Source organism: Cryptomeria japonica, chromosome 4 (assembly GCF_030272615.1).
Source record: "Cryptomeria japonica chromosome 4, Sugi_1.0, whole genome shotgun sequence".
In the NCBI taxonomy this organism is placed as follows: Eukaryota; Viridiplantae; Streptophyta; class Pinopsida; order Cupressales; family Cupressaceae; genus Cryptomeria; species Cryptomeria japonica.
The window spans coordinates 122,655,271-123,080,270 of NC_081408.1; the positions used below are offsets into that span (position 1 = coordinate 122,655,271).

Below are 425,000 nucleotides of genomic sequence, written 5' to 3' on the forward strand. Positions count from 1 at the left end.
ATATATGTATATGTGTTCATATATATACATATATGCCTGCCTTTTTACTCAGGCTTTTAAAGATATATAGGCTCAGATATATATATCAATATTCATGTTTCATTCAAATTCGGTTTCTTCTTAGTTATCTCCAGTATTAGCTCTTTAGGACTGGGGCCCCTTTGATAGTTTTTCATTTCACTTAAGCTTTCCCATGACATACAATTAGGGCATGGATGGATCTCTGTTTGAACTAAAATCTATGATGGATGGTAGCCCACCGCGCTTTCTATGCAGAATTATTTATGGGAGATTGCTTCTTGACTGTATATTGAGCTTATCCATTAATCTACGATGAGTCTTGAGCAATGACCACACATTATGTTTTTTGGAAATTTTTTTGGGGCTAATACCTTGAGTTTTTGTGTTAATAGGGTGACCATCCTATAGGTATGATCAATTGTGAAATTTAGATTAGAAGTTGATCTCTGTTCATTTTTCTTTTTCTAACATTTTGGTAAGAAATATCTCGAGTATTTGTGCAGCTTAGGGGGTAGGGTCTGCTTCACCCTGTTATTTCAGGTAAAGACAGGGATGTCGCTTACATGAAGAAGGGTCACCCCAAGAGATCGGTAGGTTGCTGCTCTAATTTATAGGAAGGATTCTTACATGCCCTCTTCAAGACTATCCTGGAAAAGGGAACCATTATCATCCCCATTATTGTAACTTAAATTTTATTTTTTCTTCTGATCCTTAAAGGATCTGGGCTAGACCAGAGGTTTTCTTTCCTCCATTCTTTCCTAGTGGTGCCCACACTGAATGGAGGTGTAATTGTAACTATTTTTTAATTAATAAATTTTTTTGGCTTTGGCCTTTTATTGATCAAAAAAATAATAATAATTTTAACACTGCACAATAACAAGGTTATTTTTTTTTCTTTTTCTTTTAAAATAAACTAATTTAAAATTAATTTTAACATTGCACAAAAACAAGGTTTTCATTTTTTTCTTTTTTGTTTTTTAATTTTTAAATTTATTAAAACCATATATATATATATATATATATTCCACAAAAAGGGATAAACAGTTTATATGAAATAAATATATATTCGGAGATAATGTTTTCAAAGAAAAGGAGTTTTCTAGAAAATTAGTTCACCCAATATAAATATAAATATAAATATAAATATATATATATATATATATATATATATATATATATATTTTGAGATTGTGTATTCACAAGAAAGAGATTTCTCATAAAAAAAACAATAATTTATTCAAATACAGATTTGAGATAAAAGCTACTCACATAGAAAGAGATTTATCATAAAAAACAATAGTTTATTCAATGCATATTTGAGATAAAAGCATTTACTTGTATTATTTTACTCCTTAAATCTGATTTATTTTTCTTTTTAAAAAAAATAAAATAAAAATAAAAATATGATAAGTGATTAAGTAAAGTTTTGCATATGCACATTGAAAGATTACTTTCATTAAATCCTTTTCTACAGAGATTTTTTTTTAATTTGTTTATTTATTTATTTCCATTATCAAGAAATTGGAAAGATTAAGAAGGAAGATTACTCTTATCTAATTTAATCTATCTAAATAATTAAAAGAGGACTTCTTGAAGGAAAATTCTCATAAAAATTCAAGAGAGAGATAAAAGATATTTCTTTTGAAATACAAGATACATACATGCAATTAAGTGAATACAAAGAGGGGAACTTGGATTGATGAAGCTCCTGTTGTTGAATAATCTCCGATCTCCCAGCTAGCCTTCTTCAATACTTCCTTGTAGCTTGGTGAGAATTATTCAAGAACAAACTTAACAATTCTACAATGAAATGTGGCTACGAAATCCTAATACTATTAACAAGCATCTACAAGAACTTGAGAAAATTACTTCTTCACATCAAAGCATCATTCCACCAAGACATAAAACATTTCTTTGTAACACCAAGGTCACATTTAGAAGCCACATGACCCATTTTAAGGCACTTTCTATACCTGGAGGGAATCCCTTCATAGTCCAAAGGCTAAATCCAATGGTCCTTAGAAGACTTAAGCTTGGTCTCTACAGGAAAACCCTTATACACATCAATGCCCACCAAAATGCGAGCATAGGTAGAATGACGAATATTAAAAGAATCAGTGTCAAACATCAGAAAGTCCCCAAGAGCCTCACCCACTTCCTCCAGAAGAGAATCCACCCAAAGATGAAGTGGAAGGTTAGGGAGCCTAACCCAAATAGACATCTTGTTGAAAGTTTCAGAAGAGGGATTGAAATCTTTGTGCCAAGGCTTAACCATTAACATAAAATGATCATCCCAGCTAAAGAAGTGATCACACATAATACAGTTTCTGTCCACCTCATTCTCAAATTTTTCTATAAAAAACCCTTTAGCCAAAGGAAAAATATGAACTATAGTAGACAGAATGGGCTCCCAATGCTTGGATATCCATGCATGAAGATCAGGGAGACTGGGCCAAAAACCTCTAAATTTGCAAATAACACCATGAGCAACAAAAAAAGAGGCAACATGATCAATCTTAGCCTCATTATCCTCGTCTAGGGAAATGGCAATGGACCTGCAGACAGAAAAAGGTTCAGCCATAAGGAAAAAATTCTTCTTCATCCCAACATTGGTTCCCCCAGGAGGCGAAGTAGACACAACACCCTCCCCCAAAGAGGGAATAGCTCGCGCAGAAGGCGACAGTCAAGCATCCAAAGCAGAAGAACCAACACCCCCTGAATCACCTGCCTTGGCACTGATAGAAGCCCCTGCAAATTCCCCTTTCCCAGTAGGGGAGTGAGCAGGAGCCACAGGTGGGATGACTGCAACACCAGGAGAACGATTGAGAGGCAGGATGACATCAACAACGATAGGGGAGCGAGCAAGAGCCACAGGCGGGATGACCACAACACCAGGAGAATGAGCGATAGGCAGGACGACATCGACAACCTGCATTAGGGCATTGGAAGACGACATCGTAAGTTGGATTGTGTTAGAACATAATGTTAACATTCCCAAGGACAACAAATGAAACCACTTTTGAAGATATTTGAGAATGATGCCTAGGGAGATTGTAGCGCTAGAATTTGACCTTCTTTTTATTATGCTTCTTATGGGCCTTGCATTATGTTTTGGTGAATGGATTGCACCCATATATTTTCATTGAAGTATGGTGCAATTCTTTGTGATTCATATTTAGTAAAATTTTGCTGATATCTCGAATAATCAATAAGTCTGAGCATTTGTTCTTGAGAAAATTGTATGAGGTGTGTGATTGGACATTACTTGATCAGTATAATGTCTCTGATGTCTAAATATCTGAAGACTCAATCAACAAGATTATATGGGAGTCCTAGATATTTTGTTCTTGCCATTTCAACATATTTTTCATCTTTAATTGATACCAAAATTTTCTAAAAGCCTTTGAATATTTAGTAAAATCCTTTAAATCATAACATTTCATCTACAATATATCCTTTATCAACCTTTCTTTTTGACAAACGAATTCTAGACAAAACACATGTATTAATTCCTTTAACAAATAATTAATTAGAACAAGCTATATTTGTTGTTGAATTGGTTGTCATGTCCGACAATCTACTTGTTAGGAATTAGGATCTTAAGATTCTAATCATCATAAACAAGATATAAAATAAATAAATAAAGAATCATACAACATAAATTTACACATTACACAAGATATACATGGGGAAAACCCTTTCGGGTAAAAAACCCCATAAAGCATCATTTTATTAAAACACTTACAAATGTAGTCTATCATAAAATAGACTATAGCCTAGGGACACTCTTTTGATACTTCCACATGGCCAATAATACCTATTGTGCATAGTGATACAACTCACCATAAAGCTCCCAATTCACACACCTCTCAAATGAGAGAGAACTTCCTTAAATATAGGAAGAAGGGTGACTTCACTAATCACACCTTTTCAATAACCCTCATTCACTATTCTATGGGCTCCCAATGCAGGGAACCCTATGATTCCCGCCCTGCATTGGATAGCCGAAGTGGTGGGTGGCCCCCTACTATAACTATATTAGCAGCCAGGGCTAGCCCCCCTCTCCAATAGTCAGAAATACCCAGTCAAGAAGTAAGGCAAGGTGTGTGAATAATTAATAATTAATAATCTAATAGCTATTAGATTATAATTATTTCAAATGAGATATGCTTGAAAAGCATATAATATATAAGATTATATGCTTGAAAAGCATATAATATATAAGATTTTATAATCTTATATTAGAACATTATAAAATATTTTATAATGATGTGATCCATCCAAAAAGTTTTCTTAGTGGTTTGTTTATAAGATATATGAAGAAGGAAACAATTAAATAAAAGACAAACATAAATTAGATCTTTTGACAAAGACAAAATACATAGAACAACAATAACATAAAAATCAAAGGTGGCATATTGCTGCATAAAGCTAGCCGATCAAGATTGTTAATGATAGAGGTGTGAATCATAAAGCTATTCGACCAATGTAGTTGATCTCCATGCAAGAGAAGAGACTTGTTTTGTGATAGCTATTGTATTTGTTCAAGACAACCATGACCTTAAATCAGACAAGATTCGAAATCATTTGACTATTCTTGCAAAGCCTTTAAACAAAGTATGTTTTGAAGACACCGATTAATATTTATAAAAAAAATTTGTTAACACAAGGCAACGACTTATATATAGAGATTGTGCCTTGTATAGAGAGTAACAAATACAATAAACAACACTTATATTCTACAAGGAAAGTAACAATATTAAAGCAAAAATTATAATTTATTTAAGAGTAGTGATGATTTAGAATTGAGCATAATACTAATGATTGAATAAGAATATGCCCTCAGTTGTATGAAGCAATGCCTTCATAACATAGACAAGATTGTTAAAACAAGGAATGACTTAAATCACACACATTAAGCTTACACTTTTAGGCTTAAAAGTGTTAAATACTTAGAATTGATTAACATTTTCTAGGCTTAATATATTGCTTAAGGTGTGTGGTCACACTAACAATACACTTCTAGGCTTAGAAGTGTTAAACACTCAGAATTGACTAACATTCTCTAGACTTAATATGTTGCTTAGTGTGTGTGGTTTAAGGCTGACCTTAAAACGACGACCACAAAAAAAATATTATGACAACGACTAAGATATTTGGGTCGGTCACACATTGCCATACAAACCATGTGTTTATATAAAGCATAACAAATATGTTCATTTTAATGGCAGCAAGTATAAGATAGGGAGAATGCTTATTTAAAGGCAATGCTTGAAGATAATAGACACAACAATATGATATGTACAGTCATTACATAGATTAATGATTTCATGTTGAGGTGTAATACTGATTAAACATCAATCTAAGACTTACAAAGGATACTATTAAGCAATCACATAATTAAAATGCTAGTCGACTCATTATACAAAGAACTTATAAAAGTCAACAATTATGTTTAAATTGCCCAAGATAATTATAAGAAAAATACAAATGAATATTATAAAAGTTAAAGACCACTCAACAAACACAAGCTAATATAAACAAGAGATGCAAAACGTCATGTTCCTCCTAAGAGTTAAAAATTGGATGGTAGAGGAGAATAGGAAATGTATGGGTGGTAGAGGGGAGGTAGAGAAGGTTAATGTACATGCTAGATATAATGGTAAAGAACAACAATGCCTTGATGGTTTTCCAAGAAGGAATGTAGAAGGAAGTGTGTGTGATCGTTGGTATGTGCCAAATGCATTTCATAACTATGGATAATTACAAGAAAAGTAGATGAATACAAGATTGGAAATAAAGTGGAGTAATTTTCATCAAGAATGTAATAGTTTTTGCAAATTCTAAAGAGTGCAATACTAAAATACACTAAAATTAAAGTTCCTAATTTGGACCATGATGTTGTTTGTGCAACAAAAGTTTCAATGGGTAAGACATAACTTCAAATCAACTATGCATCTAATTATATAGATTCAATGTTTCCCTAATGAAGACAAGGTATTTTTATTTGTAAAGAGGTGTTAAAAATATGGCACTTTATATACAATGAAACAAACACCAAAAAGATAAATCTATTCATTTAAAAATATATGAAAAATCTTATTCATATATACAAAATCACATTGTTTTCAATGGAAAAGGTGGTCACATGCAATCCATGAGCAAATGGGAAAATCTTCTTTTGTTTTTTAGTATATTATTTTTTGTGATATTTTATTGAAATTTAATTGTGTAAATTTTTAGTTGATGTTTATTGATTTTATTTTATAAAGTACATAATCAAAATCTAGCATGCGAAAATAAAAAATAAAGTCATTCGAGGCAAACAAACTTTTCCCACTATAGATATTTATTAGATGGATATAATCAATGTTTCTTTTTGAAAAATATTAGACAAAAACTGGTTAGGTGTGCTTTAAGTTAGCTCCTCCATTTCATATTTATTTATATGAATGTGATGATCATTTGAAACTCTTGAAATCTTTTGTATATACATTTTTCATATTGGAAGTGATTGTTATATTAACTAGATTAATTTTCATTATTTTCTTAATAATCTCCGCTTTATAAGAAATTCATATCCAAAACATAAAATAATAAATAATATTATTGATTATTTTACATACAATCAAACAATAAAAAATATGTTAGAATATCCTTATATACATAATTATTTTTTAGATCCAACATGTTCTTAAAAAGGTGGAAATCTGAATGAGGGGTTGGTGCCTCTAGTGGGTTGATACCTACGAAATTGTAAAAGAGTTTCTTGTATATAAGGAAGCTATTTTGTTGTAGTTTTCTTTTGTAAGAGTTTATATGTATATATCTTGGGTTCTATTTGTGTTCAGAATAGTTAGATCTCATGTGAAAATTAGTATGCAATGAATATGCTTTGAGATTAATTTATATGCTTGTGAATTAAGTTGAAAAAGTAAAAAGTTTTTTATACTGATTCACACCCCCCTCCTCTCAATACAACCATGTTGTCAACAATGTTCTCTTTAGAAGTATACAACTATATTTGAAAGTTTACGAGGCAAACTGACACTTAGTACAACTATGGATTAGTAACATGAGGAGTAGTGCTCACTCTTCCTTGAATTTACTACCCATTTGAAGGTTTTCCAAAGTTTTACCTTATTGCAATTTGCATCTACTTGCAAGGTTGTTTATTTCTTCATATTTGAGTTGTTCTCTATTTTAAACCTTGGTCATACATCATGATGATAGACAATAATATAGGTGGTTTTGGTACATAAACTGTAGGTGGATAAATCATTATATTCATATTGTTGGTACACCAAATAGTGCATATCTGAAATAGATGCAATTGGAGACATAAATCGATCTTGAATTGAAAAACATGTTCAAAGACTACACCCTAGACTATTTAATGAAAACATTTTATATAACCTACTTTGCCATCGTAACAAAAATGCCAAGAAGATTACTTAAATATTATATAGAGATCAGGCATATAAGAGAAACTATTATCATATAAAGAAGTAAATTAAATTCCTTGATTACACTTAATTATCAATATTTAAGAAAGATATTTAAAGTGCTAAAAGCTAACGTATAAAGAGCCTAAGATAAAAAAGAGCTTCAAAACCGAAACTAAATTAATTCCTTTTAAAAAAAATTCCATTAAGTTATTTTCGTGATGACATTATTAGAAACTAGAACTATTCTAAATAAGAAACATTTTAATTCAAGACAATGTCGTCTGAAATAATTTAACATTGTTTAGTCAAAGGCAAACATATGTGGGAAAAAAATCCCACTACTTGATTTTAGATGTCATCAAAGTACTCTATGCAATTCAGTAGCACATAAAATTTGAAGTTATGTCTACTTTAATTAATTCAATACATAAATATTTCCTTTAAGTTTATTTAAATTATATTTTACTATTGATGCAACCATTGCACCTCATTTGGTGCAAGTGCTAGTATATGTGTGTGAGAGTGTGTGTTCGGTCTTAGTTAAGTATTTTTATGCTAATAAATGAATAAGGGGACTTGCTTATTCAATTTAAGGATCATTTTACTCGTAAATGCAAGTGAATGTCAAAACATGACGATCAATAGTTGATGACGCACTCAAAGAATATATTGAGTGGCTTCTACTTTACTGTAAAACCAGCATTCTAACCACGATAAATCTACACCTATCTCACCAAGCTTTTGGGAACTGCAAACTTATTATCTAAAGAAGAAAATTGACAAAGGAATCTGGGTCATGTTACAACGTTCCTGTATGTGAATGTGAAAAGGAGACAAGGTTTGTCAACAATAACTGCTATTCACGCTTCACAGTAATTCTAACAGCATAATAATAAAATATCCTCATCTTGAGTATTAAAAAGTTCGAATTTTCAGCTCTGAACTTTCCAACATGTTCTGTTCAAAATTTTGCATCTTGCTTTGTAATTTCATCCTACTGTTCCATATTTGTTATCGGGGACCCTTTGTGAAACATGATCTGAAACACTGGACCTTTCCCATGTTGATTGGTTGATATTGTTAGCTGGACTATAGCCATCATTGGTCGCTCCACTTGCCTGCAATCCATAATTCAAACAAAAATGTCAACCTTAAATCATCAAGATGAATCTAGGTGTTCACATTTTCTGAGAATTCATGAAATTAGCATGGACTACAAAGCCAACAGCTAACACAGCTTACCACTTCAATGCAAGCTGCTAAAATAGTCATACCAGGGAGAGCATACAGGCCATGCTGCAATACAAATCAACAGGTGGATTCTGTTAATAAAGCTAATGTGGTCTATTACTTTGCACATTACTACTGCAATTTCCCTTCCCGATCCTTGTCTATATTCTTCTTAGATATCACAAAATTAGACAGGAGATGTAGAGAAAACAATACTAACAAAGGAAATGTTGAAAGGGGCAAGGGGGAAGAGATAAACCTGATGCTCAACTCGAGTTTTGTAAATAAAACCTGCACAGCAGAATGCTGTCGATAAAACTATCAAACTGTATCAACAAATCAGGATACAGAAGATAATTAGTGCTAGCTTAAATACAACTTAGAAGCAATAAATGTTAAATATTGTCACGTATAGTGATATGAAGTATTAAAGGAAACAATAAATATAGTGGGAAAGATCTATGCAAATACTATACGAGTAGCAAAACATAAAATTTGGCATATATTTAACAGTGTTCAGGTAAAAGGTCAAAGAACACTTCACTCTTCAATTTCGTCTTCTTTTAACTTACTTTCAAAACCTGCGCATACGTTGTAATGTCCCCACTTTGAAATAGAATTTATTATTAAATAATAATAATAAAATTATAATGCAATAAGTATAAGTTAAAGATGTGGAATGATAAGTTGTGACTCCCTCAAATATGAGATATAAAAGGGAGAACAAAACCTCATTTGAGTGGGGAAAATTTGAAAATCAGAAGTGGAGAGCTCATTTAAATAAGTGCTGCAAAAGGGCATACATGATGAAGAGGTGTGACCTTTCCTTCACATTGAGAGATATGAAGGAAAGGAATCAAAATATCCAGCAAGATCACCATCAATCAAATCAGATCAGAACTGTTATTAAGTTACAGGTAGTAACATCCTTGTTCTTCGTCGTATGCATGGGGATGTGCTTAGTATATGACACCGGATAATGTTCTTATGCAGAATTTAATAGTAATATTAAAATAGACTGCAATATGTATGACAGTCATACTAAATATGTATATAGTGTTTGACTAGACTAAGAATAAATCAGAAAAAAACTCGAGTTAATACAGTAAGAAGTAATCAGAAGGAATATAGAAGAAAGCAGAGACTATTGCCAGTAATAGGAAACAATCAGGAACCACCATTAAAGGTCAGCCATCCCTTATTATCGATTGGTAAGTCAGCATAACACTTGTATTACATACGTCATGATTATAGAGGGTTTCTTATCAGTCTTTGATGATGTCTAAGTACATTAGAGCCTTCACAAATAATATCATGGAAAGCCAGAAAATTTGTATTGTCAGTTTATATCAAAGTCACTGCTGTACTGAAATTCATTAACTCTTACAGTAGGCATTATGCAATCAGTATAAAGTAATTCATTAGAAATTGTGTTTGTTAGGACCATCATGTGTGTCACAACCCGATTCAGACCACTTAGTTTTAGATTACTTTTATTTGCTAGACACTGATACTGTTGACATTATTATGCTAATAAATGTGCGTAATGACATTGTTTTATTTTTGATGTGATGAATGATGTTAGATGATATCGATGATATTTAATGCTATTAATGACTTCTTAGATTTTTAAATGAAATGATGAATATAATGTGTTTTTATCGTGATATGACGATCTTTTGTCGAGTGTGAGGCGGTTGCAGTGTTGACCGTTGAAGACGGACATATGATCAAGGAGGAGTCTCTTAGCTCGCCAGCAGCAACTCATGGAATAGGACCCCATGCAAACACAATTAAATAATAATAATAATTAAATAAATTAAACTTAGAAACTCAAAATAAATAAATCAATTGAATAATTAAATTAAATAAATAAAATATAATAAGTAAATTATTCAAAAATTGAATTATTAAAATATAAAATCAATTTAAAGGTGATAGTTCGTGAATTATAATATTTAAAATTTAAAAATTAGCATGCATAGAGAAAAGTATTAAAATTTAATATTTACAATTAAATCAATAATTAATAAGGAAATTATAGAAATCCGAAGAGAAGGAGAGGAGTGCTCTGCAACGGTGACGTGACAGGGCCGAAGGTTTCGTTTTGAGGGGTCAACCCCTTGACTGTGGAGGTGGCAATCTTCCTCCATGCGGGTTTGCTTTTCTTCTTATTTGTTTTATTCTTTGAGCTTCATTTATTTCCCTTCTTGCTTGCCTCGTTGCTTGTCCGTCCTCTGTGCAGGTGTGTGCGAAGATTAATGCGACTTCATGGAGAACAATTCCGGAGGAGAACCATCAATTCTTGACAAAATGAAGGCGGTGGATAATGCGAAAACCAAAGGCATGAAGAAATCCTTCAAGGAGGCCGTTGCTCAACCGCTTCCCACTATCGCAGAAAGTGCTAGGTTTGTCTTTGTTGAACCCTTGGTAGTAGGTGATAATGGTGACTCCAGTGGGAAAGGTAAGGACCCTAGTTTTTCCTTGGGCTCCCTTTCTGTCATTCCTAATGATTATAATGAGATTGCTCTTGAAAAGAGTAGATTAAAAGATGTTGCTATTTTTTTCGTTGGTGTTGATGTTGATAAATGTCTGGCCCGAAAATTCCTTGATGATTGGTTTAGAAATGTGTGGAATATTAAACTAGGGTTTCATGTTTCCTTTTGTAGATTAATTCAAAAAGGATTATATGTTATTATTTTCAAAGATCATAACGCCCAATTTGAAGTTATTAATAAGCAATATTGGACTGTTGGTAGATGCACATTTTGTGCCCTAGGATGGTCTCCTGAAGCTACTGTGGAGATTCATACCCCAACTAATTGAGCCAATTGGCAAAACCATTCGTATGGATAATTCGGCCTCCCTTATACTGCATTTGGATGCTAGGGTTCTTGTTTCGATTAATACTGGTTTAGATGTTCCTAAATTTCTCAATGTTAAATTAGGGGATAACATTGTCTCTTGCCCTATCGAAATTCTAGGAGTCAATGCTCGCTTCCTCTGCAAAAAAGAGGGGCATATTCGAAAGAATTGTCCCATTATCAATCGGAAAAAAGGTGTGGAGAAACCCGAAAAGGGTGCTCACGACTCGTCTGCCTCCAAGAATAATTTGCCCTTATCGGCCTCTATGCCTCTCATGGATAAACTGGACTCCTTAAGTAAAAATGTTAAAAATGCTATGAATGGAGCTAATAAAACGCTTCCCGAGTTTGATAAAAATGAAAACTTTGGGAAATTCAATGAAGCTCCCCTGCCCCACTCTGCAATTGCAAAAGCCCTAGAACAGATGGATAAAGATCAAGAGGGTTTTCAAATGGTTGGCAAAAAGCCTAGAAAGAGGAGGAAAAATGCCCAATAGTTGGCACTCAAAAAAATTAGAGTGGCTGACCCCAATAGCAATGAGCATAGTAAAGATAAAAATGATAGGACGAACAATTCTGCTTCTCCTATGGAAGATGATGTGTAGGAGATGTCCCCCAAGAGGAGATTCTCAGGTATGAATGCAAATTCTTCCCTTGTCAAATCTTTGGTTAATAATTTTGAAGGGAGAGATAGAAACAACAGTGAATTAGGTAAGGGAGGGAGCTCTAGTGGGGCACTCATCAAGCCTACTGCTCGTAGGGACTCTGCAGATATGGATGTATCCTATGAGATCTCTTCGTCTAGTGACCCTGGATTGGCTAAGGGAGACCCCCCCTCTTACAAAATTCACTACTGAGTCATCTATAGCCCTTCCCCCTAAGAAGTTTGTTGAGATTGCAAATAATTGCATTATAGAGGTCATTGTTGCTGACCCTAATAGAGGTGACCCCAACCCTAGTGAGCCATCAGTAGATGGTTTTGATGCCATAGGCAATAGTGATAGTTTAAACACATACGAACCCTGTACTGGGGATGAGGTGGCCCCCAGTCAACTTGATCCCAACAAGGATTTAGATTGTGGGGATGACTCCCAATACGATGAAGACTCTGTCGAAGAAGGTGATCAGATGGTTGATAGTGAGAACATTGATCATAACCCCAGAAGGAGAGGTAGACCATTAGGGTCCAAAAATAAAGGATCTTCCAATAGAAGGAAAGCAGAAGAGATAAAAGATCTCCCCAAATGCTTCAGCAGTTTTAAGACTGCCAAAGAGTTACAACAAATCTCCTAGATATGATGAATTGCATTTCATGGAGCATTAGAGGTCTAGAGTCGCTAGACAGGAAGCAGATTGTTAGGAGGTTTCTTAACCAACATAGAGATTCAGATTTTGTGATGCTACAAGAATTGAAGGCAACTACATTTCTCTGGAGGTCAATCTTGATTTCATTTGGAGAGAGTCTATTAAGATCTGCTTGGATCATGATAAAGGGAGAGGGGAAGTTGGGCTACTCATCAACCCTAAGTGGAAAGATCTGAAGAGCACATAGTTATACTGAGAGGGGGGGGTGAATCAGTATAATGAAACTTTTCAATTCAATATTTTATATGATAGAATCAATCACTAAAAATAATTTTGCATATGAACACAATAACACAAAGATTTAAGTGGAAACCCAATGCAGGAGAAAACCACTGAAAATGAATGCTATATATTTATGTTCTTTTACAATTTTGTGAGCACCAACCCACTGGAAGCACCAACTCCCTAACTCTGTTTTGTGAGCACCAACCCACTGGAAGCACCAACCCCTGAACTCTGTTTTGTGAGCACCAATCCACTAGAAGAACCAACCCCCGAACTCTGTTTTGTGAGCACCAACCCACTGGAAGCACCAACTCTCTCTGCTGAAATTGTGAGCACCAACTCACTCTTCACAAATCTAATTTTCCATCTTGAACATGTTGCTGTAACAATGGATGATGGACAATGGTAACACTCTTTAAATCTGCATACACATCTTCATACAAATATGTCACAATTCCTTTCTTAAATCTGTTGTAAGCTGATCATAAATCTGCCTTACTCTTCATTTCAAATCTGCATGTGCTAAGTTTATATATCTGCTATTATATTCTAAACTTATGCTCTTTTAGGACTGATTATTCATGTTTCTCTTTGCACACCTCTTACTTCACCTACGTGAGGTATACTTTCAAAAATCCACAGTTTTATACACAGTATATATATCCAGCATATCAACTTCCTTCTCAAATAATTTTTAAAAATTCATATATATATATATTGCTAGTTCCACCGGTTGCAAACCAACATGACTTTTAGTTTGAAAAGTCATATCCTTCAATATTTCAATAACTTCTTTTTGTTAAATTCTATTAATAAACTTTTTACGGGAGTATTTGTTTGCCAAACACTTTTGTTTATATTAATAAACTCTTATGCCACTATACTTTAGACAATACTTTTCATAATAAACAAACCACCGAACTTAATGAAGCCCGATAATATGTATTGTAAAAATAAGGTATGCAATTTATTTACGATATTATTTTCTCCCAGCCGGTATTAAGTAAGTTCCGCAAAACACAAAGTTTATTTTAATACCGTTGATAATATGTGATGAATATAAGCCGCTATACAACATATTAATTTTGCTGCTCCATATCTATCTCCGCTTTAATTAAATTAAAGTGTGCTGCCGATAATATTGTTCAATATATTAATGCTCATGAGGTGCCGTAAAAAATACTTGGTTAATACATCCGCCATCAAAACATTTTTTCGCTGTAATAAACTTGCCACTTTATTAATATATTTGCCGATAATTATAAAGTCTTTCCATATTATATATCGGGTAATAAATATATCGGATTATTTATAAAGTCTTCCCATTAATAATTTTCATTTGATTTCTATTTTTGCCTTCAGATAATGATATAGATACGAACCATGCTCACTATAATCTTCTGCTTCATCGTGCTGATTTGCCAGGAAACTTCCAAACCAACACCTGGCTCTAGGATATATTTTAGATACTTTCATTCTTTCTGTGATGTCATTTTAGATGCTTCCTACTTTCAATTAATTTGACATCAATGACAATACTTGCATCAATCTCCCCCTTTGTCATTGATGGCAACCTTACAATCCAGATTGTTCCCCCTCAAACCAACACTCCCCCTGTCTCCAATTTCTCTCCCTTTGACATCAATGGCAAGGGATTTTTTGTTGCTTGTAACCTGACCCTTTTTAATGTATGCTTCATACAAAGTGCTTAATGAGAGGATGAGAGTGATATTACTCCCAATTTATCCCTTAGGTACTCAAAAGTCTCTTTTGGAAGAGGCTTTGTAAAGATATCTACTAACTGTTCCTTTGTTGGAACATATTCCAACTTTACTTGCTGCTCAAGAACCTGGTCTCTTAAGAAATGAATTTTGATAGGGATGTGTTTTGTCCTGGAGTGCATCACTGGATTCTTTGACATACTGATTGCACTTGTATTATCACAATAGATAGATATAGGATGATCATACTCAATCTTAACATCTTGCAAGGTTTGTTTCATCTACAATACTTGCGTACAACATGCTGCTGCTGCAATGTACTCTGCCTCTGCGGTAGATAGAGATATTGAAGCCTGTTTTTTGCTCAACCAAGATACGAGGTTGTTGCCAAGGAAAAAGGCTCCTCCACTGGTGCTTTTGCTATCATCCTTGTCACCTGCCCAATCAGCGTCTGTGTATGCTTTGAGAGTGAAATCATCACATTTTGGGTACCACAATCCAAAATTCATTGTACCCTTCAAATACTTGAAGATTCTTTTAACTGCCTGTACATGTGTTTCCTTTGGTGATGCTTGATACCATGCTGCTACACCAACAGCTTGCATTATATCTGGCTTGGTAGCTGTTACATATAAGAGACTTCCAATCATGGATCTATATTGAGTCTAACTCGCATCAGGGGATTCATCATTTTTACTAAGTTTGCAACTAGTGACCATAGGAGTACTGACAGGATGGCAATCCTCCATTCTGAATTTCTTCAACATCTCCCTAACATACTTAGTCTGTGAGAGAAATATCCCTTCATCTGATTGTGAAATCTGCAATCCCAAGAAGAAAGAAAGTTCTCCAAGCATAGACATCTCGAATTCTTTTTGCATGTTAGAAGCAAATTCTTCACACATTTGATTCTTACTACCACCAAAAATGATATCATCTACATAAACAACTACAATCAGCAAATGATTACCTTCACATCTGAAGTACAAATTACTGTCTACTGCTCCTCTTTTAAACCCTTGTGTTTGAAGGTAGTTGTCTAATTTGGCGTACCATGCTCTAGGGGCTTGTTTGAGACCATAGAGTGCCTTCTTTAATCTGCATACATAATCTTCCTCTTCTGACAGGATAAATCCTTCGGGCTGTTCAATATACACTTCCTCTTCTAAATCACCATTTAGAAAGGCTGATTTCACGTCCATTTGATAGACTTTAAACCCTTATGACTTGCAAGAGCTAGAAACGTTATGATAGCTTCCAATCTAGCAACTGGGGCAAATGTTTCTTCAAAATCGACTCCCTCCACTTGTGCATAACCCTTACACACAAGTCTTGCCTTATTTCTTGTAATTTTGCCATCCTCATTCATTTTATTGCGAAAAACCCACTTGGTCCCAATGACATTTTTGTTTGAGGGTCTTGGAACAAGCTCCCATGTGTGATTTCTTTCAATTTGGTCCAACTCCTCATTCATAGCATTTACCCAATACTTGTCTTCACTAGCTTCATTAAAATTCTTTGGTTCTATCTTAGAAAGTAGACAGAAATGAGCATGTTCTGTGGTGGTAGCTAGTCTCCTCCTTGTCTGAATGTTTGTATCCAACTCTCCAATAACCAAGCTTTTTGGATGATTTTTCTGAACAAACTTTGATGGAGTTTTTGATGGTGTTTTTAAAGGTGTCTTTGATGGTGTTTTTGATGGAGTTTCAAAACTTTCTTGTTCCTCATTTTCACTTTCTTCTTTTAATTCTTCTTCATCACTTTGTTCTTTAGGATGATCTTCTATAGCTTTCTCAAATTGTTTTCCTTCATCTATCTTCACATTAGCACTTTCAACTATCTTGTGAAATCTTTTATTGTAGCATTTATAAGCTTTGCTTCTAGTGGAATATCCAAGAAAGATTCCTTCATCTGACCGGGCATCAAACTTTCCCAAGTCCTCTTCATCTCTTCTAATGTAGCAAGTGCTGCCAAAAATTCTGAAATAATCAACAGTTGCAGCCCTTCCTTTCCATAGTTCGTATGGTGTCTTGTCGTTGTTTACCCTTATTTGTGCTTTATTCAGTATGTACATTGCCGTGTGAACTGCTTCTTTCCAAAAAGTGTCTGCAATCTTTGATTCATTCAACATAGCTCTTGCCATTTCCTGAACTATCCTATTCTTCCTTTCAACAACTCCATTTTGTTGTGGAGTTCTTGCTGCTGAAAGTTGTCTTCTTATTCCATGTTTTGTGCAAAAATCTTCAAACTCATTTGAAGTGAATTCCCCTCCTCAATCTGATCTAAGACACTTAATTTTGACATCCATCTCATTTTCAACTAACTCTTTGAAGGCTTTAAATTTTGCAAGAGCTTCAGATTTTTCTTTTAGAAAGGCAACCCAAGTCATCCTGGAGTAATCGTCTATGAGTAGCATAAAATGACAAGCAGCTCCTGAACCAGTAATTGTCTATGAGTAGCATAAAATGACAAACTCTTGAAGCTTTACGACAACAAGCTCCTGAACCAGTTAATCAATCACCACTTGCCCGTCTGTTGATGTGTGTTTTAGGCACATAACATTACAGAATAAATTACCAAGATAATTTACCCTCTCTTGAACAAAATCACCTCAGATGGTAAGAATGAGATCAACTAAAATGATTCCAAGGTTTCTACATGTCGGGTCTTGACGAGTGGGTAACTCAATGGTTGATGTGAATTGTTGTGTTTCACTTGGGGACTTAAGCAAATGTTTGGCATATCATGAATAATGCGAAACAGGTGTGCTGACAACTTAAGATTTATCAATATGGCTCTGGATTTACTTCTTACTAAAAAAAAGGACAAAAGGAATAGGGTTCAAGAAATCTATTTTAATCCTAGGAATGTAGGAAATGGTGAATGGATCTAATGGAATCAAACCAGGCAAGGTCTCACAATCAGGTATTGACACGAGCTTAGTGCAATCGTCTAAGGTATACTTAAAAGATTTTCAGGCTATCACCATCCAACGTAGACACCATCCAAGTTGATGCTTGTCAACAGACGCGTAATAGTTGAAGTTATGCTTACTTAAATTCCAATTGACCAACCACACAAGGCGCACTTACCAGCGGCAAGAGGCTAGTGGTATGGATTAAGGATTCCACACAAATGAATTCAACAAATCTTCCACTCAATCTAACATACAAGAAAATAAATTCTAATCTAAATTCTAATCTAACTTGGAGGAATTGAGAACCATGAATGCAAATACAACACTTGAAGAGAAAAATCACCAACAATTGAACAATGATTATGATTCAAATAGCTGCAACATATACCAACAATTCTACAAAAACTCTCTTACAAATGAGAGACAAGGAGGCATATATAGAGTCTCTTACAAAATGGATGGCCAAGATTGATCTAAGATCAACAGCTGAGATCATGCCAACAAAACCCTAGAATTGCCCTAATTAGGGTTGCATAAAAAATGGTGCCACCAACATATGGCCCAATGAAAAGATACCTAGTCATCTAATAGGGAATCTTCTAGAAGATTCCTCCCTGCATCTCTCTCTTTCCTAGCATACTCCAAGAATCTAGCCAATACTGAATCTAACTCCTCCATGGAAATGCTAGGCAAGGTATCCTATTGTAAATCAATCACGTCTAGTGAATCCGAGCAAGCATTCAAAGTGTTCTCCCATTCTGGCATGAGCTTCTGTGAATTATGAACATGAATCAACAAAGAGACCAAGTCATCTATCTGACTCTTCTTCAAAGAGTACAACTGGCAAAAATACATAAATTTCATCTTGTCTCTTAATTCGGCTAAGCGTAAACCACTAGCATCACTAACATCAATACCCAATAATTCCTCAATCGAGGCAAGGATCTTCATCTGAATGTCCTGAATTAATCCTTCCATCTCCATACAACTCGACTGGGCGTTCTCATAAGTTGATTTCTTCACGGCTAATGCACAATACCAGTCATGGAAATCATATGTCTCCACTATACACAATGTTCTCGTTCACCAAGGTGGAATTAGGAACCTTCTTCAAAGCCTAGAGGTGTGGATTAGTCTTGTCTTGAATAGGCTGGAACTCTTCCCAAACTCCCTCCAAATACTGGATTCTGAATATGAGCCCTGTTGTCCTATCATATGCATGGACAAACTGAGTAAGGAAATCATCTGCCTGTTTTCTTGTGCTCTCAATCCACTTTTCCACCTCCGAGTGTGTACCTCTCGCTACCTCACAGTGTGAATGTATTCCATGGTCAACTGCAATAGGGGAAATAAGGGTAGGATCTCCATGCCTTATCCCTGCAATATACTCTATGAGTCTAATATTTTCTTCTCTGTACCTTTCTTTCTCCGCAACCTCTCTGTCTAACCTTGCATCAATTGCTTGGAGGTTCTCACCAATCTCATGGAATTCTTGTTTTCTGGATGTACGACCAAGGGCAACTGAAGTGATCTAGAAATCCATAGGAGTAGCCATGTTCGCTATCATGCCTGCAATAGGAACAACAATCTACGCAATCCGCATTCCTGTCTCATCTCTAGCTATGTGCGATAAAATCTCTGCTCTCTTGGGCTCCTTCTCCTTGCACTCCTAGCTAGGTAGCCATCAATATCATCAATAGGTTGTACCTCTATCATTTGTTTACTTTTCTCCATACTTCTTATCAGCCATTTAGGAATAGCGGCCATCTCCATACCATCATCGAAACATATTTCTCAATCAAGTCCTTTCAATGCCGAGATAACATCATCATTATCATCCGGATTATTTTTGGTCCAATCATATACCTCATTTCCCAAACTAACTTCCAAAAAGACAGTAGGGGATCTCGATTGGTCATTATTCTCATCAGGAGGTGCAGATGTCACTGTGGCATGAAATTCCTGAGTATTCTTTGGTAGTATCACTATGTTTGAACACTGTTGAGTCTCCTTGTTTTGTTCTGTTACTTCAATCACTTCGATTGATGAGACATTGGGGGGGGGGGGTGAAGGAATGATAAGTGGAGTGATAGTCTTCTGTTTCTTCTTCACCTCCTCAATCTTCTTCCCTCTGGCCTTGACTTCTCCTGGCACGTTCTTCCTTCTCTTGGGAGCTTGACTCTCTTCGTCTGCATGAATCCTGACATCACTGACAGTCCTCTGATCATCCTCAGAAGTAGACTCTTCCAGCTTCATCCTTTCATAAGTGAAGGGAACACCCATATCAACTAATTTGTTCATCTATATATCCACCCATGCACGAGAGAAATTCAAGACTTCTCTCATCAATATATTCATGTCAATCTCTTCTGACTCTGACCAATTTGGCAATAGGATTGCCTTCTTCATTTCATTCTCATAATGTGGGTGTGTATGATCTTTGTTATCTAATACCTGATCAAGAATGAGGAAAAGTCCACACTTCCTCATGAAATCCACTAACATTCTAGACCACATTCTTCTCTTCACTGCGTGCTCGTCCATCATGTCAGCCCAATAATCTTCTATGTTAATCTTGTGGATGAACTTCTCTCCCCTGATCCTTCCGACCTTCTTGTCTACATCAAATCTTTCTCTTTTCTTGTATGTAGCAAATCGGTAGAATGCAAGTTCCTCACTCGCAGTGCTGGCGGCTATGGCAGACTGGCAAACCTCTGACGTCTTCCCAACTGAAATAGGGAATGTCATGCCTGTCCTGTGCTTCTCTCTCTGAATAACATCGAACTCTAGAAGCTGTCTCACCACTTGCAACAATATCATTCTATCGATCGGATACCTAGGAAGTCTGTAGGGTTCGGGTTGAAACCCATGAATCCTAAGGTATGTGAAAGTGGAAAACTGTATATACCACGATCCATATCTTTCTATTAACTCTGTTGCCTCCTTGGACAATCTTCTATGGATTCCGCCTTGCAGCATCCGTGTGATGTACATAGTGAATGCATCATTTACTCTCTTCTAGACTTCAATTCTATACATGCTCAGCTGGGGGTAGCATTCATGACTCTTGTACTGTCCTTGCCCATTCCCAACTTCACCTTTGCATATTAATCCTTTGTATGAAACAAACCGTGCAAGCAGGTATACCAGGTAAGAAGTCATGGCAAATGACTTGGACCGCTCTACATTCTTCAGCTGAAAATCTAGGTTGTCACTTATAATCTTCGACCAATTTATTAGTGTTCCTCTCAGACAATCTTGAATGAAGTAGAACATCCATCCATCAAATATTGCTCCCTGCGGCATCCCCATCACTCTGTTGAGTAGGAATATCAAATCACTATATTCCTCCTTGAAATCTGTGCACATGAGTGTCTTGGTAGCCTTGGAATGATGAAACCTAGGCTCAATCATCCACTCTTTGTTAATTAAATTCTTGCATACACCCATCTTCTTCATGTATCTTTTTGTATAATCCTCCTTGGTCACATCTTTCATGTCTGTTCCGCGTGGAATTCCAAACACCTCTGCAATAGCATCCTCAATAAGGTAGGCGATGACAACACCCTTAGGACTCTTGATCATCCTTGTGAGCGGATTGTAACATCGTGCACACTCCAGGATCAACTCACTGCATTGTATGGACTATGGAAATCCAGCGGCATGGAAGATGCCACTCTTCATAATATTCGCATATGTTGGGGAAGGAACTTGATCTCCGACTTCGAACATCCGACGCTGCATCTGGTTGAAGTCTAAGAAATGCATGTTTGTATCAGTGATCTCCTTCCATCTCGATAAAATCTTAAGTTCCGAATAAAATCCAGTCTCCAGCATCTTCAATAGTTCTTTCCTTTCCTTGTATCCAGACTTTGACATTGCACCCGCACGAAGCTCGAAGTTAGACTTAGGAAAATAAATAATACTTGTAATAAAATTCCTGACTTTCTAAAGATTTAGCTAATTAGAGCATGGAGTCAGGAAAATAATCCATACACTTGGTAAATTTTAGCAATTACATTCAAAGTGTGACAACATTAAGGCATGGAAACCTTTCATAAAATTCATTTATACCTCCTTATGCCTAGAAAATATGCAAGCTAAAATGCAAAGAAGTATACTGGATTGATGATAACTAAGGAAAGGTGTGAAAGGTTGTGTTTTCACACAATGAATGTCTGAAGACACTTTCAGCAGTCAACAATGGAGGTCAGCAATTTTGAAGACAACCTGAAAAAATCAAACTTTTAAAACATGTTGTAATCTTCAAAAATTTGCATAAACTTGATAAAAATCAGTTCTATTGATGAAAACAATCATATTCAGGAATATAAGTGTGGCTGGTAAAAATTTAAATTTCTAAAGACAAGTCTGAAAATTGGATACTTCAGACTTAATAGCACCTTGCAAAATCCCTGAAAAATGGCTAAGGAAACAACCCCAAGCAAAATCACCAAAATGGTTAGGTGGCTGAAAATGAAATTTTTTTAGGACAACCACCTAACAATGGAGTTTTCAGACCTGCAACAGCGATAAGATGGTCTAAAAAATGCACAGAAAACTCCACAAAATACCTCCAAATGCAAATTGTCTAAGTTGGAATTGGCTGGGCAATAAAAACTTAAGTCTGAAAATTAATGGCAGCCATTAATGGAGGTCAAAATCTGAAGCAAACCTCAGATCTTAAGCGAATCAGCAGGCTGGAAATGATGGCAACCACCAAGAATGCATGAAAATCACCAAAATGTGGCATCAAACCACTCTCGAAGCAAAATCAAATTTTTCCAACTAGCGCTAAACTAAAAATCTGAAAATGTTGTTAATGGCAGCTTCGATCTGCAGCAATGGAGGTCTAGACAACAAGCAAAAATTGGAGGAAAATATCGCCCAAGTCTCCAAACATAAAATTGCCAACTTGGACAAAAATTGTTTTCATGGAGACACCTGGTAGAAATAATAATAAAATAATGCTAAGGCTCCTCTCTTATACTTGCTTTTACCTTTCACTTTCACCACACAAGCAATGTGGGATAAAACATTTGCTTAAATACTTGCTTGGTGAAAACCTAACGTGCTTCTAGAAGGTTCAAACATTAAATGATTATTGCAAGTTATTTAATTTTGCTTTTAAAATTTTAAATAATTATTAATCATTATTTAAAAGCAATTAAAATGGGGCTTACTTATTAAAATATCGCAATTTAAATCCAAAATTAAGCCTCCAGGGGAAAATCGACTTGGGTTGGGATTGAAAAATCCCTTTAAAAAATCATTAAAAATGTCAAAAATTCCCCATAAGGGAAAATCAATATGAGCTTGGACAAAAATCCATGCAAAAACTTCATCAAAATGCACACAAAAACCTCCCAGGGGAAAATCGATATGAGCTTGGACAAAAATCTAGACAAAAATGCACTCAACTTGCAAAAAATCACTCCCAGGGGAAAATCGATATTAGTCTGGACAAAAATCCACACTCCAAACTCACTTAACTTGTAAAAAACACTCCTTGGTAGAAAATCGACCTCTGTCTGGATGAAAATCTGGACTCAAAACTCTTCAAAATATTCCCGAGGGAAAATTGATCTCTGTCTGGATGAAAATCCGGACAAAAATCCTTACAAATATTCTCAGGGGAAAATTGATCTTTGTCTAGATGAAAATCCGAACAAAAATCCTCACTTAGTTGTCACAAACAATGCTGGTGGAAAATCGACCCAGACATGGAATTATCCTCAATGTTGTCTGCACTTCAGTCCGCATCCTAGGTGGAAAATCGATGGCAGTCTAGATAAATCCTGACATTTAGCCAAATTTTAGCACTTCCAGGGGAAAAACGACCCAAGTATGGATAAACAGTGGGGGAAAATAGTAGCCATTATGGATTTCAGGGGAAACCCATGTGTAGTATGGATTTTGAGTGGGGGAATGGGTTGGGTAGTCTGGAATGTGAGGGGAAAAGCACCTCTAGCATGGAATTTGACCCTTTAACCCTTGGAATATGGATTTCCCTTAGGATTTTATCATTTTAACCACTCAAAATCACTTAGAAACATTAAATTTAGACTGGACTTAGGCAAATTTCCCAAAAAAATGAGCGAAACGCTAGGAAAATATTGGAATAAGGTGTGAAATCAACATAAATGATACCTTAGGAGCGAGAAAACAACTCAAAAAGGTCTGTGAATACCTTGGCACTTTAAAATCATCGATGCGCGTGTTTAAAATCACGTTAACGTTCAAAAAGGTCAAACACTTAGGCAAAACTTAGGATCATTAAAATATCAACTTTTGCAACTTGATACTATAACTTCAAAAAAACCCTAGACGACACTAGGCATGATCAAAACTCCGAGACTCGAGCACGAGAAACGCAAAATTGCCCACTAAGCAGCCAAAACCCTAACCTAACAACGCAGGAAGTTGGAAAAGAGGGGGTCCCTGTTAGCAATGGGGCGATGTGTGAAAAGGTCACAACACTATCCCCAATAAATTTGAGTTTTGCTAATATGATGCAAAATGGTGCTTCCAGGCAATGTTCCTAATCTGGTACTACAACCAGACTTAGGCTTCCACAATGAGCAGGAAGACGTCATTACAGAATTGTTCACCCTAGCATGGAGAGTAAGAAGAAATGCTCCTGATTGGTTTTGAATGCGCTTTATTCTTGAGGAAGAAAAACAAATAGCACAACGTATTGAGGTTGATATATGAAGAAAACTCACAGCACAGAGAAATCAAGTGAATCCTCCACCCACTCTCGCAGATCCATAGCCAACACCTACAAATCCTCAATAAAGTCACACTAGATCACATTAATTCTTTTTCACCTGATAAACTCTGAAGAGTCTTAAGATCATCTCTGAGCTCATCCAAAGAGTTTCTAGAATTAGAATCTTCTACCAAATCCAAGCAAAAGAAGAGGATAGTTGATCAAATGAAGAAGAAAATCCATCAAGCAAGGACGTGCCTAGAGAAGAAGATATTTCCAGCTTATTCCACATTTCAATTTTATTTCAAACACCAGCCCCCAAAGTTTCAATTCCAAGAGTTACCTAGGAGACCCCAGCTCTAGGAGCCCCAGTTCAATAAATCCTAGTTCAAGTATAGGATCATCAAACACAAAGCACTACAAGGAAAGGAGAAGAGATCAAGGAGAGCACAAGAAAACTCCAGGCTTCAGATGAAGGATTTACACTGCACAAAGAAGATAACATTGTACAAGGAAGATCAAGCACTCAAGGAAGAAATATTACACAATCTTGAATTTCCTCTGGAAATCCAAGAAACAATGCGAGTACACTAAGAGATTTTTTGATGCATAAAGGAGAGGATGCAAAGGTCATCAAGTCAAGATGATGATGCAATTTGAGAGTATCTCCCACCAACATCCCATTCTTCACTCCAAGCGCTTGGACAAGAGATATGCCTTTGTGATGAGTTACAATGAGCTAGCTGAGGTGGCACTCAATCAACACTTATCCAATCACATTATTTCAAGATAAGGCATCCAAATTGAATGTACCTAACGCATCCATCAAGAAGGATGACTATCAAATGGAGACACAAAGTTCAATGCACCTATCCTCATCATTCATGGTCAATTATTCAATGAAGGACATGTGTCCTATAAAATGTAATTATATCATTGGTTAAGCATTTAATGCTATGTAATAGGGTTTCATCTTTCAATCTTGGCCACTAATGTGAATTTGATCATGACACTTCATTGTAATGGGAGCACTATATAAGGCTCTAGTTCTTCATTTGTAAAGGTTAATAGTTAATCGTTAATAAACAATAGTTCAGCAATAGTGAATAGTCAATATTTAGATAGCAGTGTTTAGTCCTAAATGTATGGTTGGTGAATAATCAGATAACATAGTATTTCCCACACGTACCAAATATTCATGTAACAGAATGATTGTACATCACAACATAAATGACAATGATAATAATTAGACCAGAAAAGTTATATCTTTATTCCAGTGTCCAAAATTGTCCATACATAATCTCCCCTGCCAAGGTTCCAACCAAACAATATAAAGACTCGACGGTTGGTCAACTTGCCAACCGTCACCAACTCCCAACTACCCGACAGGAACCTCTCGGCGACAAACATAAACATAAACACACCATAACACACTTATAAATATTATTCCTAGTAACATACGTTATTTACCCCTAACATTAGCCCCCCCAAAAACGTAGTCGTCTTCCAGACAACTCAGACAAGAAAACTTGAATTATATAAAACATAGCTAAGACCGAGAAGAGGGAGGAGGCGTCCATGTAGTGGCCGCAGGAGGAGGTTGCTGTCCGGTCTGAAGTTTCAGGTTCTTTTTCGCTAGCAGCTGTCGTTCCCGTGCTTTCTTTACCATGTGAGCAACTTCCAGTAGCTTTTTATCTTTTTGTTCCAGCTGTAAGGTGAGCTCTACCACTTGGGCTGCTAATGCTTGTGCCTCCTCCTGTATGCTGCAACGGGTCTCATAGGTAGTCATCTTCATTTCCATTTCCTTCCTCAAGCTCCTCTCCACAGTAGCTAACTGTGCCTGCTTCTCACCTTCCTTTTCTAGTGTTGTTATGTATATCCGCTGAGCCTCTTTCTCCACCTGGTGCTGCCGCATCTGTAAGTACACCTCCCGGAAGGCCTTCTCCATGCTACGGAAGGTGGTGCCTGTGCCTCCTACCAGGTGCCTGCGGGTCCAGTTCTGGATCATCTCAGGCATACTATGGTCCGGCCACCCTTGCTGCTCAAAGTGGTGCATGAAATCATCTGTGCACCCCTCAGTCATGAAGTGACACAGCTGTGTAGCATCGATTGAATTGTCGGCCTCCATCTGTCCAGTAAGCTGAGCCATGTTGCGTGCAACATCGAAGAGCCCCTATAGCTCCCCTAGGAATCGTCTGAGTGAGCCTGCTGGATCATTCGGATCGGGTGGTGTAATGTGGAGCCCTGCGAGTGCTCCCTTCGGTCCATTGCTCTACTTGTCACTTCCCGAGTTTTGCTGCTCTTGATCAACGGATCTCTCTCTGTCCAGGTCTGGGGCAGTAATATCTCTATCTGGGGTCATGCTTGGCCTAATGGCCATGTTATGCGGTGCAGGGGAGGCGGGAAGGTGTGGGGCAAGTGCGAACTACCCTAGCCATCCATCCAGCGCGGCGTCTATATCTTCGTTTGTCAGAGTATCCAATGCTGTTGCTGCCTCCAAGTCACCCGTACCAATTTCTACTGGTACCGTACTGGTTTTTTTTGTAAGTATGGCCAAGATGATCTGTGGTAGGGATACTTGTCGTTGTGCTGGCGGTTCCCCTTCACTGATTTTTTGGAGCAACACCCCTACTGGTCGTACATCTCCCACTAGGCTAGCTACTGCAAGTGCTTCCTGAGGTACCAGGTGTGCCAAGGACAGTTTCAAGGGTGTGAATTTTACCCTCGTACTTTTCCATTGGGCTCGCAACCCTCCTTGTTGTTCCTCCTCTTCCTCCTCTTCCTACTGCCATGACTCCGTTTCCTCTTCCTCCTCCACAGCTGTGTGTCTTGTCAGATGGAATCCCTCATCACAGCTTTCCCGCTCTTCTGTCTCTTCCACCTCCTTCGAATCTTCTGCGTTGCTAACATCTTCAATCTCCATGGATGTGTCCAATTTCCTCCGCTTTTTGGTCAGCTGCGCGGTGTCGCCTAGGGTGTCCAGGAGGATATAGTAGTACATGGTGGGTTTATTTGGTTCTACCCGTCTGCGTGGTTCAAATGTCCCCCATACTTCTAGTGGTACCTGCAGGCGTACGACATCCAGGAACAAGCTGATAGCATGATGGCACATGTAGAACGTCTTGTGTTCTACTCTCAAGAAGTCGTGGATTCGTTCTGCCAGGAGTTGCCCCCAATTGTACACCTTCCTGCATTTGATCCCATTCATTAATCCTATCATCCATATAGCTATGTCGAATGCCCGGCTGGCTCTCGTAAGGTGGCTTTTGACCAGGTCCATTAACATCCTCCATTCATTCCTCTGCTGTCAGCCCAGACACTTTTCCACGGTTCCTTCGTGAGATCATCTCTGCACACCAAATCCATCAACCATTTCTTCTTTTCCCTGGTGAGTTTTTTGGTTGGTTTGGCCGTAGATGCCCCTTTCTCGGGTATGCCAAATACCCACCTGAAATCCTCTGGTTTGAATGAAACTCGCATTGTGCACCCTTGGAACTGAATGACTGAAGCTCGTTCCTGTGGATTATAGCTCGATACCATGGCTCGCAGGACTGGCTCGAACTCCTTAATGTTGAATGTGGGCATTTGGATGGCGTGATTGACCTGTGCCCTCCTGAGAGATTCCTTCGTCACATAGTCTGGAGGGTTTTCTTCCCACCAGGTACGACATTCGCTATTGGTCACACTCTCAAATGCTACATTCGCCGCTGTGAGTCCCTTTGAGTCCTTTGGTGTCTTTGGTCTGCTCCTGGTTTTCTTGCTACTGGCTGGCTCTGTGGCAGTCATGGCTGTACTTCAACTGCCTTTTTCTGTTCTTCTTCCCTTGCCCCTTCCTTGGTCGTTATTATAACTATTGGAAAGATTGTCTCACCAATTTGTACGACACATTGTACCACTCACAGTTTCCTTGCTGTACAACTTCCTTAACGTGTTCTGCCAGACAACCCCCTTGCTTCTTATACTTGCCTGCTGCCTGCTTGAATGGACTGTTGAGTAATGGTTTTCGTACCATACCGTACGATATCTATTTTTCCTGCTTGAACAAACTGTTAAGTACCCACAGTACGGACAAGGTGTTGTCATCATATGTCGTACACTCCTCTGGCCACTTTCCTTATACCGTACGCCGTACAGTTTCTTCCTCAAGCGAATTCCTCTTTGTCGTGCCCCTACGTGTAGACCGTACACCATACAGAACAAATTTATCTTTATTGCTCGTGCACCGTACGTCGTACGGAAGAAAACCGGTTTTATTACTCGTGCGTTGTACGTCGTACGTGATTTGTCGGCTTCCATCCTCTAGCGCGTCCGTACGCGAAGATCGTATGCCGTATGGTAAAACTTGTTGATTTCCTAGTGCAATCTGTACGCCGTACGTAGTAAGCAGCTGCTCGTCCTTCTCTGGCGTGTCCGTACGCGAAACCCATACGCCATACGGTGAAGTCTTTTGGCACGCGAGCTTCCCTATCTATGCAATCCGTATGCCGTACAGACTTATCAACTAATCCTCGTTTGCCTTTGTGTCCGTATAGTTGGTCCATACGGTGTATTGGTGGTTGTCCCGAACAGTTGCTTGCTTCCGTTTGCTTAATTCCACTTGGTTGTCGGGTTCACCTTGCTGTCTTCCCTGCATTGTGCCTAATGGGATCTCGTGGAGGCTTTTATAATCATTTTTCTTTCCCAGGGTTAGGGTTAGGTATAAATGTTTTATTAACTTTAACATAAAATAATTGCCTTTTTAGCAGTCTTAATTTTTCCCTATTTCTTTTGCTTGTACTTGCCTAATATTTCAATTTTTTAGTACTTGCCAACTTGGACTTAGTTGCTTTTTCCTTGTATTTCTCTTCCTCACCCTTTAAGACCCCTTTTTTTTTAACAGTCGTCTTACTTCCTTTATCTGACACGACTTTTTCAATATTAGCCTCCTTGCCTTTAATTTAACCAGGTACCTCTTGGCCTGATCGTGCCCTCTAGTTGGTCTTCTGTAAGCCACTAGCTAGTTTATTGTGTTCGTTATTGCAGCTAAAGAATTTCCCTGTCTCCTTTGTTTCCTCCTTGCTGGCCCCCTACCTTGCTTCTTTTTCAACTTATCCCCTATTCCTTTGTTCCTCGTCCTGTCTTCCTTCCATTTCTTGTTTGGTTCATGTTCGGAGTTTTCATCCCTGTTGTTCCTCTTTAGCCCTGAGGCATTGTTGGGTGTCTTCGTTCTTATTTCTGAGTCGTAGTCTTCTGTAGCATTCTTGTGCACAACACGTCCCTACGTACTCCAGATCCCATATCTTGTCCACCAATGGAGCGGGTCCCACACTCTTGTAGTGGACATCAATGTAGCGATCCCTGTACTATTGGTACCATTTTACTCTCTCTCCGTCAATCTCTGGTGGCCTAGCTGGGTTAGGAATCACCCGATACAATGAATTAGGTCCGGCTTCTACCTCACCTGCTATGGAAGCGATGACGAATAGGTCTTCTGTTTTCAGCACCATTTTTAAACATGGACCTAGGGTTGCCCCATATACCTCCAAGTCGAGCTCTTCCTCTCGGTCCACCGGCTCCTCTTTATTTATGTTCTCAGCTCTCCTCCGGGCTTCCGCTTCTTCATCAATGTCATATGCTACGTATCCCTCCTGAGATCCTTCGTATGGGGCCCGTTTCCTCCAATATCCTGAAACTCGCACTCACACAACTGGGTCCCCAAAATACACATTCGTGAGATGTTTGTGGATCTTGGGAACCGCCACATCTTCCACCCTTTTCGGTACAAGTCGTTCTTCCATGGCCTCCAAAGGCTTCACCCAGTCATCATCCCTCCGATAGGGTTCTCCTTTTACCACCGGGTCCTCTTCGACCTCCTTGCTCCGACCAATGGTCCAATGTCCTCTCGTGGCGTATCCTAGCATGTTAATCTCAATCACAGGTTTATTCCATTCCTTGTAGATTTTCAACTTGGAACCATTCACTGGGTCTCTGATCGGATTGTTGTCCAGAGTCGAGAGCTTTACTGCTCCGTTCCTACCGACCTCTCTGATCTTATAGGGTCCAAGCCAACGGACCTTGAACTTCCCTGGTCAAAGTTCATTCCAACCATTATACTTCAAAACTAGCTGCCTGTTGTGACCATTTCACACATCGCCCCATTAAAATGGGGACCCCCTCTTTTTGCTCGTTTTGCTCGCCTTTCTCTCCGCTTTTAGGGTTTTGTTTAGTTTGTCAGTTGTCTGGATTAGGGTCAAGCCTTAGGGTTCCCGTTTTGACGTTTTCAGGCCAGAGTCCAATCAATCTTGAGAGCTTTTTGAGCTTCCTCTCGTAGGATGCAATTTTGAATAAAGTGAATTCGCCAGAGGCTAAGTGAGTTGGTCTAGTTTCAGTCGGAATTTTGAATGCAAAGCCCAAATTTGTCTAAGTGTTAATGATGAGATTTTTGATTTTTGTTTGATTGAATGATTTTGACCAAATTTTGGAATTTTGATGATTAATTCTGGGCATTGGAAATGACTTGTTTTTGCCTTGTGAAGTACTTGAAGTCCTGAAATCTTGATATTTTGGCCTGTAGAAGCAAAATCGCTCCTGTCCCTCAGTGAAGGACCGGAGCTTGTTTGTCAAAATTTTACTATATCTGCAGGATCAAGACGAATTTCGGATTGGAAGTGATAAAGGGAGGCATGTTCTTTCCGTTGAATATAATTTGAAGAATTTTGCAAACACGGAAATGTGCCAGGAGCAAAAATCGCTCCTGTCCCTCAGTGAAGGACCGGAGCTTAAAATCCAACATCACCTTGTCCTTGCAGGATTTGAACGATTTGACGATTTGAGAGGAACCAAGGAAGTGCATTTTATCAGTTGAATATAATTTGAAAGCGCAAACATGAGGAAAACTAAACTTAGAAGCTAAATCGCTCCTGTCCCTCAGTCAGGGACCAGGGCGAACTTAATGATAGCTCCTGTCCCTCTCCCAGGGACCAGAGCGAATTCCCTCCTAAGGCATGTTTTGGGCAAAGATCAAGTAAGTTTTGAGTTTGAAGCAAACAAAGAAGGTGTAATGAACCTGTTGAAGACAAATTGAAGATTGCAAGACGCCTGATGAACTCCATATTGGTCTAGGCGCTCTTGTCCCTCAGTTAGGGACCAGAGCGATTTCTCCCTTAGGCCAATTTCTCACCAAGTTAGAACGAACTCCAAGCCAAAGATGAAGGGAAGGGGGCACAACGAGTCCATTGAAGATAATTTTGGAAGTTAGCAAAGTGTGATTGAACTTGAAGATGAAAATTCGCTCCTGTCCCTCAGCTAGGGACCAGGGCGAAATGTTAGTTATCTTGCCTTCCACCTAAATTCAAGTCACTCCAAGTCAAGGTGTAAGGTGGCAATGGCGTTTTGAGGTGTCTCGATGAAGAATGAAGTATCAAAAGATCGCCAAAGATGAAGGAATTGCACTATATACTCAAGTTCGCTCTTGTCCCTCAGTCAGGGACCAGAGCGAAATTTCTAAACATGCTTAAGTTTTGGATGTTGATCACGTTTCAAGTGTTCAAGAAGGACCAAAGGACATCGTTTTATATGGTGAAGGCAATTGCAAGTTGATAAGAACAAGGATGAGCCCAGGAGACAAATTCGCTCCTGTCCTTCAGGCAAGGACCAGGGCGATATTCATTATACTAGCCAGTTCTTTCAAAAATCACGCTAAGTCAAGGACGAACAAGGTTGCACAAAGTCTAAGGTGTTTTGAGAAGATGATATGCGAGGGAATTAAACGTCAAAAGGTGATCAACTAGAGCAAGGAGACAAAATCGCTCCTGTCCTTCAGGCAAGGACCAGGGCGATGTTCATGAAATCTATCATTCGTCCCACAAGATCACGTCAAGCCAGGGTACACAAGATCGAAGATATCATTTGGAAGGAGATGAACAAGAAGCCAAGGTGTAAAAAATGACGAATTTAGGCTAGAACATAAAGTTCGCTCCTGTCCCTCAGCCAGGGACTAGGGCGATATTAACTACATCACTCATTTTCTTCCAAAGATCACATCAAAACAAAGTTGCATAAGGTTGAAAGCGTCATTTGGGAGGCGACAAACAAGAAGTGAACGTCAAAAGATCACAAATTTGAGCTAAAAATAGAAGTTCGCTCCTGTCCCTCACCAAGGGACCAGGGCGATAATGGTCACAAGGGGCATTCGTCTACGAAATCAAGTCAATCAAGCTCGAGGTTCCTAACAAAAATGCCAGTTTCAACGTGAAGATGAAGGTTTTGAGCGTGGAAGGCGAGAGATTCAAGGCTAAGATGATAATTCGCTCCTGTCCCTCTCTCAGGGACCAGAGCGATATGGTTTGTATCTTTCCACCTCTCCAAATTTTGGCGCTAACACTTTTTTTTTGAATTTTATTAAATGCTAAAAAATCAATAAAATTTGAATATTTAATTAAATAGCATTTAAAAAATTGCACATGGGCATTTAATTAATTATTTGTTGCCTTAAAAAAAAAAAATCAAATCAATTAAAAACGAAGGCAATTAATTAATTAATTACTATTTTAAATAATAAATTGAGCGCTTGGATTTTAAATCTTTATTTTTACAAAGTCGGCCCTTGGTTTTTATTTAAAATTTATTTTTATTACCTTTATTTACAAAGTCGGCCTAAAGGTAATAGGGGGGGTAAGCGCCTATAAAGGAAGGTGAATTATTTTCATTATCAAATCATCATTCAAATTTCATTAGCATGCGATTTGGAGAAGACAAAGAGGTGTGCGAATTGTGTTTAAAGAGTGCGAATTTCTATTCAAAAGAAGGCGCGAGCATCATCAAAGGGGAGTGCGAACCTTGGTTAGAGTAAGGCGAACTTGCTATCATCACGTCAAAGACCCCCCAAAGGTGGCGAAGTGCTAAGAAGGACATTCATTCGAAGTGAGATCACGTTGAAGCCATCAAACATTGATTTTTGCCTAGGCGATTCTCTTTATTTTGCATTTTAGAGTTAGCTCTCAAGTAAGGTATGGCGATGTGATTCTTGTTTTGTTTTGAATTTTTGATCGTCATAGTCTTAAATTTTGAATTTTGAAATTTTGAATTCCAATAGCTCAATCGTTATTTAGGAAATGATAACTCAAAGACTTATCATGAAGTTTCCTAAAATTAATCTTTAATCTAATCTATGTTATACATTGCAAAATTTGTTACTTATTATGAAATGTTGTGTAGGTATGGCGACCCCGAAGGCGGGAGCATCCACCAGTCGTCCAGCTCTCATGAAGGAAGATCAAAAGAACGAGGAACTGGAGACCAAGATCGTGTCTAAGTGGAGCAACATTGGAGATACCAACTTGGGCAACTTCAGTACGAAGAAGTTTCGAGAGGTCCCTTACATTGGCAAGCCATCACCTGTCGCCCGGAGGATAATTGAAAGTGGCATCATTAAGGCGGCCGGCTTCCCTCCAGCAATACAGTGCCATGAGTTGATGATCGAGTGTGCTCGTCATTATGATCCTCAGTCCAGAACGATAGTGTCCAAGGAAGGAAACACTTTAGCTTATCTTTCAGAAGAAGCTATAAGTGAGGCTTTCCCTCTTCCAGAGCACAGAGATATGGTCTACAAGAGCATAGAAGGAGTCAGGTCCATGTACGAAGATGATCCAGATGCTTGCCTAAGCATCATCAACAAGAATTGGCTACTCAAGAGTCGTCCTTGCCTGAGTAAGATCCCGAACACACCACATAGGATCGATTTCCAGGAGTACAGAGATTTGATTACAATGCTCAACCGAGTCACAGGAGCCCCTCAAGCCTTCTACTTTGAGAAGTGGATGTTCTACTTCATCCAGGTGATAGTTCAGGGAAAAGGAACAATTCATTGGGCTAGGATGATTAGCCATTGCTTGGATGTACAGTTGAGGAGATTGAAGGCTACCAAGTCCTTCCACATGAGTTCATACGTCATATATGCTTTGATTAGGAGCTTTGAGTACGCAGGACTACCTCACAGAGGAGTGATTGGTAGAGGACCCGGCGAGGTCAGAGTTTGTGATTCCTATGTTCACTTGCATCATCCGCCAGGAAGCAACTACAAGTTAGTTAATGATACCTTCACGATGAACATCACCAGGACGTTGCAAGGTGGGATTCACAACAGATTATCTCAGGATGCACAGGAACTAGTAAAGAGGTACGGTGCTTGGTTTATCCAATTTCCGAAGTTCACTTATATTAGAGTTCATGGATGTCCTTCACCTCCATACATGTTGCCGAGATATCCGACAGACAGAATTGTGTTACTTGAGGTAACAAGACAGTTGGCAGCTTATGCGAAGGCATTCAGACACAGACATGGAAATGGAGTTCCTGTACCTATCATCTTAGGCAATTCAGTTGAGGTATGTCCTAATGCTTTAGCCATGGATGACGCAGAGAAGGAGTTAGCTTTGTATTCTTTTTCATTCTTTGCCTTGAGAGAAAGCTTTGATCCACATGGATATATAGAGGAGACAGTCGGTAGGAAGTTTAAGCATGAGTTTCAGATAGAGGATTTTATGATGAATCTCTTAGACGATCTTGAAGTAAAAAGAAAGATGCATTCTAGATTGCCTTTGGATTTCATCAGGAAATGCAAGATTTACAGAGTGGCCGACCAAGCTCAGGACAGTGGCAGACATCTCCAGTCATCCTATGATCGAGAAAGCAAATCAGTAAGGTTAGATTGGAATGAGCCCAAGGTTGTGGATCTAGATGCTTTGATGGCTCCAGTCTTGTCTTGTACTCACAGATGGGTTGATGTGCAACATCAGAAGTTGAGAGAGCAAGGCATAGCTATGACTTTCACTTTGGAAGAGAAATCAGCCGAAGGTGGAGCTAGTGTAAGCGAAGGCAATCCTAATCCCAGAAATGCAAGCGAAGGCAACCTTCGAAGCGCAAGTGAAGGCAATCTCCATCCGAGAGGCTCAAAGAGGAAAGAGAGACCTGAAAAGAGAGAATCTTCCAAGAAGAAGCAAGGGCCCAACCGAGATCGTTCATCCGGCACATCTTCTCGACAAAAGAAGAGGACACTTGAAGTGGAAGAGTCTATGGAGTCAATGGTACAGAATGATAAAGAAGGACAGGCACCTCAAGGGTCACCAAGTGGATCTCTCCAAGATTATGAGCTACATGAAGACAAGAACAATGACGAGGTAACATCTCCTCCCAGAGAAGAAGAAACATTGCATAAGGAGATACAGGTTAAAGAGACAAGATCTGCCATCCCAGATTGGTTGAAGGAAAGATTAACTAAGGTGATCGTGATTGAGGACGAAGACAATGTAATTGATTTGGAGAGCCTTGTTGGACGTTCTTAGGAAGTGACAGAGAAGAGAAAGGCTACCAAGATGTCCAAGATGATTAGAGATGAGACTGGATCCAGAAAATTACAAATAGCTACACCGGCAGTGGACAAGTATGAAGGGGAGATCCTAGCGGAGGAATATGATATAGAGACATTTGAACTAGGTCCATCCACAGCCGAACAGACAATGGATGATGCCACCGATTCATTTGAGGCCTTGAAAGACAAGCTTAGAGAAGAAATGGAGAAGAATAGAAAGCTTGAGAGAGAGAGAGGTGCATGGAGAACATATTTCAGCCATCTCAATGAGCCTTTGGGACGTCAGAATCCAGCAAGATCACCCGTGCAGGCACTTCCCCTTCAATCAATTGGTGACGCAGAGAGATTCAGGAGTATGGTCCAGCGTATGAGTACTTGGATGGACAAATCTCATACAATTGCCGTAGAATTTGCAACAAGGATGATGAAGACTATTCATAGGGCTATCCAGGTTCTTGAGATCATCCACAACTTGATGATAACAGTAGCTGCTTTTGCTCATACCAAAGATGTTATCATTCCTGTCTTGCGAGTAATCAGACAAACATCGACAAAGGTCTTAGCGCAGGAAAAGATCATGGATGGAGGACCTCACAGTTTGCTTCAGTGGTCAACCTTACTCTAGATGAAGGAAGTGCTCTTTGAGGACATTAGTACTAGATGTAGCCATGTTGAGGAGGTGATCAACCCGATCCAGGACAGAGTATTTGAGGTACTACGTACCATTCTTGGCAGAAGGATCGAGGTTGAGACGGATGTGGATTTGCAGGAATTGGAAGATAGAATCAAGGTCATCTTTTGCAAGGATGCTAATATTATTACAGATGAGCAACAGGATCAGATGTTTGCTATCATGCTCCTGATTGAAAAGACTAAGGAATTTGAACCTGAATGGGACGCTGCTCTTCTCGAGGCATTTGATCAGGTCATCCACTTGGAAGAAAGAATGAAGAATCTTTCCGAGATTCCAATTGCTGAGATCGAAGGAATCGTATCAAGATTCATTGCATATGCTAAAAAGGAGCATTGGAAAGGGAATAAGATTCTAGATGAGAGGTTGTTATAGATGACATGGCACCTTAATTGTCATTGGTCTATGTCTCCTAGGTTTTTGTGCCAAATTTAATATTTGGCTATGCATTTAATATTGTTCAGTAAAAAGGGGGCTATTTCTAATAAACCCTAATTAGGGTTTAGGTGTCATGATCTTGACCACTGATCTTCTTTTCGATCTAGACCGTTCATTGTAATTGAGGATGCTATTTATACCCTCATTTCTTTTCATTTTGTCATTATTAGATATCAGAGAGTTAGAAAAGGAGAAAATTAGAGAGATTAGAGTTTAGAAGCAATTTACTTTTGTAGCAAGATTGAGCTTTGAAGAAAGAATTCAAACAATTGTTGTACATGATGGCTTTGAGATCAATGAAATATTGAAGTTATGGTGTTTTGTTGCATTTCTCTTGGTTATCTTCATGGTTGTTCAATTTTCTTGAATCATTCTCAATCAAAGTAGTGTGTTAATTCGAAGGACAAAGTGTTGGACTTGATCTTTGGTAGGATTCGCTTTCCAAACCACTAGCTTCTTGCTGATTGTAAGAACGCCTTGCGTGGTCGACTGGAGAATACTTGAATTGCTTAAACCTTCAATCATTGTTGTATCTTGGATATGTACCTTCGTGGTAGTGTCTTTGATCTTTGATGTATTGAAAAATCATTTGTTACCTTAGAAGATCGCATCAATTTCAATTGAGTTGTTAATTTATGGCAATATTGAAGTTGGTAGAATCTCACCAAGTCTTGTCCGCATTGAGTCATTCTTAGGGTTAGACTAGATTAGACCTCTTGCAAACCCTATCCTTTTGATATTTTTTGAAAAAGCTTGTGTAGTTTAGCAAAATCTTCGGCAACGTAAGGCCCCTTGATGACACAGCAATCACAACGACCACTGGTGCTTATCCACACGTAGAGACCCTACCAAAAAGAACATTGGAGTCATCCTAACTGATCCTTCTTGCGATATCTTCAGCAGTTAGCGACTTTATTCAAGAGAGGATAAGATGCCTTTGGGTATTTTATTCTGTGTATGATTGTGTACAAAATACACGTCAACACTGCCCCAGCCAGAAGTTGGCCTTTCGTAGATGCTAGCCGTGCCAATGCTTCCGTCAGCGTTGCGCCACCTCTGTTGCCCATTGTGCCATTAGTCTTCGTTCATCCAATTTTATCAAACCATCAAGCCTTGCGTTCAAGCTTTCTTGGTCCTCGAGTCTGTTTTCCACCGCCACCTGAAGGCTCGGCACGGTGTACTCAGCTAGTACCACTGCCTCCTACCTGTACATGAGCTGAAACGGGGTATGCCCGGTAGTGACTTTGTATGTTGTACGGTAGGCCCATAGCACGACTAGTAGTCTTTCCTCCCAGTCTTCCTAGTCCACCCCACACAATTTGTAGATTATTGATACCAACACCTTGTTGGTTGCTTCTACCTGTCCATTAGCGTGAGGATAGTACGGATTGGATAGGTTATGGAATATTTTAAATTCTACGGTCATGGTACGAATTACTTGATTGACAAAGTGCACTCCTATGTCACTGGTGATTTGGAGTGGTATCCCGTATCTTGTGACAATCTGTTCGTACAAGAACCGTGTCGTACTCAGAGTGGTGTTATCCGGCAAGGCCCTAGCTTCTCCCCACTTGGTGAGGTATTCCGTGGCAACTACAATATATTTGCATCGGTGTATGTTACTTGGCTTCAAAGGTCCCACAAAGTCCAAACCCCACCGTTCAAATAACTCTTGTGGCTACGAAGGAAAGAGAGGCATGAAGTCCCTCTTGAGTGGTTTTCCCGCTCATTGGCAAGTGTCACACCCGATCACCCACTCTCGAGCATCGGTGTGTAGAGTTGGCCACCATAGACCGGCCAGAAGCACTTTCCTAGCGGTTGCATCTGGTCCCATATGTCCGCCTGCTAGCCCGTTGCATGCCTCCTTTAATACACCACAAATTTCCTCCTCCATGACACACCTTAAGATTTGGTCGGGACCCATCTTATATAAAAGCCCATTAATTAGTTGGAAGGTTTTTCTCTTCAGTGCCAGCTTCCTCTGTTCCCCTTAAGGCATCTCGCTTGGAAATGTGGAGGTAGATAGGTACTGGCCTATCTTTTCATACCAGGTTGGTAGTATTGCATTTTGGAACAAGTGTGCATCTGGAAAGTCTTCGTTCACCCCCTCAGCTGGTTCCCCTGATTTGATCCTTGATAGTTGGTCAGCTATTACATGGGTCTTTCCTGGCCATACGACAATGGTGAAGATGAATTCCTATAAGAGCAGTAGCCACCGACTTACCCCCCCTGGATGATTGGTTTATTCACCAAGTACATTAGTGCCTGATGGTCCACATAAAATGTGAATGGTGTAGCCAACAAGTAGCGTCGAAACTTTTGTACTGCGTACACCATCCCTAGTGCCTCTCACTTTGTTGTGCTGTAGTTTTGTTCAGTCTTTGAGAGGAGTCGGCTTGCCAAAAAGACGGAATGGTCCAGCCCTTGCGCCCCTACCTGGGCAAGGGTAGCACCAATTACAAAGTTGGAGGCATCGACGTGTACGTGAAATTCTTTGTTCCAGTCCGGGTATACCAATATCGGTGCACTCACCAGTCGGTCTTTCAATTCCTTGAAGGCTTCTTCCTGCTCCGTACCCCACACGAACGACTCTCCCTTGTCAACTTATCTAAGGGCCAGGACACACCTGCGCAAAGCCTTTGATAAATCTCCAGTAGTAGCCGACATGGCCAAGGAATGACTTCACCCCTGTTATGTTTGTTGGGCTCTCCATGTTGACAATTACTCCTATCTTGTTCAGGTCTGTCTTCAACCCTTCCTTATAGACGATGTGGCCCCAGGAGTTTCCCTTGTGGTACCATAAACCTGCATTTCCTTGGATTCAGGGCTAACCTAGCCTTCCGACATCTTTCCATGCATTCCCCCAAAGCCTTCAAATGGGTGTCCTGATCGCTAAAAATCGACCAGTCATCCAGGAATGCTCTGAAGTTCCCTACGGACATCTTGTCAAAAATTTGCAAAATTAGTCTCTAGAAGGTTGGAGGCACAATGCATAGCCCGAAGGGCATGCGATTATAGGCATACGCTCCTTCCTCCACCACAAATGTGGTCTTCAGCTTGTCTTCTTCCACAATACTTATCTGATTGTACCCAAAGAATCCATCCAGAAATGTGTATATCTCGTGCCCGGTGACTTCTTCGAGGATGCCGTGAGTGAATGGAATCGGGAACGGGTCCTTGATGGTTACTGCATTTAGATACCTGAAATCCATGCATATCCTTATCTAATTAGCCTCCTTTTTAAGAGAGATGACTATTGGAGAAACCTAGTCACTAGTTTCCACTTTGAATATAATTCCTGCTTCTAACATTTTTTTGATCTCCTCATTTACTTTGGCTGCGTAGTCCCTTCAAGTCCTTGTAGGTCCAGGCAAAGACGTCTTTATATTTCAAAAATATCTTGAAGGCTGTTGCCTTTCCAGTCATCCCCTATAAGTATCACCTGTGGTTCTGCCTCATTGCCCAGATTAACCTTCTCCACACCCCGTTCCTCCTCCTTGATGGGTTTATCCCGTTCAAACTGGTGGGCTGGCGTGTCGTCCATCCGTGCCATTCCCTCTTGGTATCTACTGTTCTCCAGGGGAAAGGATTGTTCTTCCATCCCGATGCTTGATTCTCCTATCTCACATATTTGAAGCATGTGACACTCCAGGTGGAAGACCTCATACTCCTCCATTTGCCAATGAAAAAGTCCTGCCAATGAACTGGTTCCATCCTCAGAACATCCGTCCAATTCCAACACTCTTTCCTCGTCGAGTTCTTTCCCTCCTTTGTCTTCTTCAAAACCCCACTCCCATCTATTTGAATCTTCTGAGTCAAAGTCCGATGACGCGAGCTCTTCGCTAATGGACTAGTTCCTTAGATCGATTACATACTTATGACCGTCACTCTCAATTGAGAGCGTATTCCTTTTCCAGTTATGATTAGCTTTGGCCATGATCAGCCACCCCCTTCCCAGAAGAGCGTCGTATGCTTCCCTTTCCAGTGGAATGACTACAAAATCCAGAAGGAATTGTTGTGTCCCAATTACCACCTTTTGTACCATGAGGGTACCGAGGGGTTTGATACTGTGTTGATCTACACCGACCAGGTGGAAGGTTGGTGGCCAGAGTGTAGGCTTGCCGAGGCTTCGCCAAGTTTGCTCCGGTTGTACGTTGACTCCGAACCCACCATCAACAATGGTGTTTGTAAGCTTTTGTCCCATTATATCCATCTCTACTACTGCTGGTTTCCATCCAATGCCCACCGCGAGTAGCATAGGATTCATGGCATCCATACCAGGTTCCTTTACCGGGTCTATACTACATGGTTCCGCCATTGTTTGGTGTTCCTGACCAAGGGTAGTGTCCCCGATTACATTTGTCAGAGCCATCCTTAACTGTGGCATGGTTTGCAGAAAGTCAGACACCTGTACGGGTATTGTGGTTTGTAACATCTGCTTAATGATAGTTTTCTCTGGTTCTGACCGGACTAGTGTACCGGCAGCTAGGTGCGAGGCCCTCCGCTCTCCAACCATCGCCTGCTCGATATCCGCCCTTGCCTCCTGGAACCTTTCTTTTTCTGTGCGAGGGTCAGGATACATGGCTTTCTTGTTTTGCAACCTTGTGATTGCTTGTACGTCTTCTCCTGATCCTTCCACGTCCAGCATGTTCACCCCTTTTTGCTTTGGACAATCTATGTCCTCATGCTTTCCTGGACCGCATCATCTACACAACAAACTTCCTGCATCACCTTCATTTTTGCATTCTCGGGCAAAGTGACCCCATTCGTTGCACTTCCTGCATTGAATCATGGGTTGCCCCTTCGCGTCGTATTGAATTCTACTCCTTGTGTGTTATTATTGGATATATTGTTACCCCGCCGATTGTTTATGTACCCCCCAGGGGAGGCGTCAGAGTTTGTGTTGGCTTCGGAGGTGTCGCCAGTGGTGTGGCTTGGTCGAGTTGGGCGTAGAGCACTTGTGTGCTCCGTGCTTTCAAGTTGTATGAGCATTCCTTAGTGGAATGTCCCCTTACTTGGCAGATGTCACAAAAAACTTTGCGAGGACAACTTCCTTTTGTGTGTCCTTCAGTCTTGCAATCAGTGCACCATAGTTCTTTTCCTTCCCTATCACTTTCCTTGTCACCTTTTAATTCCTTCATCATCCTCATCATATCCTTCCGGAGTGCTTGCACGGTTTTGGATCCCCCATCGCTGTCTATGTCCGTGCTGTCACCGTCGCTTGCCTGTCGCTTCCCCCGAGATGTCTTGTTTTCACTTTCAATATCCATGGCGCGGTTGTATGCTTCATCGTACAATGGCGGAGGGACCACTTTCATCGTCCTTCTCAAGGACGGTACCAATCCTTCTACAAACCACCGCTTCTTGAGGCCATCCGCTGGCTGGTTCTCCATTTTGTTAAGTAGTTCCCTCTGCCTTCTGTTATATGCGTGCACACTTTCATTTTTTCCTTGTTTGGTGTTGTAAATCTCTGCCACAACTTCGTTGTCATCCCATAGGAGTTTGAATTCTTCCTCGAAGGCCTTCTTCAAATTGCTCCAGGACGTTTTATACTGAGCATTGAGGTTTGTATACTAGTCAATAGCTATTCCTCGCAGAGTGGCCGGGAATGCCTTCAACCAGTAGTCCCGGTCATCATGGCCATTTGCTTTCCAGATGGTGACGCATGTCTTGCAATGTCGTATGGGGTCCTCTGACCCGTCGCCCATGAATTTTGGGAGTTTCTGCTTCTCTGGAGTGTGTGCCATCATTCTTTTCTGTATGGTTTTATACAGTGCCTAGAATTGGCTATATGCCGGGAAGGTATTATGTGTCTGGGAGGTACCGTACGCTCCTGTTCTAGTCGGGCCCCTGTCAACCGGGCTTTGGTCACCTTCGCTTCTATAGTCCCTCCTTCCCGAGGTTTCCCAATCTGACCCTCCTATTTTGATGCCCTCTGACAATGACAAATTTTCGATGCCAGACAACGTTGCTTCAAAAATAGTGGCATTTTCCTCGTGCAGGTCTCACACCGCCTCCTCTCCTTGTTCAGAAAATTCCGACTGGGTGCTTTGCGATTCAGCTTCGGAGTCTTCTTCACTTGACGTCGAGTGTGGGGCCTGGTCAGCGAGATCTTCCTCCGCTACGTCTGGAAGTGGCAGGTTCCTGGCGACCTCGGCCAACTCCTTCCACGTACACAATTTTTGCCTCTCCTGACTACGACTCCAATTCGCACTCCGACTTCTGCTATGTGTCTCTAGACTCTTCCAGTTGGCAACCTCCCTTAGTCGTCGTCTCCTATCCGCTTGTTCTTTTATGCGGAGAGATCTCCGTACAGTTCCCTCGTTTACTCCTTCGGTGGTAGTGGTACGTCTGTCTTTGTTCGGCCGTAGGGGCATCAAGTGCCAGAGGTACGGCGCCAACTAGCCTCCCTCTCCTCTTCCTCCCTACGACTCCGTTCCTCGTACCATCGGAGAACTTGTTGCCGCCGAAGTTCCTTTGCCGTTTCCTCCCTTCGGTCTTGGAGTGCAATCAGATTTCTGGCAAGTAACCTTGGAATACTCCCGAGTAGGTCAAAGACGGTGGTGCTGATGGTGAGTTCACCACGTACCATGCCTTCCGAGATGACTCTCTCCTAAGCCTCTGGCTGCACGTACTGCGTGACAGACACGTCCCACAACTCCAAGTCTACCGTCAACTGATCCTCTCGTTCCTCTTCCGCGGTGCTCTCTTCGTGCGTGTCGCTGTCCACGACTATTAATTGCTGGTTAAATGGTCGGCCCATTAATTGCTTCTGCCTTCTGCCATAGTTATCTCCAGGTTCGTTCAGGCAACGGTGCCAAAATGTTTAGTCCTAAATGTATGGTTGGTGAATAATCAGATAACACAGTATTTCCCACACGTACCAAATATTCATGTAACAGAACGATTGTACATCACAACATAAATGACAATGATAATAATTAGACCAGAAAAGTTATATCTTTATTCCAGTGTCCAGAATTGTCCATACATAATCTCCCCTGCCGAGGTTCCAACCAAACAATATAAAGACCCGACGGTTGGTCAAGTTGCCAACCGTCACCAACTCCCAACTACCCGACAAGAACCTCTCGGCGACAAACATAAACATAAAAACAACATAACACACTTATAAATATTATTCTTACTAACATACGTTATTTACCCCTAAGAGCAGCTATAGTAGAGTAGGACGAGAAGGCAAAGATTGTTGCCAAGACTTTGTTGTAAGAAGCATGTAAACTTCATTGAAGATATGGTGAAATTCATATGTTGATTCAGCAATTTGCATGGTCTCTACCTCTCATTTAATATTCATGTTGTTTAGATGAATGGAAGAAATTTGTGCATGATCAATGGTAAAATTCGTACATCCATACTACTAACACCTTGCTGATAAGTGTCTTGTGTAGTCAACTGGATTCATCTTAGCCAAGCTTAACTTCAGTTATCACTCCTTCATTGATATGCTTCACCTTGAGGGTATCAATACTCGTAGTGGTGATTTGAAAATCATTAGCTATCCCTAGAAGATCACACTAGTCTTGTGGAGATGTTCGCTGCATGTCAAAGCAAAAATTAGATGAGTTCCACCAAAGATTGTCCATTGCTCTTACATTCCTAGGATTAGAGTAGCTTTCTCAACCCTATCTCTTTTGCTATTTTTTAAGTTAAGCAAAATTTTCATGTTCTAGCAATATTCAAGCATTCAAGATTCAACATAGGTCCACTTGTGAATCCAACAATATCACATCATACACATTGAGTATATCCAAGAGCACGTCAAGACTTGACACCTTGGAGTCATCCCATTTGATAATGAAGCTTATGGTGCAGGAGCACTGAGTGAACCAAGTGCACCTCCTAATTCCAATGACCTATAAGGGGTCAAATATGAACATTTTGAGTTCTAGTTGGTTTCTTGTGTCAAATAAGGTCTAATGAGACCAATAGCATTATAATAAGGTCATTTGACCATTCATGTAATCAAGTTGTCTAGATGGTCTTAGGAAGGTCATGATTTGGCCAATATTGTGCAAATGAGTCAAAATAGGTCAAATTGATGTAATAATGTAAAAATTGGTTCCAACAGTCCTTTCATGTCTATTTGGACCTATTTCAATGTGTTTAAGGTCATGGTTTAGCAAAATGTTGAAAGTAACCCAATCATTTTGGGGGACTATGATAGTCTGGAGTCTAAGTTGGTTGAGTAATGCAAAAATTGTCATATTGTCAATTTGTTGTCATGACAATTTTGCACTTTTTGTAAGTCGTGATTCTCTAATGGTGAGTTCAGTTTGAAAAATGATTGGCGGAGGTTGTGTTCGTTTGCGGTGACACCTTTAAGGACCCCAAACCCCAAAAGATGTAAGTGTGTGTTGATTTGATTGTTTTGAGAAGGAAATTGAAGCATCCAAACAATTGGAAACGCAGGAAATCGTCTAATTTTTGTTGATTGCATACTGAAAGTGGATTGGCAAGAATGATCTTCACCTAGATCTTGATACTAGATTGTTTTACCTTTGTTTTGCATTTGGTGTGAAGCCTTGAAGTTATCACTGCCCTGTTCTACAAGCAAAACTCTACCGGGTAGCCTAAAACCCTCAAACCCCTAGGGTTTAATTGTAATAATGGGTTTTGGCCTATCAATCCTTAACAGAACACTCTATTGTTATAGGAGATGATAGACCACTATATCATATGTCAATTCCAAAAGCCATTAAGAGGACACAACAGGGCGAAGAGGATGGAGAACTAACCCTAGGTCTGGCATCTCTATGTGACAAACCGGTTTGATGAGTGCAGTGCGAGAGAATTGAGTGGTAGAGCACTGGAAAGGGGTTTGAATGTGATAGAAGAGTATGTTGGAGGTTGACACAACATTTCATGGTCAGGGATAGTCATCTTTTAGGAGAACCAAGCATGTGACAGGTGTTCTGTCAAATAGGCCTTATAGCCCTATTAGGTCTATTAGTGCAGTATTAGTTGGGATATCTGCAAGTTGGTCTGGTACCAAAAACTAAGATATTGTTGAGAACTCCCAAAAGGGTATCTGAAAATATAATTTGTTTGCCTAGATCCTCTGGGTGTCAAAAGTTATCACTCGATTCCTTCAAATGGAGGCCTAATTGCAACCGGTTGTGTTTGTGGGCGAGTCAAAACCATGAAATCCTATTTCATTTGTGTTAAGGTGTTGTGAGAACACCCCTCCAAGGGTTGTTGTATTGAATTGGTCAAGTGGGCCATTCAAACCCCTAAGGCCTAGTAGTAGCCCACTCATGTATGCAAAGGTGTGTGCAGTCACACAAGACTTGCGAGTGTTAGTTGTTTGTAAGTGGACATATTGGAGCCCTTGAGTCTCCCAAGGCATTGTTTAGTGTCATTGAACCATTGCTTGACTTGGTGTTGTGTAAGGACCCTTTGGTAGTAGGGTTTTGGTTGAGTTTGGGAGCCTTAGAGGTTGATTGGTTCAAGGTTATCCTTCCAGTCTGTTGCCTCCACATCAGCTTAGCACTCGGAAGGATATTGTTTAAGGTAGGATAGAATACTTAGTATTTTAATCTGTGTTGCATTGTGCATAAAAACACATCAACAGGACCCAGGTGTAGTTACTAACACTGAGGTAATGTCTCAGGATTGGGTTAATGGGCCAAATTTCAAAGTTCGTATTTTTGTTCACCTTCCGATCGGTTTACACATGACTTTAGTTCTTGTCGTGTGGTCAAGTAGGGTTATCATTTCAAACCAGCAGTTGAGTACTTTATGATTGGGGTTGATTGGTAGAGATGATCTAATCATAAGAGATGATCCTTCAACTATTTCTATACTCATCTTCTATGTTTTTAGTGAGATTTCAGATTGTTTATCGCTGCCTTTGTTTTTCCACATTGTTTATGGTAACTTCAGCCTATGGGTAGACAGATTTTGAGCTCATGCAAGCTATAGTGCAGATAATTGAGGGAAATCTTTCAAGTATAATTCATTTATTTTCCACCTCCACTTGGGAGAGTAATTGTCACTGCAGTCATTTGGCTTTATTTTCCATTTATTTTCTAGTTTGTGACAGTAAAGGCATCCCCTGGTTAGCTAATTTCAAACTGACTTTAGTACATATCTTCTATTAGAGTCCCTTCACAATGTTTGATCAGCTTCATTTAGGGAACATCATGAGGGTATATGTTGAGATTTATGATTTATGGTTGAGCATATTTTCTTTTCCATTGCCTAGGATTGAGTTTGGCAGTGGGATTGCTGATATGGACTTCACTGAGATACCTTGGTAAGATATGTTTCTTGGTATACGTTTCAGCCCTTTTGTGTATATTAAATTTGGTTTTGATGTTTACTTTTGGGGGTTCTAGGAGAGGAGAGTGCAATCTAGGCCTGATGGTATCATAGTTATGATCAGAGTTATGTCAGCATGATGATTTTTTTTTAGATTAATTTGAAACACTAGGATCACATTGGTTTGCAGTTCAGCAGTTGTTAGCAATGAAAGCCAATGTTGACTTTTTGGAGTTTACTCATATTGTGCACTGGTTAAGTTCTTTCAAAGAGAAATTCTCTAAGGAGTTGACCAATTTTAAACAGTATTTCATTTCTCTTCTTATAGGTGGTTATCAGGAGGTATTTACCATGGGTACCCTATAGAACAGTGCTTTGAGAGAATGGTGCCACTTGGGACCCTAGGATTATCGTTGGATTCAATCTATATCATTCTGATGATTGTGGAGTTGGGAGTGTAATGTCCCCTTTTATGAGTTCTCTTGCTTTATAGTTGATACTGACTTCCAAGGTTTGTGTCAGCCTATTTAGAGGGAAAATTTGATGTTACTAGTGAGGTTAGATAGTATAGTGGAGTTGTATGACACTTTTAGATGTGATTTCAACTTTTGAGATGTGTTGATGTGTTTTTTAGGCACAATCAAACACAAAATAAAATACCAAAGTATCTTATCCTCTTTGGATCAAAATCTTCACAAATGCTTAACTGTTTGATTAATTGGAAGACTCCAAGGTTTCTATTGTTGGGTCTCGACTCATGGATAAACTCAATGGTTGATATGATTGCTGGTAATCCAAGGGGACTTACATTGAATACTTGAATGATGGACATTTGGATGTTGCTGGAACTTGGATTCTAACTACTTTCTTGGAAAATAAAATGGCAAAAGACATAAGGTTTGAGAAATCTAATTTAATACTAAGAATGTAAGAGACAATGAACGATTGAGTGAAATTCAACTAAGCTCTGCTTTGCCATCAAAGAACAACTCTACAAAGCTAGTGCAATCTTCTAAGGAGAGAAAAATGATGTTTAGATCACTATCAACAACAAAGACACCATCAAGGCAATGCATATCAAAGTGTGAATAGCAATTGAAGTTAAGCTCATTAATAATTCCAATTGACCACACAGAGAAAACTTACAGTCAGCAAATCGCTAGTAGCATGGATATATGAATTTCATCATTAATCATTCACAATTCCTTTCATTCATCTAATCAACATGAAATCAAATGAGAAGTACAAACCATTTGACTTGTTGAAATAACACATTTCATCATAACTTCGATGAAAGGAGTATCTCTACTTACAAGTCTTAGAAAAAATTTCTTCTTCTCCTATTCTAATCTAACTTCTAATCTATCTAGTCTTCTACTCTTAGTGTCTTGCTATTATTCTCTATTTACCCCTTTACAAATGAGGAAACTGAGCCTTATATAGATAGCTATTTACAATGAATGCCTTGGATTGATTCACAATCAACGGCCAAGATTACAAGATGGAAACCTGTTGATGTGTCTTTTGTACACGTCCAAACACATAATAAAATACCTAAAGGTACCTTATCCTCTCTTGAACAAAGTTTCCCGACTGCTGAAGATCTCGTTGAAGGATCAGTCGGAGTAACTCCAAGGTTCTGATATGTAGGTTCTCTACATGTGGATAAGCTCTTTGCGGTACGATGTGATTTTGCTGAAATCACAAGGGGACTTACTTTCGACGACCTGAATGTCTGATTTACTTTGGATATTATTGGAACATGGAATTTCACCGGCCCTTGATTTTGAAAAAAAAAGGAAAAAAGATAAGGGTTAGAACAGGATCTATTTCTAATACTAAGAACGTAAGAGCAATGAATGACCTTTGATGTAATTCTAACTAAGTCTTGCTTTGACATCCTAGGATCATCTCCACAAGATTAGTGCGATCTTCTAAGGAAAGCTTTATGATGTTTAGATCACCGCTACAAGCATGGACACCGTCAGGTTGATGTATATCAATGAAGAAGCAATAATTGAAGTTAAGCTTAAGCTGAATAATTCTAGTTGACTACGCAAGGCAAGTCTGCAATCAACAAACTGCTAGTAGTATGGATATACGAATTTCACCGTCGATCATACAAATTTCTTCCATTCACCTAATAACATGAAATCAAATTTGAGAAGTATAGAGACCATGCAAATTGTTGAATCGACCCATAGAATTCACCATTTCTTCAATGAAGTTTACAAGTCTTTTGCAACAATATCTTGGTAACAATCTTTGCATTCTCTTTCTACTCTAATCTAACTATTTCCTACTCTCTGACTATTCACCATTAGCTAACTATTAACCTTTACAAATGAGGAGCTAGAGCTTTATATAGAGAACCCTTTACAAATAGACGACTCTGATTGTCTCAGAATCAATGGCTAGGATTACAAGATAGAAACCCTAATTAGGATTTGTTACAACAAACTTCCTCTAGCCAATGAGAAAATTACATTCCAAGAGTGAGGACCAATAGGAAGCATGGGTAGGTTCATCGAAGTTTGTGCCACCTCCGCTAATTCAGGTACATTGAATTTGGACACGCTGAGGTGGACCAATCCGACCAGACGAATGATGACTGGGATGCCACCTTGCCTAATGATTGTGACTTGGTTGATCCTTTTATGTCTCTGACGTGATGAATGATGTACTTCCTTTGCTTAATAAGGCTTCCTTATTGTCAAGTCCTCCTTCTCCAGTAGCATATCTCTCCCTGAAGTGTTGGCAAAGCCTTTCTTTGTCATCATGTGGTAGAATGAGGTCTTGAGACTAACTTGAATTCCTTGAACACCTCAGTCTTCCAACCCTTCAAAGCACCTTGAGTCCTCCCTTTCTGCATGTGGAACTTCCTTGATAATGATGGACTGGAAGAGGTCGTCCTTGTCCTGGCTTGGTCTCCTCCCATTATAAACCAAAGGATGATTAAGCACATATGACATATTCATTTCAACATAGCATTTTCCACCTTAAATCATTAATAAGAAGACATCAAAATGGAATTTCGTTCAGTATCCTCTCTAGGGACACGCCCTATAAAAATTTCGCTCTGGACCCTTTGGAAGGATCAGCAGCGAATTTTGACATTTTAGTCCATTTACTTCATCTTTCCATACGTTCACAATCTTGATTTTTCACTATTCCATGCTCTTGTCATCATGACCTTGCAACTTGCCTTTGCCTAGCTCAAACAAGGTGAAAAATAGGCATTCCAAAGGATTTTGCCCTAGACCCTTTGGAAGGGTCAGGAGTGAAATTCATCCCTTAGCTCAAAATCCTCACTTCTTGCACCCACAACCTTCTCAAATGCATGCTTGTGGCAATCTTTAAGTCCAATCCACCTTGATCACTATCCTGGCCTAGCACAAACTTGAAGGAAAAATGATATTTTGTGAATTTCGTTTTGGACATAGGCCAAGGACAGGACCTATAGGGAATTTCGCTCTGGACCCTTTGGAAGGGTCAGGAGCGAAATTCTCCTTTTGGGTTGATTTCTACCACTTCATTGACTCAAACCTCTTTTCAAAGGCAAATATGCATCCAAGTCTTCCAAACCATGCCTTAGAAGTTCCAAACTTGGTCAAGTTAAGGAGCAAAATAGAGGAAATATGAATTTCACTCTGGACCCTTTGGAAGGGTCAAGGGCGAAATCTATGTCTTAGGTCAAAATCTTCATTCCTCAATGCTTTCAATCACTTCTTGAGGCAAGAACATATCAATCTACCCCCACCATGCCCAAGGAACAAGGATGTTAGCCCAAACAAGGGTGAAAATAGTGTCTAGGGAGAATTTTGCTCTGAACCCTTTGGAAGGGTCAGGAGCGAAATTCACATTTAGGCTCAAATCTTGACTTCATTTCTCACATTTCTTCATCCAAACAAGTGTTTTGCCCTCAATAATGCCTGGGAATGAGTTAATTCTAAGTTTGGGTCAAAGTAGAATGTCTTATGGAGAATTTCGCTCTGGACCCTTTGGAAGGGTCAAGAACGAAATTTGACATTTTGGTCTCTCCATCAGGATTCATAGATGGAATATAACATTTAAGTATATACTGTCAGGATGTTTGAGAGTGGTTTCGGACCTCCAAGAGTTATAATGCAAAATCTAGTTTTTGGAGGATTCTTCAATTTTCCAGACTTAGTCAAATTTCAGGATCAGGATGACATTCCAGACAACCAAATTTCAGGACATTTGAAGATCAGGATGACATTCCAGACTTCATCACTCACCAATTTGACCTAACTCAGATCTTCAAAGATGATATTCACTCACCAAGCTTCATTGACCTCCTCAAACTCAAAAAAGACATGATTAGCAACAAGAACAAAACCTTGTCCTAAGAAAGACTTTCAAAGATGACCCTAACCTGGAGCACTTGCTGACTCCCCCTAGCTCAAGCAGATCCTGTCATTTTAGTGATCCCCCTAGCAACACTCAAAATGCAAAGGCTAACAGACAAAACCCTAAAAACCTAGAAAGCAAACCCCAAAAAGCAAAAAAAGTAGGGGTCCCCATTTGCAATGGGGCAATGTGTGAATACGTCACAACAAAACCCTAATTAAGGTTTGTTACAACTCCCTTTGACCAATGAGAAAACTGAACTCAGGTTGAATATTGAATGTGAACCAATGAAATATGAGGGTAGGTAGCTCGAAGTTTGTGCCTTCATAGGATGAATCAAGTGCATTGCATCTAGACATGCTCATGTGGAACCTTCTGATTGGTGGAATGGTGGCTAGTATGAAACTTCAATTTGCTTGTACTTGGTAGATCAACACAAAGTGTTTGAGCAATATCTCTTGATACTCAACATTATTCAGTTTGCTCAATGTGATGATGATGATTGATCTTCCCTTATTCATGATCTACTTGATGAATGATACACCCAATTGGACTTAACTCTTCAATTGTACTGACTTTGATTCTTGGGTTCCCAAAGGGAATTCAAGATTGTAAAACATTTCTTCGTCAAATGAATTGTCTCCTTCATACTCCAATGCCTTGACTTTGATCTCTGCTTTGCATGGCTCGAACTTTATCTTGATGTTGAACTACCTGTCTAGAGTGTTATTTGGATCCTCCTACAATCAGATTTGTCCTTGATTTCTTCCTATGTCACCTGCAAAGCAAACAAAAGGGTGTCAAATATATAAAATACATATTTACTTCACTTACATATGTCTGATTTTGTGCTTGCCATAGGTCTGATGCAATGTGAATTTTCACACAATTCTGCGCAGGCTGCCTTCAAATTGGACTGAAAATTTCTCAATCTAAGACAAAGATCCCTCTAATCAAGTTCGCCTCTCTTGAAAGTATATTTTGATTAATGAAATGATCAAAATTCTTTGTCAAAATTGCTGATCTCCTTTATCAAGTTGCTGTTTTGAAGATGAAAATTGCCTTTCAAAATTATCGCTTTGAATGTGCTGAAGATAAACTTGCTGATGCCTTGAAGTGTAGATCTAATTTTGCTTGGATGACTTGGATGACACCTCAGTTTGCTTGTACTTGGTAGATCAACACAAAGTGTTTGAGCAATATTTGCATTATGTCTAAAGCACAATATATGACAAATATAGTCTGTGTGTGACAACTTTCCTTAGAACTTCATATTTAGAGAGTAATGTTGATATTCACATATCAAATGTATGGAATTAAGGCCAGGATTCATAATCTAATTTTGTATCAGATTTGTTTCTGCTGCGTGATTTTCTATTCTATGATGAATGAAAAGCCATTACTATCTGTCAATTTCTTTGAATGTTTAAATTGTACATCAACTTGCAAATTTACAAACAATTGCAAAGTAAACCTCATCATAGAAACTTCATTGCAAATTGAGTAATTTGACAAGTGCCATTATAGCTAAACTGGAAAAGAATCAACAAACAAACATTGGTATTCATAACATCAAAAAAGGCGAAATGAAAATTAATAGTAGAGCATTCAAGTACACTGTTTTTAAAAAAGCATAGTTGCAAAGGTGCAAAAAGATTGGGTTCAAAACAAGGGTATCATTACAATGTTGTGATCAATGAAGAAGTTGGGCCTTTTCAACTCTCTTCTGGCATCAAGAGTTCTGTAGATCAGCCTCTAAAGGCTAAAGACTTAGGTGTCTAGCTTCCATTAGCTACACCTAACGTGGGGGACTCTGATGATTCTGAACATGTGGAATCTCCCATACAGGTATTAATACCTGTACTAGATGATTTTCTTCAGGAGACCCTACATCAGCATGTAGATGATATAATGCTAGGCAGTCCAAGTCATGATGATCACATTGATTTGGATTGAGAAGTTTCTAGCAAGGGACTAAAGTGGTGGGGAAAACTTGTTGGTCATGTTCAAGATGATGAAATGATTGAGGGCAGGTCATCCAAAGGCAAGATCAAGCAAAACAGAGTTTACTTTTCTCTTATGGCTAACATTCAAAGTGTTTATGAGCCCTAGAATTTTGTAGAGGTGAAAGGTAAACAAAAATGGGAAAATGCCATGGAAACCAAACATCAAAGCACTATGAAGAATAGACTTGGATTGTTTCATATCTTTCACCAAGGAGGAAACCTATTGGCTACAAATGGATGTACGAAGTCGAGTATCAAGCTAATGGTACACTTGACAAGTACAAAGCATAGTTGGTGGCTAAAGGAATCTTGCAAAGAGAAGGTATTGATTATAAGGATACATTTTCTCCCAGCGAAAAGATGAGCAACACTCTCCTTCTTATAGCCATACCAGCACAATTTGGATGGAAAATCCATCACATGGACATGAAGAATGCCTTCCTCAATGGCAACTTAGAGAAAGAAGTGTACATGACTCAACCTCAAGGATGTCAGTTGTAGGGAAAGAGGGTCAGGTATGCAAATTAACGAAGGCTCCTTATGGCTTGTGATAGGCACCCAAGGTATGGGACATAAAGATTGACAAGTGTTTGAATATATAGGAGTTTCAAAGAAGTCCTTCAAATCCTAACTTGTACTTTGAAAAGATAGGCAATGACATCATCCTTCTAGTCATTTATGTCGATGATATAATCATAATAGGTAGTGGGGCACATTTGATTGAACAAATCAAATGGAATTTGAGCAAGACTTTTGACGACAAATTTAGGCTTCCTACATTATTGCCTAGTTGTAGAGTGGTGGCAGACAAGTGGCGATATTTTCATTTCTCAATCGAAATATGTACGGAGTTTGCTAGACAAATTCAAAATGATAGATTGCAAGATCTCGACTACACCTACAGAGAAAACGCTGAATCTTTCAGCCAAAGAAGACTCTTAACGTGATCAATGAGTCAACATTCAAGCACTTAGTGGGCAGCCTTATCTATCTTACAGCCACTAGACCAAACTGTAGACATTCTTACCAAGTCCTTGAGTCTTGACAAATTTGTAAAATCTTGGGATAAGCTTGGTGTAGTTAACAAATTGACGATTAAGGGAGGGTATTAAAATAATATTGTAAAACTTCATTATAATGGTTAATAAAGTCATAAGGTCAACTTTAGGAATATTCTTTCTTCTTTTATTTTCATATGCTTTTCTTAGTTGTCAATCTTATCCTTTACGAATAAATCATTTGGAATTTATGAAAACTTCACTCCTTTGTAATTAATTGAATATCTTGGTGATCATTCTCTATGTAATTACTTTCCATAATAGACAATACTCAGCAAGACAGTCTATCATGATAGAATAACTTTAGTTTGAACAGATTCCTCAATGTAATGTAACTTACATGCAACAAAGTAGACCAAATGTTGCCCATCCTTTTGTATTATTGCTTCTTATTGCTTGCTTATATTCTGCAAAAAAACAATCTTATTATAACCATCCATGAAACCTCTTACTTGCATTATCAAAACATAAACTATCCTTAAGTACATATACTGACATACTAATAACCTAGTAAAAATATATGCAATGCATTCCCATAGAAGGTAACAAATAATTCATGATAAAGTATTCTCTATATTTGATCTTGTCTAGCTCACAACAGATTAGATATTCATATTTCTCATAATGAAATCAACGAGGAAAAATGATCATATTCTATGGATTAAATTGTGGGAATTAATAAATAATAGTTCATTGCATTTCCACTTTGCTATAGAAAAATTTAGTGGATTCCAAAATACAGAAGGTGATAACTTATACGAAAAACAGACCACATAATTTTCCCAAGAAGAAATGAACTGGAGGATAGCCTTCTATTGGAACAGTGATGTTCACAGCATATGGAGTATCTTGAGCTTTCTCGCCTGTAAGTGCAGAAATATTTTAGTCCTTGAAGAAAAGAATCTTCTCTATACAGAATACAAGTTAGCACTATGTAGCAACATTGTTTGTCATGCCATACATCTCCAAATCACATCTAAACTTGTTGGAGATAACGTTGTTGGAGGATCCCCTGTTGAAGCGGAGCCTGACAACTTGACCTCAAGACCATTCTCTGGAATGATCTGCAACAGCAAAAGAAAATTACAGGAAAAATGATAATTTATTTAATTTCAATAATTGATTACCTATATATATAAAAGTTAACCTTTTTGTTTAAATGGCTGGAATATTACCGTATAAGTTGGCTTCCTCACATGTTTGGAAAGAGCACCAATTGCCGTAAAATAGAGGGAAACTTTTGTTTCCTCTGTTCCAAAGCTGCAGTAACATCAGTATTCTATGAGCCAAACACTTACACAAATTTTAAAATGCCCCAACAAAAGACTGCATTAGTTGTTAGGATTCAATTATAGCCTGTGTTTCATTTATGTCTTAGCAAGTCTAAGGTCAGTTAAGTATTAGATAATCTAACTTTAAGTATAACTTTTCTTTCTTTCTAGAGTCTCGATAGGTCTTAAAGACATAGTTCCTCTCTGCGTAGTCTCTATTTTGTACTCATTCCAAAGATGAAAATTTAGAGGGCTTATAAGCTGTTGAACCTCAGACCCCACAAATTTATAGCTGGGTCCTGATTTTTTTTTCTTTTTGTAACTATTTCCACCTCTCAATATACATAATATTTTGAACATTATCCAAAAAAAATATAGTTTTAGGACAAAGCCTGGATATACATGTTGTGAAGAAAAGTCAAGTACAGAACAGCATTTCATAAACTTTAGAAGTAACGTATCATTGCAATAGTATAATCTCAAGGGTCAATTTTCTGTATGTTCTGCCCCTAATGTCATGACCCGATCCAAGTATTGAAAGAAACCCCAGATCATAACGATGAAATTGTCTTACGAAGTAAGATTTCACAATTTCAGGGGCAATCACTTGACAACAGCAGTCAGATTTCTGCAGACTGAAGGCAACAGGATTCATCATTTTATCGATTTAACAATGACGGTTTAATCTATAATAAGATGATTAATTAGGAGAAACAATAAAATGGTTAACGAATGAAATACTATGAAGAGTCACAATTATTACAAGGAAAGGACACTCCCCCTTTCAGTGGTCACATCTTACTGAAAGGCATCACCATTAAGCAGCAGATAACAAGTCTACTTCTCTAAGGTCAACACAGTTGCAGGAAATAAATAGAACAAAGATTTGTATATGCAAGGAATAACCTTATTTATGTCAGCAGTCTATATATGTATTTATGCAAATATTCTTGAGTGAGATTGCTGCCTTTCCTTAATATAATGCAAGGCAGTTATTAGTTAAGAATATGAAATAAATCATGAAGGGTTGCCACCTTTGCAAGGAGGATATCTGTTTAGAAGGACACGACTATCAGTCTACATTGGGAGATATTTAAGCAAGCACATTGACCATTCCAAAGGGAGGGAGGGAGATTAACAAGGAAAGACGTTAAGTCTGCATCAAAGAGAAATCAGAATTAATTACTATCAATATCAGAACAGCAGGATGGGTACGATGTATCATGGCTATATATTTTCATTTCATTTATGTCATAGTAGATCTGCATTTGTATAATATTTATTTATCCATTGATATCATGTAAGATCTGTATTAAATGCAATATAAATTACTGTATACATTATCAATAAGAATGCATTTCATATATCAGGTTTATACTTAATTTATTGTACATTCATAATGCATAAAGATTATTATATTCATGACTCCGTCTTAATTCATTTGCTAATGCCTATGAGAGGATAGGTTGGTGTGCGTAGGGAGGGGCAACTAAATCCTCACAAGTGATGGTGAGCCCAAGATGGGGTAGGGACAGAGTCCTGAAACCTTGAGGGAGCCTCCTTGTAGATTGGTGTCAGCACCCCATGACAGTAAATCCCCGTTCCTCATTAGGATAAGGAAAGAAGTTAAGATGGGTCTAAATATAATAAATACTGAATGTATTATGAATAATTCATTAATTAATTTATTAATATGAATTAAAACATAATAATGCACAGTAATGTATGTCAAGCTTTGGGAAAATGACAGACCCTAGCAAGGGATATTACACCTGATTTTATAAGTAGCAGCATAAATGGATATTTCAAACATATTTATCCAATGCAAGTATCATCTGGAGAAGTCATATGCTTCCTTTTCCCTGATTGCCCCTCCTTCCATCAATATGTCTCAAGGAATCTCCATCAATGCTCCTAGGTGTGGGATAGTCTTATCTTGGTAGATATGATTGTATTCCCAAGCATGATCAATATCTTGGATTGAGCTGAGGATGGTAAAAATCCTGTTATACATCTACACTAAGTCCTCAATGAATGTATCTGCCTCTTTGTGAACTTTTTCAACCAGTCTTTAGTTCCCTGAGCAATTGTCTTCATTTCTTCACAGCCTTCAACTGATTCCCTTGGAAGGGCAGTTGGTGGAACAAATGTCTCATCTTCATGTCTAAATGACTTCATTAGGCGCTACACATATCCACTCAAGGCTTTATGATCAATCTTCAACTTCTTGTATTTTCCTTCGAATTTCTTGATTTGATCTTTCAATGCTCGAGTGTAGTTATCAAAATCCTCAAAATCCTAAATCAATCTCTGTCACATCATACTTCTTTGGAGTGACTTCATCCCTTGTCTTGTCTATTGTGGGAATCACGACACGTAGAATTCTCAACCCGATCCTCCTCTTGTCATTCGGGAGAACTTCTTGGTTGTCTTCTTCTCTTCTAAATTGTTTATCTGGCTGAGGAGCTCTTCCAATTCTGTCGTTGGATCACCATCCCCTTTTGCAATTCTTCTCATTTGTTCTTTTAGCCACATTGGTACTTCCAACAGCTGATTATGCACTTCCATTTGTTCTTGCTGTCTTGGCAAAGTTTCATCCTCAAGGAAATTTCCGCTAGAAAAGGGAAAATTAGGATTCTCCAAGCCTCCCACTTCTATTTTCGTATCATGCTGGTCAAAGAAATCCATGATATCTAAATCTTCATCCTGACAGGATTCCTAATCAATGTTTCCTTGGTGAAGATGTTCTATGGAAGCATTTCCACTCTTCTTGTTAGGCACACTAGACTCAATCTCCATTTGGCTTTCATTCTTGCATCGAGTTATCTTTTCTCTTGTAAAGAGTTCTACTTCTATGCTTGGAGAACTATTTGGTGATGACTGAAGTGTCAATGTCTTCTGCTTCTTCAAGTTTGGTCCTATACTTGGTGTATTTTGCTTCTTTGCCTTCTTGAAATTGGACTTTTGGTAATCTCCTTACCTTTCCTTTGACTATTATTTTCCTGTTAGCCCTGTTCATGCTCAGTTGAATCATCCTGTGTTTCCAGTGTAATCCCATCCTGAGTGCATAACGATTCAAGATCACCCATCAAATCATATGTCAATTGGGTACCTTGGGCTTAGAATCTGCTAACTTGCCTTTCAATCCATATCTTGGTCCTTTTAGTCACTGGTCTCGTCAAGGCGTCAAGATCAGAAATCTCCAGATCAGACCAGTTTGGTGGAAAAATGGACTTGTTCTTTTCCATCTCAAAGTTCGGGTGCACTCTATTTTCATCTTCTCCTAACTGATCAGGCACTAAGAAGTGTTGTTCCCACTAGCTTCAGCGGTAGTCTAGAAAACATTATTTTTCTAATCTCAAAATTATCTTTGGCATTTGCCCAATAATCTTCCATGTGTGCTCCATGCGGGAACCTCCAACCATCAGCAGTCTTGATCTTGTTTCAAGGACCAAAGTTTGCCCTTGCTATGTATGTGGTGAGTTTGTAGAACTACAACTCCTTGGTGAATTCTTAGTTGCTGAAAGTGATGGACAAACTTATATGCATCTCGCATTATGAAGGGAAATTGTAATCCTTGCTTTTTCTTCCTTTTTTGAATTTTGTCCTATATTGTCAATTGTCTTGTTACCTCAATGTTGATGTGTGTTTTATGCACATAACATTTCAGAATAAAATACCAAAGTAATTTTACCCTCTCTTGAACAAAATCACCTTAGATGCTAAGGCTTAAGATCAACTAAAATGATTCCAAGGTTTCTACATGTCAGGTCTTGACGAGTGGGTAACTCAATGGTTGATGTGAATTGTTGTGTTCACTTGGGGACTCGCACAAAAATTCAAATTATCTTCTTTGATCATGAAATATGGAATAGGTGTGCTGACAACTTAGAATATGGCAATATAGCTCTGGGTTCGAAACGTACTAGACTTACTTAAAAAAAGGACAAAAGGAATAGGGATTCAAGAAATTTATTCTAAGCCTAGGAATGTAGGAAATGATGAACAAATTTAGTGGAATCAAACTAGGCAAGGTCTCACAAACAGTTTTTGACACGAGCTAAGTGCAATCATCTAAGGTATACTTATTGATTTTCAAACTATTACCATCACACATTGACACCATCCAAGTTGATGCTTATCAAGGGATGCATAATAATTGAAGTTAAGTTTGCATAAATTTCCAGTTGACCACACAAGGTGCACTTACTAACAGCAAGAGGCTAGTGGTATGGATTAAGGATTCCACATAAATATACTCAACCAATCTTCCACTCAATCTAATAAACATGAAAACAAATTCTAATCTAACTTGGAGGAATTGAGAACCATGAATGCAAAACAACATTTGAAAGACAAAATCACCATCAAGTCGAACAATTATTTATATTCAAATAGATGCAGCATATACCAACAATTCTACAAAAACTCTCTTACAAATGAGAAACAATGAGGTATATATAAAGTCTCATACAAAATGGATGGCCAAGATTAAAACTAAATCAAGGGCCAAGATTATGCCAACAAAACCCTAGAATTGCCCTAATTAGGGTTTACATAAAAAATGGTGCCACCAACATATGGCCCAATAGAAAGATACCCAGTCATCAAATAGAGAATCTTCTAGAAGATTCCTCCTTGCATCTCTCTCTCCTAGCATACTCCAAGAATCTAGCCAATACAAAATCTAACCCCTCCATGGAAATGCTAGGCAAGGTATCTTGCTGTAAATCAGTCACATCCAATGCATCCGAGCAAGCATCCAAAGTGTTCTCCTAATCTGGCATGAGCTTTTGTGAACTATGAACATGAATCAACAAAGAGACCAAATCATCTATCTGACTCTTCTTCAAAGAGTCCAACTGACAAAAATACATAAGTTTCATCTTGTCTCTTAATTCGGCTAAGTGTAAACCATTGGCATCACTGACATCAACGCCCAATAAGTCCTCAATTGAGGCAAGGATCTTCAACTGAATATCATGAACTGGTCTTTCCATCTCTGTACAACTCAACTGGGCGCTCTCATAAGTTGATTTTTTCCTGGCCAATGAACAATACCAGCCATGGAAATCGTATCTATCTCCATTGTGCACAATATTCTCTCTAATCAATGTGGATTGGGGAATCTTCATCAAAGCCTTGAGGCGTGGAATAGTCTTCTCTTGAATAGGTCGGAATTCTTCCCAAACTCTCTCCAAATACTAGATTATGAACATAAGCCCTATTGTCCCATCATATGCTTGGACAAACTGAGTAAGGAAATCATCCGCCTGTTTCCTTGCACTCTCAATCCATTTCTCCACCTCTGAGAGTGTATCTCTCGCTGCCTCATAGTGTGATGTAGTCCATGATCAACTGCAATAGGGGAAATAAGGGTAGGATTCTCACGCCTTATCCCTGCAATGTACTCTCTAAGTCTAATATTCTCTTCTATGTACTTCTTCTCTTCAATCTCTCTATCCAATCTTGCACTGATTGCCCTAGGGTTATCACCAACCTCCTGAAATTCCTGCTCTCTTGTAGTACGGCCAAGGGCAACTGAAGCACTCTGGAAATCCACGAGAGTAGCAATGTCTGCCGTCACACCTCCAATAGGAACATCCACCTGCGCAATTTGCATTCTTGTCTCATCTCTAGCTATGTGTGACAAAATCTCAGCTCTCTTAGGTTCTGGCTCCTTATTGCTTCTAGCTAAGCAGTCATCAATGTCATCAATAGGCTGTACCTCTATCATTTTCTTACTTTTCTCCATACTCTTCATCAGCCAATCAGGAATAACGGCCATCTCCATACCATCATCGAGACACTTCTCTCGATCAAGCCCTCTCAATGCCAAGATAACATCAACATCATCATCATCATTAGGATTATTCCTAGTCAAATTGTATACATCTTTTCCCAAACTAGCTTCCAAAAGGACAGTAGGAGATCCCGACTGATTATCATCCTCGTTAGGTGGAGCAGATGTTGTCGTGGCATGTAGATCCTGAATATTCTCTAGTAGTATCACTGTGTTGAAGCATTGCTCAGTCTCCTTGTTTTGTTCTGCCATTTCAACTTCTTTGATTGATGAGACACTAAGAGGTGGTGAAGGAATGATAGGCAAAGGGGTGGTAGTCTTTTGTTTCTTCTTCTTGGCCTCCTCAATCTTCTTCCCTCTAGCCTTGACTTATCCTGGTGTGTTCTTCCTACTTTCCTGCTCCGCATGAATCCTAACATCACTGATAGTCCTTTGACCATCCTCGGAAGCAGATTCTTCCCATTTCATCTTTTCATAAGTGAATATCCACCCATGCTCAGGAGAAACTCAAGACCTCTCTCATCAATACATTGAAATCTATTTCTTCTAACTCTGACCAATTAGGCAATAAGATTGCCTTCTTCATTTCATTTTCATATTGTGGATGTGTATGATCCCTGTCATCTAGCACCTAATCAGGAATGAGGAAAAGCCCACACTTCATCATGAAATCCACTGATATTCTGGAGCACATTCGTCTCCTCATTGCCTGCTCGTCCATCAGGGTGGCCCAATAATCCTCTATGTCCACCTTGTGAATGAACTTCTCTCCCCTGATCCTTCCAACTTTCTTATTTGGATCAAACCTTTCTCTTTTATTATACGCTGCAAATCGATAGAATGCAAGCTCCTCGCTCGCAGTGCTGGCAGCTAAGGCAGACTGGCAAACCTCCAATGTTTTCCCAACTGAAATAGGGAATGTCATGCCTGTCATGTGCTTCTCTTTCTGAATGGAATCAAACTCCAGAAGCTGTCTCACCACTTCCAACAAGATTATTTTGTCGGAAGGATACCTAGGAAGCCTATAGGGTTCGGATTGAAACCCATGAATCCTAAGGTATGTGAAAGTGGGAAACTGAATATACCACGATCCATATTTCTCTATCAACTTTGTTGCCTCCTTGGACAACCTCCTATGGACTCCACCTTGCAACATCTGCGTGATGTACATTGTGAATGCATCATTCACTCTCTTATAATCTTTAATTCTATACATGTTCAGTTGTGGGTAGTACTCATCACTCCTAAATTGTCCTTGCCCATTTCCAACTTCACCTCTGCATATCAATCCTTTGTATGTAACAAACCGTGCAAGCAGGTACACCAAATAGGAAGTCATGGCGAATAACTTGGACCACTCCACATTCCTCAGCTGAAAGTCCAATTGTCAATTATGATTCCAGACCAATTTATCAATGTTCCTTTTAGACAATCATGGATGAAATAGAACATCCATCCATCGTATATTGCACCTTGCAGCATCACCATCAGTCGGTTAACCAGGAATACTGAATCACTATATTCCTTTTTAAAGTCTGTGCACATGAGTGTCTTGGGAGCCTTGGAATGATGAGTCCTAAGCTCGATCATCCGCTCCTTATTCACCACGGTCTTACACGCATCCATCTTCTTCTTATATCAGTCTTCATAATCATCCTTGGTTATATCCTTCATGTATGCTCCACGTGGAATTCCAAACACCTCAGCAATCGCATCCTCAGCAAGGTAGGCAATGATGGCACCCTTAGGAGTCTTGACCATTCGGGAGCGAGGATCATAACATCGTGCACACTCCAGTATAAGCTCACTGCACTGTATGGACTGCGGAAATCCAACGGCCTGATAAATGCCACTCTTCATAATGTTCACATAGGTTGGGGAAGGAATCTGGCTTCCAATTCCGAACATCCGTTGTCGCATTCGGCTCATGTTCAGGAAATGCATGTTCATGTCTATAATCTTCTTCCATCTGGATGACATCTTCGATTCTGGATAGAATCCAGTCTCAAGTATCTTTTGTTGTTCTCTCCTTTCCTTGAGTTTGATCTTCGACATCGCACCTGTACAAAGCTTGAAGTTAGAACTTAGAAAAATATAATATTCTTGACAAAATTCCTGACTTCTTAATGATTTAGACTAATTAGGGTATGGAAATCAAGAAAATAATCTACACTCTAGATGGATTTCCACAATTAAATACAAAATGTGACAAGGTTAGGGCATGAAACCCTCATGAAATTCATTAAAAACCAATAATTTTCAGACCAAAGTCTGGAAACACCTCCTTATACTTAGAAATGTGCAAACTTAGGGTGCAAAGGAGTATACTAGATCAAATATGCACAAATTTGATGAAAATCAATCTTGATGACGAAAGCAATCAAATTCGGGAACGTACATATGGTTGGTAAAAATTTAAATTTCTGAGGACAAACAGCCAAAGATGAAGTTGCAGACCTGTGATAGCCCTCATATGGTCTAAGAATTGACTGAAAATGATCCCAAAATGCTTCCAAATGCAAATTGCCTAAGTTGAAGTTGGTTGGGCAATGAAAATCTAAGTCTGAAAATCGATGAACCGCCGACAATGGAGGTCACACAAGCTGTAATAATGGCGTTAAATTCAGATCTGAAGTTATTGCAGCAAGGAAGGATAATGGCAGCCACTGAGAATGAAGGGAATCCACCAAAAATGGCACCAAATATTTTTACAACAAAATCGCCTTCCTCCAACTATGGTGCCCCCTCACACAAGTCTGAAAATGTCTTCAAAATGCACTCCAATCTGTCAATTCAAGTCCAAGAACAGCAAGTTAAGAATGGCGCCACCCAAGGAGAAGAGATTGCTGGAGGCAAGAAATCCCACAAACAAAAAAAATCGCCCTCTTAGCAAAATTGCCAACCTCACCAAAAATGGCGCTACCTCTAAAAATCGTGGCACTTGGATATTAATGGCAGTCACCAAAAAGTCGCCAAGCTGGAAAAATAGGGAAAAAAAATGGCAATAAAAATAGTCTTCAATCAACTGTCACTTGGACACTTCTCCCAAAATCTCCAACTAGAGAGGAAATTGCCCTTGCATGGATACACTTGGAAAAGATAACAATAAAATAAGCTTGGAAACTCTCCTTTTCAACTTGCTTTCACCATCAACTTTCACCACACAAGCAATGTGGGTTAAAAAACTTGCTCTTATACTTGCCTGGCAAAAATCGATTTGCTTCTAGAAGGTTAAAAACATTAAATTTTCATTGCAATTTTTATTATTTTAAATAATCGTTGCTTTTCATTAAAAAACAATTAAAAAGAGGCTCATTTATTAAAATATTTCGAAATTTAAACCAAAATGGCCAATAAGGGAAAATCGATTTGTGTAGGGATTAAAAATCCCATTAAAATCATTAAAAAACGTCAAAATTATCCCCTTAGGGGAAAATTGATCTTAGTAGGGATAAAAAATCCCACTAAAATTCATCAACATGCACAAAAAATTGGGTCTAGGGGAAAATCGATCTTAGTCTGGAATGAAGATTCCACTTAAAACTTCATCATTCAACACAAAAATGCCCCTGGTGGAAAATCGAGCCTAGTCTGGATGTTCATCCAGACACAAAATCATTAAAATCACTCTTAGTGGAAAATCGCCTTGGGTCGGGAATGAATATCTGCACAAAAATCCTCAAAAACTTGTCACAAAAGGGTCTGGTGGAAAATCGACCCCGGTGTGGAATCATCAAAATCATCATCCAAAACCTCTTCCATACTCCTGGTGGAAAAACGAGGGTAGTTAGGACAAAATCCTAACACTTAGCCAAATTTACTGCATCCAGGGGAAAATCGACCCTAGTATGGATTCACAGTGGTGGAAAATTGGGTCAAGACTGGATTTCAGGGGAAATCCATGTCCAGTATGGATTTTGAGTGGGGGAAACTCATGGGTAGTCAGGAATATGAGGGGAAAAGCACCTCTAGTGTGGAATTTTGACCTTTTAACCCTTAGAATATGGATTTTCATCCAGAAAATGGTGATTTTCCACTCAAAATCACTAGGAAACTTCGAAACTCAATAAAACTCAACAGGACTTAGGCAAATTTATCAAAAAAATTGAGCGAAACGCAAGGAAATCTATTGGCATAAAGTGCAAAATCAACTTGAAAATCTTCCAAGGAGCGAGGAAACAACTCCTAAAGGTTAGAAAACATTTTAGCACTTTAAAATCACCGACGTGGACATTCAAAACATGCTAACGCTCAAAAGGTTTACACTTAGATGAAACTAGGATCATTTAAAATCTCAGCTTTACGTGCTTGATCCTATAGCTTCAAAAACCCTAAACAACACTAGGCATGACCGAAACTCCGAGACTCGGGCACGGGAAACTCAAAATTGCCCAATAAGCTGCCAAAACCCTAACCTAACAATGCAGGAAGCAGGAAAAGAGGGGGTCCCTGTTAGCAATCGGGCTATGTGTGAAAAGATCACAACACTCCAATAGGATTATTTTATCAGTTGGGTATCTTGGTAGCCAAAGAGGATTGCGATCAAACCCTTGGACTCTGATATACATGAACTTAGAAAATTGGAAGGACCACACGCCATACTTTTCCACCAATTTTCTAGCCTCTAAGGATATCCTCTTATGAAAACCTCCTTGTGGACTCTAAACAACATGCATTGAAAATGCATCGTTCACTCTCCTATAATGAATAGTGTTGGTCTATTATAACTAAGGAAAGCATTTATATAGCTTAAACTTTCCCTCACCTAGTCCAATTGGTCCCTGACATATGAGTCCATCATACTTCTGAATAATGGGGACCAAGTAGACTAAGTATGAACTCATGTAGAAAGAACGAGTTTGCTCCAAGTTCTTTACTCATCCAAATTGTCACTTATCAATCTAGACCAATCTATATCTCTAACTCCTTGTATCACTTCTACAATGTAGAAGAACATCCATGGTTCATAGGCATTGGCATGTTGACTTCCCATGAGTCTATTCATTAGGGCCACCAGATCATTGAATTCCCACTTGAAGTCCATTCCGATGAGTTGTTTTGGCAATTTAGATTGATGAGGCTTAGGCTTCTCCATCAACTTGTAGATGACAGTAGCTACAATTCATCTACTCCTGCGTGGTAGAACTTCAACTCCCTCTCTTTAATCTTATACTCCATAAGATTGGTATGTGGTGATTCCAAATGCCTTTGAGATCGCTCTTAGAGTGAGGTTAGACAACAACTAGCCACCAGAAGCTGAGATCGTTCTTCTCTCTAGAATGTAGTGTTTTGCACATTCAATGATCAATTCTGGACATTGGACGAGAGGAGGAAATCCAGCTGCATGGACGATCCTACTTCAAACTATTGTTTGCACCACTGCTGAAAGAACTATGCCATCATGCCCGAACATCCTTCACCTGAAATCTTCTAAGTTGAATGTCCCGAAGTTGATGTCGCCAACATTTTCCCACTTCGATTGAATTTTGGAATTAGGAAGAAATCATTTGATTTCTTTCTTGATCAGTGCTTGTTTGGACTCAGTTGCAACCTTGACTTCTACCATTCAATTACCTGGAAATCCAAGGATAAATAATGTTAAAATCGTTTCCTTTTAAACTTGGAAATTTTATTAATCCACCCTATGGTATAATCTTTCATCACAAGGATTAATTAAATGTAAATTCAAAATTCTGAACTACAAGGAAAAATGAACAAGTCAGCGTGATTTTGGCTAGAATGATTGCATACCTAGAATACCAAACTCGAAAAATAAATAAATAAATAAAAAACCTTGCCAAGAAAGAATTCCAAAATTAAAAATAATGAAGAAAAACACCTTGATCAATTTGCCCCAAATTCTCCTTCTCCTCAAAGTTCGCACCTGCTCTTCTGGTTGTGAATTCCCAAATTGTGAGGTTAAAATGAATTACCGATTTACTTTTATAAGCAATTTTGCCTAGCACCTCTTCGTCATATTGGTTGATTAAAGGGGAAAACAACAAGTTTCATTTAGGGTTATCCAATTTTATTCAAAAAAATAATTAATTTTTTCTCCATGTGTGGAGCCCATGCCTCAAAATCATTAGAAAACACATCATAATATTAATTATTTCATGTCCCCCATTTTATTTCTGCTTTGGTCGCACTTTTACTAGGGAGAAGGATTTTTCCTTGCAGAAAATTCCTTCTCAGAGTGGATTTCGAACTCTTGGGCCTAGTTTAGGGTTGGAGGAGGATTTTTCCTTCCGCCAAATTCCTCCTCGAAGTGGATTTTCCACTCTTGAGCACACTTTTGGGCTAGAGGAGGATTTTTCTTTTCTACCAAATTCCTCCTTCAACAAGAATTTCCACTCCTACGTGCACTTTTGGGCTGGAGGAGGATTTTTCCTTTTTGCCGAATTCCTCAGATGAGAATTTCCACTCTTGAGCGCACTTTTGGGTTGGGGGTGGACTTTTCCTTTTGCACTAGCATTTTTTTTATTAATCACAACCGAAGTTGTATTCACTTTTGATTGGAGCTGTGAACCAATGAAAGCACATTTTTGAGGGGCCTCATCCTCATGTTTGTTCGGCAATGACACCCTTATATCTCCTTGTGCCATCCTATCTTCCACCCCCAAGCATTGCCTTATCTCTCCATTACCTGTGTGTGGGACACATGGGTCTCGAGTAGACACGAACCCAAGACCTCCCATGTAGGAGGCTCAAAACTAACCATCGCGTTATGGAGTCATCCCCTGCACTAAAAATTTTTCCGCTCTGCATTTTATCTTCATTCTACTACACTTGAATCTAAATGTTTGCTCCACTTATAGTTAATGTTTAGTTGTTTCTAAAAATGGAAACGCTAAAAATAGAGATTTTTCTCCAAACATGAAATTAGGTCAATCGGATGGGCCATAGTGAAACTTTCTAAAAGTAGAAAGTTCTCAGAAAACGATCAAAACTCATTGGTATGCCCTTTGAAAGATAAAATATTGTCAAAATGTGAAATTAGGCCAATTGAGGCCGTAGTGAAACCTTCTAAAAAATAGACTTTCTAAAAATAAATGTTGCTAAAAATAGAAATTTCTCGAAAAACGCTCAAATTTCACTGGTAAGCCCTTTGAAAGATTCTCTTTTCAACGCAAGCCTTTTCTTTCAAAACTAACAAGACAGAAGCCCTACAAAATGATGATGCTCTAAACGTGGAGATGTTTAGTTTTATTTGCATTACCCTTCAACACTTGAAATTAGAAAGTCACAAGACACTGCCCAGAGATCTAAAGCAAATGATCAAGTTAGCGAAAAATGAGGGGATCCCCATTTGCAATGTGGTGATGTGTGAAAAGGTCACAACAGGACACCTGACCAATAGTCATTGCTAGCTCATAGAAGATCACGCACAATTATAATAAGCAATTTGATCCCTAACAATATTCCTTTTGCCAACACATCATACACCATATGCACTAGAAATAGGTAGGTAGGCAGCGCTCATTAGCTTTGTCTCTTCCCATTTCATTACCATATTTTTACACCACCCATTTATTAGCCTTAGACATTAAATATAATCATCAAATAATAATCTGGCAGCATTATTCAAACCCTACAATATTCAATATTCCTCTGATAAATACCTTATTCTGAGCATTTGTATTCATGTACCCTATAAGCACAAAGTGAAGTACCTGGCTGGGACCTCCAATTGGGAACGGGTTTTCGTCCACTTCCCAAAACTTCCATGGGTTTCTGTCCTCTAAGTCTGAACCTGTGACCAACTTCTCCAACTTAATAAAATAATTTCCCATATGATCCATGTGACCTTCCACCGCCCTTTTATAAAAATCCATTTGGTAACTGCTCCACTAATGAATATTAAATTAAAATAATTTAATATTCATAAAGTGACTTTAATGTTAAAATCACTTTTTATTAAATAATAATTAAGTATTAATTGTCATAAGACAAAAGTAATAGCTTAATTAATTTATTATTTATTTTTAAAGCTGGCAAAACTGGGACATTACAATAAATAAAGGCAGCGATTTATTAAGAGTTGTTTTATAAAACAATTATGATTTAAGAAGAGCAATTAGAAAAAGACGTCTCATTTGAAAAGGGACATCTAATCTCAAAGGGTATGTCCCTTCATGGGAATATAAAAAGTGAGAAGATGAAAAGTGTGCCATGGATTTATAGAAAGGAAATACATCATATACACCAGGTTTATGAAGAAGATTATTTGCTGGCTTATGAAGAGCAAGTTGTGAAAAGACCAATTGCAGATTTATGAGAAGATTATTAGAAGTTTATAGCAGATTTATAATAAATTGCCGTGTGCAGATTGTGATCATTTTGTGGCAAATTTAAGAAGAGAATTATGGTCTCTAGTAGCTTGATGCTTACAAAGTGAATGAGGAGCTGGTGCGTTTGGTGGGTTGGTGCTCACAAATTGAATGAGGAGTTGGTGCCTCTAGAATTTGTTAAAAGAAGATTAATACTAGCAATATTTTTGTTGTGGTTTTCTCCCGCAAGGGGTTTACATGTAAGTTTTGTTGTTAATTTTGATAATATTGAAGATTAATACTAGCAATAATTTTGCCGTGATTTTTATCTAGACTTTTCATTGTTTGACTTCTGATATGTGCTAATTTAGATTAAATCTTGAAGTAATTTACATAATTTTTAAAGTTAAAAACAATATTGTTATACTGATCCACCCCCTCCTCTTCTCAGTATAACCATGTGCTCATCATAAACCAGTCCGAAATGAAATTGCAGCAATCAGAAAAACAAAACAACAGTCCTTCATTATGTATGCCAATCTCAGAACTGAGCTTAAATAAGCTGAAAATACAATGACACTTGCCCAGCACAGGGCCAAGGTGAACGGAAGTAAAGCTTCATTATACCCATGCAAGTCTGAGTGTTCCTTTCCAGCAAAGATTCAATGGTGCAGCAGATATAAGCAAGTGTATAAAACGGAAATTGTGGGAATAGGGACGTGGAAGCTTAGAATGGAGTCTCTGCCCACTTCCCTCCTCAATACGCAACAATTGTGGGTCCTTACACTGTCATAGATGCCCAATGAGTTCAAGAAAAGTCTCGCACCACTCTTTCAAGCCACACAGAAGAAAAAACTCCATTCAATCTTCCAAAACCCTTCCATCACACTCAGTGATAGCATAGGATGACAGGTCCAGCAACATTCTTCAGCTACAGATAGGAGTATAAATGTTGAAACCATACTTGGCCTACTCACTGAGAACTTGCAGAGTCAAACCCTAAGTGATTTTTTGCTACCTTTACTCATCGCTTTACTTGCAACTTTGTGGCAAAAATTTGCCAATTTTTGATGATTTTTCACCACAAACTCGACAAGTCCATGACAAAAACTTGCACATTGTAGGGAAAAAGGCCCCACGTGGTAGAATAAGGGCATTTTATATTAAAATATACCCCTTTTTTGTGCTATCCAAGGCAATTAAACCCCCTAAACCAGAAAACACACCATTTGCAATGATTTTTCATCAAGGAGAGAAGATCGGAAGAGTTTTTTCAGTGAATTGCTAAGGCAAATTGGAAGCACTGATGGGCTTTTTGTTTTTCAAAACATTTTACTTCATTTTTGCTGCATCCAAGTTAAAAAAAATCATCAATGATAATACTTAGTATATTTAGATTTAAATTCCACAAAACAAGATTCATCACAATTTTTGGTCATTTCTTTCTAATTGTTTTCACTAATTTCACTCTTTTTCCATACCCAAATTATTTTTTACTTTAGTTCTCTTTTTTGAAGAAAATATTTAGAATCTTTAGATTAGGATAGCGTTTTACTGATTTAAACTAATTTTGTGCTATTCTTTAGTGATTTATGTGTATTTAGGTTGTTTTTTGTATTAAAAAAATTAATATGTTGTGATTCCAGCTTGTATGTGTAGGCTAATTTATCATGGCAAATAGAGAAGCTTCTACATACGGTTTAGGCTCAGGTTCTACCCAGTTGGTGCCACCACCACCATTTGTAAGCACTTCTCCAACAAGAGCTAGAGACCCTACTTGGAAATATGACTATCAAGGACCGGAACTTGGGTGAGATTATTGCATTAAATGCAAAAAAAATATCATGGAGACATAAACCGTCTTAAATATCATCTTGCAGGCATTACTCATCATGATGCCAAGCCTTCTCTTGGGACCATTGAAGAAATATAAGAGAGATGAATGTCCTACTTACAGCCATAGAAGAGAAAAAAATGCAAAGGGAGAGGGCAAAGGTAGCCATCGAAACATCAATAATTGCTTCTCAAAGTCGTCCAATCCAACTGGAATTAGACAAAGATGCATGTCAAGGCATACTGGGCTCTTTTCGTGGTCCATGCATCTGAAACAAATCCACCACCACCTCCACTCCATCTACTTCTACTAGAAAAATGTCAGCAACGATGCCTACACATACACGATATAGTTTTTCATCCTTTTTGATCCTGAACTAACTTGAATTGAAAAAAAGGGAAAAAGGAAAGGGTTGAGAGAGTCTATTCTAGAACCTAGAATGTAAGAATATAGATGAATGACTCGGTGGAATCCTATTGAGTGAGGTCTCACCATCAAACTGAACAATTTGACACAAGCTCAGTGCAATCTTCTAAGGACGTTTCAAAGATGTTCGAATCAATAACATCAAACATTGATCACCATTCAAGTCAATGCATAAGCAATGAGTGTAGAATGATTCGAAGTTAAGCTCATATCATTCTAGTTGACCACACAAGGCTCACTTACAATCAGTAAGAGGCTAGTGGTATGGACAAAACAGATTCCACACGAATACATTCAACAAATCGCTCCACTCAATTTAATCAACATGAAAGCAAATTGAGAAGCAAAGACCATGCGAGTTGTTGTAATAACAAATCAAATTCACCATAACTTCAATGAAATCAATTGTTCTTTACAACAAAGTTTGGCAACAATCTTTGCCTTCTCCTCCTACCCAACTTTAATTACTATTCTATTCTTCAAAACTATATATTGTTCTATTGCTATTAACTATTAGCTAACTAATCACTATTAACTATTAACCTTTACAAATGAAGAGTCTGAGCCTTTTATAGAGAGCCCACTTACAATGAATGGCCAGGATTAAAATCTCCATCAATGGCCAAGATTTTACAATGAAACCAGAATTAGGGTTTGTAAGAACAAACTTTCCTTAGCCAATGAGAAAATTACATTTAGTGAATGTGCACCAATAGATATCAAGGGTAGGTACATCGAAGTTCATGCATGCATGTACGAACTAGGTGCATTGCATCTAGACATATTGATGTGGACCTTTTTGACTGGAGGAATAGTGACTGGGACGCCACCTAGGATGCCACTTCAACTTGCGCTTGTAGACTTGATTTGATTCATCACCATGAAGGTATGTTGAGAGATATCTCTTGATACTCAACATTATTTAGTTGCTCAATGTGATGATGATGATGAGAAGAAAACTTTGATTAACTCTTCTAAAACTATCAGCTTCGTCAATCGTGCTCAATGTAGGTCTTGTGATGATTATGGTTGATCCTCCTTCATTTTTTGACATACTTGATGAATGATGCAACTGGTTGAATGTAGCTCCTCATCTTACTGACTTCAATTCTTGGATTCCCGAGAGAATTCAAGATTGTAAAACATCCTTCCATCATGTAGGTTACCTTCCTTGAAGGTCTAATGCCTTGAGGTAGTTGGCTGATTTCTCCTTTGCACTCTTGTGATCTCTCCATGTCAATGTGATAGAATGAGAATCTTGAAGATATCTCGCTCTATTGCTTGCAGCTATTGAACATTTGAAGTCTTTCAACCTAGTAACATTCTGAGTCTTCTTTATGTAATTGAGATGGTGAGAGGCTTTAAACACTTTGAGATCTTCTCCTTCTTGATCTTCTTGTGTTTGCTGATGAAGCTTCTTGAAGAGGTTCTCCTTGTATCTTGCTTCATCTCCTGCAAAACAAACAAGCGAGTATCAAATACACTTGATATATAGGTTTAATAGGAGCATATAAAGAGAATTCGCCTTCCTGGAGGGACACTTGAAGTTGCCTTTCGCTCTTAGAGAGGAGCTCTTGAAGTTTACTCCACCCTTGATGTTCACGAAGTAGCCCTTGTAGTAGTCTTCTTCATTTTCTTGAACTTCGCTCATACCCTTAAAATTGTAAAGTTTGCTCATGTAGGTCAAATCATGAAGTTCACTCTTGCATGTTGAGTTTGTGAAATTCAATATGAAATTCGCTCAAGAATGCTAACTCATGAAATTGAGATTTGCTTGTGTAGGTTTGAAGATGAAGATTGCTCTAGATGGTGTGCATGTGAAACTTGTTTCAATCGCCTTGCTTATTCATGCAATTCGCTCCAATCTTCTAAGTCATGAAGTTCCCCTTTGTAAAAATTGGCTCCAAATCCTTAACTCCTGAAGTTTGCTCCTAGAAGGCAACTCATGAAGTTGGAAAATTCGCTCCAAACTAGCAACTCATGAAGTTGTAAAATTGACTCCAAACTAGCAACTTGTGAAGTTGTAAAATTTCGCTCCAAGGAGGCAACTCATGAAGTTTTAAATTCGCTCCAAGGTGGCAACTTATGAAGTTTTAAATTCACTCCAAGGTGGCAACTCATGAAGTTGGAAATTTCACTCTAAGGGGTATCCACATGAAGTCTTATTTTCATTGCCTTGCTTGCTAAGCTTGCTTATCTCTTTCAAACATGAAATTCGCTCCAAATCTCTCAAACCTGAAGTTCGCTCCAAAAACCCAACTCATGAAGCATTAAATTCGCTCCAAGGAGGCAAGTCATGAAGTTCGCTCCAAACTGAAATGCCCTGCCCTTGTTTAGTAAATTCAATAGCCTGATTTTTCCCTTTCCCTCACTGAAGTGGATGTAGTTTTGTGGTTAACCTGGTGCGTTTTAAATTGTTTTCTTGACATACATACAACCCAAGCTCATACACAATAACGATAATGCAACTCAGTTTAACAGCAGCTTAAACTATTCAAACAATAACTCTATATTGCATTAATAATAACCATTTTTTTTTAAATTACAGCCACTGCTATTTCAAGAGTATTGTGCCCCCCAAAGAAGGTTCAAACAAATTAAAACAAAGGGATATAGAACCTGTGACAACAATGTGGAAGCGCAAAGGTCAAGTCATATGGTTGTTCGCCACTGGAGTTCGTGCCCACAGTCCTCTTGAATATTGCCAGTCATTACATTCACCACGCCCCTTACAACTGGAATTTGCTTGCTGGTCACTGCAAAGATATGTTTCTTCACTAACTGTTCACTTCTAGGTTCAGTCGCTTAGCTTAAAGTTAATGTCGACACTATGTGCAGAAGTCCCATGTAACAATGTCACCCTATGGCAAGAGAAATTGAGGTAGCTTCCACATTTTTATTACTACTGAATATTACCATTTCGCCCACTGATTTATTTCCAGCCCCATGTTATGAAAGGAAGAGTTGCTAGTAACTTCTTCTAGCTGTAAGTAATCCACGTCGAACATGACAATATTAAAGTTTCAAAATTCACACTCCAACCAGAGTGTTGTCATGCCTAACAAGTAAACATTCCACACCCAACAATAAACAGTCCATGCCAACAATGTATAATGTCATAACCCCTCTTTGGACATTGGATTATAGTGATTAGCTAAATACGATAATTAAAATATTTATTAATTAACATTGAATAAGATTGGAAAATCGTCTCATTTATGAGACTTCACGATTTTCCTCTAAAGTGAGAGGGTTGTCATAAACCCACATCCTGGTGATGTAATTAATAATAGATTTTGTGATTCTTCATCATAATAATAAATTATCATTTATTATATAATTAATAATTGATATTAATAATATTAATAGTAATATTAATCATTCATTGATATAAAAATAATATTAACATTATTATTTATTAATTTGTTATTTACGATTATCTATTACTTACATAAAACATAATTTATTAATAATCTTAAATTAACATATTTATTAATAATCTTAAATTAACATAATATTATTATAAATTAATTATATTATTTATTAACAATCAGCCTACAGTATATTATTCAACGACAACATTGCCAGTGTCTGTTCTGCCATAACTCGGTATCATGTTGAGTATTGACCAGAACTAGAGAAGACCGATAATCAAGTATTGATAGCCCATGAAGATGTAATGATTATGTCTGAGACATCAAGCATTATATGATACACATCGGTGATCGATCAAGGCATATACAGTGAAGGGAAACGATGATATTTTTAATGAACAACGATTATGTTAATATCAATTGTGAACAATATTGATGATGGATAGAGATTCTATTTACCAAAGATGATGTAATATACAAACCGAATATGATTACAAGTAGGTCGATTAAGTCATCCAAGCAAGACATACTCTCAATAAGATCATTCAAACATCTCGACAAATATTGGACAAAAAGCGATTAATGCCAAACATTGATCTTAATCATGGAAGACAGCATCCTGTAGAAATTACAACTATTAATCAATAATCAAGAATATCGATTATGATGAGTGGCGGCAATTACACCAGTAATACAATCAATAATTGTTACAAGATTGATGTTAAGCATCGCTGATGACAGGGGCTGGTCATAAAGACAACAGTTATGCTAATCAATATCATTTATGTATAAACCCGACTTGTTAAGAAGAAGAACGATTAGTAGGAGTTGTGTCTCATCAAACATGAAGAGGTGCAATCCTTTGCAAATACAAGAAGGCAATCAATCTCATTCTGGAAGGCATCAATTAGAGCTGGAAGAGCAAAATTGATCAAGGACCAATCTGGAATCAGAAATTATTAAGGAAAGTCTGCATTAACATTGGCATTTGGCATTTTATGCAGCAGTCCATTTCTGAACACAATTGTGGTATGCATTAAGGTTCATAAGTATAATTTGCTAATTTAGGTAATATAAATAAGATGAATGATAAATAAATATAATTATCCATTATATGGAGTAATAGTAAATATATGTTTATTATACGTGTATATTTATAGACCCGAGTTCTTAACCAATTCTGATTCATTCCCTAAGGAAGGGTGTGGTGCTGTTAGGGAGGGATATACTATGCAGACCTACGGGAAGGAAATTGACGATGGGTTAGATCGTTTGAACATAAGGATCAATTAGATCAGATCAGAACTGCTCTTAAGTTCCAAGTAGTAACATCCTCGTTCTTGGTGATGCAATGGGAAAGGGAGACTATAATTATATATATTGCACATACCTAAATAAACGTAATCCATTATTGGACAGAAGTACTAGTTCGCATAAGTAATAAGTAACATATATGACACAACGATAATCTTTGCAATCTCTATTATTAGGTGTGACATTTGCTATGGCGTAAGGAGAATATTCATCAATCATAAAGTCAATAGTTCCAAAACTGTATTGGCCAACGATACATATCAGCAATAACGTCTTGGGAAATCCAATCTATCTTTTATTCCGTGTCCATTTTGGGTTCGATCTTCTAAGAGTAGTTGCCTCTAGCATTTCAGTGGCATAAGGAACACAGTCATAATTTAGAGACTACACCATCTTAAGCTGCAAGCATATGAGTCTACATTAGGAGCCACAATGTAGCACCATAGAGCGATACTAGAGTCTATAAATTGCATATTATTATCCGTGGCCAGATATAGCAGCAAGGTCAAGGGGATCATTGCAAAACCACGCAGACATATCAAAAGAGCACATATAACTCTACCTCTTATCACAGATTGGAATTTCATCAGTTGGCATAGTTCACCAGATCATATCAAGCACAATACTATCTTGTCATTCAATCGATGTCCCTTATCAATATAGGTGAAAGTGAAACTTATTAGATATATTGTTCACTCAGCAGGTATTAATTGTATAAATTAGAGATCGCGAGAGGCATAATAGGTGTCATTTAAAATATGTAAGTCTTTATATTATCAATTTTACAAGTTCAGAGGAAGATCAAATATTAAAATTCATATTAAGTATAAGGAATTCAAGTAATTGACCCGTAATACTAAGTTCCCTAAGAAGGGGACATTACATATAAGGTCGATACCCATCCAACAGATGGTTCGCGCCCACAATAGACTCCTTGCGATTAGACCAGTGAGAAATACAACATCCAACCAGGTCCAAATCACAACGCCTATAGTGTTATGTATTTATTCTTTCAAACCTGTGACTTTCTACTCACTGAAGGGTAACACGAATTTTGTTTGCAAATGCAAGTAATGTTGTTTGTAAATAACCCTTACCAGAATGCCACTACTATGATACTCCTGTTGGTTGAAAATTTTGTACACTTGGGGAAATATACAAAATTGTGGTTTCAACCACAGCACACGAGTAAAAACTCTCCTAATTAAGGGAAGGCTCCCCCTATCTAACTACAACTTGGAAAATAAAATGGGATGGGACAGCAATCTTTCTTCTTCGTTTTTTTGAAGAAAGACAATATGTTTTTCTCTTCACAGAAAAGGATAGCGATTGAATAACAACAGTAACCACTTTTAAGTGAAATAAGAGAAAGGAAATGAAGTTTCCTGAAAGCGCAAAGACTTCCGTCACTTCCTTCGGGACGGGACAGCAATATCAAGCTCAAAGACTTGACTATTGGAAGTCCTATCTACCCTTTGCTATACTAAATTTTACAACGAATAAAAGACAATAGCTCAAAGACTGGAATAATCTATTCTTTCAACACAAAGACAAGAACTAATGCAAGCTCAAAGACTTGCTGCTATTTCTTATCAAACAATCATTTTTCTCAAGAATGGATGCAAGCTCAAAGACTTGCTGCTTCTTCAAGAGAGTTTCCTATTTTAATTAATCTTCTCTACTTGCAGCTCAAAGACTTCAAATCAGATTGGACTAAGCTCCTTTAGAAACACTTGGCATAGAAGAAATAAAAGATTCAAACTCAAACATGTAGCTCAAAGACTCAAAACTTGAGTAATTCTTCTTTATTATTCTTCAAAAACTTTCAATCCACATACATAAGCTCAAAGACTTCTTGCTGTAAATTTGGCAGAGTTTTTGCTTGCTTTCCAAAAGATATATTTACAATGGGCCTCTCAAGTATTTATAGAAGAGGAGCCTTGAGAAAAAGGTGGGAGGATCCTAACTAACTTGAGAGATTCTCTCAACCACCAAGACTCATTCAATAAATAACTGAGACTTCATTAACTAACTAAGAGTTACTCTAACTAACTAAGACTTATTCCAACTACAGTCCTAATCGGATACAACTTGTAGTTGCCTTACATGTAATTACAAAAGTGCAAGTAATGTGTAACTTGCATTTTACAAAAATTACTTTTACATGTAACTTGTCTAAACAAAATTACAACTAAAGATTACAAAAGAGGGAAAATTCAACTAAGTGTTGAAAAACACTTAAGTTGCCTTTTGTGAAGACACGAATCCTTGAAATTTCCGGATGCTCGCTTGTAGTTCCTCGGGATTCGGTTCATGGGTGTTCTTAGCAACAACCATAGTCTTCACAATAGTGTCGAGACAGCGGAGGAGCACGGAATTGTCTTTATCCAGGATAGACTCGATCTCATGCAAAAAGGCTTGGTGTTTCATCAATGCTTGAATTGAAGCTACCAAGAATTGTTCGCTCCTCCATTCATTATGAATCCTCATTTGTAAATCAGCAAGAACTTCTTCTTCTGGAATCAGCTCTCCATCCTGACTTACTATATTGCAAGAGGCCCTTTCACAATGTGAGACAATACCTCAATAGACTTCATCCCGGAATTTCCTTGCATCACTGATCTCCTCAATGAGGGATTTAAGAACAAGGGTCTTGTTTTCCATGAGTTCCTCAAATTCCAAGTACATGACCCTGGAAGAGATGATGGCATTCTCCTGCAAAATACTCAGCTGTTGTTGGGGCATGGTACGCCAGATTGCCAAACTTTTCTCAACACTTTCCAGATTCTTTTTGAAAGTGTTAGAAGTCTGATCCAGTTTCTCCTCAATGGTTTCCAACTTAGACATTATTTGAAAAATGTCTTTTACCACTTGTATACATTGATCATGAAGTTGATCAACCCAGGAATCCAGAGCTTGTACTTTCTGAGCAGCCCTTTCCACTCCACGAATCGATTCTTGGGAACCAGAAGAACCTATGGAGTTACTCCCTTCAGCAGCAGGTTTTGTGATTTTATGAATGGCTGCCATGAGCTGTCGGTTTTCTTCTTCTAGCTTGTCTTTCTTTGCAGAAGATCGTCACACCTTTGCACTAGTGAAGCAACAGAAAACTGAGCATCATGTTTAATGACCTCATGTGTTTGCTTTCCCAATTCTACCCTTGTAACCTTATAATCAGCAGCTGACATTTCATCAAGTGGTTTATCTGCAATAGGTTCCACAATTTCAGCTACTTTCATCTTGTTACTATCAACAGTTACCCTAGAGATAGTCTTCGCCTTCTTAGCAACTTTTGATCTGGACTGTTTGAGTTGCTGGTAGTCAAAGGCATCAGGTGAGATCTCTTGCTTCTTTCTTTTTGGGGTGAAAGAACTAAGCCATGGAGGCAAAGTCATCAACTCACTTCCAGTAGTAGCCGTAGGCAAAGGAGAAGTAGTTTCTGTTTGAATTACCGTGGTCACCCTGGGAGGAATATCTGTTTGAATGGCGACCACGGTTTGCTCAGTTACCAATGGACATGAAGATTGCCTCATGAATTCTTCAAAACCAGAAGTGGAAGTATCAATTTCTGATAACTGAATGCAAGTGGGATTATCTTCAGGAACTTTCAACACACTTTCTCATTGTTGATCAGGAGAAGGCTCACATGCTGAAATGGGAAATGCATTCTGAGGAGACTCATCTATGAGCAAATCAGGAGGAGAAAGAGGCGTCTCAATGGAAACTGGAGGAATGACTTCGTGAGATGAGTCTGAAACTGGAGACTTAGGCGCATCGTCAAATTGCTGCCCCTCTTCTGGATTATCCAGATCGATCACCCGAGCATGGAACCATGATTTCTCCTTCCCACGAGTAGTCGTCTCCCCAGGAGGAAGCACTACTGCACGACTAACTCGTAACTTGATCCTTGTGCCTGAAGATGAAGCACCCTCTTTGTTATCAATCTAAATCTCAGACGATCGGCCGGCCGGCTTCCCTCCAGCAATCCAGTGCCATGAGTTGATGATCGAGTGTGCCCGCCATTACGACCCACAGTCAAGATCGATCGTGTCCAAGGAAGGAAACACTTTGGCTTATCTTTCAGAGGAGGCTTTTAGTGAAGCTCTCCATCTTCCGGAGCACAGAGATATGATTTACAAAAGCCTAGAAGGAGCCAGGTCCATGTACGAAGATGATCCAGACACTTGCCTAAGCATCATCAATAAGAATTGGTTACTCAAGAGTCGTCCTCGCCTAAACAAGATTCCAAACACACCACATAGGATCGACTTCCAGGAGGAGTATAGAGATTTGATAACATTACTCAACCGAATTACAGGAGCTCCTCAAGCCTTCTATTTTGAGAAGTGGATGTTTTACTTCATCCAAGTGATAGTTCAAGGAAAAGGAACAATTCATTGGGCTAGAATGATTAGCCATTGCTTGGACGTACAGTTGAGAAGATTGAAGGCTACCAAGTCCTTCCACATGAGTTCATACATCATATATGCCTTGATCAGGAGTTTTGAATATGCAGGATTACCTCACAGAGGAGTGATCGGAAGAGGACCCGGGAAAGTCAGAGTTTGTGATTCCTATGCCCATTTGCATCATCCACCAGGAAGTGACTACAAGTTAGTCAATGATACCTTCACAATGAACATCACCAGGACATTGCAAGGCGGGATTCACAATCGGCTATCTCAAGACGCACAAGAGCTTGTAAAGAGGTACTGTGCTTGGTTCATCCAATTCCAGAAGTTTACATATATCAGAGTTCATGGATGTCCTTCACTTCCATACATGTTGCTGAGATATCCAACAGACAGAATAGTGTTACTTGAGGTAACTAGGCAGTTGGCAGCTTATGCGAAGGCATTTAGACACCGGCATGGAAATGGAATTCCTGTGCCTATCAAACTAGGAAATTCAGTTGAGGTATGTCCTAATGCTCTAGCCATGGATGACGCAAAGAAGGAGTTGGCCTTATATTCATTTTCATTCTTTGCCTTGAGAGAAAGTTTTGATCCCTATGGGTATATAGAGGAGACACTTGGTAGAAAGTACAAGCATGAATTTCAGGTGGAAGACTTTTGGATGAATCTCTTAGATGATTTTGAAGTAAAAAGAAAGATGCATTCCAGATTGCCTTTGGATTTCATTAGGAAATGCAAAATTTACAGAGTGGCTAATCAAGCTCAGGACAGTGGCAGACATCTCCAATCATCCTATGACCGAGATAGCAAAGCAATGAGGATAGATTGGAACAAGCCTGAGATTTTGGATCTAGATGCTTTGATGGCTCCAGTTTTGTCTTGTACTCGCAGATGGGTTGATGTGCAACATCAAAAGTTGAGAGAGCAGAACATATCTATGACTTTTACTTTGGAGGAAAGATCGGCAAAGGGAGGAACAAGTGTAAGTGAAGGCAATCCTCATCCCAGAAACACAAGCGAAGACAACCTTCGAAGCACAAGTGAAGGTAATCCTCATCCTAGAGGCTCAAAGAGAAAAGAGAGACCTGAGAAAAGGGAATCCTCTAAGAAGAAGCAAGAGGCCAATCGAGATCGCTCATCCGGCACATCTTCTCGACAAGAGAAAAGGACACTTGAAATGGAGGAATCTATGGAATCAATGGTACAGAACGATAAACATGAAAAAGGACAGGTACCTCAGCGTTCATCAAGTCGATCTCTCCCAGTCAATGAGTTACATGAAGACAAGAATGATGACGGAGTGACATCTCCCCTCCGAGAAGAAGAGACATTGCCTAAAGAGATACAAGTTAGAGAGACGAGGTCTGCCATTCCTGATTGGTCAAAGGAGAGGTTAACAAGGGTGATTGTGATTGAGGACGAAGATAATGTGATTGATTTAGAAAGCCTTGTTGGAAATTCTCAAGAAATGACAGAAAAGAAGAAGGCCACTAAAATGTCTAAGATGATCAGAGATGAGACAGGATCCAGGAAATTGCAGATAGCTACGCCAGCAGTGGACAAGTATGAAAGTGAAATCCTTGCAGAAGAATATGATATAGAAACATTTGAGCTTGGTCCACTCACTGCTGAGCAAACATTAGATGAGGCAACCGATTCGTTTGAGGCATTAAAAGACAAGCTTAAGGAAGAAATGGAGAAAAATAAAAAGCTTGAGAGAGAGGTCGGTGCATGGAGAGGCTACTTTAGCCATCTCAATCAGCCTTTGGGGCGTCAGGATCCAGCAGTATCTCCTGTGCAGGCACTTCCCCTTGAATCAGTTGGTGAGGTAGAGAGGGTCAAGAGTTTGGTCCAGCTTATGAGCTCTTGGATTGACAAATCCCATACAGTTGCTATTGAATTTGCAACAAGAATGATGCAGACCATCCACCGAGCTATCCAAGTTCTTGAGATCATCCACAACTTAATGATAACTGTAGCCGCCTTTGCCCATACTAGAGATGTTATCATTCCTGTTCTACAAGTAATCAGACAAACATCAAGGAAGATCATAGCACAAGAAAAGATAATGGATGGAGGATCTCATAATTTACTCCAGTGGTCAACTTTACTCCAGATGAAGGAAGTTCTCTTCGAGGACATCAGTACCAAATGCAATCATGTTGAGGAGGTCATCCATCCGATCCAGGACAAAGTGTTTGAAGTGTTATGTACTATTTTGGGCAGAAGGATCGAGGTTGAGACAGATGTGGATCTTCAGGAATTAGAAGAAAGAGTCAAGGTCATCTTTTGCAAAGATGAGAATGTTATCACAGATGAGCAACGGGATCAAATGTTTGCTACCATGCTCCTGATTGAGAAGATCAAAGAACTTGAACCTGAATGGGATGCGGCTCTTCTCAAGGCTTTCAATCAGGTCATCCACTTGGAGGAATGAATGAGGAATCTTCCCGAGATTCCAATTGCTGAGATTGAAGGAATCGTGTCCAGATTCATTGCATATGCTAAGAAAGAGCATTGGAAAGGGAATAAGATTCTAGAAGATAGGTTGTTATAGATGACATAGCACCTTAATTATCATTGGTCTATGTTTCCTAGATTTTTGTGCCAAATTAAATATTTGGCTATGCATTTAATATTGTTCAATAAAAAGGGGACTATTTGTAATAAACCCTAATTAGGGTTTAGGTGTCAGAATCTCAGCCGTTGATCTTCTTTTGATCTGGACCGTTCATTGTAATTGAGGATGCTATATATACCCTCATTCATTTTCATTTTGTAATTAGAAAATTAGAAATTAGAAAATAGAGAGATTAGATGATTTGTAATTAGAGTTTAGAGCTTTTGGAGAAGCAAGTTATTTTGTAGCAAGATTGAGCTTTGAAGAAGGAATTTCAGGCAATTGTTGTTTATGATGGCTTTGAGATCAATAAAATATTGAAGTTATGGTGTTTTATTGCAATTCTTGTGGCTATCTTCATGGTTGTTTATTTTCTTGAATCATTCTCAGTCGAAGTAGTATTTAAGTTCGAAGGACTAAGTGTTGGGCTTGATCTTTGGTGAGATTCACGTTCCAAACCACTAGCTTCTTACTAATTGTAGGAACGCCTTGTGTGGTCAACTGGAGAGACTTGAATTGCTTAAACCTTCAATCGTCATTGAGCTTTGGATATGTGCCTTTGTGGTAGTGTCTATGATCATTGATGAATTGAAAGATCATTTGTTACCTTAGAAGATCGCATCAATTTCAGTTGAGTTGTTATTTCATGGCGATATTGAAATTGGTAGAATCTTACCAAGTCCAGCCTACATTGAGTCATTCTTAGGATTAGATTAGAATTTATCCCTTGCAAACTCTTCCTTTTGATCTTTTTTGAGAACTTGTTAGTTTACAGAAATTTTGTTCCTGCAGCTCGGAGGACGTAAGGCCCCTTGATGAAACAGCATTCACAACAACCACTGGTGCTTATCCACACGTAGAGACCCTACATAAAAGAACATTGGAGTCACCCTGATTGATCCTTTTTTGCGACATCTTCAGCAATCAGAGACTTTATTCAAGAGAGGATAAGGTACCCTTGGGTATTTTATTCTGTGTATGATTGTGTACAAAATACACGTCAACAGAATTGGCGCTAGAAGGAGGGCATGATCTTGATGAATGCTTAAAGAGCTAGACTTCAGTTTCTATCAATTCGTGTCTGCAGGAGTAATCTTAAAGACTTCTTTTCACCCTCCTCTCGCGTCAACAGAATTGGCGCTAGAAGGAGGGCCGTCTTGAACCACAAATCCAAAGGAACAGTACTATCCAAAAAATTTACCAAAAAAAAAGAGAAGAGGAATACATTTCGAACATGATCATGAATCACGATGGTGTTGCCACATGAAGGGTTGAATCAAGTAGTGCAACCTAATTTGCAGATAGGCGACATTCAAGAAGATATTGTTTCAGGATTGAATCACCTAGCGTGGAGCATAAGGAGAAGTGAAGCTGAGTATAATAGAGTGAGAGTCATCTTGGAACAAGAAGAAGATAGGGCTGAAGAACACCGAAGAGTCGCAGCTAGAGAGCTTCGCAACCAAAGGAACTTATAGTAGTCTCCGCAAGACCAAAACTTCACGCTGGATCGCATTGGTTCTTTCTCGCCCGAGAAACATCAAAAGATATTGAGGTCAACACCAGGCGTAAAGAATCTGGGCGAGCTTCAGTTTACTTCAAGGTCGAAGCGAGTCAAAAGAGAAGATACTCCCAAGGAATTTAAACTAAGACTAGAGGAATCTCCTAAGTCATCACAAGCCCCGTCTCTTCAAGAACAAGTACAAGCAGCGATTCAATCAAGTATCCAGGCAATTTCTCAAACAACAAGCCAGGCTAGTTCATCAAACCTCTCGTCAAGCTTCCAAGCCTCAAGAAGCACGATGGCTCAGAATGCTCCTCCTCCTCCTCCTCCTCATATGCTTAATGGCGCGACCTGGCTAATCAAGAACCCATCACCCTTGGAATTTGCAGTCTATCACGACATGCCAAAGAACCCAAAGCACTTCTATTCAAAGTTCAATGTCAGTGATTTCAATCGCACGGCGGAGGATCATATCAAGATGTTCGAAGACCTTCTTCGTAACAGATGAATCGAGTATGGAGATGTAGCATGTAGACTTTTTCCTTACTCATTGGGAGAAGAAGCATACTTTTGGTTCATCCACTTGCCTACAGGGTCAATCAGGACTTGGGATGCGATGAAAGATGCATTTATTGCAAAGTTTGGTATACCAACCACACCAGCTGAGCTGTATAGACAATTTGTTGAAGTCCGAAGAAGAGAACATGAGCCAATCACTTCTTTCAACAACAGGTTTCACCATGCATACACGATGTTACGGCATCCTTACCTCATCGCCGACCTAAGGGAAATCTACTATGGGGCTTTAGACCATCTCACTGCTATGTTCGTAAGGACACATCCTATCCCGAATGATCTAAACGCAGCATATGCAAAGGCTATTGAAGTTAGTAAGCACATGGGACTGAATATTACTGGGCCACTACTACACATGGGACCTGTTGCAGCACCAAATCAAATGCAAACAGTTGGAATGGCGTTGGCTAACCAGACACCAGTTATGAATCCGATTCCACAAGCAACATATCCGAGCGTACAGCCAACAAACCAGTTGGTCCTTCATCCTGGAGTTCCGATTTCACAAGCTCCACCAGCACAACCTGTGTACTTGCAAAATGCAACAAACTCATCAAGAACACAGGAAGAAAAGGATGAAATGAAAGAGTTAATTGAACAAGTCAAGAAGCTGTCAACCGAAGTAACTCATCTAAGGAACCAGAATAATCAACTCCAAAGCATGCAGAGGGTCAGCCACAGCCAACATACGAACAATCAAAATTTCCAAGGGAATAACAATCAAGGTTTCAAAAATAATTATCAAGGAAATAACAACCAAGGCTTTCAAAGGAGACCATGGAATACTGCTCCTAATAATGGAAATGTGGTGATGCCACTAGATAACCCAACAAATTCCCAAAATCAAGAAAGTCATCCTACCAATAAAGTGTTTTTAGCAGAAGCAACCTTATCTAGTTGGTGTAGACTCCACAGTACAAACCAGCATTCTGAGTTGCAGTGGCCTGAGTTCAAAATCGCAGCCGACATATTCCAGCAAGAGATGCGTAGCAACGATCCACCCGAAAATCCGCCCACGACAGGATACGAAATGGTCCCAACTACAAGATACGATCAGGCCATGATTGTTGAAAGCTACACATATTCACAGGAAGAAGATAATCAGACTAGAAATGGGAAATTCCCACCAGAATCTGCTAATGGACCAATGGTACCTCCGGGTTCCCAGTTCCCACCTACATCCGCAAATGGACCCATTGAAGACTCAGAGTATTATTTTCCACCTTTGAACAACAGTGTCCTAGTTGAAGGGATAAAGGAGGTATTCCACCAGTCTTCAAGAGGCGTGAACCAAAGGGTTTATCATAGAAATCAAAGAAATCAAGAACCCCTAACTACATCGATCCCTCCGAACAATTTCTCTACTCCTCTGGATCCACAAGCCAGTAACAATCCAGAATATCCACAACACACGCAAGGATACAGACAAAAGAATATTGCACCTCCCATGGGCAATGAAATGAAAAGATTGGCCATGTTGGTGTTAGAAGAACTCAAGAAAGTTAAAGTTAGTCTACCACTCTATGAGTTACCCAAGATCTCAGAAATCAAAGATGCAGTGATCAATAGCTTAAGTGAGTCAAGTACAGTAAGGTCAAATGTTCAGGACTCGGCCAACAAAGCTCAAGCTACCATCAATATGACCCAAGAGGAAGCCCATAACAAAGGGCAATCTGAACAAGACGAATGCATGGTCCAGACCATAACCTTCCCAGCCAAAAAAGAAGACATGCTGGAAGGAAAGATGTTACTCAAAAGGGGTGAGACTAAGAAAACTCAACCCGCCATCGAAGAAAGTCTCACCACTAGTCAGAATCTTCCAAGAAAGGAAGCTGCCGTTAAGAAAGATGTGGTCAAGAAAGGAAAATCTCCAAACAAGATGAACCACTCAAAAGAAGAAGATCCAGCAAAGGATGACAACCCGAAGGTCAATGAAGTGAAACATCAAGAACACAATGGGGATTCTTCAGCCCTTTCCCAAGGAAAAGATGAACCGGCCCCGTTCTTGCTATCAGTTAGAATTTTTGGAAAATTACTACATAATTGCCTTTATGACTCAGGAGCTTCCAGCAATGTGATGCCCCTGGCTGTCTGTCAAAGACTAGGAATAACCCCTGCTCCTACCAAAAGAAAAGTCACTTAGCTAGACAAGACAGAAGTTCCAGTCATGGGAGAATTGAACAATATCCACATGCAATTGGCTGCGGATCCAAGGGTTCAGAATTTCATAGACATATCAGTCGTGGATATTCCTGATTCATATGGGATGCTTCTAAGTAGAGATTGGTCACGAAAATTGAATGGCTATGTGTCAACTGATTTTGCACACATGTGGCTACCATGGAGAGGAGTCCCTAATCAAATCAAAATCAACAGCACTCCAAGATTGAGACTTATGATAACCGAGTATGGAGAAGACAATGAAGTCCTGTTCTTAGAATCAGATTTAGGGACATACAAACCTAAAGTAGGCGAGGTCCTGATGATACTGAACATACAAGATAAAGATGGTCAACAAGAAGTGATAGAATCTACAGAAATTGTTGTGGAAAGTGACCAAGGATCCTGTTGTGACCATTTCACACATCGCCCCATTTAAAATGGGGACCCCCTCTTTTTTGCTTGTTTTTCGCTCGTTTTTCGCTTTCGTTTTTTAGGGTTTTGTTAGATTGTCAGTTGTCTGGATTTAGGGTCAAGCCTTAGGGTTTTAGTTACCGTCTTTTCAGGCCAGAATCCAGTCAGTTTTGAGAGCTTTTTGAGCTTCCTTTTGTAGGATGCAATTTTGAATGAAATGAATTCGCCAAAATGGTCTATTTTCAATTGGAATTTTGAACGCAGAGTCTAAATTTGTCTAAGTGTTGATGATGAAATGTGAATTTTTGTCCAATTGAGTAATTTTGACCAAATTTTGACTTTTTTGATTTTTGATCCCGGGCATTGGGAATGATTTGTTTTTGCCCCGTGAATAGATTAAATTTGTAAAATCATGATGTTTTGGCCTGTAGGAGCAAAATCGCTCCTGTCCCTCAGTGAAGGACCAGAGCTCGTTTTCAAATATCTTACTGTCCTTGCAGGGTCAAAATGAATTTCGAATTGAAAGTGATGAAGGAAGGTGTGATCTCTCCGTTGAATATAAATTGAAGAATTTCACGAGCACAGAAATGCCTCAGGGAGCAAAATCGCTCTTGTCCCTCAGTGAAGGACCGGAGCTCAAAATCAAATATTGCTTTGTCCTTGCAGGATTTTAACAACTTGATGATTTGAAGAAGTCCAAGGAGATGTGTTTTATCAAATGAATATAACTTGAAGTGCCGTCGTGAAGGAGAATGAACTAAAATGCCAAAATCGCTCCTGTCCCTCAGTCAAGGACCAGGGCGAAGTTCTTTGTAGCTCCCGTCCCTCTCCCAGGGACCAGAGCGAAGTTCTTCATAAGGCAAAATTCAGGCAAAAATCAAGCAAGATTTATGTTTGAAGGCAAGAAAGGAGATGAATTGAACCCGTTGAAGATAAATTGAAGATTATGAAACATCAACAATGGACCCAAATGCTCAAGTTCGCTCCTGTCCCTCAGGCAGGGACCAGAGCGATTTTTTTGTCTAAGACAAATTTCTTGCCAAGTTACAATGAATTTCAAGGCATGGATGAGTGAAAAGGTATATTACGAATCCGTTGAAGATAATTTTTGAAGGTGATAAAGTGAAATGAAGCCTACAGGACCAAGTTCGCTCCTGTCCCTCTCCAAGGGACCAGGGCGATATGATGATTATATTGCCTCCTCTTCAAATTCAAGACACTCTAAGACGGATACAAGGTGGCAAAGGACATTTCGAAGCATCTTCATCAAGCACAAAGTTACAAGGACCACCAAATTGAACGATTTGCACTTAAATACCTAGGTTCGCTCCTGTCCCTCAGGAAGGGACCAGAGCGAAATCCATATGAGGCTCTAGATTTTGAAAATTTATCACGCATCAAGCGATTAAGAAGGATCAAGGGACTTTATTTTGCACGATGAAAGTGATTGCAAGTTGATCGAAACAAGGACAAGCTCAAAACGTTGAAGTTCGCTCCTGTCCCTCTCCAAGGGACCAGAGGGATGTTTATCATATTGGCCGAATCTTTCAAAAATCACGTTAAGTCAAGGTTTTGCAAAGTGGTAAGAGGTCCAAGGCATGATTAGAAGATGATATACAAAGGCTTCAAACGTTAAACGATCATCAAATTGAACAAAGAGGCTATATCGCTCCTGTCCCTCTCCAAGGGACCAGGGCGATTTGCATAGGATCCTTCATTTTCCTTCAAATGCATGTCAAGGCAAGTTCACACAAGATCAAGGACGTCCTTTAAGAGGCAATGAACAAGGAACCAAGGTTGAGAGATTACACATTTTGGTTAGAGCTTCAAGATCGCTCCTGTCCCTCTCCAAGGGACCAGGGCGATGATCCTTCCAACGTCTAAACGCCTTGTAGAATTCAAGTGAAACGAAAGTGGAATGAAAGAATAACATCGTTTACCCTTCACAACAAAGATTGAAGTTCAAAGTTATAAAGGTCAAAGAGAAATTATGAGGATCGCTCCTGTCCCTCTCCAAGGGACTAGGGCGATAATTGCTAAGTCACTTGTTATCCTTTGAAGATCTCGTCAAAGCAAAGTTGCACAAAGTTAAAACATCATTTGGAAGGCGATGTAAAGGAGGTGAACGTTAAGTTGTTACCAATTTAAGCTTGAAATGGAGAAAACATCAAGATCGCTCCTGTCCCTCTCCAAGGGACTAGGGCGATATCAAATCAAAGAGCACTCGTTCACACAAGCAAGACACTCAAGTTCGAAGGACCTAGCGAAAATGACAAAATCAACGTGGAGATGAAGACTTTGAACGTCAAAATTGCACGAATCAAGACCAAGATGATGGATCGCTCCTGTCCCTCAATCAGGGACCAGGGCGATGAGGTTAGCATTTTTTCATCTTCAAAATTTGGCGCTCAAATACATTTTGAATTTATTTAAATGCTAGAAAATTTGATAAGTTTGAAAATCCAATTAAAATGGCATTTAAATATTGCACTTGATATTTATTAATTGTTTTTGCCTTGTAAAAAAGATCGAATTTATTAATTTATAAACGAAGGCATTTAATAATTAATTATTAAATTAATAAAAATCAAAGGGAGCGCTTGGTTTATGAGAGTCGGCCTTGTTATTTATTAAAAATCATTTAAATTGCCTTATTTTTACAAAAGTCGGCCTAAGGTGGTAATTGAGGTATGAGTGCTTATAAAGGAAAGGTGAAGATTGTTATTTTCACATTATCATTTTACCATTCCACATGCGATTTGAGCCAGACAAAAAGAGAAGTGCGAATTATCTTCAAGGTGGTGCGAATCTAAAGTTTCATATTGTGCGAACTACTATCCAAAGGCGCTACAAACTTGAAGTTTCCATTTGAGCGAACTTGCCAAGGAGAGAGGAGATCACGTCAAGGACGTACTAAAGGTGGCGAAATTGCTAATTTGAAGAGAGATCACATTGAAGACCATCTAACGTCAATTTTGCCTAGGCAATTTTATTCATTTTGCATTCTAGAGTTAGCTCTCTAGTGAGGTATGGCGATATTTGCTTTATTGTTTTAATTTTGAATTATTGATCGTCATAAGCCTAAATTTTGAAATTTTGAATTTTGAATTCCTGGCTTAGTCGTTTTTTAGGAAATGATAACTCTAAGACTTATCATGAGGTTTCCTAAAAAATTATTCTCTAATCTATGTTATATATTGCAAGATCTAGTTTCTCATTATGAAATGTTGTGTAGGTATGGCAACCCCGAAGGCGGGAGCATCCACCAGTCGTTCAGCTCTCATGAAAGAAGATCAAAAGACCGAAGAAGTGGAGACTAAGATCGTGTCGAAGTGGAGCAACATTGGAGATACTAACTTAGGCAACTTCAGCACGAAGAAGTTTCGAGAGGTCCCTTACATTGGCAAGCCATCACCTGTCGCCCGGAGAATAATCGAGAGTGGCATCATTAAGGCGGCCGGCTTTCCTCCAGCTGTTCAGTGCCATGAGTTGATGATCGAGTGTGCTCGTCATTATGATCCTCAGTCCAGAACGATCGTGTCCAATGAGGGAAACACTTTGGCGTACCTTTCAGAGGAAGCTATAAGTGAAGCTTTCCATCTTCCAGAGCATAGGGACATGATATACAAGAGCATAGAAGGAGCCAGGTCAATATACGATGATGATCCAGATGCTTGTCTAAGCATAATTAACAAGAACTGGCTACTCAAGAGTCGTCCCCGTCTGAGCAAGATCCCGAACACACCGCATAGGATTGATTTCCAGGAGGAGTACAGAGATTTGATTACCATGCTCAACCGAGTTATAGGAGCCCCTCACGCCTTCTATTTTGAGAAGTGGATGTTTTACTTCATCTAGGTGATCGTTCAGGGAAAAGGTACAATACATTGGGCTAGGATGATTAGCCATTGCTTGGACGTACAGTTGAGGAGACTCAAAGCTACCAAGTCCTTCCACATGAGTTCATACGTCGACTATGCCTTGATTAGGAGTGTTGAGTATGCAGGACTACCTCACAGAGGAGTGATTGGAAGAGGACCCGGCGAGGTCAGAGCTTGTGATTCCTATGCCTACTTGCATCATCCACCAGGAAACAACTACAAGTTAGTCAATGATACCTTCACGATGAACATCACAAGGACGTTGCAAGGTGGGATTCACAACAGATTATCTCAGGATGCACAGGAATTAATTAAGAGGTACGGTGCTTGGTTCATTCAGTTTCCGAAGTTCACTTATATTAGAGTGCATGGATGTCCTTTACCTCCATACATGTTGCCGAGATATCCGACAGACAGAATTGTGTTACTTGAAGTAACAAGACAGTTGGCAGCATATGCGAAGGCATTCAGACACAGACATCAGAATGGAGTTCCAGTACCTATCATTTTGGGCAATTCAGTTGAGGTATGTCCTAATGCTTTAGCTATGGATGACGTAGAGAAGGAGTTAGCCTTGTATTCTTTTTCATCCTTTGCTCTGAGAGAAAGCTTTGATCCACATGGACATTTAGAGGAGACAGTCGGCAGGAAGTTTAAGCATGAGTACCAAATAGAAGATTTTATGATGAATCTCTTAGATGATCTTGAAGTGAAACGAAAAATGCATTCTAGATTGCCTTTGGATTTCATCAGGAAATGCAGGATTTACAGAGTGGCCGACCAAGCTCAGGACAATGGCAGACATATCCAGTCATCCTATGATCGAGAAAGCAAATCAATAAGGTTGGATTGGAATGAGCCTGAGGTTGTGGATTTAGATACTTTGATGGCACCAGTCTTGTCTTGTACTCGCAGATGGGTTGACGTACAGCATCAGAAGTTGAGAGAACAAGGCATAGCTATGACTTTCACTTTGGAAGAGAAACCAGCCAAAGGTGGAGCTAGTGTGAGTGAAGGCAATCCTAATCCTAGAAATTTAGGTGAAGGAAACCTTCGATGTGCCAGTGAGGGCAATCTCCATCCAAGAGGTTCAAAGAGGAAAGAAAGGTCAGAAAAGAAGGAATCTTCCAAGAAGAAGCAAGGAGCTAACAGAGATCGATCATCCGGTACTTCTTCTAGACCAGAGAAGAGGACACTTCAAGTGGAAGAATCCATGGAGTCGATGGTGCAGAACGATAGGCAGGAAGAAGGACAGACACAGCAAGGGTCACCAGATGGATCTCTCCAGGATTATGAGTTAGATGAAGATACAGAAGACAATGAGATGACATCTCCTCCCAGAGAAGAATAAATAGTGCATAAGGAAATACAAGTTCAAGAAACAAGATCGGCTATCCCAGATTGGTTGAAGGATAGATTAACTAAGGTGATCGTAGTAGAGGACGAAGACAATGCAATTGATTTAGAGAGCCTTGTTGGACGTTCACACGAAGTAACAGAAAAGAGGAAGGCTATCAAGATGTCCAAGATGATTCAAGATGAGACTGGATCCAGAAAACTGCACATAGCTACACCGGCAGTAGACAAATATGAAGGTGAGATCCTAGCAGAAGAATATGATATACAGACTTTTGAGTTAGGACCATCCACAGCAGAACAGACATTAGATGATGCCACCGATTCATTTGAAGCATTGAAAGACAAGCTTAGAGAAGAAATGGAGAAGAATAGAAAGCTTGAGAGAGAGAGAGGTGCATGGAGGACATATTTCAGTCATCTCAATCAACCTTTGGGACGTCAGGATCCAGCTAGATCACCAGTGCAGGCATTTCCACTTCAATCAATCAATGAGGCAGAAAGATTCAGGAATATGGTACAACGTACAAGTAATTGGATGGATAAATCTCATACAGTGGCCATAGAATTTGTAACAAGGATCGAGCAATATGATCAGATGTTTGCCACCATGCTCCTGATTGAAAGAACAAAGGAACTTGAATCTTCATGGGACGCAGCTCTTCTAGATGCATTCGATCAGGTCATCCACTTGGAAGAGAGTATGAAGAATCTTCCCGAGATTCCAATTGCTGAGATCGAAGGAATCGTTTCAAGATTCATTGCATATGCCAAAAAAGAACATTGGAAAGGGAATAAGATTCTAGATGAAAGGTTGTTATAGATGACATGGCATCTTATTTGTCATTGGTTTATGTCTCCTTGGTTTTTGTGCCAAATTTAATATTTGGCTATGCATTTAATATTGTTCAGTAAAAAGGAGGCCATTTGTAACAAACCCTAATTAGGGTTTAGGTGTCATGATCTTGACCGTTGATCTACTTTCAATCTGGACCTTTCATTGTAATTGAGGATGCTATTTATACCCTCATTTTTCATTTCATTTGTAAGTAATGTTTTTGTAATAGAGAAGAGAGATAGCTAAGAGATTAGAGTTAGAAGCAATTTTATTTTGTAGCAAGATTGAGTTTGAGGAAAGGAATTCAAGCAATTGTTGTACATGATGACTTGGAAATCAATGAAATATTGAAGTTATGGTGTTTTGTTGCAACTTTCTTGGTTATCTTCATGGTTGCTTAATCTACTTGAATCATGCTCAATCAAAATAGTGTATTAATTTGAAGGACATAGTGTGAGACTTGATCTTTGGTAGGATTCGTAATCCAAACCACTAGCTTCTTGCTGATTGTAGGAACGCCTTGCGTGGTCGACTAGAGAATACCTTGAATCCCTTAATCTTCAATCATTATTGTATCTTGGATATGTACCTTCGTGGTAGTGTCTTTGATCTTTGATGCATTGAATATCATTTTGTTACCTTAGAAGATCGCATCAATTTCAATTGAGTTGTTATCTTATGGCAAAATTGAAGTTGGTTGAATCTTGCCAAGTCTTGTTCACACTAAGTCATTCTTAGGGTTAGACTAGATTAGACTTCTTGAAAACCCTACTTCTTTTGTTATTTTTTTTTTTTTTGAAAGTTTCTTTAGTTTAGCGAATCTTGAACTTTCGGAAGCGTAAGACCCCTTGAAGGATACAGCAAATCACATCATACCACTGGAAGCTTGTCCACACGTAGAGACCCTACTAACCAGAACCTTGGAGTCATCCTAACTGATCCTTTATGCGAATCTTCAGCAGTTAGAAGCTTTTTCTCAAGAGAGGATAAGATGCCTATTGGTATTTTATTCTGTGTATGATGGTGTATAAAATACACGTCAACAGATCTGACCAAGAAGATGACGGAATGTTTGAAAATTTCAGAAAATTCGTACATAGAAACATACAGCAAAGTGTGCAACTTGGTAACTTGGCATCCGTTCGAGATTTGCTCCTTCCTAACTGGTGTAGGATACATAATGCCGTCCATTCAGAATCATCTTGCGCTTTGTGCCAGACTGCATTAGAACAAGTATACAAAAGAGCCCCACAGACATTGATTATAGGAGAAATTCAAGATTCAGAAGATGAAAGCTCCGCGAAAGATGAAACTCTATCCGACATATCAACTGAAGACCAGGAAAACCAAGAGACGGAAGATCTAGGAAATGCAATATGGACATTGAGGTTCGATGGATCCAAGTCCAAACAAGGATCCGGAGCAGGCTACGAATTGATTAGCTCGACAGGAGAAACCTATCTTGCCGCCCACAGATTACAATTTCCTTGCACCAATAATGTAGCTGAATATGAATCCTTGATTCGCGGGTTACTAATGGCTATCAGAAAGAAAGCAAAAATACTGCAAGTGTATGGAGATTCAGAAATAGCTATAAGGCAAATCAGGAGGCAGTACGTCTACCATGACAAAAGGTTGACCAGATACAGAAATCGAGTCTGGGACCTCATTGAAAGTTTTGAAGCTTTCAACATCGATTCTATATATAGGCATCAAAATCAAGTGGCCAATTCCCTTGCACAGGCCGCCAGCTCTTTGATAACATTGGCAATGGAAGGATTGAAGAAGTTCACAGTTGAGTTAACATCAGTCCCTTAGGTCCCGGACAACATCACCAATTTTCAAGTCTTCGAAGATGACAAGCACATACTAGATTTCTTAACCAACACAGATGTCTTCCTAGCCCAGATCATTGATGAAGAAGAAGTAGGAGAAGCAGAATTTGATGCCGAAGGAGTTTTGAATTTGAAGACAAACACTATTCCAAAAGGAATGGTAGAATTAGAGAGAATTTTTGATCCTGACAAATTGAAAGAGATGAAAAACCACAGTATGGAAGGGAACATGTGTGACACAATCAATTTAGGTGATGACATACAAGCTAAGAATGTGTTCATCGGAAAGTCCTGCACCGCAGTTGAAAGAAATGGAATCCTGAAAAATATGAGAGATTTCCCAGATGTCATCGCATGGAGTTATGAAGACCTCAAAACCTATGACACCGCAATCATCACTCACACAATCCCTTTGAAGCCAGGAAGTAAGCCATTTAGGCAGAGACAAAGACCAGTTAATCCTTTATTGGAACCCCTGATATATCAAGAAGTTAAGAAGCTGCTCTCAGCAAAGATCATCTTCCCGGTAAGACATTCGACGTGGGTCGCCAACCTGGTTCCTGTCAGAAAGAAGAGTGGAGAGATCAGATTGTGTGTTGATTTCAGAAATCTCAATCGAGCCTCAGAAAAGGACAATTATCCATTACCATCACTGGATGAAGTGTTGCAAATTGTCAATGGGTCGCAAATGATGTCTTTTCTAGATGGATATTCAGGATATAATCAAGTTTTGGTCGAGCCAGAAGATCGACTAAAGACCGCTTTTACCACCAAGTGGGGAACATTTGCATACAAGAGAATGCCTTTTGGACTTATCAATGCCGGGGCCACATTCCAGAGAGCCATGGATATCGCTTTCAGGGACTTAATTGGAAAATGCATTATTATATATATGGATGAGAGTTACTAGATATGTGCTGCTAAAAATCTTAGTGGAGAGGAGATTTCAGCATATTATTGACAGAGAACACAACAATATTGCTTCATATTTTGTGTTGGTGTCAAACTACTTGTTGATATTAATTTACAAGGAGCACACAAAGTTCAAATTTATGCCTCATAGTTTGAATTTTCAATTGAAAGTGAACCAGATATTTCACTTGAAATGATCTATGTTCAAGTCAATTTTCAAGACTTGGGTTGATATTTTGGAACATTTGGGAAAAGTCATAAGTGTCCAAGATATACAAGAGATTGCACCACAAGAAGCATTGAAGGGATTTGTTACAATAATCATCTCATATTATATTCTAACATTCCATATTTCTCAGGTGCATTATCTTTAGAGTTTGGTGCTTCAGAAAAAGGAACGATTTTGAGTTCAATGCATATATGGGAACCCAATAACTTTGATTTCATGGATGATGAAAAATTTCCTATTAATTATGCCTTGAGAGAATACATATATCCTATGGTTCATAGAATACTTGTGATGGAGATGGAGCATTTTGAAAGGATCTTCTTTTTAATTTGGCACTATTGGAGAGATGGCTCACAAGAATTGGCAATACAAAGGATGGTGGCAGATTTACTTATTGGCATTTTCTTATTTACCATAGAAGTGAAAGTGTTTTCATCATGCTAGAATGTGTTATTTATGCTTTTACCACTAAATCTTTATGTGGATTAAAGAAGGGTGTCAAGTGTATACCAAATGATGATTCCATGGAGTTCATCATCTTCCTACAAAATAAGTTGTTTTCCCTTGTGGAGACCAAAGTGCCACGGATTCTATGTTGTTGTATGATTATTCAACTACTACATTTTTTATTCTATATGCCGATCCATGAGGATGAAAATGACTGCTTACAAGTTGAGGTAATGCATGGGTCTTGTAATATCCCTTGCTAAATCTGATCTCTAATTGCAGATTTGGACCTCAAGGAATATTGTCAAACAGTTGTCATGAAACCTCTATCTTGCTGTCTTTTGTTTTCAGATTGTTTATACTTGCTTGGAATGATGTCAAATGTGATTAAAATGATTGTAAATGATGTTTTCTGAATGCTCTAATGATGCATGATTGGTTGACAATATAATAAAAATGATATACTAACTGTTTTTGACCTTTCTCATACATATAAGTGACTGAAATCAACTTGTACAGTGAGTTGACATATCGTCAAACACTTTCCATGCATCCTAGGAAAACCAATATGCACCTACAGCAACTAGGCATTAATTCAAACAGTTGGTATGCAAACAATTATACTATCTATGAAGATTAAAACCATAGACACTACATCAAACATTTATCATGCAACCTCTCCTTCCATTCATTGCTGTTCTATCTCATTCAATTTATTCATCGGCTTACAAACCAAATACATTCCCAAAGAGATGCATAAGTATTTTTATCAAAACCTGATTATAGGCAGCCACAGCTGAAGCTGATTACAAATTCAATCTGCTGCATATAAGTCACTGCTGGGACTGATTACAAGTTTGAACTGCTTGGTTGGAAGAATGGTACGGCTGGATATTAGGGAGTTGTACGGCCTGCAAATAATGTGCCCAACAATTAATAATCGCTGCCCAAAGTAACTTGCTCATTACCATCAACAATCTACTTGATGCCCTTCATTGATTCCTTCTCTAATTCACACAAATTTGACTGCTGGTTAAAGCCAACTCAAAAGCAACCCTCGGAAGATATTTCACCACCTCAGGTAGCTGTCACATTGAAGATATTACGTTCTCCAATGCCCTGATTTGCAGAAATGCAGAAACCCTTGGGTTTGCCTTCTCCAAATGCCAAGAAATCATTAATGTCAAGTTATCAAATGCTCATAGAATGAATGAAAACCCTTTTCAAATGCCTTTATATAATATTTAATTTGCATTTAGCTTCATCTCATTTAATTTCACTTTAATTTAATTTACTTTCCCCTCCATTTGGTGCACAATATAAAGTATACTTTATTAACACTTATATCTCCCTTTAAATAACACTTTATCACTTAAAATAAAGTATACTTTAAAAGCATTTAATATATCATCTCTTAAAGTGGGTCCCCAATACAACTTAAATGCACTTTAAATAATTGACTTCATAATTCATTAAATAACCCCCTCATAATAAAGTCAATTAGATATTTAAATGATGTGCATTTTTTAATTAATTAATTTATTATTATTATTATTGAAGTACAACTTTAATAATAATAAAAATGCCATAACTTCCAAAATAATGCATATAATTCAATTTCGTTTGCTCTAGAAGGTAACCCACTGCATCCACTGCGCATCCAACCGCCTTACTAAAAATAGTAAAGGTCCCTCTCTAACATCCACTGACTTACTATAAATAGTAAGTATATGAAACTGAACCCAAACAAAGTCCAATCTAAGCCAAACGAAGACCAAACTGAAACAAACCAAATTCTGGAGAGGACAAGAACCTCTATTAACCAAACCTCTGCCTCAAAAGACCCTCTATCCACAATTATTAGCCTACGAGGGTCAGAATGATAGGATAATCACTCAAGAATAGGAATGAGCTAAAACGGGGACATTAGAGGTCTATTGCTATGCATTTCAACATTAAAGAGGTGAAAGAAAGATATTTTTTTAAAGATGTAACTGTTGTGGTATTGATTGTAAAGGCTATTATAACAGTCCTAATAATAGCAAGAATGAGACCCACAATACCAGAAAATGTTTCAAAAATGTCAAATTCAAGTTGCCAAATAACAGTGCACTAATAGCTAGAAATCCAAGGCACTATTTGTCTTGTAGTGGAAGATGGTTTCAGAAGTGTCTCAAGGTGGAAGTTATCAAACACATCAATAAGTTTTCTAACATGGAAGAACATCTCATAAAATTATTTTCTACTTTCATGTTAATTTTTTTCTGTGGAGATCAAATTGTGCTTGTGGAAGGATTTAAAAAGTGCACAGTCTTCTGTAAGAAAAGCCTTTGTGTCACAAGATCAATTTTTACAGTTCGGTGGCATGAGATACTATTTGATGATATCATTTGTTGTCTCTTATATGTTCCATTATTGTTCCAAATCTGCTCCTAATGATGCATCAAACATCCTTCAAAATGTGGCCAAGTTCAAAGTTGTTTGTGTTGTTTCCTATAGGGAGAATCTCCTCAACTCTAAGGCAAAAGAGATTTGGAAAGAGGCTAAAAAGTGGAGGTTATTAATTGGAAAATGCAAGGTATGACAAAAACCTACTAGTATGGAGTATGTAATGTCCCCATTTTGCGAGCATCAGAGTTTGTAAGAATTAGCCTATCATTTGACCCTCGTAAGCTAATAATTATTGATAGAGGGCCTCGTGTGGCAATTACTTGGTGATTAGAGACATTACTCTTCAGCTGGATTCAGGTTTTGGCCTTTGCACAGGTTTTTTGACTCAGATTGGCACACTTACTATTTATAGTAAGTTACTATTTTGGGAGAGTCAGGGTTCCTATTAATAGAAAGACACCTGAGCAGAGCTTATTGGCAGTGTCAACCTTGATTGGGCCTTTGCAGCTATTTCTAGACTCAGTTCCACATACTTACTATTTATAGTAAGTCACTATTCAGGGTTTCTATTTTTAGACAGGCATCCAATCACATGGAGAACAGGGAGAGTCGACTCCTGGCTCAGACGGTTTAGCAATCAGACAAGTACATCAAGAGATATTAAAGTTTAAGTGACTTAAGTGATTTATTTAATATTTTAATATTATTATAAAGTTCTAAAGTAACTTTATAATAATAAAGTCACTTTAATATAATAAAGTGCGTTAAGTGAATAATTTAATGTGGGAATAAATCTTTTATCCCACATTGGCCAGGAAGGTGTTTGAGCTCTCTTAAGGAAAGAATAAAAGGAAAGGCAACAGTTCATTCTCAACATCCAGTTGATGAATAGTATTTTGATTGATTTTTATTGTGGAGCCTAGGGCTTTCGCAATTTTCTTCTTTGATCATAGGAAACGAAAACTTCCTATTGATAGCAATTTTGAAGGTGTGAAATAACACCTGAATTATTGCAGTTGTGGGAAAGAATACTTCAGTTCTTTCATTTGTGCAAATTGGTGAAGTTTTCTACAAGGGTTTGAAGTTTATTGTGGGAGAACATTTATAATTGGTTGTGAATCATCCTTCTTTGGCACATGGAGTTATATCATTCTTGTTGGGAGAGATTATCAACAAATTATTCAAGGTTTTAAGAGCAGATTGCAAGTTTGTTCTTGCTGCTACAGTGCGCATGAACAGTGCACGTGAACAGTGCGCTACAGTGCCATGAACAGTGCTCATGAACAGTGCCGTAAACAGTGCGCTACAGTGCCATGAACAGTGCGCATGAACAGTGCCGTGAACAGTGCGCTACAGTAGTTTGAGTTCTATAGAAGGGGATTTAGAAAGGTTGAACAGCTATATATATTTGACAAGGGATTTGCATATGAGGAGAATCAAACCAATATATCAAGGCAGCCATTGAAATACCAGGTTTTCTATCTATGGTCATTGTATTAGAAAATCATTACTTCATTGCATCATTTTCTATTATGATTATATCATGAAATATTTGGAGGTTGCATATGATTAATGGAAATATAATTTGCATATTCCACATTCATGGTAACATTCAACATTGATTAGCCATTTAGCTTTCATGCCAATTGTTTGCTTAAATGCCTAATGGCTGTAGGTGTACTTTGGGATGCATGACAAGTGTTTGTCTTAATGTCAACTAGCTGTACTAGTTAATTTCAGTCATTACATATGTGTGGAAAGGTCTAAAACAGCTAGTATATCATTTCTATAACAACTTTGCATTGTTAGAAGCTTTCCATAACTTCATTTGCAGCCTACAAACCCAAAGAAGACAAATAAAGAATTCACTACAGCGGCTTCAAACATTGTATGCCAAATGTTTGACAATATTCCTTGGTGTTCATATAAGCAAAACAGGGTCAGATTAGCCAAGGGATATTACAGAGTAAGATGTTGCATATTGAATATCATCTTCACAATATTATAGTGAATATGTATGTTTTTCAAGGAATTTTTATTATGCTTGGAAAGAACATGCAACATTACATAGATGCAAAGTCAAGGTTGGCTATACAGTTTGTCATGATAGAATATTTTGGCATTGAGATTTTGGAGTTACATGTTTGAAATTGCTTGAGGACAAGCAATTTTGGGAAGGGAGTATTTGTCATGTCCCTTTTTCTAAAAGTAACACTTACTAAGTCACCATTGGCCAAAAATAGTAAGTCAACTATGATGGGATACATTTGGAAAGATTATTTATTTAAAATTCATAATGTCCCCTTTCCAAAATCAGCACTTCCTATTTTTAGTGAGCTCGATTTTCGAAAAATAGTAAATAAGGACTTTTGAATAAGACTGAAAAATAATATATTTTTGGGTGATTTAATCAAATCAACAATAGTTTTTCTGGTCTGTTTATTCCTATGAAATTCTCTAGATCATTTAAAAGTTTAGGAATGAAGCTAAATTTCAGAATAGGGACAGAATGCTCGTTGAGTCTCTTAGGAGACTCATATTTTACAATATTGATGTGCAGGTCACGATTGTGATCAGGCTTGCGGTCAAGAAATTTGAAAGATTCATTGAGGAGGGGTCCATACGAGTTTATCTCTCAAAGCCATCTCACGAGTATACATGGTCAAAGTTCAACATTGAAAGATCTCTTTTGAAAGATTCATTGAGGGGTCCATACAAGTCTGTCTCTCAGAGCTATCTCACGGGAATACATGGTCAAAGTTCAACATTGAAAGATCTCCATTTGTTAATGCACTTGAAGCCTTCATGAGCGAGATCAATGAAGGGATGAGGATGGAGTGGCAATACCAGGCCCAATCAATAGAAGTTGGTGTGATCCTGGGAACCAAGACGGCTATCTAAATGGAAGGTCCTATGGGATTGACCTCTTGGATGGACAACTGAGCTCTTCCCTCTACTTTGATTTATTTGCAGTTGTGTAATTTTATGTAATGGGCACCCTAGAATGCCCAAAAACTAAGCCACCTGCTGATAGGAATTTAGTCAAACAGTTTGCATCAAACTCCTTATTTCTCCGTTTAATGTTTAAACCTCTTATGGCTTCGGAAATGAAATGTTTGTTTGTTTTTAAGTCTTAGCATATATTTGAAATCACATAACATGAACTAGAAGGAAATTACAATAATATGCAATGTGAAGATTGAACTACTACTGATATGATGTTATTTCCAGAACAAATAAAATCAAATACATAGCAGATTTTTCAACTCACTAAATACTCCAGCATTTTTGACATAATGTTCCAACAATGACTTCCCATCTTGCTGCTACGATAACATGAATAGTTCCATGCTACAGTAACGTGAATAGTGTCGCTCTATAGTACCGTGAATAGTGCCGTGCTACAGTAACGTGAATAGTGTTGCGCTACAGTGCTGCTACAGTATTAATTAGTCTTCAATCAGTCCAATATCTTCATAAAATCATCCCTTCAGAATGGCATAAGCATTGGTCAAGAAGTGAAGAAGGTATGAGCAAAACACCAAATCTGCTTGTAGCTGGAGATGCACCCAATCTGCCTGTTAATGAAGCTAATAGCAATGGATTCCAAAGGCCAAACCCCAAGGGAATGACGTCTAGAATGTCACAAGAGAGGATAGATGTCCTCTTATGCCAAGAACGGATCTGCAACTCACACATCAATTTCTTCTCATATTCCACCTACTGAATGAAGCCACAAAAGCTTCCTTTTATTCTTTCTCCAAGGGTCGACCAAACTCACTTGAGCAATGTGGGATAAAAGATGTGCAATATAAAACATATTAAAATATTCACTTATGTTTCCCTTGGGTACCACTTTGATTTGCACACATCCCCATAAAATAAATATTAAAATAACACTTTAATATTTTACAATTAAATTAAATGTTACTTTAATAACACTTCAGGCATTAAAATATATTAGCAATCGGACTCCGAATAGCATGAGTGATAGCTCATCGGAAAGCTCTCGCCGAGGAGTATCGAATCCAATCACCAAAACTAGCCTCCGTTGTATCTTGCTGACTAACTAAAAATAGTAAGTATGCCTGAAACTAAGTAAATCAATTCCGTTTTGGCCCAAACTAGAAATGACTAGGCCAAAACACTCCAAGACCCCCTTAAACCCTTCGTTAGCCCTTGGGACCATGTAGAGCTAGGCACATACACTTGGTTAACTGCTAAAGTGGGGACATTACATTTTAGTCCAATGTATATGAATCTATGTATTAGAACAATGTCATATATGGGTCTGTTGTATAAGGGTGTATATATTGCAATCTTGTGCACTATGTCATGGCAAACAGTGTTAGATAGCTGAGGCAATTTTGTATAGCATGCTCAAATTTGATTAGGGAATTGGGTCAAGTTCCTTGAAGTCTTGATATAACTAGTCTTATGTCAAATTAAACTCTTACTAGATACATTGTATTTGTTCTTTTCTCTATAATTAATATAAAAAAATCAACAATAATGATTTATCATCAAAGATATTATTTTGAATTTTCTACTCAAGTTATACTATGGGTTCTTGGAAAGTCTTATTTTAGCAATATTTTGAATTTCATTGCTCATTTGACATTCGTTGGCAAATGGCAAGTTTCCTTGGGTGTAGTAGGAGTTTGGAGACACTTGGAAAGAGGAAAGTTTCCTTTCCTTGGGAGTGGGATTTTTGGCGCTCAATTTGGTTTGAATTTGAATTTTAAAATTGATTTCATAAATGCATGGAATTGGCTCCATTTGCATTTATTCTATCTCATCATTTTCAACAGGCGAAAGTAGTTTTCCTTCAGAGGCTGGTAAACCAAAGGAGGTGAATCTCCAAGGATGATAAACCAAGGAGATTGAGGCTCAAGGGCAGTGGTTCTAAGAGTCTCAAGAGGCAATCTCACCCAGAGATTGTATGTGGGCAGAAGACCTTTGCACTTGTGTTGTTTTCTTAGAATGTTTACAGGTGTTTGTAGAAGTTTGGAGTGCTTAGAGGAGAAGATTAGTTACAGTTTGGTGGTGCTGTTGTCAGCAGCATATTTTGTTGTTCTTATGATATTGAGGAATCTCCAAGTCAGTTGTATTTGAGAACATTTATCTGGAGTTTGGAGGATTTATTTGATGTTTGGAGTTGATTTCCTTAATGTTTGAGCCCCTATTTCGGGAGATCTTTGTGATGTATTTTGCAGCAAATATTATGACTTTAATCTGATGTATTTAGCAGAAATAATGATGTCAGTAACAATAATTGTAAAATTCCCTAACAAGGGCTGTTCAATATAAAATCGATACTTGTTTACACATGATAATGAACGTGTTATACAGCTTAAATTATTTTTTTGCAAACATTGAAACATTGCAGACGTGGACAATCATAATTTTTTAGACATCAAATATTCCATCAAGAGCAAGGAAGGGAATAACTGTTATGGTGCACCTTTTGTTTGAACTCTTACTGCCGTTGGAAGTCCACACGTAAAATGATAGCCCTAGATGCAAATAGTCCGCTGGTGTTTGAACTACCAGAGTATCCATACACATTCGGTATAACTTTCCGAGTTTCTATGGTGCGCGAAATGCAGTGAACAGCCTCCGATTCCTTCACACGTTCCCGACACACTCTGCTTCGTCCATTGTTCTACGCAGTTCCTCCGACTTGTCACCCCACTGCAGAGAGAGCAGTTCCACCATTCAATCCGCGTCAAGTTCCTTAACACTACGAGCGAGGTCACTGCCACTGAGCGGATTTTACATGCGCGGGAGGGTAATGTGCCTTAGCCCCGTCGTGCAAGCCTTTATTGCATGTTGATGTGTCTTCTGTATACGACCAAACACAGAATAAAATCCCTAAAGGTACCTTATCCTCTCTTGAACAAAGTTTCCCGACTGCTAAAGATCTCGCCGAAGGATCAGTCGGAGTAACTCCAAGGTTCCAATATGTAGGTTCTCTACGTGTGGATAAGCTCTTTGCGGTACGATGTGATTTTGCTGGAATCACAAGGGGACTTACTTTCGACGACCTGAACGTCTGATTTGCTTTGGATATTACTGGAACGTGGAATTTCACCGGCCCTTGATTTTGAAAACAAAAGGAAAAAAGATAAGGGTTGGAACGTGATCAATTTCTAACACTAAGAACGTAAGAGCAATGAATGACCTTTGATGAAATTCTAACTAAGTCTTGCTTTGACATCCTAGGATCATCTCCACAAGATTAGTGCGATCTTCTAAGGAAAGCTTTATGATGTTTAGATTACTGCTACAAGCATGGACACCGTCAGGTTGATGCATATCAATGAAGAAGCGATAATTGAAGTTAAGCTTAAGCTGAATGATTCCAGTTGACTACGCAAGGCAAGTCTGCAATCAACAAACCTCTAGTAGTATGGATATACGAATTTTACCATTCATCATACAAATTTCTTTCATTCACCTAATAACATGAAATCAAATTTGAGAAGTATAGAGACCATGCAAATTGTTGAATCGACCCATAGAATTCACCATTTCTTCAATGAAGTTTACAAGTCTTTTACAACAATATTTTTGCCTTCTCTTTCTACTCTACTCTAACTATTTCCTACTCTCCGACTATTCACTATTCTCTATTAACTATTAACTATTAGCTAACTATTAACTATTAACCTTTACAAATGAGGAGCCAGAGCTTTATATAGAGAACCCTTTACAAGCAGACGGCTCTAATTGTCTTAAAATCAATGGCTAGGATTACAAGATACATACCCTAATTAGGGTTTGTTACAACAAACTTCCTTAGCCAATTAGAAAATTACATTCCCGGAGCGAGGACCAATAGGAAGCAAGGGTAGGTACACCGAAGTTTGTGCCGCCTTCGATAGATTAGATACATTGAATCTGGTCCTGCTGAGGTGGACCAATCCGACTGGAGGAATGATGATTGGGATGCCACCTTGTCTAATACTTGTGACTTGGTTGATCCTCCTTTGTCTTTGATATGATGAATGATGTACTTCCTTTGCTTGACCAGGCTTCTGTATTGTCAAGTCTTCCTTCTCCAGTAGCATATCTTGCTCTGAAGTGCTAGCAAAGCCTTTCTTTGTCATCTTGTAGTAGAATGAGGTCTTGAGGTTAACTTGAACTCCTTGAACACCCCTAGTCTCCCAACGCTTCAAAGCACCTTGAGTCCTCCCTTTGTGCATGTGGAATATCCTTGATGATGATGGACTGGAAGAGGTCGTCCTTCTCCTGGCTTGGTCTCCTCCCATTTGCAAAACAAACCGTAGGATGATTAAGGACACATAATAAATTCATTCTAACATAGCATTTTCTACCTTAAATCATCAATAAGAGTTATCAAAATGAAGTTCGCTTGAAATCCTTCCAAGGGACAAGCCCCATAAAATTTCGCCCTGGACCCTGGCCAAGGACAGGATCTATTTGGGATTTTCGCCCTAGACCCTCTAGAAGGGTTAGGAGCAAAATTTGCATTTTAGCTCAGATTTCATCATCTCCTTGCCTTGAACTTCTCTTGACCTTTGAATTGCTTTCTCCTGAAGATATCATTGATTTGACCCCAAAAAAGACTAGAAAGGGGATTTTGCTCTGGACCTAGGTCAAGGACAGGACCTATTTGGAATTTCGCTCTGGACCTAGATCAAGGGTCAGGAGCGAAATTTTGACAAAGTTGCTCAATCAGACCTCATTTTCATCATTACTTCACCAAGATCAAGTCATTCACCTCCAAAATTGCCAAGGAATAGGTTTTGCTCAAGGACCTAGGCAAAATATTAGACCACTTAGGAATTTCACTCTGGACCCTCTGGAAGGGTCAAGAGCGAAATTCTTGCTTAGGCTCAAGTTTTATCACTTCTCCACTCCAAAATGTCTTCCAAGGCAAGAATACACTAGTCTTCTCTCCACCAAGGCCTGGGAATCCATCTCTTGACCTTCATCATGAGCAAATTAGGTGAAATTGAGAATTTCGCTCTGGACCCTTTGGAAGGGTCAGAAGCGAAATTCACTCTTTAGCTCAAAATCCTTACCTCATGGACTCGTAACCTATTCAAACACATGCCTATGGCCATCTTTAAGTCCAATTCACTTTGATCACTGTCCTTGCTTAGCACAAACTTGAAGGAAAAACGACATTTTGAGAATTTCGCTCTGGACCATTTGGAAGGGTCAGGAGCGAAATTCAAGTTTTAGGCTTGATCTTACACTTCCTTTACCTCAATTCACCCTAAAAGGCAAGAATACCTCACTCCACCTTCAACCATGCCATAGGTATCCAAGTTTTAGCTTGACTCAAGGAGGAAAAGGGTGGTTTGAAATATTTCACTCTGGACCCTTTGGAAGGGTCAGGGGCGAAATTCATGTTTGCTTGTTTTCCCTCACTTAACTCCATTCCTCTCACTCTGCCTCTCACCTCTGGACCTGTCTCTCAACTTGCTTGACAACATTTACTTTGCCTCAAAAATGGTTGAAAGGAGAATTTCGCTAAAAAACATGGCCAGGGACAGGACCTATAAGGGATTTCGCCCTGGACCCTCTGGAAGGGTCAGGAGCGAAATCCTTGTTTTAGCTTAGAATCTTCATTTTTGAAGGCAACAATCCATTCAAAGGCAATCCTAGGGGCATCCCCCAACTTCTCCCACCTTGCTCTAGGCTTAGCTTGGCATAAAAATGAAAGGAAAAGGGAGTTTTAAGGAATTTCACTCTGGACCCTTTGGAAGGGTCAGGAGCGAAATTCTCCTTCTTGAGTCTTATTTCATCATTTTTCACATCAATTCAACTCAAAGGTCAACAAAACGCTACTTCACATCCATACAAGCCATAAAAACCAAAGACTTGACTTGCCTTGAAGGGAGAATAGGTGATTTTAAGAATTTCGCCCTGGACCATTTAGAAGGGTCGGGAGCGAAAATCATGTTTTTGCTCAATTCCTTCAAATTCATTGATTGCTAGCAACTCAAAGTCACTCCTAAGGACATCCCCAATCTCAATTCACCTTAGTCCCCACTTGACTTAGCACAAAATTGAGGGAAAAGAGTGGTTTTGTGAAATTTCGCTCTGGACCCTTTGGAAGGGTCAGGAGCGAAATTTCAACTCTAGGCTTGACTCTCCATCTTTTCAACTCCAATCTTATTTACAAGGTAAAAATACACCATTCTTCACCCAAGGAACAAGGTTTGTGGCCTAAACCTGGAAGCAAATGTGGCTTATGAAGAATTTCGCTCTAGACCCTTTGGAAGGGTCGGGAGGGAAATTCACAATCTTGGACAAGATCCTCACTTTTGAGCACTTTCAATAACTTCCTAAGGCAATAACATATCAACCTACCCCACTATGCCCAAAGAACAAGACTTTCAGCGCAAACAAGGAAGAAAAAGGTGTCTTCTAAGAATATCGCTCTCGACCCTTTGGAAGGGTCAAGAGCGAAATTCACATTCTTGATTGATTTCTCACTTCTTTCATCCAATCCATCTTCAAAATTGATCAAACTCACCCTCCTCTCGCCATATTCAAGTCCACTTGCTATCCACTTGGCTCAAAAATCTTCATTTTCAATGCCTTAGGCCAAAATTGAGGGTCAAATGAGGATTTCACTCTGGACCCTTGGAAGGGTCAGGAGCGAAATTCTCATTTTGAGCTAATTTCTTACTTCCTTTCTCCTTTTCATGCCTTGGACACAGTTTGTTAAGCTTCCTTCCATCATGACCATGCAAATTTGCTCTTTAAGTTGACACATAGCTTCAAGATTTTGTGAAAAATAGGGTTTTATATGAATTTCGCTCTGGACCCTTTGGAAGGGTCAGGAGTGAAATTCCTCCTTGGGCTCAAATCCTAACTTCATTTTCACATTTCTTCACTCAAAATAAGTGTTTTGCCTTCACAAATGCCTGGGAATGAGCTAGTTCATGACTTTGGGCAATGTAGGGTGTCTTACAAAGGAATTCGCTCTGGACCCTTTAGAAGGGTCAGGAGCGAAATTCCTATACTAGGCTTGATTCACTTTGGAATTGACTTGACTTTGGCCTAGACTCATGCCTTGATGCATATCCTTACCCATTCACTCAACCACTCTTTGACTTAGGTGAGATCTAGAGTCCTTGGTGAATTTTTGCTTTGGACCCTTTGGAAGGGTCAGGAGCGAAATTGAAATTCGCTCTAGACCCTTTGGAAGGGTTAGGAGCGAAATTTGACAATTTAGCCTCTCTGTCAGGATTCATTTATGGAATATAACATTTATGGAAATGTTCTTATACTTTAAGTTATATTCCATATATACTGTCAGGATGTTTGAGAGTGGTTTCGATCCTCCAAGAGTTATAATGAAAAATCTAGTTTTTGGAGGATTCTTCAATTTTCCAAATAGTCAAATTTCAGGATCAGGAAGACATTCCAGACTTAGCCAAATTTCAGGGCATTTGAAGATCAGGATGACATTCCAGACTTCATCACTCACCAACTTGACCTAACTCAGACCTTCAAAGAGGATATTCACTCACCAAGCAAGACACAATTAGCAACAAGAGCAAAACCAGGCCCTAAGGAAGACTTTCAAAGAAACCCTAACCTGAAGCATCCACTGACTCACCTTTAGCTAAAACAGAGCCTGCTATCTTAGTGATCCCTCTGGCAACACTCAGAATGCAAAGGCTAACAGACAAAACCCTAAAAGACCTAGAAAAACAAACCCCAGAAAGCAAAAAGTAGGGGTCCCCATTTGCAATGGGGCGATGTGTGAATACGTCACAACACTGCTTCGCGTAAATGAACACACATACTTGTTTCACAACCGCGAACTCTCCTTTACGCTACACTGCACATTCATTTTCCGCAAGACCAATAGGCCAGCCAATGGCTGACGAAAGGTTTGATTGCTTCAATATGTGTAATCACACACACACACACACACAGGTTTCAACTTTTCTTCTCGGGCATGATTCTTCAATTTATGCCATGCCTTTTTATTCATCAACAAATTAGTTTTATTAACTACCTTTATTCATCAACGCGTTAACAATATGTGTTAACAATATTAATTATTTATATTAATCCAAGTTAGAATATTAATATAAAATAATTAATATTATGTCATATTTATTTTCATGATTTAATTATTGGGGAACATTACAGTTTCCTCTGCCCAATGTTGCTTGCCCACAAGCAACTGCAATCCAAGATACTGAAGAACCTGCTCATTTTCCCAAGTAGCATCATCCAATGGTAAATTCTACCATTTAATGATATATTCCTTGATTGTCCTATTCCGCAAATGTCTATCTCGAGTTTCCAAAACTACATCGGGTATCATCTCTAATTTCCCTTCTTCATCCAGTGGTGGTAGGTTTCCTGATACTGTCACCTGCTGACCCAAAGCTTTTTTGAGACAAGATACATGGAATACATTATGTATTCTGCTTCCTTCAGGTAAACCCAATTCATATGCCACTGCACCAACTTTCCGAACCACCGGGTACGGCCCATAAAATCGAGGCTTCAATTTTTCAGCCCCACTACGCTTAAGGGATGACTGTCTATAGGGTTGTAGTCTAAGGTACACCAATTCCCCAATTTCAAAATGTCGTTCAACACGCTTCTTGTCTGCATAAATTTTCTGTTGATTTTGAGCACATTGCAAATTTTCCTTAAGTGCTTTCAATATATCTTGGCATTCCCGAAGCACGTCACGAGATTTGGGAACATTACTCTGATCAAAAGCAAGATCAATAAAAGAAAGTGCATCATACCCATATAGTGCTTTGAAAGGAGTCATACCGATAGATATATGATATGTAGTATTGTAAAAGTATTCACCCAAATATAGCCAACGAACCCAAGCTTTCTGATGTCCAGATACATAATTACGAAGTTATCCCTCAACCCACTTATTTACTATTTCTGTCTATCCATCGGTTTGTGGATGACAACTCGTACTATGATTCAACTCCATACCTGTCAGCCTGAACAGTTCCCCCCAAAATATGCTCAAAATCTGCTATCGCGATCGCTGATTATAGTTTTTGGTAAACCATGTAAGCAGAACACCTCTTGAAAGAATAGTTCGGCGAGCTGAATAGTTGTGAATTCTGTAGTGATAGATGAGAAATGTGCAAATTTGGTTAATCTATCTACCACAACAAAAATACAATCCTTACCTTGAGATCGTGGAGGCTTGTAATAAAATCCATTGATATACTTTCCCATTTCTGTTCTGGTATAGGTAATGGCTGCAATAGACCCGCAGGATAAGTGTGCTCTGTTTTATTTTGTTCACAAGTGATGCATTCTTTGACATCACGAAAGACATCATTCTTTAGACCTTTCCAAGTGAATCTTTTCCTTATCAGCCGGTAAGTTTTGAAGTAGCCGGGATGCCCTGCTAAAGGAACATCATGCACTGATTGGAGGATTTTCTCTTTCAACCTCGATCCTGGAATCAAGTAAATCTTGTCTTTGTAATAGATAATATCATTTACAACCTTATATTTATCATCTTGTGTATTACCATCTAGCAAATCACAGGCAAAAGAATCCTTAGAATATTCAACCAGCAATAAAGATTTCCAATCAGCTGTTACTATAGATAATGCAATTATTTCAGGCCTTCTAGATAGTGCATCTGCAACAACATTGTTTTTACCTTTCACATATTCAATTTCAAAATCATAAGCTTGGATCTTACAAATCCATTTTTGCTGCCTGTCATTCAAATCTTTTTGTCCCAAGAAATATCTCAAACTGTTATGGTCAATTCTAACTACAAATTTGCCACCAACCAAATATTGTCTAAATTTTGCCAATGTGTGCATGATAGCCAACATTTCTTTGTCAATAAATAGAATAAAATCTCTCTAGATTATTAAGTTTCCTGCTTTCATATGTTATAGGATGTTTATTTTCCATTAAGACTGCTCCTATTCCTTCACCAGATGCATCACATTCCAAGACAAAAGGCTGATTAAAATCCGAAAGTGCAAGTACTGGGCACGAACTCATTACCTCTGTCAATTTCTCAAAAACTTCTTGTGCCTCCTCCGTCCAACGGAATGCCCCCTTTTTGGTAAGATCTGTCAACGGTGCCCCGAGCTATGAAAAGCCTCTGACGAACCTTCTGTAATAACTGCATAATCCAAAGAATCCTCGTAAATTTGTAAGATTTCGTGGCGGTGGCCAATCCAAAATGGCTCTTATTTTTTCCTGATGAACTTGTACACTTGTAGCACTAATCATATGCCCTAAATACAAAATTTATGTCATTCCAAATTCACATTTAGAGGCCTTTGCATAAAGTGATTGAGATTCCATAATACCAAGAACAATATCAATATGTTTCAAGTGATCTTCAAAAGTTTTGTTGTAAATCAATATATCATCAAAGAAAACTAGCAGATATTTCCCCAACTGTTTGTTAAAAGTATGATTCATGCAAGATTGAAATGTTGTCGGAGCATTTGTTAATCCAAACAGCATAACCAAGAAATCATAATGACCATAATGACAACGGAAAGCAATTTTATGGATATCTTGATCTCTTAACTTAATTTGATGATATCCTGACCTCAAATCAATTTTAGAAAAATAAACAGCACCATGTGATTCATCTGACAACTCATCAATTTGAGGAATTGGATACCTGTTTTTAATTGTCTTTTTGTTAAAAGCACGGTAATCTATACACATGCAAAGAGTCCCATCCTTCTTTTTGACCAGTACTACTGAAGATGCAAAAGGACTAGAACTGGGCCTAATATGCCCCATATCCAACAATTCCTTAATTGCCTTTTCTATTTCATCTCTGAATGCTTTAGGATGTCTGTAAGGAGTTGTGATAACGGGTTTTGCACCTTCCTCTAATTCACTAGTATGTTCAAATCCTCTGTCAGGCGGAACTCCTAGAGGTATATCACTGAAAAACCAAATTATGTGAATCTAATACTTTCAACAAATCATCTTGATAATTTTTAGATTCAAATCCTGATACCTTGTTGGAAATTAAACATTGTAACGACCATGCCACATCACCATGTCTAAAAATAGCCTCCATTCTTTTAGCACAAACAATCCTGGGACCACCATTAGACATAGCCCAAAGCACTGTTGAGACATGGACCAGCTAGGACTCGAACCTAGGACCTTCCATACACTGCTGGAGTGCTCTACCACTGAGCTACTGGCCCCTCTTGGACCAGTCCATCGTCGGTCCGGGTGTGGCTTATTTCCAACACCAACACCCCCCCTTAAGCCACACCTCTCGTGTGCTTGGGGCTCCTAGCCTGGACCTGGCTCTGATACCATGTTGAGACATGGACCAGCTAGGACTCGAACCTAGGACCTTCCATACACTGCTGGAGTGCTCTACCACTGAGCTACTGGCCCCTCTTGGACTAGTCCATCGTCGGTCCGGGTGTGGCTTATTTCCAACACCAACAAGCACTACTTTCTTATCATCAATCTTAAAAGAAAATTCCAATCTTTTAAAACTCTGAGTGTACTCATCTAATGTTTCGATCCATTGAATGCCCAAAACAACATTCGTATCAGCCAACTCAATCACATAAAAATCATCAGTAACAGTATAATTGCCAAGAGTAATACTCAATTTAGGGACTTTATGAGTACTGGACAAATTAGTTCCACCTGCTACTCTAACATCAAAACCCTCATGTTTTTCAGTTTGTAATCAACATTTTTCCACAAAAGCTGCATCTATAAAATTATGAGTAGAGCCACTATCAAGCATGACAACCACACGCTGCCCATTCAAAACTCCTCTAACTCTAAAAATATTATAATCAAGTGTTCCTGTCATAGATGCTATTAATCTTTCTCCACATTTAGTACCTGTTTCTGACTCTATGTTCTGTGATGCAGGTGCTATATTAGGTTCAGCATTCTCTTCATCGTCACTATCTGACATAACCTCAATGTAATGAATTTTTCCTTTTCCCAAACACCTATGTCCTGGCTACCATGATTCTCTATAGCTGAAACATAGTTTTTTCCTTCTGAATTCTTCTCTCTCTTCTTTATCTAATTTTTTTTGGGGATAATTGTCTTTATTGAAAGGTTGTTTGTCATTTTCAGGTTTAGGTGGTGCTTTAATAAATTTCCCCTTTGAAGATGGTTCCAATTCTCTTGCTCTTTTAATAGCTGTTTGTAAAGTAGGAGGGTTCAAGGACTTAACCCAACCTTTGAGTGAATCAGACAACCCATCTATGAATATCACAATTTTGTCTCTCTGAAATTTCAATTACTAAAACTGCCAATTTTTCAAATTCAGAAATGTAATGTTCAACAGTTCCAGATTGCTTAAGCTGAGTTAAATCTTTAAGATGAAGTTCAGGATCTTTAGAGTCAAATCTGTCAATAAGTTTATCAATGAATTCAACATATGTAATAATCTGATTATGACCCAAGGTTACTTGCCCATGGTGCCACCATTCGTGTGCTACACCATCAAGATGTAATGCTGCATATTTGATTGCTTACCTTCCAACATAGGATTTAATTGGAAGTAGGTGTCAAGTTTCTGCACCCAAGCTCTAGCTATTGTTTTCCCTGACCCATCAAAATAAGGGATAGACATTTTACCTATTTTCCTCTGTAATTCACTGTTATTCCCCCGCTGTCCTCTTGGCCTATGTTTCATTTTGACATCCAAGTACTCTCTAAATGTCATTGTTGACCTAAAATCATCCCCTGATAATAACCAATCTTGGTGTATCTCATCCTGTAATTCTCTAATTGTTGGTTCGTTTTCTGGTTGCACATTCCTAACAGTGAAAGTTGGCATAAAAGGTCTGGCTGTTCCTGTTCTTTCCAGCTGATTATTATTGACAGAACGCTCATCTCTACCCCCATTGTTTGCCCCAACATTATGGTGTTGATTATTTCCATTATTTTGATGTTGATTAATAAATTGAGTCATTAAATTAGTCATTCTGTTCACATTGTCTTGCATATCTTGTTGACTTCTAATTAAGGTTGTTATGAGATCCCTATTATTATCTGGTTCCCCCATACTGTTTGTTTCAAAAATAATTTCTTCCTCAATTTCAATATGGCTATCCTCAATCTCAAACTGAATAGAAGAGCTACTGTGTGCTAAAGGAGAGTTTTGATATCTATTTTGTCGAACCCTAGTATTCTGGAAATTATAATTTCCCTGGTGCATACTCAGTTGTGCATAGATTTTACATGAATTTCCAACACCCTACAGGCTGGCAAGATTTCTAGGCTCTGATACTGCTGTAAAATTCCCTAACAAGGGTTGTTCAATATAAAATCAATACTTGTTTACACATGATAATGAACGTGTTATATAGCTTAAATTATTTTTTTGCAAACATTGAAACATTGCAGACGTGGACAATCATAATTTTTCAGACATCAAATATTCCATCAAGAGCAAGGAAGGGAATAACTGTTATGGTGCACCTTTTGTTTGAACTCTTACTGCCATTGGAAGTCCACACGTGAAATGATAGCCCTGGATGCAAATAGTCCGCTGGTGTTTGAACTACTAGAGTATCTATACACATTCGGTATAACTTTCCGAGTTTCTATGGTGCGCGGAATGCGGTGAACAGCCTCCGATTCCTTCACATGTTCCCGACACACTCTGCTCCGTCCATTGTTCTGCGCAGTTCCTCCGACTTGTCATCCCATTGCGGAGAGAGAAGTTCCACCATTTAATCCGCGTCGAGTTCCTTAACACTGCGAGCGAGGTCACTGCCACAGAGCGGATTTTACACGTGTGGGAGGGTAATGTGCCTTAGCCCCGTTGTGCAGGCCTTTACTACTTCATGTGAATGAACACGCATACTTGTTTCACAACCGCGAACTCTCCTTTACGCTACACTCTGCACATTCATTTTCCGTGAGACCAATAGGCCAGCCAATGGCTGACAAAAGGTTTGATTGCTTCGATATGTGGTCACACACACATAGGTTTCAACTTTTCTTCTCGAGCATGATTCTTCAACTTATGCCATGCCTTTTTATTCATCGACAAATTAGTTTTATGAACTACCTTTATTCATCAACGCGTTAACAATATTTGTTAACAATATTAATTGTTCATATTAATCCAAGTTAGAATATTAATATAAAATAATTAATTTTTATGTCATAATTATTTTCATGATTTAATTATTGGGGAACATTACAATAATGGACAATATTTTTGGCTGCATTAAGTTTCAGGTTTGTTAAGTGGTGTTTTGATGAAATTTTCTTTATACCCGATTTCAGAGAATATTTATAATTGCAAATTTGAAGTAGAAATTAAAAAAACTATCAAATGTGATTCAATTTTCAGCAAGGGATATTACAATAACTTTGTAAAGGGCATTGCTCTCTACAATCCTTGTGAACTTGCAAACTTGTATAAATAAGTTGCTTTGATTGTTGACTCGCTTTGATATTTCATATTTTAAAAATTATATTTTATATCAGATTTACACAATATTATATATTGAATGTGCCGATTAGGGAAGGACAGATACAACCACACTAAGTTGGTCGAGGTAGTAGCTGAGATATAAATAAATATTTTGATGAAATAAATAATCACTCTCTATTCTTGATTTTATATAATATCACCTTTGCCCTATGCAACACATTTCCATCCTGTCATTACACGAACAGTTCAAGTTTGGGAGGATGATATGACACAGTCAAATCTGCAAAACATGTTCGATTTGCAGATGAAGGATTTCAAGTCTGCTTGAGTTTCTTCTGCATGGGATATGCCATAGAAAGTAGAGTTTCCAAAGTTGAAAATATACACAGATCAGGTAAAGATGGTGATTCAAGAAGATGACCTCCTAACATATGTTATCAATGTTGCAGCAATTTCTAAATTCATCCCCAACACACCAAACTGTCAAAAATAACACTACAATCAATCATAAACATAGGATTGTGCAAGTTTTACACTGAAATTTATGGAAGCCTCGTTGCTGATGCAATGACAAACAGTCATGTTCAAGAAGAAAATGCAGGCATCCAGGATGGCACATTCTGTGTCCTTTCTTAGGTGTCTCCAATCCTATACTATTTTGGATGTGCTGGAATAGCCAAAAAATATCCTTGACCATTCCTAAAATATTAAAATTTAGGAAAAATCCCTGAAACACGTAAAATGAATACAGAATGTGTCCTAGGGGCCGCCAGACATCCCTATGGATTTCAAACTCAAAATCTCAATTTTAAAGAAAGAACAGAACAAAAAAGAAAAGGGGCATAGGAGAGGCACAAGCACCTAACGCCCCTTATCAGCCCTAATCCCTACCTTCAAATAAAGGCCACTCTCATTTGCAAACCAAACTTGAATTTGCAAATAGTTTTCAGTCAGTAGCAACTATGCAGAGAGGAAGGAAGAGAATTAAGTCAGAAGTCTGGATCAGTATTTCTCATCGATCACCTATTGCCAAGCAAGTAACCATTACTAAGTAACTGGTTCAGGTTTGGGTTCAATGGTTCAGTTCATGGATTCGGTCTGGTATTTTTAGGGGTTAGGTTCCTTTTGAGTTCATTGATTCAAAATCATATAAAAATAAAACATATATACATATTTACAACTTACATTCAGGAATATCAGGCAGACATATAATGAAAGTTAATATTAAAATATATTATTAAATTTAAAAATTAATAAACGTAAATAATTAAATAATTAGTATTACTACTAGTAGTAATAATTTATTTACCAAGGTCTTCGGACATGTAGTGTCGCGGTTAAAACACTTTGTTGGTGAAGCAGCCACCATGGTTCAAATCCTTGCTGAGCCTTTGTGCTCGCAAGGCCTTGTGCCTTCGTTGGGCCGTTGTGCTCGTGGATTTGAACAGATGAAGTGTGGGGATGAGGTCCCCCGTTTGTGGCCTCACTGGTTCATAGCTCCAAGTCAAAAGCATTTACCAAAAAAAAAACTAATAATAATTTATTTAACAAGAATAAGGAAGTTCTTAGTGTTGGCCAACCAAGCAAGTTGATTGGAGCGTTAGGGTTCATCAGTCTTTCCTTCCAAGATAGTGTTACATATTTATTTATGCAAATAATAAATGATCGAGTCAATGAACAATGAATAATATGAGAATTTGCTTGTCCCCGGCCCTAAGATTGGAAAGGATTCGAAACTGCATCAACAGCTTCATTAGTGTCTTAAACATGGAGAATAGAGAGTGGAGTCAACAACATAATGGAAATTGTAAGCAACATAATCGACTATGGAATCAACAAGATATTATACTGAACTACAATATACTTGTTTTTTACAAATGCCAAGATATTTCTAAACCCGCGGAAATGGAAAGCAAGAAAAAGGGAGGGTCAAACTATCAAAATTCGGTCTGAGAAGGCCTAGGTTCAATGGGCCCAAACCCACAGGCTGTACGTCAGACCCTATCGAGACCCACATGGGACTGGACTAGGACTTGTTGACGTGTTTTTTAGAACGACGCCGAACACAGAATAAAGTTACCAATGGTCACTTCACACTCTCTTGATCAAAGTTTAACCATATACTAAGATTGCGGAAAGTTCAAACGGCTAACTCCAAGGTTCCTTCATGCAACGGACGTGACTCAGTTGGCAGATGTGATTGTTGGTAATCCAAGGGGACTTACGTTTGGATCGTTCTTTCACTTCTTCACTGTGGTTGGAACTTTATCATTGGATATGGCAATTTGGTGATGCTTCTACTTTGAACGAACTGAAAATAAAGGGCAAAGGGTTAGAAAGGTCTAAATCTACTCCTAAGGGCAGTGATATCAATAGTTAATGTTTTGGTGGACAAATTCCAAATAAACCAAGCTCTGTTTTGCCAAGTTTAACTACAACTCCACAAGAACCGGTGCAGTCTTCTGAGGGTGTTGAATGATTTTCAAATTGAGAAAGTGCATTTGAATACCCAAAACAGCGCAATCCAAGCGACTATCCACAACCGAACTTAGCACAAGTTTAGTGGCTCAAGCTAACTTTACACTGCAACTTACAATCAACAAGATGCAAAAAGTATGAACCATGGAAATTCATCAAAACCATTACATTCTCCATTGAAATCAAAGCACTTTATCTAACAACTGAGAAAATAAAATTCTACTCTAAGTGAGGAAGGTGAAACCATGTAAGTCTTGACAAAATAACTTAAGTGGACACCATCTGAGAACAATGTTTCAATATTATTATCTCAAAACTTATTGCAACAATTTCATACAAGTCTCCCTCCTGCTTTTAAAATGAGGGGGTCACCCCTTTATATAAGCCTCAGGCCATGAATACATGCAAAACCCTAATTAGGGTTTCCCAAAAAGATTCTCCACTTAAGATGCAACAAGGTGGTGTTGTGACCTTTTTCACACATCGCCCCATTGCAAATGGGGACCCTCTTTTTTCTTGCTTTCTAGGGTTTTTTGTTAGTATCCCGTGGCCTTCTGCTTCAATTTTGCCAAGCCTTGCCCATTTTTGAGCAGCTCAGGTCCTAAGGATTGAAAGTTATTTTTTGCAAACCATGTGATTCCAGAGTATGAACACCGCCAAAGTGCTTAGAAAGGCCAAAGGACGAAGATCGCAATTGATTTGGACAAATTTGGACAACTTCCTATTTTTAGAAAGTTTGCTTTTTTGCTTTTTCCTATTTTTTAGGAAGTTTTGTTTTTGGTGTTTTTAGCCCGATCCCCAATATGGCTATTTTTAGAAAGTTTTTCCTATTTTTTAAGGATGACTGTTTTTTGCTTTTTCAGAATGGGAATCTAGGGTTTGCACTGATACCACTAACTTGCTTCGACCGAGACCCAAAATTTCCAAGTTTTGACCTAAAAAGCCAGTTCCCTACATTTTAGGGGTCATATTGCTTTAGAAGGTTTGCCTAAGTATGGATTTCAAATTTCAAGTTAATCTGGTTAAGTTTGTTTAAATGTGAAATTTTGAAATTTTCCAAAATTTTTCTAAGTATGGCTAAGGGATAAGGTTGAGTGTCATGACAGGTGTTCAAAAAGTCCACCCAAGCAATGCTCCCCTATGTTGGGGAGATGATCAAGGTTCGCCATGATGAAGGGAAAGCAAAAGTCTGCCATACTTGAAAGGCTTCAAACTCCGCTCTACGATGGGGGTAATCAAAAGTTCGCCATGTTAAAGAGGCCACAAAGAGGGAGCTCTAAACTCCGCCATGCCTTGGGAAACCTCCAAAGTCCGCCAAGAAGAGGGAGCTTAAAACTCCGCCCTCCTTGATGTCCTTCCTAAACTCCGCCCAAGGAAATAGATGCAATGTTGAAGACCTTCAAAAAAGTCTGCCATGTGGGAGCCTTCCTAAACTCTGCCATGCCTTGTGGAGTGGAAAAAGTCCGCCATGTTCAACACTTAAAATTTCGCCATGCATGTTGAAGGAGATACCTTAAAACTCCGCCCTATGCTTTAGGTAGGATCCCCTTCAAAGGCCGCCATATAGAGAGATGCTTGAAGTCCGCCAAGGAGAGGTCATAAAACTTCGCCCAAAATGGAGGTGCCATCAAAGTCCGCCCCATGACTTGAGAAGTTAATCTAAAACTCCGCCCTTGGTGATAGGCCAAAGTCCGTCCTCCATGATGCCTTGAAAGTCCGCCTTGGTAGCCATAACTCTGCCCATGTTGAGTGTAGGAGGTGTTCAAAGGGTCCGCTCAACCATGACCAAGCTAGAGAGGTGTCCAAAGTCCGCCATAGGTTGAGATCACTCCAAAGTCCGCCCCAGGAGATGCATCAAAGTCCGCCCAAGTTTGATAGAGAAAATGGTGGGGTCAAGAAAGTCTGCCCTCATGAGAAGTTGAAGCCCAAGCAAAGCCCACCCTATGCCATGTTGGAAGTGTTCAAAAAGTCCGCCATGTGGGAGCCTTCCTAAACTCCGCCATGTCTTATGGAGTGGAAAAAGTCCGCCTTGGTGGAGGTAACATCCAAGTCCGCCCAATGCCTTAGGAGAAAGGCCGCTCATGAAGAGAGTCATAAAAAGTCTGCCCAAACATGAAGATGAGCCTCCAAAAGTCTGCCCAAACATGAAAGTCAAATAAAGTCAATAAAATTTTTAGTGATGTCATCAAATCTTCCAAGAAAATCGAACTCTTAATCGAATTAAAAAGTTGAACAAAAAGAAATTTCAAAGATTATTAAATTGGAAAATCAAAATGGAAACTCAAAATTGAAATTGGAAAGAAGATATTTTGCAAAATCAAGAGGATTTTCGAACTGAGGTCTAAATTAGAAACTTTGGAAGATATTCTTTTATGAGCCTAGTTCGAATTAACCAACTGAAAACAAATTAGAAACTTGCATAATTGAAGGATTTTCAAACTAAAGAAGATGACAACACTTTCCCAAAATGCGAGTTAGATTTAGAAATATGAGTTGGAGGATTTTGCGTGTTTCTAATTGGGAATTCAACTTTATTTACAGATACTTCATTTGTAACTTCATTTTTACACACCAAGAAGTTCAAAGTTCTTGAGGAGAGCATAGTAAAGTGTTCGCAGTTTGGAGTTCATCTGAAGAAAGTTTTGATATTGCTGGTAGTTGGACAAACTTCGTGACGAAGGATTCACAGATTTTTGAGTGAAGCCAGCTGGTATAAGAAAGAATAGCTGAACCTTTCCGAGTGTTCTAAAGAGTTTTCCAGCATTACTTCAATCTATTCGAAGGTGAAATTGAATTTATGATGTAGATTTGTGTATTTTCTGAGTATTTTCAGAGTTATGGAAAATGATTTTTAGTGGATTTATTCGAATTTCTAGTGGAGGAAAATCATTTTTTTTACTAAGTATAAGAAAGTTTTTGAAGTTATAACACTTGGTGTTGATTTATGATCACAATCATCCTTAGGATTGAAGAGTTGGCAAGTGAAAATCCAGTTTTTATGGATAAGTATGAAAATAAAATGAAATTTTCAAACACTTAGCCACTCACGGCGCACGGCGCCTATTTTCTTCAATTCACGAATTAATTTCTAACTTAAGCTTCATTGTTTACTTGCAGATTTTAGGCACTATGAAATTTCAAGTGGATAAAGATGCTCCTCTTGAGTCAAGGATGACTTCGAAGTGGAAAAATGTTAGTGACACCAACCTCGGACACATAAATTTGAGGGAATTTAAGAAGCGGATGTTTGGTCTAGACAACCTTGTGCCTACCACAATCGCACAAAAGATGATGAAGAGTGGCATCGTGCATGCTACTAGTTTTCTCCCCACCATGCAATGCACTGAATTAGTAGTTGAATGTGCTAGGCATTACAACCCCACTAGTAAAGACATTGTTGCACCTAATGGAAGAGTGTTGGCGAACATCAGTGATGAGGCCATTAGAGGAGCCTTCAGGATTCCAAAGTATCACAACACAGTGTATATGACAAAGGACGAAGCTGATAGCAATGTATCAGGACCACTTGGAGGAATATGACACCATCATCAACCATTCCTGGCTGCACAAGCCAAGGAAAGGCGCCTCCAAAATTCAAAGGAAGATCTTAGTGAGAGCATACTTCAAAGAAGACATTGGAGACATGATCGTTCTACTGAATAGGATAATAGGAAATACTCAAGGTGCTCCATTCGAGCCCTAAATGTATTATTTCATTAATGAAATAGTGAATGGAGTAAAGATGATAGACTGGGCCCAGATGATTAGTGACAACCTGGACAACCAGCTGAGGAACCTAGAAGCGAATAAGACCTTCTTCATGAGCTCACACCTGTTTTATTCCTTGGCCAGAACCTACAGATACAGAGGTCTCACTTGCAGAGGAGAAGTGGGAACAAGGAGAACCAGTTTCCAGTCTATGATTGCTATCCCCAGCTCCACATGGAAGAAAAGTTCCATTTTAAAAGAGTGAATGATACCTTCCTCATGCACATCACACGGACGTTGCAAGGTGGACTGCACCAGAGACTCTCTCAAGAGTCTATGGACTTCATAAGTCGATTCGGGTATTGGTATATCCAATATCCAAAGTTCACTTACCTTAGAATTCAAGGATCCTCTGGGTCTCCCTACAAGCTTCCAGCTTACCCTACCAACCGAGTTGTGTTACTCGAGGTTGTGAGGCAATTGGAGGAGTATATGGCGATTCAAAGGGATAAACAGAAGAAGGCAAGAACTTCCTCTCTTACAATTGGTAATGGGCTGGAAAGATGTCCATCGTCACAAGCTGTTGCGACTACTGAGAAGGAGCTGGCCTAGTATCCCCTTTATCAGTACAAGGCAAGAAGGAATTTCGATCCATTCCACAGAATAATGAAGGTCGAAGGAATGACATTTGAACACAGGGCTGATCTAGAAGATTATTGGACTAACGCAGCCGATAGTTTCGAGATCAGGAAGAGATTTTGGTCGAGAATTCCTTTAAGTATGGTAAGAGCAACAGAGGTATTCAAAGTTGCTGACCAAGTAGAGGATAGCCTTGAGCTTCAGCAGTCGGGCTTTGAAAAGATGAAGAATGAACCACTAGTTTTGATAGATTGGGCAGAGGGAGAGAAATCAGATCTAGCCGACCTCATGAGGATGGTGTTTGAGTATTCTAGGTGGTGGACATCTGAAAGGACAAGGCAATCAAAGTCCAAAGGTGTGGCCTTGACCTATGAATTGACGGGAGTGGATGACTCTTTGTCCTCCAATCCTTGTACCTTTGCAGGTAATGCTCGGAATCCAGAAAGTGTTGGGTCTCGGAAGAGGAAGGAGTTAGTTGGAAGCTCCGTAAAGGTCACAGGAAAGAAGATTGTAGGGGAAAGAAGGGAGCCCAGCGAAGGCCAGCCCATCCTAAGTGCCGCTTCTATAGTACCTGATCAGAATGCAGTTGAGGAGCAAGAGATGGACATATGCATGGTTAATGATGAAGTAAGAGTGCCTTCTCCTTGGATTGAGGAAGTAACGAAGGAAGTTGTCCAAAGTCCGGATAGAGAGCAAACTGAAATGCCTACATCTCCCATAGTCTTCTTAGATGGCATAGTTGCAAACCCAGGAGGGACAGATGATGGATTTGACCAAAATTTGTAGAGCAATCAACTATCCCGGATTGGCTAAGGGAAAGAATAAAGGATAAGGTCCCCAAGGAGGTCTGTTCCGAAGAAATCACAGCAGCATTTCTGGAGAAGGTGAATGAGCCAGCTATAGCTAAACCACCCAAGCTCGCCAGAAAATTTTCTCTGATTCCGAGAGACAATGCAGGATTCAGGACAATCCAGATAGCGGTGCCTAAAGAAGGAAAAACTAGGGACAATGTTGTCACAAATGATAACAAGATCACCACCATAGAGCTGGGTAAGCCCACCCAAGACCAAGAGGTCCAATATTTCGATGACTCTTCTAATGCTTTGAAGGCAAGTTTAGCTCAGGAGAGAGACAAGAGAAAGAAGGTTGAAGAAGAAAACCAACACTAGAGAAAGTATGTTCTCCATCTTACCAGACCACTTAACCATGAGATCCCGATTACCCCTCCACAGCCTCTTCAGTAGGAATCGATGAAGGATTATGAGGATATGAAGGGCTCGTTCACACAGGCCAAGGAGTGGATTTCAGATGCTTCAGCACGTGCTGATATACTAGTGGAAAATTTAGTGTCAGCACATCAGTCAACCTCTTCGCTGGTCAGCCATATCCAAGACCTAGCTACCAATTGGGAGGACGTGGAGGAAATTCAAGATGAAATACTTCCGCAACTGAAGGTTATCTGAGGCTTGTCAAAGAGAAGTCTAGTGGATGCAGGTGTCATACAGGCCGGAGATAGGTATGACTTCAACACCTGGTATTATGCCTTGGTCACCCGGATTGAAGTTTTGAAGAAATCCAAGACCAAGTGCTTCGAGACAGAGGAGAGTGTCAGGGAGATCTTGAGCAAGGTGTTTCATGTAGCGTCTGAGATCTGGAAGAAAGAGAGTGTAAGGGAGAAGCATTTGCAGGCAGAGAACCTGAGAGCCAGGATTCAGTCAAGCTTCTTCAAGGATTCAGGGATGATTGACAAGGGCGATCTTTCAACGATTGCAAACTTTCTCTTCATCGATGAAAACTTTCTTGCCCAAACAGTTGAGTGGGAAAGCATCCTCGCCACATGTACCGATGATGTGGACATCATCGACTCCAGATTAGCAGCTTGCCAAGTGTCACTATAGAGGAGGTCAGGTTTATTGTGTCCAGGTACATCAAATCTGCGAAAGAGGAAAGTGGACGCTCACCTCAGTGAGATTAGCAGCTATGCCACATGTCACTTTCTTATTTATTCAAGCTGATAGTTAATTTTGGGAAACCCTAATTAGGGTTTATAGCTTTCAATCTTGGCCCTTGATCACTGTTTGATCTCGGTCATTCATTTATTTTTGAAAAACTATATAAGGCTACCTCCTCTCATTTGGAGAGTGAGGTTTTTGATGTATTGTTGCGTAAGGTCATTTCCAGATAATATATTGCATGTGCGCTTTCTCTTAAGGCTTTGCAATCCCTATTGTTTGAATGACTTGCATGGTTTCAATTTCCTCAACACTTAGTTAAAGTTAATTTAGATTTGCTTTCATCGTTGTTAATTTGAATGAAGGATTTGATAAGTGTCAATTGATGGTGTATCTCCGCTCATACTTTTGGTGAATGGATCATTTCCATTTCACCGTGCAAAGTTAGTCTGAGCTCATCCCCTGTGCATCCCAACATCTTGATCATAAGTGTTAAATTTATGGATCAAAATTAAAACTACAGAGATAAAGAGCAATATCTGAACATATATATATCAATATCTTTAAGTTATCAATTAATTTCTTATGTGCTAGATAACTTCAATAAATAAATTGATTATTTATTCTTGCTCTCACAATATGTATATTGCAATATATATATTGCACTTAGTATATATATGTATCGTAGGATATATATATTGCACACATCATATATAATTCTCTCGCAGCCTTTACCCGATCACACCTGGAAGGCTAATCACCCTAATCGCAGCATATAACCACAGAGGTCTTCACGTAGCATATAAGTGTAGAGGTCTTCATGCACAGCAGTCTAGAATCCACACAGATGTAATGTTGTGTGTATCGCAATTATCTACACACTAATATATCTCTGGACTTCCTTAAGGGCCGTGTCCCTTTAACATGAAGATGTGGCTAGATAAACCTGTATCGACTCATTAAAGAATCGAAACACTAACTAAACACGAAGTTACATAATAATGTTATTAATTAAATATAGTAATAATTATTATTATCTAATCAATTTAACAATAATAATAATAAATAACATAATGATATATATAATTAAATGTTGAAGGCCTTAAGGCCAATTTAACATTTAATTTTATCCGACTGAAGCTATAAATCATCAACAATAAGCACAATCCATTGAAGATTGCACTGGCTTTGTGTAGTTGTCCCTAGTGTGGTGAAGCAAAGTCTAGTTTCTCGAGAGCACCCAATTGATACTGTCTCCAGAGTTCATAGGATTAGATTAGTCTTCCTAAACCCTATCTCTTTTCTCGTTTTTGAAAGTCTAAATCCAAGAAAATCTAAAATAAAAGACAAAGCCTAAAATTGCTAAATCCGTCTAAGTCCAGCAGTTCAAAGACAGTTGTTTTGATTAAGTAAAAACAGGTTTTTGAAGGAACCCGAACCTTATTACATATCAGGAGATAGAAGAAGCATTAAAGCAGAATAAAACCGTGCCTGATCACCCAAACAAAAAACAGTTTCCAACCAAAACAAAAAGGGAACTCAAAACACATAGAGCCGCTCAAAGACAACAAAAGGATAGCAATGAAAGATCCCCAATCCCGGATACCAAGACAATACTGTTTTTGTTTCAATTGAAACTTTGACCAACTTAAAGCTCTGAATGGAATTTCTAGAAATCTGATTTTTTCTGATTTTTCTGCCTTTTCTCAATTTTTTTGGATTTTTGGGAATATAAATAATTGCATAAAAGATAGCAAACAGATTCCAACTATGAAAGGTAAATACATAACAAGAAATTAATCAATACTGTAATCTGAAACAGTACATACCCGGAATAAGCCAGCAAACTGATTTTTATTTCATAATGGAATTAATGCAAAGATTCAGTGTTGTCTTACAATAATGAAATAACGCCAGCTATAGGAGAATGCTTGGTGTGAGTCAAGAACCTAAGGAAAACTCTGCCTCAAACCCTCCAATACCAGTCTGAACACAATGGCGTCCAATGCAAGAGGAAAACGCCTCTAATAACCTCACATGAGCTGCCCAGAGAGAATGCACAAGCTGAAATAGGTAGCCACCCCTACTGAAACTCCTCAATACTGCCAATATGTGCATTCCAGTACAAGTTTGACCTCTTCCTCTATCAATCTGAGTGCAAGAAAGAACAACTTCAATCACCAATTCCTTGTTGAGTTTTGCATCCCAACAATCCAGACTTGAGGGTTTCGTCCCAAGCCACTAAATCGCTCCACTAGAGCAATTTCAAGTTTCAAATGTCAAAAGATAATGAGAAATTAGGTCTCCATCTCCTTATATCCCCTTCCAAGTGCAAATCGAACCCTAAAGGGGAATTACACTTTGCACTTTAAACAAAATATAATAAAATAACATTTTCCCAATTAAAGTCGTCCAGACTATAGGAAAAACACTACTTTATTAAAATGTCATAACTCATAGCACCAAAAAGCCTCCGGATAGTGAAAATAGTTATAATAATTCGAGACCTTTCCAATGAGCTATCACACATAGGCATACACGCCCAAATTATTCAATTATCCCCTTATTACTCCGAAATGGCTATATAAATAGCCTTATTATATTTTATTTAATTAATAACTTAGGAAATATTAAAATATTCCCCTTTATGCTTCTGAAAGCCCAAATCAACCAAATAATCATGCAACTGACCATGTCACCTATCTGTGACTGATACTAGACAAGATGGGTCAACTGGCAATCCCTTCCCTAAAATCTAGGGATGCTCCTAGAAACTAGGGAACACACCCTGTCGTCTTGAAACTGAAACCATCTAAAAGGTCATGAATAACCTCACCACTGGCAACTGTCACGACCTCCAAACTACCTGTAAAGCCAAAATCCAGTCACTATATGCACTGAATGAGTCCCAATCAACCTCTGCTAGCCTACGAGACTCCAATGATAGGCCAACTCCTCCGTCTCTGATGTCCACTCTAGAAAGGGGACATGACAAGCAAAAGGACAGCGCAAAGACAAAGACAGAGACCGAGACAGCTAAATATTTTTCATAATATCTTTTGCATGAACCGCCATCTACTTCATGTTGTCTGCAGAGTTCTTGAATTCATCCAGCTCTGGTCCCTTGATATCACCCTGATTCCTAGTGTTGGCCCTAGTTCTCTTATCATTACCTTTTTTCTCCAGCTAGTCCTTGTCGCCCTCCTTGTCTTTAATGTTATCAAATCTGTTAATTAGAATATTCATATTATCCACAGAGGCCTTAAGAATCTGGAAATTTTGTTCAGCAATCCTCTTCACAATTAATTCCATCTTGTCGACTCTATTGACCAAGTTGTTCATGGTAGTTTCCAGCCCGTTCGCCTCTCTATTCCCTTCCATTTCCTTAACCTTCTTTTCAATTTCAAGAATTTTACCGACCATGGCCTCAATAGCTTCAGTATTGTTGATTGCAACCACTAATTCTTTAACATTTTCAGAAAGAGGCTTCTCGCCTATCGTAGCATTTTTTATAGCATTAATATCATTCTTCAGGTTGCTGATATCTTTCACAATTTTGCTAATAGTATCACAAAATCCCTTAATACTATCATTATCCCCATGACAGTCACTAGGGTTTCCCCTTTTATTCTCTTGGCCCTCATTCTGTAATCCTTGAGTACTCATGTCATCACCACAACCCACATCCGAAATCTCATCCTCCTCCTTACCCTTCAAATTGTCGTTTTTTTCCTCCTCTGCATCCTCATCAGAAGCTATCAATATCTGTTTTTCTACCTTGTTAACTCCCCTACTGGTATTCTTGTTCCTCTGGGTTTGTTTTCCCATTCCCTTTCCTTTCTTGCTTTTGATGAATTTCTCCTCAAAGGACCTATCCTCGGAGTCCGAGAGATCAGAATCAACAACAATCCTCTTTCTTTTCCCCTTGTTCCTCCCCTTTTTGTTGAGATCCTCCGACTCACCTTCAGTTTCAGAGTCATAGTTGAAACCACTATACTCACTTTCCGTGTCATCATCCCTAGTATTTTTACCTCTAATTGGTTTCTCAATGGATTTCCCTTTCAACAATTTGTAGACTAAAACCATAAGACCCTAATGAAGAGCATGGTCCCCCTGAGGGTCTTTCTGCATTTCTTTAATGGTATGATCCATGGAACAAGCTAAATAATAGGGCAGGCTTACCTTTTCACCATGGTGGAAGTGGTTGAGCAACACAAAATGGTGCCTGTAAGCCCTCGTGAATCTTCCATCCAGAGTAATGTAGGTTATAGTAGCAAACAACACGAACCGCCATGGCCTATAGATACGCTTGGGAGAGTGGTTAAACATAAGTCCCCCTTGAGATTTTCAGCATACACTACCCAAGAAGCTATTCCACTAAAGTCACTTGTTCGCACATATAGACCTTGGAATCAGTAGTGATTTTTCAAGAGAGGATAGAATACCTTCGGGTATCCTATTCTAATGTTTGGTCGATGATAAAACAGACACCAACAGGTGGGAATCAACAATTAATACCCACAAAGCCCAAATACAATCAATTCAAATAAGCCAAAAAATGGCCTCCATTCGTGCATTAAATGCATCCCATTACATCAAATTTGCCTAAAATACAATGAATATTCCCATGCAGGAATAAATGCCCATCATTCTCCATACAACGGCTACATGCAAAAAGAATCTGCCACAATGCCATAAATGCAACGGCTGCATGCAAAAGGAATCTGCCATAATGTCATAAATGTGGTGGCTACATGCACAAGATGCGCCATTAATTCTTCATGCGCTAACCCGACTGCCACTTGGTGAGAAACCCCTAGAGAGATAAAACTTCAAGAGAAAAATTTGATCCATGAAGAATTTTCTTTAAGTTTTTTGAACTTTCCTTGCTCTAGAGGAGATTTTTAATGATTTTCCACCATCTCCTATTTTTTAGGAACTTTCCAAAAACAGGGTTCCAAGTTCTAGGAGAGAGAAAATTCTCTCACGAATCCAAATCTGAAAGAATTTTGAAATTTGGATGTGATTTGATGCCTGAAAATGGATTTTTCAAAAAAAAATTCTGGGAGAAATCTCTTGTTCAGTTCATCCTTGATTCCTTCCTTGCCTTAGAAATTTTATCTTCAATTCATCCTTGGGTGTGATTTCTTCCTTGCTTGGAATTTTGTCCCGAAGGAAAGAATTTCCAACACTTCGTCAATTTTTCACCTTTCCTGGAATTTTGTCCTGAAGGAAGGAATTTCCAACACTTAGTCAATTTTTCAGCCTTTTCTGGTATTCTATCCATGAAAGAAGGAATTTCCAACACTTAGTCAATTTTTCAGCCTTTTCTGGTATTCTATCCATGAAAGAAGGAATTTCCAACACTTAGTCAACTTTTCCACTTTCTTGGTATTCTTCACCTTGGGCGCAATTCTTTCTCGAGGAAGGAATTTTTTGTGCTCTTTGAATTCATCATGTCCGCAGGGAGCTTTTTGAACAATTTGCCACATTTCCTATTTTTTAGGAATTTTCCTAAAATTTAGGACTTGGGTCCACGAGAGAGAATTATCTCACGAGTCCAAATCTGCAAAACAATTGAAATTCTGATGAAATTTGATGTCTAAAAATGGAAATTTCAAAAAAAATTCTAAGGGGATTTATGCTTTTCATTCCTCCTTGACCCCTTGGATTTTCATGCCTTAGACAAATTTTCAGTTTTCTAGCTTAGGCGTGGAATTCATTTTGCATGGTGGAATTCATCATTTCATCCTTGGCCATGGGAGTCTTCTGATATTCTTGGGCATGGAATCATCTTGGAGGAGAAATTTTATCATCATTTAAACCTTCCTTTCTTGTCTTTGAACTTGGGCGCTAAACTGGCTTGATGAAGGAATTCATCCTTTGCACGATTTCCAAAGCCTAGGCATTTTGGTGCCCTTTCATGTACATGGGCGAAATTTTGGCCTAAGGAGGGAATTTCATGTTTTTCATATTTTCCAAGACCTTTTACCTTTGGCGCCTTTCATCACCTTTGGGTGCTATTTCTCAAGGAAGGAGGAATTTCTCCTTTTTCAGTCTTTCCATGAGCAGTTCATTTTAGCACCCTCCTCTAGTCTAGGGCGGGATTTTGCATAGGTGGAGGAATTCACACTTTTTTTCATCCTTCCTTGACTACTCCACTTTGGCGCCTTCACCCTTGCGTGGGCGGATTTCCATGCTTGTGGAGGAATTTGATGATTCCTACCAAGTCGGTCTCATTCTCTTCATCGAAACATATATATATATATGAAATATAACATTTAAGTATAAGTGGCATTTTTTATACTTTAAGTTATATTTCATATATATTGGCAGGATGTTTGAGAGTAGTTTCAGATCTCTAGGAATTATAATGCAAATTCTAGGTTTTAGAAGATCTTTTAAATTTTCAGACAGTCAAATTTCAGGCCATTTCTGAATCAGGATGACATTTGTGGATTGATGTGAATTTCTAGACTAGATGATTTTTTGAGCTTTGCATTCTTGGATTGTTCCCATACAGCCAAATTTTGATCACACTTGTCTACCTTTTGACTCTTCCAGATTTAGAAATGAACTTCAGGAACGTTCAGTCTTCAGCATCTTCAGGGATGTTCAGTTTTCAATGTTTTCCTTTGAAGAACCTACAAAAAATAGATATTCCCAAATAGTAAGTGTTTAGAAATGTTAGGGTTTGGACAAAATAGGTCAAGAAAGCACTTACCAAAAATGGAAATTACTAAAAAATAGTAAGTTTGATTTTTGGCAAAATGAAGACATTCCAAGACTCAGTGAAATCCCTAAAAACTAGGAACTTTATAAAAATAGAAAGCTGTTTCGTTTTGGCTCAAATTTTACTGGGAGGTTCCTTGAAGGGTCTTAATTCCATTCAGTTTTTCCAAAACCCTAACAGAAACCCCTAAAATTGATGAAACAAGCCCTAGACTTCACCAAATTCACTCAAACGAAAAGCAAACTTGAACAATTTGACCCCTGAACACTCGTAAAGTGGAGAGACTGAAGAGACTGCTACGAAAAGACCCCAAAAACGAAAGCCAAAAGACCGGGCGGGCCTAAAAAGTAGGGGGGGCCCATTTGCAATGGGGCAATGTGTGAAAACGTCACAATAGAACCCAAAACCGGGTTCAAACAGATCAGGACCCAGCGCTTTTGTTGGGTGAATCATAACATAGTTACTATAGCATGTCAATGTGAATTCAAATTTTCTCAAAATGAGACTTTCCTTTTTATTTTTATTTTTCTCTTTTGATTTTTATTTTTCTTCAAATTTTGAAATGAGCAGCTATATGGGGCTCTTAGAATGACGAGTACTACAGGCAAAGTAGCCAGAAACTCCTTTGTCCCTCCTTGGGCACATGTATCCCCTTATCTATTTGCATATTTGAAACAAATACGTATCTAATATAACTCGGATACCTATCGAATATTGTACCCACTATAGACACCTAAAATTGTTCTGTCTAATTAAATAGATATTTTTATTTATTTAATTATTTTAGCCTAATTCTTCTATTAATTAAATGAATCTTTATTTATTTTATTAATTCATTTATCCTCTTCTATCATTTTTCCTCATTTAAATAAATACTTTTATTTATTTAAATTATCCAATTTCCTAAATTAAATAAATATTTTATTTATTTAATTGATCCCACTTCCTCTATTAATTAAATGAATCTTTATTTATTTAATTAATTCATTAATCCTCTTCTAAGTGTTTTCTCATTTAAATAAATATTTTTATTTATTTAAATTATCATTTTTCCTAAATTAAATAAATATTTTATTTATTTAATTGATCCCACTTCTTCTATTAATTAAATAAATCTTTATTTATTTAATTAATTCATTAGCCTTTTCTGCCCATGACACGTCATTCATCTCTTAATTCTTACACTACCTACCCTTTCATTATTTTCTTATTTCCTCTACCTACCCTCTAATCCTAGCCGACCATTTATCTTTTACACCTCTTAATCTTATCCCTCCATTTCTTAGTGTCTTCTATATAAAGAGATGCTTCCTTCATTATCAATTCTCCTAAGCGCTCAACCACACATTCAAACTTTCATATGCAATCAAGGCTTTTGCGATCAAGCTATCAACCACAATTCCGTTCTTTGTTGAGCTCTTGTGCACACATAAAATCTAAGAGCAAATCTATCAAGCAAGATCAATGGAGATTCAAACCCTAGTGGACATGTGATGGTATAATCTTTGTGATTTTGTTGATTTATATTGTCTTAGGTAATCTTTATATGTTATGGTGGATCTTTGTTGTTGTTAGGCTAGGGTTTCGTGCTTGAATCTATTTTAGTCTTTCAATATTGTTGTTTCCATTATCCATTTTCACCATACACACCCACATGTGCCAAAAAAACCTTCATTTCCAACCATGCTAGATACTGTGTACTGATTTTTTTAAACATTTGATGGAAATCTTCCTTAATTTGATTTTAAAAAACTTCATACATTTTTTTAAGAAACTAAAAATGGTATAAACAAAATCTACAGCAAATGAGAAAGACAAATGAAATGTTTTTGTATTTCAGTGACCCATTTTTGGGGTTATCTTCCAATGCAACTCTATTATTTTTGCATATTGTAAAATGTTAAATCAACTTATCATTATTTATGTAGCAATTATGTGTCTATATTGCTTTAGAAACAATGAAAATATCCTCAAATAACTTAGAGAATTGTGTTAAATATATGTGTATGTGTTTTTTATGAATGACATATCCAGCCATATCCATATTGGGGGTCTTAAATGTTGAGAGAATGGACCAGCTAGGACTCGAACCTAGGACCTTCCATATGCTACTGGAGTGCTCTACCACTAAGCTACTGGCCCCTCTTGGACCAATCCATCGTCGGTCCGAGTGTGGCTTATTTCCAACACCAACACCCCCCCTTAAGCCACACTTGTCGTGTGCTTGGGGCTCCTAGCCTGGACCTAGCTCTAATACCATGTTGAGACATGGACCAACTAGGACTCGAACCTAGGACCTTCCATACACTGCTAGAGTGCTCTACCATTGAGCTACTGGCCCCTCTTAGACTAGTCCATCGTCGGTCCGGGTGTGGCTTATTTCCAACACCAACATTAAAAAATGACCGTATCCGTATCCAATACTATATCCATATTGGTATTCGTATCCATGTCCATGCAACTTTGCTGCAGGGAATAAGAAGTGAATTAAGTAGCTGTTGGGAATTTGTTTGGGCATGCAAGTGCTATACAAAGTGCAATACAAAACCAAAATTGTTTTCCCCAATACTTTATGCAAATAGCCCATATAAGCCTGCAAACCCTAAATGCACTACGTAATTACTTTAATCATATTCAATCCAGAAATTCAGGGGGATTAAAAATTGGTTGTAAATATATGTATAATCGATTTCAAAAGGAGTTGCCCTCGGATTTCTCATCAATTACTATGTGTGCCAAAAAACAGGATGAGGATTTTGTGCAAAAGTAACCTTAGAAGATAAAATTGAGATGGTTAAGTTGTTTATGAAGGGTAAGGCAAAAGCGATAGGTGTGCGTATAGAATATGTTGTGGGCTCTAATTTTTTATCTACTACTAGAATAGTTGTAAGAGAAGGTTGTGGTAAAGGAAAGAGGAAGCCCACATATGATGGGAAAGAAACAATTTTTGGATTGTTGAATATGCAAGTAGATGAGGAGGCTAATGATGCTGTAGTTAAAATCTTTTATGTCGATGCCATCCCTTTTCATCTGGTACATTCTCCATAATGCAAGAAATGTTGAAAAACAAAAATTCAATTGGATCCTCATATGGCCCCCATGGAGAATATAATTAACATTCTACCCTCCTTGACAAATAGTACTCCATTATCAAGTATGGATGGACTATATTAGACATCGATCACTCATCAATATTATTGTTAAATGTTCATCTAGCTTATTTTCTTGAGTTGTTTGTTGCTCAAGGAAGCACCAAGATGAAAACTTCCATATGTTCAGTCCCTGTGCTCTTGTCCATCATTGTAACCTGAAAAGTATTATACATTTACTTAGGCACTCTACTTTCAACAACACTCCTTGCCTTCACAAAATATATTTGTGATCATATTACCCATATGATTTTGGGGACAATAAGAACTCGTGTGAGTATTAGAACCGTTTCTATTTTGATATTTATCTAGAATCAAGGATATCTAATAATTTATCTCAAATCTAATAATGTAGGTGGGAATCAAGAGGCTACATAAATCACATTTAAAACCATAATAGAAACATAAAATTCACAAAGAAAACTCTTTGATCTATTAAATACTTAAGTTTATGATAGTTTTAAAGACAGCAATAGATACTAAGATTTAGAGAATAAAAAATAGTAATCTAAAATATTGCCTTACATAACTATTGGCTACAGAACAAATATATTGCAAAGATATTTCAATGATGATGTACAGCCAACAATACAATTAGTACAATTTTAAGATGATAAAGACACTACCTGAAGCCATATCGAGGCTCTTCATAGCCCCATTGTGTAATGCCATTGTAGACCTAGAATACCACAAATGCTAAGGAATGAGGATAATGAATTTAGAATAGTCCTTTAAATTTTCTATTTGCAATAGCTCTTTAAATCTTCTGTTTTGCAATAGAAATATCGATATGTATACCACTTCCCATGCTCTTGGATGAAATCCAACAGTAAAACCTTGGAAAATGCGTGGACCTGGCTGGCCACATGAGATTGCTAACTCCACAATTACTCTATGCAGACAGATACAGATTAGTTAGCCACTTACAAGGTATTTAGATACTTGTAAGCACAACATGTTACATATCAAAGATCAAATGTATAAATATCTGTGAATAAATGAGTGAAGGACATTTAAGGAAACCAATATGAAGAAATTAAAAATGATTTGTTCCTAAGACCAAAGCATCAAGTGCTAAGACAAGTAATTTTGCAAGAGGAATGACTAGCAGGAGAGACAATGGAAAGATTTCTGTAGGAATAAATTTGGAAAGTTGTTCATGGAGGAATAGAAACAGCACAAAGGAAAATGTCGATGCTAGAAAGCTATAGAGAACCTCAATGATAGCATAGCATATGATAACGAAAGGCAGATTTTATAACCTTGAAAAGGTCTATGTATGCATCTTTTACCATAACTACAACATTGATCAGAGTCTTTTTAAGGTTAAAAATTTTCAGTGACATATATTACATACACATTAGGGTTGGAACTTAAATTGCTTCAAAAATTTTAGCTAACAAAACTTCAAGATTTCAGAGCACTCCTAATGGAAAATAAGCCTATCAGAATATAATATCAATCATAGATATGAGCACAACCTGGAGCACTATTAGAATGGTGTTTGATTAGCTCCAGATAAGTTTGTTGGATACATCCTCCAAGACTCAACTTTGGTCTCAGAATTTTCCGTCTAGCCCGTGCAATTGCCAAGGAAGATATATCACAGACGATCATTATAAACACAGCCCTCAAGAGGCCTGAAAAAAACTTCAGATGCTCAAGAGGAAACTCATTGTGATCCTCCGTACAAGATATTGCATCCTTTCTATTAATCCTCAAATGTTGCATGTCTAGGAGAGGATTGTGCTAGAACTGATGGTGAAAATGCAAGAGGTTGTTGCTTATTTAGAGTGAAAATTGGTAACTTTTCCTATAACAAATCAGCCCCAGGAATACCGTCTCATTTTGAACTTGAATCAACCTTATTGTTCAGGATGGAATGCTTATAATGTTGTGACCATCCATAGAGACTCTCTCCATTTCAATATGTTTCTCATAGTGGTGTCAGTCAACCAGTGGCTTCAGATTGTTTGCTGCACTCAACTTATTGTTTAACATAACAAACATATTTTACTAAAAATGTATGTTTCTGGATTTATTTCCATGAAATTCATGCTTTGCAAAGTCTAATTAAACCATTCTGCTACACATGTCACATCAATTTCACATCTGACTTGGGCTTTGGTTATGCCACTATGAATTGTTTTTTAGTATCCATGAAACCACATGAAATAAATACTGAATGAGTCATCTTAAATTAAAATGAATAATACAGCCAAAACGGCAAAGAAGGAATTCAAGGATTGTAAGTTGAGGGAGTCACAATAATATTACTAACCTAGCATTAAGTGCAAAGTGCAAGTTAATATCATCTGATGGTAAGTTGTTAACTATTCAGATTACAAACATTAAAATAAATTAAATAATAAAAAGTTGGCTAATATCTATGCTCTTTCTTTCTCTTGTGTATGTTATTGCTCCAATGCTACCAGAAAATTGCCATTTCAATCCTGTAAGGAGTCTCAGGAATTCTTACCTACAACTCGGAGAATTATAGGACACGCTGCAGATACAACCAATTTCGTCTGCACCAATCAATATTTATCATTTATCAAGCCATTATTAAAGATAAAATCTAATAAGCAGAAGCTAATGTGCATAAATAACCAATCTATAGCTAGCATGTGCAGGACAAAAGTATCCAGATCTTTGTAATATCATAACAAAAATTCATCTTTCAAAAAACAGATAGTAATCTACGATAGATTCTAAGAACCATCACTCAAATCATTAAGTTTTTGAACCTTAGAAAAGCTTTCCTGTTTGCTACAACTATACACATGGAACCATCATTAGACTGCCAAAGAATTTGTGTCTACTAAAAGGAATGTGTTTACAGATGAAAAATCAACTCTCACAACTAAAAGTGGGAAAAAAGAGATAGCACGTCACAAAGGGCTTCTAGCATATACCTATGCAATTTAAAAGGAAAATACATTAATTCAATACTCCCAGTGAATTATGTTTTGTGTCAGTGCTCAGACTTGTTGGCTCTCAAATCCCTAAAGGTAAGCCTCTTCCTGAGCATTTAAGGTGTTGACCTCAAGGTAAAGCCTTCAACCTTACCATCAGGCAAGGCAACTTTGGACCAGTTTGCTAAGGTGGTTAAGACCTTCAACTTCTGGCTTAGCTAGACCCAAGGGGCCTTCCCTAGAGCTATCCTGAATAAGATTAAACACAACTGAAATAGTCAAATGGATAAACTGTTGCAGTAGTACTTGGTGTATGCCTAACCCCAAAGCTATCACTAAGCCAATGACTAACCCACTGCTATAACATTTATTAAGCCAATTAACAAATCACTGCATAAGAACAAGATGTGGGTATACACAAAATGACTCTCTAGGATGATAAAAATTTAAGGATCACTGAGGATGTTTTCCCTAGTTATAGTGCTGAAGCATAAGGTGCATACAAACTGCTTTCCACTCATAATCTACAATTGAATGATGTTTCGAGTTTGAGTGCATAATTGACCATAACTTCTAGGATTAGTGCCTATTCATTGAGTCGCAAAGTCACAACATACCAATAGAAACAATTAGTAGAAATCACAGAGGAATATAAGTTATGCAGATTCACACACCACAAATAATGATAGCACCTGAAAATTCTTACTTCTCCATCCCAAAATGTGAAATTCATATGCAATGAAGAAATGATAATTACAAAGCTTGCAAAGCATTAGAATGATGACCCATTCATCAAATATTTCTTAACATTCATACCAACAAAGTTATGAGAGGTAACCCTAAGCTAGAACTTCTCATAAATGCACAAATGAAACTGTAGAGAAATCCAACTACAAGATTCATTTACAATACAATAACCTTCATGTGATTTACAAAAAAGTTGCTCTAATGGCAACTGGATTTATAGGAGTTGAAATCCTAGAAGCTCATTCACACTTGCATTTGTATGGAAGAGAGAAAATGACCAACCTTTTCAATAGAAAAAATCTAGCATATATAACACTGTCGGTTGCCCTATTGCTTTGAAAAATGAGGAAGAACTACTAGTCATGAATGGAAAGTGTAAGGTGAGCTTAGATCCCATGAAATCCAGTAAATGAGTGATCTAGAATAGGTGCAAGGGCATTAAGTGTTGGAACTCAACCTCACATCATAAAAACCATTTATGGGCCATAAAATCCCCTTAGAGTAGTTGCGACATTAAATCTGGTCATGAATGGGAACCTAGGTCATGCAAGGAGAAAGGTGAGAGTGGATACTACAAAACATGGGAGTTTCATAGTTTAAGGGATCGGAGATTGAGGATACCTCATAACCCATAACACTTGTTAGGGATTAACGACCGGAAGTATTGTAATGTCCCCTTCCTAAGCACCTTAATATGGTGACCGATAGCCTATCCAATGGGTTCCTCTAAGCTACTGAGTTAGGATTAACGGCCTTGGTGATAGTTTGATCTAGCTTTTCTCCTACAGCTCTTTCATCCTGATAATGAATCACGAAGTATGATGTGAAACATTGAAGCTAACAAATTGTACACAGCTGAATCCAGAAGCTTATATGTATCTAGCTTTTCTTTGCAATGACAAGTGCTGTATTGAGCTTAGGTGGTTGAGATTTGCAAAAAACCCTTTTCTCGACTGATTTTGGGTAATTTGTCCACACTACTTTTAGTAAGTGTCATGCTAGACACCAAATTCGCCAATTAGTTAGTTTTAGTTTGCTTCTACTTTAGTCATTTGTTCACGATTGTTTCTTTGAGAAACATCGTCTAGTAATTGCCTATATGTATTATTTTGACTTCATTAATATAATCAAGCAATTAACATTTCATGATATCAAAGCGGGTTCGTTTTTTGGCAAATTTTTAAAACAATAAATTTGTGGTTTGATCCTAAACATCTTTCTGAAGGTTTTTAGAAGCTTTTTTTGAATTTTGCTTGAAAATTCATAGAGGGTTTTTTTTCGAAATTAAAATTGCAGGTTCATGTGAAAATGATGCAGATTCTTGACGGATTTTCTTCAAGTGGCCACGTATATCATTTGGCAGGCATCTATCTCGCATCACTTGGTTCACATGAAGGAAATTTCTACAAGCACAACGTTTTATTTCTGAGTGCCCGCACCAAGACACCTTTTCTTTTGCAATGGTTCCTTTCTCTTTTTGCGTTGTCCACTGGCACGAGGGTTTTGTGGGCCGCGACCTTGATTCTGATATCGCATGAAGGTTTCACAAGCCTATTTCTACACATTTTTTTTTTCTTTCACAATCATGGTGTTGAGTTCCCACCTAGGGTTTTAAGATCAGGTTTTTGAGCATTAAATGGTTTTCTCAAAAAAATCATGGGCAGAAACTGCTCACACCAGGATCTTTTTCTTGCATAACCTAGATGTCTTTTCAACGCATGCCTAAGGTTTCTAGAATTGTGGCTCTCTCTTCTACAACCTAGGGTTTCCTACAAACTCAGATTTTATTGGGTTGCTAAGTTACTGTTTATTGGCCATTTTTTTTTTTTAAATGTGGGTTTTCATCAAACCTAGAAAAAATTTAGTTTTCGACTGATTTTTTAAGATAAAATTAGTTTTTTTTCTCAGTAGTGCCTTAGGATTTGTGCCTCAGAATTTGAGCCAAGGTTTTGACTAAGTTCTGCTTTGAAAACTTACATTTGTTTCATTACTATAATATTACCTCATTTTTTGTGCATCTAAAAGTGGCAAGGATGGTATCGTTGACCAACATTTTGTTGGAACATAATCAGCACTTTGACAGCAAAAATTACAACACATGCTCACAATTTTTGAATACCAGTGTCTAGACCAAGTTGTTTTGGGTACGATTCCATGTCCCACAGTGGTGGGAAAAGACTAGGACAAGTTCGATGAGCACAATTGGGAGTAGTGATGCTCATCAAGTTGTCAATCACCGACAATATGCTTCCACAAGTGTCATCTAGCAAGACCACTGTGGAGATTTGGATGCATCTAAAGAATCTCCATGAATCATCAAACAAGAGTTGAGCATAGAAGCAATAATTTGCGATCAGCCACGATTAATCATGACTAATTGGGGATCGACAGCTCTATGGATTTTTTCCTCAAATTGGTCGTAAAAATCGTTGACCATTGGTCATTGATTTAGCCACAATTAGATACGATTAAAATGCGAAAAAATGTCCATTAAAATGTGAAAAAATCATGTCAGAAATTGCAATTTAAAAATGTAAACCCTAAAAAAACCCATGAAAATCTATGAAAATAACAGGTGAAAAAGTCTAAAATAACGGGTCGGTGAGGAGGAGTTGCAGCAAGAACATGCGAGAAGAGGAGCTTCAAAATCGTGACAAGCTGAACTGTTGCAGCACAACTGTGAGGAGGAGTTGCAGCCCGACTGAGGACTAGTTGCAGAAATAGCGCACAAGAAGAGGAGCTTCGTGTTGCATGGGACTTTGAGGAGGAGTTGCAGTGGGACTTTGAGTAAGAGGTAAGTTTAGTTGCAACGCTACACCGTTTACCTGCAAAACTTCGTATGTTTCTTCTTTCAACTCAAACATTTCACTTCATTCAATTGGGCAAACTTAAACATTTAATATTAAGTATTGGAATTGTAGTCATATGGCATCTCTTTACTTTTACTTTACCATAAAAAAATAGTTCATGAAATGGTTTTGCATGTATTTGTATACCTGATTTAAAAGATGTGATGTCTAAATTATCATACTTTGAAACATGAACTGCATAATTGACCTTTCAGATTTTGGAGAACAATTTGGTATGATAACTCATTAGCAAACCCATAGCCTTTGTCACAGTGGTTTTTGGTCGAAAGCATGATGATTGATATGGTAGTTGTAAAGTAGAGACTCTTAACAATATTCCATGGAAGAATATATAGATTAAAATACCATCTTGCCGACATACGTGGCCATCATGCCGAACCATGCACATTAGCAATTGTTGAGGCTACACGTGAGTGCTATGTGCAACTTGAAGCACTTGAAGAAAAAAAGGAAATGGTGAAGAAGCAAAAGGAAAATTTGGCAGGCATCGGTTGTGTTGGAGGGCCTTCCTCCATGCCTCCATATTGTCCCAGTGCTAGTGTTTCTACTTCTGCTAGTACTCATGGTCCTGGCACTGCCAGTGGTAGTGGGAGTGTTAGCATTGGTCCTAAAATTCGTAAATCTAGGCTAGATTCCTACTTTGAGCCTCGCACCACTCCTAGCTCCCAACCCTCGCTTGAGAGCATGGGTTGGAACAAGGAGGTCCATGATGCCACTAGATTGGCAGTCGGCAAGTTTTGGTACTACTGCACTATTCCATTCTTTGTAGTCAGGTGAATATTTTTGTTTGATTGTTTTAATATTTATAGTTTGATTCTTTGTTTGATTTTTTGTTGTACATAGTAAATAGTAAATACTTATCTCATTTAATTTATTTGTGACAGATCTCCTTATTGGCAGGAAATGGTTGATGTCATTACCATATGCGGGGTGGGGTTCAAAGCACCTTTTGAATTTAAATTAAGGGGACCAATTTTGTCAGATATATTGTGTGATGTGAAGGGTGAATTACATGATCAACGCCAAATATGGAGTGGGACAAGTTGCACCATCATGACTGATGGTTGGACAAATAGGAGAAATAGAACTCTCCTTAATTTTCTTGTTTCTTCCGCAGGTGATTGATTAATTTTAATTTCATTTAGTCATTAATTTTTATTTAATGATGTATTGAATGATCATTAATCTTGCTTTATTTTTAATTTCAGGGGGCATTGTTTTCATCAAGTCCATTGATGCCTCTGCACACTGCAAAAACGCCACAATCCTATGTGAGGCAATAGAGGAGGTGATACAGGACGTGGGTGAGGAGAACGTGGTGCGGGTAGTCATCGATAATGCAACAAATTATGTTGTTGCAGGTAGACTTTTGATGGAGAGGCATCCATCTATATTTTGGTCTCCATGTGTCGCCCATTGCATTGACCTCATGTTGGAAGATATTGGGAAACTCCCATCGATTAAGAGATGTGTAGAAAGAGCAAAAAATGTTTGCAAATTTGCATATAATCATTCAGGGGTGTTAGTTCTTATGAGGCAATACATGGAGCAGAGGGAGTTAGCTCATCCTAGAATCACTTGATTTGCCACTAACTTCATTACATTACAATCCATGCTTCAATGTAAGGCAGCTTTGAGACGTATGATTGTTAGTGAGGAGCGGGCTTCCTCATCCTATGTTGATACCGTTGCAGGGATAGATATGGCAGATTGCATTTTTGATGAGGGAGGCTTTTGAACCCCTTGTGCTGAGATTGTGAAGGTAATTTTTTTATAAATTCTACAGTTTAAGTTTTTGTTTTATAATATATTCATCATTTTCTCTTATTTGCTCATTATAAATTACACAATATGTGCAATTTTGTAGTTTGTTAAGCCCTTGGTGGTTCTCCTATGAGTTGCGGATGGGGAAAAGCTTGTAATGGGCTACATATATGAGGGCATGGATAGGACCAAGGAGGCCATAGATCTGTGTATGGAGAAGATGAGAGTAGTTATCGTCCCATTTGGGATATCATTGATAAGAGATGGCATAAGCAGCTTCACAGGCCCATCCATGCAACAACATATTATCTTAATCTGGCATTCCATTTCCGCCCTACTTTCAAGGCGAATGAGGAGGTTCTTAGTGAGTTGTACTCAGTCATAGAGTGGATGGCACATGCTGGTTGTACTACTGAAATTATACGAGAGATACAGTTGTTTTCTAGTGCTCAAGGGGAGAACTTCTCTCGTCCTATTTGGCAAAGAAAATAGGACAACTATGATGCCAGATAAAACTAAAAATACATTCTAAAGCATAATTTTAATTTTATTATATATTGTTAAATGAGAGTCGAGAATGAGATTGATTTTTTTATTTCTCATTTTAGATAATTAATGGGACTTATTTGCCCCAAAAACACCAAATATTTAGAAGTTGGTCATTCGCATTTTGAGCCAACCATGTAGCACATCTGGTTGTGAGCGCAATTGGAGTATGTTTAAGCACATACACTCCAAAAGGCACAATAGATTATCTATGGAGAAGTTGAACGATCTTGTCTTTGTTCACTACAACATCTGCCTCAAACAGAAACGGAGTGCACAAAATGACATCTCCCCTATCATTCTAGAGGAGGTTGATCCTAAAGTTGACTGGACCACTGAGGCTACAGAACCTGTCTTTAGTGACGACGACATTGATTGGGTCGACCAACCAGATAGAGAGGTTGAGGCTATAGCCATGGCAAAGGAGGAGCAGAGACAGCAGACCCAGAGGCAGATAAATATTCATATACCTGATGTTGGTGAGGGTGGCATGGTCTCACAAACAGAGGCTGTGGCTTTCGAATCATCCAGGACCTAGCTTAGATGCCTTCATAGGAGGGATGTAGGCTCCTTTGAGCCATTGGCTTGTAGTTGTTTTTACTTTTGATATTTGTATGGAACATTTGATCATATCATGACATGGACTTCTTATTCCATGAGTTTTGTAATATTGTATACATTTGACAATATTTATACATCTATGTTTGTTATTTCCTTCAGCTACAATTTGAATTTATGCTTATGTGATTGATGTATACTTGTGTATTTAATCAAATTAGCTTCTATTTGATGATATTTGTTGGTTGAAAATTTTGTACACTTGGGGAAATATGCAAAATTGTGGTTTCAACCACAACACACGAGTAAAAACTCTCCTAATTTAAGGGAAGGCTCCCCCTATCTAACTAAAACTGAAATAAAAACAGGATGGGACAGCAGTCTTCTTTCTTCAAGAAAGACAATATCCTTTTCTCTTCACAGAAAAGGATAGCGATTGAATATGAACAGCAATAACCACTTCCAAGTAAAACGAGAGAAAGGAAATGAAGTTTCCTGAAAGCGCAAAGACTTCCGTCACTTCCTTCGGGACAGGACAGCAATATCAAGCTCAAAGACTTGACTATTGGAAGTCCTATCTACCCTTTGCTATACTAAATTTTACAATGAATAAAAGACAATAGCTCAAAGACTGAAATAATCTATTCGTTCAACACAAAGACGAGAACTAATGCAAGCTCAAAGACTTGCTGCTATTTCTTATCAAACAGTAATTTTTCCTAAAGAATAGACACAAGCTCAAAGACTTACTGCTCCTTCTAGAGATTTCCTATTTTAATTAATCTTCTCTACTTGCAGCTCAAAGACTTCAAATCAGATTGGACTAAGCTCCTTTAGAAACACTTTGCATGGAAGAAATAAAAAGATTCAAACTCAAATATGTAGCTCGAAGACTCAAAACTTGAGTAATCCTTCTTTATTATTCTTCAAAACCTTCAATTCACATACATAAGCTCAAAGACTTCTTGCTGTAAATTTGGCAGAGTTTTTACTTGCTTTCCCAAAAGATGATAATTACAATGGACTCCTCAAGTATTTATAGAGGAAGAGCCTTGAGAAAAAGGTGGGAGGATCCTAACTAACTTGAGAGATTCTCTCAAGCACCAAGACTCATTCAATAACTAACTGAGAATTCATTAACTAACTAAGAGTTACTCCAACTAACTAAGACTTATTCCAACTACAGTCCTAATCAGACACAACTTGTAGTTGCCTTACATGTAATTACAAAAGTGCAAGTAATGTGTAACTTGCTTTTTACAAAAAATACTTTTACATGTAACTAGTCAAAACTAAATTACAACTAAAGATTACAAAAGAGGGAAAATTCAACTAAGTGTTGAAAAACACTTAAGTTGCATTTTGTGAAGACACAAATCCTTGAAATTTTTGGATGCTTGCTTGCAGTTCCTCGGGATTCGGTTCATGGGTGTTCTTGGCAACAACCATAGTTTTCACAATAGTGTCTTGACAGCGGAGGAGCACAGAATTGTTTTTATCCAGAATAGACTAGATTTCATGTAGAAAGGCTTGATGTTTCATCAATGCTTGAATCGAAGCTGCTTAGAATTGTTCGCTCCTCCATTCATTATGAATCCTCATCTGTAAATCAGCAAGAACTTCTTCTTCTAGAATCAGCTCTCCATCCTGACTTACAATGTTGCAAGAGGCCCTTTCACAATGTGAGACAATATCTCGGAAAACCTCACCCCGGAATCTCCTTGCATCACCGATCTCCTCAATGAAGGATTTAAGAACAAAGGTCTTGTTTTCCAGGGGTTCTTCAAATTCCAAGTACATGACCCTAGAAGAGATGATGGCATGCTCCTGCAAAACACTTAACTGTTGTTGGGGCATGGTACGCCAAATTGTCAAATTCTTCTCAATACTTTCCAAGTTCTTTTCGAAGGTATTGGAAGTCTGATCCAGTTTCTCCTCAATGGCCTCTAGCTTAAACATCATTTGAAAAATGTCTTTCATTACTTGTACACATTGATCATGAAGTTGATCAACCCAAAAATCTAGTGCTTGTACCTTTTGAGCAGCTCTTTCCACTCCATGAATCGATTCTTGGGAACTAGAAGAACCTATGGAGTTGCTCCTTTCAGCAGCAGGTCTTGAGATTTTATGAATGGCTGCCATAAGCTATCGGTTTTCCTCTTCTAGCTTGTCCTTCTTTGCTAAAAGATCATCACACCTTTGCACCAATGAAACAACAGAAAACTGAGCATCATGTTTAATGACCTCATGCATTTGTTTGCCCAACTCTATCCTTGTAACTTTATAATCAGCAGCTGACATTTCTTCAAGTGGCTTATCTGCAATAGGTTCCACAATTTCAGCTACCTTCATCTTGTTGCTATCAACAGTTACCCTAGAGATAGTCTTGGCCTTCTTAGCAACTTTAGATCTGGACTGTTTCAGTTGCTGATAGTCAAAGGCATCAAGTGAGATTTTTTGCTTCTTCCTTTTCGGGGTGAAAGAACTAAGCCATGGAGGCAAAGTCATCAACTCTCTTCCGATAGCAGCCATAGGCAAAGGAGAAGCAATTTCTGTTTGAATTACCATGGTCATCCTGGGAGGAACATCTATTTGGATAGTGACCACGGTTTGCTCAGTTACCAATGGACATGAAGATTGCCTCATGAACTCTTCAAAACCAAAAGTGGAAGTATCAATTTCTGATAGCTGAATGCAAGCAGGGTTATCCTCAGGAACTTCCAACAGAGTCTATTGTTGATGCCCAAGAGATGGCTCATATGCTGAAATAGGAATTGCATTCGGAGGAGACTCATCTTCTGGTAAATCAGGAGGAGAAAGAGGCGTTTCAATAGAAACTGGAGGAATGATCTCAGGAGGCGAGTTTGAAACTGAAGACTTGGGAGCATCATCAAATTGTTGCCCCTCTTCTGGATTATCCAAATCAATCACCGGAATCGTGATTTTTCTTTCCCACGAACTGTCGTCTCCTCAGGAGGAAGCACCACTACACGACTGACACGCAACTTGATACTTGTGCCTAAAGATGAAGCACCCTCCTTGTTGTCAATTCGAATCTCTGACTTCCATCCAAGAGGCCCCGTAGAATTATCTTCTTTGCCAACCTTGATTTTAATAAGTCTAACGACATTACTTTTCAACCATGCGTTAGTGTTGGCCAAGATAGGCTGAAATCTGTCAAGGATGGAGATGCACTCCTTGTGTGACCATTGGATCAAAGGAAGTGGAGCTTCCTCAACCCTCTGTGAAGTGTATTCAGGATCAAGTATATGCCTGTCATCAATCATCCCTTGTGGGATATCCGCCAAGTTCAAATCAACAATTTGCTCAACAATGAGCCTACAGTAATCCATTTTCAGAACTTCGGCTTCGGTGCGGAGATCTACCCAAATGTCTTCAATGCGATGAACATGCACAAAGGATTTCTTGATTTTCTCCTTCATTCCTCTATAATCAAAATCAGCTCTAGGCTTAAACCTTTTGAGCTTGATTTCCTGCAATTCAACCTCCATGGCTTTAGCCTTCACAGATGTAACAAGGGAGTACCGGCCAATTTTCAAAAGGTTTGTGGTAGAGATCCCCATTCCAACTTTGTGTCTAGCAGACTGAAAAGTGTGAACAGCCATGATCTGTCTTCCCAACTCCATAAGAATTATCTTATCGGTTGGGTATCTGGGAAGCATGTATGGCTGACCATCATAGCATCCGATCCTCATATAAGTGAAGGTGGGAAATTGTAGAAACAAACACCCATACTCACACACCTTGTCCCATGCCTCATCTGATACTCTCTTGTTTTTGAGGTTTCTGTCAAACTGACACATGAAATATCCGAAGAAAGCATCTTGGACTCTTCTGAAATGCAGTCTGCTGGGTCTCAACGGCAACTGGTCATAATATTCCCAAACTGGTATAAGTGAGCGATCACCCCTGGTAGAAAGACCTGGAAAGCGTCTGAGTGATGCTGCCAAATATACCAGATATGAATTCATGAGGAAAGTCATAGTGGTAGGAACTGTTGCAAGTTGTTCGCACAAGGCATCGCTGATGACTTCCACCCATGAAATGTGATGTGACTGTCGTATGAACATAATGAATTGATACATCCACGGCTCAAAGACATTGGAATGCTCAAGGCTGATCATCCTGTTGAGAAGAGTGATGGTGTCTCCTATCTCCCATTTGAAATCACAGCAATATAACTTTGCCCATCTTGAGAAGGAGGGTCGTGGTTCTTGGATCCACCTATTGATATGGCGCTTGCAATCTTTTTCCCTCTTCACATAATACTCTGTTGCACTTTCTTTGGTGATTTCCATATAAACAGGTGCAGGAGGTATTCTGAAGACCTTCTTGATTGTATCCGCATCAAGACGAATTATAGCTTCACCATCATCATTTTTTATGACTCTTGATTCTTTATCAAAATGATGGGCGCATACAAGAACGAACTCAGGTTCTAGGGCAGCCACCGGGAAAGATGATGCATGGTGAATATGGCTGTCCAACAGCCGCTGCAAGTTATTATCCTGTGGATCTTCTATCCTTTGGACGAATTTCGCCATATCAACGTGCCCTATCTCCATGTCTCTGATGCGATCCAAAGGAGAAGAAACCTGGGAAGGTGCAACCTCATTCTGATATTTGTCATATTTATATTTCATTTTCTTTGGAGTTGGAGATGCTGGCAAATCTGACATTGATTGTGAACCTAGAATACTGTGATGAAGACTTAAAAGAGTTAAGGCAACATCATAGTCAGCTGCAAATATCATTCTTCCTTCTCCAAATGGGTAAAACTTCATTTCTTGAATTTCACGATTTTGTGAGAGGAAGAGGGGGAATATGTAGAAAGGGAAAAATCTTGACTTTGACCAATTTCGGATCTTGGGAGAATTTTTGCAAGTATACAAGTTGGAAAGAACATACATGTAATCGGGGTTTTAAAACCCGAATACAAGTACACTTGTAAATTCGAAAATGGAGAAATGGACGAAGAATGAGATTTTAACTTACAGAAAATGACGGAAATGGAAAGTACGGATATGGGGAACATGAATGGATAGAAATGGGAAAATCCGAGAAAGTCATTTTTATGAAAATGGGAAGAACTCCTCAACATGTAATCCGGTTTTTAAAACCCGAATTTGCAAGGGAGGGGTATTTCACACTTTTCAACTTGGAATTTTAACCAAAAATGGTTAAATTCCTTAACCGTAGGGGAAGAACGAGAATTTCCAGCGAACTTGTAATTGGGATTAAAAATCCCAAATACAAGTAAAGAGGGAAAATTTAGGGAAGAACAATGCAATTCAAAAATTGCATACCAAAGGAAGAATCCTCTCACAAAAACCGATTTTTGGGGGAAAGAACAACACAATTAAAAATGCAACTAAGAAGAAAAACAAGAAAACAAGAAAATAACAAAATGAAGGAAAGAAAGGAAAAAGAACATACCTTTCTTGAAAATGCAAAATGCTTCTCCAATAATGCAACAATTCTTGGAATGAAGAAGCAAAAACAATCAAAAGAAGCAATCCGTAATGCCAAACCCTTTACACGTTTTTGCAAGAATGTCATATATGGAAAACGTGGCAGCAAAATGCAAACTTGGAGGCACAAGAAGAGGTCAAATCTTCCTCAAATCCCAACGCCTTAACGTGGAAAGCAAAAACGATTCATCTTGTCAAAGATTCGTGGCATTAAACCCTTCCAATTTGCAACCAAAGGAATCACGTGGAGGAAAAACATGGTATTCAATGCATCATTGATGGATCATTACATAGCTTAAATCTTATCCCAAACTCCACGCCTAGGTGAGAGAAGGGAAAACGATTTAGGAGAATGCAGATTTGTGGAGTGAAAAATGCCCAAAATGTGGATTGAAGGAACCACGTGCTAGCTGATTTAGCTCAAAAAACCAGTAACAATAAACCCTATATGGCAAAAAATGTGTTTGTAAATGCATGAGAATAGGATAGAATCCTAAACGCCTTGCATCTCCAACCAATCTCCACAAAAAATTGCTTTGACATCTTCAACAAATCCGTTTTTCTTGCGAATCGGATTTTGGGAGACAAACAACAAGTTCGAATTGCCATGAAACAATGAAAACTGGGTTTGGGGAGGAAATAACAAGTTTGAATTTCACTTTTTCAACTTACAAGCCAAAATCAGGATTTTTTAGACAAACAACAAGTTTAAAATTTAGTTTTTCCACTTGCAAAGCAAAATCGGGATTTTTTAGGCAAACTACAAGTTTTAATTTTACTTTTTCCACTTGCCAAGCCAAAATCGGGGTTTTTGGAGCAAACTACAAGTTTGAATTACTTGTAAAAGGGAAATAAAATCCCTACAACAAGTAAGAAAGACTTGCACACATGTAATGGGGATTTAAAATCCCTATTACATGTAAAAACCATTAAAGTAGGGGCTTTTTGACCAAACTGCAAGTTTACTTGTAGTTGGCCAAAAAATCCCTATTTTAACTAAACAAGACCAAAAAACAATAAAAAAGACAAAAACAAGAAAGGGAAATTTAAAACAAATTGCAAGTAACATTTTCTAATAAAGATGCACATGTAATAAGCTAAAAATTCCCCTACAACAACCAAAACAATGAATATCATTAAAACTTGCAGTTTGAAGAAAATTCTCCACCTACAGTCGGGATTTTAAAACCCGAAATTGAAGGAAAGACATAGCAAACAAACACAGAATTACGAAATTCGAAATGTAGTTTGAGGATAGACTGAGGATTAAGCCAGTCCAAGGATTCGTCAAAATTCCGCCTCGAGAAGCGTGCCATAGAGTAAATTTTCATTTTTTCACAAAAATTTCATGTAGTGGTCCTTCGTTTTTTAAAACAAAAATGAGGACAACAACTGGCTCTGACTAGGGAATTCTTTCATTTATCCTTCAAGATTGTGAAAGAAAAGAATCTAGAACTCTAAGTGCCTTCCTCTTATCCATTGGGTCACAAAGTCAAACAAAGCAAAAAAACAAACAAAAACGAAAAATAAACAAGAAAAAGACATTATATACAAGAAGTTACCTCGAATCCTCATTCAAAGTAATGCTTCAAATGTTGACCATTATAAGGCAGAGTAAATGGTGTACCATCATGATAAGCCAAGATAAAACTATCTTCTCCAGCAACACGGTGAATAGTGAAAGGTCCTCGCCAAAGGGAATCAAATTTGCCATGTGAACCTTTCGGTTCCCTTGGCTTATCCCACAGCAAAACACGATCACCAACTTGGAAACCTCTTTGTTTTGATCTCTTATAAAAAAGAACTTTGACTTGTTGCTGATGCTGAGCAATTCGGTCTACCACTTGTGTTCTTTGTTCTTCCAGCTGAGAAAGATACATGATCCTTTTGTCTAAAGCATTCTCATAAGTTTGATCTTCAATTGCTTTAGCCAACTTGAGAGCAGGGAGTTCCAAAGTGATGGGTATTTCTGCATTGATCCCATAGAGGAGCTGAAATGGTGACATACCAATAGCTCTTTTGGGTGTAATTCTATCCGCCTATAAAGCATCAAAAAGAGCCTTATGCCAGGACCTTTGATTTTCCTCCACAAGCTTGCGAATAATAGTAATCAAGTTCTTGTTACTAGATTCCGCTTGACCATTACCTTGAGGATAATAATCGGATGAATGAGTTAACAAGATATTATACTCAAAGCAAAATTGTGAAATTTCCGAGGAAGAAAAGGTGGCTGCATTGTCAGTCACAATTTTGAATGGAACACCAAACCTGGAAATAATATTCTCCTTGAGGAACCTGCATACTACCTCAAAAATGGCATTCTTCACCGGTATTGCTTCCACCCACTTGGTGAAATAATCAGTAGCTGTAAGGACATACGAATGACCTGCACTTGAAGAGGGCTTGATCACACCAATGAAATCAATGCCCCACTGCCGGAAAGGCTCTTCAACAACAACCGGCTTCAATGGTAATGCTGCAAGCTTTGGTTTGCCTACAAACTGCTGACAATGTACACACTTACGCACCCACCGGAAAGCATCTTGAAAGAGTGTAGGCCAATAATACTTTGCTCTCAAAATTTTGTGAGCAGTCACTGGTGCAGAAAAATGTCCACCACAAGCCTTGTCATGGAAAGATTCCAGCAATTTGGTTTGTTGTGCTTTGTCAACACAACGGAGGAAAGTACCGTCAATGGCTCTTTTGTACAAACCAATATCCCATAATACAAAGTTCGCAACTTTCAACTTGATACTTCTTTTTTCCTTGAATGACAAATGTTGTGGACATTCGCCATAAGTCAAGAAAAATGCTATATTAGAATACCATTCATCAGTAGTACTAACAAACAGCACCTTAGGAAGATCTTCCGCATCATCCTATTCTCGCTCCTCTGGAATAACTTCCGCCATTAGCTGACAAAGTCCTCTTCCTCGAACAAGCTTTGTAGGTTTAATCTCCAAGTCATACTCCTGGATTTTAGCAATCCAATTTCCTCTCTTTGTACCAAAATCCTGTTGTGTTAAGATAGATTTGACTGATGTATCAGGAACTAACACAACGGTATGGGAACTCAAGATGTAAAAACGGAAGTTCTTAACTGCTTTAACAACTGCATAGGCATTCTTCTCAATAGAGGAATACTTGAGTTCATGGGACTTCAAAAGGCAACTCATGAAAGCGATAGGAGATTCAATCCCTTCTGGATTTTTCTGCATCAGAATAGCCGACAGAGTATGCTCAGAAGCATAACTATACATGATGAACTCCTTAGTGTAATTGGGACAAACCAACAAAGGTGCATGAGCAATTGCATCTTTGATTTCATCGAATGCTGCTCTTCCTTCAGAATTCCAATGGAAAGCAGACTTTCCTTTCATCATATCCACAATATGACGAGTCTTTTCTGCAAAGTCAGGAATGAATCTTCGCAGAAAATTTACCTTACCAAAGAAGGAATGAACAGTGGTCTTGTTGGATGGCAAAGGGAGATTCCGAATAGATTTAACCCTTTCAAAATCAACCTTTATACCTTCCTTGAAAACAATATGACCAAGAAGTTTTCCCTCCGTCACCCCAAAAACCGACTTCTTGGGGTTAAGAGAGATGTCGTGTTTGCGACATCTTTCAAGTACATCTTGTAAATGAAAAAGATGATTCTCAAGATCTTTAGAAAAAACAGTAAGATCATCAAGATACACTACAATATACCTTCCTACAATACCACGAAAAGCCAAGTCCATAGCCCGTTGGAAAGTAGCCCCTGCATTGATCAACCTGAAAGGCATTCTGCAGTATGCAAATGTACCCCATGGAGTAGTAAATGCAGTCTTGTGTTGATCAGGTTCACTAACCTCAATCTGATTGTATCCCGAAAATCCATCTAGCATAGATAGCATCTCGGAACCAGTCATCGTTTGCAAAACTTGATCCATGATTGGCAATGGATAATTGTCCTTGAGTCATAGCTGATTAAGATTTCTGAAATCAACATAGATGCGTATTTCCCCATTCTTCTTATGCACCAGTACTATATTTGCCAACCATGTTGAATGATGGATGGAAAAAATAATCCGAGCGTCAAGCATTTTTTGAACTTCAGAAAGAATGGTACCTGAAATCTTTGGATTATACTGGCGTTGCTTCTGTTTGAAAGGTTCTGCACCAAGCTTAAGAGGAATGTCATGCTGCACTTCCTTGGGTTGAAAAGATTTTAGATCATCATATGAATATGCCAATACATCATGGTATTGGCGCAAAAGCTGAATAAACTAATCTCTCTCCCCTGAAGTGCAGTTATTGCCAATATTGACAAACTTAGGATCATTATCTAAACCAATATTGTATTTCTCATATCCCATAGGAGAATCAATACTTTCTTGTTGTCGTCTCTTGATATAACGATCATGTTGATCGAAAAGTTTTTCAAGAGAAACTAACCCCTTGGGAATTTTATTTCCTTTCAGCTGAAGAATATTTTCATCTGATTCAGAAGATGTTTCAGACATTGAATCTGAGGACAAAGAAGTAGGAGAATTACTTCCTTCGAAGTACAAATTATTGAAACCGTCTTCTGCTTGCGGGAAATTGTTAATCTGCTTGTCATCATTAAAGATCTGCCAATGATCCCAATTGTCAGGCACACTAGGTCTGCAAATTATCTCAATAATATATTTATCTTGACCAAAGTCAAGATGGGGAATTAATGAAGTAGCTGAAACAGCAAGAGAATTAGCTCTATCATTGTATTCACGAGGAACAACTGAGATATTGAAAGAATCAAAATCTTCAATATTTTCCCATACCAAATTGCGGTAATGCTTGAGTCTGTCATTCTTAGATTGATAAATGTTTCTCACTTGACAAACAATCAATTCTGCATCACCTTGGGCATGAAGATTTCTAATTCCTCTTTTCAATGCAATGCTCATTCCTAACAAAAGCAACTCATATTCAGCCGTATTGTTAGTATTAGCAAATTCCAACTTGAAAGAGTAAGGGAAGATCTCTCCCTTAGGAGATATAAGGACTGCACCAGCTCCGGATCCATTTGTAGCGCAGCTACCATCAAATTCAAGAGTCCAAACATCATTTGAACTGTTGTTTTCATTGGAATGATTCTAGCTGCGTTCATCCGAGATGGGTGCATTATGGAAAGAAAAGTTGTCATCTTCTTCCATAAGAGAAGATGAACTTTCTTCTTGAGTAGGTGAAGAGTGAAACTCATCTTGCTGAGAAGGTGATGGAATGCTTTCATCAACAAGAGGAGATGAGACTTCTTCGACCATAACATATGAACTGGAAGATCCATCCTCCGATGCTTGATCCTGATCAGTATCAACAAACTTTTCATTTGCTGAAAGTAGTGAAATGTCGGAGCTGCTTGAAGAATAATCTTCAGCAAATTCTGAAATTTCATCTATATGGAGATATTAATTCCCAAAACCTGAAGGTTCAAAAAGAATCTGAGCATGGGGATCATTAGACTTGACACATACAAGGAATATATAATCATTCATTAATACCGATCTTCAGTAGTGTTGTGACGTATTCACACATCGCCCCATTGCAAATGGGGACTCCTACTTTTTTGCTTTTGGGGGTTTGTTTCTAGGTCTTTTAGGGTTTTGTCTATTAGCCTTTGCATGCTGAGTGTTGCTAGAGGGATCACTAAGAGACCAGGCTTTGTTTTAGCTAAAGGTGAGTCAATGGATGCTCCGGGTTAGGGTCATCTTTGAAAGTCTTCCTTAGGACAAGGTTTTGCTCTTGTTGCTAATTGTGTCTTGTTTGAGTTTGAGGAGGTCAATGAAGCTTGGTGAGTGAATATCATCTTTGAAGATCTGAGTTAAGTCAAATCGGTGAGTGATGAAGTCTGGAATGTCATCCCGATCTTCAAATGTCCTGAAATTTGGCTAAGTCTGGAATGTCATCCTGATCCTGAAATTTGACTGTCTGGAAAATTGAAGAATCCTCCAAAAACTAGATTTTGCATTATAACTCTTGGAGGTCCGAAACCACTCTCAAACATCCTGACAGTATATATGGAATATCCATATATGAATCCTGACGAAGAGACCAAAATGTCAAATTTCGCTCCCGACCCTTCCAAAGGGTCCAAAGCAAATTTCAATTTTGCTCTTGACCCTTCCAATGGGTCCAAAGCGAAATTCTCCATAAGACATTCTACTTTGACCCAAACTTAGAACTAACTCATTCCCAGGCATTATTGAGGGCAAAACACTTGTTTGGATGAAGAAATGTGAGAAATGAAGTCAAGATTTGAGCCTAAATATGAATTTCGCTCCTGACCCCTCCAAAGGGTCCAGAGCGAAATTCTCCCTAGACACTATTTTCTCCCTTGTTTGGGCTAATATCCTTGTTCCTTGGACATGGTGGGGGTAGATTGATATGTTCTTGCCTCAGGAAGTGATTGAAAGCATTGAGGAATGAAGATTTTGACCTAAGACATGGATTTCGCTCCTGACCCTTCCAAAGGGTCCAGAGAGAAATTCATATTTCCTCAATTTCGCTCTTTAACCTGACCAAGTTTTGGATTTTTTAGGCATAGTTGAGGAGGCTTTGATGCATATTTGCCTTTGAGAAGAGGTTTGAGGCGATGAAGTGGTAGGAATCAACCCAAAAGGAGAATTTCGCTCTTGACCCTTCCAAAGGGTCTAGAGCGAAATTCCCTATAGGTCATGTCCTTGGCCTAGGTCCAGAGCGAAAATCCCCATAACCACTCTTTTCTCTCAATTTTGTGCCAAGTCAAGTATGGATTAGAATGAATTAAGATTGGAGATGTCTTTAGGCATGACTTTGACTTGCTAGTAATCAACAAACGTGAAGGAATTGAGCTAAAACTAGAATTTCGCTCCTGATCCTTCCAAAGGGTCCAGAGCGAAATTCTTGAAGGACACCTATTTCCTTTTCAAAACAAGTCAAGTTCTTGGTTTTTATGGCATAGATAGGTGTGGAGTGACACGTCCTTGCCTTTTGAGGTGGTTTGGAGTTGAAAGAATGAAGAAATGTGCTCAAAACTAGAATTTCACTCCTAACCCTTCCAAAGGGTCCAAAGCGAAATTCCCAAAATACCTCTTTTCCTTCCATTTTTGTGCCAAGCCAAGCCTAGACAAAGGTGAGAGAAGTTGGGAGATGCCCCTAGGATTGCCCTTGGATGGATTTTGGCCACCAAAGATGAAGATTTTGAGCTAGGACAAGGATTTCGCTCCTGACCCTTCCAAACGGTCCAGGGCGAAATCCTAAATAGGTCTTGTCCCTGGCCATGATTCTTAGCGAAATTCTCCTTTCTAGCCATTTTGAGAGTCAAGCAAGTTTTGTCATGTTAAGAGAGGGATTCAAAAATGGAATTCCATGTATGAAAAGTGACAGGAGTAGACTTAGGTGAAGGAAAACAAGCAAGTCAAGAATTTTGCTCCTAACCCTTCCAAAGGGTCCAGAGCAAAATTCTCAATTTCACCTAATTTGCTCATGATGAAGGTCAAGAGATGGATTCCTAGGCCTTGGTGGAGAGAAGACTACTGTATGCTTGCCTTGGAAGACATTTTTGAGTGGAGAAATGATAGAACTTGAACCTAATAAGGAATTTTGCTCCCGACCCTTCCAAAGGGTCCAGAGCGAAATCCTTAAAAACTCCATTTTGCTCCAATTTTGCATCAAACTTGGTGTTGGTTGAGATTAAGGGGATCCTTAGACATGCATTTGAACAAACTGTGGTCACAAAATGTGAAGATTTTGTCCTAGTATGCAAATTTCGCTCCCGACCCTTCCAAAGGGTCCAAAGTGAAATTCTCTATAGGTCCTGTCCTTGGCCTAGGTCCAAAGAAAAATCCTCTTTTTGGTCTTTTTGGGGTTCAAATCAATGATATCTTCAGGAGAAAGCAATTCAAAGGTCAAGAGAAGTCCAAGGCAAGGAGATGGTGAAATTTGAGCTAAAATGCAAATTTCGCTCTTGACCCTTCCAAAGGGTCCAGAGCGAAATTTTTATAGGGCCTATCCCTATGAAGGATTTTGAGCAAGCTTCATTTTGATGTCTTCTTGTTGATGTTTTAAGGTAGAAAATGCTATGTTGAATGAATTTATTATGTGTTCTTAATCACCTTTTGGTTTGTTTTGCAAATGGAAGAAGATCAGGACAAGGACGACCTGTTCTAGTCCATCATCATCAAGGACGTTCCAAAGGCATAAAGGTGGACTCAAGGTGTTTTTGAAGCATTGGAAGACTACATGTGTTCAAGGCGTTGCCAGCTGCCTCCAAAACCTTCACTTCGCCACACTAAGGAACCACAAGATGACAAAGAAAGGCTTTGCCAACACTTCAGGGCAAGATATGCTACTAGAGAAGGAACACTTGACAATAAGGAAGCCTGGTCAAGCAAAGGAAGTACATCATTCATCATATCAAAGACAGAGGAGGATCAACCAAGTCACAAGCATTAGGCAAGGTAGCATCCCAATCATCATTCCTCTAGTCGGATTGGTCCACCTCAACAAGACCAAATTCAATGAATCTAATCTATCGGAGGCGGCACAAACTTCGGTGTACCTACCCATGCTTCCTATTGGCCCTCACTCTTGGAATGTAATTTTCTCATTGGCTAGAGGAAGTTTGTTGTAACAAACCCTAATTAGGGTTTCTATCTTGTAATCCTAGCCATTGATTCTAAGACAATCAGAGCCGTCTGTTTGTAAAGGGTTCTCTATATAAAGCCCTGGCTCCTCATTTGTAAAGGGTTAATAGTTAATAGTCGGTGAATATTTAGCTAATAGTGAATAGTCAGAGAGTAGGAAATAGTTAGAGTACAGTAGAAAGAGAAGGCAAAGATTGTTGCCAAGATATTGTTGCAAAAGACTTGTAAACTTCATTGAAAAAATGGTGAATTCTATGGGTCGATTCAACAATTTGCATGGTCTCTATAGTTCTCAAATTTAATTTCATGTTATTAGATGAATGGAAGAAATTTGTATGATCAATGGTGAAATTTGTATATCCATACTACTAGCGGTTTGTTGATTGCAAACTTGCCTTGCATAGTCAACTGGAATCATTCATCTTTAGCTTAACTTCAATTATCGCTTCTTCATTGATATGCATCAACCTGATGGTGTCTATGCTTGTAGCAGTGATCTGAACATCATAAAGCTTTCCTTAGAAGATCGCGCTAACCTTGTGGAGATGATCATAGCATGTCAAAGCAAGACTTAGTTAGAGTTTCATCAAAGGTCAGTCATTGCTCCTACATTCTTAGTGTTAGAATTAGATCCTTCTCCAATCCTTATCCTTTTTTCCTTTTTTTAAAATCAAGGACCAATGAAATTCCACGTTCCAGTGATATCCAAAGCAAATCAGACGCTCAGGTCATCAAGTGTAAGTCCCCTTGTGATTCCAGCAAAATCACTACCGCAAAGAGCTTATCCACATGTAGAGAACCTACATATCAGAACCTTGGAGTTACTCCGACTAATCCTTCGGCGAGATCTTCAGCAGTCGGGAAACTTTGTTCAAGTGAGGATAAGGTACCTTTAGGTATTTTATTCTATGTTTGGTCGTGTACAAAAGACACATCAACAAGTAGTAAGATATAGTCAAGTAAATATCCATGATTGGATATTCAAGGAGCACCACAATTAAGGAAGACTCCCAAATCACAAGAAAGCATATCTGATAACAAGCATCAAAGGTGTGATTTGTAAATGGATTAAGGTAACCACTACCGTTAGTGTGAGCGTTAATAAGGAGGGGTCAAAGAATGTTGACCAAGGCAGAGACAACATATGTGGTAATTAAATATAGCTATTATAATAAATAATGGATTGTGTACCAAACCCGATTTGGCTATGAAGAGGATTAACATGGCAGCATAAATTGTTAGGCAGAGATTATGTTAAGAAATATAATCGATAAATGATTGTTATAAAGAAACGATGGACATGTCTCTCAGAGGCATCATAACCATTGCAAAGTATAAAAAGGAGGCATTATATAAGATTAATTTGGAAGTATATATGAAATATTATACAGACGAGATGGGATAGTGTTGTGACCATTTCACACATCGCCCCATCGCAAATGGGGACCCCCTCTTTTTGCTCGCCTTTTGCTTCGTTTTTTTTAGGATTTTGTTAGTCAGTTAGTTGTCTGGATTTAGGGTCAAGCCTTAGGGTTTTTATTTTTGTCTTTTCAGGCCAAAATCCAGTCGTTTTTGAGAGCTTTTGAGCTTCCTTTTCTAGGATGCAAATTTTGAATGCAATGAATTCGCCAGAATGGTCTAATGTTCATTTGGAATGTTGATGCAGAGCTTAAATTTGTCTAAGTGTTGAGAGTGAAGTGTGAATTTTTGTCCGATTGAATATTTTGATTAAATTTTGACTTTTTTGATTTTTGGTCCTGGGCATTGGAGATGATTTGTTTTTGCCTTGTGAAGTGTTAAAATGTGAAAAATCATGTTATTTTGGCCTGTAGGAGCAAAATCGCTCTTGTCCCTCAGTGAAGGACGGGAGCTCATTTTCAAATATCTCACTATTCCTGCAGAGTCAAGACGAATTTCAAATTGGAAGTGATGGAGAACGGCGAGATCTTTCCATTGAATATAAATTGAAGATTTTCATGAGCACCGAAACGCCTCTAGGAGAAAAATCGCTCCTGTCCCTCAGTGAAGGACCGGAGCTACAAATCAAATTTTGCCTTGTCCTGGCGAGATTTCGTTGACTTGATGATTTGAAGAGGTCCAAAGGAAGATGCTTTACCAAATGAATATAATTTGAAGTGCTAACACAAAGGAGAATGGTCCAGAATGCAAAATTCGCTCCTGTCCCTCTCCAAGGGACCAGGGCGAAATACCTTATAGCTCCTGTCCCTCTCCCAAGGACCAGAGCGATGTCCTTCATGGGGCAAAATCCAGGCAAAAATCAAGACAAGTTTACGTCCAAAGGCAAGGAAGAGCGTGAGATGAACTCATTGAATACAAATTGAAGATTTTTAAACGTCCACAAGGGTCCCAAAATGCCCAGTTCGCTCCTGTCCCTCTCCAAGGGACCAGAGCGATATCTCCATAATGGCATAAAATTCAAAGGACAATCAAGTTTCGAGCAACCAAGAGGGTCGAAAGGACATCATTTCACGTAATGAAGATGATTGCAAGTTGAAATAAACAAGAATAAGCTCAAAATGATGAACTTCGCTCCTGTCCCTCAGGAAGGGACCAGAGCGATATTAGGTATATTGGCCACTTCATGCAAGATTTACGTAAGGTCAAGGGTTTGCAAGGTCTTAGAGGGTCCATGGCATGATTAGAGGGTGATACAAAAGGATTTTGAACGTAAAATGATCATCAAATTAAACATAGAGACCATATCGCTCCTGTCCCTCTCCAAGGGACCAGGGCGATTTGCCTTGGACTCTCTATTTTGCTTCAAATGCGTGCTAAGTCAAGACTTCATAAGATTATACATGGTCCAAGGCGTTCTTTGAAGAGGACATGCAAGTGTTTTGAACGTCCAAACATTGTTAAACATGCTAAAGAGCTCATATCGCTCCTGTCCTTTGGACAAGGACCAAAGCGATCCCATCAAAAGCACTCATAATCCTTCACAGTCAAGGCAAGGCGAGGATGAACAAGGTAAAGGACGGCGTTTGGAAGACATCATAACGAAGATTGGAGTTAAAAGTTGCTAAGATTAAAGAGAAAGACATGGATCGCTCCTGTCCCTCTCCAAGGGACAAGGGCGATGATCCCTCTAAATGTCCAAACACCATATGCAAACAAATGGAACGAGCATAGAAGGAACGAACAAAGATGTTATTCGCTCTACAATGAAGGATCGAAGATAAAAAATGCGAGGTCTACGTGAAAACATGGAGATCGCTCCTGTCCTTTGGACAAGGACCAGGGCGATGAACACCCAAAGGCACTTATGCGCACATGCAAGGCAATCAAATTCGAAGGACCCATAAAAATGATCGATATTGAACGTGGAAGGGAAGGAGATGAACGTTGAAAACATGACAAAATCATGGATCGCTCCTGTCCCTCTCCAAGGGACCAGGGCGATGAGGTACGTCCCTTTCGTTTTCATAATTTTGGCGCCAAATAAACATTTCAAATTTCCCTTAAATGCTAAGTTCGATAAAATTGAAAATCCTATTTAAATTAGCATTTAATATGGCGGTGATCATTTATTAATTATTTTGCCTTTATTAAAAAATCGAAATTTATAAATTAAAACGAAAGGCATTTAATTAATCATTAATTAATTAATAAAAAATCGAATTGGAGCGCTCATATATGGAGGTCGGCCTTGTTATTTAATTAAAAAATCATTTTAAAATTGTTTGAAATTGTTATACTTTACCAAGTCGGCCTTAGTAAATGGAGAGATGCAAGCGCTATATATATAGGGGGGTGAAAACTATTATTTTCACATCATTATTTTATCCTTCTACATGCGAATTGAGGAAAGCGAAGATAGTGCGAAGTGTGTTTGAAGAGGTGCGAATTCCATCCAAGGTGGCGTAAGCAATCAAAGGTGGTGCGATACTTAAAGACCCTTATTTGAGCGAATTTGCTAAGAGTTGAAGACCACGTTAAAGGTGAATTTGAAGATCACATTGAAGACAAAGGTGGCGAAATTAATATCTTGAGGAGATAACGTTAAAGATCATTCATACCTCAATTTGGCCTAGGCGAATTTTGTCTTTTTGCATTTTAGAGTTAGTTCTCTATTGAGGTATGGCGATTTGATTTTTATTGCTTTATTTATTCATCGTCATATTTTAAGTTTTGAAGTTTTGAATTTTGAATTTCATTGCTCAGTCGTTTTTAGGAAATGATAACTCTAAAGTCTTATCATGAGGTTTCCTAAAAAACTTTATCTCTCTAATCAACGTTATTCATTGCAAAATATGGTTCTCATAATGAAATGGTGTGTAGGTATGGCGACCCCGAAGACGGGAGCATCCACCAGCCGTTCAGCTCTCATGAAAGAAGATCAGAAGACCGAAGAAGTGGAGACCAAGATCGTGTCGAAGTGGAGCAACATTGGAGATACAAACTTGGGGAACTTTAGCACGAAGAAGTTTCGAGAGGTCCCTTACATTGGCAAGCCATCACCTGTCGCCCGGAGAATAATAGAGAGTGGCATCATCAAGGCGGCCAGTTTTTCTCCAGCTATTCAGTGCCACGAGTTGATGATCGAGTGTGCCCGTCACTACAATCCACAGTCCAGGACAATTGTGTCCAATGAGGGAAACACTTTGGCGTACCTTTCAGAGGAAGCTATAAGTGAAGCTTTCCATCTTCCAGAGCACAGGGACATAATATACAAGAGCATTGAAGGAGCCAGATCAGTGTACGATGATGATCCAGATGCTTGCCTAAGCATAATCAACAAGAACTGGCTACTCAAGAGTCGTCCCCGTCTAAGCAAGGTACCGAACACACCGCACCGGATTGATTTCCAGGAGGAGTACAGAGATTTGATTACTATGCTCAACCGAGTTACAGGAGCACCTCATGCCTTCTATTTTGAGAAGTGGATGTTTTACTTCATCCAGGTGATTGTTCAAGGAAAGGGTACAATACATTGGGCTAGGATAATTAGCCATTGCTTAGACGTACAGTTGAGGAGACTCAGGGCTACTAAGTCCTTCCACATGAGTTCATACGTCATCTATGCTTTGATCAGGAGTGTTGAGTACGCAGGACTACCTCACAGAGGAGTGATTGGAAGAGGACCCGGTGAGGTCAGAGCTTGTGAATCCTATGCCTACTTGCATCATCCGCCAGGGAAAAACTAGAAGTTAGTCAATGATACCTTCACGATGAACATCACGAGGACGTTGCAAGGAGGGATTCACAATAGATTATCTCAGGACGCCCAGGAATTCATCAAGAGGTACGGTGCTTGGTTCATTCAGTTTCCCAAGTTCACTTACATTAGAGTGCATGGATGTCCTTTACCACCATACATGTTGCCGAGATATCCGACAGACAGAATTGTGTTACTTGAAGTAACAAGGCAGTTGGCAGCATATGTGAAGGCATTCAGACACAGACATCAGAATGGAGTTCAGGTACCTATTATTTTGGGTAATTCAGTTGAGGTATGTCCTAATGTCTTAGCCATGGATGACACAGAGAAGGAGTTAGCCTTGTATTCTTTTTCATCTTTTGCTTGGAGAAATAGTTTTGATCCACATGGACATTTAGAGGAGACGGTCGGTAGAAGATTTAAACATGAGCATCAAATTGAAGATTTTATGATGAACCTCCTAGATGATCTTGAAGTGAAACGAAAGATACATTCTAGATTGCCTTTGGATTTCATCAGGAAATGCAGGATTTACAGAGTGGCCGACCAAGCTCAGGACAATGGCAGGCATATCCAGTCTTCCTATGATAGAGAAAGCAAAACAATAAGGTTGGATTGGAATGAGCCCGAGGTCGTGGATTTAGATGCTTTGATGGCACCAGTTTTGTCTTGTACTCGCAGATGGGTAGACGTTCAGCATCAGAAGTTGAGAGAACAATGCATAGCTATGTCTTTTACTTTGGAAGAGAAACCAACCGAAGGTGGAGCTAGTGTGAGTGAAGGCAATCCTAATCCTAGAAATTCAAGTGAAGGTAACCTTCGATGTGCTAGTGAAGGCAATCTCCACCCGAGAGGTTCGAAGAGAAAGGAAAGGTCAGAAAAGAAAGAGTCTTTCAAGAAAAAGCAAGGTGCCAACAAAGATCAAACACCAGGTACTTCTTCTAGACCAGAGAACAGAACAACTCAAGTGGAAGAGTCCATGGAGTCTATGGTACAGAATGACAGGCAGGAGGAAGGACAGGCACAGCATGTTTCATCAGATGGATCTCTCCAAGACTATGATTTAGATGAAGATAATGAAATGACATCTCCTCCCAGAGAAGAAGAAATAGTACATAAAGAAATTCAAGTTCAAGAAACAAGATCGAATATTCCAGATTGGTTGAAGGAAAGATTAACCAAGGTGATTGTAGTAGAGGACGAGGACAGTGCAATTGATTTAGAGAGCCTTGTTGGACGTTCACATGTGATAACAGAGAAGAAGAAGGCTACAAAGATGTCCAAGATGATTCGAGATGAGACTAGATCCAGAAAACTGCAGATAGCTACACCGGCGGCAGACAAATATGAGGGTGAGATCCTAGCAGAGGATTATGATATACAGACTATTGAGTTAGGACCATCCACAGCAGAGCAGACAATGGATGATGCTACCGACACATTTGAGGCATTGAAGGACAAGCTTAGAGAAGAAGTGGAAAAGAATAGAAAGCTTGAGAGAGAGAGAGGTGCATGGAGGACATATTTCAGTCACATCAATGAACCTTTGGGACGTCAGGATCCAGTTAGATCACCAGTGCAGGCATTGCCCCTTCAACCGATCAATGAAGCAGAAAGATTCAGGAACTTGGTCCAGCGTACATGTAGTTGGATGGATAGATCTCATACAGTGGCCATAGAGTTTGTTACGAGGATGACGAAGATCATTCATCAGGCTATCCAAGTTCTTGAGATAATCCACAGATTGATGGTAACAGTAGCTGCATTTGCCCATACCAAGGACGTTATCATCCCTGTCTTGAAAGTAATAAGACATACATCCAGAAGAATTTTAGCGCAGGAGAGGATCTTGGAGGGTGATTCTCACAGTTTATTTCAGTGGTCAACCTTACTCCATATAAAGAGTGTTCTCTTCGAGGACATCAGTGTTAGATGTGGCCAACTTGAGGAAGTGATCAATCCGATCCAGGACAGAGTATTTGAGGTACTTCGTACCATTCTTGGCAGAGAGATCGAGGTCGAGACAGATGTGGATATGCAAGAATTTGAGGATAGAATCAAGATCATCTTTCGCAAGGACGCAGATGTTACAGATGAGCAGTATGATCAGATGTTTGCCACCATGCTCCTGATTGATAGAACGAAGGAACTTGAACCTACTTGGGACGCAGCTCTTCTAGATGCATTCGATCAGGTCATCCACTTAGAAGAGAGTATCAAGAATCTTCCCGAGATTCCAATCACAGAAATCGAAGGAATCGTGACAAAATTCATTGCATATGCTAAGAAAGAGAATTGGAAAGGGAATAAGATTCTAGATGAAAGGTTGTTACAGATGACATGACATCTTATTTCTCATTGGTTGATACCTCCTAGGTTTTTGTGCCAAATTTAATATTTGGCTATGTATTTAATATTGTTCAGTAAAAAGGAGGTCATTTGTAACAAACCCTAATTAGGGTTTAGGTGTCATAATCTTGTCCGTTGATTTACTTTTAATCTGGACCTTTCATTGTAACTGGGGATGCTATTTATACCCCCATTTTTCATTTCATTTGGTAATAGTTAATAGTATAATAGAGGAATAGAGTAATAGTCAATAGTTGATGTAAGAGAGATTAGAGTTAGAAGCAATTTAATTTTATAGCAAGATTGAGTCTTGAAGAGAGAAATTCAAGCAATTGTTGTACATGATGACTTGGAAATCAATAAAATATTGAAGTTATGGTGTTTTGTTGCAAATTTCTTGAGTTATCTTCATGGTTGTTTGATACACTTGAATCGTGCTCAATCGAAGTAGTTTGTTAATTTGAAAGACTAAGTGTGAGATTTGATATTTGGTAGGATTCGTAATCCAAACCACTAGCTTCTTGCTGATTGTAGGAACGCCTTGTGTGGTCGACTGGAGAACATTTTGAGTCCTTAATCTTCGATTATCATTGTGTCTTGGATATGTACCTTCGTAGTAGTGTCCTTGATCTTTGATGTATTGAGTATCATTTTATTACCTTAGAAGATCGCACTAATTTCGATTAAGTTGTTATCTTATGGCAAAATTGAAATTGGTTGAATCTTGCCAAGTCTCGTCCATACTAAGTCATTCTTAGGGTTAGGCTAGATTAGACCTCTTTAAACCCTATCTTTTGCTATTTTTTGAAAGTTCCTTTTAGTTTAGTAAAATCTTCGAGCTTTAGAATGCGTAAGACCCCTTGGAGGAAACAGCAAATCACATCATACCACTAAAAAAGCTTGTCCACACGTAGAGACCCTACTAAAAGAACCTTGGAGTCTACCTAACTGATCCTTTTTGCAGATCTTCAGCAGTTAGAGACTATTTTCTCAAGAGAGGATAAGATGCCTATTGGTATTTTATTCTGTGTATGATTGCGTATAAAATACACGTCAACAGAATTGGCGCTAGAAGGAGGGCCTAGTTTCCGAAAGTTCGAAGTCCGAAGATTTTGAAAAGAGAATACATTGCAAAAACATGATCATGAAGTACGATGGTGTTGCCACATGAAGGATTGAACCAAGTGACACAACCAAATTTGCAGATAGGCAATACTCAGGAGGACATCATTTCCGAATTGAATCAAGTAGCTTGGAACATAAGGAGAAGTCAAGTTGAATATAACAGAGTCAGAATTATCTTAGAGCAAGAGGAAGATAGAGCCGAAGAACATCGAAGGGTCATAGCTAGAGATCTTCGCAATCAAAGGAACCCACAATAATCCTTACAAGACTTCACGCTGGATCGCGTTGGTTCGTTCTCGCCCGAGAAACATCAAAGGTTGTTGAGGTCCACACCAGGCGTCAAGAATCTAAGTGAACTTCAGTTTACTTCAAAGGCAAAGCGAGTTAAAAGAGAAGACACTCCCAAAGAGTTCGAATTAAGATTGGAAGGATCTCCCAAGTCATCACAAATTCTTCAAGAACAAGTTCAAGCGGCGATCCAATCCAGTATCCAGGCAATTTCTCAAACAAAGGACCAAGCCAGTTCATCAAGTTCAGCTTCAAAGAGTACGATGGCTCAACGTGCTCCACCTCCACCTCCTCCTCCTCATATACTCAATGGTGCGACGTGGCTAGTCAACAATCCGTCACCGCTGGAATTTGCAGTTTACCATGATATGCCGAAGAATCCAGAGCACTTTTGTTCCAAGTTCAATGTCAGTGATTTCCATCGCACGGCGGAAGATCATATCAAGATGTTCGAAGATCTTCTTCGCAACAGACAGATTGAATATGGAGATGTGGCATGTAGGCTTTTTCCCTACTCATTGGGAGAAGAGGCATACTTTTGGTTTATTCACTTGCCTACAGGGTCCATCAGGACTTGGGACGCGATGAAAGATGCATTCATTGCTAAATTTGGCATCCCAACTACACCAGCAGAGTTATATAGACAATTTGTTGAGGTTCGAAGGAGAGAGCATGAACCTATTACTTCCTTCAACAATAGATTTCACCGCGCATACACAATGCTGCGTCCTCCTTATCTTATTGCAGATCCGAGGGAGATTTACTATGGAGCCTTAGATCATCTCACAGCTATGTTCGTAAGGACGCATCTGACCCCGAATGATCTAAATGCGGCCTATGCTAAGGCCATTGAAGTGAGTAAGCACATGGGTCAAAACATCACTGGACCACTGCTACATATGGGACCTGTCGCAGCACCGACCCAGATGCAGGCAGTTGGCACGGCCTTAGCCAACCAAACTCCAGTCCTGAATCCAATCCCGCAAGCGACCTATCCAAGCGTACAACCGGCGAATCAATTGGTCCTTCACCCAGGAGCTCCAATTTCTCAAGCTCCACCTGCGCAACCTGTGTATCTGCAAAATGCCACAAATTCGTCAAGGACACAAGAAGAAAAGGATGAAATGAAAGAGTTGATCGAACAAGTCAAGAGATTATCAACTGAGGTCACTCACTTGAGGAATCAGAATAATCAACTCCAAAGTATGCAAAGAATCAATCACAATCAAAATTTCCAAGGAAACAATAATCAAGGATTTAGAAATAATTATCAAGGGATTAACAATCCAGGCTTCCAGAGAAGACCATGGAATACAGCTCCAAACAATCGAAATGTGGTGACGCCTCTAGACAATCCACCAAATGCGCAAAGTCAAGAGAACCCCTCTTCAAGCAAAGTGTTTTTAGCCGAAGCAGCCTTGTCCAGTTGGTGCAGACTCCACAACACGAACCAACATTCCGAGTTGCAGTGTCCTGAATTCAAAATTGCAGCCGACATTTTCCAACAAGAGATGCGTACCACTAATCCACCTGAAAATCCTCCCACCACAGGATATGAAATTGTTCCAACCACGCAGCATGGTCAAGCCATGATCGTTGAAACCTGCAGATATTCACAAGAAGAAATTAGTCAAGTGCAAAATGGGAGATTTCCTCCAGAGTCAGCCAATGGACCGATGGTACCACCAGGATCTCAGTTTCCGCCAGCGTCTGCAAATGGACCTGTAGAAGATTCAGAATACTATTTTCCACCATTAAACGACAGTGTCCTAGTAGAAGGAATAAAAGAAGTATTTCATCAATCATCAGGAGGAGTGAACCAAAGAGTTTATCACAGGAATCAGAGGAATCCTGAACCGTTAACAACGTCGATTCCTCCAAATAATTTCTCAACTCCGCCGGATCCCCAAGCTAGCAATGTTCCAGAATATCCACAGAACACCCAAGAATATAGACAAAGGAATATTTCACCTCCCGCGGGAAATGAAATGAAAAGATTGGCCGCCTTGGTGTTAGATGAACTCAAGAAAGTTAAGATAAGTCTACCACTCTATGAGTTGCTCAAAGTGTCAGAAATTAAAGAGGCAGTGATCAATAGTTTGAGTGAACCTAGTACAACAAGGTCAAATGTTCAAGCCACTATAAATGTGACCCAAGAGGAAGGCGATTCCCAAGGACAATCCGAACAAAATGAATGCATGGTTCAAACTATAACCTTCCCAGCTAAAAAGGAAGATATGTTGGAAGGAAAAGTATTACTCAAAAGGGGCGAGACTAAGAAAGCTCAGCCTACAGTCAAAGAGAACCTCACCACTAACTTGGTTCTTCCCGAAAAGGAAGTCGCAATCAAGAAAGATGTGGTTAAAAAAGGAAAATCTACAAGCAAAGCCAGTCACTCAAAAGAAGAGAGTCCAGCAAAAGATGATCATTCAAAGATTAATCAAGTCAAACATCAAGAATCAAGTGAGGAAACCTCAGTGCCTTCTCAAGGAAAGGATGAACCAGCACCGTTCTTGCTATCAGTCAGGATATTTGGAAAATTATTACACAATTGCCTTTATGATTCCGGAGCCTCAAGCAATGTGATGCCCCTGGTCGTTTGTCAAAGACTTGGAATAACTCCTGCACCTACCAAGAGGAAGGTCACTCAGCTTGACAAGACAGAAGTTCCAGTCATGGGAGAATTGAACAACATCCATATGCAATTGGCCGCGGATCCAAGAGTCCAGAATTTCATAGATATATCAGTAGTGGATATTCCAGATTCATATGGAATGCTCCTGAGTCGAGATTGGTCCCGAAAATTGAATGGATATGTATCGACCGATTTCGCACACATGTGGTTACCATGGAGAGGAGTCCCGAACCAGATCAAGATTGATAGCACCCCAAGGTTGAGGTTGATGATAACTGAATATGGGGAAGACAATGAAGTCCTATTTTTAGAGTCCGACCTAGGAACGTACAAGCCCAAAGTGGAGGAGATCTTGATGATACAAGGGGTGCAACATGAAGATACCCAGCAAGAAGTCATAGAATCGACAGAGATGGTTATTGAAAGCGATCAAGGATCCGATCAAGAGGATGAAAGCATGTTTGAAAACTTCAGAAGATTCGTACAAAGAAATATCAAGCAAAGTGTGCAACTTGGCAACCTAACATCCGTCCGAGATTTGCTTCTTCCGAATTGGTGTAGAATTCACAATGCCGTCCACTCAGAATTATCTTGTACTTTATGCCAGACCGCATTGGAGCAAGTATATAAAAGAGTTCCACAGACACTGATTGTGGAAGAAATTCAAGATTCAGAGAATGAGAGCTCTACAGAGACCGAGAGTTCTATGGAAGATGAAGTTTTATCCGACACATCAAATGAAAGTCATGAAAGTCCAGAGATAGAAAATCAAGAAAATCAAATATGGACATTAAGGTTCGACGGATCTAAGTCCAAACAAGGATCTGGAGCTGGATATGAATTGATTAGTCCAAAAGGAGAAACATACCTTGCCGCTCACAGATTGCAGTTCCCTTGCACCAACAACGTAGCAGAATATGAATCTTTGGTTCATGGATTACTATTAGCCATCCAAAAGGGGGCGAAGATACTGCAAGTATATGGAGACTCAGAAATTGCAATAAGGCAAATCAGGAAGCAATATGTTTGCCATGATAAAAGATTAACCAAGTACAGGAATCGAGTCTGGGATCTAATTGAAAGTTTTGATGCTTTCAATATCAATTCAATTTATAGACATCAGAATCAAGTGGCTAATTCACTTGCACAGGCCGCTAGTTCGTTAATACCATTGGCAATGGAAGGATTGAAGAAGTTTACAATCGAGTTAATATCAGTCCCTTCAGTCCCAGACAACATTACCAATTTCCAAGTTTTCGAAGATGACAAGCACATTCTAGACTTCCTAACCAACACAGACGTCTTCTTAACACAGATCATAGATGAAGATGAAGTGGGTGAAGCTGAGTTCGATGCTGAAGGAGTCCTGAACTTAAAGACAAACACTATTCCAAAAGGAATGGTGGAATTAGAAAGGATTTTTGATCCTGACAAACTAAAAGAAAACAAAAATCACAATGTAGAAGGAAATATATGTGATGCAATTAATCTAGGTGATGAAACACAAGTTAAGAATGTTTTCATTGGAAAGTCCTGCACAGCGACTGAAAGAGATGGAATCCTGAAGAACATGAGGGACTTCCCAGATGTCATCGCATGGAGCTACGAAGATCTTAAGACCTACGACACTGCAATTATCACTCACACAATCCCGTTGAAGCCAGGAAGCAAGCCATTTAGGCAAAGGCAAAGACCCGTCAACCCTTTGTTGGAACCACTGATATACCAAGAAGTGAAGAAGTTACTCACAGCCAAGATCATCTTCCCAGTAAGACACTCGACGTAGGTCGCCAACCTGGTACCGGTTAGAAAGAAAAATGGAGAGATCAGATTGTGTGTTGATTTTAGAAATCTCAACAGAGCGTCAGAGAAAGATAACTATCCGCTCCCATCATTAGATGAAGTATTGCAGATCGTCAATGGATCGCAGATGATGTCCTTTCTGGATGGATTTTCAGGATACAATCAAGTCCTAGTCGAACCTGAAGATCGACTGAAGACTGCTTTCACCACCAAATGGGGAACATTTGCCTATAAAAGAATGCCTTTTGGACTCATAAATGCCGGGGCCACATTCCAGAGAGCTATGGATATCGCCTTCAGAGATTTAATTGGTAAATGCATTATTATATATATGGATGATATCACAGTTTTCTCCAGACAGAGAGAAGATCATGTGGACGACTTGAGAACAGTCTTCCAAAGATGCAGAAGATACGGTGTCTCCCTTAATCCAAAGAAATGCATATTTGGAGTCACAAAAGGAAAGCTTTTAGGACATGTCATTTCAGAAAAAGGAATATCCATTGATCCTGAAAGAGTAAAGGCCATATCAAATATCAATTTGCCAGCAAGCAAGAAAGAGCTCAAGTCATTTTTCGGCAAGATCAACTTCATCCGAAAGTTCATTACCGGATTTGCCGAGATTGTCAGACCATTGAATGAAATGTTAAAGAAAGACGCAAGGGCTGAATGGACTCCACAAGCCAGAAGGGCATTTGAAGAAATAAAGACTGCAATTTCAGAAGCACCAGTGTTGATCAGTCCAGATTATCTCAAGCCTTTCTATTTATATTCTTTCGCTTCTGATTATACTTGCGCCGCCATTCTCACCCAAAGAAGTGAAGAGAGGGACGAAAACCCAATTGCTTTCATGAGCACTCCGTTGAAAGATGCAGAACTGAGATATCAAAATGTTGAAAAGCAAGCCTACGCATTAGTAAAGGCAGTGAAGAAATTCAAACATTACCTCCTGAGAGCCAAAATTTATGCAATAGTGCCCGATGCAACCGTCAGGACTCTTCTCATGCAAAATGAACTAGGAGAGAGAAGAGGAAAGTGGGTCGCCATTATCCAAGAATTTGATATTGAAATACAGCCCATGAAACTTGTTCGAGGACAAGCGTTGGCTCAGACATTGGCAATTGATGGACCAGGATTAGTCCAGCAAGTTTATGAATTAGAAGATGTCACGCATGATGAATGGTACAAAGATATTGTGACATATTTGCTTAATCACAGATGTCCTACTCATATGACACCTACACAAAAGAGAGCATTAAGATTAAAGTGTCAACATTACATGCTTCAAGGATCTGTTTTATACCGCAAAAACTATGAAGGAGTATACCTGAGATGTGTTGGCAAAGATGAAGCAAAGCAGATAATTGAACATTTCCATTCCAAGTTTGGAACCGAACATGGAGCCAACCTCGCTACAGCTCACCAGATCCTAAGAGCAGGATATTACTGGCCTACGCTTTTTAAAGATACATTCAATCACATTAAGACTTGCCACACATGTCAAGTCGCAACTTTTAGAGAAAGAAATCCTGCCATGCCACTGAATCCAGTGATTGAAGCCAGACCATTTGCTAAATGGGGAATGGACTTTATTGGCGTCATCAACCCCGCATCCTCAGCACAACACAAGTACATCATTACAGCTACAGATTATTGTACCAGATGGTCAGAGGCACAAGCACTTAAGGTTTGTTCTACTGAAGTTGTAATCAAGTTTCTAGAGGAGAACATAATCACAAGGTTTGGATGCCCTTATGCGTTGGTTTGCGACAATGGATCGGCGTTCACATCATTGAGATTCTCAAATTGGGCTTTTGAGTACGGAATAAACCTCAAGTTTTCATCAAATTACTATCCTCAGGGTAATGGGTTAGCAGAATCCACAAACAAAAATTTGCTCAGCGTCATCAAGAAATTATTAGAGAGAAGTCCAAGAGAATGGCACACCCAATTGAGATTTGCTTTATGGGCAGACAGAATTAGAACAAAGAACGCATTAGGCATTTCGCCTTATTTTCTGGTTTATGGCCAAGACCCAGTCTTCCCCATGCAACTCAGGATTCCGACTTTAAGATTCATTCAGGAGTACATGGAAGTTACTGATGCAGTGCAGGCCAGACTGACGCAGTTAATGAACTTAGAAGAAAAGAGAGATCAAGCATTAGAAAACTTTGCGAAACACCAAGGAGTGGTGAAGAGATGGTTTGATCGACAAGCAAGAGTCAAGGCGTTCCGAATTTCAGATCTCGTCCTGTATTGGGACAAAGCACATGAGAAAAGAGGAGAACATGATAAGTTTGATAAGCTCTGGAAGGGCCCTTATCAAATTTCAGAGATATTGGGAGAAAATGCATTTAGGTTGCAGACTTTAACAGGAGAGAACATCCCGTTGCCTGTCAATGGGAGATATCTCAAACATTATTTCCAATCCTAAAATGCTAAGGCCTTCCCTTGTACATAGTTAGTTTAGTTTGCTTTCGTTGTTTTCGTTTGTTTTTTTTGTTTTTCGTTTTGTTTGCTTTTGCTTTTTGTTTTCGTTCTTAGTTTAGGTGTTTTTGTTTTAGGTTAGTTGTTTTGTCCTGAGGGGTATCCATTTGATATTGGGTGATTTTGTTATGTAACGCTCTGACTTCCCGCTAGATTGTTGGTTGCATTTGGAAAATCATGAGGTCTTTTGGAATTGCAAAGGGAGTTTCTTTTAATAAAGCTTTGAGTCAGGATGTATTTGCATTGAAGTAGATTAGCTTATTGAACTCACGTATTAATAGTCTTGTTGTGACATTTTCACACATTGCCCCATTGCAAATGGGGACACCCTCTATTTGCTGAATAAACCAAGTCTTTTGCAGTTTGGGTTGTCTCCTGACCCTAGGGAATGAGTTATAAGGTCTTGTTGCTCTGGATTTTGGCCTTTGGAAGTAATGAAGTGACTAAGTAGGGAATATTGTCATCAAGTCGAGAATAAGGGTTTTAATGTATTGAGAAATGCATTGTGCTTATTGCTTTATCCTTCAAACTTTGCATTTTGCTAACAATGAACTTGATTGATGCTTGTACTTCACAATGTTTCCTTGTCTTTCTTGAGGTACATTATGAGGAGCAAGACTTTAGATGCTGAGAGGACATGGTTGAGTGGGTGATATCATCGTCCAAGGAAGAGATTGCAATAATAGAAAAAAGAATGCATATTCAAAAGAACAGAATGATGGACATTTGACTAAGTGTCAAGATAACCCTAAGAACTGCTATGAGGAATTGAAAGAGAATCAGCCAAAATTTTGGCCAAGTCTGGAACATGTATTGTCTATTTTAGGGTTTTTATCCTTCAAACTTAAAAAAGAAGTCTCTAACCTTGAGCATAGTGAAATCTAAGGCTAAGTATAGAAAGAGAATCCTTCAAAGGGCCTTCCAGTAAAATTTGAGTGTTTTCTAAGAACTTTCTACTTTTAGAAATTTTCACTATCCTCAATTGACCTAATTTTGCATTTGGACAAACTTTCTATTTTTAGAATGTCTATTTTTAGAAACGATTGAATGTTAACTATAAGTGGAGCAAGTATCCAGATTCAAGTCCAGATGAATAAAAATGAAATGCAGAATGTAAAAAGTCAATGAAAAGGAAAAATCCTCCTCCATCCCAAAACTCCACTCAAGAGTGGAAATTCTCATCGAAGACGAAATTTGGCGAAAATTGAAAATCCTCCTCCAGCTCAAAACTCCACCCAAGAGTGGAAAATCCACTCCATTTTCCACGAGGACAAAAATCCTTCTCTGCTACTCCAAAGGCGCCCAAGTCTTCGAAATAGCAAAAATTTGACTAAGTATGGGAAAATTCCTTCTTCCCCCTCCAAGTACACCCAAGCATTCATTAAGTCGTGGAAATGAAAAATTGGCTAAGTGTTGGAAATTTCTTCCTTCGAACTCCCATGCAGGACCAAATTCTTGGAAAGTGAAAAAATGGTTTAGTATCAGACAATTCCTCCTTCAAGTCCAAAACGCGCCCAAGCATTCCTCAGGTCATGGAAATTTGAAATTTTTACTAAGGTATGGAAAATCCTTCAGGACCTCCCAAATGTGCCCAGCTTCATGATGGCAAGGAAGGATGAAATTTCACCAAGGAAAATTCCTTCCTGTTGACATGTATTTTATACACAATCATACACAGAATAAAATACCCAAAGGCATCTTATCCTCTCTTGAATAAAGTCTCTAACTGTTGAAGATATCGCAAGAAGGATCAGTTAGGGTGACTCCAATGTTCTTTTTAGTAGGGTCTCTACGTGTGGATAAGCACCAGTGGTCGTTGTGATTGCTGTGTCATCAAGGGGCCTTACGTTTCCGAAGTAGAATTTCCTAAACTAAACAAGTTCTTTTAAAAAAAATCAAAAGAGTAGGGCTTGCAAGAGATCTAGTCTAGTCTAACCCTAAGAATGATTCAATGTGGACGAGACTTGGCAAGATTCTACCAACTTCAATATTGCCATAAATTAACAACTCAATTGAAATTGATGCGATCTTCTAAGGTAACAAATGATTTTTCAATACATCAAGGATCAAGGACACTACCACAAAGGCACATATCCAAGATACAACAATGATTAAAGGTTTAAGCGATTCTAGTTTCTCCAGTTGACCACGCAAGGCGTTCCTACAATCAGCAAGAAGCTAGTGGTTTGGAAAGTGAATCCTACCAAAGATCAAGTCCAACACTTCGTCTTTCCAACTAAAATACTACCTTGATTGAGAATGATTCAAGAAAGTGAAGAACCATGAAGATAACCACAAGAATTGCAATAAAACACCATAACTTCAATATTTTATTGATCTCAAAGCCATCATGTACAACAATTGTTTGAAATTCCTTCTTCAAACTCAATCTTGCTACAAAATAACTTGCTTCTAATCTCTAATCTCTCTAATTCTCTAATACATCATTATTACAAAATGAAAGAAGTGAGGGTATAAATAGCATCCTCAATTACAATGAATGGTCCAGATCAAAAAGAAGATCAATGGCTAAGATTATGACACCTAAACCCTAATTAGGGTTTATTACAAATAGCCCCCTTTTTACTGAACAATATTAAATGCATAGCCAAATATTAAATTTGGCACAAAAATCTAGGAGACATAGACCAATGACAATTAAGGTGCCATGTCATCTATAACAATCTCTCATCTAGAATCTTATTCCCTTTCCAATGCTCCTTTTTAGCATATGCAATGAATCTGGATACGATTCCTTCGATCTCAGCAATTGGAATCTCGGGAAGATTCCTCATTCTTTCTTCCAAGTGGATGACCTGATCAAATGCCTTGAGAAGAGCAGTGTCCCATTCAGGTTCAAGTTCTTTGGTCTTCTCAATCAGGAGCATGATAGCAAACATCTGGTCCCGTTGCTCATCTGTGATAACATTCGAATCTTTGCAAAAGATGACCTTAACTCTTTCCTCCAATTCTTGCAAATCCACATCTGTCTCAACTTCGATCCTCCTGCCAAGAATAGTATGTAGTACTTCAAACACTCTGTCCTGGATCGGGTGGATAACCTCCTCAACATGATTGCATCGAGTACTGATGTCCTCGAAGAGAACCTCCTTCATCTGGAGTAAGGTTGACCACTGAAGTAAACAATGAGGTCCTCCATCCATTATCTTTTCTTGCGCTAAGACCTTCCTTGATGTTTGTCTGATTACTTGCAAGACAGGAATGATAACATCTTTAGTATGAGCAAAGGCAGCTACCATTATCATCAAGTTGTGGATGATCTCAAGAACCTGGATAGCCCTATGAATGGTCTGCATCATCCTCGTTGCAAATTCCATGGCAACTGTATGAGATTTGTCGATCCAAGAGCTCATAAGCTGGACCAAACTCCTGACTCTCTCTGCCTCACCAATTGATTGAAGGGGAAGTGCCTGTACGGGTGATCTTGCTGGATCCTGACGTCCCAAAGGCTGATTGAGATGGCTGAAATATGTTCTCCATGCACCGACCTCTCTCTCAAGCTTTCTATTTTTCTCCATTTCTTCCCTAAGCTTGTCTTTCAATGCCTCAAATGAATCGGTGGCCTCATCTAGTGTCTACTCGGCTGTGAGTGGACCAAGCTCAAATGTCTCTACATCATATTCTTCTGCGAGGATCTCGCCTTCATACTTGTCCATGGCCGGTGTAGCTATCTGCAATTTCCTGGATCCTGTCTCATCTCTGATCATCTTGGACATCTTAGTGGCCTTCCTCTTCTCTGTCACTTCCTGGGAATTTCCAACAAGGCTCTCTAAATCAATTACATTGTCTTCGTCTTCGATCACAATCACCCTTGTTAGTCTTTCCTTTAACCAATCTGGGATGGCAGATCTTGTTTCTTTAACCTGTATCTCCTTAGGCAATGTTTCTTCTTCTCTGGGAGGAGATGTTACTTCGTTATCTTCTTTATCTTCATGCAACTCATTATCTTGGAGAGATCCACTTGGTGACCTTCGAGGTGCCTGTCCTTCTTTATCGTTCTGTACCATTGATTCCATAGACTCCTCTATCTCAAATGTCCTCTTCTCTTGTCGAGAAGATGTGCCGGATGAACGATCTTGGTTGGCCTCTTGCTTCTTCTTGGAAGATTCTCTTTTCTCAGGTCTCTTTTCCTCTTCGAGCCTCTTGGATGGAGATTGCCTTCACTTACGCTTCGAAGGTTGCCTTCGCTTGCATTTATGGGATTAGGATTACCTTCGCTTACACTTGCTCCACCTTTAGCTGGTCTCTCCTCCAAGGTGAAAGTCATAACTATGCCCTGTTCTCTCAACTTCTGATGTTGCACATCAACCCATCTGCGAGTACAAGACAAGACTGGAGCCATCAAAGCATCTAGATCCACAACCTCGGGCTCATTCCAATCTAACCTTACTGCTTTGTTTTCTCGATCATAGGATGATTGGAGATCTCTGCCATTGTCCTGAGCTTGGTTGGCCACTCTGTAAATCTTGCATTTCCTGATGAAATCCAAAGGCAATCTAGAATGCATCTTTCTTTTCACTTCAAGATCATCTAAGAGATCCATCACAAAGTCTTCTATCTGAAATTCATGCTTATATTTTCTACCGACTATCCCCTCTATATACCCATATGGATCAAAGCTCTCTCTCAAGGCAAAGAATGAAAATGAATACAAAGCTAACTCCTTCTCTGCGTCATCCATTGCTAGAGCATTGGGACATACCTCAACTGAATTGCCTAATATGATAGGCACAAGAACTCCATTTCCATGTCTGTGTCTGAATGCCTTCGCATAAGCTGCCAACTGTCTAGTTACTTCAAGTAACACTATTCTGTCTGTCGGATATCTCGGCAACATGTATGGAGGTGAAGGACATCCATGAACTCTAATATATGTAAATTTCGGAAATTGGATAAACCAAGCACCGTACCTCTTTACTAGCTCTTGTGCATCCTAAGATAGCCTATTGTGAATCCCGCCTTGCAACGTCCTGGTAATGTTCATCGTGAAGGTATCATTAACTAACTTGTAGTTACTTCCTAGCGGATGATGCAAGTGAACATAGGAATCACAAACTCTGACCTCGTCGGGTCCTCTTCCAATCACTCCTCTGTGAGGTAGTCCTGCGTACTCAAAGCTCCTGATCAAGGCATATATGACGTATGAACTCATGTGGAAGGACTTGGTAGCCTTCAGTCTCCTTAACTGTACGTCCAAGCAATGGCTAATCATTCTAGCCCAATGAATTGTTCCTTTTCCTTGAACTATCACTTGGATGAAGTAGAACATCCACTTCTCAAAATAGAAGGCTTGAGGGGCTCCTGTGACTCGGTTGAGCAGTGTTATCAAATCTCTGTACTCCTCCTGGAAATCGATCCTATGTGGTGTGTTCGGGATCTTGCTCTGGGGAGGACGACTCTTGAGTAACCAGTTCTTGTTGATGATGCTTAGGCAAGCATCTGGATCATCTTCGTACATGGACCTGGCTCCTTCTATGCTTTTGTAGACCATATCTCTATGCTCTGGAAGATGGAAAGCCTCACTTATAGCCTCCTCTGAAAGGTAAGCCAAAGTGTTTCCCTCCTTGGACACGATCGTTCTGGACTGTGGATCATAATGATGAGCACACTCGATCATCAACTCATGGCACTGGACTGCTGGAGGGAAGCCGGCCGCCTTAATGATGCCACTTTCAATTATCCTCCTGGCGACAGGTGATGGCTTGCCAATGTAAGGGACCTCTCGAAACTTCTTCGTACTGAAATTGCCCAAGTTGGTATCTCCAATGTTGCTCCACTTCGACACGATCTTGGTCTCCAATTCTTCGTTCTTTTGATCTTCCTTCATGAGAGCTGGACGACTGGCGGATGCTCCCGCCTTTGGGGTCGCCATTGTAACACCTACACAACATTTCATAATAAGAAATAGATTTTGCAATGTAGAACTATAGATTAAAGATTAAATTTAGGAAACTTCATGATAAGTCCTTGAGTTATCATTTCCTAATTATGATTGAGCCACTGAAATTTCAAAATTTCAAAATTCAAAAATTTCAAGACAAGGGAAGACTTCGCCATACCTCACTTGAGAGCCAACTCTAAAAAGATGCAAAATAAGGAAATTTGCCTAGGCAAAATCGAAGTTTGGAGTGTCAACATGGTCTTCTTCTAGCAAAGGCGTCTTCCTTGTCAATTCCACCACCTTTGGGGGCCTCCAACGTCTTGATAAAGGGAATCGCACCTCTTCAAACCAAATTCGCACTCTCCTTGTCTTCTTGATGGAATTCGCACCTTGTAATTGTCTTCTCCAAATCACATGCAAAGGATGATTGAATGATGTTTTAAAAGCCATATCACACCCCCCTTTATATAAGCGCTTACCTCTTCAATCCCCATAGGCCGACTCTTTAAAAAAAACAAATAATAAAATAAAAAATGAAGGCCGACTTTTTAAATAATATGAAAATAAAACCCAAGCACTTCAATTTTTATATTTAAATTAATTAATTAATTAAAATGGCTTTATAATTAATTATTTCAATTTTTAAAAGGCAAAATTAATTAATAAATGTTTCATGCGCAATTTTAAATGCTAATTTTAATTAAATATTTCAAGGTTTATCGAATTTTAGCATTTAATACAATTTGAAAATTCATTGGCGCCAAAACATGGGAGATATAAGGGGTACAAACCATATCGCGATTTAGCATTTTGCTCTTGAATTTCTCACCTTTTACGTTTAAAATCACTTCCTCTACGTTGAAACTGGCATCTTCATTGGGAATCTTGAGCTTGATCGATCAATTTTGTAGACGAATGCCCCTTAGATCATTTTCGCTCTGGTCCCTGACTGAGGGACAGGAGCGAACTTTGCATTTTCTCCTTGGTCTTCGCCTCTTTAATCACTAATTTATATCACAAGGAAAGTAACAACTTTATTCTTTCATTCCACGCATACTTACTTGTCTTTTACAAGGCAAATTTGATATTTGAGTGAATATCGCCCTGGTCCCTTGGTGAGGGACAGGAGCGAACTTTACATTCTAGCTCAAATTTGTCACCTTTTAACCTTAACTTCATGTTCATCACCTTTCAAATGACATTTCGGATCTTGTGTAACCTTGCTTTGATGTGATCTAGGAAGAAAAATGATTGATTTTATGAATATCGCCCTGGTCCTTGACTGAAGGATAGGAGCGAATTTTAGTCTATGGTGCAAATCCTCCATCATATTGATATCAAATTGTCTTCAAGGCGTAAAATGATGTCCTTCAAGTGGTCTTCGCCCTGGTCCTTGACTGAAGGACAGGAGCGAACTTTGAATTCTTTCTTGAATGTATGAAATGGGAGTGACATTCAAAATTTAAGCACACTTAGACATTTCGCTCTGGTCCCTAGGAGAGGGACAGGAGCGAACTTGAGCATTTCCATCACTTTTGCGGTCTTTGACACTTTACTTTCTCTTCGAGGCGTTCCAAACATCATTGCCACCTTGTACCTTGGTCTGGATTCATCAAAAATCGGAAGGGAAGGCAAAATAACCAAGATTTCGCCCTGGTCCTTGACTGAAGGACAGGAGCGAACTTGCATTTGTAGGCTTATTCGTACTTTGCCAACGTTCAAATTATCTTCAATGGATTCGTTACGCCTCCTTTGCTTGCCTCAAACTTAACACTCACTTGATCTTCGCCCAAAACTTGTCTTATAAGGAAAATCGCTCTGGTCCCTGAGAGAGGGACGGGAGCTATCACTAAAATTCGCCCTGGTCCCTGGCAGAGGGACAGGAGCGATTTTGCCTCTAGGGCCAATTTTCCTCATGATGGCACTTTCAAGTTATATTCAACTGATAAGATGTACTTCCTTTGTTCTTCTCAAATCGCGAAATCGTTCAAATCTTTCAAGGACAAGGCAATTTTGGATTTTAAGCTCCGGTCCTTCAGTGAGGAACAGGAGCGATTTTTGTTCCTAGCACATTTCCTTGCTTGCAAATTACTTCAAATTATATTCAATGGAAAGAACATGTCCCCCTTTATCTCTTCCAATCCAAAAATCGTCTTGATCCTGCAAGGATAGTGAAATTTTGAGAAACAAGCTCCGGTCCTTCAGTGAGGGACAGGAGCGATTTTTGTCCTTGAGGGTAAATGTTCATCTTTTCGTTGCAAACGACTAAGTCTGGACGCTCCATCATGTTGATTTCACCTTCCATCACGTCCTTAACACTTTAGTTTGATCAAAATGAGGTCAAAATGATCCAAGCAAGACATTTCGCCCTGGTCCCTGACTGAGGGACAGGAGCGATTTGGCCTAAAACTCGAAAAATTTGCCATTTTCGAATCTCAAAATCTTCAAAGCTTTTAATTTACATTCGACCGCATCTCCTGGCGACCCTGCACAAGGCAAATGAAACAAATTAATAACCAGGATGCATAAAATATTATTTTCGCCTTGGTCCCTGGCTGAGGGACAGGAGCGAACTTGCTTCCACAGGAAAAAATATCAAGATTTTAGGACCTCAATCACTTCACAAGGCAAAAATAAGCTGTTTCCAATACTCGGGATCAATTATTAAAATTTTCAAAATTTGGTCAAAAATCACCCGGACAAAAGTTCACAATTCCATCATCAACACTTAGGCAAAATTTGGACTTGCATTCAAAATTCCAACTGAACCTAGACAGACTTACTTGATCCCTGACAAATTCACCCTATTTCAAAATTGCATCTTACGGGAGGAAGCTCAACAATTCTTCAAAATGGACTGGACTCTGGCCTAAAAACATCAGAACGGAAACCCTAAGGCTTGACCCTAGTCTAGACGACTGACTCACTCACCCCAAAACCCTAAAAGGCAGAGAGAAGGACGAGCAAAACGAGCAAAAAGAGGGGGTCCCCATTTTAATGGGGCGATGTGTGAAATGGTCACAACACTTCCCCAAGCTCCAAATGCGCCTATCTCCAGGAAGGGAAGAAATGATAAATTTTGCTAAGTGTTGACAAATCCTCCTCCAGGATTGATATGCGCTCAAGGATTCCTCAGAAATGGAAACTCAAAAATCTAACTACGAATGAAGACATTCCTTCTCCAAGCTCCAAATGCACCCATCTCCAAAATGTCAAAAACGATAAAACATCAAGGATTCATCTATCCAATCCAAATGCAATATTAGGAAATCAAGAGCCATGTAGGTCCAAGATGAGCAGACCCAATTTATGACATACAAGTACAAGAAGAAATCAAATCTCAGGAAGTTCATGGAGGAAGAATTCCAGTTCTAAAAGTCGACGAGGATATTCAAACTCCAAACATTCAGGCTTCAAGGCAATCTAGTTCCAAACCCCAAGGTTCACTTTAAAGATCAATGTTCAAGTGCAAATGTAGAAGGAAGAATTTCCTTCGAAAATCCAAAATCAAAGGTCAGAAAGTTCAAATGTGAAAGATTTCAAGAATGAAAGAATCTTCAACAGGAAATTCCAATCCATTCCAAGAAATTATTTATGTTGTGGCATGTTTTGTGCAAAGTAATCAGTGATGAATATAAACAATGAAAATCTATTTTCTACAATTCATGTGTTGAAGTGTTTATTTAATTTCCCTACAATATCTCTATGCTATGGAAATGCCCTTAAATATTTTTAAAAAAGTAGTTTCTAATTCTTCTTTTGCAAATTTTTATGTTTTTTTGTAAATCAATTTTTTTTCTAGATTTTTTCAAAAAATCTTATACTTTTGTTTCGCCAATTAATTCCCCAAACAATTAATGCTTTTATAGAGCTGAGCATTCTTTGTGAAGAATATGTTGTTTTAAATCACAATGGACGATAAGATGTTTCTGCAAGAACGTCTTACAAAGATCAATGATATTCACGATCAACTGGAGGCTATTGATCACAAGATGGAAGAAGAAGATATGGTGGTAATGACACTCAAAAGTTTACCACGATCCTACAAACACTTCATTTAAACACTCAACATTACATCCAAGAGTGTTGACCTAAGGTTTCCTAACTTGTGCAACAAGCTATGTAGCACGACAAATGGAAACAGTAGTTTGGGAGCAGCAGCATCTCACCCATTGCAGATCAAGGGTTTACTATCAAAGCCAAGGATAAAGGCAAAAGCAAAGGCAAGACCTTTCATCCAAAAGGACAGAGCAAACCTATGGACAGCTCCAAGAAGTTTATCACATGTCAATATTGTGGTACGCTTGGCCACATGAAGAAATAGTGCTGAAAATGGTTGGCTGATGAGCAATACAACTAAGGAGGGTCTCAGTAGAAGGCCCATGTTGTAGAGCACATTAAGCTAAAGAAGTCATCTTTTTATGCATTTATGGCCAAAAGGCCAATAGATCATGTCAAAGCATATGCCTGGTACATTGATTCTGGAGCTTCTCGACATTTCACGCACAGAAGAGATTGGTTCATGAAGTACACGACTTGCTCTAAGTCAATGATCTTTGGAGGAGGTGAAGAGCATACATTTAATGATATCAAGTTTCCACAATCCATAGTGAATTATTATAGATGCTTCTGAATTAGATTGTGTAGAATTTTTTGCATCAACATTTTCGATCATACTATATGATCCATCATCAGGATGATAAAGAGAGTTGAAGGTGATCTTTAGAAGTGAAGAGTATACAATTGTTGACAAAGGCAATGTGCAAATTACATCTAATGGGAGAAATCCCATATTTCTCAATGTATACTATGTTTAGGGCATGGAGCTAAATCTGCTTTTTGTTAGTCAAATGATGTGCTATTGTCTGAAGTTTGATGTCGTCTTCAATGCACACAAGTGCCACATTGTTGCTAAGGAGCCCAAGAAGACAATTGTTGTTGGCCTCGAAGATCATGGATTGTACAGGCTAATTGATATTGGAGAGTCTCAAGAGATTGCAATGGCTGCGAAGAGTTCTTCCATAAGCACTTTGGCATTGGCGATATGGGCATCTCAACTTGTCATATCTCTCTCAATTGGCTTGGGAGAATCTGATAGAAGGCTTACCTGAGATCTAGTAGCAAACACATGGTGTATGTGGAGCTTGCCAAGCAAGGAAGTGTTGTCATTTTATGACACCCTTGGTCCGTCAGTGAGAACCGATCAGAGATATGATCCATGGACCAGTGCTGCCCCAGTTGATCAAGGAGAAAAGCAATGGAATTATGAAGTGTGAAGTGTTGTCTTGTCAGAAGGAAGTTCCTAAGTCCTCAACCCCGGAACTTCGACAAAGTTCCCAGGTTGCTAAGTCTTCTCTTCCTCTTCTCCGGAACTCCAGAACCCCCAGGTTCCCAAGTTCTTCGAGTCCTCAACCCCAGAACTTCGGAACCCTGAAGTTCCCAAGTTGCTAAGTCTTCTCTTCCTCTTCTCTGAAACCCCCAGGTTCCCAAGTTCCTAAGTCCTCAACCCCGGAACTCCGGAACCCCGAAGTTCCCAAGTTGCTAAGTTTTCTCTTCCTCCTCTCCAGAACTTCGGAACCCCCAGGTTCCCAAGTTGCTAAGTTTTCTCTTCCTCCTCTCTAGAACTCCGGAACCCCCAGGTTCCCAGGTTCTTCTAGTCCTCAACCCCGGAACTCCGAAACCCCAGAGTTCCTAGGTTGCTAAGTCTTCTCTTCCTCTTCTCTGGAACTCCAGAACCCCTGAGTTCCCAAGTTCTTCTAGTCCTCAACCCTGGAACTCCGGAACCCCGAAGTTCCCAGGTTGCTAAGTCTTCTCTTCCTCTTCTCCGGAACTTCGGAACCCCTAGGTTCCCAAGTTCCTAAGTCCTCAACCCCAGAACTCCAGAACCCCAAAGTTCCCGGGTTGCTAAGTCTTCTCTTCCTCTTCCTCAGAACTCCAGAAACCCCAGGTTCCCAAGTTCCTATGTCTTCAACCCCGAAACTTCGGAACCCCGAAGTTCCCGGGTTGCTAAGTCTTCTCTTCCTCTTCCTCGGAACTCCGGAACCCCCAAGTTCCCAAGTTCCTAAGTCCTCAACCCTGAAACTCTAGAACCCTGAAGTTCCCAGGTTGCTAGGTCTTCTCTTCCTCTTCCTTGGAACTCCGGAACCCCCAGGTTCCCAAGTTCTTCTAGTCCTCAACCCCGGAACTCCGAAACCCTGAAGTTCCCAGGCTGCTATGTCTTCTCTTCCTCTTCTCCGGAACCCCTAGGTTCCCAAGTTCCTAAGTCCTCAACCCCAGAATCCTAAGATCCCAAAGCCTCAGTCTTCCCAACTTCGGTAACCTGTGTTTCCAAAGTCTTCCCAACTTCCTTTCGGCTTGCAACACTTCCAAATGGCGTGATCAACACTTAAGGCTCTTAATGCTCCAACAACTCTTGCGACTTGTACACCTTTTTCTGGAGCTACAAGGGCGTATTTAATAATTTTTGCATGTGGAGTACAAGGCCATGCTTATTTGTGGTTACTTATGTCATGCCTGCATGCTCTGACTTTGGAATGTCAAGTAATCCACCTTCTGAAAGTCCCTTTCTTCTTGGGATTGCATTTTCAAGGTATGGCTAGGTTGTTTGCATGTACACAATGTTAGGTGCATGCACTTCCCTGCATTCCTTGACTGACATTTCCCTGCACACACAAGGATCAAGGCTTCTCTTCCTTGATCAATGGTCTCTCCTCTGTGACTAGTTTTCTATATAAGGTTGTTATGCCTCATTGTAAAGGGTTCTCTCCCTGTTGGCTTGAGCTTTCCTATGCTCTTTTACTTCTCTTGAAGACTTGTATTTATCTTGCATTTTTGCAACTGTAAGTTTGGCCATTGGCCTTATAATGAATTGAAATCATCATTCTTGCCTTACTTCAACTTATGCATGTTGTGTATGTGTTCTTACCTTCATTGTAAGTGTATGTTTGTGGCTTTCTTTCACATATTTGTTGTGTTAACCTGTTTTCGAGTGTGACTTGTGGGAAACCTTCTCCCCTCTTGACATTCAGCAAGTTCTAACCTCCATACATGCGTTGAGGTCATTCATGCAACTGAAGTTTGTACATCTCCTGGGTATTTCAGTTGATTCTTTGTGCCATTTTGGGTGGGGAGAGAAACATCTCTTATATTGGTGCATCACCTCCTTTCATTTTAAGCATTTCTCTCTTTTGTTTTCCTCTGCAGGCTATTAGGATAGGTTTAGAAGTAAGATTTGAAGTGTTGAGTTGGTTCAACACATGCACTTGGATTGAGAAGGAAGTCGGCCTTCTCCGGAGATTCAACCCCCTTGCGCAAGGTCCCACACTTCGGGGTTGTTTCCATGTTTCACAAGGTTGTTGAGTTGATAGCTTAGCAAGGGTGCAAGCTTTTGTGATAACAGGAAGCAGCGTCAAACTCCATTCTCAAATGGACAAGCTTGGAGAGAATCCAAGGTATTGCAACTTGTTCATGTAGACGTTTGTGAACCAATGAATACAGCATTGATCACTGGTGTCGGACATTTTCTTCTACTTGTCAATGATTTTAGTAGAAAAATGTGGATGTTTTTTCTCAAAGCAAAATCAGATGTGTTTAATGAATTTCAGAAGTTTAAAGCATTAGTTGAAAAAGAGTCAGGACAACAAATCATAACTCTTAGGTCAAATAATAAGGGTGAACTTTGTTCCACTAAATTCATGAACTTTTGTGCTAAGCACAGCATCAATCTTCAACTTACCACACCCTACACCCCTCAACAGAATGGAGTTGTTGAGAAGAGGAACCAAACCATAACAAAGATGGATTGATGTATGCTAGAAACTAAGAATGTGCCTAAGAATTTTTGGGTTGAGGCGGTGTATACTATAGTATACCTTCTAAATCAGTCTCCCACATAGGATACTAAGAAGATTGCCTCCCAAGGAAGCTTGGTCTAGGAGGAAACCAAAAATCAGCCACCTCAGGGTTTTTGGTTCAATGGCATATGCTTGGATTCTAGATGCAAAGCAAACAAAACTAGATTCCAAAAGTCAGAAGTTGATGCTTAAAGGCTACAATGACAATCACAAGGCCTATCGACTGGTTAATAGTAGACTACCAAAAATCGCCAAAACTCGTCAGACTAGCGAGTCCTAGAGCTTGTCGAGTCCAAGTGCCATGTACTCGTGAGAAATGTTCTAGCAAGTCCAAGCACAGACTCGCCAACTCCTAGGCATGGACTTGCAATAGTTTTGGGCAAGGACTCACGAGACCCGACCCAGAACTCTTGTGCACCCAGTCAAACATCAAGGTAGCTTTAAAACATTTTTTTTTTTTTCAGTTTTTGATCATTTCTTGCCTCTTGGTTGCTAAAAACAGGTGTGAACATTGAGATAGGGTTGGAAGAAGAGGAGAAGACGAGCGTATGAGGTCAAACTAGAGCCTCAAAAATTGGGTGCCATTAGGAGAGGAAAGAGGAAGATGTAGATTTGATTTGGTTGTTTTTTCTCATTTTGACATATCATTATGTGTAAACATTTATAGACTTATGATGTTGTTATATATTTGAAAGTTTGAAACTAAGTATTATTATGAATATATGATTCATGAATGATGAAATTTCAAATATTAAGTGTTTGAAGATTATATGACGTGTAATGTTTGAATTGTGGCTCTTATGTTCTTTAAATGCATTAATTTCTTTCTCTCTTTTTTGTAAACCTACAATTTTCTTCTTTGCTAAGTCCTAGCCAAAAAATTTGTCGAGTCTGAAGTTCGAGCCCTATTTTAGGTTGTTGAGTCTGCACCGAATCCAAGTTCTCAAACTATGGGTTGGTTGATGTGGACACTAATCATCTCACATTTTGTAGAGATTTGGTTTTTGATGAAGAAGGTGGGCCCTTTCAGCTCACTTCTCCCATCCAACGTCCTGAAGCTCAGCCTTTGCAAACAAAAGATACAGGTGTTAGGCTTCCATTAGCTCCACCTCAAGGTAGGGATTCTAATGATTATAAACCTAAAGTTGTGGAATCTCCTATGCATGACATTATTCCACCAAAGTTCCCTCACAAAAGCTTGGATCAGCATCTAGATGAATTTATCCTAGGCAGCCCAAGTCATGTTGTTACACTTGATTTGGAAGTAGATGGTTCTACTCTCTGTCCTAAGTGGTTGGAAAAGCTTATCGATGATGTTTGTGATAACGAGCTTGTCGAGGGTAGATATTCTAGAGGCAAAAGCAAGAATAAGAACACAGTCAATTTTGCTCTTACGGCCAACATTTAGAGTGTTTATGACCCCCAGACTTATTTAGAGGCAAAAGGTAAACTTGAATGGGAAAAGGCTATGAAAGTTGAACATCATAGTCATCTAAAGAATAACACTTGCATTTTGTCAGATCTTCCACCAAGTAAGAAACCCATTGGCTACAAATTGATCTATAAAGTGAAGTACAAAGCTGATGGAACACTTGATAAATACAAAGCTTGGTTGGTAGCTAAAGGCTTCTCATAAAAAGGAGTTGACTATGAGGAAACCTTTACTCCTACAACAAAGAGGAGCACCATCTGACTGGATCTAGCCATTGCAACATAGTCTAGCTAGAAAGTCCATCAAATGGACATGAAAAGTGCCTTCCTCAATAGTGATTTGGAGGAAGAGGTCTACATGACACAACCTCAAGGTTTCAAGGTTACAACAAAAAAGAACTAGGTATGCAGATTGGTGAAGGCTCTTTATGGCCTAAAACAAGCCCCCAGGGCATGGTACATTAAGATTGATCAATACTTTGGCTGCGCATAGCTTTTAGAGAAATCCTTTAGATCCCAATTTGTATGTCAAGGCTGTTGGTAATGACATCATTTTTCTTGACAACATTTTTCTTGACATCATTGTTCTGTGACAATCAAGGGGTGTTGAAACTTGCCAAGAATCCTGTCTTCCATGAGCAAACCAAACATGTAGAGCTTCATTGTCACTTCATCTGAAATCTTGTTGAAGATGGAACTGTGATCTTGCAATATGTTCCAACTGTGGACCCGACTGTAGACATTCTCACCAAGTCTCTAAGCCCAAACAAGTTTGTAAAATTTTGGGGGCAACTTGGTGTAGTTAATAGGATGACCATTAAGGGAGGGTATTTAAGTAATTATTGTATCATTAATAGTCATTAGTTAGATTTAGTTTGTTTCTATTTTAGTCAGTTGTTCACGATTGTTTATTTTAGAAACATCATCCTGTAATTGCCTATATGCATTCTTCCAACTTCATTAATTTAGTCAAACAATTACCATTTCACTCTTCATACTCATGAAATCTAAGAATGGCAATGCTTCTTGGATCTCTAGTGGAATTTTTGATATTTTAACAAGCAATAGTATCTTCCTTCATTAAACTTGGAGCTTCTATCACAAGAGCAGCTTTACTAATTGCAATAAGGTGCTTCTATCACAAGAGCAGCTTTACTAATTGCAATAAGGTGGGTCAAAGAAATCTTTCATCACCTTTGTTCTAGTTATTATTGGCTCCTAAAGAGCTTGTTCCGCTAGAAATTAATTTTAGCCATCCCATGGTTCACAAGCTAGATGAAAACCAACTCTATTACCACTATAATGTCCCAAGCAAATATTAATTTAATATATTTGGCTATTTGAGTTGCTAGCTTAAATACTTAAATAGAACCTATTGATGTGTTTTTTATGCACTATGCAACACGGAATAAAATACTAAGTATTCTATCCTCTCTTGAACAAAGAACTCTCAGATTCTAAATAATGTGATCAAATGAGATGATTCCAAGGTTTATACTGCTAGGTCTTGACTTGCATTAAGGATAGACTCAGTGATATATGATGTGATTTTGCTAGAATCACAAGGGGGACTTACGTTGAACCTAAATGTTTGAATATTGTTGGAACGTGGAATTTTACTTAACTTAAAATAAAAAGGATGAGGGTTTAGAAAGCTCTAGTCCACTCTTAAGATCAATGACAATAATGGATCATGTTGGGATGGACACATTCCTCAACCAAGCTTTGCTTCGCCATGTTGCCAACAACTACACAAAACTAAAGAGATCTTCCAAGGGAATTGAAAGGTTTTCATATCATGAATTATTTATCCAAATACCTAATACACTGGCACAACTTGAATATACACATCCATAACTGAACTTAGCGCATTTTAATGTTCAGTCTAACTATGAATTGCAATTGAAAGTCATCCAACCACAAATGGTATGAACAAGGAATTATCAACATCCACACATTACTCCATCACAATCAAATAACTTCATATAACATGAGGATCCAACAAGAAACCATGCAATTATGTAGAAGAAAGAACACATTCCACCATATCTTCAATGAAAAGGATGTTTATTTACAAACTTGACAACAATTTTTGCCTTCTCCTTTTACTCTACTTCTAATCATCTGCTATCAACTATTGTCTGCTACTAAACTATTAACCTTAACAATGAGAAGACCGAGCCTTATATAAAGAGCTCATTACAATTCAAAGGCTCAAATCGATTTGATATCAATGACTGAGATTTTACAATAAAACCCTAATTAGGGTTTGTTACAACAAACTTGCTTTTGGCCAATGAAATAATTACAATAATTTGGAGACATGTCCATCTTCAATTCTAACTAATGAGAATTGAGGTTAGGTACATAAAATAGTATTTGATGAGGCACCATGTGTCACTTGCTCCACCATGAGAAGAATCAAGTTCACTGAATTTGTACGCATTGATGTGGCACAATCTGATAGGTTAGATGATGACTAGGATGTCACCTCAGTTTGTTCCTAAATTCTTTCACTTTGAAAGGTATAGCTTGATGTAGTTCTTGATTTTGCTATCATCCTCATGTCACAAATTTTCCCTTGATGTACTTGAATAGTGGAACACATTACAAATGTGTATCTTGACATCTCCTTCATTGATTTTCCTTGATCTTCTTCATTGCAATTGACTCCATGAATGTCTTGAATGTCTTGAGCTTTGATTCTTCTTGCTATCCTTTCAAAACTTCTTGCATCCTCTTTCTTAAATATCTTGAATTTTTCTTTCTCTTTGTCACTTTTGGAGTGTGAATTTTATCCTTCCTTGCACTATTATCTTGAAGTCTTCATGTTGTTGACTATTGATGTTGATGTCCTTGCAAATGTTGTGAAATCTCTTTCATGTTCGGAAATTCTCCTTGTTCTCTCCTTGATGCTGGACTTCTCGAATGTGGAACAATCTCCCATGTGAAGTTGTGATGACCTTGATATAAAGCAAATGCCACCTTAATCCTCTTGTATCGAGGCCATGCTTTTAGAACGTCAAACCCTAGGATCATACTCCTCCCTTCCTAGCTTTCCATCTTCACATCAAACCTGAAAAAAAAAGAGAAAGAATCTTGGATTATAATGGTGAACAAAACCCTAAGTAAACAAAATGTACAATAGTGCACAAAGGTTCCCTTGACAAAACCCTTTGAGATCTGGAAATAATATTCTGCATGCCTGATTCAATTTCTTCCAGGTCTGATTTTCCTAGATTTGCTTCTGATTTTACATGGAAAATCATGTTTTAACCTTCCTTTATGTGCACTTAACACATGATTTTGAGATCTGATTTCATCATTTGATCTGTTCTGAATTTACCTCTGCCTGTAGTCTGATACATTTTGTACAAGGTCTGCCTTAAAATCTAGTATAAATAGCCTCCGAATTTGCTCCAGGTCTGATTCAATTCATACCTTCAATCACCATGAAATTCACATGGAAAGGAATTAATTTGATTTGTCTCTGCCTGATTCACACCCCAGGTCTACCCTTTAATCAGTCCTGAATTGATTTGCAATTTGATGTTTGTAATGAATATTTGATCTTTGTTTTATATCATTCCACACCCTCCTCCTGCTTGGCCGATTTGCGTCCATGATAATTGGAGAACTATGTTCCACGGGGATGCGTCCCCTGCATTTCTTGCCTAATACCCATATCGGGGATGAAACGGGGACGCAGGGACTGGAATTTGCCGTTTCCTAGGAGTTCCCTTTTCGGCAAATTCACCGGGGACGTTTCGGGGAGGGCTGTTGGGAAGCAAGGGATGGCAGGGGACGGCCAGCTGTCCTCGGGATAGCCAGGGGGGACAGCTGGCCGTCCCCTATGGCCCAAAAAATTTTGAAGTCCAAAATGTAAAAAAAAAACACATTTTTAATTTATAAAAGAGGTTTGGCTGGCCCCGACAAGACCCCAAATAAATATTAAAATATAACAAACCCTAATCTAATCATAAAACAAACAAAAGGAAGAAAAAGACACTCATTCTAACATTTGCAAAATAAGAAAAGAGTAGCAAGAAGAGAAGAAGCAGCTGGTTAAGGAGTGAACAGCATGTGACTCAGACAAAGACTCTAGCTCTGATCTTGATTTAGACTCTTAGTCTTAGACCTACCATGTGCTGATTATGGACAACCATATATTTTCTTAGTTTATCTTGACATTATGATAGACAGCTGATTATGGACTTCTATGTTTTAACTTTTCTATTTACAGTTTATGTCATCTCATAGTTATGGATGTTTAATATTTAAAATTTATCATTTTATGTCTATTATGGATATTTATGACATGTTTGTTGGCAATGATTGATAAAAGCATTTGGATTTTGGTAAAATGTTTGTCAATTCTCTTGTGAAATCTCAATTCAAGTCTAATGCAATGTATTAATGTCTATGATAAATGCTTTACCATTGTTATGATATGCATATTTAAAATTTCTCTATATTTGTAAACACCCGCCCCCCCCCCCCCATTTGTTTAACAGCCGTCCCCTGTCGTCCCCCCGAAAATGACCCAAAAGTACCCCCTGTACCGGGAACATGTCCCAACGTCCCCTCTCGTCCCCGTTGTTTGCCACATACGGTAAACGATTAAATGCAGAAAGTAAGGGCACGAAACATAATGGAAATATATTAAATAATCAGTCTCTGTATTAATTCAACAGTCCATGTACATCAAGTGCTATCACATTACATCTGATATGACTATTCTCATCCACTTCGAAGGAAAGGTACGCAATATATAATACCCGATGGGGTGCGACCAACCGTCGCGTCCAACTGCCCTTCGGGACGACTAACTAACTGACTGTCGTAACTCATTATTACCGACAACAACATAAACATAATATGACAACATAACATAATGATTATTCCCGGCAACACCCGTCCCTGAAACTCCGTGGAACATAGTTGGAGAATGAATTGATTTAATGTTTCTAGGTTGTCCAACTGAGGATTTTGACATTATCTTTGAATTCCTTGAATCCTCCTCTGAGGTCAGCTCAATAGAAAGCATGCCTAGGTCGGCTGTTCCTCTCCATGAATTTTGCCTTGTTTAAAGGTATTTATATAAGGTCAAACGCAGCTTCTTAAGACACCATTCAATCTTGTGTTTGATTAAATCTGCTCTGCTTAGACATGCGAATTTCCTACTTTCTAGGTCTTCTTTTAGATGAATTTTCTGTCCTTATTTCCTACGAATTCCTGTCAACTTTGCCTTAAATTTCTGGAAAATCTGATTGAATTTCAATTTCCATCTTTTGTTGGCTGAGTGCGAACATGAGGAATATTTCTTACTTAATGCGAATTTGCTTATGTTCTCTTGGATCGAACCTGAATTAATCTTCCTTGAAACGAATTTTCTATGTCTACTTTTCTTTGATGCAAATTAGCTGAAATCCTCTTGGAGAGAATTTGGAGTAATCCTCTTAGTGTTATCTGCTGTACGAATTTGGAGAGGCAGATCAGATGTGATTTAAATTGTTTATAAGATAGTGCTCTCTTCCTTTGTTATATACACATCTCCCACCAAGGATCGCACCCTTTCAATCCACTTAGACAGCCGACTTGCTTTAAAAAACAACATTTTTTGTGTTTATGTAAATTCCAATTTGCATTGATCTCTTTCAGCCAACTTCATTCAAAAAACGTTCATAAAATTTGCTTTTTGAAATTCGTCTTCTTCACTTGTGGGGTTAAGTTCACATAATGTCTTTCTTTCTTCGATTTGTAAGGAGGCAAATTTAAATTTCCTCTTTCCCAACAGCTAGCTTGCATCTCTTTAGTGAGGTGGGAGGAGGGGTGGGGTGGGTGGGGGGTAATTTTGCCGTTGTCTTCCACGCTTTTGAGAGTTGACTTTCTTGCCTTCCACATTTGTGGAGCTTGAATTTCTTGCTTTCCACATTTACCTAACTTGATGTGCACCCCTCTTCCATGTTGACTTAAGTTGATCTGCACCCCTTCCATGTTAACATAACTTGATCCATGCCCCTTCCACGTCTCGGAGGGTTAACATTTTACTTAGGCGATTTTTTACTTCCTTGTTTACTTAGGTTGATCTGCACCCCTTCCATGCTTTTCGAGGTTAAAATTTTACTTAAGCGATTTTTTACTTGAGAGATTGATTTCACTTCCCCGTTAGCCTAAGTTGTCGTGCACCCCTTCCATGTTAACTTAAGTTGATCCGCAAGCTCTTCCTTATTAACTTAAGTTAATGTTCAGGCTCTTCATTATTAACTTAAGTTGATGTGTAGGCTCTTGCTTGATATTGGGCGTTGAAATTTCTTCTTGACCTTGAGGGTTGATTGATCCTTTAAACTTAATATTTTTTGCCCTCTAAAGTTGATCAACTTCCTTGCTTGGAGAGGTTGGCACGCATCCCTCATTTGCACATGTTGACATTATTGACAACTTCTTACAACCTCAAGCAATTTTGCAATGTGACCTCAACCTGACATCTCTTACACACTAGCAAAGGTTAATGACTAAGGAAACTATTGCCAAGCTAACCAAAATGCCTAACTAAGACCCCTAATCTAAGAAAAAAGAGGGGGTTTCCATTTGCAATTGGGCGATGTGTTTAAATGTCACAACAAAACCTTCAAAAACCCTAGATTAAATTAATGTTCACATAAATTTGATAACTTAGTATTATGCTTCAAAATTTATTATCAGGCCCAAAAGAGCAACTCTAGTTTGTTTTACTTAAACATAGCAAACCCACAAAAATTGTGTTTTATTGCTGCATTTACATGGAGAGTCCGAATAACCAATCACACCCACAATTGAAGATAAACTACAAACTATAATTATATTAATCAAGTCAAAAATGCTTTACAAAATGCTGCTACCACAACAAAAGACTAAAATACAGTAGTTACAATAATAACAAACCGACAGTTGTACAGCCGCAACAACAAACTCAAGGTACATGCTTACAAAAACCCAGATTACAAATAATCTATTATATTAAATGGGACTGTAAAAAGTTAATAACACTACAATATTACCTATCCCAGATTAAAACAAAAATGCTTACACCCTTGACACTAAAGTATCATGCAGACTCAATATCCTCGATATCAGCTACCATTAATGGTTGAATGTGACCTTCATGTGTCATTGCCCCTTCTGTCTAAGGGGTTTCTTCCTTCAACCCATGATCTATAGGGGTTTCATCCTTTGGTCTTCGTAGACCCTGGGGTTTTCGGTTTTGGATCCAAATTCTTGAACAGCCAATATTCTCTATAATGTCCCCTACTAGGTTTAGGCTTGTGTTTAACAATAATTAAGCTATTTCAATATACTTATGACTTAAACTAGGTTGATTAGGAGACATATCTATTTTAACGTGATTCAAATCAGTGATATTCCATAGTTCAATCAATCAACTAGCTACTAAGAAAATTGTTCATCTACCCCAAATGATAATTAACTATCATACTAAATAATTATTTTATTCTGATTCATTATAAATCATTGACATATTTATTAATTACTAATTGTATAAATTATTATGCATTACTGCAGATTAATTTCTAAAAAATATTATAATAATTATAATTATTATAGTAATATCTATATATATAACTATTGTATTACTATCTACATTTATATTATTATTAATATTAAATTCTGCATAAGAATATTATCGGACTTCATATATTAAGCAAACATATTAAGCACACCCCATGCATACCACCAAGAACAAGGATGTTACTGTCTGTAATCAATAATAGTTCTGATCCGATCTGTATAGTTCTTTTGTCTTTTTATTCTGCTGTTCGATTCATTTATTCCCGTCTAAATTATATTTTTTCAGAATTGTATTATTCTCTATATCCTCCCTTACTTGGGACTGAAATCTGAATATATACATATACTCTTCCTTACCTTTTCACAAAGAGTCAAGTCCCTTCTAACTTTTCTTTTTATAAATGCATCACCGCTATTCATAACTATTAGTTAAAAAAACAATTCATAGAATGATTTGTAATTATCAGTGCATAGGAGAAAAGCAAATTCAATCTTATGCGATTATGTTTTGACCACGATAAGTATATTTCCTTTGTTTTTATCAAAGATCTTAGACTTTGGTTTTTGGTTACCACCGATCTTCAACCAACTTTGACCATTTTAAGACTCTTAAGACGTGGCTTTCCACTGTTTCCATGCCAGTTTTGACAGTCTTTGCATCCACCGTAGAAAGTGAAGAGGAATCTTATTTATATGAATATCTTTTAAATATTATGAAATATATTATTATTTGTTTTTGTCACCTATATTTATCACTTAGTTTGACCACTGTTTGCTGTTATCACTATACAGTATACTGATTTTATCACCGCATATATATTACTGCATATGTATGTGTAAGGCATCCTCGGAACATCGTAAGCATACAATCTTCTTTGTCATCAATGTCAATTTTTTCATCAAATCATGTTTATAATATAATATTAATTTATTTTTTATTTGAATATTTGAAAGATATTACTAGTAATAAACATTAATAAATATTAATTAAATAAATAAATAAATTTCAAATAGTCATTATTTGGTAATAATTATATTAATTAATAACAATAATTGATATATATATATATATATATATATGATGATCAAGGAGGGGACATGACATTCTCTATGATTTATTGTTGGTGGTGTTTGTTGGTTTGTTCATGATGCCCTATTGATCACATCCTTACAACCTAAAGGCACTCAAGAAAGCATCAAAAACTACATAGTAATCCCTATCCTAGACTTGGTACGCAAAAATGGCTTCTCGTACCTATTGAGTGTTGTTTCCATTCGCATGCAGAAATGGGCTTGGAAGTGTGGACAAGGGTACCCTAGGACTTCCAACTATCCTCAGCAAGTATGATGAGGAGCCTTTTTGTGTTTGAAATTCTAACTACTATATTAATGGTGGTTAGATATTAATGTTTTTGTGTCATGGGAAATCCTTCTACAAGACACATCAATGATTTAAGCATTAATGGCACTCCAAATGTACACTATAGGTGGATGTGATTAGTGGAAATAAGTGAAAGTCAAAGTTTGGTTGACAAGGTTTGAAGGTTAGGCATGCTAAAATGGAGAAGTTCAACTTCACAACAAAGGTTTGTGAAGGAGAAGAGTTTTGGCAGAAAGGTAACATGTTATGGAAAACTCTAAAGCCCCAATTGAAGAGATGATGAAGGTGGGAACAAGTGGATTTCATTTAAGATGGCATTTCTTTCAATAGCGAGAAGTTCTCCATGTCCATTTCATTATAGGTAAATTCTAAACCTGACGCAGAACTGCCTAAGATTCCAATTGTTATAGTAAAAGTAGTGTAGTGAAAATAGCTGGAATATTCTAACCTGACATGAGAAGCATGTATTATACACAAAAAACACTCTGACTCCCTTTTCTTTTGGCTACATTGTTTAGTTTTCTTATCCTTCTCACCGTAGTTAAGTCTAATATATCAAGTCATTACATTGAAATGCATACCTTTGCAAGTAGCTCCATTTGAACAATTACCACAAATTATATTCACCTACACATAAAGAGATTTTTTCAGAAATAAATCAAAGAAATTATAATTAACCATTTTATATCTACATAACAATAAAGTATAAAATCATCTACCCCTAGAACTAAAGCACAAAATTAATGTCCCAAACCTGGGCAGTACGACCCAGCTTGTTGGTATAAAACTCACAATGCTGCAAATCACCGAAATAGTATTCCTGTCACATATAAGCAAATTAAACTTACATTTAAAGCTTCTGGTTTTACACAAATAGAAACCAATGATAGTCAAACACACAAAATACATAATATTAGATGAGACAAACACAAGCTTATATGAAAAGAACTAATATTATGCCTAATGAAAATTTAATCTGGCTCAATGCCAATAAATTGCCACACAATTCAAGTTCAAAGAAGCAATATCAGTGACATATTGTAACGTGAAATAAGCGGTTGACATTGATATTGCCTCTAATTCAGTCATAAATTGCCACAGAAATATGTTCCCTTTTTGATAAAAAAATTGTGTATTAATATTTGAAAACAAGAACAATGAAGAGACCTGTAGACAAAATCAGACCAGCTTTAAAGAGGCAAAGATCAGCAGATACAAAGAGTTATTAAATGAGCTGAGAAGTACATAAGAAAAAGGACCCGGCCCCTTGATGCAAAAAGTCAGCTGAAAGATACATATTCATATATAAAATTGAGTAGAAAGCATTGAAACAACAAACTGTGATCAACCAAGGGATTACTTACCTAAGTGTTTGTGGTCACAAGTTTGAAAGAGCATTCATATCTTTCCAGCAAAATGATAGCCATGGGTGACTTTCCTCATCCAGCATTGTGAGCTATCAAGGATCAAGAGTCCCTGATAAGAAACTGATGCCAGTTGCCTTTGTAAATAGTTGGTTTTTGGAGCTTTGTCCTTGGAATGCTTATGCTCTGGAGAGGAGATAGCTAAGCCAGTTATGGGACAATCTCCACAATCCTTCTGTCAACATTCTCAGACAGTAGCAAGTATTTGACAGCCTACAGAGTGTGTTCATAATTCTCTACAAATGCATCATTGCAGGTAGCACGGTCTCACTGCATTCCTGGTTAGTGCATTATATGTGAAATCTTCAAGAGACTTGTACCCACGAAAGGATTATGGTTTCAGGCATCCTTTATATGCTTGATCTCTTTTAAGTATGACAAGCATGTTTGGATCTGTTTTTCGATGTTCTTCAGTATAGTAGGTTGCAAGTTCAGATGGGTAAAACTACCAAAGCCAAGAGTGGGTGGTAGGGAGAACTGAAAATGAGGAGCAGTGGGCGGGCTAAGAAAGAAGCAGGAAAACATAGAGTTGCAGGTCAAATCTCATGAAGGTGAGGGCATAATGTTTTCTTTTTCCAAAATGAATGAGACCAACTTCCTAAGATTTCATTAAGACATTAAAACTTAAAAGGCATAATGTTTGTTTTTCCTAGAACGCATTTTAACCCATGCATACAATGTGTTGGTGTAATTATTTATTCATGTCAGATATAATTACACTTTACTTAAGTTTACTTAGGTACATGCACAACATTGTAGTTTGCATATGAGACACTTAGGGAGATGTGTTACATTGGGAGTGTGTATGTAGGAGAATTTCCAACTTTTATGGTGTGATCCTGTTATTACTTTATCATATCCACTTATTGTGGAGTGATAATTCCACCTTCGGTGGGTGATCCACCTCATGTGGAATATTTTACTATTTCTCCTACCTACCCCTACCTACCCTTGCATCTCATTGAGTCACATGTCTTCATTGTGTGCTCTCTTGTCTCCTAGCCTTGCCTTTATAAGCAGGCTCATCTACATTGTATATAATTCTTGATAATCCAGTTGATCAGTATTTTCATCTTGATTAGTATACAGTTTATTCTTATCAATCTATTTTGTCTCTCTATTGTGCTATTCATTGTGTCCTAGATCTTGGCTATTTTCAACAAATTCTCACACAATGGAATCCTAAAAAAAATCAAGTTGTTGATGAAGGTTCATACCCATGTGACACTAAAATAATGTCATTAGCAAAAGAAATCATGAAATCACAATTCCAAATACTAGAAGTATGCAAGCATCATTCAAGCTAGACAGATCTCAAAGAAGTTGTCATGTCCCCGCCATGTTAGGAGAAAATAACTGCCTTCAATTGCAACCCTCATTTAAGGGCATTAAATAACATTTCAATAAGAAGGGCCAACTAGGGTTAGGGTCGACTAATTATTAAGGGATAAAAGTACAAGTGGGCCGACCCCCTAGAGATGGGCACCCTAACTTGAGGATGTAAACAAAAAAATATATAATAAGCATTTGTTCATATTGCCAGCCAACCTGGTTACGACCCTTGATGATGAATGCAAATGCAAATTAAATATTTTATGTGCTAGCCAACCTGATTTGATAAGTTGTATTGTTTGATGAAGAGGTGCCTCTTGGAAGGTATAAAGAGAGGCATGTTGAGACTCATTTGGACATCCATCCATTGCAATATCATTCTGGGTTGTAAGAGCAGACATAAGTAGAAATAAACCATAAACATAAATAGCATGAAGTTGTCTATATTAACGGCAATTAAATACAAACAGCGATTAGTTAAGAAGTAGAAAAGACAATGTGAAAGGGCACCTCTTTCCAAGAGCCATGACTGCTGGAAAGGGCATAACCTTTCCTTCCTAATCAAAGAATACATATAAAAACACCCCATTGGAAGGAAGAGAGGACAAGAAGACCAATCAGACTTGTGAGCAGAATTTAAGGATTATGGCAGTAACCAAACCAGAATTACATCTGCATCAACAAATGCAATCATATCTACAGCAAAGCAATCTGTTATAATCTATTCGATTACTGTGGTATGAAGAAGTAATATTGTGTGTGTGTGTGTGTGTGTGTGTGTGCGCGCGTGTGTGTTCCTTCCTAATAGAAGAATACATGTGTGTGTGTGTTCCTTCCTAATGGAAGAATACATATAGAAACACTCCATTGGAAGGAAGGGAGGACAAGAAGACCAATCAGACTTGTGAGCAGAATTTAAGGATTATGGCTAGGCGATCTGTTATAATCTATTAGATTACTGTGATATGAAGAAGTAATATTGCGTACATGCGTGTGTGTGTGCGCGCACGCATGTGTGTGTGTAATCAGAAGTATGCTTGAATCTAAATATCCGTACACTTATCAATCATGTTGAAGGAAGGAAGGGAGTGCAAGGAGGGGTAATGGTGAAAGATTCCTCACTAGGTAAGGCACCTTGTAAAGATGGTTAAGGACCACGAGATCGCCTCATGATGATGGTTAAGGACCACTGGTTAAGGACCAAATGAGGTCAAGGAGGATAAGGTCTTGACCTTGGGCCTAGGGTTGAGGGTCAAGGGCACCCTATTGCAGCTCCCCTACCATCTCCACATTGATCAATTGTTTAAGTGAATTAGTCATAAGAGGTGAGAGGTTGACATGATAGAGGGGAATGTAGTAAAACCCTCAATAGGTACACCAAGTATATGGCTTTATCCATACAGCAGAAAATATGAACAGCACAAATCATTATGGAATAGTCACCAAAACTTATTTCATACATTAAGCATTAGCATAGTTAAGTAAATTTACAACGGGCAAGGAGGTTCTCTGACTGAATATGGTCACACACATACAAAGTGTCCCGGACCTGTGCATGGAAAGGCACATCAGCGTAGTCTATGATACAGGCAGTTAGTAAGGCTCAGGTGAACAAGGACAAGTATATATGAAGATGATTATAATATTAGTTTTATTTAAAAGAAAGACAAGCACCACAAAATTGAATTCAGGCAGCTTTCCATAGTTGACGATTTTTCTGGTTATTATAAGCTCCATCCAACATAAGCTAGAATCAATCACAGAATCAAATATTCTCAACTGTCTGTGTTAATTAAATGACACAAACAAAATTTGTAGTTTCCACATGCAAAGACAAAGGCATGAAATGCCAAATATTTATATATTCTCAAGTTTCTAGCTTTCAATGTGCACATACGTGAACAATGTCTGAGTTTCCTTATAAAAGGTTAAACTAAATCAATGTTGCAAAATATTCAATATCTAAATAATCGTAAGTTTCAAGGCTCATCAAACATACTTACTTGAACAAAGTCTGCATTTCCATTTCCAGGGACAAAGTAATTAAAAGGTGCAAAATGTCCAAAGTTTATATATCCCTGCATTATCCACAACAAAATCCTGTTGTCAGCAGTTTTAAGCTTCAACCATCTAATGTCAAACGCACATACTTAAGATGCTGAATTCAAAAAATGTCTACTACTTCATATATTTTTCCTCCAAGCAGCTCTATGTATAAGAAAATAGTCCACAAAAGATGTATCTATGGAAAACAACAAAAGTTGAAGAAATTTAAATTAATGCACACCTTGGCTACTAAATGCATAATGACATCTTTCATTACGAAAATGATGTTAAAGATTTGCATATTTAACATCTCAAGAAATTAATCATATAAAATTCCTTCTCCCAGAACCTTTAACAGTAACGTGAATCCATATCAGCAATAGAAAACAAAGTGTAACAAACACCAAATACTGTTTTAGGTCTAAAAGATAAATCTGAAAAACACTATTCATACCTCATCTGATCGTCTTTGTACATCATTACAAAATCTGATCTCCAAGTCCGGCAAATCTGCTTCTTTCTGTTCATATAACAAGTAGATTTCAGACTAAAAATATTTTATTGCAATGTTTTTAATTGGAAACAACTAAGGAAAAAATTATTATAGATTGTCAAAAAAATGAGGTATACTTTTGTCAATAGCAGTACTCTACTTAAGCTCTATTAAAGATAATAAGCAAGTCTACCTCAACCATTATCAATCTCATCTAATCCAATAAATAAATTCAGCCTGCGCTGTAAGAGCACCATCTTGCCTGCTACAAATGGTTGCCATGTACAAAAAGTTCAGGGGAGAAAAATTGTTCAGAAGTTTGGAGCTTGTAAAAGGTTTGGTTTGGATTTTTCATTTAATATAAAAATTAAAATTATACATTTACATACAGGAAAGTAAACATTAAAAACTTGTAAGACTACATATGAGCCTATCTAATCATTTATGAAGCTAATAACAATAGAACTCAATATTAAAAGTTAAACATTCCTGTAATGTCCCCACTTTGAAATACAATTTAATGGTAAATAATAATAATAAAATTAAAATTAAATATAAAAAGAACATAATTAAATTTTAATTCAGTTAATGAATGGTCAAAGACATGAAATGAAAAGTTGCGACTCCCTCAAACATGAGATATCAAAGGGAGAAGAGAGCCTCATTTGAGGAGGATAATTTGGGAATCAGAGGTGCAGATCTAATTTAAATAAAAGTGCAGATCTGATTGTGAAAGGTTGTGTCCCTTTCAAAGGGGCAGAAATAATTAAGAGTTGCACTCTTTCAAAAGGTGCTGATGGTGAAAGGGATAATAAAGGAAAGGAATCAAATCATCCATTGAGATCACCATCAATCAGATCAGATCGGAACTGTTATTAAGTTACAGGCAGTAATATCTTTGTTCTTGGTTGGGGATGTGCTTAATATATGAAGCCTGCTAATGTTCTTATGCAGAATTCAGTAGTGATATTAATATACACCGCAATATGTATGACAGTCATACTTAATTTCATATATATCCATAGCACATTAAAAAGTTGGACAGAAATAGACTGCACTCAGAATTACATCAATGTTACAGGCAGATCAGACTTAAAGACATAGACCTTCAGAAAGCCACACCGAAACTGACTGATTGCTTATAACACCAGTGAATTTCTTATGCAGATAAAAAACACATACAAATAGATTAATATGCAGATATATACAGAAGTTCGATCTACACTCTGATCTCAATGAAAAAAGAATCAAAAGGGAGAATACTTTAGCAGAACGGAAAACAATAAAGGGACTGGCAAACTGTTTTCCCTTTAAGAAGATAAAGGCACCCTCTCTCTAACCCTCCCTTATAAATTGAGAATAGTAATCTAGGGCAAGATTTAGGGCAATCCCAAAAGGGGACATTACAATTCCTGATCTAAATGCTAAATTAGAAATCCTATTTAATAATTTATGATATTTCTTACTACTGATTTACCGTATGTTACTGTTTACATGTTGAAAAAATGCTCTCAACAATAATGCTTAAGTTTTAAGTTTTTATCTTCAGAGTTGAGCAATTTTTTTGTTTTACAATAATAAATAATATATATGTTGTGTATTCACTGACTTCTTTGCAACACTGATACTTGAGCATGAGTTTATTAATTAAATTTATTTGAATGGCATATCCATCCATGAAGACACACACATGGAAATTTGCATGTCGCATTACAAAAGCTACCAGAAAATAACTTAAGGAATGTGGAAATGAAGAATCAAAAACAGCAAATGTCATGTTTCCAAACCAGACAAGAAATGCTTGGCCCAAAGTCAGCCAGTCTACAACTCCACTGACTCCTAACATCAAAAACAAACACATGCAAATAATCATGTATAATTTAAGTGTAACACTATATAAATGTATTTAAGATGCTTGCCTTCAAATTGTTGCTGAAAAGTCCAGATCTGTTCACAGAGAATTCATGGATTTTAGAAAATCAAGATAGAATTCTAGGAGAGTCAAACCACATTGAAAATTATTTATTTTCATGGTTTTGAGGAGGGTCCAGATAATTGACAGCAGTTTATCCAGATTTAGGATTTGAAAGCTTACAGAATTTTTGAATAAAAAATTTACTGTGATTTTTCCTACAATTTTGATAAATAATTAAAAAATAAAAACATGTCCAAACAAGACCAGACAGGTTCAACCAGACCTAAAAGTTTGGCTTGGACAGAACCTCACCTAAGTCCCCAACAAAACATGGTAAACATGCTGCTACATATACAAGGTGTATTTAAAAGTTAAAACAGATTTAGATATCAATGTGAACCATCCCAGTGCTATAACTGCACACAACAATAAATTACAAGACAAAAATCTTGGAGTAGCTGGTACCTCCACACTGTTGATGTGAGTTTTGTGACTACAGCTTGTTGTGACCTTTTTCACACATCACCCCATTGAGAATGGGGACCCTCTCCTTTCCTGCTTTCTAGGGTTTTTGTTAGTATCCTGTGGCCTTCCCTCTTTAGTTTTGCTCAGTTTTGTCAAGTTTTGAACGGTTTGAGTCTTAAGGATTGAAAGTCAGTTTCTCCAAGCCAAGTGATAACAAAGTCTAGACACCGTCAAAGTGCCTAGAAAGGCCAAAGGACGAAAAAATCAATTGATTTGAACGAATTCGGACAACTTTCTATTTTTGGAAAGTTTGTTTTTTTGCTTTTTCCTATTTTTTAGGAAGTTTCGTTTTTGGTATTTTTTAGCCCGATCCCCGAGATGGCTATTTTTAGAAATTTTTCCCTATTTTTTTTAGGGATGTCTGCTTTTTGCTTTTTCAGAGTGGGGATCTAGGGTTTGCACCAGTACCACTGACCTGCATCGATCGCTATCGAAAATTTTCAAGTTTTGACCCAAAAATCTAAGTTCCTACATCTTAGGGGTCATGGCACTTCAGATGGGTTACCTAAGTATGGATTCAAATATCATGTTAATCTAGCTAAAATTGATGGAGTTATCAAATTTTGAAGTTTTCCAAGTATTTCTCCAAGTCTGGCTAATCATTTTTGGTGGTAAATGTCATGGCAGGAACTCCAAAAGTCCGCCCTCATGGAAGAGAAGCATGGTCATGGTCATCTCAATGTCCGCCCTACTTTGCAATCAGTAGCACCTAGGATAGATGAAGTCTGTCATGTGCAAGAGGGAGACTCACAAAATCCGCCCAAGGTTAGCACCAAAAGTCCACCCAAGGAACAAGTGCAATGGTACTTCAAGCTCCGAACAGTTTGAGTCTTAAGGATTGAAAGTCAGTTTTTGCAAGCCAAGTGATAACAAAGTCTAGACACCGTCAAAGTGCCTAGAAAGGACAAAGGATGAAGAACGCAATTGATTTGAACGAATTTAGACAACTTCCTATTTTTGGAAAGTTTTTTTTTTGCTTTTTCCTATTTTTTAAGAAGTTTCGTTTTTGGCATTTTTAGCCCAATCCCCGAGATGACTATTTTTAGAAAGTTTTCTCTATTTTTTAGGGATGTCTTCTTTTTGCTTTTTCGGAGTGGGGACCTAGGGTTTGCACTGGTACCACTGACCTGCATCGATAGCGATCGAAAATTTTCAAGTTTTGACCCAAAAACCTAAGTTCCTACATTTTAGGGGTCATGGCACATTGGATGGGTTACCTGAGTATGGATTTCAAATATCATGTTAATCTGGCTAAAATTGATGGAGTTATCAAATTTTGAAGTTTTCCAAGTATTTCTTTAAGTCTGGTGAATGTCAGGGCAGGAACTCCAAAACTCCGCCCTCATGGAAGAGAAGCATGTTCATGGTCATCTCAAAGTCCGCCCTACTTTGCAATCAGCAGCACCTAAGATAGATGAAGTCCACCATTTGCAAGAGGGAGATTCACAAAGTCCGCCCAAGATTAGCTCCAAAATGTCCACCCAAGGTGATAAGTAATAAGTCATGAACTATGAAGTCCGCCCTCCCTAGTTCTCAACTTGAGTAAAGTCCGCCTTGGAAGACATGCAAGATGGTTCCTAAAGTCTACAAAAGTCCACCCTCCAAAGGATCATACATCTACAAACTCCGCCCTATGGATGATGGAGAAGGTCATGAACTCTAAAAAGTCTGCCCTCCAAGGTCTCCAAAACCTTCACAAAGTCTTAGATAAGAGGCTAGGTATCAAGATAACAAGAAAGTCCGCTCAAGAAAGTCTGCCCATGATGAAAAGGAGACTCTCAAAGTCTGCCATATGCGAGAGGGAGATTCACAAAGTCCGCCCAAGGTGAAGTATAAGTGTTATGAACTCCAAAAAGTCCGCCCAAGGTACAAATGCAAAGTGGTGTGTGAACATGAAAAAGTCCACCCTATGGTGAGATAAGAAGCAAATGGTGCATAAGGCTACCAAAGTCTGCTTTGAGGAAGGTTTGAAGGCCAAGTGCATAAGGCAAGTAAAGTCTGCCCTTCAACTCGTGGGAGCAACACTCAAAAGTCTGCCCTCATGGTGTATGCTAAAGGTATCAAGTCTTAAGAAGTCCGCCTTGAGACAAATTATAATCAACCCCTCAAAAGTCCGCCTTAGATAGAAAGGTTTTGAGGTGCACAAGATGATAAAGTCTGCCCTATCATGCATGAAATGAACAAAGTCCACATTGGAAGTGAAGTTAGCTCAAGTGAAGAAGAATGACATGAACCAAAGAAATCCGCTTTGAGGAGAGAGAAATTTGATTAAAGTTAAAGTGCACACATCAAGTAAAGTCCGCCTTATGAAGAAAGAGATTCCTAAAGTCTACAAAGTCCGCCCTCAAGGTGCATGCTACAGGTATCAAGTCTTAAGAAGTCCGCCCTAAGTTTAACAAAGTCCGCCTTGAGGGAAATCTGAAGACCAAGGGCATAAGGTAAAGAAAGTCTGCCTAGAGGTATGTGAGTATGGTCATGGTAACAAGAAAGTCCACCCTCACCTTGGTACATGCAATTAACAAAGTCTGCCTTGGGGGTATTAGGAAGAAAGATGAAGTTGGTGCCCAACACAAGAAAAGTCTGCCCTAGCATGGTAAATTGTGGAAAACTCCAACTCCAAAAGTCCGCCCTGCTTCTGATTGAGTTTAAAACAAGTCAAAGATTGTTGACTAAGTTTGAAAATTGGAATATTCTAAGTGATGTTGTAATATCCCCTTCTCAGGCATGATGTTTCAATTGACCGATGGCCTATTTCCGAGACCCGTAGGCTACTCAATGGGTGAAATTAGGGTTTCCAGTTGTGGAGGTTGTTGTTGCTCGTAAATTAGAGTTTGGATCGCGGATTCTTTCTGGGTTTCCAGAGGGCTTCGCAATGGTATGTCCGGCTTGCGTTCCGAGCACTTTTTGGAACTTACTATTTTTAGTAAATTCTATTTCTGGCAGTGGTCCTGATTATTTCGGCACAGTTGGTTCTCTTCTTCAGTTGGTTCAGTTGGCTTCGTCACTTTTGGCCTTGGGATGTTTTTGGAGAGATAAGTTCATTTCATTTAAATAATGTTATGTTTTAATGTTATATTTTAAAGTTGACCCCTTGGCCTAGCTTCATCACTTCAAGTTGTTTTAAAAGGTGGTCTTCAAGGGTGGACGCATCATGGAAGGGATTTAATATTTCCTAAGGTCTAAAATCTTGCTTATGAAAAGGGGTGCCAACTTTATGAAGAGAAGTGAATTTAAATAAAGGTTAATTAAAGCTTTTAAAAGTGGCGCCATCTCTTGGAGGAAAATTCAAATGTGAAATTAGGGCGCACTTTCTAGAAGCCTCTTGAGATTCCTTGTTAAGCTTATAAATGGAGGCCTCTTCCCTTCATTTTGGCATCTTATGTCTATTATAATGTTACTCTGTCGGAATGGTATTGGGGTTGCTTCGAGGAATGAATGCCTCCTAGCCTTGGCATTGCTTCTTGCTTGAAAGATAGCAACTAGTGGTGATTTAGCGTAGTTGTGAGAGTTTGTAGTGAGGATTGCATTGTAGCTTGAGTTGTGCTGGAAGTTCAGTTATTTGCATTTCATTTCATTTTCGGGGGTCGCGGTTAGCAGGGCAGATTTGTAGTTTCACTCATATATTTCAAAATAAAAACATATTCATTCTGGGTATTGCATATTTCCTCTTGTTTTGGCTAGGCGCTCCTTTGTGCAAATTTACAGATTCTAATATGAAGTGTTCTATTTTATAGAGAAGAATCGCCATTCTTGCCTGGCGTCACTGCTGGGAATTGCCTTGGGGTTCGTGTTAAATAATCTGTTGGGTTAATGTCTGATTTCTTGGTATTGGTTTGGCCGCCTCCTTCATAGGAAGCCATTGCTTTTGGTTTTAGGTCATTCGGACTAGTATTGAGAGAGTAATGAGCATTTTAGTGATTCCATGGTGTTGCTGATTAAGCATTTCAAGTGCAGGTCTGTCATAAATCAGAATATTAAGATTGATCCTTGAGAAGAACTTCTTGGACTTATCATTTTTGTTAAGCCCGGGAGAGTCTTCTATATTGTTGCAGCATTGTATAGTCTTAATCTTATGATCTTGGCAAGCATTCACTATCAAATTGTAAGTTGAACAGTAGTACTGGCAGCATTTCTTCTCATTTTCATTTCACGCTTGTTATTTACATTTAATTCCATTTCTAAGTTCTTAGCATCTCCGCCATATGGTAGCTCCATTCCCACCCTGGGTTGTGTTGACGTGTATTTTGTACACAATCATACACAGAATAAAATACCCAAAGGCATCTTATCCTCTCTTGAATAAAGTCTCTAACTGCTGAAGATATCGCAAGAAGGATCAGTTAGGGTGACTCCAATGTTCTTTTAAGTAGGGTCTCTACGTGTGGATAAGCTCCAGTGGTATGATGTGATTTGCTGGAATCACAAGGGGACTTACACTTGATGATTGAACTTCTGATTTGCCTTTGAATATTGCTGGAACACAGGATTTTACTGCCTTAGATTAAAAAAAATGGAAAAAAGATGAGGGCGAAGAGAGGATCTAATCCTAATACTAAGAATGTAGGAGCAATGATTGATCTTTGATGAAACTCTAACTAGGTCTTGTTTTGACATCGCAGGACCATCTCCACAAGGCTAGTGCGATCTTCGAAGGGAAGCTTTATGATGTTCAAATTATCACTGCAGGCATAGACACCATCAGGTTGATGCATATCAATGAAGAAGCGACAATTGAAGTTAAGCTTAAGCTGAATGATTCCAGTTGACTACAGAAGGCAAGTCTGCAATCAACAAACTGCTAGTAGTATGGATATGCGAATTTCACCATCAATCAAGCATATTTCTTCCACTCATCTAATAACATGAAATCAAATATGAGAAGTATAAAGACCATGCAAATTGTCGAATCGACCCATAAATTTCACCATTTCTTCAATGAAGTTACAAGTCTTTTACAACAACATCTTGGCAACAATCTTTGCCTTCTCTCTCTACTCTACTCTAATTACTATTCTATCAACTAGCTAACTACTCTCTATCTACTAACTGCTTCCAACTATTTCCAACTCCTTCCTAACCGCTTTACAAAATGAAATGCCAGGGCTTATATAGTGCCCACAATACAATTCGATGGCTTAGATCAATTTGAGATCAATGGCCAAGATTCAACAATGAAAACCCTAATTAGGGTTTGTTACAACCATTACATAACATTTAATGCTCGACCAATGAAATAATTGTATTGCTTGGACACATGTCCTCTTCTAGGAAATTCCACCAATGGATAGCTGGGGTAGGTACATCGGAGTTTGTGCCACCTTCCATGAGTTAGGTACATTGAATCTAGATGTGCTGAGGTGGACCACACTGACTGGAGAAGTGATGACTAGGATGCCACCTCGTCCGATACTTGTAACTTGGTAAATATTCAACTTGATGTTGTTGAGAAGCTAGCTTTAATTAATTCATCTGGAACTATTTGCTTCTTCAACGAACCTTTATTCTAACTCCTTGTGTCCTTGATGTGCAGGATGATTGATGTACCTCGCCTTGGAATACTGGATTGGAAGAGGTCGCCCTTATCTTGATGATGTTGGATCGAAGAAGGTCGTCCTTGTTGATACTAGGCTGGAGGAGGTCGCCCTTGTCCTTGCTTGGTCGTCCTTGATCTGGCTTGATTTTCCTTGAGAAGAGTCCTCCGACTTGTAGATCTTTCGAGCTTGGAGTCGCCATCTTGATACCTACACAACATTTCAAAATTAGTAATAGATTCTGCAATGTATAAACATAGATTAGATTAAAGATTAATTTTAGGAAACTTCATGATAAGTCTTTGAGTTATCATTTCCTAAATATGATTGAGCTACTAGAAATTCAAAATTTCAAGATTGAGGCTAGGACGACCAATATTCAAAATTTAGACAAAAGAAGTTTTCGCCATACCTCACTTGAGAGCTAACTCTAAAAAAATGCAAAATAAGGAAATTTGCCTAGGCAAAATCGAAATTTGAAGTATTCAACGTAATCTTCCTCTAGCAAAGGCGTCTCCCTTGTCAATTCCACCACCCTTGGGGTCTTCAACGTGATGATGGCAAATTCGCTCCACCACAAACAAAGTTCGCCCTCCCCTTGATGAAATTCGCACTTCTCCTTGTCTTCTCCAAATCGCATGCAAATGAATGTTTAAATGATGATTTGAAATGCTCGAAAGTACCCTCCTTATATAAGCGCTCATCTCCTTAATCTCCCATAGGCCGACCTTTGAAATAAGGTAAATAATAACAAAATTTAAAATAAAAGGAGGCCGACCTTGTTAAAATATGGAAAATAAAACCCAAGCGCCCCAATTTATTTTTTTAATTTTTTAATTAATTAATTAAAAATGCCTTTGTAATTAATTATTTCGATTTTTAAAAGGCAAAATCAATTAATTAAATGCCTTGTGCGCTATTTTAAATGCTAATTTTAATTAAATATTTCAAATTTTATCGATTTTTAGCATTTAATATAATTTGAAAATGATGTTAGCGCCAAGATATGGGAGATGTAAGGGGTACAAACCACATCGCTCTGGTCCCTGGGAGAGGGACAGGAGCAATTTAGCATTTTGCTCTTGAATTTCTCGCCTTTTACGTTCAAAACCACTTCCTCTACGTTGAAACTGGCATCTTCATTGGGAATCTTGAGCTTGATCTATTCAATTTTGTAGATGAATGCCTCTTAAAATCATTATCGCCCTGGTCCCTGGGTGAGGGACAGAAGCGAACTTTGAATCCTAGCTCAGATTTGTCATCTTTTAACCTTAACTCCTTGTTCATCACCTTTCAAATGACATTTTCAACTTTGTGTAACTTTGCTTTGATGTGATCTTTGGAAGAAAATGATTGATTTTATGAATATCGCCCTGGTCCTTGACTGAAGGACAAGAGCGATTTTGCCTCTTTGCTCAAGTTAGTCACTTTTTGACGTTTGGTTCCTTGCTTATCATCTTCCCAAAGACATTTTCGACCTTGTGTAGCCTCGCCTTGACAAAATTTTTGAAGGAAATGACAAGTCTAATGAATATCGCCCTGGTCCTTGACTGGAGGACAGGAGCGAACTTTAGTCTATGGTGCAAATCTTCCATCATATTGATATCAAATTGTCTTCAAGGCATAAAATGATGTCCTTTATTCCTTCTTGAACGTATGAAATGGGAGTAACATTCAAAATTTAAGCACACTTAGACATTTCACTCTGGTCCCTAGGAGAGGGACAGGAGCGAACTTGGGCATTTCCATCCCCTTTTGCGGTCCTTGCAAGTTTATTTCTCTCGAAGCACCTTCAAAACATCATTGCCCCCTTGTACCTTGGTTTGGAGTGGTCTAAACTTGGAGGGAAGGCAAAATAACCAAGATTTCGCCCTGGTCCCTGGCTGAGGGACAGGAGCGAACTTGCACTTGTAAGCTCATTCTTGCTTTGCCAACTTTCAAACTTGTTTTCAACGGACTCATTATGTTCTCCTTCATTCACCTTTGACATGGAATTCACTTTAACTTCGTGGGAAATTTGCTTTAGGAAGGAATCGCTCTGGTCCCTGGGAGAGGGACAGGAGCGCCTAGGACAATATGGCCTTCACTTGGCGTCTTGTAATCTTCAAATTATCTTCAATGGATTCGTTACGCCTCCTTTGCTTGCCTCAAACTTAAAACTCACTTGATCTTCGCCCAAAACTTGTCCTGTAAGGAAAATCGCTCTCGTCCCTGAGAGAGGGACGGGAGCTACCATTAAAATTCGCCCTGGTCCGTGGCAGAGGGACAGGAGCAATTTTGCTTCTAAGGCCAATTTTCCTCATGATGGCACTTTCAAGTTATATTCAACTGATAAAATGTACCTCCTTTGTTCTTCTCAAATCGTGAAATCGTTCAAATCTTTCAAGGACAAGGCAATTTTGGATTTTAAGCTTTGGTCCTTCAGTGAGGGACAGGAGCGATTTTTGTTCCTGGCACATTTCCTTGTTTGCAAATTTCTTCAAATTATATTCAATGGACAAAACATGCCTCCCTTTATCTCTTCCAATTCGAAAATCGTCTTGATCTTGCAAGGACAATGAAATTTTGAGAAACAAGCTCCGGTCCTTCAGTGAGGGACAGGAGCGATTTTTGTCCTTGAGGGTAAATGTTCATCTTTTCATTGCAAACGACTAAGTCTGGACGCTCCATCATGTTGATTTCACCTTCCATCATGTCCTTAACGCTTTAGTTTGATCAAAATGAGGTCAGAATGGCCTAGGCAAGACATTTCGCCCTGGTCCCTGACTGAGGGACAGGAGCGATTTGGCCTAAAACTCCAAAAATTTGCCATTTTCAAACCTCAAAATCTTCAAAGCTTTCAATTTACGTTCGACCGCATCCCCTGGCGACCCTGCACAAGACAAATGAAACAAATTAATAACCAGGATGCATAAAATATTAATTTCGCCCTGGTCCCTGGCTGAGGGACAGGAGCGAACTTGCTTCCCTAGGCCAAAATATCATGATTTTAAGGCTTCAGTCACTTGACAAGGCAAAATTAAGCCATTTCCAATGCCTAGGATCAATTACTAAAATTTCCAAAATTTTGGTCAAAATCATTCAATCAGACAAAATTCCATAATTCCATCATCAACACTTAGGCAAAATTTGGACTTGCATTCAAAATTCCGATTGAACCTAGACAGACTCACTTGACCTCTGACGAATTCACCTCATTTCAAAATTGCATCTTACGGGAGGAAGCTCAACAATTCTTCAAAATGGACTAGACTCTGGCCTGAAAACACTAAAACGGAAACCCTAAGGCTTGACCCTAGTCCAGACGACTGACTCACTAACCCAAAACCCTAAAAAGCAGAGAGAAGGACGAGCAAAAAGAGGGGGGTCCCCATTTTAATGGGGCGATGTGTGAAAACGTCACAACAAGTTGGAAAGCACATGCTTGGTGTCGAGTTTTCCTTTCAGCAGTTGTAATTGTAAAGATCCTCTGACCATATGTTAGTCCATCTTGGGCACATTCTTGGTTAGAGTTACTTTCAGCATGCACTAAGATCCTCTGACCATATGTTAGTCCATTTTGGGCACATTCTTGGTTAGAGTCACTCTCAGAATGCTTTAAGACCCTCTGACCATATGCTCACACCTTGCCCAACCCAGGATCCTGGTGTACTTTCTTGGTTAGAGTTGTATTCCGCATCGTTTTGGTTTAAGTGCTAACCCTAACGGATGTGTGTTGCATTACTTTTTGTAATTGAAAAATTGAAAAATTGGTCTGGGATATTTCAGTGGTATCAGAGCTTCACATCCTGCCATCCTATGAAACAAACCTTCTATGAGTGACAGAGAAAGAAGATGGAAGATAAGAGGGTTGCAAGTCAGTTTCAGTTTCAGTGGTATCAGGTTCCTGAAGGTCAAACAGCATCAGAGGTTTTGAGGGCTCATTGGGAGTCTTCTCCGGAAACAAAAATGGGGGACAGTGAGAGGCCAATGGGTGGTATTGAAAGGTTTACAAGCAGTCGGGATGAAAGTGGAAAAGGAAGGGAAAGAAGACCAAGTCTAGGAAGGAGGTTCAAGAGGAAGATGGATGCCTTATTGGATATGGTATCTCTCGTGAGTTTAAGGAAGTGAAATAAGTTCTAACTTCGGTAGTTGAGAAAGATGGGCGAACTTCATGTTTTTACCAAAGAGAGCGAATTTCATAAGCATGAGTGAAATTGAATAAGAGAAGGATAATCACCTAAAGAAGTGCTGTGACGTATTCACACATCACCCCATTGCAAATGGGGACCCCTACTTTTTACTTTCTGGGGTTTGTTTTTCTAGGTCTTTTAGGGTTTTGTCTGTTAGCCTTTGAATTCTGAGTGTTGCCAGAGGGATCACTAAGATAGTAGGCTTTGTTTTAGCTGAAGGTGAGTCAGTGGATGCTCTGGGTTAGGGTCATCTTTGAAAGTCTTCCTTAGGACAAGGTTTTGCTCTTGTTGCTAATTGTGTCTTGTTTTAGTTTGAGGAGGTCAATGAAGCTTGGTGAGTGAATATCATCTTTGAAGATCTGAGTTAGTTCAAATTGGTGAGTGATGAAGTCTGGAATGTCATCTTGATCTTCAAATGTCCTGAAATTTGGCTAAGTCTGGAATGTCATCCTGATCCTAAAATTTGATTGTCTGGAAAATTGAAGAATCCTCCAAAAACTAGATTTTGCATTATAACTCTTAGAGGTTAGAAACCACTCTCAAACATCCTGACAGTGACATTTCCTTATATCTTTCTTCTTTCTTATACACACTTATACTTAAATGTTATATTCCATATAAGAATCCTGACGAAGAGACCAAAATGTCAAATTTCGCTCCTGACCCTTCCAAAAGGTCCAAAGCGAATTTCAATTTCGCTCCTGACCCTTCCAAAGGGTTGTTGTGACGTTTTCACACATCCCCCCATTGCAAATGGGGACCCCTACTTTTTTGCTTTTTAGGGTTTGTTTTTAGGTCTTTTAGGGTTTTGTCCGTTAGCCTTTGCATTTTGAGTGTCGCCAAGGGGATCACCTAGATAGCAAGTCTGGCTTGAGTGATGTCCTGATCCTGAAATTGGCTAAGTCTGGAATGTAATGATCTTGAAATTTGACTAAGTCTGGAAACTGAAAAACCTCAAAAAACTAGATTTTGCAATATAGCTCCTGGAGGTCTGAAACCACTCTCAAACATCCTGAAAGTATATATGGAATATAACTTAAAGTATAAGATCTTTCTTATACTTAAATGTTATATTCCATAAAAATTATCCTGATAGAGAGTTCAAAAAGTCAAATTTCGCACCTGTCCTTCACTAAGGATCCAAAGCGAATTTCGCTCCTGTCCCTCTCAAGAGGACCAAGGCGAAGCGCTCCTGTCCCTCACCCAGGGACCAGGGCGAAAAGGCTTATTTGAGTCATTCTTGACCTTATTTGGTCAAATTGAAACATCAAAGGCATGGTGAAGGACGAAATGAACATGATAGAGCATCCAGACTTGATCGAAGACGATGAAATGACGGAGTTTTTGTCTAGAAAGGTAAAAGCGCTCCTGTTCCTCTCCAAGGGACCAGAGCGATTTTCTTTATATGCACAATTTTAGACCTTTCTTGGGCTTGAACTCTTATTCATAGCGTGAAGTAAGATGAAATCTTCCCTAGCAAAGGAATTTCGAGATGAAAAATGAGACAATTTGGCCTAGAGGGCAAAAAGTGCTCCTGTCCCTCATTGAAGGACCGGAGCTTGATTTTCAAATTTGCACTATTTTTGCAGGATCAAGACAATTTTATGATTTGAAAAGACCAAGGAAAACATGATTTATCCATTGAATATAATTTAAGTGGTCCACAAAGGAGGAAATCAACCCAAATGACAAAAAGTGCTCTTGTCCCTCACTGAAGGACCATGGCGTTTTATCAAGTTTCTCCTCTTTGTTTGATATTTTATGGCAAAACTTGACTTGGATAGGAGGGAGCAATGATGTTTTATGCCTTAGACGCAATTGAGGGTTTAAAGAACAAGGAAATATTCCATGAAATAAAAAGGCGCTCCTGTCCCTCTCCAAGGATCCAAAGCGATTTTCCAAAAAGTGTAAATTTCCTGCAAAGCCAAGGCAAGTTTGTGATTGAAATGAATGGAAGAAGACATGATTAGCCCATTGAAGATAATTTGGAAAGCTAGCAAAGGACGGATAAGCTTGAAATTGCAAAAGTGCTCCTGTCCCTCTCCAAGGGACCAGGGCGAAAAACATATTATCTAGCTTTTCTCTCCAAATTTGGACAAATCTAGGCCAAGGCACAAGTTTGAAATGATGTTTAAAATGCTTCGAGGTGGAATCAAGATGCAAGATTTGCAAATTTTGATGACAATTGGCAAAAGCGCTCCTATCCCTCTCCTAAGGACCAGGGCGAAATCTCCAAATATGCCCATTTACCTTGCATTTTGAAATGATATTTTTATTACCAAGACTCAAGAAGTAGTGAAATGTGATATTCTACGCCTGGAGGGTAATTTGAAGTTGATGTGATCAAGAATTTGTGCAATACACTCAAAAGTGCTCCTGTCCCTCACTGAAGGGACCAGGGCGATTTTTTATGAAATCAACAATTTCCCTCCAAGATTATGCTAAGGCAAGGTTGTGCGAGATAGGAAAGGATCTTCTAAAGCGTGGTGAACAAAGATTTGCCTTCAAAACTTGATAATCCTAGCCTAAAATGCAAAAAGCGCTCCTGTCCTTCACTGGAGGACCAAGGCGAAAATCTTTAGAACACCAATTTTGCCTTGCAAAAACAAGTTAAGCATGCATAGAATGAACGAAGTGATCATTGTTTGTCCCACAACGAAAGTTGGCAATTAAAGGACGAAGAAATAAGAGCAAAAGTGAAAATCGCTCCTGTCCCTCTCCAAGGAACCAGAGCGAAGTAAATGGCATTCATTATTTTTTACCATATTTGGGCGTTAATATCCTCCAAATCGCATTAGATGCCAAATTGCTAACTTTGGAATATTTGAAAAAATTAATTAAATTGGCATTTAATAAATTAATTTTGGGCCTCAAAAAAAATCGAATTTCTATTATAAAGGCATTTAAAATTAATTTTTGTGAAATTAAAAATTAAAAGTTGAGCACACAAGGCATTATTTTGCCTTTATTTGACAAGTCGGCCTACTCCTTTTGAGGTTTTATTTATTATTTCACCTTTTATTTGCAAGGTCGGCCTCATGGGTAAGTGGAAGGTGAGCGCTCTATATATTGGAGGTGTGTTTTTCATCATTCAAATCATTCAATCATCCTTTCAAATGTGAATTGGAGGGGCAAATTGGAGAGGCGAATTTCTTGCTAGATTGGAGGATAATTTCCAGATTTTGGAAGGTATTTGAAGGCGAAATTTTGCTAAGTGTTGGAGGCTAGTGGAAGGTGGAGTTCTTTTCCAAGCCAAAGGAGGCGTAATTCATCCAAGGGAGGACTATAATCTAAGCTTGTCCATCAAAATCCAGTCCTCTTCCTTCATTTTCTCAAGGTTTTGTACTTAAATACTCAAGGGAAGGTATGAAGAATTGCTTTTTTGAAGTTCTTATTCAAGACTTATTGTGATCCCATTGCAATTTTGTAAAGTCTAAGTCTTGAAAATCCAATTTCCATTCATGATTAATTTGAAAATGTATAGTTCTTGATTTATCATGACTTTTTTTTTAATATCTTAAGTTTTACCTTTGAAAGGTCTTAAATTTCATGCTTTGAGGTTTGATGCTCAAAAGACTAACTTTAATATTTTGTGTAGGCATCAAATGGAGATCCCGGAGTTGTAAAATCAAGCCAGATCAAGGACAGTCTCCTCCAAGAAGATCAAGCAAGGACAAGGGCGACCTCCTCCAGTCTAGCATCGACAAGGATGGCTTTCTTCGATCAAAAATCAACAAGGGCGACCTCTTCCAATCCAACATTCCAAGGCGAGGTACATCAATCATCCTGCACATCAAAGACGAAAGAAGTTAGAGCAAGGGTTTGTTGAAGAAGCAGATAGTTCCAAAAGAATTAATTAAGGCTAACTTCTCAACGTTACCAAATTGAATATCTACCAAGTTACAAGTGTCAGACAAGGTGGCATCCTAGTCATCACTTCTCCAGTCAATGTGGTCCACCTCAGCATGTCCGGATTCAATGTACCTAACTCATGGAAGGTGGCACAAACTTCGATGTACCTACCCCAGCTATCCATCGGTTGAATTTTCCAGAGAGGACATGTGTCCAAGCAATGCAATTTTTTCATTGGTCAAGCATTAAATGTTATGTAATGGTTGTAACAAACCCTAATTAGGGTTTTCATTATTGAATCTTGGCCATTGATCTCGAATTGATCTAAGCCATCGAATTGTATTGAGGGCACTATATAAGCCCTGGCATTTCATTTGTAAAGGCAATAGAAAGCAGTTAGAAAGGAGTTAGTGAATAGAGAGTAGCTAGCTAGTTGATAGAATAGCAATTAGAGTAGAGTAGAGAGAAGGCAAAGATTGTTGCCAAGAGGTTGTTGTAAAAGACTTGTGAAACTTCATTGAAGAAATGGTGAAATTTATGGGTCGATTCGACAATTTGCATGGTCTCTATACTTCTCATATTTGATTTGGTGTTATTAGATGAGTGGAAGAAATGTGCTTGATTGATGGTGGAATTCGTATATCCATACTACTAGCAATTTGTTGATTGCAGACTTGCCTTGCGTAGTCAACTGGAATCATTCAGCTTAAGCTTAACTTCAATTGTCGCTTCTTCATTGATATGCATCAACCTGATGGTGTCTATGCTTGCAGTGATGATTTGAACATCATAAAGCTTTCCTTCGAAGATCGCACTAACCTTGTGGAGATGGTCCTGTGATGTCAAAACAAGACTTAGTTAGAATTTCATCAAAAATCATTCATTGCTCTTACATTCTTAATGTTAGGATTAGATCCTTTCCTCGCCCTCATCTTTTTTCCTTTTTTCAAGTCAAAGCTAGTAAGAGCCTGTGTTCCAGCAATATTCAAAGCAGATCAGACATTCAATCATCAAATGTAAGTCCCCTTGTGATTCCAGCAAATCACATCATACCACAGAGAGCTTATCCACACATAGAGATCTTACAACGAAGAACCTTGAAGTCACCCTGATTGATCCTTTTCGCGATATCTTCAGCATTCAGAGGCTTTACTCAAGAGAGGATAAGGTACCCTTGGGTATTTTATTCTGTGTTTGATAGTGTACAAAATACACGTCAACAAGGGTCCAAAGTGAAATTCTCCATAAGACATTCTACTTTGACCCAAACCTAGAACCAACTCATTCCCAGGCATTATTGAGGGCAAAGCACTTGTTTGGATGAAGAAATGTGAGAAATGAAGTCAAGATTTGGGCCTAAATGTGAATTTCGCTCCTTACCCTTCCAAAGGGTCCAGAGCGAAATTCTCCCTAGACACTATTTTCTCCCTTGTTTGGGCTAACATCCTTGTTCCTTGGACATGGTGGGGGTAGATTGATATGTTCTTGCCTCAGGAAGTGATTGAAAGCATTAAGGAATGAAGATTTTGGCCAAGAATGAGAATTTCGCTCCTAACCCTTCCAAAGGGTCCAGAGCGAAATTCATATTTCCTCTACTTTGCTCTTTAGCTTGACCAAGTTTGGGGCTTCTAAGGAATGGTTTGAAGGACTTGGATGCATATTTTCCTTGGAGAGGAGATTTGAGGCGATGAAATGATCGAAATCAACCTGGAAGGAGAATTTCGCTCTTGGCCCTTCCAAAGGGTCCAAAGCGAAAATCCCCATAGCTCCCATTTCCTTCCTAGTTTTGGCCAAGCGTTGATTTCTAAGGCATGTTGGAAGGTGGATTGATATGTTCATGCCTTGAGAAGAGGTTGAAAGCATTGAAAGATGAATATTTTGCCTAAAGGATGAATTTCGCTCCTGACCCTTCCAAAGGGTCCAGAGCGAAATTCTTTATAAACCTCATTTGCTCCATTGCTTAGACTACAAACCTTGTTCCTTGGGTAAAGAGTGATGTATTTTTGCCTTCCAGAGAAGATTGGAGTTGAAAAGATGAAGAGTCAAGCCTAGAGTTGGAATTTTGCTCCTAACCCTTCCAAAGGGTCCAGAGCGAAATTCCACAAAACCACTCTTTTCTCCCAATTTTGTGCCAAGTCAAGTGTGGGTCAAGATGAGATAGGATTTGATATGTCCTTAGGAATGACTTTGAGTTGCTAGTGATCAATAAATTTGAAGGAATTGAGCAAAAACTAGGATTTCACTCCTGACCCTTCCAAAGGCTCCAAAGCGAAATTCCAAGAAGAAATTCCAAGAAGACATGTTTTTGCTTAAGGAAGTGAATGAGGGTGAAGGGAATAAAGAATCAAGCCTAAATCTTGAATTTCGCTCCTGACCCTTTGTTGTGACACTTTCACACATCGCCCCATTGCAAATGGGGACCCCTGCTTTTTTTTGCTTTTTAGGGTTTGTTTTTAGTTTTTTTAGGGTTTTGTCAGTTAGCCTTTGCATTTTGAGTGTCGCCAAGGGGATCACATGGATAGCAAGTCTGGCTTGAGTGAAGTCCTGATCCTGAAATTTGGCTAAGTCTGGAATGTCCTGATCCTGAAATTTGACTAAGTCTGGAAATTGAAAAACCTCCAAAAATTAGATTTTGCAATATAACTCCTGGAGGTTTGAAACCACTCTCAAACATCCTGAAAGTATATATGGAATATAACTTAAAGTATACTTATACTTAAATGTTATATTCCATAAAAATTATCCTGATAGAGAGTTCAAAAAGTCAAATTTCACTCCTGTCCTTCATTGAGGATCCAGAGCGAATTTCGCTCCTGTCCCTCCAAGGCGAAGCGCTCCTGTCCCTCACCAAGGGTCCAGGGCGAAAAGACTTATTTGAGTCATTCCTGACCTTGTTTGGTCAAATTGAAACATCAAAAGCATAGTGGAGGACGAAATGAACATGATAAAGCATCCAGACTTGATCAAAAACGATGAAATGATGAAGTTTTTGCCTAGAAGGTCAAAAGCGCTCCTGTCCCTCACTGAAGGACCAGAGCGATTTTCTTTATGTGCACAATTTTAGACCTTTTTTGGACATTAACTTTTATTCATAGCATGAAGTAAGATGAAATATTCCCTAGCAAAGGAATTTTGGGGTGAAAAGTGAGACAATTTGGCTTAGAAGGCAAAAAGTGCTCCTGTCCCTCACTGAAGGACCGTAGCACTGAATTTCAAATTCACACTATCTTTGCAAGGTTAAGGTGATTTTATGATTTGAAGAGGTTAAGGGAGGCATGTTTTGTCAATTGAATATAATTTAAGCGGTCTAAAAAGGAGTAAATCAACCCAAATGACAAAAAGTGCTCCTGTCCTTCACTGAAGGACCATGCCACTTTTTCAAGTTTCTCCTCTTTGTTTGATATTTTATGGCAAAACTTGACTTGGATGGGAAGAACGAATGATGTTTTATGCCTTAGACGCAATTGAGAGGTTTAAAGAACAAAGAAGTATGCCAAGATGAAAAAGTGCTCCCGTCCCTCTCCAAGGGACCAGAGCGATTTTCCAAAAAGTGCTCCCCTCCCTCTCCAAGGGTCCAGAGCGATTTTCCAAGAAAGTGTAAATTTCCTGCAAAGACAAGGCAAGTTTGTGATTGAAATGAATGGAAGAGGACATGATTAGCCCATTGAAGATAATTTGGGAAGCTAGCGAAGGACGGATAAGCTTGAAGTTGAAAAAGTGCTCCTGTCCGTCACTGAAGGACCGGAGCGCTTAACATGTTATCTAGCCTTTCTCACCAATTTTGGACAAATTGAGGGACCAGGGCGAAAATGTCCTAAGGCACGTTCCTTCTAAAGATCAAGTGAATTAAACGCAAGACTCCAATCAAAAATGCCATTTTAAATGCCTAGATGAAGTTTTGAACGTGAAAATGAGGAATGCAAGGCCTAGATTGAGAAAAGTGCACCTGTCCCTCTCCAAGGGACCAGAGCGAAGTTAATGGCATTCATTATTTTTTACCATATTTGGGTGTTAATATCCTCCAAATCGCATTAGATGCCAAATTGCTAACTTTGGAATATTTGAAAAAATTAATTAAATTGGCATTTAATAAACTAATTTTGGGCCTCAAAAAATCGAATTTCTATTATAAAGGCATTTAAAATTAATTTTTGTGAAATTAAAAATTAAAAGTTGAGCGCACAAGGCATTATTTTACCTTTATTTGACAAGTCAGCCTACTCCTTTTGAGGTTTTATTTATTATTTCACCTTTTATTTGCTAAGTCAGCCTCATGGGTAAGTAGAAGGTGAGCGCTCTATATATTGGAGGTGTTTTTTCACAATTTAAATCATTCAATCATCCTTTCAAGTGCGAGTTTGGAGAGCTAATTGAAGGTGCGAAATCTAGCTGGAGTGGAGCGAATTTCTACCAAGTGTGGAGACTAAGGTGGGCGAAATTCATATTGAAGGCCATTGGAGAGGCAAATTTCTTGCTAGTTTGGAGGATAATTTCCAGATTTTTTGAAGACATTTGAAGGCGAATTTCCAGATCTTGAGGGAGCTAGTGGAAGGTGGAATTCTTTTCCAAGCTAGAGGAGGCACAATTTGTTCAATAGAAGGCTTTGATCTACATTTTGCCTAGCGAATTTCATCTATTTTTGCATCATTTCTTAGAGTTTAATACTCAAGGGGAGGTATGGCGAAATCATCTTGACACCATTATTGAAGATTTGAATTTTGAACTTTTAGTTTGAAAATTCTAAGTTTGGCATAGTTAATTAGGAAATGATAACTCAAGATTTATCATGAAGTTTCCTAATTAAAATCTTAAATCTTCCTTTTGAATCCTAATTTCTACACTTCAAGATATATTATTAATTGTGAAATGTTGTGTAGGTATCAAGATGGCGACTCCCAAGCTCGAAAGATCTACAAGTCGGAAGGCTCTCCTCAGGGAAAATCAAGCCAGATCAAGGACGGTCTCCTCCAAGAAGATCAAGCAAGGACAAGGGCGACCTTCTTCAGTCTAGCATTGACAAGGACGGCCTTCTTCAGTCAAGCGTCATCAAGGGCGACTTCTCCAATCCAGCATTCCAGGGCGAGGTACGTCAACATCCTGCACATCAGAGACAAAAAAAAGTCGGAGCAAAGGGTTCGTTGAAGAAGCAGATAGTTCCAAATGAATTAATTAAAGCTAGCTTCTCAACAACATCAAGTTGAATATCTACCAAGATACAAGTGTCAGACGAGTTGGCATCCTAGTCATCACTTCTCCAATCAGATTGGTCCACCTCAGCATGTCCAGATTCAATGTACCTAACTCATGGAAGGTGGCACAAACTTCAATGTACCTACCCCGGCTATCCATTGGTGGAATTTTCCAGAGAGGACATGTGTCCAAGCAATACAATTATTTCATTGGTCAAGCATTAAATGTTATGTAATGGTTGTAACAAACCCTAATTAGGGTTTTCATTGTTGAATCTTGGCCATTGATCTCAAATTGATCTCAGCCATCGAATTGTATTGTGGGCACTATATAAGCCCCGGCTCTTCATTTTGTAAGGGAATAGTTGGAAGTAGTTAGAAGACAGATAGAGAGTAGTTAGAAGGTGATTAGAATAGCAATTAGAGTAGAGTAGAGAGAGAAGGCAAAGATTGTTGCCAAGATGTTGTTGTAAAAGACTTGTAACTTCATTGAAGAAATGGTGAAATTTATGGGTCGATTTGACAATTTGCATGGTCTCTATACTTCTTGTATTTGATTTCATGTTATTAGATGAGTGGAAGAAATGTGTTTGATTGATGGTGGAATTCGTATATCCATACTACTAGCAGTTTGTTGATTATAGACTTGCCTTGTGTAGTCAACTAGAATCATTCAGCTTAAGCTTAACTTCAATTGTCGCTTCTTCATTGATATGCATCAACCTGATGGTGTCTATGCCTGCAGTGATGATTTGAACATCATAAAGCTTTCCTTCGAAGATCGCACTAACCTTGTGGAGATGGTCCTGGGATGTCAAAACAAGACTTAGTTAGAATTTCATCAAAGATCAATCATTGCTCCTACATTCTTAGTGTTAGGATTAGATCCTTTCCTCGCCCTCATCTTTTTTCCGTTTTTTTTTTTTTCCAAATCAAAGCTAGTAAGAGCCTGTGTTCCAGCAATATTCAAAGCAAATCAGAAGTTCAGTCATTAAGTGCAAGTCCCCTTGTGATTCCAACAAATCACATCATACCACAGAGAGCTTATCCACACGTAGAGACCCTACATACAAGAACCTTGAAGTCATCCCGATTGAACCTTTTCGCGACATCTTCAGCATTCGGAGGCTTTATTCAAGAGAGGATAAGGTACCCTTGGGTATTTTATTCTGTGTTTGATAGTGTACAAAATACACGTCAACACCCTTCCAAAGGGTCCATAGCGAAATTCTTGCAAACACCTATTTTTCCCTTGGAGAAGGTCAAATCCTTGGTTTTTATGGCGTGGATGGGAGTGAGATGAAGTGTCCTTGCCTTTTGAGGTGGATTGGGGTTGAAAAGATGAAGACATGTGCTCAAAACTAGAATTTCGCTCCTGACCCTTCCAAAGGGTCCAGAGTGAAATTCTCAAAATCCCTCTTTTCCTTCCATTTTTGTGTCAAGCTAAGTGTGGATTAAGGTAGATTGAGCTTGGAAGGACCCCTAGGCATGCCTTTGAATTGATTGTGGCCACCAATGATCAAGATTTCAAGCTTAAACTAGGATTTCACTCCTAACCCTTCCAAAGGGTCCAAGGCGAAATCCTAAATAGGTCCTGTCTCTAGCCATGATTTTTAGCGAAATTCTCCTTTCTAGCCATTTTGAGGGTCAAGCAGGTTTTGTCATGTTCAGAGAGGGATTCAAAAATGAAAGTCCAGGTATGGAAAGTGAAAAGAGTAGACTTAGGTGAAGGGAAACAAGCAAGTCAAGAATTTCGCTCTTGGCCCTTCCAAGGGGTCTAGAGCGAAATTCTCAATTTCACCTAATTTGCTCATGATGAAGGTCAAGAGATAAATTCCCAAGCCTTGGTGGAGAGAAGACTAGTGTATGCTTGCCTTGGAAGAAATTTTGGAGTGGAGAAGTGATATAACTCAAGCCTAAACAAGAATTTCGCTCTTGACCCTTCTAGAGGGTCCATAGCAAAATTCCTAAGTGGTCTAATATTTTGCCTAGGTCCTTGAGCAAAACCTATTCCTTGGCAATTTTGGAGGTGAATGACTTGATCTTGGTGAAGTAATGATGAAAATGAGGTCTGATTGAGCAACTTTGTCAAAATTCGCTCCTGACCCTTCCTAAGGGTCCAGAGCGAAATTCTTATAGGACCTGTCCCTGGGGAAAATCTTGAGCAAACTTCATTTTAATGTCTTCTTGATGATGATTTAAGGTAGAAAATGTTGTGTTAGAATGAATTCATTATGTGTCCTTAATCACCTTTTGGTTGGTTTTGCAGATGGAAGAAGACCAGGCCAGGGCAAGGACAACCTCTTCCAGTCCATCATTATCAAGGACGTTCCACATGCACAAAGGGAGGACTCAAGGTGCTTTGAAGCGTTGGAAGACTAGGGGTGTTCAAGGAGTTCAAGTTAGCCTCAAGACCTCATTCTACTGCAAGATGACAAAGAAAGGCTTTGCCAACACTTCAGGGTGAGGTATGCTACTGGAGAAGGAAGACTTGACAATAAGGAAGCCTGGTCAAGCAAAGGAAGTACATCATTCATCATATCAAAGACAGAGGAGGATCAACCAAGTCACATGCATTAGGCAAGGTGGCATCCCAGTCATCATTCCTCCGGTCGGATTGGTCCACCTCAGCAAGACCAGATTCAATGTATCTAATCTATCAGAGGCGACACAAACTTCGATGTACCTACCCATACTTCCTATTGGTCCTCACTCTTGGAATGTAATTGTAATGTCCCCACTTCGAAATAGAATTTAATAATAAATGATAATAATAAAATTAAAACATTAAAAATTAAATTAAAATATAAAATAATATAATTAAATATGACTAAGTAAAAATTAATTAAGTTAATGAAAAGTCAAAAGACATGAAAGGAAAAGTTGTGACTCCCTCAACAATGAGATATAAAAAAGAGAAGAGAACCTCATTTGAGAGGGAGGATAAATTGGAAATGAGAAGTGCAGATCTGATTTAAATAATAAGTGCAGATCTGATTACGAAAGGTTGTGTCCCTTTCAAAGGGTAGAAATAATGAAGAGTTGCACTCTTTCAAAGGGTGCTAATGGTGAAGGGGTATGTCTCTTGCCAAAGGGCATACATGATGAAGAGGTGTGACCTCTCCCTCATATTGAGAGATATAAAAGTAAGGAATCAAAAACATCTAGTGACATCAACATGGATTAGAAAGGATAGCTGCGTAGGCAGAGGCAAGATAAAGGGGGAAGATAGCAGAGGCATCGAAGGTACGTATATGTGTGTGCCACACACACACATATAAATATACTTGTAGTTTTGACAGTTATGTCATGATTATTATAATGTGTAGGTTTCAGAATTATGTCATGATTATTATAATGTGTAGGTTCCAGAATTATGTCATGATTATTATAATGTGTATGTTACAGAATTATGTCGTCATTATTACAATGTGTATGTTACAGAATTATATCTCAATGTGTATGTCACAAGATTATAATTTAAATAATAATGATAATATGAATTATAAATTAGATGATATTGATAATATGAATGGTTATGAAATGTTGGATATCAATGAATGACAATAACGTGATTATATGATGGAGGCTATTGTGAGGAAATCCCGGTAGTCTAATTCAGGGATTATGATAATCCCTGGTAGGCAATATATACTGAATATCTATATGCATATATATGGCTTGGTTGACTAAGTTCATCCAAGAAGAGACGGATCTGGCCGGTCCCCTCTGAGGACTTGGATGATGAGATGCATCATCCAAGGCAAGGAATTGACATATGGTCTTCCTTGGATGGCTTGGGTGTAAGAAATTACACTCAAGACAGGAATCGAATTAACCTTCGATTTCCTGGATGGCTTGGATGTAAGAAGTTACATCCAAGACAGGAATCGAATTCACCTTCGATTTCCTAGATGGCTTGGAACCAAGATGGGTTCCAAGAAGGCGAGCTTCACGGCCGCCTAAGGACATACCTCTGTATGGCATTCGTATCCTTTTTTATTAGATAAGAATTGTGATTGTGTTAATTAAGTATGTTAAAATTTAAATTGCAAGTTAGATTAGTTATATATTTATATATTTGTTGTATTCTAACAATCAGTTTTGCAGGATAATGATCTCTAACTAGTAGGGACATTACAGTAATTTTCTCATTGGCTAGAGGAAGTTTGTTGTAACAAACCCTAATTAGGGTTTCTATCTTGTAATCCTAGCCATTGATTCTAAGACAATTAGAGCCGTCTGTTTGTAAAGGGTTCTCTATATAAAGCCCTGGCTCCTCATTTGTAAAGGTTAATAGTTGGTGAATAGTTAGAAATAGTGAATAGTCAGCTAATAGAATAGTAATTAGAGTACATTAGGAGGACAAGGCAAGAAATTGTTGCCATTGATTGTAAATAAACTCCATTTTCATTTAAGTTATGGTGAAGTGTGTTGTTTCTTTGCAATATGCATGGTCTCTTGTTGAATCTTCATTTTAGATGATAGATAATTAAATTGAATGAAAGAAGTTATTGAATGCACTCGCATGGAATCCACCTAGTCCAAACCACTAGCCTTTTGCTGACTATAAGAGTGCCTTGCGTGGTCAACTGGCATAGAACGAGCTTAATCCCGAGTCATAACACCTCTGTTGTTCACGCATTATCTTGAATGGTGATCAGTATCTGATGGTGTACGATTGGACATATTTGAAACATCACTTAGAAGATCACCCTGAGTTGGTGTTGAATTGTTCAACCTAATGGTGAGACCCAGCCCAGTAGGACTCCACCTAGTCATTCATCCATCTTCTCGCATTCTAGGTCTTAGAGTAGACTTCCTGAACCTTGTATCTTTTGCTATTTCTTTATCTTCCAATTAGTAAATAGGACTTGTGATTCCAGCAAATCAGACGTTTAGGTCATCGAATGTAACTCCCCTTGTGATTCCAGCAAAATCACATCGTATCGCAAAGAGCTTATCGACACGTAGAGAACCTACATAGCAGAACCTTGGAGTTACTCCGACTAATCCTTCAGCAAGATCTTCAGCAGTCGGGAAACTTTGTTCAAGAGAGGATAAGGTACCTTTAGGTATTTTATTATGTGTTTGGTCGTGTACAAAAGACACATCAACAAGAAGACAGAGGGCCAAATGAACTTCATGATCTCACCAAGAGGAGCGAAGTAGAGCAATTTTACAACTTCAACTTCAAGGAGATAGGAGCGAACTTCGAGTTCAAGCAACTAGGAGCAAAATTCATACTTCATGTATCAAAAGAGATGAGCGAGGTTTCTTACTTCATGAACTGTTGCTTATGAGAGAAGTTGATAACTTCAGCAGCTGCAAGCTTCAAGCGAAATCCTCCACTTCACGAATTGCTAAGGAGGAGCGAAATTGTTACATCACGAATTTAGGTTTTGAAGCAACTTCATGACTTACTCATTTGGAGCGATTTTACTACTTCATGAGTTGTATGATAAAAGTGAACTTCGGGTTCAAAAGTTTTAGAGCGAAGTCATTGCTTCATGAATTGCACTTCTCAAGCGAACTTCACAGGTTGATGGATAAGAGTGGGATTCAACATCTTCATGACTTGAGCCTTTGGAGAAAAGTTATACTTCATGCATTGAGAGATTGAAGCGAAATTCATACTTCATGAATTGAAGAAGTGAAGCAAAGTTATACTTCATACATTGAGAGAGAGGAGCGAAGTTTGAACTTCATGAATTGCCTCCTTGAAGCGAAGTTTGCAACTTCGTATTTAAGGGATTAAGAGTGAACTTCATGTCTAAAGGGAATGGAGTGGATTTCACACAAGCATAATGAACTTCGTGAGTTTGAGATCATGAGTGAATTTCATAATTTGGGGAGGAAGAACAAATTTGATGAGCAAGATAAGAGAAACAAACTTCAGGTGCACCCCCTTTTGAGCGGAATTTGCAACTTCATGAGTTGCTGGTTTGAAGAGATTTTACTACTTCATGAGTTGTAGGATGGGAGAGAACTTCATAAGTTCAAGGTTTGGATCGAATTTTCTACAAGGGTAAACTTCATGACTTAGCAAGCGAAATTCTTTACTTCATGTTTGAGCAAAATGGAGCGAACCACTAATAATGAACTTCACGAGTTCAAGAAGGAGAGCGAATGTCAACTTCATGAATCAAGCTTCATGAGCGAATTTTAACTTCATGTTTGAGACAAGAGAGCTTCATATAGGGGGCTTCAATGGAAAATTCCAACTTTACAAACCAAGGGATATAAATGAACTTCAAGAATTAAGACATGAGCAAACTTCACAATTTGAAAGATATGAGTGAATTCCACAAATTGAGTCTCAAAAGCAAAATTCAAGTAAGTGAACTCCACTTCATGTGTTCTTAGTTGAAGGCAAAGATGCAAGATTGGTTACATGATTACTACCTTTGAAGTTTGCAAAGAATCATTTTAAGTTGAAAGGATGAAAGATGAGAATTCAAAGATCACTTTATGAGAAGCAAGGTGAGCTTCATGAGCGAAGGCTTGGGAGTACTCTTCAAGAACTCCTCTTCGTGAGCATAAAAGCAACTTCAAGTGTTGATTCATGATGACGAATTCTCTTTATATGCTATTATTAAGCTTATATATCAAGTGTATTTGGTATGTGCTTGTTTGTTTTGCAGGAAATGAAAAAAGAAAATAAGGGGATCAAACAAGAAGCATTCACTTGCATGAAGACATGATCTACAACATCAATAACATGAAAGAAGTCACAAGAGAAGGAATTTTGAAGGAGAGATATAAAAATGACATCAAAAGTTCATTCTAAGGCATTCCAGAAGATAGTTTTAGAAGAGTTAATCAAAGTTAAAAGATCATCGTCATCATCCTTGAAGCTAGATAATGTTGAGTATCAAGAGATATTCCTTCATGGTGAATCAACTCAAGTCTACAAAGTGCAAGAGTGAAGTGACATCCCAAATGGTATTCCAATCACCACTCCTCCAATCAATGAAGTCCACATCAACGCATCCAAGTTCAATGAATCAAGCTCACCAGTGATGGCACAAACTTCGAGGAACCTACCCCTGATATCTATTGGACAACACTTTCTGAATGTAATTTTCTCATTGGCTATGGAGAAGTTTGTTGTAACATACCCTAATTAGGGTTTCATTGTAAAATCCTGGCCATTGATGGAGAATTAATCCTGGCCATTCGTCGTAAATGAGCTCTCTATAAAAGCTCAAGCTCTTCATTTGTAAAGGCTAATAGTTGATAGCTAATAGTTAATAGTTAATAATTGGAGAATAGCTAGTAGTAAGTAGAATAGCAATTAGTGTAGATTAAGAGAAGGAAGAATTGTTGGTCTGACTTCTAAATGAGATACTCTTTTCATTGAAGTTATAGTGAAATTTGTTATTTCAACAAGCCTCATGCTTCTATTTCTCAATTTATTTTCATGTTGATTAGATTGGATGGAAGAAGTTGTTGAATGTATTCATGTGGAATCTGCCTAATCCATACCACTAGCCTCTTGCTGCTTGTAAGTGCGCCTTGTGTGGTCAACTGGAATGATATGAGCTTAACTCCGAATCGTCCTACACGCATTGCTTATGCATTAACTTGAATGGTGATCAATGTTTGATGGTCATATATGTCTGATTACATGCCAACTATTTGTCATAATTAGTCTGTTGTAGTCATACATTTCTGCATACGAATCCATGCTATTGAATCAAACGTAAAAGATATAGTTGCATTATCATCTTAGATCATTATCCTAATGATTGCAAGTCACCCATGTTGATAAACAAAATAATTATGGTGTCAAACTAGTCTGAAGTAATGCATTGATCAGAACAGCATAACACGCAATAGTAGGAACAGCATAACACGCTAGTTACACAGTCAGTAAACTTGAACAGCAAGGTAATCAGTTTATTGTTTGGCCATATCCCTTGGACATCTCAGTCAAATAACAGCAGGGATATCACAAAAGATATTTTGGAAGATTTTCCTGCCTTGGAAGAATTTTAACAGTCTTCTCTAATTTTGAATTCTGAATGCCTGGAAATTTCGAAGAGAGAAAATCTTTCTAGAGAGAGAAATCTTTGTCTTGAAAGAATTTTTTCATGATTTTACGTTCATCTTGTCCTCAAGGAGATTTTTGATCAGTCACTTTTCCTATTTTTTAGCATTTTTTCCATTTCTGGGCTCCGGAATTCAAACGAGATAAAATTCTCTCTTCCCCAATTTTTCTTCGTCTTAAAATTTCTTCATCTATGGCGAGTTTTTATCCCTAAGAGAGGAATTTTGAATTTCTTCCTTGCCCTTGTTTCAATACCCCTCTTCCAATCTTGGATTGGGCGGAATTTCCATGTTGTGGAGGAATGTTTAACACATCAAGGAATTCCTCCTTGATCCATGTCTAGCGCTCCTTCCCAGTCTTGGGCATTAAAACCACATGCTTCAGTAATTTTGCTGGGAGGATGGAATTCCTTGATCACACGAATCTAGTGCTCCAGCCCCTTGCTTGGGCGTCGAATCCATGTTGTGCATGAATTTTGACTAGGAAGGAAAAATCCTTCAATACCTCATTCCAGTGCCCTCTACCCTGGCCTAGGCATTGATTTCACCCTATGAAGGAATTTGTCTTTGGAAGGAGATTTCCTCCTCCACCCTTGTTTGGCGCTCATCTTCCTAGACTGAATGTTGATTCCATGTGATGAAGGATTTTGACCTTGGAAGGAAAATTCCTTCCTTACCCTGCTTTGGCGCCCTCCATCTAGTTTGGGTGCTAATTCTATGTGGTGCAAGAATTCTTCACGGAGGAGGAAATTCCTCCTGACCATCATTCTAACGTCATCATCCTATCTTGTGCGGCATTTTGCATAGGTGAAGGAATTTATGTCTTGGAGGAAAATTGCTCAACTACCACCTTTTAGCACCTAAGTCCCTGTTTGAGTGGAATTTTGACCATGTGCAAGAACATTTGACTTGGAGGAAAATTCCTCCACCACCTCTGTTTAGCGCTCATCACCTCTACCTAGGTGCAATTCACATGTTGTGGAGGAATTTGGGCTTGGGAGGAAAATTCCTACACAACGCTTGTTTGGCACACATCCTCTTCTAGAATCCAACTTGGCCATGGAGAAGGAAATCATTGGAATTTGGCCATTCTTTCTCGACTTAAGACATTTTTCGTTCATTTTACAGATTTGGATGCCATTTTGAATTTGAAGTGATGTTCACTCCCTTAGAAGATTTTTCAAGCTTTTCCACTTTAGGAAAGAATTCCACACGATCATTTTTTTAATCAACAAACTGCTTTTTCAACTTTCCGAATTTAGCCATGGATTCTTAGGAATGCTTTGCCTTTGGTGTCGTGATCACTGCCATAGGTGGACCTTCCAAAAATAGTACGCATTTCCAAACTTTGAATCTAGGCAAACCAGGACATGGAGACACTAAAAATAGAAACTTACTAAAAATAGAAACTACTAAAAATAGTAAGTTTGATTGTTGTCCATATAAAGACAATCTAGGGTGCAGTGAAACCTACTAAAAATAGTAAGCGCTCAGAATTTGCTCAAATTTCACTCGTAACTTCCTTGAAGTGCTTTGATTTCAATGCAAATCTCAGTTTTTCCAAAACCCTAAGGAAAAGACCCCAAACCTAAGTCTAAAGGACAAAACCCTAAAATAAGCAAAGCAAGTTCCGAACTTAGCCAAATTTGCTCAAATGACTTGTAGACTTGATCAAATTTCACCAACACACTTGCAGACCAAGGAGACCAACGAGACTACCATGAAAAGACCCAAAGAACCAAAATCAAAAGACCAAGAGGACCTAAAAAGTATGGGTCCCCATTTGCAATGGGGCAATGTGTGAAATGTCACAATAGGACTTACGCTTTGTTGGAACGTGGAAACTAACTTCTCAAACAAAGAAAGATTAAAAGCGGTAAAAGAGTAGAAAATCTAATCTAAGACCTAACAATGCAAGAAATGATTGCTGATTTGATGAAATCAAACCAAGCTTTGCTTTGCTATGGGGAAACTACACAAAAATGGTGCAAACTCCTAAGGGTACACAAATAATTTTCATATCACTTATGCACATGAACACCATGAACGATGAGCATAAAGCAATTGAAGTTAAGCTTTCGATATGAGTTCAAACTAACCATGCACTGCAATTTGCAATCAAAAAATTCCAAAAGGTATGAACAAATGGGCTTCACCATTAATCAACAATAAGATCTTCCATTCAACTAATCAACTCTATGTAAACAAATCTAAAACTTGAGAAGTAGAAACCATGCAACATGTTGAAACTCATACAATCTACCATATCTTCGATGAAAATCATATGTTTATCCCAACAAAGCCTTAGCAACAATCTTTGATCTCCTCCTCCTACTCTACACTAAGATATATTAATGCTATCAACTATTAACCTTTACAAATGAGAAGGTAAAGCCTTATATAGAGAGCTCCCAATTACAAAATGATGAACCAAATTGATTCTAAATCAACAACCTATATAATTCTATGAAACACTAATTATGGTAGTTACAACTACTACCTACATTCATTTAATGTCTTCCAATGAGAAAGTTACATTGCTTTAGATATATATCCCTTTTGAATGTGGACAAATGATAAAATAGAAGTTGTTACATCAGTTTAGTGCCTTCCACATGTATAGTTTTCTTCATAGGATGAGTTAGGTTCAATACATTTGGACATGTTGACATGATTGGTTGGGATGTGAATAGGTGCCACCTCAGCAAGCACATCTTGTAGATCATCACAACAAAGTCATTAAATCTTTATCAATACCTCTTGATACTCAAAATTATCGAGTCTATGATTAATTGTGATGGTTCATGTTCTCAAATTGCATCATCTTAATCAAGTTTCTAACTTTGATTAACTCTTATGTAACTATCTTCTTTACTTGATCACATTTCACTTTCGAGTTTTGGAATCCTTCTTCATGTGATGTTTTGCATTTCGTTCTCATGTTTGGGAATTCACCTTGTGATGTCCATTCATCCTTGGAATCATGAAATTCTTTTCTTTGGGCATTCTTGATCTTGAACTCTTTGATGTAGTTCTTGATTTCATGTTGCAACTGTCTATGATGTCTTTGATCCCCTTATAGTAGTTGTTTTTTTTTAAGCTGCAATGACTTTATCTTACATTGTGAAACATTGATCTACATAATGCCATCACTTGGACTTTCTTGCATTTTTGAGTTCCCTCCTTTGATCTTGGATTTCCAAAGGAATTCCAAGGTCGATGTAGAGTCTTTCCCGTGATATTTTTGAATGTTTGGATGTTGATATCCTTGCAAATGTTATCCTCCAAGTTGCATCTTAATCTTTTCTCGACCTTAACCTCGATTCCTCTTGTAGTCTTGATGAAGTGTAAATCTTGATGTTGTAAGTTTCTTGATCTTGTTGTCTTTCATCCGATGCATCATTTTTCATCATCTTCCCATTCCTTGCATCAAACCTGAAAAACAAACACATTTTCTCTTAAAACACCATGGAATGAATGAAAGTAATACTAACACTTCACAAATCATGCCTCTTAAAACCCTTCACAATCTGGAAATGGCTCTTAGAACGTCCGGAAATGCACCACTTAGTGTTAGAAAACTGCTCCCTTAAGTCTGATCCACAAATTCGTTCAATCTGATTTTGAAATCTTATTCTCCAATTCACCTGGATCTGCCTATGATTCACTCTTGTAAGACACCTGACTTGGAATCACACTTCCTCAAGTCCGATTTCTCTTGAAATCTGCTATATTTGCTTCAGGTCTGATAAAATTCACTTCAAAATTAGCTCCAAGGTCTGATAGAATCTGCTCTAAAATCTGCTCCAAGATTGACTTGAATGATTTGAATTGATGTTGAAATGAGGGGTGTTGACCTATCCTTTATAGCAATCAGCAAGTTTACATTTACAACCCTTCAACTAGGCCGACATGGCCTTAAATGTTTGCAATTTTAATCAATTCAGCCATGCTTGCAAGTGATCATTAGTTTCGCATTTAAATTCCAAATTCCCTTGTCCTTACCTAGGTCAGCCAGATCTGATTGATGAATTAGTTTCTTGTTCCAAGTCGGCCAGATTAATTGTGAATTTCACCTTACTTGGATAATACATTTAAAATTTTGAAAATTCATTTTAGGAAGGCAACCTGACCCCTACTCCTCCTAGACGGGTTTTAGATGTTGCTAACGACAAGTATAGGTGCAATTTAGATATGTTCAAGGACTATCAATGCAAGGCGGGTTTCCAAGCTTCATAAGGACAAAGGAAGCCTGGATTTTCATGATGTATAGGGACTAATGAAGGGCGTTTTTGAGGTGCACTTAAGGACAAGGACAAGGGCGGTAATCCATGGTATATAGGGACACTGTTAGGGAGCATTAAGGTGAGGAGGACTATGAAGGGCGTGAATGAGGTAGTGTTAGGGACTGAAAGAAGGTGGTCTTCCATTGAGAAGGGACAATGCAAAGCAGGATTCCTAGATGTGTAAGGGCAAAATGCTAGGCAGGATTCCTTAGGGATTGTTAAGGACTAAATGCATCTCTCAACATTGAGCACAAGTGCTAGGATATCAAGGATTTTGCAAATCAGTTTCAAGGAGTCCTCAAGGACAAGGTGGCACACTTCAAAACTAGACAAGGACAATTTGAGGAGGATCAAGGGCACATTTTCGCCTTAGTCAAGGACAAGGAAACGCGCCTTTGAAGGGTGCACAAGGATAAATTTCATTATTCATTAAAACTCATAGGTGCAAATTCTATCAAGAACGAAATGTAAGTACATTTAATGAATAATGAAATAATGAAATAATGTAAGCACCTCCATGATGTGATCAAGGACAAGGAGCGATGCATATGAAGTTATTTAAGGGAAATTCATACATTGTCTTAGCATTCCACACTTCAACCTTGGATTTTGAATTCCAACTCTAAATTTCCACGCTTAGAAAAGGATTTTCATAAAAATTTCCCAAGCTGATTGACGACTTCGATATGGATTAAAACATAAAACTTGGAATTTTCAAGGGGAAACCCGATTTGTAGAAGGATTTTTCAAGCCCAAACTTAAGATTTTGCATTTCAATTTAGGAGTTGCCTATCTCAAGCAAAGGATTCCAACATTTCAACGTGGATTGAATTTTGGACTTTGTCTAAGGATTTTTCACAAAACTTCCTTATTTTCCCTTCTTGTCGAGGTCAGAAAATCTGACCTTAACAAGGAATTTTCCTTGTCTGGGCAATGAATTTCATCATTATCTTTCACACTTGTCATCTCCAAAATCTTAATTCCTTAACAACTTGTCCTAACAACATTGACAACTTTTCCCTGACACTTTGACAACATTGACAACATTTTGCAAGATTTGCAACTTTTGCATTTTGACCTCAATTCTCGGTCCTAACACTCAATCATGGATTCCAAACTTAAAACCTGAAGCCCTAACTTGATCACACCTTCAAGGACAAACTTTACATTCTAAGTCATTTCAAGAGCTGATTGACAAGACATACAAAACCCTCTCATAAACAAAAGCCAAAGACTAAAACAAAGCAAACTACTAACCTAAGGAGCGAAAAAAGTGGGGGTCCCATTTGCAATGGGGTGTGTATGTTTGCAACATAACACATACATGTGTATTTACTTGATATCACCACTCTCGCCCACTCTCTCCTTCCCCCACCACATCCCCAAACACTAGACACACCACAATCCAATTTTTTGATGACTATATCCATGACTATTCAGCCCATCTCTCTTCTTTTCCCCAGATTCTATTCCTCCCTCTTCCCACCACCAATCCCATACATGAGTTCGTTCATCAAACCTTGCATTTGAATCTTCTTACCTGATTGCCCTAACTAAGCCAGGTCGGCCCCCAACATAAAAAAAGATTGACACCCAAAAAATTTCAAAATCAAGTCGGCCCCAAACTAATATTAAGTTATTTAATTAATATTTGAATATATATAAATAAAGTATTGAAAAAAACTTATTTATTCATACTATTTAGGTCTCAGCTGGGAAACCAGGGAGGGACATGAAACACACACAAACACAATGTTTTGTATGGCAGACAATAAAGGGAAGATCATCAAAATGCATTTTGCTTAATTTTTAAGCCACATTGTTTATGTTTATGAAAGAACTTATATCCATTGCTCTTTGAAACTCTAAACTGCCATTTGTCGTTTAACTTTATGAGTGGTATTTCTTGTTTATCTATCTTCTCTCATCTAGTTACATGAATAGGAATAGAAGCAGAAAACATGTCCATACAGAAGACAATCAGAGACAGATAAAGTATACAAAACAGCATACCTTTCCATCGTATGCAAATGTCTGTTCAGCAATCTCAGTCTGCATTGAGGAAAAAAATCTTTTCACTGACTTCACTTTAAAATAAATGATTCAACTGGTGCCCCAAACCACATATTTCATTATAAATAAAGAAGAGATGAAAACAAATGAAATGTCTATGGGGTGTGAATCCTTTACAGCAGCTCTTTTTATAAAACAAACTGTAAATACTCCATACATTTTGAAAAAATATCAGTCAACTTTTCAATCAGAAAAAAATAAAAACTTCAACATACAAAATCATAAATGTGGCCACTTTTGTCAAAAGTGTAGCAATTGGATAGAGGTGCTGTAACTGCACCAGCCAACCGTAGTAGTAGTACTGCACACAAAGAAGGGGGAAAATTTGTTACAAACAGAGATATCTTACCAACTGATGCATCAGTAACAGCTAAAATTTAATCATTGATGAAATTTTATATGAAGCAAAGTTGCAAGCATTAAAACATAACAAATGTTTGCTACTGATTCTACACCACCAGAGTTCAGCAACGTAACTGATAACTGAAATAGCAATGTAGACAAGACTATCAGATAAATAAATCTTTTCTTATACATGGTGTCTTTTACAAACGTTTGGTACAGTGAGGGCCAAAAACAGCATACCTTGCCTGTCATAGACTTGCTTCTTAAATGACAATAAATACAGTTATTCATTATACAACAGTCAACAACCAAACACAATAATTTACATTACAATCCAATTTCGCATAAACATAACAAGTCAGCTACAATAAAACATTATTAAATCAACAGTCTACAATTATGTCAAAGGCAACAAGCAAATCATGGAAGCACGTTTTAACAAGATTCATATTTGAGTTCTTATTTCTAACAAGAACTAAGCAGATATGAGTGGCAGAGCTTTGGACTAAATAATGGAAAGCCAAAAGTAACTGAAAGCCAAACCTTCAAATTTCCAAACAAGAAATTAGATTTCTCAAAATATGCAATTAATCAGATGAGGTATAATTAAAATTCCATGCTAGTTTAGAAACATTCCAATACAAGCATGCATATATGCCACACAATCTACTTTTGCACCTTTATAAGAATGGCATTGCCTAATACTAGGTGTTCTATTTTTTTTACCATCATACTTTATCCATTGACGTTAGTGAACAGTGTATCATATGTATGGTCGATTCATAAACAACTTCCATATTTCCAAGAATGACTTGCCAATGATTAACCATTTTGTCATGTCCCCTTTTCAATATTAGATCTATGAAGATCTCTAGCATATCCTCTTAAATTAAATGTTCCCAGTTGCTTCATTTTCAAAAAAGGCCACTTAAATATTATTTTAGGTCTGATGTAACGTTTAAAAAGTACTTTCAACAATTAAATCAAATGTAATTTAAAAGTATTTTTAAAACTTGCAAGGTAAAAGAAAAATATATAAAATAGAGGGCATGAAGCAAAGAAATAATAGACACAGATATACTGAGAGCAGGGGGAAGGATGAATCAATATATGCAAAATATCAATTTCAAAATCAACTTATCATTAGCAGCATTTCCAGATCTTACTTTGCCATCAAATCAACTACTTAAATGATAAACATAAACACATATCCACACAAGAGAACACCAAATATACATGGAAACCCAGGCTGAGAATAGCTTCTTTGGATCTACTGTCCAAATTCAACCAAATATATTCAAGAACTTACAATATGGGGTAAGCACCAACCTACAGGAGACACCAATCCTCTAATCCAAGATCTGAGCACCAACTCAGTATAAGAGACATCGATCTCAACAAAGTACAAGAGATATGAAATGCGGACCATCCAAACTAATTAGACAACTTCTTTTTGATCCAATCAACTTCAGAATTTCTTTACACGGTGCATATGATCTACAAATGAAACTACACAATGATTGACATGCACCACTCACATACTTGCACATTAGTCACATTTTTTGGATATAACATTCATGGACACACTAGGACACATCCTAGATCAATTATATATATGCGTTAAAATAATTATTACATTTCGGTAAAGAGTAAGTTTATTGCATATGCAAGTTGGCCACAATCATAAACCTTAAGCCAAACATGTAATAGGCCAAGTCCAAAAGCCCACACATTACTCCAAAAGAAGAGACACGCTATGCATTACCCAATATAGACTCATCTGGCCCCAAAGTTCAACCATACGCTATCTCTAGTTGGTGCACTTTACAATCCTCTAGTGCATAATCCGGAACATCAACCCAGTTGGCTTGGCCAACTAGCACAGTGAACACTCTATCACTTCTAACTTTTTGTCTGCTAAAGCTCAACCACTAAAACTTTGGAATATGATACTTCACATACAGCTTTACTTTAGTTTCAAATCCAAAGCATAGCTCTCAACTACAGAAAAATGCTAAGTATAACAATTTGCCAACGTAAATACTATATCTGAGAGACAAACCTCAGAACATTCAGCAAACACTTACCAATCACATTAAACAATAGTAAGATGATAATACAAACATCTGAGAGACTGACCTCAAAACATCAACATAACTTGTCACTATCCTTCCAAAAAACATATGATCAGACACAAGCATAATAATAATTGTGTTGAATCAAATTGTCATTGATTAGGCCGACTTCCTTGAGGCAAGAAAATATTTGAAGTAAAAATATATGTCAAGAAGGCAACCTCTTTGAAAAGGTATGAATATTGGCAAAAAAAGCAATTAACATATTGGGTGCTCCCTCCTATTTGGTGACCCTCCCAGGGTGGTGCGGCCAGCTTTGGGCAAGATTATAAATATAAATAAGTTTTATTGTGCTTGGCTGACCTCCTCCGGCTTTAGGAAAGAGCTTTATTTAATAAAAATAAAGAGTTGCTGGCCAACCTAATCCAAGGGTCATAACCATTGGGGTAAAAGGAAATTTGAAGGTGTATATGTAATGTCCCTTAATTGGGGTATACTGTTTTTTTCCCAAAGTAACAATTCCACAACAAAATTTGTTTACAAATAGTAATCTATAATTAAAACATATAATAGCCATTAAATCTTTAGAGTAAATAAGCAATTAAATTAAAAAACATCTCATATGTGGATCTAACTTATAGTTTATTTCCAATAATCATCCATGGTAGGGGCTGAAGAGAAGAGCATTATTGCACATCCGGAACACTTGCCACAACTAAGCCCAAGGGCGCACAGCATCCAACCAAGACAACTCCACCCCTTGGCCCACAAGTGGCAAGAGCACTTTCATCCAACATGGTGTGGCCTACATAGAAGGGAAACCCGTCTCTGCCGTCCCTACCCGTGTCTCCTTATTAACCCATATATGAATGCTTCATTCTTTAGTTCACTTCTACAACCAATGGAACATTCACCGTAACTAAACCCAAGAAAATGATACAACACCTCTTGGCCCACAAGTGGTAGGAACACATACATCCAATATGGGATGGCCTACATAGAAGGGGAACCCATCTCTGCCCTCCCTGCTTGTATTTCCTTACTAACTGCTACATGGTTATTTGTAGGAAAATAAGTGAATCTAATAAATGATTAAAGAATCTAGATTGGTTACCATTTCACATCATTAACTATACCAAACAAATAAGATATTATACGTTAGACAACAAATTCATCATGCATACCTAGGCTTAACTAGGCTTACAATTTAGTTTAGGTATTTATGTGGAAATAGTTTTGCTATTGTCTCTCAAAAGCAATTTTATGAAGAGAAGAAATGCCTACTAAGAATTGATGGTCAATATCGTCCATATTGATTTGTGGACATGTTGGTGTTTGTTTTATCATCTACCAAACATTAGAATAAGATACCCAAAAGGTATTCTATCCTCTCCTGAAAAATGACTACTGATTCCAAGGTCTATATGTGCGAACAAGCGACTTTAGTGGGATAGCTACTTGGGTAGTGTATGCTGAAAATCTCAAGGGGGACTTATGTTTACAAATATCTTTCAAGTTTCTGCACTTAGATAAATTTGTCAATTTCAAGCTCTTTCTTTTTTTGGATTTTTGAGATTTAGACTTTCAAAAACGAAAAAAGGGGATAAGGTTAAGAAGGCTGATCTAAACCTATGAATTCGGGAGACGGTATTAACTAGGTGTTCTCGGGAAACCACACTTTGCTTTGTCACACTAAGAACAACTACACAAAGCAGGTGCAATCTTCAATGGGTTGTGCGTATGATCGAAGTTTTGGCATGCACAAAGGATAGGCTCAGAATAACTTTGCACAGTGAAATGGAAATCATCCATTCACCAAAAGTATGAGCGGAGATACACCATTAATTAATACTTATCAAATCCTTCATTCAACTCTAACAACTTTGAAAGAAAATTTAAATTAACTTCTAACTAATGTGTTGAGGAAATTGAAACCATGTTAATCACTCAAATAACAGAGATTGCAAAGCCTTAAGAGAAAGTGCACATGCAATGTATTATTTGAAAAATGACCTTCACACAACAATATATCAAAAACCTCACACTCTCCAAATGAGAAGAGGTAGCCTTATATAGTCTTCCTGAAAACAATGAACGACCGAGATCAAACAGTGATAAAGGGCCCAGATTGAAAGTTGTAAACTGTAATTAGGGTTTCTCAAAACTCTATCAGTTTAGACAAACAAAAGAGTGACATGTGGCACAGTTGCTATTATCACTGAGGTGAGTGTCCAGTTTCCCTTTTTGCAGATTCACCGTATCTGGACACAATGAGTCGAACCTCTTCCATAGTGACACTTAGTAGGTTAGAAATTTGGAAGTCAACAGCATCCACATCATCAGTACACGTGGCGAGGATGCATTCCCACTCAACTACTTGGGCAAGAAAGTTTTCGTCAATGAGGAGAAAACTTGCAATTCTTGAAAGATCCCCTTTATCGATCATTCCCAAGACTTTGAAAAAGCTCAACTGAATTCTGGCTCTCAGGTTCTCTGCCTGCAGGTGTTTTTCTTGGATGCCCTCCCTTTGCCAAATTTCAAATGCCACATGAAACACTTTACTTAGAATTTCTCTAACATTTTTCTCAATTTCAAAACACTTAGTCTCAGATTTCTTCAGGACCTCAATCCTGGTGACCAAAGCAAAATACCAAGTGTTAAAATCATACTTTTCACCAGCCTGGATGACACCTGCACCTATCAAGTCTTGTTGTGACAGACCTCGGATAATCCTCAATTGTGGAAATATTAAGTCTTGGATTTCCTCAATATCCTCCCAATTTGCAGCCGAGTCCTGAATTCTACTAACCAATGAAGCAGCCAACTCATGTGTTGATACCAAATTTTCCACAAGTATGTTAGCATGTGCCGAAGCATCTGAAATCCATTCTTTAACTTGCCCGAATATGCTCTTCATGTCTTCATAATCTTTCATCAACTTCTGCAGAAGAGGCTGTGGAGGGGTAACTGGTGTCTCATGATTAAGTGGCTTAATTAGATAGAGAACATATTTTCTCCATTGTTGATTCTCTTCCTCAACCTTCATTCTCTTTTCCTTCTCCTTGACTAGTCTTGCCTTGAGGGCGTTGCAAGAATCATCAAAATCTTGGATCTCCTGAGCCTGAGTAGGCTTACCCAACTCTACTATAGTGATCTTATAATCCTCTGGAGTAACGTTATCCTGAGTTTTACCTTCTTTCGGCACAGCTAGCTGAACCTTCTGAACACTGCACTATCCCTCTTAATCAAATAGAATTTTCTAGCTGGCTTAGGTGGTTTAATCACAACTGGTTCTTTCACCTTCGCCAAAAATGCTGCAGTATTATCTTCCGAGTGGGTCTTATCAAGAACTTTAGCCCTTATCCTTTCTCTCAACCAATCAGGAAAGGTTGATTGCTCCACGATATTTTTATCAAATCTGCCATCTATTTCTCTAGGTCTAGTAACTATGCCATCAAGAAAAACTACTGGAGGCTCAGGTTCTTCAACCTCTGTAGCTCTATTAAAAACTTGTTCCTTGGCTGGATTTTAGACAGCCTCTCTCATTATCTCTTCAATCGAAGGAGAAAACACTCTTAATTCATTATCTCCTAAATATGTGTCCATCTCCTATTCTTCAACTGCATTCTGGTCAGGCACAGCAGATGCGGCACTCAAAATGGAATAAACTTCATTTGATTCACATCTCTCCCCAACAATATTCTTTCCCTTGGCCTTTCTAGAACTTCTAGCAGGTTCTTTTCTCTTCCAGGACCCAACACTTTTTGGATTCCGAGCATTGCCTGAAGAAATACCATGGTTGGAAGACATAGAGTCATCCATTCCCATCAAATCATAAGTCAAGGCAACACCTTTGGACTTCATCTCCTTTGTCTTCACAAATGTCCACCACTTGGAGTATTCAACTACTGATCTCATGAGGTCAGCCAAATCTGACCTTTCCCTGTCTAACCAATCAATCAGGGCAAGTGGTTCATTTCTTATCTTCTCAAAACCCGGATGTTCAAGTTCAGGACTGTCTTCTACTTGATCAGCGACCCTAAATACTTTTGTTGTTCTCATCATGCTTAGGGGAATTCTCGACCAAAATCTTTTCTGATTTCAAAACTATCGACTGCATTAGCCCAATAATCCTCCAAATCAATTATGTGTTCAAAAACAATTCCTTCTACCTTTTTCATCTTGCGGAATGGATCAAAATTCCTTCTTACCTTGTACTAGTAGAAGGGGTACCATGCCATTTCTTTCTCCGCAGTGGCAGCAGCTTGTGATGATGGACATGTCTCCAGTCCATTTCTAATATTGAGAGAAAATGTTCTTGCCTTCTTTTACTTCTCTCTCTGAACCATCATGAAGCTCTCCAGTTGCCTCACAACTTCCAGCAACACAACTCAGTTGCTGGGATAAATTGGGAGCTTGTAGGGAGATCCAGAAAATCCCTGAATTCTGATATAGGTGAATCTTGGGTATTGGATATACCAATACCCAAATTTGCTTATGAAGTCCTTAGGCTCTTGAGAGAGTCTCTGATGTAATCCACCTTGCAATGTTCGTGTGATATGCATCATTCACCCTCTTGAAATGTAACTTTTCTTCCATATGCAGCTGGGGGTAACAATCGTAAATAGGAAACTGATTCTCCTTGTTTCCCACCTCTCCTCTGCAATGAGGCCTCTATACCTATAAGTTCTAGCAAGGGAATAGAACAAATATGAACTCATCTAGAAGATTCTATCTCCCTCCAAATTTCTCAACTGATTGTCCAACTTGTTTCTTATCATCTAAGCCCAGTCAAACATCTTGACTCCATTCATTATCTCATTTATGAAGTAATACATCCAAGGCTCAAATGGAGCGCCTGAGGGATTACCCATTATTCGGTTCAACACGACAAGCATGTCTCCAATATCCTCTTTAAAGTATGCCCTCACCAAGTTCTTCTTTGACAGCTTAGAGGCACCCTTCCTTGGTTTTTCTAGCCATGAATGATTGATGATGGCCTCGTACTCCTCCATTTGATCTTGATACATTTGATTAGCCTCATCCTTGGTCACATATACAGCATTGTGATACTCTGGAATTCTAAAGGCTTCCCTTATGGCCACATCACTAATATTAGCTAACACTCTTCCGTCTGGTGCTATGACATCTCTACTGTCAGGGTTATAGTGCCTGGGACATTCAACTACCAACTTTGTGCACTGCATAGTAGGGAGAAAGCCAACAGCATGCACGATGCCACTCTTCATCATCTTACGTGCGGTCACAATAGGCACAAGGTTGTCCAAGCCGAACATCCTCTTCTTAAACTCCCTTAGATTGATATGTATGAGGTTTGTATCACTAACATTCTTCCATTTCGAGTACATCCTTGATTCAGGAGGAGCATCCTTGTCTACTTGAAACTTCATCGTGACTAAAATCTGCGAAAACACATGAAGCTTAAGTTAGAAATAAGAATTTTAACTTAAAATTTGAGGTTTTGAATGACTAAGTGGTTGAAGTTTTTACTTCATTTTTCATACTTAGTCATGAAAATGGAGTTTTCACATGTAGGAATTTCAAAAATGATACTAAAACTCCACACTATAAGGTAACAAAATTATGATTTTAACCTTAAAACCAGGTTTATATAAAATCAATCTTATCCAAACTTGCTTGGAAAGACGGGAAATAAGAAAGAAGGTATGAATATTCAGTCCAACATGATCTTTCTTATTGAAATTTTGGACAAATCTGTTAAAATCACCTCCAACGAACTCAGAAAACTCAGAAAATCTAATAAATCTGCCTTCAAAACCAACTTCACCTTCGATATAATGAGAAGAAAAAGACAAGAAAATAGAAGGAACTTGATGAAAACTCAGAAAACTTGATGAATCTGCCTCCTATCAGCTGGTCTAACTCCCAAAATCTAAGAATGCTATGGTTTGGAATGATAGTCAAACTCAGAACCTGCAAAATTTTCTTCGAATCGCCCTCAACCTACAAGAATACCTCTTAAAAATGCTCTCAACACCTTGAAATTCGAACTCTTGTGTGTAACAAATGAAGGAAAGAATGTCTTATTTGTATTGGAGTTGGATTTCATAATTAGAGACACGCAGATCCTCTTCCAATTCATGTTTCCAATTCGATTTCAGTCTTAGATACTCATGGAGAAAGTTTCTAATTTAATTTTGAGTTGCAATGTCATCATCCTTGAGTTCGAATTCCTTTAAGTGCAACTTTCTATTTTGAATTCTAGTTTCAAAATCAACTCAATCTGCAAGATTCATCTTGTTGGGAAAAATGGTGTCTCAACCTTGCATTTATGTGAGGTTACTATTTATAGTAAGTTTTTCATTTGAGCACGAAATGGTGCGAAACTCTCCCTGAAGCTTCTGGTTGGCTAGATAAGCATTCCGGTAAAGTTTCGTCGCAAGGTCACAGCTAGTTTTGAAGATATTAAAATTTTCGTCTTGGAGGGGTGCAATAAAATATTTAAACTTAATTTTGGGGACTTTCGAGGCTCCGAAACGCCCTGAAAAGTGGCCGTAACCGGCGAAGCGGGTTACGAGGTGATAGAGCACTTCGCGGGCTTTCCGGCGCTTCAAACGGTTCGTCAATCAGACACCCGGTTCTCAAGTTATGACCTCCGGAAGTTTGTACTCCTGAAATAGGAAAAATAATTTGTATTGGATACATAAATGAGCGGTAAAAGGGAGCGACATGTGTTGATGTGTGCTTTAACATGTCATAGGGAATCTAGAAGGGAGATAAGGTCGGCTACACTTTATTGGGTGGTTTTAGCCCATGGTTTTGTAATACCGTTTGACGGTTTCTTGTATTGTATCTCCTATTTATGAGGTGTGTGAGATAGAGGTTGTGTGTAAGAGTCCTATGGCTATTGAGTTGCCTCTGAATCTCTGATTAATGATACTCCTGCGAAGAGCTTGCTCTGCAAGTATGTTGTAATCTGTTTTGATTGCTGAATAAAATATTGAGCTGCTTTTGGAGGGTGGGGTTTTTCTCCCGAAAGGGTTTTCCCCACGTAAATCACTATGTTGTGGTATGATTGCTATTATATCTATTTCTATTTTCTGTAACTGTTGTAATGATCTGAAAAAGTTTTGCATTACCCTCCTCTCAAGGTTAGTGTAGGAAGTTGTTTCCGCTACTTAACTTCCTTACAAGTGGTATCAGAGCCTGATCACCTTTGGTTTCAATTGTGGGCAGTTGGGTTTTTTGAACTAATCCAGATTTGAGTGGGAGCTTGTGCAGAAGACACTTTTTGATCTTGTTGCAGGAATATTCAGATGGCGAGTTCGTCAGGGAGAATAGAGGTGGAGAAATTTAATGGAAGTAATTTTGAGATGTGGAAGCTGAAAATGGAAGATTTGCTAATAGATCGAGATCTTTGGGATGCTGTTGATGCGAATGTCCAAAGGCCCTCAGATCCTACTGCGGCAGCTCAGTATGATGTTATGGACCGAAAAGCCAAGGGTCTAATCAGACTGTGCCTGGCAGACTCTGTTCTAATCAATGTCCATGAAGAAAACTCTGCAAAGAAGCTATGGACTAAGCTTGGTGAGATGTATCAAGTGAAATCTTTATTAAATCAAATTTTCTTAAGAAAGAAATTGTATTCCTTGAAGATGGAAGAGGGTGGACGAATTGCAGACCACCTGGAAGCATTCAATATGTTGGTGGCTCAATTAGTATCTGTCGATGTTAAGATGGACGAGGAGGAGAAATGTCAGATCTTGCTTTGCTCTTTGCCTGATTCGTGGGATTCTCTTGTTATGGCTATCGGTAGTACTTCTGTTGTTTTGAAATCTAAAGACGTGGTGGGTGCCCTACTCGGTGAAGAGATGCGAAGGAAGGTATCCATCAGTTCAAAGGAAGCCCTAACCGTTCGTGGAAGACCTAAGGAGAAAGGCAAGAAGAATGAGAAGCGCGGCAAGTCCAAATCCAAAGGGAGATCGAAATCTCCTGGAAAGTCCAAAGTCATTTGCTGGAATTGCGGTAAACCGGGTCACATCCGTAAGGACTGCAAAGAAGAAAAGAAGAAGAAAAAGAAAAAGTTCGATTCTGATTCTGAGTCCGACAAGGAAGATGGCGATGCATTTATTGCGGCTTTGGCGACTCATGCAGGTAATGATGCCTGGCTAATTGACTCAGGTGCATCTTTTCATATGACTTCCAATAGAAATTGGTTTCTGAATATGAAGGATTTAATGGAGGTAAGGTGTACTTGGGTGATGATTCACCTCTAGACATTGTTGGTCGAGGTAAAGTTAGAATCAGGTTTTCTGATGGTAGAATAAAAAGGATTAATGGTGTGCTGCATATCCCTGGATTAAAACGAAACCTGTTATCTGTGAGCAAACTAATAGATGCAGGTGTGCAGGTAGTCTTTTCTGAAACAGGATGTAAGATGATTAAAGGTGCTATGGTAGTTGCTAGAGGTGTCAGGTTTGGCACTTTGTATAAGCTTGAAGCATACACTGTTGAGTGTAATAGCACTTCTGTAAAAAGTAAATCTGTGGATACTTCACTGGAAGATTTGAAGGTTTCACCTTCAGCAGATGGAAATGGTTTTTGGGTACCTAAGGGTGCTCTTTCGTCTGAAGCAAAGTTACCTGCAGAGAAGACTATGTTATGGCACCAAAGACTTGGCCACATTGGAGAAAAGGGTCTAAGGACCTTGAAAAATAAAAACCTTGTTGAAGGTTTGAATGATTGTAATCTTGACTTTGATTTCTGTGAGCATTGCATTTATGGAAAACAAAACCGCGTTCAGTTTTACTCGAGTTCTCATAAAACTTGTGGTGTTTTGGATCTTATCCATTCTGATGTGTTTGGTCCAGTAGATGTCTCTTCGATTGGAAAATCCACATATTATGTTTCGTTTATTGATGATTTTAGTAGAAGGACATGGGTATATTTTCTAAAGAGTAAATCTGAAGTTTTTAGTCGTTTTAAAGAATTTAAAGCAATGGTTGAGTTGCAGACTGGAAAGAAAATAAAATGTTTGAGAACTGATAATGGCGGTGAGTTTTGCTCTAATGATTTTGATAGATTCTGTAAAGACTGTGGAATTAATAGGCAGAAGACAACTCCGTATTCTCCACAGCAGAATGGAGTTGCAGAAAGAATGAACAGGACACTGATGGAGAAGGCTAGGAGTATGTTGAGTGGTGCTGGTCTCGAACAAAAGTTTTGGGCTGAAGCTGTTGCCACTGCTTGCTACCTGATTAACAGGTCTCCTACATCAGCTCTTGTTGATAAAACACCTATGGAAGCATGGTCAGGTCACAAGCCTTCATTGAGACATCTTAGAGTTTTTGGTTGCGAGGCATATGCACATGTGCCAAAGGAGAAGCGAACAAAGTTGGAGAACAAGGCTGTGAAATGTATCTTCATCGGGTATAGTTATGGTGTGAAAGGATACAAGCTTTGGGACCCTGTTGCACAAAAGCTAATTCACAGTAGAAGTGTTATTTTTAGAGAAATTAAGTCTCCTTCTGTTACATTGCAGCCAGAACAGACTAAAAAAGAAGATGTGATTCAACTTCCTTCTACACCTGAAAGAGTTGAATCGAGACCCCTAAATAGGCAAGAATTTGAGGAGAGCTCATCTAGCTCTGAATCTTCAGAAGAGGAGGAAGAACCTCCAACTCAGCTTGTTCGAAGGTCTACAAGACATAGACAACCACCTGAAAGATATTCACCTGATGATTGGAGATGTATTTTTGCTTTGAATACTAGTGTGGATGAACCTAAATCTGTAGAAGAGGCATTAGGTATGAATGATGTAGAATCCTGGAAGATTGCTATGGAGGAAGAAATGGCAGCTTTGAAAAAGAATGATACATGGGATCTTGTACCATTGCCTGAAGGACGAAAACCTATTGGTTGTAAATGGGTGTTCAAGAAAAAGATTGGTTCAGATGGAAGCATTGAGAAGTATAAAGCAAGATTGGTTGCAAAAGGCTACTCTCAGGTTGAGGGTGTTGATTACGGTGAGATATTTTCTCCTGTTGCAAAAATGACGTCCATTAGATTTTTGCTTTCTATTGCTACTGCTTATGATTTAGAGGTTGAGCAAATGGATGTGAAAACTGCTTTCCTTCATGGTGATTTGGAGGAAGATATTTATATGACACAGCCGGAGCACTATGTGGTGAAAGGCAAAAGTAATTTGGTCTGTAAATTGAAGAAATCTTTGTATGGCCTCAAACAAAGTCCTAGGATGTGGTACCAGAAATTTGATACATATGTGTTGAGTTTGGGATTTGAACATTCTAAATCAGATCACTGTGTTTATTATAAATCTTATGGTGATCATTTCTTATTCATTGCATTGTATGTTGATGATATGTTATTCATTGGTAAAGGGAAAGGTATGATTTCAGAACTGAAGTCTCAGCTCACTGCTAAATTTGAAATAAAAGATCTTGGTGCAGCAAAGCACATTCTTGGGATGGAAATTAGAAGAGATAGGGTGAACAGAAAGCTATGGCTAGGCCAGAGTAAGTATGTGAATTCAGTGTTACAGAGGTTCAACATGCAGAATTGTAGACCATTGAGTGTTCCTTTTACAGTTGGAATGAAACTATCTATTTCAGATTGTCCTACATCCCCATTGGAGATGGAAGACATGAGCAGAGTGCCTTACCAGAGTGCGGTTGGAAGCTTGATGTATGCTATGGTCTGTACTAGACCAGACATTGCCCAAGCAGTGGGAGTACTTTCTAGATATATGTCTAATCCTGGTAGAGTTCATTGGGATGCAGTCAAAAGAGTCTTCAGATATTTGAAGGGTACTTCAGAGTATTCTTTGTGTTATCATGGTAATTCAGTTGGAGACATGACTTCCCTTGATATCCATGGTTATGTGGATTCAGATTGGGCAGGTGATATTGATAGCAGAAGATCCACCAGTGCTTATGTGTTTACTTTGTTTGGTGGTGCAATTAGTTGGATGAGTAAGCGACAGGCTGTGGTTGCTTTATCCACTACTGAAGCAGAGTATATGGCAGCTACTCATGCTTGTAAAGAGGCCATTTGGCTTAAGAGACTGTGTTCGGATATTGGAATAAAACAAGGTACAGTGACAGTTTACTGTGATAGTCAGAGTGCAATTAGCCTAGCTAAGAACCTGACATTTCATGCCCGGACCAAACATATTGATGTTCAGTATCATTTTGTTAGAGATATGGTCGAAGATGGTAGGGTGAAGCTGGTTAAGGTGGAAACTTTGATGAATGTTGCAGATGCTTTAACTAAGGCTGTGAGCACAGAGAAGTTCAGATAGTGTTCAGAGTCTATGGGCCTTATGGCCCCTAGCAATTGATTCATTGTGTTGACATTCCCTTCCGCTCCTGCAAGGTGTTCGACAAGTGGGAGATTTGTTGGGAAAAATGGTGTCTCAACCTTGCATTTATGTGAGGTTACTATTTATAGTAAGTTTTTCATTTGAGCACGAAATGGTGCGAAACTCTCCCTGAAGCTTCTGGTTGGCTAGATAAGCATTCCGGTAAAGTTTCGTCGCAAGGTCACAGCTAGTTTTGAAGATATTAAAGTTTTCGTCTTGGAGGGGTGCAATAAAATATTTAAACTTAATTTTGGGGACTTTAGAGGCTCCGAAACGCCCTGAAAAGTGGCCGTAACCGGCGAAGCGGGTTACGAGGTGATAGAGCACTTCGCGAGCTTTCCGGCGCTTCAAACGGTTCGTCAATCGGACACCCGGTTCTCAAGTTATGGCCTCCGGAAGTTTGTACTCCTGAAATAGGAAAAATAATTTGTATCGGATACATAAATGAGCGGTAAAAGGGAGCGACATGTGTTGATGTGTGCTTTAACATGTCATAGGGAATCTAGAAGGGAGATAAGGTCGGCTACACTTTATTGGGTGGTTTTAGCCCATGGTTTTGTAATACCGTTTGACGGTTTCTTGTATTGTATCTCCTATTTATGAGGTGTGTGAGATAGAGGTTGTGTGTAAGAGTCCTATGGCTATTGAGTTGCCTCTGAATCTCTGACTAGTGATACTCCTGCGAAGAGCTTGCTCTGCAAGTATGTTGTAATCTGTTTTGATTGCTGAATAAAATATTGAGCTGCTTTTGGAGGGTGGGGTTTTTCTCCCGAAAGGGTTTTCCCCACGTAAATCACTGTGTTGTGGTATGATTGCTATTATATCTATTTCTATTTTCTGTAACTGTTGTAATGATCTGAAAAAGTTTTGCATTACCCTCCTCTCAAGGTTAGTGTAGGAAGTTGTTTCCGCTACTTAACTTCCTTACACATCTCTCAAGAAACTTTCTATTTTCAATTCTAAGTTTGAATTCTCCAAGATCTTTCTAACATCACTCAGAATATTCTAAATTTTAAACTTTAGCAATCTTTGACTTGTTTTGACCTCCATTATGAGCAGGGCGGACTTTGTTGGGTTTGCCTCATCATTTGAAAGATCCCTAATACATCCCCTTGCTGATCTACTGTAATTTTTAAAATAATAAACTATATTTTCCTATGATTTTGTTGATGGTCTTACAGAATAGAGTGAAGTTGCAGAATGTTTGGTTTCTCTTTGTATTTTTTTGAATATATAAGCAAGTAATGAATAAAGAACAGCAAATAAGAAAGGAAACTGAAACAAGTAAGAACATTCAATTAAATCAGAATTGATACAAATCGTACCAAGCAGATTTCTGATATATAATATCCAGATTATTCCCTATGCACTGGGGATGTGCTTACATCCAATAATGGCACCAACTGAAGGGTAGATGATGAACACAAACCAAGAACACCAGCTATGGCTGAATGAAAGTCTTCACCACTTCCAGCGTATAGTGTACCTGCTGTAATGGTGGCATCAAGCTGAAACAATCACACCCCAGCTGGGAAATTCAACCACCCTGCTGAAACCCTCACCAAGCAATCTGAATCTCCACAAGGAATAGCGCATACACTCTGACCAATAATGCCAATGCCAAAAGAATCCACTACCAATCAATAGCTGAGGGCTACGTCCCAGCCAATACCAATCATGGGGTTTGCGTCCCAGATTGAAGAATTGCTCTACCAGAGCAAAATCGCACCAAACAAGTTTTCAATATGTAAAAGATAATGAGAAATTAGGTTTCCTTCTCCTTATATCTCTTTCCTTCCAAATCGAACCCTAAAGATATATGAAAAGTGCGCTTTAATATAAAGTCATATTTCCCAATATTGGGCGGCCAAGTATAGAGAAAACACCACTTTTTCAATATAAAATAACTCCAAGCGCCAAAAGGACCCTAGCAAGTGAAAATCATTTAGAAAAGTTCAAGAAACGAGCTATAACACATGGCCATACGAATCCAGATGAAGCCAAAAACCCCTTATTACTCTGAAATGGCTATAGACATAGCCTTATTTAAAATATTAAAACGCTAACTTAGGAAATATTTAAATATATTAAAAATATAACCCAAATAGCTACAGAAAGCTCGAAACACACCAAAAGCCTGAAACTGAACCTGTCACCTGTCTGTGACTGATGTCGGAAATCATGGATCAACTGGCAGTCTCATCCCTAAAATCTAGGGATGCTCCTAGAAACTAGGAAACACACCCAAATCTCCTGAAACTGAAACCATCTGAAAGATCATGAATAACCTCACGACTGGCAACTGTCACGACCTCCTAAAATTTAGGGATATCCCCTAAAATCTAGGAACTGCTCCAAACTGGCTCCAAACTGCCTGTAAAGCCAAAATCCAATCACTATATGCATTGAATGAGTCCAATCAACCTTTGCTAGCCTATGAGACTCCAATGATAGGCCAACTCCTTCGTCTCTGATGTCCACTCTAGAAAGGGGACATGACATCATTAATCACTTTGGGTGGAGTTCTTTAGGAGTTTAAGGCGGACTTTATAGCATTTAGGAATCTCTTTCTTCATAAGGCGAACTTTACTTGATGTGTGCACCTTAACTTTAATCGAATTTCTCTCTCCTCAGCGGATTTATTTGGTTCGTGTCATTCTTCTCCATTTGAGCTAACTTCACTTCTAATGTGGACTTTGTTCATTTCATGCATGATAGGGCAGACTTTATCATCTTGTGCACCTCAAAACCTTTTTATCTAAGGCGAACTTTGGAGGGGTTGATTATACTTTGTCTCAAGGTGGACTTCTTAAGACTTGATACCTTTAGCATACACCATGAAGGCGGACTTTTGAGTGTTGCGCAGACGAGTTGAAGGGCGGACTTTACTTGCCTTATGCACTTGGCCTTTAAACCTTCCTCAAGGTGGACTTTGTTAGCCTTATGCACCACTTGCTTACTTCTTATCTCACCTTAGGGCGGACTTTTTCATGTTCATACACCACTTTGCATTTGTACCTTGGGTGGACTTTTTGGAGTTCATAACACTTATACTTCACCTTGGGCGGACTTTGTGAGTCTCCCTCTTGCATATGGCGGACTTTCTTGAGCGGACTTCCTTGTTATCTTGATACCCAGCCTCTTATCTAAGACTTTGTGAAGGTTTTGGAGACCTTGGAGGGCAGACTTTTTAGAGTTCATGACCTTCTCCATCATCCATAGGGCGGAGTTTGTAGATGTATGATCCTTTGGAGGGCGGACTTTTGTAGACTTTAGGAACCATCTTGCATGTCTTCCAAGGCAGACTTTACTCAAGTTGAGAGCTAGGGAGGGCGGACTTCATAGTTCATGACTTATTACTTATCACCTTGGGCGGACATTTTGGAGCTAACCTTGGGTGGACTTTGTGAGTCTCCCTCTTGCACATGGTGGACTTCATCTATCTTACGTGCTGCTGATTGCAAAGTAGGGCGGACTTTGAGATGACCATGACCATGCTTCTCTTCCATGAGGGCGGAGTTTTGGAGTCCCTACCATGACATTCACCAGACTTAGAGAAATACTTGGAAAAGTTCAAAATTTGATAACTCCATCAATTTTAGCCAGATTAACATGATATTTGAAATCCATACTCAGGTAACCCATCCAAAGTGCCATGACCCCTAAAATGTAGGAACTTAGCTTTTTGGGTCAAAACTTGAAAATTTTCGATCGCAATCGATGCAGGTCAATGGTACCAATGCAAACCCTAGGTCCCCACTCCGAAAAAGCAAAAAGCAGACATTCCTAAAAAATAGAGAAAACTTTCTAAAAATAGTCATCGAGCTAAAAATGCCAAAAACGAAACTTCTTAAAAAATAGGAAAAAGCAAAAAAAAAAACTTTCCAAAAATAGAAAGTTGTCTGAATTCGTTCAAATCAATTGCGTTCTTCATCCTTTGTCCTTTCTAGGCACTTTGACAGTGTCTAGACTCTGTTATCACTTGGCTTGCAAAAACTGACTTTCAATCCTTAAGACTCAAACTGTTCAAAACTTGACAAAACTGAGCAAAATTGAAGTGGAAGGCCACCAGGGACTAACAAAAACCCTAGAAAGCAGGAAAGGAGAGGGTCTCCATTCTCAATGGGGTGATGCATGAAAAAGGTCAAAACAGGACACCTATGGAATAACAGTACAAATAATGCAAGGGTGGCAAGATTAAACATTTCACTATTAAGAATATAGAAACATTAAATTGCAAGTGGATAGTATCTGAAGTCTATAACCAGATGCAGTAAGTCATTGACAACACACGATCTCTAGCTGAATAGTCCAATTTCCTAAGCATTTAGAGTTAAAGTGGCTTCTTTTCCTATGTTTGTCATCATTCAAAAATTAAAACCATGGAGATCTCCTTTTTAGAAGTGAACTCCAAGAAAATGCAAATGCAAATAATAAACAGAATTGAACACACCAAAACCAGAGCAAGCAATAATTTGTGCATTCATTTCAACATTTTGCCCTGGTCTGTTTCAAATAACATCAAGCATTACAACTTACTGCACGCCAAGCATAGGAATGACCATTTGATAGCAAACATTGCCATATTATTACCCTTTCAGCATACAGTGGGCTAATCTGTCACAGCAAACAAATACTTTCAGGTGATTTTCAAAGAAAATGCTGACATACAACAATCTTTACATTTGTAGTCCATCGCCATAAGAAGCCAAAACAATCCCAACTAAATTGAATATTAGAAGAATACATGATAAACCTTATTTCATAATGAGTGAATACTTCACTGACAAAGAGCCATCAAATAGAGAACATAACACAAGGGGAATTTTGTTAGTCAGTGTCAATGATGGCATCAAAGTTTAAAAATATACCTTACATTTCATGACAATAGAGAAGCAAAAAGATAAAGAAAATGCATTAACATCCAAAGATACAAAAGAGAACTCAATTAAACTACCTTACTAAAAGAGTTCATAAAAGTCATCCAAAAAGGGCACTGGCCAAATTGAAGCCTCTAATTTTGCTGGTGCTCTTAAAGGTAAGCCAAACATTAGAAAAATAGAAATTTATTCAAAGTAGTTGGGGAAAGTCTTATGCTTTTATGCTTAAAACCAAACCCATGCTTCTATGCCGAAGTTATTGGTAAAGATTTCCAAATTACCACTGATAAGGGCATTAGACATTGGCGATGAGAGGAAGCTAAATGGTAATTATGGTCATAAGTATTGGAAAGGAATGCTGGAGTATCTGCAAACTTCTATTACATTATCAATATATATTGTTGATGAATTAGTATCAAAGCACACTGTTTGAAATGTATGGTCCTTTAGAGAAGGCCTATCACCTTCTTTGTTTAAAATGAGCACTAAACAAATAAGTTTGACTTGAATTTGAAATAATAAATATACTATTTAGCTTTAGTTAAGATGTAACTGTTTACAGTTTTTCTTGATGCATAATGTTGAAAATAAATAGCCAGTTCGGATTATACTTGATTAAATTTTAATGTTGCCCAGTGGCAATTAAAATTTAAATAACTTAAAGTGATTACAATAATGTAACTTGTAATCATATGAGACTGGTCCTATTTGGGTGTAACGTGCTAAGGCAACATGTAAATTGTGATGACATGATAGGTCAAGACCTATTCATGTAACTTGTAATTCGAATTTATTGTATTTTGGCGCCAAGTTCATTATAGCCGACTAAGGCAAATAAGTTACTTGTATCTCCTATATAAATAAAGTGATGTAATCCATCCTATACACCATTCATGCATTCATCCAATTAGCACTCTGATCTGCAAGCAATTCAAGTCACAGCGAATATACATTGAAGGCCTGCCATTATACTCTGGGGTCAGCGAACTCACTTTGGAGAATAGCGAATTCATTCTAGCTGAGTGAATCCAGTCAAGGGTGGTGATTATCATCAGATTGAAGGACAAGTCAAATTAGAATCAGAATTCAAGATTCAGATAAGTCAGTTTGTTCATGCCCTAAGTGGGCTAATTTGTACTTGGCTATCCCTTGACATTAATATAATCTGATCTGAATCTTGTTGCTGGGTTTTTCCTCCAAGGAGGAGGTTTTCCCAGGGTACTATTGTGTTGTTCTTGTGTTGTTTTGTACTGTTATGTGTTGCATTTTCAGTTTCAGTTATTTACATTCAGTCTGATCACTAAAATTAACACATAATACTGATATTTTTCTTTAATTCATTAATCACAAGATTAAATTTTAATTGTTGAAGGTTGTCATCTTGACTTCTGCCTCTAAGCTACAAGTCCCATTTCTCTACTGACATGGGGTACACCTTTGCCTGCCTAATATCTCAATTCAGTACCTTGTACATAATATAGGATCCACATATTATTAGAACAACTCTTCTTAAGTGGCATGAATAAGAAGCATTTTTGCTTGCTCTTGGTGTAGTTTTCATCCATTATAGTTTCTCAAGGTTATATCATTTGTCAGTCATTGTTTGTGTTCCATTGTCATTCTCCTTTGTTTTATGTATTAATTTCATGTTTGGCATAATAAATGAATATCTATAACTGTGATCACATTCATTTGATGTGGATTAACAATGTTTACAGGTGTTTTGTAGATGATGATCTCTACGAGAATGTAATGTCCCCTTCTGGTTTTGCCCTAGTTTTTGCCCTAGGTTGCATACATATCGTTCATAGGAGAGTAATTATAAATATGATTTAGTATATTGTCTAATACAAGAACCCATTACTTCACACCAAATTACAGTTGTAACATTAAGCTTCTGTATATCTGAGATCTGGTTATCTATATCAGATCTATAACACGATCTGATCCTTTTTCAATCGATCACGCCCTACAACAATCTGATCTGATCTTCCCTATATAGCACTCAAAGAGGATGAATAGACACCTCTCCTACCTCTTCCACAAATAAGGTGTCTTCCCTAAAATAATTGCTGCCTTATAATTCAGTTTTAGCAGTGCTAATAATCCAATAAAAACCTGTCAAGTCTGTTCAATAGTATATTCATAAGTCTGTTCTAATTTGTCTTATTATTATTAATCAGGTGGCTGTTTCCATTTATTCCTTGATCCTCCATACTCCTACCCTATTTTCACAATGAATTTACTAATTCCAGGTTGATGTCAATAAATCAGATATCTGCTAAAATTTAATTATTTTTCTGCTGTTCATCCCCTCTGCACCTCCTCATTTTTGCACTTATCTCCTTCCTCTTTATATCTATAATCGATGGGGGTTGTACCTCTTCTTATGAAGGAACCCCACCCTCAAAAGAGTATTGCTAGCTATTGATATGGCCGACCAGAAATAGACATTTGTTAAGCGTATTCTCCAAGTGGTGGTTAATAAATAATTCTTGATTAGTCTAATCGGCCCTTAAAGAATGCAAATAAGTAGCCGTTGACCTCTTCTTGATCAGGTCAGCCCAATTTAGATGCTCACTTTATTATCTAATCTCTTGGTTGGCCCTTCTTTACTTAGTCATCAAGGAGTCATTATTTATAACTGAGGCCGATTGAGGTTTGTTCTTAGTTTTGGCAGAGCATGACAATCCGCCCTTCCCAAAATTGCTTGTCCTCAAGCAATGGTTGAATGATCATGTAGTCCAATTCCTAACTTACCTTTCGCTGCGCTACTATGATATTATCATAACTTGTAGATTTGAAAAAGACATATATGTTTTCTCTTTTTATTCAAATGTGGGTTATAACCAATAGTTGGAACTGGCAAGGTTTAATTTGAGACAAGTTTTCTCTCATCTTCCAAAGAAAAGGATCAAGGCCATCTTGTAATTGTATTAGGTTGGCCATATGTTTGCAAGTTGGATATACTTGTGAGTCAAAGCAAAGGTGAGTCTTTCCATATATTAAGATGAGGTTTAGAAGCATAACACACATTTATGACTTTAAAGTTTAAATGCAATGTTTCTTTCCTAAATAAATTCATATCTGTTTGGTTCACTCATGTTATTCTCATATTCTATGTTTGTAAATATGTTATTCTCATATTCTATGTTTGTAAATATGTTTGAAAATTACTCAAATTGGGTAAATATGTTTGTATGCTTTTCCCCATCTCACTCGTTTGAGTCCATGTTAATCCCTTTGAAACCAAGACTCAAACCAATGTCAATTCTAGATCCTTGTGTTATGGATGCACCCATAAAGCATGTGGTTACATTGCATGTGTTTAGTTAGCTCTTCTGATAGTTGCATTTATTTGGCTTTCAAAATACTCAGGTTAAATGTTTTCAGAATATCATTTATGCTTAAGTCAAATGAGTCTATCAGGCCATGGTAAAAGGTTTCGTGCTTTTGCAACATTATATGTTGAAATGAATTAATAGTTATTAAAATAGAATGCATGTGACTATTTGAAATGAAAATATGTTATGTATCATATATTTAATTCTATGATACAAAGGGATGTGTCCCCTGCCTTTTTGCAGGCATACCCATACTAGGAACACTCTAGGGATGCATAGACACCTCGAAACATCCCCTTGCCATCCCATGAGCCTCAAATTCGCCCAAAAACCTACCAGAAATGTCTCAGAAATGCAGGGACAGCTGAACGTCCCTAGGATGGCCAAGGACGTCAATGATGTCCCCTGGCCATCTTGGCTGTCCCCACTTTAAAAAAGTCAGAAAATTAAAAAATAGTGGGGCTCTTCAGCAAATGTTGCACTTGTGTTTATGTCATACTACAAGATTAATTATTTTTCATTCTTTTGTCAATAGTTCCATCATTGTACAAACAGCTACTATGATTGTTAAACAATTAGGTATCCATGTGTGTACAGATTCCAGAGGCTGTGATTTTAAAAGATAAAAGATTGACAAAGGTATGACTACCTCATGATAACTAAGGGCAACAAAATGCAGGCTAAATGAGGAGTAAATGATAGATATCAGAACAGAAAACTACCTAGCAGTATTGGTAGCTCTCCTGGCTAGGCAAGCAAAACCACCAGAATCAGGCTCCACTAGGCCTTTGTGTGGCCTGTTTGAAAGTTGGCATCCAATGATGTCTTTGAGTCGTAGAAACATTGCATATTGTCTAGAATCCCTGGCACTCTAAAAAGGTAGAAATGATACTGAATATGATGTCATTAAGTACACCGACACAATGCCTATGCATGCTCAATCCGTCTAAATTCAAATGTCTTTTACCGACCTTAAAACTTCCACATGGGTTATCCAAAAGAGCTTTGACAATGATATGAAAATGTTTACATGTGTGTGTGTGTGCCATAAAATTAATTGACATAAGCAGTACAGAAGGAATTTTGCAGCCACAAACCCTCAAAACATAAGCACAAAGAAGCGTGTGAGATAAGTTCAAAGAAACTGAAAGCAATTTTTTTGCCTCTGCTTTTTTAATTGTTTTTCAGTATGTTTGCGGGACATGGATCACACTCCTTAACAATCATATCCAGTGTCCTTGAATCTACTCAGATCAAACAATATGTTTGAGACTGTGTATGGGGCACAGCTGGTAACATGGCTAATCTTTATTTTTCTTGCGGACACAGTTCAACACTTGTGACATACAAGAGTATTAACATTCAAAGTTATAAATTTTCGATGTTCTTGTCATTTGGTGGTTGAAACTTCCAATTTCTTGTATTTTTAAATTTTATATAATATATATGCACAATGACAATGAGGGCAATTAAATTTTGTTAATGTGTTTGTCGACTCTCATGTGAACTCTCAATTCAACTCTACTATAATATATTAAGGATCTATGATATATATGATGGATGTCTTATCAATATTATCATATGAACATTTGAAATTCCACTTTATTTTATGAAAAAATAAACTAATTTTTAACAGCTGTCTCCCTACCATTCATTGTCTTCCCCTAAAATGGCCTCCAAAAAATTCATCCCTGAAACAGATCCTCCTGTCCCTTGCCATCCTCATCCCAAAAAACTTGTTGTAACATAGATTTAATTGCCTTTAGGAAAATAACTTAAATGCAAATATTGAAATGAAGTATCTAGCTCTGCAAATAGTTTGTTTAAAAATATCTTGTTCGAATGTGATGAGAGGGAAAAATCCTAAAGGGTTTTGGGATTTTATAGAAAAGGAAAAGCAGGGGAAAATTAGAACACTGGTTCATTTTGTGAAATTTTTCCTCTCCTTTTCTCTATTGTTCTCCATGGTAGTGTGATTCTTGCTTGGAAAAGGATTGTTTTAAGATTACTTGGAGTAGTGTTGAGAAATTAGAAAGCTTGTTTGGATCTTGAAGTGGATTGGCAAAGAAATGTTTGGTGTTGTGTGCAAGAAAAGAAATGTCTTCATTTTGAATTTTGCTAAAACAAGGTATCTTCCCTCTTTGAATTATGCACTCATTAAATTTGCTTTCTCATTTGGCCATGCCCACATTAGGTGGTTGTCTGTGGCATACTTGTCTAGGATTTGTTTAATGATTCTATATTTAGTTGTATAAGTTTATAATTTGTAGTATTTCATCTTTTTCAAAAATACAAAATAGGGCCATAAAGCTAGCGAAATTTTCCCAAAACTATAAGTGATATGAAAACTGTGCTATTCTGCTGTGAAAACTATATGTGATCTTGGAGTATTCTTGTTTTCTTAAGCCTGTGTATTTTGAAAATTGAAGGATTTTCAAGATTCATCAACGTTGGATTCAGGGTTTTACTTAAAGCTTGCTATTTTGAAAATAATAAATTTTAAAAAGTTAGTAGATTTCCACAATTCATAGATCAAATTTGTTGCTGCTTCTCGATTAGATTGTGTGGACACACAATCTAATCCAGAAGCAGCAACAAATAATAAATTTTGATTGTGGACCATGTTTCAAATATTTATTTTTGTAAAACACACAGACCCATCATAGAAATACCATTGCTTGCCCCATTATATTGTAAGTTGAGTGGCCTCTAGGTCATCAGGATCATATAACCCCAACATGAGAACTTAAAAGAGAGATGTTGTTTTCTTGAGTTAAAATCTGCTTTTATGCTCGTGTAATCGATGTATACTTGTGTATTGGATCAAGTAGCTTCTATTTGATTAGTTTATTGTACCTTTAAAGTTTATTTATTGAAAAACGAATAATAAAAGTATCAAATCCTTAAAAATATCTCTATTTCATGGATTTCTCTATGTACCAAGTCTGAGCCAAGCCCGAATCTTGTAACTATGGTATCAACTCATTACAATGCAATGCCCAGACAAATATCTGCTCACTTAGAGAATGCAGATAAATCTTGCACTTCTCACTTTTACAAAATTTTCTAACCCCAGTTATGCGTGCACCTCCAAAGAGGGGCAATGTTCATCTCACACAGATGATTGACAACTAGATCAAGAGGGGCAATGTTCATCTCACACAGATGATTGACAACTGTCAGATCTAGTTGCAATCTAAAATTTGTTAGGCGGTTGGCACTTTTAAGAGTGCCATTGAGGTCCAGCTCCAACAGTGACGGACTGTCTACTTAAAGGAGAATGATTTCGAAACCATGATCGCAGTGAAAGATGATACCCACCCTGATATTTTATCTGTCCCTGATTTCACTACGATCCTGCAGATGGAGGAGACAGAAGTATCCCGTTTTTTCCATTTATAAAAACCTTATTCAAATCCAAGGAATCATGATAAAAAGTTGGAATTGCGCAAAATACCCCATCCAACTCACTGAATGTGGTGTAATAAAAACAAGCCCTGCGTAAGTTTTAACGAAGATATATCCCTGATCGTGGCAAGTAAGCCGAAGGTTACCCAGAGGCAATTCATTAAACAAAAAAATATCAAACCAACTCCCGAAACAATTTAGAACTTCACCAAAGCAAAAACATCAAACCAATTGCATTGATTATCTGAATCATTTTTCAAATGAAACCCAAGATACACAAAATATCACCGAAACCCTAATTCTCGTTTAGACAGAGGTCAGAATAGTTGATTTGAAAATGTATAGTCTGCGTATAAACATCCTTTGCAAATGTGTATATAAATTCTTTGGAAAAAAACAACTGAAAAGGAAAATAAGTAGCAAATGGATAATTCCAGACTGCAATTATTCATATTTAACATGGTAACGTTGGGGAAAAGATTAGCGACTATAATGTTGATTTGAAAGCTTACCTGAATTAAATACCGACGTTTTTCTTCTACAGCATTTTGCGCTGGACTCTGTTTATCTTTGATAGCTCGCTTGTCTAATTGTAATATTTTTTCTAATTGAAAAAAATGTCTAATTGTATTTAGTTAGCATCTATTAGTTAGCATCTACTAGCTGTTCACATATCCAACTTCTCAATTATTACTTTTACAATGATCAATACATAAAAATTAAAATTTTAGAAAAGTATTTCATATATATTAATACATGTCAGTTCATTTATAATATATATGAGAAAAAAAAATTAAATTGAAATAATACAAGAAATTACATAGATAACAGCAATTAAAAGATTGCCAAAAAAATATAAAAAGAAAAGCCAACAACAGAGAACTAAAACCACATAGAAATAGTGTGTCATATATCTAATTGTATTTAGTTAGCATCTACTAGTTGTTCATGTATAAATAGTGTGTCACATATCTGACTTCTCAATTATTATTTTTATAATGATCAATACATAAAAATTAAAAGTTTAGTAAAGTATTTCAAATATATTTGTATGCGGGAAAAGCGGTTCAATGAAACGGAAATTCCAAGAATTTATTCAAAGACTTGCCCACGCACCAATGGGATTCTTGGTGCAAGTTATGGAGCTATGTGGAATAGCTCAACTTCTCAAGGGGTGTTCCATTGTTCTCTATCTCACAAGACCCCTCAAGTCAATGCCTTTACTCTCAGATCACTAAGCAAAGTGACTTAGGGATGACAATCATGAGAACGAGGGATGGATTTGATCAAATTTAGTATGAATGCATCCTAGTTATGCATGATTCAAACAAATGAACTAAACTAGATGATAAGATGACAAGATTAGTGAAATACCATCCTAACATGATATGCTAGTTGTTGGTGTAAATAAATATTCATTTTGGATATTATTACACTTACTTAAGTTAACTTAGGATAATGCATCTCTTCATAGTTTGGATTTGAGACACTTAGGGAAGTGTGCACATAGGGATAGAGCATGTGGGAGAAATTTCACCTTTTGTGGTCTTATTTTGTTGTTACACTCCACATTCGGTGGGTCATCCACCTCTTGTGGAATATTATATTATTTCTCCTACCTACCCTTAGTATTTCTTACCTACCCTTGTTTCTCATTGAGCCACATGTCATATTTGTGTGCTCATACATCCATATGGCCTTGTCTATATAAGCAGACCTATATTCATTGTATTGGTTAATCCAGTTGATCATTTTGCATATTGATGAGAATACAGTTTGTTCTTGTCATTCTATTGTCTCTTTTATGCTTTTCATTATGCCCTTGATCTTGGCAAAATCCTACATGGTATCAGAGCTATTGGGGCTTCATTGATTGGTTTTTTGAGACATCTTGGAAGGCTTCTATTTTCGGATTTGGGGATCTTCATTTTTGGGGGGCATCAGACAGCGATTTGGACATCACCGTTGAATCCGGGAGGCCATTTCCATAAATTTTGACTATAAAGTCGACCTATTTTGGTGAGAAATTTTTTTTTCCCATTTTGGCTACTATCGTACGGATTTCAAAAAATAAAAATAAAAAGCGATCAAAAAAAAAAAAAAAAATTTGCATTGTTGGGGGTTCGCAGACCCCCTGTACTCTGTCATACCCTGCGTGTTGTAGGTGTTGCAGGCTGTACCTGCTCTGCCACCGTACCTGTCGTCGGAACCGTGACTCGCGCCACATACCTGTACCCGTCGGTCGCTCCGCATGCCGCGTACTCCTGCCGCCGTTGACGCTGCCGCCAGCCGTTCAGACCACCCTCTGGAAACTGTCTCTTTTCCGCCTCCGGTAGCCCCCTCCCGCCGGTCGGGACACAAACTCCACCGCCGACAAAAACCTCCGGCAGCGCCCCGTCACCAACGACCGCCACGCAGAGCCCAGTCAATTGCCGAGACCCCACCACGCGACACACCCGCAGACTTTCGTACACCACATCACCTGTGCCACGCAGTTCGTCCATACGCACTGTACAGTGCCACGTCATCATCCGTACTGCACAGTCACCTACACAGTCAGCAATCCGTACAGTACGGACGCCCAGTTAGCAAGGAGCTAAAGTTTTCACGACGATCATACGACCGTCAAATTTAACACAATGAACTGCTAACGTCGGTGCCACATCAGCTTTTTTTCAAAAAAAAATTTGACCCCTCTCCATTGGGCTTTTCAGTTTTGTAGTCCAACTTTGAAAGGCCATATCTTGCTCATTTTTGCTCCTTTTTTGGTGCAATTTTTTTTTGAAATCGGCTAAAATTTCGTGATATTCATAGTGGTGTGGTTATTTTCTGATTTTGGTGCATAGGTTTTTCGGAATTTTCAGATTCTCTCAACTGTACCTGTCTAATCCTCAATTTTGCAACTTCAAAGGCCTCGTTTGAGCTCATACGACCTCCTTTTTAGGTGTCGTTTTTTTGGAAAGTGCATGTTTTTTTGTCTAATTTCATAATCTATGATCAGATTTCAGAGATTTTGAGTGAAAATTGTACTTTCAAATATTGGTCTTATTTGGCCTATTAGGTACTTGTAAATTGCTTGGATCTTAGTTAGATCTCTTGCATTATCAATTTGAGTCTCTTTTGGCCTTATTGAGGCAGTTGTAAAATTGTAAATCAGAAGTCCACTTTGCCATTTTTTGCAAGTGGCCCATTGTATACGCACTACTTATAAAGTGCCAAAATCATCACTTTTGGGGGGGGGTTCTTTAATTGAGTGAATTTGGGGGGGTGTCTTGTGTGATTGTGCCTCTCTTTGTGCTCTTTCCATTTTTGTTGCAATGAGTCCTAATAAATTTTCACCTTTAACTCCACATAATTATGCATCATGAAAAATTAAAGTATGGAGTAAATTAATGGAAAAAGGTCTCACACACTACATAGATGGAACAATAACAGCACCACTTGATCCTAAGGCTGATCCAAATGCTCAATTAGAATGGCTCACAAAGAATTGCATGGCTCTTGGAACCTTACGCAAGTATGTATCAGATGACCTCATTTTTCACATTGAGAAGTGTAAAACAATCAAAGAGGCTTGGGATATGTTTCAGAAATTGTATGGACAAGTTGATGAAATCAGAGGCTATCAGATTGACAATGAGCTCACCAACTTGGATCCCAAGAGTTTTGATACAATCCAAGATTATGTCACCAAAGCAAATGAGCTAAGAGCAAAGCTTAAGGATTGTGGAATTGACAAAAAGGATGCTCAGTTGATCTTCAACTTGTTGGACAAGCTTGCACCAGAATATGCAGCATTTGTGTCTAGCTTCCAAACTCATCATTTGACAGTGGGGAGTTCCTATGTTATGCCTTCATTTGATGCTTTCACAGAAATGTTGATATTGGAACAATCTAAGTTGTTGAACATGGGATTTCTCAAGTCTTCAAAGTCCAAGGCTTTGGTGGCTAATCAAGGGAATCAAGGAAGTCAAGCAAAGATTCCAACAAGAAGAAGAAGCACTCTAAGTCTAAGCCACACCAGGAAAAAGGACAATCATCCTCTCCATCACAAATCGATTTTTCATCCTCTTCCAAGAAGGGGACACCACCTAAGAAGGATAAACCAACTTGTGCATGTTGCAAGAAGTATGGTCATGATGAGCATCAATGCCACACAAAGCAAGTTGATGAGTTAATGAATCTTCTTAAGAAAAACAACATCAACTTGCCATCCGCCTACACAAAGAAGGATTCATATCCTTCCTCTTCCTCACAGTCTAAGGGAAAAGGGCAAGCATTTGTGGCTACAACAAGTTCTTCACAGCAATGGATACTTGACTCGGGTGCCTCATATCACATGGGTTCTACAAAGGAGCAGTTTTCTTCATTGGAGACATCTAAGGTACCTCACATTTACATAGGTGATGATACACAAGTAGAGGTTGAAGGGAAAGGTTCAGTTGACATGGATGATGGAACATTTGAGAATGTTCTCTATGTTCCTAACTTGTCTACCAACCTTCTCTCCATCTACCAAATCACTCACTATGGGAATGGGAAAAAGGTTGAGTTTACACCAGATTCAGTTGTGGTAAAGGAACTTGATGATGATGCCTTGGTAGCAGTGGGACAAGTCAATGACAACTCAAGGCTTTATTCATTCTCCCACTTTGTGCCAAGTTCACCTTCTAGGGCCTTGCTTACTCATTCAAATTTAGAAAGTAAGCTATGGCATGAGCGGTTTGGTCACCTCAACTACCGCTATCTTCAGCAGCTCAGCACTAAAGACATGGTCACAGGTCTACCTCGAATTAGTTTTTCAGAGGGTGTATGTTCAGGTTGTTGCATGGGCAAGCATCCCGAAGAGAAGTTTGATAAAGGGAAAACTTGGAGAGCTTTGGAAGTTCTTCAACTTGTTCACAGCAATGTAGTAGGTCCATTTCCAGCACCTTCATTTAGTAAGGCCCGCTATGTTCTTACCTTCATTGATGACTACTCCCGCTTCACTTGGGTCTACTTTCTCATTCATAAGAGTGAAGTATTTGACAGATTTCAGGACTTCAAGACTCGTGTGGAGAAGCAATCAGGGAAAGTGGTCAAGATTCTTCACACAGATAATGGAAGGGAATATGTGAACAAAAGACTTGAGGATTTTTGTACATTTGAGGGGATTGATCTTCAGCATTCTATCTCATACATGCCACAACAGAACGGGGTTGCAGAACGCAAGAATAGAACTCTCAAAGAAATGGCTAGTTGTATGATACATGCACGTTCTCTTGATCCCGCCTTTTGGGCAGAGGCTATCAGTTGTGCCACACACATCCAGAATCGGGTTCCTCACAAAGCTTTGCAAGGTATTACTCCTTTTGAAGCTTGGGCTAGTAGGAAACCGATTGTGAGACATTTCAGAGTCTTTGGGTGTCCAACATGGGCTCGCATACCTCCGTAGAAACGCAAGGCATTGGAACCTCAGAGTCGGCCTTGCATATTTGTTGGATATCCTGAGGGTGTTAAGGCATACAGGTTGATGGATCCAGAGACACATGAGGTGTTCATTGAGAGGAGTGTTCACTTTGAGGAAAGCTCTCCTAGCTTAGCCTCTCTACCTCCTCCACCTTCCTCCATTGTGGATAGTGATGTTAGTGATTCAGATGATGAGACTCCTTCAACTCCAACTTGCAGGGTTACACCTCCACAGGGTCCACTTGCAGTTGAGGAGCCTCGTTCTCCACCTCCACCTAGACCTCGTTGGGCTCGACAGACACTTGAGTCCGCTGGTTCTCTTGTTGGGGATCCTTTAGATACATGGAGAACTCGATCACAACATCAGGATCTTCCACATGCATTCATTGCTACCACTTCCGATCCACAGACATTTAGGGAAGCATCAGGGGTCCCTGAATGGGACCAAGCTATGGAGGAAGAGTATAGTTTCTTGATGAGGAACAACACATGGGATTTAGTCCATCTCCCTAAGGGGAGAAAGATGGTTCGAAAAGTGGATCTATCGGACCAAGTTTGCAGCAGATGGTAGTGTGGATAAGTATAAGGCTCGGCTTGCTGCGAAAGGTTTCTCACAGGTTGTAGGTGTTGACTATACTGAGACCTTTGCACCCGTAGCCAAGATGAACTCCATTCATTTGACACTTGCTATTGTTGCAGCTCATGGTTAGGCTGTACATCAGATGGATGTGAAGAGTGCCTTTCTTCATGGTGATCTTGATGAGGAGATTTATATGGAGTAGCCACAGGGTTTCATCTAAGATACTTCCTTGGTTTGCAGACTAAAGAAATCCCTCTATGGCCTTAAGTAGGCCCCTAAGGCTTGGTACGCCAAGATGGATTCCTTTCTTCTCTCCGCAGGGTTCACCAAGTGTCATTCTGATCGGAATGTCTACATTTTGCGACAGGATGACTCTCACTTGATACTTGTGCTCTATGTTGATGACTTGATCATTACAAGGAGTACTTCATCCATCATTAGTAGGGTCAAATATGCTTTGCATGATAGATTTGCTATGACTGACTTGGGTCTTTTGCACTACTTTCTCGAGATAGAGATTTCACAGTCACCTTCTAGGATTACACTATCGCAGCCCAAGTATGCTCTTGATCTACTTGCATGCTTTTATATGGCTAATTGTAAGCCTGCCCTGACTCCCTTTCTTTCAGGAGTCAAGCTTGAGGCTCAATGTTCTTCTCCACCAGTTGATGCCACTTTGTATTGTCAGCTTGTGGGTAGTCTCATCTACTTGACTCATACATGCCCTGATATTTCATTTGCAGTTGGCATGGTTTCCCGCTTCATGCAGGAACCACATGAGCTTCACTGGAAAGCCGCCAAATGCATCCTTCATTACATCTAGGGTACACATCACTATGGGATTCACTATGCAACAAGCACAGGACTTCGCTTGGTTGGTTACACAAACTCCGATTGGGCTAGCGATCTAGTTGATCGTATGTCTACTTCTGGTTACATTTTTCACCTTGGTTTGGGCCCCATTTGTTGGCAGAGCAAGAAGCAACATGCTATTTCTCTCTCTTCGACTGAGGCTGAGTATCGAGGCATTGTTAATGCAGTGACTGAGACCATTTGGCTCCAACAGATTCTCACCGAGTTTGGATTCACCACTCCATGGCCGACAGTTGTACATTGTGACAATCAAAGTGCTATTGCAATCTCGAAGAACCCGGTCCAGCACCAGCGGACCAAACACATTGAGATTCATATGCACTATATCCGAGAGCTCATCCAGGAGCAGATCATTGATTTGTAGTATTGTCCTACAGCAGAGCAGGTTGCTGACATATTCACCAAACCTTTCACCGAGAGTAAGTTCCAGCAGTTGCGAGCTCTCTTGGGGGTGCGGGATGTGTCATTAGGGGGGGTCAGCTGACTTCTCCTTCCTCTCTTATGGGGGGGACTTTTTCCTCTTTGAGGTTTTGTCCTTCTTCTTTGAGAGTCTTTTGTACATTCATCTCTCTTTTGGGGGGGAGTTTTTTTCCCACTGGGTTTTCTCCTTTTCTCCGTTTGTGAGAGATTGCATTGCATAGTTTTGCTTGCATTTGCATATTGTACATGGGTACCTATCATGGCCTAGTAGCCGGGATCCATCTTGCATTGTTGACTTGAGTCTTCATTCCCCTAAGTTGCACTTAAGGGGGGGTGTTGGTGTAAATAAATATTCATTTTGGATATTATTACACTTACTTAAGTTAACGTAGGATAATGCATCTCTTCATAGTTTGGATTTGAGACACTTAGGGAAGTGTGCACATAGGGGTAGAGCATGTAGGAGAAATTCTACCTTTTGTGGTCTTATTTTGCTGTTACACTCCACATTCGGTGGGTCATCTACCTCTTGTGGAACATTATATTATTTCTCCTACCTACCCTTAGTATTTCTTACCTACCCTTGTTTCTCATTGAGCCACATGTCATATTTGTGTGCTCATACATCCATATGGCCTTGCCTATATAAGTAGGCCTATATTCATTGTATTGGTTAATCCAGTTGATCATTTTACATATTGATGAGAATACAGTTTGTTCTTGTCATTATATTGTCTCTTTTATGCTTTTCATTGTACCCTTGATCTTGGCAAAATCCTACACTAGTTTATATGATTTAACTAAGATGATAGAAATGCTTCTAAAATGATTATTAGATTTATTTCTATTATAAAGAGAGGCTAAATGCTTTGCTAAAAATGAGTATAAGTATGATGCTAAAGACTTGGATTCTGAGAATGAGGGATGAAGGCTCTATTTATAGGAAAAACAGGGCAATGGATGGTCAAGATTGGATGATCTTATCAAGGGTCAGGATTGAAAGCTATCAAACCATGTTTACAATTCTCGCCAATGAAATGGTGACAATTGTCAACATAAGACTGCTTGAGAGGAGATGTAAGAAGCATTAAAAGCTTGAGAATGCCTCATGGTTACCTTAGGAGGTAAGGGTTAAGGTTAGGTTAGGGTTATCCATTGGATAAAGCTTTTGCCCAAAGGATAAACTCTTGTGCAAGGGTAAAAGAAATAACCATGGTCAAAGCAATGAATGCTTGATGAGACCCTTTGGTTAGATGAGGGTTAAGTTAGGCAAAAAGTCTCTAACCATGACATAAAGGGTTAGTTAACCATTAATGGTTTGGAAGACTTTGGGGACAAATTTGTAAGAGTCCTTCCAAATTTGGGGGTATTCAACAAGTTAGCTTGTTGAAGGCATAAAGGCTTTAATGCCTTTGGAAGACTTTACTCCAAATTTGAGAAGTGACATCCTCAAATTTAGGGAAAGGGGATAATTAAAGGGTTTAGGCTAGTTGATTAGGATTAGATGGGTTCTAGAAGAATTTAGGAAGGGGATTTAGGAGGCAAGTGGGAGATGTAGGAAAATGCAAGTGGGTGAGGGATAATAGGATTTAATTAAAATAAAATTAATTTATTTCAATTGTGGTTGCAAGTGAAGGATTAAATAAATTAGATTTATTTATGTAGGGTGAACTATTTAATTAAATGTAAATTTAATTAAAAGTAGAGAGAAGGGATTTAATTAAATAAAATGATTTATTCAATTAAATGATGTGAAAGGCTTAAGTGAATTTAAATAAATAAATTGATTAATTTATTTAATCAAATAGAGGAATGTGGATGATTTAATTAAATTAGATTTAACTAAATAGAAGAATGAGAATAAAATGAACATTAAATATTCATTTAGGAGTATGGTCATTTTTATACGTCTACATTTTGCCCCTCTTTGAAGTGACGTGTGTGCACATGTTGATTCAAAGAAAATTGATGTGTCGTCAAAATTTGATCATGATCAATGTGATGTCGTGTATTTGAGATGTTCATGTCGTGCCCCAGATTTGATAAATGATGTTGATAATGCCCCCTCAGGAGATGAATCAAAAAATTTGAAAATTTGATTTGATTTTGATAAATTTCATTGCATTTAAAATTTTTGTCTATGTGGAATGTGTTAATTTGATTCATCTCCCGATAATGATGTTTGTTAGGGTTAGAAGTGAGACCACGAGCAATTTGCATGTTCCATCACGTAACTCTAATTTTCGTTTACCCTATAAAAAGATAAAAAGTGGTTTTATTTGTATCATTTGTGCTTGTAGACTTTAGAGAAAGTGACATTTGGAGAGAAAGACAAAATGTCAGTTCCCTATGCCTCTCATCGATTCGAGCGCGTTCGGCGGTACCGAAGGCCCGCCACGTATGGACCACCAGTAAGTCATCGGTTTTTGCCCTTTTTAGCTTTTTGTTTTGTCATTTTTAGTCATGTTTTTCATTATTTACTGCGGAATTTAATGGGTTAGCGCGTAGGATCTGCACCCTAGCGCATACGATAAAAGGGGTAGCGCGTAGAGTTTTAAAACTAGGGTAGCGTTGGGGTTGGGTTGGGTAGCGCATAGGAAATTTAGGCTAGTGCATCGAGGACTTTTAGCACAGAGGGATAACATGTTAGCGCTTAGGGGGTAAAGGGTAGCGCGTAGGTGAAACTTAGGGCATAGGGTTAGCAGGGTTTCGCATGGGTAGAATAGGATAGCGCGTAGGTGAAACCTAGCTCATAGGGTTAAGCCGGTTGCATAGGGGTAGAATAGGATAGTGCATAGGTGTTTTCTAGCGCATAGGGTTAAAGTGGCAGTGCATGGCTAGAACAGGGTAGCGCATAGGGTGAATTCGGTAGCGCATAGAGGATTTTGGGTAGCGCATAGCTAGCAGCTTAGCGCGTAGAAAAAAAGTTTTTAGCGCATAGGCATAAAATATGGTGGAATTTAGGATTTGATGAGGAATTTTGAGATAAATGAAGATAGGTTGGGGAAGTAGGTGTCTGCCAATTTTTCAGGATGGGTGCGATAGTCAATCTGTGTGCCTGTTGTGTGTTGTTTTGATAAAATTTTGATGTCCGATATGAGTTCCAATATGGTTTTTGATATGGATTTTGGATAGATAACTTGATTTGATTTGTGTTGTTTCAAGTTGATGTTAATCTTGATGTTGATATGGATTTGATGTGATGTGAAACTTGATTAGATTTTCAGTGTTTCAAGTTTATATGAATGTGAAACTTGATTTGTTTTTCAAGTTGATATGGATGTGAAACTTGATTTGTTTTTCAAGTTGATATGGATGTGAAACTTGATTTGTTTTTCAATGTTTCAAGTTGATATGAATGAGAAACTTGATTTGTTTTTCAAGTTGATATGGATGTGAAACTTGATTTGTTTTTCAATGTTTCAAGTTGATGTTAATCTGATGTTGATATGGATTTGATTTTGATATAAATTTTTGATGTGATGAGGGAACTGATATTGGACATGTTGTGCTTGTGACAAGAGCGGTTTGGTGTTGTTCAGTCGCGAAAGTGATTTCTGAAGCTGTGGTCTTTGATCCCATGTCTGACATAGGTAGACAGAGACATTATTGAGAGATGGTGGAGATGATGACGATGAAGATGGTGGAGGAGGTGGTCGAGGTCGACATGGAGATAGAGGGAGAGGAGATCGGGGGAGGAGAGGAGATAGAGGTGGAGTTGGTGGGAATAGAGGGATACGGGTTGAGAGAGTAGTGCGGCTGGCAGTGGAGGATAGAGGGAGGGGAGGGTTGGCAATTAGAGCTGGGGGTGGTGGGCGAGCAGGGGAGGTTATAGTAGTGGTGGGTGGGACAGATGATTTTAGATGACCTTCCTAGAGGAGGAGATTAGATGTTCTATCCCCACCAGTGTTGAGGACAGGGAGAGGGATAGGGGGTACCATGACATAGGTACCCCTCTAGATTCAGATTCCCACACACTGGGAGGATGCTCAGATTAGATCCTTACAGTTGTCAGTGCAGCATATGCAGACACAGTTACTGGCGCATCAACATCAGATTACACAGCTGACCACAGAGCGTGATATAGTTTCGGAGCACTTGGGTTGAGTGGAGGATCAGGTAGATAGTCTAGAGAGAGCAACGTGGTGGCTCGATGAGAGACACTTTGAGGGAGATGTAATATACAAGCAAGGAGGTTGAGTATTACCAGTGGCTTTATGAGGATTTAGTACCCAGGGAGCGCAAAGCTCCCAGTTTTACAGCAATGAGATTGAGTCAATCCAGGCAGACTGGTTCAAGAACAGCGAGCAGAGGTGTGACCAGGCTGACTCTTCAAGATCCACCTGGAGATCCAGGTGCTGGGACATCTGCTGCGAGACTGTCACCCTCAAGAGATAGTCATACCTGAGAGACCTTGTCTCTATTGTATTTTGATCATTGTATTTGGGATAGACATGACTTTTTTTGTATACTTGATCATTTTTATGATATATATATATACGACATCATTTTCTTTGATCCACATGTGATGTTTTTTATGGATGATGCTTTATATATAATTTTGATGATTCTTATGATGATGTTGCAATGCCTAGATAGATGCATGTGATTTGATATTTAATGGATATGATGTGATGATGCATGATGTATGATGTATGATATGTGAGATATATCTTGAAAATGAGATGTATGATAAAGATATTATGTGAGATGTATCTTGAAAATGAGATGTATGATAATGATATGTTGTGAGATGTATCTTGAAAATGAGATGTATGATAATGATATGTTGTGAGATGTATCTTGAAAATGAGATGTATGATAATGATATGCAACTAATTGATCATCCTCATTCTTTCATTTGCCATTCCTGTATAGTCACATGTTTTTGCTTTCTTTGTGTTTATCATAATTGAGTTGTTCGGATATGTTAAAAATTTATACAATCATAATGGTATGTTTGAACCATAATGACCTGAGAAAAATTTACATGATTTTTTATTTTGCAAGATGGCACAAGCGTCGAGGTATAATTGAACCAAAACGACCTGAGTGCGGCTTGCATATAAGCAGACAAGATTAAACCATTTGTATGCGCAAAGTGGAACCATGTCTTCAGTGATATGCTTTGAATCACGTCTTGAGACAAGTATTTGCATAGTACAAGTGATCGCTTCACAGACAGAAAACTAAAAAATATTGGAGTCCCAATTACTTTCTCTAGCTCGATGCATTTTTGAGAATATTTAGAGGATCCAATAGCTCAAAAAAATTCAAGTGCAAAAATAGTCAAAACTTCATGCAAGATGCAAACATTGTATACTTGAGAAAACCATCCATCATGTGTTGTTCTTTTGATTACTGAATTTTGCTGGATATGATTCTCTTGGTCTTTTGCAAGTTTTGACCTAGGACTTAATGTAAATCAATGTTGCCCCTAGCTATATTTACCGCCTGATGTGGATATTTATAGTGATTATCAAGCCATGGTGGGATATGATGAAATGATATTTGGATAAACAAGGATAGTGACTACGCTAAGTATGTCTTGGATAATGCTATTTTGATAAAGTGTTGGTCGATGGCCGGTGGTGCTTGATTGTGGATAAAGGTTCGAGAGCAAAGATAGATAGAGGAGATGTCCTCTCACAAGTATTGCATGTTGCCAGATTTTCACCATTTGTTTTTATTGCACCTTTTTGTTTGCTTTTTCTGATTTTTTTGATTTTTTTTTTTTGTATTTTTTTTTTTGATGTTTTTTGATTTTTTGACTTTTCCGTGCATTAGATTGCTCAAGTATAGTATTTCTTCAAATGGATTTTTTTGGTTGGATCGTCGAGCACATCTCCTTCTAAAGTTGTTAGCTAATAGGCGCCTGATCCATAGGCTGATATGATGACAAGGGACCTAACCAGTTAGGTTCAAACTTCCCTTTTTTTTCTCGATCCTGTTGATTTCTAGGATTTTCTTTGAGTATGAGATCACCAATCTTAAAAATCCTAGGGATGACCTTGTGATTGTAGCTTCAGCACATGCGTTGCCGATATGCTTTGAGGTGAGTATAGGCATGTTGTTGCTTTTCATCTAGAAGTTCTAGCTCTTGCAGTCTGTTTACTTGATATTCTTCATCTGGAATGAGGCCTTTCAAAGATACTCTGAGAGATGGGATTTCTACCTCAAGGGGTAAAATTGCTTCTGATCCATACACCAATGAATATGGCGTAGTTCCTGTAGGTGTGCAGATGTTATTTTTGTATGCCCAAAGTGCTGGATTAAGTTACACGTGCCAATCTTTTCCTGCATCATCGACTGTTTTCTTGAGGATTTTCAATATTATTTTGTTGGATGCTTCGGCTTGACCATTCCCCTGTGGGTAGTAAGGTGTAGAGAAACGATGTTGGATTTTGAATCATTCACATAGTTCTCGCACATCCTGGTTTTTGAAAGGTCGTCCATTATTGATGATGATGGAACTTGGAATGCCATATCTACAGATCAGATAATTAAGGATAAAAGAGGCAATTTGTTTTCCAGTTACTGTGGTCATGTTGCAGTGATAATGAACTTGTGTCCATTTAAAGATGAAGGGTGTATTTTTTCCACTAAGTCTAGTCCCCACTAACAAAAAGGCTAGGATGTTGTAAATGGCTGCAATTCCTGTGCTGGTGCATGTATAAGATTACCATGGATTTCGCATTTCGGACATTTCTTTACAAAATGATAAGAATCTTTTTCCATTGTCGGCCAGTAATATCCCATTCTTAGAAGTTTTTTAGCAAGAGTAGGACCACTTGAATGTGTGCCATGGATACCTTCATGAATCTCTTGTAAAGAAGAGTCAGATTCATTACGATCAAGGCAATGAAGAAGAGTACCATCTAGACATCGGCGGTAAAGAGTATCAGTAGTTAGAGTGTAACGGGCGACTTGCTAGATAAAGTTGCATTTTTTATTTTGAGATAGGTCAATGGGTAGGGTATTGGTTTTGAGATAGTTGTATATTGTTCTGTATAACAAAGAGTCTGAATCGGTTAAGGCATAAATAACATGGGATGCAAAATCGTCATAGGCTAGGGAAAACAGTTGCTCTACTAGAAACTCGTAATGAATCTATTGTTTTGGAATTTGTAGCAGTGAAGCGATAGTAGTCATTGCATCAGCTGCTCTTTTGTCCAACCTTAGTATTTGGTCAAAGGTGATGTGTACAAAATACTATTTGAAATCATCCATCATTCGTTTGTATGGTAGCAACTTGTCATCTTTCGTCTGATAGTCATTGTTGATATGATTTATGACTAGTTGTGAATCTCCGTAGACTTTCAATTTTGTGATTCTCCATTCCACAACCATTTTGATCCCTGTAACCAGTGCCTCATATTTAGTAATGTTATTTATGCATGGAAACATGAGTCTATATGATCCTAGTATGGTGTGTCTGTCAGGAGTGATGAACAAAATGCCAACACCTGAGCCATGTTGAGTGTAGGAACCATCAAAGTATAGGGTCCATTGCTTGGTGGTAATGGTAAGAACATCTCCATCTGAAAATTTGATCTCCATTGGTTGTTTATCTGGTAGTGGTGCATCAGCTAATTGATCTGCAATCACTTGTCCTTTGATAGCTTGATGCTTTGTGTAGTGGATAACAAATTCGTTGAGAATCATTACCCATTTAGCCAATCTGCCGGTGAGAGCTTCTTTCCTGAGCAAGTACTTTAGAGGGTCAATTTTTTCTACTAGCTTGATTGTGTGAGCTAGCATGTAGTGTCAGAACTTTTGAGAAGTGAATACCACTGTTAAACAAGCCTTCTCAATGAATGTATAATTGAGCTCATATTCATTCAATGTTCTACTGATATAATAGATAGCTCGTTCCTTGCCTTCTTGATTTTCCTATGCTAACAGTGCCCCCAATGATATGTCTGTTGTTGATATGTAGAGAATAAGTGGCTTTCTTGTTATTGGTGGGACCATAACTGGTGGGTTCATTAGATATTGCTTGATTTGGTAGAATGGTTCTACACATTTGGCTTCCCATCTGAATGGCACATTCTTATGTAGCAAATGATTGAATGGTAGACTTTTATCTACTAGTTGAGCGATGAATCGCCTGATTGACTAGAGTCGTCCTTGCAAGGATCTTAGTTGGCTAATGTTCTTAGGTGGTGGCATCTCCATGATGGCTTGTACCTTTGCTGGATCTACTTCAATGCCCTTTTCTGATATGATGTAGCCTAATAACCTGCCTGATGTTACCCCGAAGACACACTTCTTAGGGTTGAGCCTGACTTGAAATTTCTCCAACCTATCAAATTTTTTCTCTAATATGCCTACATGTTCTGCTAGGGTAAATGACCTAGCTAGTAAATCATCCACATAGTCTTCCATGAAGGTATGCATCATGTCATGAAAGATTATCGTCATTGCTCCTTGATAAGTTTCCCTAGCAATCTTTAAGCCAAAAGGCATGAAATTCCAACAATACGTTCCCCAAGGATAGGTAAACGTTGTTTTATCTTGATCCTCTGGAGCTATCTTGATTTGATTATAGTTGGAAAAACTGTCCATTAGTGATAGCATGGCATGACCTACTGTGAGGTCTACAATTATGTCGATACTCGGCAAAGGAAATTCATCCTTTAGATAGGCCTTGTTAACATCTCTAAAATCGGTGCATATCCTGATACTACCATCCGGTTTTGAAACTGGCACAATGTTGGAAATCCATTCAACATAGTCTATAGGTCAAATAAATCCGACGTCTAATAGTTTCTTTAGCTCAACTTTGACCATGAGTGCTACATGTAGATTCATCTTTCTCAATTTTTGCTTAACTGGCTTAGCTCTCAGAGCAATAAACAAGCGATGCATGATTAGATGTGGATCAATCCCGGGCATATCCACGTATGACCAAGTAAAATTGATTTGCTTTTCTTTGAAAAAATTGATAAACTCTTGTTTTTCTATCTCTGTTAGAGATTATGTCAGGTGAATGTTTTTGGTTGCTTTTGTTGTACCAATGTTGATTGATTGAGTGGGCTCAATCAATATGGGTGATCGCTCTTGATAGTGTTCGGGAAGAGTATCAAGTCTCCCATATTTAGGTGCCTCAAAAAGGTTTTCACCTGCAAATGCATCCTTTATTTTTACTTTTTTGTGATCTAGTGCTGCCATTGACTGGTTTTCAGCAGTAGATCCTTTATTTCTTTCATTTTTGCAACTGAGAGACTTGGCACTCCCCTGATTGTAGATGTCGTTACTTTGTTTGCTGGTAGAGTTTGTTTCTGGGTTGACCATACATAAGTAATGGATAATGGAATCATCATTTGGGAAAATTGGTATGTCATGAATTTCAGGTTCATCCCAGTCTATGAGGTCAGGAAAGATGAGTGGTAAAGAGTCATTGGGTGGGTCGAGTTCAACTGCTGTAAGTGTCAGGATGGAGGTATCAACAAGGTTGGTCGGGATATTAAATAAGTTAATGATTTTGTTGAGGTCTTCAATAGTATCATCTTCTGTGTAAGCTTGCTTGTAAAGGGGCTGCTCATTTTCCTTGGCGTCATAGATATTATGTGGACCAAATTCAAGTAATCTAGGCTCTGTGCCTTGTTCTTCTTCAGAAAGGGGTGTATGACTGGCATTTTCAGCAATATCTTCAGTAACATTGGAATAACTACCTCATTCATATTCATTTTAATCAGTCTTGGAGGTATTATCCCAGAGTCTTTCAGTGTTGTGGACTGGTATGTTGTATGGTGAAAATAGGTCTTTGATGATTGATACTAGTTTGACAGTCTTCTCTAATTCCGTAGCATATTCCACTTCTACTCATTGCATTTGCTCATATATTGTCTCTCCTCGAGGAGTAATGATGTTGTCAAGGGGTGATTCTGCTTTGTTTGAAACAGGTTCTTGAACATGATGTACTTCTGCATAAGATTCTTCTTCTCTTTGAATGGCCAACTCCTCGTGTCGTTTCTCTTTTTCCTGGTATTCACATTCCTTTCATATTGTTTCTGCTGATTCAAACCGTGCCTTCTTGTATTTTGTCTTTGCCTTCCACTGAGGTTTTTGATATTTATTTGGTGTTTTCTTTGGGGGTAGAGTGTGTTCATAGCCCAATCTCATTTTGTCTTTACAAAACTATGAAGGATGATCTAATGGTTTTGTGACACCTTCCTGATGCTTGCTAATAGGTCCTTTGCCATTGTATCCCATTTGTTGCATGATCAGGTAGCCTTTTCCATACAACTATGTTGGTATAGCAACTTCCATAGTAGTTGCTCTGTCTTCTTCCTCATCCTTGTATAGCCAACTAAGGATGTCTTTTTCCTCTAATTCATGTGCTAGTGTGCCTAGTTGAATAAACTTGCCATCAAACTTGGTGATGGGTTGTGTTGCTTGATGTATTGATGCTGAAGGTAGCCCATGAGATTTAGGCGATGCTGGTAAGTTGATTAGACACAAGGGTTCCAAAGAGTACTCTCCCATGCCTTGTTCTCTAATTTTCATCTTCTGTTTGAAATCCATAGATAGAGATTTAGGCTTTTCTTGTTGAAGATTTGGTGCTGAGGAAGTTTGTTTTTCTCTGTTATGTGGAACCAAACTGTCTTGGGCTGCCCCCATAGCATTACAATGTTGAAAAGGGTTATGATCTATTGATATAGAAATCTCTTGTCCATTGTATGGGAACTTAACACACTGGCGATAAGTTGAAGGTATTGCTTGCATTTCATGTATCCAAGGTCGACCTAATAAGATATTATATGTGAGGTCTATGTCTAAGACTTGGCACATAGTGTCCTTTTGTATTGGTCCCACCTGAATTGGCAACACCACTATTCCTTTGGATGATCTTTCTTTATCATCATATGCTTTGATAGTGATATTTTTGCATGGATTGATAGATTGTTCAGAGAAGCCTAATGCACGGATAAGTTTTATGGTACAGATATTGAGTCCAACTCCTCCATCTATTAATACTCTTTTAACTCGATGTTTGTAGACCAAGACTTCAATGTGGAGTGGAGTATTGTATGGATGGCTCAATGAAATATTATCATGCTCAGAAAAGGTGAGGTTATGAGGCCCTGTCATGTGAGCCACCATGGCTTGGAATTTGTCAGCATCCAGATCCTGAGGTACTTTTGTTTCCAATAGTGCTTGTTCCAAGATGTCCTTGTGTTTTGGTGAAAGTTTCAGCAATTCAAGTATAGATATTTGAGCAGGAGTTTTGCGTAGTTGACTGACCAGATCATATTTAATTTTGGGTATGGTGTTTGTTGCTGACGTATGCCCCTTCAAGACATATTATTGAGCTCTGGTGGTTACATTGATTGATTCATGTCCACGTTTGTCCTTGATTGTGATGACATTTACTTGATTGTCATCGGTTGATATATGATTGATGGTGTTATTGTATATGTGATTGATACGAGCTCCATGTGTATCATTTGATGTTGAAGCTCCATCCTTGCTGTAATTTGGAAGAGGATTTTTAAAGGCGTCGTGATCACCATTTGTCTTGAGACCGTCGATTGTTAAATCGCCTCTATCAATCATGTCTTGAACAATGTTTTTCAGCCTCATGCAATCATTTGTTTGATGTCCTTTGTTTCGGTGAAAATCATAAAAGTGTGAGTCATTCCACCAAGGTGGTTTGACTTGTGGTTCAAAGTTGTTGATTGTTGGTAAGGAGATAATTATGTTTGCCAAGAGTTCTCTGAATGCGGACTCCAACAATCACCCTAATGGTGTGTAAATGTGTTTAGGAAAGTTGTTGGTGTTACCTTGTGAGTTTTTATTAGGTCCTCTATTGGTGTTATTGTTTTGGGCATTGTTGGTGTTGTCTGTGTTGAGATGATCTTGATGGGTATTTGGTGCACAAGTGTTAGTGTCTTGGTTAGCACCCTTTTGATTCTTGGTATCCTAAGGATTGCCTCATAAGGCTAACACTGGTTGTTTGGATTTCACATCATTAGCTTCATTTCCTCCTTCATTTCCAGTATTTTTGTTTATGGTCCAGAACCTGGATTTTCTAAGTTGTTGTTGTTGTTTTGGTTATTGTAATGAGAGTTGGATGAATTTGTTCCTTCTTTGAATAATTTCAATGTTCCTTTCTTAACAAATGCCTCCTCTACTTGGATGCCATTTTCAATTAATTTGGCAAAAGATGGTATGCATTGGAGCTTGAGTATGTAACTCATCTCGCTATTCAAATTATCGATGAAAATTTCCATCTTTTCCTTTTCAGGCACATCTCTAGGATATCTTGAAACCATTCTTCTCCAACATTGAAGGAACACCATGAATGTTTCGTTGTTCTTCTGTTTAGTATTGCAGACATCTAGCATGGTGATGGCTTGTTGAATGTTGTAGGAATATTGAGTGATAAATTTGTTGACTAATTCATCAAAGGACTTGATAGGAGGTGTGATTTTGGATAATTATTCCATTGTTTTCCCTCCCAAGCTTCTTGGAAATAATCTCATCAAATATGTGTCATCATGGGAAAATTCCAGGCTCATGGTATACAATTCCCGAACATGATCACGTGGATCGCTTTTCCCATCATATTTGTCAAATTTGGGAATGTCTGAATTTGGGGGAAAAGGTGCCATGTTTAACCTTTTGTCAAAAGGATAAGGACAGATTTCATTCAAGGAATACCGCATTGTTGACCCTTGTTGCATGTCTTGTATTTTCTTTTGTAGCATTTGCATTTGTTGTGTGAGAGCAACCAAGGGTGCATTTGTTTGTCGAGGAAGAGTTCTTCCTTCTCATTGTTTCTAGTTTGGAATGGCGTGTGTAGTGGTATGTTTTGTTTAGGGATGTTTTGCTCGGGTATGTTTTTCTCATTGTCGCATGTGTCCTCTTCTCTTTGTTGTTCTTGATAAGTATAGAGTCGAGACCTTCTCCTAAAAGTGTTTGAATCAAAGTCTTCTGGAATCTTAACTCCTTTTCTTGCGAGCATGAGTAGGTATTTTTCTTTGTTAGCCTCTATGAGTCTTTCCATAAGCCTTTGAAATGAGGCACTTTCTTGACATTCTTGGAGGAGTTCTTCAGTGATTTCCATGTCTTCTAGATTTGGATAGTCGAAGGGATTTGATAATCTTCGCCCCATACTGGACTCTGGTTGTGTTTCGCTTTGTTTGTTTCATTGAGAGCAAGTGATAACAGGCATCTAGTAGAAATTTTGTGACGAAGGGAATGAATTCCTCTTCTGTGTTTTGTTCAGGAGTTGATGGCTCTACTCGAGGTATGTTGTAAGTAATGCAAACTTCTAGGAAGAAAGTAGGGTTGATTTTTCCTTCGTGATTCAAACATTGGTTGAATGCTTCTTTTTGACAGAATGCTCTACTCCTTAATGGTTCCTTGTCAAATTCGTTTGATTTATTTTGAAAATACAAGCGCATATGATGGAGGAATGTTCGATGAGATTTGAAGAGTTGGCGATTGATGTATAGAAATCTATTCCTTTTAGCAAGTTTATAAGAACTAGGTTGTTGTTTCCTTAACTTAGTGTTGTGATAAATACTCTTTCTTCTCATAATATGAGGATTAGTCATACACAGATGATCAATGGTTTCGTTTGATTTGTTTTGGATTCAAGATATCTTGTTTGGAAACTTAAGTCCACTTTTATCAAATGAAGGTTTAGATGCCCCCTCACGACAAAGTGCATCAAATGTTATGGAATAAGAACTTTCCTGATATGGAAACTCAATTTCACAGCTTTAGTTTTAAACAAGTATGTTGGTGAGGATAAAAAATCTATTTGATTTGGAAGACCTTTTGATGTGTGTGATGATGTTACCTGATTCTGATAGGAAAAAATGTGTTAATCCTTTGACTAGTTTTTGGATTTTGACAACTGCGTTCTTAAGGAAGTCTTGTTTTTGGAATAGTTTTGATAATCTGATTTGATTTTCTACCTGATGGAGTTGAGTGAGGTTTGAAAATGGCTTCCCAAATTGTTTTCAAAATATTTCAAAAAGTTTCGGTTTTGCTCTTTGTTTTCTCAGTTTGACCATGCGCTAAGCTAGAGACCCAATGCACTACCAAATTTTGCCAATGCGCTAGAGAATGATCTCAACGTGCTAAGCTGCCTTTTTGATGTGCTAAATTGGACTGTTTGTTTTTTTATTTAGTCTTGAAAGCTATGTGGTAATATGTCCTACTGACGTGCTAACTTTTGATCGTAATACGCTAATGTTTGCCTCCAATGCGCTATGTTGTTGCTTCAAAGCGTTAGGCTATTTTGATAAGCGCCAAGGTTGAACTATTAAATGTTTAGATTGTTTATGCACTAAAGTTCAGAACTGATGTGCTATGTTGAAGCTTGTATGCACTAAAAGATGGTTCCAAAGTGCTAAGATGTTTCTCTTAGGCGCTAAACTGCCCTGGTTTTTGATTTGTTAGTTTTTCTGTGTTTTTTAAACTTTTTCTCAACTGTGATGGATGATCTTCTGAAGTATAAAATGAAAACATAGCATGAAAGAGATAACCAGTTTGCCTAGTCTAAACAAAGAGTGTATATTATACGAGGATGTTTTCAAATCCCCAATGTTTTAATAGGTTTTGATACAGATAACATAATTTAATCAGACTCTTTATTCAAGGGTCATCGACAATACCATAGCCCACTAGTCTCGATACTCTGTCAGCTCAAATAGCCTTGTCACCCCCTAGGGGGCACCTGTTTTTTTGCCTTTTGCCAGAAATTAACTCAAAGTGAATTGCTTCACAATTGAGTAGTTATCTTGGGAGATATATGGTGAGTAATCTTGGGGATAGGTTCCTCGCCACCCTTACACTATGATATTGTAAATGTCTAGATACTGACTCGGCTCAAAGTTTCTATTGCTATGGTTCGTAATCAGGCTTCATGTTCGTTCTTTAGTGATAAACTCTCTTGGGAGGCTTCCCAACCTTTAGAACAAAGGCTTTACGTATTGTAAAGATATTGGGGGAAGGCTAATCGTTGAGCAAAACCATTGAAGGGACTTTCGTCAACCTCCACTTTTGATTATAGTGGGTTGGAACACTTGGCGTCAAAGTCGTTCCCCACTTAGGTCATTCCCCTCACACCAGCTAAAGAATGGCTTTAAGAGTTTGTTGATTCCTCGGGAGGGCAGGACTACTAAAGTATTTAAAATGCTTTGAAATACTGAAAGCATAAGAGTGGTTTGGCTTTTTGATCACCTAGTTAAGGGGAGAGCATATACCTTCCACTTTCGAAGAAAGACACACAAGTGTTCTTTTTATTCTTTCATTGCAATGATTTGTTAATGTCTATATGGAGATATTGCTCTACAAAAGCACGGTGTTTATTTTATTTCCCCAAATCAGTGATTTTCTAATCTAGTGAAAAGAAACCTGGTCAACCAAGCAAAGAGTTCGATTTTGGTCAACAAAAGGAAATTGATGAAGGGGAAGAATTTCCCTCTTTTGATCTACTTTGAAAATTTGACAAGTGAGGTTCTTTTACTTTGCAAAAATAAAAATTGATCATTTTAAACACCAAAGGATGGTGAGGTTCTTTTTAAAGCTTTTTGCAAAAATAAAAGTTGTTGGTTCTTTTTAGATATCCAAAATACAAATTTTCTCCTAAAGAAGTAAGAAATATTTTTGTTGTTGTTCTTTTTAGATGCCCAAAGTAAAGTGTGAGTTCAATTTTAGTTTAACAAAAAATGAAAGAAATTTTAATCTTTAAATAATTTAGCAAAGTTAGTAAAATTCAAACTACTTCAATCCTAGCTTAAATAAAATAAACTCCACAACCTACAATCAAACTGTTAGTCACCTGCAAATAACTAGTTAGCCAAAGAAAATATTTTGTGGACATCTACAAGTCTAAATTTTGAGGTCTTTGTTATAATTTATTTCCTACTTTCTATCTGTGATGTGTTATAGAATGCACTGGATGTGCTACAGAAAACACGTGATGCACTATCAAAAAGACCCGACACACTGAACTATTTTCCAGATGCGCTGGGCTGTTGAATTCGAGCGTCGAAAGTTACAGGAAATATTAAAGTGGCTATGCGCTAACTATGGGTTCCTACGTGCTACGAGGTGGGTCCAATGCGCTAAACAGTAGACCAAATACGCTGAAATGCCAACTGGATGCGCTAGGGAATGTTCTCTATGCGCCGATTCCTATTTCCCGTGTACCTGCAAATTTGGTCATATTCAAAAACCAATTTGATAAATGGGGTTATGTCCCACGGTGGGTGCTAGAAATGTATGTGAGAAAAGCGGTTCAATGAAATGAAAATTACAAGAATTTATTCAAAGACTTGCCCACACACCAATGGGACTCTTGGTGCAAGTTATGGAGCTATGTGGAATAGCTCAACTTCCCAAGGGGTGTTCCATTGTTCTCTATCTCACAAGACCCCTCAAGCTAATGCCTTTGCTCTCAAATCACTGAGAAAAGTGATTTAGGGATGACAATCGTGAGAACAAGGGATGAATTTGATCAAATTTAATATGAATGCATCCTAGCTATGCATGATTCAAACAAATGAACTAAACTAGATGATAAGATGACAAGATTGGTGAAATACTATCCTAACATGATATGCTAGTTTATATGATTTAACTAAGATGATAGAAATGCTTCTAAAATTATTATTAGATTTATTTCTATTACAAAGAGAGGCTAAATGCTTTGCTAAAAATGAGTATAAGTATGACGCTAAAGACTTGGATTCTGAGAATGAGGGATGAGGGCTCTATTTATAGGAAAAACAGGGCAATGGATGGTCAAGATTGGATGATCTTATCAAGGGTCAGGATTGAAAGATATCAATCCATGTTTACAATTCTCACCAATGAAATGGTGACAATTGTCAACATAAGATTGCTTGAGAGGAGATATAAGAAGCATTAAATGCTTGAGAAGACCTCATGGTTACCTTAGGAGGTAAGGGTTAAGGTTAGGTTAGGGTTATCCATTGGATAAAGCTTTTACCCAAAGGATAAACTCTTGTGAAAGGGTTAAAGGAATAACCATGGTCAAAGCAATGAATGCTTGATGAGACTCTATGGTTAGATGAGGGTTAAGTTAGGCAAAAAGTCTCTAACCATGCCACAAAGGGTTAGTTAACCATTAATGGTTTGGAAGACTTTGGGGACAAATTTGTAAGAGTCCTTCTAAATTTGGGGGTATTCAAAAAGTTAGCTTGTTGAAGGCATAAAGGCTTTAATGCCTTTGGAAGAATTTACTCCAAATTTGGGAAGTGACATCCTCAAATTTAGGGAAAAGGGATAATTAAAGGGTTTAGGCTAGTTGATTAGGATTAGATGGGTTCTAGAAGAATTTAGGAAGGGGATTTAGGAGGCAAGTGGGAGATGTAGGAAAATGCAAGTGGGTGAGGGATAATAGGATTTAATTAAAATAAAATTAATTTATTTCAATTGTGGTTGCAAGTGGAGGATTAAATAAATTAGATGTATTTATTTGGGGTGAACTATTTAATTAAATGTAAATTTAATTAAAAGTAGAGAGAAGGGATTTAATTAAATAAAATGATTTATTCAATTAAATGATGTGAAAGGCTTAAGTGAATTTAAATAAATAAATTGAATAATTTATTTATTCAAATAGAGGAATGTGGATGATTTAATTAAATTAGATTTAACTAAATAGAGGAATGAGAATAAAATGAACATAAAATATTCATTTAGGAATATGGTCATTTTTATACATCTACAATATTAATACATGTCAGTCCATTTATAATATGTATGACAAGTTTTAAAAAAAATTGGAATAATGCAAGAAATTACATAGATAACAACAATTAAAAGATTGCCAAAAAATATAAAAAAGAAAAGCCAACAACAGACAACTAAAACCACATAGAAAAATCACCCAATCCTCTCAAATGATGAATACAAAACTACCTCATCAACGAAGAGTACAAAATCATCTATTGTAGATAATGTTGCAGCCTCTTCTAAAGGGAGAATATAACACAATGACAAGATGGTTATCATGCTGAAATATTACAATGCGCACCATAACAAGTTGAAACTAATCTTCATCATCACTACAACAAAAGCACATGTCACAACCTGAATTTTAACATTTGTTGAGGTTGTTCGGAACAAAACGCATCATTTTGTGAACTTGTAAAATTTGGAACTTGGTTATATCTAGTTGGTTGTTGGTCTTCATTCATTCTTTAGGACCTCCCTACAATTGTGGGCACAAGAAAATAGACTAAAAGATAGAATAAAACCTGAGAATTTATCCTTCTTGGTGAACCTCATGGTTAGATAGAATAGTCATACACCTACTTTTCCATATGTTAAGCAAAATAACATGTCTCATAGAATTAGCAACTATTTTTTTTTAAAGATTTAGTCCCAAAATAACTTCTTTCCAACATAAAGCATGACCAAAAATATCTGGAATATAATTGAAAACAACATTCCATTTTTGCTTAGTCCAAGTGCAATCCCAAAAGATATGTTTCAAACTTTCATATTAAAGAAAAGGGGAATTTATCTGGTTGAATCATCATACATCTCAACCGATCATTGATTGGCAATTTAAAATGTAAAATTTTCCAAGCCAAAATTTGTGTGTTGGCCTCTGCTTTTTCCACATTTTTTCTTTAAATCTATAGTTCTATTTCTGATTTAATCTCGGATTCAGTGGGAAAGAAGGCAGCAGGCTTAGGTAGACTTGTTTTAAAGGAAACTGGAAAAACTTGATGAGTAGAAAGCCACCACTAATCTTTTGAAAAATTACATTCCAATGGTGTACAAATCTTCATGGTAAGATCACTAGGAACTAGAGAGTTAACAAAGATTAAAAACCTCAAATATGATGTTTCAAATTAAAATACATATTTTTCTAATTATTTATAAAATGCAATGTTTATAACAACCATCTATATGGAGAGAGTGCAAAATCCAAACAATTTATATTCACGCATCTTAGTGTACACTTATAAGTGTCTAAGCTACTATAGATTCAAGCCTTTGTAATATAAGATGGGTTATGAAATGCACATTATCTCACACTTGATCTCTCATCTACATGATTCAAGTCCATTTACTATAGGTACTTGCACACACAATAAATGGAGTAAGGTTCTCCAAATGTATCAAAATAACTAGCATATGTATATGTTTAATAATATATAAAATACGTCGAAAGATGTCCTTTTTGAGGCTCATATTACACTTTTATGTGAGAATAGGCACCTCAAGAAGGATATCTCTTAACATATTTTATATATATTATTAAATATATATGCTAGTAGCAGTCACAACATGACATGAAAGACATTAAATAAATTAATATATAATTATATAATATTATATTAATAAATATAATTATATTACATTAACATATAAAATATTATTTTATTATAATATTAAATATAATAATATTATATTAATATATTTAATAAAAACATATTTCGAATATATTATAATATTTTATATAATAATTGAACCCAAACCCTAAACATAAAAAATAATTGAAACTTAACCATAATCTAATTGCAATCTTAACCATATATAATTATAATTCTAACCCTAACCCTAAATGACCCCTAACTATAATTGAACCATAACCTTAATTAAACCCTAATTGATCCCTATTCCTATATTAACTATAACCCTAACCCCAGTTAAAACGTAATTATACCCTAACTCTAATTTAATTATAACACTAACCTTAATACCAATTGAACCCTAACCCTAATTGAGTTAGGGATAAGGATAGGGTTAGGATTAGAATTAGAATTAGAGGTAACATTAGATTTCGGGCTAAGATTAGTGTAAGAATTTGTTGAAAATAGCCAAGATCAAGAGCACATTGAATAGCACAAAAGAGAGAAAAAATATTTGATAAGAATACACTATATTCTAATCAATATGCAAATGAGATCAACTAGATCATTAGGAATTACATACAATGTAGATGAGCCTACTTATAAAGGCAAGCCTAAGAGACAAGAGAGCACACAATGATGACATGTGGCTCAATGAGATGCAAGGGTAGGTAAGGAGAAATAATAAAATATTCTACAAGAGGTGGATCACCCACCAAAGGCAAAATGTAACAACAAGATCACACGACAAAAGGTGGAAATTCTCCTACACACACACTCCCAATGTATGCACATCTCCCTAAGTGTCTCATATGCAAACTACTATGTTATGCATGTACCTAAGTAAACTTAAGTAAAGTGTAATTATATCCAAGATGAATAAATAATTACACCAAAACCCCCCTTAAGTGCAACTTAGGGGGATTCACTTAAGTCTACAATGCAACTAAGAAATGCAAGATGGGTTTTGGCTACAAGGCCATGTTAGATACCCATGTACAAATGCAATGCAATCTCTCATAAAGTGGGGAAAGAGAGAAAAACCCAATGGGAACCCTCCCCCCCGAAAAAAAAAGAGAGAGATGAAAACTATACAAATAACTCTCAAAGAAGCATGTGAAGGACAAAACCCCTATGAGGAAAAAGTCCCCCCCATATGAGAGAAGAAGAGAGACCAAGGAGCCCCCCCTCAATGTAGAATCTACACCAATGGTAGAAGCTCAAAACTGAATGAAGAAATTGATCCACAATCGTCGAACAATGTTCCTCCCCTTAGGAAGAAACAAAACCAAAGGTGTATCCATGAAGTCTCCCCAATCATGAAGGGAAGCTGTAGGAAAAAATCATGATGCATGAAGTCTCTGAAAACTACTCAAGTGTCCCCATGTCAATGTTGAAAGTTGCCCCCTCCAAAGGTGGTGTACTGATCCACACTATTGAAAAAGGCACTCCAAGATCTAGTGGAGATAAATGTAGAACAATATCCAAAGACTCACATGTCTCCTCTAAGGATAAAGAGACCTCCTTCAACTGCTATACATAAGAATCCACAATCATGTCAACCTCAAAAGAATGATCATGTAGAAAATGCACAAGAGGGTCAGAGTGTTCCCTCACAACAATCGAAGAAGGATCATCTTCATCAAAAGAGAAGATGAATATCATCAATGATGTTTTCCAAATTAGCAATGTAGGACTCCACAAACAAACCTGCAATGTCTATCAAATACTGATCCCAATGAACTGAAGTTGGAAGACAAGATATACCCTGTTGCACTAAATCACAAGAAGGCAAAATTATCACATTATCTGCATCATCAGGTGCAATAGGTGATGTGATATCAAGAGGAGGAGATGGTATGCAAGTCTCAAGAACGGGGTCACATGTGAGAATCCCCAAGTTCAAGTACCCAAAGTTCTCCTCGAAATCTGAATCATCACAAGAAGTGTGATCTACATATGAAAAATCATCCTCATCAATAGGAACAAAATCTACAAAGAAATACAAGTGAGATGCATGATCATCAACCACCCATGTAGCAATGATAACTCTAGTGTCCAAGTCTCTAATGATAATTGAATTTGGTATGAACTCCACAGTTTTCCTTGTTGCCCCATGTGCGATTTGGTAGATGGAAAGAATATTGTTTGTCAAATGGGGTACACAAAATACATCATTGAAGGATTTATCCCAAATGACAATAGATCCTTTCCCAATCACATCCATGTATGTATGACTACCCATCAAAATAGGGGGCATGTGACAAGGCTCAAATGAAGAGAACATAGACTGTGAAGATGCCATATGATGAGAAGCCCTTGAATCTAGAAGCCATCTCCCTGAATCATGACTTGTAGTAGCACAAAGATCTTGTCCCTTAACTTTTGACTGTGAGCAAGGGGAAGGAGATGAATCCTTCTTCTTATAAGTGGATGGTAAATCAATGTTTTTCTTCTTGAGGATGTTGGCCAATTTATCAATTTGCTTAGTGTGGAAACGATGCTCATCATGACTACTCTTCTTGCAATAAGAACAAAATCTCTCCTTATATGATTTGCCCTTAGGTGAGGAAGTAGAATCCTTTTGTTGTGGAGAGGAAGATTGTGCTTTATCTTGTTGTGTCTTAGGCTTAGACTGCTTCTACTTCTTATTGGAATCCTTTTCTTGATTCTCTTGATTCCCTCTATTAGCCAACAAAGCCTTAAAATTTGAAGGCTTGAGAATCCCCATGCTCAACAACTTACATTGCTCTAACATCAACAATTATGTAAATGAATCAAATGAAGGCATGGTGAAGGAACTACTCACTATCAAGTGATGATTTTGGAAGCTAGAAACAAATACTACATACTCTGATGGAAGCTTTCCCAATAGGTTGTAGACTAATTGTGCATCCTTCTTATCAATGCCACAATCCTTAAGTTGCGCTCTTAGCTCATTTCTTAGGATCCAATATGATGAGATCATTATCAATTCGATAGCCTCTAATCTCATCAATTTTACCATACAATTTTCCCAAGACATCCCATGCTTCCTTAACTATTTTACACTTATCAATATGAAAGATGAGATCCTTTGATATGTATTTCCTCAATGTGCCAATTGTAATACCCTAAAAACGGTCATCCAAAACCATGGGCCCCTAATCTTGACTAATGTGCTTAAATTCAATAAAATTCATCAAGGTCATGAATCAAATAATCAAGTTAAATCAATCATGAGAGCCTGATTAATTGATTCCTAAGGTATAAAAATGCACCATGGAAATTACAATTAATTAAATTCTCATTTAATTAATTGATAAAATTCAAAATTCAAAATAGAAAATCTTTTTAAAATTAAATATCTCATTTATTTAATTAAATATCTTTTGCATATTTAATAAATAAATAAAAATTGTCATATATATTCAAAAAAAGGAAACAAATTAAGAAAGAGGAATTAATTTGAAAAATAAATTGGAAATTATGAGCACAAAAATTCAAAAGAGGAAACAAATCAACTGAACTCAAGAAAATTGGAAAGAATCTAAGTTGCTAATTTGAACTCAATCTTATCTCTCCAAAATGGAATTGAATTGTCCAATCAAATCATTTCACCTGGATTGTGCTTCCTTCGAATCGATCTTGACTGCTCATTAAAGATCAATCCTGACCTTTGGTCTCCCTCTTGATTTTCCTATAAATTTAGGCTCTCATTTTTCAACCAGGATCCGAGAATTTTACATCGTTATTATGCTAATATTGTGTTGCAGTTTATTGAGGAAATTTTGATGAAGCTTTGCATAGTTAATTCATCAATCAACTTAGTTTTCATTTAGCTTTCATTTAATCTTAGAATCATTTAGATTTCTAGTTCATTGTCTTAGATTCATTTCTCTTATCTAGATTCAATTTCTTGCATATAATCTAGCTTAGCTTCATTTAGAGCTTTGATCATTTAGCTTGATAATCTCATTTCGCTTAATCAATTACTCTTGCATTCAATCATTAATCTTGCATTCGCCTAGTTTCATGTATTTAAAAATCCTTTGTTTGAGTGTAGTCTAGTCACTAGATAGCTTAGAAATCTGAGAGTAATCCACACTCACACTTTCTAGGAGGCAATAAGCTGACTTGCAATGGATTTCATTTTATTGTTTTTGATTAACTAACCCATGCAAATAATGGTTTATTGAAGTGTTTTTGTCCTTGCAGGTTCCCCAAATTTCACACACACACCAATAGCCATAATTTTTTTAGTGAGCCATTCCATGTGACCATTAGGATCAACTTTAGGATCAACTGGTGCAGTTATAGTTCCATCAATATAGTGAGTTAATCCTTTTTCCATTAGCTTACTCCATATATCAATTTTCCATGGAGCATAGTTATTTGGAGTTAAAAGTGGAAATTTAGGAGAACCCGTAGCAACAAAATGAAAGAGCACTAAGAAAAGAGAGGCACAATCACACAAGACACCCTCCCAAGTTACTCAATCAAGAAATCCCCCCCAAAAATGATTATTTGGCACTTTATACTTAGTGTGAGTATAATGGCCACCTGCAAAACAAGGCAAGGATGACTTCTGATTTCAACTTTACAACTACCTCAAATAGGCTATAAGAGACCCCAACAAATATTGCAAGTGATCTAAATTGAGATCCAAGCAAAATACAAGTACCAAATTGGCCAAAAAAGGACAAAATATCGAAAGTACAATTTCTACTCAAAATCACTACAAACTGATGGCAAATTTTGAAAGTAGATGAAAAATTATGCATTTTCAATAAAAAGGCACCTGAAAAGGAGGTTGTATGTGCCTGAACGAAGCCTCTAAAGTTACAAAATGGAGGATTGGATAGGTATAGTCATGAAAATCACAAATCAAAATCATAAAATTCCTCCACCGCTATGTAGAGCACGAAAAATTAGCCCAAATAAAAAAAATTGCACCAAAAAAGGAGCTAAAATGAGTAAGTTATGGGCCTCCAAATTTGACCTTCAAAATCAAAATGCTCAATGAGAGGGGGATGATTTTTTTAAAAAAGGGATGATGCAATGCTAACATCAGCAAATAACAAAGCTTAAATTTGACGGTCGGAATGTCATCGCCCAAACTTTACCATCCTTCCTACGTGGCATTTATACTACATGGATCAACTGGGCAATGACACATGTCATATGAATGTTGAGGTGTTGCTAATGTGGCAAAGTACGGCTGATGACACGTCATTGATGATGGGTCGCTGACTCGACCAATGATAGGGAAAACTATAGAGTGCATGGCACTGTCGTGTCTGATGACATGGCACCAACTAGGCACTAACTGTGCACTGTTCCTGTAAATAAAAAATTTCCACTGTGTGTTGAGTGTGCAGGGTTTAACGAATGGTCATTAGACATGTGTATGCTTGTACATCAAGTCGGGCGATTGGGAGCCTGCCACGTGGCAGATCCTTGCAGAATGTGTGCGCACGAATGGGAGTTGGGGAGATGGTGTTACCAATTACCAGTAGGATGACCAAGAGAAATCAAGGCATGGAGGAGCCCAGAGAGGAGCGAATGGGAGTCGTCAGCATGGAGTGATGCAAAGGCCGAAGAAAAATGCATCATTGGAGAACAAATGCAAGGGGACAAGAGTCAACGCACAAATTGTCGGTGGAAAATCAAAATATCGACACTGGTCAACAAAATACGGGTCACCCGTGGCTAGGGATTAAATGTCAATGCTAGTGGTGGAGAGCAGGCCCAACGAGAATAAAACAACGAGAGGAGTCGGCAAGGAAAAAGCCAGGAATAGGTACAATGGGGAGGAGCATGTCTTGGTAGGCAGAGTATGTGCTAGAAACCACGAACAATGGAGAGTAATGAGAAATGAGGCTAAAAGAACCATAGGCGGTGGAGAGTAATGGGCGGTCGGGCCACAAAAATAAAGAATGCTCTGCAAAAATATAAATGCACTGGTATAGTGTAAATATTCTTCAAAATAATAATTATTTCGTAGAGAAAAAAATATTTTATTTTTTAAATAATCTGTACCATATAGCCTTATAGGCTAAAAAAAATTCTTGAAGACCCAAAATTCATTTTCTCTAAAATAGGCCGAATTTATACTCAAAATTCATAGAAATAGCCACCCAGATGCAACCATGAGGTCCAAATCACCATGGGATGCATCCAAAATGAATATCTCCCAAAATCTGAAAATAGAATGCTCCAAAAGCTCTCTAAAAAGATTAATCAATGAAGCCCTAATGGCTCTAATACCATGCAAGAATTTGTTGAAAATAGCCAAAATCAAGAGAACATTTAATAGCACAAAAGAGAGACAAAATATTTGATAAGAATAAACTGTATTCTAATCAATATGCAAATGAGGTCAACTAGATCATTAAGAATTGCATACAATGTAGATGATCCTGCTTATAAAGGCAATGCTAAGAGTGAAGAGAGCACACAATGATGGTATGTGGCTCAATGAGATGCAAGGGTAGGTAAGGAGAAATAAGAGTAGGTATGAGAAATAATAAAAATATTCCACAAGAGGTGGATCACCCACCAAAGGTGGGATGTAACAACAAGATCACACCACAAAAGGTGGAAATTCTCCTACATACACACTCCCAATGTATGCACATCTCTTTAATTGTCTCATATGAAAACTACTATGTTATGAATGCACCTAAGTAAACTTAAGTAAAGTGTAATTATATCCAAGATGAATAAATAATTACACCAACAATTAGGATTAGGATTAGAGATAGAAATAGGGCAAGAATTAGAATCAAGGTTAGAGTTAAAGTTAGGGTTGGGGTTAGGATTAGGATTAGAGTTATGGTTAGGATTAGATTTAGGGTAAGGATTAGGGTACATGTTAGAGTTAGGGATAGGGTTAGAGTTATAAAAAGGTTAGAATAAGAGTTAAGGTTGAGGTTAAGGTTAGGGTTAGGGTTAAGTTAGAGAGAATGTGGATTAGCCCCAAGGTTTAGCTAAATTATAACCCTAATTGAACCCTCACCCTAATAATATAATTCTATATTAGGATATTTGTTATATTCCATGTGATAAGGAGAATGATTAGATTTATAAATAAGGTTAGGGTTAGAGTTAGGTTAAGGATTAGGATTAGAGTTATGGTTAAGATTATATATAGAGTAAGGATTAGGATATAGATGATTAGGGTTACAATTAGAGCTAGGGATAGGGTTATAACTAGAGCTAATATTAAAGTTATAGAGAATATGAATTAGTGTTAGGGTACAATTAGGGTTAGGGTTAGGGTTATGGCTCAATTAAATTGTGTAGACACCTAAAAGTTGCAAAATGAATTAAGTGATTTTTATTCATTTAATTATCCCTAATTCTTCCCATTAATTAAATTAAGATTTAATTAATATCCCTATTTTTCTAATTGACCTTTTAATCAAATTAAAGATTTGATTTAATCTCCTTCTTCTAGCCTAACCTATTAATTAAACTAAGGTTTGATTAAGTACCCTTAGCCATTTGATTAAATAAATTTTATTTATTTAATTAAAATCCCTTTTTCCCCTTTTGGTTACATTCACATTTAATTAAAAATCCCCTTTGCAAATAAATAAATAAGTCATTATTTATTTGTGGATAATCCCCCCCCCCTTGCAAAATCCTACAAATGTAAGTTGCATCCCTTGTTGGGAAAAATGGTGTCTCAACCTTGCATTTATGCGAGGTTACTATTTATAGTAAGTTTTCATTTGAGCACAAAATGGTGCGAAACTCTCCCTGAAGCTTCTGGTTGGCTAGATAAGCATTCCGGTAAAGTTGCGTCGCAAGGTCACAGCTAGTTTTGAAGATATTAAAGTTTTCGTCTTGGAGGGGTGCGATAAAATGTTTAAACTTAATTTTGGGGGCTTTAGAGGCTCTGAAATGCCCTAAAAAGTGGCCGTAACTAATGCAGCGAGTTACAAGGTGATAGAGAACTTTGTGAGCTTTTCGGCGCTTCAAACGGTTCGTCAATCGGACACCCGGTTCTCAAGTTATGGCCTCCGGAAGTTTGTACTCCTGAAATAGGAAAAATAATTTGTATCGGATACATAAATGAGCTGTAAAAGGGAGCGACACATGTTGATGTGTGCTTTAACATGTCATAGGGCATCTAGAAGGGAGATAAGGTCGGCTACACCTTATTGGGTGGTTTTAGCCCATGGTTTTGTAATACAGTTTGACGGTTTCTTGTATTGTATCTCCTATTTATGAGGTGTTTGAGATAGAGGTTGGGTGTAAGAGAGTCTTATGGCTATTGAGTTGCCTCTGAATCTCTGATTAGTGGTACTCCTGCGAAGAGCTTGCTCTGCAAGTATGTTGTAATCTATTTTTGATTGCTGAATAAAATATTGAGCTGCTTTTGGAGTGTGGGGTTTTTCTCCCGAAAGGGTTTTCCCCATGTAAATCACTGTGTTGTGGTATGAATGCTATTATATCTATTTCTATTTTCTGTAACTGTTGTAACAATCTAAAAAAGTTTTGCATTACCCTCCTCTCAAGGTTAGTGTAGGAAGTTGTTTCCGCTACTTAACTTCCTTACATCCCTTTGGGTTAAATTAAACCATTTTAATTTGCTAAATGTCTATTTTCCTCACCCACTTGTTAAATCCTACATTTTTCATTAGCATTCTAATATTCTTCTAGAACCTATCTAATCCCCTAATTATCCTAATCAATCCACTTTGTTTCTTCCTAGGTTGCTCATGCATGTGTGAGCACATATCCCCCTTCTCCTAAGGTGGGACCACACATGTGGGACCACATTGATCCTCACCCTAGGCTAATCCTTCCAACTTGGGACCACATTCCTCCTTCAATCTTGACCCTTGATTGGTAATCAATCTTGGCCTTCCATTCCTAAGCCTTTAACTCTATAAGATGAGCTCTTGTCTCATATAAAAAATCTCAATCTTGTGCATCCAAATTATAGTCTTTTTGCAAGTTATCAAGGAGCTCATTTGTCACCTTCAAGCATCTAAGTCTTCTAGCCTTAGCATCATAGCATTTATATTAATTGCATTAGGTTTTATATCATTTAGCCTAAATTGCATATAAATTACATACTTCTCCATCTTCATCTAGCTTAATTAGCTCATTATAATCTTAAATTTGGAATTAACTTAGCCTCATATCATCTCCGCCATCTTGATCATAACTATATTTTCATCTTGCATCCTTAGATTTCATTCATATCATCATCTTAGCATTCACTAGGATCTTAGTTGCATTCATTTTGATCCTAGAATCATCATTTAAATCTCGTTCTCTAGGTTGACATCCAAGAGATCAAGTGCTCTTCCAAGTGAGGGCCACCTTGAATCTTAAGGATCTTTAGGGATAGAGGAGCATGGAACAATTTTGATATTTTTTGGTTCACTAATGTTTTTTTGTGATTACTAACTCTAATGCAATGTTTCATGTGTGTTTGAGGTATTTTCTTCCATTGTAGGATGATCCCACATTTATGGCATACAAATTGTAACCCTTGATGAGCCTATAAATTAACCATATTATTTCATGTTTTATGATATTGTACCTCATTTTTATAATGTCCTTCCAAGTCATTTCCAAACATTACCTTGGTTTTGTGAAGCATTAACTAGGATTAATGGTGTTTGATATGCATATGTATGTCTAGCTAGTTAATGCTAAATAAAGGTAAAATATTATAATAAATGGTTATTATTGAATGTAAATTACTTTAAAAGGATTAACATGTTGTTTGTGAGTGGTTTGAGTTGTTCATACAACTAAAAAAAGGAGGAACAAGTTGGTAATTGACAGATGTAGCAGTTGACTGAAAGTGCAGAAAAAAGTCAAAAGACATTTCAGTAAAATGGGCATATCTCACTCATTTCTTAATAAAATTCAGATTTTCAAAATGACCTGAAAATATTAAAAGGATAACTAAAAACCCTTTAAACCATTTGAGCTGATTCACAATAGTTAAGGAGCAATATTCATTGGAAGTTGATTGAGACAAACTAGCAGATTTTCAGCCAGCAGTTAAGGATTGAGTTCTAATTCAACTTGGACTCTTCTACCTCTTCATGAGTTAATGTATTTGGAGTTATTTAAGTAAAGGAAAATTTGATAATCTTGTATAAATAATATTTGATGATTCATAAATAATTATAACATGTTTTGTACACATTTTCAACCATGACTATACATTATAGTTGTAGAGTTTGAAGTGGATTAGAACTCCCTCAACTCATGATAGTTTAATCTTTATTACCAGTCATGAATAAAATAAATTATCTCCTTGTTTTCATAGGATAAATTAAATTTGTAATGATTTGTTGAGATTGTTATTAATCCAAATCTCAAGCCTCAAACATAAATATGAGATCTTGTTGAGTTGTGAGATATAGTAGTGTTGAGAGTGTTTAGAGAATACCTAGTTAGTGTTAAGTCTTGTTAATGGTGTCCAAGTTCAATCAACAAGTTTGATATATGTCCATGTAATCTTTGATTTTCAATAAGGAGATGATTTGAGCAATGAAGCCTGTCTATTGAAGATGGAATGCTAATGACAGATTGAAGCAACTCAAGTAAGGGCCACTTGAGGAACGGTGATTCCATTATAGTTTAGTTTGTTGTTCATTATGATTTACTTTTAGTGATCAATTGTTTAAGATATTCTTTATTTCAGCATATTTGATTTCACTAGTTTTAGAACAGTTAGCATGTAGCCACTGCTATTGCAAATAACCAGTCTTCCCGCAGCTATTGTTGTGTAATTAGTTTTATTTCTAGCATTGCCATGTTTTCAATTAAGTTTATTATTCTGTGTTTATTTTCTATACACAACTGAAATAACAACTTAGAAGGCTTCCATAGTGCATATATATATTGTTGTCTCATTTCAAGTTCACATCCTTGGGTTGGTAATTAAATATAGCTTCTATTTCATGAAGGGTTTCTTAGGGTGGATAAAATCCCTAAGTCGTGAATTAGTATTCCAACCTCAATTGCAATTAAAAAGCTCAAAAACCTAATTTAACCCTAGCCCTAATCCTCTCCCTTACCCTAATTAAACTCTAACTTTAATCATTCATCATAGAATTCATACAAAATCTACACAATCGAATTCAAATACAAGTATTGATAATTTAAAGTTAAGCTCAACAACCAAGTCAATTCTAAGAGGTAAATTATACAATGTCAAATTCTCAAGACAATAAATTATCAATTTCTTAAAGTTGCTCAACAAATATCCTTTATAGCTTCCAAATATTCACTAGAGATTTTGTGCTAGCTCTTGACTTAAATTTTAGAACTCACAAGATTAGTAGTTTGTATGTCAAAACCATCAAATGGACATATATCATGTATATACTACCATACATACATAAATTGTGAACAATCTTATAATTTTATGACCTTCTCAACTTTTTAGTTCCTGCCAAGGTAGGATAGTTATGCAATCATCCAATTTAATTTTTTCAATAATTAAACCAATCATAGTATAGAATTAAAAAAATTGATCAAGATTTGTATAGTTATATTTAATTTTCTATTTTTAATAATTGTATAAATTTAATTTATTTTAGTTTCTATTGGTTAAAGTAAGGATAAAAATCTTTTCTTTTAATATTACATATTTCAACTCATTAATTAAACGTCAAATCATCACAACCAATTATTTTTATAATACATTAAATGCTTTGAGTACAAATATCAACATTGTCCCCATGTTTACTGTCTCTTCAATGTATGGTGTTCTCTCCCCTGCCCCTTCTGAAAATCCTTTTTGGTCTAATGCATGGATAAAGGGTCTGATCCCTAAAATCAACTTTTTCTATTGGACTATTCTTCAAAATAAAATATTGATCTTAGATAATCTCAAGGGCAGAGGATTTGCATTCCCTAATAGATGTGTTTTGTGTCTCGAGGAGGAAGAGTCTGTGGCCCATCTGGCCATCCACTGTTCCTATTCTGCTTCAATCTAGGAAATATTTCTTAAGATTTTTTGCATTGATTGGGTGTTTCCTAACACTATTAGTGATTTGTTCTACTCCTGGAATTATCATTGGTCTAGCTCCTTTTTGAGATCTCTATGGTAGCTATCACTCCCTCACATTCTGTGGGGGTTATGGAAAGAAAGAAACAATCATATTTTTCAGGGACACTTCTCTTACTTAGGATATTGTTTTCCAGAAAATACAATGGGCTATAGTGGAGAACATTAGGATCATTGGGGTCCCTTGCTTTTTGACCAACCCTTTGGAATCTCACATTTTAAGTTCTTGGAGTTTGAAGAATGCTAGTAGTTCTGACCCCAAGCAAAACAAAAGATTAGAAGCAAGATGGCAAACTCCCCCTCATGGTTGGTTCAAAGTCAATTTCGATGGTGCTGCAAAAGGTAATCTGGGCCCTATGGGATGTGGAGCTATTCTTAGAGATGATAAAGGTATATGCAAGGAAATGATTGATGTTCCAATAGGAAGCCAAACAAACCACAAGGCAAAAGCAATGGCAACACTCCAAGGTATTCTTCTCGCAAAAAGGTGGAATTGCCCCTACCTATGGATTGAAGGGGACTCTAACAACATCATCAAATGCCTCAAGGGGACCTCTAAGCCCTCATGGTCTATCAATAACATTATAAAGGCTTCTAGAGACCTCATTAACACTTTTGAGAAAAGTTTCATATCTCATATTTACCATGAAGCTAATGGTTCTGTCGACTGGGCAGCCAATGTGGCGGTCAATCAAGATGAAATGATTACATAGAAGGGAGAAAAGGGCCTCCTAAAGGATGTTAGATTAATCATTTTTAAGGATCGATACAATAGTACCCCAAAGATCATAAATGGACAAAATAATAATGAAATGGATTAAAAGGAGTGCTTCGAGCTATTATAATATTGTCAGTACCAGAATCCAAATTCTGGAAACTATCAGCATTGGTGAAGAGAAGTCTATGGTAGATTATATGGAGGATTTGACAAAAACTATTGCTAAAGCCAAAAATATAAGAGACTCCTTCAACCCCAAATTTGAGCAAATTGAGAAAGATCTGATTGAGAGGAAAGAAAATACTAATGCTTTGGATCAAACAATGGCGGAAACTGTCAGCAAAGTCAACAAAATTGAGGAATGCCTTAAAAGTATCACAGAGAAAAGCTTAAACATTCTGAAGGCCTCTGGTGGCAATACCAAAACCCTCATCAGCAAATTGGAGGAGAAGGATACCATGGAAATTGACCCTGACACTGAAGGCACAGGAGATGTTCAAGGACCTAGAACAAGAACCAGAGGTAAAAATAAGGAGAAGAAGTCAAATAAGGACCTGGATGAACCCAAAGCTACTGTGGCCAATTACAACCAGCTGGTGATTAAGGCGGAGGACCTCCTGAGCTTTATAATAGTGTAATGTTTTCCCTAGTTTCTTCTGTTTTGTTGGTTCTTTCTTTTGTTGTCCTTTCTGTTTACTGGCTTTATTGCCAGTCGTTTTGAAAGTTGTTCTTATATGGTTTGGATACTCTTTGATGATCTATTTTAAACTCTTTTGTTAAAGGTTTTAGGTCCTTAAAACCTATTTTTCTTATTAATTAGAACATTGTACCTATGTTGAGTACTAATAAGTAATTACTACTTTGGACTACACAAACATCCTATACTATTTTATATTATTTTTTAATATAAATTATTTTCATTATTAAATGATAAATTAAAGAAATGTAGTACCCCTCCCTGATCAAACTCTAGTTAATCTAGTTTGACCATGGTTGACCTTATTAATAGCCTGCACAGATGGTTGAAACACTATGTAAAGATGCTTTGATTCAATATGACGGACTATGTTAGCCGAGTAAATTAGTGAATGTGGACCTCCTTGCGGATGATTAGATAAAATTGGCTTATGCATCTTATATCTGTTAGAGGTTTGGGGCCCTATACCGAACCCATCATAAGAATATCTTTCATTTTTATTATGGACTTATTTTTCAAGATAGAACCTTGATACATCATGGTCATGAGACCTTTTGACATATGATCTTCATGAAACTAGTGGATAAGATTTATTCCACATTATGATTGATTTCAGTACTTGGATTGATGATGTTGTGATTCACTTATGCATGCCTAATTGGTGATTTTTTTATATAATTTCCTTGGTGCAAATGAGTATATGATCCCATGTAGATTATTGGGAAAAGTATTTAGACCATGTTATGGAGTCATTTTACCTTGCAGTGCATATTTTTATGCTTTTTATTTGATGTGCAATTCCTTTTGTGTATACATATGCATAATGGTTTGGACCTACTGATGTGTGAATTGAGTTGTGCAGGATATTAATCCATGTGACCATGAAATTACATGGGAGAAATAGGGCCAAACCTATGTGCAATAGTGAAGCCAAGGTTTGTCTATTTGGAGAGACAATGCCTCATTTGTAACGTGTTTATTTTTGTATAAGTGAATGCTTGAGTGTATGTTCAATTTGTTATTGTTAATTTATCTCTCCTTAAAAGGACATTTTCAAGTGTAAATTATGAGGTATTGTATTTTATGGTATCACTTGACACTTGTGATGTGTTGTGAGTTGGCATATGACATGTCCTTGAGAGGGATTGTGAAAACCTATACATTTTTTAAATCTCATGTAATTTTCCCAAAAGACCCCTTGGTTAGAGAGCCTTTGGTTTGGTCAAATCAAGGTTGACGTGTAGGTAAACTTTAGGTGGGTTTTGTGGGGGTCAAACTAACTCTTATAGTTGTGGTAAAGTCACTTTTGGAGGCCCACTTGATATACCTATGGGTAAGGGACATTTTTGGCCATAGAACCACCCACATGTGATTGCCAAGTCAATTCAATGTTGGCATTTGCATGAAGATTGCATTAATGATATGTTATGTTGTCATTGATGTCAATTAACTGGTAATGATATTGTTGATATTGTGAATATTATTTTGTAACGGGTAGGAAGAGATAAGTGAAGGAAGCTGTAAACCGGTATGTAAGTTTGTGAGTTGAACCGGTAACCAGTAAAACCCTATCTATTGTTGTAACCCGTAAACCCTACCTATTGTTTTTGTTATACCTAATCGATTAAGTTTGTTGAATTGGTTATGTTGGTTTATGATCTGATGATGAACGGTAATGATTATGACACATGATTATTTTATGAAGATAATTTCAAGTATTGTTGGCGTGTTGTTTTAACGTTTTTTTTTGTCTAGGGAATGAGAAAAGTGTATTGCATATAATGCAAAGCACATGATGAGTTACTGAGACTGATGAAGCAGTGATGAAGGAGTGGTGAAGGCTTTCTTGATTGATGTGGAGAGATCGCTATGTAATCCAATGTTCATACTTGAACCAACTAGTTTGTAATCTCTATGAGAATTATATTTATGTTGTGTTACCGACCTAATTGATTTGTTTATAAGGTCGATGAAGTTGTTTAGTTTGAGTGTTGGCAGAGATCAATTGAGTGTGTGGTTGTTGAACCAAATGATGTATCTACAGTTTGAGTAAAGGAAGATAGGAGCGTGAAAAGGATCTGATCAAGTGACTGTAGTTCTATTCAGACAGATCAACAAACTCCTGTTGTTTTCTAACAATTATAACATAATTGAAATCCCCTAACCGGGTAAGCTTTAAAAAGATTGGTGACTATTCAAATCCTCTAACAAGGTGATTCATTAGCTTGGATTTTCAAATCCTCTATCGAGGTTACTCCTAACAGGATATTGCTTCTAACAAGGCATTTGTAGTCAATCCCTTAACCGAGTGGTTCCTAACAGGATCAGTTCTTAATAGGACTTTTGTAAAGCTTTAACAGGCTTAGCTCCTAACAAGGCAAACTTCAAAAGAGTTTAGATAGTTATCTTGTGAGTCTCATCTCAACGTGGTTTTTCCTATTTGGGTTTCCACGTCAAAAATATTTGTGTCAAGTGGTGAATGTTTTTGTGGTTATGATCTTATGGTTGATTTGATTAACTACTTAACTACTCTGATAAGTCATGGTAATCAGAAGCATTGAGAAATGAAGTCTGTTGACATATGATAAAGTATTTGGATGTTTATGAGATTGAAGTTGTTTACTATTAATTTGTTGTAACAGTCAACTAATTTATCTTATGAGTTTTTATCTTGACAGTGGTATTTCATTGATAAGTTTACTTTGAGAGATTGATTTTGAGATTGGGATAGTTTGTATCAGTTTTTATATTTATTGATTCACCCCCCCTCTCAGTAATCAACCAGATACTTATTCTTTCATCATATCATCAATTGGTATCAAAGCTTCTCAGGTCCTCTAAGATCTAAGCCTAACGGCTTGAGGTAAAGACCTTGCAGATCATGATGAAGAAGGAAGGTCTGAAGTTTAATAGAGAGAACTATAGGATATGGAGTGACAAAATGAAAATTTATATTAAGAGACTAGGAAGTCAGTATTGGGAACATGTCAATACTAAATATGTTGCACTTATTGGAATTTTGACTGATGATCAGAAGAAAGAGCAATAAGAAAACCATCAAGCATTAGAGGCCATTATCAGTTCCTTGTCTGATGCTAAATATGTAGATGTTCATGGTCTAGAGACTGCACATGAGGTATGGCAAAAACTTGAAGAGATTTATAGCGGTGATGAACATGTTAAGATTTCTAAAGAAGAGAGTCTAAGAGGAAAGTTTGATGACATACAGATGGCAGAAGGTGAGAATATCCAACAGTATGGTCAAAGGATAAAAGAGATAGTCGATGAAATTAAGAGTGCAGGAGGGAAAGTGGAAGATGCCACAGTGATCAGTAAGGTACTGAGAACCCTGCTACTGGTCTACACTATCTGAGTTATAGCCATTCAGGAGCTAAAGTCCATTGACAAAACTAAGGTAACTCTTGACTCCATCATTGGTAAATTTACTGCTATTGAATTGAACGGTTACGATGGTAGTGTACAGAAGTCTGAGTCTGCATTTAGAGCTTCTATTTCTAACCCATTTGTGAGAAAAAGTAAAGATACTAGTCATAGTTATGAATCCAGATCCAACAGAGAAGTTGATGATGAAGACAGTTTAGTTGAGCTTGAAGCATTGTTGGCCAAGCAGTTGCCCAAAGGCACTGGTAAATATAGAGGTAAATTACCTTTAAAATATTTTGCATGCAACAAGATTGGACACATAGCTGCTAACTGTCCTAATGGTGAAAATGAACACAAGCGAGAGAAATTCAAGAAGTATAAGGGTAAAGGCAAAATAGATTGTCTTATTGTTGTTGATGTTGGTATCACTGATGAAGAATTTGATGGTGATGCTAATGAAGATATTGTGTTTGTAGCTATTAAAGAAGAGATATCAGACCAAAAGGCATTAGTATCTAGGAGGGATAACTCTGATGATTGGATCATTGATAGTGGTTGTTCACATCATATGATCGGTAAGGGAACTATTTCTCTTAATGTGAAGAGCAGTGCAGATGATGTCTACTAGGTTGAAGGTTTAAAGCACAATCTTTTAAGTGTAGCACAACTCAATGGCAGGATACCCATTGGAGTTTAAAAATGGTATGTGCAAAATCTATGATAACAAAGGTGAACTGATTGCAATCGGGAAGCAAACTAAAGGTAATGTGTTTCACCTTAATCCTAAAGTTAGCAACTATTTAGTTGCAAAGATAGATGATAGTTGGCTTTGGAATAGGAGATTTTGTCATATAAACTTTGATAACATTGTTAAAGTGATTAAGTCCAAGATAGTGAGAGGGTTTCCTCAGTTGGACAAATCAGTTAATGCTCTTTGCAAAGAATGTTATTTGGGAAAGATGACATCCTCAACTTTCAAGAGAAAACCTTTTTTAGCGGAACACTTGTTAGATTTAGTTCATACAGATCTTTGTGGACCAATAAGAACAAAAAGTATTCAAGGTGACAGATATTTTATGATCTTCACTTATGATTGCTCAAGGATGATGTGGGCCACATTCTTGAAGGATAAGACTGAAGCTTTTGGTAAGTTCAAGGAATTCAGGGCCTTAGCTAAGAAGGAGAGTGGTAAGAAGATAAAATGTCTGAGGACAAATCAAGGTGGTGAAATTACTTCTAAGGAATTCACTAGGTATTATGAAGAAAATGGTATCAAATGGCGGCTTTCTGCACCAAGGACACCACAATAGAATGGTATCACAAAGAGAAACAACCGGTCAGTTGTTGAAGCTGCTAGGACAATGTTGATACAAGGAGGTGTAGCGAAAACTTTTTGGAGAGAAGTTGTCAGTACAACTGTCTACACTATGAACTGGGTTCGGGTAAAAAGAGGTAAGGACAAGACTCCTTATGAATATTCGTATGAAAGATCACCTGATGTTAGTTATTTCAAGATATTTGAAAGAAAATGTTTTATTAAGAGAGTGATTATATTAGCAAATTTGAGGCTAAAAGTGATGAAGGTATATTTCTTGGCTATTCCACCAAGAGTAAGGCCTACAAGTGTTTTAACAACTAGACACAGAGGATTATTGAGAGTGCTGATGTTCAAGCGAATGATTTTCTTGAAGTCTCAAAGGAAAATAGTTTCGAGAAGAAGGATGAAGATCCTTTCTTTTTGTTTTTGGAACTAGAAACTGTGAAATCTGAAACTGACAAAGCAAATTTTGATGCACTAGTTCAACCAGAACAAATAAATTCAAAAGATGATGATAATGATGAAGCTAACCCTTAAGATAATGATAATGTATTCCAAGATATGTGAGATTGAATCAAAATCCTCAATAGATTATTAGGGATAAGGATGTTGGAGTACTAACCAGAAGAAGAATTAGAGAAAATTCTTGCATGATCTCCACTAATGAGTTGAGACATTAGCTTATTTTTATCCTCAGAATTCTTAAGTTTTCTCATATTTTGACTTACATAATAGTAATGATGTATGAAAAGTTTACTATATGTATTTCAGATGTTAGCCTGAACCTATTAAAACATGTTTTGTCTTTGCCAGTTTATTCCTGCAGCCATGTTATTCATTCATGTTGCCATGCAAATTGTTTAGGCAATATCATGTGTGAAATTAATACATGTTTTGATTAATTAAAATAGATGTGTATGTTCTTGTATGTTCTTTCTTTTTGAGATTATAGGAATAAATTGATGTTGTTGGGAAGGCTCTCCTGTCATGCTAGTTGCAGTAGGAGATATTCAAGGAGGAGACTGAAAGATCGAATTAGTATAAATGTTGATGAGCATAAAGAATGGTAGAGGAAAACTAATTGGGCAATGTTTATCGATGTCTTATTCAAGTAGACATTAGTGTTGAAAATACCACCATGATGTGTTATGATTGTGGTTTGGTTTAGATCCACATTATCAGCAACTTAACTCCGGTTGTTTCCTTTCTTGATTAGTTAACTGCCTCTTCTAATTGGCGTGATCTATGTAATCGGAAGTAATTGTTTTCTTTTAAATAAAGGTCTTTATCTCTTTTCTGAGGTTAGATAGAAAAGAGAGAAAGTAGAGCAGAGGATTTTAGAAATAAAGTTACAAGCGTTTTGAGTTTCCTTTGATGCTGAATCATGTAATGACTTTCGAAGAACAATGAATAAAGATACGTTATTCTGAGCACTTAGAGTTGTTTTTGGGAAGCCTGGAATCACTCACCCAAGGGATCCCACTTATTGAGTGTTCCTGTGTCTTTGTTAAGATTAGTTTTCTTCTTTAGTTGTAGTAGATGTTCTTGCATTGGTTGTTCCTGCAGCAATTGGAAACAGATCCATTGACTGTTCTTGCAGCCAAACCAAAACAGAGTAATTTATGTTGAGCATAATTGAACTTAGCCAGTATTGCTTGAATTAATTTATGTTAATGCAGAATTTTTCCTATAGCCTTTCAATAGTTTCAATTCTTTCTTATCTTTTCCGCATAGATGTTAGTTGATACAGTAATGCAGAGTAGCTATTGCAGGAACTTAGTGCATATATAGTGCAGACCCATTTCAAGTATTACGTCCCTGAGTTGACAATCAAATGAACACTAGCTATGGAAATAGTAACTTTACCAAGTGAATGTCCAAACTTCGGGTTGAGACTTCAACTAGAGTTATTATTCTTATTGTTGGGTTGAAATTTTTTGGCACCATTGTCGGGAATGGTGTCAAACTAAGAACCTGTTATGGTTATTATCTTTTTAGTTTTCAGTTAATTCTTTTTCTGGTATACCTGATTGTTTAAAAAAAAAAATTATGAACCTGCATGCATAGGCAAAGAAGAGATGTTGTAGGTAGATTTATACCCAATCATCCTAATCATGTAGAAATTAATTCCCCAGATATCAATCCTTTTTTTGAACTTTATCAAACCCTAGAGAACTTGAACCACCTTGAATCTGAATTTCCTGAAGGCAACCTTCAGTTCCTTTTTGGACCACTAGAAGAAGAATTTTATTTGGTAACTCCCCCCACTAGTCCAATGCAAGGAAATCCACCTCCCGGTGGGAATAACCCACCTCGTGGTGGGAATAATCCACCTTTGGACCCAACATTTGAGTTCCCCATATCTAATCAGCATGATAATGCTAATCTCAAGAAGATTCCAGCTTCTTCCCTCCCTAAATTCTATGGATTAGTGACCAAGGATCCAGACACATTTCTATTTGAGTTTGATGTTCTCTATAGGAGTTTTGATTATACTACATATGCCCATAGACTCAAAATATTTCCTGCCACTTTGAAAGAATCATCTTTAAGATGGTTTATGGGTTTGGGTAGTAGCACAATCAATACATGGTATGAGATGAAATGATTGTTTCTTGCAAAGTATAAAAACTATTGCAGAGGCACTGATCTCCATGGGGATGATATTTTTAGAATGACACAAAAAGAAGATGAGAGTCTTGAAGATTACTTGGAAAGGTTTCTGTTTAGTGTCAAAAAGTCCAAGCATAGCACTCTAAATGAAGATTCCCTCAAGCTGATATTTTTAAGAGGAATCAATTATGAATACACTAATGCTTTGGATCTTATGGGAGGAGGTGACATTACACAATCTACATGGAATGAAATAGGATAAATTTGTAAGAAGTATTGTAGATTAGCTTCTAAAAAAACAGGCATTTCAAGCCAGGAGTTCCTTCATCAACCTCTAGTACTAGAGTTTCTAGAATGGAACTTAGCCATTTGTTGAAGGAATTTAAGGAGGACATCATAAATAATATGGCTACTCCATTGGATACACTCTCAGCTAAGAAGAATCATGAAGAAGCTGATTCATTTCTTGCAGAATTTTGCCCTCATTGTAGACAAAAAAAAGGAATGCAGATGTAAAATGGTTGCAAATCTTGAGGTTCCTGACTTCAAGACAATACAAGGTGAGGATGAACAAGTTTTCTATGTTGCTCAAAGAAGGCCAAATTTCCAAAGACAAGGTATGCCTCCAAATCCACTTTCTTTTTCTGGTTATAGTGAAAATTCTTATGTACCAAATAATCAATGACAATCACCGTATGCTCAAAAAATTTGTAATTCTACAAACTTGTATGGTCCTCAAGGCCAAGGGCAGAATTTTGCTAGTCGAATGCCATAGTAGAAGCAACCACAGGGAAATTGGTATCCACCTCATGTACAAGGGAACCAGTTTCAAGGGAATTGGCAACCTACTTCTCAATGGAGGGGGAGTCAACCATGGACTACCCAATCTTCTAGATATCAACAGCCTATTCAACAACCACAATCACCTACAATAATGCCTCCCCTTGCAGCCACTGTTGTTCCACCTAAACCAATGCATTTGCCCACTTAGCTAATGCCAAATCCTAATATTAAATCTCAGCAACAACAACAAGTTTATTCAGCTGATCCTAATCAATACCCAACCTATTCTCTATTTATAAGTGATATTCACCTCAGATCCGGGACAACTATGCCTAATCCATCTACTCCAGTTACAACTGAGGTGCGAGAAGAACAAGATATATCTAATCCAACAACCACAATACCTCAGAAACAAAGACTATCCCCATTTCCCCAATGATTGCAAGAAAAGGAAGTTCTTACGGAATAGGAGCAAGGTTTTGATATCATAGATCAACTAAAACATGTATGTATTAAAATTCCATCATTGCAAGCAATAAAATATGTTCCTATATACAATAAGGCCTTAGGGAGGCATGTCTAAAAAAACCTAGCAGGAAGAAGAAGGATCCGCAAACAATGCATGTGACGGGTCAACTGACAGATATTATGCTAGGAAAGGTTTCAATTCCCAAATATTCTGATCCTGGTAGTCTTGTTGTGAATACAGTCATTAATGGCACTCAGATAAGGAGTGTTTTAGTTGATTTAGGGACATCCATTAATGTGATGACAAGAGAATTAATGCAGCGACTTGAAATCAATAGTCTCAGACCTACACCTACAGTCCTACAACTTGCTTACAACTATACAGTTTGACCTGATGATATGATTGAAGATGTGGTTGTTACTTTGGATTCGTGGGAATACCCTGTAGACTTTATGATTCTATCTCCAAAGGCGACATTAGGAGGATATCCAGTGATTCTGGGAAGACCTTGGTTTTCCACGACTGATGCATATATTGGATGTAGATCAGGGGATATGACTATTTTAGATGGGAACTCTACAAAAATATTAGCTTTTTATTCTGTTGCTCAACCCTAGTTTGATCAACAACAAGCCATTTGGCCTAATTTGGGAGAAGAATTTGAGGGAGTTGACTCTATTCATCACCTTATGATGATTAATAGAGGACCATTCATGCAATTCCATGATGAAGACTCGATTCTTTATAAAATTCTGACAAATGAGTTAAAACAAGAACAACAATTGCAGGAGTTGGTACCAAATATTGCAGATTTAAACTTTCCCGCAACCACTAATATATTGCATACTCTGTTGCCGCAGGAAGTCTATACTTCTAATTTTTCTGATATATCCCAGATTGATCTTACTATCAAAATAGAAGTTGATTTGAATAAATATTTGAATATCAATAGTGATCTTGCAAATACTCAAAAAGTAGCACTCATGGACTTGCTTAAATGTCATAAACATGCCTTTGCATGGGATTACAAGGACATGCATGGAATAGATCCAACAGTTTGTAGCCACTATATCTATATAAAAGAAGATTTTTGTGCACTTAGACAACCACAAAGAAGAATCAATCCTGTATTTAAAGAAATAGTTAAAGAGGAATTACAGAAGTTGTTAAAGGCTGGGTTTATCTATCCTATCTCTAATAGCTAATGGGTATCACCTTTAGTAATAGTTCCTAAGAAATGAGGAAAATGGAGAGTATGTGTTGATTATAGAGCTTTGAACTTAGGAACAATAAAATATCATTTTCTATTTCCATTTATGGATTAGGTATTAGACTCTTTAGCTGGGAAGATATACTTTTCATTTCTTGAAGGATTCAGTGGCTACAACTAGATTCAGATAGCCCCAAAGGACCAAGAGAAGACTACATTTACTTGTCCTTGGGGAACATATGCATATTTTGTCCTTCCTTTTGGATTATGTAATACTCCATCCACCTTTCAAAGAGTAGTGATAAGCATATTTTTTAGATATTTCCCAATACATCATGGAAATTGATATGGATGACTTTACAACTTATGGTTCTTAATTTGAAGAAGCATTAGTGAACCTGAAGAAATTTTTGCAATGGTGTGAAGATGATAGTTTGTCATTAAATGGTGAGAAGTTCTTCATAATGATGTAGGAAGGAATAATCCTTGGTCATCATATCTCTATAAAAGGAATACAGGTTGACCTAGTACATATTGAAATTATTCAGAATATCAATGTATTGGTAAAGCAAAAAGATGTTAGAAGTTTTCTTGGTCATGCTGGATATTATAGAAGGCTTATCAAAGATTTCGGCAAAATTGCAAGTCCCTTATATTCTCTACTTACCAAGGATATGGAATTTAAATGGACTTCTTCATGCAATGAATCTTGAAGCTTAAGCACGCTTTGATCAAAGTACCAGTTCTTAAAGGTCTGAATTGGTCTTTACCATTTCAAATTCATATAGATGCATCTGATTATGCAATAGGAGCAATCTTAAGACATAAGATTGATAACTTGGAAAGTGCAATATATTATATTAGCAAGAACTTGCATGGGCCTGAGTTAAATTACACAATCACTGAAAAAAAAATGTTAGCAGTTATATATGCACTCAACAAATTCAGGCACTATATAATAGGGTATCCCATATTTGTGCATACTGATCATACTGTAATCAAATATCTCATGAATAAGCCTTCAATTACCGGTAGATTAGCTCGCTAGTTATTATTGATGCATGAATTTGATATCACAGTTATTGATAAACTAGGAAAGTCTAATGTGGTTGCAGATTATCGTTCAAGACTTCAGTTACAAGAAGATCCTACAACCATAGATGATGTTTTTCCGAATGAACATCTATTCCTTATACAAGCCCACACTCCCTGGTATGCTGATATTGCTAATTATTTAGCTACTGCTAAAATGCCACTTCATTTCTCTCCTAAAGAAAGAAGGTTGTTAGTGGAGAAATGCTTTAACTTCTCATGGATTGCTAATTGTTAGTTTTATACTGGACCTAACCAAGTCATGAGAATATGTGTAAGAGAGGATGAAATATATGATATCCTGCATGCGTGCCATGATGAGCCATGTGGAGAAAATTTTGCTGCTAAAAGAACAACACTCAAAATACTGAATACAAGATATTATTGGCCCACATTATATAAGGATGCAACACAGTATACAAGAAAATGTGATAGATGCCAGCATATAGGGAGAGCTACTAAATCTGATGAGATGCCATTGTATCCATAAATACTGGTTGCACCATTTGATAAATGGGGATTAGATTTTATTGGCCCAATTGATCCCCCTTCTAATGGAAAATATTACATTTTAGTATGCACAGATTATGTAACCAAAGGGGTGGAAGCTTGCGCCATGACACATGCAAGGGATAATAAGGTGGCTGAGTTCCTTTATGAGGAGATATTTACAAGATATGGAGTACCAAGGAAAATTGTATCAGACCAAGGCCCACAATTTAATCAACATTGATTGCTGCCTTGGTCAATGAATATAATATAAGGCACATAAAATCTACCCCATATCATCCACAAGCTAATGGACAAGTAGAAGTTACAAATAGGGAGCTTGAGGCTATTCTTACCAAGACAATAGATGTTCATAAAAAAGACTAGTCTCATAGACTTTCAGAAGCAATTTGGGTATACAAAACAACTTGGAAGACACCAATTGGTTTTACACCTTTTGAGATGGTGTATGGAAAAGCAACAATGATGCCTATTGAGTTTGAAAATAAAACTCTAAGGACAACTTTGCAATTAAATATGACACTTTCTGAAGCACCAAAAGAATGTATTCAGCAATTGAATGCTCTGGATGAATGGAGAAAAACGGTTGTCCAACAGACAGAATTGATACAAAATCAAAGAGCAAAGTGGCATGATAAATACATCAAAGAGAAAAAGGTTCAAAGCAGGTGACTAGGCACTATTGCATGACTCAATAACTAAAGATACTATGGGAAAGCTACAAACCAGATGGTTAGGTCCATATAAGATAGACGAAGTTTTCAACAATGGAGTTGTTTGTTTGACCATAATTGACCCGGTTCGGTTCAAGCTTTTGGTAAATGGTCATAGATTGCGTCTTTATCATAAGCCTGCTAGTAAAGAGGAGTTCCTACAGTAATTTTCTAATAAGGATCAAACACAAGTTCTTGTAGCAACTGATCAAGTTCCTTCTGTAATTGAGCAAAGTATTGGAGGTAAGGTTCCTGCAGCCACTGCAGTGAACATGCTTACCACTTCCTAATTCTCCATGTGTCATTTCATAACAATATTTCTATGTCTTATGAAAATATTATTCTCCATAAATAAATTTTTCCATCCACATCATCCCATCTCATTTCCTTATCTGTCATTTCATTTCATTTCGCCATTCTTTTTGCACGACTGTATGTATGTACATATTTTGTTTTATTTTAATTAGGCATTTGATTTCATTATGATTAATTCCTTTGCAAAATCCACGCACAATTCCCTAAATCCTTTCAGCTTGTGTGGACATGTGCCAAAGTAAGTTGGGGGGTGTTTATGGTTCAGTTTCCAAAATTAGTAATTACTCATCCTTTTCGGTTCCTTGATTTGATTGCTTGCCATCATTTATTTAATAAGATATTCTTTGGCATAAGAAAGTAATGAACTTTGTCGCCAAATTTGGAAATAGATAAGGAAGTTTCAATTTTTAGTTTGTAGAGTATTTTGGTTCTTCGTTTCTTAGCTAAAGAGTTTGCTGCATTAATAGATTAAGAAATGGGTGGAGATCCAATCTACCATGAACCAATAATCCATGACGCGTTGCTACATGATGCTCTTTGTGAGCATTATTTTAGGTAGCATGGTTGGATTGTCTACTTTCTGAAAATAAGGGATTCTAATGAAGAAATTGCCTCTGAGTTTATGCATTCATTAAATGAAGGTGAGGCTATTGTTAAAGTATTAAGGTTCATTGCTACAGAGCAACGGATAGCTGAAGTTACAGGTTTGCTGCAGGAAGGAGAATTGTTTCCAGAATCAAAAGATGCTAAAAGCGCCAGAGCAAAATTTACACTCCCCATAGATGGACCTCTAATAGTGTACAAGCAAGGAACTAGGAGGGTTTCCCTTCCAACAAAGTGGCCCCAGGTGGCTTTATATGTAATGAAGTACATTACTTATGAAGGGAGGTATTCAAATTTACATTCACCCCATTTCAAATTGCTTAGTCATTTATGGCATGGCTGAAGAGTGAATGTTCCTAATTTTTTATATCGCCTCATTTCCACAAGTGCCAAAGAAACACAAAAGAATGGAAATTGTTCTATCAGCCATGATGGTTTGATAAAATTCTTGGTAGAACATTCTCTTAGGGATGTTTCACAGATAGAATGAGGGGTATTTGAAGACATATCACAGTTTATGGTTGAAGATGCTCCTGTTGCAGATGAGTTAGCAGTTGAAAAGGAGGAAATGAGAAAACCCTCTTCTCCCATAATTTCTGCAGAGAATGAATTACTCATCGCTTAAGTAGCTGTGACTATTACAGAGGAAGAGATGGTTGAGACAAACATGGAGCAACCCTCCACTTCTTTTCAAAGAGAATCAACATCTTCTAAAAGAAAAGGGAAGGAATTAGAAGGAATTAATGCAGAAGATGAACCTATGGTTCAGCCGTAGGAAACTCAAGTTTCCCCTATAGCCAAGAGGTGTAGACCAAAGAGAAAAACTCTTATAGCAAAGCTGCAGGTAGAAACCATTCCCACAACCATTTATGCAAGAAGAACTAGGAGTACTACCCAAAAAGTCTGTTGAAATTCAGAAGGAGGATTATGTAGACAAATGTTATTTCAGTAGAAGCATCAAAAGAAGAGAGCCCAGCAGAGGTTGAAATTCAGAAGGAGGATTATGTAGACAAACTTTCAAGCCTGGCACATGTGGCAGGACAACTTGAGGAACCCATTGAAGAAATTCCACGTCCAAAGGTAACAACTATTAGACCTCCATCATCTCTCAGCATTTTATCTATTGCATTAACATTTTATAGGAAATGGGAGATAGAAAGGGCTAAATTACAGAGGATTATTGACAAACAACAAAAGGAAATTAAAAAAAGGGATAACAAAATTGAAGAATTAGAAGCCAAAGTTGATACAATCACTAGTATGGTCTCAGAGTTAATGCAATGTAGGGCATTGCCAAGAGTTTATGCTCTGCATTTAAAAAAGTGGTATTTAAATTTTAAATTAAACTGTATTGTCAGGGAACTTAACCCTTCTTTAGAAACCCCTGAGGAATTTTATGATGCCTATCAGACTTCTCCAGTAGCTGTGAACAATTTATTGTGTGAGATTTACTTGCATAACTATGTTGTAACTTCTGATAGTGAGTGGAATCCCTAGTTATACATTGGGGATATCCACATAAAAGCCTTAATGTCATGGATTCAGAATGAGATCGACATGGGAGTATAGGCCAGAACACATAGGGATGTTGAATTTGATTGTCCATTACCATTGAGGAAGGAAGCAAAAGAGCCAAGAGTTCTCTATTATGAATGGAAGAAGCTATTGGTAAGGCAAGATGTGAGGAATCAAGTGTTGCCAATGAGGGAAGAAATATTCCAAGCATATGAGCATTTAGTTCAAAATGAAAGTGTAGCTATAATTGAAGGCCTAATTTAGTGCTGGAATAATTTGCCAAAAGAATTGAAACAAGGAGAACCTCATTCACTGCCAAATTTTCATGCAGCTATGCAAAGAGCCCCTAAATATATCCAATTGGGCAGGATGAAAACCAATAACTGGTTACCTTTGATCTTTTAGCCCCCTATACTTATGTGGCCATTGTTGGGATGTAAGGTTATAGATCACCCCTATGACACAACTATAGAGGAGGCCAGATGGTCTAGATTAGAAAAGATGAAGGGGTTTTATTGGAATTGCCTTCAAGAGGAACGGATCAAGGAACCATTGGTGACTTAAGAGTTAGTGCCAGAATCAAGAATTTTCCTCTTGCTGGAGGATCAACAATACCTTAAAGTTGGGGGGCATGATGAGTTGAGACATTAGCATATTTTTATCCTTAGAACTCTTAAGTTTTTTCATATTTTGATTTACATAATAGTAATGATGTATCATAAGTTTACTATATGTATTTCAAATGTTAGTGTGAACCTATTAAAACATGTTTTGTCTTTGCCAGTTTATTCCTACAGCCATGTTATTCATTCATGTTGCCATGTGAATTGTTTAGGCAATTTCATGTGTGAAATTAATAGATGTTTTGATTAATTAAAATAGATGTGTATGTTCTTGTATGTTCTTTCTTTTTGAGATGACAGGAATAAAGTGATGTTGTTGGGAAGGCTCTCCTATCGCGCCAGTTGCAGTAGGAGATATTCAAGGAGGAGACTGAAAGATCGAATCAGTAGAAATGCTGATGAGCGTAAGGAACGACAGAGGAAAAGTAATTGCGCAATGTTTACTGATGTCTTACTCAAGTAGACATTAGTGTTGAAAATAGCACCATGATGTGTTATGATTGTTGTTCAGTTTAAATCCACATTATCAGCGACTTAACTCCGACTGTTTCTTTTCTTGATTAGTTATCCGCCTCTTCTAATTGGCGTGATCTATGTAATAGGAAGTAATTGTTTTCTTTTAAATAAAGTTCTTTATCTCTTTTATGAGGTTAGATAGAAAAGAGAGAAAGAAGAGAAGAGGATTTTAGAAATAAAGTTACAAGTGTTTTGAGTTTCCTTTGATGCTGAATCATGTAATGACTTCCGAAGAATAATGAATAAAGATATGTTATTCTGGGCACTTAGAGTTGTTTTTGGGAAGCTTGGAATCACTCACCCAAGGGAGCCCACTTGGTGAGTGTTCCTATGCCTTTGTTAAGATTAGTTTTCTTCTTTAGTTGCAGTAGAGATTCTTGCATTGACAGTTCCTGCAGAAATTGGAAACAGATTCATTGATTATTCCTGTAGTGAAACCAAAACAAAGTAATTTATGTTGAGCGGCATTGAACTTAGCCAGTATTGCTTGAATGAATTTATGTTAAAGCATAAGTTTTCCTATAGCTTTTCAATAGTTTCAATTCTTGCTTATCTTTCTGCATAGATGTTAGTTGTTACAGTAATGTAGAGTAGCTATTGCAGGAACTTAATGCATATATAGTGCAGACCCATTTCAAGTATTACGTCCCTAGATTGACAATCAAATGAACACTAGCTATGGAAATAGTTACTTTACCAAGTGAATGTCCAAACTTCGAGTTGAGACTTCAACTAGAGTTATTATTCTTATTGTTGGGTTGAACATCCACTATTGAACCAAGAACTGCTAAGGAAGCATTTGGTGATGATCATTGGGTTAAAGCTATGGAGGAGGAATTAGATCAAATTGAGAAGAACAACACATGGACCCTAGTACCCTGACTGGTAAATAAAAATGTAATAGGTACAAAATGGGTATTCAGGAACAAGTTGAATGAAGATGGTGTTGTAGTTTGTAACAAAGCTAGGTTGGTTTGCAAAGGTTATGCACAAGAGGAAGGAGAAGATTATGGCGAGACTTTTGCACCAATGGCAAGATTGGAAGGTGTCAGAACTTTACTTGCATTTGCAGCTCATAAGAAATTCAAGGTATACCAGATGGATGTTAAGTCTGCATTTTTGAATGGGATGCTGGAAGAAGAAGTATACATTGAGCAACTAGATGGTTATACTTTGATTGATGAGAAAGACATGGTATGCAGATTGCATAAGGTTTTATATGGATTAAAGAAGGCACCGAGAGCATGGTATGAAAGGCTTCATACACATCTGATGAAGATAGGCTTTCTGAGAACCAGTGATGATAGTAACATATATCTAAAATCTGAAGGAGATAAAATACTGGTCAATGAAGTATTTGTAGATGATATCATATTTGGAGGCAATGATGTCATGAGCAATAGTTTTGCAGATGAAATGAAAATTAAGTTTTAAATGTCTTTAGTGGAGGAGATAAAAAATTTCATAGGCTTGCATATACAACAAATGAAGAATGGTATTTTTATCACACAGTCTAAGTATGTGAAACAAGTCTTGAAGACATTTGGCATGAGTGATTGTAAACCAGTTGGGACACCAATGGTTATAGGTTGTAAGTTGTCTAAGAAAGATGAATCTAAGTTTATTGATGAGAAGGAATATAGGTCAATGATTGGAAAATTACACTATGTCATTCATAGCAGACCATATATAGCTCATGCAGTTGGTATAGTTGTTAGATTCTAAAAGAATCCTAAGGAAACACATCTGATAGCAACCAAGAGGATTTTTAGATACTTGAAAGGTACTATTGACTATGGATTATGGTATCCATATGGAGGAAACTTTGATTTGAAGGTGTACACAAATGCAGATTGGGTAGGAAATGTTGATGACCGAAATAACACAACTGGTGGAGCATTTTTTCTTGGAGGAAGACTTGTTTCATGGAGTAGAAAGAAGCAGAGTTGTACTTCACAATCTACTGTTGAAGCTGAGTATGTTGCAACTTACATGAATTGCACATTGGATATTTGGATGAGGCACATTTTGGAAGGTTTTAAGATGAAGATTTTAGAACCTATAAATTTTTTATGTGATAATACAAGTGGCATAAATATTTCCAAGAACCTTGTTTTGCACGCACGAACCAAGCATATTGAATTGAAGTATCATTTCTTGAGGGAAAAAGTGCAGAGTAAAGATGTTATGTTAGAGCATGTTTCTACCAAGGATCAACTTGCAGATATTTTTACTAAACCTCTACCTAAGACTACATTTGAGTATCTTAGAAGTTAGCTAGGGGTTGTGCCCCTTCATGAGGTTAGTTGAGCGTGATGTAGATTACATCAGTCCCTAAGCTACTTGCAAAATTTTATAGAAGGATTGGTGTAGAAGTGGAAGTTATTCCATAGGGGGATCATCCAGTTGCAAGTTGTTGATGTTGCACAGTGAAATTTGACATTACATGTTTTACTTTCAATTTGGCATTACTGTCAAAGGGGGAGAAAAAATTATGTGATTATGAGGAGGAGAACTAGTGACAAGATGAATACATGAGTTGATGGTGAATACTTGGTAATATAAACCAATATTCTTATTCACAATCACAATAAAAATCAATGGTATTGATATTTGTATTGCCATCAATGCCAAAGGGGGAGATTGTTGGCATTTGCATGAAGATTGCATTAATGATATGTTATGTTGTCATTGATGTCAATTAACCGGTAATGATATTGTTGATATTGTGAATATTGCTTTGTAACCGATAGGAAGAGCTAAGTGAAGGAAACTGTAAATTAGTATGTAAGTTTGTGAGTTGAACCAGTAACCAGTAAAAACCTATCTATTGTTGTAACCGGTAAACCCTACTTGTTGTTTTTGTTATACTTAACCGATTTAGTTTGGTGAATTGGTTATGTTGGTTTATTATCTGATGATGAGAGGTAATGGTTATGACACGCATGATTATTGTATGAAGATAATTTCAAGTGTTGTTGGCGCGTTGTTTTAACATTTTTTTTTGTCTAGGGAATAAGCAAAGTGTATTGCATATAATGCAAAGCGCGTGATTAGTTACTGAGACCGATGAAGCAGTGATGAAGGAGCGGTCAAGGTTTTCTTGATTGATGTGCAAAGATTGCTATGTAATCCGATGGTCATACTTGAACCAACTTGTTTGTAATCTCTATGAGAATAAGATTTATGTTGTGTTACCGACCTAATTAATTTGTTTATAAGGTCGATGAAGTTGTTTAGTTTGAGTGTTGGCAGAGATCAATTGAGTGTGTGGTTGTCAAACCAGATGATGTATCTGCAATTTGAGTAAAGGAAGATAGGAGCATGAAAAGGATCTGATCAAGCAAGTGTAGTGTTATTCAGACAGATCAACAAACTCCCATTGTTTTCTAACAATTATAGGAGAATTGAAATCCCCTAACCGAGTAAGATCTAACAAGCTTGGTGACTATTCAAATCCTCTAACAAGGTGATCCATTAGCTTGGATTATGAAATCCTCTACCAAGGTTACTCCTAACAGGGTATTGCTTCTAACAAGGCATTTGTAGTCAATCCCTTAACTGGGTGGTTCCTAACAGGATCAGTTCTTAATAGGACTTTTGTAAAAGTTTAACAGGCTTAGCTCCTAACATGGTGAACTTCAAAAGAGTTCAGATAGTTATCTTGTGAGTCTCATCTCACCGTGGTTTTTCCCATTTGGATTTCCACATCAAAAATATTTGTGTCAAGTGGTGATTGTTTTTGTGGTTATGATCTTATGGTTGATTTGATTAAATACTTAACTACTTTGATAAGTCATGGTAACCAGAAGCATTGAGAAATGAAATCTATTGACATATGATAAAGCATTTGGACGTTTGTGAGTTTGAAGTTATTTACTGTTAATTTGTTGTAACAGTCAACCGATTTATCTTATGAGTTTTTATCTTGACAGTGGTATTTCATTGATAAGTTTACTTTGAGAGATTGATTTTGAGATTGGGATAGTTTGTATCAGTTTTTCTATTTACCGATTCAACACCCCCCCCCCTCTCAATAATCAATCAGATACTTATTCTTTCATCATACCATCATTGAAAAGTGACCTTTTCTTGATGGATAGAAATAAGCTTTTAGAAGATTGAGTCTTGGTTAGACAACCTTCCATTCTTGTGTTGGATGCACTTCCTCACCTTACACTTACCTTTTTAGTTTTCACTTTTAGAAACCTTGTAAGAAGGTTAGGAAGACCAACTTATGAGATCTCAAATCCTTTCCAAGGAAGTTGGGAAATGTGAGAAAAGTCTATTTAGATGAAGAAATTAAAACTTAGATTTTTATCACCCACTCTCCAAACTTGGAGACTAAGAATTATGTAGGAATTTTGGATGGAGGGAAGGAAATTTGTGTAAGTGAGGAGACTTGTAGCTACATACCTTTTGGCTTGGTTGGGGAAATTGGGAGCTCTTCAACACATAATCCATAGTAGGGGTTGAAGGTTGGTGCATTGTCACCCTTAGATTTTTAGTTGCATTTTCATGTTTGTCTTTGTGTAAAAAAATCTGGTTGAAAATTTATGTGCATGAGTATATTCTTTGAATCTTTGATTTATGATTTTGGTTGAATTGCTAGTTGTTTTATGTGGCTTTCATTTGAATATTGTGTTTGGGAGTCATGACCAAACTCACCCTTGGGAGGGCAGAGTAGTCTTGGGGTGAAGGGATTGTGGCAGTCTTAGGGTGTAGAGTCAAAAACAAGGATATGGGATCCTTGTTGCTTTTATTTTGTAGATTTGGGGGACATAAGGGGAGTTTTTGGCTTGAAAGCCTTTGGGAGTCATCAGGGATTTTGTGGTCATGTGAGAGACCAAGTTTGAAGGATGTTTAAGCCTTGGAAGCCATTTGGTGATCATTGTATTTTTGCAATTCTCCCCTTTGATACTTGGTCCACCTTCACCCCTAATTTAATTGTCACTTGGTGACTATGCGCAAGCTTGGGATGAGAGTTTTATGTTGTATGTTTCTCCTATGAAAATCTAGAAATTATGTTGAGTTTTGAGTATCTGTGTAACTTGTTTGATAACTAGTTCTCCCAATCTCCGGGGTGGCCTCTTGTAGGCCTAGGTTGGGGGGTGAACCTCCATGGTCACACCAAAAATTTCTCATTATTGCAAGTCTGCATTTTGGTTTGTAGAAAATAGATATCTAAGAGTTAGATTGAAGAAATATTTCAAGTTGTATCTTCATAATTATTCAGATTTGTATCTTTCATGTTATAAGAAGTCTAGAAAAAGGAAGATTGAAAGAGATGAGTCATATGTATTTTCATTTTTATTTTACCATTGAATTTCAAAAAGAAACCTATGTAAAAAAAATTGTATTTGTTTTATTACATTACTATTTTAGTTGTATGACAAAAAAAGAGACATGAATTGTATTTAAAAGAAATACAAAGCTGAAAAAATAATTCCCCTTTTTATATAATGTTGAGTTGTTTATTTTCAGATTATATTTAGAATGAGAAATAGTGAATCTATGGAGTTATAATCTAAAAATTTGAATTATTTATTTTTGTTACAATCACATGAGTGAATTTGTCTCATAATGAGTACTAAAGTATTGTTCAAAAAATACAAGTTCATAAATCTGCACTGTTCATTTAAATCTAAAAGTAATTAGCATGAAATTTTGTCCTTGTTTAAATTTGATTTTGAATCTAGCAATAAATTGCATTTTAGTGTGGCAAAAGTTATTCTAGTAAAGTAAAAGAAAGAGTTCTCTTCCATTTCCAGTTTACATCTAAATAGCTTGCAATAAAATAGATTGGTTTTATAAAGAAATAATAGTCAAATTTATACTATGAATGAAAGAAACTACATTCCAATATAAGTAGAAAGGGATATTATATATATGCCTTGCATTTATCTAAGAACTTAAATATAAGAGTATTAGTTTTAAACAAAACTATAGGATAGAGAGAAAATATTTTTGAGGGTTGAGTATTTCAAGCTCTCTATTTTATCTTGGGGTTGGAAAGAGGAATGATCTCCATTGAAGGGAGTCCTCCTCTCTTCTCCATCTCCCCTTTGTATCTCTATCACAACTTATTTGAAGCAAAAAATAAAAAATGAAGACAAGATCTATCTTAGATTCAATAAGCTGCAATGAATATTGATAACCTATTTTTAGTAGACGTTAGAGAACCAAATTTTAATAGAACATAAGAGAGAAAACTATGGGAGCAGATTTAACCAAGCTTCCTGTTTAGTGTTGGGGTTGGAAAGGAGGAAGGATCTCCATGGAAGGGAGGAGTCCTCTCTTTCCCATTTCACCTCTCGTATCCCTTTATTTAGTAAATAATATATAAACATTAGACAAAAAATAAATAAGAGAATAGATCTACAACTGGCTATCCAAAAGAAAAGGTTTGTAAAAAAACCATCCAACAATATGGATATATACTTGAGTATAAATTAAGTGTCCATATATATATATAAATCTGCACATTAAAATAAACTCAACAAAAGAGATTGTTATTTTCTTCACAAAATCAGTCTGTGCATATACATATATACTTATGTGTGTATATATATATTATATTAAGCATATATATATAAAAAAATTAAAATGAAAAAAAGAAAAGAAAAACGCGGGCGGAAAGGGGGATGGGGGAGTTGAAGGCTCCACCCCACCCCTGTGGGAAGCGGTGTTATGAAGTGGGCCACGACCCACCGGTGGCCGCGACCACACAGGCACGACTCCCTTTAAAATTCTCTGCGCTTTCTCACCGCCATGGTGTATTCCACCATCGCCTCCCTCTTTGACCTCCCTCTTCGACCTCCCTGCACCAAAAATGAAGGCAAGAAGTTAAAAATAAGAGATGCCCTAACTTATTAGTAAGTTAGGGCATAAATAAAAGAGAGGGTCTTAGGAGATGATTTAAAATTTTAGGGTTATAATATAAAAACAATACATTATAAAATTAGAGTAAAAGGGGGGAAGAAACCAATTTTGAATATATATATATATATATATATATATTTGGATAAAGAATTTTAATAGATTAAAAAGAGAGTAGTTTATTTACCATTGTTTGGAGAAGAAAATTATATGTATAAATATATGTTTATACATAAATATAAGTATACACATTAATAAAGGGATAAGTTGAAGACTTATATCTCATTTGTATGCAATTTAATTAGTTGTTTAAAGAGGAAGGATCAATAATGTCGGCAAATAAATAGATTTTAATAATAATATAAAGAGTTTATATTAATATTGATATGGTAAGTTTAGAGATTTTCTTTTAAAAAAAAATAATTATTGTCAATAATGTTAAAGTAGTGTTATTGGATTTATTCTAATCCACCCCATGCGATAATGAAATTAAATAGTTGCTATGAGGATTCTGAATTTTAAACCCTTGGAAAATTATAAATAAGGTGAACTGAGCAACACTTCGTCATATTTAATAAATAAACTAATTAACCGAATCTAATACTATAGTCGACTCTAGGGATAGTAACTTTTAAAGAGATATCCCCTAACGAGTGTAACGTAGTAAAATGGCTTAGGGGTTGAATTTACCCCACCTAGTCAACGAAAGTTAAATGATGCCATTTTAATTTGAAATTACACAAAGAATTAATCCATTCACATTAAGTTGACACTAGAGTAATCAAGTTAGTGAAACCTAGTGTACAACTTGCACTTTAGCATTACGTTTATCTCAAGTAATTATGCTCTTTTAAAAAAAATATTGTTGTTATGTTTTTGCCCTAAAGTTTGGGCATTACAAGCAACTTGTTTGGTTTTGATTTATTATTATTAATTATTTTAGTTGTCCATAAGAAATATTTATCATGGTAACTTCACTTTTAAATCTACACCAAGGAATATATAAAGTAAGAAAACATACCTACATATGTGTGTGTGCATATATATATATGTGTGTGTGTGTGTACACACACACACACATAACTAGCCCAAGGGAAGATGTAACAAGAAAACAACAAAGAGAGAGAACCAAAAGAAACGTAAATCAAATCAAATAATACCTAGACAAATAGAAAAGCCTAGCAACTAAAAAAAACAAACACGCAAAGCAAAAACAAAGACAAGCAAAGACTAAGCACAAGGGAGGAAATGAATAAAAATAAAAACACTAAAGGAAAAAGAAAAACACACAAGGCAAAAAGAAAAGACCAAGCACAAAGGAGGAAAATAATATAAATAAAAAAACTAAAGAAAAAGAGAAGAGCCGAAAGCAGATACAAAAGAGAAGAAAACAATGAAAAACAAGAGAAACTAAAAGAAAAGGAACAAAACTGAACACAAAGAAGAAACAAATAATAGAAAGAAAGAAGAAGAAGAGAAGAGGAAAGAGAAAAAATGAAGATGTTAGCATTGCATTATGTGTTGTCATTGATGTCAACCTTTAGGTCCAAATTAAGTTTGGATGTGGTATGGTGAGCATGAGTGTTCAATTTAGGCATATTGTGCACGTGAAGGTTTCCCAGTTTCATCGGATGTGATTGGTATCTCAAAAGATGTTTTTCTGTATTATTTTGGGTTCGACCTAATCCGAAGCTCGAGGCCTTAGACCAAATATTGAGGATGTATAGTGTGTGGATGCGTTTTAGGTCTGAACTTGGAGATGTATGTAGCATGTTGATATGTTCGAGGAAGAACAACGTGACATGGTTCACTTCTCATTTCTTGCCACCATTGAAATGTTTAATGGAGACCTATTTTAGATCTCTATCTCAACCAACATTGAGAATTATGATTTTCAGAGATAGTATATATAAGATTTTGATTTGGTGATTTCATATATGGCTTTTTGTGTTGAAGATATGCAAGATTGAAGGAATCCAGTGATTGCCTGACACATTTACTGAAAGGAGCTCCAATAGTGTAGACTGTGTTTTTCTTGTGGTGGATTTTCTTTGTCTTTCTTTCTTCTTCGGTAGTGATCCTTTTAGGGTAGTGAGCCTATTTGTAATTTGGCAATGAGCATTTCAGGGTAATGAGCCCATCGACAGTGAGCCAAACCAGTAGTGTGCCACCCTTTGTAAAAATCACCTTGATCAGTGTCACCTTAATCAATATTTATATATTAAAAATTAGCATTAAAGTTAAATACAAAGAATTTGTTGTCAACTGATTCAACCCACCTCTCAAATGCCTAGATATTCACATTCAACAGAAGAGACATCAACAAATAAACAACCTAAGAGGAATAGAAAATTAAAAAACAAACAAGCAAAATGATCACCTAACAGAGGATGGGGGGGGACAACAATGAGGGAACACAAAGCAAGAAAGCCAAGAGAACACTTGCCAAAAAAGAGTGAAGACACAAAGAGAGAGATGTCAAGGCTGAAGATGAGGGAAAGTGTGAAGGTTAGAGAGCAAAGGTTGCAAAGTAAGTCTAAGACTCCAACCCTCATCACGACTAAGGTTGGAAGCATGGTTGTTAATCTCAATGGATTCTTTGAGCTTCCCTTGAAAAATTTATTCTCCTCAAAAAAGATTTGCGTGCTTTCTAAATATATGTGGTGCTTGGTGGAGGAGGCATGCTCAGCTAAGGCAAATTTGGAAATACATTCATGCTTAATGTTGACATTATGCTCTTTGATCTTGGTGATGAAAGTACCAATATATGAGGTGCCACATGAGCAAACTATCTTGTAGACCCCAGAGTCAAGAAGAATGTCTTTAAAGCCTTTGAGAGAAGGCATCCTGTCTCTCAATGTGGAAATGGGATTGAAGGCACATCGAAGACTTTTTAAAAAATGATCTTGGATATTTTGTGAGAAATGCCTTCAATATAAGGGAGATAGGAAAAGGGGAGGGAAGGAGACTGGGTGGAATTGGGTTGCGCAACCAATATGAGACTTATCTTGAGAAAAGGCTCTAGAAATTTATTTGCCATTAAACCCATAACAAAAACACATAGAGATGATGGATCACAAAGTGTGATCCGAAATGTTGATGCAAAATTTTTCACACAATTAAATCTACAAGCAGTTGATTTAACTCTCATGGATTGTGGAATCTTAATATCTATTAATATTTTTAAGTGTTCATGTGGCACTTTTAAATCTACACTAGGGAATACTTTTAGTTCTATCTATATTAATGCACTTTTATCTATATTTCTATCTACACCACATAATATTCTTGCCTTTTGCTAGGTTAAATAATTTAGATTGTCATATTTATATTTTAAAATAACAACATATTCAATTATGCATATTTTCTTTTGAGTAAGGGTTGTGTAGCCATTAGTTATTGTTGTGGACTACATTTTTAATATAAGTAATATTTTTTTTGTTAATTTTTTATTTTATTATTTAAATATTTAAATGATGAAAAATATCTTAATGAAGATTATATGAAGTTAGGTTAATTTTTATTTATTTATTTGTATTTTTATTATTTTGAATTGGTAAATTGAAGTTGTACTAGAAGTAGAATTTTGATTTATTTTAGATTTAAATATAAGTAAAAATGATTATATTTGATATGTATTTAACTTTTTATTTTATTTTTCTAATTGAGTTGACAATAACAATGTAAATTAAGGGCGAGATGAAAATTTTTATCATTAAAATAACATTTAATTATCTCATTATATTATTTTAATAAATAATTATTATATATATTTCAAATACATTTAATTGGGAATGAGAATTGCTAAAAGATTATAAAGATTATCAATGTGATATAGGAATCTAATTCCACACATACACATAGAGAATTTATTAAAAGTATATAGTTAAGTTATATTTATTATTCTACATTGTATGGAATAGCCTTCAACGTCTGATTATTTTATAATTTCACTTGTCCTTAGGAGAATGAGTATTGATGCACATGAGAGGGCACACAGGCCTCAAATAAGATTCAAATGTTAGCATGTTAGTTTCCAACCAAAACTAAAACAAATGAAAAAAATCCCTCACATACATATCAAAAAAGATTAAAAAGCATGCAAAGAAAGAAAGACAAAAGAAGAGAAGGAAGAGGAGTCTCCCTAAGATGCTCTCATGATACCTTTTTTGCTTCTCCCTTGTCCTCTCCTCCCCAAGATCCAAATGAGTGTATGTAGCTCTCAACTTTAGCACTAAACCATGGATGCCAATGGAGATTCAAATGGTCGAATGAACTAAACTTCCTATTGCCATGCAAATGCCTACAACAAGATTACTATGAAAAAGCTCAAGTGTTAGTGTGTATGCAAGTATAGTAACAATGCTCAAAATGCTTCCTTTTTTGCCTGAGGAATGAGGCTATATTTATAGGGAAAATAGAGGATTGGATGGTCAAGATTGAAAGGGCTTGTGAAGGGTTAAGATTGAATGATTTATGATTCATGTGATGGCTTTCAACCTAATCCCATGATGACAAGTGTCAGTATGAGATGGCTTGAGAGGAGAGGCAAAGAGCATTTAATGCCTAAGAAGGCATGAGGGTAACCTCATGTGGTTTGGGTTATTGGAAAAAAGATATTATCCAAGGGTAAGGTTATTATCCAATAGGTAAAATATTGTGCAAAATTTTCCCATGGTTAAGTCTTGACGAAAGGGTCAAGACCCATGTGGGATGGGGTGTTGGAGAAGGGAAGCATTTATGACTCTGTAAGAGTCTTAAATGGGTGAGATGATGGGTTGAGGGTTAATATTAGATTAGGATTTGTGCAAGTGTTTAGAAGAGGGATTAGGATAAATTAGAAGGGGTTAGAAGAGTCTAGAAGGGGTTTTAGAGAAATCTAGAAGAATCTAGAAAGAGGTGGGTGTGGGTAAATAGGATTTTATTTAAATAAAAAATCTATTTAAATGTGCAAAGTTTGCATTTGTAGGAGAATGCAAGTGGACGAGTTATTTTTAAATAAATATTGATTTATTTAAAAAGGGGATTTGATTTTTATATAAATGTTAAATTTATTTAAATAGGAAGAAGGGGGATGAATAATAACTTGGACTATAGTTAGTGATTAAATAAATTGATTAAATTTATTTAACCAGAATAGAAGAATAAGCTAAGTTGAATTAATTAAATATCAATTTAATTAATAGAGAAATATTTAGTCATTAAATACATATTTAATATTCATTTAATTAATAGACAAATTTATGTGTCTACAAGAATCATTTATTATTGCAAATGATTAAGCTAAAATACTTGTTTGACAAGGTGATTATTTAAATCTCATTGTAGTAAACAAATAAATCTCATTACAAATACCAACCAACAATTAATACTCATTGTACACATAAAATTGGCTATGAGCAGGTCATTTCTCAAAGACACTAGCCAAGGGACCTAATACTACCACCTAGATCTGGAACCTACATGCTGATGCTCACAATTTTGATAGCCATACCAATAATTTGGAAGAGATCTCTCACAAAGTATTTAGTGCTCATTTTGGTCAATTAGAAATAATATTTATTTGGCTAAGTGGGATGTACTTTCACGACACTCGCTTCTCCAGTTATGAAGCATGGCTAGGCGATCCTACTCACATTAAACCCAGTGCTCAGGTAGTTTGGCTGGTAGTAGGCCAAGAAATTTTGAATGCAGATGTGGGTGGAGGTTTTCGAGGAATACAAATAACCTTTGGGTTCTTCTAGATTTGGTGAGCATCCAAAATAACTAGTGAATTGCAACTTTACTGCACCGCAATTGGTACATTGATCTTTGCAGTGTTAATGGTTTTTGCTGGTTGGTTCCATTATCACAAAGCTGCTCCAAAATTGACTTGGTTCCAAGATGTAGAATCCATGTTGAACCACCATTTAGCAGGGTTACTAGGACTTGGCTCTCTATCTTGGATAGGACACCAAATACACATTTCTTTACCTATTAATCAACTCTTAGATGCTGGAGTGGACCCTAAAGAGATACCACTTCCTCATGAGTTTATTTTAAATTGTGAGCTTTTAGCTCAACTTTATCCTAGTTTCGCTAAGGGATTGACCCCATTTTTCACCCTGAATTGGTCAGAATATTCAGATTTTTTGACTTTTCACGAAGGACTCAACCCAGTAATGGGGGGTCTGTGGCTGACCGATACTGCACACCACCATTTGGCTATTGCAGTTCTTTTTCTAATCGTTGGTCATATGTATAGAACCAATTGGGTTATTGGTCATAACCTCAAGGATATTTTGGAAGCTCATAAAGGTCCATTTACAAGGGAAGGACATAAAGGTCTTTACGAGATCTTAACTACTTCATGGCATGCTCAATTAGCTCTTAACCTAGCTATGTTAGGGTTTTTAACTATTGTCATAGCTCACCATATGTATTCTATGCCTCCCTATCCATATCTAGCTACTGACTATGGTACCCAACTGCCTCTGTTCATGCACCATATGTGGATTGGTGGATTTCTCATAGTTGGCGCTGCTGCACATGCAACTAGTTTTATGGTAAGAGACTATGATCCGACTACTCAATACAACAATCTTTTAGACCGTGTTTTGAGACATTGTGATGCAATCATATCACACCTCAACTGGGCATGTATTTTCTTAGGTTTCCATAGTTTTGGTCTATATATTCATAATGATATTATGAGTGCTTTAGGACATCCTAAAGATATATTTTCAGATATTGCTATACAATTACAACCTATCTTTGCTCAATGGGTACAAAACACTCATGCTTTAGCACCCAATTTGATAGCTCTTGATGCAACAACAAGCACCAGCTTAACCTGGGGAGGTGGCAAGTTGATAGCAGTAGGTGCCAAAGTGGCTTTGTTACCTATTCCATTAGGAACTACGGATTTCTTAGTACACCATATTCATGCATTTACTATCCATGTGACTGTATTAATATTACTGAAAGGTGTTTTATTTGCTCGCAATTCTCATTTAATACCCGATAAAATGAATCTTGGTTTTCATTTTCCTTGCGATGGGTCTGGTAGAGGAGGAACATGTCAAGTATGTGCCTGGGATCATGTCTTCCTAGGATTATTCTGGATGTACAATACAATTTCGGTAGTAATATTTCATTTTAGTTGGAAAATGCAGTCTGATGTTTGGGGTAGTATAAGTGATTAGGGAGTGGTAACTCATATTATAGGAGGAAACTTTGCATAGAGTTCCATTACAATTAACGGGTGGCTTCGTGACTTTCTATGGGCACATGATTCTCAAGTAATCCAATCTTACGATTCTTCATTATCTACCTATGGCCTTTTATTCTTAGGTGCTCATTTCGTTTGGGCCTTTAGTTTAATGTTCCTATTTAGTGGCCATGGATATTGGCAAGAACTTATTGAATCTATTGTTTGGGCTCATAATAAATTAAAAGTTGCTTCTGCTATCTAGCCCAGAGCCTTGAGTATTGTCCAAGGACGTGTTGTAGGAGTAGCTCATTACCTTCTGGGTGGAATCGTTACAACATGGGCATTCTTACTAGCAAGAATTATTGTAGTAGGATAATAACTAGGAGGATTTGAAAAGCATTATGGCATCAAGATTTCCAAAGTTCAGCCAAGGCTTGGCCCAGGACCCAACTACTCATCGTATTTGGTTTGGTATTGCTACACTGCACATGACTTTGAGAGTCATGATGATATTACCGAAGAGCATCTTTATCAAAATATTTTTGCTTCTCACTTTGGTTAGTTAGCTATAATCTTTCTGTGGACCTCTGGTAATTTGTTCCACGTAGCTTGGCAAGGCAATTTCGAAGCATGGGTCTGCAACCCCTTACATGTAAGACCTATTGCTCATGCAATTTGGGATCCTCATTTTGGTCAACCAGCCATAGAAGCCTTTACGAGAGGAGGTGCCCCCGGTCTGGTCAATATTGTTTATTCCGTGTTTATCAGTGGTGGTATACAATTGGCTTACACACTAATGAAGATCTTTATACTGGAGCTCTTTTCTTGCTATTTCTTTCTTCTCTCTTTTTAACAGCGGGTTGGTTGCATCTACAACCTCAATGGAAACCAAGTGCTTCATGGTTTAAAAATGCTAAATCTCATCTCAATCATCATTTGTCAGGGCTTTTCGGAGTCACTTCTTTGTCTTGGACGGGGCATTTAGTTCATGTCGCTATTCCAGAATCAAGAGGAGAACACATAAGATGGGATAATTTTTTAGATGTATTACCACATCCCGAAGGGTTGGAACCACTTTTTACAGGTCAGTGAAATCTTTATGCTCAAAATCCTGATTCCAGTAGCCATTTATTTGGTACTACTAAAAGGGCAGGAATTGCTATTCTAACTCTTCTCAGGGGATTTCATCCACAAACACAAAGTTTGTGGCTAACTGATATCATGCATCATCATTTAGCTACTGCATTTGTGTTTTTTATTGCTAGTCATATGTATAGAACCAACGTTGGGATTGGACAGAGTATAAAAGATATTTTAGAAGCACATGTTTCTCTGAAAGGCTTATTAGGACGCGGGCATAAGGGTCTTTACAACACAATCAATAATTCTCTTCACTTTCAATTAGGTCTTGCTCTAGCTTCTTTGGGAGTTGTTACTTCCTTGGTAGCTCAACACATGTATTCTTTACCTGCCTATGCATTCATAGTGCAAGATTTTACTACCCAAGCTGCATTGTATACTCATCATCAATACATTGTCGGATCCATCATGACAGGGGAATTTATATTTATTTAAAAATTCTTCTTCTATTAAATAGTTAATTTGAAAAGATTAATTTATATATTTTGTTTTATATTAATTAATTTAATTAAAACATTCTATTAATTAATTCATTTAGCCTTTCTTCATCAATTAATTAAATATCTAAATATTTAATTATTCTTCTATCCACTATCTTATAGTTTCATCAATTAAATAATTATTTAATTATTTAATCTCCCTTTTCCAACTCACCTCATCTCCACATCACTTCTTCTTTGCCAACTCATCCATCATGTGGCTAAAGATATTAATTATTTTAATATTAATATGCATCATTATCTTCAACATTCAATCTATTCTTCAAATAATGTGTACGTACACACATTTCTCAACCTCCCTATATTCTCTCCAACCTTCCTACATCTTTGGAGGGAGCTGAGTCCACTTGTCCTCTTATCCCTAAATCTTCTCCAACTATCCTATATTCTCTCAGGCTTCATCCTCAGTCAAGGTGAGATGGATAACACTTGGCTTCTCCTTCCACCTTTTCCACCATCATGTAGGTGTAGGAGGAACATCTTCCACCTTTATTTTTCACATCTCAACCTCTTGTTCATAGCCATCCAAATTGCAAGATTTAATCATAACTGTTGATCTCTGCCACCTAGGCTTATGCACTAAAAAATCTATAAATAGAGTTTTCCTAAGCCATTTTTTAAACTAATAGCTAATCTTACAGTCATTCTATGAGTCTTTATCTTTGCATCTGTGAGTTTATTTGCTTAGCATTTTTAGTTGTTTTTGAGCAATTTAGCATAAATCATTATCATAGTTTAGCTTTGCATATCATTTTATCTACCAGTCTATTCCACACTTGTCATCTTGGAAGCTACCAAGGCTTGTCTAAGAGCAAAATCATCCACAACCAAGAACAATGGGGTTAGGACACGATGAGACATAATCCATGGAGGTGTAGCAATTTCATTTGTTTTTTCATTTCATGTTATTTCATTGGTTGAAACTTGAGTTATATTTGCATGATATACTCACGAGTTTGCAGGTTTAATCTTTGAGGTGAAACTTAAGTGGATACATTTTTGGCGCCCACCATGGGGTTGAGGCCTCATATTTCATTTTTCCTAATATCCTATCTAATTCTCACTAATATAATGATTTAACACTTTCATAAACATGTTTCACACCTATGTGAAATAAGGTAGCACTTTTATAGCTTAAGTTAATGCTTTTGACCATCAGTTTAGCATTTTTGCTTCATGTGTTAGCGTTTTTATTTCACAGGATAGCACTTTTATCCCATAGGTTAGCGCTTTTGCTTGAAAAATAATGCTTTTATTTAGTAGTTTATCGCTTTCACCACACAAGTTAATGCTTTTCGCTCTCCAGGTTAGTTCTTTTATTCCATAGGATAGCACTTTTGTTATTTTAACGCTTTCATTCCCCCTGTCTGCAAAAAAAATTATAACTTTACAATCTAACATCTAACAGATCTTTGCAGGTTCAACCGTCCAAGACTGATTTTTACAAACTACTGACTTGTGTGCATGCAGGTTTTATTTTCAACAACTTTAATACATTTTCTCACTTAGTTTAACCAGGAGTCTTTTTGGAAAGTAAAAAAAATCATTCATGTTTCACCTAGTTTGACTCAGGGGTCTAATGAATAGTTTACAACTTGCATCATGTGTTTTTAGTAAGGTAGTTGCACATAGGTAATGTAAAAGGTAAAAGAATCATTGTCTATCGTACTTGTTTAAAAGTATTAGGTGAGTATGCTCTCACCCTAATACAATGATGAAAAAACTAGAACTGCTTTTATTTGTCATGTTTTACCTTTAGAGGGCCTTCCTTCTTGAGCTGCCTTGAGGGGGCCAGTGAGAGGGGAACGACCCAAGTGGAAATGGGCTAATACTGAGTCCTTCTGATCCACTCTAAATAAATAATGTCTGTGACAAAATTCATAGATAACATGTGCTGATTAGTTCATACCGACACTATGTTTCCCCATAAACCCTATGGAGCGTAACCTCTATAGGCTGGGAACCTTCTATATTTATAAAGTGTATAGTGCTGCATGTATGGCCACATGACCAGAAGCCCTTACTAAAAACCATTTGTATAGTTGCCAAAAATTCTTCTAATTGTTAGCGTAGGAGGTTGGACCTCTAAAGCGGCTCACACACATATAGTTCTTAGTAGAGATATGAAGTTTTTCATGGGGAGTTTTCATGGAAACTGGTGTTTGGCTGCCCCAGACAAGTGAGTGTCGAGGGTGGAGCCAGTGGGGTGAAACACCTAAATATCCACTCTGAATAGCGTAGCCTTGGGGGAAACCCTATGTGAGATTAAAAAATTATTGTCTCGACCTACATAAGACTTGTGTTTGCTTGTGCACTTTGGTTTCTAAACATTATGTCTTTTGTGTCTGCAAAATGTTCTCAAAATGGTCAAAAACTTAAAACAATCATCATCCTAAAATGAGTAAAAATTTGACAACTTGCTGGAAAACTGAGAATTTTTTAAAACACGGTGAGAATCACGCTTTTACAATGCATAACAATGCTTTTACAACGCAAAACAATGCTTTTGCATCTTAAAACACCGCTTTTGATCAACAATACAATGCTTTTAAACCCTAGGATCACACATTTGCTACATATAACAATGCTTTTATAACTAAAACAACACTTTTATCCCTTAGTTTCTCACTTTTACAGTGCAGAGCAACGCTTTCATTCAACAAAAAAGTGCATTTGTTGCGCATGTTAGCGCTTTTGAGCAAAATGTTAGCTCATTTATTTTCTCGCATCTGCAATAGTGAGCACTTTCACATATCAGACCAAAATTTCAACATGATTTTCAGATACCCTTTTTCGAGGAGATTTGTATTCAATTATCATAGATTTTGAAACTAGTCAAACAATTAAGTTATCAATCAAATAGGTTTTTTCCAAAGGTTTTCATAAGCATAAAGCATCCAACAAGTTAGTGATTCAACCATCTCAAGTGCAAATCAACATCACTATCAGTTTCATAGCAGGCTATATCAAATCCTTTATGATGAAACTTGATCGTATCAAAGCCTTTGTTCATTATCTTGGATATATCGTTCCTCTTTGGACCTAGGTTTTATCAAAATCAATATTGCACTCACATTGGAATCAAACAACTTGTAAATCATTAGATGCTTATATGAATTTTAGATATCGCCTCAAAAAAAGAAAACCAAGTTGGAAGGCTATCTTGAAGAAGAGGAAATTCTTATACATCAATCGCAAAATCTTCTTAAAACATAGAACATTCCTACACCATTTTCGTCACTATTTACGTGGTTACAAAACGGAGTTTGACGGAGAAATTATGCAAGCATGTACCTTTCAACAAAAAAGATGCCTTATCACAACGCACTAATAGGGGTGGTAAAATAAACAAAGCTTATCTTCCTAAACCAATAATCACCTATTGAGTTGCATTTAAAAAAGAAAAAACTTTGGAAGTTTTTAAATCAATCATATGTCGGTTTGGACTAGAGATCAACATGAGCAATTGATAAGACAACAAAAACAAATGGAAGAGAAGAATCCAAATTTTTATCAATTTGGGTACACAGATGTTGATGAAGAAGCAGTAAATAACACCATTAGAGACCTTGAAAAATATTATAAATTTGACAAACTAATGTAAATTTTTTTGGAAAAACAAAAGGAAAAATACATCCTAGTGTTGGCAAATTCAAGAGCTAAATTGCCACAAGATTTTAAAGTAGAAGGTTTGAAACAAGATGTAGGTGACAATCAAAACATTGATGATCTCAATAATGAGGATGTGAATCGAGTAAATCATGAGGAAACAAGAGGAGATAGAACAAGAAGAAATCAAGATGATATAAGAAGAAAGCATGGCGATAGAAGAACCCGCATTGATAATCCTTTATGAACTCTCACTCAACAAATGCAAACCTTACAACAATAAATACAAGATATGCAGAATGGAACAAGTTCCAATAAATATTGATTCGAGGACATCTGTCCATAACCTTTTGACAAGAATTTAAACATGATGCCATTCCCACAACATTGTGAAATCCCCAAATATGATAAATATAATGGGAAATCTGATCCTCAAGATCACATTAGGGAATTTTGCATGATGAGTATAGAGTTTGTACATAATGAAACTTACCTAATGAATCTATTTACTAGAAGCTCAAGAGGACAATCAATAAAATTGTTCTCAAGACTACCATCTGAAATTAAATCTTTTGAAGAACTTGTGAATAGATTTTGTATGCGGGAAAAAGTTGTTCCATGAAATCTAAAATGTGAAAATATTCAAAGACTTTCCCACACACCCATGGGACTCTTGGTGCAAGTTATGGAGCCATGAGAAATATCTCAACTTCCCAAGGATTGTTACATGGTTCTCTATCTCACAAGGTCCCTCAAGCCAATGCCTTTGCTCTCAGATCACTGAGCAAAGTGACTCAAGGATGATGAATGCAAGAATGAGGGATCCTTTAGATCAATCTTAGTATGAATGCATCTTATTTATGCATGATTTTACCAAATGAACTAAACTAGATGATAAGATGACAAGGTTAGTAAAAATACTATCCTAACATGATATACTAGTTATATGATTTAATCTAAGATAATAGAAATACTTTAAAATAATTATTAGATTTATTTCTATTGCAAACAGAGGCTAAATGCTTGCTACAATTGAGTATAATTATGATGCTAAATACTTGGATCCTAAAATGGAGGGATGAGGGATATATTTATAGAAGAAACAAGGCACTAGATGGTTAGGATTGAAGGATCTAATCAAGGGTCAGGATTGAAAGCTATCAATCCATGTTTACAATTTTCACCAATGAAATGGTGACAATTGTCAATATAAGACTGGTTGAGAGGAGATGTAAGAAGCATTAAATGCTTGAGAAGACCTCATGGTTACCTTAGAAGGTAAAGGTTAAGGTTAGGTTAATGTTATCCATTGGATAAAGCTTTTACCCAAAGGGTAAACTCTTGTGCAAGGGTTAAGGAAATAACCATGGTCAAAGCAATGAATGCTTGATGAGACTGCTGGGTTAGATGAGGGTTGAGTTAGGCAAAAAGTCTTTAACCATGCCACAAAGGGTTAGTTAACCATTAATGGTTTGAAAGACTTTGGGGACAAGAGTCATTCCAAATTTGGGGGTTTTCAACAAGTTAGCTTGTTGAAGGCATAAAGGCTTTAATGCCTTTGGAAGACTTTACTCCAAATTTGAGAAGTGGCCTCCCCAAATTTAGGGAAAGGGGATATTTGAAGGGTTTAGGTTAATTGATTAGGATTAGAGGGATTCTAGAAGAATTTAGGAAGAGGGTTAGGAGGCAAGTGGGAGATGTAGGAAAATGCAAGTGGGTGAGGGATAATAGGATTTAATTAAAATAAATTGCTTTATTTCATTTTGGTTGCAAGTTGGGGATTTAAATAAATTAGATTTATTTAATTGGGGTGAACTAAATTTAATTAAAAAGTAGAGAGAAGGGATTTAATTAAATAAAATGATTTATTCAATTAAATGATATAAAAGGCTTAAGTGGATTTAAATAAATAAATTGAACAATTTATTTAATTTAAATAGAGGAATGTGGGTGATTTAATTAAATTAGATTTAACTAAATAGAGGAATGAGAATAAAATGAACATTAAATATTCATTTAGGAATATGGTCATTTTTATGCGTCTACATTTTGCCCCTCTTTGAAGTGACATGTTTGCAGATGTTGATTCAAAGAAAATTGACGTTTCATCAAAATTTGTTCATGTCGTGCCCCATATTTGATAAATGATACCCCAAATTTGATAAATGATGTTGATAATGCCCCCTCGGGAGATGAATCAAAAATTTAAAAATTTGATTTGATAAATTTAATTGCATTTTAAAATTTTATCTATGTTGAATGCATTAATTCGATTCATCTCCCGATAATGATGTTTGTTAGGGTTAGATGGGAGACCACGAGCAATTTACGTGTTCCACCATGTAACCCTAATTTTGTTTACCCTATAAAAGGTAAAAAGTTGTTTTATTTGTCTCATTTGTGCTTGTTGACCTTGGAGAAAGTGACACTTGGAGAGAAAGTCAAGATGTCGATTCCCTATGCTTCTCATCGATTCAAGCATGTTCAGAGGTATCGGAGGCCCGCCACATATGGACCACCGGTAAGTCATCAATTTTGACCCCTTTTTGATTTTTATTTTGTCATTTTTGATCCTAATGGTTTAGCGCATAGGGTAAAAACCGTAGCGCATACGATAAGAAGGCTAGTGTGTCAAGCCTTAGGAATTAGGGTAGCATTTGGGTTGGTGAGGGTAGCACATAGGTAGGTAAAAGTAGCGCATAGACTTGTTTAGCGCAGTGGGTTAGAAGGCTAGCATGCATGGGGAAAAGGGTAGCGCATCGGGAAGACCTAGCACATAGGGTCCGCAGGGGGTCACATGGGTAGGTTAGGCTAGCGCGTAGGTGTGACCTAGCACATTGGGGTAGTTTTGTAGCGTAGGGCCAGATTAGTATAGCACATAGCCAAGTTTTAGCGCTTAGGGTGTTTTAGGTGGTGCATTGATAGATTAGGGTAGCGCATAGGTGTAGGCTAGTGCTTAGGGTTAATTCGATAGCGCATGGAGATTTTTGGATAGCGCATGTCGAGTAGTGTAGCGCGTGGATAAAAATTTTCAGCGCGTGGGTAGAAAAAATTGGGGAAAATAGGATTTTGTGAGGGATTATGAGATGAAGAAAGATAGGTAGGTGTTTGCCAGTTTTTCTGGGATGGGTGTGATAGTCTGCGTGTCTATTGTCGTTGTTTTGATAAATTGTTCGATATGAGTTCTGATATGGTTGTGAGAAATAACTTGATTTTATTTTCAATGTTTCAAGTTGACGTTGATATGGATTTGATGTGACGTGGATTTTGATATGGATGTTTGATACGAACTTGATTTGATATTCATTATTTCAAGTTGATATGAATGTGAGACTTGAGTTGTTTTTCAAGTTGATATGGCTGTGGAACTTGAGTTGTTTTACAAGTTGATATGAGTGTGGAACTTGAGTTGTTTTTCAAGTTGATATGGCTGTTTGATAGATAACTTGATTTGATTTGCATTGTTTCAAGTTGTTATGATCTGATGTTGATATGAATTTGATATGATGTGAAACTTGATGTGTTTTACAAGCTGATATGAATTTGATGTTTTTGATATGGATATTTGATATGATGGTGGAACTGATATTGGACATGTTTTGTTTGTGACAGGAGCGTCTTGAGGTTGTGTAGTCGCGAGAGCGATTTCTGAGACTGTGGTCTTTGATACCATGACTGACATAGGATGACAGGGATACTATTGAGAGATGTGGCCTATCCTCTTTGTTAGAGATGCCCTAGTATATCATTAACTGGGGTTTGTTGACAACATTGGCTGAGAGGTGGCATAGTGATACCAACACCTTTCATTTGGCGACAAGGGAGATTACGGTGACACCTGAGGATTGCTACCGGATTTTGCGGATTCCTGTGGTAGGTGCACTTTTACCCTTGTTGATATGTGGCGACTGATCAGCAAAGTACTATACACTCAACATGTATTCGCGCCGTGGTCCGAGGCCACACCAGGCCCCGGGAATGTGGGCGGCAACCCCGAGAAATTTTTTTTGGACATTTTTTGTTGATGAAAACTGACATTGTAATAAAACCCTAAAAAGGTCAACTTTGATTGTTGCCCTAAAAACACATGTTATAAGCGGCTGGGATGCTTAAGGCATTGTAAGGTTGATGTACTTTATTTGCTGGATAATAAGAAAGATTGGATGGTTGTGTATGGTGGACGTAACCCATTCTGGGTGAACCACGTTAAATCTCTATGTTATCTGTGTCCTATTTTATTCCTTCATCTTTTGTATTTAAATCTGCATATAATTGTTAGTTTATATTAGCTTCGGATTTGCTTGAAACCCTAACAATTGGTATCAAAGCGAGGTTTTCTATAAATTGTCAGGACTTTCATATTTGAGTGGGAGCAATGGAGGATTCCAAATTCAAGATCGAAAAGTTTAATGGCCAGAATTATCAGTTATGGAAAATGCAGATGGAGGATTGATAGTTCTGATACTAATATGATTAGTATAGATGCCAAGATAACAAGATGAGAGGGGGGGTGAATCATAAAAACTTAATCTTCAATAAAAACAACAGATTCAACCTCGGTAACCTTATCAGAAAAATAGTAATGCATGCAAACCCATAAATAGATAAGATCACAAAACATATAACACCAGATTTAACGTGGAAATCCAAATAGGAAAAAACCACTGTGGGATTTCAGACCCACTAAGAAATATACTCTTCTAAAGTATGCTCGGTTAAAAGCAAATCCTGTTAAAGATTACAAACACATTGCTAGATGTGACCCGGTTAAGGGATTTCCCTCAGATCTGTTAGGATCTTCACCTTGTTAGAAGTGATCTTGTTAAAGGATTTCAAACACTCAATAAGAATGTCACCTTGCTAGAGGGTTTTACAAATAAGACTGTGAAGTCCACTCAGTTAAGAGATTTTCTGCTACTTCACAAAATAATAGTAATAAAAATCTATCTGCAACTTCACATCTACAAATGCTAAAGCAGATTCTTATTTTCTCAATACAATCTATTCATAGGACTTATCTTCTCCCTCTACTGGGCTCTATACTCTGTTATCAAAATAGATTTTCAAGCTTCTATGCTCGGTAATCACTATGTAGCATCCCTATGCATACACTTGCCCGCATACATTGTTTATTAACAATCTCCTATTTATAAACAATCTTCCAACTGCTTAATCTCCTTGATCACATTTCCCATGATCAATCATAGCCATTAGATCTTCAATCTCATCTAGGTTCAATGTATCATTTGATCTGAAAATGTTTTACCCCGCCTTGGAACTTGTACTAGGGTATTGCGGTTCAATCTGAGCTGTAGATCTTCCTGCCGATCTTTCATTGCCATAGATCCTTAAAAAACTTCATACACGGCTTACCAATCATTTAATCAACTCCAGCTCATCAGCTTCCTTCATTAAATAATGCTTCTATACATTTAATGCATTCTATTATTACTCGGTTGCAACTCGGTGAATACTAAACTTTACTCGGTAGACATTCTGCCTTCACTAATGGATAGCGATAACCTTAGGGTTTATCAACTAGGTTCCTTAGGGTTTACCAACTAGGTTCTTTGCTTGGTAACATAGTATAATATTAACCTTAAAAACAATAGCATATGTAGGATATCAAAACAATCTAAACATCATGATCTCATAATTGTCTAACTCAGTAATAGTTTCTCATTGAATAACTTATTCCTCCCCTTATTCATTACATCTTTCAGTGTCTTTTACCGACATCTTTATACTCATCAAATCATATTGCTTAAGATATGGCAACATCATACTGAATTAGAAAATCAATTTCTTGACATCAATGATAAAATAATAATGTTAAGACAATGAACATCCTTAATCAGTTATATCCATAGTCATCAACAACCTTCTCAATATCCTTATTGAAATACCAACAATCTCTTATTGTGATTGGAATGCCAACAATCTCTCATGTCTATTATAATGCCAACAGAGGTTTTCTATAAATTGGCAGGACTTTCAGATTTGAGTGGGAGCAATGGAGGATTCCAAATTCAAGGTTGAAAAGTTTAACGGCCAGAATTATCAGTTATGGAAAATGCAGATGGAGGATTACCTGTATCAAAAGGATTTGTGGTGGCCATTGGAAGAAAAGGCAAAGAAAGCGACCACAATGTTAGATGAAGAGTAGGACATTTTAGATAGAAAGGCACCGGGATCCATTTGATTGTGCCTTGCACCATCTATAGCATTCAATATAACAGAAGCAAAAATGACTGAAGAATTGATGGTGAAATTGGTTAAGTTGTATGAGAAACTCTCAGCTTCGAATAAGGTATTTCTTATGGAGCGTTTGTTTAATTTAAAAATGAGTGAGGGAGGATCTATAGCAGAGCACTTAAATGAATTTAATACAATTACCAGTCAATTGTCTTCGATAAAAATTACTTTTACAGAAGAGGTTAGGGCTCTCTTGATTTTATGTTCTTTGCCAAAAAGCTGGAATAGCTTGGTTATGGCTGTAAGTAACTCTGTCTCTAGTAAAAATACTTTGATCTTTGATAATATTGTTGGTGTTATCCTAAGCGAGGAAATGAGAAGGAAAAGCACATGTGAGACTCCAACATCATCAAGTAGTGTTTTGAATGTGGAGAACAGAGGAAGATCAAAGGAAAGAGGAAAAGGCCTTGGGAATGAGAAGTTACGAGGGAAGTCAAAGAAAGGACACTCTCAATCTAGAGGAAAGAAAGATTGCTGGTACTGCAGAAAGCCTGGTCATCTAAAGAAAGACTGTTGGTCTCGAAAAAACAAAGAAGGAGACAAAAATGAAAATGACAGTATGGAAGCTAATATTGCAAGTAATACTTTACAAGATGCTTTAATCTTATGTTTGGATAATGTTAATGATTCCTGGGTAATAGATTCTAGGGCTTCATTTCATGCTACACACCATAGAAAATATTTTCTAGATTATGTTCAAGATGATTTTGGACAGGTATATTTGGGTGATGATGAGCCCTGTCAAATTGTTGGAAAAGGAAAGATAAAGATCAAGTTGCAGAATGGAAATTACTGGTTTCTGCAGGAGGTAATACATGTTCCTAATTTAAGAAGAAATTTAATTTCTGCAAGACAACTAGGTAGTGAAGGTTTCATAGTTACCTTCTCAGATAGTATCTGGAAGGTCAATAAAGGATCATTAGTAGTAGCTAAAGGTGCGAAGGTAGGTACATTATATCTGTGTACTGGTAACACTTACTCTACCCTAGCTGCTATAGATAAAATTACTATAGGGACAACAACAATAGATGTTGCAAGAACAGATTCGATAATGTGGCACCATAGGCTTGGGCACATGAGTGAGAAATGGATGAAAATCCTTCACTCCAAAAATCTATTTCCAGGACTAAAGAAGATTGATTTAGAGTTCTGTAAAAACTGTGTTTATGGTAAACAGAAAAGAGTCAGATTTCTCAAGGTTGGGAAAGAGAAGAAGAGTGAGAAGTTAGAGCTTGTGCATTCAGATGTATGGGGACCGACTCAGGTATCATCTTTTGGTGGCTCTTGTTATTATGTTATTTTTATTGATGACTCAACCAGAAAAACATGGGTATATTTCCTAAAACAAAAATTAGATGTTTTTTGAAACTTTTAAGAAATGGAAAGCTTTGGTTGAGAATGAGATAGGAAAAAAGTTGAAGCATCTTAGATCGGATAATGGAAGTGAGTATTGCAGCAAAGCATTTGAAGATTACTGCTCCTTAAATGGGATTCAAAAGCAAAAGATAGTTCCAGGAACTCCACAGAAAAATGGTGTGTCAGAGAGAATGAATAGGACTATCATGGAACACATGAGAAGCATGAGATTGCATGCTGGATTGCCCTTACATTTTTGGGCAGATGCTGTACATACTGCTGTCTATTTGATAAATAGAGGACCTTCAACCCCTTTGGATGGTGGTATTCCAGAGGAGGCATGGACTGGTAAAAAGGTAAATTATTATTTTCTGAAAACTTTTGGTTGTGAAGCTTTTGTTGATGTTGATAAAGAAAATAGAACCAAGCTTGATGCTAAATCTTAGAAATGTACCTTCATTGGATATGGTATAGATGAATATGGCTATCGGTTATGGGCTTTTGAAAATAAGAAAATAATTAGAAGTAGAGATGTTATATTCAATGAGAAGGTTATGTATAAAGAATAGATGCAAGAAAAGAAGCATGAACATGACAAATAAGAATATGTGGTGTTGGATGAGATTCCTAAAAATGAAATGCCACAAGTACCTGATGCTTAGCAACAACAAATTGTCCCACAAACTCCTGCAAGTGTTAGACATTCTATGAGGTCAAGTAGACCCCCTGAAATATTTTCTCCTTCTTTGTATTCTATATTATTAATGGATTCTGGTGAACCAGAAGAATATGAAGAAGCAATGCAGGTGGATGCCAAACAACAGTGGGAGCTAGGCATGAAAGAGGAGATGGACTCCTTGATGAAAAATAAGACTTGGGACTTAGTCCCTTTACCTGTAGAAAAAAGAGCCTTGCCTAACAAATGGGTTTATCGGCTAGAGGAGGAGGAAGGAGGTCAGAAAAGATATAAGGCCAGACTTGTGGTAAAAGGTTTTGCACAGAAAAAGGGTATAAATTATGATGAAATATTTTCTCTAGTTGTAAAAATGACTTCAATTAGAACTGTACTTAGTCTTGTGGTTGTAGATGATTTACATCTTGAACAATTAGATGTCAAAACAACATTTCTCCATGGAGATTTGGAGGAGGAAATTTTCATGTTGCAACCACAGGGATATGAGGTCAAAGGTAAGGAGAACTTGGTGTGTAGGTTGAAGAAAAGTTTGTATGGCCTAAAGCAAGCACCCCGACAATGGTATTTAAAATTTGATAGTTTCATGGTTGCACACGGTTATCATAGATGTCATTCTGATCATTGTGTATATTTTAAGAGATTGGATAATGGCAGTTATATTATCCTGTTGCTTTATGTTGATGACATGCTTGTTGTTGGGTCTAACATGCAACATATAAATGATCTTAAATAGAAATTAGCCAGGTCATTTTCTATGAAGGATTTAGGTGCAGCTAAGCAAATTCTTGGTATGAGGATTACACGGGACAAGAAAAATAGAACCTTGAATTTGTCCCAAAGTGATTATATAAAGAAGGTGTTGAAAAGATTTAATATGCAGGATGCAAAAGCAGTTAGTACACCTTTGGCTAGTCATTTCAAATTGACTAAGGACATGTGCCCAAAGGAATAGGAAGAGGTAAATAAAATGTCTAACATCCCGTATTCATTAGTTGTTGGCAGTCTAATGTATGCAACAGTATGCACAAGGCCAAATATTGCACATGTAGTGGGAGTTGTGAGCAGGTTTATGAGTAATCCGGATATGGAACATTGGAATGCTGTGAAATGGATTCTTTGGTATTTAAAAGGAACTACTACGAAGGCATTATGTTTCAAAGGATCTAATGCTACTCTGAGTGGATTTGTTAACTCTGATTTGGTAGGTGATATTGATTCACGGAGGAGTACTACAGGGTATGTTTTTACTATAGGGGGAACTGCAGTTAGTTGGATTTCTAGGCTGCAAAAGTTTGTTGCACTTTCAACCACTGAAGCTGAATATGTTGCTACTACAGAAGCCATCAAGGAGATGATTTGGTTACAATGTTTTCTAGAGGAATTGGGTCAAACACAGGAGGATAGCCCATTGTATATTGATAGTGAGAGTGCCATTCATCTTGCAAAAAACTCTGCTTTTCATTCTAGGACAAAGCACATTCAGCTCAGGTACCACTTCATCTGGACTGTTTTATAGGAGGGTCAGTTACGGCTTGAGAAGATTCACACAAGTGAGAATCCTGTCGATATGTTCATGAAGGTAGTTCCATAGGAGAAGTTGATTTCTTCATCAGTTTTGGTTGGTCTTCTTGATTGATAATTGTGGAATTTATACCAGTCAAGTCCAAGTGTTTTATCCAGCGGATGCTGCATGTACAGTGGTGTTGTCTAGTATTAGTCTCCAAGTGGGAGATTGTTTGGTGTGGAGCTTGATCAATCTCCAAGTGGGAGATTTTTGATATGTGGCGACTAATCAGCAAAGTACTGTACACTCAACACGTATCCGCACCGGGCCGCGGGAATGCAGGTGGCAACCCACTGCGGGGATTCGGGGGTGGCAGCCCCCGAGAAATTTTTTTTTGGATGTTTTTTGTTGATGAGAACTGACATTGTAATAAAACCCTAAAAAGGCCAACTTTGTTTGTTGCCCTAAAAACACATGTTATAAGCGGTTGGGATGCTTAAGGCATTATAAGGTTGATGTACTATTTTTGTTGGATAATAAGAAAGATTGGACGACTGTGTATGGTGGATGTAGCCCATTCTGGGTGAACCACGTTAAATCTTTGTGTTATCTGTGTCTTGTTGTATTCCTTCATCTTTTGTATTTAAATCTACATATAATTATTAGTTCATATTTTCTTCGGATCTGCTTGAAACCCTAACAACCCTATGAGCAGACTAAGGAGGGTGATACAAAGGCTCTTCGCTGGATATTTCAAGATGATATGATTTGTGGCTATGAGATCCCATGGCAGTAGTTCATTGATTTGGATTACGCTCCTCTACCTTCAGTGCTGGCAGGATTCATTGGTGGCTTCTTATGTCCCGACCGTAGGTCGAAGGGACTAGCAATGGGATGGGGATTGGTTTTGGAGGACATGGTGACATAGGGTCGCCGATTTGCATAGGGGTTTGCAATGTTGGCCCACTTATACAGGGATATGCATCAGGAGGTTTACTTGGGATAAAGAAGTCTATCCGCTAGGGTCACACTGCTACAGGTATGGGCGTGGGAGCACATTCCCACAACTAGGCCACTTGCTGACAGAGATAGGCCAATTGGTCATGCTTATGCATATGGATAGAGGGATAGTTGTCTAGCATAAGCTGGGAAAACTGGAACATTGGAGGCAAGTGCTGGATGATATTGAGACGGTCGTCTGGAGACCTTATATGGATTGCGAGGTGTGGGAAGAGGATGGGATGGAGATGCCTTATGTCTACATGTCTCGATTTTTGATAGAGCGAACACCCTTTGTTATTGAGAGATTTATGCACAGCCAAGTGTTGTGGTAGTATGGATGACAATAGGGGATACCACAGGGAGCATGCTTGTATGCTCAACAGAGGTAGGATGTACCAGAGTGGGGACCCACTATTGATAGCACAGAGGCAGTTGAGGAGTTCTTTCACCTAGCCGGCCAGATATGGGACTATGCCTATGTGATAGTGGATGCAGGGATGACTGATGAGTTTGCAACACTCTTTGCGGCTCATGTTGTGGCCAGGATATTGGATCCAATAAAGATGATTCTCACTTTTGATGATAATGAGGATGAGCAACCCAAGAGGCTAGGGAGGTAGGGAGAGGAGGTAGATGAGGGAGGTGGGGATGGTGGAGGAGGTGGCCAAGGTCGGCGTGGGGATAGGGGGAGAGTTGATCGATGGAGGAGAGGGGATAGAGGTAGAGCTGGTGGTGACAAAGGGATACAGGTGGAGAGAGTTGTGCAGCGGGCTGTGGAGGATAGAGGGAGGGGAGGTTTGGCTATTAGAGCTGGTGGTGAGGGGAGGGTAGGAGAGGTGATAGCAGCTGTGGGAGGGACAGATGATTTTAGATGGTCAGCCCAGAGGAGGAGGTCAGATGTTTTACCCCCACCAACTCTGAGGATAGGGAGAGGGATAGGGGGTACCCCTCCAGATTCAGATTCCTACTCACCAGGAGGATGCTCAGATTAGGTCCTTGTAGTTGTCAGTGCAACATCTATAGACACAATTATTGGTGCATCAGCATCAGATTATGCAATTGACTACTAAGCGGGATACAGTTTTGGAGCGATTGGGTCGAGCCGAGGCTCGAGCAGATAGCTTGGAGAAAGCGGCGGTAGGTGGCTCGATGAGAGACACCTTAAGGGAGTTGGCGTATACAACCAAGGAGGTTGAGTATTACCAATGATATTATGAGGTTGCAGTGCCCAGGGAGCACAGAGTTCCTAGTTTCACAACGATGAGATCCAATCGATCTAGGTAGATGGGGTCGAGGAAAGAGAGTAGAGGCATGACAGGGCCTACTCGTCAGGATGCACCTGGGGATCCCGGTGCTGGGACATTTGCTGCGAGACTGTCACCCTCAGGAGATAGTAATACCTGAGAGATGTTGTCTCTATTATATTTTCATCATTTTGTTGTACTCGGACAAACATGACATATTTTGCACTTGATCATTTTTGAGAGATATATACGACACCATTTTCTTTGATCCTCATGTGATGTTTTTCATGGATGATGCTTTCTATATGATTTTGATGTTTTTATGATGCTGATGCAATGCTTAGATAGATGTTTGTGATTTGATATTTGAGGGATGGTGAATAATGTATGAGATGTATCTTGAAAATGAGATGTATGATATTGATAATGATGTGAGATGTATCTTCAAAATGAGATGTATGATAATGATAATGATGTTATTTACGAAATGCTATGCAACTGATTGTAAAAAGATATGCAAACAATTGTAAAATGATATGCAACTAATTGTAAAATGATATGCAACTAATTGATCATCCTCGTTCTATGTTTTGTCATTCTTGTATAGTCACATGTTTTTCTTTCTTTGTGTTGATCATCATTGAGCATTTATTTGTTGGGATATGTTGAAAATTTGTACAAGCATAATGGTATAATTGAACCATAATGACCTGAGAAAAATTTACATGATTGTTGATTTTGCAAGATAGCACAAGCATCGAGGTATAATTGAACCAAGATGTCCTGAGTGTGGCTTACGTATAAACAAACAAGATTAAACCATTTGTATGTGCAAAGTGGAACCATTTCTTCAATGACGCTTTGAATCATGTCTCAAGACAAGTATTTGTACAGTACAAGTGATCGTCTAACAGACAGAAAACTAAAAAGATATTGGAGTCTTAATGACTTTCTCCAGCTCGATGCATCGTTGAGAAAATGTATAAGAGCCAATAGTGCAAAAAAAAATTCAAGTGCAAAAATAGTCAAAACTTCATGCAAGATGCAATCATTGTATACTTTAGAAAATCATCCATCATGTGTTGTGAATCCTTTTAAGTGATCAATATGTTGCTCTCGTGTTTGTTGATTTGTGTGTTTGGACATGATACTCTTAGTCCACTGCAAGTTTTGATTTAGGACATAATGATGATCAATGTTTCCCCTAGCTAAATTTACCTCCTGACATGGATATGTATAGTGATTGCCAAGCCATTGTAGATGATGAAATGATATTCGGATAAACAAGGACAGTGACTACGCCAAGTATGTCCTGAATAATGTTATTTTGATAAAGTGTTGGGTGATGGCTAGTAATGCTTGATTGTGGATATAAAAAGCTCAAGAGTATAGATAGATAGAGGAGTTATCCTCTCACAAGTAGCACCTGTGGCCAGGTTTTCACCAGTTGCTTTTATTGCACCTTTTGTTTTTGCTTTTTTTGCTTTTTTGATTTTTTGCATTTTTTGATTTTTTGATGTTTTTGACTTTTTTGCACATTAGATTGCTTAAGTATATTATTTCTTCAAATGGATGCTGTTAGTTGGTTTGTCGAGCACATCTCCTTCTGAAGTTGTTAGTTGATAGGTGCCTGATCCATAGGCTGATATGATGACATAGGGACCTAACCAGTTAGGTTCAAACTTCCCTTTCTTTTCTCGATCCTATTGATTTCTAGGATTTTCTTTGAGTACTAGATCACCAATTTTAAGAATATGAGGAATGAATTTATGGTTGTAGCTTCAGCACATGCATTGTTGATATGCTTTGAGGTGAGTATAGGCATGTTGGCATTTTTCATCTAGAAGTTCTAGCTCTTGCAGTCGGTTTACTCGATACTCTTCATTTGGAATGAGGCCTTTCAAAGATACTCTAAGAGGTGAGATTTCTACCTCCAAGGGTAAAATCACTTTTGATCCATACACCAATGAATATGGCATAGCTCCTATAGGCATGCGGATGCTAGTTCTGTATGCCCTAAGTGCTGGATTGAGTTGTACGTGCCAATATTTGCCTGCATCATTCATTGCTTTCTTAAGGATTTTCAATATTGTTTTGTTGGATGCTTCGGCTTGACCATTCCCTTGCAGGTAGTAAGGTGTAGAGAAACGCTGTTGGATTTTGAATCATTTACATAGTTCTCACACATCCTACTTTTTGAAAGGTCGTCCATTATCTATGATGATGGAACTTGGAATGCCATATCTGCAGATTAGATAATTAAGATTGAAAGAGGCAATTTGCTTCCCAGTCACTATGGTCATCAGGACTGCCTTAATCCATTTGGTAAAATATTCTGTTGTAGTGATAATGAACTTATGCCCATTTGAAGATGAAGGGTGTATTTTACCCACTAAGTCCAGTCCCCATTGGCAAAAGGGCCAAGATGTTGTGAATGGCTGCAATTCCTATGCTGGTGCATGTATAAGATTGCCATGGATTTGGCATTTAGGACATTTCTTTGCAAAATGATAAGAATCCTTTTCCATTATCAGCTAGTAATATCCCATTCTTAGAATTTTTTTAGCAAGAGTAGGACCACTTGAATGTGTGCCATAGATACCTTTATGAAGCTCTTGTAAACCAGAGTCAGATTCATTACGATCAAGGCAATGAAGAAGATTACCATCAAAAACTCGATGGTACAAAGTATCAGCAGTGAGAGTATAATGGGCGGTTTGCCAGATAAAGTTGTGTTTTTGGTTTCGAGATAGGTCAATGGGGAGGACATTGTTTTTAAGATAGTCATAGATTGTTTCGTATAACAGAGAGTTAGAATCGGTTAAGGTATAGAGAACATGGGATGCGGAATGGTCATAGGTTGGGGAGAATAGTTGCTCTACCAGAAACTTGTAACGACTCTATTGCTTTGGAATTTGTAGCAGTGAAGCGATAGTAGCCATTGCATCGACTGCTCTATTGTCCAACCTTGGTATTTGTTCGAAGGTGATGTGTACAAAATATTGTTTGAAATCATTCACCATTCGTTTGTATGGTAGTAACTTGTCATCTTTTGTGTGATATGTTGCTATTTACTAAGTTGTCATTAGTTTTATGCCCAAAGTTGTCCTATATACTCTAGTCGGTTAATGCTACTGAAATGTCTAGTCAGTAAACCGAAATGTTTAGTCGGTAAAAAAAGACAAGTCACTGAGTTAATATTCACTGAGCTATGAACCAAGATGAATACAGAATGTCTATCGAGCAAAGTTCATATGTCTACCGAGCAACAAAGAAGGTATATCGAGTTAATTTGAACTGAGTGGAAACGTGTTACGAGATTCAATGAACCTGGACACACATGTGAAACGTGTTACAAGATTTGAGAACCTGAAATTGTTATTACATAGGAAATTGCATTTAAAAGATTTTGTATGATTTTGAGGAAGATTATCCAATGAAATAATTTCTATGTTTATTCATTCAATAAAACATGTTTGTATGATCAAAACATGAACAGATCATCATCTCAGAGATCTATATATATATAGAATAATTTGAGTATTTGAGATAGAGTTGAAAAAGGAAAATCATAAGAGAAGATAAGATGTGATTGACAAAAATATTCAGAGGTCACCGAGAAGGTTTTCTAAGAACAGTTTAAGGAACAGAGCATACAGAAGAGGTTACCGAATTGATTTAACAATTACCGAGGAATGCTATGAGCAAGGTAATTTCATATTGAGCACATAGAGTCTGCTATAACATTTCAGATGTGAAGTTGCAAATATTTTGTAAAGTTTTTGATTGAATTATTAAGTTGTGTTAGAAACCTTTAACAGGGTAAAAGACTCTAACAAAGTCTATAATTGTAAAGCCTTTAACCAGGTACAACATTTTGTAAAAGTATTTGTAAAATCCTTTAGCAAGGTAGATCTAAAGATCTTTATACTCCTAACAGGGTAAGCTATCAGAAATAGCTAAACTTGTAGCTCTAACCGAGCAATCTTGATTATTGCAGTAGTGAAGTTGTGGGTGCCATCCTCACCATAGTTTTTCTCTCTAACCAAGAGTTTCTACGTGACCAAAAATCTTTGTGTTATGGAGTGAATTTTGTATGGATGTTATTTCTATAATTATGTTTCAGCATTATATATTATGAGATCAACAATACTCAGTTTGTGTTTATCAGTAAAATTATTTTTCAAGAAAAGTTTATAAGTTCCGATTCACCCGTCCCCTCTCAGTACATTAGCTTTCCTAGTTAGACCTAACATGATAGTCATTGTTGATCTAATTTATGACTAGTTGTAAATCTCCGTAGACTTTCAATTTTGTGATTCTCCATTCCACGGCCATTTTGATGCCTGTTACCAGTGCCTCATATTCAACAATGTTATTTGTGCATGGAAACATAAGCCTATATGATCTTGGGATGGTGTGTCCATTAGGAGTGATGAACAGAATGCCAACACCTGAGCCATGTTGAGTATAAGATCCATCAAAGTATAGGGTCCATTGCTTGGTGGTCATAGTAAGAACATCCCTATCTAGAAACTCAATCTCTATTTGTTGTTTATCTGGTAATGGTGCATTAGCCAATTGATTGGAAATCACTTGTCCTTTGATAACTCGACGCTTTGTGTAGTGGATATCAAATTCACTGAGGATCATTACCCATTTGGCCAATCTGCCTGTGAGAACTGCTTTGCTAAGAAAGTACTTTAGAGGGTCAATTTTTGGTACTAGCTTGATTGTATGAGCTAGCATGTAGTGTCGGAACTTTTGAGAAGCAAATACCACTATGAGACAAGATTTCTCAATGAATGTATAATTGAGCTCGTATCCATTCAAAGTTCTATTGATGTAATAGATAGCTCTTTCTTTGCCTTCCTGATTTTCTTGTGCTAATAGTGCCCCCAGTGATATGTCTATTACTGATATGTGAAAATAAGTGGCTTCCCTGCTGTTGGCGGTACTAGAACTGGTGGGTTCATTAGATATTTCTTGATTTGATAGAATGATTCTACACATTTTGCTTCCCATTTGAAGGGTACATTTTTATGTCGCAAATGGTTAAATGGTAGACTTTTATCTGCTAGCTGGGCGATGAATCGCCTGATTGACTAGAGTTGTCCTTGCAATGATCTGAGTTGGCTGATGTTCTTAGGTGGTGGAATATCCATGAGGGCTTGTACTTTTGTTGGATCTACTTCAATGCCCTTTTCTGAGACTATGTAGCCTAAGAGCTTGCCTGACGTTATCCCAAAGACACATAGTCCTCCATGAAGTTATGCATCATGTCATGAAAGATTGTTGTCATTGCCCATTGATAAGTTTCCCCAACATTTTTTAAGCCAAAAGGAATGACATTCCAACAATACGTTCCCCAAGGATAGGTAAACGATGTTCTATCTTGATCCTCTAGAGCTATCTTGATTTGATTATAGCCAAAAAAACCGTCCATTAATGATAGCATTGCATGGCCTGCTGTGAGGTCTACAATTATGTTGATACTGGGCAAAGGAAAGTCATCCTTTGGACAAGCTTTGTTAACATCTCTAAAATTGGTGCATATCCTGATACTGCCATCTAGTTTTGAAACTGGCACAATGTTGGAAATCCATTCAGCATAGTCGATAGGTCGAATAAATCCGACGTCTAATAATTTTTTTAGCTCAGCTTTGACCATGAGTGCGACATGTGGATTGATCTTTCTTAGTTTTTGCTTTACTGGCTTAGCTCTTGGAGCAATAGACAAGTGATGCATGATTAGATGTGGATCAATCTCGAGCATATCTGCGTATGACCAAGCAAAATTGATTTGCTTTTCTTTGAAGAAATTTGATAAATCCTTGTTTTTCTTCTTCTGTCAGAGATTTTGCTAGGTGTATGTTTTTGGCGGCTTCTGTTGTACCAATGTTGATTGATTGAGTGGGCTTAATCAATATGGGTGACCGCTCCTGATAGTGTTTAGGAAGAGTGTCAAGTCTCCCATCCTTAGGTGCCTCAAAAAGGTTTTCACCCATGGATGCCTCCTTTATTTTTACTTTTTTGTGATCTATTACGGCCATTGACTAGTTTTCAGCAGTAGATCCTTTATTTCTTTCATTTTTGCAATTGAGATACTTGGCACTCCTTGATTGCAGATGTCGTTACTTTATTCACTGGTAGAGTCTATTTCTAGGTTGACGGTACACAAGTAATGGATAATGGAATCATCATTTGGGAAAATTGGTATGTCATGATTTTTAGGTTCGTCCCAGTCTATGAGGTCAGGAAAGATAAGTGGTAAAGAGTCATTGGGTGGGTCTAGTTCAGCCGTTGTAAGTGTTAGGATGGAGGTATCATCAAGGTGGGCTAGAATATTGAATAAGTTAATGATCTTGTCAAGGTCTTCGATGGTATCAGGTTCTGTGTAAACTTGCTCATAATGTCACTGTTCATTTTCCTTGGCGTCATAGATATTGTGTGGACCAAATTCAAGTAGTCTAGGATTTGTGCCTTGTTCTTCTTAAGAAATGGGTGTATGACTGGTGTGTTCACCAATATCCTCAATAATGTTGGAACAACTACCCCATTAATATTCATTTGAATTAGTCTCAGAGGTATTATCCCAGATTCTTTTAGTGTTGTGGACTAGTATGTTGTAGGGTGAAAATAGGTCCCTGATGATTGAGACAAATCTGATGATCTTTTCAGATTTTGTATCAGATCCTGTTTCTATTCATTGCATCTGTTCATATACTCTCTCTCCTCGGAGAGTAATGATGTTGTTTGGGGATGATTCTTCTTTGTTTGGAATAGGTTTTTGTACATAATGTACTTCTACACAAAGTGCTTCTTCCTTTTGATGGACTGATTTCTCTTGGCATTTCTCCTTTTCCTTGTATTCACGGTCCTTTCATATATTTTTTGCTGATTCAAATAGTGCCTCCTGCCATGAGTCTGCCTTGAATTTCTTCTTTGCTTTCCATTGAGGTTTTTGGTATTTGCTTGGCGTCTTCTTTGGTGGTACAGTGTGTTCATAGCCCAATCCTATTTTGTCTTTATAAAACTAGGAAGGAGGATCCAATGGTTCTATGACAACTTCATGACGCTTGCCAATAGGTCCTTTGCCATTGTAACCCATCTGTTGCATGATTAGGTAGCCTTTTCCATACAACTATGTTGGTATAGCTACTTCCATAGTAGCTGCTCTGTCTTCTTCCTCATCCTTTTATAGCCAACTAAGGATGTCATTTTCCTTTGATTCATGTGCTAGTGTGCCTAGTTGAATAAATTTGCCATCAAACTTGGTGATGGACTATGTTGCTTGATGTGTTGACGTTGAAGGTAGACCATGAGTTTTAGGCGATGCTGATAAGTTGACTAAACACAAGGGTTCCAGAGAGTACTCTCCCATGCCTTGTTCTTTGATTTGCATTTTTTTATTTGAAATCCATACCTAAAGATTTAGGTTTTTCTTGTCGAGGATCAGATGCCAAGGAAAGTTGTTTTTCCTCGTTATGTGGAACTTAACTATCTTGGGCTGCCCCCATAGCATTACAATGTTGAAAAGGGTTATGATCCGCTGATATAGAAATCTCTTGTCCATTGTATGGGAACTTAACACACTGGTGATAAGTTGAAGGTACTGCTTGCATTTCATGTATCTAAAGTTGACCTAATAAGATATTATATGTGAGGTCTATGTCTAAGACTTGACACATAGTGTCCTTTTGTATTGGTCCTACTTGATTTGGCAAAACCACTGTTCCTTTGGATGATCTTTCTTCATTATCATATTCTTTGATAGTGATCTTTTTGCATGGATCAATAGACTGCTCAGAGAAGCCTAATGCATGGATAAGTTTTAAGGTATAGATATTGAGTCCAGCTCCTCCATCTTTTAACACTCTTTTGACTCGATGTTTGTAGACCAAGACTTCAATGTGGAACAGAGTATTGTGTGGATGGATTAATGAAATGTTATCATGTTCAAAAAAGGTGAGATTATGAGGCCCTATCATTTGAGCCACCATGGCTTGGAATTTATTAGTATCCAGATCCAGGGGTACATTTGTTTCCAATAGTGCTTGATCCAAGATGTCCTTATGTTTTGGTGAAAGTTTCAGCAACTCAAGTATAGATAATTGAGCAGGAGTTTTGGGCAATTGATTGACCAGGTCATATTGAATCCTGGGTATGGTATTTGCTGCTGATGTATGTCCCTTCAAGATATATTTTTGAGCTTTGGTGGCTACATTGATTGATTCATGTTCGCGTTTGTCCTTGATTGTAATGACATTTACTTGATTGTCATTAGTTGATATATGATTGATGGTGTTGTTGTATATGTGATTAATACGAGCTCCATGTGTATCGTTTGAGGTTGAAGCTCAATCCTTGTTGTAGTTTGGAAGAGGATTCTTAAAGGCTCCATGGTCACCATTTGTCTTGAGACTATCGACTGTTAAATCGCCTCTATCAATCATGTCTTGAATAATGTTCTTCAGTCTCATGCAATCATTTGTTTGATGTCCCTTGTTTCGATGAAAATCACAAAAGTGTGAGTCATTCCACCAAGGTGGTTTGACTTGTGGTTGAAAATTGTTGATTGTTGGTAAAGAGATGATTTTTTTTTCCAGGAGCTCTTTGAATGCAGACTCCAATGATTTCCCTAATGGTGTGTAAGTGCGTTTAGGAAAGTTATTGGTGTTACCTCATGAGTTTTTACTGGGTGCTCGATTGGTGTTATTATTTTGAGCATTGTTGGTGTTGAGATTGTCTTGATTGGTATTGGGTGCATAGTTATTAGTGCCTTGGTTAGCACCTTTTTGATTCTTGGTAGCTTGCAGATTACCTGATAAATCTAACATCGGTTGTTTGGATTTCACATCATTAGTTTTGTTTCCTCCTTCATTTCCAGTATTTTTGTTTCTGGTCTAGAACCTGGATTTGTCTAAGTTGTTGTTGTTTTGGTTATTATAATTAGAGTTGGTTGAATTCATCCCTTCTTTGAAAAAATTCAATGTTCCTTTCTTGACACATGCCTCCTCTACTTGGATGACATTTTCAATCAATTTAGAAAAAGATGGTATGCATTGGAGTTTGAGTATGTAACTCATCTCACTATTTAAATTATTGATGAAAATTTCCATCTTTTCCTTTTCAGGCACATCTCGAGGATATCTTGAGACCATTTGCCGCCAATGTTGAAGGAATACCATGAATGTTTTGTTGTTTTTTTGTTTGGTATTGTAGACATCTAGCATGGTGATGGCATGTTGATTGTTGTAGGAATATTGAGTGATGAATTTGTTGACTAACTCATCAAAGGATCTGACAGGAGGTGTGATTTTGGATAACCATTCCATGGTTTGCCCTCCCAAGCTTCTTGGGAATAATCTCATTAAATAAGTATCATCATGGGCAAATTCTAGGTTCATGGTACAAAATTCCCAGACATGATCACAGGGATCACTTTTCCCATCATATTTGTCAAATTTGGGAATGTCTGAATTTGGGGGAAAAGGTACCATGTTTAACCTTCTGTCAAAAGGATAAGGACAAATTTCTTTCAGGGAATACTATACTATTGATCCTTGTTGCAAATCTTGCATTTGCTGTGTAAGAGCAACCAAGGGTGAGTTTGTTTGTCGGGGAAAGAGTTCTTCCTTCACATTATTTCTAGTTTGGAATGGCGTGTGTAGAGACATGTTTTGCTCAGGGATGTTTTGCTTGGGTATGTTTTGCTCAAGGTCACCTACGTCTTCTTCTCTGTGTTGTTCTTGATAAGTATAGAGTCCAGACCTTGTTTGAAAACTATTTGAATCAAAGTCCTCTGGGATCCTCACTCCTTTGCTTGCGAGCATGAGTAGATATTTTTCTTTGTCAACCTCTATAAGTCTTTCCATGAGTCTTTGGAACAAGGCACTTTCTTGGCATTCTTGAAGGAGTTCTTCTATGATCTCCATGTCTTCTAGATTTGGATAGTCGAAGGGATTTGATAATCGTCTCTCCATACTAGATTCTGGTTGTGTTTCCCTTTGTTTGTTTCATTGAGAGCGAGTGATAATAGGCATCTATTAGAAACTTTCTGTGATGGAGGGAATGAATTCCTCTTTTGGGTCTCATTCTGGTGTTGGTGGCTCTCTACTTAAGGTGTGTTGTAGGTGATGCAAATTTCTAGGAAGAAAGCCAGATTGATCTTCCCTCCCTAATTTAGGTGTTGACTGAGTGTTGATTTTTGATAGAATGCTCTACTCCTCAATGGTTCTTTGTCAAAATCATTTGTTTTGTCTTGAAGATACAAACGCATATGATGAAGGAATGTTCGATGAGATTTGAAGAGTTGGCGATTGATGTATAAAAATCTATTCCATTTGGCAAGTTTCAGAGAACTGGGTTGTTGTTTCCTCCACTTAGTGTTATGATAAATACTCTTTCTTCTCAGTATATGAGGATTAGTCATGCACACGCGATCAATGGTTTCCTTTGATTTTTTTTTGGATTTAGATATGTTGTTTGAAAACTTAAATTTTACTTTTATCAAATGAAGGTTTAGATGCCCCCTCATGACAAAGCGCGTCAAATGATATGAAATAAGAGCTTTCCCGATATGAAAACTTGATTTGACAACTTGGAGTTTGAAACAAGTATGTTTTTGGATAAAATCCGTTTGATTGAAGGATCTTTTTGATACGTGTGATGGTGTTACCTGATTTTGATAGGAGAGATGTGTTTTATCTCTTGACTAGTTTTTGGATTTTGACAACTTTGTTTTAAGGAGAACTTGCCTTAGGAGTAGTTTTGGTACTCTGATTTCAATTTTCTGTTTGATGTAGTTCAAGTGAGGAAAAAGGGGTTTTCTAAACTATTTTCAAAATTTTCAAAAATAGTTCCTATTTTGCCTCCTGCTTTCTCAGTTTTGGCTATGCGCTAAACTAGAAACCCAATGCGCTACAAAATTTTCACAAAGCGCTAGAGAATGACCTTCACGCACTAAGCTGCCTTTCTTACGCGCTAACTTGAACTACTTGATTTTGGTTTGGCTTGAAAGGTTATGTGCTAATATGTCCTATTAATGCGTTAACTGCAGACTTTAACACACTAATGTTTGATCTTTACGCGCTGAGCTATTGCTCCAACGCGCTAGAATAGTTTCAAAAAGCGCTGTGATTCTAACTGCTGAATTTTGGGATTGATTATGCGCTAAATTTCAAAAGCAATGTGCTATGTTGAAGCCTGCAAGCGCTATAATATGGTTCCGAAGCGCTAAGATGTTGCTCTTACATGCTAAACTACCCTGGTAGTTTTTGACTTGGTGGTTTTCTGTGGTTTTTGAACTTTGCTTCAATGATGATGGATGATTTTCTGAAGTATAACATGAAAACACAACACAAAAGAGATAACCATTTTGCCTAGTCTAAACAATGAGTGTATGTTCTGCGAGAATGTGTTCAAATCTCCAATGTTTCAACAGGTTTTGATACAAATAAAAAAATTCAGTCAGACTCTTTATTCAAGGGTCATCGACAATACCATAGCCACTAGTCTGGATACTCCGTCAGCTCAAACAACCTTGTCACCCCTAGGGGGCGCCCAGTTTTTTGCCTTTTACCAGAAATTAACTCAAAGTGAATTGATTAGTTATCTTGGGAGATATATGGTGAGTAATCTTGGGGGCAGATTCTTCCCCACCCTTGCACTATGATAATGCAAATGTTTGGATACTGACTTGACTCAAGGTTTCTAATGCTAGAGTTCGTAATCAAGCTTCTTATTCGACCGTCAGTGATAAACTCCCTCAGGAGGCTTCCCAACCTTTAGAACAAAGGCTTTACGTATTGTAAAGATATTGAGGGAAGGCTAATCGCTACGCGCAACCGTTGAAAAGGACTTACGTCACTTTCCACTTTTGATTATAGTGGGTTGGAACACTTGGTGTCAAAGTCGTTCCCCACTTAGGTCGTTCCCCTCACACTGGCCAAAGAATGGCTTTAAGAGTTGTTCAACTCTTGGGGAGGGCAGACCTGCTAAATGTTTTAATGCTTAAAAACACTGAAAGCATAAGAGTGGTCTGGCTTTTTGATCACCCAGTTAAGGGGAGAGCATATACCATCCACTTTCTAAGTAAAGTACACAAGTGTTTTTTTTAGCCTTTTATCGCAATGATTTGTTTAAAGCCTACTTGGAGATATTGCTCCACAAAAGCATGGTGTTCATTTTATTTCCCCAAATCAGTAATTGTCTAATCTAATGAAAAGGAACCTGGTCAACAAAGCAAAGATTTCAACTTGGTCAACAAAAATAAATCGACAAAGGGGAAGAACTTCCCTCTTTAACTTGGAATAAATTTTGAAAAGTGAGGTTTTTTTACCTTGCAAAAATTAAAATTCATCCTTTTATACACCAAAGGATGGTGAGGTTCTTTTTAAATCTGTTTGCAAAAGAAAATTTTGTTGGTTCTTTTTAAAAACCCAAATGGAAATTTTCTCCTAAGAAAGCAAGAAACATTCTTGTTGTGGTTCTTTTTAGGTGCCCAAAATGAAATGTGAGTCCAATTTTAAACAAGAAATGAAAGGCATTTTAATTTTTTAACCAACTTAGCAAAGCTAGTAAAAAAATTAAACTACTTTAACCCTTAAGTAAAATAAACTCTAAACCTGCAATCAAACTGTTAGTAACCTACAGAAAACCAGTTAGTCAGTTAGCAAAAAGATGGTTTTGTGGACTTCCACAAGTCTAATTTTTGGGGTCTCTGTTACAAATGTTTTCTTGCTTTTTGTCTGTGATGCACTACCGAATGCACTAGATGCATTGAAGTTTTAACTGGATGTGCTATCAAATAGACCCAATGCGATAAGTTGTTTGCCCAATGCCTTGGACTGTTAAATTCCTGCGCTGAAAGCTATAGGAAATATTAAAAACTCTATGCGCTAAGGAAGGGTTTCTACGCTCTAAGATATGAGTCCAATGTGCTGAACATTAGACCGGATGCGTTGAAGTGTTAACCGGATGTGCTAAGATAGATTCCCTACACGTTGATTCTTGTTTCCTGCGTACCTACAAAGTTGGTCATATTCAAAAACTGACTTGATTAATGGGGTTATGCCCCATGGTGGGCACTAGAAATGTATGTGGGAAAAAGCGGTTCCATGAAATCTAAAATGTTAAAATATTCAAAGACTTGCCCACACACCCATGGGACTCTTGGTACAAGTTATGGAGCCATGAGAAATAGCTCAACTTCCCAAGGAGTGTTCCATGGTTCTCTATCTCACAAGGTCCCTCAAGCCAATGCCTTTGCTCTTAGATCACTGAGTAAAGTGACGTAGGGATGACGAATGCAAGAACAAGGGATGCTTTAGATCAATCTTCGTATGAATGCATCTTATTTATGCATGATTTTACCAAATGAACTAAACTAGATGATAAGATGACAAGGTTAGTAAAAATACTATCCTAACATGATATACTAGTTATATGATTTAATCTAAGATAATATAAATACTCTAAAATGATTATTAGATTTATTCCTATTGCAAAGAGAGGCTAAATGCTTGCTACAATTGAGTATAATTATGATGCTAAATACTTGGATCCTAAAATGGAGAGATGAGGGCTCTATTTATAGAAGAAACAAGGCAATGGATGGTCAGGATTGAAGGATCTAATCAGGATTGAAAGCTATCAATCCATGTTTACAATTTTCACCAATGAAATGGTGACAATTGTCAATATAAGACTGGTTGAGAGGAGATGTAAGAAGCATTAAATGCTTGAGAAGACCTCATGGTTACCTTAGAAGGTAAAGGTAAAGGTTAGGTTAAGGTTATCCATTGGATAAAGCTTTTACCTAAAGGGTAAACTCTTGTGCAAGGGTTAAGGAGATAACCATGGTCAAAGCAATGAATGCTTGATGAGACCCCTGGGTTAGATATGGGTTGAGTTAGGCAAAAAGTCTCTAACCATGCCACAAAGGGTTAGTTAACCATTAATGGTTTGAAAGAATTTGGGGACAAATTTGTAAGAGTCCTTCCGAATTTGGGGGTTTTCAACAAGTTAGCTTGTTGAAGGCATAAAGGCTTTAATGCCTTTGGAAGACTTTACTCCAAATTTTAGAAGTGACCTCCTCAAATTTAGGGAAAGGGGATATTTGAAGGGTTTAGGTTAATTGATTAGGATTAGAGGGATTCTAGAAGAATTTAGGAAGAGGTTTAGGAGGCAAGTGGGTGATGTAGGAAAATGCAAGTGGCTGAGGGATAATAGGATTTAATTAAAATAAATTGCTTTATTTCATTTTGGTTGCAAGTTGGGGATTTAAATAAATTAGATTTATTTAATTGGGGTGAACTTTTTAATTAAATGTAAATTTAATTAAAAAGTAGAGAGAAGGGATTTAATTAAGTATAATGATTTATTCAATTAAATGATATAAAAGGATTAAGTGAATTTAAATAAATAAATTGAATAATTTATTTAATTTAAATAGAGGAATGTGGGTGATTTAATTAAATTAGATTTAACTAAATAGAGGATTGAGAATAAAATGAACTTTAAATATTCATTTAGGAATATGGTCATTTTTATACGTCTACAGATTTATCTCAGAATACTCCTACAACATAAGATTGTTGTCATCCACATAGTCCTCCATGAAGTTAGCTAGTAAATCATCCACATAGTCCTCCATGAAGTTATGCATCATGTCATGAAAGATTGTTGTCATTGCCCGCTGATAAGTTGCCCCAACATTCTTTAAGCCAAAAGGCATGACATTCCAACAATATGTTCCCCAAGGACAGGTAAACGCTGTTCTATCTTGATCATCTGGAGCTATCTTGATTTGATTATAGCCAAAATAACCATCCATTAATGATAGCATTGCATGGCCTACTGTGAGGTCTACAATTATGTTGATACTGGGCAAAGGAAAGTCATCCTTTGGACAAGCTTTGTTAACATATCTAAAATTGGTGCATATCCTGATACTGCCATCTAGTTTTGAAACTGGCACAATGTTGGAAATCCATTCAGCATAGTTGATAGGTCGAATAAATCCAACATCTAATAATTTATTTAGCTCAGCTTTGATCATGAGTGCGACATGTGGATTGATCTTTCTTAGTTTTTGCTTTACTGGCTTAGCTCCTGGAGCAATAGACAAGTGATGCATGATTAGATGTGGATCAATCTCGGGCATATCTGCGTATGACCAAGCAAAATTGATTTGCTTTTCTTTGAATAATTTGATAAATCCTTGTTTTTCTTCTTCTGTCAGAGATTCTGCTAGGTGTATGTTTTTGGTAGCTTCTGTTGTACCGATGTTGATTGATTGAGTGGGCTCAATCAATATGGGTGACCACTCCTGATAGTGTTTAGGAAGAGTGTCAAGTCTCCCATCCTTAGGTGTCTCAAAAAGGTTTTCACCCGTGGATGCCTCCTTTATTTTTACTTTTTTGTGATCTATTACTGCCATTTACTGGTTTTCAACAGTAGATCCTTTATTTCTTTCATTTTTGCAATTGAGAGAATTGGCACTCCCTTGATTGTAGATGTCGTTACTTTGTTCACTGGTAGAGTCTATTTCCAGGTTGACGGTACACAAGTAATGGATAATGGAATCATCGTTTGGGAAAATTGGTATGTCATAATTTTCAGGTTCGTCCTAGTCTATGAGGTTAGGAAAGATGAGTGGTAAAGAGTCATTAGGTGGGTCTAGTTCAACCGCTGTAAGTGTTAGGATGGAGGTATCATCAAGGTGGGCTAGGATATTGAATAAGTTAATGATCTTGTCAAGGTCTTTGATGGTATCATCTTCCATGTAAACTTGCTCGTAATGTTGCTATTCGTTTTCCTTGATGTCATAGATATTATGTGGACCAAATTCAAGTAGTCTAGGTTTTGTGCCTTGTTCTTCTTGAGAAATGGGTGTATGACTGGTGTGGTCAATAATAACCTCAATAAATTTAGAACAACTGCCCCATTCATATTCATTTGAATTAGTCTCAGAGGTATTATCCTAGATTCTTTCAGTGTTGTGGACTGGTATGTTGTAAGGTGAAAATAGGTCCCTCATGATTGAGACCAATCTGACAATCTTTTTGGATTGTTTATCAAATACTTTTTGTATTCGTTGCATCTGTTCATATACTCTCTCTCCTCAGGGAGTAATGATGTTGTCTGGGGATGATTCTTCTTTGTTTGGAATATGTTCTTGTACATAATGTACTTTTGCACAAGGTGCTTCTTCCTTTTGATGGACTGATTTCTCTTGGCATTTCTCCTTTTCATGGTATTCACGGTCCTTTCGTATATTTTCTACTGATTCAAATAGTGCCTCCTGCCATGAGTCTTCCTTGTATTTCTTCTTTGTTTTCCATTGAGGTTTTTGGTATTTGCTTGGTGTCTTCTTTGGTGGTAGAGTGTGTTCATAGCCCAATCCTATTTTGTCTTTATAAAACTGGGAAGGATGATCCAATGGTTTTGTGATAACTTCCTGATGCTTTCTAATAGGTCCTTTGCCATTGTAACCCATCTGTTGCATGATTAGGTAGCCTTTCCCATACAGCTGTGTTGATATAGCTACTTCCATAGTAGCTACTCTGTCTTCTTCCTCATCCTTGTCTAGCCAACTAAGGATGTCATTTTCCTTTGATTCATGTGCTAGTGTGCCTAGTTGAATAAATTTGCCATCAAACTTGGTGATGGACTATGTTGCTTGATGTGTTGACGTTGAAGGTAGACCATGAGTTTTAGGTGATGCTGATAAGTTGACTAAACACAAGGGTTCCAGAGAGTACTCTCCCATGCCTTGTTCTTTGATTTGAATTTTTCGTTTGAAATCCATACCTAAAGATTTAGGCTTTTCTTGTTGAGGATCAGATGCCGAGGAAAGTTGTTTTTTTCTGTTATGTGGAACTAAACTATCTTGGGCTGCCCCCATAGCATTACAACGTTGAAAAGGTTTATTATCCGCTGATATAGAAATCTCCTGTCCATTGTATGGGAACTTAACACACTAGTGATAAGTCAAAGGTACTGCTTGCATTTCATGTATCCAAGGTTGACCTAATAAGATATTATATGTGAGGTCTATGTTTAAGACTTGGCACATAGTGTCCTTTTGTATTGGTACTACTTGATTTGGCAACACCACTATTCCTTTGGATGATCTTTCTTCATCATCATATGCTTTGATAGTGATCTTTTTGCATGGATCAATAGACTGCTCAGAGAAGCCTAATGCATGGATAAGTTTTAAGGTATAGATATTGAGTCCAGCTCCTCCATCTTTTAACACTGTTTTGACTCGATGTTTGTAGACCAAGACTTCAATGTGGAGTGGAGTATTGTGTGGATGGATTAATGAAATGTTATCCTATTCAGAAAAGGTGAGATTATGAGGCCTTATCATGTGAGTCACCATAGCTTGGAATTTGTCAATATCTAGATCCAGGGGTACATTTGTTTCCAATAGTGCTTTCTCCAAGATGTCCTTATGTTTTGGTGAAAGTTTCAGCAACTCAAGTATAGATATTTGAGTAGGAGTTCTGCGCAGTTGACTGACCAGGTCATATTGAATCCTAGGTATGGTATTTGTTGCTGATGTATGTCCCTTCAAGACATATTTTTGAGCTCTAGTGGTTACATTGATTGATTCATGTTCGCATTTGTCCTTGATTGTAATGACATTTACTTGATTGTCATTAGTTGATATATGATTGATGGTGTTGTTGTATATGTGATTAATACGAGCTCCACGTGTATCGTTTGAGGTTGAAGCTCAATCCTTTTTGTAGTTTGGAAGAGGATTATTAAAGGCTCCATGGTCACCATTTGTCTTGAGACTATCGACTGTTAAATCACCTCTATCAATCATGTCTTGAATAATGTTCTTCAGTCTCATGCAATCATTTGTGTGATGTCCCATGTTTCGATGAAAATCACAAAAGTGTGAGTCATTCCACCAAGGTGGTTTGACTTGTGGTTCAAAATTGTTGATTGTTGGTAAAGAGATGATTTTGTTTGCTAGGAGCTCTCTGAATGCGGACTCCAATGATTTCCCTAATGGTGTGTAAGTGTGTTTAGGAAAGTTATTGGTGTTACCTCGTGAGTTTGTATTGGGTGCTCAATTGGTATTATTTTGAGCATTGTTGGTGTTGAGATTGTCTTGATTGGTATTGGGTGCATAGTTATTAGTGCCTTGGTTAGCACCTTTTTGATTCTTGGTAGCCTGCAGATTACCTGATAAAGCTAACACTGGTTGTTTGGATTTCACATCATTAGTTTTGTTTCCTCCTTCATTTCCAGTATTTTTGTTTCTAGTCCAGAACCTAGATTTGTCTAAGTTGTTGTTGTTTTGGTTATTGTAATTAGAGTGTGTTGAATTCATCCCTTCTTTGAAAAATTTCAATGTTCCTTTCTTGACACATGCCTCCACTACTTGGATGACATTTTCAATCAATTTAGAAAAAGATGGTATGCATTGGAGTTTGAGTATGTAACTCATCTCACTATTTAAATTATTGATGAAAATTTCCATCTTTTCCTTTTCAGGCACATCTCGAGGATATCTTGAGACCATTCCTCACCAATGTTGAAGGAATACCATGAACGTTTCATTGTTTTTCTGTTTGGTATTGCAGACATCTAGCATGGTGATGGCATGTTGAATGTTGTAGGAATATTGAGTGATGAATTTGTTGACTAACTCATCAAAGGATCTGACAGGAGTTGTGATTTTGGATAACCATTCCATGGTTTTCCCTCCCAAGCTTCTTGGGAATAATCTCATTAAATAAGTATCATCATGGGCAAATTCTAGGTTCATGGTACAAACTTCCCAGACATGATCATGGGGATCACTTTTCCCATCATATTTGTCAAATTTGGGAATGTCTGAATTTGGGGGAAAAGGTACCATGTTTAACCTTTTGTCAAAAGGATAAGGACAAATTTCTTTCAAGGAATACCGTACTGTTGATCCTTATTGCATGTCTTGCATTTGTTTTTGCAGCATTTGTATTTGCTGTGTAAGAACAACCAAGGGTGCATTTGTTTGTCGGTGGAAGAGGTCTTCCTTCACATTGTTTCTAGTTTGGAATGGCATGTGTAGCGACATGTTTTTCTCAGGGATGTTTTGCTCGAGTATGTTTTTCTCAAGGTCACCTACGTCTTCTTCTCTATGCTGTTCTTGATAAGTATAGAGTCCAGACCTTGTTTTAAAACTATTTGAATCAAAGTCCTCTAGGATCCTCACTCCTGTGCTTGCGAGCATGAGTAGATATTTTTCTTTGTCAACCTATATAAGTCTTTCCATGAGTCTTTGGAACGAGGCACTTTCTTGGCATTCTTGAAGGAGTTCTTCAGTGATCTCTGTGTCTTCTAGATTTGGATAGTCGAAGGGATTTGATAATCATCGCTCCATACTGGATTCTGGTTGTGTTTCCCTTTGTTTGTTTCATTGAGAGTGAGTGATAACGGGCATCTAGTAGAAACTTTATGTGATGAAGGGAATGAATTCCTCGTTTGGGTTTCGTTATGGTGTTGGTGGCTCTCTACTCGAGGTGTGTTGTAGGTGATGCAAATTTCTGGGAAGAAAGCCAGATTGATCTTCCCTCCCTAATTTAGGCATTGACTGAATGTTGATTTTTTACAGAATGATCTACTCCTGAATGGTTCATTGTCAAATTCGTTTATTTTGTCTTGAAGATACAAGTGCATATAACGAAGGAATGTTCAATGATATTTGAAGAGTTGGTGATTGATGTATAAAAATCTTTTCCATTTGGCAAGTTTCAGAGAGCTGGGTTGTTATTTCCTCCACTTAGTGTTATGATAAATACTCTTTCTTCTCAGAATATGAGGATTAGTTATGCACATGCGATCAATGGTTTTGCTCCAATGGGTCATAACATGTCTGTGTTTCCATCACTTTCTTGTTTTGCCATTTTGCGAAGCCTAAAATCCGCGCTTCTTCCTCAAGCGAAATCACACCATCTATTAGATCCAGCGAAATTTGCACAACTTTTATTTCACTGACTATTCTTCATTGGCGACAGGCTCAGATCTCTTTCGCCATTTCGCGAAAGCTAAACATCATGCATTTTCACCCAGTGAAACCGCACTGGTTGTCTGATCAAAAAGGAACTTGATTGTTCTTTACTCTGTCCTATGACTGGCAATTTATCTCACTAACCATGCTCCAAGCATTTAAGGCTAGTAGTCTTCGCTATTTCACAAACGGTAATTACCTTTCATCTTCGGGCTTCAAAATGGTGCTCGTTGTAGGATCCTCCTTAAGATACCCACCCTTGAACGAACTTAACCGGTATAAGTGGGTCCTTTGACTCAGCAACATCTACCCTAGAACTTGGCTGGCAAAAGAAACCAATGTGTCACTTACTTACTCGTCGAACAACTTCCATGGGATCCACTTCAGGTCTACCACGTGCATCTGACAACCTGTCTTTTCACTCATGGTCTGATCCACCTATTTTGCCATGACACCAACCAAGTGGCTGCCATGTCTCTTTGCCACTTTGCGGAGATTAAATCTCAGGCACCTTCAGGCTGTGAAATAGCACCCACTGTCCGATCAAAAGGAACTTGATCGACCTTTAACTTTAGTCTTTGCCTGGATGCTAAAGCCAATTTCCTTTTCGCCATTTTGTGAAGGTTAAATCATAGTCACCTTTATCTTGCGAAACTACGTGGATTGTCTGATCAAATAGAACTTGCATATCATTTATCCCTTTTATGAACACCTCATTCGGGCCCACCTAACCTTTTTGCTATTTCGCGAAGAGTAAGATACGTGCTTCTTTTGGCCGCGAATCAACGCGTGTTGTTGATCTTTCTCCAAACCGATCGCCCTTTAGCCAAGGAAAGTCTCTTATCTTCCAGACCCACCAAGTCTTTCGTTGTTTCGTGGGATATAAACCATGTGCATCTTGAGATAACGAATCAAGGCGAGCTATTGGATTCAAAGTGAGATGGAGTCCTTTTAGCTGACGGTCAATCCACTTGGTTAGGCCTGCTTATGCCTTTCGCTATTTTGTAAAGGCTAACATGCTAGCAACTTTGCTCAATGAAACAACAAAATTCGTTGGATTAACATAGAGTTGCGCAATACTTACGGGGCCCAACAAACATTAGGATAAAGTAAGGTGAAGGCACATAAAAATTAAAAGGTTAAGGGATCACCTAGGTAAATAACTGATGGGGGAGAACACTTCTCACGATCGACAGACCCTTTCCTTAAGTGAATAAAGTAACACAAAATTAGAAAGAGAGGGTTTTTTCTCAAACACTGGAGCGATTAAAACTTAAACCCTAAACCCTCTTTGGAACCAAAGCAATTAGAAGTAACAAGGCCATACCAGACTCAAAATTTTCATAGACTTAGCCAATTATGGGACAAGAATACCCATTTTTTAAACAGTGATAACAATGGCTCTGATTGGGATGGTTGATCACAAGGTCAACACAAGAATTTAGAAACTCTCTAGAGAAACAGACCAAACACAAGCCCAAAACAAGAACCAAAGGAAACCTAAGTATATACAAACAAGGACCTACTATATGGACATCAAGAGAAGTAATGTTTCAAGAATTGTCCATGCACTAGAAATTCTTGTACTTCATCATTCATATTTGTTTATGGTGAAAATGGATAACAAATAACAATAATATTGAAAGGCTAAATGAATCCAACCACTAAACCCTAGCCTAACAATGAACAAAGATCCACCATAACATATGAAGATTACCTAAGACAATGCAAATAACTCAAAATCACAAAGATTATACCATCACATGTCCAATAGGGTTTTGATCTCCATTCTTCCTATCTCCATTGATCTTGCTTGATATATTTGCTCTCAGATTTTTTGTATGCACAAGAGCTCAACAAAGAACGAAATGTGGTTGCAAGTAGGATCGTAGTGTAGCCAAGTACTCCAAAATCAGTCATTAGGGTCTGACAATGAAGAAAGCATCTCCTTAAATAGAAGACACAATATGAAATGGAGGGTTAAGATTGAGAGGTGTAAAAAGAGAGGTCGGCTAGGATTAGAGGGTAGGTAAAAGAAATAGTAAAATAATGAAAGAGGTAGGTAGTGTATGAATTAAGAGATGAATGACATGTGTCATGTGTAGAAAAAGATAATGAATTAATTAAATAAATAAAGATTTATTTAATTAATAGAGGAAATAGGACAATTAAATAAATAAAATATTTATTTAATTTAGGAAAGGGATAATTTAAATAAATAAATGTATTTATTTAAATAAGAAATAAGGCTAGAAGAGGATAAATGAATTAATTAAATAAATAAAAATTTATTTAATTAATAGAAGAATTAGGCTTAGATAATTAAATAAATAAAATATTTATTTAATTAGACATGACAATTTTGAGTGTCTACATTTTGCCCCTCTTTGAGACAATGCGGCTTGTCGCGTTGTTTCAAAGAAGATAAGATGAACTGATACAGAGTTGCCCCAGTATGGGAATAATATGCCCCCTCGAGAGATTGGATGAAAATGTCTGAAAAGATTGCAGACAATCTCTCGATAAGAAAGAAAGGCTAGAATGGGTTGATTGGATAAAGTGACAAAGTCACAGGATGAAGAATACTGACTCGGGAAATGAGGGCGAGGGCTAGGGTAGGCTATAAGATAGACCATGGGCAAAAGACATCCTCATTGTCATCCACACTCTTACAAGATCACAGTGCAGAGCGAGAAAAGAGCAGCAGCAGTCAGCAGCGATGGCTTTCATTCATAGATTCAACCGTGTTCGCCGATTCTAGCGACCAGCAGATGCAGGAGAGCCAGTAAGTACCCGAAAACCTCCTCGTACTTTCACGCATTTCAAGTTTTGTCATTAATGCTCAGTAAGTAGCAATAAATGCGCTAGGAATAGGGTAGTTAAAAAGTAAAAAAATGTGCAACCGCGTCTGTGTCAGTTCCAGGTGCGTCTGTGTCCAACAGGCGCGTCTGTGTCGTTCCAGGCGCGTCTATGCCTGGGACCGCGTTTGTGAGAAATGCGGACGCGTTTGTGAAATGTAGAGGCGTTTGTGCCTTGTAGGGGCGTTTGTGTTACCTAGCCGCGTTTGTGCATGATATAGGCACGTATGTGTTCAGGAAGCGCGTCTGTGTTATAGAAGCGCGCTTGTGTAGTCAATAAGCGCGTTTATGAGTTTAAAGCGCATTTATGTATCAAAATGCATAGTTTGAGTCTTCTAGGTCAAATCGGCAGTTCTGTGATGAACATACGCTGTCGATTGGATAAGCTACTGAGAGGATACACTCGAGCAGGTCCTCTAGGAAGACTAGGATAGATCAAGGCACTTTGTGATGAACAGGGAGCACCAAGATAGGCAACACTTTGTGATGAACAGGGAGTGCGAATGTGAGTAACACTTTGTGATGAACAGGGAATGTCACACACGTAGTACTTTGTGATGAACAGGGAGCACTACTAGGATAGATAGCAACACTTTGTGATGAACAGTGAGTGTCACTAGGATAGATAACTATGTGCATTTAGATAGCAAGTAGCATTTTGTGATAAATAGTGAATGCCACTATGACTGACATGATTGGATTGGTTGACTGCAGGAGTATTTGCCTATGCTAGAGTCACGGGAGAGATTCCCATCGACTCAGAGGTTGCGACCAGAGTTGTCGATTCAGGATAGGATTGCTATTGAGGAGATGGGTCTCACACATGTGCTATATGTGCCCGAGTTTCGGGCAAACATGGGTTTGCTGACTGCACTGGCGGAGAGATGGCACTCCGAGACTTGCACGTTTCACTTGCCTATGGGGGAGATGACAGTGACGCTGGAGGATGTGTACAGGATACTGCATATACCGATCGATGGAGAGCTGATTCCATATGATCGTGACGGAGACAGGGAGGCACTGAGACGAGTATTTCAGGATCCCGGTTTGGAGATGAGAGCAGGTCATGTGGCATGGGATACCATGACCGCTACAGGTTTAGCTTTGCCAGCTGTTATTGGAGGAGCCATCAGTGGTTTCTTGTGTCCAGACAGGGCTACACGAGGATTGGTAGTGGGTTGGGGAGGAGCACTAGAGACACTGGTGACTGAGCACACCAGATATGCATGGGGGCCATGTGTCCTGGCACATTTGTACTATGAGCTACATCAGTTTGTTTACCACGGATCAGTGGGACTGGGCTGCGGAGTGACTCTCCTATAGGTGTGGGCATATGAGCACCTGCCGATCACACGACCTATCCACTTCAGAGGCAGAGGGCATGGACGGAGTTTTGTTCATTTATACGATATGATTATGTCACAGCCTCGGATTGGTCAGCTGGAGCACTGGAGACGGGTCATAGATGATATTGATATGGTGATCTGGAGGCCGTACCTGGGGTGCGAGGAGTGGGATGACGACGCAGTGGAGCTACCCTATACATTCAGGAGCAGGTATCTGATTGGGCGGACGCCCTATATTTTGGAGAGACAGCTTGTTGACAGGGTTTACAGACAGTTTGGCCGGATCCAGAGGATGCCGCGAGGCTCGGGCATGTATGCCCGTACAGTCAGAGATCAGGTACAGTTCGGGCCGCTGCTATCGTATGATCAGGCCGTCACACAGCTGGTAGAGATGATGCCATTACCTTGGGATATGTGGCCGGAGGTAGAGGATGCAGGGATGGACGCAGAGTATTCTGCGTATTGGGCAGAGCATCCGTTTCTGAGGTTGACAAATCCAGGAGAGCTGTTGGAGGGAGAGGCTGGAGAGGATGATGATGGTGATGGTGGAGGGGATGGAGGTAGGGGCGACGGAGGCGGAGAGGAGTAGTGCGGGAGAGGCGGGTAGCACCTCAGAGGGAGGGAGGACAGGAGAGAGCAGCCTAGGTGGTGAGGGGTCGAGGTGGATTGCCCCTACAGGTACCAGCAGCACAGGGTCCTAGAGCACAGGGACCTAGACAGGTGCAGGGATAGGGACAGGTACAGAGACAGGTACCTATTCAGGCACCGAGACAGGTGCAGGCGAAGGCATAGGTACAGGCACCTGCAGAGGAGGAGCCACAGGCAGAGGCTGAGGGTGGAGATCCGGAGGAGGATGAGCTGCTAGAGCTAAGAGAGATCTGCCAGGGCCAGGCAGACGAGATTGCGGATTTGGTGCGGGAGAGGGATCGCCTCAGGATCAGGCTCAGGGACACAGAGCAGGAGAGAGACCAGGCCATCCAGCGATATACTGAGGCTGAGGCAGCTTTGAGGGCAGGGAGGCAGGCCTAATTAAATAAATAAAATATTGATTTAATTAGACATGACAATTTTGAGTGTCTACAATATTCTTTAAAAAATATGAGTCCTTTCCATTAAGATCACAAACCACAAAGGGGCCAATCCATAGTGACTCAATTTTTTTGTGTTTTCCCTTATCTTTCCCTTTTGCATTCCATTGAAGAATCAAGTCACCAATTTGAAAACTTCTTAATGTGGTTCTTTTATCAAATAAGTATTTAGACTGCAATTGGATCTTCAAGTTTCTTTTATGAGCCAGAGTTCTGATTTCCTCTACTTCAACCAACTGAATCATTCTATCTTCCATAGGTTCTGACAACTCCATGTCTTCAGCTTGCAAGAACTTATAAATAGGAAGAAGATTATTCATTGGTACTCTAGACTATGTGCCATAAACCAATTCAAAAGGTGAGACCCCAATTTCCTTTTTGACAGTAATCCTGTTTGCCTACAAGGCCATTTTCAACTTTTGGTCCCATGAACTTTTATTCTCCTCAAGGATTTTCTTGATAATGTTTAGAAGGCTTTTATTACTAGATTCTGCTTGTCCGTTACCTTGAGGATGGTATGGTGAAGAGTAAGATATAGTTATCTAATGATTGTCACAAAATTCAACAAACTCCTCTGATCTAAAGCACATAGTATTATCCATTACCAGCTTCACAAGAACACCAAATTTGGTTATAACATTATCCATCAGGAAATCAATAACAACTTTACTAGTAGCTCTTCTAGTGGGTATAGCTTCAATCCATTTAGTAAAATAGTCAGTAGCTACTATAATCCACCTCTTCTTGATTTCTCAACAATCTCTCCAATAAAATCAATGCCCCATTGGACAAAAGGGGCTTCCATTGTGACTGGGTTAAGGGGTAAAGCTCCTTCATACTTCAGTTTGGATGAAAATTTCTGGCATGGGTCACATCTTCTGACATATTCATGGGCATCTTTAAACAAAGTAGGCCAATAGTACCTGGCCTGAACTATCTTACTAGCAATTGTCTTAGCAGAGTAATCACCTCCACACACTCCATCATGCATTTCCATTAACACTCTCTTAGCCTGGGATTCATCCAAACACATTAGCAATGATCCATCTCTATTCCTCCAAAACATATCCCCTTGAAAAAGGACATACTTTTGAGACTTCAATTTCAAATTTCTTCTCTGGTTGCGGGTCATCCCTTCTGAAAATGTTGCATCCCTTAAAAAATGCACTATCTCTGAGTACCATGACTGTGTCTCAATACTGCTGACCAGGATGTTTTCAACTTTAACATTATTTATTTCAACATCAAGGAGGTTTGACTCAGCCATAAGCTTAGCAAGGCCTAAACCTCTTACCAATTTGGTGATTTTTATTTCCAAATCAAACTTCTAGATTCTGTTTATCCATCTGCATCTCTCACCTGTGACCTTAGACTAGGATAAGATATCTTTGACATCAGCATGTGGGACATATGCAACTACTTGTGCATTTACAAGATATGGCCTGAAAGCTTTGACAAAATTGACCAAAGCATATGCTTGCTTTTCCATGATTTCATATTTTAATTCTGTAGCCTGTAAAGATTTGCTATAAAAAGCTATAGGATGTTCATATCCTTCATTATCCTTTTGTAAAAGAACTGCAGCCACCGTGTGATAAGAAGCAAAAGAAAACAAAGAGAAGGGTTTACTGTAGTCAGGGGATTTCAACACTAGTGCCTCCTGAATGGCCCTTTTAATTTCAGTGAAAGCCTTTGAAGCTTGTTCATCCCAACAGAACTTTGTATCCCTTTTAAGCAGTTTAATAATGGGCTTGACTATCTCTGCAAAATTTGCAATAAACCTTCTAACAAAATTTACTTTACCCAAAAAGGACTGGATACCTTTAACATTTTTTGGTTCAGGCACATTGTTTATTGCCTCAATTATTTCAGGGTCTATTCTTACTCCTTCTTTAGAGACAATGTGCCCCAACAACTTCCCTTCAGTAACAACAAAATGACACTTTTTAGGATTTAAGGATACTCCAAATTCTAAGGCTTTATTGAAAACCTGTTCTAAGTGTCCACAATGGTCATCTGCCCTTTTGGAGAAGCATGTCAAATCATCTTGATATACTACCATGATAATATTGATGAATACCTTGAAAGCTACATCCATTGCCCTCTGAAATGTGGCCCCAACATTCTTCAAACCAAAAGGCATTCTGACATAAACATATGTTCCCCAAGGGGTGGTGAAAGCAGTTTTGAATTGTTCTGATTCTTTTACTAACACCTGGTTATACCCTGAGAATCCATCCATCATAGACAATAGGTCACAACCTGTCACTCTTTGCAACATAGCTCCCATATTAGGAGAAGAGTAATTATCCTTCAAGGAAGCAACATTTAGGTTCCTAAAATCCACACAGAGTCTTATGTCCCCATTCTTCTTTCTAACCAGGACCAAATTTGAGACCCATGATGAATGCCTGATAGGCTTAATGATTCCCCCTTCCCTTAAATTGGTTAATTCTTGCTACATTTTGGATTCCAATAGGGGGTTTATAGGCCTTTGTTTTTGTCTAAAAGGTTTAGCATCTAGAAGTAAAGGGACTTCATGCTGAAATAGATCCTGTCTATATGCCTTTAGATCTTCATAAGACCAAGAAAAGACATGCTTATATTTCTTTAGTAAATTAATAGCTTTACTCTGACATGAGGAGGCAGCCTTTTTCCAATATATACCAACTTAGGGGATGATTCTTTCCCCAAGTTTACTTCCTTTATCTCATCTAGCTTAGTGGTTGATTGTTGGTGCAGATGACTGTCACTGTAATGGAACATACCTTCAAGTTCTACCAACCCTTTAGGTATTTCATTAGTTTCTAACTGGACCAGGTCATTTCCAAACATAGTTTCTCTAATGTCAACCACTTCCACCAAAGCATTACAATCAATTTATTGTCCATAATAGTCATCAATACATTGTATAAACCTGAGAATATCTTCATCATCAACAAACACTTGCCAATTATACACATTATCAGGGATGGCAGGCCTAGCTTTTATCTCAATTGTGGATATACCGGTTAGGGTTGCATCATCATTCTTTAATGCAACATTAGCTAAGAAGTTTGCCATGATATTATTAGATCTTTCTATCCAATTTATAGAAAAAGCACTAAAATGCTCGATCACATCCCAAACTGCATGTTTGTATCTTTTCAATCTATTATTCTTGGATGCATATTTGGATCTTACATAAGAAACAACCAATTCTGAATCTCCTAACACTCTTAACGATTGAATCCCATGCTTTTTTGCAACTTCAAGCCCCAATAGCAAGGCTTCATACTCAATAGTATTATTTGTACATTGGAAAGCCAACAAAAAAGAATATTTGAAAGTCATACCTGATGGGGATACAAAAAGAACTCCTGCTCCAGATCCTTCTTTAGAGAAAGCACCATCAAAATACATATGCCACAAATCATGCTGTTGGGATTCTAATTCAATCACAATAGAATCAGTATTCTTTAGCTGAGGAAAAATTGGCTGTAGTCTAAAATTATCTATATCCACATCAATCATACAGTTTATCATACTAGGGTCTACATTCTCAATCACCCTAGGGGTACGTGGTTCTCTATACAACTTGACTTGGCTTCCATTAATTGGGATAGTGGCATATGACAGATCCAACTGGACATTTCCACCTACTGTTGCAACCCACTGTCTTGATAACAACATGCCATAGTGAGGTTTTGTATCAGTTACAATAACATCCATCTTGTATATTGCTTTAGGGAATGCTGCTATCTTTACTTCCACATCTTTCATTGTACCTATCACTGGCACTTCTCTGTTATCCATAGCATAACACTTCCCATACACTATACTTACTGATAACCCCAACTCTTTCATGACACCATATGGGATCACATTTGCAGCTACACCAGAATCTATCATACAGTTCTTAATCAACCGGTTATTTACTAACGAAGTAACATAGAAAGGATCAACCTGTGAAGGCTCTTGTGTGATGGTTGTTCCAACATATACCTCTAGAGTATGCAGCTCCTGATCCTTTTAATCCTTTGATGAACCTGAAGGTAATGCTGTGCTACTGTCAGACATCTTAGAAAATAAAGATAAAGCAACTTCTCTATGTTCTTTAATCTTTAGTAGTTCTATCAGTGGGACTGTAACCCTCATTTGGGTAAGAGCCCGGGTCATATCAAAAGTGGAATTATTAATCAACTCAGTACTAGCCTTGACTTTCTCTATCTTAGGCTGACTTGCCTTCCTCATTGTGGTAGTTTCTTGTGTATCACCAGTAGCACTATCATCTATACCCTTGGCTACATTTTTAATTTGGTTCTTCTTCTCGTGACCATCTTGAAGTAGGGGGGTATTACTTGCTGCTTTCTTCTGGGATACTTCTTTTATGAACAAAGAGCTAGGTTCACCTTGATCTCCCTCCTTCTTATTACTTCTCAGATTATAATTATGCTTATCTTTGGCTATGGTAGCCTTAGTAAGATTTTTCACTTCTTCATCACTAGGCTTCCTGAGATGAACTTCTTCATCTTCAATTGTTACAACATTCAATGTGGGATGCCAATCAAGTGTTAGCTATCCCTGGTAAGATTTGTTACTAACTGGGACATCACATTTACTAAGTTCACTTTGTAAAGACTCATCATCACTTTTTATGATGGTTTCAAACATATTTATATCAGGCTCAGCCTCTTGTCTCATGGATTCTTCAAGGGCTTGAGCTACAACACATTGGTGAGGAGAATGTGGTCCATCACAAGCCATGCACCAAGGAGTATTCTCCATGTTGTGAACATTTCCTCCTTTTAAAGGATCAGGAGTATCTTGGCTCTAAATATTTTTTGGCTTATCATTTTGAGGCTTACCATCCTTCCAAGTAGTGTTATAAGGCATGTCATGCAACCTAGGAGGTCTGTCTTGCCAATTGTAATGGGGTTTATCATTTTTACTCACCTTGGCAGTAAGATATTTCATGGAAATCACTAATTTCTCTATTTTATCTTCTTCTTTAGCAACTTTATTAGGTTGTTGTTTCAGCTCTTGCCACAATCTACCATCAGTTCTTCTCCCTACTTTCCCAGATGCTTTTCTGTTGCTCTCTACATTAATGGCAATTCTAAATGCATCTCTAAGACTGCAGATTTTTATCCCTCAGAATATAAGCCATTTTAGAATCAAAGGCATTGTAATAAGTATTCAAGCACATATTGTCATCTAACCTCATTACCTGATATATCCTATGTATTGCTTTCTGAAATCTGGCATTAAAATCCGTGACAATTTTATTGTCAGACTTTCTGATATTGTTGAACTCATTTAGCATGAAGCTCACATTTGTCTTGTCACCATACTGTTCCTGAAAACAATTTTTAAAATCTTCACAAGAACCAATGCTATTCACTAGTAAGCCTCTATACAAATCCCTTGCATCATCTACTAAAGATTGCACAAAAAATTTCATGATGACATCTTCATCCACTATCTCATAGTCATTTATCATGTCACCAAAATATTTCAAATGTTCTTTTGCACTTATAGCATTATTGCCAGCAAACTTATGAAGCCTATCTCTTAATTCGGTAGGAACATGATTAGGATAACCGGGAATTCCTTGAAAGAAAAGTTGTCTATATAATTCCAAATTAATAGGTATCCTTTGAAATTGGTTACCAGGAATGGTTGTGATCCACACATGTTCTCACAATAGGGGCTTGAATTGGGGGGATTTGGTGGGCTTGGTTGAAAGTAAGGTTTTGGCTAACAGGGATGGTACTCATGGGCAATGTTGATTGAATTTTAACTAGAGGGAGAGATACCTACTGAGGTGAAGGTTTACTTGAATCAATTGGAGGGAAAATTATAGGAGGGACCTTTAAATAATTAAATTTCCTTTTAACTTCCTGATTTGTTGCTTCCAACTCAGCTTTCTCTAACACCCTCTGCAAGTCTTCCTTTTCTTGTCTCATTTTCTCTATTTCCTTCTCATGTGCTAAGAGCATATGAGAAATTTCCCTAGTAGTCTTAGATCTAGATCCATCTTCCATACATTTCTATTTTCCTTTGTCAACAAGATTACTAACAGGTTGTGGGTCACTAAGGATCTCCCTGTTTGGCTGGACCACTGATTTGTATATAGGGTTATTTCTAGGAAATAAATTTTCTTGGATAACCGGGCCTTCATCTTCACTTTTATCCTTTTTTCTGGGTAAAAATTTCAAGATTAACAATCTATCTTAGAAGCCTATCCCTTTCCAATAATTTTGCTTTTACTTCTCTTTCTTTATTGGCTTCCCTTTTTGTTCTTTAGGAGATTAAGTGATGGACTCTTATATTTAGGGCTTCAATTTCTTGAGATACTTTATCTTCATCAAGGAATGTTTCTTCTAAATTAGATATATTGACCTGGTCAATATCTATTAAACTAACATTCCTATCTATTGTCCTAGGTATAAAATCCATTTTAACATTTGAACTGTTCCTATCCTTTCCTGACAAAATAACATGGGAGATTCTTTGATTTAAAATTTGAGCATCAGATCTATTTCTAAATAAACCAGAATGGAAACCCAAAATGTCTTGATCAGACTCCTAGGAAGAAGAATTTGAATTTGCATACACGGGTTTGTCAGATGATCTACCTGTATTAGTGCTCTTTTGCACCTAAGCTGCACCAGATGGCTCATGTACAACTAATCTTTTCTGGCCTCTCCTTGCTTGTTCAGGTAGTCCTTCTTGCAACACCTCTTGAGGATGGTTCCTCATGAATGCCCTGGTGTTCTTTCCTCTCTTCATTATACTTGTTCTTCTCAAAAATATTGTACTTATTTGAAACAAAGCATTGGTTATATTTGTCAGAGTCACCACCCACAAAAGTATGGGAAATAAGAAAACAAGTTTTGGATAGAAAACACTTGCAGAAATTCAGAGTAACAGTAATAAGATGTAGTATAATCTTTGTGATAAGATGTAGTATAATATTTATTAAGACATAGAAGTTTTGAACACTTCTCCAAGATAATATCAACACCAATTTGAAAAATGGATTCACACCATTAGACTCCCCAACAGAGTCACCAGTTTTGTTGTCCTCAAATTCTGATTCCCTCTTATCCTCCTTTCAAGATCTAACCAACAACTCTGTCTGCATAGGAAGAGGACATAAGAAAGTAAAAGAATCTTATGGAAACATATAACAAGGGTTTTTAAACACCTTCTTCACTTTGAACTCATCTGAAGTTCAGGTGGGTATACCTTATGTGAATATTTTCACACTCTTAAGCGAGATCCACAATAAACCAATGCAAAAAACTTGTGGATTTCATCACCTTAATAAAACTGAAATATTAAAAGAAAACTTATACTCATTTTCAGTATTGATCTCAAGAAAGATGAAGAAGAACTATGCAACTAGCATCAATGCCTTATCATGGCTACAGAGTCACCCAAATTAGACAAAGAATCTCAAAATCAGAACATTCCCATATATTTCATTGTTTCACATTGCCATTAATCTTATATATGCCTGACATATACAACGATTACTTGTATTTTGAAGAGAACTAACACTGTTTATCAGATTCACAGTAACACACACATGAAAATCACTGATAGAAATATCTCACACATATTTAATTTCTCTCCTGAAGAGAACAACTAAAGATATATCTACAAGAGTGCATTACAATCCTAAGCTCAATCAAAAACCCTAGGTTATTCAAATGAGAATAGTAAGCTAAAGAATGCACACCAGAAGACAACAAATATTTAGGCCCGAAAACTTTGATTTTATATATTCACATTCATCTTCTGAATTCTTACATGACTCAAAATGATTTCCTTGAAAACCAAGAAAAAACCCTGAAATATTTTAGCAGAGTCTCTCTACAAAATTCTTTCGATCCCTTTTTATAGTCCTAGTATCCATTTATAATAGTATGGATGCATACAAGCTTCGGAACTTTCAAAAGGTTTGTTACAACAAACTTCTTGTTTGAACAAGAAGTAACAATTCTTTTCCACTTTCTAATGGCCCCTTTCCCGCGGTTGTCATTTTGTGGCTTCTTCTAGAACCTCTGCTTCCAGCACAACATATTTTCTTGTCCACTCCTGCTACATGTCATCAGCAGGCCATGATAAGTTAATAACTTTCCTTTTTGTCTTGGCTAATCTCTTCCAAGAGTTCCTCATTTTATCGAGCTCTGAATTTAAGAAGCCATAGTGTGATTTAATTTTCTCTATCTCCTCAATCGTTCTGACAAATAGGGAAGTATCATCTATATTAATGATTCCCTTTATCCTTAAAGATAGGTTGGCTCCTAATTCATTAAGCCATATTTGTTTGTCCTTCAATTGAGTTTGACTGGCAAAACCCCCTAGGAATAATTCAAATACTTGCTCAGTGTACTCTATCTTATACAAGTTGATCTTCTTATCTGCATTATCTACTCCTTTTGCTAACTTTGCCAGATCCTTTATCATGTCACAAGTGGATTTGATAATGGGGTCAGCCCCTGCCTCATCATAAGATACACATATAAGTTCTAGGTCCTGCTCCCTAGGCTTCCACTTGTCAAAAATAGGCACTAGAACAACCTTGTCTCCATTGAGCTCATTCCACATATGCAAAACTTTACTCATGTTATTATACACTAATGAGGATCCTATGGTGTCGGTAAAACTCAAAATTGTGGCCCTCACTCTCTCTTCATATTTCTTTACAAATAGGGCTTGAGCCTGTTTTAGCTTCTCCAACTCATGGGGAGTGATCTCAACTAATTGGGAACTAGAAGGTGCTGGAGAAGGTGGGAATTCAATGATAGGGCTAGTAGATGGAGGCTATGTAGGAGAAGAAGCAATCATCAATGTTGAGGACTCACCTTGATGGTATTGTCCTGCCAATTGGCTTTTCAACTTAGCAATAATGCTATCTCGGCTCATTACCTCTTCCTTGGCATTATTGTAAGCTTTTAAAACTGTCTCCAACTTAGCTTGGAGATCTTCCTTTTCCTTTGCTTCTTTCTCTGCCACTGTAACACTAAACTTTGCAGTCTCTAAGACTATGCTAGCAGCCTCCACCACCCCAGTACTTTGTACTTTCTTCACTATCATACCTCCAAGGTAGCTTGACTATGGGGTATCCTTTTTCTTTCTATTTTCATCTCTTTTCAGAGACCACATGACTAGGGTAGCATTATCCTTGCTGAAGGTTACTCCTTCCATAGGCTTGGTCTCTTTCCTAATTACCTCTAAAACCAAGGCATCAGCTATATCCCATTCAGGGAGGATGAGTACACCAACCTTTGCTACCATTTCCCTTCCTTGCTTAGGAGTGATGGTCTCAAACTCAGTGACCATTTCTTGCTTTATTTCTTCCTCCACCATAGTTGCATCCTTGTGGGGCTGCTCACTCTTTCTCTTCTCACATCTAGCATTAAACTGATCAATATTCTACTTCCATACAAATTGCATGAAAGCTCCTGAGGTAACAAAGTTGCTATCAGCCAAGAAATCTTCACTGGCTTGTTTAATATTAGGATCTAGTTCTTGGCCTTTGAACTCATTGGTGGTTATGTTCATCTCTGCATTAGGTGGCTCTTCTGGCATTCCATCTTCTATTTCATCATAGGTATAGGCTATCTCCCCAAGACTCCCTAGCTGCAACAATTGCTCAGCTGCTACCTGCTCATCTCTTATGTGAATAGGGGATTGAGATGGGGAATACAAGGGCTCATTAGATTGCACTTCTTTTCCCACCCTTTGCTTCTTTGGGGAGTCCTGAATGTCAATGACATCTTATATTTTCCTCTTCCCTCTTGAAGTAGAAGGCTCCCCTGTTGTTGGCACTAGCACACTGTACTTGGATTTCTTATGTAATACATAATCACCTAGAGGAATTGCTTTGGCAGATGTAGACCTAGCTAAAACTAGTCTTGCCTTCTCAGGGTTATTTTCAATCACTGCTTCCCTCTTCTCTTTCAATGTTTGCATTACATCTTCAAAACAAAGAATTAAGAATTTTGCCTTTTCTTCAAAGGGTGAAAACTAGACAAAGGGTCATAACTGGTGTCAAATTGATGCACAAAATCTAGAGCCTTCTTATAGGCCACCCATTTCTCTTTCCTTAGCTCCTACTCATCCAAATTGAACTCATTCCTGATGAGGTCTTTAGGGAATTGGAATTGGTGAGGTCTACCTTTGCATACTGCCCTTTTCCTAACCATACTATTAAAGAAATCCTCAGGGTCAGAAAACCTTGACACTGCAGTGGACAAATGGTAGGGTTGAAAGAAATCTTCAAAGCACTTCCAACCCCCTTTAGTAATTACAAACTGATGCGCTATTGTTACTGTAGGGAAAATGGTCCCTTTTCCTTTGTTGGATAGCTCTGCTTCTTGCACACTCCCAATCTTCCTGAGGACTTCTGCAATTCCTACTTTTAGGGGGACCTGATATGGCAACAAAAATTGAGTGCCTCTGAAACCATACACTCTGAAAACTATGGAAACAGGATATAAGTACATTTCACCCCAATTATGGACAATCTTGATTTCTTCAGCAAAATCTTTTGGTCTAAGAAACTCCAAAAGAGCTTTAGGGACCCTTGGATTCTCTGAGCATAAAAGAGTTCTTATCTTGGATGCAAAGCACTTATCAAACTTCAGGTAGCTAGCATCTTCCCTATCCCATGACAACACTGTGCTCCATAATTGAACTGGCATTTTCTCCCCATCCATTTTTTCACCAGATCCATTTCATTGGCAAAGTAGTCACCACCCTTGAATAGAAATAGATGCATGAGAAGGAAGTACCATCCAAATGGCCTATCAACTTTTCCATTCTTTATCCCTATCAAGCCTTCATGGATTGCATCAGTAATATAGGGGGCATAATCAAATGTGACCGCTAGAGAAGGATTTAAAATTTGAGCTATCATTAACATGTAATGAGTTGGCATGTTCATTTCAGCATCCTCTCCAAAAATTTGGTAGAGTGACCAGTATAATCCTTTGGCTCTAAGAGTGAACAAATTTAGGAAGAAAGGCTCCATGGTATTAGGTCCTACAACAGTCAATCCACCTATTTTAACAAAGAATTCTTTAAGAGGCCCATTTCTAAGATGATTCCTTTGTGCATTGTAGACCCGAGCCAATGATTTAAAATTAATAGGCTCCAAATAATTGGACACCTCACTAAGCCCAAATACATTTCTGAACTCATCATCATTTATTTCAGTGAGGGTTTTTCCATTAATATCCCTAACACATTTGGTAACAGGGTCATAGTTGCGTGCAATTTGAGTTAGGAGATCCACATCCATGAAAACTCTAGGGACCACCAATTTACCTACATCCAACTCCCAAATACTATTCATTAGGGCTGGGGAATGTCTCATACCAAATCCAACCTAGAATAAACGAAAATCAGACAACCCTACCCATGGGTCTCTCAGCCAATTACCCTTGTCATACAATCCTTCTCCTATTCTCAGGCGAGGAGCTTTTGGCACTAATTCTTTAACCTTAGCTGCTACATTCGTGGACACAGACAACTGTTCTAGGAAATCATCACAGATTACTCTCTCCTAGTAATTAACTTTCCCTATGAAGTCCCTTCTAGGTGCCATCTCAAATACTATGCAAGTACTTCAATAACTAATCACAACAATTCTATAATAGAACAAAACCATAATTCAATCAAACTTTCAAGTAATTGGTAAGCAAGATACAAGAAAACCTATTCTTAGCCTGAAGAACTTTGCGCTGCACCCGCTTTTCCACAACAACTCTTCAAAATGATGCCTACATTTAATTGATGTGAGCACATATACGATAATCGAGCTCTTAACTGTGACATTGATACCACATGCTTCGGCCATCATCTTAGAATTGAATTCACGAATGAATTCAAAAATTTTGCTCCAACAGGTCATAACATGTCTATGTTTCCATCACTTTCTTGTTTCACCATTTCGCGAAGCCTAAAATCCATGCTTCTTCCTCAAGAGAAATCATGCCATCCGTTAGATCCAGCGAAACTTGCATGGCTTTTATTTCACTGACTATTCTTCATCGGTGATAGGCTCAGATCTCTTTCGCCATTTTGTGAAAGCTAAAAATCATGCATTTTCACCTAGCAAAACCGCCCTGACTGTCTGATCAAAAAGGAACTTGATCAGTCTTTACTCTATCCTATGACTGGCAGTTTATCCCACTAACTGTGCTCCAAGCATTTAAGGCTAGCGGTCTTTGCTGTTTCACGAACGGTAATTACCTTTCATCTTCGGGCTTCAAAATGGTACCCGCCGTAGGATCCTCCTTAATATACCCGCCCTTTAACTAACTTAACCAGTATAAGTGGGCCCTCTGACTCAGTACCATCCACCCTGGCAACTGGCTGGCAAAAGAAACCAATGTGTCACTTACTTACTCGTCGAACAACTTCCACAAGATCCACTTCAGGTCCACCACATGCATCTGACAACCTATCTTTTCACTCGTGGTCTGATCCACCTGTTCTGCCATGACAACAACCAAGTGGCTGCCATGTCTCTTTGCCACTTCATGGAGATTAAATCTCAGGCACCTTGAGGCTACGAAATAGCACCCTTTGTCTGATCAAAAGGAACTTGATTGGCCTTTAACTTTAGTCTTTTCCTGGATGCCGGAGCCAATTTCCTTTTCACCATTTCGCAAAGGTTAAATCACAGTCACCTTTATCTTGCAAAACTGCGTGGACCGTCTGATCAAATAGAACTTGCATATCGTTTATCACTTTTATGAACACCTCGTCTAGGCCTGCCTAACCTTTTTGCTATTTCGCGAAGAGTAAGATACGTGCTTCTTTTGACCGCGAATCAATGCAAGCCATTGATCTTTCTCCAACCCGATTGCCCTTTAGCCAAGCAAAGCTGCTCATCTTCTGGACCCACCAAGTCTTTCGCTGTTTCGCGGGATATAAACCATGTGCATCTTGAGATAACCAATCAATGTGAGCCGTTGGATTCAAAGTGAGATGGAGTCCTTTTAGCTAATGGTCAATCCACTTGGTTAGGCCCACTTATGCCTTTTGCTATTTCACGAAGGCTAACACACTAGCAACTTCGTTCAATGAAACAACGAAAGTCGTTGGATTAACATAGAGTTGCACGATACTTACGGGGCTTGACAAACATTAGGATAAAGTAAGGTGAAGGCACATAAAAATTAAAAGGTTAAGGGATCACCTAGGTAAATAACTGATGGGGGGGAACACTTCTCACGACTGATAGACCCTTTCCTTAAGTGAATAAAGTAACACAGAATTAGAAAGAGAGGGTTTTTTCTCAGACACTGGAGTGATTAAAACTTAAACCCTAAACCCTCTTTGGAACCAAAGCAATTAGAAGTAACAAGGCCATACCAGACTCAAAATTTTCATAGACTTAGCCAATTATGGGACAAGAATACCCATTTTTTAAACAGTGATAACACCAGACACCTTCCTAGACACAAGCAGGAGAACACTGACCAACAAAGAAAGAGCTGAAAAAAGGCCAAAGTCAAGAACCACCAATGGAGGAAATGATGATAACACTGCTACCAAACAACAACCAATCTTAAATTTATCAAGTCAGGTACCAAACAACAACAATCAAGAGAACAATAAATCCAAGTCTTTCTTCTCCAATCCCTGCAGGAAATTCACAAACATTGGGGAACCATTGGAGTCAACTTTGAAGACTCTTCTTGCAAATAAATTGATTACCTTACCAAAAGCAAGAAATTATGAGCCTCAAGTCAAACCTAATTAGTGGAATGACAATCATTTTTGCAATTATCATTGAAACAAAGGACACCAAACCAATGATTGTCAAAAATTGAAGCACGTTATTCAAGACTTAATTGATAATGAAACTATCATAGTGGATGGTCATAAAATGAATGAATCACATCTAGCATTCAAAAATCCACTTCCAAACTATGAAAAAGATGAACAATTCAATCCAAAAGATGAAAAGGGCAAAGCTAAGGTAAATTATACTTTCACATATGATGATGTGGTAAATGTCATCATTGCCAAAGACAAAACACCTTAAGAACCAATCAATGCCATTACTAGAAGCAAAGCAAAGGTTACATTTCCAAGCATAACAAATGAATCAACATCCAGTTCAAGACAATACAACTTAGTGGAACAATTACATAAGATACCCGCTCAAATTTCAATTTTGGAACTCCTAAAAGTTTCACTTATGCATAAGAAAATATTGGAAAAATCTCTAATAGAAACAATAGTTTCAAAAGACCAGATGTGAATCAATTCCAAAACATGGCGGGACACCTCATAACCCAACATTTCTTATCCTTTTCTAAACATGATGACACATCCTTGCAATATCCTCACAATGCTCCCCTACATATTGAAGTCATCATTCATACAACCTGTGTCAAATGTGTACTCATAGATGATGGAGATGGCTTAAACATTTGTGCATTAAGTTTAATAAAGGCTTTGGGATATTCAAAAAATGCAATGGATCCAAAGAAGAAAATAACTATCAAGGCTTATGATGAGGAAGAGCATTTTTCTAAAGGGATTGTGGTGTTACCGATCAAAATAGGACCTGTAGAAAGAGATACATTGTGCGAAGTTCTGGACTTGAATTTATCTTATAACATTCTTCTAGGAAGACCTTGGATTCATGACATACAATAGTTCCTTCTATCTATCATCAATGTGTTAAATTTCCTCATAATGGACAAGAAATCACTATGGCAGTAGACTCCAATCAATATTGCAATAATCTGAAACTGACACAAGATGTAAGAGTTCCACATAATAGAGAAGCAATATATCCCACTAAAGAAACTCAAGAAAAATTATGGGAAAACCTTGAGAAAAATCTCAAATTAAATGTTGAAGGAATGGGAAAATATTCTTTGCATAACTTACCACTTTCAACAAAATCATATGGAAAATATACCAATGCTCAACAAAGAATCCCACAGAAATTAGTTAAAATGTTTGATGGAGAATTTTTTAGAGCTGGAACACTTGCAGAGAAAACTGAAGACAAGGATATTCTTAACTGGCTATACAAAGATGAAAATGAAACTATAGCAATAGTTGAAGAAGTTGATATTCCCATAGAACAATATGGCAATGGTTACAAAATTACGCAAAAGATGGGAGATGAAGGAAAATGACCAATTGGAAAGCGTCAATAAGGTATTTATGAACCCATTTGTCCACACACAATATAAGGAAGATAAATAAGGACTTGGGTATTCTAAATCAAAGCAAAAGGACCACAATTATCAATAGCCAAAGTGGAGACAGAAAGCAATTCCTAAAGAAGAACCATGTCAAGAAAAGATACATCAAGCAATAGAAACAATAGCTAACAAAAATAAATAAGAAGAACATGAGAGACAACAAGAAGAGCTTGCTATCAAAAGAGAAGAATAATCTTGCAAACAAGTCCAAGGAATAGAAGCAAACATGGAACTTGATCAAGATATTCTAGAAGAAGTGAAAGAACAGATGGCCAAAATCAGAGAACTATTTTCACCATATAACATTCTTGTAAGGTATAGTGGTGTGATTCTAGACAATGATTCAGAAAAAAATTCAAATGAATATGAATGGGGTCCAGATCCATCATCCAATGTATCAAGTGAAGAAAATGATGAGGAACAACCCTCTGTTACAAGTGAAGACACACTTTTCACAAAACAAAGAATAGAGTTGGAAAGAGGACAATAAGAAATCATAATTCAGAGGAAAGAGGCATATATAAGACAACAAAGGAAAGAGAATAAGAAGGATCAAGAAGTGACACCACAAGAAATACAAACTATCAAATTTATATCAAGCACTGAGAAAGATATATGGAAGAACTATAGAAGAACTAATAGACAGTCAAGCACGAATGATTATTAGTCCAGAAGAAGCTGAGTTCGAGAGAAGATAGAAGATAGCAAGAGAATCCTCTAAGTCATGTGCACAAGTATGTCAACTTCAAGCCATAAATGAATCTATTGAAATGGATCAAGAAGGAACTTTTAGTATGAAAGATGTATGTGTCGATATAATTCATTCATTTGAGGGACAAACATTAGATGATGAGTCACTTGAGAGTGAATCACAAAATACCAATCCTGATTTAATTAGAGCTAATTGGAGCGCACTTGGGAGAGATTATCCTCAAGAGAATTCTATCTATGACATTACATACTCTACACCAAACTATGACTATTACGTCATGAACCTTGAAATAGCCATTGATGATGATGACTATGACCTACCCTTGCTCCACCCAGAACTGATTGATTGGGATAACCTAGAAAACCTTGAATTGGATGTCTTTTCCACTGACCATGACTTAGCCATATATCTTAATGTCATTGAATGAATAAAACCTAAGATATCTTCCACTGATGAATCGAATAAATATTCCTACAGTTAGGAGAGTGCCAAACTTTCCAGTCGCAAAATTGAAATAAAACAAGGAAAAGGACCTAGTGCTGAAAACCATTTCATGGAAACACTAGATCAATCAAGAGGAAAAATAAAGGATGTATATGATGGTGAAAACCTCCTTGAGGCACTAGAAGATGGAAAGTTTGACACCCTCCCTGCATATTTTTAGGAGAGATCTATTATTTTAATAGAACCAACAAAAACAAAAAACATTGACATATCAAAGGATCCCAAGGTCCTTCATCTTGCTCCATCATTATCAGATGAAGAAAGGAAAGACTACATAGAATTATTCAAACAAAGATAGATAAATTTTTCTTGGTCCTATCCAGACATACTAGGACCTGATCCGGATCTTATCATGCATCATCTCAATGTGGATCCAAAAGCAAAACCAGTTAAACAAAAGATAAGGAAGGTGCATCCATACATTGCTCTTCTTGTTAAAACAAAGCTAAAGAAACTATTAGATGTGGGTTTTATAAGAATTGTCACCTATCCAGAATGGGTCTCAAGCATTATACTAGTGTCAAAGCTAGATAAAAGCATAAGAGTTTGCACTGATTTCAGATATTTGAACAAAGCATGTCCCAAAGATGATTTTCCACTGCCCAACATTAATATAATTATAGACTAATCAGCAAGACATGGGATGTTTTCATTGATGTATGGATTCTCGGGGTACAATCAAATAAGAATCGCCCCTGAAGATCAAGAAAAGACAACTTTCACTTGTGCATGGGGTACTTACTGCTAGAATGTCATGCCATTTAGGCTTAAAAATGTAGGAGCAACTTATCAGAGGGCCATGACAATGATTTTACATGAGATGATGCATACAATAATGAAAGATTATGTAGATGACATACTTGCAAAATATCATACAAGAAAAGAACATTTTAACATCTTGGGAAAGATCTTTGATAGACTTGAACAATATCAGTTAAGATTGAATCCAAAGAAATGTGCATTTGGAGTAACCTTTGAAAAAATTCTTGGGTACATTATATCAGCTCGTCGAATTGAAGTAGATCCTAAAAAATTCAAAGCTATCATGGAAATGGAGTCACCTAAGAACATAAGTCAAATACCTTCTCTACAAGGGAGATTGCAATCGATCAGAAGATTTGTTGCTTAATTAGCAGATAAATGTCATCCCTTCACTCACCTATTACATAAAAATGTTCCATTGAAATGGGATCAAAAGTATGAAGAAGTTTTTTTGTAAATCAAGAAATATTTGGTGAATCCTCTAGTACTGGTATCACTGATCAAAGGGAAACCCTTGTTTCTTTACATCTCAACAACAAATGTATCACTAGGATATCTCTTACAAAAACATGATGAAGAAGGGAAAGAAAGAGCAGTATATTACATTAGAAAAACACTTGTGGGGTATGAATTGAACTACACATTAGTTGAGAAGACATGTCTAGCAGTTGTATTTGCAACTCATAAATTGTGACACTATATGCTAACTCATTCTATGAAATTGATAGCCAAATTAGATCCACTAAAATATTTGTTAAGCAAGCCAACTTTGATAGGCAGATTGGCTAAATGGGTCATGATACTAAGTGAGTTTGATATAGAATATGTTGATCGAAAAGATATCAAAGGACAAGTCATTGCTGATCAATTAGTCAAAGTACCTCTACAAGATGACACACCATTGCACATTGAATTTCCTGTTGTAGACATTTTGATAGTTAGCATAAATTTTTGGGAGTTGTACTTTGATGGCTCATATACACAACATGGATTAGGTGTAGGAATTTTTTTCATCACATCTCAAGGACACACAATTCCGAAATCATATAGACTATGGTTCCCATGCACAAACAACACTGCAGAATATGAGGCATTGGTTATTGGGATCAAAATGGATATTGAATGGAACATCAAAGAATTGCATGTTTATGGTGATTCACAACTTATAATTAACCAGATAAATGATGATTATAAAACTAAAGATGACAAGTTGATGCCCTATAAATAGCTAGTTGAAGAATTTAGGAAGCACTTTGAAGAAATATCATTCACTTAGATCCCAAGAAATGAGAACAAAGAAACAGATGCATTGGATACAATAACATCCCTTTTGCAAAATCAAGAGAATCAACAACATTACAAATTCTTGATAGAAGATATCTTGAATCCTAGTGTTGAATCCCAAAATACTCACATGATTTGCCACATATCTAGAACCAATCAATCTTTACATAGCCAAACTTGTCAATACCTAAAGGAGAATATCCTTCCTCCCAACCTATCCTGTAATCAAAGAAGAAATTTTATTTGTCAGTCATCCCGCTCTACTATCATTTTTGATACCTTACATAGAAGAGGTCTAGATAGTACTCTACTATGATGTCTTGAACACAAGAAATTTGATAAAGTTCTTAACGAAGTCCATGCAGGTATTTGTGGCACACACTCAAGTGGTTTAACAGTGGCTAAGAAACTTATTCAATTGGGTTACTATTGGCCTACTACAAAGAGAGATTCATTTACATATGCTGAGAAATGCAAACAATGTCAGATTCATGGAAATCTCATTCACGCACTAGCACAAGAACTACATCTTATGGTAGGTTCATGGCCATTATCCCAATGGGGTCTTGACCTAGTGGATAAGATAAATCCTTCATCTTCTAATGGAAATAAGTTCATTTTGATTGCTATTGAGTATTTCACTAAATGGATTGAAGTAGTACCTTTGTGAAAGGTGACAAGAAAGAAAATATCATCATTCATCCTGAATTACATAATCTGTCGCTATGGAGTCCCTATGACCATCATCACTGATAATGGGAGGCCATTTAAAAATAAAGACATAAAAGAACTATGTGAGTGACTTCATATCCAACATAGATTTTATACACTATATTATCCACAAGGAAATGGTCAAGCTGAGGCATCAAATAAGACAATCCTAAAGATCCTGAAGAAAACAATCAAGCTGGTAAAGAATAACATATTCAACTAAATCCTGCTCTATGGGCATCTTCCATCTTTCTTTCTCACATCTCAACCTCTTGTTCATATCCATCCAAAATGCAAGATTTAATTGTGACCGTTGATCTTTGCCACCTTGGCTTATGCACTCAAAAATCTATAAATAGAGGTCTCCTAAGCCATTTTTGAAACTAATAGCTAATCTTACAGTCATTCTAGGAGTCTTTATATTTTCATCCATGAGTTCATTTGCTTAGCATTTTTAGTTGTTTTTGAGCAATTTAGCATAAATCATTATCATAATTTAGCTTTGCATATATCATTTTATCTACCAATCCATTCCACACTAGCCATCTTGGAAGCTACTAGTACTTGTCTGAGAGCAAAATCATCTACAACCAATAACAATGGGGTTAGGACACAATGCGACATAATCCATGGAGGTATTGTTGGTATTATGGATATGTTGCATTGGTTTTTTCATTGATGTGAATACTTATCCTTCTAGAGATATTTGGTTATGTTGAACTGGCACATTATGTTCACCGGCAAGTTTAGTCACTTATGCATAGTCACTGGTATATTGCTCACCGACAGGTTATATTATACACTGGCACTACGGATGACTTGTTATCATCTGGAGATCTCTTGGTTATGTTAAAGACATGATTTGGACACTTGGTTTTGGTATTTCAGTTATTGGTCTAATTAGGTTGACATATTTGTTGTTACCGGTAAATTGGTCTAGGTTATGGACCGGCATGCATTATCTATTCCAGATCAGCACAACACGTTATGGAGATGATTTAATTGGACATTATTGTAAATGTATTGAGCCGACATGATGCATCGTATCTTGACTTATTTGTAATTGATTTAATTATAATATTCTTAGTTAGCTGACCTACACATTTGGTCTTAGGTTTTGGTATATATGTAAGATCTCATTTGTGAGATGATGTAAGAAAAAGAGATAGAGAGATGATATATGGTTATGGTATTGTAACATGGTATGTGAGAATATTGAAGATCATATGAGTAGACCATAGAGAAGGTTCAAGGAAGGTTTGAAGGTGATTATCAAAGCTTAACTGATACTGAATCCAACATTGGAGATGCTACTTTGAGCAGTACATTATCATTGGATTTAACCATCCAATTGTAGTCAGTGTGACTCTTATTTTGTGATTGAGTAGTGAGCTCTAGGTGGTTGGCCTTTCTGCATGTGCAGACCCCATTTGTATGCACATACTATCTGCAGTAGTGTCATCTGATTATGGGTAAGGTTTCCCACTGTGGTTTTTCCCCTTACAGGGTTTCCACATACAAATCTTTGTGTTGTGTTTTGTGGATGTTGTCTCTCTTTCTGTTCTATGCATTAAGTTTCACCAGTATTAATATTAACTACTAATCTATCAATCAACATTAAGTTTGGTTTATAGATATTAAGTATCAAGCTTGATTAAGTTATATTTGGGTTGAAATTAATTGACAACTGATTCATCCCCCCCTCTCAGTTGCCTCTAGGTCCTAACAATTGGTATCAGAGCTGTCCTCTTTTTGCAGAAGTTTAATAGTTTGAGGAGATTCTATGGCAACAAACTTTTTCAAGAAGGACAATCTGAAACTTGATGGAACTAACTATGGTATAAGGAAGATCAGAAGGGAGACACATCTGAATTGCATTGGAAGAGACATATGGGATGTTACAAAGAATGGCTATGTTGCTCCTTTATTGAATCAACCTCATCCACCAACATTGGCTAAGGACATGGAAAATGATTGCAAAGCAAGAGAAGCACTTTTGAGCGCATTGTCAGATCAACAAATCATGGGATTATCAGACCAATCTACTACTAAAGCTATTTGAGATAAATTTGAGACATTGAATGAAGGAGATACCCTTGTCAAAATTGTGAAACTGGAATGCTTCTGGGTCAAGTATGAAAATCTAAAAATGGAAGAAGATGAAAGAATTTCTACTTTTATGGAAAGGGTAAATGAAATTGTTTTAGGAGTACAATGTTGTGGAGGATCCTTGAGTGAAGATGAAATTGTTTCTAAAGTTTTAAGAGCATTGCCACTGGCATACAAAATGAAAGTAATTGCTATTAATGAGTTGAGAACAATGCCTAATACATTAGTATCTAGAGATACCTTGGTTGGAAAACTTTCAACATTTGAGCTTGAGGAATTTGGTCCTATTGCTACAATCAAGATAGATTTAGCCTTCAAAGCATCATCATCTGCATCATCATCATCATCATCTAATAAATCTGATTGGAAAGCACTTTATGCAAAGGAACTTGAAGATATCAAGAGGGAAAATGAAGTATTGGAAGAACTTGAAGGACTATTTGCAAGGAAAATGCCTAAAGGTCCTATTGGAAGTAAGTATGAAGGTAAAGCACCATTTAAATGTTTTAACTATAATAAAGTTGGTCATGTGACATCGAGATGTCCTGATAGACATGCAAGATTGAGAGAAGAAGCTAAAAGGACATATAAGCCTAACCCTGAATATCAGAGATACAAATTTAAGAAGAACAAACACAAATCATGTTACTATGCTGATGAAGGAGTTACTGATGATTCTAATGAAGAACCGACAAAAAATGGATGGGATTTTGTTGCAATAAAAGAAGATCAACCGACACCTATTACTCCACCGGTAGAGCAGGCCCTGGAAGCTAAAATTGAAGAAAAGGATGAATGGATTATAGATTCCAGATGTTCACATCATATGACTGGTGATAAAAGTAAATTCTTATCTTTTCAGGAATACAATGGAGGTCTAGTAAGATTTGGGGATGATAAAGCTTGTTTAATCAGAGGAAAAAACACTATATCTTTTGATGGTAAGCACAATATTGAAAACGTTTACTATGTTGAAGGTTTGAAGCATAATCTTTTGAGTGTTGGTCAATTAGTTGAAAAGGGATTTTAGTTACAGTTCAAGAATGGTAAATGCAAAATCATGAACATAACTAGTTTGGAGATTGCAATCGGTAATCAAACTAGAGGTAATATCTTTCATTTGAATAACAATGAAAAGACATGCTTGATTGCACATATTGATGAAATTTGGTTATGGCACAAAAGACTTTGTCATGTGAATTTTGATTGCATTATAAAGATTAGTTCATCTAAGGCAGTAAGGGATTTACCTAAGTTTGTAAAACCTCATAATCCGATATGTAAGGAATGTCAAATGGGAAAGAAAGTTAGAACAACTTTTAAGAGTATTTATGAGAAATTCAATAATGTTCTTGATTTAATTCATACTGACTTGTGTGGTCCGACAAGAACAAGAAGTCTACAAGGAGATAGATACTTTATGCTAATCATTGATGATTATTCTAGAATATGTTTGGTTACTTTTCTCAGGGAGAAATCAAAAGCTTTTGGGAAATTCAAGTTATTCAAGGCAATGGTAGAGAATGAAACTAGTAAGAAAATCAAATGTTTAAGATTAGATCAAGGAGGTGAATTTACATCTAAGGAGTTTAGTACATTTTGTGAAGTGAATGGAATTAAAAGACAACTATCAGCACCCTGGACACCTCAACAAAATGGAGTTGTGGAAAGGAAGAACATAACTATTCTGGATGTAGCTAGAAGCATGATATTAGAAGCAAATCTACCTCATGTGTATTGGAGAGAAGCAGTAAATACAATGGTTTACACTTTTAGCAGAGTTCACATCAAAGATGAAACCGGTAAGACCCCTTATGAACTATGGTTTGATAATACTCCTACTCAAAAATACTTTAGAATATTTGGAAGCAAATGTTATATTAGGAGAGATGAGTATATTGGTAAATTTGATCCTAGAAGTGATGAAGGAATATTTCTTGGCTATTCATCTAAGAGAAAAGCATATAGATGTTTTAATAAAAGATTGCATAAAATCATTGAGAGTACAAATGTGAAGATAGATGAACAATTTAGAGGAAATTCAAGGTCTATGGATTCTGAACTGGGAGTTGATATGATCATAAATGAACCTATACAAAGTGCACCGGTACAAAATGTGGATCCAGTCACACTGACATCATCAGAGAATTCCACAGTGACTGAAGAACAACAACAAGTGAACACACCTAGGTATGTAAGACTGAATAAGTTTGAAAGTCAGATAATTGGAAATAAATATCAAGGTGTTATGACAAGAGGGAGACTAGAAAATCAAGAGGTATGTTTAATTTCTCAAATTGAACCAGCATTTGTTATTGAGGCATGTGAAGATAAATATTGGATTAAAGCTATGAAAGATGAATTAGAATAAATTGAAAAGAACAATACATGGACATTGGTTCCCCGACCTAAAGATAAAAATTTAATCAGAACTAAATGGGTATTCAGAAATAAACTTAATGAAGATGGTAAGGTAATAAAAAATAAAGTAAGATTAGTGTGTAAAGGATATTCATAGAAAGAGGGAATTGATTACAATGAAACCTTTGCACTAGTAGCTAGAATTGAGGAAGTGAGATTATTTCTTGCATTTGCAACCCAGAAGAACTATAAAGTATATCAAATGGATGTAAAATGTGCATTTCTGAATGGTGATCTAGAAGAGGAAGTTTACATTGAACAACTTGATGGATTTTCATTGACAAATGATAAAGATATGGTTTGCAGATTAAGGAAAACTTTGTATGGATTGAAGCAAGCTCCTAGAGCTTGGTATGCTAGATTGGACAAATATCTTTTGAAGCTTGGTTACACTAAAGGTAATGTTGACAACAACTTATATTTCAAAGTGACTAATGAAGACATCTTGGTTATTGAAGTTTTTGTTGATGATATCATTTTTGGAGGAGAAGATGAATTGTGTAAAGACTTTGCTAATAAGATGCAGAAAGAATTTGAAATGTCTATGATTGGGTAGATAAAATTATTTTTAGGATTGCAGATTTCACAAACTGATAAAGGTATATTCATATGTCAAACAAAGTACTTGAAGGAACTATTGAAGAAATTTGGTATGGAAAACTCTAAACTGATAAGTACTCCTATGACTACAACTGATAAATTGACATTGAAGGATGATTCAACTCTTGTTAATTCGACAAGATATAAGTCTATGATTGGAGGTTTACTGTATTTGACACAGACAAGACCTGATATAATGAATGTAGTATGTATTGTTTCAAGCTTTCAGAGTAATCCTAAAGAAAATCATGATTCAGCAGTGAAAAGGATTTTTCGGTATCTACAAGGCACAAAAAATCTTGGTTAATGGTATCCTAACGATGAAAATTTTGATCTGTGTGCATACACCGATGCAATTTGGGTAGGAGATGTAGATGACAGAAAGAGAACCACCATTGTGGCATTCTTTCTTGGTAGCAGATTGATTTCATGGTTGAGAAAGAAACATAGTTGTACATCATTATCAACAACAAAATTAGAATATGTTGTAGCAACAACTAATTGTACTCAGGTATTATGGATTAAAAAAATGTTGAAGGACATAAAGGTAAAATGCAAAGAGCCTATAATCATTTATTGTGATAATTCAACAACAATTGATATATCTAAGAATCCGATATTTCACTCTAAGACTAAACATGTTTCTATCAAATATAATTTTCTGAAAGAGAATGTTGAAGAAAAATAAGTGAGATTGGTTTATGTGACTAAAGAGCAGATTGCAAATATCTTTACTAATCCCTTGCCTAAGGAAAGTTTTGAATATCTCAGAGAGGAACTTGGGGTAATACCCTCACCAATAGAGACTTAGACAGTTGGTGATTGGCATCAAACCGATAGAATTAACAGAGAAACCTTTTTCTGACTTTGATGGAGGAGAGCCACTTCTCAGGGGGAGTAGTTGGTTATTGATTGGTTGTATCTAGCATTTATATTGCTTTGGCATTTGATGTCAAAGGGGGAGTGACATCTATGGAAAAACATTATCCTTTGGGGAGAGATTATTCATTGGGGGAGTGATATACTCTCTGCATTTGTATTTTGATTTCTAGTATTGATCTATTCTGGAGATTGTTGGTTTTTGGTTTTTGGCATTCTGTTTTGGCATTTAAGATGTTTTTCCATCTTATGTTGCCATCAATGCCAAAGGGGGAGATTGTTGATATTATGGATATGTTGCATTGGTTTTGTCATTGATGTCAACACTTATCCTTCTCAAAATCTTTGGTTATGTTGAATTGGCACATTATGTTCACCAGCAAATTCAATGACTTATGCACAATCACCGGTATATTGCTCACTGATAGGTTATATTGTACACAGGCATTGAGGATGACTTGTTATCATCTGGAGATCTCTTGGTTATGTCGAAGACATGATTTGGACACTTGGTTTTGGTATTTTGGTTATTGGTCTAATCGGGTTGACATATTTGCTATTACTGGTAAATTGGTCTAGGTTATGGACTGGCATGCATTATCTATTCCAGATCAGCATGACACGTTATGGAGATGATTTAATTGGACATTGTTGTAAATGTATTAAGCTAACATGATGCATCACATCTTGACTTATTTGTAATTGATTTAATTGTAATATTCTTATTTAGCCGACCTACACATTTAATCTTAGGTTTTGGTATATATGTAAGATCTCATTTGTGAGATGATGTAAGAAAAAGAGATAGAGAGATGGTACATGGTTATGGTATTGTAACATGGTATGTGAGAATATTGAAGATCATATGAGAAAACCATAGAGAAGGTTCAAGGAAGGTTTGAAGGTGATTATTAGAGCTTAATCAGTACTAAATTCAACATTGGAGATGCTACTTTGATCAGTACGTTATCATTGGATTTAACCATCCAATTGTAGTCAGCGTGACTCTTATTTTGTGATTGAGTAGTGAGCTCTAGGCGGTTGGCCTTTCTGCATGTGCAGACCCCATTTGTATACACATACTATCTGCAGTAGTATCATCTGATTGTGGTTAAGTTTTCGCACTGTGGTTTTTTCCCTTACAGGGTTTCCACGTACACATATTTGTGTTGTGTGTTGTGGATGTTGTTTCTCTTTCTATTCTATGCATTAAGTTTCACCGGTATTAATATGAACTGGTAATCTGTCAACTAACATTAAGTTTGGTTTACTAGTATTAAGTATCAAGTTTGATTAAGTTATATTTGGGTTGAAATTAATTGACAACCGATTCACCCCCTCTCAGTTGCCTCCGGGTCCTAACATGTATAACAATTTCATTTGATTTTTCATTGGTTGAAAGTTGAGTTATATTTGCATGATATACTAATGAGTTTGTAGGTTTAATATTTGAGGTGAAACTTAAGTGGATACAATTACCATGTGATAATTTTCATCAAAGTACAATGAGTGTAGTATACTATATTTAGTGAGAGGTTAGTAACACTAACAAAAACTAAGTATGGAATCTTTTATCTCTCTTTACCTTCCCATATATCTCCCTTTGTCCTCTCTCTCCATCTCCCTCTATTTTTCTACCCCTCTATTCATATCCATTTGTATATATCTACTCTTTATTTATTTGTATATGTGTTTATCTCCTTGTCTCTCTCTTCCTCTCCCCATCTATATATTCTTGTATCTTTATCTCTCTATTACTCTATCTCACTATCTATATCTCTTTATATATCTTCCTCTCCTTCTTCCTCTGTAAATTTATATCTCTTTCTCTCTATCTATCTATCTTCCTTTATCTTCCTCTCTCCCCTTTCTCTCTTTCTCCCACTCTCCCTTTTTGAAACTATATATGTATATCTCTTTGCCTCTCTATCTCTAACTCTCTATGTTTGCTCTTCATTATTTTATATTTTCTACTCTAAATTGACCACACCATTGGCAGGAACTTGATGCATTGCGTCTCTTATTTATATTGTAACATGAAAAAAATAAAGGACATTAAATAAAATTACAATTACAAGCTTATATAATCTATGTACACATAGTTGTAGTGTGAATTAATATACTCTTTATTTTTTAAATTTGGTTATGGCGAGAATTTACATTCTTGTAAATACACTATGATAGATATATATTATAAATTTGAAAGCCTTTGAATTTGATTGTGTGAATATTTTTGTATCAATGTTTTGAATCATATTCTATGGTCCATCATTGAGATTGTGATGATAGATCATGGAGCATGATCTAAAATGTTGATACAAAAATATTCAAGTAGTCAAATCCAAAAGCTATTGAATTCATTAACATAGATTGTGGAAACTTAATGTCTTCAACATTTATATTATATTAATATTTTCAAAGTTTCATATTTAGAAGGTTTTAAATATGTTTAATGCATATGTGGGTATATAAAATTATATTTTTAATTTGGCTTCCATTGTTTATACAATTTATATGCATGTGTGTAGTGAAATTGTTTACATTCAATGTTTCATTATATATATAAAAAAACTTGTATATACAAGAATGAATAGTTTTGATGAGTTTATATATACATATATACAATATTGTTATCTCCAATTTGAACATATGGAAAAATTGGGGTGACCCTATAATTTTTTGGCCCATTTGTGGCTTAATTTCTCTATGCACACATCTCAAGATGACTTTGTTATCTCATGTGTAGTTATCTTTCATTTTTAACATTGGGTGTCAATCAGGCCTATTCACTCGATTTACACCATTTTGAACACTAGGTGCAAATCAGGTTTATAGACCTGATGTATACCTCCTTTTATACCTTTATTGGATATAGGTGCATTGAGGTGCATGTCAGGTTTGTAAACCTGAAATGCACCTTGTCATAATAATAAGTGCAAATCAGGTTTACTAACCTGACTTGCACCTATTAATGACACTCAGTGTTATTAATGTCCTCTTTTTCTAATTTGATTCAGAGTCATTTTACCTTGCCTTAAATCTTTTTGGCTTGTCATTTGGACCACTAAGGTGACTTTGTGGAGAGTATTTCCCCTCTAAATTCACAGGATATCTTCCTCATCCCCTATAAGATCTTTTCCATTTTATGTTCCATGGTTTTGATTTTCTCATTTTGATGTTTTTCCATCTTTTGGCTAATGCATTGAAGCTCTATAGAATTGAAAATCTATCTAAGACTTTGAGATTGTGTATTCAAGAAAGTTTAATCAAAAAAGAAAATACGTTGCATAAAATCTTTGCCTTGGGATTAATTTATTGTGTAAGGGAATGTTCTTATGTGATTCTTTTCTACATTCTTTGAGATTAATTCTTGCTTTGTGAAAAGTATTTGAGTTAAAAGAGAAAGTAAATATTGTAGACTTTGTGTTATGATATCTAACTAAAAAAGTTTGTATTAAGTGGATAATAAGGTGAAGTATTTGTGCTTTATTGAGTCATCTTGTTAGAGTAGAAATTTTTATGATATACTTGGAAGACTTTGTGTTTACAATATATCAATATTTGGGTTGCACTGGTTGATAGGACTTGAGCATTTGAAGGAAACTTTGAGTTCTTTTGTATACAAAAGGCCGGTCCCTTAAGTCATTTTCAGAAAGGAAGAAACAAAAGACTTTGCACTTTCATGGAAGCTTTGCTTCCATTTAGCATAGGTTATTAAGATTACTGCAAGTTAGAATTGTTTTGTTGCTTTGGTCTAAATAGAGAATTAGAGAAATACTTGATATTTAATGAAGGATTTTGACATGATCTTGGTGCAAAATATATTTGGCCAATATGTCATTGACATAATCCTCCAATATTTTATGAATGTAATCATGAAAAATAGGAGTCATATCACATTGATATATTGGACTAACAATCTTCAATCCAAAAGGAATGACTACCCAACAAAATGTTCCCCATGGTGTTCTAAAAGTTGTTTTAGAAATTAATCTTTTAGGATTAGTCAAAAGTTGGTATTATTTGAAAAACCCATCCATAAATGACAAAAAGGCATAGTCTATAATGGAATCAATAATCAAGACTATGTTGCAATATTGTACCTTATGGCAATTTTGGTGTTTCTCCTTGATGGTGCCTCCCTGTCTTTAGTGTTTCTATTTGAGGATGATTCCCCTCCTTTTTGATGATGAAATATTGTTGGTTTGGCACCCTTCTTGTTTGATGTTTCTCTATGGTGTTATATAAACATACAGAGTTATTGGTATCTCTTGTACTTGATGTTCATGTATGGTATGTGTTATTCGTGTTGAGAGTATATAATGTGTTTGGCATTCGAGTAAGATTTATCCCCTTGTGCCTTCATTGTTTGAGTATTTAGGCCATGGGAATATCTCCAAATGCATGGTGGGGTATACATAAGGGTTTGAAATTATTGGGTGGAATTGCAAACCACTGTTGAGGGTCAGCAGACTTGTCTTGAAGGAATGGTGTAATAACCCAGTTAACTTAATCCAAAAACTCAATTGATTTTTTTTTTAATATATAAAAATATTGATTTCTTATTCTTACTTATTCTTATTTATTTTTGATTCAATCACATACTCAGGTACATCTATCCAAATGAGATAGGCATCCATCCAACTGGGATGGTCATCTAACTATACGGGTTAGGCATCTATCCATAGGGGACTAGGCATCTAACCATACGGGTTAGGCATCTAACCATACGAGTTAGGCATATGGTTAGGCATCTATCCATACGGGACAAGAGGTTTCATCTATCTAATCCAGGATAGGCATCTACCCAAATGGGGTAGGCATCTATTCATAAGAATAGGATATGCTCTGTCCAGAGACTTTAGACTCATCGAGACCATCCGGGTCTTGAGCCACTCTCTAAAGACTACAATCCCCTACTAGGAGTGTACCGAGGTTTTTGTCCTTAGGAGTATTAAAATAATTACATAAGCAAGCTTGAGTTCAACCTCAGAATTTGACCTAAAACCTCGAGAAGTCAAGCGAATCCATACAGGATTCCTTCTAAGTATGCATTGAATTAATTTTAACCTTTCAATTATTATTTGTACCATTTGATTAAAAGACCAAGGAGCTTCAAGATCCAACTACTCACCCATAACCAAATCCTAATCCCCATCCCCGAATGCCTGAGTACAAGGGACAACTTCGTACCTAGACTGCCTACATACCCATTTTGGCACAGGATCAAGGTGTAAAGTATGTAGTTCTAGTTTCTAACTATGGTTTAATGTAAACTGTTTGGTGGGTATGCAACCCTTTCTAGGGCAAATGTCCCAGACAGTTTCTCTACAGTTTCTACCCACGGTGGTAGCTCTATAGAAAAAAAAGGCTCAAGATGGCCTTTTGCTTGTGGCCTAAACAACTAAGTCCTATTTCCTATTAAATACGTCACCCCTAATCCGTTATCATTTGTTGAAATCATCAAGATAAAAATAATTTTTCAAAATCTTAACACACATCCAAACCCTAATGAGGTTATCTAAAGTTTAACTGATCAGATGTAAATTCATTTAAAAATTAATTTTTTTAGATTATCGATCCAAGGGGGATTACCGCCCCTTGGATTTTAACTTCCAAATGACCCTTATTTCTCCTCGACGATTTAGAGGGACGATGCCACATATGCCGTTATTGCAGCTTTATTAGGCATTAAGTGCAGTAGTTCAACACGATGACATTACCCATAAGTGTGACCCAGAGGCACCATAGATACCGAACGTCGCTAATTTTTGGTTTCAACTCCTCTTGTTTAGTTATCTAACTAGGAATTTAACTTTGAATTCATGAATCTTAAATGAAGCAATATACCAATACAATTATGAAAAAGAAACTATTATATGCAAGGAATTATCACTTGAATTAAAAAATAAAGTTTGAAAGGAACATAAACAAATCGACTACTTGGAATAGTATTTTCTCTGAAGGAAAGTTATGATAATTAAAAATTTGAAAACTTGAACTAAATACATGAAATTACTAATTGCTTGGAAATCATGTTACTTTCAAAGATAATTTATGAAAATTATTTGAATTACTTGCAAGATATAATTGTTTTGGACAAACCATTACACAATAAGTATGAATCCTAGTATTGATTTGCTTGAAAGAAAATTTAATGATTGAATAGAAAGACTTTGGAAATGAATTTTAACACCTGCTTGTTTGAAGTGAAAAGTATTTAATAATAAGCCCAACTGATTCTTCCATATGAAGTAACATAAATTTCATCTACAAATGATAACACTACTTTAAATGTGAATCCTAATACTTGAAAGGTACTAAATTGCTTGGAATAAAATTTAAATTATTGAATAATTATACTTTGGAAATGAATTTAATACTCACTTGTTGAAGGGAAAAGAAAAACAATTATTCACTAATAAGCTTCAAATTAACCACATTATTCTTAATTACTAATTGTTTGAAAAAGAGACTAGAAAAAAGTCTAAACACTTGCTACTTAACCAAGTAAATAATACTAAGTCTCATAATGAACAATTCTGATCAATAAACTTCTAGTTGCTTTTGAACTAATACCTTTGTAAGATTATAAAGTGATAACTATTTACTCCTTATATTTTTTCCATAGTAGTAATTAGGATAATGAGCAATTATTTACTTATATCTAAGATGAGACATTGGGTTTTTAATCAAGTTTCACATGTAGGTATTATGTTGTACATGCATGTAAGTGGAAGACGCCATAAAATTTACAATGAATCATATAAGTAAGATAGATGTAAAAAATAAAAAATAAATAAATGATAGTATTTTTTTTTTCTTGGCAAGGCGGCAATGCCACTTGATATATTTTATTAATAATAAATAATTTTTACAATATATTTAAAAAATGGTTCAAACTGAGCTCCCAGAGAAAAGAATTAGCAAGAAAAACTCTGGTCATTGCTCATCAACATGATTATAGAAGAGAAGTAGTGAACAATCCTCTAGCCAGAGGTAGTTACAAAATAGAGATCAGCAAAGGAGCATGTAGGTTCATTTACACATAGGAGCATGCAAGCTCATTTTATAGAATAGAAGCATGCAAGCTTATTTACAAAATAAGTTCCTGGGATATCTTGAAGGCCCTGCAACAAAGAACTCCTGCAATCAAAATTAACATGCCCCTGCACCAAAAAACAACCGCAACCAAAATATATATATACTATAGAACACAGAGAATTTACAAGAAATGCAAGGTTCCAAAACATGACTGACACCAACGACATGAGATTTGCGGTCCGCCATTATAAACAAATGCCAAAGGATAAGAGGTGAATGCAAAAATGCTAGAGAGAAATGAAGCCCAAAATTTTTATGCTGTAAATGAAAAGAAAGAGGAGATATATCATAAAAAAATTGACAAACCAAAAGAAGCAACATACAGAGATAATCATGAAAACAATGCTACATCAAACTTTAAATGACATATGAAGGACGAATTCCCAATGTGAAAATAAATATCTCCAGATTTTGCACCAGAAGAGAGTACCAAACACACGAACAACATCAATAACAACCAACTCATCATTAATGAATGCCAAGTGATGATCAAGTAAAGCAAAGTACCTCAAATCAAAACCAAATGGAATTATGAAAAGAAATACCTCACCAAGAGAAGACAATATCAACTCATATAAACAAGCAATCAAAGAAATATTAAATCCTCAACTCTCTATAGGCTATAATTAATAGGTTTGGGAAGTTCATCAAATCACCCCCCAATCGAGAGGAATCAATAATACTTTTGTCACAACCCATATTAATGAGGCAATCAACCAATGCATTACCTTCACAATAAACATGTGAGATGATGAGGTGCTCAAACGTATCAAGAAGAGTCCATATTTGTTCAAGAATATACCAGAAATGCCAATTATCAGCTTTTCTTGCCTTGCAAGCATTAATGACAATTGTTGAATCACCTTCAATATGAAGGTATTTGAAATTCAAATCCTTAGCCATAACAAGACCTTCTAAAAGAGCACAAGCCTTGGCCATATTATTTTTGCCAAGAGAAATTGGCATAGCTTTTAATGCTAATAAAGAACCCAAATGATCATGAAAAACTATCCCTATTCCCGAATCACCAAGATTTCCATGGGAGGATCCATAAAAATTCAATTTACAAAAAGGGGCATTAGGAGGATGACATTTTATGGAATTTCTGTCTACAGGTGTTTTTCGAATCCTTGGAAAAACAGGTGATATAGGAATAATGATACTTTTCCAAGAAGAGATCATAAAATTGTCCCAAGAAGAGAACTCTAAATTCATGTTAAAATATTTTTGGACATGAGCATTAACTTTCTCAATAATACTTCTTTCCAAAATCCCAAGAACAACCAATAAATCTGATGAGTCACATCTAAAAATGCACTTGTTTCTTTCCCACCAAATGGCCCATATGATTGAAGAGGGAATTATAAACCACAAACAAGCAGATAGAGAAGATGAATACAAAACTGGCCAAGACTGAAACATGTCCCATAAAGATAAAGGTAAAGGGAATGAAAGAGATAACTTTTGGAGGACAAAATGCCAACAACTACTTACAAACTCACAATGAAGAAAAAGATGATTGAAATCTTCAAGAGCTTTACCACATAAGACACAAGAAAAGGAGGCCGCAATATTAAATTTGACTAAACGATCACTAGTCAAAATTCTATTTTGCAGCGTGAGCCAAGAAAAAACACCAGCTTTAGGTAATACTGAATTATTCCAATAGAACAAAAAGGCATGCTGAGGAGCATTTTGATTGGCCATTTGTTGAATAGCAAAATATCCTTCTTTAATAGAGTAGTTTCTTGATTTAGAAGGGCACAAAATAAGTTGATCTTTGATGTTAGAAAAGAAAGCCACTTGGTCTTGCAAAACATATTTAAAATTTTGAATTTTTTGCAAGGACAATGGCAGAGTAGAGGGAGATAACAATTCCTTAAAAAAAGACACCCCCTCCTCTCTAATCTGTTGATCTGAATTAAGGACATAACTAGACTTAGAATCCTTAATACTAAAAATTGTAGAAGAAGCTCTTTTAAGCTTGGCTTCAGCTTGAAAGAAGGTAGTATTCCTGTCACCTTCTTTAAGCCAAACCTCACGAGACTTTTTTTGCTAATAGATTTCAACCTGGGAGCAAAGGATCTCGCAGTAAGCTTGCAATTTCTTTTGAGCATCATTAGTGGAGGAATTAGTGCCATGTCTAATAATCTACTCATTAACAACCTTCAAATCATTGGCAACTACCTCTTTTTCATGAAAAATATTCTTAAAGACCAATTTATTCCAAGCCGTAATTTGAGATTTCACAAATTTTAGTTTGGAATAATACTGGAACATCTTAGTACCTTTGCAAAATGAAGCACTTATCCACCATTTCTTAATAAAGAAAGAAAATGAGGATGAGTGAACCACATTTTCTCAAACTTAAAAGAAGGTCTAACAAAGGGAATATGATCCAATTTATCAAAATTGAGCAAAATTGGGAAATGGTCAGAATACGAGGAGGCAAGAATCTTAGAAGAAACGGAAAAGTTGCTCAAATGTAGGTTTAGGGAAATAAGAAATTTGTCAAGGTGAGAGGCAATCTGGCATTTATATCTCCTATTAGTCCAAGTGAAAGAACCATTAGAAGGGAAAATATCGAATAACGCATTGTTTTGTACAAAGGAAGAAAAGTCATTAATAACCTTCTGAGCTGTAGGGTTACCCCCTCTTTTTTCATTCGAGGAAAGGAGAGCATTAAAATCATCCCCAAGCACAATAAAAAGATCATCATATCGTAAAAACAATTCAGATAAGGAATCCCATAAGTCAGTTTTATCTGAAGGATAAGTCAGACCATAAATATTAAACAGAACAAAAGAGACTTCAAACCAGTCAACCTTTAATAGTTTCCAATAAGAAGCAAAAGATAACATCTCAACTTTGACTAATTTAGGATTCCATAAAGTTATAAGACCACCAGAAGCACCCAAAGAAGGAACATGAACAAATTTCCAAAGGGACCATTGGGAAATTATGTTATCAAAAGAATCCTGAGAAAGTTTCGACTCTTGCAATAAGATGATGTCCACTTTTGAAGAATCAAGAAATTTCTTGATCCTTCCCCTTTTGTCACAGGCATTTAAGCCCCTGACATTCCAAGATAAAATCCTGATTTATCACGAGAGCAACATGCCCTCCTTGTTTTGACATGGGAAGAAAATTTCTCTACAATAGTGGATTGAATACCAGTCGCAATATCCTCCTTGATTTTAGCCAATTTTGGTTTTCGACCCCTCTTCTTACGAGTTTTAACAATAGGAGGGAAGTAGAAGGAGATTGCTCCAAGGATAGCTTCTGAGAGAAATCAAATCAATACACATTAGAAACAGTTGAAGAAGGACTATCAATAGGATTCACATCCACACCTTCAACTGAATTTGGCTGAGAAGAGGAAACATGACAACCATCATGGACAGGCCCCAAAGAGGTAGAAGAAGAAGAAAAAGAAAATTCAGGAAATTCCTTTGCAACAATCTCATCAAATAGATCATAAGAAACTGAAAATAAAATATCTAAAGCAATAAGCTGCATCTTCTGTTTAGAAATGGAAAGAGAAGAAAGAGACCTTGGAATGGGCAAAAAAGAATCACTATCAAAAATCAAACTATGAATAATTTTGGTATCATCCACTAGACCCACAAAAGAAGAACGAGGAGAAGAATTAATAGAGAAATGATTTGTGCAACCATTCAAAGGTAACAACAATTTTGGAAATGGAACCGAAGGAAAAGAAATTTGAAAAAAACTCGTAGAGGAGAACATAAAAGGTTCAAAATGAAATTCAGAAGACCAATAATCCTTGAAAGGACTAGGAAGAAACTTAATAGAACAAAACTGACGAATGGCAGACAGAACAGAGAAGAACACAACCAAAGAGTAGAGAAAAGTAAAATCCATGAGAGGCACATCACATACTGTATATCCAGAAAAAGGAACGAGAGATGTAACAGAAAGAGGTAGAGGAGTAGAATCCTTAACATTATGATCCTTTAAAGACTGAAGATCCTTACTTTTAAAAAGAGAACATTGGTGAAAATCAGATGAAAAATTTGAACAAACTTGTAAAGGTGCATCAGAATCACCACAACATTGAGAGGTGAAATGGCCAAGTAACGGAGCAAAATAATGAATAGTGATCGAATCTTGAATCACCACAGGCTGAATCCATGCACAATATTTGGAGCAAATAGTAATCTCAGAGGGAATGGGTTTAGACAGATTTAATAACAAACAAACCCTAACCAGAAGATGAGGTCGTTTGAAAGGAACTAAATCATGCTTAATAAAAATGTCCAATTTGTTTGCCAATATTTCAACCATATACATATCACGATACTCCAAAGGAAGACCTGGGAAAGTTACCCAGAAGGGCATAAGCTGTGGCTCCGCCGATTGAATATCAAAATGAGGAGACCAAGCATAGGTAAAAATTCCTATCCCAAAACAAAACCACCCTTTAAATCTATGCACACAATCCCTATACTTTTCAAAATCAAAAATCACAGTGAAATATAGAGAATCTTTATCAAACAGAAATAAATCCTTCATACCATCCCAATTAGACTTTGCCCATGTTAATAGTTTACCAAAAGAAACTGGAGAAAGAAGCTTACCAATGAGGGCAGTAGAGCGCAATAACTTCATAGAGTCCTAAATCATGTAATCGAGGAATATAACCTTATACTACACAGAAGAATGCGGATTACCCCTTATCGAATTGAAAAATGCAGAGGGAGAGTTATGGGAAGTGGATTTGGATGGAAGGGAGCTCGTTTAGCAACATGAATGTCATTCAGGGAAGAAAGGAAGAGAGGGTTCAAAACCAAAGTGTTATTTTTCCAGGTGACATAAGATGGGAGGGAAGGATTACAATACTGGGAGGGAGATCCAGAAGAAGCTAATGGGGAAAAACCATCAGGACGCGGGGAGCCATCACAGATGTCGAATGACAGTTGAGGTGAAACATATCTATGCTTCCTAGGTTTATTAGAAGCAAAAAAGGAATGAAAATGCTTAAAAGGAGTCTTTGGGTGATCAACAGGATGAGGACCCAGAATGCCTTGAAATATTAATGCCTTGGGAATAGAAGATTTATAATAAGAACACGAAGGTTTTGGAAGAAAATTACCTGTAAATTTATGAAAATATGACGAAGCCGGCAGGAATTTGTCATAAACCAAGTCACACCAGCGACCATCCTTGACAACCCATTGAGGAGAATGATCATAAGTTTGTAATTGAGCCAAATCATGATTGTCAAATGGCACATCTGCCCATCGCATCTGCCAGTTCGCCATTCCTAGGGGTTTCTTTGAATATCCCTAGATGCTAGCATTCACCATCCTTTGTGTGTCCTTGTGATCTGTATTGGCTGCCTAGTTTCCGTTGCTTAAACAATCCATGGCCATTCTAAAGCCTTTTGTTTGAGGCATTCTGTCAAACAGTTCTTGTGTCTTGTCTATTCTTCCCACATTTTTCATAACCCGATTCTAATGCTTCCCCACAGTCATGCCCTAGGCTTCCCCACAGCCATGCCCTAGGCTTCCCTTTGGCCACCCCTTTCACAACTTTGATAATTGCTTGCTTCACGAAACTAGAATTTTAGGTGATTTTTGTATATAAGATAGGTTAATCCAGGCATCGTATGTGTCAGGTGTAGATCAAAAAGCTTATTTAATTGTGTCCCAGTCTAATACTGCAAAAGACAAGTTATGTCGATCTTCATATGACAATCATGACGTCTGCAGGAAAATATTTGCACACCTTTGGAGAATATTATTCATGTTCACCCAAAAATGGATCTAGGTCCAAAAACAGAGTCCTCAACACAATGTTGAATACTCTTGATGGGTTCAAAAAAATACAAATAAACTGAGAAGACAAATCTGTGCTTCCCCGCAGCTGTGCCCTAACTGTGCTTCCTTGCAGCCGTGCCCAAAATTAATTTATTGAGAAAATAAACAATTTCTACCAAAATTAATTTATTGAGAAAATAAACAATTTCTAAATTAATTTCATGCAAAAATGATTGTTGTCATAGTGGGGGTTACATTTGACCATGCATTCAAAATTCAAATTTGAATTCTCCTCCATTTTATCAAAATGCATTTTGTAACTCCTTTGTCATAAACAAAAATGCCATGAACAGAATTATTCTCATCATAGAATCATTTTGTAACTCCCATGTCATATATTTGCTAAATATAATATTTATTCCTTAATATTTCTTTTCTAGAATCTTCTTATTTCTCCTACACCATGTGCTCAATTAGGATATTGAGAAAATAAGCAATTTTCAAATAAATTATAACCTCATGTGTGTGTCACCACTTAAATTCCTTTTTATTTAAAAACTTCAACCTCATTTCAATATATCTTTTCTTTCTAACATTACTCATAAAATTAATATTATAATAGTAGTAGTAGTAGTCGTGGTAATAATAATAATAATAATAATAATAATAATAATAATAATAATAATAATAATAATAGCAAGTCATATCAAGTTCCAAAAAGAGGGTTATGACAAATGGCACTGAGAGTTATCCTTATCTCCCTCTCTTTCCCCTTCTTGCTCTTCATATCTTGTAATACTAACCTGTGCAATGGATTCAAGAGCAATGTAATTGTGTAATTGAATATTAGAAACTACATTTGGAGGTTAATGTGCATCATTTGATTATGGTATGAATTCGTTAGTTTGCGTGCATTGGGGTTGGTATCGAACATGATTGGTTAAGTTATCTTATTCATGCTCATTGTGTTAATCTTAGTTTGATTCATAGGAACATTCCATTTGGTGATTAAAATAAATTATTTGGTTTAATGTGGTGGATTGAGGGTGTCTTAGTCTCCTCTCTTGTTGTCTTGTGAATTCAAATGAATTTGAGTGATTTAGGGTAGGATTTGAGTGTATCAAAAACATTTCAAGGTTGTTTTGGTCAATTTGAATGGTCTTGTAAAGTGTCCAAATGTGGTTTTATGGTAATCAAGACATTACGAGAGTATTAGAAGTGAATTATAGAAGTTTAGGGTGGATTGGAGATGTTTAGGGTCCACACAATTCTTGTCTATTCTTGTAGGTGCCACCTAGTGACTTGGAGACACTTTTGCACATCTTGTCTCCACTCCTTTTTGGTCATTTTTTTCTTCTTCACTCGAGTGTTGAATATGCATTTTATCTTCACTAGCATGTTTGGGGATCCTTTTTGTTCAATTGGGAAGCTCACTACCATGGACAAATGTGTGGTCAAAGAATCAGATTTTGCTATTCTAAAGGACATTGGCATAAAATTAAGGTCCTACAAAATAAGTTTGGGACTCTAGCATGAGTTATAGACACTAGCATGTTGTGCTAATATCCTCCAGGCATGCATCTATCCTTTATGGGTTCCTATATCTAGTTTGGGTGCTAATGTCTAGTGTTTTAATTTGATAGGAATTCTTGGTCCTAGGGTCTCAATTTGACCAGTGGTTTTGATGGCGTTTAGATGTGAGTCTATGCTTGTCGAAGCCTATTGGTGGCACCTAGGACCTAGTAGAAGGTCATGTTTGTCAAATTAGGTCTTGTAACTTCATAGAGGGTCTTGTATGAGTCCAATCACCTCATTGACCTTGCCTTAGTTGTTTAGAGACCTTTCCTAGGTATTTTTAGTTGATATTTCATGTGTTAAGTCTTTTTCTTATGCAGTGTCGAATATCCACAAGTTGTCATAGATTCAAGGTGTGGGCTATTGTTCTTTGACGAGATGCATGTGTTGACCTTAATTACATAAGAAAATCATTATTTCATATATATATATTTAGCTCATTTCCTTAAGGGTTCCTTGGTGTCAAGGTATTATATCTAGTATTAGAGCCCATGTTTTAGCACTAGGATCTCTGTGTACATCGTTGTTGTTATGTGACTTTTTCTCCAAGAAAAGATAAAGCTATAAAATAATACTTTTAGAATTAAAGAGGGAGATAAAAATAAAGGATATTATAATCCTTTGGTTTAAAGAAAGATTAATGAAGAATGTTTACAAAAAAATCTCTTAAAAGAGAAAAGTTATCATATTTATTAAAGGGTAATTAAAGGTGACCTTTTTGAAAGGGTGCGATGGTTTGGAAACCACCCCTTAAAAGGTTATGCAATTCATTTATGTGAAAATTTGAAGGGGAATGAAAATCACTCAAGAAAGAAGAATAAGGTGGCTTGGTGGGCTACATATAGTTGGAGAAGGGGGCACACAATGTGTGTCCAACTTGGGGTACAATGTGCACTCAAGACCATCTTGGCCAAGGCTTGGGTAGTGACACTTATATTGATTATTATTCATATAGAATCAAAACTTATATAGAATGATGTAGTGTTCTTTGTTCCTCCTATATGTTCCATAACTATGAGGGACAAGGCCACTGGAATCTTGTTAGAGTGAGAATGATTGTTCCAAGTGCTCAATATTAAGATAAGTATTGAAAACCTTTGATGATAAAATCTATTGAGAATATAATATATGAATTTGGAGATAAGATGATTGAGTAATGTGGCTGTGTTATTCAATTTATTATGTTAATTAAATGTCTTTAAGAGTTTTCCAAATTATTATGTCGAGAGGCATAATTACATGGCAGCATAGGGTAGAGTGTAGTGGTGTGAGCGTGTAAATAAGAAAAATTTAATTAAAATAATTGTATATCTCAAAGTACAAACTATTAAAAAATAAGAGACATGTGACATGGTAAAAAAGTAAACATATAAATAAAGTTTTATTTCCTTCAAGCTAATATTTTGACTTATTTTTTAAGGTTAAAAAAGCAAAATCTAAAATATCTTATAAATAAAACTTTACTTTTTATTTTTTTATTTTAAGTTAATTATATATTATCTTTTATATAATGATTCGCATGTATATAATTTGTCAAGAAATAAGACTCATTTTTCTTAATAATAGGATTAAATTCTATATTATAAATTAGCATAAATATTTTTTTATTTTTTATTTTTTGGATGAGCTTCTACCTTATGGGTATAGATCCCTTTCTATTAAATTGAAAGAAATAAATACATCCAATTAGAAATTACAATAACCCCTTTGTTCAAAACATTACCCATGTCCATCTAAGAGGCGAAGAATAGATCTCCATTCAAAGCCACAAAGTTGGAAAAGGGGGTAAGAGAGAACTCTTCTAACCCTTCCCTATATAGGGAAAAAGATTTTGTCACTTTCTTCTTTCCAGCTACTACCACAACATCAAAAACATCTGCAATATACCCCCTACTGGAATCGAGTTGAATCAAGTGAAGTGTTACCCCCTCCTTGTATTGCTCCTATAGAATCTTGTGAGCCAATCGAGATGCTTTGTATTTCCTTCCGATGACTTCCATAAATAGTTTGAAGAATCTTTGAAAGATATCTTTGTCATGTTTATGACCTCCTTCAAGAAAATTATCCAAACCCAAAATGCTTTTGATTGTCAAGAGTAAGAATTTGTTATCAATCAGAAACAACCTCTTCAGCTGCTAGTCTATCTCCTCCTCTGGACAAAGGAATGCAACACCATTTGAAGCAAACTCTTCCAGACATCATCCCCTTGTTCCGCAAATTAGCATAAATAATTAATTCAATAAAATTAGTATTGATTTGATTACTAAATTATTTATAATATTATAATTAATCATATTTATTTAATTTTCAATACAAGCATAGATATCTTAAGTACATCTATCTAAAAACATCAAGAGATATCAATCTTGATACACCTATACAAAAATCATTATTGACAATATATAGGTGCTTCAAGACTAATATCTCTTGGTGTCTTTCAGAAAGATGTATTTAAGATATCTATACTAGTAGCATCCATAGTATGACATAGAAATTATTAATTTATCCATTTTTTTTAATTTGAATAAAGTATTATTACAACTTTTCCAATCATGATGCCTATCATATTCATTCAAATGTACACAAGGAATTCATAATGAATGAGATATTTCATCTTTTAAACCAAAAAGTTAATATCAATGTTAGTAAAAGAGTTAACTTTGATAATGTATACATTACATAAAAATATTATGTTTTCAAAGATTTGAGTATTTCTTCCTCTACTTGTTTTTTGATGATTTGCTTTCCTATCTTCATTTTTTCATAACTATCATATGAAAATGGTGGTGATATTCTAATTTCATCTAGGGACTTAACAAATGTTAAGCCTACCCTTTCTCTTGGTCCAATATCAATTATTGCCTTGGAAAGTCAATCCTTTTGATTTGTGGATTGTTAGTGCCCAAGCCAATTGTAAGAGCAATTGACGAGTATGCCCCCTTTGTATTGGTGAAATTAGAATCTACTTTTGAGATGCATCTTCGAAAAGGAATTCTAGAGTAATTATCAATTTCAACCATAACATATGTTGGTGGATCTAGTAGGGCACATCCAAGTTTATATATGATATTTCAAATGTATCCTAAAGTTCCACTCACAAGACCTGCTTCTATCCATAAATTTGATGTTAACATGACCCTTTCATCCTTAGCAATTATTCAACATCCAATTCATCATTCAAACCCTCTTTACTTGTAATACTACAAGTTACGATCTTATTAATGAATATACCTTTTTTTATGTTATGGTTATGCATATTATCATTTGTTGCAAATAGATTGATATTATTATTAAAATACTCCTTAATTATTGGATGCAATGAAACATCTATTCTTGTCATCAATAATTTCCAACCATCTATAGTTGGATGTTCATCTCTAATACTTGTGAGTAATTGACAAAACCTTTGTTGGTCTTCACTTTCACCTTCCTATCTAAACGCCTTATCCAAAGTAACAACTATCTTAAACTCTTCCCATAACAATTTTGAACACACATTAATGTCATAAGGTGGTTTGTCACTAGCAGGACGTAGTTTTCCCAAAACTCCTACCAAAATGATTGATGTTCCACCAAAACTCATGTTTGGTTTTTTGGGAAAAGCTTGACGTAGTCTTGAATCAATATTTTTTTAACAAATTTTGTCCAATAAAACTCATTTAATCAATCAATATGTATTTAGTATGTTGAATTTCTTCTTGGAGACTCATGAGCCTTGTGCCTTCTAATTCAACAAAATCTGCAAGAGTAATTCTTAGAGTTGAATGAATTGTTGATGCACCAATGTTAAAAGTTGGAACTCTAGTTGGTGCCAGTAATAATAGGGGAGAACATTTTGATGTTGATGCATCATAAAGAGCTCGATGAATTACATGAATCATATATAATTTACTTGTTCCAATTGTTCCTTGAATTATCATGCATAGTGACATGACATTTTCATCTTGATTATAATGTGACATAATATTATCAAGTGCTTTTTTTTCTTAGCACCTAAGGTTCCATATGATATACTTGACATCATATCATTAGGTATTAGTAAGCCATTGTATTTCATAGTGTTGATAAAATTTATTGCTTTATTTGTATAATTCTCTCCTTGATATTTTGCACCATGGAGTTTGTCTATCAATATCTCTTCTTCCCAACATATGTATTTTTGTTACATCCATAATTTGTCCACAATGTAGTCTTGATACGATCTACCACTCATTTTCAATTGTATTCTAATTATTTGGCAAATTATTCTCATCTTCAAAATCATTATGATTTTTAATTTCATTTGAAACAATCCTTATTACAAATGCCATGGATTATAAATGAGTGACTCCCAATTTAATATAATTGTAGTATCATCAAGTTCAATTTCTCTTTGAATATTACGAAATGGATTGTACAACAATAACTTTGACCAACAAAAACTAGCCTATTTTTCTAATTGATGTGTAGGTATGGTGGTAAATCTTCAAAACACTCTCACGATAGCTAACATAGTCCTTGTTTCCCATTTGTTATCTCTTTTTCACTTGGAATTATAAGTCAAAGATCTTGTTGCATCTATAAGTGTGACACTTTCTATTGGATGTGGTATATCCATATATCCTTCAATGAAATGTTTCACCTGACCTTCATCATCATTTTTCTTCATTTTTTATCATTGTCTTGAACACCTCCCTTGAAACATTTAATGTAAAAAAGACTACTACTTTCTACCAATGGCAACTCCAATAACATATGACATGTTTCTTGTGCTCCAATATCTTTTTCAATGAGGGTTTCTATTAGAAGTCTCATGTATACCCTTGATGTTGCTTTATCTAGGTTTTTAATATTTGCAAGTCACATTAACATTTGATGATAAACTTTTGAACTCTTTTTATCTTTTGTTGCATACTTTGTAATATAATTGATCACAACATGTCTTGAAAGAATTGGTTGCCAATCTACATTTTGTCTCCATAGCTAAAGTATATTACAATTATGGGTGTTTACTTGATCATCATTTATTGCAGGTTCATATATATTATTTTCTATAGTTGGGTCTTCAAATAATTTTGATCCATCTAGATGCAATGGCCATGGCACATTGTACCTGCAAACAAAAAGTAAGTTGTTAGTTTTTATAAACATTTTAATTATTTTTTAGTACAAAATATTTGAATCTATAATTCTCTTACCTACAAACCATTTTTCCTCTTTTTTTTCAAAGGTAAGCACCCTCTTTATACATTGTATGACATTCAACCCAATTGAGAAACTCTTTGACATAGTTACGTTCCAAGTCTATCTAGCTTATTTTTTGTGTATTTCAAAGGCATGGATGTTGTGTGAAATTTTGTAGGACAAGATCATTGATGATATAACATGTTTATTAGTTAAAACATAAATTTTTAAGTAGAATATATTTTAAGATGAATACATGTATAATTGAGAATTAATATCATACATGTATGTTTTGTTGATGTGGATCTCCTCATGGATTCCATGCATGAATAATAGAATCAAAATATTTATGAGCATTTTTTCTATCATGTGCGTTTCCCCAATCAAGATTGACTATGTTATGTGCTCCCTCTAACCATATGAATCCATGCACATGGGGAAATCCTCTATGTTTCCATTCATATCTTGACCAACAATCTTTTACTTTTATTCTCTTTTTTATTATTTCTTCTCAAAATGTCGTATATTGTAGGTGCATGTAATATGCCACAATATGAAGGTAATCAATAATATTTTGTTGTTGCCACTTTTGTGCTCCCTTTGGATTGGTTGGTTGTGTTATCAACATTAGTGCATGTAAATCTAGTCAATAAATATTTGTTGCACTCAAAGTAAAGAAAATTAGTGGTGTTCCATTTTATGTAAGATGTTAGTTAATTTAACTTGACATTTTGCACAATCAAACCTTGTACCCCTTAGTGTTGTACCAAAATGCATCAAACAATCAACTAGATGTGAGTGGGGGATATTTTTCATATGCTATCATAACTCATTGATTGTGATTGGAATTTCTTGCAAGCTCCTTTTGACAAACATTGATGATGAATTTTGTGCACGATGTCACACAATCATATTCATCATATAATATCTAAATCATAGGTGTTGTCCAAAGGGATGATATCTGTATAAAAATAAATTCTTAACAAACTCATGTAGATGGACCCTCCTCATTTGTGGTTTTATGCAATCAATTAATCCTTTAGTGACATATTCATTCACTGGAGATGCACCAATTCTCCACCAATCAATTAGTGATCTAAGATCTACATTAAGGTTATTTATCCATCCATGAATCAGTTCCATCTCTCTTCAAGCATTTGGTGGTTTAGAGGCCATTGATGTAGTGTCA

At 37.5% G+C, this 425,000-nt stretch overlaps 1 protein-coding gene and 1 pseudogene across 3 annotated transcripts; one reads left to right on the forward strand and one right to left on the reverse strand.

Annotated features, from left to right (window-relative positions):
* Nucleotides 1-8,049: 8,049 nt before the first annotated feature.
* On the reverse strand, nucleotides 8,050-267,130 carry LOC131074131 (uncharacterized). 3 transcript variants are annotated; one of them, XM_059219607.1, is made up of 18 exons: nucleotides 266,999-267,130; nucleotides 259,394-259,471; nucleotides 241,288-241,373; nucleotides 241,013-241,051; nucleotides 205,439-205,504; nucleotides 204,942-205,016; nucleotides 200,937-200,978; nucleotides 200,764-200,809; nucleotides 139,123-139,171; nucleotides 137,442-137,535; nucleotides 137,270-137,322; nucleotides 55,874-55,958; nucleotides 55,660-55,762; nucleotides 55,469-55,561; nucleotides 55,039-55,105; nucleotides 8,959-9,025; nucleotides 8,712-8,765; nucleotides 8,050-8,587 (listed from the first exon to the last, which is right to left on the reverse strand). In XM_059219607.1, the coding sequence occupies exons 2-18, from the start codon at nucleotides 259,437-259,439 to the stop codon at nucleotides 8,459-8,461; spliced, it is 1,194 nt and encodes a 397-aa protein (XP_059075590.1). In that variant the 5' UTR covers nucleotides 259,440-259,471; nucleotides 266,999-267,130; the 3' UTR covers nucleotides 8,050-8,458. The 3 variants fall into 3 exon arrangements, with proteins under 3 accessions (XP_059075590.1, XP_059075589.1, XP_059075591.1); XM_059219606.1 differs by having other exon boundaries at nucleotides 200,937-201,002; XM_059219608.1 differs by lacking the exon at nucleotides 259,394-259,471 and adding an exon at nucleotides 205,671-205,742 and having other exon boundaries at nucleotides 200,937-201,002; nucleotides 266,999-267,105.
* A 10,941-nt stretch (nucleotides 267,131-278,071) lies between these two features.
* LOC131074160 (photosystem I P700 chlorophyll a apoprotein A1-like) lies at nucleotides 278,072-336,725 on the forward strand (annotated as a pseudogene).
* The last annotated feature ends 88,275 nt before the right edge of the window (nucleotides 336,726-425,000 follow it).

Excerpts from the sequence above, each read along its gene's own strand:
- LOC131074131 (XM_059219606.1), bottom strand. The coding sequence starts at position 259,439 with ATGGCAATGTTTGCTATCAAATGGTCATTCCTATGCTTGGCGTGCA. Across the intron at positions 201,003-204,941 it reads GAAATGCAGACTTTGTTCAA|GAATACTATTTCGGTGATTT; the intron begins GTAAGTATGTTT and ends TATATGTGACAG. Across the intron at positions 200,810-200,936 it reads AGCTGGGTCGTACTGCCCAG|GTGAATATAATTTGTGGTAA; the intron begins GTTTGGGACATT and ends CTTTATGTGTAG.